This window comes from Oncorhynchus mykiss, chromosome Y, assembly GCF_013265735.2.
Source record: "Oncorhynchus mykiss isolate Arlee chromosome Y, USDA_OmykA_1.1, whole genome shotgun sequence".
Classification (NCBI taxonomy): domain Eukaryota; kingdom Metazoa; phylum Chordata; class Actinopteri; order Salmoniformes; family Salmonidae; genus Oncorhynchus; species Oncorhynchus mykiss.
In genome coordinates this window covers 14965346-15542061 of record NC_048593.1, presented here as the reverse complement: position 1 = coordinate 15542061, position 576716 = coordinate 14965346, and the positions used below count along the sequence as shown (strand labels likewise).

The window sequence follows — 576716 nt, the reverse complement described above, 5'->3', positions numbered from 1 at the left end:
ATGGGAATAGCAGGTGAAACAGGTGCAAATATTCAGTAAATCTGTCCCTAGAGTGGTAGAATACAATAGACAGTAAGTCAGAGGGAGTGAGATAGAAAGAGTGGTAAGAGGAGAGGAAGATTGCTGATACTGAGATCTGCCTCATATATTCAATAGTGACAGGAATTGTGTCAGTATTCTGGGTCTATTCTTCACCATACACTGAGCTTGAGAGTCAATAACATGGGTCAGCAGCCTGCCCTGGTTTATATCAACAATGTTCTGATTATACAATCAAATGGTTTATTTATTTTCTGGTCCGCTATTAACTCAGAAATTACATGTTAGAAAAAAAAGGAAAAAGAAATGACATGGTAAAATGATTATTTTATAATAAATATGTATGTAATGTAATTATTAATTTATCTGCACGAACATAAACAACTGCCATAAACAGCTGTGGTGTGTGTGTGTGTGTGTGTGTGTGCGTGCGTGCGTGCGTGTGTGTGTGTGTGTGTGTGTGTGTGTGTGTGTGTGTGTGTGTGTGTGTGTGTGTGTGTGTGTGTGTGTGTGTGTGTGTGTGTGTGTGTGTGTGTGTGAACAATCCGAAATTCCTTTTTTGATACTGTCGTAAAGCTAACTAAAAAGCAGCATTCCCCAAGAGAGGATGGCTTTCACTTTAGCAGTGATAAATTCATGAACTTCTTTGAGGAAAAGATCATGATTATTAGAAAGCAAATTACGGACTCCTCTTTAAATCTGCGTATTCCTTCAAAGCTCAGTTGTCCTGAGTCTGCACAACTCTGCCAGGACCTAGGATCAAGAGAGACGCTCAAGTGTTTTAGTACTATATCTCTTGACACAATTATGAAAATAATCATGGCCTCTAAACCTCCAAGCTGCATACAGGACCCTATTCCAACTAAACTACTGAAAGAGCTGCTTCCTGTGCTTGGCCCCCCTATGTTGAACATAATAAACGGCTCTCTATCCACCGGATGTGTACCAAACTCACTAAAAGTGGCAGTAATAAAGCCTCTCTTGAAAAAGCCAAACCTTGACCCAGAAAATATAAAAAACTATCGGCCTAAATCGAATCTTCCATTCCTCTCAAAATCTTTAGAAAAGGCTGTTGCGCAGCAACTCACTGCCTTCCTGAAGACAAACAATGTATACGAAATGCTTCAGTCTGGTTTTAGACCTCATCATAGCACTGAGACTGCACTTGTGAAGGTGGTAAATGACCTTTTAATGGCATCAGACCGAGGCTCTGCATCTGTCCTCGTGCTCCTAGACCTTAGTGCTGCTTTTGATACCATCGATCACCACATTCTTTTGGAGAGATTGGAAACCCAAATTGGTCTACACGGACAGGTTCTGGCTTGGTTTAGATCTTATCTGTCGGAAAGATATCAGTTTGTCTCTGTGAATGGTTTGTCCTCTGACAAATCAATTGTAAATTTCGGTGTTCCTCAATGTTCCGTTTTAGGACCACTATTGTTTTCACTATATATTTTACCTCTTGGGGATGTAATTCGAAAACATAATGTTAACTTTCACTGCTATGCAGATGACACACAGCTGTACATTTCAATGAAACATGGTGAAGCCCCAAAATTGCCCTCACTAGAAACATGTGTTTCAGACATAAGGTAGTGGATGGCTGCAAACGTTCTACTTTTAAACTCGGACAAAACAGAGATGCTTGTTCTAGGTCCCAAGAAACAAAGAGATCTTCTGTTGAATCTGACAATTAATCTTAATGGTTGTACAGTCCTCTCAAATAAAACTGTGAAGGACCTCGGCGTTACTCTGGACCCTGATCTCTCTTTTGAAGAACATATCAAGACCATTTCAAGGACAGTTTTTTTCCATCTACGTAACATTGCAAAAATCAGAAACTTTCTGTCCAAAAATGATGCAGAAAAATTAATCCATGCTTTTGTCACTTCTAGGTTAGACTACTGCAATGCTCTACTTTCCGTCTACCCGGATAAAGCACTACATAAACTTCAGTTAGTGCTAAATACGGCTGCTAGAATCCTGACTGGAACCAAAAAAATGTATCATATTACTCTAGTGCTAGCCTCCCTACACTGGCTTCCTGTCGGGGCGGCAGGGTAGTCTAGTGGTTAGAGTGTTGGACTAGTAACCGGAAGGTTGCAAGTTCAAATCCCCGAGCTGACTAGGTACAAATCTGTCGTTCTGCCCCTGAACAGGCAGTTAACCCACTGTTCCTAGGCCGTCATTGAAAATAAGAATTTGTTCTTAGCTGACTTGCCTAGTTAAATAAAGCTAAAAAAAAATTTAAAAAGCAAGGGCTGATTTCAAAGTTTACTGCTAACCTACAAAGCATTACATGGGCTTGCTCCTACCTATCTCTCTGATTTGGTCCTGCCGTACATACCTACACGTACGCTACGGTCACAAGACGCAGGCCTCCTAATTGTCCCTAGAATTTCTAAGCAAACAGCTGGAGGCAGGGCTTTCTCCTATAGAGCTCCATGTTCATGGAACGGTCTGCCTACCCATGTCAGAGACGCAAACTCGGTCTCAACCTTTAAGTCTTTATTGAAGACTCATCTCTTCAGTGGGTCATGTGATTGAGTGGCCCAGGAGTGGGAAGGTGAACGGAATGGCTCTGGAGCAACGAACCGCCCTTGCTGTCTCTGCCTGGCCGGTTCCCCTCTTTCCACTGGGATTCTCTGCCTCTAACCCTATTACAGGGGCTGAGTCACTGGCTTACTGGGGCTCTGTCATACCGTCCCTGGGAGGGGTGCATCACCTGAGTGGGTTGAGTCACTGATGTGATCATCCTGTCTGGGTTGGTGCCGTAGCGGAGATCTTTGTGGGCTATACTCAGCCTTGTCTTAGGATGGTAAGTTGGTGGTTGAAGATATCCCTCTAGTGGTGTGGGGGCTGTGCTTTGGCAAAGTGGGTGGGGTTATATCCTTCCTGTTTGGCCCTGTCCGGGGGTGTCCTCGGATGGGGCCACAGTGTCTCCTGACCCCTCCTGTCTCAGCCTCCAGTATTTATGCTGCAGTAGTTTATGTGTCGGGGGGCTAGGGTCAGTTTGTTATATCTGGAGTACCTCTCCTGTCCTATTCGGTGTCATGTGTGAATTTAAGTGTGCTCTCTCTAATTCTCTCTTTCTCTCTTTCTTTCTCTCTCTCGGAGGACCTGAGCCCTAGGACCATGCCTCAGGACTACCTGACATGATGACTCCTTGCTGTCCCCAGTCTACCTGGCCGTGCTGCTGCTCCAGTTTCAACTGTTCTGCCTTATTATTATTTACATTACATTTGAACATCTTGGCCATGTTCTGTTATAATCTCCACCCGGCACACCCAGAAGAGGACTGGCCACCCCACATAGCCTGGTTCCTCTCTAGGTTTCTTCCTAGGTTTTGGCCTTTCTAGGGAGTTTTTCCTAGCCACTGTGCTTCTACACCTGCATTGCTTGCTGTTTGGGGTTTTAGGCTGGGTTTCTGTACAGCACTTTGAGATTTCAGCTGATGTACGAAGGGCTATATAAATGTGATTTGATTTGATTTTCAAGTTTTTTTAGCTGTATGTACAGGATACACATGGTATATACCATCCAACGAAATGCTTACTTGCATTACTTAGAATTACTTACTTCCTTCTGGACAATGCAACAACAATAAGAAATAATAAAAGATAAGAATACGGACATAAAGTAAATGGCTCAGTAGAATAAACATTTTAGCATAAGTAAAATACAGGAAGGCACAATTTGCAATTTGTGTGTGTGTTTGTGCACTTTTGCATTCGTGTGTAGACATTTAAGCTCTGCCTGCACCTAAAGTGGTCCAGCTATAGCTAGTGTGTGACTTGAAGGTTATCTGTGTCTGCATCATCTCTCATGTTGCTCCTGGCTAGCTTCCTGTGCACTCTCATTTTTCTTCCTCTCCGTCTCCCTCTCCGTCTCCCTCTCCCTCTCTCTCTCTCTCTCTCTCTCTCTCTCTCTCTCTCTCTCTCTCTCTCTCTCTCTCTCTCTCTCTCTCTCTCTCTCTCTCTCTCTCCACTGTTTCTTGCTGCATGCCCGTGGATTGTCATTGACTTCATTGACAACTTACCTTTTGGCATAACTGAGGAGGCTGAGCATAAATGTACACACTCATCAAATATTCTAAACCTTATTGCGTTATAGTGTATCATATTTGGCTGTCTGTGCCAACGCTTTGGGGACTCAGTCAGTTTTCTGCTCCCTCTGCATTTTCTTAACCTTCGGTCAGGGGCTTTGTCCTCTCTGCACCTCCTCTGTCCCCTTCACTGGTTTTATTTGCCATTCCCCTTTCAAAAAAATGGGACTCTGCCCAGAAATGTCCAGTCTATTGCCTACAGTAGTTTGGACAAGAACAGAGGAGAGGAGTCTGGGTCAAGATTGCATCTGCAGAGTCACAGACTGGGAGTGATTAAATTAAGGTACTGACAGAACAAAGTGTCCTCTCTCCCCTCACCTCATCTTTCCTGGATGGGCCTAAATACCTTCCTTTGGATCCATTTTCCCCAGGCACAAAAGTTGGAATGTGCCTGTGGCTGGCAGCTGCTGGACTGAAAGGACAAGCTCCACCTCGCAGAGTTGAAGGGATAATAAATGGCTTAAATTCTTATAACTGCACCACTGGTGTCCATCTCTTCTGTCCCCATAGGATAGGATAACCTTTTTTGTTCCAGGTAGGACCATTTTTTGGTTCCAGGCAGAACCCTCTGTGGAAAAGACATTGAACCCAAAAGGGTTCTACCTGGAACCAAAGTGTTTTACCTGGGTTCTTCAAAGGGTTCTCCTATGGGGACAGCTGAAGAACCCTTTTAGGTTCAGGATAGCATTTTTTTGTTGTTGAAGATTGTAGATGGTACATTATGGACTTTTAGCCAGGGATTGGTTGTTGACTAGGGAACTGGAAGAATGAAGAGGTACCACAGGCTTGAAAAGAGGGAACAATCCTTGACTTGGTAAAGAGATGTGAAATGAATACGCTCATCTTCTCGAGGCAAAGCTTACGCCAGAGATATGTACCTACAGGCCTAAAAGTCCGAGCAGCTCACCTGGGTGCCTATAATGGTAGAGGACGGTTGAGACCCCATCGTGGTAATGCTATTCTCAGTCAACCCTTGTAACTAGCAATCACTGGCATAATGATTATTTTGCAAACATGGGCAAACAATCAAATCGTTAGGGTATTTGGGTCCTGAAATTGCATCCTTGATTGGCAACAGTAGGATCTTTAGCAAGCTGTGCTCAATGGAGTTAAATCTGGTTGGTATTGAATTACGAGCTACTTAATTATTCACAGTTTCACATTCAGACAAGACCTGTAATAAAGTGCGGTGTAAAAAGCCCCATGAGCACTGACAAGTGATGTTCATAGGAGCAAATTTGGTGTTGAGTGAAAGCTAACATTGTTGAGAAATGAAGGCATATGTAAATTATTTGCCATCCCAAAAATGTGGTATAAGCAAATACTTTGATTTCTGGTCAAGCAGGTTGAAAAAGGGGTCTTAGAAAACATCTAGCAGAAAAGGTCTGAAAAGGTATTAGAAATACACCAAAAACACAATAATGCTGAAGTAAAAACCCCTGCCAACTAATAAACATTTATATTTTGTTTTGCACAGATTATTTCCATTCTGTAAGTTTAAGAACTATTTCCTAGTGTCTTGTCATTCTCTTACCAAAAAACCCACATATCTTTAAGATATTTTCTCATTTCTCTCCCTCATGAGGAGGGAAGATAATGACAGTTCACAGAAGTAACAAGCAAAGGTAGAACCACCAATTCGCTTTAGCATTTTTACTGATAACAATTTGGTTTATGATTTATAGAGTGATGAAAACGCGTCATTCTGTTACTGTCATGTATTGTCATGTTGTGTCTTTCTGTCCTTTCCTTTCACCCTGTCTCCCTCTGCTGGTCGTATTAGGTTACCTTTTCTCCCCCGCTTTCCCCCAGCTGTTCCTTGTCTCCTCTGACTACCTCATCCACCCCTTTTCCCACCTGTTCCCTTTTTCCCTCTGATTAGGTCCCTATATCTCTCTCTGTTTCTGCTCCTGTCTTTGTCGGATTCTTGTTTGTTGTGTTTCATGCCTGAACCAGACTATCGTCATGTTTGCTGTAACCTTGTCCTGTCCTGTCGGAATCTGCCGGTCTATCTGAGCCTACCTATGTTTGGTTATTAAAGAAGCTCTGTTTAAGTTAATTCGCTTTTGGGTCCTCATTCACTCACCGTAACAGTTACCAAGTCGGCTACAATGGGAATTCATAGTAGTCACAAACCACAGTTGGGTAACCTGCTATTATCCTCCCTTCCACTGGGATACAGTTATGTTGCACTCATAGCTGTTGTCTTTCTGTTTGTCACGTGGTGGTCAAAGCAAGAGATTGAAAACAGTCTGGAGAACTTTCTCCCTGACTCTTATCTCTCTCTCTCCGATTAATGTCATCTCTCCCGACTAGTGACTTACTGACACCTACCCATGAGCCCCCTTTCTTTCCATTTACTTTCCCATTGGACGTCCTTGGACGTTGAAAAGTAGTTGAAATTTGGTCTGTCCAAATTGGAACCAATTATAGAATATCTGTTTCACAAGTTTGGACAGTATAGTAGTACAAAAAAGAAAAGTAGCGTATAGGTCAGCTCAATAGAGTACTGTAATGCACAGCAGAGTAGAGTTCAGTATAATTTACTGCATTGTACTGTATTCTCCCGTACTGCACTGTACAGAACTATCCTCTAAATCAAATCAAATTTTATTTGTCACATACATGTGATTAGCAGATGTAATTGTGGGTGAAGCGAAATGCTTGTGCTTCTAGCTCGAACAGTGCAGTAATATTACGACTGTATACATATGGACGAGAAATGTCAGAGCTGAACGGACTAAGATACAGTAGAATAGTATAGAATACAGTATATACATATGAGATGAGTAATGCAAGATAAGAATTTTTTTATTTCACCTTTATTTATCCAGGTAGGCCAGTTGAGAACAAGTTCTCCTTTACAACTGCGACATGGCCAAGATAAAGCAAAGCAGTGCGACAAAAACAACAACACAGAGTTAAACATGGAATAAGCAAACATAGTCAATAACACAATAGAAAAAAATATATATACAGTGTGTGCAAATGAGGTAAGATTAGGGAGGTAAAGGCAATAAATAGGCCATAGTGACGAAGGAGCAAAAAAAACAACAACATGGGGATGAGGTAGTTGGATGGGCTGTGTACAGGTGCAATGATCTATGAGCTGCTCTGGCAGCTGATGCTTAAAGTTAGTGAGGGAGATATGAGTCTCCAGCTTCAGTGATTTTTGCAATTCATTACGGTCATTGGCAGCAGAGAACTGGAAGGAAAGGCGGCCAAATGAGGAGTTGGCTTTGGGGGTGACCAGTGAAATATACCTGCTGGGGCGCGAGCTACAGGTTGGTGCTGCTATGGTGACCAGTGAGCTGAGATAAGGCAGGGTTTTACCTAGCAAAGACTTGTAGATGACCTGGAGCCAGTGGGTGTGGAATATGAAGCGAGGGCCAGCCAACGAGAGCATACAGGTCGCAGTGGTGGGTAGTATATGACACTGTGATAGACTGCATCCAATTTGCTGAGTGTTGGAGGCTATTTTGTAAATGACATCGCCGAAGTGTAAAACGGTATTAAACGGATGAGATTGTAACGCTCAATGAGTGAATGAGTGTGGAGTCAGGCGCAGAGAGCAAAGGATGCGGGAAAAAACACGCTTTAATGTCCAAAAATCACAGGAACAAAATAGTATACCCAAACACAGGTGTAACTATAAAACAAAATAGTACCCTATTGTGAAATACTAGGACAGCGAGAAGACAGCAAGAAAACCCAACAAAACACTAACTACTCTCACAAATACAGATGAACAAGCCCGCACAAACAGAAGCGGGCTAAACGAACTTAAATAACCCCACCCTAACAACCAAACAAGGAACAGGTGAAACCAATTAGACAAAACCAAACGAACACAGAACAAAGGATCGGTGGCAGCTAGTAGACCGGCGACGACGACCGCCGAGCGCCACCCGAACCAGAAGGGGAGCCACCTTCGGTAATATTCGTGACAGAGATACCGTAGAATGGTATAGAAAACCACACATACGAGATAAGTAATGCCAGATATGTAAACATTAAGTGGCTAAGATACCATAAAATACAGTATATAAATATGAGATGAGTAATGCAAGGTATGTAAACATTAAGTGACTAAGATACCATAAAATACAGTATATACATATGAGATGAGTAATGCAAGGTATGTAAACATTATTCAAGTGACTAGTGTTCCATTCCTTAAAGTGGCCAGTGAATTCTAGTCTATGCCTATAGGCAGCAGCCTCTAATGCGCTAGTGATGGCTGTTTAACAGTTTGATGGCCTTGAGATAGAAGCTGTTTTTCAGTCTCTCTGTCCCAGCTTTGATGCACTTGTACTGACCTCACCTTCTGAATGATAGCAGGGTGAACAGGCAGTGGCTCGGGTGATTGATGTCCTTGATGGTCTTTTTGACCTTCCTGTGCTATACTGTACTATACTGTGCTGTACTGTGTTGTACAGATTTGGTCCAGTCCGGACCTAGTAAATGTAATCTTGTTTGGTGCAGAGGTCATTAGAATATTTGCCTGTATGTAGAATAATACCCAAACACGCAAAGAGGATATTACATTTTTCTACCTTTGTGTAGCTATTCAGGATACATCACCATGAAGAGAATGACAGTCATATTTATGCATTTCTTTATAGTACAGATCAGGGACTCTTGGTGTCATTATGTTACTCTTGGTGTAGTTTACCTGTAGATTTTGGGTGAACCATTCAGAAATTACAGCACTTTTTTGTCCATAATTCCTCTATTTAGGGAACCAAAAGTTTGGGAACAAATTCACTTACACTGTATGTGTAGTCAAAAGTTGAGAATTTGGTCACATATTCCTAGCACGCAATGATTACATCAAGCTTGTGACTCTGCAAACTGGTTTTTGCATTTACTGTTCGTTTTGGTTGTATTTGTGATTATTTTGTGCCCAATAGAAATTAATGGTAGAAAATGTATTGTGTCATCTGGGAGTTACTTTTATTGTAAATAAGAATATAATGTTTCTAAAGACTTCTAAATTAATGTAGATGCTACCATGATTATGGATAGTCCTGAATTAATTGTGTATAACGAAAGTTACAGAGGCATAAGTGTGAAAGTTATAGAGGCATAAATATCATACCCCCCCAAAAAATGTATTGTAATGGTGAGAGGTTAGCATGTCTTGGGGTTATGGCCTGGATCCACCTGGTCAGTCTATGTCATGGAAAGAGTTGGTGTTCCAAATGTTTTGTAAACTCATATATGTGGTAAAACTACCATATATATATATATATATATATATATATATGTGTGTATATATACAGTGGGGCAAAAAAGTATTTAGTCAGGCACCAATTGTGCAAGTTCTCCCACTTAAAAAGATGAGAGAGGCCTGTAATTTTCATCATAGGTACAGTTGATTTCTTCAAACCAAGCTGCTTACCTATTACAGATTCAGTCTTCCCAGCCTGGTGCAGGTCCACAATTTGTTTATGGTGTCCTTTGCAAATAAATTCCTTAAAAATCCTACAATGTGATTTTCTGGATTTTTTTTCTTCTCATTTTGTCTGTCATAGTTGAAGTGTACCTATGATGAAAATTACAGGCCTCTATCATCTTTTTAAGTGGGAGAACTTGCACAATTGGTGGCTGACTAAATACTTTTTTGGCCCACTGTATATATATGTATATATATATACATATATACTACCGTTCAACAGTTTGGGGTCACTTAGAAATGTCCTTGTTGTTGAAAGAAAATCAAAAACTGTTGTCCATTGAAATAACATCAAATTTATCAGAAATACAGTGTAGACATTGTTATAAAGGATTATTGTAGCTGGAAACGGCAGATTTTTAATGAGAGATGTATATAGGCGTACAAAGGCCCATTATCAGCAACCATAACTACTGTGTTCCAATAGCATGTTGTGTTAGCTAATCAAAGTTTATCATTTTAAAAGGCTAACTGATCATTAGAAAATCCTTTTACAATTCCTGACATTTAATCCCCGTAAAAATTCCCTGTTTAAGGTCAGCTGGGATCACCACTTTATTTTAAGAATGTGAAATGCCAGAATAATAGTAGAGAGAATTATTTATTTCAGCTTTTATTTCTTTCATCACATTTCCAGAGGGTCAGAAGTTTACATACACTCAATTTGTTACGGTGAGTGAATGAGGACCCAAAAGCGAACTAACTTAAACAGAGCTTCTTTAATAACCAAACATAGGTAGGCTCAGATAGACCGGCAGATTCCGACAGGACAGGACAAGGTTACAGCAAACATGACGATAGTCTGGCTCAGGCATGAAACACAACAAACAAGAATCCGACAAGGACAGGAACAAAAACAGAGAGAGATATAGGGGACTAATCAGAGGGAAAAGGGGAACAGGTGGGAGAAGGGGTGACGAGGTAGTCAAGAGGAGACAAGGAACAGCTGGGGGAAAGCGGGGGAGAAAAGGTAACCTAATACGACCAGCAGAGGGAGACAGGGTGAAAGGAAAGGACAGAAAGACACAACATGACAATACATGACAGTACCCCCCCACTCACCGAGCGCCTCCTGGCGCACTCGAGGAGGAAACCTGGCGGCAACGGAGGAAATCCTCGATCAGCGCACGGTCCAGCACGTCCCGAGAGGGAACCCAACTCCTCTCCTCAGGACCGTACCCCTCCCAATCAACGAGGTACTGGTGACCACGGCCCCGAGGACGCATGTCCAAAATCCTGCGGACCCTGTAGATGGGTGCGCCCTCGACAAGGATGGGGGGGGGGGGGGGGAAGACGAGCGGGGGCGCGAAGAACGGGCTTAATACAGGAGACATGGAAGACCGGGTGGACGCGACGAAGGTATCGCGGAAGAAGAAGTCGAACTGCGACAGGATTAATGACCCGAGAAATACGGAACGGACCAATGAACCGCGGGGTCAACTTGCGAGAAGCCGTCTTAAGGGGAAGGTTCTGAGTGGAGAGCCAAACTCTCTGACCGCGACAATATCTAGGACTCTTAGTTCTACGCTTATTAGCAGCCCTCACAGTCTGCGTCCTATAACGGCAAAGTGCAGACCTGACCCTCTTCCAGGTGCGCTCGCAACGTTGGACAAAAGCCTGAGCGGAGGGGACGCTGGACTCGGCGAACTGAGATGAGAACAGCGGAGGCTGGTACCCGAGGCTACTCTGAAAAGGAGATAGCCCGGTCGCAGACGAAGGAAGCGAGTTGTGGGCGTATTCTGCCCAGGGGAGCTGTTCTGACCAAGACGCAGGGTTGCGAAAAGAAAGACTGCGTAAGATGCGACCAATAGTCTGATTGGCCCGTTCTGCTTGACCGTTAGACTGGGGGTGAAAGCCGGAAGAGAGACTGACGGAAGCCCCAATCAAACGGCAAAACTCCCTCCAAAATTGAGACGTGAATTGCGGACCTCTGTCCGAAACGACGTCTGACGGAAGGCCATGAATTCTGAAAACATTCTCGATGATGATTTGTGCCGTCTCTTTAGCAGAAGGAAGCTTAGCAAGGGGAATGAAATGAGCCGCCTTAGAGAACCTATCGACAACCGTAAGAATAACAGTCTTCCACGCTGACGAAGGCAGTCCGGTGACAAAATCTAAGACGATGTGAGACCACGGTCGAGAGGGAATGGGAAGCGGCCTGAGACGGCCGGCAGGAGGGGAGTTACCGGACTTAGTCTGCGCGCAGACCGAACAAGCAGCCACGAAACGACGCGTGTCATGCTCCCGGGTGGGCCACCAAAAACGCTGGCGAATGGAAGCAAGCGTACCCCGAACGCCAGGGTGGCCGGCTAACTTGGCAGAGTGAGCCCACTGAAGAACGGCCAGACGAGTAGGAACGGGAACGAAAAGAAGGTTCCTAGGACAAGCGCGCGGCGACGGAGTGTGAGTGAGCGCTTGCTTTACCTGCCTCTCAATTCCCCAGACAGTCAACCCGACAACACGCCCCTCAGGGAGAATCCCCTCGGGGTCAGTGGAGGCTACTGAAGAACTGAAGAGACGAGATAAAGCATCAGGCTTGGTGTTCTTAGAGCCCGGACGATAAGAAATCACGAACTCGAAACGAGCGAAAAACAGCGCCCAACGCGCCTGACGCGCATTAAGTCGTTTGGCAGAACGGATGTACTCAAGGTTCCTACGGTCAGTCCAAACGACAAAAGGAACGGTCGCCCCCTCCAACCACTGTCGCCATTCGCCTAGGGCTAACCGGATGGCGAGCAGTTCGCGGTTTCCCACATCATAGTTACGTTCCGACGGCGACAGGCGATGAGAAAAATACGCGCATGGGTGGACCTTGTCGTCAGAGAGGGAGCGCTGAGAAAGAATGGCTCCCACGCCCACCTCTGACGCGTCAACCTCGACAACGAACTGTCTAGAGACGTCAGGTGTAACAAGGATAGGAGCGGATGTAAAACGATTCTTGAGGAGATCAAAAGCTCCCTGGGCGGAAACGGACCACTTAAAGCACGTCTTGACAGAAGTAAGGGCTGTGAGAGGAGCTGCCACCTGACCGAAATTACGGATGAAACGACGATAGAAGTTCGCGAAGCCGAGAAAGCGCTGCAGCTCGACGCGTGACTTAGGGGCGGGCCAATCAATGACAGCTTGGACCTTAGCGGGATCCATCTTAATGCCTTCAGCGGAAATAACAGAACCGAGAAATGTGACGGAGGAGGCATGAAAAGTGCACTTCTCAGCCTTCACAAAAAGACAATTCTCTAAAAGGCGCTGGAGGACACGTCGAACGTGCTGAAGATGAATCTGGAGTGACGGTGAAAAAATCAGGATATCGTCAAGGTAAACGAAAACAAAGATGTTCAGCATGTCTCTCAGGACATCATTGACTAATGCCTGAAAGACAGCTGGAGCGTTAGCGAGGCCGAAAGGAAGAACCCGGTATTCAAAGTGCCCTAACGGAGTGTTAAACGCCGTCTTCCACTCGTCCCCCTCCCTGATGCGCACGAGATGGTAAGCGTTACGAAGGTCCAACTTAGTGAAAAACCTGGCTCCCTGCAGGATCTCGAAGGCTGAAGACATAAGAGGAAGCGGATAACGATTCTTAACTGTTATGTCATTCAGCCCTCGATAATCTATGCAGGGGCGCAGAGACCCGTCCTTCTTCTTGACAAAAAAAACCCCCGCTCCGGCGGGAGAGGAGGAGGGGACTATGGTACCGGAGTCAAGAGCTACAGACAAATAATCCTCGAGAGCCTTACGTTCGGGAGCCGACAGAGAGTATAGTCTACCCCGGGGGGGAGTGGTTCCCGGAAGGAGATCAATACTACAATCATACGACCGGTGTGGAGGAAGAGAGGTGGCCCTGGACCGACTGAACACCGTGCGCAGATCGTGATATTCCTCCGGCACCCCTGTCAAATCACCAGGCTCCTCCTGTGAAGAAGAGACAGAGGAAACAGGAGGGATAGCAGACATTAAACATTTCACATGACAAGAGACGTTCCAGGAGAGGATAGAATTACTAGACCAATTAATGGAAGGATTATGACAAACTAGCCAGGGATGGCCCAAAACAACAGGTGTAAAAGGTGAACGAAAAATCAAAAAAGAAATGGTTTCGCTATGATTACCAGAAACAGTGAGGGTTAAAGGTAGCGTCTCACGCTGAATCCTGGGGAGAGGACTACCATCCAGGGCGAACAAGGCCGTGGACTCCCTTAACTGTCTGAGAGGAATGTCATGTTCCCGAGCCCAGGTCTCGTCCATAAAACAGCCCTCCGCCCCAGAGTCTATTAAGGCACTGCAGGAAGCTGACGAACCGGTCCAGCGTAGATGGACCGACAAGGTAGTGCAGGATCTTGAAGGAGAGACAGGAGTAGTAGCGCTCACCAGTAGCCCTCCGCTTACTGATGAGCTCTGGCTTTTACTGGACATGAAGTGACAAAATGACCAGCAGAACCGCAATAGAGACAGAGGCGGTTGGTGATTCTCCGTTCCCTCTCCTTAGTCGAGATGCGGATACCTCCCAGCTGCATAGGCTCAGCTCCCGAGCCGGCAGAGGAAGATGGTAGTGATGCGGAGAGGGGGGCAACGGAGAACGCGAGATCCTTTCCACGAGCTCGGTGACGAAGATCAACCCGTCGCTCAATGCGAATAGCGAGTTCAATCAGGGAATCCACGCTGGAAGGGACCTCCCGGGAGAGAATCTCATCCTTTACCTCTGCGCGGAGACCCTCCAGAAAACGAGCGAGCAAAGCCGGCTCGTTCCAGCCACTGGAGGCAGCAAGAGTGCGAAACTCAATAGAGTAGTCTGTTATGGATCGATTACCTTGACATAGGGAAGACAGGGCCCTGGAAGCCTCCTCCCCAAAAACAGATCGATCAAAAACCCGTATCATCTCCTCCTTAAAGTCCTGATACTGGTTAGTACACTCAGCCCTTGCCTCCCAGATTGCCGTGCCCCACTCACGAGCCCGTCCAATAAGGAGAGATATGACGTAGGCGACACGAGCAGTGCTCCTGGAGTAAGTGTTGGGCTGGAGAGAAAACACAATATCACACTGGGTGAGGAACGAGCGGCATTCAGTGGGCTCCCCAGAGTAACACGGCGGGTTATTGATTCTGGGCTCCGGAGATTCGAAAGGCCTGGAAGTGGCCGGTGGATCGAGGCGGAGATGGTGAACCTGTTCTGTGAGGTTGGAGACTTGGGTGGCCAGGGTCTCAACGGCATGTCGAGCAGCAGACAATTCCTGCTCGTGTCTGCCTAGCATCGCCCCCTGGATCTCGACGGCTGAGTGGAGAGGATCCGAAGTCGCTGGGTCCATTCTTGGTCGGATTCTTCTGTTACGGTGAGTGAATGAGGACCCAAAAGCGAACTAACTTAAACAGAGCTTCTTTAATAACCAAACATAGGTAGGCTCAGATAGACCGGCAGATTCCGACAGGACAGGACAAGGTTACAGCAAACATGACGATAGTCTGGCTCAGGCATGAAACACAACAAACAAGAATCCGACAAGGACAGGAACAAAAACAGAGAGAGATATAGGGGACTAATCAGAGGGAAAAGGGGAACAGGTGGGAGAAGGGGTGACGAGGTAGTCAAGAGGAGACAAGGAACAGCTGGGGGAAAGCGGGGGAGAAAAGGAAACCTAATACGACCAGCAGAGGGAGACAGGGTGAAAGGAAAGGACAGAAAGACACAACATGACAATACATGACACAATTAGTATTTGGTATCATTGCCTTTAAATTGTGTAACTTGGGTCAAACGTTTCAGGTAGTTGGGTGATAATAAGTTGGGTGAATTTTGGCCCATTCCTCCTGACAGAGCTGTTGTAAGGTTTATAGGCCTCCGTGCTCGCACACGCTTTTTGAGTTCTGCCCACAAATTTTCTATGGGATTGAGGTCAGGGCTTTGTGATGGCCACTCCAATACCTTGACTTTGTTGTCCTTAGGCCAATTTGCCACAACTTTGGAAGTATGCTTGGGTCATTGTCCATTTGGAAGACCCATTTGCAACCAAGCATTAACTTCCTGACTGATGTCGTGAGATGTTGCTTCAATATATCCACATAATTTTCCTGTCTCATGATGCCGTCTATTTTGTGAAGTGCACCAGTCTCTCCTGCAGCAAAGCACCCCCACAACATGATGCTGCCATCCCCACACTTCACGGTTGGGATGGTGTTCTTCGGCTTGCAAGCCTCCCCCTTTATCCTCCAAACATAACGATGGTCATTATGGCCAAACTGTTCTATTTTTGTTTCATCAGACCAGAAGACATTTCTCCAAAAAGTACGACCTTTGTCCCCATGTGCAGCTGCAAACCATAGTCTGGCTTTTTTTTATGATGGTTTTGGAGCAGTGGCTTCTTCCTTACTGAGCGGCCTTTCATGTTCTGTTTATATAGGACTCGTTTTACTGTGGATATACAGTGCCTTGCGAAAGTATTCGGCCCCCTTGAACTTTGCGACCTTTTGCCACATTTCAGGCTTCAAACATAAAGATATAAAACTGTATTTTTTTGTGAAGAATCAACAACAAGTGCGACACAATCATGAAGTGGAACGACATTTATTGGATATTTCAAACTTTTTTAACAAATCAAAAACAGAAAAATTGGGCGTGCAAAATTATTCAGCCCCTTTACTTTCAGTGCAGCAAACTCTCTCCAGAAGTTCAGTGAGGATCTCTGAATGATCCAATGTTGACCTAAATGACTAATGATGATAAATACAATCCACCTGTGTGTAATCAAGTCTCCGTATAAATGCACCTGCAATGTGATGGTCTCAGAGGTCCGTTAAAAGCGCAGAGAGCATCATGAAGAACAAGGGACACACCAGGCAGGACCGAGATACTGTTGTGAAGAAGTTTAAAGCCGGATTTGGATACAAAAAGATTTCCCAAGCTTTAAACATCCCAAGGAGCACTGTGCAAGCGATAATATTGAAATGGAAGGAGTATCAGACCACTGCAAATCTACCAAGACCTGGCCGTCCCTTTCAGCTCATACAAGGGGAAGACTGATCAGAGATGCAGCCAAGAGGCCCATGATCACCCTGGATGAACTGGGAGACTCTGTCCATAGGACAACAATCAGTCATATATTGCACAAATCTGGCCTTTATGGAAGAGTGGCAAGAAGAAAGCCATTTCTTAAAGATATCCATAAAAAGTGTCGTTTAAAGTTTGCCACAAGCCACCTGGGAGACACACCAAATACACACCAAATATGGAAGAAGGTGCTCTGGTCAGATGAAACCAAAATTGAACCTTTTGGCAACAATGCAAAACGTTATGTTTGGCGTAAAAGCAACACAGCTCATCACCCTGAACACACCATCCCCACTGTCAAACATGGTGGTGGCAGCATCATGGTTTGGGCCTGCTTTTCTTCAGCAGGGAAAGGGAAGATGGTTAAAATTGATGGGAAGATGGATGTAGCCAAATACAGGACCATTCTGGAAGAAAACCTGGTGGAGTCTGCAAAAGACCTGAGACTGGGACGGAGATGTGTCTTCCAACAAGACAATGATCCAAAACATGAAGCAAAATCTACAATGGAATGGTTAAAAAATAAACATATCCAGGTGTTAGAATGGCCAAGTCAAAGTCCAGACCTGAATCCAATCGAGAATCTGTGGAAAGAACCGAAAACTGCTGTTCACAAATGCTCTCCATCCAACCTCACTGAGCTCAAGCTGTTTTGCAAGGAGGAATGGGAAAAAATTTCAGTCTCTCGATGTGCAAAACTGATAGAGACATACCCCAAGCGACTTACAGCTGTAATCGCAGCAAAAGGTGGCGCTACAAAGTATTAACTTAAGGGGGCTGAATAATTTTGCACGCCCAATTTTTTTTTTTGTTACATTTTTTTTAAATATCCAATAAATGTCGTTCCACTTCATGATTGTGTCCCACTTGTTGTTGATTCTTCACAAAAAAATACAGTTTTATATCTTTATGTTTGAAGCTTTGAAATGTGGCAAAAGGTCGCAAAGTTCAAGGGGGCCAAATAGTTTCGCAAGGCACTGTAGATTCTTTTCTACCTGTTTCCTCCAGCATCTTCACATGCCCTTTGTTGTTGTTCTGGGATTGATTTGCACTTTTCGCACCAAAGTACGTTAATGTCTAGGAGACAGAACGCGTCTCCTTCCTCAGAGGTGTGACGGCTGTGTGGTACCATGGTGTATAAACCTGCGTCCTATTGTTTGTACAGATGACAGAAGTTGCATGGACTCACTCTGTGTTCAATAATAGTGTTTAACAAATTCAGCATTTTTATATAAAAATACAGAAATCAAAAATACTCAAACAAGTGACCTACAAACTGTCTGGGGAAAACTTCTGCTTTAACATGACAATAAAGGGAGAACAGATGAACAGGTGTCATCGATTTTAGTAATCCACTCGTTCAACTTGCAGAGAAAGGAATCTGAGAATCTATCCCTAAACTTTGTTTCAACAAGTCAGATACCCTAAAATGTAATCAAACCAAAATACTTCTGTCCGAAAGAAGTATGTCCATTAGGAAACCGATTTTAGCAGGTCCGTAATGTCTTCATGGAGCGCACAAACACACATTTCCAAGACTGTGTCCTTCTACTAAAACTGATATTTCTTTATCATTTTTTAGCTTACAAGCCTGAAACCTTGAACAGACTGACACCCTGTGGAAGCCATTTGAATTACATCCAGTTTCTCTTGCATTTCTAAGAGGATGGTCTCAAAATAAAACAAATCTGGTTGGTTTTTCTTTGGATTTTCTCCTACCATATATATTGTGTTTATATTCTCCTACATTATTTTAACATTTCTACAAACTTCACGGTTTTGTTTTCAATGGTACCAATTATATGCATATCCTGGCTTCAGGGCCTGAGCTACAGGCAGTTTCTTTAGGCACTTCATTCAGACAGGAAGTGGAGAAAAAAGGGGCCTAGTAATAAGTTAAATAGCCATCACTAATGTAATAGTCTACTCAACCCTGCACACATAGAATCACTGGCCAATTTAATAATGGAACACAAGTCACTTTAATAATGTTTACATACTGCTTTACTCAGGCAGTTTACTTTACTTTTTTTCATGTGTACAATACCAGTCAAAAGTTGGGACACACCTACTCGTTCAAGGGTTTTTATTTTTACTATTTTCTACATTGTACAGTTGTAGCCAAAAGTTTTGAGAATGACACAAATATTAATTTTCACAAAGTCTGCTGCCTCAGTTTGTATGATGGCAATTTGCATATACTCCAGAATGTTATGAAGAGTGATCAGATGAATTGCAATTAATTGCACTTTTTTTGCCATGCATATGAACTGAATCCCCCAAAAACATTTCCACTGCATTTCAGCCCTACCACAAAAGGACCAACTGACATCATGTCAGTGATTCTCTCGTTAACACAGGTGTGAGTGTTGACGAGGACAAGACTGGAGATCAGTCTGTCATGCTGATTGAGTTTGAATAACAGACTGGAGGCTTCAAAAGGAGGGTGGTGCTTGGAATCATTGTTCTTCCTCTGTCAAATATGTTACCTTCAAGGAAACACGTGCCGTCATCATTGCTTTGCACAAAAAGGGCAAGAATATTGCTGCCAGTAAGATTGCACCTAAATACACCATTTATTGGATCATCAAGAACTTCAAGGAGAGCGGTTCAATTGTTGTGAAGAAGGCTTCAGGTTGCCCAAGAAAGTCCAGCAAGCGCCAGGACCATCTCCTAAAGTTGATTCAGCTGCGGGATCGGGGCACCACCAGTACAGAGCTTGCTCAGGAATGGCAGCAGGCAGGTGTGATGCATCTGCACGCACAGTGAGGAGAAGACTTTTGGAGGATGGCCTGGTGTCAAGAAGGGCAGCAAAGAAGCCACTTGTCTCCAGGAAAAACATCAGGGACAGACTGATATTCTGCAAAAGGTACAAGGATTGGACTTCTGAGGACTGGGGTAAAGTCATTTTCTCTGATGAATCCCCTTACCGATTGTTTGGAGCATCCGGAAAAAAGCTTTTCCGGAGAAGACAAGGTGAGCGCTACCATCAGTCCTGTGTCATTCATGTTTGTGGTTGCTTCTCAGCCAAGGGAGTGGGCTCACTCACAATTTTGCCTAAGAACACAGCCATGAATAAAGAATGGTACCAACACATCCTCCGAGATCAACTTCTCCCAACCATCCAGGGACAGCTTGGTGACTAACAATGCCTGTTCCAGCATGATGGAGCACCTTGCCATAAGGCAAAAGTGATAACTAAGTGGCTGGGGGAACAAAACATCAATATTTTCGGTCCATGGCCAGGAAACTCCCCAGACCCTAATCCCATTGAGAACTTGTGGTCAATCTTCAAGAGGCGGGTGGACAAACAAAAACCCACAAATTCTGACAAACTCCAAGCATTGATTATGCAAGAATAGGCTGCAATCAGTCATGATGTGGCCCAGAAATTAATTGATAGCATGCCAGCGCGGATTGCAGAAGTCTTGAAAAATAAGGGTCGACACTGCAAATATTGACTCTTTGAATCAACTTCATGTAATTGTCAATCAAATCAAATCAAATCAAATGTATTTATATAGCCCTTCGTACATCAGCTGATATCTCAAAGTGCTGTACAGAAACCCAGCCTAAAACCCCTAACAGCAAGCAATGCAGGTGTAGAAGCACGGTGGCTAGGAAAAACTCCCTAGAAAGGCCAAAACCTAGGAAGAAACCTAGAGAGGAACCAGGCTATGTGGGGTGGCCAGTCCTCTTCTGGCTGTGCCGGGTGGAGAATATAACAGAACATGGCCAAGATGTTCAAATGTTCATAAATGACCAACATGGTCGAATAATAATAAGGCAGAACAGTTGAAACTGGAGCAGCAGCACGGTCAGGTGTACTGGGGACAGCAAGGAGTCATCATGTCAGGTATTCCTGGGGCATGGTCCTAGGGCTCAGGTCCTCCGAGAGAGAGAGAATTAGAGAGAGCATATGTGAGATGGCCAGTCCTCTTCTGGCTGTGCCGGGTGGAGATTATAACAGAACATGGCCAAGATGTTCAAATGTTCATAAATGACCAGCATGGTCGAATAATAATAAGGCAGAACAGTTGAAACTGGAGCAGCAGCACGGCCAGGTGGACTGGGGACAGCAAGGAGTCATCATGTCAGGTAGTCCTGGGGCATTGTCCTAGGGCTCAGGTCCTCTGAGAGAGAGAAAGAAAGAGAGAAGGAGAGAATTAGAGAACACACACTTAGATTCACACAGGACACCGAATAGGACAGGAGAAGTACTCCAGATATAACAAACTGACCCTAGCCCCCCGACACAGAGGCTGAGACAGGAGGGGTCAGGAGACACTGTGGCCCCATCCGAGGACACCCCCGGATAGGGCCAAACAGGAAGGATATAACCCCTCCCACTTTGCCAAAGCACAGCCCCCACACCACTAGAGGGATATCTTCAACCTCCAACTTACCATCCTGAGACAGGGCTGAGTATAGCCCACAAAGATCTCCGCCACGGCACAACCCAAGGGATGACCACATCAGTGAATCAACCCACTCAGGTGATGCACCCCCTCCAGGGACGGCATGAGAGAGCCCCATTAAGCCAGTGCCTCAGCCCCTGTAATAGGGTTAGAGGCAGAGAATCCCAGTGGAAAGAGGGGAACCGGCCAGGCAGAGACACTCAAGGGCGGTTCGTTGCTCCAGAGCCATTCCGTTCACCTTCCCTCTCATGGGCCAGACTACACTCAATCATATGACCCACTGAAGAGATGAGTCTTCAGTAGAGACTTAAAGGTTGAGACCGAGTTTGCGTCTCTGACATGTGTAGGCATACCGTTCCATAAAAATGGAGCTCTATAGGAGAAAGCCCTGCCTCCAGCTGTTTGCTTAGAAATTCTAGGGACAATTAGGAGGCCTGCGTCTTGTGACCGTAGCGTACGTGTAGGTATGTACGGCAGGACCAAATCAGAGAGATAGGTAGGAGCAAGCCCATGTAATGCTTTGTAGATTAGCAGTAAAACCTTGAAATCAGCCCTTGCTTTGACAGGAAGCCAGTGTAGAGAGGCTAGCACTGGAGTAATATGATAATTTTTTTTGGTTCTAGTCAGGATTCTAGCAGCCGTATTTAGCACTAACTGAAGTTTATGTAGTGCTTTATCAGGGTAGCCGGAAAGTAGAGCATTGCAGTAGTCTAACCTAGAAGTGACAAAAGCATGGATTCATTTTTCTGCATCATTTTTGGACAGAAAGTTTCTGATTTTTGCAATGTTACGTAGATGGAAAAAAGCTGTCCTTGAAATGGTCTTGATATGTTCTTCAAAAGAGAGATTGGGGTCCAGAGTAACGCCGAGGTCCTTCACAGTTTTATTTGAGACGACTGTACAACCATTAAGATTAATTGTCAGATTCAACAGAAGATCTCTTTGTTTCTTGGGACCTAGAACAAGCATCTCTGTTTAGTCCGAGTTTAAAAGTAGAAAGTTTGCAGCCATCCACTTCCTTATGTCTGAAACACATGCTTCTAGCAAGGGCAATTTTGGGGCTTCACCATGTTTCATTGAAATGTACAGCTGTGTGTCATCCGCATAGCAGTGAAAGTTAACATTATGTTTTCGAATAACATCCCCAAGAGGTAAAATATATAGTGAAAACAATAGTGGTCCTAAAACGGAACCTTGAGGAACACCGAAATTTACAGTTGATTTGTCAGAGGACAAACCATTCACAGAGACAAACTGATATCTTTCCGACAGATAAGATATAAACCAGGCCAGAACTTGTCCGTGTAGACCAATTTGGGTTTCCAATCAATCCAAAAGAATAAAAGCCTTTGACACTTATGAAATATGTGACGCACTTAAGCGTAGTGGGTGCGGAGTCAGGCGCAGGAGGCAGAAAGTACTGAGCAGTGCTTTATTTAGGCACGGGGAAAATCGTGCACACCAAAACACACAGGTGCAACAAACACAATACCCAAAACCAGGACCAAACAAGTCCAGAGGGAAAACCCGAAAATCAAACACGCTACCAATACACTACCACACACAAACACAGTGGGAAAAATAAGCCCGCACAAAGAGCAGGCGGGCCGACCAGTTTAAGTAGCCCAACTAAACGTAAACAAGAAACATGTAACGTGTAACTAATAAGACAAAACCAACAGAAAAGGGATCGGTGGCAGGTAGTAGACCGGTGACGACGACCGCCGAGCACCGCCCCGAACAGGAAGAGGAGCCACCTTCGGTAGGAGTCGTGACAAAATGCTTGAAATTATACTCCATCTGACAAAAAATATCTAAAGACACTGAGGCAGCAGACTTTGTGAAAATACATGTTTGAGTCATTCTCAAAACTTTTGGCCATGACTGTAGAATAGTGAAGACATCAAAACTATGAAATAACACATGGGAATCATGTACTAAACAAAAAAAGTGTAAAACAAATCAAAACACATTTTAGATTTTTCTAAATTTGCACACTCTTGGCAATCTCAATCAGCTTCACCTGGAATGCTTTTCCAATAGTCTTAATGGAGTTCCAACATATGCTGAGCACGTGTTGGCTGCTTTTCCTTCACTCTGCGGTCCAACTCATCCCATTCCATCTCAATTGGGTTGAGGTCGGGTGATTGGAGGCCAGGTCATCTGATGCAGCACTCCTTCTTGATCAAATAGCCCTTACACAGCCTGGTCGTGTGTGTTGGGTCATTGTCCTGTTGAACAACAAATTATAGTCCCACTAAGCACAAACCAGATGGGATGGCGTATCGCTGCAGAATGCTGTGGTAGTCATGCTGGTTAAGTGTGTCTTGAATTCTAATCAAATCACAGACAGTGTCACCAGAAAAGCACCCCCACCCCACACCTCCATGCTTCTTGGTGGGAACCACACATGCAGAGATCTGTTCACCTACTCTGCATCTCACAAAGACACCGCGGTTGGATCCAAAAATCTCACATTTGGACTCATCAGACCTAAAGACAGATTTCCACCAGTCTAATGTCCATTTCTCATGTTTCTTGGCCCAAGCAAGTGTCTTATTATTATTGGTGTCATTTAGTGGTTTCTTTGCAGCAATTTGACCATGAAGGCCTGATTCACGCAGTCTCCTTGGAACAGTTGATGTTGAGATGTGTGTTACGCTGAGTAGAACAGGGGAACCCAAGAGCAGACTCAGACGAGGGATGATTGAAAGGTATTTATTGAAACATGGGGGAGATGGATTGCAGGTCAAGGGAAGCTCAGGCAGGTTACTGGAAACCAGGTACGAAGGCTGAGGCTGGAGCGAGAGGGTTTGAGACGGTAAGCAGGTCCGGCGGGGAATCCAAGGGAGTAGTAGAGTGTGGAATCCAGGACAGAGTAGCAGGATGACGAGACGTGGGACTGGAAACAGGGACCAGAGTCAGAGTGGGCAGAACAGCATCAGGCAAGGAAAACAGGCACAACAGGATAACAGGATCTGAATAGCAACAAACGGCTAGAAACGTACACTGACTGAGCAGAGATTACGAAGTGGCAGGGCTGAGTACTTGTAGAGGTCTTGATTATGGAACAGTTTACAGCTGGTGGGGATCTGCTCTGACTCCAGCACACCTGTCTCCGCCCACACAATCACACACAAAGAGAGAGAGAGTACTGGGGGAGTGGCGGCAGGTCAAGGAGACACAGGATGAGCAGTAGGGGGGCGTTGCATGAGCAGATTTGACAATGTGTCTGTAACTTGAACTCTGTGAAGCATTTATTTGGGCTGCAATATCTGAGGTGCATTAACTCTAATGAACTTATCCTCTGCAGCAGAGGTAATTCTGGGTCTTCCATTCCTGTGGCGGTCCTCATGAGAGCCAGTTTCATCATAACGTTTGATGTTTTTTGCGACTGCACTTGAAGACACAGACACAACACAACTGATAGGCTCAAACGCATTAAGAAGGAAATCAATTCCACAAATTAACTTTCAACTAGGCACAGCTGTTAATTGAAATGCATTCCAGGTGACTACCTCATGAAGCTGGTTGAGAGAATGCCAAGAGTGTGCAAAGTTGTCATCAAGGAAAAGGGTGGCTATTTGAAGAATGTCAAATATAAAATATATTTAGATTTGTTTAACACTTTTTGGGTTACTATTGATTCCACATGTGTTATTTCATAGTTTTGATGTCTTCACTATTATTCTACAAATCAGAATCAGAAAAACCCTTGAATGAGTAAGTGTGTCCAAATTTTTGACTGGTACTGTACAGTATATACTGTATTTTAGTGAATGCCACCTCTACATTGCTCGTCCTAATGCTCATATATTCCATTATTTTACTTTTGGATTTGTGTATTGTTGTGAATTCTTAGATGCAACTGCACTGTTGGAGATAGGAACACTTTCATATTTCATCTTAACTGATCCTGGTTCTGCTGTAAGTCATTACATTGCACAGGTGTCTGGTGTGTGTTTGCAAGTTTCAAGGTGTTTGTTATTGTTGTGTGTCTATGTATGAATTTCAATGGGTGTGTTTTGGGTGTATATGGTACAAGTGTGAGCTTTTGACACTGTGAAGGCAACTTCAGTGTGTGTATTTGTGTGTTTGCGCGCGTGTGAGAGAACATGCTGATCAATAAGAATAAGTCAGCAGCATCTCTGAGGAAATGTCTTTATACTTTATCTGGTGAGGACTAGAGATCGTTACAGCCTTCTCATCAATCTCCATCACACTGCAGTTCACTCAGAATCACTGAGAGTTATTGATCTAGAGATGCACTGAAAAGTCCACAAATGGAGGGTCAGAAAATGGTAAATGATTGAAGTGCGTGTCCAAGATGTCAAATAATTGGTATTGGATAGGAATTGTCTTGGAAAGGGTGTAATGGATCTCGTCCTCCTCTTCTGAGGAGGAGTAGCGAGAAGGATCGGAGGACCAATTTTCAGCTTGGTAAGTGTTCATGATGTAATATTTAATGAATCAAAACTGAACACTGAAATACAAAAACAATAAAGTGAACGACCGAAAACTGAAACAGTCCTGTCTGGCGACATACACAAAGACAGAAAAGAACCACCCACAAAACACAATGGAAAACAGGCTACCTAAATATGGTTCTCAATCAGGGACAACGATTGACAGCTGCTTCTGATTGAGAACCATACCAGGCCAAACACAGAAATAGAAAATCATAGACAAACTAACATAGACAACCCACCCAAATCATGCCCTGACCATACTAAAACAAAAGACAGAACAAAGGAACTAAGATCAGAACGTGACAAAGGGATTGGTGTAGAAAACTTATCATGTTTTATCTGATGACGTGACGGTAGTGCACCAGGCAACGTGAATACATATTGTGTAAAAACAAATCAACAATTCTCAGTTATCTTAATTATTGTTGTAATAAATAGCATCTTACTCAAAAGAGTGAAGAAATTAATATCCCCCTGTGATCCCATCTCAGATCTTCAAGGTTACCGATGATATCCTCCCCTTGGAATATGTGGCATTGTGGCTTCTCTGTTTAGCTTCAGTAATAAGCTCTGATTCTTCTGAGGTTTCTCCCGCCACAGAGGGGATGATTCCAGACATCTGCTTAATAACTTCTCAATTTGTTCAATTTTCAATTAACAGGCAGCTATTGCGAGGCGGCAAGATTAAACAAGGAAGAGAGGGAAGGGAAAAATGAAAACAACAGGATGTTTCTTGTCGTAGTCTTTGATCTGGGTTTTGCTTGACAACACAAAGGATTAAAAGACTTACAAATGGAGAGAGATGGAGTCCCCCTTTAAGCTGCTTTAGCCCAGCTAGCAGATCCACTGAGTTCTGTTCTCTACTCACGGCTCTCATTTAGAATGGAAAGCACACGTGCCCATCACTTAGAGTCTGTCAGCTCTCCTTCCTCTCTCTTTTTTCCTCAAATTATATTTCAAACCCCCTTATCATCTCACACCTTGTCATGCCAGGACTAATGAAGCGTTAGCAGGAGCACACATTAGCCAGAGCATGCACACACACACATGCACAAGCACACACACGCACAAGCGCAGACAACATACATATGAACACACATACAAGCACACACACCCTTGTGTGTGTGAAAAATACATACACAGGCACACACACCATTCACACACACGCTTGCGCACACACACACACACACACTCACACACCCAGTGCCTAGCGTACACACAAATCAGGAAGAGTAGTGTCTGCCATATTTAAGCCTGTTTGACAGTGTCTGTGAGGGGGGATCTATCATTGTTCGTTGTCAGCTGAGATACTGAGATAATGGATGGATTTAATGGCTTGATTTAGGCCTCAGCCTGACTGACTGGCTAGCTTCTGACTGACTGGCTTGTTGGCATCTGGCTGAATGACTGACTGACTAGCTTGTTGGCTACACTCTTAGATATAAGGTTACGGTATTGTGCCCTGGGGTACAAAAAGATTGGAATACATATAACGTATCTTCAGAAGTACACATCATCTCACATGGTACTGTTCGCTATGTTTTAGGGTACATGTGTGGATAAAGAGTATAACAGTACATTTCGGTACCCAATATTTTGAAAAGGTGGTAAAAAAAAGAAGAAAAGCCCGCTCACTGCTCTTGAAAGTATTCCTGTTCTTTGATAAGCCTTACGTATCGGCGTCAAGGCCTTCGTCAGAGCTTTGACCACGGCGTTGAAGCCGATACGTTAAGCTTATTAAAGAGCAGTGATACTATCAAGAGCAGTGTGCAGGTTTCTTATTTTTCTTTTTATCTTATTCAACTGCTACCGTGCACCTGCATAAAAAGATAGCTCAGATGTGCGAGTGCCTTTTGAATATAAAAAGGTACAATCACACTCTCACTTTCGATGTACAGTAAAGGTACATTATGTTTCCCAAGGTACAAACATATTTTGTGTACCCTCAACTCTTGATGGTACTGATCTGTACTTTCGCTTAGCAGAAAAGCAATGTATTGAAGAAATGTACATATTTGTACCCACCACAAGGTACAATGATGAATTTTAAAATAACTAAGGGCTTCGTCTCTGGAGTGGTATACTAAAAAGGCACATTTGTACCATAATCATTATCACATTTCCCAGCATTCTCTACTTCCGGGAGATTTGTATATCTGTACATGTTTTTGCATGTACATTGATTGATTGATTAAATCTCATGCTACACAAAGATAAATAACATACATTTTTCTAAAGTAATATTACTTTACCCTCTCATAATGTTTTTTTCCATCCGTTTACTGAAATGGTTGTTTCAGTTTATAAAATGGCTTAGGTAGTCTTCTCACAATGTCCCTAACCTTGGCTGTCATTCTGAATGCTGGTTAAAAGAAAGACAACTGTTGGATATCCTAATTGTGCCTGGATTCCATTAGAAAGTAAACATCACTTTGCAAGTCAGCATAATGTGGCTTGCAGGTAGGGTTACTAAATTCTGATAAATTTCCCAGGTTTTCCAGAAATCTCAGTTGGAAGATTCCTGGACACAGCTGGGAATAAGCAGGAAAATTATGGGAAAGTTAATAACATTTTGCAACCCTACTTGCAGGCCTCATGTGGCCTGTAAACCACGAGGTTCAGGCCACTCTATTAGGGTAAAATTAGTCCTCAAAATAAAGACTTATGACTGGGTTACCCAATGGGGTTATATTTGCCATTTTCATTGCTGGACATAAACGTGATATTAATTGAATGCATCTGTTTCCAGGTATTTCTACTCATAATAGAGAGACAGGATGTGATCATATAGAAATACAAGCAAGGTTTGTATTGATTATTTTTTAGTCAAACATATACTATTTATACAAAAGTATGTGGAAACACCTTCAAATTAGTGGATGTGGCTATTTCAGCCACACCAGTTGCTGACATGTGTATAAAATCTAGCACAGAGCCATGCAATCTCCATAGACAATCATTGGCAGTAGAATGGCCTGTACTGAGGAGCTTAGTGACTTTTAACGTGGAACCGTCATAGGATTCCAGGTTCCAACAAGTCAGTTAGTCAAATTTCTGCCCTGCTAGAGCTGCCCCAGTCAACTGTAAGCGCTGTTATTGTGAAGTGTAAACATTTAGGAGCAACAATGGCTCAGCCGCGAAGTGATAGATCACAAAACGGGACCGTCGAGTGCTGAAGCGCTTAGCACGTAAAACATTGCCTGTCCTCGGGTGCAACACTCACTACCAAGTTCCAAACTGCCTCTGGAAGCAAAATCAGCACAATAACTGTTCGTCAGGAGCTTCATGGAATGGGTTTCCATGGCCGTGCAGCCGCATACAAGCAATCACCATGCACAATGCCATGGTGGAGTGGTGGAAAGCTCAAAGCCATTGGACTCTGGAGCAGAGGAAAGGTGTTCTCTGGAGTGATGATTCACGCTTCACCATCTGGCAGTCTGACAGACAAATCTGGGTTTGGCAGATGCCAGGAGAACACTACCTGCCCTAATGCATAGTGCCAACTGTAAAGTTTGGGGGAGGAGGAAGGGGGCTGTTTCTCATGGTTTGGGCTAGGCCCGTTAGTTCCAGTGAAGGGAAATGTTAATGCTACAGCATACATTGACATTCTAGAGGATTATGTGCTTCCAACCTTGAGGCAACAGTTTAGGAAAGGCCATTTCCTTTTTCAGTATGACAATGCACCCTAGGCACAAAGTGAGGTACATACAGAAAGATCGATGTGGAAGAAGATCGATCGAGATCGATGTGGAAGAACTTAACTGGCCTGCACTGAGTCCTGACATCAACCCCATCGAACACCTTTGGGATAAATTGGAACGCAGACAGCGAGCCAGGCCTAATCGCCCAACATCAGTGCCGACCTCACTACTGCTCGTGTGGCTGAAATGAAGTCCCCGCAACAATGATCCAGCATCTAGTCGAAAACCTTCCCAGAAGACTGGAGGCTGTTATACCAGCAAAGGGGGGACCAACTGCATATTAATGCCCATAATATTGGAATGAGATTTTTGACGAGCAGGTGTCCACATACTTTTGGTAACGTGGTTGTATATGTCTGGCCTTCTTGCATTCAATTTGCAGTCTACAAATGATTTGTAATTATGTTCCATATCCCTGACCATCCACTGAAGTAACAAATAGTCCAGTGCCTGAATATAATTGATGATCCCCTCATTATGAGATATCTAATATATTGTCATAAGAGTTTAATTAGTGGGTACGTGGTTTTCAGTTAGTTATTTTGGCGACCAGTGAGTGGAAGTGTTGTACCAGTTTAAGTGGTCTATGGTAGAGGTACATTTTCCTTTTTTAAAAGCATGCTTTTGTTTCCTGCGGACTGTAAGAAAGGTAGTTTCTGAGGTATGAACTGGGGTACAATTATGTACTATAACTAGTGATGGGGAAACAACGTTTACTGAAGCGTTGAGGTTTTCCAGCCAATTGTGTCAAAAGTACGTTCAATACTCAAGGCTTTGATCAACATAGTGTACACTAGTGGCACCTGCTGGTCAAAAGAATTTAGCCAAATTATTATAGATATAGCCTTTTTGTCTTTTACAAAACCAATCAGGTGGTTGTTTGACTAAGCGAAGTTTCGAACATCATTGATCACATGCTTCTGATAAAGTGATACCTGCATCAGCACACTGCTTCGAAGTACACGGCTTCGAAGTATCACTACCTGTAACTAATGGTACCAAGAACGTACCATACAGGGCACCACCCCAGTGACAGGCGTTTGCACTCCTTTAGGAACAAATGTAAACCTTTTTTTCTGAGAGTGTAGATTCTGACTGACTGACTGGCTGGCTGGTTGAGTGAGTGAGTGAGTGAGTGAGTGAACAAGGGAGCGTTTACCTCGAGATAGTGGAGGAGGGAGATGCTGACTGACTGGCTGGTCGACTGGCTGAGTCTACTAGGGAACGTTTACTTCGAGGTAGTGAGGGGAAAATAAACTTACTCTCCAGCTTCTCCAGAGTAAAGTTCATCCATCATTCCAGTCCAGTGTCACGTTAGTGTCTCTCTAAAGGCCATTGTCATGCTTTATTATATGACAAATGAATGGGAAGTGAGTGTTTTCTTCTTCTCTCGCTTACCTTGCTCAACTGCCGGTAACACATTTACCTAAACAACAAGCATATCCATGGGGAAACAATTCAGGGGAGAATAATGCACCAAATGAACATAGCTATAATGTGTCTCCATTACGTATAATTCCAAATAACAATGTTTCGTTGACATTAACCAGGTTTCTGTCCAACCACTTCAAGTCGATGAATTACCTGATGCTTAAAAGAAAGTCATGACAGGGCTGATGGAAAAAGGACATGCCGGTTCAAATTCATAAATCTCAACAGACAATTTGTTCGTTCGACATGGTGGGATATTTTTGTATCTGTAAAATTAATGATGTGAGAAATGTTGGAGGAAACGCCTTTATGCGCAAATATTGATAAACAATGTATTCGAAAGTATTTAAACCTTTTTTCACATTTTATTAGGCTACAGCCTTATTCTAAAATTGATTAAATTAAAATAATTCCTCACAAATCACCACAATTCCCCATAATGACAAAGCAAAAATAGTTTTTTATAAATGTTTGCAAATGTATAAAAACTGTTCAACTGATACCTTATTTGCATAAGTATTCAGACCCTTTTCTATGAGAATTATAATTGAGCTCAGGTGTTTCCTGTTTCCATTGATCATCCTTGAGATATTTCTACAACTTGAGTGGAGTCCACCTGTGGTAAATTCAATTGATTGGACATGATTTGGAAAGGCACACACCTGTCTATATAAGGTCCGACAGTTGACAGTCTGTGTCAGAGCAAGAACTAGGCCATGAGGTTGAAGGAATTGTCCGTAGAGCTCCAAGACAGGGTTCTGTCAAGGCACAGATCTGGGGAAGGGTACCAACATTTTTCTGCAGCATTGAAGATCCCTAAGAACACAGTGGTCTCCGTCATTCTTAAATGGAAGAAGTTTGGAACCACCAAGACTCTTCCTAGAGCTTGCCGCCTGGCCAAACTGAGCAATCGAGAGTGAAGGGCCTTGGTCAAGGAGGTGACCAAGAACCCGATGGTCCTCTGACAGAGCTCCAGTGTTCTTCTGTGGAGATGGGAGAATCTTCCAGAAGGACAACCACTCCTCAGTAAAAGGCACATGACAGCCCAGTTGGAGTCAAGCTTGTAGTGTCATACCCAAGAAGACCTGAGGCTGTAATCACTGCCAAATGTGCTTCAATAAAGTACTGAGTAAAGGTAATTATGTAAATGTGATATTTCATTATTTTTTTATAATTTTTCATTTGCAAAAGAATTTACAAACCTGTTTTTACTTTGTCATTATGGGGTATTGTGTGTAGATTGATGTTGGGGGAATAAACAATTGAATAAGTTTTAGAATACGGCTGTAATGTAACAAAATGTGGAAAAAGTCAAGTGGTCTGAATACTTTCCGAATGCACTACAATACCCATCATATCGAATTAAACTTGACAAGGCCTACCACCACAATGTGGAAAAGCATTACAAGTTTATAGGCATGGTGGTTAAGTGCTAAGTGTTCATGTAAATTTACAATAGGCTAAATATCGAGCGTAGGCTATTATTTGAATGCTGGTGATGATGGTCGGTGCTTGGCTGCCAATTATCAATTACAATTATCTTGCTTTTATTCTTATCTCATCATTAAACCTGTTCACTTTATCAGCGAACTCTTGGCTAGAGAGCATGCGTCAAAATCAGATTGGGCAAGTTTGCTATTTATTGTAACAGTTTTTGTAACAAAACCATTGGTAGAGTTGAAAATGCAATGGAAACCCATTTAACTTCAGTTGTTTATTTGGTACATGGGAACTAAACCGCAGAAGTGCTTTTTATGTGCACCATGTCATCTCGCACAGCCTTTTATCCGCAACAAGTCAGTTTAATGGAAACACCTCTGGTGGGAAAATGTGCCTTGTTTTAATGCCGATTTTAGAATATTGACATGAAAATCTGTCGCCAATTGGAAGGAAATCTAGCTATTGAGACCAAATTCCACTCATTGTTACTCTACAAGGACGGACCACTTATCTTCCTGCACCTCAGCAGCTTCGTCTGGTGTGTGGTAGGTATATTTCTTTAATTTCTTCAATCTACTGTACAAGGACTTAGCTGCTAGAATTACTCACCGATCCTCTCGTTATCAAACATTCATACTGTGGGCCAGGGGTTACACACCCCTCCATGAACTGCATGTACCAATCCCTGAAGGTCACTTCCATCATCCGCACACTCCTTTATTACAGTCTGTCCCTGCAGTATCTCAACACCGGTCAGAGCTCTGGCACTATTAGATATTACTAATTACCCTGGTTTAGCATAGTTTTACTGGGTGGTCTTACGCAAGGGAAGGCAGGGGTCCATGGAAATAATGAACGCCAAGAAAAGCAAAGGCTAATGCTTATCAACATTATGTAGTGAGCTCGATCTTGTGCTGTCTTCAGTAAAGGGAATCAACAGTGAAGTAAATGTAAAGGTCAATTAAGTAAATATAAGTGATTAAATCATGGCGTAAAAAGGTTTCATAGTGAGCAGGGAATTTGTAAAAAGGCAAATTGAATGAACAGTCGCGTAGAGAAAAACAAATGTGTCCTGATTGTGTACAATGGAAAAGTAGATGTGTGGTTATCATTGGAAGAAAAAGAAAAAAGGTCCCTAAAGGAAAGAAAAAAAATCGATCACCGTGTAAATGATAAAATGATTGCCAATATGGAAGCATGCCTTCAGCATTGCCTTAATGTAAACTGACTAAGGTACAATTTGGATGGAATTGCCTGTGTGTTCTGTAATTTACATATGAATAACCTGCAAGCCATGAATTTATATAGCGAGATTGACAATAGTACGCAATTGCTACAATTTTCCGGTTAATATTACTCACTCTCTCAGTCTCATTTGATCTGCAGAAACAAACCCAATGGAGCAGATATTCAACCAATATCTTCATTTTCAAAGATTATAATGCAATTTACAGATGCAAACTGCAGACTGATATATTTTAATATGATTCCCCCTCCCTCCCTTGAGCTGTACTCTCCAGCAGGATTTACACGCTTGAGCTGCTACCACGGACCATAAGCTCTGGCACCCTACCTCAGAGCAGGTTGCTGTTCATTAGAGGCCTACCTGAGTTCAAACTGCTGTTGACACTTCATGGACACTGAGCACTAGTACTGGCTGCTGGTGACAAGTCACTTTTAACAAGCTGGTTCCTGCCCTCAAATAGACCTGGGCCTGTTGCTATGAGACCACTTTACTTTGGCATCATCAGTCTCATAAAAGGAGATAGTGGCATTTAAAAACCACACACAAGAGGTCTTTGTACTATTGCTCGATTGTATAATACATCAACAACATTACAACAGAGCTTACGGCTAGAACTTCAGAAGACAATAATAAGAATCTCCAAGTTACATAAAAAGACTATAACAGGCTACTCAACACCTGACAATAAAGGCGGCTTGTCATTTGAGACACACGTGGATCGTTAATCTTAATCACCAATCTATTGCCAATGATTATATTCAGGCCTAAGTCATTTCACAGGCCACCTATAAAGTAGCAGGTTGCTATGAAGTCCTAGTATTTAACAGTATCTCAGAGAGCATTATCTCTCTCCAGTCTCCGGCCAATGACAGTGGCTCTAATTGGAGTGTCAGGTAACCTGGTCTATGTCAAAAAGGAGACGGGCTGGAGAGAGGCTCAAGGACATCAGTGATTAGAATTGGATGCAGAGAAGAAAGCCTTGTTGTTATCCTCATTAATCTTCTCTTGAGATAATGTGTAAATCACTTGTTAATGTCAATAGAACATTTGCATAAAAATTTACAGGTAACTGCCAAAATAAAGGAAACGCCAATGTAAAGTGTCTTAATAGGGCATTGGGGCACCACGAGCCAGAACAGCTTCAATGCACCTTGGCATAGATTCTACAGTTGTCTGGAACTCTATTGGAGGGACGTGAGAAAATAAATTCCATAATTTGGTGTTTTGTTGGTGATGGTAGGAAACGCTGTCTCCTGAATCTCGTGACTGAGATGGCCATGGCACATGGTTTACACTGATATTATGCTCACCAAACCATTTGTGCCATTAGTGGTGGGAGTCGACTCCAAAATAATAGATCACTCTACTCATTGCACGTCGACTCCCGGTGTCGATTTGCATTTCTGGTTGTCAAACTTAACTTCTCCAATTCAGTAATTTTTGCAACAGAGGAAACTATTTGCCATTGTCTACTTGGAGAACACAAACTCTCGCATCTTTCACAGCAAAGAAAGAGCGACCTAGCGAGGGAAAGAGAGAGAGAGATGGGAGGGGCAGGTAGGCATAGGTAGGCATGTTAACCACCAGGCAGACAGTCAGAGCCGTGCATCATAATCAAAAGATTATAGGCTATAGGCTAATGCAATTTCTTGGCTTGCAATGTCTCACACAAGTTCACTAAAGTAGGGGCTATCACTGAGTAGGTAGAGCTATTCTACATGCAACAGACCGAAGACCAAACACACTAGCGTTTTTTATAGTGAAGAGAAAGAGTAGCAGGTGAGCCAGTGAGGGCAAGCTCGAGGGAGAGGATTGGGGCAGGCAGTCAGAACTGTGCGCATAGGCTATTTCATGGTAATCTGTATCTAGCAATGTCTTGTCTAGCAATGCCTTGTAAATTCACCAAAAGTATATTACAGTATTTATTATGCTATCAATGAGTATGGCTAAGCTATTCTTCATAGTGCCAGTGAATTGAAGTTGAACATTGCCAAATGCATCAGTTTAATTAGGCCTAAATGTGCAATAAAAATTGTGCCTACAGTTTATTTAATGAAACCCTGGCTGGCTGTTGATGTCCTAGATTAGGGCTCTCCAACCCTGTTCCTGGATAGCTGCCGTCCTGTAGGTTTTTGTTCCAAACCCAGTTGTAACTAACCTGATTCAGCTTATCAATCAGCTAATTTTTCCCAAGGGCTCCCGAGTGGAGCTGTGGTCTAAGGCACTGCATATCAGTGCAAGAGGCTGGTTTGAATCCAGGCTGCATCATATTCGGCTGAGATTGGGAGTCCCATAGGGCGGCGCACAATTGGCCCAGCGTCGTCTGTGGTAGGCCGTCAATGTAAATAAGAATTTGTTCTTAACTGACTTGCCTAGTTAAATAAAGGCTACATTTTTTAAAATTATGATTATTGAATCAGCTGAGCTAGATTGGGGTTGGAGAGAACCTACAGAATGGTAGAGCTCTATGAACAGGGTTGGAGAGCATTCTCCTCGGCAATAGATTGTAAAGCAGCATCCCAGCTAAACCTTTTGGAAATGGCACGTTCACGTTCTCATCCATAAACACAGTCAAGTGCAAATACGGTTCAGCAGCTCAAATCAGCAGGTTGGGGGAACATTGTTATTAGGAAGCACGTCTACCATAGATCCCTGAAATAATGATTATTTAAATACTATGAGGAGACCTATACATTTGACAGCCAAGTACGAGTTATCAGTGTAGCCTATTATTATCTAGACATAAAGTTGAAATATCTTCTCACCTATAATAAAAACCTCCAGGCTCTCGAGTCAATTCATTTTGAAAAAAGTGAATTACAGGGGGCAGATTGGAAAAACTAATCCTGTGCGAATCGTCCTCTGGAATAACGCACCGGCTTGAATAATTACAAAACCAACGACTCTAGTAATACCCGTCCGTATAGGGCTATAACATGGCAAAGAATAGGCTTATCATTGTAGAGAGCGCCGCATCATCCCATGGGATCCGTCAAGGCTGCACACAGCAGAAATATCACAGAAATATTCTAGTTCCTACACATCACCCTCTATATTCAAACAAAATAGGCCTTTTTATAGGCTAAATTGGTGAGCAAATGGGCAGCATCATGCTCATGTCAGTCCACTAGAACACAAATGTAGTCTTCCTAGTTGCCACACCCTGATCTGTTTCACCTGTCCTTGTGCTCTGAACTGGTTTTGACCGTTTGACTGTCCACGACCATTCTTTTGCCTACCCCTTTTGGATTAATAATACATATCAAAGACTCAAACCGTCTGCCTCCTGTGTCTGCATCAGGGTCTCGACTTGTGCCCTCATACTAGTAAGACTGCCTTAATGAGGTGGTGTGTACATGTGTCAAGAAAGCTTCGGAGTCAACTGTCATCCTATGGGGGCATAGCCATGGTATCCTTTTTATACATGACCCTAAGCATGATGGGATGATTGCTTAATTAACTCAGGATACACACCTGTGTGGAAAAACCTGCTTTGAATATACCTTGTATCCCTCATTTACTCATGTGTGGACTTAGAAGGTTTTGGTGGTGGGGAGTTGGGTAAAGTCCCTCTTTCCTTCTCTCTGTAGCTGTGTGGTTTACCGTATTCATGCCATTGTCGTCAACTAGAAGCAAAACAGCCAGCGCCAACTGTTTGTGTGTTGTGTTTGGTGCCAGGGATACCTGTTTTCTGAGATTAGATTGTTCAATCAGCTGTTTGCCAGCTGCCTGTCTCCCATAAAAAATAATCTATTTTACCTCAGTTGTTTTCATTTTACAGCCTCCAGCTGCCCTATTAGCCCAGTTCACAAACCAGACGCGCCGACAGTCAGAGTTCATTGTGGGTTTGCTCTCTCTGATTTTATGGTATGTTTTTGATGTTTTGTTCTCCCAGTTTCAGAGATTGGAACATTTTAGGCTACTTCTGTACTCTGTAAACAAATGAAATACTGACAGGAGTTTGGAAACTTAAAGCATATCAATTCACCTCTCCCATGCATGATCATAGGAAGGAAAGAACAGAAGTTCATGACCAATAATTTTACCAATATGTCTCCATACATCCAACTTATTGTATAGCCTAGTTGTTACTGTGAACAGTGACACTACCACAGTTGTGCTCTTCCAACAGTATCTTTACTCTTGTCACTTCATACTGTAAACAGAGGTCTCTCTCCCTGCTGAACAAAAACAGCATAGACCAGCATAGGCTAGTGACCAACCTTCCCAGTGTCTTCACCGGTGACCAGCCTTCGCCGTGTTTTCGCCGGTGACCAGCCTTTGCTGTGTTTTGGACACTGGTAACTGTAACCCAACATAACCAGCATGAAGTCACATTATGCTGCCTTGCAAAGTGATGTCTAAAACCTATTGGAATCCAACCTGAGTGGGAATAGAAAAGTGTAGCATAAGATTAATTAATTAATCAATCAATGTACATGCAAAAATACAGATATTAAAACAAACAACTATAAAAATCTAACTGCTACAGAGCATGCTGGGATATACGATAATGATTGGCTTGATTTTGCTGACCAGCTTGACCATGCAGGACTAGCACACACTCCCTCCCAAAAAAGGTTACTGAGGGGTTCTTTGTCAGGGGTGAATATGATATTTGTAATTTTTTTTTTGCATATCAAGAAGGGTTATTTACTGCATCACCATGTTTTCCTTTTTTGCCATGAAATGCTACACTTAGTTTTACGGTACACTGGTTGCAGTGAAAGTAAGGTAAACAACAACAAGTTGCACATTTTTACAGCTGAATTAAGGTGTTATTGCTGTAAAAGCAAAGTATACTGCTGAATAGTTGGAACTATATGTCATTTGGGATATGAACTCACAACTTTTTGGTTGCTAATGAGTTGAATTACCTGCTACACCACCAGGTCTGTGGGCATAACAGAGATTGGCCACAGATTTAATGTCAAGAAATCATTTCTGGTAAAAGTTGTCCAGAATCAAGTCAATAATTGTCCGATAATCTGACAACACCAATGTGTGACATTTGATGTGAAGTGTACATAAATGCTTTGGGGATTTGAACTTGCAAGCGTTTGGGTGGAAGTGTACATCTTTATTACCAAGAACATAGACTGAACACAAATATAAACGCAACATGCAACAATTTCAAAGATTTTACTGAGTTACAGTTCATTAGAAAATCAGTAAATTGAAATATATTAATTTGGCCCTAATCTATGGATTCCACATGACTGGGAATACAGATACCTTAAAAAAATGTAGGGGCATGGATCAGAAAACCAGTCAGTATCTGGTGTGACCACCATTTGCCTCATGCAGCGCAACACATCTCCTCCGCAGAGTTGATCAGGCTGTTGATTGTGGGCAGTGAAATGTTGTCCCAGGACTCCCAAGTGCGCAGCGGTCTAAAGCATTGCATCGCAGTGCTAGAGACGTCACTACAGATCCGGGCACTCTGTTCGCAATGTTAACATCAGCAAACCCCTCGCCCACACCATACACTCTGTCTGCCCGGTACAGGTGAAACCGGGATTCATGTGTGAAGAACACACTTCTCCAGCGTTCCAATGGCAATAGAAGGTGAGCATTTGCCCACTAAAATCGGTTACGATGCCGAACAGCAGTCAGGTCAAGTCCTGGTGAGGACGACAAGCACCAGATGAGCTTCCCTGAGACAGTTTCTGACAGTTGGTGCAGGAATTATTTGGTTGTGCAAACAATCCCGCCTGTGAAGAAAACGGGTGTGGAGGTCCTGAGCTGGCGTGGTTACACGTGGTCTGCGGTTGTGAGGCCGGTTGGACATACTGCCAAACTCTCTAAAATGACATTGGAGATGGCTTATGGTAGAGAAATTAACATTAAATTCTCTGGCAAAAAATCTGGTGGACATTCCTGCAGTCAGCATGCCAATTGCACACTCGCTCAAAACTTGAGAGATCTGTGGCGTTGTGTGACAAAACTGTACATTTTAGAGTGGCTTTTTATTGTCCCTAGCACAAGTTGCCATGCTCTTTAATCAGCGTATTGATATGCCACACCTGTCAGGTGGATGGATTATATTGGCAAAGGAGAAATGCTCACTAACAGGGATGTACATATCTTTGTGCACCAAATTTGAGAGAAACAAGCTATTTGTGCATACAGAACATTTCTGGGACCTTTTATTTCAGCTCATGAAACATGGGACCAACACACCTCGACATCATTGTTTTTAAAAGTGCAAGATGTCTCCGGTCTTGCACTTGCTGTTTCTGGTTGATGACAACAGACACACAAATACGACAACAAGTTAATTTTGCGATATTGATCATATTGTTTCTTAGGTCATATTGATAGAAAAACAAGTTCGTGGCCACTATAGTCATTTAAAGAAAGGCTATAGGTTCTAAATTAAGTGGTTGATGGTTATGTTGTCAAAGGTTGAACTAGTGCTGCTAGTAGCTCACTGTACCTTTGCTGAAACAAAGTAGCTCACTGACATCAGGGTCAGTGAACGTGACAGCAAACTGACAGTAAGTTATTGAAAATTAAACTAAAACTTCCCAGTGACCAACTTCCATTAAGTACTTGAAAACACACAGTAACCTCTTGACAGTCCAACTCTTGATTGTCACAAGCTCTTATAAAGATTGCAGCACTGGGATTGGACAAATAAGGAGATCAACATTATGATAAAATTACTTAACCTGGTACAACACTTCCACTAACGGTTGGCACAAATGTAAAGATATTTTAGACCATGCCCCCAAATATGCTAATCAGCCCCCTCCAGAACATTGCCCCCACCTACACTGCAAAGTGCAGTGAAAGTAAGGTAAAAAAATAAATAATAAAAATACGTCATTTTACTACAATATTTTTTTTAAACTCAGTTAAATTACGTTAACTTACTGTCAACTTACAGGTCATTTTTATATTGTGTGCCAAAAGCACAGCTGAAGTATCCTATAAGTATAACTGTAGAACCTATCATTGGATCTACCTGGAAACATAGGGTTCTTCATGAGAGGGTTATACATGGAACTCAAAATGGTTCCCCTACAGAGACAAATAAAAGGGTTCTACGTGGCACCCAAAAGGGATCCCAGATAGAACTCTGAAACCAGAGGGTTACAGCCTTATTCTAAAATTGACTAAATTGCTTTTTCCCTCTTGAATCTACACACATTACCCCATAATAACAAAGCAAAAACAGGTTTTTAAAAATAAAAAATATATACACTAAAGGTCAAAAGTTTGGACACACCTACTCATTTAAAGATTTTTCCTTATTTTTCCTATTTTCTACCTTGTATAATAATAGTGAAGACATCAAAACTATGAAATAACACATATGGAATCATGTCGTAACCAAAAAAGTGTTACACAAATCAAAATCTATTTTATATTTGAGATTCTTCAAATAGCCAACCATTGTCTTGATGACAGCTTTGCACACTCTTGGCATTCTCTTAACCAGCTTCATGAGGTAGTCACCTGGAATGCAATTTCAATTAACAGGTGTGCCTTCTTAATAGTTAGTTTGTGGAATTTCTTTCCTTCATAATGTGTTTGAGCCAATCAGTTGTGTTGTGACAAGTTGGGGGGGGGGGGGGGGGGGTATACAGAAGATAGCCCTATTTGGTAAAAGACCAAGTCCATATTATGGCAAGAACAGCTCAAATAAGCAAAGAGAAATTACAGTCCATCATTACTTTAAGACATGAAGGTCAGTCAATGCGGAAAATGTCAAGAACGTTGAACGTTTCTTCAAGTGAAGTCGCAAAACCCAACAAGCGCTATGATCAAACTGGCTCTCATGAGGAATGGAAGACCCAGAGCTACCTCTGCTGCAGAGGATATGTCGCATGAACTGCACCACTTGTTCAGTTTGCCTCTGCTTTACATCAGAAAGAGACTGCTATGGGACATGGCACAGGCAGCAAAATATTGTGTAGAGGACTTCCAAAGGGTGTACTGTTTTTTGAAAAATATTTATTTTCCAAAAGAAAATTTAAAGTTTTGTGTGTGTGTGTGTGTGTGTGTGTTAGAATTGCTTTTTGATATGTTGTATATAGTTATTTGCACTGTTGTATATAGTTATAGGTCATTTCACCAATTTGGCCACTTGGGTACATTTGGGCAACTTGTGTGGGACACCTGGGTGACTTCATGCTAAATGTCATGTAGCTCACCCATTCCTGAAGTTATCAGTCTGAAACTTTGCACACCTACAGTTGCCCTCTTGTTATCCATCAAAATTCTCTCCAGCATCCTAGCTGACTGTGTGGCTATTCTAGTACATGTGAAAGATGATGCTACAACAATAAAACACAGAAAACATATGCTCTTTCTTTCTCTTTTCTTCCACCAGATCTACTGTGTTATATTCTCCTACATTCAATTAACATTTCGACAAACTCCAGAATGTTTCCATTCAAATTATACCAAGAATATGCATATACTTGCCTCTGGGGCTGAGCTACAGGCAGTTAGATTAGGGTATGTCTTCATGCGGAAATTGAGAACAAGGGATGCAGCTATAAGAGGTTAGAGCGGTGGAAAGTTGTCCTTTGGTCCAAATTTGAGATTTTTTGTTCCAACCGCTGTCTTTGTGAGACACTCTGTGGGTGAATGAATGATCTCGCATGTGTATTTCCCATCGTAAAGCATGAAGGAGGAGGTGTTATAATGTGGGGGTGCCTTGCTGGTGACACGGTCTGTGATATATTTAGAAATCAAGGTACACAACCAACATGGCGATATGCCATCCCATCTGGTTTGGGCTTAGTGGGACTATCATTTGTTGTTCAACAGGACAATGACCGAATACACCTCCCAGGCTGTGTAAGTGCTATTTTATCAAGAAGTGGAGTGATGGAGTTCTGCATCAGAAGACCTGGCTAGATGACAATCCCTCAACCAAATTGAGATATATCTTGATTTGTGTCACACTTTTTTGGTTACGACATGATTCCATATGTTTTGATGTTTTCACTATTGTTGTACAATGTAGAAAATAGTAAAAATAAAGAAAAACCCTTGAATGAGTAGGTGTTCTAAACTTTTGACAAGTAGTGTATGTCATGTATGTATGTGTGTGTATATATATATATATATATATATATATCACATTTACATAAGTATTCAGACTCTTTGCTGTGAGACTCCAAATTGAGCTCAGGTGCATCCGGTATCCCTTGATCGTCCCTAAGATGTTTCTACAACTTGATTTGAGTCCAACTCTGGTAAATTCAATTGATTGGACAGTCGTGAAGAGGACACGACAAGGCCTATTCCTCCTCAGGAGACTGAAAAGATTTGGCATGGGTCCTCAGATCCTCAAAAGTTTCTACAGCTGCACCATCGAGAGCATCCTGACGCGTTTAATCACTGCCTGGTATGGAAACTGCTAAGCTTCCGACTGCAAGGCACAACAGAGGGTAATGTGTACGGCCCAGTACATCACTGGGGCCAAGGACCTATATCATCCAGGACCTATATACCAGGCGGTGTCAGAGGAAGGTCCTGAAAATGGTCAAAAACTCCAGCCCCTCTAGTCATAGACTGTTCTCTCTGCTACCGAACGGCAAGCGGTACCGGAGTGGCAAGTCTAGGTCCAATCAGCTTCTACCCCCAAACCATAAGACTCCAGAACATCTAATAAAATGGCTACCCAGACTATTTGTATTGTCCCTCCCCCTCTTTTACGCTGCTGCTATTCTCTGTTAATATCTACGCATAGTCACTTTAATAACTCTACCTACATGTAAATATTACCTCAATTACCTTGACTAACCGGTGCACCCACACATTGACCCCGACCGGGGCCCCCTTGTATATAGCCTCGCTTTTGTTATTTTACTGCTGCTCTTTAATTATTTGTTACTTTTATTCAATATTTTTGTATGTATTTTTCTTATAGCTGCGTTGTTGGTTAAGGGGATGTAAGTAAGCATTTCACTGTAAGGCCTACACTTGTTGTATTCGGCGCATGTGACAAATTTTATTTGGAGCACACCTGTCTATACACACCTGTCTATATAAGGTCCCACAGTTGATAATGCATGTCAGGGCAAAAACCAAGCAAAAACCAATGGAATTGTCCGTAGAGCTCCAAGACAGGATTGTGCCGAGGCAGAGATCTGGGAAAGGTTACATAAAACCTTTTTGAAAAAAAAAAAAAGCCCGCTTGAAGTTTGCCAAAAGGCACCTAAAGGACTCTCAGACCATGAGAAACAAGATTCTCTGGTCTGATGAAACCGATTGAACTCTTTGGCCTGAATGCCAAGCATCACATCTGGAGTAAACCTGGTTCCATTACTTCGGGGTAGCATGGTGGTGGCAGCATCATGCTGTGGGGATATTTTTCAGCAGCAGGGACTGGGAGACTAGACAAGATCGAGGCAAAGATGAACGGAGCAAAGTACAGAAAGATCCTTGATGAAAACCTGCTCCAGAGCACTCAGGACCACAGACAGGGGCGAAGGTTCACCTTCCAACAGGACAATGAGCCTAAGCACACAGCCAAGACAATGCAGGAGTGGCGTCGGGACAGATCTCTGAATGTCCTTGAGTGGCCCATCCAGAGCACGGATTTAAACCCGATCGAACATCTCTGGAGATAAACCTGAAAATAGCTGCAGCGACGCTCCACAGCCAACCTGACAAAGCTTAAGAGGATCTGCAGAGAACAATGGGAGAATCTCCCCAAATACAGGTGTGCCAAGCTTGTAGCGTCATACCCAAGAAGACTCAAGGCTGTAATCGCTGCCAAAGATGCTTCAACAAAGTTCTGAGTAAAGGGTCTGAATACTTATGTAAATTTAACATTTCAGTGTTTTATTCTTAATGAATTAGCAAAAATGTCTAGAAACCTGGTTTTGCTTTGTCATTATGGAGTATTGTGTGTAGATTGATGAGAAAAGTATTTAAGTTAGTATTTAGAATTTAATCCCTTTAGAACAAGGCAGTAATGTAACAAAATGTGAAAAAAGTCAAGGGGTTTGAAATACTTTCCGAATGCACTGTACATAGAATCCAAAAGGGTTCCCATACAGGGACATAACGAAGAACCCACAACTGTTCCTTGTGAGAGTTCTAAAAAAAATGAAGGGTTCTACGTGGCACCCAAATGTGTTCCCCCATACATAGGGACAAATTGCAGAATGTCTATTGGTTCTAATCGTTTAACAATCTTTATCATACCCACAGATCCAGTGGTGTTGCAGGAAATTCAGGTCGCTGGTCAGTGAGCGAGACAAGTTCAATTCCCAAGTATTCATAACTGTGCTGGTCTACAAACCACGCCCATCACTATTATATTTCCCAGCGTGTTCTATTGCAGTTAGATTTTTTATAAGTTTGTTCCAATATCTGTGTTTTTGCATTTGCATTTACAATGTCACAAATGTGCATTGTGAACAGATATTGAAGCTCTGAGTAACAGTTTGGCACCATTTGGTGAAGGCGCTAAAGCCTTCAGAAAGCCTCAGGTTCCCATCACCTCTTATTGGAGCTGTCATTTGTGAATGACACTTGTAGAAGTTTAAAACAAACAATGCACATTTGTTGAATGCTAGGCACACAAATAAGATCATTTCTTGATACATTTAAAACAAGGTCTAGTTGTGGCTGCAAGCGAATGAGACTGTGAACTACTCTTGGGGGAAGGCATTGCTTGACTGCCATGAGGGTGATAAGCACTATATCGCTGGTGAACTGTAGCCCCACAAACAATTTGTTCTTGAGTTCAAGTTTGCTGAGCAGAGGCTGTATGTTTTGGTTCTATAAAGCTGTTTCCATCATGAGATTCAATAATCAATTAATGAATTCCTGTACCATGCAATAGTTTATAAAAATGTGTTTTCCTTCTCTATGCTGTCTGCAGCATGATCTATTTTTCTGCCAGAATATATGACATACAGTTGTTGGTCGGAGCACGTCTCCTGAGACGCTGAGCCGGAGGAGCTTGTGTCAATCCTGCTATACGACTCATTGTGGCCAGCAAGGCAAGCAAACAACTAAAATTAATGAGTAAAAAGAGTTGTTCAAAAATAATGAATCGTTCACGAATTGTGCATCACTGATTCCAAAAGAAATTAAACATCACTTTGCAAGCCAGCAGAATGTGACTTGATGCTGGTTTTGCTTTAGCTTATGTGTCCAAAACACAACAAAGGCTGTTTACCTGCGAAAACACAACAAAGGCTGGTCTGCCAGCGAAAACACAACGAAGGCTGCTAAACCAGCTAAACCACGCTGGTCAGACCAGCTTGAACAGCCTGGACCAGTTTCAAATGTACTCTGGTCTATACTGTTTTTTTCAGCAGCGATTTTCACTCTCTTTCTCTCTCTCCCATTTTCCTACTTGGCATTAATCACAATGTAGAAAGAGAGGTGAAGAGTATGGAAGAATAGAGAATGTTAGATCTGTGATTGATGTGCAATATCCTTTAAGTGTGACAACCGAGGTGCAGAAGCCAATAAACTAGTTGTACTAAAAAACGAATGTCACTGAACGAAAGAAGGGAACTCTAAGTAGACTTGTTCGGCTTCAGCATTGGTCAATGTGTCTGATTAGGGACACGTTGATTGCCATGTGTCAATACAGACACGTCATGACCAGTGGTGTGTGGTGCTTGAAGGGAAATCATTCAGGGAGAGAGGTGGTTCTGATGATGATTTATGCCTTTCAACTGGAGAGAGGGAGAGCGATGGAGGGATGCTGCAGCACTGAAAGCAGCAGAGAGAATGCATTGCATGACATCGGACTTAATTATGATAATTTGCTTTGATCTGCAATTACACATGTAGGATCTTAATTTGAGCCTAGTTGGCTACAGCAGGAAAATAATCCTGCGGCAACAGGAAATGTGAAATATTATGTGGATTATAATTAATGGATATTTTTGTAGGGGTTGATACAAGTCTGAAATTTCAAAGTGGGATTTGCAAACTAGAGAAGCTTTTTGGCATTTAGCAGACACTCTTATCCAGAGCAATTAGGGTTAAAGGGACGATTGCAGAATTAGGTTGCTGTTAAACAGGAAGTGTTTATCCTTCCAACTAAAACTCTTAATACAACATATCACTTTACATTTGTATTTTGGGAGAAATGTATATTTGATCAGAATTTGTTGGAAAAGCTTTCGGAAAAGTGACGTCAAGGAAAGAGCACGAGTGATTACACAGCAGGAGTGAAGTCACTGTCCACATAAGATGGTATGCAAATACATCATACCATGTCCTCATTGATTTAGAAAAAATATTTTGGCACTGAAAAAGCCAAATTATTATCTGACCATATCCTGTGATTTCTTTATTCTATATCAGCTAAAAATGTTTTTATCGCTTATAAGCGTGCTGGCTTTTAGAATAGCCCCTTTTACACCGCTGCTGGTTTACTAGCTAACCACTAACAGCATTGAAACACATCACTTATTAGCAGTTCAGCAAATCAGTATTTCCCGTACTGTTACAGAACGTCAAGATAAACCATTACCATCATAGACATTGAATGTCAATAACCAAACTAGCTAAAACTCTGTTGTTGGCTGATGGTAGATACAGCTAGCCACATGCTAACTTGAGTGCTAATGTTACTAACAGTAAAAGTAAATACAGGTACAATTAGCTACCATGATATCCTCAAGTTATATGGGCCAATAAAAATCAGTCAGTTCAGCAAAAATAAAGACATACCTTGAAATAAACAATCAGGTTAATCCGATTGGTATTTGACCATTCATTTCTGTAAAACATGCAGTGTTGATGGACCTACTGTAGCTTGCTTGCTAGCTAGCTAGAAAGCTATCGTATTACATACACAAACACCATGCTAGATCCAAGTGGGCCAGTTAGTTTTGCAAGACCAGGTATGCGTCTAGATAGCTATCTTCATTTTTTAGCATCTACTATCTACATAGCATGACAAAACTCTTTGGGCACTTTAGTGCCTACTTACCCAATTATCCTGAAGCCAGCAGCAGGTTCTTCCTTTCTTGACATCAATGTATTGTTGGTATTTTCGTTTTTGATAAATGTAATTCAAATTGCGAAAATAGAGGTGTATAATATTTTTTTATAAAAACATTTGCATAAAGACCATTTCAATGGAACATAATCCATCAACATTGTTAGATTTCTGAAATATATATTGTGGAACATTTCCTTTAAAACCTCTACAGGATTGGTGGGTCCCTGCGGGACGGTTGAGCTAACGTAGGCTAATGCGATTAGCATGAGGTTGTAAGTAACAAGAACATTTCCCAGGACATAGACATATCTGATATTGTCAGGAAGCTTACATTCTTGTTAATCTAACTGCACTGTCCAATTGACAGTAGCTATTACAGTGAAATAATGTTATTCATTGTTTGAGGAGAGTGCACAGTTATGAACTACAAAAGTTATTAATAAACCAAATAGGCACATTTGAGCAGTCTTGATACAACATTTTGAACAGAAATGTAATGGTTCATTGGATCAGTCCAAATGTTTGCACATGCACTGCTGCCATCTAGTGGCCAAAATCTAAATTGCACCTAGGCTGGAAGAATACATTTTGACCTTTCTCTTGCATTTGAAAGATACAGGTACAATATACTGTATATTTTTTAAACGCATGTTTTTTTCTTTTACCAGATCTAATTTGTTACATTCTCTAGGGCTGAGCGGTATACAGTATTTTACTACATACCGGTATTGATGCACGGACCGGTTTGGGTTTTTACTTTACCTTCTACAACGTTTTTTGAATGTTTTGTTTGTTAAATGTGATACGCCATGTGTGAAGTCCATTTGTATGGTTTACTCCGCTACTTGAGTCATCCCTCTCCGCTCTCTCTCTCTCTCTCTTCATGCCGCTTTCCTCACAGACCTAGTCCCACCCCATCACTCAAGGAGCAAGGAGCGCATTTGTTGTGACCACGAGACTCTTTCGTTCAGTCTGCATGGTCAATGCAGCACATGCAACAATGGTGATGTGGACACCAAGGAACTCGAAGCTCTCAACCTGCTCCGCTACAGCCCGTCGATGAGAATGGGGGCGTGCTCGGTCCACTTTTTCCTGTAGTCCACAATCATCTCCTTTGTCTTGATCACGTTGAGGGAGAGGTTGTTTTCCTGGCACCACACGGCCAGGTCTCTGACCTCCCTATAGGCTGTCTCGTCGTTCTCGGTGATCAGGCCTGTCACTGTTGTGTCATCGGAAAACTTAATGATGGTGTTGGAGTCGTGCCTGGCCGTGCAGTTATGAGTGAACAGGGAGTACAGGAAGGGACTGAGCACGCACCCCTGAGGGGCCCATGTGTTGAGAATCAGCGTGGCGGGTTTGTTGTTACCTACCCTTACCATCTGGCTGCGGTATTGGGGCGGTATGCAAATTGGAGTGGGTCATGGTGTTACCTTATTGTTCTTGGGCACAGGAACTATGGTGGTCTGCTTAAAACATGTTGGTATTACAGACTCGGATAGGAAGATACTTGCCAGTTGGTCAGTGTAAGCTCGCAGTACACGTCCTGGTAATCCGTCTCGCCCCGCGGCCTTGTGAATGTTGACCTGTTTAAAGGTCTTACTCACATTGACTACGGAGAGCGTGATCACACAGTCTTCCAGAACAGCTGGTGTTCTCATGCATGTTTCAGGGTTATTTGCCTCGAAGCGAGCATAGAAGTAGTTTAGGTCGTCTGGTAGGCTTGTGTCACTGGACAGCTTTGTCACATCCGACGAGCATCAGAGATGGTGTAGTACGATTCGATCTTAGTCCTGCATTGACGCTTTGCCTGTTTGATGGTTTGTCAGAGGGCATAACGGGATTTCTTATAAGCTTCTGGGTTAGAGTCCCGCTCCTTGAAAGGGGCTCTAGCCTTTAGTGCGGATGTTGCCTGTAATCCATGGCTTCTGAATGGGGTATATACGTACCGTCACCGTGGGGACGACATCATTGATGCACTTAGTCTTAGTGCCAGTATCTGACTGTGGTGGTATCTAAAGAGCTACAAAAAATACAGATGAAAACTCTCCAGGTAGATAGTGTGGTCTACAGCTTATCATGAGGTACTCTTCCTCAGGCGAGCAATAGCTCGAGACTTCCTTCTATACCGTGCACCAGCTGTTATTTACAAAAATACATAGTCCACAATCCCTTGTCTTACCAGACGCAGCTGTTCTATCCTGCCGGTACAGCATACAACCAGCCAGCTGTATGTTGATAGTGTTGTCGTTCAGCCATGACTCCGTGAAGCATAAGATATTACAGTTTTGAATGTCCTGTTGGTAGTTTTATCTTCCATGTAGGTCATCTATTTTATTCTCCAAAGATTGCACGTTTGCTAGCAGAATGTGGAGGTTGAGGAAGTGGAGGTTTATTCGATCGCCTTCAAATTCTCAGAAGGCAGCCTGCCCTCTGACCCCTTTTCTCCGCCTCCTCTTCACACAAATCACGGAAATCTGGACCTGTTCCCGAGAAAGCAGTATATCAATCGGGTTGGGCTCGTCACACTCGTTAAAGGGGAAAAAAAGGATTCTGCTAGTCCGTGGTGAGTAATCCCAGACCTGATGTCCATCAGTTTTTTTCGGTCATATGAGATAGTAGCGGAAACATTATGTACAAAATAAGTAAAAAAATAAATTACAAACAACGCAAATAAACAAACAAAAAAACACAATTGGATGGGGACAAAATGTCAGCCACAAAATGTCAGCCTTTGTTTGTATTTTCTTAGCAAGTTAAGCTAAATCGGGGTTAGCTACTAATGCTAATCACTAGTTAGCTGACTAGCTAATAAAAGTACAAACGTACCTAGCTAATACAGCTGATACCAGTGCTGGTGGAGGCCTAAATCACCATGTTGTTCTTGCAACAGTATCTTCTAAATCAAAGAGGAACAGGCGAAGTATGAATATGTTGGCTACATGAATAAAGATTTAATGTATCCAAAGATTATAGGGTCCCCTAGGAAACACTGAACACCACTTTAGTTCCTACCCTGTCACAATAACTCGTCCATGGCATTTTCATTCATTGTCATGTCAAACACTGTATTCAAAGTGCCAACTATTATTTATATTCTAAGTATAGAATTTGAATAAACATTCTATTCCTATGATTCCAAAAGTTCACCCAAGTGTTTTGATCTAAATCGCAATTGCAACATTTGGTCAAAAATAAGGCCTAGGTTTTTTGCCCATATCGTGTCAGTTTGGAAATAACTGAAATGAGTGCAGGAAATGCAAAAATTGTTTTAGGTATATGTTGAATTGAACAGTATAAAACAATCAGAATGGAGAAAGACCCATTGAAATCATTCAGAATATATGTGTTGCCACCCTAGGCTGAAGCCGCACTACTCATAAAGCAAATGTAGACATTTTATTAGTCAAAAACATAAAATACCATCATACTGTCAAAACTGATATGATATTTTGGCCATATCGCCCAGCCCTAATATTCTCCTACATTCATTTCACATTTCCACAATCTTCAAAGTGTTTCCTTTCAAATGGTATCAATAATATGCATATCCTTGATTCTGGTCCTGAGCTACAGGCAGTTAGATTTGGGTATGTCATTTTAGACGAAATTGAAAAAAGGTGCAGATCCTTTAGTTAAGTGCCTTGCTCAAGGGCACATAAACAGATTTTTCACTTTGTCAGCTCGGGATTTGAACCAGAAACCTTTATGGTTACTGGCCCAATGACCTTAACTGCTAAGCTACTTGCCGGTCATGCCTCAAATACACTACAAGTTTAACTTCTCCTGAAACAGGATGATCAAATTAAGATCCTACATCTGTATCAGTGGCCATTGAAAGTAACACTGAAGCTGCTGAGGAATCCATTAAGCATCCTCGGTGATTGTCGTTTGTCGCATTTAGCCCTTTTTCTCTCCACCACCACAGTAAAGACAAAGTGACAGGCTGAAATCATCAACGTTAGGTGTCACTCATTCTGTTTAGCTGCTCTTTTGTTCCAAGGCCTCTTGATGCATTTACCGTAATGAAGGCAACCTTTTGTTTCCCATATTTCCTGAGTCTGGCGAGACGATATGCTTCATTGTCTCTGTAGAATCAGCTGCAGTTGAGAAAGAAAAGAGGGGGATTTTTGAGTGATCCTGAAGAGTCCATGCATAATACATGCGAGCGCTCAGTCGGAGGCATATGGCTGAGAGCTACGCTCGCCATGTGCAGAAATTTATGCAGATTACATTATCTAGATTAAAGGAAACGGTTGGTTCAGGGATAATAAAAGAACTCAATGAATTAACGCAGCAGGTTACGCGTGGCAGAAACATTTAGTTTTCAGCTGGTGTTTAAAATGTGCTTTCTGGGTCATTTTATGCATCCTTCTTACAGTATATGTGCTTATAGATGGAGAGATTATTCTCAGAATGTGATCAGAATACATTTGTTTTCTCGGTTGAAAATGACACTAATGACATCTCTTGTAAGGATGATTTGGATCTCCTGATCGACTGCATGATCAATGTCAATAAAACACATCAGTCACTTGATAAACCGTGACACGTGAGCCTCCCGACACCACAGTCATTAGCACTTTTATTGCCACTTCATGTCATCAACATCGTCATATCGTGTCCTAATTGGGGAGATGGCTTTATGATTGTGCCATTTGAGGAAATCCCTTCATGTGGGGGTGATTAGTGAAACACGTTAATTTTCCCCAGGTCGACAGTTAAGAATCCTCCCCCGCCTACCCTCCTTGTGATAAACCGTGTTTCCAGTTGGAACAGAGTCAACAGGGGAGCTCTGATTAACACATCACAGGGACACTTGATCTCTGTACACACAGCTTTGGGGTGTACAGAGGATCTGAGGCACCACAGACATAGCGTAAGAGAAAATATTAGTTGTTTGGAGGCAATGGTTGATTTCAGACCAAGCAGCCATTTGAAATGGCCCTTGTCTGACTTTGAAGCGGTCCAAATCATCTGCAAAACACTGTGTTCTTGGCATCATGGTATGCAATTCTCCCGCAGAAGAGTATTAATGGCCAGTCCCTTTCACAGCAAATTGGTTATGGTAGACAATGACCTTTCATGGTTTACTGGGTATTCTAGCCAATGACCAGCCCCTTTCATAGCCTACTGAGAAGCCTGTGATGGAGTGAAGGCTGATCAATTAGTTCTCCTCCAACCTGATAGAGCAAGTGTCCTCTGCTGATACACGCCGACCCTGGCTGCCATCCCCACCTCCGTCGGCTACCCATCAACCCACCACGTTACTACAGAACCTTCTCTCTCACTATTATCACCCCTCCTCTGCCACATACGCCACACACCAACCAGCCCCTCACCTCCTCGACCTCTGGGTGCCCAATGGAGGCCCATGTCATGACCCATCACCTTGAACCATGTCTGACGCACGTTTCTCCAGGGAAAGAGCACTGGAGTGGGGGAGAGACACGCAGTTAGCCCCTGGGGTTGCCAGAGAGCCAGACCTCTCATTTGTCTGAGATGACATTCCCCTGTGTTTTTCTTTTTCTCTCTTGTTGTGGATGAGAGGAGGATGCTGGGTAGGAATGATTGGGCAGGACAGGTGACTGTTCTGGTTTGAGTCGAAGCCGATCCCTGACGCTCCTCTGCCATGTTTTTTTCCCCACTGAAGGTCGACGGTGAAGAGGGAGGTTAAGAGGTGTCACTCTGGCTTCTCAGACGTATAATTTGCAGTGACAGACAAGTGAAACGCCCATGGCTTTGCGTTTTGGTGCTGATTCAAGACCTGGGGAATGAGTTCTCACTCTGTCTTCTCCCCTGACTCTTATTAAAGATGCACTATGCATAAATCGCTCCGCCATTTTATGGTTGCTAAATTTCTAATAGTTATGTGACAACACAAGCAAGTATAGTGTAGAGAATCATTGTATCATCTAAACCGCTGCGAAATATATTTTCTATAACCAAAAATATTGTATTTTCAGCTGTTTGACATTGGTGTACAAAACCGAAAGTAAAAGACACAAACACTAAACTTAGGACCGGGAATCATAGAAATAGAGCACCAAAAACAGATCTACTGCTTCTTAGACTTGCTTTAAATGATAATGCCAGCTCTATAACTTACATTTCTATGTGTATTTGGTTACATATTGCAGCTTTAAATAAATATGTATGTACTTTTTGGCTCCTTTAATGTGATTGGAATTTCCCTTAACAAGTCAGATAACAGGTTATGTGGCATATGTGGCGAATAATCTGGACTACTTCATCCTTTATTGTGCGGGATGGATCCTGTAGAATCTGGCAAGGGCTTGAACCATTTTCATCAATAACAACACTAACAGACAGCATGCTTGATAGATGAGGTTAAGCTGTCACCTGCACTCCAGAGGATTCTTTCTGATAAGAGTTTTGCGTTCGCTAAACATTCAAGCAGTGTTTCCCAACCCGAGTCCTCTGGGAACTCCGAACCGCTGAACATATTTGTTTGATGGGACCACTAGCACGTCTGATTCAGCGAGTCAACTAATCATCAAACATTTGACTCGTTGAATCAGATGTTCTAATAGAATAGAACAACAACAAAAAAAGATATGTAACAGAAACAAGTCAGAAGGACAGATGACTCACAAGGCCATGTTTTATAAGATTTGTGGGCTGGGTTCTAGAGTTCATGTCTCCTGCTAAACAGTTCTCTTGTTTCTTCTCACTTCTCGTCACGCTGTGGTTGTATGATGAGGGGAATGTGATAGTTGTGCGAAGAGAAGACAGAACCTGCTAATTGGCCTCGGTGGATGTGATCTGTGATGTTGAACTGAAATAGGTTCAGCTTGGTCTTGTCTTAATGTTTTATCACAACGCTGCTGCTGGCTCACACATGTCACTTCTCCCAGTTTACACACATACATGGAGGAGGGTGTGTGTGTCTGTGCGTGTCAGTGTGTGTGTTTGTGTGCACAAGCACAACGCAGATACACAACACAAACATTCACACATGTGCATACACAAACAGACACACATGTGCGTGCCCACACACACACACACACAAACACTAAAATGTTAGTTTTGAAAAGTATCCTATGACTACTCATTTCTCTCCAGCTTGGAGTTTTCCCTTACGTTTAGGCTCTTTTAATCAAACAATTTTTATCCTGTATTTGTGGCAGGGGTGAAACTCTGTATGGTGCCATCCAGAATAGGTCTGAATGGGGAACTTAAGCAACACGAGACAGTCATGTGAATACCAGCTCCCACCTCTCTTCCCCTGCTCTTTCTAAAAGACAAACAACAAAGAGATGGCTTTATGTCTCGCTCTGTGTGCACCTCTCTGTCTGAAAGTACCTGTGCAGGTCTATCATGAACAGCCCTCTCTCTCTGTCTATCTGAGAGTGAGATCTGAAACCAAGACTCTCCCCAGAGAGGTGACTGAATGCCAAATCATCCACATTATGCATATCACTGATCTTCTTCTCCACCGAGGTGTGTGTGTGTGTGTGTGTGTATGTGTTTAACTATACTTGTGGGGACCACAAGAATCGTAAACAAACAAAAACTTGACCAACTGGGGACTTTTTGTTGGTCCTCACAATGTCAAATTATATTTCTAGGGGGTTTCGGGTTAAGGTTGGATTAGTTTCCTATTTAGAATTTAGGGTAAGGAGCTAGGGTTAGTTTTAGGGTTATGGTAAAGATACGGTTTAGGGTTAGGGGTTAGAGAAAAAATGATTTTGAATCGGACTGAATTATGTGTCCCCACAAGATTAGTTATACAAGACTGTGTGTGCGTGCGTGTGGGTGGGTGTATGTGTGGGTGGATGTTTTTGCAGGTGTGCATTATGCACGTGTGCTGCCAATGTGAAAGTATGCTCATATTTGGGTTTGGTGTGCTTTATGTCGGTGGACTTGCACAGCATGCATCCTGCGTGTATATGTAGGTGTGTGTGCTCAGTATGTGTGCCACGAACATATTGACCGCAGCAGAATAATGATTCCTACTTAGCATTACAATTCCCCAAACATGATTTATGATGAGATCCCAGACTGGAAGCATTGCAAATAATATTTTAATATCTTATATCTGTGGTGCCGAGAGCTCAGAGTATACAATTTAAGCTTCCCTTTTTCTTTCGCAAAATCTTAAGACTATAGCATGCAGGTAAAACACTCATCGATTTAATAGGCTTAATCTAGTAGTCAATGAGATTGTGATTTGGCCCTATATACACCTCCCATCCCCAGGCATGTTTTATAGCTCTGTTCCCCATTATTCACCCGCATTGCTCTATAATAAGCTTCACATATACTCAGTGTAATGAGACCTACTGTTTGAAAAATGAAAAGGGAAGTATGAACCCAGTCTACAGTACTGACTTGAAGTAATAAAATGGGTTGTAATCTGGCCCCTAATGTAAAAGTACATTTCTGCACTTTCCCTCCATCTATATTTTTGAGATCCCATGCAGAGAGAAAAAAAGCTGTCTTGACAGACTGAAATTGGATGGAACTACTACTTACCTAATTTCAAGGCTTCTGACTGGCCAAGGTCTAAGCCTCAGAGTAGCCATCCCCCAATCGTTGCGGAGAGCTGACTGCGTGTTTTTGGGTTAATGCCAGGCGCTTCAGGGCAAGATTACACCGGAGCTTTGGGAGATTTGATTAGTGGATTCTGACATTTATTTCCATAAAAAACAGGAAACTGTGTACCTAACTGTCTGTGGATTGATTGGTTGGAAATACCCAACTTCCCACATTTCCAATCAAATTCTGCCCTGTCAATACTACCAGTGCACAGAAAGAGGCGAATGCTCTCTGACCTTGAGTGAAAGTCATTTGGACAACATAAACAAAGCCTGACCCGTCTAAAATTGTACTAAAACTATTCTGGCACCTGTTTTATATAGTTGTTTTCATGGAAGTGGAGTTATATCTATTCAATGAGTTCAAGGAATTCTAAACCATTCAAATGAAATCTATATCAGAGGAGAAATCAAACCAAACAGTTATTTTTTCTCCAATCAAACAATTTAATAAGGTGTATGAAGCAATACCAAGTAATCTCTTACGGATAGTATTTTTCCAGCTGTGCTTTATATGTGAGCCTTTCTATGAAATCCCACCTGAGTTCTGTTGGAGTAAGCTCCTGTGGCACGTGGCTTATTGAAAGATCCGCAATAACGATCCCACCATCGTGTGTGCTTGTGTGTGTTGTGACGGCCCTGAATTATTTTGAGCCGTCTCAGTGCTTCTCCTTCCAATAGGGTGCTTTCCCTTTAATTCCCAATTAAATAGCCAGCATCAGCTGCGCAAAAGTGGGGTTTGCGTTTGTGATGGAGACGTGACTGAGGATGTGTTCCCGAAGCTTCTCTATTCCGGTTGTTTTGTTGCTGTTAAACGTGTGTTTTGTAGCCTGAGAGAGTTTACCCAGGATCGGATCCACTCTTTGCGTCCGTGGACTACACCTCTCTATTCTTCGTGGCCTTTCTCCGCTGGAGATCTATTGGCGGATTGTCTGACTGACCGACTGACTACCACCTTTTTTGTATACGGTATTTCATTTGTTTTGATATGATGTATACGGTGATGATTTATGTAGTTAGATGTAGTTGAGGACTTAGTAAGAGCTGATACGCTTTAAAGTTCTGTGGTAAAATTGTTATATTGATTGTATGATTTAATACTGGGTTTACGCTACACGGAATGAACGGACAAACATTGCGTGACAAAAGTCACTTGAGTTCACTGGACTCTTTTTAGGCCCGAGGTACAGGACATTTCTGGAGGAACCAGAACTCATTGTGTTATATTATTATGTGTGTGTAATTCATTGATGTTGCTAATACAACCCACGCAAAAGAATACAGTTGTTTTGAAGTTCTTTTCAATGTTTTAAGGGTTTATGAAAAGTTGATTTCCCTCCTGACGTTTACATAAGTCCTTTGTATTGGTGTAGACTTGACGGACCAGATGGGACTCATTCCCTCCCAAACTAAAAGGAGAAACCAATGTTTTCTCTGGTAGGCACAACCTACCTGGCACCCCTATAAAAAATAACCTCAAGTCAAAACCGTTACATAAAAAATGGCACCCCAGATGGGACAGCTCAACATTGAGAACTAACCAAAGCAAATATTTTGTGTGGAATTAAAACAATGGATTCACCCCAAGATAATGTGCTCATCCATTTCATACCTGTCAATGGGAATACACAGGGCCATTCTGACCATCAAGCTGACAATACAAATCATAATGTGAATGGAGATAATGGAGTTGATTTGGGCCAGAGCCCTGGGAATCTGAATGCTCGGTCTGGACCACAGGCCACAGGAGGTCTAACCAGTTACTCACTTATTGACATGGATCTGTGTGAAAGTACTGAGCCAGCCCTCCATCTGACACCCAACCTTCCTCCATTGTCTGGTTTATCTCCAGAGGTTGTAGTTTTACAACTTCAAGGTGACATCCTTGATATTCGTCGGACTCAACAACATCTCCAAACTCTTATCCATGATAAATTTAAATGTCTGAGGGAAGAGCAACAACAGAGTGCCATGGAATTCAGAAACTCACTGAGCACTCTAACCCACACACTGACAGAGCTCAGTGAGAGTGGAAGACGGGAAATTACTGGTGCCATGGACAGGCAGTTTGACTACCAACGAAACCAACTCACTGCCACTCTCCAATGGCGCCTGCAACATCATCACACTGAGGTCCTCAAGGACGTTAATTCTGTTTTTTCTCCCATGGTTAACACTGTAGACCACTTGCAAACAGAGCTCTCTAATTGTGTTAAAATGTTGGATGACGTGTCTGTGGACATGGCCTCCATTAGGCACAACTCCTTACACAGAGTTTCTCTAGTGTCCACTTCTGTTCAGACCACTGAGGGCCAAGCTGGCACCTCTGAAGAGCCAAGACAAGGCCATGCTACAGCCACCCCTTGCAGGATGCAATCCACCATGCATCCTGGTGTTCATTTTCATTGTCCGATAACGCCCTCCCCCTCTACTTCCTCAATCCCTCCTAGCTCGTTTGTTCATGGTGAATTGAGTAGACGTCATGTGGGGGCGATGCCCATTAAATTGCAATTTCCCACCTTTGGGAAAAAAGATGACAGTCCGGATCCGCTAATGTACCTAGAAAGATGTCGTGACTTTCTTGCCCTCAATCCCCTGGCTGACGAAGAACTCCTTGCCACATTGAGGAATGTGTTGCATGGGACAGCTCGAGACTGGTGGGATGTGGCACGTCTCACCACTACCTCCTGGGCTGACTTTGAGGCCAAGTTTTCCTCTGCATTTCTGTCTGAGGACTACACAGATGAGCTGGCAGACAGAGTCAGGAATCGAGTGCAAAGCGAGAAAGAGGGTATCCGTGACTTTGCATACGGTTACCACTCCCTGTGCAGAAGGTGGAAACCTGGCATTGAGGAGGAAGAGGTCATTAAATTGATTTTGAAGAACATCAACCCACTACTAGCCAGTCAACTCCGAGAACGAGTCACCACTGTCGATGGACTGGTTCGCTTGGGACAGCAGTTTGAGAAGGACAGAGAATGCCAACAGCAATATGACCAGAGAAAGAAACAGACACCCAAACAGTTACCCAAGACAGACCATCAACAACAGCCAGAGTCTCCAGCCAAGACCCCTCTCATGTTCTGTTGGAGATGTAGCCAAAAGGGACATTCTTCAGCTACATGTCCAAGACCGTATCAAGAAAACCCTTCCAGAAACCACAAATCACAACAGGCCAACACACCTAACTCTCTTCGCAGGAATGACCATCCTTCTCTGGGTGCTTTAACCAGAGCTGAAACCCCAAGAGTCACTGCCTACGCCCCCCCATCGACATCCCCTTCCTTTCAGTTCATACCGCACCAACTGGTGTTACCCCTGTCCATAGGCCCATGGACAGGAAGAGCCATCCTGGACACCGGGTCATCCTACACACTGCTCAATGAGAAACTGTGGAAGGAGGTTAAAGGTCCACAATACAACTTGAAGCCGTGGACTGAAGGTCCACTCTATCTGGCTGATGGTGAGGCTAAACGACCACTTGGATGGAGTGAGGTAGAGTTCCGCCTGTGTAACCGCTCCTATATGATTCCTTCGGTTATCCTACAAACCAAGAACCTTGCTTTTCCTGTCGTGTTGGGAATTGATTTCATGTACTTCAGTGGTGTCCAGATTGATATCGCACACAATTGCTACTGGTTTCCATACAATCCGAGCAAGAAGCATTTCTTCCAATCAGAAGCTACGAAGTTACATGATTGGGGTTCAAATGTAGCAGTCTTCTCTGCCGTTGCTCCGTTACCACTAACCCTTGATAATCCTTCTGACGATCTCCTTTTACAGGCTGTAAGAAGAGCTCAGCTGGAACATCCAGAGGAGTTAAGGCTGTTGGAACAGCTGCAGAATAATGCTGATGTATGTACTTCAAGGCTAGGACGCACCGGGCTCCTGAAGCACAAAATATTCCTTACACAGGAAATGCCGATCAAGCAAAAGCCATATCGTTTGTCCCCAGCGAAGCTAATCATCCAAAAGGGACTCATTAATGATATGTTAACACAAGATATAATAGAACGTTCCTCCTCTCCTTGGGCTGCTCCTGTTGTCCTCATCCCAAAAAAGACTGGTTGTCTTAGATTTTATGTGGACTATAGGAAGACCAACAATGTTTCCCAGACTGATGCCTATCCTCTTCCTACCATCCACGAGATCCTGGAGTCATTGTCTGGCGCTGTTGTGTTCACTACCCTTGACCTCAATAGTGGTTATTGGCAAGTTGAGATGGACCAGGAAAGCAAGGACAAGACTGCTTTTGTCTGTGCTGAGGGCTTGTTTTCCTTTAAGGTGATGCCTTTTGGATTAAAGAATGCACCTGCCACTTTCCAAAGACTGATGGAGATTGCGTTAGGTGAGCTCAAAGGGAAGATCTGTTTCGTCTACCTGGACGATATAATTATCTACTCCCAGAACAGAGAACAACACTTTCAAGATCTTCAAGCAGTGTTGGACAAGCTAAGAGAAGCTGGTCTGACCGTGAATATGAAGAAGAGCAACTTCTGCCAAACTTCCCTGAAGTTCCTTGGCCATATTGTGTCTTTCGACGGCATTCATGTGGATCCTGAAAAGACCAAGGCGGTACAAGATTTTCCTGTGCCAACCACACTCAAGGCCCTTCAACGGTTCCTTGGGATGGCTGGATGGTACCATCGGTTTGTGTCGAACTTCTCCCAGGTGGCAGAACCCCTCAACGCGTTGAAGCGAAAAGGAGTGAAATTCCTATGGACGGCAGAGTGCCAGACATCCTTTGAAACCCTGAAACGACACCTCGTCACACCTCCCATTTTAGGTCATCCCAACTTTGATTCCCCTTTTGTTGTTTACACTGATGCAAGTGATGTTGGACTTGGTGCTGTCCTAGTCCAACAGACTGGACTTGGCACTGAAGAAGTGCTAGCGTTCGCCAGTCGGACATTGAATGGAGCAGAACGGAACTACTCCACAACCGAGCAAGAGTGCCTTGCAGTTGTCTGGGCTTTGGAAAAGTGGAGGTACTACCTGGAGGGAAGACACTTCACTGTGGTCACTGACCATTCCTCCCTTGTGTGGGTGTTCAAGACCAACAAACCAAGCACCAGACTCATAAGATGGGCTCTACGGTTGCAAGAGTTCACCTTTGCAGTAGAATACAGGAAAGGAAAATACAACACTGTTCCAGATGCCTTATCCAGGGCTCCTGCTTGTGATAACGGTGGCCCTCATTTTACATGTGCTACTGTCCTGTCAAGCAGTCGAGACTCGCCCAAAACAGACTTTCCCATCTCTGATGAGACCATATGGAAAGCCCAACAGGATGATCCAGAAGTACAGGCTTTGTACCAGACTATCCTGGAAGATGGAGAAAAGATGGTCAATCCTACCACAAAGCTGACCATCATGGAAGACAAAGTCTACCGTGTTGTACAACTACCTCACAGAACCCTCTACCAATTGTACATACCTGAAACTCTACGCCTACAACTGCTTCAACATTTCCATGAAGACCCATTAGCTGGTCATTTGGGCAGGTTCAAAACCTACAAGCGGTTGCAAGCGTTACTGTACTGGCCACATCTGAGCATGGATGTGAAGTCACACATCCGAAACTGTCAGGTTTGTCAAATGTACAAACCAGAAGGTAGAAAGCCTGCTGGCAAGTTGCAGCAAACAGTGGTTACCCGACCTTGGGAAATGCTAGGAGTGGATTTGATGGGTCCATTTCCTAGAAGCTCCAATCAGAATGTGTACATGCTTGTGTTTGTTGATTATTATTCAAAGTGGGTGGAACTCTTTTCCCTGCGTCAGGCCACAGCAAGGACCGTCTCTAACATCCTTACGAAAGAGATCCTGACTCGCTGGGGAGTGCCTGATTACATCCTGTCTGATCGAGGTTCCCAATTTGTCTCTGATCTCTTTGAGGAGACCTGCCAAAGATGGAACCTGAGACAGAAGTTGACCACGGCCTATCACCCACAGACCAATCTCACTGAGAGAGTAAATCGAACCTTGAAGACAATGATTGCTTCCTATGTAGGGACCCAGCACAAACACTGGGACAAGCACCTTCACGAGTTTCGATTTGCCCTGAATTCTGCTGTGCAAGAGTCCACTGGAGTCACACCTGCAGAGCTGAACCTAAGTCGTCCCCTCCGAGGACCCTTGGATATGGTGCTACAGCCCCAGCAGATTACTCCAGACGCTGCTTGCTATGACCAGGTAGTCCATCTCCATGACTTGAGAGCTCTTGTCTCAAAGAACATGACCCAGGCTCGACTCAAGCAGAAGAGAAATTATGATAAGAACAGACGAGACATGCAGTTTCAGCTTCGTGATCGGGTGTGGCTTCGCTCTCATCCTTACTCGAAAGCTGAACAATTCTTCTCTGCCAAGCTCGCTCCTAAATGGCAAGGACCATATAGGATTGTGGAGCAGATGGGCCCTTTGAACTACCGAGTGGTGAAAGAGGACACAGGTGAAGATATGCGCGTTGTCCATGTCTCACGCCTTAAGGCCTGTTACCCATCGGCTGAGGAATTGGAGGCGATTGAGCGCCGCAAGATCTTGGATATCTTTGAAGAGGAAAGTGAGGAGACTTTTCTCGGATTCCCAGACCCAGAAGTCTCACACCTTAAGGCCTGTGACCCCTCAGCTGAGGAGCGTGAGCTCCAAAAAGTCATGAGAATTTTTGTAGAGGAAAGTGATGAGGAGACCTTTCTCGGTTTCCCCGAACAAGATGTGCCTTCCAGGGCAATGGTCGGCTTTTTCCAGGGGAGGGGGTGTGTGACGGCCCTGAATTATTTTGAGCCGTCTCAGTGCTTCTCCTTCCAATAGGGTGCTTTCCCTTTAATTCCCAATTAAATAGCCAGCATCAGCTGCGCAAAAGTGGGGTTTGCGTTTGTGATGGAGACGTGACTGAGGATGTGTTCCCGAAGCTTCTCTATTCCGGTTGTTTTGTTGCTGTTAAACGTGTGTTTTGTAGCCTGAGAGAGTTTACCCAGGATCGGATCCACTCTTTGCGTCCGTGGACTACACCTCTCTATTCTTCGTGGCCTTTCTCCGCTGGAGATCTATTGGCGGATTGTCTGACTGACCGACTGACTACCACCTTTTTTGTATACGGTATTTCATTTGTTTTGATATGATGTATACGGTGATGATTTATGTAGTTAGATGTAGTTGAGGACTTAGTAAGAGCTGATACGCTTTAAAGTTCTGTGGTAAAATTGTTATATTGATTGTATGATTTAATACTGGGTTTACGCTACACGGAATGAACGGACAAACATTGCGTGACAAAAGTCACTTGAGTTCACTGGACTCTTTTTAGGCCCGAGGTACAGGACATTTCTGGAGGAACCAGAACTCATTGTGTTATATTATTATGTGTGTGTAATTCATTGATGTTGCTAATACAACCCACGCAAAAGAATACAGTTGTTTTGAAGTTCTTTTCAATGTTTTAAGGGTTTATGAAAAGTTGATTTCCCTCCTGACGTTTACATAAGTCCTTTGTATTGGTGTAGACTTGACGGACCAGATGGGACTCATTCCCTCCCAAACTAAAAGGAGAAACCAATGTTTTCTCTGGTAGGCACAACCTACCTGGCACCCCTATAAAAAATAACCTCAAGTCAAAACCGTTACAGTGTGCTTTCATTGTGTGCAAGCATATTTTGCACATGTGAAATAATGTGAAACCATGAGTTTCTGGAATACATATGGTGATATTTTACATTAAGTTTCACATGTGGATTTTCACATGATCACATAACACTTCACATGTGCATTCACATTTTCACATGAGTCATTATCATACACACACAGTGCTTTTAATTGACATATTTTACATATGGTAACAGTCAAAAGTTTGGACACACCTTCTCATTCCAGGGTTTTTCTTAATTTCTTACAGTTTTCTACATTGTAGAATAATAGTGAAGACATCAAAACTATTAAATAACACATATGGAATCATGTAGACACCAAGAAAAGTGTTTAACAAATCAAAATGTATATTTGAGATTCTTCAAAGTCGCTGCCTTTGCCTTGATGACAGCTTTGCACACTCTTTGCATTCTCTCAACCAGCTTCATGAGGTTGTCACCTGGAATGCATTTCAATAAAGAGGCACAACTTGTTAAAAGTTAATTTGTGTAATTTCTTTCCTTCTCAGTGTTTAAGCAAATCAGTTGTGTTGTGACAAGATGGGGTGGTATACAGAAGATAGCCCTATTTGGTAAAAGACCAAATCCATGTTATGGCAAGACCAGCTCAAATAAGCAAAGAGAAATTACAGTCCATCATTACTTTAAAACATAAAGGTCAGTCAATCCGGAAAATGTCAAGAAATTGAACGTTTCTTCAAGTGAAGTCGCAAAACTCATCATGGGCTATGATGAAACTGGCTCTCATGAGGACCGCCGCAAAAATGGAAGACTCAGAGCTCCCTCTGCTGCAGAGGATATGTTCATTAGAGTTACCAGCCTCAGAAATTGCAGCCCAAGTAACTACTTCACAGAGTTCAAGTAACAGACACATCTCAACATCAACTGTTCAGAAGAGACTGGGTGAATCAGGCCTTCAATTGCTGCAAAGAAACCACTTACAAAGGACAGCAATAAGAAGAAGAGACTTTCTTGGGCCAAGAAACATAAGCAATGGACATTAGACCGGTGTAAATGTGTCCTTTTGGTCTGGAGATTTTTGGTTCCAACCACCGTGTCTTTATGAGATGCAGAGTAGGTGAACGGATGATCTCCACATGTGTGATTCCCACCGTGAAGCATGGAGGAGGTGGTGTGGGGGTGCTTTTCTGGTGACACTGTCGGTAATAATTAGAATTCCAGGTACACTTAACCAGCATGGCTACCACAGCGTTCTGCAATGATACACCATCCCATCTGGTTTGCGCTTAGTGGGACTATCATTTCTATTTCTACAGAACAAGGACCCAAACCACATCTACAGGCTGTGTAAGGGCTATCTGACCAAGGAGAGTGATGGAGTGCTGCGTTAGATGACCTGGCCTCCACAATCACTTGACCTCAACCCAATTGAGATGGTTTGGGATGAGTTGGACTGCAGAGTAAAGGTTAAGCAGCCAACAAATGCCCAGCATATGTGAGAAGACTGTTGGAAGAGCATTCCTCAAGAAGCTGATTGCTAAGCTGTCATCAAGGCAAAGGGTGGCTACTTTGAAGAATCTCAAATATAACATTTGTTTTAAAAAATTGGTTACTACATGATTCCATATGTGTTATTTCATAGTTTTGATGTCATCACTATCATTATACAATTTAGGAAATAGTACAAATAAAGAACACTTGAATGAGTAGGTGTGTCCAAACTTTTGACTGGTACTGTACATGACATATGTTTACTTATACAGTAACTATGATTCAGCGTCCTTACCTGTTGTTTGAACTCACAACCTCTTGGTTTACTATAGCATCCCAATCTTCCTGCTACACTACCATGTCTGTGCCAGCATCTGATGTCACCTGTAATCCTACACTTTGGACATCAAAGTAAATCTCAGCTTTGCAAAAAATACCCAAAATGAAACAATAATATTTATCATAGTAATTCAGGAGTAACATTTGAACAGAATAATATGCCCCACCAACATAGGCAACTTAACAGAAAACCCTCAAATTGCTGAAATAAGTCATTGAAATCAATGATGAGAGAACAGTCAGAATAACTGATAACTAAAATAGCAGTGCAGATGGCATTCTTCTTCAAAGTGTAGAAATGCATTATAGATACTGAATGTTTAGGGGAATGTTACAGACTTTGTGGCACAGCAGAAAGATCAGCACAGCTCAGTTCCATGTCACATATGAAGAGTTCCAGAAACACGTTTTCACATTATTTCACATGTGAAACGTCACGTGTAGTGTTCCAAAACTACACTGTGACCAAAGTATGTGGAAACCTGCTTGTCCAACATCTTGTTCTAAAATCCTAGGCATTACTATGGAGTTGGTCCCCCCCTTTGCCTCCACACTTCTGGGAAGGCTTTCCACTAGATGTTGGAACATTGCTGCGGGGACTTGCTTCCATTCAGCCCCAAGAGCATTAGTGAGGTCGGGCACTGATGTTGGGTGATTAGGCCTGGCTCGCAGTCGGCATTCCAATTCATCCCAAAAGTGTTCGATGGGGTTGAGCTTGGGGCTCTGTGCAGGCCAGTCAAGTTCTTTCACACCGATTTCTACAAACCATTTCTGTATGGACCTCATTTTTTGCACGAGGCCATTGTCATGCTGAAACAGGAAAGGGCCTTCCCCAACTGTTGCCACAAAGTTGGAAGCACAGAATCATCTAGAATGCATGCTGTAGCACTAAGATTTCCCTTCACTGGAACCCAAGAAGGCAAAGGTAACTGAACTAAATGACTATCGCCCTGTAGCACTCACTTCTGTCACCATGAGGTGCTTTGAAAGGCTAGTCAAGGATCATATCACCTCCACCTTACCTGTCAACCTAGACCCACATCAATTTGCTTACCGACCCAATAGGTCCACAGACGATGCAATCGCCATAACACTGCACACTGCCCTATCCCATCTGGACAAGAGGAATACCCATGTAAGAATGTTGTTCATTGACTATAGCTCAGCATTCAACACCATAGTACCCTCCAAGCTCATCATTATGCTTGAGGCCCTGGGTCTCAACCCCGCCCTGTGTGATTGGGTCCTGGACTTCCTGACGGGCCGCCCACAGGTGCTGAAAGTAGGAAACAACATCTCCACTTCGCTAATCCTCAACACTGGATCCCCACAAGGGTGCATGCTCAGCCCCCTCCTGTACTCCATGTTCACCCATGACTGCGTGGTCATGCACGCCTCCAACTCAATCATTAAGTTTGCAGACGACACAACAGTAGTAGGCTTGATTACCAACAATGACGAGACAGCCTACAGAGAGGAGGAGAGGGCACTTGTAGTGTGGTGTCAGCAAAACAACCTCTCAGTCAACATCAACAAAACCAAGGACATAATTGTAGACTTCAGGAAAAAGCTCAAGGAAGTTCAGAGACTTATGTCAAAGCCTCTCCTGCATTGTCTTGGCTGTGTGCTAGGGTCATTGTCCTGTTGGAAGGTGAACCTTCACCCCTGTCTGAGGTCCTGAGTGCTCTGGAGCAGGTTTTCAACAATGATCTTTCTGTACTTTGCACCGTTCATCTTTCCCTCAATCCTGACTAGTCTCCCAGTCCCTGAAAAACATCCCCATAGCATGATGCTAACACCACCATGCTTCACCGTAGGGATGGTGCCAGTTTTCCTACCGATGTGACGCTTGGTATTCAGGCCAAAGAGTTCAATCTTCGTTTCATAAGACCAGAGAATGTTCTTTCTCATGGTCTGAGAGTCTTTAGGTGCCTTTTGGCAAACTACAAGCTGGCTGTCATGTGCCTTTTGCTTCCATCTGGCCATTCTACCATAAAGGCCTGATTGGTGGAGTGCTGCTGATGGTTGTCCTTCTGGAAGTTTCTCCAATCTCCACAGAGGAACTGGAGCTCTGTCAGCGTGACCATCAGGTTCATGGTCACCTTCCTGACCAAGGCCCTTCTCCCCCGATTGTTCAGTTTGGCCAGGCGGCCAGCTCTAGGAAGAGTCTTGGCGGTTCCAAACTTCTTCCATTTAAGAATGATGGAGGCCGGGCTTCCGGTTGAGCGATGTAGAAAGAAGTCGCACGGGGTATCTCCTCCGACAAATATTTGTAAATAATCGTAAATTTCGCCTAAATTCATACTTCCCATGACCTCAAAATGTATTTCAAGTACCCAGTAATAGAGTGTACCTAAATTAACATGAGCAAACCAGTCACATGCTTTGGAAAATCGCTGAAAGAAAATGATAACTCTTCCAAATCAACTTGATCTAAAATAGCTACCATCCCACCTTCATTGAACGGTAATCAATGAATCAATCAACGGATGCTGAGTAAGAGAGAATTCCTGCTGCTCGTCTCTTCATAATGACGAGTTTAGGATTTGTATTTTTCCTTTTTTTCCTAGAATGGTATTGTACTATCACTTTTTATTTTATTTTTGTGAATGTTCGGGGTGGTTGGGGGTTATGTTGGCATTTTAGTTTTATTTCATGCTGCTCCTCTCTCTTTTTCTCTTTCTTCTACATTTGACTTCTCTAATAAGGATTAATGTCTAGTTTAACAACAAATCAGGGTGGTATTTTGGGGCTTCAAGTCAGACTGGTGACATAGAACATTTGTGGTTGTGGAGGGCAAATTAAGCGCCCCAGAGTATTTTCATATCTGAAGAGCCTGAATACTGATATCGTATTTCTTCAAGAAACGCACTTACAGTGCCTTGAGAAAGTATTCGGCCCCGTTGAACTTTACGACCTTTTGCCACATTTCAGGCTTCAAACATAAAGATATAAAACTGTATTTTTTTTGTGAAGAATCAACAACAAGTGGGACACAATCATGAAGTGGAACGACATTTATTGGATATTTCAAACTTTTTTAACAAATCAAAAACTGAAAAATTGGTCGTGCAAAATTATTCAGCCCCCTTAAGTTAATACTTTGTAGCGCCACCTTTTGCTGTGATTACAGCTGTAAGTCGCTTGGGGTATGTCTCTATTAGTTTTGCACATCGAGAGACTGAAATTTTTTCCCATTCCTCCTTGCAAAACAGCTCAAGCTCAGTGAGGTTGGATGGAGAGCATTTGTGAACAGCAGTTTTCAGTTCTTTCCACAGATTCTCGATTGGATTCAGGTCTGGACTTTGACTTGGCCATTCTAACACCTGGATATGTTTATTTTTGAACCATTCCATTGTAGATTTTCCTTTATGTTTTGAATCATTGTCTTGTTGGAAGACAAATCTCCGTCCCAGTCTCAGGTCTTTTGCAGACTCCATCAGGTTATCTTCCCATCAATTTTAACCATCTTCCCTGTCCCTGCTGAAGAAAAGCAGGCCCAAACCATGATGCTGCCACCACCATGTTTGACAGTGGGGATGGTGTGTTCAGCTGTGTTGCTTTTACGCCAAACATAACGTTTTGCATTGTTGCCAAAAAGTTCAATTTTGGTTTCATCTGACCAGAGCACCTTCTTCCACATGTTTGGTGTGTCTCCCAGGTGGCTTGTGGCAAACTTTAAACAACACTTTTTATGGATATCTTTAAGAAATGTCTTTCTTCTTGCCACTCTTCCATAAAGGCCAGATTTGTGCAATATACGACTGATTGTTGTCCTATTGACAGAGTCTCCCACCTCAGCTGTAGATCTCTGCAGTTCATCCAGAGTGATCATGGGCCTCTTGGCTGCATCTCTGATCAGTCTTCTCCTTGTATGAGCTGAAAGTTTAGAGGGATGGCCAGGTCTTGGTAGATTTGCAGTGGTCTGATACTCCTTCCATTTCAATATTATCACATGCACAGTGCTCCTTGGGATGTTTAAAGCTTGGGAAATCTTTTTGTATCCAAATCTGGCTTTAAACTTTTTCACAACAGTATCTCAGACCTGCCTGGTGTGTTCCTTGTTCTTCATGATGCTCTCTGCGCTTTTGACGGACCTCTGAGACTATCACAGTGCAGGTGCATTTATACGGAGACTTGATTACACACAGGTGGATTGTATTTATCATCATTAGTCATTTAGGTCAACATTGGATCATTCAGAGATCCTCACTGAACTTCTGGAGAGAGTTTGCTGCACTGAAAGTAAAGGGGCTGAATAATTTTACACGCCCAATTTTTCAGTTTTTGATTTGTTAAAAAAGTTTGAACTTTCAAATAAATGTCGTTCTACTTCATGATTGTGTCCTACTTGTTGTTGATTCTTCACAAAAAAATACAGTTTTATATCTTTATGTTTGAAGCATGAAATGTGGCAAAAGGTCGCAAAGTTCAAGGGGGCCGAATACTTTCGCAAGGCACTGTATATATATATATAAAAATATCAAATTAAATAACAAATAAAGAACGGTGAAGGTCACTGTGTTTTTGAGGACCTTCAAGGCTGCAGAGATTTTTTGGTACATTTCCCCAGATCTGTATCTCGACACAATCCTGTCTCGGAGCTCTACGGACAATTCCTTCGATCTCATGGCTTGGTTTTTCAGGATGCACCCGAGCTCAATTTTGAGTCTCATAGTAAAGAGTCTAAATACTTATGTAAATAAGGTATTTCTGTTTTTAATTTTGAATGCATTTGCAAACATTTCTAAAAATCTCTTTTCACTTTGTCATTATGGGGTATTGTGTGTAGATGGATGAGGAAAACATTGTATTTAATATGTTTTAGTCGATGGTGAGGTGAGGAGAGGTGAGAGGAAGACCATCAGACTGTGCTGAACCTTTCTGTGCCCTTGTATGTGGAGAATGCCCAAGTATCGATAGCAGAAAATGCTGCCTTAGAGCCTCTCCCAGGGGTCTTATTACCACCATTGGCCCCTGGCCCTGTCACTGAGAGCAGAGGAGGGCTGGGGCTGGCCATCACTCCAGAACACACACATATTGGTGCACAGTCGGATGCACACACACACATGTATGTATGTAAGACACACACGTGCACAGATGGATGTACACACACACACAGAGAATGGCACTGGAATTTACAGCTGCCGTTTTACAGGATTCTGATATTGTGTGTTTTTTTTTGCTCTGATCTTAACTTTGTTTGTTAAATAATGTTTCCGCAATGGCCGAAAAGAGCTTTTGGACATCAGAACAGTGATCACTGACCTTTGGATGAAGATGTCTACTTCAACAAGTCGGCAGCGCAGGACATACTGCTCACATCGGACCAAGCCGGGATGGGCATTCTTTTTAATCCCCGAGACTCGGGAAGAGAAAATGACAGGAGCAAGAGAGGCCGACGTTCAGGCACCCTGACAAAACTACGGTGGCAGGTAAATAAACTACCTCCACCCTCCCGAGTTGGTGAACGAGAACAAACTGGATGAGCTCCATTCAAGACTATCCTATCAACGGGACCTGTAATATCTTATGATTCTCGGAATCGTGGCTTTACAAGGACATGGATAATATACATTTAGCCGGGTTTTCTATGCATCGGCAGGACAGAATGGCAGCTTCGGGTATGCTCAAGGAGGGAGGTGTGTGTCTCTTTGTTAACAACAGCTGTTGAGTGATCTCTAATATTACGGAAGTCTTGAGGTTCTGCTCGCCCAAGTTAAAATACCTCATAGTAAGCTGTAGACCATACTATTGACCAAGATAGTTTACATCTATATTTTTCATATCTGTCTATTTACCACCACAAATCGATGCTGGCACTAAGACCACACCTAATGAGCTGTACAAGGTCATACACAAACTAGAAACACGTTTTCTTCCTTTTGCTTCTGTTTAAGAAACGTTTTCCAACAGAATCGGTGGAATGAATACACCCCTGATCACATGAAAACACAGATCACTTTCATAGCAGCCATATACAAACAGCATGATCCATTTGATCATTGTGTAATTCCTTCTCGCTTCTACGCGCTCTCCTCCTCTCACCTTTTCTGTCACGCCCTGATCTGTTTCACCTGTTCCTGTTATTGTCTCCACCCCCTCCAGGTGTCGCTTATTTTCCCCAGTGTATTTATCCTTGTGTTTCCTGTCTCTCTGTGCCAGTTTGTCTTGTATGTTTCCAAGTCAACCAGCGTTTTTCCCGTCCTCCTGCTTTTGCATTCTCCTTTTTCTAGTCCTCCCGGTTTTGACCCTTGCCTGTTTCTGGACTTTTTTACCCACCTGCCTGACCATGCTACATGCCTTGACCAGCCTGTCTGCCACTTTGTACCTCCTGGACTCTGATCTGCTTTTGACCTTTTTGCCTGTCCACAACCATTCTCTTGCCTACCCCTTTGGATTAATAAACGTTGTAAGACTTCAACCATCTGCCTCCTGTCTGCATTTGGGTCTCGCCTTGTGCCTTGATACTTTTCCCTTTGCTTGTGGACTTCAGTGCACAAAACATCAGCTGTCTGTGACCAGGCGAAAAAACCTTTCCAAGCCAAACCTTCATATCATAACCGTTAACTGCTACACAAAGCCTATATTGTTGTCACCATATTAGCTAATGTCATAATGAACATAGCTAATAGAACTAATGCCTTAGTAAACCAACTACAATCATGCAATTATTGTTGGGAGAGGGAGTGAGAGAGGCAGTGTGTGATAGTGCCATAATTTAAGTCTTAGCAGTGTACAGTCAGCAAGCAGTTTAGCAGTCACACCTGTGGGCCTCTGTGGCAATAAATTAATTCAACCAAAAGCTCACCTTGACTTGGAAGAGTTCCAGTGTTGGATATTAGCCATAGCCAGCTAGCTAACATAGCATCCCTCTCTGTTTGAGCCAGGTGTTTGAATAGGCTAAACTCCATTCTCTAACTAAGTGAAAGTGAATACAAAATATATATGGCTATCTCACTCTTGCTCCTCGTTCATTTTTAAAGAAATTAATTTGTTTAAAGATGTTCAACTATTGTCTTTCTCTCTCGTTGAGTCAATTACTCCCCACATGTTATGCAATGCAGTGCTAGCTAGCTGTAGCTTATGCTTCCAGTACTAGATTCATTTCCTGATCCTTTGATTGTGTGGACAACATGTCAGTTCATGTTGCAAGAGCTTTGATAGGTTGGAGGACGTCCTCTGGAAATTGTAATAATTACTGTGTAAGTCTATGAAAGGGGGTAAGAACCACGAGCCTCCTAGGTTTTGTATTGAAGTCAATGTACCCAGAGGAGGACAGAAACTAGCTGTCCTCTGGTGCTACCCTACAGAGGGCTGTTGGGGCTACGGAAGACCTTAATTGCAAAACAGTGTGTTTTAATCAATTATTTGGTGACGTGAATGTATTTAGAATATTTTTATCTAAAAAGGATAACTTTTTCACTAATACATTTTTTTGAAATTCAGTGAGGAGCCTCCACTGGATTATTTGTATGACCTCAACCCAATAAGCTGTTCAATATTTGGTGTGTGTGCTGCCCAAATTCCATCAGTGTTAAGAAACAAGTAATTATATAATTTTGGAAACATGATTTCAATTTATCAGGGAGTGCTGCAGCAACTTCAGCACCCCTACTTCCCATGGCTATGCTATAGGGAGGAGGTTAGAGACTTGACAGTGTGGTGCCAGGACAACAACCTCTCCCTCAACATCAGCAAGACAAAGGAGCTGAAAGTGGGTTACAGGAAACAGAGGGCTGAGCACGCCCCCATTCACATCGATGGGGATGTAGTGGAGTGGGTCGAGAGCTGCAAGTTCCGCTGTGTCCACATCACTAAGGCGCTATCAGTGCTGGAAAATGTATCCAATTGACATATGAGTAAAAAAGGATACCTTAAAAGAAGATGACTCAAGTAAAAGTGAAAGTCACCCAATAAAATGCTACTTGTGTCAAAGTCCAAAAGTATTTTGTTTTAAATATACTTAAAGATGAACTATCACTATTTCCTGGTTGCTAAAATTCTAATAGTTCAGTTAATTTCAGTTTGTGACAAAACAAGCAAGTATAGTGTAGAGGATCATTATACCATCTAAACCACTATGAAATATATTTTACAATAGCTGAAAATACAATATTTTGGGTGTTTGAAGCTGGTGTACAAAACCGAAAGTAAAAGATGCAAAAACAAAACATAAGAATGGGAAGCATAGAAATAGCACACATAGAACAGATCTAGCACTTGTTAGACTTGCTTTCAATGATAATAACAGATCTATAAAAACATGTGAATGTGTTCGGGTCGCCCAAAAAGTTAGACATTGCAGCTTTAGTTATCAAAAGTAATAGTTAAAATATACACAAGTTTCAAAAGTAAAAGTATAAATAATTTCAAATTCCAAACCAGACGGCAGAAGGTTTTTTATTTTTTTGTGGATAGCCAGGGGCTCCAAAACATAATTTACAAATGAAGCATTTTTATTTAGTGAGTTCGCCACGTCAGAGGTTGTAGGGATAACCAGGAATGTTCTCTTGATATGTGTGTGAATTGGACAATGTTCCTGTCCTGCTAAGCATTCAAAATGTAACGAGTACTTTTTTGGTGTCAGGGTAATGTTACATTATTTTTCATTAGGAATGTAGTGAAGTAAAAGTACAAATCTAAATATTAAAGTGTATATATACCCCAACAAGTACTACTTAAGTACTTTACACCACTTGGATCTATAATGGCTCACACACACCAACACACCCATGAAGGGGGCACGACAACACCTCATCCCCCACAAAAGGCTAATAAGATTTGTCATGGGACCTCAGATCCTCAAAAAGTTCTACAGCAGCACCATTGAGAGCATCTTGACTGGCTGCATCACCGCTTGGTATGACAACTGCGGTGTGTGGGTAAAATTAATGGGGAATCCCAGCCAGGAAAAAATTGTCATATTTGACAACCCATATGTTGTCAAAATTGCGTTGTTTGGTCTATATATCCTTTTAGTTCATATGCCTTGCCACCGTGATTGTAGCGTATATGCCAGGAGTCAGAAAGCAGGTGCAGAAAGTGAGTTTAATACTGGACAGATACAAAAGAACAAACATGGGAAGCGTACTGAATGTGAGAGAGAACCAATAACACCTACGGACTGATGACAACTGAGGGCTAAAAAAAGGGGGTGTACTCAGGGTATTGATAAAGTCTAGGTGTAGTCTAGGTGTACCAAATTATGGGACGCAGGTGTGCGTAATGATGGTTGCCAGGTGTGTGTTATGATGGTTTCCCAGGACTGGTGGTTAGTAAACCACAGATATTGCGCACCGGAGTGGTGGAGCGGGATTAGACGTGGCAGTACATTCCCTGACGTGCGGCTCCAGCCACAGGACAGCCCTGAGGGCGAGGAGCGGGCCGGTCTGGATGGCGAAGGTGGAAATCTCGGATGATGTTGGGATCTATAATGTCATCCACCGGAACCCAACACCGCTCCTCTGGACCATACCCCTCCCAGTTCACCAGGTACTGTAGCCGACCCCCACAACGTTGGGAGTCCAGGAGGGATCTGATGGCATAGGTGAAGCTTCCCTCGTTGTCCAAGGGTGGCGGAGGGTGTCATGAGGGACAGCATCAGCCAGGGGACCAGGAAACACCAACCAACGAGAAACAAGGGTAAGATCCGGCAGTCAGTGGGGAGCTGTAATCGGTAGGGTACCTTATTGACCCTCCTTTGAAAAGCCCCACAAACCGGGGGCTCAGCTTCCAGCAGGGCAGACGTAGCGGGAGGTTACTGGTCGTTTGGAACACGGGAACCTCACTGCGGTAGCGGTTTGCCTGCTCCTTCTGTCAGCAGACGGCAAGTTGGAGCTTCACGTGGGCAACGCTCCAGACCTCCTTTGCGCACCGGAACCACACATCCACCACAGGGTCTAGCTCGAGGTCCACGGGGCCAGGGCCGGCTGGTACCCCAGGAAGCACTGGAAGGGAGACAGCCCAGTGGAGGAGTTACAAAGTGAGTTTTGGGCGTACTCCGCCCAGAGAAGGAACCGGGCCCACTCCCCCTGCCGGTCCTGACAGTGACTCCGAAGGAACCTCCCCAGCTCCTGGTTGGTCTTCTCCACCTGCCCGCTGGGCTGAAGCCGATATCCGGATGTAAGGCTGACCCCCAGCTTCTCCTTGAAGGCTCACCATACCCGCTGCGTGAATTGCGGGCCACAGTCGGAGACGATGTCCTCCAGAAGGCCATAGTGCTGGAAAACCTGCTGGAACAGTGCCTCAGTGACCTGGAGGGTGGTAGGGAGACCAGAGAGAGGGATAAAATGGCAGGATTTGGAGAATCTGTTCACAACAACCATAACAGTGGTAAAACCATCAGACGGGGGAAGATCAGTAACAAAATCTATGGACAGATGTGACCAAGGCCGAAGTAGTTTCCCTGCTGGAGAAAGATGGGGAGACTTGGATTGTGTACATATGGAGCATGAGTTGACATACTGGGTGTCCAGCAGCGAGGGATGTATGTGCCCAGGTCAACAGTCGATATCTCACCCCAATGGGGACATATATGTGTTCTGGAGGGCAGGTCGCAGGAGCAGGTTCCCTCTCCAGAGCCTGCAGATGTCCACATCTACGTCCCAAAACATAGGGCCAACAATACAGGAGGAGCGATTGATGGGCTGGTGGGCACTTACAGGCCTCTCAACTGGCGTGGAGCCACAGGGTACGGGGAAGCAGGTCCTTTGACATCCTGGCAGTGATTTTCATGCTCGACGATGAGACGGTGAGGTTGGACCACGGGAGGCCAAGGATTACCATGTGTACGGGTGCGGTGGTGATGTAGAAGGAAAGGCTTTCCTGGTGCATGGGTCCCACGGTGAGGGTGAGTGGTGCAGTGGGACCCAAACAAAAATTCTATCTTATTTTTCCATTTCATGACATAAGCCCATTTTCTGGACATATTCACTGAATTTAGTCTTCAGAAATAACACCAGGGTTTGATTTGACAGCTTGGATCCCGTGTGGATTTTAGTTTTTAGCAGGTGATGCTGCGTAAGTGTGCCGGATCCCAATGGTTGTGTATCCAGGAGAGTGGGTATGAGGTCAAGTTCAGGAAGGAGGCGAGGGCGCTGGGATGAAGTTCCCAGCGGCACTAGAGTCCAATAGAGCTGTAGAGACAACACTTGAAGGACAGCCAGCCAGTGAAATAGGAACCATAGATGGTTTGGCGGGAAATTATGGTAATGGAATACCTACGCCTTGGAGACGGAAGGTCACAGGGCTTCCCCTCTGCTCTAGTGGTCCCCAGGTTAAGGCGCACCTGACATCGTTGACGCTGGTTCCCCCCCTGGCCGCAATAGAAACAGAGCCCCAGCTGTCTCCGGTGACAGCGCTCTGCCGCGGAGAGGTGTGTTGTCCCTACCGACACCTGGTTTCAGGCTCTGCATCAGGACAGCCCAAGGAGGGAGTTGAGTCGCGTGGTCGACACTGGCGCTCCCGAAGTAGGTTCTTCAGACGGATGGCCATGGAAATGAGAGTGTGCCGACATGCCAACTCCATCTGGACCACCTTACGCAGTCCAGTGTAGAATAGAGTGCGGGGCGCCGGCTCATTCCATCCGCTGGTGGCTACCACAAGACAAAAGGTGGGGGCGTACTCTGCAGTGGTCTGAGCACCCTGCCAGAGCTGGAAAAGTTGCTCACATCCCTCTCTTCCCTCTGGAGGATGGTTGAAGACCACACTGAACAGAGCCATTAACTTCTCATGGGAACACAGCTCCTCCTCTCCACTCTCCCAGACAGCCATACCCCACTCCAACGCCCTTCCAGACAGCAGGGGATTGACCGTGGCAACCTTGTACCTCTCGTGGTTGGAGCTCCCATCTGATAGGCAAAGTAGAGGGAGCGCTGGAGTAGGAAACCATGGCACTTCGATGGAGTACCATCATATTTCTCTAGAAGGGACAGTCGGGCATCGCTGACTTGGGCAGAACGCTGGATAGGCCGAGTGGCTGGCTCACTTGACAAGCTGTGGTAGGAAGCCCTCTGATAGGGGTATGAAGAACCTCGCTGGTTGTGTCGAGGCGGTGGAGAACGCAGAGGACCTCCATGGATGTACGCAGTTTCATCAGCTGGTCGTGGTATTGATGGAGTAGATGACGTTGTTCGTTAACCGTCTGGAAGAGGCTTGAATCTGCTGCTGCTTCCATATTGTTGAGGTGTTATTCTGTAACGTACACACCGGGACAGCTACAGAAGGTGAGTTTAATACTGAACAGATACTTAAGTGGTAATGTCCAAGAAGCTGATGTTTGTTGGATATATCGGGAAGTCGGGGGCCGGCAAACTGTGCTAATATATTCAACGAACATCGGCTTTGAGGGCATAATCACTTTTATACAACCGGTTACCAACATATTCAAATAATGATCAACATATTTTCCTTAACTTTATTTTTATGAATTTTTTCGTACTATTTCATCCTTCCTCAACATATAGTCCCGACACAAATCTTGGGTTGCAAGAGACGCTACCCAGTCCTTCGTTCTTTTAGTTCTGTATCTATGGACGCGACCCAGTCATTTGTTCTTTATGTTCTGTATCTACTGTATACACGCGACCAAGTCATTCATACTATATGTTCCATTGCCATACTGGCTGGTAACGTTCTCTACCCTTGCTTGATAGCTAGACAACTACGGCCAATTTACAGTCACGTCAAAAAGTGCAGCCAGAATAACAGCAAACTAGCTGCATTTATGTTTGTTTAAAGCTGTTTTCTAGTTAAGATTTATTTGGATGCACCCATAACAATGAGCTTATGATGCGCGAATTTGCCCGGAAGAAAAAATGTGCTCTCTTGTAAGTAAAGTCACTGTTCAGACAAAAGAAAGACAATCCATGACATTCATTTTAGTAAATTAAACCATAAATGTTTTGTTATCGACCCTGTTCCTGCTGCGCTGCAGATCTTGGGTAGAAGTTCTGCCAGATAGTTCACACCCATCGGCTCTGACGTGTACCTGATCGAGTGCCCGATGCACTCTCCTCTCCTGGAGGAGATGAAATGGAAAGGCATTCTCCGAGGATTGTGATAGATATTTCTCCAGTGATGTCACCGGGGACAGTGTGTTCCCTAGCTGCTCGAACATGAATCCCCTCTTGGACTCCCTGCCCCTCCCCCTTGGGACTACAAAGATACCTTAGACCGTTCTTGTCTGTTGTTACGAGGAATGAGCTGGGCTTTAGTTGTATGTTCCCCTCTTTTCCTCTTCGACCCAGATGTAACTGGAGGTCGAACCACACTCTCTGGACCAGACCCCTTGGTATACTGGGATTCAGAGCCTGGGAGTTTTGAAGCTGGGCCATGTCCTTATCGGTGATGGGAGGGTGGCTGTTTGTGATATATTTTCCTTTCCTTCTTAGCTGTTTGATGTTGCCCAGAAATACATGATTTGAGGTGGTAAATTCAGTGTCCTTCATAAGGCACCAGCTGCGACCGATGGGTGGGTCATTTAGAAACTGGTTGAGCTCACTATGGAGTGCCAGGTAGCTACTTATGCTGCACTGCTCCCCCTTCCCATTTCGTGCATTTCCATAAAAATGTCAGAGAAGGATGTTAAACTCTTCCTTAGTGAGTTTTCATGTCAACTTTTTTTCTTCTCTGCTAGCCATCCCCCGAAGCAACGCACAGCCCAGTTGGCATTCTTAACTGTGTTTTTTTCTCTAGGTCATTGAATGCAGTATCCCCCAAATCTGCATGCATGGGCACTATTGCCATCTCTCTTTCCCATTCATCCATAGTCATGCCGCCGAAAATATCAAAAGAAATGTTCCACTCATCCATTTTAGTTTTCGCAAAAAAAGTATCGATTTAGCCAGTCAACTGAAAAAAGTTTGGTATGTCCTCTCTGACAACCAGCTCAATACAATTAGCATGATCAAAAAAAAAAAAAAAAAGCCATAAAAATCTGTCAATTCGAAATAGAGATCTGTTTTTCAATCCATCGCATCCGCCTATGTATTTGCGGTGAAAGGTGACAGAGCTGGAGCAATGTTTGTCAGACCATCCCGAAAATCGTAGCATCCGAACAGTTTGGCCTACAAACTATTACCTCTCTCAGGAAAGATGAGACTCTCACAAACACGATTGTGTTCTCTGTTTTGCTCTACAACCTCCACAAGCATATTGGGACTCTTCTGAGGCCAGTACATCCCATCTTTTATCTGTTACATCCGAACAGTGTGGGCTACACACTAATATGACCCCTCTGTGTAAAGATGAGACTCTACTGAACACTTGCATGTCACTCAAACATTGGCTCAATTTACCCTTTGGCCATTGTCTCAACCCCAGGGCAAACTTTTTGACCAAATTAGCCCACACAGCTACAAGGATACACTTTTATGCTAGGATTAGGACCTCATATTGAAGTTTATAGAGATCCCACCTGATGAATAGAACAATTTTAAAATAATCTACTTTGATTTAGATACAAGCATTTTTTGGGATAACTTGATGACCACCTGATGACCTCTTCCTAAATAATTATTAACTTTGTGTATGGTTTTCAAGGGTGGCTCAATTTAACACTGAGTCAATTTACGCCACTCTCCCCCAAAGTGTCAATACACTTAAATTAATAGCATGAAAATGTAGGCTACTTTTTTCCCCTCAGTTGTTTTGGGATTGGGGCTGAGTGAGATCTAGGGACCCATCTCAGAGAGGAAAGGGCAACAACAGAGGGAATGCTCTAAGCACCCATGTATTGTGTGTGTTTCATTGTGTCTGACCCCCCACCCTGTAACCTGTTTGAGACCACAGGAAGTTATACTTTAGCACCCTGTCTCTGCTTGCAGCCCCACGTTCCCATCACGGTTCCCCTGCTGCTGTGCTGTGCCCTCCTCGGTGCAGCACAAGACTCATTCCTATCACCATTGTTAAATTGTGCGAAACCAATATAATATATACAGTGGGGAGAACAAGTATTTGATAACCTGCAAAATCGGCAGTGTTTCCTACTTACAAAGCATGTAGAGGTCTGTCATTTTTATCACAGGTACACTTCAACTGTGAGAGACAGAATCTAAAACAAAAATCCAGAAAATCACATCGTATGATTTTGAAGTAATTCATTTGCATTTTATTGCATGACATAAGTATTTGATATATCAGAAAAGCAGAACTTAATATTTGGTACAGAAACCTTTGTTTGCAGTTACAGAGATCATACGTTTCCTGTAGTTCTTGACCAGGTTTGCACACACAGCAGCAGGGATTTTGGCCCACTCCTCCATACAGACCTTCTCCAGATCCTTCAGGTTTCGGGGCTGTCGCTGGGCAATACGGACTTTCAGCTCCCTCCAAAGATTTTCTATTGGGTTCAGGTCTGGAGACTGGCTAGGCCACTCTAGGACCTTGAGATGCTTCTTACGGAGCCACTCCTTAATTGCCCTGGCTGTGTGTTTCGGGTCGTAGCCACGACCCATCTTCAATGCTCTTACTGAGGGAAGGTTGTTGGCCAAGATCTCACGATACATGGCCCCATCCATCCTTCCCTCAATACGGTGCGGTCGTCCTGTCCCCTTTACAGAAAAGCATCCCCAAAGAATGATGTTTCCACCTCCATGCTTCACGGTTGGGATGGTGTCCTTGGGGTTGTACTCATCCTTCTTCTTCCTCCAAACACAGCGAGTGGAGTTTAGACCAAAAAGCTCTATTTTTGTCTCATCAGACTATATGACCTTCTCTCATTCCTCCTCTGGATCATCCAGATGGTCATTGGCAAACTTCAGACGGGCCTGGACATGCGCTGGCTTGAGCAGGGGGACCTTAGGTGCACTGCAGTATTTTAATCCATGACGGCGTAGTGTGTTACTAATGGTTTCCTTTGAGACTGTGGTCCCAGCTCTCTTCAGGTCATTGACCAGGTCCTGCCGTGTAGTTCTGGGCTGATCCCTCACCTTCCTCATGATCATTGATGACCCACAAGGTGAGATCTTACATGGAGGCCCAGACCGAGGGTGATTGACCGTCATCTTGAACTTCTTCCATTTTCTAATAATTGCGCCAGCAGTTGTTGCCTTCTCACCAAGCTGCTTGCCTATTGTCCTGTAGCCCATCCCAGCTTTGTGCAGGTCTACAATTTTATCCCTGATGTCCTTACACAGCTCTCTGGTCTTGGCCATTGTGGAGAAGTTGGAGTCTGTTTGATTGAGTGTGTAGACAGGTGTCTTTTACACAGGTAACAAGTTCAAACAGGTGCAGTTAATATTAGGTAATGAGTGGAGAACAGGAGGGCTTCTTAAAAAAACTAACAGGTCTGTGAGAGCCGGAATTCTTACTGGTTGGTAGGTGATCAAATACTTATGTCATGCAATAAAATGCAAATTAATTACTTAAAAATCATACAATGTGATTTTCTGGATTTTTGTTTTAGATTCAGTCTCTCACAGTTGAAGTGTACCTAATGATAAAGATGACAGACCTCTACATGCTTTGTAAGTAGGAAAACCTGCACAATTGGCAGTGTATCAAATACTTGTTCTCCCCACTGTATACCGTATATACACTGAGTATACCAAACATTAGGAACACCTTCCTAATATTGAGTTAGGAATATTATGCCCTCAGAACAGTCTCAATTTCATTCGGGGCATGGACTCTACAAGGTGTTGAAAGTATTCCACATGGATGCTGGCCCATGTTGACTCCAATGCTTCCCACAGTTGTGTTAAGTTGGCTGAATGTCCTTTGGGGGTGGACCACACAGGATACTGAGTGTGGAAAAACTCAGCAGCTTTGCAATTCTTGACTCAAACCAGTGAGCCTAGCACCTACTACCATACTCCGTTCAAAGGCACTTAAATATTTTTTCTTGCCCATTCACACTCTGAATGGCACACACACACACACTCCATGTCTCAATTGTCTCAAGACTTATCTTGAGTGCCTTAAAGTGACTTCTCATTCTTTAACCTGACTCCTCCCATTCATCTACACTGATTGAAGTGGATTTACCAAGTTACATAAATAAGAGATCATAGACTGATCAGGTGAATCCAGGTGAAAGCTATGTAAATGGAAAGAGCAAAGAGTTTCGTATACTCAGATAGAGATAGATATATATATATATATAGTGCCTTGCGAAAGTATTCGGCCCCCTTGAACTTTGCGACATTTTGCCACATTTCAGGCTTCAAACATAAAGATATAAAACTGTATTTTTTTGTGAAGAATCAACAACAAGTGGGACACAATCATGAAGTGGAATGACATTTATTGGATATTTCAAACTTTTTTAACAAATCAAAAACTGAAAAATTGGGCGTGCAAAATTATTCAGCCCCTTTACTTTCAGTGCAGCAAACTCTCTCCAGAAGTTCAGTGAGGATCTCTGAATGATCCAATGTTGACCTAAATGACTAATGATGATAAATACAATCCACCTGTGTGTAATCAAGTCTCCGTATAAATGCACCTGCACTGTGATAGTCTCAGAGGTCCGTTAAAAGCGCAGAGAGCATCATGAAGAACAAGGGACACACCAGGCAGGTCCGAGATACTGTTGTGAAGAAGTTTAAAGCCAGATTTGGATACAAAAAGATTTCCCAAGCTTTAAACATCCCAAGGAGCAAGCGATAATATTGAAATGGAAGGAGTATCAGACCACTGCAAATCTACCAAGACCTGGCCGTCCCTCTAAACCTTCAGCTCATACAAGGAGAAGACTGATCAGAGATGCAGCCAAGAGGCCCATGATCACTCTGGATGAACTGCAGAGATCTACAGCTGAGGTGGGAGACTCTGTCCATAGGACAACAATCAGTCGTATATTGCACAAATCTGGCCTTTATGGAAGAGTGGCAAGAAGAAAGCCATTTCTTAAAGATATCCATAAAAAGTGTCGTTTAAAGTTTGCCACAAGCCACCTGGGAGACACACCAAACATGTGGAAGAAGGTGCTCTGGTCAGATGAAACCAAAATTGAACTTTTTGGCAACAATGCAAAACGTTATGTTTGGCGTAAAAGCAACACAGCTCATCACCCTGAACACACCATCCCCACTGTCAAACATGGTGGTGGCAGCATCATGGTTTGGGCCTGCTTTTCTTCAGCAGGGACAGGGAAGATGGTTAAAATTGATGGGAAGATGGATGGAGCCAAATACAGGACCATTCTGGAAGAAAACCTGATGGAGTCTGCAAAAGACCTGAGACTGGGACGGAGATTTGTCTTCCAACAAGACAATGATCCAAATCAGAAAGCAAAATCTACAATGGAATGGTTCAAAAATAAACATATCCAGGTGTTAGAATGGCCAAGTCAAAGTCCAGACCTGAATCCAATCGAGAATCTGTGGAAAGAACTGAAAACTGCTGTTCAAATGCTCTCCATCCAACCTCACTGAGCTCAAGCTTTTTTGCAAGGAGGAATGGGAAAACATTTCAGTCTCTCGATGTGCAAAACTGATAGAGACATACCCCAAGCGACTTACAGCTGTAATCGCAGCAAAAGGTGGTGCTACAAAGTATTAACTTAAGGGGGCTGAATAATTTTGCACGCCCAATTTTTCAGTTTTTGATTTGTTAAAAAAAGTTTGAAATATCCAATAAATGTCGTTCCACTTCATGATTGTGTCCCACTTGTTGTTGATTCTTCACAAAAAAAATACAGTTTTATATCTTTATGTTTGAAGCCTGAAATGTGGCAAAAGGTCGCAAAGTTCAAGGGGGCCGAATACTTTCGCAAGGCACTGATATATATATATAAATAAGTGTGTGTTTTTTGGGGGGTGGGGGTGAAGGCCCCCTGAGCCCATGGGCCCACCTGCCTTGCCTGGGGTGTGGTACACCAGTACTCCGGTTACAGATCTTAAAGCTTGTAATATGAACTCACCGATGCACAGCCTCTACAGAGAAATGCATTGTTTGTCTGTGAGCGAGTCGTTTGCAATCGCCAAGCAGTAATCAAGTTATAGAGGGAGAAGACAGAGGAAGAAGGTGGTGGAGAAGGAAAGAGGGATAGAGATGGAAGGAAACCAAATTATTTTCTCCACAGAGAGGATCATCTGTCTGTATCTTATTTAGCTGGGTCACTCACTACTCCCCTGGTCCTGATTACAAAATTTCAGCTCACATTACCAAAGCTATTATTAATTTACTACCATACAGAGAGAGCAACAGATCATTACTTCTGTGTGTGTTTGGAGTGGGAGTGTGTGCGTTTGTGTGTGTATGCATGTGCATGTGCGTCAAGCGTGCTTATGTGTACTCTCGTGCGTGTATATGTTGATGCGTGGAAGAGGGACAAAGAGAGAGAAAAGGAGAGACGTGTGTATATAGCGTCTGTGTATTTAGGCCTATACATTTTTTTTTTAAAAGGTGCCAAGTAGGACCATATAGGGTCCTTCAGTTTGACCCCATAGGGGAATATAACCCTCTGTGTAGGGTTTTTAATATAACCCCCTGTGAAGGGTTCTACCTCTATAAATGGTTCCACCAGCCCTATTAGCCTTTAAAATTAAAGTCTTTATGACAATACATTACATACAAGGCCTTTCTTTGAGTGACTAGTTATACTCTAGCACTAGTCACACTTTCGTGGGCGGCAGGTACCCTAGTGTTTAGAGCGTTGGGCCAGTAACCAAAAGGTTACTGGATTGAATCCCCGAGCTGACAAGGTAAAAATCTGTCGTTCTTCCCCTGAACAAGGCAGTTAACCCACTGTTCCCCAGTAGACCGTCATTGTAAAGAAGAATTTGTTCTTATCTGACTTTCCTGGTAAAATAAAATAATACAGAGTTTGTGAACTGCTTGTTTTCAGGCCTGCAAGTCAAATTACGTTGGGCTCCCGATTGGTGCAGCGGTCTAAGTTACTGCATCTGCGCTAAGAGGTGTCACTACAGTCCCTGGTTCAAACCCAGGCTGTATCACGTCCGGCAGTGATTGGGAGTCCTATAGGACAGTTGGCCCAGCGTTGGCCGTCATTGTAAAGAAGAATTTGTTCTTAACTGACTTGCCTAAATAAATAAATAAATAAATAAAACAAATGTGGATTTGTGAAGTGACATATTTGGATTTGTGAAGTGACACATATCATTCCTATATGAATCCAGCCAGAGTGAGGCTATCCAACAATTGGAACTTTTAAACATTCAGAATGTCTGCCAAGGTAGGGAAGGCAATTGAGACTACCATCTTAACTGGAACTACTAACAGATTTGATTGTATGTTATATATCTTTGTGTAGCATAAGATCAATCAAATAATGTATATGCAAAAACACAGATATCTAAACAAACAATTCTAAAAATCAACCTGCTAATAGAGCATGCTGGAAAATACGATAATTAATGATGGGTGTGGTTTTGAGTGTTTTACTCTACCGACCCATTTGGAAAAAAATTATTTATATTTTTCGGATAAATTGGCCAAATAATGCATTTTCTATGCATTTGTAAATGTGTTTTAATCTGTGACATTTGTAAATGTATTTGGAATACATACATTTGTATGGAAATATGTCATTTGGCATTTTTATTTATATTTTACCATGTTTGGTGTGGGCAGAGTAAAAATTACACAATCACACTCACTTTGGATATTAACAGCAACACTTGGGTTATTTTACACCACTGAGTGTTTGACCTTACAGAGTTAATTTCATTCCTGAATCAACTAGAAACATTACACTGAAAGATCTAGGTGACTAGGTAACTGGCTAATTTGATGTGTACAAATATTCCTATATAGGTACAGTTTAAATAATTCTCACACCTATCATTTTAAACTCTAGAGGATCAAAGTTAAAACACTGAGGTAAACACTAATGCCCAGGCAATATTTAAAATAAAACATCTCTAAAAAAGCTTATTCAGATTCTTACAAAAACGGTTCTTAGGATGAGAAAGTTTCAGGTTGAATTATTTGCTTTACAAAGAACCCTTTTGGAACCTTTTTCTAAGTACTAGCACCGACACAGATTTGCAAGGGTTACTTTAATATACAGTAAATATACGAAAGTATGAGGACAACCCTTCAAATTACTGGATTCGGCTATTTCAGTCAAACCCATTGCTGACAGGTGTATAAAATGTAGGACATGCAATCTCACTGACATGCAATCTCCATAGATAAAGGCCCCTTAGTTCCAGTGAAGGGAAATCTTTTTAAAATTATTTTTTATTTTATTTCACCTTTATTTAACCAGGTAGGCTAGTTGAGAACAAGTTCTCATTTACATTTGCGACCTGGCCAAGATAAAGCAAAGCAGTCCGACACAAAAAACAACAGAGTTACAAAAAAAAGGCCATGGTGGCGAAGTAAATACAATATAGCAAGTAAAACACTGGAATGGTAGATTTGCAGTGGAAGAATGTGTGAAATAGAAATAGTAGGGTGCAAAGGAGCTAAATAAATAAATACAGTAGGGGAAGAGGTAGTTATTTGGGCTAAATTATAGATGGGCTATGTATAGGTGCAGTAATCTGTGAGCTGCTCTGACAGCTGGTGTTTAAAGCTAGTGAGGGAGATAAGTGTTTCCAGTTTCAGAGATTTTTGTAGTTCGTTCCAGTCATTGGCAGCAGAGAACTGGAAGGAGAGGGCAGGTGCAGGCAGCGATCTGTTGAAGAGCATGCATTTAGTTTTACTTGTATGTAAAAGCAGTTGGATGCCACGGAAGGAGAGTTGTATGGCACTGAAGCTTGCCTGGAGGATTGTCCGAAGAAGGGCCAGAAGTATACAGAATAGTGTCGTCTGCGTAGAAGTGGATCAGAGACTCACCAGCAGCAATAGCGACATCATTGATGTATACAGAGAAGAGAGTCGGCCCAAGAATTGAACCCTGTGGCACCCCCATAGAGACTGCCAGAGGCCCGGACAACAGGCCCTCTGATTTGACACACTGAACTCTATCAGAGAAGTAGTTGGTGAACCAGGTGAGGCAATCATTTGAGAAACCAAGGCTATCGAGTCTGCCGATGAGGATGTGGTGATTGACAGAGCCTTGGCCAGGTCAACGAATACAGGTGCACAGTATTATTTCTCATCGATGGCGGTTAAGATATCGGTTAGGACCTTGAGCGTGGCTGAGGTGCACCCATGACCAGCTCTGAAACCAGATTGCATAGCGGAGAAGAGATTTGAAATGGTCGGTAATCTGTTTGTTGACTTGGCTTTCGAAGACCTTAGAAAGGCAGGTTAGGATAGATATAGGTCTATAGCAGTTTGGATCAAGAGTGTCCTCCCCATTGAAGAGGGGGATGACCGCAGCTGCTTTCCAGTCTTTGGGAATCTCAGACGACACGAAATAGAGGTTTAACAGGCTAGTAATAGGGGTTGCAACAATTTCGGCAGATAATTTTAGAAAGAGAGGGTCCAGATTGTCTAGCCCGGATGATTTGTAGGGGTCCAGATTTTGCAGCTCTTTCAGAACATCAGCTGACTGGATTTGGGAGAAGGAGAAATGTGGAAGGCTTAGGGGAGTTGCTGTGGGGGTGTACAGTGCTGTTGACCGGGGTAGGGGTAGCCAGGTGGAAAGCACGGCCAGCCGTAGAAAAATGCTTATTGAAATTCTCAATTATAGTGGATTTATCGGTGGTGACAGAGTTTCCTATCGTCAGTGCAGTGGGCAGCTGGGAGGAGGTGTTCTTATTCTCCATGGACTTTATGGTGTCCCAGAACTTTTGAGTTTGTGTTGCAGGAAGCAAATTTCTGCTTGAAAAAGCTAGCCTTGGCCTTTCTAACTGCCTGTGTATATTGGTTTCTAACTTCCCTGAAAAGTTGCATATCAAGGGGGCTATTTGATGCTAATGCAGAACGCCACAGGATGTTTTTGTGTTGGTTAAGCGCAGTCAGGTCTGGAGAGAACCAAGGGCTATATCTCTTATATATATATATATAGAGAGAAAAGATATGCAAAGAAAATATGTAAATATATATTGTGGCAAACCTCTTCAAGGTTAGGAGCGTTTGTCACAAATTAAGTGGTAAACTGTCACCAAATCACCCAAGAATGAGAGTTCTTTCGAACAGGATAGTACCTGTGTGTTTGTTTCTCCGTCCTGGTCCACCCAGGCTGTAGGCGAGGTCAAGGATAGCAGGGTTCGGTACACGAATCGGGTTCTCGGTAGGTCCAGGTCCAAACGCCAACAGGTAAGTCCAAAACAATCCAGCTCATACACGGTAAATCCATATTGTCTCTTTCTCTATTGTTCATAGATCCTTCCAGCACTCTCTCTCCCTCTTCCTGGTTTTTCTTGACCCTTTATCTGTGTGTCGGCTCCACCTTCTGAGGGTTCCCCTTGCTTCTGGGACTTGTAGTTTTGGCGGTCGGCCATTTTGTGATCTGTAGTTCTGACAGGGGTGGCCATTTTAGTGATCAGGCAGAGCCCGTTTATTAGTTATGCTCACATATCTGCCATTTATCACTCGACCCCCTTCTTTGCCACAATATATACACGGGACACGACAAGTCGAGGACAAAGGACGTCTGACTGCTATGCCATCTTGGGTCGAAAAAATTTGAAAATCTTAACACTACAGCAATACAATTACATTCTAGACGACTCTCAAATCAAATCACAGTTTATTTGTCACGTGCACCGAATACAACAGTGAAATGCTTGCTTACAGGCTCTAACCTATAGTGCAAAAAAGGTGTTAGGTGAATAAAAGGTAAGAAAATAAATAAAACAACAATAAAAAGACAGGCTATGTACAGTAGCGAGGATATAAAAGTAGCGAGGCTACATACAGACACCGGTTAGTCAGGCTGATTGAGGGAGTGTGTACATGTAGATATGGTTAAAGTGACTATGCATATATGATGAACAGAGAGTAGCAGTAGCGTAAAAGAGTGGTTGGCGGGTGGTGGGACACAATGCAGATAGCCTTGTTAGCCAATGTGCGGGAGCACTGGTTGGTCTGCCCAATTTAGGTAGTATGTACATGAAGGTATAGTTAAAGTGACTATGTATATATGATAAACTCTGCTTACAACTTTGTGGCAAGAGTTTGGGGAAGGCCCTTTCCTGTTTCACCATGACAATGCCCCCGTGCACAAAACAAGGTCAATACAGAATATGGTTTGTCAGGATCGGTGTGGAAGAACTTGACAGACCTGCACAGAGCCCTGACGTCAACCCCATTGAACACCTTTGGGATGAATTGGAACACCGACTGTGAGACAGGCCTAATTGCCCAAAATCAGTGCCCGACCTCAATAATGCTCTTGTGGCTGAATGGAAGTAAATCCCCGCAGCAATGTTTCATCATCTAGTGGAAAGCCTTCCCAGAAGAGTGGAGGGTGTTATAACAGCAAAGGAGGGACCAACTCCATATTAATGCCCATGATTTTGAAATGAGATGTTCGATGAGCAAGTGTCCACATACTTTTGGTCATGTAGTGTATTCTGTTGGCATGTAAATTGATTAATCAACCTTTGAGAGGGTAATTAAAAAAAGGCACTTATAGAGCACACATCAGAGCTGAGTGCCCTTCACTATGGATGAGTAGGGATATCTGGGAGAGGTTTGCCTTGAAACGGTATATGAATAGGTTACCCTTTGACCCTCCATAAAATTATTAGAATGCAAGCCAAGGTAAACATTATCCTGGATGTTTTTAAATAACATCAAAATGTGAAATCCAACAACATACAGTGCCTTGCATTATTCATCCCCATTGGTGTTTTTCCTATTCTGTTGTATTACAACCTTAGTAAATAGATTTTTATTTGGATTTCATGTAATGGACATACACAAAATATTCCACATTTTGGGAAGTTAAATGAAAAAAAAACTTATTTTTTTTATACAAAAAACAGAAAAGTGTTGAGTGCATATGTATGCACCCCCTTTGCTATGAATCCCCTAAATAAGATCTGGTGCAACCAATTACCTTAATTAAGAAGTCACATAATTAGTTAAATAAAGTCCACCGTGTGTAATCTAAGTGTCACATGATCTGTCAAATGATCTCAGTATATATACACCTGTTCTAAAAGCTGCCAGAGTCTGTAACACCACTAAGCAAGGGGCACCACCAAGAAAGCGGCACCATGAAGACCAAGGAGCTCTCCAAACAGGTCAGGGACAAAGTTATGGAGAAGTACAGATCAGGGTTGGGTTATAAAAAAATATCAGAAACTTTGAACATCCCACAGAGCACCGTTAAATCCATGATTAAAAAATAGAAAGAATATGGCACCACAACAAACTTGCCAAGAGAGGGCCGTCTGGTGCAAACCCAACACCTCTCAACACTTTGAGAACACCATCCCCACATTGAAGCATGGTGGTGGCAGCATCATGCTGTGGGGATTTTTTTCATTGGCAGGGACTGGGAACTGGTCAGAATTGAAGGAATGATGGATTGTGCTAAATACAGTCTTCCAGAGATTTGAGACTGGGAAGGAGGTTCACCTCCCAGCAGGACAATGACCCTAAGCATACTGCTAAAGCAACACTTGAATGGTTTAAGGGGAAACATTTAAATGTCTTGGAATGGCCTCGTCAAAGCCCAGACCTCAATCCAATTGAGAATCTGTGGTATGACAAAGATTGCTGCACAACAGCGGAACCCAGCCAACTTGAAGGAGCTGGAGCAGTTTTGCCTTGAAGAACGGGCAATAATCCCAGTGGCTGGATGTGTCAAGCTTATAGAGACATACCCCAAGAGACTTGCAGCTGTAATTGCTGCAAACGGTGGCTCTACTAAGTATTGACTTTGGGGGGGGGGGGGGGGGGGGGTGTGAATAGTCATGCACGCTCTCAAGTTTTCAGTTTTTTTGCCTTATTTCTTGTTTGTTTCACGATTTAAACAAACATTTGCATCTTCAAAGTGGTAGGCATGTTGTGTAAATCAAATGACACAAACCCCCAAAAATCCATTTTAATTCCAGGTTGTAAGGCAACAAAATAGGAAAAATGGTGAATACTTTCACAGGCCACTGTACCACCCCTGTATCATCCCTTAAAAAGTCATATTTTTTTAATTTCCTGAACAAATCCTGAAGCAGTTTGTCATGAAAAGTGTATTTTAGGTTTTGTGATTGGCACTGGTAGAATGACCCTGTGAGTCAAGGACGTTGCAGACGTTGGTCTCAACTGTGAATGGAACTCCTTAATCTCCCTCTTGACCTCAATTATACCTCCACCATGCATTGTGCAGAGCAGTGAAACTAGTTCTGCTTCATGTGTTTTTTTTTCAGAATAAAGACTTATGAATGTGTCTTCCCAATTTTGTCAAAGATGTTTATACCATGAATCCTTCAGCAAGAAAAAGAAAGTGAAAGATAGATACTGGTGAAAGATAATATTACCTTTGTTTAACTTTAAGAAGTCACTTCCTCAAGTGCCAAAAGTCAACTCGACTTCTCTATTTTGGAGCGTTTTAGGGAAACTAACCTTATATTCAAATGAATACTGTTCATGTGAAATAAAATACTGTGGCTGTACTATTACAGTCACAGTACAAGAGTGATTAAGATCTTACCACATTAATCTTGGGAAGCAGAGACTCTTAAATCCTGTCAAAGACCTCCCTTCATTTCTCCTCTGTTTTATAACCACTAGTCCACGCTTTCTGATAACGTTTTGCAAATTAAATGTTGGGAGTGAATTAAAAACAAAGTCCACTGGACATTCCTAATCCACGAGACGAGACTGCTAAACAGCTACAGGAGAAAGTGACATTTTAGCAAAAACAAGACAAAAATATGTTGTGAATAACAAGATGTGCAGGGAAAGGAAGGGGCGGGGCTAGGTGTTGTGGCGGATCAAGCCGCATACTGTATCTCAAAGTAAACAGGTAGCACGCAGATGCAGGTCCCCCAGTGATTGTAGAGAATGTGTGTTTCTGTGTGTGTGTTTATTTGTTTTTTTTGTATGTGCTGAACGTCCATGTGTGTGTGCATGCATGTGTGGAGAATAGGGGAGTGTGAGTGTGTGTGTGTGTGTGAACGCTCACTCATTAGCAGAGGGAGACATGCCGATAGATACACAACCAATTTGAATTATCATGGTGACTGCTGCACGCACCAGGCAGAACCCTGCTGTTTGCTGAACTTCTGATAACCCTTATCGCTGACAAGCCAGAGCAATGAATCAACACCATGCTATCAACACTATGTTAAAGGAAAGATTCCTGTTCGCAGATGAATACTTTTTTATGAATTTCAAAAGAAAAATACAGTGCCTTCAGAAATCATTCACACCCCATTGATTTTTCCACATTTTGTTGTGTTACAAAGTGGGATTATAATGGATTTAATTGTCATTTTTTGTCAACGATCCACACAACATACTCTGTAATGTCGATGTGTAAGAAAAATTTTGACATTTGTGAAAAATGTATGAAAATAAAACTCTCATTTATCTTTAAACACGTTTGAATCACCGTTGGCAGCGATTACAGCTGTGAGTCTTTCTGGGTAAATCTCTAAGATCTTTCCACACCTGGATTGTGCAACATTTGCCCATTATTCGTTGCTAGACAACCATTTCCAAGTCTTTCCATAGATTTTCAAGTAGATTAAGGTCAAAGCTATAACTCAACCACTCAGGAATATTCACTGTCTTCTTGGTAAGCAACCAGTGTAGATTCGGCCTTGTGTTTTGGGTTATTGTCCTGCTGAAAGGTGAATTCATCTCCCAGTGTCCGGTGGAAAGTAGATTTATCCAGGTTTTCCTATAGGACTTTGCCTGTGCTTAGCTCTATTCTTTTTATTTTTATCCCAAAAAACTCCCCAGTCCTTGCCGATGGCAAGTATAAACATAACGTAATGCAGCCACCACCACGCTTGAAAATATGAAAAGTGGTATGCAGTGATGTGTTGGATTTGCCCCAAACATAATGCTTTGTATTCAGGACAAAAGTACATTTCTTTGCCACATTTTTTTCAGGATTACTTTAGTGCCTTATTGCAAAAAAAGGATACATGTTTTGGAATATTTATATTCTGTACAGACTTCTTTCTTTTCATTCTGTAGTTTAGGTTAGTATTGTTGAGTGACTACAATGTTGTTGATCCTTCCTCAGTTTTCTCCTATCACAGCAATTTAACTCTGTAACTAGTTTAAAATAATCATTGATTGGCCTCACGGTTTTATCCCTGAGCAGTTTCCTTCCTCTCCGTCAACTGAGTTAGGAAGGACACCTGTATTTTCGTAGTGACTAGGTGTAGTAGTGACTACACCATCCATAGTGTAATTAATAACTTCACCATGCTCAAAGGGATATTCAATGTCTGCTTTTTAAATATTTACCCATCTACCAATAGGTGCCCTTCTTTGTAAGGCATTGGAAAATCTCCCTGGTCTTTGTGGTTGAATCTGTGTTTGAAATTCACTGCTCGACTGAGGGACCTTACAGATAATGGTACTGTATGTGTGGGGTACAAAGATTGCATAGTCATATTTTTTTTTCTTAATCACCATTATTGAATACAGTGTTAGTCCTTGCAATGTATTATTGTCAAGCACATTTTTACTCCTGAAGTTATTTAGGTTTGCCATAACGAAGGGTTGAATATTTATTGTCTCGAGACATTTAAACTTTTCAATTTTTATTAATTTGTAAAAATTTATAAAAACGTAATTCCACTTTCACATTATGGGGTTTTGTGTGTAGATCAGTGACACAAACTAAATTTAATCCATTTTAAATTCAGGTTGTAACAAAATGTGGGAAAAGTCAAGGGGTTGAATACTTTCTGAAGGCACTGTAAGTGGGTCTTGATTGTGAATTGGTATGACTCAAAAGTTCCACAACTATTCAGTACATCAGAACAACACCATTGTGATTCATCAAACTTCTCCAACACCTCTGTTAAGTTTGTCTTTAAAGGGGGAATGTATACCACCACTACCTTGTCACAACATAACTGATTGGCTCAAACGCGTTAAAAAGGAAAGAAATCCCACAAATTAACTTTTAACAAGGCACACCTGTTAATTGAAATGCATTCCAGGTGACTACCTCATGAAGATGGTTTAGAGAATACCAAGAGTGTGCAAAGCTGTTGTCATGACGTTGCCCTGCATTCAAGAGGAAAGTTATTAGAAGTCATGAACCATGATCACACCAAGTACGACTCAATTCAGTGCTTAGAGAGTACTTCCGTTGTGAGGTTAGCTCCTCCGTGGATAACATAGCTATGAAATAGACTTCCTCATACTTACGGGACTTGTAGTAAAACCACTACAGACTCCTTCGACACCAATTCTGACTGACCTCCAGGCATTGACCTGAAAATGACCTGATTATGTCAGACTCATTCTGAACAAGTTGTAGTCTACCAGGATACTTGGTTTTCTTCCCTTGACATGTGCACTTGTGTAAGTATAAACACACATGTACAACGGAACATCCAATTAGGATTTATGCTAGGATCACTTAAGGGTTCGAGCAAAATACCAGCCTTAGTAAAGTTGAACATTTACTTTGAGTCCTTTGACTCTACAGCTACAGTACTCACCAGTTTTCTTCCCAGAAGTCCCTGTAGACTGCCCAAAACTAGTGCCTTACAGCTGTAGACTTATCATTTAGTTATCAACTGAGGATAGTGCCCTAAGCAACACACCACAAATTAGGAAAGCCCTAGAAATGACATTAGACAATGCCATGATAGGGTCATTTTGCCAAGACCATGGACGTATATAGAACAGTCCAATTAGATGATTAAGGTGGCATAACTATATTTTGTTTTGTGTATGCTTTCATTCATTTTGTTTCACTTTCTTCGACACTTAGAAAGTGATACGGCCATAAACAACTTCCCCATACAACCATCAGTTAGTGCCACAACATGGCTTATTTGGGAGGAAATGTAATGATGTATTTCATGAGTGTGTGTGTGTTGTTAACATCTGCCTAAGTTACTGCCCAGATCTTCCAGTCTGGACGACCAAACGACGGGTCTGGAACGGCGATCCCAATCCGGACATCCGCTGCCCAGCCATGGAGCGGACTTCTTCATTTGCAGACATCCTACCCGGGTCGACCACCAGAGGGGGAATGCAATGGCGATTCCTCAACCCGGACATCCCCTGGCCATTCCTGTGATGCTTTGCAGCTTCAAAAATCCTACCAAGGTAGACCACCAGAGGGGGGGGGACTGCAACAGCGATCACCAACTGGACATCTGCTGCCCAGCATTGGAGCGGACTTCTTCATTGGCAGAAACCCGACCCGGGTCAACCACCAGAGGGGAACCACAAAGATGGTCCACAACCAGGACAACCCACAGTAATTGTTATGTTGGTTTGCAACGTGCAGGTTAATCGCAAGATCAAACCCAACAAGGGGGGACTGTCATGACGTTGACATGAATACCTTTCCCCCTTTTCTCTCTCTACTCTACAGATTGGACTCTTGGAAAGCCCTTTGTTAACATAGAGAGTCTGGTAACATCAAAAAGTTGGGAACGGAATCATATTTCGGTAATCCAACCAGTTGAAAATCAGTTGGTACTTAAAGAATATGATGTCAGATCAGTTGTCATCTGAGACATCATTACTGAGGATAATCAGTTTCACATGGAATTGCTGTGCAATTTAAATGTTAAATGTGAAACTCTTTGTGAAAATATTAAATGTAATTTTAGCTTCTAAATGAGAGAATTGTTTTCATAAGTGAACTATGCTCACTCGGTGGCCCCACCCAGGCATTGGTTGTGAACTATGAAACACGCCCTTCTCTCCCCCACTAAAAAAGCCCATTGATGAAAATCAACCTCTTGTGTTCCCAATAGGTGAGGACTGCTGTCCATATGTTTAAAAGGGCTAATATCAACTACAGAACTAAGCCAACCTCAGCGTGAGCTCTGGTTGTGAATGGTTGAACGACTACAACCTAACAAAATTAACATTGTGTTCCTGATCACATGAGGACTGATGTCCATACATTTCAAAGGGCGAATTTCAATGTGGAGGTGACGATCGACACGCTGGAAGGATGAATTTTTACTATACCAGCCAGAATATAGCGTGAGCTTATAGTATGGCAACTTGGTATAAACTTTTAACTCTTATTCACTAAAGAAGTGATCCATCCTGGGCGTCGAGTTATCAGCAGCAGCTGTGGACGTGCGTTGCCTGGGAACGGACTAAGCATCTCTTCGGAACGACAGGGTGCTACATCGTATTCATTCTACCACCAGACAACAGGGTACTAAAAAATATCCGTTCAACCACCAGACGACAGGGCACTACAACGTATCCGTTCTACCATATTCTTCAAAGGACAGGGGAGATCTCTGCTGGGCAACCCAGCCTTCCATCTTTGACCAATCTATCGAAGCACAGCTCAGAGTAAATATATTTATTGCATTTTCCTTTTCCGAATTGGCAGTTATTTAGAATGCATAAGATTCTGTATTTACGATAGCATAGCTTTATAAGTTCCGATAGAAAACCAATCCTTTTGTTCCTCAGTCTTCCCGCTCTTTCATCCAAACCCAACCACCTTTCTTTGTGTAACCACCCATCATATTGGTTTCGTCCGCTAGGGACATTTTCTTTTATGACATAATGAGTAATCAATGTATGATCAATCCTGTGTATATGTAATTCTGTGTGAATATTTAGTAAATTAGTAATTAAACCAAATGTTGTATTGCTGATTCAACTTGTTGGGTTCGTGAAGATAACCAAGAATATTATGACGTTCAGATGAGACTGAATATTCTGACGATTAATAATGGACTGCTATTGATATAAAAGATTACCAGGTCTTTAAGAGTTTATTCGGAAGGCAACCGCTCTATAAACATTCTTCCGTTTTGCCCCAAATTCCTAGTTAATTACATTTACATGATAAGTAATCAGGTAATATTAATTAAAGAGAATTGATTTGATAAAATAGCATGTCATATATCACGTAATCCATAGTAAAGACACGACACTGTCATCAAGTCAAAGGATGGCTACTTTGAAGAATCTGAAATATAAAATATATTTTTGGGCTACTACACTTTTTGGCTACTACATGATTCCATAAGTTATTATTTAATATTTGTTATTTCATAGTTTCGATGTCTTCACTATTATTCTACAATGTAAACCCTTGAATGAGTAGGTGTGTCCTAACCTTTGACTGGTACTGTATGTTGTAACCATATCTGAACAATACATGTCTTGTTTGCATCAATGATTGTGAAAGATGTCCTCAATGATCACACATGGGATAGAAGAAAAAATGTTGATGCTTAAATTTCGATGGATAATGCAAATGTATAGCCTAATTTTGAAACATGCGCATTGCATTTTTGGGGGCTATTTGATTTAACTGGTTGTTAAAATAATATTTTTTATTTATTTCACCTTTATTTAACCAGGTAAATTAGTTGAGAACAAGTTCTCATTTACAACTGTGACCTTGCCAAGATAAAGCAAAGCAGTGCGACACAAACAACAACACAGAGTTACACATGGAATAAACAAGCGTACAGTCAATAACACAATAGAATAAAAAGAAAGTCTATATTTAGTGTGCAAATGGCTTGAGGAGGTAGGCAATAATAGGCAATAGTCGCAAAGTAATTACAATTTAGCAGATTAACACTGGAGTGATAGATGAGCAATTGATGATGTGCAAGTAGAGATACTGGTGTGCAAAAGAGCAGAAAAGCAAATAAAAAACAATATGGGGATGAGGTAGGTAGATTGGGTGGGCTATTTACCGATGGACTATGTACAGCTGCAGTGATCAGTAGGCTGCTCAGATAGCTGATGTTTAAAGTTAGAGAGGGAAATATAAGTTTCCAGCTTCAGTGATTTTTGCAATTTGTTCCAGTCATAGGCAGCAGAGAACTGGAAGGAAAGGAGGCCAAAGGAAGTGTTGGCTTTGGGGATGACCAGTGAGATATACCTGCTGGAGCGCGTGCTATGGGTGGGTGTTGTTATCATGACCAGTGAGATGGGATAAGGCGGAGCTTTAGCTAGCATAGACTTATAGATGACCTGGAGCTAGTGGGTCTGGCGACGAATATGTAGCGAGGGCCAGCCGACTAAAGCATACAGGTTGCAGTGGTGGGTGGTATAAGAGGCGTTGGTAACAAAACGGATGGCACTGTGATAGACTGCATCCAGTTTGCTGAATAGAGTATTGGAAGCTATTTTGTAGATGACATCGCCGAAGTCGAGAATCGGAAGGATAGTCAGTTTTACCAGGGTAAATTTGGCAGCGTGAGCAGAGGAGGCTTTGTTGTGAAATAGAAAGCAGATTCTAGATTTGATTTTGGATTGGAGATGTTTGATATGACTCTGGAAGGAGAGTTTACAGTCTAGCCAGACACCTAGGTATTTGTAGTTGTCCACATATTCTCGGACAGAACCGTCCAGAGTAGTGATGCTAGTCGGGCGGGCGGGTGCGGGCAGCAAACGGTTGAAAAGCATGCATTTGGTTTTACTTGCGTTTAAGAGCAGTTGGAGGCCACGGAAGGAGTGTTGTATGGCATTGAAGCTTGTTTGGAGGTTAGTTAGCACAGTGTCCAAAGAAGTGCCAAATGTATATAGAATGGTGTCGTCTGCATAGAGGTGGATCAGGGAATCACCCGCAGCAAGAGCGACATCGTTGATATATACAGAGAAAAGAGTCGACCCGAGAATTGAACCCTGTGGTACCCCCATAGAGACTGCCAGAGGTCCGGACAACCAGGTGAGGCAGTCATTTGAGAAACCAAGGCTATTGAGTCTGCCGATAAGAATATGGTGATTGACGGAGTCGAAAGCCTTTGCCAGGTCAATGAAGACGGCTGCACAGTACTGTCTTTTATCAATGGCGGTTATGATATCGTTTAGTACCTTGAGTGTGGCTGAGGTGCACCCATGACCATCTGGGAAACCGGATTGCACAGCGGAGAAGATACGGTGGGATTCAAAATGGTCAGTAATCTGTTTATTAACTTGGCTTTCAAAGAGTTTAGAAAGGCAGGGCAGGATGGATATAGGTCTACAGTTTGGGTCACCCCCTTTGAAGTGGGGGATGACCGCGGCAGCTTTCTAATCTTTAGGGATCTTGGACAGTATGGAAGAGGTTGAACAGACTGGCAATAGGGGTTGCAACAATGGAGGTGGAAAATATTTAGAAAGAGAGGGTCCAAATTGTCTAGCCCAGCTGATTTGTCCAGGTTTTTCAGCTCTTTCAGAACATCGGCCGTCTGAATTTGGTTGAAGGAGAAGCTGGGGAGGCTCAGGCAAGTAGCTGCGGGCGGTGCGGAGCTGTTGGCCGGGGTTCGGGTAGCCAGGAGGAAAGCATGGCCAGCCGTAGAGAAATGCTTATTGAAATTTTTGCTTATCATGGATTTATCGGTGGTGACAATGTTACCTAGCCTCAGTGCAGTGGGCAGCTGGAAGGAGGTGCTCTTGTTCTCCAGTGACTTTACAGTGTCCCAAAACTTTTTGGAGTTAGAGCTACAGGATGCAAATTTCTGTTTGAAATAGCTAGCCTTTGCTTTCCTAAGTGACTGTGTGTATTGGTTCCTGACTTCCCTGAACAGTTGCATATCGTGGGGAATTTTCAATGCTATTGCAGTCCGCAACAGGATGTTTTTGTGCTGGTCAAGGGCAGTCAAGTCTAGTTCTTCTACATTTCTTGAAAGGGGCATGCTTATTTAAGATGGTGAGGCAATTACCTTTACAGAACAACCAGGGATCCACGATTAACGGAATGAGGAATGAGGTCAATATTCTTCCAGGATACCCGGGCTAGGTCGATTGGAAAGGCCTGCTTGCAGAAGTGTTTTAGGGAGCGTTTGACCCATAGCGGATGCAGGCAATGAGGCAGTGATTGCTGAGATCCTGATTGAAAACAGCAGAGGTGTATTTGGAGGGCAAGTTGATCAGGATAATATCTATGAGAGTGCCCATGTTTACAGATTTATGGTTGTACCTGGTGGGTTCCTTGATAATTTGTGTGAGACTGAGGTCATCAAGCTTAGATTGTAGGAGTGCTGGGGTTCCTCTTGGGGCTAGGGGGCAGAATTTTCACTTTTGGATAAATAGCGTGCCCAATTTCAACTTCCTGCTACTCATGCCAAGACTATAAGATATGCATATTATTCATAGATTTGGAGAGAAAACACTCTGAAGTTTCTAAAACTGTTTGAATCATGTCTGTGAGTATAATATAAATTATGGAGCAGGCAAAACCCTGAGGACTAACCGTTCAGGATAATTTTTTTTGAGGTCTTTGTCTGTTGAGTGCGTTCTCGTTGGAAAACGATATTTCATTGGAACTGGTTTTCAGTTCCTACCGCTTCCACTGGATGTCACCAGTCTTTTGAATTTGGTTGAGGTTATTCCTTTGTGCAATGAAGAACTCGGAACTGGGTAACACTGTTGAGAGTTGAGCCAGACGTGAAAAGTGGCGCTGGTTTGTTTTCATTCCTGTATTGAAAACAGATTGCCCCGTCTACAATTTGATCGATTATTAACGGTTAAAAATAACTAAAGTTGTATTACAAAAGTAGTTTGAAATATTTTGGCAAAGTTTATAGGCAACTTTTGAAATATTTTGTAGTGACGTTGCGATTTTTGGAAGCTGTTTTTTTCTGGTCAAACGCGCTTTATAAATGGACATTTTGGATATATATGGACGGAATAAATCAAACAAAAGGACCATTTGTGATGTTTATGGGACATATTGGAGTGCCAACAAAAGAAGCTTGTCAAAGGTAATGCATGTTTTATATTTTATATCTGCGTTTTGTGTAGCGCCTGCAGGGCTGAAATATGCTAACCCCTTTGCTTACTGCTGGTGCTATCATCAGATAATAGCTTCTTATGCTTTCGCCGAAAAGCATTTTTAAAATCTGACATGTTGGCTGGATTCACAACGAGTGTTGCTTTAATTGAGTATCTTACATGTGTGATTTAATGAAAGTTTGATTTTATATAATTTTTTTATATTTGCCGCACTGCATTTTCCCTGTTTTTTGCCCAAGCGGGACGCAACTGTCCTGCCTATCCGTAAAAAGATTAAGCATATCCCAGTTTAGGTCACCTAACAGCACAAACTCTGAAGATAGATTAGGGGCAATCAATTCACATATGGTGTCCAGGGCAAAGCTGGGAGCTGAGGGGGGTCTATAACAGTGAGAGACTTATTTATGGAGAGATTCATTTTATTTCTGGAGAGATTCATTTTTAAAATTAGATGCTCGAACTGTTTGGGCATAGACCTGGAAAGTTTGACAGAACTTTGCAAGCTATCTCTGCAGTAGATTGCAACTCCTACCCCTTTGGCAGTTCAACCTTGACAGAAAATGTTGTTGTTGGGTATGGAAATCTCCTAATTTTTGGTGGCCTTCCTAAGCCAGGATTCAGACACGGCAAGGACATCAGGGTTGGCGGAGTGTGCTAGAGCAGTGAATAAAGCAAATTTAGGGAGGAGGCTTCTAAAGTTAACATGCATGAAACCAAGGCGTTTTCGATTACAGAAGTCAACAAATGAGAGTGCCTGGGGACACGAAGGGCCTGGGAGTAGGATGAGGGTACGGCTAAAGGCTATCAAATCTGGTCTTCTAGTGCGTTGGGGACAGAGAATAAAAGGATCAGATTTCTGGGCGTGGTAGAATAGATTCAGGGCATAATGTGCAGACATGGGTATGGTGGGGTGCAGGTGGAGGTAATGTCACGGCTGGCTGAAGGACCGGACCAAAGTGCAGCATGGTAAGCATACATTTTGTCTTCATTCAAAAATGCTGCTGACAAAACGAAGAACAAAAACCAAACCGTGAAGCTTTGGGATATGTGCCCTGAACAAAGACAAAGTTAACTTCCCACAAAACAGGTGGGGGAAAAGGGTACCTAATTATGGTTCTCAATCAGAGACAACGATAGACAGCTGCCTCTGATTGAGAACCAAACCCGGCCAAGCACATAGAAATAGAAAATCATAGAACATAGACTGTCCCCCAAATCACACCCTGACCAATCCAAAATAGAGACATAAAACGCTCTCTACGGTCAGGGTGTGACAGGTAAGCCCAGGATCTGAGTGATGATAAGAACAGATAGGACAGATTTTTACCTTGTCAGCTCGGGGATTCAATCTTGCAACCTTACAGTTAACTAGTCCAATGCTCTAACCACCTGCCTCTCATTGCACTCCACGAGGAGCCTGCCTGTTACGCGAATGCAGTAAGCCAAGGTAAGTTGCTAGCTAGCATTAAACTTATCTTATATAAAACAATCAATCAATGATTCATAATCACTAGTTAACTACACATGTTTGATGATAATACTACTTTATCTAGCGTGTCCTGCGTTGTATATAATCCATGCGGTGCGTATTCGTGAAAAAGGACTGTCGTTGCTCCAACGTGTACCTCACCATAAACATAAATGCCTTTCTTAAAATCAATACACTGAAGTATATATTTTTAAACCTGCATATTAAGCTAAAAGAAATCCAGGCTGGCAGGCAATATTAACCAGGTGAAACTGTGTCACTTCTCTTGCGTTCATTGCACGCAGAGTCAGTGTATATGCAACAGTTTGCGCCGCCTAATTTGCCAGAATTTTACGTAATTATGACATAACATTGAAGGTTGTGCAATGTAACAGGAATATTTAGACTTAGGGATGCCACCCGTTAGATAAAATATGGAACGGTTCCGTATTTCATTGAAAGAATAAACGTCTTGTTTTCGAGATGATAGCTTCCAGATTTGACCATTTTATTGACCTAAGGCTCATATTTCTGTGTGTTATTATGTTATAATTAAGTCTATGATTTGATAGAGAAGTCTTACTGAGTGGTGGTAGGCACCAGCAGGCTTGTAAGCATTCATTCAAACAGCACTTTTGTGCGTTTTGCCAGCAGCTCTTCGCTGTGCTTCAAGCATTGAGCTGTTTATGACTTCAAGCCTATCAACTCCCGAGATTAGGCTGGTGAAACCAATGTGAAATGGCTAGCTAGTTAGCGGGGTGCACGCTAATAGCGTTTCAAAAGTCACTCGCTCTGAGACTTGGAGTGGTTGTTCCCCTTGCTCTGCATGGGTAACGCTGCTTCGAGGGTGGCTGTTGTCGATGTGTTTCTGGTTCGAGCCCAGGGAGGAGCGAGGAGAGGGACGGAAGCTATACTGTTACACTGGCAATACTAAAGTGCCTATAAGAACATCCAATAGTCAAAGGTTAATGAAATACAAATGGTATAGAGAGAAATAGTCCTATAATTCCTATAATAACTACAACTTAAAACGTCTTATCTGGGAATATTGAAGACTCATGTTAAAAGGAACCACCAGCTTTCATATGTTCTCATGTTCTGAGCAAGGAACTTAAACGTTAGCTTTCTTACATGGCACATATTGCACTTTTACTTTCTACTCCAACACTTTGTTTTTGCATTATTTAAACCAAATTGAACATGTTTCATTATTTATTTGAGGCTAAATTGATTTTATTGATGTATTATATTAAGTTAAAATAAGTGTTCATTCAGTATTGTTGTAATTGTCATTATTACAAATAAATAAATAAAAATCGTCCGATTAATCGGTATCGGCTTTTTTTGGTCCTCCAATAATCGGTATCGGCGTTGAAAAATCATAATCGGTCGACCTCTAATCTCTGGACACGCTGGTTATACTGGGTGAGGTCACAGCATGTGTGGGAGGTGGGGCAAAGGATGTATCTGAGGGGTGTAGAGTGGGACTAGGGGCTCTACAGTAAACTAAAACAATGATAACTATCCTAAACAACACTATACAAGGCATATTGACATTTGAGAGAGACATAAAGTGAGGCATAAAGCAATCACAGGTGTTCATTGGGAGAGCTAGCTAAGACAATGGGTAAGACAACAACAGCTAATCAGCAAAGACAACAACAACAGGTAAAATGGCGATGAATGGGCAGAGAGGGTCGGTTAACTACACACAGGGCCTGAGTTCGGGGCTAGGGCCGACAGATAAACAAAAAGGAGTACTGTGATAAATGAACAGTCCAGCAGACATCAGCTATGTAGCCAAGTGAACATAGGGTCCAGTGAACAGCAATAGGTGGAACAGGGAAGCCGCGGGGTAGTCGTTACTACGCTAGCACGCGGGAGACACAGCGTTTAAAGTTAGCAGGCCGGAGTAAGTAGAATCGTCTGCTCCAACGTCCTGCAAAGGCCGGTTGAGGGCACAGTGGATGGAATTACGTCTGCGGACCAGTTGTGGTGGTACGGCGGGGCGCCATGGCGACAAATGGTCCGGGCCAGATGGAAAAAGGTGTTGTAGTAATTTTGTTTGCTAGCCGGGAGATGCGCCTGGCTCGCGGCTAACTTGTGCTAGCTTCGGGGCAGGGGCATTAGCCACTATAGCCACTCGGTAGCAGCTAGCTAGTAACGATGATCTGATGCCAAGCTCCAGAACTTACTGCAAGTATCTGGTGGAGTAGTGGATTGGGGGAAGAGTCCGGGAGGCATCGGCTAAGTAGCCGGATGATCACAGAGTAGACCGGGAGGTGGGCCTGGCTCAGGGCTAGCTTCGGGGCTGGGTCACTCGGTGGCAGCTAGCTAGCTGTGATGATCAGGAGTAATGGTCCAGGGTTTACGGCAGGATTCCGGCGTTGTAGTGGAGAAAAACAGTCCGAGGCTGGCAGGTATTATCCAGGCTAAAGAAATGGCTGGTGCCAGTGCAGAAGGTAAAGGCCGTTAGCGGTGGCTAATAATGACTAAATAGCTAATAGCTAATAAGCTGGTTAGCCTCTGATGGCTAGCCTCTGATGGAGGTTCTGGCTATAAGGTCTAAAAAATATCATTTATAAAGCGGATCCGTGTCACATTGAGTGAGGCGAGTTACCGGAAGGTATATTTCATTTAAAAGAGATTGAAAAATACATTGAAATATATACAAAAAAGACAAAAAGTAAACGAGAGGACGACAAACCACGTCTGCACTGCTACGCCATCTTGGATTTTTTTTTTTACTAAATTGAGCAAATATCATCAGTATCCCCCCAGGAGTCTTAACACGTTCGATACCAATGTATCTCAGAGAGCTTATTTGACGAGCCTCCATGAAATGCGCAGCCACAGGGTTTCTGGTCAAGAATATTACTCCTGTGTTCTTTATCCTTGTTTTCAGAGCACGTTTCGTTTCTCCTACATACTGTAGCATAGACCACAAATACACTTGATCAGGTAAACCACATTTTGTGTGGAACACGTAATGATGCCCTGAATCTTAATGGAATTGCCCGTGACAGCTTGATTCAACATTGTGCATTTGTTTGTCAAGTTACACTGGGTACATTGGCCACATCTGTAATTACCATCCGGCACATTGTCTACAGTAGGAAGGTGCTCCGTCACCACCAGACTTCACCACTTGAGGCGCAATTGTGCATTGAATCGTTTCCACACCCACCATGCGTCATATGCATAATGGTCATGTGAGGTGAAATGTGTATATTTTTGGATGTCAGCACAAGATCCATTGAAACGTAGTCAATAAAGCAGTGAATTGGGAGCTTAAACATACCTTCCAGTATTTCATTTTCAACCACATAAAATATGCATTCAAGACAAACTCAAATACTATCAGAAACTTGTCGGATTGTTTTCACAGCTTTTCATTTCCTTTAAACCGGTGTCATTTGGAAATCTCCCTGGTCCCTTAATGTCCGTGAGAAAAGCAGAAATAGAGAGAAAACTTTACCCATGTCAACTAGATTGTTGCCATTATTCTGGTGAGCAAGGCTTTTCTTTAGGCTTTATGACTGGTTTAGTTTATGCCACATTAAAAGGTAAGCTAATGCATTTTAAAAGTTAAAGGACAAATCTTTACTATTAGGCCCAAAAAGATCCTATTAAAGGAATAGGGATTCTATATGTAATTCTAGGAACACCAAAAAAATTGTAAATCGCGTGCACACATAAGAGGAACCCGTACCGGGAAGAAATTCAATTGACTTTTACCCCTTCTTACTCCCCTAGAATAAAAGCAACAACCCTACTACTGGGCTACTTAATCTAGACATTGAACACCTCCCTAGCTATTCCCATAAGGGCTTTGTCTCAATGTAATTCTCAGTTTTTACTTTATTTGTTCGACTGCCGTAGCCTTGAGGCTAGCGGTAGCTCGTGCGAGAGAGAAGCCAGGACATGTTGGCTAAACGTTTCTATCACGTCTTCGTCATAATCGCTTTGTGTTCACAAGGACAGAGCGTTTGCAGATAACCTGCTGTGCTCACCGTGTGGGTTTGCTACCTTATTGAAATGGGTTTGGCCTCTCTCTCTCTCTCTCTAACACACATGCCTGTGGTGATACTTTCAGGAAGCACAGTAAGATCTAAAAAGCAGTATATTTTGAGCATTATGATGCGACACCGTACATTTGCACTATAAACATGTGTCATGTGTCTATAGTGCATTACATGTGTTGTCACAGGTGCTGGACATCCTCATTAAATCAAACCAATGCTTGTGTCAAGTTATATTGTCCCTATAAAGGTGCTATAACCATTCTAAGCCTGATGTACCCTTTCAAATTCACACTTCAAAATTGAATCCCATTTTCATATGGAGTTCACAGCCATTTGTTCTTCCCCCTAAGTGGTGTTTTTCTCCCATACAGTGCCTACTCAACTCATATACCCACCCTCTCTCTTTACATGTAGAGGTAAGCCAATACTGCTCACACAGTATTTATCGAACAATCCTAACGCTACTTGCCGTCCTTGCATTGTAATAATTGAAAAAGACATTCACACATTGAGTGGTGGGGAGAGTGCTTTTTAATGGAGTGTTAAATGGTGCAATAGAAGGCACATAAATTGTGGCCGTAAAGAGACTCAAGGAGACGTAATTAGAGGTCATATGATATCAAAGTAATTAAAAAGGGCAAAGAAAGAATAAAGAAAATACAATTGTCGCATTCTCTTGGTTTCAGTTTCTTGCTCATAGTGCAGTTCATAAAATTTACTCAAATTATTTTATTTTACACTGAACACAAATATAAATGCAACATGTAAAGTCTTGGTTCCATGAGCTGAAATAAAAGATCTCTGACATTTTCCATATGTACAAAAAGTTTATTTCTCAAGTTGTTTTTGTGCACAAATTTGTTTGCATCCCTGATAGTGAGCATTTCTCCTTTGCCAAGATAATCCATCCACCTGACAGGTGTGGCATATCAAGAAGCTGATTAAACAGCATAATCATTACACAATAAAAGCAATAACAGGGGTAAATTTAGATCCCAAGGGGTAAAAGATCGCATAATTTCAAAACCCTTTTTTTAATCCCTCTGAAATTTGGGACTTTGTCAAGCAACTAGTTACTGACAAAGAAAAACACGTAATTTACCACGATTTCTATGTTAAAATGGAGGAATGAGAAATAATTTATCTTGTGTTACGTCCGTCGTCGGAATGAGACCAAAGCACAGCGTGGAAAGTGTACATCTTTCTTTATTTTCTAATGAACATCAAAAACCAACAAAATATCAATGAACGTAAAGTTCTTAACGCCAGCACCTTTCTCCGGAATTTTGCGTCAAGCTACTCACTCGACTCCCTGACTGGCTCTGGTTCACCCCTCGGCTCTGCCGCCCACTCCATGTGCCCCTACCCCCAAAATGTTTTGGGGGCTGCCTCTCGTGCGTCGTGTCCTAGCTTCCTGATCTCGTTGCCGTTCCTCCCTCGCTGCATCCACCTGCTTCCATGGCAGGGTCTTGTCCATTACCTTCTCCCAGGTCCTGGATGTTCTCCACTTCTGGGCATGCGCTTGGTCACTTGGTGGTGGGATCTTCTGATACATCCGTCGTCGGAATGAGACCAAACCGCAGTGTAGAAAGTGTACATCTTCCTTGATTTTTTGATGAACACCAAAAACCAACAAAAGATCAACGAACGTAAAGTTCTGCAGGGCTATACAGCAACTGTGCAAAAACAAGATCCCACAAACTAGGGTGGAAAACAGGCTGCCTAAGTATGATTCCCATTCAGAGATAACGATAGACAGCTGCCTATGATTGGGAACCATACCTGACCAACAAAGAAATAGAAAACTAAAATGCCCACCCAAATCACACCCTGACCTAACCAAATAGAGAAATAAAAAGGCTCTCTAAGGTCAGGGCGTGACATGTGTATAGCAGTTGTGCTGAAAATGTCAATGGAAAGAGGCTGCAGCTGAGCTCAATTTTGAGACTCTCCCCAATTTTGATCGTGTCTCATCGCTGCAACTCCCCAACGGGCTCAGGAGAGGCGAAGGTGGAGTCATACGTCCTCCAAAACATGACCTTCCTAACCGCGCTCCTTAACACCCGCCAGCTTAACCCGGAAGCCAGCCACACCAATGTGTCGGAGGAAACACCGAGTCAGCCTGCAGACACTGGCCCCCCACAAGGAGACACTAGAGCACCGTCATATAGGACTCCCGGCCACGGCCGGTTGTGGCACAGCCGGGAAATTAACCTGGGTCTGTAGTAACATTAGACAGCTGCGTCACAACGTTAGACAGCTGCGTCACTCGGGAGGCCCAGGTTTTATCAAATCAATTTTACAATAAGGCTGTAACGTAACAAAATGTGGAAAACGTCAAGGGGTCTGAATACTTTCTGAATGCAGCGTATATATACACTACCGTTCAAAGGTTTGGGGTCACTTAGAAATGTCATTGTTTTTTAAAGAAATTCCCCCAAAAAATCAATTTAAATAACATCAAATTGATCCGAAATACAGTGTAGACAATGTTAATGTGGTAAATGACTATTGTAGTTGGAAGCGGCAGCTATATCTATATAGACGTACAGAGGCCCATTATCATTAACCACCACTCCTGTGTTCCAATGGCACATTGTGTTAGCTACTCCAAGTTTATAATTTAAAAAGGCTAATTGATCATCAGAAAACCCTTTTGCAATGAATTATGTTAGCACAGCTGAAAACTGTTTGTGGGTTCGATTACAGGCTCAAAATGGCTAGAAACAAAGAACTTTCTTCTGAAACTCGTCAGTCTATTCTTGTTCTGAGAAATTAAGGCTATTCCATGCGAGAAATTGCCAAGAAACTGAAGATCTTGTACAACGCTGTGTACTACTCCCTTCACAGAACAGCGCAAACTGTCTCTCACCAGAATAGAAGAGTGGGAGGCTCCGGTGCACAACTGAGCAAGAGGACAAGTACATTAGACTGTCTAGTTTGAGAAACAGACACCTGACAAGTCCTCAACTGGCAGCTTCATTAAATAGAACCCGCAAAACACCAGTCTCGATGTCGACAGTGAAGGGGCGTCTCCGGGATGCTGGCCTTCTAGGCAGCTGGGCAGTTTGCTACAGTATATCACCGTGTTTCTCAATCCATTCCTCTACTGCAGCACCTTGAGCATTTTCAGGTAAACGACAAATTATCCTATTGATCTCACATATGGCATATTTTTTAAACTTTTGCTTTGATCTAGATGTAGCATGAAATTATTGAAGATGTACAGTAAAATAACTGCTGTGAAAATAACTTGGAGACAGCTAATATTACATAATTCTGGAAGCCAAGATAAACGTTTCTATCTTGTTCAGTCCTAAAAATTTCTGATTTGCACTGGACCCCGACATGAATACGGGCCTTATTTGAGCGTGAGCACAGGTTGTCTCACTCGTCTTTTAAAATAGATAATTTCCCAGTGTGTTGAGAGGCAATCAGCACCTGTCTTTGTTTCATCACACAACATCTCCGCTATCAAAGTGCGAGGGTTCTTATGTTCCATCTGGCGGAAAAGTGATGCCTCAGATCATCTCCAAAGTGTTTCTGTTGCAGGTGTGTCTTCACAGATAAATTGTAAAGCTTCAGCTCCAAATTAACCATGAGAGAGAGGCGTCTGGCTTATTAGCCACACCTAACACAACACTGAGAGCCCTCCGTGAGAGCCTGTTCTGGCCTCTATGGAGGCTGCAGTGCATTTAAAGGAACATTGTGAATCCATATTCAAGGCTGGAAAGAAAATTTAAGCTGAGGCCTTGGGTCTCTCAAACAAAACGTAGTTCTTCTAAACATGGGAGCCCACCGAAAAAATTGCAATGAGATATGCAGTAGAAGACTCAATGCACCGCTTGCACAATAGGCACTCGGAATGAGTGAGGAGTTTGTTTTGGATGTGGGCAAAGGACAAATAACTTAGACTATGTGTTATGAGTACTCTGATAATGGCTATAACCCCACTTTCTCAGAAGACTATAGGCCTATAGGTGTGGCACAAAGGATGAGTGGGTTAGAGAAACACTACAACCACCAACTAGTTAAGTGCATCCTAGGAACCTTTGTAAATAATGTCTTAGTTAAAAGTCAATGACACATTTCAATGGATGCTTTACATTGATTCCAAATCACACTTTACTGTCTGTACATATTAAGCCGTAAAGGATCAAGCTTATTTTTTTAAGTTGGGTCCAAACGCTAATGATAAGCAGAAATAAGTTGTTGCACAAGTATAGCTAATAGGACAGGATACTCCAATTACCAGACCCACTCTAGTTAATTATGGTTGTCAGGACCCGCCTAGCATCTACTTGAAAGAGTTCCCCGACCAACCAATGGAGGACATTTTTTTTTAAAGACTTCAATCACACTTTCATCTTTCCTTCATGGGAAAATAATTACTTAATCACAGACCAGATCACCATGCTATTCAGTTATCCACTAGTAGACAATGTTGCTTCGTGTTGATTGGCCTAACCAAAGCAAACTGTCTGCAATGCATTGTGTCAATTACATACGGCACTTTGGGCGGTATCATGCTTTATGATGATAAGCGATCTATGCTATCTGTAGAGATTTTCTAACTAAATGCTCTAAGTACAATTAAAATAATCCCCTAAAATATGCACGCAATAACACACTGTTATAACTGAGTGTTGACGGGAATAACCGCACACTTCCCGTGATGTGAGAAGCCACATTATACAACCTTATTAGTATATTGGTGAAACTAGTGGTTTGTTTACATCTTTATATATAGATCCTGTTGTTTTGTTGCCTATGGTGACTATGTCAACATTACTTATTTTGATAGGCCTATCTACCAGAGGGTTGTTTAAACCAACAAAGTTCTCAGGCTGACAGAAAGAGTAGCTCACATCCACTCAAAGGCCCCTTCTAGGGGTATACAGTCTTTCCACATCCATTTGGAAGAAACTGGTGTTTTTCTCAACAGGGTGCACGCATTAAGGTCCTGCCAAACAGCTTTGACAAGGCTGTGTCACCAACTTCCTCGTTTCCTTATTTTTAAAATATTTTTTTCACCTGCTTTTGCTGTTAGAAATCACATAAAATGGAACATTAACAAATGTGTTATCTGATGTTATTATCCTGCTGAGTCTGAAAGGACTGCCAGGCTGAACCCACGGAAAGAGTTTGACACTGACCAGAGGGAGTGAGAGGGAGATGTGCAGGGGAGAATGGTAGATGCAGAGGTGAGGTGGGAGCCTTTCAAAAACACATGTGAAATTTGTAGTTTCAGATGTGAAATCTTATTTTCACATGTGAAATAGCCTTTTCACATGTGAGTTGAAAAACATGTTTTCACCTATTGTGAATTGCAGTTTCAAGGGAAATGTGCAGTTTCACATGTTAAAAGCGTTCACATGTGAAAATCGGATATGCAGTTTCACGTGAAAAACATTCACATGTAAAAATCTAATTTTCACATGTGAAAGTGAGATTTTCACATTTTTAACACGTGAAATCGCAAATAATGTTATTCTCCTCAAATGTGAAAACATGTTGCAGTAGCAATGTTTCCACCGGTGGAATTAGGGTGACCACATCTAAAAAGCCCAAATTTGTCAGTGCTTGCATCCATAGGGCAGTCTATGGGTGGGTGGTTACATTTCTCCAGCCCCATCGCTTAGCTTTTTACCAAAACTGGCATGGAGAATGTTTGTGGATGTTTCAATTAAAGATTGCTGCTTTAAACATCTTTAATAGAGTAATTGTGTTGTTATACAATGCAATCCTTTAGTGAGTCAGTTCGTTTTGTGCCATTAATATCAAGCCAAAAATTGAAAACAAAATTCTTAGTATTGCAAAAAAGTAAAATTTGGGGGGGTGTAATTTTACCCCTATTTCGTGACATCCAATTGGTAGTTAGTCTTGTTCCATTTCCCCTACAGACTTGGGTGAGACGAAGGTCGAGAGCCATGAATCCTCCGAAACTGTCACGCCCTAACCATAGAGAGCTTTTATTCTCTATGTTGGTTAGGTCGGGATGTGACAAGGGTGGGTCATCTAGGTCATTATATTTCTATGTTGGCCTGGTATGGCTCCCAATCAGAGGCAGCTGTTTATTGTTGTCTCTGATTGGGGATCATATTTAGGCAGCCATTTCCCTTTTGTGTTTTGTGGGATCTTGTTTATGTTTAGTGGCTGGTTAGCACTGCATTGTTGTCACGGTTCGTTTATTCTTTATTTTGTTTTGTATTTGCTTAAAGTTGGCCTTGGTCCGACCATTATTATTACGAACATCGTGACAGAAACACCACCCTGCCAAGCCGCTCTGCTTCTTGACACACTGCTCGCTTAACCCGGAAGCCAGCCACACCAATGTGTCGGAAGAAACACTGTCCAGCTGGTGACCGTCGCCAGCTTGTAGGGGCCCGGCCACCACAAGGAGGGCCAAGGAAATGGGACAAGAAAATCCCTGCCGGCCAAACCCTCCCCTAACCTTCCCCTAAAATCCTCCCCTAAAACATCAACCCAAAGGGTTAAACAAAATATTGTAAGGAAATAATTTTGAGATTTCACGTGAAAGTTTTTAACATGTGAAACTGCAATTAATCTAATCTTAAGTGAAAACATTTTATTCTCCTCACATGTGAAAAGGTGGTGTTAAACTCTAAATTGAATGCATGTGAAAATATGGTTTCATGTTTAAAATTTAAGTTCAATATGTGAAAACGGCTATTGCAAATTTGACATGTTTTTTTGTAATGGAGATGCCTGCAGTATGTCGTTCTGATAGCAGCTTGCCATCTCTGGCCCTATCCTCAGCGTCAGGCTAGAAGCGATGTTTACAGCACCAGTTACGCCTCACTTGAGCAACGTTGTCAAGCACTTAACCCCACCTAACAGGCTGACCTCCGATGAGGACCCTGGGAAATAAACTATTGAATCTTCACTGAATAGGGTAATTGTGCCTGAGAAGTCAACTCACATTGATTTACATGTAATACAGATGCGGTAGGTTCTCTATGGTATTTAGGTTCTCTGTGTCATTGTTGTTTTTGTTGCTGCTATAGGAAATTGTATACATCTCTAGGCTAATGTTGAACATTTCACATTATCATAGCTATTCAATGTCAATCCACTCTGTGGAGCATTAGTCCATGAAGCGGATGGGAGATGTTTGAGATGTGAGAGAGGCTGACGACGTATTGTATTCTGCACAATGCTGTGTACTACTGTATATACACCAATTACCGCTGTATATACCAATACTCAATCAAAGTGGTATGTTAACACATAATCATATAATCGATGGTGTGTCTAGTAGGTGTGCCCAAGGGCTAGCGGATACATACACACACCCACATGCACACACACACATACACACACATGTATATAGATAGACATGCGCTAGTGATGCTCGGGTAAGCTGTTTGTTCACTCACACATGCCCACAATTGTTAATAACCCATCAGCAACCGCCTGATTATGTGTGATGAAGTGAAAATCTGAGGCCTGCACCTGACCATAACCAGCAAATATAGAAAATGAGCAGTAGGCTACAGTCAGAGACAGCAGAATTATTTTTTGCCTCATTTAGATATGTTTCTGCTTATAATTTCAGATATTTTGTAAGGCCATTTGTTAATCAACTGGTTCAAAATTAGATACATGCAGCTTCTCTTCTGTCATTATGTGTTCCCCTAGAAGACTAAAGAAACCCATGCTCACCAGAATACATTAATACATCGATAGAATGAATGCTTTAATCGAGTTGACATCAGTAAAGTTTTCTACATTTCTGCTTGTTTTGCAGATAAAATGTGTTTAGGGAGAGGAGAGAAAATTCAATAACAAAAAAAAATGTGAAAAGGTGAAATTTTCTGCACAAAATTGCCAACTGACATTAGTTTGACCAGTTGTAAGGAAATACAAAACGGTGAAATCGACCCAAAATGTTTCCGATAAGATTTCAGTTCAGCTTGGATGCATATTTTATGTGGTTGAAATACTATCTGCTTTTATGATGCTGGTAAAGATAGCACCTATACAGACCGTCCCTAACTGCCAGTAGCAGTGCATGGATAAAATCACTGAGGAAGCCAAGCCAGAAAAAAAAGCATATTACAACCTATGTGTTGTGATAATTGTGTTGTTTGCTCTATCACCTGTTAGTTCATATAACTTGCCACTGTGCTATAAAGGCCTAAGGCAGAGACAACAAGAGACAGAGTGGCAGAATACATTTGACCACGCCTTTATTTCAGAGAGTAACCTCTGTCTGGTGAAGTCCACAAAGCATATTGCTTGTAACAAGCAGTTACATGTCCTACAGCACGGTCAAGCAAGTTAATGTTTCTGACATTTTTGGACCACTGAACAAATATTGATTTAGAACCACAGAGAGTTACCACAAGTTCCAAAGAAAACAGGAGCTGCCTCCACTATTTCAACTTCAACATTTCAACATCATTAAATCAACTATGCTTAGTCTAATACAGTGACAATCAATGTGTGCTAAATATAATGTGTGTGTGTGTGTGTGTGTGTGTGTGTGGTGTGTGTGTGTGGTGTGTGTGTGTGGTGTGTGTGTGTGTGTGTGCATGCTTCTGCATTGCTTTCTGTTTGGGGTTTTAGGCTGGGTTTCTGTACAGCACTTTGTGACATTGGCTGATGTAAAAAGGGGATTATAAATACATTTGATTGATTGATTGATTTTTTTAAAAACATGTTGAAATGCCAATATCTTCCTCCTCCTCTCTTTCATGTTGACAAAACTGTATATGACTCTGTCATACAGTACACGCTTTTAGATTTTTGTTGTCCTAGGCTACCCGGCTAAATTTCTTGCTCACTAGCCTAACTTCCTTTCACAGGCAACGATGAGCCAGCTAGTTAACATTAGCCCACTACATCTAGCTACATATTGAACTTCCATTCTCTCAGGCCAGGAGAACAATGCATGAGTTTATGGTTAGATCAGAATCTATGTTATAATCATTGGCCAGTACAGAGAAGTAAAACTCCAAATCTGAATCTCTATCTCCATCCATTGATAATTTAGGAAAGGGACACTTTTTGCTAGCAAGATAGCCACCGGAGAACAACACAAAGTTGTCAATGACATTTCACTTTTGATGTGATGTGATTGGTGTGAAGCCAAATCCAAACTGGCTTCCCTTTACTCTTTTTTTTTGGTGCACCAGGACCATTCATAGTTGAGCTCACTCAGTTTAGCTTAATGATGATTGGCTATTGTTTTATACATTTTTTTATCAAGGGAGGACAAATGTTTGCTACACATACAAAGACAGAGGGGCACTGTTTCACTCGCTCAGATGCTATCTCTGGTGAGAAATTCCACCTCTTGTGAATTGAAGGAAAATTATGAATCAGAGAGACGAAAGATAAATGATTGTATTTGTTTTTTTTCTTGGTCAATGTTTTGTCGAAACCTGGCTTCCCTTGGCATCCATGAATACACCCCACAGCTAACTGCAGACTCGCATTCTCTCAAGATGCTGAAAAAATTTATCATATTTCTCCACTCCTGTTTCCGAGTGTATCATTTGGTGTATCATTTTACTGCAAGAAATGCTTAATTCTGACAGTTGGCTACAGTTCCCTTGAAGTGCTACATTTGAAGGCCTATTTGAAGTCTCCATATTGTGACTGTCGAATTTGTAGCCTATAGCTCCTCAGAATCATCAGTCTGCCACCGCCTCTGCCTCGGCGGACGAAGGCGGCATTATGCTTCACATTCGATTTGACCACTTCAACAAATCTTTACCAAATATTACTTTTCTGGCCCTTCTCTTTATTTTATTTCTTTATATATATATATTATTTCACTTCCTTCTTTTCTTCCTTTGACAATAAACTAAATCATGCATAGACAAAAATAACACACAGCTTAACATTTACATACATACAGTACACCTCCACAAACACAAATGGACTCTTTTTAATTTCAACTCTCCATTTCGCAGCTTTCTCTTAACTGATTTTTTTCTGCAAGTTCCCAAAAGCAGTTGGTGATTGGTGTGGTGAGCATACCGTTAGGCCCCGAAGACCTAAAGTTTAGGCTTACACACTAATGACAGATAGCCTAAAAAATAATAAAGGAAACACCTCAATGTAGCCTATATATAGATATTCCACAATTATACATGTATGGATTTTATAATGCATTGTTTTATCTTTATTCAACCCACCTGAACACAATATTTAATGACCTTAGAAGCCCATCCCGCGCGAGTTATGAGTCAACCCGCGCTAGTGCATGTCTCTCTCTCTCTTTCATTCTCTGCCCCAAAGCTGAGAGCTATTGGCTTGCGCGCCTTAATTATTTCACTCTCTCTCACACAGTTTGCCCGACCACCGACACACAGACACCGCGCTCCATCTGTCTGTATTGTGAAGCAGAGATGCAGTCGCTGTTCGCCATCCTCCGCGACAGACTGGCCCTGTGTAAACGTTACCAGTGCAGGGTAACCTGTTACTGGTGACAGTCTACGACGACAAATGCAGCATACCCGGGTCAGATTGGTAGGAAGACGAACGGCGCAATGATGGGACAGTTTTCGGGGGTATGCTACCGGAGTTTGGTCATCCTCTTGTTTCTCGGTTTGCAGTTCCCGGCCACGGCGGCACGAGGTAAGAACAGTTCAGAATTTGTTATTCTTGTTTTTGCCAGAACAGCTGTGTGTTGTGCAAGTGCAGGAATTTGCACTTGCACTATAGATTAGTCATGGTGTGTTCTATGGTATCCAATCGCACAAACTAACTGTACTATGCTTAACTTTGTCAATATTATTTTTGGTATTGTAAACATATTTTAAATGCTTTCCCTTCTTTCGTCAACGTCCGCAAATATAGGACACCTATCGAATGCAAAAGAGTTAAAGGCTACAAATGTATCGTCATCTGACCCTGGGCTAATTATTTTAGAAAAAATGGTTCCAAAAGGGTGATTTTGCTGTCCCCATAGAACCCTTTTTGGTTCCAATTAGAACCATTTTTGTTTCCATGTAGAACCTTCTGTAGAAACGACGGTTCTACATGGAACCCAAAACGATTCTACCTGTAACCAATAAGGGTTCTTCAAAGGGTTCTAGATAGTATTCTGTCGGCCCACACCGAAGAAGGCAGACGCGAAAATAAATCATACAACAATATTCAAGATACTACTGACTGGTTGTTGGTCATGATCCAAATGTTTCTCAGCGATAGACGCCTTTTGGCTTTTGAATTAAAACACATTGATTGTGCACAGCGGGGGAACCGCTCGGCCAGTTCTTCCATGCGTTGACATGTGTTGCTGTGATGGTCTCTCCGGGAGAATGATGGGTTCACATCCCAAAACACTGCTCTTTGAAGTAATGCATAGTCGATAGTGACAGCTCAGACATATAGGCTTGAGACGTGTGCTGTTGGGGTGTGCAGGAAGCCTAGTGGTTAGCGCGTTGGGTCAATAACCAAAAAGTTGCTGGATCGAATCCTCGAGCTGACAAGGGGGAAAAAACTGTCGTTCTCCTTCTGAACAAGGCAGTTAACCCACTGTTCCCCGCTAGGCTGTTGTAAAAAGAGAGTTTGTTCTTAACTGACTTGCCTAGTTAGATGAAGGTTATATTTGAAAAAACAACACCTCTTTGGATAACTACATTATGTGCTTCTTATTTTTATTATGAAAAGATTACATGAAATAGGCAACACATTGAAAACAATACTATTCGGGTAGTTAGGCTGTTAGGGACGATTCAACTCCTGCTATAGGTCTCACTATGGACCCCATCACATGCTCTCCTCCCTACCTTGACCTCTTGACACCCACTTAACTTCTAGCCTATCATGTCTTACCGTGAGTCATTTGCAAATCAATGACCAAATTAGCCATAAGGATTTTATTATTGCATATCAAGTATGGAAAGAAACTGTACCTGAGTAATATAAATATTAGATTAGGGCTCTATTCAGCTTCAGTGGTTTAGCTTTTTGAGGCTGATAGTTGAGATAGTGTGAGGTATTCTACTGTGTATTGGGAGACAGAAGTTCATTAATAAGGAATTGGGCCCATCCTTTTAAGCTTGTAAATAACCCTTATTGTCGTTTTCACTCTTCCCTCCTCTGTCGTTTTTCTCCTCATTCTTACTCTCTTGGCACCAGAAGCTTCAGAAACCTAATGAATTTTGTTGTTCTACATCCCAATAGAGGACATTGATATCTCCAGACCATTGATAATCTGATCAGATCCTATGTATGCTCACCCAGCCTTGGGTGATAATATCCTAATGCCGGTTCCCGACCGTGTGATATTGTTCTGTTATGTGTACTTATTTCATGATCCACTATATCAGAGACACAATTGAGACATAGCCTGCAGGTGTATAGTAAATTGAGTGATCTGAGTATTGGGGTTGAGGAGAGAAAAGAGAGACAGACACACAGCACCAGCGGCAGGTTTGACAGTGCCGTTTGATGTTTCAGTTGCGACTCTCGCCATCTGATATGGAGAGAGAAAGAGAGAGAGGAGGGAGAAAGTGAGGGGCAGTGAGATAGAGAGAGATATGAATAAAGGGCTACAGATAGGAGTTGTCTGTGGGAGAACCCATGTATCCCAAATATGTCAACTCGTCTCTCCAGCCACCTCTTTGATTTAACTGACATTTAACATGAGAGGAATTCATGAGCTCAATATGGAGAGGATGCATGGGATTATCCAGGATTTTTTCTCTTCTCCTTTTTTTGAGAATGCCAAATCAAATTTTATTTGCCACTTGCACCGAATACTATTGGTGTAGATAATAATAAGAGTATGAATAAAGAACAGAGTAGCAGCATATGATGAGAGTGAAAGTGTGTGTGTGTATGTAGTGTATGTGAATTAGAGGTCGACCGATTAATCAGAATGGCCGATTAATTAGGGGCGATTTCAAGTTTTCATAACAATCGGAAATCAATATTTTTGGACACCGATTTTAACTTTTTAATTTTTTGTATATTTTTAACACCTTTATCTAATCTTTATTTAACTAGGCAAGTCAGTTAAGAACACATTCTTATTTTCAATGACGGCCTAGGAACGGTGGGTTAACTGCCTTGTTCAGGGGCAGAACAACAGATTTTTACCTTGTCAGCTCAGGGATTCAATCTTGCAACCTTACAGTTAACTAGTCCAAGGCTCTAACCACCTGCCTCTCATTGCACTCCACGAGGAGCCTGCCTGTTACGCGATTGCAGTAAGCCAAGGTAAGTAGCTAGCTAGCATTAAACTTATCTTATAAAAAACAATCAATCAATCAATCATAATCACATGTTAAAAGGAACCACCAGCTTTCATATGTTCTCATGTTCTGAGCAAGGAACTTAAACGTTAGCTTTCTTACATGGCACATATTGCACTTTTACTTTCTTCTCCAACACTTTGTTTTTTCATTATTTAAACCAAATTACTTCCAGACACAAATGAGAGAACAGCTCACTGACCATTTTACTCGCCATAGCTAGGCTGTTTTTATATTATGCATAGCATTGGTGACTGTAACTGTGCTGCCGGCATCAATTTACGCTTTTTTGCCAACGTTTACTGACACCGGCCATATTCAATGGGGGTTGAGCGTTCGTAAATCCGTCAGTTATTCTGCGCTCTAGCACACTCAGACAAGAGTGCTCTGAAATTGCAGTAGATAGAGAGAGCGAATTTACCAGCCACTTCTATCAACAGTTGTCGCAGTGACAATCTATTGAAATGGTTACTTGTATAGTGGAGTCTTTTGTTAAGATATGTAGTTAGCTAGCTAGGTAAACAATTAACCATAATTCTTGCTCATTACTACCCTGCATTAGGCTATAACTAGCAAAGCAAATGGCTCTGAGATACAAATAATAAGATCATACACGCAACGTTAGCTAGCGAGCCAGCCAGCTAACGTTAGCTAGCTAACATTACACTTGGGGTAACTTGAAATTAAAATTACTTTCTGTCAAAATTAGTAACATGTAATATCTGAAAATGTAGCTAGCTAGAATGCCTTACCCATTGTCACGTGTGCTCCATCTACGGACTCTAGGTCACCAGGCTGCTCATTATGGCGCACACCTGTCACCATTGTTACGCTCACCTGCGTGTCGTCAGATTCACCTGGGCTCCATCACTTCCCTGATTACCTTCCCTATATATGTCACTCCCGTTGGTTCCTTCCCCAGGCATCATTGTTTCTGTGTCATGTCTGTGCGTTGTTCGTGTTTCTTGTTTTGTATTTAGTTGCATTTATTTATTAAAAGACTCACTCCCTGAACATGCATCCTGACTCTCAGCGCACTCGTTACACCCATATACATCATGGAGGGACGCTTCTCCCTCTCACGGATGCCATGATTGCCCTGTGGTTAAAGATGTAATCCGGAGACAGGTGTTTTCTCCTCTCCTTAGCTATCATACTCTAATTCCACTGATTTCAAAACTCGGTCCTCCAGAAAGTGGAGAGCAACACTTACAGTGGCTTTAGAAAGTATTCGCCCCCCTTGGCATTTTTCCTATTTTGTTGCCTTACAACCTGGAATTAAAATAGATTTTTTGGGGGTTTGTATCATTTGATTTAACAACACTTTGAAGATGCAAATGATTTTTTATAGTGAAACAAAAAAGAAATAACTTGAGCGTGCATAATACTTTCAAAACTGCTCCAGCTCCTTCAAGTCGGATGGGTTCCGCTGGTGTACAGCAATCTTTAAGACATACCACAGATCCTCAATTGGATTGAGGTCTGGGTTTTGACTTGGCCATTCCAAGACATTTAAATGTTTCCCCTTAAACCACTTGAGTGTTGCTTTAGCAGTATGCTTAAGGTCATTGTCCTGCTGGAAGGTGAACCTCCGTCCCAGTCTCATATCTCTGGAAGACTGAAACAGGTTTCCCTCAAGAATTTCCCTGTATTTAGCACCATCCTTCATTCCTTATTTTTCAACCAGTTTCCCAGTCCCTGCCAATGAAAAACATACCCACAGCATGATGCTGCCTCCACCATGCTTCACTGTGGGGATGTTGTTCACGGGGTGATTGAGAGGTGTTGGGTTTGTGCCAGACATAGCGTTTTCCTTGATGGCCAAAAAGCTAAATGTTAGTCTCTTCTGCACAGAGTACCTTCTTCCATATGTTTGGGGAGTCTCCCACATGCCTTTTGGCGAACACCAAACATGTTTGCTTATATTTTATTTAAGCAATGTTTTTTTCTGGCCACTTCTCCGTAGAAGCCCAGCTCTGTGGAGTGTACGGCTTAAAGTGGTTCTATGGACAGATACTCCAATCTCACGTGGAGCTTTGCAGCTCCTTCAGGGTTCTCTTTGGTCTCTTTGTTGCCTCTCTGATTAATGCCCTCCTTGCCTGGTCCGTGAGTTTTGGTGGTTAGACCTCTCTTGGCAGGTATGTTGTGGTGCCATATTCTTTCAATTTTTTAATCATGGATTTAATGGTGCTCAGTGGGATGTTCAAAGTTTCTGATATTTTTTTATAACCCAACCCTGATCTGTACTTCTCCAAAACTTTGTCCCTGACCTGTTTGGAGAGCTCCTTAGTCTTCATGGTGCCACTTGCTTGGTGTTGCCGCTTGCTTAGTGGTGTTGCAGACTCTGGGGCCTTTCGGAACAGGTGTATATATACTGAGATCATGTGACAATTAGATTGCACACAGGTGGATTTTATTTAACTAATTATGTGACCTCTTAAGGTAATTGGTTGCACCAGATCTTATTTAGGGCCTTCATAGCAAAGGGGCTGAATACATATGCACTCACTACTTTTCCGTTAAATAGTTATTTTTTAAATTTCGCTTTACCAATTTGGACTATTTTGTATGTCCATTTCATGAAATCCAAATAAAAATCAATTTAAATTACAGATGGTAATGCAGCAAAATAGGAAAAATTCCAAGGGGGATTAATACTTTTGCAAGGGACTGTACACAATCCATGTCTTATTTGCCTCGAGGCTTAAAAGTCCTTCTTTAACCTGTCTCCTCCCCTTCGTTCTACACAGATTGAAGTGGATTTAACATCAATAAGGGATTGTAGCTTTCACCTGGATTCACCTGGTTAGTATATGTCATGGAAAGAGCGGGTGTTCCTTAATGTTTTGTACACTCATAAAGGGAATACAATAAAATTGGAAAATTATTTAATTCCAACTCTCACAATTTCACGCATTTTCAACATATACTGTATTTTCCCCATTCTACGCTTGACAAGCAGTTAACTTATTCCACCACTTGGCACTGCTGTTGTCCCCTCTTCACGACTGTGCAGGTGTGTGTGGACCATGTTAAGACTTAGTGATGTGGACGCCAAGGAACTTGAAGCTCTCGACCTGCTCCACTACAGCCCTGTCGATGTGGATGGGGATGTGCTCTCCCCTCTTTCTCCTGTAGTCGTCGATCAGCTCCTTGGTCTTACTGACGTTTAGGGAGAGGTTGTTGTTCTGGCACCACACTGCCAAGTCTCTGACCTCCTCCCTGTAGGCTGTTTCATCGCCGTTGGTGATTAGGCCTACCACCGTCTTGTCATCAGCAAACTTGTTGATGGTGTTGGAGTTGTGTGTGGCCACCTAGTTGTGGGTGAACATGAAGTACAGGAGGGGACTAAGCACACACCCCTGAGGGTACCCCGTGTTGAGGGTCAGTGTGGAGGAGGTGTTGTTGCCTACTCTCAGCACCGAGGGCCGGCCCGTCAGGAAGTCCAGGATTCAGTTGCAGAGGGAGGTGTTCAGTCCCAGAGTCCCAAGCTTGGTGATGAGCTTGGAGAGGAATATGTTGATGAATTGAGTTGTAGTCTATGAACAGCATTCTCACAAAGTTATTTCCCCTCTTCTACAGGTGGGAGAGGGCAGTGTGGAGTCCAATAGAGATTGCGTAATCTATGGATCGGTAGGGCAGTATGCGAATTGGAGTGACACCAGGGTTGGGATGATAGTGTCAATGTGTGTCATTACCAGCCTTTCAAAGCACTTCATCATTACAGATGTGAGTGCTACAAGGCGATAGTCATTTAGGTATGTTACCTTGGTTCTTGGGAACAGGGACAATGGTGGTCATCTTGAAACATGTTGGGATTACCGAATGGGACAAGGAGAGATTGAATATGTCAGCCAAAACAATTGTCTGCTGGTCTGCGCATACTCTGAGAACGTGGTCAGGTTTTCCCCTTGGCCTCGCATCTGCTTCATCGGACCACTTCCGTGTTGAGCGTGTCACTGGTATTCCTGGTTGAACTTTTGTATGTAAACAGAAAGCAGGAAAATAGCGTAATGGTCTGATTTTCCGAAGGGAGTTCTGTATTCAGAATGTGGAGTATATACACTATATATATATATATATATATATATATATATATATATATATATATATATATATATATATACAAAAGTATGTGGACACCCCTTCAAATGAGTGAATTCCGCTATTTCAGCCACAACCGTTGCTGATGGGTATATTATATCGAGCACACAGCCATGCAATCTCCATAGACACACATTGGCAGTAGAATAGCCTTACTGAAGAGCTCAGTGACACGTGGCACCGTCACAGGATGCCTCCTTTCCAACAAGTCAGTTAGTCAAATTTCTGCCCTGCTTGAGCTGCCCATGTCAACTGGAAGTGCTGTTATTGTGAAGTGAAAACGTCTAGGAGCAACAAAGGCTCAGCCGCGAAGTGGTAGGCCACACAAGCTCACAGAATGGGACTGCCGAATGCTGAAGCGCGTAGAATGTAAAAAAATTATCTGTCCTCGTTTGCAACACTCACTACCGGGTTCCAAACAGCCTCTGGAAGCAACGTCAGAACAAGAACTGTTCGTTGGGAGCTTCATGAAATGGTTTTCCATGGCCGAGCAGCCACAAACAAGCCTAAGATCACCATGCACAATGCCAAGTGTCGGCTGGAGTAGTGTAAAACTCTCCGGCAATGAACTCAGGAGCAGTGAAAACATGTATTCTGGAGTGATGAATCATGCTTCACCATCTGGCAGTCAGACGGACGAATCTGGGTTTGGCGATGCCAGTTAGAACGCTACCAGCCCGAATGCATAGGGCCAAATGTAAAGTTTGGTGGAGGAGGAATAATGGTCTGGGGCTGTTTTTCATGGTTCGGGCTAGGCCCCTTAGTTGCAGGGAAGGGAAACGTTAACGCTACAGCAATCAATGACATTCTAGACAATTCTGTGCTTACAACTTTGTGGGAAACAGTTTTGGGAAGGCCCTTTCCTGTTTCAACATGACAATGCCCCGTGCACAAAACGCGGTGCATACAGAAAAGTTTTTTGTTGAGATTGTTGTGGAAGAACTTGACTGGCCTGCACAGAGCCCTGACCTCAACCTCATTTGGGATGAATTGGCACGCCGACTGCAAGCCAGGCCTAGTTGCCCAACATCCGTGCCCGACCTCACTAATACTCTTGTGACTGAATGGAAGCAAGTCGTCGCAGCAATGTTCCACAATCTAGTGGAAAGCCTTCTTAGAAGATTGGAGGCTGGTATAGCAGCAAAGGGGGGGGGGGGGGGGGGGGGGGGTACCAACTACATATTAATGTCCATGATTTTGGAATGAGATTTTCGACAAGCAGGTGTCCACATAGTTCTGGCCATGTACTGTATGTGGAGCAATCATGACACAATTTTCTGTATTGCATGCTTTCAGGGGCACTATTTTGGGGGAATTGTGTCTCTCCTGTCCCCATATGCCTCTCTCTGCCACATTTCTTGAATATGGCCAAGCTTGGCAATTGCGACAAAGCAATAGCGTTGTGACAATGCAGCTCTGATTTAATTACTTTCCATGAGTATGAACATTTTACATGGAAAGTCAGCCAAACCCCTCAAATTAAACTAATCTAATCAAAGATATGACTCACTCGGGGTGAATTGGATTGAAACACGTTGGAGAAAGGTTCCCATTCATTATGGTAGGAATAATATGTACAGATGCAATATGTAGATACTGTATCAACCTGTTGTTTTCCAATTTAGATCCACACATTTTTAAACCCCCAATTTCATTACTTGAGAAGAGTCCTATTCTTTACCAGCGGGACACCAACCACAGTACAGTACACAAAATAATACAAGGCCTACTCAGTACCATCATGATAAGATGATGGACTCCATTCAGGTCCAGCTTTAGAGATTTTACTCAGTTACCGCAAAAACATCATAATGAGCCATACAATCTCCTTTTGAAATATATGTCAGGCAGTTACATTATTAGTATTGATTAATTTCAAGATGAGGTTGTAGTTTACACCCTGATATTAGGCTAATTATATACTCTATAGGCAGTTTTTAAAGCAGTGTGTGAGTGAAGGGTGTTTCCATGAAATAAACAGTAATTACATATATTAACACAAACCTGAAATTAGTCTTTCCATATTCTGATGTTGACACAAAACATCCTAGAACCAAATTGCACAAGAACGTGTGTGTGTGTGTGTGTGGTCTTCCCTGGTTCCATTGGCATGGGATTGAATGTACTGTTGCAGAATATTCTGTGAGGATATTGAGGTGGAATGACAATAGGATTCAGTGTGTGTGGATTAATACAGAATCTTGTTTGTCGTTGGATTTGTTTCTCCGTGGGGTTTCTTTGAAGGCTTAGAGGAGCTGTTGTCATTACAAACCTCTGCTGTGACCCACCTCCTCACTGTTTTGGTTTGTGTTTTGTGTGTGTGCACTCCATTAATGATCATTTCAATGTAGTTTACCTCAATTAGTTGACTGGTTGATGGTTTGGTCGTTAGGCTGTTGGTCGACCGATAGTCGAGCAGTAACAAATATATATATACACTGTGGGCCTAGACTAAAAGACCATTTATGCTTGATCTGAAAATGGGTTTGGAGGCTCCATCTGGAGGGTGTGACGCAATTGTCGAGTTTCCAGTGGCATGCAGAGGCCAAATCGAGCGCCATACCGCATCGCCATGTGCCTACCAAATTGTGTAACAATGTGGAGGGCTCTATATAGCTAATTGACATGATTGGTTGATGGTAGGTGGGGGCAGTACATCCTTTATAAACACAAACTCACTTCCTTGACAACAGCTCTGCACTGCTCCGCAAAGCGCAATAAGTATGAATGCCCTGACTTCTGCTGAGGCCAGATCACGGTAAATATTGCATGGCCAATGCAGAAGTCAGATTGACCAATGCAGTTCTCTCCAGAATCTCCCGCCAATTGTGTGAATTGTTTGTGTTTGATTGTTAGTGTATTTCAATTCCCCATTACATACAACGCCAGTTTTACATGTACTGTTAATTCCTATCATTTCTAATATACAATGTTTGTTACTTTGGTTACGGTAATTTCTGTTAATACATTCAATATTATTATTCCAGTCTTCCCGTTGGAGTGGACACATTGTTTGCAGAGTGCCCAACCTATGCTACACTTGTGAGTAACAAGTGTTTGTTTATGTCATTCCATTTACGAGTTTTGTCAATTTAGTCATTGTCTTTTGTTTGGGGCACTCCTGTCATTGTTGAGTAAGTACGTGCACGCATAGAAGTAGGCCAATAGGCTACCTGGCCTGCGCGCAAATGTAGGCATACAAATCCACCCATTTGGGGATCTGATAGTATTTCTGATTGGCTTAACTCACCACCACTAATGACCTGTGGTCATTTTTTTGTTGTTTTGTTTTTAGTTTCTTTCACCCCCCTCCCCCCCCCCCCCCCCCAATTTTGGGAAAGGTGAAGGTCGAGAGCCGTGCATCCTCCGAAACACGACCCTGCCAAGCTGCACTGCTTCTTGATACAGTGCTCGCTTTACCCGAAAACTAGCTGCACCAATGTGTCGGAGGAAACACTGTACACCTGGCTACCGTGTCAGCGTGCATACACCCGGCCCGCCACAGGATTCGCTAGAGCGCGATGGGACAAGGACATCCCAGCCGGCCAAACCCTCCCCTAACCAGGACGACGCAGGGCCAATTGTGTGCCACCTCATGGGCGATGCAGTGCCTTAGACCGCTGCGCCACTCAGGAGGCCCAGTATGTTTTTACATTCATTGAGAATTACAGTAGTTCCTCAATGTATTTGAAAAATCTTTCCAGTTCTTTCCCTTTCGATAACCACTCAGCGTGAAATGGAAAAATGTCATGCTCTGATCCAGTGGAAAAGTCATAAAATAGGCTTACATGATTACTTTTTCTCAGTGCTTGACTTGGACTGAAATAAGTTCTGGTACTCACTTTGGGTGCTGATAATGTTTATATTTAGGTGCGGGAGCTCCACAATACTTTTTAGCTAATATTCTATAAGAGGAACAGGAGCTCAAGCAGTACAAAATTGGAGGTGCCGGTATTTGGCTCCGGTGAGCTCCTGCCCAAGTCAAGCATTGTTTCTCATCCCTTGCACAAATAACCAACAACTGTGTCTGGCCAGAGCTCACTGGCACTGGAAACTCTGAGGGGCCAGAATATTTAATACAATTTTGCAAGTTCGCTGGTGCAAGCCTAAGGCCAGACCCAAGTTAATAGTTGATACAATGTTTCAAGTTCATTGATTTATGGGATATTTATTTTTATCAGGATATTTTCTACCTGCAGGCTGCAATGTTTTTATTTGTTGGCTTTTTTTTACATTAGTAGTTGGCAATGGCTGTAGAAGTTACTTTTTAGGTTTGTATAATTTTCATTTAGATTTGAAATGAAGTCTGATTTACCACATGATAATGCTAAATGTAATTTCACGGAAAATGGCATTAGAAAACCATAACTGGCACCCGTATCTGTAGAAATGGTAAGATAAATTGGCATTCCACATGAAAAAGGTTGCCGACTCCTCGTGTAGCCTATTACTGGCAACTTCAGGAGAGTAATGGCACAATCTACGAAGGCCAGCAGTATCGGGAATAGTTGGGCCAGGTAAATATTTTTGTTCTTCTGGTTATCTAGATATCTTGAGGGATTTGTCTTATTTCATCAAACCTTAACACCTTGATCACACCGACAGCGTCATTGCGCAAAATGGTACGCAGCATCATCTAGATATGCGTGCAACAAAAGTTCAACATTCACCTTCTGCTACCATTTCTGTCAAGCCATCTACGCATACAGTTTGACGTATGCAGCTCACAGAATTCCCTACAATTGCCTCTGCAACGCAATGCTGCAAGGCAAATGTAGCGTTTCATTGGAAATGAATGTACTTCTGGTGTACGAAAATGCAATGACGCTGTCGGTGTGATCGAGGCAGATGCTTAAAGCATCAGACAAGCTCAATGCATATAGTTGATTTTATTAAAACACATAGGGTGTGTGTAGTGGCATGTATCCTAGTGGTTAGAGCGTTGGACCAGTAATTGAAAGGTTGCAAGATCAAAACCCTGAGCTGACAAGGTAAACATTTGTTGTTCTACCCCTGAACAAGACAGTTAACCCACTGTTCCTAGGCTCTCATTGAAAAAAATAAGTTATTCTTAACTGACTTGCCTAGTTAAATAAATATATGAAAAAATACACATTTAAACATTTCAAACAATGGATTGGTCAAAAGGACATACAACTTCAATGTCAAGCCCTTAAAATTCTCCTCTCCACATTCATACTCTTTTTACCGGTCTCTCTCTCTTTCTCTTTCTCTCTACTTCTACTCCTCTCTCTCACTCTCTCCTTACCTCTCTGCCCCCCTCCGCCAGTGGGAAATGCTTAACTGTCCAGAAAGCTTTCATTTCATAAATATATCCTCCCTTTCTCCTCCATGTTTTTTTCTCTCCCTCCCTCGCAGCTTCTGTCAGTGTAATTTGGTTTCAGCAGATTGTTGCTGTGACAAATGCTTAGGCTCTGGAGCCATTCCTCAGCTCACCTGATGGAGGGAGGAAGACAGAGTGGGATAGAGGGACGGATGGAAAGATAAGAGGACTCGGCAGAGGGGAAGGCAGGAGGTTTGGAGAGTGGCATGCCGGGGTATCTGATGTTATCCCTCATTGCCACGGCAGCATTCATCAATACCAGCAACCATCTGTCATCATGCTCCCTGACAAATACATTTGGAGAGTAATCAAAAGCAAATAGAAATGTGATGACTTTGAGGGCTGAGAAGGGAAAGAGGTGTGTGTTTGGAAAGGTTTTGATCCCGGGAAGGGAGAAAGTAAAGATTGGTGCCTGGATGAATCAATGAGAATGCACTTTGACAACATTGATACCTTTCAAATCAAATATAATTTTATTTGTCACATGCTTGTAAACAACAGATGTAGACTAATAATGAAATGGTTACTTACGAGAAAAAAAGACAAATAATAGAAAAATAGTAACACATGGAATAACAATAACTTTGCTATATACACGGGGTACCAGTACCGGGTCGATGTACAGGGGTACGAGGTAATTGATGTAGATATGCACATATAGGTAGGGATAAAATTACTAGGCAACAGGATAGATAAACAGTAACAGCAGTGTATGTGATCGAGTCAAAAGATTTAGTGCAAAAAGGGTCAATGCGGATAGTCGGTGTTAACTATTTGGTTGACTATTTAACTACCTGTCTAACAGTCCTATGGCTTGGTGGTAGAAGCTGTTCAGGGTCCTGTTGGTTCCAGGCTTGGTGCATCGGTACCGCTTGCCGTGCTTGTGAATGCTTAATGCTTGTAACACATCCATCTAATATGAAAGATAAACACATAACAATTTATGCATCAATACTTTGCTCTGCTTACTGTATATAAAACAACAATATAAGCTTTGCCATAAACCTTATTATATGAAAGTAGTTTGATGCAATGTGTAGTAATAGGTCAGTGAATTACCTTGACAGTTCAAGTTAGCAAGGACAAGTTTTCAGAGGATCAACTGTATTTTGAAAACTAAAACATTTGATTTACTGATACAACTCAGTCTAGCAATTTATGGATGTAGCTAAATGGTGGACCAGTTCATACATATTTCATAGTGCCTTTGCCCTGTCTGTCTGTCCATCTGTCTTGTCCTCCCAGCCTGATTGGAGCGTTTGTCAGTGAGGTGCAGCATGAGGGATTTGACATCACACAGGTGTGATCATTCTACAGTGGTCCCTGCAGTGTACGCTCAAACCGGTGTGATTAGAACGCTTATTTAGAACGTCCAGTTATGATTGATGCAATAGTCAGCGTTTGAGCTGGCCACACTTTTTTCACAGTAACATTTTGCACAAACAGTCCTTACAATGTTATGTCCTGAAAATGACCAGTTTATTTTTGGATGCAATGTTCAGACGGAAAATGTAGGCTACATTAGTCCTAGCGCTAACTGAGGAAAGATTGATGTAACACAAGAGGTCATATTTAGCTAACTCTTGGCTGACAGAAACCATAATATGAATTAGCTAATAGCAATTACTATTTACAATTCATCACATCACAGATAAGCTTACCACTGTTCAAAATAGAGTAAAACACTTTTCAAAAATGTCAAGTAATCCGACGATACGTAGTTTGTGCGTGCCTACATGTTTGTTTTTTTGCGTCAAAGATAAGAGGCAAGATGAGTTTGGTCTGTTTGCAGTATGCATGTTCAAGGGGGTGTGTCATCTACCATCATTCACTTCTGAAAGTTTACTTGAAAGATCAGCCATCACCCAGAATGCATTGTAGGATGTCAACAAACATGGCGGCACACATAAGCTGGCAAATAGCTTAGGATTAGCTCATCATAATCAGTACAACCTTAAAAATATATATTTTACACACATCATTTGTGTCCATTATAATTTATGCAAGAATCGGAATGCATGCTTTTTCACCAGTACTTGAAAACATGAATAGAACAGTAAATACATTATGATCCATACATACGGTATGCTACAGTAGAAATGACAACACAATATACAGAAAATAAGGCTGTCAAGGGCGTCGTAAGAAGTAGACCAAAGCGCAGCGTGGTGAGCGTACATTTCCTTTTATTTAAGATAATGTCGCCAACAATACAAAACGACCGTGAAGCTTAACAGGGCATTAGTGCCACTAACAGAGATAACTACCCACACTGAAAGGAGGGAAAAAAGGGCTACCTAAGTATGATTCCCAATCAGAGACAACGATAGACAGCTGTCCCTAATTGAGAACCATTCCCGGCCAACACATAGAAACACAAATCATAGAAATAAAGGACATAGAATATCCACCCAAATCACACCCTGACCAAACCAAAAAGAGACATAAAAAAGGCTCTCTAAGGTCAGGGTGTGACAAAGGCACTTAATTTGATTGGAACGCACATGCCCAAAGTTATTATTTGTAAGGAAAACAACAATGAAGGCAATGCGGGTGCCAGCTGGAAAATGTGCCAGGGGGAAAAGTTTGTGCAAGGCCTGTTCTGACTGGAGATGTGCAAATCTCTGCATACTTGATCTGAGGAAGTGCTTGGGCTTTTGTCAAAGACAGAAGTTTGTACGGCTCAGTAAACCCTCAAACATAAATTGTCCACAACATTGAAATTGGCTACTTCTATGTGAATTAGGTGGAACACATCTCAATTAAAACTCTTGTCAGAAAATGAAACTTGTTAGAAAATAATATGAAATTGACAAGTTGAAACATAACCTATAGATTATTAACAGGCGGTGTGCCTTGGTTTGAGGGCCTGTTGCGTAACAATCACATTTTGGAAATGCATTCTGACATCACATAAAAAACTCATGCTGGTGCGACCGTTAGAGATATTTGGAACTCACCGGTGAAAAGAGTCCCCGCTCGACGAATGAACCTTGCCTCATTCCCTCTGTCGTCAGGCACCGTGGCTTGAAAAACCAGCAAAGCACTTCCTTACTTACAATAACATTTCCAAAGCCCTTTGAAGATCTCCCCTACGCTCTCTTTTTAATAGCCAAATCAGAAATGCTCAACTGCAGAATATGCTTTAATGCAATATTAGCACTCAACATCAGCCTTGAACTGAACTGTTCAGAAGGCTTATAGGTTATTCTGGGCAATCATAACTTTAGCTTCCTGTCGAAGGGTTCACGTAATAATCGCTCAATTAAATTCCTATTATTCATCAACACAAAAACATCCTTATTCTAACAACTTACTCTAACTACTTAAAACATTGTCACACTTTCTTTAATTATTTAATTCACCATGTTACAACCTGTATTACTGTAGGTGATATGGCCCCTGCAGAGCCAGGCACTTTCTTCTTTGAGCTGTGTTTTTCTTCCCAGAGTGGGTTTTGCCTTTGTCAGAGTATTTCAGTGGATGGGTGTATAACAGCAAGCCTCCTGCTGTTCTGCTGTGGTGAGAGACAGAGCACTACGGGACTGAGAGGCACACCTGCGTATGTAGCAGCTGGTGGAGACCGCCCCACGAATCATCGCAAACCTGTCCCCACACTTCCTACCCCCCTCCCTTTCTACCTCCCTCTAGGTAACGCTCTCTGACTCCCTCTCCCCATCTCCCTATCGCTGTATACTATTTCCTCCTTTCTCTCTCTCTCTCTCTCTCTCTCTCTCTCTCTCTCTGATGTGCTATGCTGCTGTGCCGGTGTCTACGACAGAAAGGCATTATGGGTTTAATCGGCATACAAAAACTATTTTGCTATGGCACAATAGCAACGGAACTTCAAATGGAAAGGGGGTAGGGCAGGGGCGGGGGTTGCCATCCATGAGAAGACACAACTGCACTTGTCTGTCTACCCCTGGAGTTCACCCACCGCACATCAGCTTGTTGTTTTCTCCCCGGCGGTCAGTAAGTGGGTGGTCCAGGGCCCTCCGGTGCTCAGGGTTGGTGGGTGGACGAGTCGGTTTACTCTGCCGATGACTGTCAACGTAATACCATTTGCTCCCCCTCATTTACATTTAAATGAAAACAAATGACAATTCATTTAAAAGTTAAATATGAGCGAGCGCGGTAACACGAGCCCCCCCTCTCTTTGAATTCTTCCTCTCTTCCTTCCTGTCTATAGGCAGAGGGGATATTGAGTTGAACAGCGTAATCTAAATCTGTTTATCCATTGGGATACTGTTGTAGGTAATGTTTCCTTTCGATGCATTTGAGCAACAAGGCCGTGGCAAGGTTACGCAGCATTGAGTAAAGAGGGAACTTTGATGAGTGTCTCCTTCAACCCAAGGACTTCTGTCCACCATTAAGACTGATAACATCTGTTGTTTTCATCAATGCGGAGTTCGTGGACCGCATTCATCTAAGGCCACCTTTGTTTTGCAACACAGGAAGGTAGAATCGATAAAGAGCCGTGACTATCTCTGTTTAATTTAATCTCATGCGTTTTAAAGCACTCGCTGCTCTTCCTTCATAGTAGAGGACAAACCAGCCTCGGGCCACAGCGCCCTGCATGACTCTCATAATGTATGTACACATTATTATGGCTAGAGAGAGATTAGTGAAGGAGAAAAGCAGAGAATGACCTCTGCATAAGTTAACATTTACACTCTGGTGCCCTTAAATTGAGATTTTGTCTTCTTATCCCTCTGCTGTGCTCTGTGATCTCTGCTGTTTGAGTGACATGTCCTCATATTGCGCCTAGTCACAGCCTGAATACATATTTGTTAAAAATATTTATACTAGCAACTGATGAGGTTACCAGCGATGTCAAATGGCCACTGGCGAATGTGCGGTATCTAACAGCCCTAGCTCTGCAGTCAAGAACTGGTGCGATTGAGCGTTACAAAACGCTGAGTATAAGATAAGTGCCAGTTTGATACCCTACTCAAAACAGAGTGGCTACACGTGTCCTGACAAAGCCTGTGTTCACCGCAATAAAGCGAACAAACACATCTCAAATTGAAATGTCAAGTTGAACAGCCCTCGAATTGAAATGCGGAAATTGAAAAGAGTGACCAGCACCAGCAGACTTGATACAGTAACATCGCTTGTGTGGCTGCCTCCACAGGCATAACCAGGCCAGTATCCCACTGGGCACAAACTGGTTGAATCAACGTTGTGTCAATGTAATTTGTCACCGTATTGTGAGGTGGAATCTATGTGTAAAATACATTGGATTTGCAAAAAGTCATCAACAGTTGTTTGAGGGTGAAATTTCCACCACAGGATGTGGTCACCTTGGTAACCGATTTTCAAAATAGACAACGCCTGTTTAAAATATGTTACATTTGTACCTCTGAAACAACATCAGACCTTCAACGTTATGTCCACTAAAATAACAAAAAAAATGCCTGGGCAGCACCTCCTACTGGAGAATTGATCTATATACGGCAGAGTTTTCCAACCTTGTTCCTGTAGAGCTACTGTCCTGTAGGTTATCACTCCAACCCCAATCAAGCACATCTGATTCTAATAATCAGCTGGTTGATAAGCTGAATCAGGGGAGCTACTATTGGGTTGGTGCAAAAACCTACAGAGGGCAGTGATGTAAATTATTTAAGTAAAAATACTTTAAAGCACTACTTTGGTCGTTTTTGGGGGTATCTGTACTTTACCATTTGTATTTTTGACAACTTTTACTTTACTACATTCCTAAATGGGCTAATGTACTTTTTACTCCATTAATTTTCCCTGACACCCAAAAGTACTCGTTACATTTTGAATGCTTAGCAGGATATGAAATGGTCCAATTCACGCACTTATCAAGAGAACATCGCTTGTCATCCGTACTGCCTCTGTCTGGAGGACTCACTTAACACAAATGCTTCGTTTGTAAATTATGTTGGAGTGTTGGAGTGTACCTCTGGCTATCCATAAATAAATAAAAAACAAGAAAATTGTGCCGTCTGGTTTGCTTAATATAAGGAATTTGAAAAAAAATATTTAAAACCATATACTTTAACTGAAGGAGTATTTTACTGGGTGACATCATTTTCTATTAAGGTACACTATATATACAAAAGTATGTGGACATGCCTTCAAATTAGTTTATTTGGCTATTTCAGGCACAGGTATTGCTGACAGGTGTATAAAATTGAGCACACAGGCTTGCAATCTCATAGACAAACATTGGCTGTAGAATGGCCTTACTGCAGAGCTCAGTGACTTTCAATGTGGCACCGTCATAGGATGCCACCTTTCGAACAAGTCAGTTCGTCAAAATTCTGCCCTGCTAGAGCTGCCCCGGTCAACTGTAAGTGCTGTTATTGTCAAGTTGAAACTTCTAGGAGCAACAACATGAAGTGGTAGGCCACATAAGCTCACAGAATGGGACCGCCGAGTGCTGAGGTGTGTAGCGTGTAAAAATTCTGTCCTTGGTTGCAACACTCTACCAAGTTCAAAACTGCCTCTAGAAGCAACATCAGAAATAGCCGAACTGTTCGTCGGGAGCTTCATGAAATGGTTTTCCATGGCTGAGCAGTCGCAATGCCAAGTGTCGGCTGAAGTGGTGTAAAGCTTGCCATCATTGGACTCTGAAGCAGTGGAAACACATTCTCTAGAGTGATGAATCATGCTTCACCATCTGGCAGTCCGACGGACTATTCTGGGTTTGGCTGATTGCCAGGAGAACTCTACCTGCCCGAATGCATAGTGCCAACTGTAAAGTTTGATGGAGGAGGAATAATGGCCTGGGGCTGTTTTTCAAGATTCGGGCTAGGCCCCTTAGTTGCAGTGAAGGGAAATGTTAACGCTACAGCATACAATTACATTTTAGACGATTCTGCGCTTCCAACTTTCTGGCAACAATTTGGGGAAGGCCCTTTCCTGTTTCAACATGACAATGCCCCCGTGCACAAAGCAAGGTTCTTACAGAAATGGTTTGTCGAAATTGTTGTGGAAGAACTTGACTAGTCTGCACAGAGCCCTGACATCAACCCCATCAGTGCCCGACCTCACAAATACTCTTGTGACTGAATGGAAGCAAGTCCCCACAACAATGTTCCAACATCATACTAATGGCCATGATTTTGGAATGAGATGTTCAATGAGCAGGTGTCCACATACTTTTGGTCATGTCTTGTATCTTTACTTTTACTCAAGTATGACAATTGGGTACTTTTTCCCACCTCTCGAGGAGGGTAACTCTCCAGGAACAGGGTTAGAGGGCACTAATCTACAACTATACCTTTGGTCTCCAGTCCAGGTTTGTAACCAAGCCAAGCTTAGCTTTGATATGTCATTGACTATTGCCACTGTGCTATTGTGAGAATGATTGTTGAGAGATCTCCACTTAAAAATGAAATAGATTCAATGCTGCTGTCGAAAACCTACCCTTTGGAATGACTAACAGAACAAATGAAATGTACCCATACTTTATCAGTCATATAATGTCATACTAATGTCATAGTAATGTCATACTTTCCAGGTCCATACCCAAACAGTTCGAACTTCTAATTTTAAAAATGAATCTCTCCAGAAATAAGTCTCTCACTGTTGCCGCCTGCTACCGACCCCCCCTCAGCTCCCAGCTGTGCCCTGGACACATTTGTGAATTGATCGCTCCCCATCTAGCTTCAGAGTTTGTTCTGTTAGGTGACCTAAACTGGGATATGCTTAACACCCCGGCAGTCCTACAATCTAAGCTAGATGCCCTCAATCTCACACAAAGGAACCCACCAGGTACAACCCTAAATCTGTAAACAAGGGCACCCTCATAGACGTTCTCCTGACCAACTGGCCCTCCAAATACACCTCCAAATACACCTCCGCTGTCTTCAATCAGGATCTCAGCGATCACTGCCTCATTTAGATCCAAGATGGCGTAGCAGTAAGTCGTCCTGTCCTGTCGTGTCCCTTGTATATATCGTTTCTTTTTCGTTTTTTTACATATTTTTTCTAAGCATATCTCTTTAAAAACATTTTGCTAAACCTAAGCTTCCAATACTCTCCTGCAACCCGCCTCACCCAACGTAGCTATTTTTCTTAAAGTATTTATATTTACTTCGGAACCGGAACCCCTCAACTGAAGCTAGCCAGCTAACCACCAGCTGTGCTAGCGGTCTTCAGCTAACCGGTCATCAGCTAACCTTTAGCTCGGAAAGCTCTCGCCAGTTCGAACAACGCGACTCTAACCAGAGCACAACGGACCTATTTATTTTTTTCATCCCCGGATTCCCACCGCAAACGGAACATTTCTCAGCTGGATCTTCACAACTAGCTATCTAGCTAAACCGCAACCCCGGATGATTGCTCCTGGCTAGCGTTTCCACCCACTTAGCTTGAAGCTAGCCCGGCCAGCGCACCTGTGCTACCACCGTAGCATACTCCTGGGCTACAATACCCGGGCCCATGACCGGTCTATCGATGTCACCGCATGAAGAGGAATAAACAGACTCACCCCATCGCGAAGTCCCCCAAAGGCTAACTCTCTAGCCCTCGCTATCTCCCTGCTTGCTAATTAGGCCTGCTAACTGCTAGCTTGTCCAGCTCCGGTCCGCTAACTGCTACCTTGTTTACCCCGGGCCTACAAACTGTTAGCTTGTTAGCACAGGCCTGCTAACCGTCTGAATCGCCGCGTCCCAAACACTCACTGGATCCATATTTACTTTCTATCTCTTTTTGATTTTTAACTTGTTTATACCTTCCGGAAACCTGCCTCACCCAATGTGATACGGAATCGCTATTATTTTTAATTTTTAGTACACACTCAAGAACCCCCAGAAGCTAACCAGCTAACTAGCTACAAGCTATTTAGTCATTGTTAGTTTTTAACCTGGATAACCCTCGCCAGTCCAGCTTCCCTGCCCCATCCACCGCTGCCCCCTGGACACTGATCTCTTGGCTACATAGCTGATGCACGCTGGACTGTCCATTAATCACGGTACTCCATTCTGCTTGTTTGTTTTATCTGTTGGCCCCGTTGCCTAGTCAACGCCATTTTACCTGCTGTTGTTGTGCTAGCTGATTAGCTGTTGTCTCACCTACTGTCTAGCTAGCTTTCCCAACTCAACACCTGTGATTACTGTATGCCTCGCTGTATGTCTCTCTCAAGTGTCAATATGCCTTGTATACTGTTGTTCAGGTTAGTTATCATTGTTTTAGTTCACAATGGAGCCCCTAGTTCCACTCTTCAAACCCCTGATAACTCCTTTGTCCCACCTCCCACACATGCGGTGACCTCACCCATTACAACCAGCATGTCCAGAGATACAACCTCTCTCATCATCACCCAGTGCCTGGGCTTACCTCCGCTGTACCCGCACCCCACCATACCCCTGTCTGCGCATTATGCCCTGAATATATTCTACCATGCCCAGAAACCTGCTCCTCTTATTCTCTGTCCCCACCGCTCTAGGCGACCAGTTTTGATAGCCTTTAGCCGCACTCTCATACTACTCCTTCTCTGTTCCGCGGGTGATGTGGAGGTAAACCCAGGCCCTGCATGTCCCCAGGCACCCTCATTTGTTGACTTCTGTGATCGAAAAAGCCTTGGTTTCATGCATGTCAACATCAGAAGCCTCCTCCCTAAGTTTGTTTTACTCACTGCTCTAGCACACTCTGCTAACCCTGATGTCCTTGCTGTGTCTGAATCCTGGCTCAGGAAGGCCACCAAAAATTCAGAGATTTCCATACCCAACTATAACATCTTCCGTCAAGATAGAACTGCCAAAGGGGGAGGAGTTGCAGTCTACTGCAGAGATAGCCTGCAAAGTAATGTCATACTTTCCAGGTCAATACCCAAACAGTTCGAACTACTAATTTTGAAAATTACTCTCTCCAGAAATAAGTCTCTCACTGTTGCCGCCTGCTACCGACCTCCCTCAGCTCCCAGCTGTGCCCTGGACACCATTTGTGAATTGATCGCCCCCCATCTAGCTTCAGAGTTTGTTCTGTTAGGTGACCTAAACTGGGATATGCTTAACACCCCGGCAGTCCTACAATCTAAGCTAGATGCCCTCAATCTCACACAAATCATCAAGGAACCCACCAGGTACAACCCTAACTCTGTAAACAAGGGCACCCTCATAGACGTCATCCTGACCAACTGGCCCTCCAAATACACCTCCGCTGTCTTCAACCAGGATCTCATTGCCTGTATCCGCTACGGAGCCGCAGTCAAACGACCACCCCTCATCACTGTCAAACGCTCCCTAAAACACTTCTGTGAGCAGGCCTTCCTAATCGACCTGGCCCGGGTATCCTGGAAGGACATTGACCTCATCCCGTCAGTTGAGGATGCCTGGTCATTCTTTAAAAGTAACTTCCTCACCATTTTAGATAAGCATGCTCCGTTCAAAAAATGCAGAACTAAGAACAGATACAGCCCTTGGTTCACCCCAGACCTGACTGCCCTCGACCAGCACAAAAACATCCTGTGGCGGACTGCAATAGCATCGAATAGTCCCCGTGATATGCAACTGTTCAGGGAAGTCCGGAACCAATACACGCAGTCAGTCAGGAAAGCTAAGGCCAGCTTCTTCAGGCAGAAGTTTGCATCCTGTAGCTCCAACTCCAAAAAGTTCTGGGACACTGTGAAGTCAATGGAGAACAAGAGCACCTCCTCCCAGCTGCCCACTGCACTGAGGCTAGGTAACACGGTCACCACCGATAAATCCATGATTATCAAAACTTCAATGAGCATTTCTCAACGGCTGGCCATGCCTTCCGCCTGGCTACTTCAACCTCGGCCAACAGCCCCGCCCCCCCCCCGCTGCTCCTCGCCCAAGCCTCTCCAGGTTCTCCTTTACCCAAATCCAGATAGCAGATGTTCTGAAAGAGCTGCAAAACCTGGACCCGTACAAATCAGCTGGGCTTGACAATCTGGACCCTCTATTTCTGAAACTATCCACCACCATTGTCGCAACCCCTATTACCAGCCTGTTCAACCTCTCTTTCATATCGTCTGAGATCCCCAAGGATTGGAAAGCTGCCGCAGTTATCCCCCTCTTCAAAGGGGGAGACACCCTGGACCCAAACTGTTACAGACCTATATCCATCCTGCCCTGCCTATCTAAGGTCTTCGAAAGCCAAGTCAACAAACAGGTCACTGACCATCTCGAATCCCACTGTACCTTCTCCGCTGTGCAATCTGGTTTCCGAGCCGGTCACGGGTGCACCTCAGCCACACTCAAGGTACTAAACGATATCATAACCGCCATTGATAAAAGACAGTACTGTGCAGCCGTCTTCATCGACCTTGCCAAGGCTTTCGACTCTGTCAATCACCATATTCTTATCGGCAGACTCAGTAGCCTCGGTTTTTCGGATGACTGCCTTGCCTGGTTCACCAATTACTTTGCAGACAGAGTTCAGTGTGTCAAATCGGAGGGCATGCTGTCCGGTCCTCTGGCAGTCTCTATGGGGGTGCCACAGGGTTCAATTCTCGGGCCGACTCTTTTCTCTGTATACATCAATGATGTTGCTCTTGCTGCGGGCGATTCCCTGATCCACCTCTACGCAGACGACACCATTCTATATACTTTCGGCCCGTCATTGGACACTGTGCTATCTAACCTCCAAACAAGCTTCAATGCCATACAACACTCCTTCCGTGGCCTCCGACTGCTCTTAAACGCTAGTAAAACCAAATGCATGCTTTTCAACCGATCGCTGCCTGCACCGGCATCCCCGCCTAGCATCACCACCCTGGATGGTTCCGACCTAGAATATGTGGACATCTATAAGTACCTAGGTGTCTGGCTAGACTGCAAACTCTCCTTCCAGACTCATATCAAACATCTCCAATCGAAAATCAAATCAAGAGTCGGCTTTCTATTCCGCAACAAAGCCTCCTTCACTCACGCCGCCAAGCTTACCCTAGTAAAACTGACTATCCTACCGATCCTCGACTTCGGCGATGTCATCTACAAAATGGCTTCCAACACTCTACTCAGCAAACTGGATGCAGTCTATCACAGTGCCATCCGTTTTGTCACTAAAGCACCTTATACCACCCACCACTGCGACTTGTATGCTCTAGTCGGCTGGCCCTCGCTACATATTCGTCGCCAGACCCACTGGCTCCAGGTCATCTACAAGTCCATGCTAGGTAAAGCTCCGCCTTATCTCAGCTCACTGGTCACGATGGCAACACCCATCCGTAGCACGCGCTCCAGCAGGTGTATCTCACTGATCATCCCTAAAGCCAACACCTCATTTGGCCGCCTTTCGTTCCAGTACTCTGCTGCCTGTGACTGGAACGAATTGCAAAAATCGCTGAAGTTGGAGACTTTTATCTCCCTCACCAACTTCAAACATCAGCTATCTGAGCAGCTAACCGATCGCTGCAGCTGTACATAGTCTATTGGTAAATAGCCCACCCATTTTCACCTACCGCATCCCCATATGGGGCGGCAGGGTAGCCTAGTGGTTAGAGCGTTGAACTAGTAACCGGAAGGTTGTGAGTTCAAACCCCCGAGCTGACAAGGTCAGCATGTATTAACTATGTTTTTTCTCACCCATCTACACACTAAAACCCATAATGACAAAGTAAAAAACATGTTTTTATATTTTGCTATTTTATTGAAAACGAAATACAGAAATAACTTTGCTGTGACACTCCAAATTGAGGACAGCTGCATCCAATTTCCTTTGATCAACCTTGAGACGGCACTACAACTTGATTGGAGTCCACCTGTGGCCAATTCAATTGTTTGGACTTGATTTAAAAAGAAACATACCTGTCTATATAAGGTCCCACAGTTGACAGTTCATGTCAGAGCAGAAACTATACAACAAAGTCCAAGGAAATGGCTGTAGATTGCCAAGGTAGAATTGTGACGAGGCATATCCGGGGAAGGGTAAAAAACCTTTTCTAAAGTGTTGAAAGATTCCAAGAGCATAGTGGTCTCCACCATTGGGAAATGGAAAAAATATGGAACTACCCAGACTCTGGCTAGAGCTGGCCGTTCGACCAAACTGAGCAACTGGGCAAGATGGACCATGGTCGAGGAGGTGACCCAAGAACCCAAAAACCACTGACAGAACTACAGAGTTCCTTGGCTGAGATGGGAGAACCTGCCAGAAGGACAACAATTTCTACAGCACTTTTCCAGACGGAAAGACCAGGTACAGCTCATCACTCGTCTTAACACCATCCCTACCGTGAATCAAGGTGGGGGCAGCCAGGGATGGTAAAAAATGGCAAAATACAATTACAAAATACCATGAAAGTCAATGTATCAAAATAAACTATAAACTATATACATGTTTTAAGATACATTTGCAAGTAGTTGGCCTGAACAGCAACAAGAGTGTCTGCTAAATGACCAAAACCTATATGTGAAAATGAACATACCAAAATGAACTGCAAAGTACACTGGGGTATTATTATTGGGCTTACGGGAGCGTTTTGCCTGGGGGGGCTTTACTTGGCATATTGCGCGCTAGCTACTCCTTGTGGCGGGCCGGGTGCCTGCAGGCTGACTTCAGTCATCAGTTGAACGTAGTTTCCAACCGACACATTGGTGCGGCTGGCTTCTGGGTTAAGCGGCGGGTGTTTTGGAGGACGCATGACACCACCGTTGCCTCTTCTGAGCCTGTTGGGGAGTTGCAGCGATGAGACAAGATCGGAATATGCAAAAAAAGGAAGGAAGAATGGGAGAAAATCCCCAAATCCAGATGTGCAAAGCTGATACAGACATACCCAAGATGGCTCAAGCTGTATTCTTCTCCCAAAGTTGCTTATGCAAAGTATTGACTCAGGAGTGTGAATACTTATGTAAATTAGATATTTATGTATTTAATTTACAATAATTTTGCTAAAATTTCTAAAAACATGTTTTCACTTTGTCATTATGTTTGTGTGTAGATGGGTGAATTCAGGCTGTAACACAACAAAATCTGGAATAAGTCAAGGGGTATCAATACTTAATGAAGGCACTGTAAATGTTATGTGGTTGCATTGTCAACCAAACACAATTCAATATTACTTTTTTTTATACAGTAATAGCCTAAAATTAAGGCTTACAAACTAATGTACCAGTATTTAGTAAACATGAAGACAAAACACATCCACAGAGGAGCCTCTTAAATAAGTTACAGGTCTGTGAGAGCCAGAAATCTTGCTTGTTTGTAGGTGACCAAATACTTATTTTCCACCATAATTTGCAAATAAATTCATTAAAAATCCTACAATGTGATTTTCTGGATTTTTTTTCTTCTCATTTTGTCTGTCATAGTTGAAGTGTACCTATGATGAAAATTACAGGCCTCTCTCATCTTTTTAAGTTGGAGAACTTGCACAATTGGTGGCTGACTAAATACTTTTTTGCCCCACTGTACATACAGTTGAAGTTGATGTTTACATACACTGAGTTTGGAGTCATTAAAACTCGTTTTTCAACCACTACAATTTTCTTGTTAACAGAATATACGTAGTTTCGGCAAGTTGGTTAGGACATCTACTTTGTGCATGGCACAAGTAATTTTTCCAACAATTGTTTACAGACAGATTATTTCACTTATAATTCACTATCACAATTCCAGTGCGTAAGAAGTTTAACCTCTAGCGTCGAGCAATCCCGTATCCGGGAGCGTAATCATAGCCTCAAGCTCATTACCATAACGCAACGTTTCCTATTCATGAAAATCGCTAATTAAATGAAATAAATATATTCAAACACAAGCTTAGCCTTTTGTTAACAACACTGTCATCTCAGATTTTCAAAATATGCTTTAACCAAAGCTACACAAGCATTTGTGTAAGAGTATTGATAGCCTAGCATAGCATTAAGCCTAGCATTCAGCAGGCAACATTTTCACAAAAACAAGAAAAGCATCCAAATAAAATAATTTACCTTTGAAGAACTTCGAATATTTTCAATGACGAGACTCTCAGTTAGATAGCAAATGTTCATTTTTTCCAAAAAGATTATTTGTGTAAGAGAAATAGCTCAGTTTTGTTCATCACGTTTGGCTAAGAAACAAAAACGAAAATGCAGTCAACACAACGCCAAACTTTTTTCCAAATTAGCTCCATAATATCGACGAAACATGGCAAACGTTGTTTAGAATCAATCCTCAAGGGGTTTCTCACAATTCTATTCGATGAAAAATCATTCCTGGCAGTCGGTTTCTCATCAAAGGCAAACGGAAAAATACTTCAGCTGGAGATTACGCAATAATTGCGACGGAGGACACCAAGCGACCACCTGGTAGATGTAGTCTCTAATGGTCAATCTTCCAATGATATGCCTACAAATACGTCACAATGCTGCAGACACCTTGGGGAAAACGTAAGCTGACTCCTAGCTCCTCCACAGCCATATAAGGAGTCATTGAAATGAGGCGGTTTAAAAAAATGCAGCACTTCCTGATTCATTTTTTTATCTGGGTTTCGCCTGTTAACATCAGTTCTGTGGCACTCACAGACAATATCGTTTCAGTTTTGGAAATGTCATAGTGTTTTCTTTCCAAAGCTGTCAATTATATGCATAGTTGCATCTTTTCGTGACGAAATATCTTGTTTAAAACGGGAACGTTTTTCATCCAAAAATTAAAAGAGCGCCCCCTATATCGAAGTTAAATACACTACGTCGACTGCCTTTAAACAACTTGGAAAATTACAGAAAAAGATATCATGGCTTTAGAAGCTTTTGATAGGCTAATTGACATAATTTGGGTCAATTGGAGGTGTACCTGTGACTGTACTGCAAGGCCTACCTTCCAACTCCGTGCCTCTTCGCTTGACATAATGGGAAAATCAAAAGAAATCAACCAAAAAATGTAGACCTTTACAAGTCTGGTTCATCCTTGGGAGCAATTTCCAAACGCCTGAAGGTACCACGTTCATCTGTACAAACAATAGTACGCAAGTGTAAACACCATGGGACCACGCAGACGTCATACTGCTCAGGAAGGAGACGCATTCTGTCTCCTAGAGATGAACGTACTTTGGTGCGAAAAGTGCAAATCAATACCAGAACAACAGCAAAGGACCTTGTGAAGATGCTGGAGGAAACATGTACAAAAGTATCTATATCCACAGTAAAATGAGCCCTATATCGACATAACCTGAAAGGCCACTCAGCAAGGAAGAAGCCACTGTTTGCAACTGCACATGATGACAAATATCGTACTTTTTGGAGAAATGGGCTCTGGCCTGATGGAACCAAAAGAGAACTGTTTGGCCATAATGACCATCGTTATGTTAGGAGGGAAAAGGGGGATGCTTGCAAGCCGAAGAACACCATCTCAACCGTGAAAAACGGGGGTGTCAGCATCATGTTGTGGGAGTGCTTTGCTGCAGGAGGGACTGGTGCACTTCACAAAATAGATGGCATCATGAGGGAGGAAAATTATGTGGATATATTGAAGTAACATCTCAAGACATCAGTTAAAGCTTGGTCGCAAATGAGTCTTCCAAATGGACAGTGACCCCAAGCATACTTCCAAAGTTGTTGCAAAATGGCTTAAGGACAGCAAAGTTAATGTATTGGAGTGGCCATCATCAAAGCCCTGACCTCATTCCCATAGAAAAATTGTGGGCAGAACTGTAAAAATGTGTTTAAGCAAGGAGGCATACAAACCTGACTCAGTTACACCATCTCTGTCAGGAGGAATGGGCCAAAATTCACCCAACTTGTTGTGGGAAGCTTGTGGAAGGCTACCCGACGCGTTTGACCCAAGTGAAACAGGTTAAAGGCAATGCTACCAAATTCTAATTGAGTGTATGTAAACGTCTGACCCACTGGGAATGTGATGAAAGAAATAAAAGCTGAAATCAATCAATCATTCTCTCTAGTATTATTCTGACATTTCACATTCTTAAAATAAAGTGGTGATTATAACTGACCTAAGACAGGGAATTTTTACTAGGATTGAATGTCAGGAATTGTGAAAAACTGATTTTAAATGTATTTGGCTAAGGTGTATGTAAACATCCGACTTCACCTGTGTGTATATATAACACCGGAAGATCATGTTTTTGATTGCACTACCTCATTAACAATTGATGTAAGGATAAACAATCCTTGGGCTAACATGGCTAAATCATCAAGAGAGGCTTGACTTGAGAGTTTGTGGTTAGAGCTACCTTATCACTGTAATAAACAACACATACCACCATAACTACTGAATGGTAGTCATGCTAACCAACTTCCATTCTGCCACTTCATTGTGACAACAGTCCATCCCTCTAAAGCAATGAACGATACTGCAATCTACCAGCACCCTTGTAAAATTTTCTCTTCTAAAGTCTGTATGTTAGATATCAGTCATCCAAAACAAGACGCTGAAAAAAGAGGGTGATAAACCCCAATCGCCCGGCAGGCATGCTGAGTCACCGCCCTCCTCCCTTTTGTTCTAGCCATTTTCTCCGTTCCTCCGTCTCATCCATCACTTTATCTATCTCTACCTGTGTGGTTTACCCAAAGAGTGAACGGACTGACCGTCAGAGCTGATTGCAATCTTTAGAAAGAACGAAGAGAAAAAATAGAAGGTAAAGTAATAGTGAGTGAATCGATAGGGCGATGGAGAGGAGAGGGAGACGTGGAACTCCAGCAGAGGACACTAGGGGAATCTCTTTTCTCGGCAGTGTAATCTGGCTGTGCAAGGAGAAGAGGAGGACGAGTGGTGTGTGAGGCAGGCGCTTGGGGGCCTAATTAAAGAAAGGTTGTCGTAGAGCCGGAACCTGATCCGCTGCTCCTCTCCTCACCATACCGAAGCAGAGTTGACACGATCCATATCCCGGTCAATACAACCAGGCCTACCCAGTCAAACCCAATGAGTGTGTATCTGAGCATGGTCCCACAGGAAGTGAAAACAAAAGACTACTATTGTTCACAGGTAGTTCCATTTGGGAGGTGTAGGCTACCATTAATTCTACCTCTGTGTCTTAATTACAAATCAGATTTTTATCGTCAGTTTCTTTGGTCAATGTGTTATTGATTTGTTATTTATGGAAAACTGGGTGTGGGCTGAAGGAGGAAACTGCCCTTTAAGCAGTGTTACAGGTTTTGTTTTTTCTATATATATTTTGAGGTAGCACGTTAGCGCATAGGGTGCATCGATTGATGTCACAACTGTGCTGGCTTTCCCATCTCGGTAGTCGGAAGGTGTCTCATCTGTGTTAGTCCAGGTGATATTTAAGAGTGGCTGGCCCAGTGCTCCAGTTGCGCTTGAGAAATGATGGGAGAGCTACAATTCACGTCGGCTGAGGTGTGATTTCAAGCTCAACCTATTTAAGTTTGAAAGAAGACAGTATTTTGTTTTGATCTGCTTTATTTTTACCTCTCATCCTAAGTTTATTTATTTATTTTTTATTTAGTTTGTCTTTTCGGAGGAATACCTAGTGGACATCCATGGTTGGTGTCTTTTAGAATCCCTTACTAGTGGCTTTGCCAACTTTCAGTGGAATGGATGCCTTTCAGGATGCCTTTCAGAACCCCTTTTGAACCTCTTTTTGTTTTGTTTTGGTTGTTAGTGATTTTCCTTGTTAGTTCCCTTATTGTGAGCGCCATTTTGAGTTTGTCATGTGGGAACGTAACAGAATGGAGAATCGACCGGGATAATTGTTTCCCATGAGTATGATAGTTGCTCTAATCACCACATTTGAAGATCTGCTGTGCCCAGATATTTGTGCGTTCAGAATACACTTTTGTGGTAGAGTTTCTGACTCTGACATCCACCCAAAGGGGTTATAAGATTGGAATAATTGTGAAAGTTGCATGAAGACATTCTTATAAATTAAAAACCATTAACTTTAAGTTAATAGGAAGCATTTGTGGAAAATCTTACATGGGAGATGCTAGATCAATGTACAAAGGCAAATCTGCTTGTCATTGCAAAGCATTATGACATCGAAGTTGCACATGCTGATTGAAAAGCAGTAATTAAAGATTTAGTCTATACTGCTTTGGTGGAGGAGCAAATCCTTCCGGAGAGGGAGGATGATGACCAGGGTCCTACAGGTGGTAGAGTACACCCCATAGACATACAACTGTGAGAGGTAGAACTAAAGGCAAAATAGGAACATAAATTAGAGCTTGAGCACAAGGAAAAGGAAAGAGAACGTGCGACCAGACTAGCAAAAAGAAGCATGCCATTCAATTGAAAAAGTAATCGATCTGGAAGTACTCTGAATCCAGGCAGGCCATCCTGCAACCTCAACAGAGTTTGATCTTTGTCGGAACAGCAAGCTTGTACAGCATTTTTTTGTTGTTGTGTTTTGTCCCCCCTATTTTTTTTCTCCCCAATTTCGATCTTCTCCCCAATTTCAAGTTACTCCGAAACATGACCCGCCTAACTGCGCTCCTTAACACCTGCAGGCTTAACCTGGAAGCCTGCCACACCAATTTGTCGGAGGAAAAACCACCCAACTGGTGACCAGGATCAGCTTCCAGGCACCCAGCCCACCACAAGGAGTCGCTAGAGCGCTAGAGCCAAGTAAAGCCCCCCTGGCCAAACCCTCCCCTAACATGGATGGCGCTGGGCCAATTGTGCACCGTCCTAAGGGACTCCCGGCCACGGCCGGTTGTGGCACAGCCCGGGAATGAACCTGGGTCTGTAGTAACGCCTCTAGCATTGTGATGCAGTGCCTACAACTGCTGCGCCATTCGCGAGGCCCATCTTGTACTGCATTTAAACTAAAAAGAGGTGGATGTATATTTTACTGTGTTTGAGCTGATTGCCACATCCCTAAAATGGCTGTGAGACATTGGGTCGCTGCTCCCCCAAAGGGTTCTTTGAGGAAAAGCTCAGAAAGTGTACGCCATTTTATCTCTTGACCAGAGGTCAGATTATAACACTCTTAAAGCTGTTATCCTTTGGGCTTACGAGTTGTTCCGATGCATACAGACAACAGTTCTGTAAATTAGAAAAGACAGAATCACAAAGCCATGTTGAGTTCGCAAGGGAACAAGCATGTCCTTTTGATCAGTGGTGTGGTTTTCAAGAGGTCAAGAACCTTGAGGATTTGAAGACACTCCTCCTTCTTGGGCAGTTCAAGAATTGCCTTCATAAAAGGGTTGCTACCTACATTCATTAGCACAATGATCTCACTTTTGAGAAAGCTGCAGTTCTGGCAGATTAGTTTGTTGTCACATAAAACTACATTTAACATCAAAGCACCCAGTAGTTATCCCTACACAAAAGCAGTCCAGAGAAGTCATCTCCTACTGGGAGGTTTCAGTCCTTTTCTACAGTGCCCAAAGATAAAGATTGACAGAAAACTGTTTTTTCTTTTCCACCAGTTTTTCATTACTGCCGTGAGAAAGGGCACATTGTCTCTCAGTGTCCTAAGTTGAAACAGAACAATAAGATGGAGAAAAAGCTATTTCTTCTTGTGGTAGCACTCCAGCCCATTAAGTCTTTGGTTTGGACTGATGTATCTCCTAAACAAGATTTTGGATCAGATGTGTATGAACCCTTTGTTTCAGACGGGTTTGTGTCTCTGCAGAGTGGGAATGTTAAGCAGCTGGTGAACGTACTGCGAGACACTGGGGCAGCCCAATCCCTCATTTTGGAGGGTGTTTTGCCATTGTTTGGTACTTCAGCATCTGATTACAGTGTGTTAGTACAAGGCATGGAGATGGGTTGCATGGAAGTTCCTTTGTATAATATGAAATTCGAGTTGGATCTTGTTTCTGGTTCCGCTGTTGTTGGATTGAGGCCTAGCCTACCAGTGAAGAGGGCTCATTCATTTTTGGAAACAATTTGGCTGGAGGGGAGGTTGTGGCAAGTCCTGTTTGTAAGGAACCCAGAGTAGAGGAACCCAATGGGTTATCAGAAAAGTACCCTAGAGTGTTCCCAGAATGTGATGTTACATGTGCTATGTCTAAGAAGATTACTGGGATCAAGTCTAGTGTTGAGGAGGATGTCAGCGATCCCACCATTGTCGATTTGTCTGAGACTTTTATGGGTGATCCTGATTTTGGTAAACCTCCTGATTTTACGTCTCCTTTGAAAACCCCAGCGAGTTTGTAGGACCACGGAAGGAAGGGTTCCTACAGTTGACACTTCGATGTCTAGGAAGCAGCTGACTGCTGAACAGAGTAAAGATATTTCCCTCTCCACTCATTTACCTGAGATACTGTATGTCTAGAGGAGGAGTTTGATGAAGTTTGTGTGGGTTACTTTGACAGAGATGGTGTTCTAATGAGGAAATGGCGTTCTCGCGCCACTTCTGGGCAAGACGATTAGCCCAATGTATCCGAAATTGTCGCTCCAGTTAGTCTTTGACAAGAGATAGTAAGGTTGGGTCACGATGGTAGTATGGTAGGCCATTTTGGGGTCAACAAGATGTATGACCCTATCTTGCATAACTACTTCTGGCCTAGTCTGAAACAGGATGTTGTGGCTTAATCCTGTCATTTTTTTCCAGCCGACAGGTAAACCAAACAATTTTTTATTTTTTTTACCTTTATTTAACTAGGCAAGTCAGTTACCCTCTCTGGGATATGTGGGACGCTAGCGTCAAAGAGAAAGCATATTTCAACCCTGCAGGCGCGACACAAAACGCAGAAATAAAAATATAAATCATGCCTTACATTTTTGCGAGCTTCTTTTGTTGGCACTCCAATATGTCCCATAAACATCACAAATGGTCCTTTTTGTTCGATTAATTCCGTCGATATCCAAAATGTCAATTTATTTGGCGCTTTGGATCCAGAAAAACACCGGTTCCAACTTGCGCAACGTGACTACAAAATATCTCAAAAGTTACCTGTAAACTTTGCCAAAACATTTCAAACTACTTTTGTAATACAACTTTAGGTATTTTGTTAAAGTAAATAATCGATCAAATTGAAGACGGGATGATATGTGTTCAATACAGGAAGAAAACAAACTGACGCTACCTTTCTGGTCACGAGTCTCTATCTAATAGTACACTTGAAGTGACCCTCGTTTTGAACAGGACTACTTCTTCATTACACAAAGGAGAAACCTCAACCAATTTCTAAAGACTGGTGACATCCAGTGGAAGCGGTAGGAACTGCAAGAAGGTCCCTTAGAAATCTGGATTCCCAATGAAAACACATTGACAAGAGTGACCTCAATAAAATAAAAATCAGAATGGTTTGTCCTCGGGGTTTCGCCTGCTACATAAGTTATGTTATACTCACAGACATGATTCAAACAGTTTTAGAAACTTCAGTGTTTTCTATCCAAATCTAATAATCTAATAATAATATGCTTATCTTCTGGGGATGAGTAGCAGGCAGTTGAATTTGGGCATGCATTTCATCCTGACGTGAAAATACTGCCCCCTGTCACAAAAGTTAAGAACAAATTCTTATTTACAATGACTGCCTAGGATCAGTGGGTTAACTGCCTTGTTCAGGGGCAGTACAAAAGATTTTTACCTTGTCAGCTCGGGGATTCGATCTAGCAGCCTTCCGGTGACTGGCCCAACACTCTAACCACTAGGCTACCTGCCACCCCCAATCTGTACCGGGTTGCACCTTTGCAGCCTATTCCTGCTTTTGACTAACCTTTCAGCAGTGTTTTGGTAGACTGTGTTGGTCCTTTGCCCAAAGCAAAGAGTAGTAATAATTTTCTCTTGATTATTACAGTATGTGTGCGCCCATTCCACTGAAGAAAATCATGGCTCCCAGTATTGTTAAGGCACTGGTGAAATAAATGTCAACCTTTTCGATTCCCGCGGGTCGTGCTATCAGACATATAGAAAGTGCTACAACAATTGGGTGTTACCCATTGCCCTTCTATTGCCTACCACCCAGAGTCTTAAGGTTCTCTTGAGAGATTTCATCAGGCTTTGAAGTCTATGTTGAGAGTTTACTGCTTTGAGTTTGAGAAAGACTGGAATGAAGGGGTTTCTCTTGTGCTGTTTGCAGCATGGGAGGTTTTTCAGTAATCTCTCGGCATTAGTCTGAATGAGCATCTCAAAGGTCCTTTGAGCTTGCTGAGAGAGGTTGGCAACACCTTAAAGAGAGAGGCAACACCTTAAACACAAAAACAAATTTGTTGTCGCACGTTAGCACTTTTCGATACAGATTGCACCATGCCTGTGAGTTTGCCAGTGAGAATCTGGAAAAGGCGCAAACAAAAATAAACTTTTGGTATGATCAAATCTGGGTTATTTATTTGCCATACCAGTACAGGAAAAAACCCTGGCTGTGTTGAACATGTTGAAGCTATGATTTGGTGGAGAAGTCGGTGGAAACCTGTAGTGATGTTCTACCTGTGGCCATTGACTAGAGTCTTCTTCAAGAGCATAAAGAAAGCCCAATACAGAATGAGATGCTCGCTTTGGTACTGGCTCTTCAGTACTTCAAGGTTTATGTATCGGTCTTTACACCTCTGGTGGTCTATACCGATCATAACCCCAATATGGAGTCTCATATTGCAGGAGTTGTCCCTTGAAATCAGACATATCCGTGGTAAGGAAAACTTGGTTGTTGATTGTCTTTCAAGGGTGGGCAGTCAATAAGTTTTGTGTTTTGTATTTAGCCAGTGTGTTGCCCTGGCTCACAATTTATTTTGACTGCACATTTTGACATTTTGTAGAAGTTTTATTTGGTTGTGTTCTTTGCAAGGGGATTACATTATTTTACCCTTGTTTCTCAATACTTTTTTGTCTTGTATAATTGTTGACAGCCAGTAGACGCCATGTTTTTATTGGAGAAAGCGACACACATAATTAACAACACATTTAAGTTAATTATGTTATGAAGTTAATGTTTTCTGTTGGTGGTGAACATACTTGACCATCAAAAATATAGGATATATTTGTTGTCTTAAGGGGGAAGGTGTTACAGGTTTTGGTTTTTCCATTTATATTTTGAGGTAGCACGTTAGCACGTAGGGTGCACCGATTTGTCACCTCGTTAGTAAGTATGTATTACACCTGTGCTAGCTTGTCGATCTCATTAGTCGGATGGAGTTTCACCTTTGCTAGCCTAGGTGCTATTTAACCTTTTCACGTGTGAGTTCCAAATATCTTGAACAGTCTAACAGTTAAAAAAAAAAATAATTATGCGCATGAATGTCAGAACGCACTCACTGTTCCAAAATCGGATTGTTACGCAACAGGACAGTTAACAAGCTCTGCCCTCAAACCAAGTCACACTGCCTGCTAATTACTGTATCTATAGGCTATGTTTCATTTGTCAATTTCAAATTATTTTCTAACAAGTTTTATTTTCTAAAAACAGTTTGGATTGAGGTGTGTTCCGCCTCCTTTAATTCACATAAGAACTAGCCCATTTCACTGTTGCGGACAATTTATGTTTGAGGTTTTACTGAGCCGGACAAACTTCTCTCTTCAATGAGAGCCCAAGTGTTTCCCCAGATCAATAACTTCTTCTCCGGCACATTTTATGGCTTGCGCCCGCATTACCTTCATTGTTGTTTTCCTTCCAAATTGGACTTTGGACATGTGTGGGTTCCAATCTAAGTAACTGCCTTATTTTCTGTACATTGTGTTGTCGTTTCTACTGTAGCATACTGTTGTATGTATGGATCATAATGTATTTACTGTTATTCACATGTTTTCATGTCCTGGTGACAAATCAAATCCGATTGTTGCATAGCTTGTAATGGAAACATATGATCTGTGTAAAATACTTTTTTGAATGTTGTACTGATTATGATGAGATAATGCTAAGCTATTTGCCAGCTATGTGTTGCGCCATGTTTGTTGACATCATACAATGCATTCTGGTTGTCACGTAAGCGTCTGTCAGACCAAAGATGTTATAACAAGTGATAGTTCACTCAACTGTCTTATGGTGCTTTCAAGACAACTGGGAAAAAAATATAAAAACTGGGAAAAATATATGTCAGTGATCTTCAGATCGGAAGGTCGGAGCTCTAGAAAGAGTCCCGAGTTCCCAGTTGTCTGGAACGCACTGAAGTCAGAGATTTCCAAGTTCCCAGTTGTTTTGAACGCGGCATCAGACTGTAACTATGGTATCTCAGGGTTGCCAGCTCAGACCCCCATTTCCAGTTTTTTAAATTTTATTTAGCGTATAAACATCTCCTGTGTTGGCCCCCCATTTATTGATAAATCCCCCATCATAGTCATATTTCTTACCCTCACGATACCTTCCCCCATTTCAACCTCCCATGGAGTTGAAAACCCCCCACAACCCCCCCTAAAATCACGCTATGGTTAGGCTAGGCAGTAGGCTTGTATTTGGGGTGATGATCTGTAAGGTTATAACATTTTATGAGCCTTGTGATTGGTCAAAACAGTAAACGACTTCTCAAGTCATGTGCTGCAGTTCTTGTATACACTGTAACATGTACATCGAAGATTTGTAATAGGAAAAGTGGCCAAACTAAGTTAATATTTTTCAGCCAATGGGTGCAGCCATCTTTGACTTTGTTTATTTGCGTCTTATAGTGAATTACATTTTGGGATTAGGGAGATTTTCCTTTTCAAACATAAACAAACATGGCTGCCATCATAAAGAATTTAGCTGCTGTTAGCTTAGCTGACACGCATCTCTTTTCTAAACAGTATGACATTTCTCCCTTCTTCCTTGTTCTCAACAGAGATGTGGTGCATTGTAAACAAGTCTATCTGTTAAGTTGCTAACTTGTGTTTTTGTTTTTTTTCAACGCAACTTGTTATTTAGACTGGTTTATTGAATTAGTGTGGGTGTGTTCTGTGTGATCAATCAATCAAATGTATTTATAAAGCCCTTCTTACATCATCCAATGTCACAAAGTGCTGTTCAGAAACTGAGCCTAAAACCCCAAACAGCAAGCAATGCAGATGTAGAAGCACAGTGGCTAGTAAAAACTCCCTAGAAAGGCCAGAACCTAAGAAGAAACCTGGAGAGGAAACAGGCTCTGAGGGGTGGCCAGTCCTCTTCTGGCTGTGCCAGTTGGAGATTATAACAGAACATGGCCTAGATGTTCAAACGTTCATAGATGACCAGCAGGATCAGATAATAATAATAATAATAATAATAATAATAATAATCACAGTGGTTGGAGAGAGCAACAGGTCAGCACCTCAAGAGTTAATAATGTCAGTTGGCTTTTCATAGCCGATCATTCAGAGTTAGAGACTGCAGGTACGGTAGAGAGAGAGTCCAAAACAGCAGGTCCTGGACAAGGTAGTACGTCCAGGGAACAGGTCAGGGTTCCATAGCCACAGGCAGAACAGTTGAAACTTGAGCAGCAGCATGAGCAGGTGGACTGGGGACAACAAGGAGTCATCAGGCCAGGTAGTCCTGAGGCATGGTCTTAGGGCTCAGGTCCTCCGAGAGAAAGAGAGAGAGAGAGGGAATTAGAGGGAGCATACTTAAATTCACACAGGACACCGGATAAGACAGGAGAAATACTCCAGATTTAACAGATTGACCCTAGCCCCCTGACACATAAACTGCAGCATAAATACTGGAGGCTGAGACAGGAGGGGTCGGGAGACAATGTGGCCCTATCTGACGATACCCCCAGACAGGGCAAACAGTGTCTCACATGGATAGGCAGACCAATCCATAAAATGTTGGGCTGATGTTTGGACAATGAGGTTGGCATTCATCTTTTACAATAAAAGGTGAAATTGAGGAACAAGGTTGTGAAGATCGTTTTTTCCTATCAGTCCAAAACATTGTTTAGATGCTTTTCATACAACAATGCTGTTTAGACGTGTTTGTTGCATTGTACGTTCTGTGCTACTGTTCCAATCACATATTTTTAATGGCACGCTGCAGTGACTACTCAACTGATCGTAAATATGTGATTGTACGCATCAAAGGGTTAAGAGTCGCTGGCCCAGTGCTCCAGTTGAGCAGTTGAGTTCAGCGATGTTAGGAGAGCGACACTTCACGTCAGCTGAGGTGCGATTTCGAGCACAACCTACTTAAGTTTGAAAGAAGCCTGATATTTCCCCTGTTTATTTTTAATCTGCTTTCTTTTTACTCCCTATCCTAAGTTGTTGTGGGTTTTTCTTTTAGTTTGTCTTTTTGGAGGCTAACCTAGTGGGCATCCATGGTTGGTGTCTTATCTTTTTAAAACCCCTTAATAGTGGATTTGCCAACTTTCAGTGGGCAACCACATGGATGCTTTTCAGAACACCTTTTGAACCCCTTTCTGTTTTATAATTTGGTTGTCAGTGATTTTTCTAATAAGTACCCTTTGTTGTGAGAAACATTTTGAGTTTGTCGTGTGGGAATGTAACAGCACGCAGATAGGATGAGGTATCCCAGCCAGCCCAAGCTAGCCAGCCCAGCTACGCTTTGCATACTGTAGTCCATCAGAGTGTAGAACAGCACCACGGGAAATGTACATTTGGCAGAGCTGCCTCACAGAGAATACAGGCTACTTGATGAACATGTGAGTGTGTGTGCGTTTCTCCTTATCTCCCTGTGCATGTTTTATGTCCTTATGTCCTCCTTGTCCGATAATCACTGTGTTTATTATAGTCCTCACATTATCACGCCAACCGGTTTTTGACATTTGGCCCTCTCCTTGCAGACCCGGCGTTTCTCCAAAGTGTTTAATAACCCAACAACGCTCTGTTTAAAAATGCCAGAAAGACACAGGTAAAACACTGACACAATGACTCGCCTCAGGGGGAATACTTACGCTCCCGATTTGAGCATTTTTCCCCTCCATGCTCCCCTTTGTCCAAGGAGGTCAAAGGTCCCCTCACTCTCCGGCAAGAGGGTGGTGGAGAGTTCATCCACTCATCTCAACTGTTGCTCTGCAATTCACTGGTTTGAAGAGTATGTTCAAAAGCCTTGGCACTTTCATAGAAAGACAATCAGTGTACTCGAATATACTGTATGATACTATACAGTGTAGGCTTGGGCGGTATACCCGGGTATTTGCCACGGGATGGTTTTTCAATACATTTTAATATCTGTAGCTATTTTTTTTTTTTAAGTAAATACCTGCAGTCAACTTGTGCAATGTGTTAGGAGATAAAGTGTGTGTTCTTATTTCACCTGCCACATTATTTTACCTTATGAAGCTTACTAAGTTCCCCAGCACAGTTGAGCCAGGCACTGTTTGTTTGTAAATAGCACAACAGGAGAAAGCGGGAGCAGGTGGGTCCAGCTGTGTATTGACAGGGGTCACATTTTATATTTAAAGTTGTGTTTTTTTTTCTTCTTCAATGGACTGATCAGGGACATGCAACTATAGTTTTCCTTCAAATGAACTATATTAGTGCAACACATTCAACATAAAACATTTTCATCAGATGACAACAGAAGTGCAACGCTATTTGGCTGGCAGGCTGGCAGTTTACAATGAAAAAGCAAGGTATATTTTGCAAAAACGATGTTTAGACCTATCATAGAAAGAATGTAGCCAGCTACATTTTCAAATGTTTTCCTTAAAGATAGGCTGACTTCACCTAAAAAATGACTGGAGAAAAGAAGCTACACCATCAGTCGGAGCGCTGTCTGCTCATAGAATCCCAGCTCTTGAATTCTCATCAGAGTTTCGAAGTGCAGCTGAAGCACAAAATTATTCTGACGCCGAGTAGAAATTACAATAAGTAGCATTTTAGATCTGTTTTTACAAAATGCAGCAAGAGTTTTCTTATGCGTTTTATCTTTTTTTCCTGCGTGAAAAATAATTATGCGTTTACACGACCCTGACTTTAACTTGCTATCTAAGTAAGTGGCTGACTTAATAAGGTGATAGCTTTCTGCTGTGTTTGAGAAGGCAAAGCCCTTTGGATTAGTTATTTGTACAGCTGCCACTGCTATCTTGATTTCCTTTCCGTTCTCAGCCGGTCTGCTCCTTCCCCCGAGCAGAGCTGGCAGGTCCGTTGCCCTAGCGACTCCAGACTCCACACAGACACAGCATGTAGACATGCTGCTGAAGAGACAGTACTGCATGTGTCAAAACTTTGTTCATTTGTACAGTACAATGTCTCTCGTTTGCTTGTAAATGTACAAACTCACCAAAAATGACATTCGGTTGCTCCTACCTACAGTATCAAATTTCACCTTACAGTGAAATGCTTACTTACAAGCCCTTAACCAACATTGCAGTAAAGAAATTGCCTAAAGTAAGACATAAGAATAACAAATAATGAAAGAGCAGCAGTAAAATAACAATAGCGGGGCTATATATAGGGGGTACCCGGTACCGAGTCAATGTGCGGGGGCACCGGTGTCGAGGTAATTGAGGTAATATGTACAGGTAGGTAGAGTTATTAAAGTGACTATGCATAGATAATAACAGAGTAGCAGCAGCTTAGAATGGGGGGGGGGGGCAATGCAAATAGTGTGGGTAGCCATTTGATTAGATGTTCAGGAGTCTTATGGCTTGGGGGTAGAAGCTGTTTAGAAGCCTCTTGGACCTAGACTTTGCCGTGTGGTAGCAGAGAGAACAGTCTATGACTAGGGTGGCTGAAGACTGACAATTTTTAGGCTCTTCCTCTGACACCGCCTGGTATATACAGTGGGGCAAAAAAGTATTTAGTCAGCCACCAATTGTGCAAGTTCTCCCACTTAAAAGATGAGAGGCCTGTAATTTTCATCATAGGTACACTTCAACTATGACAGACAAAATTAGAAAAGAAAATCACATTGTAGGATTTTTTTATGAATTTATTTGCAAATTATGGTGCAAAATAAGTATTTGGTCACCTACAAACAAGCAAGATTCTTCTTTAAGAGGCTCCTCTGTCCTCCACTCGTTACCTGTATTAATGGCACCTGTTTGAACTTGTTATCAGTATAAAAATACCTGTCTACAACCTCAAACAGTCAAAGAACACCAGAAACAAAATTGTAGACCTGCACCAGGCTGGGAAGACTGAATCTGCAATAGGTAAGCAGCTCGGTTTGAAGAAATCAACTGTGGGAGCAATTATTAGGAAATGGAAGACTTACAAGACCACTGATAATCTCCCTCGATCTGGGGCTCCACGCAAGATCTCACCCCATGGGTTCAAAATGATCACAAGAACGGTGAGCAAAAATCCCAGAACCACACGGGGGGACCTAGTGAATGACCTGCAGAGAGCTGGGACCATCTGAAGTTTGCTAGAGAGCATTTGGATGATCCAGAAGAAGATTGGGAGAATGTCATATGGTCAGATGAAAACAAAATATAACTTTTTGGTAACTCAACTCGCCGTCTTTGGATGCAACTCATCATTCTTTGTCCTCCAAACAACACCATATCTACTGTGAAGCATGGGGGTGGAAACATCATGCTTTGGGGCTGTTTTTCTGCAAAGGGACCAGGACGACTGATCCGTGTAAAGGAAAGAATGAATGGGGCCATGTATCGTGAGATTTTGAGTGAAAACCTCCCATCAGCAAGGACATTGAAGATGAAACGTGGCTGGGTCTTTCAGCATGACAATGATCCCAAACACACCGCCCCGGGCAACGAAGGAATGGCTTCGTAAGAAGCATTTCAAGGTCCTGGAGTGGCCTAGCCAGTCTCCAGATCTCAACCCCATAGAAAATCTTTGGAGGGAGTTGAAAGTCCGTGTTGCCCAGCAACAGCCCCAAAACATCACTGCTCTAGAGGAGATCTGCATGGAGGAATGGGCCAAAATACCAGCAACAGTGTGTGAAAATCTTGAGAAGACTTACAGAAAACGTTTGACCTCTGTCATTGCCAACAAAGGGTATATAACAAAGTATTGAGATGAACTTATTTTCCACCATAATTTGCAAATACATTTATTAAAAATCCTACAATGTGATTTTGTGGATTTTTTTCTTCTCATTTTGTTTGTCATAGTTGAAGTGTACCTATGATGAAAATTACAGGCCTCTCTCATCTTTTTAAGTGGGATAACTTGCACAATTGGTGGCTGACTAAATACTTTTTTCCCCCTATGTAGGTATCCTGGGTGGCAGGAAGCTTGGCCCTGGTGAGGTACTGCGCCGTATGCACTAGAGGTTGACCGATTTCTGATTTTTCAACGCCGAAACCGATTTATTGGAGGACCAAAAAAAGCCGATCCCGATCAATCGGACGACTTTTATTTATTTATAATGATGACAATTACAATAATACTGAATGAACACTTATTTTAACTTAATATAATACATCAATAAAATCAATTTAGATTCAAATAAATAATGAAACATGTTCAATTTGATTTAGATAATGCAAAAACAAAGTGTTGGAGAAGAAAGTAAAAGTGCAATATGTGCCATGTAAAAAAAGCTAACGTTTAAGTTCCTTGCTCAGAACATGAGAACATATGAAAGCTGGTGGTTCCTTTTAACATGAGTCTTCAATATTCCCAGGTAAGAGGTTTTAGGTTGGTTATTATAGGAATTATATGACTATTTCTCTCTACCATTTGTATTTCATATACCTTTGACTATTGGAAGTTCTTCTAGGCACTTTAGTATTGCCAGTGTAACAGTATAGCTTCCATCCCTCTCCTCGCCCCTACCTGGGCTCAAACCAGGAACACATCGACAACAGCCACCCTCGAAGCATCTTTACCCATCTCTCCACAAAAGCCGCGGCCCTTGCAGAGGGAAACACCTACTTCAAGGTCTCAGAGCGAGTGACGTCACCGATTGAAACGCTATTAGCGCACACCCCGCTAACTAGCTAGCCATTTCACATTGGTTACACCAGCTTAATCTCAGGAGTTGATAGGCTTGAAGTCCTTAACAGCTCAATGCTTGAAGCACAGCGAAGAGCTGTTGGCAAACGCACGAAAGTGCTTTTTGAATGAATGCTTATGAGCCTGCTGGTGCCTACCACCGCTCAGACTGCTCTATCAAATATCAAATCATAGACTTAATTATAACATAACACACAGAAATACAAGCATTAATATGGTCAAATCCGGAAACTATCATTTCGAAAACAAAACGTTTATTCTTTCAGTGAAATACAGAACCGTTCTGTTTTTTTATCTAACGGGTGGCATCCCTAAGTCTAAATATTGCTGTTACATTGTACAACCTTCAATGTTATGTCATAATTATGTACAATTCTGGCAAATTAATTACGGTCTTTGTTAGGAATAAATGATCTTCACACAGTTCAGGCTTTTTCAACAGTCTTGAAGGAGTTCCCACATATGCTGAGCACTTGTTGGTAAAAAGAAAGAAAAACCCTGGAATGAGTAGGTGTGTCCCAAATGTTGACTGGTACTGTAAATATTTATAACTTTATGAGCTGGATTGCCTGTCTTTTCAATTTGTTTATTTTTCATTTGCGCTCATTAGCATTTTAGCTAGCAGCCGCCATGCAAGTTTGCTATTACTTGTGCAAATGTTGTTAGCTTTCTGGTAATAAACACCCAATGGGCTTTTTAGCATTTTGTTGGCGCCCACTTGTGTACTAAACCGGTAATAGTGCTTCTGTGCTTTTTACACACAACAGTATCTAGGGTTTCCCTAGAATGTTGCAACAAACAAAAAACATCCAGTAAGCGGCAGTCCTGTGGGCAACAACAAGCTGTTTATGAGAGAGGTCGAAGGAAAATGGCAAGAATTGTGCAATCTCACATGCAGGCCACAAACAAATAATGGCGCAGTACAACAGTGGTATGCGGAACACCATCTTGGAATGCACAACTCGTCGGTGCATTCACAGGTGTCACAGATGGGCTATTTCAGCAGATGACCACACCGGGTTCCACTCCTAAAAACAAGAAGAAGCAGCTCCAGTGGGCACACGATCACCAACACTGGACAATTGAGGAATGGAAAAATATTGCCTGGCTGAATCCTAGTTCCTCTTGTATCATGCTGATGGCAGTCAGGATTGGCATAATCAGCATTAGTCCATGTCAACGGTACAGACTGGTGGCGGTGGTGTACTGCCATACAATCTGCAGCAGCTGCATGATGCCATCGCGTCAGCATGGACCAACATCCCTGTGGAACATTTCTGACTCGTAGAATCCATACCCCAAATAATTCAGGCTGTTCTGGAAGCAAAGGGGGATCCGACCCAGTATTAGATGGGTGTACCTAATAAACTGACTAAGTGTAAAGACATTATAGCCAGTTGCCACCTTATTGTGGTATAGTTTCATAATGGCGGTACTGTGTGCATTTTGCTCCAATGACCTGCGCCATTCCACCCAGGGCCTATAGGCTCCTTCCCTTCTTCTGTGCCCTCTTATCACCCTGACCCAGGATCATTTCACCTGATTCAATCAGCCCGGGGAAGGAGATAATGTCCCTCAGCTGATCCGTCCTGGCCTTCTGTGATCCCTAACAAGGAATAAGGTTTACATGATAAGGGCTAAGGATCCCCGTGCCACACTTCCTCACGCTTCCCTTAATTCCACATTAGGCTAATGGGCACCTATTCCCGCTCCCTGTTCGTTCCGGCATTCCATGGCATGGAGCTGGGATGGGGAAGGTAATGACATGCTGCTCGCTGCCACAACGGCCCAATTATTTCCAAAATGAGATTCTGCCTTTCTCCCTCTTTCCCTCTGTCTCTATGTTTTTTAATGACCATGGGAGTCTCGTTTTGGTGTCTTGCGCCTCATTTGAGTGTTTAGATGTGGACGCTTAGGTCATAGGTGAAGTCCTCAATAGAGTTGTTGATGTGTGTGTTTTAAGAAGGGGTGGTGTGTGGGTGTACGGCGTTAGTAGGGATTGTGTGAGTTGTTGTGTGTGCGTGCATGTATGTGTGTAGGTGCATATTCTGTGCTCCTCTGAAGGGTACTATGCAGAGGCCAAAAGATCCCATGTGGTCTTATTAAGGTTTTAGACAATATTAATTTCTATCTCTCGCTCTACCCACTTTGTCACACCGATCTACCTTATCTGTCACTATTCTCTCTTTTACATCATCACTTTAATAATTTCATCAATATTGATTTTACTGGATGTTAGATATTTGATCTAACAGCTTGTTAGATATTTGTATTCATATATTTAGATAAAAAATAACAGAAATTCCAGTATTTGTCTACCACTACATGTCTTTGCATCTGCTCGTTCAAACCCCATAGAGCGGTATATGCACCTGTGTTTACCAACATTGAGTAAATAGAACACCTGGCAAATATTGGTGTTTATCCAGCATCAACACACCAAATATTGATGTTCAGGATCATCGCTTCCTCATGGTGGACGTATGCATCTATTCCATTCTCCATTTGACACTGGCCCGTGTTGATTCTCTATCTCATTCTCCATCTCTTCTCTGACACAGAGCTGTTTCTATGTTGTCACCAACCCCTCTGAGGCCCTGCCTATGCAACGCTACCTTAGGTATGTTGTATGAACTGCATCACCAAACAGCTGACTCGATGCCAACTTGGCTTCATGGTGTATACTGATTACAAGATGAAAGTCATGATGGGAGAGCATGGCACCCTGTTGTAAAGTGGTGGGAGGGCGCTTGGTTGTTAGAAGCACATGCTTTATGGTTCACTGCTTCCACACTGTGCAGGTCTCATACATTTTACAAGAGGGGAGATTTCAGATTGACTCCACATAAACCAACCAAGCCATATATAGTTAGTAGCCCTCATCCAAAGAGAGGTCAATTTATGGCAATAGTCATTTTTATAACACTAGGCACTAAGCCAGGGTTCCCCAACTGCCGGCCCACGTACTGAATTTGGCTCACGGGTGGTTTTTATTTGTCCCCCATGTTTTCTGAGCAAAAAAAAAGAAGTTTGGTTTGGGATTTTCACATAAAAGACTGTAAAAAGAACACCAGGAAATCAGCGATGGCCAGCATCCCGGAGTCGCCTCTTCGCTGTTGACGTTGAGACCAGTGTTTTGCGGGTACTATTTAATGAAGCTGCTAGTTGAGGGCTTGTGAGGTGTCTGTTTCTCAAACTAGACACTCAAATGTACTTGCCCTCTTGCTCAGTTGTGCACATGGGCCTCCAACTCCTCTTTCTCTTCTGGTTAGAGACAGTTTGCGCTGTTCTGTGAAGAATAGTACACAGCGTTGTACGAGATCTTCAGTTTCTTGGCAATTTCTCGCATGGAATAGCCTTCATTTCTCAGAACAAGAACAGACTGACGAGTTTCAGAAGAAAGGTCTTTAATTCTGGCCATTTTGAGCCTGTAATCAAACCCACAAATGCTGATGCTCCAGATACTCAACTAGTCTAAAGAAGGCCAGTTTTATTGCTTCTTTAATCAGAACAACAGTTTTCAGCTGTGCTAACATAATTGCAAAAGGGTTTTCTAATAATCAATTAGCCTTTTAAAATGATAATCTTGGCTTAGCTAACAGAATGTGCCATTGGAACACAGCAGTGATGGTTGCTGATAATGGGCCTCTGTATCACTATGTAGATATTCCATATAAAATCATCCGTTTCCTGCTACAATAGTAATTTACGTCATTAACAATGTCTACACTGTATTTCTGATCAATTTTATGTTATTTTAATGGACAAAAAATGTGCTTTTCTTTCAAAAACAAGGACATTTCTAAGTGACCCCAAACTTTTGAACGGTAGTGTAATTGTATGAGTCTATTTATCTAGCTGCCAACTGTCCCTGTAATGTAGTTTTGATTGAGTATGTGCTGCAATCGCTGCATTGTCTGAGTACCAATAGCTCTGCCTCTCGATATTTTCAAACCAACAGCTGCTATGATTGTTCTCTATTTGGCTGGGATAAGCTCATTTATCCACATTTCAACGTATAGATGTTCTTGTAGAGAATTATGTTCTTTATACAAGCTCACATGAATTGCTGTATCGCTGTTTGGAAAGAGGACACTTCTGTGTTCGATCTGTTTGTTTGTGTGTTTTGTTCACCTAATTTTTATATTCTGTCATAAAGAGCATATGGTTAATATGTATAAAGATATTCTCCTGTACTTTAAGATACTTTTTAGCCAGTAGTTCTGAAAGTAGTGCCCACGAGCCAAAAGTGGTCCCCGGAATTTGCATACTATGTCACAAAGTTGCAGATATGTGCATCATGCTTTCTCTTTTGCTCTAGTGTGTGTGTGTGTGTGTGTTTGTGTGTGCTTTCGTGGCCAATTCAGGTAAGACAGTAAATCTACTCATAGATTATGCATGTATGAACTAGAAAAAGTTGACACATCCACCCCAAAGTGGGAGGTGTAAAAAAGACTTAATATTCGCTAAAATACCGGAGCATGTCTTTAATAAAAAAACATTTTCCCATCTCGAGGTTAAATAAAATTACTATAGTAAGTGCTTATTGAGTGCCAAATAAAGTAACAAGGTTCACCGTTCAGCCATAAATACCCTTGTGACAGAGGGAATGGAAGCTTGTTATTTTCACCGGGGAGGGGTAATTGAATGGAAGCTCCACAAATGTTTCATTTATTGTTAAAATATTTCTAGTCTGTCTATCTATGGGTAACAGGGTTGACAGGTTATTCTCGACCCGCTCAGTTTTCAACCACAAAACACCAGAAAATATCCAAAACATTTTGCACAAACACCATTTTTACAAACATTATGTCCTCAATGTAAGCAGTTTATTTTTGGATGCAATGTTCAGACATTCACAGAGGTAGAGAAAGCATAACACAATTGTCATCCAAACCGGAAAACATAAGCTACGTAGGCGCTGAGAAAAGAGTGACATAACACAAGCGGTCATATTTAACTCTCGGATGACAGAAACCATCATTTGAATTAGCTAATAGCAATTACTATTTACAATTCATAACATCATGGGTGACTTCACCAGTGATCAAAATAATTGTGTAAAACACTTTCTAAAATTCCAAAGTAATCTGATGATGCGTAGTTTGTGTGCGCTGCCATGTTTTGTTGTTGTTGAGTCAACCAAAGACAAGATGGGTTGGGTCTGTTTGCAATATGCATGTTGAAGGGGTTGTGTCGTCTTCCACCATTAACTTCCGGGAGTTTACTTGAAAGATGATTAAAACATCCCTTCACCTCGTTTTGTTATAACATTTTTGGTCTGACAGACATTTACATACAACCAGAATGCATTGTAGGATGTCAACAAACATGGCACCACATATAGCTGGCAATTAGCTTAGCATTAGCTTATCATAATATGTACAACCTTCAAAAAAGTGTTTTACAGACATCATACGGTACCTTCTGAATGTATTCACACCCATTAATTTTTTCCACGTTTTGTTATGTTACAGCCTTATTCAAAGATGTATTAAATTTTAAAAAATCCTCATCAATCTACACGCAATACCCGATAATGACAAAGCATAAATGGGTTGTTTTGAAATTTGTGCTAATTTATTCAAAGGAAAAAACGGATACCTTATTTACATAAGTATTCAGACCCTTTGCTATGAGTCTCAAAATTGAGCTCCGGTACATCCTGTTTCCATTGATTATCCTTGATGTTTCTACAACTTGATCGGAGTACATCTGATTTGTAAAAACACGCACCTGTCTATATAAGGTCCCGCAGCAAAAATCAAGCCATGAGGTTGAAGGAATTGTCCATAGAGCTCCGAGACAGGATTGTGTCGAGGCACAGATCTGGGGAGGGGTACGAAAACATTTCTGCAGCATTGAGATCCCCAAGAAAACAGTGGCCTCCATCATTCTTAAATGGAAAAAGTTTGGAACCGCCAAGACTCTTCCTAGAGTTGGCCACCTGGCCAAACTGAGCAATCGGTGGAGAAGGGCCTTGGTCAGGAAGGTGACCAAGAACCAGATGCTCACTCTGACAGAGGTCTAAAGTTCCTCTGTGGAGATCGGAGAACCTTCCAGAATGACAACCATCTCTGCAACAGTCCACCAATCAGGCCTTTATGGGAGAGTGGCCAGACGGAAGCCACTCTTCAGTAAAAGGCACATGACAGCCTGTTTGGAGATTGCCAAAAGGCAACTAAAGATTCTCAGACCATGAGAAACAAGATTGTCTGCTCTGATGAAACCAAGATTGAACTCTTTGGCCTGAATGCCAAGCACCACATCTGGAGGAAACCTGGCACCATCCCTACGGTGAAGCATGGCTGTGGCAACATCATGCTGTGGGGATGTTTTTCAGCGGTAGGGACTGGGAGACTAGTCAGGATCAAGGGAAAGATAAATAGAGCAAAGTAGAGAGAGATCCTTGATGAAAACCTGCTCCAGAGCACTCAGGACCTCAGACTGGGGCGACGGTTCACCTTCCAACAGGACAACAACCCTAAGCACACAGCCAAGACAACGCAGGAGTGGCTTCGGGACAAGCCTCTGAATGTCCTTGAGTGGCCCAGCCAAAGCCCGGACTTCTCTGGAGAGACCTGAAAATAGCTGTACAGCGACCCTCCCCATCCAACCTGACAAGGCTTGAGTGAATCTGCAGAGGAACGCACAGATGCACAGATGTCAAAAGTTGTTATTATTAGTAGGGAAGGCAGTGCAGGTGCCAGCCAGAAAATGTGCCAGGGAGGAAAACATTTGTTCTTGGGCTCTCATCAAAGAGAAGTTTGTCCAGCTCACTAATGCCTCAAACGTAAATTGGCCGCCACAGTGAAATGGGTACTTCTATTTGAATTAAAGAGGAAGCGGAAAACACCTCAATTCAAACTGTTAGAAAATAAAACTTGTTAGAAAATAATTAGAAATTGACAGGTTGAGACATAGCCTACAGATTATTAGCAGGCAGCGTGCTTTGTTTTGAGGGCAGAATGGGTTAGCTGTCCTGTAGCATAACAATCACATTTTGGACATTTTAATGCATTCTGACATCACGCTCATAAAAGAACTCACGCTGGGGCGACCATTAGAGATATCTGAAATTGACGTGTGAAAAGGTTAAGCGGCTACTACATAACCCCGGTTCTATGAACCCAAGCACAATTTATTTCCCAGCGTTTCTCTCACAAACCCATTTTCAAATCAGGCGTGACCCCTAGTTTGGGAAATGCTGCTCTAGCTATTGGGAATGCATCCCAAAAAGTCCATCCCTTTGAGCCCCCCGGTTCGATAGTTTCATCTCCCTCCCTTCCTCTCTCGCTCCCTCCGTCCCTCTCCTCTGTAGGTAGTAGAACATTAACCTTTAGCCAATGACTCTTTAATGAGGGCTGGGATTTAGGGGGTTGAGGGGACTAAGGAAGCATGGGGCCTCCCCTGGCCTCTCCGGTCCTCTGGTTCCTGGCCCTGTGAACCCTGCTCACACTCCTAGAGAAGAGGCAGTGGCATAGCGGATAGCTTTTGATCTGCCAGGGCCCCTCCCCAGCCACCCTGGGCCTGAAGCCTCTTAGCATCACCATCAGAGTGTGTAAACTGAATAACGTGTGCTAGCACGCTATGAGTTGTGTGGACCTGGCTGTAGCCTAGATGCAAGGAGAGCATGGGGAAATGTCTGACAAAGACCCAAGGACCTTTGGCCTCTCTTTGTTCTACTATCGAAGTGGCCCAGTTACGATCACCACGTCCACAATTTGAACCCGCAGAAGGGTGCATAAGTGGGTCTATAAGAGGAATGCAGTAATTTATATGCAAGCGTTTGAGTTACTTCACCAATTAGCGATGTAAAGTAACGCTAACAGTCGTTGTGATTTGCATAAATGTTCTTGGCATTGAGTCAAAGCGCATTTTGCTAATTCAGCCCCCACAAATCCTGGATTTCACTGAGTTTAATGTGGTTTATGAGCAACTGAAAACTATGGAAATTAAAGTGTAATGATTGAAACAGAAGGTAACAGTATCTGACTAATTCACTGTTACGGTCTATTTGATCTCAACTGAATCCCAGCCATTAGGCCAGTAATTAACACAGTATTTATTCATCTCATATTACTGAACTTAAGTGTCTGAGGTTGCTTCCTTTGTACTGTACTCAAGTCTGTTTTTAACCGTGCATTTAGGATCTGACGATGTTAGTATCTCTTCTTGTTTCATACTGTAGTGTAGGGCTTTCATGTTATCCTGACCTCCTGCTACGGAACAGGGGGAAGTTTCCTGAAAGCTCCATGACATTAAGATAATTTTCTTCCATTGCCCACAATGGACTTAATTTTAAGTTACAAAGCTTTTGGGAACCTCACCCCATACCTGTTTCTCTATCTCCACTTCAGCTAGTCAGTCAGTTTTGTTCACGTTACACAGCAACAGTAAATCAAATCAAATTGTATTTGTCACATGCTCCAAATACAACAGGTGTAGTAGACCTTACAGTGAAATACTTACTTACAAGTCCTTAACCAACAATGCAGTTTTAAGAAAATACCCTCCACAAAGTAAGAGACAAATAATTAAAGAGCAGCAGTAAATCACAATTGCAGGGCTTTATACAGGGGGTACAGTCAATGTGCGGGGCACCAGTGTTGAGGTAATTGAGGTAATATGTACATGTAGGTAGATTTATTAAAGTGACTATGCATAGATAATAACAGAGAGTAGCAGCAGCATAGAAAGGGGGTGGGCAATTCAAATAGTCTAGGTAGCCATTTGATTAGCTATTCAGGAGTCTTATGGTTTGGGGGTAGAAGCTGTTTAGAAGCCTCTAGACTTGGCGCTCCGGTACCACTTGCCGTGCGGTAGCAGAGAGAGCAGTCTATGACTAGGGTGGCTGTAGTCTTTGACCATTTTTAGGGCCTTCCTCTGACACCGCCTGGTATAGAGGTCCTGGATAGCAGCAGTATGTGCAGTATGTGTTCATATGGCGCCTTGGTATATCCTTAGTGAGAAATACAGGAGCTCAGTGAGGATATCGCCCTGCTATATTGTCCTCACACTCACTGAGCGCCATAACGCTTGGTGCAATATCACTTCAATGTGGGATATCTTAGGATCTAGCTTCATAGCCCTATATTTAACTGGTCACTGGAGATTGTATACGATTTAATGGAAAGTAGCACAGTTTATATTTCAAAGGAGGGTAGATGGGGCACGGGATATTGCTGCTGAACCCCAAATGAGGTCTGTATATCTAAATAAATGCCAGAATAAAAACCCTGCATTTGGAATGGTTTCTAAGAGAAATGGAGCTGTTTTTAGTGGCAGTGATGGGAACCGAGGGGCAGTGTGTAGAGAACAGCCATGCTAATACTGTATCTGAGATTTAAAAAAAATATGAAATTGAGCTAGCTAGCACCTTTAGCCATCTGCTATCTCTCTATTTCAGGCTGGATCTGGGGCTTCTCTTTGACACACATTTAAGTGAGCTGACCGGTATTGAGTGTGACAGTCCCAGTTTTCTAACCTTTAAGAAAAGGCTAAGAATAAACAGAGCATCTATTTTATGATGGCTGACAAGCTGTGTAGGTCTGGCTACCTGGTCATCTAGAAAGCCCCCAGGTGCTGAACGGTTGCTCTCCCCAACACATGCGGATAATTGGACCACAAATAACACCTTTAATGTTTATCATGCAATGTTGGTCCTCTCTCATAACGTATACAAGGTACCGCAACCTTCCACCTGTATACAGAGGTATTGTCCAATTATTGTGTCTGTTTACCTACTGTAAGTGTGTCTCTCAAGGTAGATGATATGTCAATTTTTTTGCCTGTTCCTGTCTTCCTGTCTCCTCACAATGTTATTGTTTTGCATGCATTAAGTGAAAGCAACCATTGCAATCTTTTTGATATTGAGCTGTTTTATAACAGTACATTATACGACTCTTGTAGGCCACTTGTCATATTGTGCAAGTTATGGGCCATTGATTCCCTGTTTTCTGTAACTACACAGCATACAAATATTTATAGTCATCAGTTTCTAAAAATGGAGGATGAGTAGCCCGCCCACAAAGAGATGTCGTGCTCAACCCTCTGTTCCATTGGGAACTGAAATTTATGTCACCATACATCTATTCCCTGTGCTTTGTTTATGAATTTCTTTACTTTTGATGGATGGCGATGATGTGCGGTTACGGCATTCGCCTCTCGCGCCTCTCCCAGTCCACTGCCTGTGGTCGATGCAAAAAAAAACACCTCCTTATTGATTTTCCTGCGGCTACCTCAATGTCAGAACATCAGTGGAAATATGTTATGTTTGCGTGGCGGCAGGGAGGCAGGGGTGTTTCTGTTTTGTCACTATGGCGGTGGCGACGAGAGCAAGGCCATCAATTAGTGAGTCATATCTGTCTCTATTGCCTAGACCAGGTGTGGCCTTGTCATTCGGAGGGATGGTAAGGGATGATTGTGTACCTCCCTGTCCTGTCCCTTCCGTGACACGCTCTAGCTCCTTCATTACAACAAGCAGGGTCGGGCACACCATGACTGACAAACACTGGAAATGAATGATCCCAGCTATCAGACACAGAGTGCTTTGCCTACTCAGAATTTCGAGGAGCCATTTGAAAATGCATTCCATAGATTCATATCTGTCCTATTGGTGTGAAATAAACCACTCACATCTTAAAATGTGAGATGAGGCTGTGTTTGGGATGCTCCATCCAACCTCTAGCTGTCAATCGGGTTGTTGTTATTGATGGTTTGTACTTTGCATTGTTTTGATGAGATGTGATGAAACAGATAAGCCAAGGGTGTTTTAGTGTTGTAGGGTTGATCACTTTAATAAGGGAAGCACAGGACCACCATAAACAGGGAATGGACTGAGCCTATCAAAGTAGTATTAAATGGGATCAAATGAAAACCAACCAGTATGAGTTTACTTTTCACTGTTTTTACCCTGGTTTGATTGACATACTACTAGTCGAAGGACCATATTTGATTTACTATTACTAATTACCCAAACGAACCAAATTCCCTTGTCTATTTCCCAGCTGTGTAAACCCTTCACTATTTGCTAATTAGGCATCTCTTTACATCCTAATCAGAACCTCCTTTGCAGCAATTCCACTCCCTCGGTTTCTAGTTTAGGGATCTGTGATGTTATTTACTCGTATGGGGGTGGGAAATGGGAGTTCACAGGGAAATGCCAACGCCTCGGGGAAATGTCAAGCTCTGATCCACATTCCAGGGCGTTTATCGATCCAACTGCGTGCGCCTGCTGCCAGCTAGCCTAGAGTGGGAGGCCTGCACCCCGTGAGGTGCCCTCTCCTCCACCACTCTCTCCATTCTGTCTTTCCCAACTCCTTTTTTGTTCTTTTTTGATCGGTGGGATGAGTAAGAGGACTTGTGTCCTGGAAGCATTTTCATGCACTCTCCAGACCTCCTCCAAGCCTCCTCTTTAATGCCTCTCTTACTCGGTTCGTTTTTTTCAGCTTGCATTTTCCCGAGCCTCTTTTCCTTATTTAAATTCTGGTACCAGAGTTCTTGGCGCTCTGCTCCGTGGAAGTTTGCACCTTGCCTGAAAGTGAAGCCTCACTGTTTTCATCCAGTTTCCCGAGGTAGCACAGGAAAGCAAAGAGCAGCTTTTGTTGATTTTAGCTCCCTCGCACCTACGCCACCGAGCAACTAATTCTTGCTGTTTGAAATCCCTGCTCTGGCTCGTGAGTTGGGATACAGGAGTTTGGAAGAGAAGAAGAGAGAGAGGAGGAAGTGTGACAGGGTAACTTTTCAAATCTCTTTGTCAACAGCACAAAGGAAGATAAAAACATCTGGGGATTTGAGTCCAACGGCCGCTGCTAAATAGTAAAATTGACATTTTGGCCGTCGAGACAGAATGTCTAATTTTTCATAATCAGGTATACGCTGGCTTATATCGGTGGTCTCATGGCATTTCAAATATGGTGAATGAGGGTAGGCTCAATTATGTTTTCCCATCAGGAAGTTGGAGAGAATAGCTTTTACAGTAAACATTTATTTTTATTTTTTATATCCTACCACATTCTCTCTGAAGATCAATACGCCTTCCCCTGGGTCGTAGGTGTGATTTCTCAATGACAACGAGAGCTGTGTGAGATAGTGGAATTATATGAAAGGTGTTGATAAAGTTTCTCCTGAAGCAGTAGTGATTACATCACTCTTGGAGCTGTGCGTTGACTTTGAAGAAACAGATGTATAGTATGTGTGTAAAAAGTTTGGACACAATGTACACAGTCAATGGTTTTTCTTTATCTGTACGATTTTCTATGTTGTAACAGTGAAGACATCAAAACTATGAAATAACTCATATGGAATCATGTAGTAACCAAAGAAAGTGTTAAACAAATCTAAATATATTTAACTTGATGACAGCTTTGCACACTCTTGGCATTCTCTCAACCAGATTCATGAGGTAGTCACCTGGAATGCAATTCAATTAACAGGTGTGCCTTGTTAAAAGTTAATTTGTGGAATTTCTATCCTTTTTAATGCGTTTGAGCCAATCAGTTGTGTTGTGACAAGGTAGTGTTGATATACAGAAGATAGCCCTATTTATTAAAAGACCATATTATGGCAAGAACAGCTCAAATAAGCAAAGAGAAATGACAGTCCATCATTACTTTGACTGACCTTCATGTCTTAATCTGGAAAATGTCAAGAACTTTGAAAGTTTCTTCAAGTGCAGTTGCAAAAACCATTAAGCGCTATGATTAAATTGGTTCTCATGAGGACTGCCACAGGAAAGGAAGACCCAGAGTTACCTCTGCTGCATAGGATAAGTTCAATATCAGCCTCAGAAATTGCAGCGCAAATAAATGCTCCACAGAGTTCAAGTAACAGACACATCTCAACATTAACTGTTCAGAGGAGACTTTGTGAATCAGGCCTTCATGGCCAAATTGCTGCGAAGAAACCATTACTAAAGGTCAACAATAATAAGAAAACACTTGCTTGGGCCAAGAAACACGAGCAATGGACATTAGACCCGTGCAAATCTGTCATTTGGTCTAATGAGTCCAAATGTGAGATTTTTGGTTCCAACCGACGTGCCATTTGTGAGATGCATAGTAGGTGAACGGATGATCTCTGCATGTGTTGTTCCCATTGTGAAGCATGGAGGAGGTGGTATGGGGGTGCTTTTCTGGTGACACTGTCAATGATTTATTTCAAATCCAAGGCAAACTTAACCAGCATGGCTACCACAGCATTCTGCAGTGATACGCCATTCCATCTGGTTTGCGCTTAGTGGGACAGTCATTTGTTTTTCAACAGGACAATGACCCAACACACCTCCAGACTGTGTAATGGCTATTTGACCAAGAAGGAGAGTAATGGAGTGCTGCATCAGATGACCTGGCCTCCACAATCACCTGACCTCAACCCAATTAAGATGGTTTGGGATGAGTTGGACAGCAGAGTGAAGGAAAATCATCCAACAAGTGCCCTGCATCTGTAGAAGTTTGTGAGGGTCTTAAGGGACAAGCCAAGAGGCACCGTTGCGCCTTCCTTCCCACAGTGTCTGTGTGGGCGGACCATTTCAGATTGTCAGTGACGTGTACGCTATGGATCTTAAAGCTTTTCACCTTCTCGGCGGTGGCCCCATCGATGTGGAGGGGGGCATGTTCCCTATACTGTCTCCTGAAATCTAGGATCAGCTCCTTTGTTCTGTTGACGTTGGGCGAGAGGTTGCTACTATTATTCTGACATTTCACATTCTTAAAATAAAGTGGTGATCATAAGTGACCTACGACAGGGAATGTTTACTAAGATTAAATGTCAGAAATTGTGAAAAACTGAGTTCAAATGTATTTGGCTAAGGTGTATGTAAACTTCCGTCTTCAACTGTAGGTATTCGTCTTGTCCAGATGGGATTGGGCAGTGTGCTGTGCATTGGTGATTGCATAATCTGTGGATATATAGAGGCGGTATGCAAATGGCAGTGGGTCTTTGGTGTTGGGTAAGGTGGAGGTGATATGATCCCTAACTAGCCTCTCAAAGCACTTCAGGACAGAAGTGAGTGCTACGGGGCAATAGTAATTTAGTTCAGTTTCCTTTGCTTTCTTGAGTACAGGAACAATGGTGGACATCTTGAAGCAACAGACTGGGATAGGGAGACATTGAATATGTTCGTAAACACTCCAGCCAGCTGTTCTTCGCATGCTCTGGGTAGGGGTAGGGTAGGGATACCGTCTGGACCAGCAGCCTTGCGAGGCTTAACACTTATAAATGTCTGACTGTTTAGGTTGTCAAGGAGCAAGACGTCGGTGTCCGTGACGTGGCTGGTTTTCCCTTTATAATTGGTGACTGGCCACATACGTCTCTGTCTGAGCGGTTGAATTGTGACTCCACTTTGACTGTTTGTTTGCCTTATGAAGTGCATAACTAGATAGTTTGTGAAACCATATTCCCAGTCACCTTGCCGTGGTTAAATGCGGTGGTACACATTTTCAGTTTTGCGCGAATGCTGCCATCTATCCACAGTTTTTGTTTTGGATAATTCTTAATCATCACAGTGGGAAAAACATCCCCTATACACTTCCTGATTAACTCACTCACCATGTCAGTGTATACATAAATGTTATTCTCAGAGGCAACCCGGAACATTTCCCTGTCCGCGTGATCAAAACAATGTTGAAGAATGGATTCCGATTGGTCAGACCAGCGTTGAACAGTCCTTACCATGGTAGTTCCTGTTTGAGTTTCTGCATATAAGAAGGGAGGAGCAGGATGGAGATGTGATCTGATTTGCAGCAGGGAGGGCGGGAGAGGGCCTTGTAGCTGTCCCGGAAGTGAGAGTGGCAATGGTCAAAAGTTTTTGATGCATGTGTGGCGCAGGCAATGTGTTGATAAAACTTTGGTAGTGTTTTTCTAAAATTTGCTTTATTAAAGTACAAAAAGGATGCGTTTTCCAGTTTGCTCAAATCAAATCTCATTTATTTATGTAGCCCTTTGTACATCAGCTGATATCTCAAAGTGCTGTACAGAAACCCAGTCTAAAACCCCAAACAGCAAGCAATGCAGGTGTAGAAGCACAGTGGCTAGGAAGAACTCCCTAGAAAGGCCAAAACCTAGGAAGAAACCTAGAGAGGAACCAGGCTATGAGGTGTGGCCAGTCCTCTTCTGGATGAGGGGTGGCCAGTCCTCTTCTGGATGAGGGGTGGCCAGTCCTCTTCTGGATGAGGGGTGGCCAGTCCTCTTCTGGATGAGGGGTAGCCAGTTCTCTTCTGGACGAGGGGTGGCCAGTCCTCTTCTGGCTGTGCCGGGTGGAGATTATAACAGAACATGGCCAAGATGATCAAATGTTCATAAATGACCAGCATGGTCAAATAATAATAATCACAGTGGTTATTGAGGGCGCAGCAAGTCAGCACCTCAGGAGTAAATGTCAGTTGGCTTTTCATATCCAATCATTAAGAGTATCTCTACCACTCCTGCTGTCTCTAGAGAGTTGAAAACAGCAGGCCTGGGACAGGTAGCACCTCCGGTGACAGGTCAGGATTCCATAGCCGCAGGCAGAACAGTTGAAACTGGAGCAGCAGCACGGCCAGGTGGACTGGGGACAGCAAGGAGTCATCATGCCACGTAGTCCTGAGACATGGACCTAGGGCTCAGGTCCCCCGAGAGAGAGAAAGAAAGAGAGAATTAGAGAGCATGCTTAAATTCATACAGGACACCGGATAAGACAGGAGAAGTACTCCAGATATAACAAACTGACCCTAGCCCCCCGACACATAAACTACTGCAGCATAAATACTGGAGGCTGAGACAGGAGGGATCAGGAGACATTGGCCCCATCCGATGATACCCCCGGACAGGGCCAAACAGGAAGGATATAACCCCTCCCACTTTGCCAAAGCACAGCCCCCCACACGACTAGAGGGATATCTTCAACCACCAACTTACCATCCTAAGACAAGGCCGAGTATAGCCCGCAAAGATCTCCGCCACGGCACAACCCAAGGGGGGGCGCCAACCCAGACAGGAAGATCACGTCAGGGACTCAACCCACTCAAGTGACGCACCCCTCCTAGGGACGGCATGAAAGAGCACCAGTAATCCAGTGACTCAGCCCCTGTAATAGGGTAAGAGGCAGAGAATCCCAGTGGAAAGAGGAGAACCGGCCAGGCAGAGACAGCAAGGGCGGTTCGTTGCTTCAGAGCCTTTCCGTTCACCTTCACACTCCTGGGCCAGACTATAGTCAATCATATGACCCACTGAAGAGATGAGTCTTCAGTAAAGACTTAAAGGTTGAGACCGAGTCTGCGTCTCTCACATGGGTAGGCAGACCATTCCATAAAAATTGAGCTCTATAGGAGAAAGCCCTGCCTCCAGCTGTTTGCTTAGAAATTCTAGGGACAATTAGGAGGCCTGCGTCTTGTGACCGTAGCGTACGTGTAGGTATGTACGGCAGGACCAAATCAGAAAGATAGGTAGGAGCAAGCTCACGTAATGCTTTGTAGGTTAGCAGTAAAACCTTGAAATAAGTACTTGCTTTAACAGGAAGCCAGTGTAGGGAGGCTAGCACTTGGATTAAAATGATCCAATTTGTTGGTTCTAGTCAGGATTCTAGCAGCCGTATTTAGCACTAACTGAAGTTTATTTAGTGCTTTATCCGGGTAGCCGGAAAGTAGATCATTGCAGTAGTCTAACCTAGAAGTAACAAAAGAATGGATACATTTTTCTGCATCATTTTTGGACAGAAAGTTTCAGATTTTTGCAATGTTACGTAGATGGAAAAAAGCTGTCCATGAAACAGTCTTGATATGTTTGTCAAAAGACAGATCAGGGTCCAGAGTAACGCCGAGGTTCTTCACGGTTTTATTTGAGACGACTGTACAACCATCAAGATTAATTGTCAGATTCAACAGAAGATATCTTTGTTTCTTGGGACCTAGAACAAGCATCTCTGTTTTGTCTGAGTTTAAAAGTAGAAAGTTTGCAGCCATCCACTTCCTTATGTCAGAAACACATGCTTCTAGCGAGGGCAATTTTGGGGCTTCACCATGTTTCATTGAAATGTACAGCTGTGTGTCATCCTCATAGCAGTGAAAGTTAACAGTATATTTTCGAATGACATCCCCAAGAGGTAAAATATATAGTGAAAACAATAGTGGGTCTAAAACGGAAATTTGAGGAACACTGAAATTTACAGTTGATTTGTCAGAGGACCAACCATTCACAGAGACAAACTGATATCTTTCCGACAGATAAGATCTTAACCAGAACTTGTCCGTGTAGACCAATTTGGGTTTCCAATCTCTCCAAAAGAATGTGTGGATCGATGTTATCAAAAGCAGCACTAAGGTCTAAGAGCACGAGGACAGATGCAGAGCCTCGGTCTGATGCCATTAAAAGGTAATTTACCGCCTTCACAAGTGCAGTCTCAGTGCTATGATGGGGTCTAAAACCAGACTGAAGCATTTCGTATACATTGTTTGTCTTCGGTAAGGCAGTGAGTAGCTGTGCAAAAGCTTTTTCTAACATTTTTGAGAGGAATGAAAGATTCGATATAGGCCGATAGTTTTTTAAATATTTTCTGGGTCCAGGTTTGGCTTTTTTGAAAGAGGTTTTATTACTGCCACTTTTAGTGAGTTTGGTACACATCCGGAGGATAGAGAGCCGTTTATTATGTTCAACATAGGAGGACCAAGCACAGGAAGCAGCTCTTTCAGTAGTTTAGTTGGAATAGGGTCCAGTATGCAGCTTGAAGGTTTAGAGGCCATGATTATTTTCATAATTGAGTCAAGAGATATAGTACTAAAACACTTGAGTGTCTCTCTTGATCCTAGGTCCTGGCAGAGTTGTGCAGACTTAGGACAACTGAGTTTTGAAGGAATACGCAGATTTAAAGAGGAGTCTGTAATTTGCTTTCTAATAATCATGATCTTTTCCCCAGAGAAGTTCATGAATTTATTACTGCTGAAGTGAAAGCCATCCTCACTTGAGGAATGCTGCTTTTTAGTTAGCTTTGCGACAGTATCAAAAATACATTTTGGATTGTTCTCATTTTCCTCAATTAAGTTGGAAAAATAGGATGATCGAGCAGCAGTGAGGGCTCTTCGATACTGCAAGGTACTGTCTTTCCAAGTTAATCGAAAGACTTCCAGTTTGGTGTGGCGCCATTTCCGTTCCAATTTTCTGGAAGCTTGCTTCAGAGCTCGGGTATTTTCTGTATACCAGGGAGCTAGTTTCGTATGACAAATGTTTTTATGGGTGCAACTGCATCTAGGGTATTGTGCAAGGTTAAATTTAGTTCCTCAGTTAGGTGGTTAACTGATTTTTGTCTTCTGATGTACTTGGGTAGGCAAAGGGAGTCTGGAAGGGCATCAAGGAATCTTTGTGTTGTCTGTGAATTTATAGCACGACTTTTGATGCTCCTTGGTTGGGGTCTGAGCAGATTATTTGTTGCAATTGCAAACGTAATAAAATGGTGGTCCGATAGTCCAGGATTATGAGGAAAAACATTAAGATCCACAACATTTATTCCATGGGACAAAACTAGGTCCAGAGTATGACTGTGACAGTGAGTAGGTCCAGCGACATGTTGGACAAAACCCACTGAGTCGATGATGGCTCCAAAAGCCTTTTGGAGTGGGTCTGTGGACTTTTCCATGTGAATATTAAAGTCACCAAAAATTTGAATATTATCTGCTATGACTACAAAGTCCGATAGGAATTCAGGGAACTCAATGAGGAATGCTGTATATTGCCCAGGAGGCCTGTAAACAGTAGCTATAAAAAGTGATTGTGTAGGCTGCATAGATTTCATGACTAGAAGCTCAAAAGATGAAAACGTAATTTTTCTTTTCTAATTTGAAATTTGCTATCGTAAATGTTAGCAACACCTCCGCCTTTGCGGGATGCACGGGGGATATGGTCTCCAGTGTAACCAGGAGGTGAGGCCTCATTTAACACAGTAAATTCATCAGGCTTAAGCCATGTTTCAGTCAGGCCAATCACATCAAGATTATGATCAGTGATTAGTTCATTGACTATAACTGCCTTTGAAGTGAGGGATCTAACATTAAGTAGCCCTATTTTGAGATGTAAGGTATCACGATCTCTTTCAATAATGGCAGGAATGGAGGTGGTCTTTATCCTAGTGAGATTTCTAAGGCGAACACAAAGTCCAGTGTAGTTCCTTGAGAGTCGTCATGGTATTGCTTGAGGGGGGATATACACGGCTGTGACAATGACCGAAGATGATTCTCTTTGGAGGTAATGCGGTTGTCAGTATTCTAGGTCGGGTGAACAAAAGGACTTGAGTTCCTGTATGTTACCACAATCACACCTTGAGCAGTTAATTAATGAAACATACACCTCTGCCTTTCTTCTTCCCAGATAGTTATTTATTCCTGTCTGCGCGATGTACTGAGAACCCAGCTAGTTGTATGGACGAGGACAGTTTTTCCGTAGAGAGCCATGATTCAAGGGATTGAACATTAGTGAGTAGTATACTCTGAAGCGGTGGATGGTATGCATGCCTCTTGAGTCAGACTAAAAGTCCACTCCGAAAAAAAAGTTTTCTCCGCCGGCGGCTTCTTCGAGCAGTCTCTGGGATAAGTGGAATTGCCTTGGGGGTTACGAACAAAGAGGCCAATTCAGGAAGTCGTGTTTCTGGTTATAATGCTGGTGAGTTACCACCTCTCTAATATCCCAAAGTTATTTGATTGCTGTATGTAATGGTGCAACAGTCGTTCTGAGCTAATATTGTGAAAAATAACGCACCAAAAAATACTGCATGGCCTCCCGGGTGGCACAGTGGTCTAAGGCACTGCATCGCAGTGCTAGCTGTGCCACTAGAGATTCTGGGTTCGAGTCCAGGCTCTGTCGCAGCTGGCCACGACCGGGAGGCCCATGGGGCAGCACACAATTGGCCCAGCGTTGTCCAGGTTAGGGAGAGTTTGGCCGGCAGGAATATTCTTGTCTCATCGCATGCTAGTGACTCCTGTGGCGGGCCAGGCAGAGTGCACGCTGACACGGTCGCCAGGTGTACGGTGTTTCCTCCGACATTAGTGCGGCTGGCTTTCGAGTTGGATGGGCATTGTGTCAAGAAGCAGTACGGCTTGGTTGGGTTGTGTTTCGGAGGACGCATGGCTCTCGACCTTCGCCTCTCCCGAGTCCATACGGGAGTTGCAGCGATGAGACAAGACTGTAACTACTAACAATTCGATACCACGAAATTGGGGAGAAAAAAGGGGTGAAAACATATAATAAATAAATACTGTAAAGTTGCTTAGGAGCCATGAACAGGGAGACCATGTCTATCAGCACCAACTTACTGCCAACTCTATTAGCCAACATGTTACAAGAGACCTTGATGCTAGTCAAAATGATAACCGGCATGACCGCATCCCGTACGACATTCTCAGACAATTCCTTGGGGTCAAAACCATTATGGACATTATGACACAATCTAGCGTGACAGACATCAGACACAGCTTGATCATCCTGATTACTCATAACGGTGGTGCTATGACAAAATAGCCACCCTGTTAGCGTTATGTGACTCGTAGCATTGACCATCTGCCCTCTGTTGCCCTGAAATATCAGTGTGGGGCCAACAGTGACCCTCTGATTCAAACGCCAAACATCAGTCAGCAATCCAATCAGCTGGGGCAGGGTGAAGAGCTCCTGGCGGTCTGTGTCATCCACTCTCCACTGTATGACCGCTACAGAAAACCATGGTTGCCCATTGTTTCAGAATACCATAACAACCTGTTGGATAGTGCTGGGAGTGATGGATATAACATAACTGGAAGGTCGAGGGTATAACTGGTGTTATTTCTGTAATTTAAAAAAAATGGGTTCAAATAAATAAATAATTGAATATATTTGAAATATCAGGGGGATAATAATCCTACAGCACATCATTAGACACATACCTGCATAGATTGGTTGGATAGAATGGGTGTCTGTGTTCAAAAATGTAGAACGATATTTCAGATATTGATCCGTATGATTTGAATAGATAGATTAGGTAGATACTGTAAGGCTCCAATGATAAGGTCACTCACTGGGGTTATTGGTTTGCTATGCATTTTCAAACGTTCAATAGCAGTATGACGTTTCATTTGTTCCCCCTCAGATGCTAAGGGTTTTAGTAGCTATTGATTACGTACATTTAGATTGGTATAATCGATTGAGTAAAATTTCTCAATCAATATTACCATAGATATAAAGTCGATATTTCCATTTACTTTATATATCTGTGTTCCTTTTACACTCACATTACCTCTTTTTTTTTTAAGCTTCTGGAAAATTCAGCCCTATATCCTTAGAGCTAGTGTTCCTTTTTGTCATTGCGTATTAAACAAGGAATTGGCACACAATCTGCGGTCGTTGTGTCGTGTGAGTTTTGAAATAGTCTGAATCCACTGGGAGCTTCTGAAACGTCTAAATATACATTTCTGCTGCCATTACTGTCCTTGTCTCCTATGCCTCCTTTTGTCTACCACTGAAAATATGATACAAGTGGATTCAAAGGGCTTGATCCCAAGTCGCCCTTCATTTGATATCGGTCTAGAATAGACCACTGTGTTCTTGCCAGGTTTATTAATTCATGAATCAGTTGTTGATGGCACACAGCATATTGCAGGCAGGATGAAACACTGCTGCAGCAGTCAACGTAGGGTTAAGAGTGTTTTGTGTGTGTGTATGCGTGTGTGTGCGTGCGTTTTTGTGTGTGTGAGGACATCTCCACATGACAGCGCCAATCCCTTGGGTGGGGGCAGCGATTCAATTACTGGATGAATCTTTTTTTTCTTGCATCCATCCTTTTTATCTTTCTTTTTTTTTCTCTCAAGGAGTTTAGAAGAGTCTAAACCCTAATGGTCTATACTATTTAAATCAATGAATGTGTTGAAGGACAGGTATATTTCTCTCATTCGCTCAATAACTCTCCACATTATCCTCTCACTCCCCCTTTCACCTGTCTATTTCTATCATCCACCCCTTTCTTCCCCTCCCATTATTCCTCCTCTTTCGTCTTTCTGAAATCCACCGCTCTAAAGCGGAAATCTCAACCTCCATTATCTCTTCTTCCGTGTCATCCACTCTCCTTCCTTCCTTCCTTCCTTCCTTCCTTCCTTCCTTCCTTCCTTCCTTCCTTCCTTCCTTCCTTCCTTCCTTCCTTCCTTCCTTCCTTCCTTCCTTCCTTCCTTCCTTCCTTCCTTCCTTCCTTCCTTCCTTCCTTCCTTCCTTCCTTCCTTCCTTCCTCCCTACCCATTTTGCCACATTTCTCTTTTTCTCTTATCCCTTACCACACTCCCTCTTTCTCTTTGTCTCTCATTTCCCCCTTTTTCTTACTATCTCTTATCCCTTACTCCTTCCTGTCCCCCCTCTCTCTTTCCTTCCCCTCTCCTGTCATCATCCACCCACCCTCCGTCCTGTCTTCCCTTTACCTCCGGTGAGGTGGCTGGTGTTGCATGCCCAGGGCGTGCTGCTCTCTCCCAGGCTGAGGTGGCTGAGGTGTGAGGGCACTGTTGGAGCCAACAGTGAGCTTACATGTCTGTCATGTCATCAGTGGAGGGAGGGTCACAGCGCTCTCTCCTTCTATGGTTCATATTTTCTCTTGCTGTCACTCTCACACATTCTCTCTCTCACATTCTTTCTTTCTTTCCCATCGTAAGATTCTCACTGACACTGTTTCTCGCTCTCTCTCCCTGTCCCCCTGTGTCTACCTTTCTTTTTTACTGGTATTTGTAAAGAAAACATGACCACGAGAGGACCTTGCCTTGCTCCTTCTTTCTACAGGGTGTGACAGCCTTTTCCCACCAAATCCTCAGTATAAACGTCGCCTTTCATCTTACCATCTTTGGCACGCATTAAATCATGAAGCTTTTACATTTGACATTTTAGTCGTTTAGCAGACGCTCTTATACAGAGTGACTTACAATTGGTGCATTCATCTTAAGACAGCTAGGTGAGACAACAACACATCGTATCACATTTTCCCTCAACAAAGTATTTATCAACAAAGTCAGTGCTAGTAGGAGAAGGCAAGTGCCTTTCTTTCTTTATTTGTTGATAATGGTAGAAACAACAATGTTGAATGTATCTTGCTCCTTGCCGGGTAAAGCAATGGCTATATTAAAGGCTAATGCCAACAAGAAAGACGTAATAAATTGGGCTGTTTGAAAGGGGATTATATAAACATTGCCCAATTGTTTTTGCAGGCAACATACCATGCATTCTATGTGACTGGAGTATTTGTATTTCTCTCTGTCTCTCGCATTCTCTCTCTGTGGGTCTGCATTCACATCTCATTTCCCTCTCTCCACTCTCCTGTATCTCTCTCTCTCTCTCTCTCTCTCTCTCTCTCTCTCTCTCTCTCTCACGCTTCGCCTCTCTCTCTCTCTCTCTCTCTCTCTCTCTCTCTCTCTCTCACGCTTCGCCTCTCTCTCTCTCTCCCCCTTCTCTCGGTCTGTAATTGGGCACCCCTGGTTCAAGGATCATTAGCCAGCAGAAATTAGGAAGTGTCATAGTGTTTACAACATCGGTCCCGGGCATCAATAATTCAGACAAAGCTGCACATAAAGCCATTCGGATAATTGTCGTAACCCCAAGACATTCTAACCTCCCCTATTATTGATACTGGTGAGATGTCACGAATCATTCAGGATTATCCGTAATCATAGTAGCATCCACATGAACACAATGAGTCCCACCATAGCGGCGGCATGATTCAGGTCTTCTAGCCCCTTTTAAGGATTGTGTTTTTGAGCTACAGACTTCGTCTATTTCTTCCGCATCCATTGGTACCAACCATTAGTATGTGTGATTAATGTGAGCTAAAGCTGTGCTTGTGCGACAAGGGCGGATCCCGAAGGGGGACCCGGGGCCGGGTCTGAAAAAATAAAACATCTGTGGAGTCCGAATGATTTGCACTACAAACTAATAAAAGCTACCTATGAAAGTCTCACACAGTCTCACGAAAACGCACGTGTAACATGTTTTGTTCTATGACGCTCACATGCTACGCAATAGTTGTTAGAAGGTAAGGGGTTCTTCTACGTAGACGATCATAGGACACCTCAGGACGTAGTGTCTATAATGCTGTAATAACATGGTTGATGTCCCAAGCTCCAAACTCCACACAGTTGTCACTGACAATTTGGATATTCATTTCTGTACCTACAGAATAATGAGTGCAACTGTTTATGTGAAATTGTTTTGTGTAGCCCTGGTTGTCCTGAAAAGAAAATGGTAAAGCACTTCATTGTGAGGCTAAATATAAGGGCTGGACATGCAGATAAATGATAGTCAGATAAATGGGATCTCGGGACTGATAGGGTTATTGATATCGATGTGTTTAGACACATATTCTGTTCTTATTTAAAATGAAAGTGACTCCAAAATGACACAATACATTATTAACCATATATTTATATACAAATGCTTCCAACAAGTTTGTAGTTGCAGCCAACAATTCTGTAGAGTCACAAGCCAACATATTGACTCAACGTTAGCCACTTTAATAATGGACAAATTGATGTAATAAATGTATCACTAGCCACTTTAAACAATGCCACTTTATATAATGTTTACATACCCTACATTACTCATCTCATATGTACAGTGGGGAGAAAAAGTATTTGATTATTTTTATCATAGGTACACTTCAACTGTGAGAGACGGAATCTAAAACAAAAATCCAGAAAATCACATTGTATGATTTTTAAGTAATTTGCATTTTAATTACTGGCTCTCACAGACCTGTTAGTTTTTCTTTAAGAAGTCCTCCTGTTCTCCACTCATTACCTGTATTAACTGCACCTGTTTGAACACGTTACCTGTATAAAAGACACCTGTCCACACACTCAATCGAACAGACTCCAACCTCTCCACAATGTCCAAGACCAGGGAGCTGTGTAAGGACATCAGGTTTAAAATTGTAGACCTGCACAAGGCTGGGATGGGCTAGAGGACAATAGGCAGGCAGCTTGGTGAGAAGGCAACTACTGTTGGCGCAATTATTAGAAAATGGAAGAAGTTCAAGATGACGGTCAATCATCCTCGGTCTGGGGCTCCATGCAAGATCTCACCTCGTGGGGCATCAATGATTATGAGGAAGGTGAGGGATCAGCCCAGAACTACACGGCAGGACCTGGTCAATGACCTGAAGAGAGCTGGGACCACAGTCTCAAAGAAAACCATTAGTAACACACTACGCCGTCATGGATTAAAATCCTGCAGTGCACGTAAGGTCCCCCTGCTCAAGCCAGCGCATGTCCAGGCCCGTCTGAAGTTTGCCAATGACTATCTGGATGATCCAGAGGAGGAATGGGAGAAGGTCATGTGGTCTGATGAGACAAAAATAGAGCTTTCTGGTCTAAACTCCACTCGCTGTGTTTGGAGGAAGAAGAAGGATGAGTACAACCCCAAGAACACCATCCCAACCGTGAAGCATGGAGGTGGAAACATCATTCTTTAGGGATGCTTTTCTGCAAAGGGGACAGGACGACTGCACCGTATTGAGGGGAGGATGGATGGATGGATGGATGGATGGATGGATGGGGCCATGTATCGCGAGATCTTGGCCAACAACCTCCTTCCCTCAGTAAGAGCATTGAAGATCGGTCGTGGCTGGGTCTTCCAGCATGACAACGACCCGAAACACACAGCCAGGGCAACTAAGGAGTGGCTCCGTAAGAAGCATCTCAAGGTCCTGGAGTGGCCTAGCCAGTCTCCAGACCTGAACCCAATAGAAAATCTTTGGAGGGAGCTGAAAGTCCGTATTGCCCAGCGACAGCCCAAAATCTGAAGGATCTGGAGATGGTCTGTATGAAGGAGTGGGCCAAAATCCCTGCTGCAGTGTGTGCAAACCTGGTCAAGAACTACATGGAACGTATGAACTCTAATTGCAAACACAGGTTTCTGTACCAAATATTATGTTCTGCTTTTCTGATGTATCAAATACTTATGTCATGGAATAAAATGCAAATTAATTACTTAAAAATCATACAATGTGATTTTATGGATTTTTGTTTTAGATTCCGTCTCTCACAGTTGAAGTGTACCTATGATAAAAAATTACAGACCTCTACATGCTTTGTAAGTAGGAAAACCTGCAAAATCGGCTGTGTATCAAATACTTGTTCTCCCCACTGTATATACTGTACTCTATGCCATCTACTGCATCTTGCCTATGCTGTTCGGCCATCACTCATTCATATATTTTTATGTACATATTCTTATTCATTCCTTTACACTTGTGTGTATAAGTTAGTTGTTGTAGAATTGTTAGGTTAGATTACTTGTTAGATATTACTGCATGGTCGGAACTAGAAGCACAAGCATTTCGCTACACTCGCATTAACATCTGCTAACCATGTGTATGTGACAAATAAAATGTGATTTGAAGCTTGATGTAGTCAATGGGTGCTAGGAATATGGGACCAAATACCAAACTTTTGACTTTATTTATAGGAATCTTTAGAGGTGTCAATAATTTTGACCCCTACCTTTTTGAGGAAAAAAATGTTACTTGTTGTTTAACACTATATATTTCTCTGAGCAATTTTATTAGGATAAAATAATATAATTTCCCAAAATGTTTTTGCATACAATATAGCTCAGTATTTAAATTATTTATTTTATACAGTCATTATTACTCATCGTTATCAAGGGTGTGTACATACAGTGCCTTGCGAAAGTATTCGGCCCCCTTGAACTTTGCGACCTTTTGCCACATTTCAGGCTTCAAACATAAAGATATAAAACTGTATTTTTTTGTGAAGAATCAACAACAAGTGGGACACAATCATGAAGTGGAACGACATTTATTGGATATTTCAAACTTTTTTAACAAATCAAAAACTGAAAAATTGGGCGTGCAAAATTATTCAGCCCCCTTAAGTTAATACTTTGTAGCGCCACCTTTTGCTGCGATTACAGCTGTAAGTCGCTTGGGGTATGTCTCTATCAGTTTTGCACATCGAGAGACTGAAATATTTTCCCATTCCTCCTTGCAAAACAGCTCGAGCTCAGTGAGGTTGGATGGAGAGCATTTGTGAACAGCAGTTTTCAGTTCTTTCCACAGATTCTCGATTGGATTCAGGTCTGGACTTTGACTTGGCCATTCTAACACCTGGATATGTTTATTTTTGAACCATTCCATTGTAGATTTTGCTTTATGTTTTGGATCATTGTCTTGTTGGAAGACAAATCACCGTCCCAGTCTCAGGTCTTTTGCAGACTCCATCAGGTTTTCTTCCAGAATGGTCCTGTATTTGGCTCCATCCATCTTCCCATCAATTTTAACCATCTTCCCTGTCCCTGCTGAAGAAAAGCAGGCCCAAACCATGATGCTGCCACCACCATGTTTGACAGTGGGGATGGTGTGTTGCTTTTACGCCAAACATACCGTTTTGCATTGTTGCCAAAAAGTTCAATTTTGGTTTCATCTGACCAGAGCACCTTCTTCCACGTTTGGTGTGTCTCCCAGTTGGCTTGTGGCAAACTTTAACCAACACTTTTTATGGATATCTTTAAGAAATGGCTTTCTTCTTGCCACTCTTCCATAAAGCCCAGATTTGTGTAATATACGACTGATTGTTGTCCTATGGACAGAGTCTCCCACCTCAGCTGTAGATCTCTGCAGTTCATCCAGAGTGATCATGGGCCTCTTGGCTGCATCTCTGATCAGTCTTCTCCTTGTATGAGCTGAAAGTTTAGAGGGACGGCCAGGTCTTGGTAGATTTGCAGTGGTCTGATACTCCTTCTATTTCAATATTATCGCTTGCACAGTTCTCCTTGGGATGTTTAAAGCTTGGGAAATCTTTTTGTATCCAAATCCGGCTTTAAACTTCTTCACAACAGTATCTCGGACCTGCCTGGTGTGTTCCTTGTTCTTCATGATGCTCTCTGCGCTTTTAACGGACCTCTGAGACTATCACAGTGCAGGTGCATTTATACGGAGACTTGATTACACACAGGTGGATTGTATTTATCATCATTAGTCATTTAGGTCAACATTGGATCATTCAGAGATCCTCACTGAACTTCTGGAGAGAGTTTGCTGCACTGAAAGTAAAGGGGCTGAATAATTTTGCACACCCAATTTTTCAGTTTTTGATTTGTTAAAAAAGTATGAAATATCCAATAAACGTTGTTCCACTTCATGATTGTGTCCCACTTGTTGTTGATTCTTCACAAAAAAATACAGTTTTATATCTTTATGTTTGAAGCCTGAAATGTGGCAAAAGGTCGCAAAGTTCAAGGGGGCCGAATACTTTCGCAAGGCACTGTACACTGCAGAGAAATTGCATGTACTTTTTCAGACTTATTTTTCAGACTGTGGACTGGGGATGGGAATTTGACTTTCTGAGATATAGGGTTCAGCAGGAATGTCTAAAACCGATATATTGATGATGGTGATGCTAATGTTCTCTTGAATTAATGGGCCAGCATTCAGACATCATAATGGATCAGGGCAATGTGAGCGAGCGGAGCACAGAGCAGAGTCTGGCTTCTATTGAATTGATCATCTGCTCCGCCACTGCTGTAGGTGAGAGAGGGAGAAAGAGAGAAAGAAAAGGAGGGTGGGTGGGGAGGGAGGGTAGAGAGAAAGTAAAGTAGAGAGTGTGGGAAATGGGGTGAGGGAAGTAGAGATAGAATAAGAGGGGAGAGAAAAACATCCTCTGGGCACACCACTTCATTTCAACTAAATTCCAACTAAAAAACTGTCAGATTTTTGGTTTAGTTGTCAACCAAATGTCTATCACTGCACCTTCAACCATGTAAAAGCACAGCAAAGTTTAAATGGGAATACAATGCCAGATATTTTTTTATTTATACAACAGATTAATGTATTACATATCACTGTGCGTAATCTAATAGCTGAACCAAATGACCTGGATTGCAGGTGAGAGTACATGGTGCAAGGTATTCGAGATTCTGCGCAGATTATTTCAGCAATTGTGAATACTTCCACAGACCTGCGACGACCTATACATTCTATCTGGAACATGCGCGCTTTAAATGATTACATAAAAATACATTGTATAGTTACAGTAACCTCAAAATGTGGCCATGGATGTGTTACTCATTTTAAGGTTGAACGTTACATTAGTTTGTAAGATAACCTTAACTTAAGGCTATTTACCCTATTACAAAAGCAATATTGACTTGTGTTTGGTTTGTCAACACAACCAAAATCAACATTTTGAGGGAGATGTATCTTCTGATTGGATAGTTCCATCTGTGACATTGCCTGGCTTTCATTCCAGTTTGTCTGCAAAGAATTAGTTTGTAACTGACTTGCCTAGTTCAATAAAGGTTAAATGGAGAAAAAAATCACGAATAATCAATATGTTAGATTTATGTCTACATCTCAACCAAAAATCCAAGTTAAAGAATAGTACTAAATCCGTGAATCCAACATATCCATTTTTCATTTGAAAACATTCAAGGCGGACTATCAGTGGCACAGATGGAACTATCCAAGCAGAAGATCTCCTTCAAATGTTGATATTTGGTTGCGTTCACAATTAAACGCAATTCAGCATCACTATCATTCAACTGGAAATCAACCAGAAATCAACCAGAGCTTGAAACCCTTGGCCAATACATAGTGCCTATTTTTTTAGTTGAATCCTGGGTTGAATTGAAACAACAGCTGTTGATGACTTTGCAAATGCTATATAGTCTTAAATAGCATCATTGATGATATACTGTATGAATGACAGAGTATGGTCCCATTTCATTTGCTCTATTAAACCTACCCTTTTGGAATGACTGCAATGGCAACAGTAAATGTATTAGTTGAAGTGGAGATTGCGCAATAATCATTCTCACGATAGCACATTGGTAAAAGTCAGTGACGAGTATCATAGCTAAGCAGGACTGGCCTTGGTTACGAACCTGAATGGGAGGACAAAGGGCAGCTGTAGATGGATCCAGTAGGACGTGCTGCCTTGGCCCAGCCTGTTGTTTTTTCTGATGGTGGATATAACATTGTACAAATTCTACATAATATATACAAGGTATGACTATGTTGATCTTTGGTCACCATGATGACATAATCCTGTGGTTCAAAATGTACCCTCAAAACAACAGTTTACGTTGATGACTTTTTTCAAAGCCAATGCGTTTTCCATGTAGATACCACTTCACAATACACTGACAAATTACTTTGAAACAACGTTGATTCAACCAGTTTGTGCTCAGTGAGTAGTCTTGATTGATTTACTCTCTCTTTGTGAAACACAGAGGTCATTAATTGTTCTTCAGCAAAGGGCACAGGGTCTGTCTGTCCGTCCGCCCGACCATACTATCTGCCTGTATCTGTCTGTCTATCAGTCTGTCTGCCCCTCCCGTTCTGCCTCTATCCATCTACTGTATATCTATTCTGCCAGTCAGATCTGTCTATATAATAATAGTTTGTCGTATCTCTTCGTACCAAAGTGGTTAACTGGAGTGGATAAGTCCCTTGGCTGTGGCAGACTGATACTGATGGTGACACTCTGAGAACAGTTGGTTGGAAGCAGAGTTTGGATATTTGTTCAGGGCTTTAGTGCATTATCAGAGCCAGAATGTGTCTCTAGTCTAATCTACTGTAAACAATGTTCTATAACCTGTCACTGTGCTCCTCTCTATGCCCTTACCGGCTCTTTACATAACCATTTTGGAAACAGTTGAATATGCTGCATTGAAACAGGCTCTTTCAAAGGTTGAAGAAGAACACAGTCAATTTCTATCTCAGTTGTACCTCACACTTGGAATTTGAAGAAGAGGATTGGGTCATTCCACCAGTTCGGTGGCCTTTTGAGAAGTGTAACTTGGTAAAAAAAAACAACAACTTTGATTTCACCTAATAATCGCCTGCACACGTTTCCACCACAAAACACAAGAAAATGCCCAAAACGAGTAGAACCACCTCACCTGCTATTACACTGATTTGACTATTAGATGTTAGATGTTTCTTTTGAAAAATATATTAATAATGGAATAGTTTCACTATATTAAAATTCAGTTTAGTTCACGTAACAGGGTTGACCTTAAAAGGTGGGACAGATGTAAATTAATCACTAATCACATAAAATAAATCATTTTCAGAAATGACTTTGTCAATGCCACAAGATAACTACAGTGATGTTGAGAACTTTTGGGGGTTAAGTGGGTTAAAATCTTCCTAGAAGTCACAGATGGTGCACGGAGAGACATGTCAAAATGCTGAATTTTGGCACTTTAGCCAGTCTTTATTCAGATTGAAAATCTGATTAATTGAATTCTCCATATTGTATAAATTATAGGGCACTTCTTTTAATAAAACAGGCCTTTAAAATTCAATTCTGGTGCACAATGTCTACTTAAAATATCAAAGAGACGCAAAAAGCACTCTTCATTTAACGACCTGACCACTTGAATGAAAAACAAAGAGAAAGTTGTTGAATACATGAACCCTATATTTGCAGAAAAGAGCAGTTGATTATATTGAAACATGTTTCTTTCAAAGGCTAAACAACTAGATTTTCATCTCCGTTATGGTTGCTTCTCTCTACCTCCCGTTCTCCCGTACCTCGATCTTCCATGATGACCCGTAATGAGACATTTTTCTTTTATTTCCTTCCCCCGAAGCCCCACATGCTAGCTGGTTCCACCATTAACTTGCATCATGTATCCTCCTTGCCATTCTCCCCTAGCTCCAAGCCATTCCCTGTCAAGAAGACCGAGGCTGTGGCGTGTCACTTTTAATCCTGCTGGTCTGTTCTTGGCCATGTTCCTGTGTGTGTAAAGGGCTGCTATGCCTGGACAATGATGGCCAGCTTTACAACTAGGCCCATGTTCATTTTAATTGGACCCAATTTATCATGTATCTGAACTCCGACCTCACTCAACTGTGTACAGTATTAGTGTACGGCTGGCTAGTGCACTGCCTGTTTTAGTTGGTTTGTTTTGTTTCTTCTCTCCCTCTCTTGTTGCGTTCTGGTTTGTGTTCTGTAGCTTTAGATATTTTTGTCAGCTATTGGAGATACAGTAGCCTAACAGTGTCTTGTGACAGATTGAGTCGTGGAAGAGATGAAGGGAGCAGAGGCTCGGGCGTTTGTTATTTTGAGATTCACTTGTGGAGACGCGATTGATTTCCATGTGACCGACAAGGGACCTGCTCAACTTTTTCAAAAGGGGGCCTCATGACTTATTCACCGACTGATTCCGGTTGCCTGTCAGTTAGTCTCTCTGCGGGAGAGAGCAGGAGGGAAACGCATGAGTTTCAACTTGCAGACAAAATGAAATAAATAAGGTGAACGAAAGCACTCTTTTTTTTCTTCTCCTTTTTTTCCTTCTCACTTATTTTTTGTGTTTTGCTGTTTTTGATTTGGTTGTCAGTTATTTTTTGTGCTCTGCCATTTTTCTATTTTCTATCCACATTATGTCAGCTTAGTAAAGCTTGTAGCCAGAGATTTTGGGAGGCGCACAAGGAGGTTTTGAGACCTCGTCATAGACAAGCACAGGGGCTTTCATGTGCTTTTCCACATTCATGTGCTTTGTTTCTTTCTGTCACCTGTGGACAGTCAGTTGATAAGGGGGTTCAGTACCTAAGTAACCCGGTGCAATGTAGAGCAGAGAGATTGTGTGTGTGTAGAGGCAGAGTTTAAGAGGGAACTGATTTTCAGTATTTCACTGAAGTTGGACAATGCAGCTTGTTCACAATTTTTGTAGCAATCACTCTACTGTGTCGTCTGAACAAAGAGGAGAATGCCAAAAATGCATGCCTCTCTCTACTACAATCAACCTCTTACATCAGAACTTCTTTTGGAGCTTTTTCCCATTCTCCTATCTACCAGACTCAACTGTATCCACAGAACACAGAACTGCCGACCCGACACTGTAAACAACTCTTACCTTATCAGACCCAGGCAATCCCTAGGTGAAAAAAGAGAAATGCACTGCTTTCATTTATCTGCTTCTCTGCCCTCATATTTAGACTCACGTTGAAGTTTTTTTGTGTTTTCTTTTCAGGACAACCAGGGCTACAAGTAGAACAAAAAAAACAATTTGAAAGTAAACAGTTGCATTCATGAGTTTTATTGACAAATGTAAATTTTAAAAAACAAGGTCCGCCAAGCAAAAACCAAATCGAAAATGTATTTATAGAATGGGGCGGTAGGTAGCCTAGTGGTTAGAGCGATGGACCAGTAATCAAAAGGTTGCAAGATTGAATCCCCGAGCTGACAAGGTCAAAATCTGTCGTTCTGCCCCTGAACAAGGTAGTTAACCCTCTGTTCCTAGGCCGTCATTGAAAATAAGAATTTGTTTTTAACTGACTTGCCTAGTTAAATAAAGGTAAAACAAACAAAAAAAAATGCTGTAAGTACATAAATTGTTTGCTTAGTTGGAAATATCCAACTAGTCAGTGACAACTGTTTGGAGTTTGTGACAGCAACTATGTGCGCTTATTACAGTATTATAGACACTATGTCCCGGGATATCCAATGATCTTCAATATAGAAGAACCATTACCTTCTAATGACTCTTGTGACTCTTGTAGCTCAAACCGTTCAGACTTTACAGATTTTTTTGTAAGAAGAACCGTTTTTAGTATCAGCCCTTGTCTCGCAAACACCGCTCTAGCTCAGCCCCAGTTAATTGCACAGACAAATGGTTGGTATCCACGGATACAGAAGAAATAGACAAATCCAATGCAAGCAGCAGTCTGTAGCTCAGATATAAAATAAAAAAAAGTTCACCCATCAAAATATGGGCCTGTGTGTTTCTCATCCCTGCAGTGAGTCAGGAGTGCCCATGGCGTTAAACTCCTAGTTGACCCAGGACAGACCAGGATGGATAACCCAGGGTAAAATCACCAGAACTCGTTTTTTGAGTCACTGTTGCATGGACTGGACTGGCTTTAAAGGAAAAGCATTGCTAGGAAAGCAGTTTTTTGTCCACACACATTTACGGGTTTGGCTGTGCTATATCTGGGTTTGGAGGTACTCTTTTTTTTCTTCTTTTTCGTTAAAATAAAATGGGAATGTCTGTAAATGCAGTTTATAAAAGAGGACAAGATACTGAGCAATATCATAAACCACGATTGAAATTCAATAACTCTGGTCTGCAACTATTAGTTCTGCTCCGAAAAACCTGCTCCGTGTTAATTTAAGTGATTAATTACGACAACAAGAAAGCGTTCACCCTTGGAAGACACTGCAGTGCGCTAATTATTTTTGCGTTCGCTCAACAAAAAATGCAACTGTTCAAATCTGTGTTTTTTCTTCATAATTTGTTCCTTTTTTGAAAAGGCACTGAAATGGACGACTTTCCTTGTCTCTTCGGTCTTCAGCAGGGGCCTGAACAGATGATTAGACTAGACCAGAGTAACCTTCATGTTCTAAGTCCGTCCAGTGAAACGCTGATGGTAGCAGACACACTGCTTTATGATGAGGAAATAGTGCCGTCCTTTCATATTTTCCGTAATCTCGTCTGTATTAGCCCTGGTGTTTCCAATAAAGCCCCACACCGTGAATTGTGCTGACGGGAACGCTTTGCTAGTTGCGAAAATCCAGGATGAAATTCCAACGGAAAAATAGCAACTCCTAAACCCTCTCATCTTCTACCTGTTGACAGACATTTACTGTAGCTCCTCTCTGTCTCCAAGCCTCTCTAACATGCTTTGAGGCTTTTCCCATTTTTGAAAGCTTGGGCTATTTACTGTTTTTCATTTGTTCCCATACTTTCTTGTTTTGTCAATGTTTTGGTTTTCCTTTTCCTTGGCTTGCTTCTAGCTGCTTGTGCTGATAGTTTGTTCTCCACTATAGTCTGCCTCTACTGCTTCCACTAACCCTCCTCTTTTAAGAGACAGCATCATCCTTCTGTTTGTAACAGACATGAGACCATGAGTCAGTTTGTCAAACCTGACTTCTTTGCCATTATATAACAAAAAAGATTAAGAAGAGCTAATAAACTGTAGTTGCTAATAGCTCCTAATATGGAGATTACCTTGTGTTGCACTATGCAGCATCTGTCTGAAATGTGTAATTAATTATGACTTGAACACAAAGTTCGGGGTGCCCCAGGGTACTGTTGATATCTGTGCCTACAACCAGCCAGGTTTTTAATCTCCTCTCAGACTGAATTAAAATAAATAATCATGTTTTATTGTCACATTCACCAGATAGGTGCAGTGAAATGTGTTGTTTTACAGGGTCAGCCATAGTAGTACAGTGCCCCTGGGCCAAATTAGGGTTCAGTGCCTTGCTCAAGGAGACATCAACAGATATTTTTCCTTGTCCACTCAGATGTACAAATCAGCAACCTTTCGGTTACTGGCCCAATGCTCTAACCATTAGGCTACCTGCCGATCTTTGAATCACTTCACCTTTGATCTTATCTTGGCTGTTGTTGATTCACTCTCCCTCTTTGCCTGCCTGCCCTCTCTTTCTCCCTCTCTGTTTCTCTCCTTCATGATCTCGCTCTCTCTCCCTCTCTATCCCTCACTCTCTCTCTCGCTTTCTCTCTCTCTCACTCTCTCTCTTCTTGCTCTCTCGCTCTCCCTCATCCTCTCCCCAACACATAAATATCACTACACTTATATAAAGAGATGGGCAACCTTGCCACCAGCTCAGACGAGCAGAGAGAGAGGCGGTCGACTTGGTACACTGCACCACAGGGCTCCACCAATGTAGGCTGTGCAGGTTGGGGGCAACATCTAGTGTCATATAAGGAGATGTGTTTTGTGGGGATGTGTGTGTCTACATGTGTGTTCTCTTTATTACTTTTTAATGGTGTCTGATTATCCAGTGTTCCTGTGGGCGGGTCTCGACCTCTCGCTGTCTTTGCCGCCCACTCTCTCCATGGCTACCAGCATGCTTCTCCGCTTCTCCGTCTCCGCGCTTAGCAACACCGAACCCAACTCGGGGGGGGGGGGGGGGGGGGGGGGGGGGGGGGGGGGGGGGGGGGGGGGGGGAGTTTAATGACCACGAATGCGCTCGCCCACCGCGGTCACGAAACTAAACTGCCAATAGCCTTCTCCTAACATTCTCTTCTTCATCATCGCTGGGACGCAACACAGCTCTCTTAAGCTCTCTTTACTTCCTATTCCTTTTTTCATTAAGTGCTGAAATCCTATCTGGAGGCGTTGAAACCTTCTAGTGTGAAGTCACAGGTGTCTGGTAGAATACAATAGACCTGTTATGTGAAATGAAGGAACACACTGTCATTGGTTCCAAAAGTGAATATGCAAAGCTGTCAAAGTCAGCATTAACTGCCTCTATCAGCTTGTAGCAGCGTTAGCAGTTTGCAGATATGGGCACCATTTTCTGCCTTGATTTACCTTTGAGGAAAGCAGGTACCGCAGCTCAACCTTATAAAACAAAAATAATCTTTGGTAGGCGCGTACAACCAATAGTCCAAGATGAAGGGTGGTGCTTCGATTTATCTGTCTAGAAAGAATCCACAGCAAAAGTGGCACGAGGAAACTCACCATTAACAGTCTCAGATACTTCTCCAAGCGTTTGGGAGGAAAGCATAAAGTGGAGTAGAGTATGTCTCTGGCTTGGTAATGAAGGAATTTAGAACTCAGGTGTTTGAGGTTTTCCCTTTAAAGGCCTTCAGTAATTGGAGTGTCAGTACTGAAGGAATACACATCAAATACACATCAGACTCCCCCGCTCCCTCACATCCTTCAGTGGGAGAGAGGAGAGGAGAAAGAGTGAAGGGAGGGAGAGGTAGAGGTGGCTTGAGACAGTAATTACATTTCACTATCACCGAGTAGGCAGCAGTTAAGCCTTGTTCAGTGGCAGTTATTTTCACAGTGTCAGTTATTTTTTTGCATGTCTGACAGCCAAAAACCACATGTAATCAGATATTTCAAGACACATTTCTGATCTGATTCCTGGCCATGCCACTTGTTTGTTAACGGTCAAATCTGGTGTATTTGCCCTCAAGTGGTTTTTGGACTGTTATTTGGCATATCTTGTTGCTTGCTAGCTACTCTGTTGACCGTTTGACAAGAACATGTGGCTAACTAGCTTGTTAATTGTTTACAAACACATTAGTGAATGTGCTAGAACGCTAAACAGCTACCTAGCTAGCTAGTTGACTACTGTGGCCAAAAAGGACTCGTTTTGAAAGTTGTATCATCTTTTCCTTTGAGGCTTTAAAAGTGTTCATACACTATGATTTTGAACATTCAAAGCAACTGGGAAATGTCCATAGCAGGGATTGTTGTCACCTTAGTTTGCTACATAACTTCTGAAGTAATAGGACGCATGAACACCACCACCAATCAGCCTACACCGCTGCTCACACACCCGCTGTTACTATGACAACTAGCGTAGCCATGTTAACGAATGACACACAAATCTGATTTAGTCACTTGCAACTTGCTGTTTGGACAGTCAGTATTCCAAAACGATTTGAAAAACCAATCTGATTTGAGCATTAAGGCCTGCAGTGTGAACAAGGCTCAAGACCAATTTCACATACAGACCAATGAGTTTCATCACGTCACGTGTTGTCGAACAAAGTCTGTGTGTGTGTGTCTTTGTGTGTGTGTGTGTGTCTTTGTGTGTGTGTGTGTGTGTGTGTGTCTTTGTGTGTGTGTCTTTGTGTGTCTTTGTGTGTGTGTGTGTGTGTGTGTGTGTGTGTGTGTGTGTGTGTGTGTGTGTGTGTCTTTGTGTGTGTGTGTGTGTGTGTGTGTGTGTGTGTGTCTTTGTGTGTGTGTCTTTGTGTGTGTGTCTTTGTGTGTGTGTCTGTGTGTGTGTCGTGTGTGTGTGTGTGTGTGTGTGTCTTTGTGTGTGTGTGTGTGTGTGTGTGTGTGTCTTTGTGTGTGTGTCTTTGTGTGTGTGTCTTTGTGTGTGTGTGTGTGTGTGTGTCTTTGTGTGTGTCTTTGTGTGTGTGTGTGTGTGTGTGTGTCTTTGTGTGTGTGTGTGTGTGTGTGTGTGTGTGTGTGTCTTTGTGTGTGTGTCTGTGTGTGTGTCGTGTGTGTATTCCAAAACGATTTGAAAAACCAATCTGATTTGAGCATTAAGGCCTGCAGTGTGAACAAGGCTCAAGACCAATTTCACATACAGACCAATGAGTTTCATCACGTCACGTGTTGTCGAACAAAGTCTTTGTGTGTGTGTCTGTGTGTGTGTCTTTGTGTGTGTGTGTGTGTGTGTGTGTGTGTGTGTGTGTGTGTGTGTGTGTGTCTTTGTGTGTGTGTCTTTGTGTGTCTTTGTGTGTGTGTGTGTGTGTGTGTCTTTGTGAGTGTGTGTGTCTTTGTGAGTGTGTGTGTCTTTGTGAGTGTGTGTGTCTTTGTGAGTGTGTGTGTCTTTGTGTGTGTGTGTGTCTTTGTGTGTCTGTGTGTGTCTTTGTGTGTCTTTGTGTGTGTCTTTGTGTGTGTGTGTGTGTGTGTGTCTTTGTGTGTGTGTGTGTGTGTGTGTGTGTGTGTGTGTGTGTGTGTGTGTGTGTGTGTGTGTGTGTGTGTGTCTTTGTGTGTGTGTCTTTGTGTGTGTGTGTGTGTGTGTGTGTGTGTGTGTGTGTGTGTGTGTCTTTGTGTGTGTGTGTCTTTGTGTGTGTGTCTTTGTGTGTGTGTCTTTGTGTGTGTGTGTCTTTGTGTGTGTGTGTGTGTGTGTGTGTGTGTGTGTGTGTGTGTGTGTGTGTGTGTGTTTTTGTGCATATGTATTAGAATGTATTAGAGCAGACAACAAAGATAACTGAGTGCGGCAGCCTGTGTGCGTGCATGTATGTGTGTGTAGGAGATGCCAGTCAGTCTGTGCTAGGAAGTAAGGTGGGGGGAAAGGCAGTAGGTAGATGTTTTTACGTTAGGCAGTTATTACTGGCCTGGGAGATTGGCCTCTATACTGTTCTCTCTCTCTCTCTCTCTCTTTCTGTTTTGTAATTCATCACACCGCAGAACAACCATCAGCGCTCTTCAGGGAGTGTTTTGTTCAGTCCTGCAAACGCCTTCACTGTATATATCTGGCCTGCCTCTTTGAATAGTAAAACGTAGAGGGAAAATATACCCTGCAGGATGAATGGCATACTACTACAGTGCTGCTCAGGGTTTTAGTGATGGAATGTGCTGATGGGAAATTTTTTGCTATTTTGTGTTTTTTCACGATGCTAGCACTAAGACCTTACAAAACGAGCTGTATAAGGCCATAAGCAAACAAAAAAATGCTCATCCAAAGGCGGTGATCCTAGTGGCCGGGGACTTTAATGCAGGGAAACTTAAATTAGTTTTACCTCATTTCTACCAGCATGTTAAATGTGCTTACAAAGGGGAAAAACCGCCACCTTTACTCCACACACAGAGACTCTCTCCCTCGCCCTCCATTTAGCAAATCTGACCACAAGTCTATCCTTCCAATTCCTGCTTACAAGCAAAAACTAAAGCAGGAGGTACGGAAGTACCAGTGACTCGCTCAATACGGAAGTGGTCAGATGATGCAGATGCTAAGCTACATGACTGTTTTGCTAGCTCAGACTGGAATATGTTCCCGCACTCATCCGATGGCATTGAGGAGTATACTACATCAGTCACCGGGTTCATCAATAAGTGCATCGATGTCGTTGTCCCCACAGTCACTGTACGTACATACCCGAACCAGAAGTCATGGATTATAAGAAATCCCACTATGCCCTCAGACGAACCGTCAAACAGGCAAAGGGTAAATACATGACTAAGATTGAATCCTACTACACCGGCTCCGACACTCGTCGGATGTGGCAGGGCTTGCAAAGTGTTACGGACTACAAAGGGAAGCCCAGCCACGAGCTTTCCAGTGACACAAGCCTACCAGATGAGCTAAACAACTTCTATGCTCACTTCGAGGCAAGCAACACTGAAGCATGCATGAGAGCACCGGCTGTTCCAGACGACTGTGTGATCATACTCACTGTATCCGGGATGCTCGCCTTCTAGGCAGAGTTCCTCTGTTCAGTGTCTGTTCTTTTGCCCATCTTAATCTTTTCTTTTTATTGGCCAGTCTGAGATATGGCTTTTTCTTTGCAACTCTGCCTAGAAGGCCAGCATTTCAGAGTTTCCTCTTCACTGTTGACGTTGAGGCCGGTGTTTTGCGGGTAGTATTTAATGAAGCTGCCAGTTGAGGACTTGGGAGTTGTCTGTTTCTCAAACTAGACACTCTAAGGTACTTGTCCTCTTGCTCAGTTGTGCACCGGGGCCTCCCACTCCTCTTTCTATTCTGGTTAGAGACAGTTTGCGCTGTTCTGTGAAGGGAGTAGTACACAGCTTTGTACGAGATCTTCAGTTTCTTGGCAATATCTTGCTTGGAATAGCCTTCGTTTCTCAGAACAAGAATAGACTGACGAATTTCAGAAGAAAGGTCTTTGTTTCTAGCTATTTTGAGCCTGTAATCGAACCCACAAACGCTGATGCTCCAGATACTCAACGAGTCTAAAGAAGGCCAGTTTTATTGCTTATTTTATCAGCACAACAGTTTTCAGCTGTGCCAACATAATTGCAAAAGGGTTTTCTAAAGATCATTTAGCCTTTTAAATGATAAACTTGGATTAGCTAACACAATGTGCCATTGGAACACAGGAGTGATGGTTGCTGATAATGGGCCTCTGTACAACTTTGTAGATATTCCAATAAAAATAATCAGTTTCCAGCTACAATAGTAATTTACAACATTAACAATGTCTACACTGTATTTCCGATCAATTTTATATTATTCCAATGGACAAAAAAATGCTGTTCTTTCAAAAACAAGGTCATTTCTAAGTGAACCCAAACTTTTGAACGGTAGTGTGTGAGAATGCTATTCATTTACTACAGCTCAGCATTCAACACCATAGTGCTCTCAAAGCTCATCTCTAAGCTATGGACCCTGGGACTTAACACCTACCTCTGCAACTGTATCCTGGACTTCCTTACGGGCCGCCCTCCGGTGGTAAGGATAGGCAACAACACATCTGCCACGCTGATGCTCAACACGGGGGCTCTTCAGGGGTGCGTGCTTAGTCCCCTCTTGTACTCCTTGTTCACCCATGACTGCGTGGGCAAGCACGACTCCAACACCATCATTAAGTTTGCAGACGACACAACGGTGGAAGCCCTGATCACCGACAACGATGACACAGCCTATAGGGAGGAGGTCAGAGACCTACAAAAAACTATCTCTCAACATGATCAATACGCACCCATTCTCATCGACGGGGCTGTAGTGGAGCAGGTTGAGAGCTTCAAGTTCCTTGGTGTCCCCATCACCAACAGACTAACATGGTCCAAGCACACCAAGACAGTCGTGAAGAGGGCACGACAACGCCCTTCAGAAGACTGAAAAGATTTGGCATGGGATTTGGCTCAGATCCTCAAAAGGTTCTACAGCTGCACCATCGAGAGCATCCTGGCTGATTGCATCACCGCCTGGTATGGCAACTGCTTGGCCTCCGACCGCAAGGTGCTACAGAGGGTAGAATGTAAGGCCTAGTACATCACTGGGGCCAAGCCATCCTAGTAAGACTTTTTCTAGACTCCAGCCATCCTAGGTCCAAAAGGCTTCTTCACAGCTTCTACCCCCATGCCATAAGACTGCTGAACAGCTAATCAAATGGCTACCCAGACTATTTGCATTGACCCCCCCCCCCCCCCCCGGTTTGTTTTTCTACGCTGCTGCTACTCGCTGTTTATAATCTATGCATAGTCACTTAATCCCTACCTACATGTACATATTACCTCAATTATCTAATCTAACCTGTACTCCCGCACATTGACTCAGTGCCAGTATCCCCTGTATATAGCCTCATTATTGTTATTTTATTGTTGCTATTTTATTTTTACTTAACTCTTATTTTTCTTGAAAACTGCATTGTTGGTTAAAGTAGGCATTTCACCTGTTGTATTCCACAAATGTGATCTATAAAATGTGATTTAATGATGTTGATGACTATGATTATTACGATGACAAGGACAATAACGATGATGGCAATTAGGGCTAGACTTAAATAGTCAAACTACTTCACTTTCAAGAGCCACCAAGGTCAAAGAGGACTGACTGGGGCTCGAGTGAGGTCTCTAGAGCCACATCTTGTAATTGTGTCCTTACGTATTTGACAACTTGTATAAAAAAGTCTAATGAACTTCGTCCTCCATGGAGCCTATTTAAAATGGTGTTGGGGTAATCACGCATTCTATTGTTCCACCTTCATCTGATACTGTAAGTGGGTCACCATCTCCCCGACTGGACCCAGGCATCACACACACGCATGCACACAGCCATGCACACAGCCATGCACACAGCCATGCACACACACACACACACACACACACACAGTAACATGTATACACACACACACACACACAGTAACGTGTACACACACACACAGTAACGTGTACACACACACAGTAACGTGTACACACACACAGTAACGTGTACACACACACACATACACACAGTAACATGTACACACACACACAGTAACATGTACACATACACACACAGTAGCATAATGCATGGCCAATTCATTAGGTCAGAATTGCCTGAATGGGGCTTGTCTCACACACTACAGAGCAGTATGTAACGTCCCTTATAGCTCCCGTCTTGAACATCCTACCACTCGAACAGAGGTCAATACACACTGCATCAGCCTTTCCTACGAGTCTGTGGCGTGTTACACTACATGATGTTTAAGGACTTAATTTGTGAAGATTTTACTCACTGAAGGGTTTTGTATATGCCGATGATAGGCGCTTAGTTAAAAGTAGTAAGTGCAATATGAAGCTTTTCCACCGGGATTTCTTTGCTTGAATGTCATCACAAGCTGAGGATAGAATTGAATTTAAATTCACTTCTGGGCAGAGTGCATATGAGGTAGCAGGTAGAATGCATACTAAGTAGTGTGCCCTTCAGTGAAGTGCTACGCAGTAGGCGGTCAGGGAGGATTAAGTTTCTCTGACTTGGAGGTGTTATATAGTGAAACTAATGAGTCTATGAGTCTAATGGCTCCTTTTTGTGCGAGGGCCCCGACATTTGTCTTTTTAACAGTGTTCTCTGCCTTTTCTTCTTCCCTCTGCTCTCTTCCCTCACTCTTCTTTTTTGGTCCTTCGATGGAGGCTTCACGTATTCCTTTAGGTTTCGTATCCCTTTCTTGTGAAAGGAACACATTCAATAATTAAATAAATTAAAGCTCCTCTTAATGTTTTATGAATGGTGTGCTCATTTCGTTCCAGCGAGCTTCACTGCCTGTGTTTTCGGTCTCACTGATCGGGCTTAGTTGAAGATAGTGTGTGGCGCCGGCATTACTTTTCAGGTGAACTGATTAGCTCAAGACTGATCATGGCCTGAAGTCTTGTTGGAGAGACCTGTCTGTTTCAATGGTGTCCGAAGGGACTTGAATTATGGGTCAGCCCATGGAAATCGAATTGGTAGAATAGTTTTTTTTTTTTTTAACACTAAGAAAGCCAGAGTGTTAATGTGATTAATGATGCATTCAATTGATCGAGCATTTCAAACCCACCCAGTAGTGCTGCCATGTGTCATTTCAGTCCAGTTGGAATAGAGTGCTTTTTTGTACATTTCTCGCCATATCCCTTTCTTTGTCTCTCTTTCTCTCCCTCCCACCATGATATTATAACCGTCTTTCTACTCATAGTGCATTTCTCCCCTCTCAAACAAACCTCTCACTGTTTCGAGTTGGGCCAGGATGTGCAATGTTTCAGGACTGCTTCGTTTGCCAATTCCTATCTATCCCCTTTCAAGAAAATACATGAAAAAATCACATGAAAAAAATAAAGTACCTATACGAAGGTGTTTTATCGGTGGATGACGCACACACGCATGTTCTCTAACCTTGAGTGTGAGCTATAGCCCAGCACATCACACAACTAGTGGCTAATGTGTTTGCCCGGCCCATTATGGGTCTTGCCTCCTCTTCCTGTTGGTCTGCCACTTCTCTTTTGATGAGGAAATATTGAGTGGAGGCTGGTAAACCCCTGGGTGGTGTCTCAGCTGCTCACACCAGCGATGTGCTCGGACTGCGAAAACGGGGGAAGGGAGGAGGGGAAGGAGAGGAGGGGACTGGGTGAGAGGGTTTGCAGGCAGGTGGAATTGCTCTCCATCTGTTGGGCTGGAAAACCTGCCTGAGGAAAGAGAAGATGTGTGGGAGGTGAGACGGAGGAGCAGCAAGACGTGGTAATGCACTGTGTGAATGAACAGCGTGCAGAATGCACTGAAGAAAGTTTATCCACAATTCCGGCATGGTCCACACAGTCAATGTGATGGCATAGCAAGGCATCACAACATTGATGCCAACAGTTAATCCTGAGAGCTGGTAATCAATGTAATCAATGGGAAAAACAGTAATATACTATACGTTTCCCATCAGGACATATGGCTTGGGAAACTACTGTAATATACGGTCATAGGCCTTTACCGATTTACCATGAATAAATATGGCCTGGGAAAATAAGACGTTTATAGTTACAGAGATTCTCTGGTACTTTATAGCCAATAGTTCTGAAAGTAGGGCTCACAAGCCAAAAGTAGTCCCTGAAAATTGCGTACTATGTCATACAGAATGTGCAGATATGTGCTCCACTTCATTGCTCTCGCTCTCTCTCTCACTCTGCTGTGGGTGCATTATGTGCATCTTGCTAGCTGTCACTCAAATTGCTAAAGGGCTGGCCTACGTGGGTGAAAATGTAGCCCCGTCGATGCTCCTTCATGTTACTGATGTTGAGAGAGAGAGAGAGGTTGTTGTCCTGGCACCACACTGCCAGGTCACTGACCTCCTCCCTGCAGGCTGTCTCATCATCGCCGGTGTTCGGGTTTACCACCGTCGTGTCGTCAGAAAAGTTGATGATGGTGTTGGAGTCATGCATGGCCACGCAGTCATGGGTAAACAGGGAGTACAAGAGGAGACTAAGCACACATCCCTGTTGTGCCCCCGTGTTGAGGGTCAGTGTGGCGGAGGTAATGTTGCCGACCTTCACCACCTGGGATCGGCCCATCAGGATGTCTAGGATCCAGTTGCAGAGAGAGGTGTTCAATCCCAGGGTTCCAAGCTTGGTGACGAGCTTGGAGAGGACTATGCTTTTGAATGCTGATCTGCAGTCAATGAACAACATTCTCACATATATATATGTATTCCTATTATTTAGGTCAGTGAGGGCAGTGTGGAGTGCAATTGAGATTTCATTGTCGTTGGATCTGTTGGGGCAGTATGCAAATTGGAGTGGGTCTAGGGTGTCTGGGATGATAGCATTGACCTGTGCCATAACCAGCCTTTCAAAGCACTTCATGATTACAGATGTGAGTGCTACAGTGAGGACGGTGGTCATTGGCAGGTAACCTTAGAGTTCCTGAAAACAGAAATGATGGTGGTCAGCTTGAGACGTGGGGATTATAGACTGGGACATGGAGAGGTTGAAAATGACTGAATATGCCTGCCAGCTGTTCGGCACATGCTCTGATAATGCACCCTGGAATACTGTCCGGACCCGGGGCCTTACGGGTGTTGACCTGATTTAAAAACCTTTCTCACGTCAGCCTCGGAAAGCGAGATCACCCAGTGCCCTGGGTCAGTGGGGGCCCTTGTGCACGGCTCTGTGTTATTTTTGTCGAAGCGTGCATAAAATGTCACGATCGTCCTCCTCTTCGTCTGAAGAGGAGAGGCGAGAAGGATCAGAGGACCAATATGCGGCGTGGTAAGTGTCCATGGTGAATCTTTAATAAAGAAAGACTGAACACTATGCAAAAGAGTAACGAAAACAATAAACCAAATACGACCGTGAAGCTACAAAATGAGACCTGTGCTGACACAAGCCACTAACATAGACAATCACCCACAAACAAACAGTGCAACCCAGGCTACCTAAGTATGATTCTCAATCAGAGACAACTAATGACACCTGCCTCTGATTGAGAACCATACTAGGCCGAAAACATAGAAATGCCCCAAAACATAGAAAAACAAACATAGACTGCCCACCCAACTCACGCCCTGACCATACTAAATAAATACAAAACAACGGAAATAAAGGTCAGAACGTGACATAAAATGCATTGAGTTCGTTTGGTAGAGATGCATCGTTGGGCAGATCACGTCTTGGTCTTCCTTTGTAATCTGTAATGGACTGTAGCCCCTGCCACATGCATCAGGTGTCTCCACCTTGTTTTTATATATTCATTTGCTTGTTTGATAGCTCTGCGGAGGCCGTAGCAGGACATCTTGTACTTGTTTGTGTCCTCAGTCAAAGCCGCGGGGTTGGCTGCGATCGCCCTGTGTGTTGTAGCTTTAAGCTAAAGTGTTTAGCACCACCTCAGTGTTAATCCAGAGAAACTTCACGTCGGCGATGCAATTCCTTATTTTAAATGTTTACTTTTTTCTACCCCAGTTACGATCTTGTCCCAGGATGGTAAGTGCCGATCTGATGATCGAAAGTTCTTGTCTATCATAACAAATAATCATGGACACATTTAATGCAACAAAAAAAAGGAATGATAAATGCAAAACAAATCACAAAAATCCCCCCCCAAACACACACAGGCCTAGGCTCACTCTAATATGCATAAGGATGTAAGAGATCCATGAATAAGGCAGAGCGGTTGGCTCACTTAGAGCTGTATCACATGGCAGTGGAGTGTGTCGGAGCAGAGCGCTGCCGTCAACAGCCCAACATAATGGATGGCTGTGGTCAGAGCCCTGAGAGCCCAGGTGTTTCACTGCCACACACACACACACACACACACACACACACACACACACACACACATATACATAACCATGGACACTCATATGCTAGCACACGCACATTGGCACACACATTGTTTCCACGTCATGAAGGACCCTGTTAGGTTTTAGATAGCACCTTTTTTTCGAAGAGTGTACAGTTATGTGCATATCTGCATAAACACGCAAACACAGATACCAGTTCCTGCTCATGATGCTTGTGGTTATTTCAAGCGGGCTGCCACCTTAGATGAGCAATTTGTTGTAAGCTTTGAGCTGTTATTTAAAAAATGTATCAGTGCAGAAACCCTTAGCCTTAAATCTACATGATGAAATACTATCTACAGCCTACACTAGGAATACATAAATAAATGACGTGTAGTTATTTATCAAATATAAAATGCTATATTGTGTAAAAACACTGCGATCATTTTAACTGTAACGCATGTATGCAGGCAGAGCTGTGTGCGTGCGTATGACATGAGTAAACATGAGAGCTCACTTATTGTGCCATGTTGTTTCACTTCAGTGGTTTTCAATAAGCTGCATTAAGGTCATTGCAGATGTGTATGGGTTGGTGACTGGTTATTGTAGAACTCCCAGACCTATACTGTATAATGAAATCGATTGTTAAGCAGACTCTGTGTGCGAAGGTATTGTGACGTCACTGCTTCTTTTCTTCTCTCTATATTACAACAATAGTATAGCAGTCATTTGTTTGCTCTTTCTTTCTCCTCTCTTCTTCAGTGTCCCTTATTTCGATGTCTAGCCTCTCGCTCCCTTCTCCCTCTCTCTCTCTCTCTCTTTTGTGTTTCTCTCCCCGCTCTCAGAGTATAGATTACCATTGTGTTTGGTCTTTTTTCAGTCTCGTTCGTTCAGGGCACGGTAACGCAGCCTGCTGCCTGTGGTAATTGCGTTTCAAAGCGCCGGGATTAAGGTGACTTTACGCCAGTAAAACAGGAATAAGAGACAAACAACGTTTCAAATGGGTCACACAGATTCGATTCTCTCTACCGGCGAAAGAATAAACCTCTCAGTCCAGGAGGAAAAACGTTTTTTTTATGCAATTTCCTCTTCAATTGGGAATCTGATGAATAGGAGGAAACTACCTCTTCAGGCCTCCAGATGCCGCTTGGAGAAATGCTTCCCTATTAAATTGCACAGACGAGAAGACCCCAACTCAATTTAACATGATGGCGATGGACCCGAACGATTTAAAGCGGTGTATAATGAAGACCGATTGCCTAGTCATCTTCCTTATTGTCCAAAGACAGACCCATTCGAGAACTTTTTTTTTTTTTGTTTTTACACAGGAAATGTTTGTTCATGTAACAATACATAGGAAGTAAGTGTCGCCTGCTGGGAGAAAGTTGTTTTTGTGCTGAGTCGTGGAGAGAGCGAGAGAGAGCGAGTTATGGCTTGGAAACAACGATGGGAATAAATTGCAGTGCAGATAACAGAGCCTCAAACCTTACTGTGTACAGCCATAAGAAACTACATTTACAATAAACCCTGATGCCTCGCTGTGTAAGGCCATAAGAAAGTACATTACCCTTTAACCCCAGCATCTATATGTGTAGTGATGTCTGTAAGAAACTACATTTCCCATAAACCTGGGTAGTAGTGACACTTGGGACACACACTGTAGGTGGTCATGGGCTATGCCAGTTAAATATACTGTATATTTTCTGATATATTTTGAGGCAGTTTGTGAGTCTCTCCTATGACTGCTCTGTGATATGAGCTGGGCAGAAAACAGAAAATACAAAGGGAGAGAAAGGGTGGAGGGATGGAGGAAGAGAGAGAAGAAATATGTCTGTGAGTGCTTGCTTTTGCGTGTGTCTCACTGGGCGAAAAGGGTCAGTATCAGGGGATATCTTTCTCTAGATATATCTGACATTTTATTATATATAAGTAGACATGCTCCTGATACTCATGTCCTTAATTTCTTATATTGAGCTAGGATATTTTCTGTAATGGGACAGTTTCTACATGCATCCAATCCAGACCTCAGAAATCTCCCTGCTACCAAATGAGTCCAGGGAGATATCTGGGATGAGATCCCTTCAAGACACTCCCCTGATGCGCGTGCACCCGCTTCCACATTTGTCTAATATTTTAACTCTGGAAAGGGTATGTGTCAATATGCTGACATATCTAAGTCTTTATACTAAGGCATGAACGAATCCACATGCTTTTAGAAATGTATCATATCTGTAGTACTTACCTGATCATTTATGTATCCGTATTCCTTACATGATATGAAATTTTCATCCTCATATGTCTGATTGAAAAGGAGCTAAATCTGACACGTGATCAACGTCCAGCACCCAAAATGATTTACCTGTTTAGGCACCAAAAATCATTGTGCTTCTTAACATGAAGGTGACATAACTGAGCATTTGAACTACAGTGAATCCTCCTTTAGAAGTTGCGAGCTTATGCCACGGGACTTAGAGGTAATATGTGGTTTAGTATGGTACCCCGCGTCACCACTTCATTGCTCCAGACCAGTGCAAGGGGGAGTTAGATCACTGATTATGCTTTGGCTCCTACTGTGTCTCTAACTGACATTGAATGGGCGACATAAGCCGAAATAGAAACTGATAATTGTGCACGACTTCAGTATTACTTACTTACTAAAACTTTTGAAAACACTAACGCTTTCACTATTTAATTTTGTTAGGATTATTTTTCTCTTACTGTTTTAATGTAGGCCACTCCCGACCAGTCACATTGTACAGCACCTGAGTGGCGCAATGGTTCAAGACACTGCGCAGCAGTGCAAGCTGTGTTTCTACAGATGTAGGTTCAATACCCGGGGCAGCCTCAACTGTGAGACCCATAAGATGACTGTAGGTTTTTGGTTTTTCTCACTCTAAAAACAAAAATAAATAATTCCAAACAACAAACTGGCTTTATTTATAAATTAGTAATAATGTCTCACACCATGTTCAATAATGGCCTTTTTCCTCGCTCATTTTACATAATTTGAAAACAAAATAATCCCCAAAATATGTAAGGGGCATTGCACTAATAATGGCGCTGACTAGGGAAACTTTCCTAATATTCTGTTCTTAGTGCCAGTCTGCACATTCAAACGAAAACAATGTAACTAATAATGGCATCTTTATGCTTTAATTAATAAAATAGTGATAAAAATACTCTTTCAAAATCTGATGTATATTTAGTTATGTATCCATAATGAATTACTATGGGAATAAATATCACTGAATTACAGAAATATCCTCATAATCCTATATATGCAATGTATTCTATGCTTAAGTACTCTGAAGTGTTACATTTCTAACTCAAAACAGTGTTTCTTCATCAACCTCTTGATGCTTTTGTTAATATTTTATTTTATTTATTTCACCTTTATTTAACCAGGTAGGCTAGTTGAGAACAAGTTCTCATTTGCAACTGCGACCTGGCCAAGATAAAGCGTAGCAATTCGACACATACAACAACACAGAGTTACACATGGAATAAACAAAACATACAGTCAATAATACAGTAGAACAAAAGAAAACAAAAAGTCTATATACAGTGAGTGCAAATGAGGTAAGTTAAGGAAATAAATAGGCCATGGTGGCGAAGTAATTACAATATAGCAATTAAACACTGGAATGGTAGATCGGCAGAAGATCAATGTGCAGGTAGAGATACTGGGGTGCAAAGGAGCAAAATAAATACATAAATAAATACCAGTATGGGGATGAGGTAGGTGTTTACAGATGGGCTAACTGTTTACAGATGGGCTATGTATATATGTATAATTAATAATGATAAAAATACTCTTTAAAAAGGCTGATGTTTATTTAGTTACGGATCCATAACAAATTACTATGGAAAAAAATATCAAACAAATTGTTGCTTACTGGAAAATACTCTTTCAAACACACGGTCACGTTGTACAGCGCCATTATGGCTATAAGCAGGGATATATTTGGGCCTTTATGGGTGGCGCACAATTGGCCCAGCGTTTCTCTCTGTCTAAAAACAGAAATAAATGTTTTGGCCTTTACTCAGATTACAATCGCTCTCTTTTGTTTAATAAAAAAGAAATAACATCCAAAATGTAATTATATATTATCAAGTTGATGACACAGTCATATAGCCGGCACCTAAATAAAGCTAAGTGATTTACTCATTCATGGCTTTGGATCAAAATAAATTAGTACCAACATTAAATAAAGAAATGTTTTGGTTATCCTGACCTGGACACCATGTACAGTATTATAATAGCCATTATGAACTATTAGCAGAAGAGTATACCTTTACCAACACCTCTCTGTATTTTGATACTTTGTGGATGGGGGCACTAGAGTGAATGGGGGCTCCCACAGTGCAAAATGCATTGCTACAGATGCAGGTTCGATACCTGTGCCGGCCGCCATCGGGAGACTCGGGAGGCTTTTGGTTTTAATTTAGAATCCTCCAATCCTCTATATGTAATTATTGACAGAGTCATGTCTTGTTTTTCGATATAAGCCTTCCGTAGGCGACATGAGTCTCACTAGTGTTGAGGTATGTGCTGTTAAAAGTGGTGTAGGTCTTACTTATTTAAAGAGCATATTGAAGTTAGAAGCAATAGGATTTGAAGTAAGAGCCTACAACTTTTTTAGCACCGTTTCACGCTGCTCTCAGGCAAGCATGGGGACTGGTCTTGTTAAATCAAGAGAAAAAAAAATCAAGAGATTTTTATTTGCACTTAATCTCCGTTTGGCTATTGGTTAAACTACAGTTAGAAAATTAGGGTGCAGAAATGTTACGCTCTTAGTGTAAACTTTTTTTAACTAGGCAAGTCAGTTAAAAACAATTTCTTATTTACAAGGACAGTCTACTCCTTCCTCCCCATCAGGGAATTGATCCCCGGTCTCTCACGTGCCCTGCCTGCACGACACAGGAATTCTTTAGCTAAATAGCCCAGTACTGTACTCCCGACCAACACGTTGTACAGCACCATATTTTCCATTCAATCCTAAAGGAAACCCACAGGGTTTTTTGTTTTTCTTCGGAATAAAAGCACCATAATATTAATCAAATTAATTAAGCAAGTACCAGTAAAAGGTTGACACACCGACTCATTCCAGGGCTTTTGTTTATTTTTACTCTTTTCTACATTGTAGAATAATAGTGAGGACATCACAACTATGAAATAACACATATGGAATCCGTTGTTATTTACAAGGACAGCCTACTCCTTCCTCCCTGTCAGAGGATTGAACCCCAGTCTCCCGCGTGCCTGCGTTCTGTAGTGCATCCGTTATTGAAGGATGTCAAATGCTTCTCAAAGATGCAGCACTAACTAGCATGAATGGTACCAGTGGTTCACATTTAAATAACGTGCCATAGAATTCTGCGGCAACATGCAAGCTGCGCCATAGTACGCTGCAACTTTTAAAGGAGGAACCACTGTATATTCAGTAGTAGGCTACAAGGAATGGAAAAGCAAACATTGTAAAATTTCTACCAAAACATATCTCTGCTATTTCTTTCAAAATGGCAGCATAGCAAATCCAGAGCTCCAATCACAACACATTTTCTGTAAAGATGCAAACGTAGGCCAATGCTAGAAATGTATTTTATTATTTAACAAAAAATAAAAGTTGCACACCCAATACCCCTGCCTGCCCTGTTTGTTATGGACGATGGATGTAGATTGAGTCATTAGCGGAGCAGGCGGTGGTCCCTTGCAGTCCAGACCCAACGTGTTGGTCTGTGATCCACTCTAAACTATCAATGCATAAATCATGAATCAAAATTGTGTTGTCATTGCAAGATAATATTGTAATTTTACCACAAGGTAGCTAGCTAACTGGAACAGCTAACTGGAACAAGCTAGATAGCCAAGTTGCTAGTTAGCTAGCTAGCTAAGTTAGTTAGCTAACGTTAGCAATCTTATATTTACCAGTAATACAAAATATGCCCAAGCGTTTTAAAACATTAGCTGTCACCATGAGGCTTGATATTGGGTAAAAAAATGTATTCCTGAAAGGAAGAAAATGTTATTTGTTAGCTAGCTTTTATCCCATTATCAAGCCTAACTAGCTGAAAATATACCCCAGGGGTACGCGCAATGCCGTCTGGGGTAGAGGTCGACCGATAAATTAGGGTATTAGGGTAAATTAGGGTATTTTTGGGCGCTGATTTGCCGATTTTTAAAATGATTTTTATTTAACTAGGCAAGTCCATTAAGAACACATTCTTATTTTCAATGACTGCCAAGGCACGGTGGGTTAACTGCCTTGTTCAGGGGCAGAACGACAGATTTTCACCTTGTCAGCTCGGGGGACCCAATCTTGCAACCTTACAGTTAACTAGTCCAACGCAATATCGACCTGCCTGTCTCTCGGTGCACTCCACAAGGAGACTGCCTGTTACGCAAATGCAGTAAGCCAAGGTAAGTTGCTAGCTAGCATTAAACTTATCTTATAAAAAACAATCAATCACAATCACTAGTTAACTACACATGGTTGATGATATTACTAGATATTATCTAGCGTGTCCTGCGTTGCATATAATCTGACTGAGCATACAAGCATACAAGTATCTGACTGAGCGGTGGTAGGCAGAAGCAGGCGCGTAAACATTAATTCAAACAGCACTTTCGGGCGTTTTGCCAGCAGCTCTTCGTTGTGCGTCAAGCATTGCGCTGTTTATGACTTCAAGCCTATCAACTCCAGAGATGAGGCTGGTGTAACCGAAGTGAAATAGCTAGCTAGTTAGCGCGCCCTAATAGCGTTTCAAACGTCACTCGCTCTGAGCATTCTAGCAGTTGTTCCCCTTGCTCTGCATGGGTAACGCTGCTTCGATGGTGGCTGTTGTCGTTGTGTTAATGGTTCGAGCCCAGGGAGGAACGAGGAGAGGGACGGAAGCTATACTGTTACACGGGCAATACTAAAGTTCCTATAAGAACATCCAATAGTCAAAGGTTAATGAAATACAAATGGTAAAGAGGGAAATAGTCCTATAATTCCTATAATAACTACAACCTAAAACTTCTTACCTGGGAATATTAAAGACTCATGTTAAGAGGAACCGCCAGCTTTCATATGTTCTCATGTTCTGAGTAAGGAACTGAAACGTTAGCATCTTGCATAGCACATATTGCACTTTTACTTTCTTCTCCGTCACTTTGTTTCTGCATTATTTAAACCAAATTGAACATGTTTCATTATTTACTTGAGGCTAAATTGATTTTATTGATGTATTATATTAAGTTAAAATAAGTTAATTCAGTATTTTTGTAATTGTCATTATTAAAAAAACAAATTAAAAATTAAAAAACACGGCCAATTAATCGGTATCGGCTTTTTTGGTCTTGGCGTTGTAAAATCATAATCGGTCGACCTTTAGTCTGGGATACGCCAATTGAAAATGTGATTCACATTTTAAAGTACATTATTATTTTCCAACGGGGCTATACATTTGGGTGAGGTTCTGTTCTCGCCTGAAAAGCCTTGTGGCGGGCCTGGCACTGCTCCTGACATATGTCCATTACGTTTATGGGGGTCAATTAAGGAAGAGATCCTTTTCTGGAAACCAGGACAACATGAGAGGATATTTTTAAAGTACTGGACAGCTTTGTGACAACAAATGGACTTTGGTGGTCAAAATGTGTTGATATCTGTACTGATGGCGCAAAAGCCATGACAGGGAGACATAGTGGAGTGGTAATGCACGTGCAAGCAGTTGCTCTTCACACCACTTGAGTAAACTGCAGCATCCACCGAGAGGCTCTTGCTGCCAAGGGAATGCCTGACACATTGAAAGACGTTTTGGACACTACAGTGAAAATGGTTAACTTTGTTAAAAGTAAGGCCCCTGAACTCTTGTGTATTTTCTGCATTATGCAATAATATGGGCAGCGACCATGTAACGCTTTTACAACATACAGAAGTGTGCTGGTTATCAAGGGGCAAATTATTGACACGCTTTAAAAAAAATGATAGACAATCTTAAAGTTTTCTTTACTGACCATAATTTTCACTTGTCTGACCGCCTGCATGATGACGTGAATCTCACACGACTGGCCTATCTGGGTGATGTTTTTTTCTCGCCTGAATGATCTGATCTGATCTGTTAGCTACTTGAGATGTACTCTTGATGGAAGCTTGGGAGGTGTGAGAATGGTCAATAAAGTGCTAGGGAAGGTTAAATCCAGGACGAAGTTTTTGGCTAGAAAGTCCAAGCTGCTTGATAAGGACTCCATGAAAGTGCTAGCTACTGCCCTCATTCAATGCCATTTTGACTATGCTAGTACTTCCTGGTTTGGGGTCTTATCTAAACTTATGAAGGGGAATTTCAAGATAGCCCAGAATAAGCTGATCAGGGTAGTATTGAAGGTGAGTCCACATACTCACATAGGCAGGAGATGCTTTCAGGAACTAAACTGGCTGCCTGTTGAGGCTAGGGTATCCCAGATTAGACTAGGTTTGGTTTACAGGAGCATTTATGGTCCTGCGCCCAGATATCTAAGTGATTACTTTCCTCGTGTTAGGGATGCACACAATCATAGCACCAGATCAGGTGTTGCTGATGTGTGCTTATATAGGTTCAGGAGTAATGCTGGGAAAGGTACTTTCTTGTATACTGGAGCCTCAGAATGGAATGAGTTGCCTCTGTCCATAAAAACAACGTCCTCTCTGGGCAGCTTTAAAAATAAAGTAAAAATATGTTTGATGTCTTCTGTGCACCTATCAATAACCCCTATGATGTAACTGGAATGATGAGATAGATGTTCTTCTTCTCTGTTTTTGTTTTATTATTTCACTGCCATACTGTGTTCGATCTTGTCTAGCCATCTTGTCTCAAGAGAACCACAATGGAAATAAATCCCATACTTTATTGTGTTATTCTCAATGATTTTTATGGCTTTTTCAAGTTTTATGTGTGCTTGTTTTTTCAAAATGGTCGAAATTAATAAACTAAACTAAAACTGAATCTAGGATTACAGGGACTACCCGCAACTACAGTTTAAGTTGGAAGTTGGAGTCATTCAAACTGGTTGGAGTCATTCAAACTGGTTTTTCAACCACTCCACAAATGTCTTGTTAGCAAACTATAGTTTTGGCAAGTCGGTTAGGACATCTACTTTGTGCATGACCCAAGTAATTTTTCCATCAATTGCTTACAGACAGATTATTTAACTGTATCACAATTCCAGTTTGTCAGAAGTTTACATACACTGAGTTGACTGTGCCTTTAAACAGCTTGGAAAATTCCAGGAAATTATGTCATGGCTTTAGAAGCTTCTGATATGCTAATATGTATAATTTGAGTAAATTGGAGGTGTATCTGTGGATGTATTTCAAGGCCTACCTTCAAACTCAGTGCTTCTTTGCTTGACATCATGTGAAAATCAAAATGAATCAGCCAAGACCCCAGAAAAAATATTGTATACCTCCACAAGTCTGGTTCATCCTTGGGAGCAATTTCCAAACCCCTGAAGGTAACACGTTCATCTGTACAAACAATAGCACTCAAGTATAAACACCATGGGACCACACAGCCATCATACCGCTCAGGAAGGAGAAGATGAACGTACTTTGGTGCGAAAAGTGCAAATCAATCCCAGAATAACAGCAAAGGACCTTGTGAAGATGCTGGAGGAAACTGGTACAAAAGTATCTATATCCACAGTAAAAACGAGTCCTATATCGACATAACCTGAAAGGCCTCTCAGCAAGGAAGAGGCCACTGCTCCAAAACCGCCATAAAAAAACAGACTATGGTTTGCAACTGGACATGGGGACAAAGATCGTACTTTTTGGAGAAATGTCCTCTGGTCTGATGAAACTGTTTGGCCATAATGACCATCGTTAGGTTTGGAGGAAAAAGGGGGAGGCTTGCAAGCCGAAGAACACCATCCCAACCGTGAAGCACAGGAGGGACTGGTGCACTTCACAAAATAGATGGCGTCATGAGGATAGAAAATTATGTGGATATATTGAAGCACCATCTCAAGGCATCAGTCAAATGGACAATGACCCCAAGCATACTTCATAAGGTTGTGGCAAAAAGGTATTGGAGTGGCCATCACAAAGCCCTGACCTCAATCCCATAGACAATTTGTGGGCAGAATTGAAAAAGTGTGTGCGAGCAAGGAGGCCTACAAACCTGGCTCATTTACACCAGTTCTGTCAAGAGGAATGGGCCAAAATTCACCCAACTTACTGTGGTAAGCTTGTGGAAGGCTACCCGAAACATTTGACCCAAGTTAAACAATTTAAAGGCAATGCTACCAAATACTAATTGAGTGTATGTAAACTTCTGACCCACTGGGAATGTGATGAAAGAAATAAAAGCTGAAATCAATCAATCATTCTCTCTAGTATTATTCTGACATTTCACATTCTAATAAAGTGGTGATCCTAACTGACCAAAGACAGAGAATTTTTACTGGGAATTGTGAAAAAACTGACTTTACATTTATTTGGCTAAGGTGTATGTAAACTTTCGATTTCAACTGTATATTCAATGTGGGGGACAATTTTTTTTTTTGCGTGCAAATGAACTCAAACTTACGGACAATGTCAAATGTGATATAGCAAAGCACCTGAGTGAGCTGGGTGCGCAATTACGCAGGTACTTTCCCGAAACGGACGACACAACCAACTGGATTTGTTATCCCTTTCATGCCCTGCCTCTTGTCCACTTACCGGTAAATAAATTCATAAAAAATCCTACAATGTGATTTTCTGTATTTTTTTTCTCATTTTGTCTGTCATAGTTGAAGTGTACCTATGATGAAAATTACAGGCCTCTCATCTTTTTAGGTGGGAGAACTTGCACAATTGGTGGCTGACTAAATACTTTTTTCCCCCACTATGTGCATCTTTTCAAGCACACCCTTCTCATTAACCTGTGGTGAGTTATTCACAATTTTTGATGAACAAATAAGCTTTTATATGCAAGATGGCTCAATAAAGAGCAAAATTATTTATATATTATTATTTTTATTATTTGTGCCCTGGTCCTATAAGAGCTCTTTGTCACTTCCCACGAGCCCGGTTGTGACAAACTCACACTAATTCTTACATTTAATAAATGTATTGTATAGTGTGTGTGTGTGTGGCAGGCTTTCAATGATGGCAAAAAACAACATTTGAGATTGCGCTGACTCTGGTGCTAGAGGGGGTACTCAGCTGGAGGTTGAATGTTTGAAGGGGTACGGTAAAATAAAAAGTTTGGAAACTACTGATATAGAGAAAATAAGATTTCCACATAGGCCTTTCAGGAGAACGTAATGAGTCATTAACCGGCCATAAAATGTATGATATCCAGAAGGAATCCAAAAATTATTTGTGCATGAAGAAAAACATGGATTTCACGTTTGACAAATTATTGAGCATGTACTGAAAACTCTGAAATGCATCAGAAATCGTCCTTATTTTCAACATATCAAAAAGCATATCAAGATCTGGATATGAACCTCAGCCAAGAGAACCATATCAGGAAACAATATAGCTTAATATCTTGAATGTGCTGAGAAAACACATATGTGATGAATACAGTCAGTAGTTGTCAACATGAAGAGAGAAAATAGGATGTCACACATCTCAGGAAATGTCCATGTGTGATATTCGGAGTAATTCCAATATCATATATGTTTAAAAGACACATCTGGATTCAGAATGTGTCAGAATATGTTGCAAATCTACAAAACTCAAATATGCATTGGAAATGGTCTGTATGCTGTAAAATATAAAAATTTGTCATGTAAAGATATCCCTTTTCGCCCATTGCCTGTGCATGTGTGCTTGTTTGTGCATTCGTGTGAGTGTGTGTGTGTGTGTGTGTGTGTGTGTGTGTGTGTGTGTGTGTGTGTGTGTGTGTGCACGTGTGTGTATGATGTCTATGATGAGTGTTTCCTATGGTGTGGAGGACATAAGCAGGTCACACACACACACATATACATATGCCTCATTCCTGTCGCAGCAGACCCAGAGGATTAATTTAACGAGCTGTCGAACGCTTATCCTTGACAGCCCTCGTTACGAGCGTCATGTAGAAGAATCTCCATTTGACTGCCGCCTGCCGTAACTAATTGACTTATTTTGCCTGTCTAAGCAGTACTGAAAGCTCTCATATTTCATGTTCATTTATTTTCTAAGGGAAACGTCAGAAAACTTCAATGATAAGACATAAGAGTGATGCGTCCTCAGAATACCAGCTGGGGGGACGATACTTCCGAGACTATTACGTCCAGTGGATTCAATGTCCCCAATGCCAAATGTGCCACCATTTTAACTTAATTTACTGCTTTAGTTAGCAACTCTTACAACTTTAATAGCTCGAGACAGAGCTTATGTACGATTTGCGCACAGAATGTTATCCTGTAACTGAGATATCTCTTCATCTCATTCTAACTACATTATATTTTATCAAGATTGAAGAGGTCATCTTATTTCCCTCTCAGGTCCCCCTCCCCTGCTCGCCTGGCGCAGTAATGAATGCATCAATCTGGCTTTAGCTCAATGCTATGCTTATACCCAAACAGATCGGCCTGTTTGTGTTTTGACTGTAGTCCCTCTGCCATAATTACCAATGTTGTCTGACACTGTATTAGACTGTGTCAGACTCTATTAGACTATCAGACTTTGAGACTATATTGGACTGTGTTAGACTGTGCGAGAGTTTGTTAGACTGTGTTAGACTGTGCGAGACTGTGTTAGATTATGCTGTGATAGACTGTGCGAGACTGTGTTAGATTATGCTGTGATAGACTGTGTGAGACCGTGCGAGATTGTGCAAGATTGTGCGAGACTGTGTTGGACCGTGTTGGACTTTGTTCTACTTTGTTTGACCTTTTTAGACCATTCTAGACTGTGTTAGACTCTGTTATGCCATGTTAGACTGTGTTAGACTACATTACATTACTCTGTAAGTATGAGACTGTGCTAGGTGGTGCAAGACTGCGAGTACACATCCACACACACTTTCCCCTCTGCGACCTCCCTCACATAAAAGCAGCCGTATTGACTTGAGTGCAGTTTAATTTGTCTCCTGGAAATGAGAAACAATGCCAGAACGCTGCACTCTCGCCCACATCCAGCTTAATTTAAGGAGGAACCTCAGCCAGTTGTCTTTGTTAGAGAGGAAAAGTCTCTCTCTCACTCACTCACTCACTCACTCACTCACTCACTCACTCACTCACTCACTCACACACACACACACACACACACACACACACACACACACACACACACACACACACACATGTAACATTGTTTCAACTGAACCCTCACGGTTTCCCTCACCAATGAGCTCAGGACAGACAGACAGCTGTATTTGCGTCCTTTTCAGGTGTCCCGACTTTTCTTTCTACAAAAAAGGTAAATTACACTTTTTGGTGTTTTGTAATAGATCATCTTTCCATTCATCATCTGGCGCGTGCACAGTCCACTGTTTGGATGGTGGAATTATTTTTGGAGTGGACGAACGTGCACAGGTAGCATACTTTTTTATGTGATTTTTTTTTAAATCAGATGAAACCTCATGACTGGCTGTGTTCATGCCACATTAAAACGTACATTTTTACAGTTAAAATACACGTTTTTACTATTATTCCCATGAAAAAAAAATGTATGGGCCTAATAGCGCGTGCACAAATAGGAAGTCCTGTGAAAGAAATAGAGCCCCCCGAATGTCACAGTAAAATTCACACTTTGGCCTGGAGGGATGACAGACATGAGGACAAAGTACACATGCGCACACGTACAAAGACAGATATAAGCAAACACAAACACACGCATGCAGACTCACACAGGCACACACACACACTCTCGGTCCCACACACATTCACATGGACAAGCCCCCCCCCCCCTTATGTAGCGGTTAGGGAGTGGTGATGGATTGACAGGATAATTGAAGTGAAGCTGGGCTGTGTTCCCTGTGCTAGATGGAGTACTACAAATGAAAGGCACACAGGCAAAACCGATACAGTAGAGGGCAAGAGGGCTGGACACACGCCCACTCACTCAACCATACTATCCCTACAACCCCACCAGAGGAGGAAGAGAGGAGAGATGGGGGACTAAGAGAGGGGGAAGAGTGGAGAGACTGATGAAGGGGAGGAGAGGTGGTGGGGTTGAGAGATTGAGAGGGGGAGAAGAGGTGCGTGGGTGGAGGGAATGAAATAGAGGGAGAGAGAGAGAGATGGAGGTGCGTGTGAGAGCTTGATGGTGAGGGGAGGGAGAGACCGAGGAGACTCTTTGAGAGGAGGAGCAGAGAGACAGATTTTGTGAGAGGAGAGATGGGCGGGACCTCGTTAAGACTCCTCGCTCATGTTGGAGCAGCAGGCCGTCCTGTGTTTGTGTGTTGGGGGGGTAGTGTGTCTTTGTGTGGTGCGGAGGGATGGTAGTGTGTGTGATAGATTAACCTTGCACATGTTTGTGAGAGAGACAGAGAGATAATCCCCCAACATGTTTTCCATAATGTGTATGTTGTATTTGATGTTTGGTGTGACATGGTGCTTTTATTGTATTGCAGAGCTCTCCCAGAAATAAGGGAATTTATCTCAGTGATTTATCAGTTAGATGGACATGTCTAATTCTTTTGTATCCTCTATTCTCTTCCATGTGCTGTGGACCTTTGCCACCACCAACTTGCACTGGTATAGGTAAGAAAGTCATTTTAGCTTTCTCTCTACTTTTTGCATCTGTTTGTGTTTTTGCATGCCTGCATGTGTGTGCATACCCAAACGCATACGTGCGTGCCTGCATGCTCATCTCTGTATGCATGTGTGTATCTGAGAGACAGCCAGAGTCTGGTAAGGGCTTGTGCTCCCCAGCATGTTGACAGTGAACATGGCAGTTCATTAATCCGCCTAAATCCAAAGTTATTCAAGTGTGGATTCTATTTTCACATTCCCTATTGGTTCCTCTTTGTGGATTAAGCAGTAGTTCAAGAGCGAGTGGCAAGCTCTTGCCCATTGCCCAGTACATCTTATAACTATAATTGGCTTGTAATGGATTTGGGGTCGCCTTTGCATCAGTGATACGGCTGGGTCTGAGGGCGAAAAGATGACTGCTTTTGAGCCTCTCTTGTTTTTTTTTATTGTTTTTTTTATCCAGCACATGTTGGAGCCTCTGGTTTTTGGATAATTCCTCTATTCTCGACACAATGTCATTTTTATCCCTGTGGTGGTACGGGGTGGAGGAGGAACGTGTCGGGGCTGGAGATTCAACATGTCATGTGTCAGCCAGGCTTAAGGCCTCTGTCACCACCTATGTCGCTACCGCCAAGAACCCCACTCTCTCTATCTAGTTGAGGCCATGTGGAGGGCTCTGCCCTTACTTATTTTCTTGATTATTTCCTTTCAAGTTGTCTTTTTCATGGTAGAGGGTTTATGGACTGTTAGTTTAGCGGTACCCACTTTTTTTTCAAAGTTAGGGAGGAAGAGGACAGAGTTTTAGTTTCCTGGGGGTTTTGAACGGTGTGGTGTGCGCGGTGGCTTCGCAGCCTAGCAAAGCCACCGCTGTCGTTACGGCATGGGTTCAGGTATGTTCCTGAGATTGGAGTTAAGGTGGAGAAGGTTCTGCTTGCAGTCGGCGAACAGGTAAGAGCTGAATTTATACATTCCACATCCAGAATGATCCAAGCTGTGGTTGTGTTCATGAACAGAGTAAATTTGGTGGGTAGGCTCATTGCCAGTGGAATATTTGTAAGCAACTAGGGTGGTAGTTGCGAATCTGCCTTCGTTTATTGCGGATGATCAAATCTGTGAAGAGCTCGTAAAGAGTCCGTTTGGTAAGTTTGCTAGCAGTTTTCGTGTACTGTCGGGAGGTTTTCATGCAGAGGCCGTTAAGCTTGTTGTTTTGTTCCGGAGGAAAGTGTTAATGTTTCTGAATAACAATGAGCAACAGTTAAAAGTGAGGCATGGGGGGGCTCTACGTTGGGTTTGCCAGCACAGACACTCTACGGTGCTTTGAGTGTGGGGATTTGGGGCATAAGAGCTTTGCATGCCCACAAAGGCCGTAAACAAGGTGAGGGTAAAAGCGCCATATGGGGACATCGAGGTCAACGTGCAAGGGGCCATGAGACTCAGTCAGCAGAGGCTGGGCCTAGTCATGCTATAACTGGTGGTGTAGATGAGACTGGGTCTAGTCATGTTATGGATGGTGGTGTGGTGTAGCTGAGGCTGGGCCTAGTCAGGTTATGCCAGTGGGTGAGTATAGTGGGGAAGGGCAAGTGACTAGGGGAGGTGGTGGAGGGTGTCAAGCAGAAGACGAAAAAGGAGGAGAAGAAAGAAGCTGGGAGGGGCGAGGCTGGTGTAGTCAAAATCACTAAGGGACCTTTGCCTGGTGCTGGGGGGAAGGCCCCGACTAGTGAGAAAGGGCAGGTGGTCAGGATGAGAGATGGAGATGAGAAGGAGGAAGGTGAGTCTGAGGAAGAGGACGGTGAGGAGGCTTTCTTTTCAGACTCCTCCTCAATGGGTCCAGTCAGGCAGAGTGGTCAAAGTACACGGTGAGGGAACTGTTAAGGTTCCTGAATGAGACTAAAGGGAAAAAGGTTCATCTTTAAGCTTTTTTTTGCGATCTGGGAAAGTTTGTAAGATCAGTACAACACGGTATGAAAATTGAAGGGCATGGTGTCCTCTCAAGCAGGAAACATTTTACGTTGAGGAAGTGGGTTACAACCATGTGTAAGGGTCTACCTTCAGATGCTGTTTACATTTTTTTTTCTGGCACTGGGGCTTTTTGAGCTTTGCTATTGGTCTCTTTCTTTGCTGGCTTTTCTCCCACTTCCTATGGAGACTCATCGGGCAGGCTCGCTTAATATAAATGGCACAAGAGATACAGGAAAGAGGAGTCTGTTGGGTGAATATGTAAAATAAACAAAGGTGTTGTTTCTGCAGGAGACTCATAGTGATGTGGTGAATGAAGATGATTGGGGGCTCTGGTGGAAAGGGGCAAATGTTCTGAGCCATGGAACAAATGTTAGTGCAGGGCTGGCGGTCTTTTATGCACCTGGTTTGGCCGTAAACAAATGCTCCTCAAAGGAGGTGTGTAGGGGTAGACTGCTTGTAGTAAAAGCAGAAATTAACAACTGGGTTTTGTCCTTATAAATGTGTATGAACTCAAGCGTAGTATCAGTGAAGTGGTTGTAGAGCTGGTGGGGCAAGGCAATGTAAGTCCCCGGGCTAATTTAGCTGAATTACATAGGGACCCAGGTTAAAGCAAAGGGAGCAGTGGTAAGAGCTAGGTTCTCCATGCTCAAGGAGATGGATGCTCCCAGCTCCTTCCTCTTTGGTTTGGAAAGACAGAGCGGTGGAGCCAAGGGTACGCATTGTCCACGGCTGTCGGATAGGCGGGTGACCTCTGTGGTGGGGGAGATGCGGGACTGGACTGTGGAGTTTAATGCTGAGTTGTATAGGCCAGAACTGTGTGATCCTATGTGTGCTCAGGTTTTGTTTGCACAACTCTCTAAGCTCTCTCTGCCACTGAGGGATAAAATGGACATTCCCCTGTTGTCCCATGAACTGGCAGATGCCGTAACCCAGATATCCCCCACCCGTGCCCCGGGGATGAATGGACTCCCAGTGTAGTTTATAAAAAATTCTGGGGAATTATTTAGACAAATTGTATTTAACCTTTATTTAACCAGGAAGAGATTGAGATTTGAAATCTCTTTTTCAAGAGCGTCCTGGCCAAGATAGGCAGCACCAAGTCATTACACAATTACAGACAGACAACATGAAAAACTACAGGTAATCTAGTAAAAACAAGAGTATTACAGAATCATAAAACGGCAAATTTAAAACATTGACAGGTGAAGGATTTTGAGGCTGATTCCTTCACCTGTCAATGTTTTAAATTTACATTTTAAATCAATGTTTTAAATTTGCCTGATTTAAAAGCATCAATCATCAACCAGTTTAAAAGTATTTTGTAAGGCCTTCCAAGACGATGGTGCAGAGGACATAAAAGCCCTTTTACCAAATAATTAGAATAACTGGACTGGACTTCTTCTGCGTTTTGCGTGAGTGCGTCGGGGTAGGAGAGTTGCCAATGAGGTGTCTTCGGGTGGCTCTGACTTTCCTGCCCAAAAAGGGGACTTGTGTGAACTTAAGAACTGGAGGCCTGTGGCATTGCTCTGTGCAGACTACAAGAAAAAGAAGGTCCTTGCTAACAGACTGAAGTCCCATCTGGACTCTACAGTGCACAAGGACCATACGTATTGTGTACCAGGATGCTCAATCACAGACAACTTGTTCTTAATCAGGGACATGTTGGACTTGTTGAGAGTTTCTAATGTGAACTTTATACTGGTTTATACTCATAAACACTCTTAAACCTCTGCATTAAGGTGAGGAACATTAGGAGCCTAACAGGAGTGAAGTCACATCAGTGGCAGGGGTACATGGGGTGGAGAGTACAGTGGGTTTTAGATAGAGGGGACTCTATAAACTCCCAGTACCAAAGAGGTCAGGGGACCTCCAGTGGAGGGTTCTACATGGAGCCCTGGCCACTAATAGCTGGTTGGCACGGGTCGACCTGGGAGTCAGACAGGGGTGTCCTTTCTGTGTCATGAGTGAAACTGTGCATCATGTGTTTTCTGTGTGCATCAGGTTAATGCCATTCATGTCTCTGTTGGAATGTCTGTGTGAGAGGTTGTGTAATTACAATGACGGCCTACCCCAGCCAAACCCTAACAACGCTAGGCCAATTGTGTGCCGCTCTGTGGGACTCCCAATCACATCCGGTTGTGATACTGCCTGGAATTGAACCAAGGTCTGTAGTGACACTTCTAGGATTATGATGTAGTGCCTTACACCACTGCGCCACTCCGGGTGGAGTGTAATGTCAGGATGTTTATAATGGGGTACATGTATTCGAATAAAAATGGAAAAAAAAATGCTAAATGTGTGTTTTCTGTTTGCTCAGGCAAAGTTTGCTATTTGGATAGCAAGGAGGAACAGGGTCAAAGGTAACAGACCCTTTACCATTATTTGATGGGATGGTCTCTTCTCGCTTTAGGGTGTAATTTGAGTTCCATCAAATTATAAAAAGTATGGAGGTGTTTCAGGAGATATGGTGTGTCGGGGAGGCCATCTGTATAGCTGGGAAAGATGGGTTGGATATACGGTAGTAGAAGTGGTGGGGTTTTGGTTATTGGGATGTGTGATGTTCTAGAAGTGGTGGGGTTTTGGTTATTGGGATGTGTGATGTTTTGTATCGTGGGGTAGAGGGCAATGTGAGTATACAGCACAGGGGATTTTAGTTTTTTAAAGTGGGGTCGGGTAGGGTGGGGGGTGGTGTTGAGCTTTTAAAGAAATGGCGATGCATCATTAAAGACAAAAAGTCAAGTCTCTCTCTCTCCTATTTCTTGCCCTCTGCTCTTTCTTTCTCTCTCTCTATTTTGTCTTTACAAACATATTTTTCTGTCTCTCTCTCAGGAATTCAATATGCAATATTGAACGGTACCTACAGTGGTATTCAACAGCATACATACAGCACATGTTACTAATAGGCTTGCATAGGTGTGAAACACTTGCCACCTCTAAGGCTGAGTTCACTAATTGTTTTTTTTGACCAATCAGATCAGCTCTGAAAAAGAGCTGATGTGATAATAGCTGATGTGATTGGTCAAAAGACCAATTAGTGGAAAATAGGTCAGAATTGGGCTGCCTGTGTAAACGCAGCCATACACACACACACATAGCACTCTAATTAAAATTACGACTCTCTTGCCACTGCTAGACAGATACAACATAACACACAATAGACACACAACACACACTTATGTTTAAGGTCAGAGGGTAATGGCAATACAGTTTCCACCTACATGACTTTGTGTGACAGAAGTGTTCTCAAACTTCACGGAATGTTGCTTATCGAAATGTAGCATACCAGCTTCTGTATGGTTCATTTACATTCTGGCACACCCCATAACGTAACGTATTGAAGTACACACACACACACACACACACACACACACACACACACACACACACACACACACACACACACACACACACACACACACACACACACACACACACACACCAGGGTGTAATGGCCCAGCCCAAACTAACGAGACTGGAGTGTGCTACCTCGTTTTCATCCCAGAGTCTGATGGTCCATGGCCAATTATCACTTGGGCTAACGAGCTGGTCAATTAAGGATGCTCACTTATGTTCATTTAAGATGCAACGCCATAGAAGATGCCTGCGTGCAAATGATGGAAAGACACTCACACGGTAGGACAGAGAGTGGTGCAGAGAAACAAGATGCTGAAGGGACAGAGTGTGTTTTCTGTGTTACACTCTATGCCCCCTGTGCTTTGTGTGTATGTTTTGCACATACTGAATGCCTCTGTGTTTTTGTTTGCTCTCCAAACCATCTGTGCATTGTAATATGATCTAAAATTATGTCTTGTGATGTTTTTTGTTTGTGTTACGAAATGAATCTGTGCAATCTGCGTGTTAGAGTCTGGCCTGGTTCGGGGCGAGATATGAGTGATCTCTATTTGCGGTGGTGAGCCTCCCCAGTGCCACTCAGTCACGGTCCAGTGGTCCAGTTGAACGCGTGACCAACCCTTTGATCTTCTCTTCTTGTTTTCTGCCTTCTCTCTCTCACGTACACAGACACACTCGCTTTCTCCATCTTATTGACCCATCAATAAGGGTCCATGTGGACTGAAGCTCACACTCACTGTTCATCTGTAATGGCTGCTCTGAATAGACAGAATGCATTAAAAATCCCCACTGGGCAATAATGATGGCACAAAATGAAATACCATCCCACTGGGCACACAACTTCATTTCAACGTGGATAATTGTGTAATATTTGTTGAGACATTTGTCAATGAAATTACAACCTATATTCACACAATCACTATGCTTTCAACCATCTAAAAGCACAACCAAATTCCAATGGAAAAACAATGTCTGATTTTTGGTAAAGTTTACATTTACATTTTAGTAACTTAGCAGACACTCTTATCCAGATCGACTTACATTAGTGCATTCATCTTAAGATAGCTAGGTGAGTTATGTCATCATGGACATCAACCACCCGAGCCAAGGCCTGTTCACCCCGCTATCACCCAGAAGGCGAGGTCAGTACAGGTGCATCAAAGCTGCCACTGGGAGACTGAATAACAGCTTCTATCTGAAGGCCACCAGACTGTTACAGTGCCTTGCGAAAGTATTCGGCCCCCTTGACCTTTGCGACCTTTTGCCACATTTCAGGCTTCAAACATAAAGATATAAAACTGTATTTTTTTGTGAAGAATCAACAACAAGTGGGACACAATCATGAAGTGGAACGACATTTATTGGATATTTCAAACTTTTTTAACAAATCAAAAACTGAAAAATTGGGCGTGCAAAATTATTCAGCCCCCTTAAGTTAATACTTTGTAGCGCCACCTTTTGCTGCGATTACAGCTGTAAGTCACTTGGGGTATGTCTCTATCAGTTTTGCACATCAAGAGACTGAAATTTTTTCCCATTCCTCCTTGCAAAACAGCTCGAGCTCAGTGAGGTTGGATGGAGAGCATTTGTGAACAGCAGTTTTCAGTTGTTTCAACAGATTCTCGATTGGATTCAGGTCTGGACTTTGACTTGGCCATTCTAACACCTGGATATGTTTATTTTTGAACCATTCCATTGTAGATTTTGCTTTATGTTTTGGATCATTGTCTTGTTGGAAGACAAATCTCTGTCCCAGTCTCATGTCTTTTGCAGACTCCATCAGGTTTTCTTCCAGAATGGTCCTGTATTTGGCTCCATCCATCTTCCCATCAATTTTAACCATCTTCCCTGTCCCTGCTGAAGAAAAGCAGGCCCAAACCATGATGCTGCCACCACCATGTTTGACAGTGGGGATGGTGTGTTCAGGGTGATGAGCTGTGTTGCTTTTACGCCAAACATAACGTTTTGCATTGTTGCCAAAAAGTTCAATTTTGGTTTCATCTGACCAGAGCACCTTCTTCCACATGTTTGGTGGGTCTCCCAGGTGGCATGTGGCAAACTTTAAACAACACTTTTTATGGATATCTTTAAGAAATGGCTTTCTTCTTGCCACTCTTCCATAAAGGCCAGATTTGTGCAATATACGACTGATTGTTGTCCTATGGACAGAGTCTCCCACCTCAGCTGTAGATCTCTGCAGTTCATCCAGAGTGATCATGGGCCTCTTGGCTGCATCTCTGATCAGTCTTCTCCTTGTATGAGCTGAAAGTTTAGAGGGACGGCCAGGTCTTGGTAGATTTGCAGTGGTCTGATACTCCTTCCATTTCAATATTATCGCTTGCACAGTGCTCCTTGGGATGTTTAAAGCTTGGGAAATCTTTTTGTATCCAAATCCGGTACAACAGCATCTCGGACCTGCCTGGTGTGTTCCTTGTTCTTCATGATGCTCTCTGCGCTTTTAACGGACCTCTGAGACTATCACAGTGCAGGTGCATTTATACAGAGACTTGATTACACACAGGTGGATTGTATTTATCATCATTAGTCATTTATGTCAACATTGGATCATTCAGAGATCCTCACTGAACTTCTGGAGAGAGTTTGCTGCACTGAAAGTAAAGGGGCTGAATAATTTTGCACGCCCAATTTTTCAGTTTTTGGTTTGTTAAAAAAGTTTGAAATATCCAATAAATGTCGTTCCACTTCATGATTGTGTCCCACTTGTTGTTGATTCTTCACAAAAAAATACAGTTTTATATCTTTATGTTTGAAGCCTGAAATGTGGCAAAAGGTCGCAAAGTTCAAAGGGGCCGAATACTTTCGCAAGGCACTGTAAATAGCCATCACTAGCCATCACTAGCCAGCTACCACCCGGTTACTCAACCCTGCATCTTAGAAACTGCTGGCCTATCCACATAGACATGGAATCACTGGTCACTTTAATATTGTTTACATACTGTTTTACTAATTGTATATGTATATACTGTGTTCTACTGTATTTTAGTCAATGCCACTGCGACATTGCTCGTCCTAACATTTATATATTTCTTAAATCCATTCTTTACTTTGAGATGTGTGTGTATTGTTGTGAATCATTAGATACTACTGCACTGTTGGAGCTAGGAACACCAGCATTTTGCTACACCCACAGTAACATCTGCTAAATATGTCTATGTGACCAATGAAATGTAATTTGATTGGATTTGAGACAACAACGCATCACAATCGTATCAAGTACATTTTTCCTCAACAAAGTATTTATCAGCAAAGTCAGTCCTAGTTGTAAAAGACGTGTTTTATTATTGAAATTTTAGATTCACATCTCCAACTCAATAGAATAGGACAAAATCAAATCAAACTTTAAATGCACTGCAAATAACATGGGATTTGATTTAATTGAGATGGAGAGCCACCAAATTCGTTTTGTATTTGTAGACAAACTGGGATTAAAGCCAGACTAAATCAATGGCACAGATGGAACTATTCAAGCAGACCATACATCTCCTTCAAATGTTGATATTTGGTTGTGTTGACAACCAAACACAATTCAATATTATTAAATATAATTTAATTTGAATTCAACCAGAACTTGAAACCCTAGGACTATTCTATTGTCAATTATTTTTTATTCTGTGTTGAACTCAAACATTTGCTGTTGATGACTTTATAAATTCTATATAGGCCTACATAGCATCATTGATGATTGACAAAGTATGGTCACATTTAATTTGCTCCGCTAAACCTACCCTTTGGAATGATATTGATAAGAAAAGTGAATATATTTAGTTAAGTGGAGATCTCTGTTATCATTCTCATGATATCACATTGGTAATAGTCAGTGACAAATATCATAGCTAGGTTTGGTAATAACCAGCAGCATACCACCTTGCATACCACTGCTGGCTTGCTTCTGAAGCTAAGTAGGGTTGGTCCTGGTTAGTCGCTGGATGGGAGACCAGATGCTGCTGGAAGTGGTGTTGGAGGACCAGTAGGAGGCACTCTTTCCCCCAGTCTAAAAAATATCCCAATGCCCCATGGCAGTGATTGGGGACACTGCCCTGTGTAGGGTGCTGTCTTTCAGATGGGATGTTAAACGGGTGTCCTGACTCTCTGAGGTCATTAAAGATCCCATGGCACTTATTGTAGGGGTGTTAACCCTGGTGTCCTGTCTAAATTCCCAATCTGGCCCTCAAACCATCACGGTCACCTGATAATCCCCAGTTAACAATTGGCTCACTCATCCCTCTCCTTTCCCCTGTAACTATTCCCCAGGTCGTTGCTTGTTCTCAGTCAGCTTACCTGGTAAAATAAACCATGGATTGGAGACCAAAGGGTAGCTGTAGATAGATCAATTCTCCAGTAGGAGGTGCTGCACAGACAACAACAAAAATATTCTGATAGTGGATATAATGTAGAGAATATGATGTTGTTTTAAAGATATAAATTCAACATATTTTATACAAGCTTTGTATATGTTGACATTTGGTTACCATAATCCTGTGGGGTATAGTTTCACTCTCAAATCCAATGTATTTTCCATGTAGATTCCTCATCATACGTTGACAAATTACGTCGAAACAATATTTCAACCCTTTTCAACCATTTGTGGCCAGTTGGATATCCTTTGGGGAAAAGTTTAACTATTAGTATCAGATTACTTTTTTGTACTTAAAGCCCCAGTGCAGTCAAAAACATGATTTCCTGTGTTTAATATATATTTACACACTATGGGGTTGGAATAATACTGTGAAATTATGAAAATGAGGATAATGCCCTTGTTCCGCCTATTTTGGTGGGATGGAGTTTTGGCCTTCCATGGTAACATCACCATGCAGTAAATTAGTTAATTGACCAATAAAAAAGAGTTCCAAACCTCTCTACCAATAACAGCTAATTTTATATTTTCTGTTCCCCGCTCAAACCACTCCCAGATAATTCTTGCTTGAGAAAATACCATTTGCTAAGAAGCTATTTTTTGTTTCTTTTCAACCAATTTAATTGAAAACAACACAGTAAGGTATTGAATTGTTACCCAGAAATGATTTCATATTGAGATAAAAACTTTGGTCCTTTAATATTATTATTCACGTAGTCATTAATGTGTATGATGAACACTGGTTTATATTTATTTTATTTTTGCATGCATAACAATGAATGAGTATTTCATTGAGTGCTTACCTGTTCGGTGTGTGAGAGGAATAAAGCAGTAGACAGAGCCATCTCTAATGGACATCTCACCTTTGCCCCCTGTAGATAATTTAATAATCCAATCATGTGGCCAGTATCTATCTGTGACCATGACAACGGAATATTAACACACCTCAGAGTCTTAGTCCTTGACATATAATAATACATTTTTAAACCCATAGTGATATTCAGTTATGTGGTAGAATGGTAATCACTCTCTTCCCATCAGTAATTTAAGAGCAGGGTAGGCCGATGGCCAGTCTTTCCTGCAAAGGGCCGACGTGGCTCTGGGCGCAGATTCAACTTATCAACGTCTATAATGCGATATTAATTAAATCAGTAGTGTTGCTGCTGGGCTGGAACCAAAGTTGGCACCCACACCACACCAGCCGTTTGAGGATAACATTGGCCAGAGTCTCATAACACTGTTATGACATTGCCCCACATAGCTCTTGATGGCCAGTGTCACACCTCCCCCCTCAACCTCCTCCAACTCTCTCTGTTTTCCTCTTTAAGTGAGACTGCCTGCCTGGCGTAGCCTAAGTAAATGAACTCCTTCTTTTTAACACCCCAAGAGAGAGCCCATTATGATATGTACTGACTCTCCCTTTCCCCCCATTGTCCCCCTAATTTCTATACACACTGTGATTTAGGCTCAAATCACTTTAGCTCCCATTAGCACCATCCAACCTCCTCCTGCCTTAGATTGGTGAAGCACAGTGGTGTGCTAACGCTAATGCTACCGCTAATACGCTAGTCTCCTCCAACGCACTGCGGCAGCCATATTGTGTTGCAAATGAAGAGCCACGGCATTATGATGAATGACCCGTTTGATAGCGGCTACATTAAAGCTACATTAGCTCACCCCCCCTTCACCACCACCCCTCCATCTTTCTATCTATCATATTCCTCATGCTCCTATTCCCCCTCTCTGCATCAAACAAAACTGCCAACTGTTATAGTTCATCATTTATTTATGCATGGCATTTATTGTTGTGTTTTTATTTGGGCCTCCTATTAATCACTTGCTTAAAGGCAGGAGATTGTCGCCTCGCACTCTAGTGCACCGTCTCTCTCTCTAACTTTTACTCTTTTGCCCTTCCTTTTCTCATTTTCTCTCCCATTCAACCTCTCTCTTTCTCTCTCATCCTCCTCCTCTCCTCCGGTGGATAAAGGGGAAAGGACTTTGAAGGGAAAATTAATGAAGGAACCCCAGGTCCTCGGTGCAGTAGTTTTTTGCAGAGCAGTGATTATCATATGATTATTAGTGATGGACAATTGGCCTCCCAGATCTTCCATTATGAAGGCGCTCTCAGGGATCTCATTAGCTGTCTCAGTGTAAAGGAGAAAGAGCCGGGATGTACGTCGTTCTGTTCAGGCCTAGTCCACTATCCGCTCTTATTCTGCTCTGATCTATATAGACTCTAGGGAATTACGTTCGATCACTAGGGCCTCACTTAGCAAGGCTGGACTAAAACACTGTGAGGATGCATAGAAAAAGTGTATGAATTAGTAAGAGTGCTGCAATGTGTTCAGCCTTATAATGTGTAAGAGGATAGGCTTTTTGATTGCACTAAAGCACTGTGAAGCTACATCGGAAAAGTGACTTAGTAAGAGTTCTGCAATATGTTTAAATCTGCATTATGTAAAAATATGGTTTTTGTTTATATTTTCATTGCATTTTATTGCAACAAATAACATTAGCAGCGTCGAATCTGGAGGCGATTATTATTGACGTTCAAGGGAAGATTTCTAGCCTCTGATGTTGTTTGCATTTGTTTTTCTCTCCGTCCGACAGGTGCATCCATCATCAAAATGCAATTTCATTTTTTTCTACCTCTCCTCCTTGCCATTGATAAAGTTGCTGACTTGCACCAATCCTCCAGGTGGGATCGATACCCTGTTTGCGGTAATAACGGCCTGAATGCACAGTACCCCTGCTGCTTGAGGTGACACCCTCCAAGGACGAGGACTGCGGCGCGTTACAAGAGGCCTGCGCTGTTGAGCATAGGACGCATGTTTGCCTTATTCACACTATAGGGCCAAACTGAGGCCTATAGTGTGAATCCGGTATCTGTGTGTATGTACCTGGCTCCTCTACATCCATTGACAACTTAAGGAATATGATGGCTCCCAGGATGTGGATGTGGCCTCCCAGGCCACATCCAAAGAGGTTATTAAGTTAGAAAGTACAGGAATAAATATTGGATTGTTGTAAAATAGCTTCGCTAATTTAATTGAAGACTGCTGCGTGTTTTTGACCTCTCGGATTAGTTTGGAACTCATTTGGCTTGAGGTAGTTCTTACCCAGCAAGGTTCTTACTAGATTCATCCTTAGTCTAAGGAGTTACAGGTTTAGGTAGATACCGTACACATAAACCAATAAAGTGAGCCACAACAAATGGATGTGACCAAAAAATGTTTTGTCGTTCAGTCTCATACAGGGCTTTTTTTGTTGTACAGTGTATCAATAAAGTCTTATGTCCTACTTCTTCTCTTGACCTTGTCTGCTATCATTGTTAATTTAGAGCTAACATCACACATTAAAATATACTGGCCCTTGGGGTTGAAATGATCTTTCTGACAAGAATCTTTGTCCTTGGATGATAACTTCTGATTTTTTTGGGCAGGCAACTGAAATGTCTCAATATACTTCACAGTTGACTCCTAATAAGTGCACTTTGGGTAAGTGAACTCTGCTGGTGATATCCATGCCCCATTTTAGTGCACATTGTCACAACAGGCCCACAGCATTGCATTCATCAATCGACTGTATATCAATTTATCAATCGCGTGTCAGACGTCTCAAGATGCCATTGTGCCCTAAAACAGAAAGTCTGAATAACTCAACATCGCCGAGCAGGATAAAGATGTAAGATAGACAGGCAGTCGGGCCCCAGCTATAGCTGCTTCTTGCGAGCGTCATTTGTTTTTCACGTGGGCGGAAAAGATTAGCCGAGTGAGTGATGGAGGCAACCTTGATCAGCCCTTTCGCTGGATCCGGACGTATATCAGATCCCACTGCCACTCCCGCACAACCATCAACCAATCACCGGCCCGGAACGTGCATATTTACCCTGGGTAAACACCCCTGTTTTTCACCCCGCCGTCAGCGCGCGGTGACGAGACTATATGAGGCATCGTTCGCCATACGTTCACTGTAATTGCCAAGCGGGATGATGACTGGGGGTAGTTCCCCCCCCCCCGGCCTAAAAACGACAAGGAGCCATTCCCGAGGAGAGAGAGAGCGAGAAGGAGGAGAAGAGGGGGAGTGGGTCGGTAGAAGATAAATTCTGCTGCTTTTCTTTCTTTTTTTCATTACGGCTTGCCCTTATTAAACTGCCAGGGTTTGAGTTGTTTGAATTCATCAAGTCGATCCGAATTAGCTGCAAGTCATTTTGCCGAAACGGGCAAAACCGGAAGCGCTTGCGGAGATGGAGAGGGTGAATCAGTTGAGTGAGCAGGGAATGGAGGGAATGGAGCAAGGAGCTGAGTGGAAGGATACAAGGGGATAGGGAAATCTGCTAGTCTCATTAGTTGTACTAATGATCATAGGGACAAAATGCACATATCACTACTGCTTTTATAATGGGGGCTGGGGATAAAGTCATATGGCACGGTCCAATTGAGATTACATGGAGGAGTGAATTATAAACCCTGAAGGTTCTACTCTATGGTTTCTATACTGAACAAAAATATAAACGCAACATGTAAAGTGTTGGTCCCATTTTTAATAAGCTGATAGAAATATCCCAGAAATGCTCCATACGCACAAAAAGCTTATTTCTCTCAGACTTTGCCCACAGACTTTATTACATCCCTGTTAGTGAGCATTTCTCCTTTGCTAAGATAATCCATCCACCTGACAGGTGTGGCGTATCAAGAAGCTGATTAAACAGCATGATCATTATGTAGGTGCACCTTGTGCTGGGGACATTAAAAGTGCAGTTTTGTCACACAGATGTTTTGTCACACAGATGTCTTGAGTTTTGCACACTCCCTCCACCAGAGATGTTGCCAGATCATTGAATGTTTGTTTTAGAGCCCATAGTTTTAGAGAATTTGGCAGTACGTCCAACCGGCCTCACCACTGCAGACAAGGTGTAACCACGCGAGCCCAGGACCGCCACATCCGGCTTCTTCACCTGCGGGACTGTCTGAGACAAGTCACCCAGACAGCTGATGAAACTCTGGGTTTGCACAACCAAATAATTTTTGCACAAACTGTCAGAAACCATCTCAGGGAAGCTCATCTGCGTGCTCATCTTCCTCACCAGGGTCTTGACCTGACTGCTGTTCGGCATCGTAACTGACTTCAGTGGGCAAATGCTACCTTTGATGGCCACTGGCACACTGGAGAAGTGTGCTCTTCACGGATTAATCCCAGTTTCAACTGTACTGGGCAGATGGCAGACAGCATGTATGGCGTCGTATGGGCAAGCGGTTTGCTGATAATGTTGTGAACAGTCTGCCACTGTAACGGTTGTCTGTTGTGGAAGAAGGTGAGGACCAATGCGCAGCGTGGTAAGTATACATTATGCCTTTTAATGAAAACGAATACTCGAACAAAACAACAAAAACGATAAACGACACAGTTCTGGATGGTGAACATACACTACAGAAAATAATCACCCACAACTCAAAAGTGAAACCAGGCTAACTAAGTATGGTTCTCAATCAGGGACAACGATTGACAGCTACCTCTGATTGAGAACCATACCAGGCCAAACACAGAAATACCAAATCATAGAAAAAAGAACATAGACAACCCACCCAACTCACACCCTGACCATACTAAAACAAAGACATAACAAAATAACTAAGGTCAGAACGTGGGGTTATGGTATGGGCAAGCATAAGCTACGGACAACAAACACAATTCTATTTTATCAAAGGCAATTTGAATGCACAGAGATACCGTGACGAGATCCTGAGGCCAATTGTTGCTTCATTCATCCTCCGCCATCCCCTCATGTTTCAGCATGATAATGTGCGGCCCCATGTCACGATCTGTACACAATTCCTGGAAGATGAAAATGTCCCCAGTTCTACCATGACCAGCATACTCACCAGACATGTCACCCATTGAGCATGTTTGGGATACTCTGGATCGATGTGTAAGACAGCTTGTCTTTGCAGCCATTGAAGAGGAGTGGGACAACATTACACAGGCCACAATCACAGCCTGATCAACTCTATGCGAAGGAGATGTGTGTCCATGTATGCTGATGATTCAACCATATATGCATCAGCAACCACAGCTAATGAAGTCACTGAAACCCTTAACAAAGAGTTGCAGTCTGTTTGGGAATGGGTGGCCAGTAATAAACTGGTCCTGAACGTCTCTAAAACTAAGAGCATTGTATTTGGTATAAATCATTCTGTAAGTTCTAGACCTCAGCTGAATCTGGTAATGAATGGTGTGGCTGTTGAAAAAGTTGTGGAGACTAAATTACTTGGTGTTACCTTAGATTGTAAACTGTCATGGTCAAAACATATAGATTATATGGCGTTTTTGACGCCACACTCCAAAAAGCAAATCCTGCAGGCTCTAGTTTTGTCTTATCTTGATTATTGTCAAGTCGGGTGATCGAGTGCTGCAAGGAAAGACCTAGTTAAGTTGCAGCTGACCCAGAACAGAGCGGCACGTCTTGCTCTTCATTGAAATCATTGTAATTCAAAAAACAGATAAAGCAACACCTCACAACACCTCTCCCCTATTTGACCTAGATAGTGTTTATGTATTAATATGTATGCTACGTGTGCCTTTTGAAAAAATGGATGTAGTTCTGTCCTTGAGCTGTTCTGGTCTTTTCATGTTCTGTATTATGTCATGTTTTACCCCTTATTATCCTCAATTTCGTGGTATCCAATTGGTAATTACAGTCTTTTCCATTGCTGCAACTCCCTTACGGACTCGGGAGAGGCGATGGTCGAGAGCCATATGTCCTCTGAAACGCGACCCTGCCAAGCCGCACTGCTAGTCACCATGAGGGTAAGGGTTATTACCCCCAGAGTCCACGCAACATGGGACACACTTTTTAGATGAAAAGGAGGTGCATCCTATTTGCTTCGCCCGTGCGCCTCTCACGGTTAGGTTCTCATACGTTATAGCCCCTCTCTTTACAAACTCTAGAGGGTATGGTCCTGTCTCATAGGCCTGTTTAGCTTGATGGCCCTCCAACCTGCACTTGCTTGATGGTCCTCCGACCTGCAATAATTTTTTGCAGGTATATATGTGTTGCCTTTCTTTTAGTGTATTGCCTGTTTTACTATCATCCTGAGCTCAGGTCTCCTTAAGAGAGTCATAGTTAAAGACCGCCGTTTACCTGCGCGTCATTGAATTTCTTCACTTTGACACTGGGCAGAAATCACATTGTGTCAACATTTACCTCGGGCCTTTGTGATGCTTTGTTTTAATTAAACAGTCGGATTCCCCTGGTCCGCACCATTTCTAAGTCGGCTGCTAGGCGCCGGCCGGAGACCCTACGTGAACGGTGCTGGCGAGCACCGTAGCTAGGGAAATCAGTGAAAAGGGCCCAGCACGCTTCCAGAGTCACCGCCACCGACCGCCGGACCCAACCTCCCACCGGCCCACCAGCGGACACCGAAACCCCACGAGAGCCCTCGAGACAGGCCGAACAATGAACTTCCAATGGTGTCTAGAGGAGGGCGATGGAGCGACTGCTCCCCCAGCCGTGGCTCGAGCCCCGCTGCGCACCCCTGCTTCGGCCCCAGCCCGACCGATCCTGCCCTTAGAGCCAATCCTTATCCTGAAGTTACAGATCTGAGTTGCCGACCTGCCTTACCTACATTGTTCTAACATGCCAGAGGCTGTTCACCTTGGAGTTCTGCTGCAGATATGGAGAAAACACAGTCCAACTGACGACCAAAGTCCACTTGCAGGCGCCCGGCCCACCACAAGGAATCGCTAGAGCATGATGAGACAAGGAAATCCCGGCTGGCCAAACCCTCCCCTAACCCGGACAACGCTGGGCCAATTGTGCACCGTCTCATTGGTCTCCAGGTCACGGCGGCTGTGACACCTCCTGGGATTGAACCCAATGCTGTAGTGACACCCCGCTGCACTAGTTGGGAGGCCCCCATGTTTCATGTTTTGTATGGACCGCAGGAAGAGTAGCTGCTGCTATCGCAACAGCTAAGGATGGTCCTAATACCCCCCACCCCCACCAAAAAAAAAGAAAAGATCTGTCGCACTGCAGTCACACCAGATACTGACTGATTTTCGGATCCATGCTCCTACTTTTTTTTAAAGGTAGAGTATCAGTGACAAACAGAGGCATATCTGTGTTCCCAGTGATGTGAAATCCATAGATTATTGACTAATTTATTTATTTATTTAAATTGACTGATTTCTTTATAAATTAACTTTGACTCAGTAAAATATGACATTTTTGCATGATATGTTTATATTTTTTTTCAGTGTATCGTTTGATTTACACAAGATGCCTACCACACTTTTTTTGTGTGTGAAACAAACAAGAAATAAGACAAAAAACAGAACTTGAGCATGCCTAACAATTCACCCCCCCAAGTCAATACTTTGAAGAGTCACCTTTTGCAGCAATTACAGCTGCAAGTCTCTTGGGGTATGTCTCTATAAGCTTGGCACATCTAGCCACTGGGATTTTTGCCCATTCTTCAAGGCAAAACTGCTCCAGCTTCTTCAAGTTGCATGGGTTCCACTGGCCTACACTATTCAAGTGTTGCTTTAGCAGAATGCTTAGGGCTATTGTCCTGCTGGAAGGTGAACCTTCGCCCCAGTCTCAAATCTCTGGAAGACTGAAACAGGTATCCCCTCAAGAATTTCCCTGTATTTAGCGCCATCCATCATTCCTTCAATTCTGACCAGTTTCCCAGTCCCTGCCGATGAAAAACATCCCCAAAGCTTGATGCTACCACCACCATGCTTCACTGTGGGGATGGTATTCTCGGGGGGATTGAGAGGTGTTTGGTTTGCTCCAGAATTGGTGTTTTCCTTGATGGACAAAAAGCTCAATTTTAGTCTCATCTGACCAGAGTACCTTCTTCCATATGTTTCCCACTTGCGTTTTTCTTTTCTTTAAGCAAATGGATTTAATGGTGCTCTGTGGGATGTTCAAAGTTTCTGATATTTTTTTATACCCCAACCCTGATCTGTATTTCTCCACAACTTTGTCCCTGACCTGTTTGGAGATCATGGGCCTATCATGTGACACTTAGATTGCACACAGGTGGACTTTATTTAAGTTATTTTTTTCATTTCACTTCATCACTTTAAACTATTTTGTCTAAGTCCATTGCATTAAATCCAATTCAAAACCAATTTAAATTACAGGTTGTAATGCAACAAAATAGGAAAAACGCCAAGGGGGATGAATACTTTTGCAAGACACTGTAGGTACTTCAACTTTGTATTTTAGCCTTCCAGATTGGTTGTGTATAGCGGGGAAGAATAATATTCCATTGTGATTGGAGGGATTGTGAGTGATGTCACAGTTGGTGTGAAATGCACTAGGTGAAAAATGTCAATATTAGGGTTTATCTTTATCTATATACAGTGCATTCAGAAAGTATTCAGACCCCTTTTTCCACATTTTGCTACATTACAGCCTTATTTTAAAATTTATTAAAATATTTACTTTGATCCATCTACACACAATACCCCATAATGACAAAGCAAGTCATAAATGTAAAAAAAAAAAAAAAACTAGAAATACCCTATTTACATAATTATTCAGACCCTTTGCTATAAGACTTGAAATCGAGCTCAGGTGCATCCTGTTTCCATTGATCGTCCTTGAAATGTTTCTACAGCTTTATTGGAGTCCACCTGTGGTAAATTCAGTTGATTGGACATGATTTGGAAAGGCACACATCTGTCTATATAAGGTCCCACAGTTGACAGTGCATGTCAGAGCAAAACCTAAGAAATGGGGTTGAAGGAATTGTCTGTAGAGATCCGATTGTTAGGATTGTGTTGAGGCACAGATCAGGGGATGGGTACCAACAAATGTCTGCAGCATTGAAGGTCCCCAAGAACACAGTGGCCTCCGTCATTGTTTTATTTTTTTTTTATTTCACCTTTATTTAACCAGGTAGGCACGTTGAGAACAATTTCTCATTTACAATTGCGACCTGGCCAAGATATAGCAAAGCAGGTCGGCAATACAACAGCACAGTTACACATGGAGTAAAACAAACATAGTCAATAATACAGTAGAAAAATAAGTCTATATACGATGTGAGCAAATGAGGTGAGATAAGGGAGGTAAAGGCCATGGTGGCGAAATAAATACAATATAGCAAGTAAAACACTGGAATGGTAGATTTGTAGTGGAAGAATGTGCAAAGTAGAAGTAAAAATAATGGGGTGCAAAGGAGCAAAATAATCGGGGGAGAAGGGCCTTGGTCAGGGAGGTGACCCAAGAGTCAGATGGTCACTCTGAAAGAGCTGAAGAGTTCCTCTGTGGAGATCGGAGAACCTTCCACTAGGACAAATATGTCTGAAGCACTACACCAATCGGGGCTTTACGGTATAGTGGCCAGACAGCAGCCAATCCTCAGTAAATGGCACATGAGAACCCGCTTGGAGTTTGCCAAAAGTCACCTAAAGACTCTTAGACCATGAGAAACAATATTCTCTGGTTTGATTAAATCAATATTGGTTTCTTTGGCCTGAATGCCAAGCGTCACGTCTGGAGGAAACCTGGCACCATCCCTACGGTCAAGCATGTTGGTGGCAACATCATGCTGTGGGGATGTTTTTCAGCGGCAGGGACTAGTCAGGATCGAGGGAAATATGAACAGAACAAAATAACACTGGTCCGCTAGTGGAACCCCCCAGCAACGGCCAGTGAAACATTTAAAATATAAAATTCTCGTTAATCCAGCCACAGTGTCTGATTTCAAAAAGGATTTACAGAGAAAGCACCACAAATGATTATGTTAGGTCACCACCAAGCCACAGAAAAACACAGCCATTTTTCCAGCCAAAGAGAGGGGTCACAAAAAGCAGAAATAGAGAAAATTAATTCATCACTAACCTTTGTTGATCTTCATCAGATGACACTCATAGGACTTTATGTTACACAATACATGTATGTTTTGTTTGATAAAGTTCATATTTATATAAAAAAATCTGAGTTTACATTGGCACGTAACGTTCAGTAGTTCTAAAACATGCGGTGATTGTGCAGAGAGCCACATCAATTTACAGAAATACTCATAATAAACAATGATAAAGATACGACTATTATACATGGAACTTTAGATAAACTTCTCCTTAATGCAATCGCTGTGTCAGATTTTAAAAAAACTTTACGGAGAAAGCAAACCATGCAATAATATGAGTACAGCCTTTATACAACAAAACAGCCAAAAAGATATCCGCCATATTGTGAAGTCAACCTTTCTCAGAAATAGCATTTTAAATATTCACTTAGCTTTGATTATCTTCATCAGAATGCACTCCCAGGAATCCCAGTTTCACCATAAATGTTTGATTTGTTCGATAATGTCCATCAGTTATGTCCAAATATTTTCTTTCAAACATAGTGGCACATAACCAGGAAACATGGCATAGCTAATAAGCACATTTTACAAAAGATACTTCAGAATGTTTTTTTAGCACATATGATGCCCAAATCCTTATGTTTAAGCAACTAACGTAAACTCTCTCACTTTTGTACATCGCCTTGGTCCGTACAATTGACCTTATTTTAGCGCCCCAAAAATACTTTCAGATCAACTGTAATGTCATTACCATTGTAAAGCACAATTTCTCCACTTTCCAACAGAATCAATTACATGAACTCCACGCTGCCCGTTTCTGCATGATTCAAGAAGGCAACGAGCTCCGTCGGGTCTTTTTAAAAATGGCAGGTGGGGAAGCGAATCTAATGCGTGGTAGTGAGAAGGAGAGATGTGTGTGGCAAAACTGCTTTTTTTCACTCGATCTGTCCAACTTATCACCTTATCGCCTCTAAAATGTAAATAAAACACTATAAAGAGTTTATATAATGTGTCATTACATACCTATTTGAAAGTCTGTGTCGAATTTGAATCAGGTTTTTAGAGCGGTGCTAAAGTGATCTTCAGAAGCAAACAGCGGCTTTGAGAGTCATGATGCTTGCAGTGATGATGCAAAAATGCGTCACTGTCCATTTCTTGTTTTTAAACAATGAGAGAAGTGCTACACCTGGTGGAGAGAGATTGTAAGACAGAAATAGTTGCTTTATGTGTGCTGTATGTTACGGCATGACACGTCACAATGTAACGCAGGGTCAGTTTTTTAAACTTTTCTCCAATACTATAGAGCCTATATAGAACATTACCATGTCGATCAACGCTTGAATAGAAACATAGTTCACACCCCAGATTTTGAAGTCAACACAGTTGACGACAGCCTCGTTTGAATGTCGCGGTTGCGCACATTTGTACGGAATTGGGTGAGTTTACTTTAGCTAGTTAACGTTATCCATCAACACTTTTTTACAGCGCGTTGGTAAGTTAACTCGCTAGCTAACGTGTTTGGAACGTTTTAAAATTCAGATAGGGATCTTGACAATGGATATATTCTCCAAAGAAACACTACCACACAAATGATGTTCAAACATTAAATGTATAGCTACCGTTATCCTTTGAAGCAAAGTAATTAACTTACCGTGTGAACCCTATGTATCCCTACGTTACTTCCCCACCACCGGCATTTTCAAATCATACTATCTAACATTAGCTAGCTAGCTTTAGCCAGCTAACCTATCTGGCGCCTAGCTAACTAGCTAACGTTAGCCCTGCCTAGCACTTGCCAGTTAACCAGATTGCTAGCTTGACTGATATCCATTCGAAGTTCGACAAATCATACACGCACGATACAGTTAATAATCATTAATACATCTTTACCATTAAGAAATGATCCGCCATGTTGGAAAGATTTTGAAATGCCACATGCATGCCTTTGAACGTAGACGTATATGACATCAGACGTAATCAAGGTCAAACCTGACAGATATGTGTGCCTGTCAATCTATCATCAGAAGTCCTTTTTAAATAAACACTCCGATACATTTCATCTGAATAAAAAAATACCAGTCTCACGAAAACAAAAGTCAGGTGCATGTTATGGGAATCTTACACAGTTATGTTACTACAACGTTTTCACATATATTATGTTTACAGAACTTAATCCAATTATTGAATAGTACTGTTCGGGTTTACATTGTAGCTTCTCACTCTAACGTTAACTTCTTTGAGTTATTTTCTGAACAGCTTTTCACTCCTTTGTTTCTCCAGTTGTCAGTTCGACCAAATAAAAAAATTACAGTTGGAACTCCCCAGCAGAAAATATGGGATTCTTCTTGCTATGAGCCAATATCCGGCCATACCATATATGATATCCAGAGGGAAATTCAAAAATTATTTGTGATTGAAAGAAAAGAGAAGCGTATCTGGAATCAATATAGCTTCATATCTTGAATGTGCTGAGAAAACACATATGTGATGTATACAGACAGTATTTGTCAACTTGAAGAAAATTCAGAATTTGATTCAGAATTTGTCAGGATATGGTTGATATCCACAAAACTAAAAATATGCATTGGAAATGGTCTGTGTTTTCTGGAGTATCAAAAGTATCCCCTGATATGGACACTTTTCGCCCAGTGGCGGTTGAGGAAACGTTAATGTTATTCAACGTTAATTGGTTGAAGTCATCAGGCGTGTGATACAGGGCCTGTAGAGAAATGGATGGCCTTGTGGGTTTCCTAGTGTGGTTTTCCTGTTCTGTGAGAGATTCCTTATACCCCAACCAGGTTTCTTTCAAGGGCACACACAGCACGTGCACGGCACGGCACATGCGTGGTGCGAATATACACACGCACACGCACATAGTTATGCTGTATACTCCTCTGTGCTCTCCCTAAGCCTATTCTGTTTGGGAATCCCTGTGTATAGAATGCTGATGTTGTTTGGATATCCTCCACTGTAAGGTTAGCCCAGGCCAACTTACTATTCTCCAGCACACTAAGGAGCAGAGGGAAAAACACTACTGGAGAATTTAAACAAGGATATATATTAGCCTTTTTTTACTGGGCCTCATTTGAATAAAATGGTCTTTATTCTACAGAAAAAGGAGGCTTCTGAGCCACATGGTTCCGATTTTTTTTTTTCATGGATTGTTACAGTGAGAAGGATGACGACTTGACCTACACTTGATTTGCGTTTTGCGTTAATTGACTCATTCAAATAACGCTTTGATAGTTAGAATTGCAGCATCGCAGATAGAGAAAGAGTATGTAACTAATGAAGCTTTTAAAACGGTTGACTTTTGATATCTGACTTTAACCTTTGATGTAAATTTAAAAGCTGACTGAACAAATTAATTGTTAGATTTAAAGCACTCACATCCTAATTCTGCAGAGAGTGGGTAGCGTACTGCATGTTAATTGGTGAAACACAGTGTCCCATCCCACTTTACTATGGTTACATTGAAATACATAAATACCACTTTATATTATGACTAGAGGTCGACCGGTTATGATTTTTCAACGTCGATACCGGTTATTGGAGGACCCAAAAAAAGCCAGTATAGCTTCCGTCCCTCTACTCGCTCCTACCTGGGCTCGAACCAGGAACACATCGACAACAGCCACACTCGAAGCAGCGTTACCCATTGCTCCACAAAAGCTGCGGCCCTTGCAGAGCAAGGGGAACAACTACTCCAAGTCTCAGAGCGAGTGACGTTTGAAACGCTATTAGCGCGCACCCTGCTAACTTGCTAGCCATTTCACATTGGTTACACCAGCCTAATCTCGGGGGTTGATGGGCTTGAAGTCATAAATAGTGCAATGGTTGAATCACAGGGAAGAGCTGCTGGCAAAATGCACGAAAGTGCTGTTTGAATGAATTCTTACGAGCCTGCTGGTGCCTACCATCGCTCAGTCAGACTGCTCTATCAAATCATAGACTTAATTATAATATAATAACACACAGAAATACGAGCCTTAGGTCATTAATACGGAACCGTTCCGTATTTTATCTAACGGGTGGCATCCATAAGTCTAAATATTCCTGTTGCATTGCACAACCTTCAATGTTATGTCATAATTACGTAAAATTCTGGCAAATTAGTTTGCAACGAGCCAGGCGGCCCAAACTGTTGCAAATACCCTGACTCTGCGTGCAATGAACGCAAGAGAAATAACACAATTTCACCTGGTTAATATTGCCTGCTAACCTGGATTTATTTTAGCTAAATATGCAGGCTTATAAATATATACTTCTGTGTATTGATTTTAAGGCATTGATGTTTATGGTTAGGGACAGTCGTGCAACGATTGTGCTTTTTTCCGCACCGTGCTTTTGTTAAATCATCCCCCATTTCGCGAACAAAGCTGTCTTCGTTAGGAAGAAATAGTCTTCACACAGTTCGCAACGAGCCAGGCGGCCTAAACTGGTGCATATATCCTGACTCTGTTGCAAGAGATGTGACACCATTTCCCTAGTTAAAATAAATGAATGTTAGCATGAAATAATCACTAAATATGCAGTTTTAAAAATATATACTTGTGTATTGATTTTAAGAAAGGCATTGATGTTTATGGTTAGGTACACGTTGGAGCAACGACAGTCCTTTTTCGCGAATGCGCACCACATCGATTATATGTTGCATATAATCGATGTGGTGCGCATTCGCGAAAAAGGACATGCTAGATAAACTAGTAATATCATCAACCATGTGTAGTTAACTAGTGATTATGATTAATTGATTGATTGTTTTTTAGAAGATACGTTTAATGCTAGCTAGCAACTTACCTTGGCTTCTTACTGCATTCGCATAACTGGCACGCTCCTCGTGGAGTGCAATGTTAAGCAGGTGGTTAGAGCTTTTGACTAGTTTGAATCCCCGAGCTGACAAGGTAAAAATCATTCGTTCTGCCTCTGAACAAGGCAGTTAACCCACCGTTCCTAGGCCATCATTGAACGTAAGAATGTGTTCTTAAATAATTGACTTGCCTAGTTAAATAAAGGTGTACATTTTTATTTAATTTTTTTAATCGGTGTCCAAAAATACCGATTTCCGTTTGTTATGAAAACTTGAAATCGGCCCTAATAATCGGCCATTCCGATTAATTGGTCAACCTCTAATTATGACCACATCGTATACTCACGGGTCATTGGTCAGTACTGTTTATTGTTTGCTGAGCCTCATGGTACACAGTAAAAATAGCACTTACCCATATCAATAAGTGAACAATAGGATAATGTCTGGGGCAGAGATGCACAGCTTCGGTCCTAGAGAGGTGCTGGCGTGCAGGCTTTTGTTTCAGCCAAGCAGTAACACACCTGTTTCAACTTTTTGTGGTCCAGATTGCAGACCATTATTACTTCATTGGACACAAACTGGTTGAATCAACCAATTTCAACGTAATTTGTCAGTGTATTGTGATGTTGAATATGCGTGAAAATTATGTTGCATTTGAAAACAGTAATCAATGCTAACTGTTGTTTTGAGGGTGACATTTAAACCACAGGATTATGTCATCATAGTAACCAAATTTCAACATAGACAAACCTTGTATAAAATATGTTGAATTTGTACCTTTAAAACAACATCACATCTTGAACGTTATATCCACTGTCAGAAAAAAAACTATAGTCTGGCCAGTTGTTTGTCACTGACTATTACCAATGTAATGTCTTTAGAATGATTGAGAATGATTGAATGACAACTACAAATACCTAGGTGTCTGGTTAGACTCACATTAAGCATTTCCAATCCAAAATGAAATCTAGAATCGGCTTCCTATTTCGCAACAAAGCATCTTTCACTCATGCTGCCAAACATACCCTCGTAAAACTGACCATCCTACCGATCCTTGACTTTGGCGATGTCATTTACAAAATAGCCTCCAACACTCTACTCAGCAAATTGGATATAGTCTATCACAGTGCCATCAGTTTTGTCACCAAAGCCCCATATACTACCCACCACTGCAACCTGCATGCTCTCGTTGGCTGGCTCTCGCTTCATATTCGTCGCCAAACCCACTGGCTCCAGGTCATCTATAAGTCTTTGCTAGGTAAAGACCCACCTTATCTCTTCTCATTGGTCACCATAGCAACACCCACCCATAGCACACGCTCCAGCAGGTATATTTCACTGGTCATCCCCAAAGCCAACTCCTCTTTTGACCGCCTTTCCTTCCAGTTCTCTGCTGCCAATGACTGGAACGAATTGCAAATATTAACGAAGCTGGAGTCTTATATCTCCCTCACTAACTTTAAGCATCAGCTGTCCGAGCATTGCACCTGTGTAAATAGCCCACCCACCTACCTCATCCCCATAATGTTATTTATTTTTTTGCTCCTTTGCACCACAGTGCCTGTACGTTTGTTTATCCCATGTGTAACTCTGTGTTTGTGTCGCTTTGCTTTATCTTGACCAGTTGTAAATGAGAACTTGTTCTCAACTGGGCTACCTGGTTAAATAAAGTTGGAAAAAAATGTTATAAAAAAATTGTTGAGATATCTACAGTGCCTTACAAAAGTATTCATCCCCCTTGGCGTTCTTCCTATTTTGTTGCATTACAACCTGTAAATTGATTTTTATTTGGATTTAATGTAATGGACATGCACAAAATAGTTTAAACTGGTGAAGTGAAATAGAAAAAAATCACTTCAAAAAACAACATACAAAAAAAATGTAAAAGTGGTGTGTGCATATGTATTCACCCCCTTTGCTATGAAGCCCCTAAATAAGACCTGTGCAACCAATTACCTTCATAAGTCATATAATTAATTAATTAGATAAATAATATCCACCTGTGTGCAATCTAAATGTCACAGGATCTCAGTATACAGTGCCTTGCGAAAGTATTCGGCCCCCTTGAACTTTGCGACCTTTTGCCACATTTCAGGCTTCAAACATAAAGATATAAAACTGTATTTTTTTGTGAAGAATCAACAACAAGTGGGACACAATCGTGAAGTGGAACGACATTTATTGGATATTTCAAACTTTTTTAACAAATCAAAAACTGAAAAATGGGGCGTGCAAAATTATTCTTAATTATTATTATTATTAATTATTCGGAGCCTGAAATGTGGCAAAAGGTCGCAAAGTTCAAGGGGGCCGAATACTTTCGCAAGGCACTGTATATACATACACCTGTTCTGAAAAGCCCCAGAGTATGCTACACCACTAAGCAAGGGACACCACCAAGCAAAGGGCACCATGAAGACCACAAAGCTCTCCAAACAGGTCAGGGACAGTACAGATCAGATAAAAAAATATCAGAAACTTTGAACATCCAACAGAGCACCATTAAATCCATTATTAAAAAATTGAAAGGATATGGCACCACAACAAACCTGCCAAGAGAGGGCCGCCCACCAAAACTCACAGACCAGGCAAGGAGGGCATTAATCAGTGGCAACGAAGAGACCAAAGATAACCTTGAAGGAGCTGCAAAGCTCCACAGCGGCGATTGGAGTATCTGTCCATAGGACCACTTTAAGCCGTACACTCCACACAGCTGGGCTTTACGGAAGCCTTTACTTAAAGAAGAAAATAAGCAAACGTGTTTGGTGTTCGCCAAAAGGCATGTGGGAGACTGCCCAAACAAATGGAAGAAGGTACTCTGGTCAGATGAGACTAAAATTCAGCTTTTTGTCCATCAAGGAAAATGCTATTTCTGGCGCAAACCCAACACCTCTCATCACCCCGAGAATACCATCCCCACAGTGAAGAATGGTGGTGGCAGCATCAAGCTGTGGGGATGTTTTTCATCGGGAGTGTCTGGGAAACTGGTCATATTTGAAGGAATGATGGGTGGCGCTAAATACATGGAAATTCTTGAGGGGAAACCTGTTTCAGTCTTCCAGAGATTTGAGACTGGGACGGAGGTTCACCTTCCAGCAGGACACTGACCCTAAGCATACTGCTGAAGCAACACTCGAATGGCTGAAGGGGAAACATTTAAATGTTTTGGAATGGCAAGGCCCAGATCTCATTCCAATTGAGAATCTGTGATATGACAGAGATTTGCTGTACACTAGCGGAACCCATCCAACTTGAAGGAGCTGGAGCAGTTTTGCCTTGAAGAATGGGCAAAAATCCCAGTGGCTAGATGTGCCAAGCTTATAGAGACATACCCCAAGAGACTTGCAGCTGTAATTGCTGCAAAAGGTGACTCTACAAAGTATTGATTTTGGGGGGGTGAATAGTTATGCATGCTCAAGTTCAATTTTTTTGTCTTATTTCTTGTTTGTTTCACAAACAAGTGGTAAGCATGTGGTAAGCATGTTGTGTAAATCAAATGATACAACCCCCCCAAAATCTATTTTAATTCCAGGTTGTAAGGCAACAAAATGGTAAAAATGTCAAGGGGGTTGAATACTTTCGACAACCACTGTACACCTAAAAACTAATTATATTCAATGTTGCTATCGAAGTCATTCCAAAGGGTAGGTTTAATAGAGCAAATTAAATGTACCCATACTTTATCACTCATATATCATCAATGATGCCTTTTAAGACTATATAGCATTTGCAAATTCATCAACAGCTATTGTTTCATTCAACACAGAAATCAACAAAAAATAGACAATACAATAAGCCTAGTGATGTTGAATTGTGTTTGGTTGTCAACACAAACAAATATCAACACTGCTTGGATAGTTTCATCTGTACCACTGACATAGTCTGTCTTTAATTCCAGTTTGCCTACAAATTTATAATAGATATGTTGGATTCACGTCTCCATCTCATCCAAGAATCTAAGTTAAACAATAGGATTTAAAGTTTGATTTACTTGTATTCTTGTAACTTTCAACCTTAAAATGATTAACACAGCCATGGCCACATTTTGTATTCAGTGTACTTAAGGTAGCCTAGTAAAATACATTTTTAAAAATAAAGACAGCATACATAGGTCTGAGGAGATCTTCACAAATACTGTAAACATTTGCGCAGGGTCTTCACACCAAGTGTTTCCATTACCCATTCAGACAAATTACGCATTAATAAATTGACGACAGCCTGTATGCCAGCTTTTCCCAAAATCAGTCCTTGGGACACCACTCTTTAGTTTTTGCCCTAACACTACACAGCTGATTCAAATCTTCATGATTAGTTGATTATTTGAATCAGCTGTGAAGTGCTAGGGCAAAAAACAAAATGGACCGAGTTTGGGAAACCGTGCTGTATGCGAAAGCCAGCATGGATAGAATGTAGTAATTGACTAATAGTTGCCATATTCTAATAATTCCCATGTGCCAACGTATTGCCACGGCTATAGTTAAAAAAAATATTTTGCAAGCAGTAGACATTTATAATTAAATGTGGAGTGGAGCTTTATAGTTATGCGGTGACACCACGTAACTTCAAAATCATTTGGCAATCGTGGTTTATTTGAAAAACAGCATTTTCATCATCATTTGTCGCAATATAGAAAGTTCGACTCAAGAAAAATCCACCCCGTTGAATGGATAAAAATGTTGCCGATTTCTGCTATGTCGCTATGATTTAATTTACAACGGACCACCAGTCCTTTTGCATAGCAACTATGCAAAAATAATTAACGACTGGGTCGCATCTGTAGCAACATGACCAAAATAACAAACAAAAAATATTTTGCTCCAGACTTTTTATTATCTTCTGGCGGATGAATGAAATCGTATGAATTTACTTATCAAAATGAAGTTGTAATGAAAATATGTAATTCATTGTTGCTGCCTCATTATTACTGCCTCTTGTAATCTCTTGTAAAATATCTGACAGTTTATTCCAATAAGAATTTTGCTGTGCTTTTAAATGGTTGAAAACACGGCGATAGACATTTGAAATTCAGCAAACTTTTGGCTGTCTTTTTTGAGTGAGTAGGTGAATATGTAATCTAATTGATTGACGATGCAATCAAATATTACCCAATTATTTACGTTAAAATTACGTGGTGTGCCTAGTGGGTTGATTGTTTGAAACCGCTGTAGTAGTGCAGGGTTGAAACAAAATCCTGCACACCCACGAGCTTCCCATGTACATGGAGTTGGAGATTCCTGGGTTTTTACACAGCATATGGTAGATCTCTTTGAGAGGTTTGGTCAGGTTTCATGTTTCGGATAATTATGATCTCTGTGAGCAACATGAATATAAATTGGTGTAAAAGTCACAGCGATGGTTTTCCACACGTTAAAGACAACCTCTTGACTGGACAGGCTCAGAAAATTGGTTTTCTGTCTCAACTCTCACATGACTCCGGCAACAGCCCAACAATTAAATATTCAATCGGATTCTCAAAGCTTCAAAATTATCCTAGAGTTTTTGATTAGTGTTGCCTTTTTGTGGATTGCTTTTTAACGACCAGAAAATTGAATTCGTGAGTATGCCATATTCTCTCATAGTATGATTACATTTAGCCTATCACCATGAAATGTAGAATATTTCTTCCGGAGAACCTTTTCAGTCATCAAGCATGATTTTAGAAAAATGGATCCAATTAACCCCAGTGATGATTATATAACACACAATGTATTCAGAACAAGAAAGGCCACGGATTGATTTACCTTGCTAGAGGTCAACAACGGTACAAATAAATATATATATATATGAAAACGACTTGCAGATATTCAAACTATGTGCAAGATACATCATAATTACATCATATTACAATATGAAACTGTAGATAATATGATACAGTGAAGCTATTGTTAACATTGACATGAATGTAAGAAAATGATGCCGTGTTTAGCAGCACTGACATTAATAGTAAGAAATGCTGCAGTGTTTACTACCAAAACATGACAGAACTGCCTGCCAAGGTAATGTGGCAACCAACCTGGATGACTTGTCTTAGCAACATGGTTTATAGTGCATTTGACGCAAAGCTATGTTCATGTTGTTTTACTTCGAGACGATTCAAGTACTTGAATAATTAAATATGAGAAATTCCACAATGCCAAAGATGCTCTTCTTCAATTACATGCTGTTGGGTTTGGTGGAGAGATTATTATTTTGATGAATACATTTGGTAATGGTGGCTTTTCCCCAATCTGGTGATATGAAATATGAAGTTTAATGAGTCAATTCTAAGATCCATGACTGCAAATTCACCCGATTTGATCCCACCTCTGCTATAGTGATATCAAAATGGGATGTGAATTTCACACAATAAACTCAGCAAAAAAATAAACGTCCTTTTTATCAAGACCCTATCTTTCAAAGATAATTCGTAAAAATCCAAATAACTTCACAGATCTTCATTGTAAAAAGTTTAAACACTGTTTCCCATGCTTGTTCAATGAACCATGAACAATTAATGAACATGCACCTGTGGAACGGTCTTACAGATTACAGATGCAATTAAGGTCATGAAAACTTAGGACACTAAAGAGGTCTTTCTACTGACTCAAAAACACAAAAATAAATATGCCCCGGGTCCCTGCTCATCTGCGTGAACGTGCCTTAGGCATGCTGCAAGGAGGCATGAGGACTGTAGATGTGGCCAGGGCAATAAATTGCAATGTCCGTACTGTGAGACGCCTAATACAGCGCTACAGGGAGACAGGATGGACAGCTGATCGTAATAACACCTGCACAGGATGGGTACATCTGAACATCACACCTGCAGGACAGGTACAGGATGGCAACAACAACTGCCTGAGTTACACCAGGAATGCACAATCCCTCCATCAGTGCTCAGACTGTCCTCAATAGACTGAGAGAGGTTGGACTGAGGGCTTGTAGGCCTGTTGTAAGACAGGTCCTCACCAGACGTCACCGGCAACAACGTCGCCTATGGGCACCAACCCACTGTCGCTGAACCAGGCAAGACTGGCAAAAAGTGCTCTTCACTAACGAGTCGCGGTTTTGTCTCACCAGGGGTGATTGTCGGATTCACATTTATCTTCGAAGAAATGAGCGTTACACCGAGGCCTGTACTCAGGATCGATTTGGAGGTGGAGGGTCCGTCATGGTCTGAGGCGGTGTGTCACAGCATCCTCAGACTGAGCTTGTTGTCATTGCAGGCAATCTCAATGCTGTGCGTTACAGGGAAGACATCCTCCCTCATGTGGTACCCTTCCTGCAGGCTCATCCTGACATGACCCTCCAGCATGTCAATGCCACCAGCCATACTGCTCGTTCTGTGCGTGATTTCCTGCAAGACAGGTATTTCAGTGTTCTGCCATGGCCAGCGAAGAGCCCGGCTCTCAATCCCATTGAGCACGTCTGGGACCTGTTGGATCGGAGGGTAAAGGCTAGGGCCATTCCCCTCAGAAATGTCCAGGAACTTGCAGGTGCCTTGGTGGAAGAATGGGGTAACATCTCACAGCAAGAACTGGCAAATATGGTGCAGTCCATGAGGAGGAGATACACTGCAATACTTAATGCAGCTGGTGGCCACACCAGATACTGACTGTTACTTTTGATTTTGACCCCCCCCCCCCTTTGTTCAGCAGCACATTATTCAATTCCTGTTAGCCACATGTCTGTGGAACTTGTTCAGTTTATGTCCGAGTTGTTGAATCTTGTTATGTTCATACAAATATTTACACATTTTGCGTTGGTCATAACCACCAGATCCAATTACCCTCAACTGCATTGGTAGAAAACAACAATTGTCATTGTAAGACTTGATCCTACAGCCACTTGTGCACTTTTTGAAAAGCACAAAATAAACAGATTGAAGGCATACAGTATACGCCAACACTGCATAATGTCACGTAAGTCAGTGAGGAACGAGCGAGACATATTTATTGTTTATTTTTCTGTGTTGCTTCTTTTATTCATTCGTGACTTGGCTGCCTCATTTGCTCTATCACTTGTAATCAGGCATTCAGTTTGACAGCTAGCTCAGGGACTCCCAGGACCCAGGGAGGCTTTTTGTTGAGGATTTATGCAGGTGTGTGTTAATCCGTTGGCAAACCTGGCAGTTGTACACTATTTGCAGTATTGTCAGTCTGACAAGCGATGATCCCACATAGGACCACAGTAAACTGAGAGAGCCACAGACTATCCACCCAGCTTAGCCACGGCAGTCTCAACAGTGGGGATAAACAGAGACACAGAGAGAGAGTTGAAGAGAGAGAGATGAGTGAAGGCTGCGGAAGGGTGTAGAGAGGGCGGAGTGAGATGGAAAGAGTTCATAGAGAGAGATGAAGTGAAAGAGACATATGAGGGAATACTGAGAGGGAGGAGAGAGAGAGTGTGTGTTGGGAGACACAGGGAGAGAGAAGAGAGGTGGAAAGATCAGGAAAGCTAACCTATGAAATGTAACAGACTTCGAGAACGGCAGAGAAGTCAGGCTGAGAAGTACCGCGGGAGAGGAGGAGGAGAGGGAGAAAGGGAGGGAGAGAGGGAAGGAAGGAGGGAGAGGTAATGAATAGCAAATCAGCTTCTTTATAAAACTCCTGCCTTCAGTGTTCAATCAGGCCGCCCCATATTGGCAATTTTCCTCAGGCACAATGGAGCAGGCCCTAGAGGACCCTGGCGCTGACTCTAGCAAGGAGAGAGAGAGTGAGAGGCGTGGGTGTACCTCGACGAGGTGGTGTCCCCGTGGTCTTTCAAGCGTGGTGGATGGATATGTGCGCAGGAGGTGCGGTGGCAGGCGGTTGTGGGGGCAATTTGCTCTTTGTCCTCGCTTTTGTTTCATCTTTATTCCTTCTCCTCTGTAATGTGACAGGTAATGAAATGGCGTGCCGGGGAGAATCAAGCCCACTTCCTGACCCACCTGATTTGCATAGCGGGATTTCCTCTCCCCCACTGTGGCAGGAAATAGGCTCTGGGATGGCAGAGGTGATTGGCTGGGGTGTTGTACAGTGTTCCTGGTTGGGGTCAATGACGTAGAGTTGTTGTGTATTCTAGACTGAACTGAGGACTTTACTGTTGCTCCAGCTAACCCCACTTCCTCCCTGGGCTCTTTCCATCACTTCACACACACAGCCTTCTATGTCAGATCTAATACACTTATACAGATTAACACATACAATAGCTAAGCATTGAACATGCACTTTACACAGTAGTAAAGTAAAAATATGGCAATGACTAAAATGTGACGGAGGTGATGGAGGTGGTGGTGATGATGATCATCATCCCCCCCACCATCATCATCATCATCAATCAAAATGTATAAATATATTTACATCAGCAGTTGTCACAAAGTGCTTATACAGAATCCCATCCTAAAACCCCAAAGAGCAAGCAGTGCAGATGTAGAAGCACAGTTGCTGGGAAAAACTCTCTAGAAATGCAAGAACCTAGGAAGAAACCTAGAGAGGAACCAGGCTCTGAGGGTTGGCCAGTCCTCTTCTGGCTGTGCCGGGGGAGATTATAAGAGTACATGGTCAATAAGGCCAGATCGTTCTTCAAGATGTTCAAACAGTGGTTATAGAGGGAGCAACAGGTCAGTACATCAGAAGTAACTGTCAGTTGGCTTTTCATAGCCGAGCATTCAGAGGTTGAGACAGCAGGAGCGGTAGAGAGAGACCTGCATAGCGTCATCATCAGTGGTAACGTGTCATTCATGCGTTATTTCATAGTTTCGATGTCTTCACTATTATTCTACAATGTAGAAAATAGTAAAAATAAAGAAAAACCCTTCAATCACAAGGTGTGTCCAAACTTTTGACTGGTACTGCAAGTATTCAGACCCTTTGCTATGAGACTCGAAATTGAGCTCAGATGCATCCTGTTTCCACTGATCATCCTTGAGAGTTGAGTTTCTTCAACTTGATTGGAATCCACATGTGGTAAATTCAATTGATTGGACATGAATTAGAAAGGGACACACCTGTCTCTATAAGATCCCACAGCTGACAGTGCATGTCAGAGCAAAAACGAAATCATGAGGTCGAAAGAATTGTCTGTAGGTTTCCAAGACATGATTGTGTGGAGGCACATATCTGGGGAAGGGTACCAAAAAATGTCTGCGGCATTGAATGTCCCCAAGAACACAGTGGCCTCCATCATTCTTAAATGGAAAAAGGTTGGAACCATCAAGACTCTTCCTAGAGCTGGCCACCCGGCCAAACTGAACAAGTCGTGGAGCAAATCAAATGATCAAATCAAATTTTATTGGTCACATACGGGTGTAGCGGGTGTAGTGAAATGCTTGTGTTTCAAGCTCTGACAGTGCAGTAATATCTAACAATTACACAACATATACCCAATACACACAAATCTAAGTAAAGGAATGCAATTAGAATATATAAACATATGGACGAGTAATGTCAGAGCGGCATTGTCTAAGATACAGTAGAATAGTATAGAATACAGTATATACATATGAGATGAGTAATGCAAGATATGTGTACATTACCAAAGTGACTAGTGTTCCATTTATTAAAGTGGCTAGTGATTTCAAAGCTATGTATATAGACAGCAGCCTCTAATGTGCTGGTGATGGCTATTTAACAGTCTAATGGCCTTGAGATAGATGCTGCTTTTCAGTCTCTCGGTCCCAGCTCTGATGCACCTGTACTGACCTCGCCTTCTGGATGATAGTGAACAGGCAGTGGCTCGGTGGTTGTTGTCCTTGATGATCTTTTTGGCTTTCCTGTGACATTGGGTGATGTAGGTGTTCTGAAGGTTAGGTAGTTTGCCCCTGGTGATGCGTTGGGCAGACCGCACCACCCTCTGGAGTGCCCTGTGTTTGCGGGCGGTGCAATTGCCGTACCAAGCGGTGATACAGCCTGACAGGATGCTCTCAATTGTGTATCTGTAAAAGTTTGTGAGGGTTTTAGATGCCAAGCCACACTTCTTCAGGCTCTGACAGGTGCTGTTGTGCCTTCTTCACCACGCTATCTGTGTGGGTGGACCATTTTAGTTTGTCAGTGATGTGTAAGCCGAGGAACTTGAAGCTTTCCACCTTCTCCACTGCGGTTCCGTCGATGTGGATAGGGGGGTTCTCCCTCTGCTGTTTCCTGAAGTCCACGATCATCTCCTTTGTTTTGTTGATGTTGAGTGATAGGTTATTGGTCAGGAAGGTGACCAAGACCCGATGGTCACTCTGACAGGGCACTAGAGTTCTTCTGTTGAGATGGCAGAAACTTCAAGAAGGACAACCATATCTGCTGCACTGGCCTTTATGGGAGATTGGCCAGACGGAAGCCACTCGACAGTAAAAGGCACATGCTTGTTGTATGCCAAAAGGCACCTTAAGTCTCTCAGATCTGATGAAACCAAGATTGAACTCTTAGGCCTAAATGCCAAACATCACGTCTGGAGTAGTGTGCAAAGCTGTCATCAAGGAAAAAGGTGGCTATTTGAAGAATCTCAAATTTGAAATATATTTTGATTTGTTTAACACTTTTTTGGTTACTACATGATTCCATATGTGCTATTTCATAGTTTTGATGTCTTCACATGATTCTACAATGTAGAAAATAGTAAAAAAATAAAGAAACTCTTGAATGAGTAGGTGTTCTAAAACTTTTGACCGGTAGTGTATATTATGATTAGTTTGCTTGTTTTGCATGTTATTTTGGCATTAATACGTGTCAGATATCAGTTTACAAACAATGTAAAAAATAAATCGGTTAATAAATCTGCATACAAATATGGTCTCTTTTTTTGAGTAAGGCAGCTCCAAATTGCAGGTGTTTCAGCTTAGCTCAGTGATTTCTGTGTTTTTTTATTTTATTTTTTTATTTCACCTTTATTTAACCAGGTAGGCTAGTTGAGAACAAGTTCTCATTTGCAACTGCGACCTGGCCAAGATAAAGCAAAGCAGTGTGAACAGACAACACAGAGTTACACATGGAGTAAACAATTAACAAGTCAATAAAAAAAGAGAAAAAAAGACAGTCTATATACATTGTGTGCAAAAGGCATGAGGAGGTAGGCGAATAATTAACATTTTGCAGATTAACACTGGAGTGATAAATGATCAGATGGTCAGGTACAGGTAGAGATATTGGTGTGCAAAAGAGCAGAAAAGTAAATAAATATAAACAGTATGGGGAAGAGGTAGGTAAAATTGGGTGGGCTATTTACCGATAGACTATGTACAGCTGCAGCGATCGGTTAGCTGCTCAGATAGCAGATGTTTGAAGTTGGTGAGGGAGATAAAAGTCTCAAACTTCAGCGATTTTTGCAATTCGTTCCAGTCACAGGCAGCAGAGAACTGGAACGAAAGGCGGCCAAATGAGGTGTTGGCTTTAGGGATGATCAGTGAGATTCACCTGCTGGAGCGCGTGCTACGGGTGGGTGTTACCATCGTGACCAGTGAACTGAGATAAGGCGGAGCTTTACCTAGCATGGACTTGTAGATGACCTGGAGCCAGTGGGTCTGGCGACGAATATGTAGCGAGGGCCAGCCGACTAGAGCATACAGGTCGCAGTGGTGGGTAGTATAAGGTGCTTTAGTAACAAAACGGATGGCACTGTGATAAACTTCATCCAGTTTGCTGAGTAGAGTGTTGGAAGCTATTTTGTAGATGACATCACCGAAGTCGAGGATCGGTAGGATAGTCAGTTTTACTAGGGTAAGTTTGGCGGCGTGAGTGAAGGAGGCTTTGTTGCGGAATAGAAAGCCGACTCTGGATTTGATTTTAGATTGGAGATGATATGAGTCTGGAAGCAGAGTTTGCAGAAAGTTTACAGTCTAGCCAGACACCTAGGTACTTATAGGTGTCCACATATTCTAGGTCGGAACCATCCAGGGTGGTGATGCTAGTCGGGCGTGCGGGTGCAGTCAGCAAACGGTTGAACAGCATGCATTTGGTTTTACTAGCGTTTAAGAGCAGTTGGAGGCCACGGAAGGAGCGTTGTATGGCATTGAAGCTCGTTTGGAGGTTAGATAGCACAGTGTCCAGGGACGGGACGGAAGTATACAGAATGGTGTAGTCTGCGTAGAGGTGGATCAGGGAATCGCCCGCAGCAAGAGCAACATCATTGATGTATACAGAGAAAAGAGTCGGCCCGAGAATTGAACCCTGTGGCACCCCCATAGAGACTGCCAGAGGACCGGACAGCATGCCCTCCGATTTGACACACTGAACTCTGTCTGCAAATCGATGGCGGTTATGATATCATTTAGTACCTTGAGCGTGGCTGAGGTGCACCCGTGACCGGCTTGGAAACCAGATTGCACAGCGGAGAAGGTACGGTGGGATTCGAGATGTTCAGTGACCTGTTTGTTGACTTGGCTTTCGAAGACCTTAGATAGGCAGGGCAGGATGGATATAGGTCTGTAACAGTTTGGGTCCAGGGTGTCTCCCCCTTTGAAGAGGGGGATGACTGCGGCAGCTTTCCAATCCTTGGGGATCTCAGACGATATGGAAGAGAGGTTGAACAGGCTGGTAATAGGGGTTGCGACAATGGCAGCGGATTGTTTCAGAAATAGAGGGTCCAGATTGTCAAGCCCAGCTGATTTGTACGGGTCCAGGTTTTGCAGCTCTTTCAGAACATCTGCTATCTGGATTTGGGTAAAGGAGAACCTGGAGAGGCTTGGGCAAGTAGCTGCGGGGGGGGGCGGAGCTGTTGGCCGAGGTTGGAGTAGCCAAGAGGAAGGCATGGCCAGCCGTAGAGAAATGCTTGTTGAAGTTTTCAAATCATGTATTTATCGGTGGTGACCGTGTTACCTAGCCTCAGTGCAGTGGGCAGCTGGGAGGAGGTGCTCTTGTTCTCCATGGACTTCACAGTGTCCCAGAACTTTTTGGAGTTAGAGCTACAGGATGTAAATTTCTGTCTGAAGAAGCTGGCCTTTGCTTTCCTGACTGACTGCGTGTATTGGTTCCTGACTTCCCTGAACAGTTGCATATCGCGGGGACTATTCGATGCTATTGCAGTCCGCCACAGGATGTTTTTGTGCTGGTCGAGGGCAGTCAGGTCTGGAGTGAACCAAGGGTTATATCTGTTCTTAGTTCTGCCTTTTTGGAGCATGGAGCATGCTTATCTAAGCTGGTGAGGAAGTTACTTTTAAAGAATGACCAGGCATCCTCAACTGACGGGATGAGGTCAATGTCCTTCTAGGATATCCGGGCCAGGTCGATTAGAAAGGCCTGCTCACAGAAGTGTTTTAGGGAGCGTTTGACAGTGATGAGGGGTGGTCGTTTGACTGCGGATCCGTAGTAGATACAGGCAATGAGGCAGTGATCCCTGAGATCCTGGATGAAGACAGCGGAGGTGTATTTGGAGGGCCAGTTGGTCAGGATGACGTCTATGAGGGTGCCCTTGTTTACAGATTTAGGGTTGTACCTGGTGGGTTCCTTTATGATTTGTGTGAGATTGAGGGCATCTAGCTTAGATTGTAGGACTGCCGGGGTGTTAAGCATATCCCAGTTTAGGTCACCTAACAGAACAAACTCTGAAGCTAGATGGGGGGCCATCAATTCACAAATGGTGTCCAGGGCACAGCTGGGAGCTGAGGGGGGTCGGTAGCAGGCGGCAACAGTGAGAGACTTATTTCTGGAGAGAGTAGTTTTTGAAATTAGTAGTTCGAACTGTTTGGGTATGGACCTGGAAAGTATGACATTACTTTGCAGGCTATCTCTGCAGTAGACTGCAACTCCTCCCCCTTTGGCAGTTCTATCTTGACGGAAAATGTTATAGTTGGGTATGGAAATCTCAGAATTTTTGGTGGCCTTCCTGAGCCAGGATTCAGACACGGCAAAGACATCAGGGTTAGCAGAGTGTGCTAAAGCAGTGAGTAAAACAAACTTAGGGAGGAGGCTTCTGATGTTGACATGCATGAAACCAAGGCTTTTTCAATCACAGACGTCAACAAATGAGGGTGCCTGGGGACATGCAGGGCCTGGGTTTACCTCCACATCACCCGCGGAACAGAGGAGGAGTAGTATGAGGGTGCGGCTAAAGGCTATCAAAACTGGTCGCCTAGTGCGTTGGGGACAAAGAATAAAAGGAGCAGATTTCTGGGCATGGTAGAATATATTCAGGGCATAATGCGCAGACAGGGGTATGGTGGGGTGCGGGTACAGCAGAGGTAAGCCCAGGCACTGGGTGATGATAAGAGAGGTTATATCTCTGGACATGTTGGTTGTAATGGGTGAGGTCACCGCATGTGTGGGAGGTGGGACAAAGGAGGCATCAGGGGTATGAAGAGTGGAACTAGGGGCTCCATTGTAAACTAAATCAATGATATCTAACCTGAACAACAGTATACAAGGCATATTGACATTTGAGAGAGACATACAGCAATCACAGGTGTTGATTGGGAGAGCTAGCTAAACCAGTGGTTGAGACAACAGAGAGGGTCGACAGATCCTCTAGGCAGAGAGGGTCGGAATAACTACACACAGAGCCTGAGTGCGGCTGGGGCCGACAGATAAAACATAAACAAACAGAATGGAGTACCGTGATTAATGGACAGTCCAGCAGGCATCAGCTATGTAGCCAAGTGATCACAGTGTCCAGGGGGCAGCGGTGGATGGGACAGGGAAGCTAGACTGGCGAGTATTATCCAAGCTAAAAAAACTGGCTGGCTGTGCAGAAGGTAAAGCCGCTAGCAGTGGCTAACAATGACTAAATAGCTTGTAGCTAGTTAGCTGGTTGGCTTCTGGAGGTTCTTGAATGTGTTCTAAAAATTTAAAATAATAGCGATTCCGTATCACATTGGGTGAGGCAGGTTACAGGAAGGTATAATCGAATTAAAAATCGAAAACACATTGAAAGTAAAAATGGGTCCAGTGAGTGGATGGGCTGGCTGTGGACGCGGCGATTCAGACAGTTAACAGGCCTGTGCTAACAAGCTAACAGTTAGTAGGCCTGGGCTAAACAAGCTAGCAGTTATCAGGCCGAATTAGCAAGCAAGCAGATAGCAAGGGCTAGAAAGTTAGCTTTTGGGGGAAGTCGCGATGGGGGTTAAGTCTGTTTATGCCTCTTCATGCGGTGACATTGATAGACCGGTCGTGGGTCCGGATATTGTAGCCCAGGAGTATGCTTCGGTGGTAGCACAGGAGCTCTGGCTGGGCTAGCTTCAAGCTAAGTGGATGGAAACGCTAGGAGTAGTCATCCGGGGTTGCGGTTAGCTAGTTAGCTAGTTGTGAAGATCCAGATGAAAAAAGTTCAGTTTGCGGTGGGAATCCGGGGTGGTGGGGTAGCCAGCAGAAAATACATAGCAAACCTACTGGCAATCTACTGGCAAATCCTTTTCAATCCTTGTCATATCAATTGAAATTATAGCTAAAACCTATCGGTGCTCATCAGCCATTAACATTACACAACGAGTTGGAAATCGCAAAGGGGTTTGGAAGGTAACAGTGACTAACTGCAAGTATTGCAAAGCAATCACTAGCCTGCTATTCAGTGGAGTGGGTGTGTGGTTCAAGTTTGGGTATCGTGGTATCCAATTGGTAGTAGTTACTGTCTTGTCTCAACGCTGCAACTCCCGTACGGACTCAGGAGAGGCAAAGGTCAAGAGCCATGCGTCCTCCAAAACACAACCCAACCAAGTCAGCCATATCAGCTATGTTTTTTTTTAAAGGCAGTAAATGAGGCTGAATGAACTGTTTCGCTGCCAGACAAGGATCTGCTGATAGCCAGGTGTAGCGGTGGTAAGGATTCACTCCATGGTGCTGCTTCTTGACACAACGCACATCCAACCCAGAAGCGAGCTGCACCAATGTGTCAGAGTAAACACCCTACACCTAGCGACCTGGTCAGCGTGCACTGCACCCGGCCCGCCACAGGCGTCACTGGTGCGAGATGAGACAAGTATATCCCTACCGGCCAAACCTTCCCTAACAGTGCTGGGCCAATTGTGCGCCGCCCCATGAGCCTCCTGGTCGCAGTCAGTTGCGGCAGAGCCTGGGCTCGAACCCAGAATCTCTGGTGGCACAGCTAGCACTGCGATGTAGGGAGGCCCTTCTTTTCCAAGTTTAAATGGATAAACATTCAAATGCCATGGGCCAGAAAAGGTTGAATACATTGACCAAGCTGTCAGTCCAGCATGACTTCTTACGCGTTCAAAACAACTGGAAACTTGGAACTGGAGAATCTCAGATTTCAGTGAGTTCAAGACAACTGGGAACTCTGGAAAAAAAAAAGCTCAGACTGGGAAAATACATTTTGAACAGTCATCCAACTCGAAATTCCAGGTCGGGAACTCTGCCCTCTTTCTAGAGCTCCTACCTGAAGATCACTGACATCATGATTAAACCTTGTTTTTTTCCGAGTTCCCAGTTGTCTTGAAAGCACCATAAGTTTGATAAGGACCGCCGCGCCACCTTCCTGTTCAAATGAGCACAGAACAACAAGGTGAGTCCAAAAATGTATTGTATGCTGCTGCATACTGATGTAATATGCCAGGGAGATTTGTATACTGTAGGTAAGAAAGTCATACTTTTTGTATGTTATGTAGTAAGCTGTTAGTTGCCCATGTGCCTCACCCTAATAATGTGGTCCCTTTCCCCCTCTTAATTTAGCCTACTGTTCTGACATGGTGGTGCTCATTTTGCCTTTAGCCTGTTTAAGAGAAATGTGATCATTGAATATTGTGACAGTTTCATTGTCTGCTTATATGCCCCCTTTATTTATCCATGGTTCTGACTTGGTGTACAGGGAGAATATTGTAAGAACGGCCCATGTTATGAATTCAGTCGCTGTACATTTCAACCGTGCTGAACAAATAGTTATATTGACTATATCCGTCCTAGCTCGCTCATTAATGTCTTAATCGAAATTACGGATTGCCTCTTATGCGCTGATCGTTCCCTTATGCCATAGTTTGTACATCTCAAATGTCAGTAGAAACCACATTTGTTTAAGCAAGTCAGCCATATCAGCTATGTTTTTTTTTAGAGGCAGTAAATGAGGCTGAATGAACTGTTTCGCTGCCAGACAAGGATCTGCTGATAGCCAGGTGTAGCGGTGGTAAGGATTCACTCCATGGTGCTGTAAAGAAAGCTCTGCAGTTGGGACAGCTTTATATAGGCCATATAGGCCACCGTTTGTCACTGTTTTAATGCAATTAATGTAATGCTTAGTGTTGTGTTGTGTGGTGGCTTTGTTAGCATACTGTGCATCTAAAAAAGAATTGGGAGAGTTTACCCCACCAAGATTTACATGTTAAGATCGCTCCTGGTCATCATCGCTATCACAACAACAATGGTGTGGATGAGTTTCATAAACCAGCTATCAGTCCTTCCACAGATCATTGATCCTGATGAGATGACCCGCTTCTCTCTTTTGTCTGACTGCAATTGGTTTTGTGTCATGTCAACAGACATTTTCAAATAAAATTGCTCATTAAAAAGTGAAGTGAGCGTGAGAGAAACACAGTCACACATAACTAATTTAGCCAGGCCTAATAGGACACTTGATCATGGCCGCTTGAGCATTTATGTTATTAATTTGGCCGGGCACAGTTTCCCCTCCTTCAAACTGTGGTGGTTACATAAAGGAGGGAAACAAAAAGAGCATGCTAATTGGCTCTGTGAATGTGTGATGAAATGTTGATCAGCCTGCCTTACAAACATAAATGTTAAATGCCTTTGTTCACTCACCAAATACAGTACACATTCACTCTTCCTCTTTCTCGCACACACACACACACGCACAAATAATACACAAACTATTTTACCTAATGTAGCCACAATTCAATATACAGTACAACACACACTCACACACCCATCGAGAATCTCCTTCACACACACACTCTCAAATACACACACACCCACAAACACACAGCCAATGTGATGGACAGTAGGGGTACTCAAAGGAGGTAATTACACTGGGGAGTGGTGGAGCTGACTCCAGATGGGCTTGGCAGGGCCCTACTGAAACCTGCTGAGTGTACACATCTCCCACCTCACAGCAACACACACAAACACACACACACACCAGCCCAGCCTAAAAAAAAATACACATTCCCCTGCATTAGGCAATGTGGAGCTGGGCAGCAATCTGGAGCGATGGCTCCTAGCTACGCAAGCTGACATTTTTTATCATTTTTTAAATTTAATCTTTATTCAACCAGTTAGGCCAGTTGAGAACAAGTTCACATCTACAATTGCGACCTGGCCAAGACAAATCAAAGCAGTGCAACAAAAACAACACAGAGTTACACATAAACAAACGTACAGTCAATAACACAATAAAAAGATCTATGTACAGTGTGTAGAAGAATGTAGAAGATGTAGAATGTAGAAGAGTAGGGAGGTAAGGCAATAAAGAGGCAAAATAATTACAGTTTAGCATTAACACTGGGGCGATAGATGTGCAGATGATGATGTGCAAGTAGAGATACTGTGGTGCAGAAGAGCAAGAAGATAAATAACAATATGGGGATGAGGTATTTGGGTGTGCTATTTACAGATTGGCTGTGGACAGGTACAGTGATGGAGCTGCTCTGACAGCTGATGCTTAAAGTTGGAGAGGGAGATATGTTTCCAGTCACTGGCAGCAGAGAACTGGAAGGAAAGGTGGCCAAAGGTGGTGTTGCTATGGTGACCAGTGAGCTGAGATAAGGCGGGGCTTTACCTAGCAAAGACTTATAGATGACCTGGAGCCAGTGGGTTTGGCGGCGAATATGAAGCGAGGGCCAGCCAACGAGAGCATACAGGTTGCAGTGGTGGGTAGTATATGGGGCTTTGGTAACAAAACGGATGACACTGTGATCCAGTTTGCTGAGTAGAGTGTTGGAGGCTATTTTGTAAAATACATCGCCGAAGTGAAGGATCGGTAGGATGGTCAGTTTTACAAGGTTATGTTTGGCAGCATGAGTGAACAACAGACCCTCCGATTTGACACCATGAACTCTATCGGAGAAGTAGTTGATGAAACCAAGGCTATTAAGTCTGCCGAAAGAATGCGGTGATTGACAGAGTCGAAAGCCTTGGTCAGGTCGATGAAGACTGCTGCACAGTACTGTCTTTTATCGATGGTGGTTATGATATCGTTTAGGACCTTGAGCGTGGCTGAGGTGCACCCATGACCAGCTCGGAAACCAGATTGTATAGTGGAGAAGGTACGGCGGGATTCGAAATGGTCGGTGATCTGCTTGTTAACTTGGCTTTCAAATTTTTGGATGGATATAGGGTCTATATTAGTTTGGGTCTAGAGTGTTTCCCCCTTTGAAGAGGGGGATGACCGCATCAGCTTTACAATCTTTGGGGATCTCAGACGATACGTAAGAGAGGTTAAACTGGTTAGTAATGTGGGGTTGCAACTATTTTGGCGGATAATTTTAAAAAGAGAGGGTCCAGATTGTCTAGCCCAGCTGATTTGTAGGGATCCAGATTTGTAGCTCTTTCAGAACATCAGCTGTCAGGATTTGGTTGAAGGAGAAGCGGGGAGGGGGGCTTGGGCAAGTTGCTGCGGGGGGTGCAGAGCTGTTTGCAGTGGTAGGGGTAGCTAGGTGGAAAGGGATTGATTATCGTAGATTTATTGGTGGTGACAGTGTTTCCTAGCCTCATTGCAGTTGGCAGCTGGGAGGAGGTGCTCCTTATTCTCCATGAACCTTAGAGTGTCCCGAAACTTTTTGGAATTAGTGCTACAGGATGCACATTTCTACTTGAAAGAGCTATCCTTAGCTTTCCTAACTGACTGTGTGTGCTGATTCCTGACTTTCCTGAAAAGTTGCATATCACGGGGGCTATTCGATGCTAATGCAGAACGCCACAAGATGTTTTTCTGCTGGTCAAGGGCAGTCAAGTCTGGGGTGAACCAAGGACTATATTTGTTCTTAGATCTACATTTTTTGAATGGGGCATACACTTTTAAAGAGCAACCAGGCATCCTCTACTGATGGGATGAGGTCAATATCCTTCCAGGATAGCCGGGCCAAATCGATTAGAAAGGCCTGCTCTCTGAAGTATTTTAGGGAGCGTTTGACAGTGATCAGGGGTGGTCGTTTGGCCGCGGACCCATTACGGACGCAGGCATTGAGGCGGTGATGAGATCCTGGTTGAAGACAGTAGAGGTGTATTTAGAGTGCAAGTTTGCCAGGATGATATCTATGGTTATGAATTTAGGGTTGTACCTGGTAGGTTCCATGATCATTTGTGTGAGATTGAGGGCATCTAGCTTAGATTGTAGGATGGCTGGGGTGTTAAGCATATCCCAATTTAGGTCACCTAACAGTACGAACTCTGAAGATAGATGGGTGGCAATCAATATACCATATCACATATGGTGTCCAGGGCACAGCTGGGGCCTGAGGGGGGTTTATAACAAGCGGCAATGGTGAGATACTTGTTTCTGGAAAGGTGGATTTTTAAAAGTAGAAGCTCAAATTGTTTGGGCATAGACCAGGATGGTATGACAGAACTCTGCAGGCTATCTCTGTAGTAGAGTTACAACTCTGCCCTTTTTGGCATTTCTATCTTGTCGAAAATGTTGTAGTTGGGAATGGAAATTTCAGGATTTTTGGTGGCCTTCCTAAGTCAGGATCGGGACTCGGCTAGGACATCCGGGTTGGCGGAATGTGCTAAAGCAGTGAATAAAACAATCTAGGGAGGAAGCTTCTGATGTTAACATGCATGAAACCAATGCTTTTACAGTTACAGAAGTCAACAAATGAGAGCGCCTGAGGAATGGGAGTGGTGCTGGGGGCTGCAGGCCCTGGGTTAACCTCTACATCACCAGAGGAGGAGTAGGATGAGTGTACGGCTAAAGGCTATAAGGACTGGTCGTCTAGTTCGTTAGGAACAGTGAGTAAAAGGAGCAGATATCTGGGCGTGGAAGAATAGATTCAAGGCATAATGTACAGACAAGGGTATGGTAGGATGTGAGTACAGTGGAGGTAAAACTAGGCATTGAATGACGATGAGAAAGGTTTGGTTCTCTAGAGGCACCAGTTAAGCCAGGTAAGGTATGTGTGTGGGGGGGAGGCAAAGGGCTATCTAAGGCATATTGGGCAGGGCTGGGGACTCTACGGTGAAATAAGACAATAATCACAAACCAAAACAGCAATAGACAAGGTATATTGACATTAGGGAGAGGCATGTGTAGCCGAGTGATCATATGGTCCAATGAGTAGCAATAGATGACTCAGGGAGCCTATTCAGTAGTCGTTGCTACGCTAGGCGAGCTGGAGACACGGCGATTCAGACAGCTAGCTGGCCAGGGCTAGCAGATGGGCCTTCGGCATCATGGCAACGGAAGGGCCTGTTGAAACCACCTTGGAGAATTACATTGGCAGACCAGTCGTGATGGATCGGCGGGGCTTCGTGTCGGCAGTTGGCAAAAGCGGTATTGTAGCCCAATAATTACCTGGTGGACCTCTTCGGCTAGCCGGGAGATGGGCCTAGCTCGAGGCTAGGTCAAGGCTAACTGGTGCTTGCTTCAGGACAGAGACGTTAGCCAGGAGCTAGCTAGCTGCAATGATCCGGTGTAAAGGTTCAGAGCTTGCAGTAGGAATTTGGAGATGTGGTAGAGAAAAAGCAGTCCGATATGCTCTGGGTTGATATCGCGCTGTGCAGGCTGGCAGGTATTGACCGAGCTGAGGCTGGCTGGAGTCTGAGTTAACGGTGAAGACCGCTAGCAGTGGTTAACTGACTACTAGCTAGTAGCTAGTTAGCTGGGGCTTAGATGGGGGTTCTGGTTCTAAAGTATAAAAATAGCAGATCCGTACCACATTGGGTGAGGCGGGTTGCAGGAGAGTATATTCAGTCTGTATATGGAAAGTGAGATTAAAATATATATGAAATATATACGAAAAACGAGGAAAACAACATTTTCACGGGACAAGACAAAACACACGTCTGACTGCTTCGCCATCTAGGATAGGACATGGGCAGCAGTTCAGGAGAAGGAGAGGAAGGGAGAGAGAAAAAGCACGGGGAGGGCAAGAAGGGATAGAAATAGTAGGATGGAGTGCACTGCGTAAAGGAAGAACAGAGAGGGAATGAAGAAGGAAGAGGTAGTATCAAAGTGCATATATACAGTGCCTTGCAAAAGTATTCGGCCCCCTTGAACTTTGCGACCTTTTGCCACATTTCAGGCTTCAAACATTAAGATATAAAACTGTATTTTTTGTGAAGAATCAACAACAAGTGGGACACAATCATGAAGTGCAACAACATTTATTGGATATTTCAAACTTTTTTAACAAATCAAAAACTGAAAAATTGGGCGTGCAAAATTATTCAGCCCCCTTAAGTTAATACTTTGTAGCGCCACCTTTTGCTGCGATTACAGCTGTAAGTCGCTTGGGGTATGTCTCTATCAGTTTTGCACATCGAGAGACTGAAATGTTTTCCCATTCCTCCTTGCAAAACAGCTCGAGCTCAGTGAGGTTGGTTGGAGAGCATTTGTCAACAGCAGTTTTCAGTTCTTTCCACAGATTCTCGATTGGATTCAGGTCTGGACTTTGACTTGGCCATTCTAACACCTGGATATGTTTATTTTTGAACCATTCCATTGTAGATTTTGCTTTATGTTTTGGATCATTGTCTTGTTGGAAGACAAATCTCCGTCCCAGTCTCAGGTCTTTTGCAGACTCCATCAGGTTTTCTTCCAGAATGGTCCTGTATTTGGCTCCATCCATCTTCCCATCAATTTTAACCATCTTCCCTGTCCCTGCTGAAGAAAAGCAGGCCCAAACCATGATGCTGCCACCACCATGTTTGACAGTGGGGATGGTGTGTTCAGCTGTGTTGCTTTTACGCCAAACATAACGTTTTGCATTGTTGCCAAAAAGTTCAATTTTGGTTTCATCTGACCAGAGCACCTTCTTCCACATGCTTGGTGTGTCTCCCAGGTGGCTTGTGGCAAACTTTAAACGACACTTTTTATGGATATCTTTAAGAAATGGCTTTCTTCTTGCCACTCTTCCATAAAGGCCAGATTTGTGCAATATACGACTGATTGTTGTCCTATGGACAGAGTCTCCCACCTCAGCTGTAGATCTCTGCAGTTCATCCAGAGTGATCATGGGCCTCTTGGCTGCATCTCTGATCAGTCTTCTCCTTGTATGAGCTGAAAGTTTTGAGGGGCGGCCAGGTCTTGGTAGATTTGCAGTGGTCTGATACTCCTTCCATTTCAATATTATCGCTTGCACAGTGCTCCTTGGGATGTTTAAAGCTTGGGAAATCTTTTTGTATCCATATCCGGCTTTAAACTTCTTCACAACAGTATCTCGGACCTGCCTGGTGTGTTCCTTGTTCTTCATGATGCTCTCTGCGCTTTTAACGGACCTCTGAGACTATCACAGTGCAGGTGCATTTATACGGAGACTTGATTACACACAGGTGGATTGTATTTATCATCATTAGTAATTTAGGTCAACATTGGATCATTCAGAGATCCTCACTGAACTTCTGGAGAGAGTTTGCTGCACTGAAAGTAAAGGGGCTGAATAATTTTGCACGCCCAATTTTTCAGTTTTTGATTTGTTACAAAAGTTTGAAATATCCAATAAATGTCGTTCCACTTCATGATTGTGTCCCACTTGTTGTTGATTCTTCACAAAAAAAATACAGTTTTATATCTTTATGTTTGAAGCCTAAAATGTGGCAAAAGGTCGCAAAGTTCAAGGGGGCCGAATACTTTCGCAAGGCACTGTAATCAAAGAAGAGAGACCAGGACAAGACATTTTAAGAGAAGGACAGAGTGAATAGGGAAGACGGAGAGGAGAGGAAAAGAAAGAGGGAAAGAATTGAGTAGACAACAGGTATTATATACAGTAAAGATTTGGGCCAGAATAGAGGGGAAAAGCAAGAAGAGGGCACTTTACAGTTACAGGTACAGTATGAGGGAATGGAAAGGGAGGAAGGATTTCCCAGAAAGACTGCATAATCAAGATATGACAGCATTCTGTTAGTGTATTACATTTTTTTTAAACATACATTGCTACCACCTGGTTTGAAAAAAGGGTTTGATTTAGCTATATAGGCCTCCAGATTTGAGCTTACGATTATTTGATAAATGAGGGCCTTTTTTATTGTATCCCAGATTGCCAGTCGAAAATTCATGATTTGGAGCCTTTCAGAGGCTCTCTGAGAGCTTTTCCCAAGGTTTCAGCCTGAATACCTGTCAATGGAACACTGCTGGGCATTGATGTGCTCTTTGTTATCGCAAATAATTTATATTTGATGTTTGAAGTATTACATAGCTTTTATTCTATTACTGAGCTCTCGGGAAATAAGGGAACATTTCAAACATCTCAATTATGTATTCATGTCTGTGTGTTAGATGGACATGTGTAATTATTGAGTATCTCTATTCTCTTTCGTGCACTGTGGACCTTTGCCACCATAAATCTGTGCTGATTTAGGTAAGAGTAGAATTTTTTTGTTGTGTGTGTTTGATCAATATACTTGAGCCCAGGGAGTCTTTTCAGCTTTGCTTCTGGAGATAATGGATTTTAGGTTTGTTTTGTTGTGTGCTGTTGTTCCTTAATAATGTCTATCTAACACTGCTCTATACGCTCTTAACAGTATGAGTGAAGGTTGAGATGCCTGACTTCAGAGATGCATAGCGTTAATCCTTTAGTTGGAGGTGGTAATGGCTATTTCATGTCTGTACAGAACCATGCGTTCTAAACATCTCAGACATTTTAATGGCAGCTACCCTTGGTATGGCTTCTGTTTCCCTCCATTCACCTCTCCTCCTGGTGCTGAGGCCTAGTTTGCAGGCGTCATGTGGCGCTTCCACGTTTAGGCATTGACCACGTTTGGCCACATGCAGTTGGCCTGCTTTCAGTGGTCTAGCAGCGTGCCCCATGCGGCCCCCACGAGGACAGACACACAGATGGCCACAGTGGGGGTCCGCATGATGGGCAGCCTGGCTACCAGACCACCCTGGCATCCCAGCATCTTTCTCTCCGGATGACAGTGCTCCAGCGCCGCAGAGCAGCAACATCAGAGCCCCAACGTGTTGCGATTCACGCATTAGCACTGAGATGATCTAAATGCTAATGTAGCCTCTCTTTTTATTCGCTCCAGATAATATGTTGTTGTTCGTAGGCTAATGGACATCTAGGCTTGATGGATCTGTGGATATGACCCCTCCCCCTTCATCCCCCTCAGTTCAGGCTGCGAGGGATGTTATTACAATGACGAGTCAATCATTAAAATTGTAGCTACCTTATGATGGGCGAGCACAGCATCAGAATATGATTAACCACAACAATGTTCAGCGGTAAACAGTTGCCGTGCCTTGTTATTTGTTTAGTTAGTTTGCATTAATCAGTATTAATTTTACAACATGTGCCCGCAACAAGGTTTTTTCTTCTCCAATGAGGCTTGTGTAGTTAAATTATTAAGCTCCCAGTTTTTAAAGGTACATGGTTTTAAAAAAAGCGAGGAAATTAACACAAATTCTGAATCTAAGCGGCTACAGAAATCGAGGGATCCAATTCCATCTCGAAAAGCGAGCTTGAAGATCAAAGCCGTGACTTTATCTCCAAACTAAGTCAGAAAACATTTAAAGAAGAAAGCAGAGAAAAGGTTATCAGTGAAGAGCATGTCATTTAGTTGGCTCTTTCTAAACTGATCCCTCGGATAAAGGGATGATTTAGGGAGAGAGACTTTGGCTTTCTAGGCCTGGCGAGCAAAAATACTTTTGTTTTTAAAACTTTCATCTCCAATGATTGTCGTATTTGTACTTTATATTCTAGCTTTTCAGTGCGGCATCGCTTATAACATTCCATGTAACTATAATCAAAGCCTGTCAACATCTTTGAGAGCCTAGGCGGTGGAATCTGCGATAATCCACCACTCCAGCAACACTGCAATTACCAGTAACTGACACAGTTTGATGTTTGACAGGTAATTATTATTGTGAATTATGTTGAAATGGCAAATCACAGCGTTTCTTTGATGGCGTCTCATAATGGTTTCTCCATTAAATCAATGGGGTTTGTGGACATAATGTTCTCAGCTGGTCTTCAAGTTCTATGAGATTTCACTACAGGAACATTGCTTCATAATATTTGTGAAAAGGAGACGTCTTCCAAATATAGACTAATGTATAACCCAAGAAGATAGAATATAGGAAAATGGCTAATGAGTGTTATTTTATGCTGCTGTACAGAGTCAAATATGATGCATTGTATTACACCGGAGTGTACAGAACGTACAAACTTTTAAGCAAGAATGTGAGACGCAAGCTTAATTGATGCAGGGAGGGGAAAATGACACTTATTGTGTGTCTCGAATGACTAGGTGGAGTGATGGGTGAAGTGCTTCTTTGGAAGCATTAAAAGCCATCAAGCTCTCGCTGGAATGATCAAGTGGCAGATGAGATGTCTCCAGGTTAATTAACATCATCATGACTGAGTTCTTAATTGAGTTTGAGAGCTGCTTTCTCATCAATCTTCTTTAGAGTGCCACAAATCACTCTCAAATAGTCGCCAGGGAGTTATACATGTTTAAAGTATGTTTATTTACATTACTGGAGCATTAACGTGGTAATTCACTACAAAATCAAAGTTTATCAGACATTTTCAAACGTCTGATGTTGAGATGAGTTGATGGTGCATTTATTTCCCATTCATTGGGGTTGAGCCATATAGCTGGGATGGGATGTGTACTCTTCTCAACTTTAGACCACTTTTGAGGTGAACTATCACTTTACAATTGAATGCAATGATAAAGTATGATCAATAGTAATTTCAGTATAAAAAAGGTAACGGTACTAGGATAAATCCAGTGGGGTGTCAGTGTGATAAAACCCATGCTTCTTATTAGTTTGCTAATTAGGCAGACTATTATGTCAAACTAAATAGAATTAGTCAAATGTTTGCCTTTAGATCATTGCTGCAGTCAAGTTTGGACATGAACACAGTGTTTTTTAAAGGTGTTCTAAACCAAGATCTGGAAACAGAAACTATTCTATTCTGTCACCTTAGCAGTGCTACTTAGGCTCAACATTATTGAAGGTTCAATTTAGTTAAATCCAATACCTTGATGACGTTCTGTGGTCTTGAAAATATTGTTAAGCAACACACATCTTAACGCAATCTCTACCTTGTAATGAACTCCCTTAATGTACTGAGCAAACATTAAATTGGGAATTGATTTGGTTGGAGATGTGTATTTGTCAGACAGACCAGTATGTCTATGCTTTAGTCTAAAACTCAGCCTCCCTAGCCTCTATCTCTACTGTGATTAGAAATTAGGTGCCGTATGCTGTACATGTCCTCTGTGCTTCATTGGCTATGCAATTTACTGTTCGTTTTAGGTGAAAAAGCACTCTGGAGTCTAATTCCGCATGTTGTTGTGAAACCGTAATCATTTATTTATTTTCCGACCCGAATATTCATTAGCGTTTTGATGTATAGGTAGGTATATTAATTTACTTCCCATTTTGTTGTTAGGAGACCAGACATTTTTGCATATTTTGTGTGTAATTAACTCACGGCGTGGTGTTGACAAAAGGTTTGGCTGCATTATGGGGGATGGATGATGCCGTAATTATCTCTTAATTTATCCTAACAATGCCAGACTAATCAAAAGCCCCTTTAATTTCCTTATTGTGGCCTTGATTTAAAATGGATGCCTTATACCCACAGCATCCATCACCCGACACGGGAAACAAGCAAGAAGGGGATGATTTGGTTAATGCCTCATTATGACAATGTCTCAAGCCGCTGGTGAAATTGATAGGGGTAGTTTCATCCACTGTCAGTGGCATAGATCGCATATTACCCTGGCATACTAGGCTAATTGTTGGCTAGTCATGTCACTACTCTGTAGCTAGAGAGTGCCTCACTCTCTAATGTCTCCCTGGTCTCTACATTGGTCTGTAGAGTGTGCCCATTAATACCTCATTCTTCTTTCTCTCTCTGCTCTCAAATATCTCTATTGATTGCTGGTTAAGAGTGACCATCTCTGCCTCAGTCTCATATCTCTCTTTCTCTCTGGTCTCTTATCTTGTCGTTGGTCTGTAGTAGTAGGGACAGTCGCCTTGGTCCCTGTACTCTCTCCTCTAACGAGGCCAGTGTTTGGCATTGAGATGGAGAGCATCCCCAGGTGGCAGGGGACAGGGATCGGACCTCTGATAATTAGCAAAGGCACCTGGATCGTCAGGAGAGGAAAGGCACTGACATTCATTGCTCTTAATAGTGTTTCCTGAGCCTCGACCACCTCTCTGTCTCTCTCTCTCTCTCTCTCTCTCTAATCTCTCATCTCTCTGTTTTTTCCCTCTCTGTGTGCTCTGTCTCTCTCTCTCTGTCACACATACAGTACACACGCTTTCTCCCTCCCACTCTTTCTCTATATTGTTCCCTCACTCTCTGTCCTTCTCTCTCTCTCTGCGGGTCACCGTCCTCTGTTTCCCTGACGTTGTTATCCTTGGCACCTGAGAGATAAAGTCACTCGCGATGACTGATGACCACCGGCCCCTGCAGAGCCACCTCAGAGAAAGCATAATGATAGAGACATGCTGTGTATTATGGCTCCTCAAGGCTATGTCTAGAAAGCCATATCAGGGCAGTGGCTGGGCATCAGCCGTAGCATTAGCAAGTCCATCGTAAATGTCCTGGTAAATAAAGCAAATGTTCGTTCAACCAATGTCCCAATATGGCAGCAAAGGCCTTGAAACAGGTTGACTGTTAAGTGTGAGTATAAGCAGCTTTATTAGACATGGTGGGCCATACAAACCGGGAGCGCACAGGGTCTTTGAAAGAAGCGCACAGGGTCTTTGAAAGAGCTGTTCATGATTCTGCGGTGATGGTGTGTTCATAATCACCAGCTGTGGTCACCTCTCTGATGCAGCGTCTCGGGAATCTCTCTGGAACACTGAAGGAGCTCATTATGACAAGTTCCAGATGTCACCTCTGCCTCTAGTGAGGCCTTGCTGACGTCATGTTGGCTGCCAATCCTAGCTGTGTGTATGTGTTTGTGTCCATGGCGACGCTCTGCTGGCCTGACAACCTGGCCAACGGTCAGGGCCAATGGGCTGATTGTTGCTGAGGGCCAAGTTTTCACGTTCTGTATGTTGCTCACTCTCACTGTCACTTACTCTCACTCTGTTTTCACTGCCTGCTCTACCTTCATGCTTCGCTATTTCTCATTCTCATAGATCATCTCTCTCCTTTTCACTCTCTTTCTTTCTCATCTTTCCCCCCCTTACTCCCTCTGTCGTGCTCTCTCTCGTTCTCTCTTTTTTAACGCACTGTCCTATACCGAGTCCCAACACTTACACATCACCCACCATGCATCCTGTTTGCAGCCTTAGGTAGTGTGGGCAGGGTTGATGAACTGAGATTATGTAGGCCGGCCTTGACTCACTACACAGGTGGCTATAATGAAATATAGAATATACACAGAAAGAGAATACTGTATGTGAATCCACACCACTCTTATTCCTCATATGCAGGTGTAGGATCTTAATTTGACCACTCTGTTGTTCCTGAGAATTCTCACAGAAATGTTGGCCAGCTAATAGTCTAACCACCGATCAAGCAACATTACATCGTCGGAAAAATGCAAATGGACTAAACGTTTAAATCCTGTTGCTCCAGGATTATTTTGCTGCGACAATAATGGTCAAATTAAGATCCTATCTGTAGGAGGCAATGAAACCATTTTATCACTTAAATTAACCTCTTTAAACCACCTAGTTCTACCTACACTGTGTCATGTAAGGAGAGATAGTATGTTGGGTGTCTCTTAAGTTATTTACATTCCAAGCTTAGAATTTATTGATTAGAATATGCATGAGCCATTATCTCGCTATATTTCCAGCCCAAAGACAATCTAAGGAAATTGTCAGATAGCACTAACGCAGAGGCCACTTGCACTTTGTTGCACTAACTGCGTAATCACACTCAAAATGATTGTAATTGCATCCTAGCAATGAGACAAAGATTATACTTTAATGGATTGAGACTCGGTCAGATTCAAAGCTATTTTCTCTGACATTTACACGCAATCTAACTGTCGCATAGTCAACCCTACAAAACTGTAATGGCAAATATAGCACTGTTATTTAAGTATTTACTTTATGGAATAACTAGAGTGTCATAAATGTGCATAAATGTTTCCTTAAATGGCTTTTTGTACTTTCCTTCCAGTGAGGGGTGGCCTATATTCCTGCTCTGATTGGACTGATACGATCTGAGACTGAGATATAGAATGGCGCTAACACTATTTGCCTAATGTTTAGCCCACTGATGAAGGATGTGAAAACATGAACTAGTTTCTGGCAATGTGCCTAAAAAAAAATAGAACTTAAAGTATTTCGTAACAAACCATTTTGTTTTTTAATTACCAAAAAGTTGTACTGGTAATGTTATTGTCACGTGTGCTCCCTATCCGGCCTCTAGGTTACCAGGCTGCTCGTTATGATGCACACCTGTTACCAGCGTTACGTGCATAATGAACCTCACCTGGACTCCATCACCTCCTTGATTACCTGCCCTTTATATGTCACTCCCTTTGGTTTCTTCCCCAGTCGTTGTTGTTTCTGTGTCATGTTGGTGCGCTGTTCGTTTATTTATTACATGTATTCACTCTCTGAACTTTCTTCCCAACTCTCCAACTCTTTGTTCTTAACTGACTTGCCTAGTTAAATAAAAAAAAATGAAATGGTTTTGGAGGCAGCTTTGCAGAGTGGTCACTAGCTGGCACAGCCACAAAGTCATAAAATCTGATTTTAAACCTAACGTTAACCACACTGCTAACCCTAATTCCAAACCCTTACCTTTTTACAAAATAACCAATTTTGACTTTGCAGCTGGCCCATCTAGCAGAAATCACTCAGTTTTGCCTCAAGGTCATGACTCATTGCGTTTGTTTTGAACATCAACCTGCTTCTGTCTTCGGCATGCATGGCTGATCTAGAGCAGTAACTACATGTATGAATGAGTTAGGCTGTTGTATTAGCTGCTGTGTGTGTGGGGTTGGGAGATATCCACATTTTCATATTTCCAATTTGCCCTCATGAGGAACAATATCACATATACAGTGGGGCAAAAAAGTATTTAGTCAGCCACCAATTGTGCAAGTTCTCCCACTTAAAAAGTGGAGCTCTGCATGGAGGAATGGGCCAAAATACCAGCAACAGTGTGTGAGAACCTTGTGAAGACCTACAGAAAACATTTGACCTCTGTCATTGTCAACAAAGGGTATATAACAAAGTATTGAGATAAACTTTTGTTATTGATAATGCTTATTTTCCACCATTTGCAAATAAATTCATAAAAAATCCTACAATGTGATTTTCTGGATTTGTTCCCCTCATTTTGTCTGTCATAGTTGAAGTGTACCTATGATGAAAATTACAGGCCTCTCTCATCTTTTTAAGTGGGAGAACTTGCGCAATTGGTGGCTAACTAAATACTTTTGCGTGTGTGCATATGTTATATACTGGTCTTCTTATTAAAGAGCAACGGAACACGTCCATTTGTACGTGTGTTTTTAGAAAAACGAGATTTCAGTCTTGGATGTGTGTTTCCTGACCTATTCCGCGTTTGGTTAATGATGTTTGTTCTCCATGGAACACTATTTCACTTCCTCGAAATCCCCGTATTGAATCTAAGATAACTCTATTATTAATTCTCAAGTTTTTGCTGAGGATGTTTTAGTTGCGCAAGTTTACATCTAACTAAGGTGTTTGGTGCAGTAATTCTACAAAAACATTTTTTTTAAATGCACGACGTGTTGTCTTACTGTATGTAAACAAAGTCGTAGTTGCTGGACAGGTCTGTCTCACTGTCTATGCTATTGGATAGAGAATAATCACCGCAGCTGTTCATTCCATGTTAGTGGGAAAATGGACATCAAATCAAAACCCAACCTGTATTTACCCGTTGTGACCCACGGATCTTCCAATCTCTGTTTTATACGAGACAGACCTTATGACCAAAAGTATCCTATTTATACTTTGTAGAGTATTTTAACCCTAGAATAACTGTTTCTGACTCATATTGATGCCGACATTCGTTGATTTTAAAGGCAGTCGCTCTTTAAAGACGTATCTGTAAGTATGTCTCCCCTAGCCCGGCTTGAGCTATACAAGAGGACCCAGTTCATGACTGTTTCCCACAGGACTCATTTGAGTGCAGAGAGAAGCACTCAGATATCAGTAGCAGTGATGTTCACCAATTAGCCCCGAGAGCCATGATCACACAGATGATCAAAGCGTTTGTGCCACTTTGTGTGTGTGTACATGCGTGCGCATGTGTTATCCTTTGACCTGCAGAGTTGGTTGTTGTGCTTTCACCGAACACACACTTTCTCTCTCTCTATTCAACTTAAGGGGCTTTATTGGCATGGCAAACACATGTTCACATTGTCAAAGCAAGTGATATAGATAATAAACAAAAGCGAAATAAACAATAAAAAAATGCATAGTAAACATTACACTCACAAAAGTTCCAAAAGCATAAAGACATTTAAAATATCATGCAATGTTGTAATGATGTGCAAGTAGTTAAAGTACAAAAGGGAAAATAAATAAACATAAATATGGGTTGTATTTACAATGTTGTTTTTTCTTCACTGGTTGCCCTTTCTGTCATGCCTGCTCCTGCTCCTTATCCTGCTCCACCAGGCTGCCCATCATTACGCCCACTTGTCACCATCATTACGCCCACCTGTCACCATCATTACGCCCACCTGTCACCATCATTACGCCCACCTGTCAGCATTATTACGGCCACCTGTCACCATCATAACGGCCACCTGTCACCATCATTACGGCCACCTGTCACCATCATTACGCCCACCTGTCACCATCATTACGCCCACCTGTCACCATCATTACGCGCACCTGTCACCATCATTACACGCACCTGTCACCATCATTACGCGCGTCAGCGCTTCATTGGACTCGCATGGACTCCATCACTTTATTGATTGCCTCCCCTTTATCTGTCTATTCCTCAGTTTCATCCCCGTGTCAGCATTGATGTCGTTATGTTTCCCTTGTCCAGGCTGTCCGTGTTGATGTCCGTGTTGTGTTTCATGTCTGTTTTATTTATTAAATATTCACTCCCTGTACTTGCGTCTCGTCTCCCAGCATCTATCCTCACATTTTCAGGTCACAAATCTTGCTGCTGTGATTGCACACTGTGGTATTTCACCCAATATGGGAGTTTATCAAAATTGGGTTTGTTTTGAAATTCTTTATGGATCTGTGTAATCTGAGGGAAATATGTGTCTCTAATATGGTCATACATTTGGCAGGAGGTTAGGAAGTGCATCTCAGTTTCCACCTCATTTTGTGGGCAGTGTGCACATAGCCCCTCTCAATAGCAAGGCTATGCTCACTGAGTCTTGACATAGTTTTTAATTCATTTTGGGTCTGTCACAGTGGTCAGATATTCTGCCACTGTGTACTCTCTGTTTAGGGAAAAATATCATTCTAGTTTGCTCTGTTTTTGTATTAATTATTTCCAATGTGTCAAGTAATTATCTTTTTATTTTCTCATGACTTGGTTGGGTCTAATTGTGTTGCTGTCCTGGGGATCTGTGGGGTCTGTTTGTGTTTGTGTCCAGGTTCATCTCTCTGTAGGTGATGGCTTTGTAATGGAAGGTTCGGGAATCTCTTCCTTTTAGGTGGTTGTAGAATTTAATGGCTCTTTTCTTGATTTTGATAATTAGTGGGTATCGGCCTAATTCTGCTCTGTGTGCATTATTATTTTGTTGTACACAGAGGATATTGTTTTAGAATTATGCATGCATAATCTCAATTTGGTGTTTGTCCCATTTTGTGAATTATTGATTGGGGAGTGGACCCCAGACCTCACAACCATAAAGGGCATTGGGTTCTGTAACTGATTGAAGTATTTTTTGCCAGATCCTAATTGTTATGTCGAATGTTTTGTTCCTTTTGATAACATAGAAGGACCTTCTTGCCTTGTCTCAGATTGTTCACCACTTTGTGGAAGTTACCTGTGGCGCTGATGTTTAGGTCGAGGTGTATATTGTTTTTTGTGTGCTCTAGGGCAACAGTGCCTAGATGGAATTTGAATTTGTGGTGCTGGCAACTGGACCTCTTTTGGAACAACATTATTTTTGTTTACTGAGATTTACTGTCAGGGACCAGGTCTGACATAATCTGTGCAGAAGATCTAGGTGCTGCTGTAGGCCCTCCTTGGTTGGGGAGAAAGCACCAGATCATCAGAAAACAGTAGACATTTGACTTCAGATTCTCGTAAGGTTCTAGTGTCCTCGACAAAAATATATGTTTTTTTGACAGTTTTAACTGCACACTATGTTTTCCGCCAACACCATTTTCCATCAATTTGACCCTCATGCCAAACTGAGTCAAAAGCTTTTTTTTAAGTCTACAGAGCATCTCTCTCTCTCACACACACACACACACACACACACACACACACACACACACACACACACACACACACACACACACACACACACACACACACACACACAGACACAGACACAGACACAGAGACACAACACAAATCGTCAGCACTTCAAGCACAGTCAATGACACTTAACATTTGAAAAGCTGTGAAACTCGAGCTGCCGGATCTATAGAGGGCAGGAGGGTCATAGTTCCTGCCTCGCCCCGGTTATATCCCCTCTGCTGGGTTAGCTGATGGGGGCTCGGCTAACTGCTTCAATTCATACCTGGTGTTCCTGTCTCATTGGTCTGCTAGCCTAGTAGAGCCTGTTGGCTTCAGAACAGAACTTTAATGAGGAGAGATTCAGTGTGTGTGTGTGTGTGTGTGTCTGTGTGTGTGTGTGTGTGTGAGAGAGAGTGAGAGAGTATACATTCAGTACTAGCCAAAAGTTTGGACACACCTACTCATTCAAGGGATTTTCTTTATTTTAACTATTTTATACTACGTAGAATAATAGTGAAGACATGAGCACCATTAAATAACACATGAAATCATATAGTAACCAAAAAAGTGTTAAACAAATCAAAATATATTTTATATTTGAGATTCTTCAAGTAGCCACCCTTTGCTTGATGACAGCTTTGCACACTCTTGGCATTCTCTCAACCAGCTTCATGAGGTAGTCACCTGGAATGCATTTCAATTAACAGGTGTGCCTTGATGAAACTGGCTCTCGTGAGGACCGCCACAGGAAAGGAAGACCCAAAGTTACCTCTGCTGCAGAGGATAAGTTCATTAGAGTTACCAGCCTCAGAAATTGCAGCCCAAATAAATGCTTCACAAAGTTAAAATAACAGACACATCTCAAAATCAACTGTTCAGAGGAGACTGCGTGAATCAGGCCTACATGGTTGAATTGCTGCTAAGAAATTACTACTAAAGGACACCAATAATAAGAAGAGACTTGCTTGGGCCAAGAAACACGATCTATGGACATTAGACCGGTGTAAATCTGTCCTTTTTGTCTGGTGAGTTCAAATTTGAGATTTTTGGTTCCAGCCGCCTTGTTTTTGTGATACGCAGAGTAGGTGAACGGATGATCTCCACGTGTGGTTCCCACTGTGAAGCAGGGAGGAGGAGGTGTGATGTTGTTGGGGTGCTTTGCTGGTGACACTGTGATTTATTTAGAATTTAAGGAACACTTAACCAGCATGGCTACCACAGCATTCTAAAGTGAAACACCATCCCATTTGACCAAGAAGGAGAGTGATGGAGTGCTACATCAGATGACCTGGCCTCCACAATCACCCGACCTCAACCCAATTGAGATGTTTTGAGATTAATTGGACTGCAAAGTGAAGGAAAAGCAGCCAACAAGTGCTCAGCATATGTGGGAACTCCATCAAGACTGTTGGGAAAGCATTTCAGGTGAATCTGGTTGTGAGAAGGCCACGAGTGTGCAAAGCTGTCATCAAGGCAAATGGTGGATACTTTGAAGAATCTAAAATCTAAAATCTATTTAGATTTGTTACACATTTTCATGGTTACTACATGAATCCATATGTGTTGTTTCATAGTTGTGATGTCTTAACTATTATTCTACAATGTAGAAAATAGTAAAAATAAAGAAAAACCCTTGAATGAGTAGGTGTGCCCAAACTTTTGATTGGTACTGCACGTGGGTGTGTATATGGGAAATTCAAGCCACGAACATAATTCTGCATTATTTCAACCTTTCCTCAAACTGCTGTTTAACTCTTAACAAAAAGCAGAGTTTGGCAATGACCTGCTAGGTCTGTCAGGGAGCATAAGGCCAAATCTAGTGTTCCATAAGACAGCTACACTACAATCATCTATCAAATGAATTGAATGTAAAGAAGATTTCATAGTAAAGATTCATAATTGCACCATTCACTGCAGAAGAATGTGGGAGCTGTCAGAGAGGTGAGGACTGGAAGGTCAGAGATATTATCCTCTGACAGGGGAATAGGAGAGGTGTGACAGAGATGGAGGGAGAGAGATAGACCAAGAGAGGTAAAGGGAAATAAGAGCGGTAGAGAGAGAAGAGAGAGCGAGAGATAGAGAGAGGGTGGGAGAGAGGTAGAAGTAAAGGGAAATATGAGAGATATGAAAGAGAGAGAGGGAGGGAGATAGAAGGAGTTAGAGAGAGAGGCATCGGTAAAGGGAATAGGAGAGGAATAGCAGGAATACACGCAGTATATTTCATGTGTAGGAAATGACATGACACAGAGAGTATTGAAAATGCCCCCTGAGCCTCTTGCTCTCTCAGTCGTGAAACAATCCTCCCATTTTTACCTCTCCTGCCTCCACTCCTGCTTTATTCTCCTCTCCCTCTCCCTCTCCCTGATATTACCCGTGGCTAGGGATGGACACACTGAGAACGATTTTGAATTAAAATGACAAAATGGAGATCATCATCATCTCCCCAAGATCAAGTGAAAGGAAATGGCCCATGAAAAAGGCCTACGCATGCTAGTGTGGGTTTTATGAGCATGTGTGTGCACGCTTGTTCTTGTGTGTGTGTGTGTACTTGTGCGTTCGCATGTGTTTGTATGCGTGCACGTGTAGGTGTTTGTTTGTGTGTGTGTATTAATATGTGTTTATTTGGGTGTGTATCGTCATATGACAGAAGCCCACCTTTGTGTGTGATGTGAGGCATCAGAGATTGGGTTCCACTCAGATGGATCGTGGGTAATGTAGCGTATCAAAGGGCGGTGGGACGGTTTGGTCCACTCGTTTCTCCTATTGCCATCACATCTAGTATGCACCCACACTCAGGACGGCTACCTCAATTCCCCTCGTAGTGATGTCAGCAGTTTTGGCTGTTGGACATATACTTGCATCCTACATGTAGCGTCCCCCGATCCCCGATATTCATGGTCCCTAATTAGTATTCCACTTAGACTCTCCCCAAATACTTTGGAGGCGAATGTTCAGTTTGAACTTGGTTGTGATTAGGCTTGCAAAGGGAGTGTATATTACTCAAAACCTTTTCTCCCCAATTGGTAGTTACAGTCTTGTCCCATCACTGCAATTCCCGTACGGATTCGGGAGAGGCAAAGGTCAAGAGCCATGCATCTTCCGAAACACAACCCAGCCAAGCCGCACTGCTTCTTGACACAATGCCCGCTTAACCCAGAAGCCAGCCACACCAATGTGTCAGAGTCAGCGTGCATTGTGCCCGGCCCGCCACAGGAGTCACTAGTGCACGACGGGACAAGGACATCCCTGTTGGCCAAACCCTCCCCTAACCCGGACGACGCTGGGCCAATTGTGTGCCACCCCATGGGTCTCCCGGTCTCGGCCAGCTGCGACAGAGCCTGGACTCAAACCAGAATCTCTAGTGGCATGGCTAGCACTGCGATACAGGACCTTAGACCACTGCGGCACTCGGGAGGCCCAGGGCTGAATATTTTAACAACAGAATAAAACAATGCATAAAAGTCCCATGATGGTAGTGATTGCCCATTACAGCTTATCACTTATTAACCATTATTTATACACATTACTTTACTTTAAGAAAATATATACATTTGTTTTAGTTGATGACTTTATTATTTCATTACATTTCATCATCTCATCTCGATAGAGCTGCTGCCTTTGCTGTCTGACAAAATCACTATTTTAATCGTTCTTCAAAGTAAATAAGGCATATATTTATGACTGCTGAATACCAACTATTAATCACTTAGATTGTGTATTTGCAGGTAGAGATACCTCAGGAAGCAACAGCAGCTCTCTATATCCCCTCATGATCACATTCTTCTGTCTCTTCCGTAGGATGCGTAAAAGAACACAGACCGGACAAGTAGATGTGCAAAGGATTATGGTCACTTTAGTTAATTACCAAGTTTTATGCTCTAAACTATGTATAATATTGTACTTTTGTCTGTTGGAAACTATACTGAGTGTGCAAAAGATTAAGAACACCTTCCTAATATTGATTTTCACCCCCCCCCTTTTGACCTCAGAACAGCCTCAATTCATCGGGGCATGGACCCTACAAGGTGTCGAAAGCGTTCCACAGGGATGCTGGCTTATGTTGCCTTAAATGCTTCCCACAGTTGTGTCCAGTTGGCTGGATGTCCTTTGGGTGTTGGACCATTATTGATACACACAAGAAACTGTTGAGTGTGAAAACCCAGCAGCGTTGCAGTTCTTGACACAAATCGGTGCACCTGGCACCTACTACCATACTCCGTTCAAAGGCACTTCAATATTTTGTCTTGCCCCTTCACCCTCTGAATGACACACATACACAATCCATGTCTCAATTCCTTCTTTAACCTGTCTCCTCCCCTTCATCTACACTGATTAAAGTGGATTTAACAAGTGACATCAATAAGGGATCAAAGCCTTCACCTGGATTCACCTGTTCAGTCTATGTCATGGAAAGAGCATGTTGTTTTGTACATTCAGTGAGTGGCACACCGGTCTAAGGCACTGCATCTCAGTGCTACAGACCCTGGTCACTACAGACCCTGGTTTGATCCCGTGCTGTATCACAACCAGCCGTGATCGGGAGTCCCATAGGGCGGCGCATAATTGGTCCATTGTCTTCCGGGTTAGGGGAGAGTATTGGCCCTGGGTAGGCCGCCATTGTAAAATAAGAATTTGTTCTTAACTGACTTGCCTAGTTATATAAAGGTAAAAAAAACTAACTGAAATAGAATTCAAATCATTTAACCAACGTTGGTCGTTTAGTTGTTTAAAAACCGAAAAATAACACATTTCAGTTAATTGCTCAGCACGAATAAGATAATAGAAAAATAAGCTCTAAAACATTATCCTAAATATAAACCATCGACATAGTGAATACCATTGGTGTTTAATATGAGGGTTCAGCATGAAATATCCTTTAGATTTTTGACACACTTATTTAGATGCATTTTTTATTAATTAGGCTATTGAACCATACAGTCTATCCACTGGAAACTCATGGACAATTAAGGACACATACAGTATATAGAAAAATGTATAATATATATGCATTTTGTTTTTGTTATTCAAGTAGAAAAGTGACCATAAATGACTGAAGATTCCGGTAACTTTGGTAAATTGCCGTTTGATTTGCAACCCTGGTTGTGATACAGGGAATTACTGTTATTCTCTGTCGTGTGTTTTTCTATTTATTTTAGCTTTCACTGTCTGTGTCTTCCTTCTTGTTAAAAGAGATGGTCTATTAAAGTTGAACATTGTTTTTTGGAAAGCACAAACCTAAGGCCATTGAGATCTGGTTTTTAGAATTGGCTTAATGACACAACATTTAACAATGGTGTAAAATGCACAGTATATTCCCACATAATCAGACACTACCCACTGGGCACAAACAACATTTCAACATTTATTTTGATTTAGATTTGGTTGTTTTTTTAACTAACGTGAATTCAACATGAAATCAACCAAATATATATTTCACATTGGATTTAGGTTAAACGTTGGATGAAAACATTTTCTTACATTGATGACTTTTTCTCAGTCCAAGCTGTTTTCCATCATATTGAATTTGAAATGATGTGGGAACAACGTTGATTCAAGCAGTGTTTGCCCAGAGGGTATATTCCACAATACATGTCTGAATGCTATCCAAAAAATGTCTTCATTCTAAATAGTATGCTATTGTGGAAATTGGGGGTGCTCATCTCAACTGTTTCCCACTCCAGGCGGTCACTGCCATCCATCCCCACCCTCATCTTTAATTACACTGTAGTCAGAGCAGCCAGACAGACAGACTGACACCTCCCAGACGCCAGGCTGATCAATACGTGGACAGGCTCCAACACCATCACATCCCTGGGAGGAATATGATCATGGAGCGAGAGTGAAAAAGAGAGAGAGAGAGAGAGAGAGAGGTGCATGGGAGAGAGACAATGAGAAAGTGGGAGGAGTGAGATAGAGGGAGAGGGAGAGCAGAGTGGAAGGGGGGGAAAGAGCGGGAAATTAGAGAGAGAGAGTGTGAGAGTGGGGAATAAAGAGACAGAGAGAAAGAGGAAGGAAGAGAGAGAATGTGAGAGAGGGGAATAAAAAGAGAGAGAGAGGGGAATAAAGAGAGAGAGAGAGGGGAAGAAGGGGAGAGAGTGAGAGAGGGGAATAAAGAGAGAGAGGGGAATAAAGAGAGAGAGGAAGGAAGAGAGAGGGTGAGAGAGGAAGAAAGAGAGAGTGTGAGAGAGGGGAATAAAGAGAGAGAGAGAGGAAGAAAGAGAGAGTGTGAGAGAGGGGAATAAAGAGACAGAGAGAGGAAGAAAGAGAGAGAGTGTGAGAGGGAAATAAAGAGACAGAGAGAGAGTGTGAGAGAGGGGAATAAAGAGAGAGAGAGAGAGAGAGGAAGAAAGAGAGAGAGAGGGTGAGAGGCCTACGTCTCGTTACCATAGTAAATACACTGCATTTCCTCAGCAGCACCTAAGGAACTAGCTACCACTTTTATCTCATTTAGTACCTGGCCCTCATCCTCTTGCTCCTCCTCCTCCTTTTCCTGCCTTTCATCATCTTCACAAAGAACAAGATCCCTCGCTTTGTTTCAGCACCAGAGTGGAGGGATGTACTTTATAATACAGGATACGGCTCCACAAATGCATTAGCCTCTTTCTAAAGAGAGTGGTGGTGGGAGGCATTTTTCTCCCTACAGAGCTACTCACAAATAGTTAAATAGCTCCTCCATATAAAAGACATCCCCGGGTGGATTGTTTGTGTGCCCGGCTCCATATCTGGAAATTAACATAGAGACCACTCAACCACAGATCTCTTTGCAGGGGAATATGTTGCACATGGTGACTGTAGAGAAGGCTGAAGCAGAGACAGAGAGAGGTAGAGGGTCCAACGTTACTTTTGAGAATATGTATTCTGATATTCAGATGTAAACACTCTGGGGAGGCTGCCGAGAGGAGTCACAGAGGCATAAGAAGGAAAGGAGAGAAGGAGGAATGGAGGGCTGAGTGAGTCATTAGAGCTTACCACATGCCCAGAGAGAGAGGAAAGAGTGGGAAAGAGTGGTAAAATGAGTTAAAGAGAGAGAGGGGGGTAGAAAAAGGTAAAAGAGAAGTAGAGAGAGGTAAATTGACGCAAAAGAAGAGAGAAAGAGTTGGCGGGAGGGGCGATAAAAAGAGTGTCAGAGAGAGGCAGAGACATAAATGTGGGTGATTTACAGAACGAGGTGGGGAGAGAAAGAAAGAAAGATGAGATGGAGGGAGAGACGTAAAGAGGCCGAGTCAGGGCTACAGTGTAGAGGAGGCGTCAGCGTCAAGGGTGTCTCAATGAGAACACATAAAACACTCCCTCATTCTGTCTGCTGTCAGCACTCAGACACTGGCCCACAAATAGGGGAGTGACACACACAGAGACACGTACACACACACACACACACACACACACAAGCAGGAATACACTGATGTTTGAAATAGGAACACCACAAATCATCAAAGTGCATACTGACTGTATGTGATACAGTATATCTGTTGGTACCCCTGCTACGCTGTTATTACACAACCACCCACATTAACAGGCCCAATTTTGTAAACATACACTTTAATATAAAGTATGGTGCTATAGTAGACAGTCAAGCTGGCAGGTGAGAACAACCCAACTGAGGGAGTAGAAACACAAAGGCCAAGTCCCCTTTTAAAGTCCACAGTTAGAGGCATCCCATTGCCTGTACTGTATGTCAAAGAGGACCTGAGTTGTGCGCCTTTCACTCAGGTTCCACTTATGAAGTGAGGGCTGAGGACAGAGGATTGTGTGAGCAGGCAGCACAGTGCATGTGTGTGAGTGTCGCTGCCAGGGAGAGGAAAAGGTCAATGAGGCTGCTGAAGTGACATACTCAGGCTCAATAGCCCTAATTGACATGTTAGAGAATGGAGACGTGGAACATAACTTCTTAGTAAACACATCCTAGTGATGACAGGGAAAGGTGCGTGCGTGCGTGCGTGAGTGAGTGTGTTAGAGCTGGTGCGATATGAATAAAAAAGTAATATCGTAATAAAATGAACTATTTTGCTGGACAGTTACTTTACATTAGCGGCATGGCACTGATCTATACATTTTTTCCCCAGTGCCAAGTAAGACGACTGAGATGGTAGCCTATGATTCAAAAGGTAACATATTTGATCTAACATATCCAGGGAATGCACAATTGATATTTTGATGTGGAACCTGTCAGAATAGGATCCAGAATGATCCGATTCTTTGGGGGCTCTTCAGAGAATTTGCTGACATCTTTGTGCATATTGGCCTGTAGGCTACATTACTCACCACCTGAGGAAGTGGGAACTCAAAACACTAAGCTAGATTGCTAACTCTAAATATGATATCATTGGTACAGTATATAGCCATGTAGGCTAATTAATGAGTCTATCCGCTCCGCGGGAGCATCAAAACCATACTACAGCCTACTTGGGTTGTAAAGTGGTGCCATTAACTCAATATTAAGAGGTAAGAAATCAATTATATACAAACAGAAAGCTGTGACCTTCCTCTCTGTAACTATAACATTAGTTGCATTTAAAACTGTATTTTTTCCTGCAATTCCATTTTGAGCGACGGTCATAATGTTTGTGCTTCTCAGAATGTATCTCTTCCTCGTCTGTGCGCACAGTGGGGAGAGGGAGTGAAAGGGGCTTGCTCACACAGCAGCCGAGAGTGAAAAAGGGACAGGCAGATATTTTCATAGCAGGAATCAACATAATGCATAGTGGTTTTAGAATAATCTACAGGATCATTGTGTAGCAAAATTACAGAAAATTACCCACATACTCAACAGGCAATGAAATGTTGATGTAGGTCATTTCATCACAGCTTGTCCCAGCTCGTGTTGTACAGTATACCGAAACTTCTGTACTTTTTCAATACTAGAACATGAAAACGGTTCAGTACTATAATTTTTGTTACTTTTGGTACTTGTGTAAAATGTCACTTTTTAAGGGGGCAGTAGCTAGTCAGGCTACTTGCACATGCAGGTGACACAGTGTGAGCCACTTTTAAGAAGCAAGCGAGGGGAGAGAGAAAATGCTGACAGCATCGCTTCTTCTAACGAAAACATCATACCTCTAAGCCCGCGCCTTGTTGACAAAACTGTCTGCAGAAGCGAACTAGGGAATACTTTGCTTGCAGAGCAGATGAGGGCCAGCCCTCCGAAATAGCTAAGCAAAAGGTGTTACAAAGCAGTGCATTGCAAGGGAGGTTTAGTTCCAAAATGACAAACTATTTTACACATGACATTTGCATTGTAATGTTAGTCTACAAGAAACAAAATGTGAATTATTTTTGAGTGACAATGACATGAACACACATTCAGTATGACATTCATGTGAGCATTATAATATGATTAGAGCCCAAAAGTAATGTGAAATGCATTCATAACAATATTATCAGGTTTGAAGGCAAGACCCAGATGCAGACTCCCGAGAAGGTGGAGTGGCCAATGAGACGGTGCTGCTAGCAGCTGGGTTACTGAGGGGCTGTGGGGTTACCACCGTGGTAGGCTGCCTCCCAGACAACCTGCGGAATTTCTCCAGCAAACTGTCCAATGCCCGGTCGTGGCTTTCCGCCAACGTTTGGAACCCGTCCATAAGACCACGAAGCAGTTCCTCGTGCCTACCGATGGTGGCTCCTTGGGAGGAGATGGCGTCACGCAGCTGGCCTGGGTCTGCTGGGTCAGTCATGGCCAGTTCATACTATCACGTTTGAAGGTAAGACCCAGATGCAGACTGTGTCGGAGTAAAAATGTTTATTACAGCAACAGGGCAGGCAAACGACAGGTCAAGTCAGGCAGGGGCCGATAACCAGAGTAGTGGGGGAAAGGTACAGGACGGCAGGCAGGCTCTGGGGCAGGCAGAGTGGTCAGGCTCAGAGACAGCACAGGCAAGGGTCAAATCCATGAGGGCGAAAAAAAATTAGACTGGGGAAGAGCAGGAGCTGAGACAAAAAACACTGGTTGACTTGGCAAACAAGACGAACTGGCAACAGACAAACAGGTATAAATACACAGGGGATGATGGAGAAGATGGGCGACACCTGGAGGGGGGTGGAGACAATCACAAGGACAGGTGAAACAGATCAGGGTGTGACAAATATATTTATACTACTACGCGTTTGCCTGGGCTTGCTAGCAGTAGCCAGCGAGCAGCCCTGGGGTGAGCATTGCACCCTGGGAAGTGAAATGCACTCTGGGATTTGTAGTATGCGGTGTTAAATCCATTGTATTTCTATGGTGTGTCGACTATTGCAATATCAAATCAAATCAAATCAAATTTATTTATATAGCCCGTACATCAGCTTATATCTCAAAGTGCTGTACAGAAACCCAGCCTAAAACCCCAAACAGCAAGCAATGCAGGTGTAGAAGCACGGTGGCTAGGAAAAACTCCCTAGAAAGGGCAAAACCTAGGAAGAAACCTAGAGAGGAACCAGGCTATGTGGGGTGGCCAGTCCTCTTCTGGCTGTGCCGGGTGGAGATTATAACAGAACATGCCCAAGATGTTCAAATGTTCATAAATGACCAGCATGGTCGAATAATAATAAGGCAGAACAGTTGAAACTGGAGCAGCAGCACGGCCAGGTGGACTGGGGACAGCAAGGAGTCATCATGTCAGGTATTCCTGGGGCATGGTCCTAGGGCTCAGGTCCTCCGAGAGAGAGAAAGAAAGAGAGAATTAGAGAGAGCATATGTGGGATGGCCAGTTCTCTTCTGGCTGTGCCGGGTGGAGATTATAACAGAACATGCCCAAGATGTTCAAATGTTCATAAATGACCAGCATGGTCGAATAATAATAAGGCAGAACAGTTGAAACTGGAGCAGCAGCACGGCCAGGTGGACTGGGGACAGCAAGGAGTCATCATGTCAGGTAGTCCTGGGGCATGGTCCTAGGGCTCAGGTCCTCCAAGAGAGAGAAAGAGAGAAGGAGAGAATTAGAGAACGCACACTTAGATTCACACAGGACACCGAATAGGACAGGAGAAGTACTCCAGATATAACAAACTGACCCTAGCCCCCCGACACAAACTACTGCAGCATAAATACTGGAGGCTGAGACAGGAGGGGTCAGAAGACACTGTGGCCCCATCCGAGGACACCCCCGGAATATACACTCAGTGTACAAACATCGTAATATTGAGTTCAAATCAAATCCAATTTTATTAGTCACATGCGCCGAATACAATACACCTTACAGTGAAATGCTTACTTACAAGCCCCTAACGAACAATGCAGTTTAAAAAATATGGATAAGAATAAAGACAGAAAAGGAACAAGTAATTAATGAGCAGCAGTAAAATAACAATAGCAAGACTATATACAGGGGGGTACCGGTACAGAGTCAATGTGCGGGGGCACCGGTTACTTGAGGTACATGTACATGTAGGTAGATTTATTAAAGTGACTATGCATAGATGATAACAACAAAGAGTAGGGTGGCTACCCTCTGTAGTGCCTTGCGGTCGGAGGCCGAGCAGTTGCCATACCAGGCAGTGATGCTACCATGCTCTCAATGGTGCAGCTCTAGAACCTTTTGAGGATCTGAGGACCCATGCCAAAACTTTTCAGTCTCCTGAGGGGGAATAGGTTTTGTTGTGCCCTCTTCACGGCTGTCTTGGTGAGCTTGGACCATGTTAGTTCGTTGGTGATGTGGAGACCAAGCAACTTGAGGCTTAACCTGCTCCGCTGCAGCCCCGTCGATGAGAATGTGGGCATGCTCGGTCATCTTTTTACTGTAGTCCACAATCATCTCCTTTGTCTTGATCACGTTGAGGGAGAGGTTGTTGTCCAGGCACCACACGGCCAGGTCTCTGACCTCCTCTGTATAGGCTGTCTCGTCGTTGTCGGTGATCAGGCCTACCACTGTTGTGTCATCGGCAAACTTAATGATGGTGTTGGAGTCGTACCTGGCCGTGCAGTCATGGGTGAACAGGGAGTACAGGAAGGGATTGAGAACGCACACCTGAGGATCCCCGTGTTGAGGATCAGCGTGGCGGATGTGTTGTTACCTACCCTTACCATCTAGGGACGGCCCGCCAATAATTCCAGGATCCAGTTTCAGAGGGAGGTGTTTAGTCCCAGGGTCCTTAGCTTATTGATGAGCTTTGAAGGCACTATGGTGTTGAACACTTAGCTGTAGTCAATGAATAGCATTCTCACATAGGTGTTCCTTTTGTCCAGGTGGGAAAGGGCAGTGTAAAGTGCAATAGAGATTGTATCATCTGTGGATCTGTTGGGGCGGTATGCAAATTGGAGTGTGTCTAGGGTTTCTGGGATAATGGTGTTGATGTGACCCATGACCAGCCTTTCAAAGCACTTCATGGCTACAGATGTGAGTGCTACGGGTCTGTAGTCATTTAGGCAGGTTACCTTAGTGTTCTTGGGCACAAGCACTATGCTGGTCTGCTTAAAACATGTTGGTATTACAGACCCAGATAGGGAGAGGTTGAAAATATCATTGAAGACACTTGCCAAGTCGGTAAGCGCATGCTCGCAGTACACGTCCTGGTAATCCGTCTGGGCTTGTGGCCTTGTGAATGTTGACCTGTTTAAAGGTCTTACTCACATCAGCTGCGGAGAGCGTGATCACACAGTCTTCCGGAACAGCTGAATGTTTCGGTGTTATTTGCCTCGACGCGAGAATAGAAGTAGTTTAGCTCATCTGGTAGGCTCTTGTCATTGGGCAGCTCTCTTCTGTGCTTCCCTTTGTAGTCTGTAATGGTTTGCAGGCCCTGCCACATCTGACGAGTGTCAGTCGGTGTAGTATGTTTTGATCTTAGTCCTGTATTGATGCTTTGCCTGTTTGATGGTTTGTCGGAGGACATAGCAGGAATTCTTATAAGCTTCCGGGTTAGAGTCATTGTGGGGACGACGTCATTGATGCACTTATAGATGAAGCCAATGATTGATGTGGTGTACTCCTCAATGCCATCGGAGGAATCCCGGAACATATTCCATTCTGTACTAGCAAAACAGTCCTGTAGCTTAGCATCTGTTTCATCTGACAGCCTTTTTACTGATCTAGTCACTGGTGCGTCCTGCTTTAATTTTAGCTTGTAAGCAGGAATCAGGAGGATAGAATTATTGTCAGATTTGCCAAATGGAGGGCTAGGGAGAGCTTTTTATACGTCTCTGTGTGTGGAGTTGAAGTGGTCCAGAGTTTTTTATCCCTCTGGTTGCACATTTAACATGCTGATAGAAATTTGGTAAAACGGATTTATGTTCCTGTGCATTAAAGTCCCCAGCTACTAGGAGCACCGCCTCTGGGTGAGCATTTTCTTGTTTGCTTATGGCGGAATACAGCTCATTCAATGCTGTCTTGGTGCCAGCCTCTGACTGTGGTGGTATGTAAACAACTACGAAAAATACAGGTGAAAACTCTCTAGGTAGGTAATGTGGTCTACAGCTTATCATGAGATACTGTACCTCAGACGAGCAATAGCTCAAGACTTCCTTAGATATCGTGCACCAGCTGTTATTTACAAAAAAATACAGTTGAAGTCGGAATACATTTAAACCCAGTTTTTCACAAATCCTGACATTTAATCCTAGTAAAAATTCCCTGTGTTAGGCCAGTTTGGATCACCACTTTATTTTAAGAATGTGAAATGTCAGAATAATAGTAGAGTGGTTTATTTCAGGTTTTATTTATTTCATCACATTCCCAGTGGGTCAGAAGTTTCCATACACTCAATTAGTATTTGGTAGCATTGCCTTTAAATTGTTTAACTTGGGTCAAACATTTCAGGTAGCCTTCCACAAGCTTCCCACAATAAGTTGGGTGAATTTTGGCCCATTCCTCCTAACAGATTTGGTGTAACTGAGTCAGGTTTGTAGGCCTACTGACTCGCACACACTTTTTCAGTTCTGCCCACACATTTTCTATGGGATTGAGGTCAGGGCTTTGTGATGGCCACTCCAATACCTTGACTTTGCTGTCCTTAAGCCATTTTGCCACAACTTTGGAAGTATGCTTGGGGTCATTGTCCATTTGGAAGACCCATTTGCGACCAAGCTTTAACTGATGTCTTGAGATGTTACTTCAATATATCCACATAATTTTCCACCCTCATAATGCCATCTATTTTGTGAAGTGCACCAGTCCCTCCTGCAGCAAAGCACCCCCACAACATGATGCTGCCACCCCCGTGCTTCACGGTTGGGATGGTGTTCTTTGGTTTGCAAGCCTCCCTCTTTTTCCTCCAAACATAACAATGGTCATTATGACCAAACAGTTCTATTTTTGTTTTATCAAACCAGAAGACATTTCTTCAAAAAGTAGGATCTTTGTCCCCATGTGCAGTTGCAAATCGTAGTCAGGCTTTTTATGGCGTTTTGAAGCAGTGGCTTCTTCCTTGCTGAGCGGCCTTTCAGGTTATGTCGATATAGGAGTCTTTTTACTGTGGATATAGATACTTTTGTACCTGTTTCCTCCAGCATCTTCACAAGGTCCTTTGTTGTTGTTCTGGGATTGATTTGCACTTTTCGCACCAAATAATGTTTATCTCTAGGACACAGAACAGTCTCCTTCCTGAGCGGTATGATGGCTGCATGGTGGCTAGCGATATGATGGCTGCATGGTCCCATGGTGTTTATACTTGCGTACTATTGTTTGTGCAGATGAATGTGGTACCTTCAGGCATTTGGAAAAATGCTTCCAAGGATGAACCAGACTTGTAGAGGTCTTCAAAAAAAGATTCTGAGGTCTTCGCTGATTTCTTTTTATTTTCCCATGATGTCAAGCAAAGAGGCACTGAGTTTGAAGAAGGCCTTGAAATACAATTGACTCAAATGATGTCAATTAGCCTATTAGAAGCTTCTAAAGCCATGACATAATTTTCGGGAATTGTCCAAGCTGTTTAAAGGCACAGTCAACTTAGTGTATGTAAACTTCTGACCCACTGGAATTGTGATCTGTCTGTAAACAATTGTTGGAAAAATGACTTGTGTCATACACAAAGTAGATATCCTAACCGACTTGCCAAAACTATAGTTTGTTAACAAGACATTTGTGGGGTGGTTGAAAAACACGTTTTAATGACTCCAACTTAAGTGTAAGTAAACTTTCCGACTTCAACTGTACGTGTGCACTCATGTCCATTTATCTAAGCTCACATCAAGCGCAGTTTTGTAGATATTATTTTAACATTTCCCAAACTCTAAAAACCTGTTTAGAGTAGTTTCTCTGATACTATACTTCTCATTAATGTCGGTCTTCGAAATTAGCTGATATTTCCTCTCAGTAGAGTACATACCACCTACCAGCTGCTGAATAGACAGATTCCTATTAGAAAGAAAGCAATTCCCTTCACCATTTGGGCCACCTTGTTGACCATTACTCTGGTACTGCAGAGTGTAGTAATGTAAACGGTCATGTTGGGTAGTTTTCAGGGTTGTATACCAAGTCTGGCACAGTTTCGTCTTGTTATTGCTTCATACTCTTTTTTGTTAACTTGTGTTTTATGGGACTTTTAATAATGGGGAATGCATGGGAATGTGCTGTTTAAGGGGGAGTAGGTTGCTGACTAGTGTGAGCTCCAGGGGTAGCTGAGTGTGCATATAGAAGTAAATTCATCTGGGTCGGAAGGAAAACTCCAAGCTATCCCCCAAAGGTTTCTTTACGTGGTCATACATGCACACACACACACTCTTAAACTCTCCCTCAAGATCCATTCTGCCAGCGTCACACACATACCGACACACAAACAACCATCTTACAGGCCATCCATTTGCTTAATGTCCTTAGGCTGTGAACATGAAGAGGGTTGAAGGAGAATTTTAGGAGACAAGGTATCATGTCCTTTTTCGTCTCAAGGGTGATTTAGTCTGTCGCCAGGCAGGAGAGGAGGGCAGGGAGAAGGAATTTGTGAGCGGACTGCCGGCGGTCTAAAGCCGATGTGTCTGATTGATGTCTGGACCTGGCCCGTCAGACTGACCTGTAGGTTGAGCCTGTAATTTAGGTTTCACTACAGCGAGAGTGGAACACACTACCTCACACACACACACCCACACCCACATTCACACACACACACTCGTTGCTGAGTCCATTTCACCTCCATCAGCAGTGCCCGACACTGACCATTTAGTTAACCAATCACTCTAAATGCACTTATAAACTGACGATGGCTGTGTCTTATCTCTCAAGACAAGGAAGAAAGAAGGGAAGGAAGGGGTGTTGAGAGGAAGAAATGAAAGGGACGAGGGATGGCTGTTTGAGGTGTAAGTGATAGCCCGCATTGGCAAAAGAAATTGAAGGACTATTCAACGCTGGTTTGACCAATCGGAATCCACGCTTCAAGATTGTTTTGATCACGCGGACTTGGATATGTTCAGGGTAACCTCAGAGAATAATATCGACCTACAGTGCCTTGCGAAAGTATTCGGCCCCCTTGAACTTTGCGACCTTTTGCCACATTTCAGGTTTCAAACATAAAGATATAAAACTGTATTTTTTTGTGAAGAATCAACAACAAGTGGGACACAATCATGAAGTGGAACGACATTTATTGGATATTTCAAACTTTTTTAACAAATCAAAAACTGAAAAATTGGGCGTGCAAAATTATTCAGCCCCCTTAAGTTAATACTTTGTAGCGCCACCTTTTGCTGCGATTACAGCTGTAAGTCGCTTGGGGTATGTCTCTATCAGTTTTGCACATCGAGAGACTGACATTTTTTCCCATTCCTCCTTGCAAAACAGCTGGAGCTCAGTGAGGTTGGATGGAGAGCATTTGTGAACAGCAGTTTTCAGTTCTTTCCACAGATTCTCGATTGGATTCAGGTCTGGACTTTGACTTGGCCATTCTAACACCTGGATATGTTTATTTTTGAACCATTCCATTGTAGATTTTGCTCTATGTTTTGGATCATTGTCTTGTTGGAAGACAAATCACCGTCCCAGTCTCAGGTCTTTTGCAGACTCCATCAGGTTTTCTTCCAGAATGGTCCTGTATTTGGCTCCATCCATCTTCCCATCAATTTTAACCATCTTCCCTGTCCCTGCTGAAGAAAAGCAGGCCCAAACCATGATGCTGCCACCACCATGTTTGACAGTGGGGATGGTGTGTTCAGGGTGATGAGCTGTGTTGCTTTCACGCCAAACATAACGTTTTGCATTGTTGCCAAAAAGTGGTTTCATCTGACCAGAGCACCTTCTTCCACATGTTTCGTGTGTCTCCCAGGTGGCTTGTGGCAAACTTTAAACGACACTTTTTATGGATATCTTTAAGAAATGGCTTTCTTCTTGCCACTCTTCCATAAAGGCCAGATTTGTGCAATATACGACTGATTGTTGTCCTATGGACAGAGTCTCCCACCTCAGCTGTAGATCTCTGCAGTTCATCCAGAGTGATCATGGGCCTCTTGGCTGCATCTCTGATCAGTCTTCTCCTTGTATGAGCTGAAAGTTTAGAGGGACGGCCAGGTCTTGGTAGATTTGCAGTGGTCTGATACTCCTTCCATTTCAATATTATCGCTTGCACAGTGCTCCTTGGGATGTTTAAAGCTTGGGAAATCTTTTTGTATCCAAATCCGGCTTTAAACTTCTTCACAACAGTATCTCGGACCTGCCTGGTGTGTTCCTTGTTCTTCATGATGCTCGCTGCGTTTTTAACGGACCTCTGAGACTATCACAGTGCAGGTGCATTTATACGGAGACTTGATTACACACAGGTGGATTGTATTTATCATCATTAGTCATTTAGGTCAACATTGGATCATTCAGAGATCCTCACTGAACTTCTGGAGAGAGTTTGCTGCACTGAAAGTAAAGGGGCTGAATAATTTTGCACGCCCAATTTTTCAGTTTTTGATTTGTTAAGAAAGTTTGAAATATCCAATAAATGTCGTTCCACTTCATGATTGTGTCCCACTTGTTTTTGATTCTTCACAAAACAATACAGTTTTATATCTTTATGTTTGAAGCCTGAAATGTGGCAAAAGTTCGCAAAGTTCAAGGGGGCCGAATACTTTCGCAAGGCACTGTATACGCTGATTCGGTGAATGAGTTTATAAGGAAGTGTATAGGAGATGTTGTATCCACTGTGACTATTAAAACCTACCCTATCCAGAAATCATGGATAGATGGCAGTATTTGTGCAAAACTGAATGCGCAAACCACCGTATTTAACCATGGAAAGGTGACTGGTAATATGGCCGGATACAAACAGTGTAGTTATTCCCTCCGCAAGGCAATCAAACAAGCAAAATGCCAGTTTAGAGACAAACGTCTCAGACACGAAACGTATGTTGCAGGGTCTATCACGGATTACAAAAGGAAAACCAGCCACGTCACGGATACCGACGTCTTGCTTCCAGACAAACTAAACAGCTTCTTTGCCCGCTCTGAGGATAGTTCAGTGCCACCGACCCAGCCCGCTACCAAGGACTGTGGGCTCTCATTCTCCGTGGCCGACGTGAGTAAGACATTTAAACGTGTTAACCCTCGCAAGGCTGCCGGCCCAGATGGCATCTCTAGCCGCATCCTCAGAGCATGCGCAGACCAGCTGGTTGGTGTGTTTATAGACATATTAAATCGTTTCCTATCCCAGTCTGCTGTCCCCACATGCTTCAAGATGGCAACCATTGATCCTGTACCCAAGAAGGCAAATATAACAGCCCCGTCGATGAGAATGGGGACGTGCTCGGTGCTCCTTTTCCTGTAGTCCACAATCATCTCCTTAGTCTTGGTTACGTTGAGGGATAGGTTGTTATTCTGGCACCACCCGGCCAGGTCTCTGACCTCCTCTGTATAGGCTGTCAGGCCTACCACTGTTGTGTCGTCAGCAAATTAATGATGGTGTTGGAGTCGTGCCTGGCCATGCAGTCGTGGGTGAACAGGGAGTACAGGAGGGGACTGAGCATGCACCCCTGGGGAGCTCCAGTGTTGAGGATCAGCGTGGCAGATGTGTTGCTACCTACCCTCACCACCTGGGGGCGGCCTGTCAGGAAGTCCAGGATCCAGTTGCAGAGGGAGGTGTTTAGTCCCATGTTTAGCTATGAGGGTACTATGGTGTTGAACGCTGAGCTTAACTCAATCAACAGCATTCTCACATAGGTTTTCCTTTTGTCCAGGTGGGAAAGGGCAGTGTGGAAAGGGCAGTGTGGAGTGCAATAGAGATTGCATCATCTGTGGATCTGTTTGGGCGGTATGCAAATTGGAGTGTGTCTAGGGTTTCTTGGATAATGGTGAGCCATTACCAGCCTTTCAAAGCACTTCATCGCTACGGACGTGAGTGCTACAGGTCTGTAGTCATTTAGGCAGGTTGCCTTTGTGTACTTGGGCACAAGAACTATGGTGGTCTGCTTGAAGCATGTTGGTATTACAGACTCAGTCCGGGACATGTTGAAAATGTCAGTCAAGACACCTGCCAGTTTTTCAGCACATGCCCGGAGCACACGTCCTGGTAATCCGTCTTGCCCCGCAGCCTTGTGTATGTTGACCTGTTTAAAGGTCTTACTCACGTCGGCCATGGAGAGCGTGATCACACATTCGTCCAGAACAGCTGATGCTCTCATGCATGCCTCAGTGTTGCTTGCCTCGAAGCGAGCATAGAAGTGATTTAGCTCATCTGGTAGGGTTAAGTCACTGGGCAGCTTGCGGCTGTGCTTCCCTTTGTTGACTGTAATAGTTTGCAAGCCCTGCCACATCCGACGAACGTCGGAGCCGGTGTAGTATGATTCAATCTTAGCCCTGTATTGATGCTTTGCCTGTTTGTTGGTTTGTCGCAGAGCATAGCAGGATTTCTTGTAAACTTCCCGGGTTAGACTCCCGCACCTTGAAAGCGGCAGCTCTACCCTTTAGCTCAGTGTGAATGCTGCCTCTAATCCATCGCTTCTGGTTGGGGTATGTACGTACAGTCACTATGGGGACAACTTCCTCAATGCACTTATTGATAAAGCCAGTGACTGATGTGGTGTATTCCTCAATGTCATCGGAAGAATCCCGGAACATGTTCCAGTCTGTGATAGCAAAGCAGACCTGTAGTTTAGCATCTGCTTCATCTGACCATTTTTTTATGGACCGAGTCACTTGTGCTTCCTGCATTAATTTTAGCTTGTAAGCAGGAATCAGGAGGAGTGGTCGGCTTTACCAAATGGAGGGCGAGGGAGAGCTTTGTACGCGTCTCTTTGTGTGATCTATAATTTTTTTCCCTCTGGTTGCACATTTAACATGTTGATAGAGATTTGGTAGAACTGATTTAAGTTTCCCTGCATTAAATTCTCCGGCCACTAGGAGCGCCGCCTCTGGGTGGTTTCCTGTTTGCTAATTTCCTTATACAGCTGACTGAGTGCGGTCTTAGTACCAGCATATGTCTGTGGTGGTAAATAAACAGCCATGAAAATTATAGCTGAGAACTCTCTAGGCAAGTAGTGTGGCCTGCAGTTTATCACAATATACTCTACTTCGGGCGAGCAAAATCTAGAGACTTCCATAGATTTCGTGCACCAGCTGTTATTTACAAATATGCACAGACCGCCCCCCCTCATCTTACCGGAGTGTGCTGTTCTATCCTGCCGGTGCAGCGTGTATCACGGTGGTAACACCCACCCGTAGAACCCGCTCCAGCAGGTGAATCTCACTGATCATCCCTAAAGCCAACACCTAATTTGGCCGCCTTTCGTTCCAGTTCTCTGCTGCCTGTGACTGGAACGAATTGCAAAAATCGTTGAAGTTGGAGACTTTTATCTCCCTCACCAACTTTAAACATCTGCTATCTGAGCAGCTAACTGATCGCTGCAGCTGTACATAGTCCATTGTTAAATAGCCCACCCAATTTACCTACCTCATCCCCATACTGTTTTTATTTATTTACTTTTCTGCTCTTTTGCTCACCAGTATCTCTACCTGCACATGACCATCTGATCATTTATCACTCCAGTGTTAATCTGCTAAAATTGTAATTATTCGCCTACCTCCTCATGCCTTTTGCACACAATGTATATAGACTCCTTTTTTCTTTTTTTTTCTTTTTTTCTACTGTGTTATTGACTTGTTTATTGTTTACTCCATGTGTAACTCTGTGTTGCTGTCTGTTCACACTGCTATGCTTTATCTTGGCCAGGTCGCAGTTGTAAATGAGAACTTGTTCTCAACTAGCCTACCTGGTTAAATAAAGGTTAAATACAATTTAAAAAATAGAAAATATCCAGCTAGCTGAATATCTATGTCGTCATACAGCCACAATTCCGTGAAGCATAGGATATTACAGTTTTTGATGTCCCGTTCGTAGGATATTCGTGATCTTACCGCGTCTAGTTTATTGTCCAATGTTTGCACGTCGGCGAGTAATATTGACGGTAACGGCAGCTTTCCTAGTCGTCTTCTGTGGACCAGACGAGGCATCCGGCTCTTCGTCCTCTGCGTCGCTTCCTTTTGCGAATAATTGGGATGTCTGCCCTGTGGGGTGTTTGGTGAATATCGTGTGAGTCATGCTTGCTGCTGTTATTGTTGAAAAAATCTTCGTCAAATCCGAGGTGAGTGATCGCTGTCCTGATATCCAGAAGCTATTTTCTTCCGTAAGATACGGTTGCAGAAACATTATGTACAAAATAATTTACAAATATCGCAACAAAAAAAACCACATAATAGCACAATTGGTTAGGAGACCGTAAAACGGCGGCTATCTCCTCCGGCGCCATTTTCAGAACAGGAATCTTACTGCTCCGTAGCACTCACTTCTGTCATCATGAAGATTCAAAAATCATATCACCTCCACCTTACCTGCCACCCTAGACCCACTTCAGTTTGCATACCGCCCCAACAGGTCCACAGACGATGCAATCTCTATCACACTGCACACTGCCCTATCCCATCTGGACAAGTGGAATACCTACGTAAGATTGCTGTTCATTGACTTCATTAAGCTTGAAGCCTTGGGTCTCACCCCTGCCCTGTGCAATTGGGTCCTGGATTTCCTGATGTACCGCCCCCAGGTGGTGAAGGTAGGAAATATCATCACTTTGCTGATCCTCAACACTGGGGCCCCACAAGGGTGCGTGCTCAGCCCCCTCCTGTACTCTCTGTTCACCCATGACTGCGTGGCCATGCATGCCTCCAACTCAATCATCAGGCGACAACAGTAGTAGGCTTGATTGCCAACAACGACGGGACAGCCCACAAGGAGGAGGTGAGAGCTCTCGGAGTGTGGTGTCAGAAAAACAACCTATTACTTTATGTTAACAAAACAAAGGAGATGATCGTGGACTTCAGAAAACAGCAGAGGGAGCACCCCCTATCCACATCGTCGGGACAGCAGTGGAGAAAGTGGAACGTTTTAAGTTCCTCGGCGTATATATCACAGACAAACTGAAATGGTCCACCCACACAGACAGTGTGGTGAAGAAGGCGCAACAGGAGGCTGAAGAAATGTGGCTTGTCACCTAAAACCCTCACAAACTTTTACAGATGCACAATTAAGAGCATCCTGTCGGGCTGTATCACTGCCTGGTAAGGCAACTGCACCGCCCACAACCGCAGGGCTCTTTCAGAGGGTGGTGCGGTCTGCACAACTCATCACCGGGGGCAAACTACCTAACCTTCAGGACACCTACAACACCCGATGTCACAGGAAGGCCAAAAAGATCAATAAGGACAAAAAACACCCGAGGTCAGTACAGGTACTTCAAAGTTGGGACCGAGAGACTGAAGAACAGCTTCTATCTCAAGGCCATCAGACTGTTAAACAGCAATCACTAACTCAGAAAGGCTGCTGCCTACATGCAGACTTGAAGTCATTGGCCACTATAATAAATGGATCACTAGTCGCTTTAATTATGCCACTTTAATAGTGTTTACATATCTTGCATTACTCATCTCATGTATATACTGTATTTTATACCATCTATTGCATCTTGCCTATGCTGCTCTGTATTTGCTCATACATATATTTATATTTATATATTCTTATTCTGTTCCTTTACTTAGATTTGTGTCTATTAGGTAGTTGTTGTGGAATTGTTAGATAACTTGTTTGATATTGCTGCACTGTCGGAACTAAAACCACAAGCATTTCGCTACACTCGCAACATCTGCTAACCATGTGTATGTGACCAATAACATTTGATTTGATTTGAAATGGTTCGGAAGATAATGCTTCGTCAAGCAGCCAACCGGCCAGGCATGAATTTAATCTTCTGCAGTGTCCTGGATTTGACCATGTCACTGGCAGATTGAAAAGCTTAAGTGGGTGTTGGGGGTGCATTCACTCGCCTGAGATCACTACAGCGCAATGCTCCTAATGGGGCCCAGATTGGCCCTAAACGCTGGAGGGAAGAGACAGGATTTGAAGAACATTACAGGACGGCAGGCAGAACTGGTCCCCTCAGGACTGCTAACGATCAGGTGAAGCCACACAAACACACAGAGGCAAGAACCGACACACACAGTCACACATACTGTACACAGACACATCCACACAGACATACAGTACAAACAGGTGAAGCCACATAGACAACACACAGAAATGCAGGCACATACACAAGTGCATATGTGCTCACACACACGTTCACACCCACACACACACACACGCGCACACAACACACACGCGCACACACGCACACACACGCTATTGACTTTTGCATGGCTTAGTTTGGTCTCATAACACCCAAGTAGATCCTCTCAGCTCCTAGACCATCGATTTACATCTAATGAATATGCTAATATGTCTCAGGGAGCTCACGGTGGTTACCTGTGTGTGAGGACTAAGCGTCTGATTAGGTCCGATAGATTTTAATGTGGCGTGAGGATTAAGCGTTGCTGTGATGTTTATGTGTAGGAGGGAGAAATTGCCACCTACCCCCATAAAAAAAACTTAAAAGTTGCTTTAATTAAAAGTATATATTTTTAGATTTAGCCCCTCCTCGTGTTGCATTCTGGGATGCGTCAATGTCCGGGATTAGCAGTAAGCCTGGGTGTTTGGTGAATGCATTCGTTAATTGAGACACACACGCAGACAAGCACACACTCTTAGACCCTCAGTCAATGACTGCCACATATATTTAGTTAGGCACACAGTTAATCCACAAACACACGCACGCACACACATTTGTACACACTCACACACTTGTCTCTTTCTCTCAAACACACACACACATCTGACAGCCAGCAGGATGAATAAACAGGAGCCACCCAGGTGTAATTATGGTCCACCACGGACCTATGTCTCATGTTTATAAGATGAGGTTGTGGTCTCTCCTTGACCTGCTGTAACTTTGACATTGTTTGGTATGCCACTAGGGCGCCCAGGACTACCATTAGGAAGCATATTTGTCCAAGGCCATCAAAATAATATTAATTTATAACTATTTTATGGTGATTACTTATTCCCATCTCTCATTAATACGCACAAGACCCACTTTGGAGAGCTTTGTTTATACCTTTACAGTTCATTTAAATGTGCACACACATAAGGGATAGGGACTAGGGCAAGGGACTAGGGGTGATTTTTGGACCAGCCTTAGCTTTTAGAAATACGTAAAGTATCAGCATCATCCCCTACGTAAATGGTGCTGTTTGTGAGGAGAGCTCTTTGGAATTTAAGGTTATTAGTAGAGAAATGGCTCAGCGTTGGAACCACAGCTAGCAGTGGGCAGACATAGTTGATTGTTCTGTCCACAGTCAATCAAGACCATGTAATGGGAGCTTTATTGCCTGTGATAGCTGGGTTTTGCAGGAGGTTCATAGCGGCTGTCACCTCTTAATTAAAGTACAATAATATCTCTAATGAGGAGAGATCAGGGGCTTCTGTCAGCGGCCATTACTCATATGACACTCCATTTACCATATAGTGCTACTTTTGACCAGAGAGCCCTACATATATGCTATTTTAATTTGACCAGTTTCTCACAGCAGGAAAATAACCCTGCAGAAACAGGAAATGTGAATTATTATGTGGATTATAATAAAAGAGATTCTCTAGTACTTTTGTATACTTTTTAGCCAAAAGTGGTCTCTGAAAATGGTGTACTAACAACACAGCCACAGATGGGTGGTTGATATGTCTCCGCTGAATGCTTTCAAATGACACTGTCAGCTGTCACTTCTCTCTTTCATCTTGATCCCGGGGATGTGCTGGCTTTTGTGTGTGCTGGCTTTTGTTCCAGACCATCACTAACAAACCTGATTCAACTAGTCAATGGTTTGATAATTAGTTGATTAGCTTGTGTGTAAGTGCTGACCATGGTGGAGGAACAGGAAGAACACTGCTTTCAGACAACTTTATTTTCTCCCTGTATCCCTTTGTCCCTCACCTTAAACAACCTTGTGCTGAGACAAGCAAACAGCAAACCGTGACTCTGCTGCACCGCACAGGTGTTCCTCAATGGAATAGTCAGGCAGGCGGGAGACACTGAGCAATGACTGTGACTTTCTTATTTGTGTTTGTCATGGGCATTTGTGTATAGTGTGTACTGCACTGCACACATAACCAGGTTACGTAAGTCGCGCCTGGAACACAGTGTGACCAAGAAGTTAAAAGGAGCATACTGTGATGCACCACAAGGCTCCCCTATGGTCATTCCACCCCACCCCCTCAACAGTCTTTACTCTGCCTCCTCCCCAATGGACATGTATATATTCATCACTGCCACAGCTATTATGATGTCTATAGTGCTATTTCTATTTCTGTTGTTTTTCTTACCATTTTCATAGTTCTATTTCACTAATCCTGCATGTTGGAGCTCGAAGACTAAGATTTTCACTGTACCCTGCAATCCCACCTGCAACCTATGTGACTATTAAACAATCTGAATCTGATCTGAATCTCTACCCCCCTCTCTACCTCCTCCACCCTCTGTAAGGGGAAGGGGGAGGCCTGTGTGTGAAACAAGCCGAGAGCGATTTTTAACATGCCCTTGTGTCAGAGCCTGAGAAATGGGTGTAACCATCCTTGAAAGATCATACACATCTTGTTGTTGTTGTTGTTTCATGAGGCGACATCAGAGCGTACTTAATAGTTGGGGGCATCTGAGGCGATCAAGAATGAATTGGGGAAATTTTACATTAGTAATGTACAGTAGAGTGAGTGGTTTCTGTTGTGGAGCTGTTTGTGATGGGGTTGACACGAAACAGTTGAATCTCAGAGTACATTTCAGGGCTGACTGGCTGTAAATTGAAACACCACATTTCTACTCCATTGGTTAGAGATGTACGATCGTAATTTGAGCCAGGTTGGTACAGCAGGAAAATAACCCTGCAGAAACAGGAAAATATAATTATTATGGGGATTATAACTAATGGACATTTTTGTAGGGGTTGATACATTTGTCTTAAGGGAAGTCTTGAATTTCTAAGTGGAATTTACAAACTTCAAGTTTGAAATTTCCTGCATTGCAGGACATTTCTCCTGCAACAGAGTGATCAAATTAAGATCCTACATCTGTAATTGCTGATAAATGTAGGTATAACTGTTTCTTCTTCTTCTTTCTGGGTTCCACTTTTTGGTTTCAAACCGTACCACCAAAGATGCTTTAGTATGAAGATGCCTAGACACTTCTCCAATAGAAATCCCGGATCAAGAAGGTGATGTCATGGCAACGTTAGCTAGCCATGCTAATACGCAGGAACACGTAATTGGGTCTAATGGTTGTGTCGCTCTGAACTGCGCATGTGCATGCTGTCAGATCAAAGCACTCCGTCAATACAAAGTTGTCTTTGAAGAAAATGAAAACGTGTCAGTTTGCTACTTTCACGAGGTTGAAGTAGTAACATGTAACGGCTTCAATCTAGGTCGTGCCGTTAGAAATAGAGAAAATGAACAACTAAGGAAGATTTTTTTCATTTATGTCATTGACTTCCCGGAAGTATCGCAATGTTGGGTCTCTGGGTTTGGAAACTCTGTGGTACCACCATGTCTACAACAGTACAGCATGCGCGTACTTGCTGACATAAACACTAGTCTCATTCCTCTCAATGTATCCGCTCCTCTTCCTTTAGTGAGCAAGAGGTCTGATTCCGACACGGCCTTGTGTCTCAACCCTGTGTCTCCTCTCTATTATTCATGCAGTACCCATTTAAAAGTCTTCTCAGTTTACTGTTGATGTTTTTTGGTTTGGCTAATGTCACCACCAACCACTCAGGTCAGATTACCAGACTGGTTAAAAGTAATGTTCAGAGCCCTCCACTGGGATTCAAAATGGAGGACCGGTTGCCCTGGCCCAATGTGCGCCAGCGACTACTGCTCAGCCCACACATAAAGACACGCTTGAGTGGAAATGAGAATGGATCTGCAGGGGAGAGTAGAGGTGAGATTTTTTCCATATCTCTTGGCTTTCATGAGAAGGACTGAGGAGATGCACTGCAGATGAAAGTGGCATGTGTGAAGTATTGTGCTCTTTATTTATTCAAAGACACTGTGAAGTAGGGTATGGGGACATATAAGAGCTGGAGCATGACTGTCTTATTATTACATTTTAATATTTACTCCATCCTACTAGGTTTTGTTAGTAGTAGGGATTAGAGGTCGACCGATTATGATTTTTCAACTCCGATACCGATTTAAAAAGCAGATACAGAATTTGGTTTAAATAATACAAAAACAAAGTGTTGGAGAAGAAAGTAAAAGTGCAATATGTGCCATGTAAGAAAGCTAATGTTTAAGTTCCTTGCTCAGAACATGAGAACATATGAAAGCTGGTTGTTCCTTTTAGCATGAGTCTTCAATATTCCAACTTAAGAAGTTTTAGGTTGTAGTTATTATAGGAATTATAGGACTATTTCTCTCTATACCATTTGTATTTCATATACCTTTGACTATTGGATGTTCTTATAGTGTAACGGCTGTTGGAAGGAGAGGACCAAGGTGCAGCGTGGTATGAGTCCACATTTATTTAATGAACACAGAAATAAAAAAAATAACAAAGAGAATGACCAAAACAGTTCTGGCTGGTGCAGACACACAACAGAAAATAACTACCCACAAATCATAGTGGGAACACAGGCTACCTAAGTATGGTTCTCAATCAGAGACAACGATTGACAGCTGCCTCTTATTGGGAACCATACCAGGCCAAAAGCAGAAATAGAAAACATAGAACAAAAACATAGAATGCCCACCCCAACTCACGCCCTGACCAAACTGAAATAGAGACATAAAAAAGGAACTAAGGTCAGGACGTGACATATAGGCACTTTAGTATTGCCAGTTTAACAGTATAGCTTCAATCCCTCTCCTTGCCGCTACCTGGGCTCGAACCAGGAACACATCGACAGAAACACATCGACAACAGCCACCCTCGAAGCAGCGTTACCCATGCAGAGCAAGGGGAACAACCACTCCAAGTCTCAGAGAGAGTGACGTTTGAAACGCTATTAGCGCGCACCCCGCTGACTAGCTAGCCATTTCACATCGGTTACACCAGCCCAATCTCGGGAGTTGATAGGCTTGAAGTCATAAACAGCTCAATGCTTGAAGCACAGCGAAGAGCTGCTGGCAAAATGCACGAAAGTGCTGTTTGAATGAATGCTTACGAGCCTGCTGCTGCCTACCATCGCTCAGTCAGACTGCTCTATCAATATCAAATCAAAGACTTAATTATACCATAATAACACACTGAAATACGATCCTTAGGTCATTAATATGGTCGAATCCGGAAACTATATCATTTCGAAAACAAAACGTTTATTCTTTCAGTGAAATATGGAACCGTTCCATATTTTATCTAACAGATGGCATCCCTAAGTCTAAATATTGCTGTTACATTGCACAACCTTTCAATGTTATGTCATAATTCTGGCAAATTAGTTCGCATTGAGAGAGGCGGCCCAAACTGTTGCATATACCCTGACTCTGCATGCAATGAACGCAAGAGAAGTGACACAATTTCACCTTGTTAATATTGCCTGCTTTCTTTTAGCTAAATATGCAGGTTTAAAAAAAACATATACTTCTGTGTATTGATTTTAAGAAAGGCATTGATGTTTATGGTTAGGTACACATTGGAGCAAGGACAGTCCTTTTTCGCGAATACGCACCGCATCGATTATATGCAACGCAGGACATGCTAGATAAACTAGTAATATCATCAACTAGTGATTATGGTTGATTGATAGTTTTTTATAAGATAAGTATAATGTTAGCTAGCAACTTACCTTGACTTCTTACTGCATTCGCGTAACAGGCAGGCTCCTCGTGAGGCAGGGGGTTAGAGCGTTGCACTAGTTAACTGTAAGGTTGCCAGATTGAATCCCTGAGCTGATAAGGTAAAAATCTGTCTTTCTGCCCCTGAACAAGGCAGTTAACCCACCGTTCCTAGGCCGTCATTGAAAATAAGAATGTGTTCTTAACTGACTTACCTCGTTAAATAAAGTTGTACATTTTTTTATCTGCTAAATCTGCTTCCAAAAATACTGATTTATGAAAACTTGAAATCGGCCCTAATTAATCGGCCATTCCGATTAATCGGTCGACCTCTAGTAGGGAAGGTAGTGGTAGTGTATAGCATGCATGACATTGGTTGGAGTTGTAATAGTAGAAGTGGTTCCAGTAGCGTAAGGAATAGGCCCATTCATATCTGTGACATTTGCATTTCATTCATTCAGCAGACGCTCTGACACTTTATATACAAAAGTTTGTGGATTAGTGGATGTGGCTATTTCAGCCACACCCGTTGCTGACAGGTGAATAAAATCGAGAACACAGCCATGCAATCTCCATAGACACACATTGGCATTAGAATGGCCTTACTGAAGAGCTCAGTGACTTTCAACGTGACACTGTCATAGGATGCCAGCTTTCCAACAAGTCAGTTGTTGGAAAGGGGCTGCCCCGGTCAACTGAACTGTAAGTGCTAATATTTTGACGTGGAAAAGTCTTGGAGCAACAACAGCTCAGCCGTGAAGTGGTAGACCAAACAAGAACAGAACAGGACTGTCGAGTGCTGAAGTGCGTAGGTTGTAAAAAAAAAACTTCTGACACACGCCTGAAATTACCATGCGCAATACCAAGCGTCGGCTGGAGTAGTGTAAAGCTCGCCGCCATTGGACTAGCATTGGAAACATGTTCTCTGGAGTGATTAATCACACTTCCCCATCTGGCAGTCCGATGGATGAATCTGTGTTTGGTGGATGCCAGAGAATGCTACCTGCCCAATGCATAGGGCCAACTGTAAAGTTTGGTGGAGGAGAACAAATGGTCTGGGGCTGTTTTTCATGGTTTGGGCTAGGTCCCTTAGTTCCAGTGAAGGGAAATCTTAATACTACAGCATACAATGACTTTCTAGACAATGATGCACTTCCAAGTTTGCGGCAACAGTTTGGGGAAGGCCCTTTCCTGTTCCAGCATGACAATACCCCGTGCACAAAGCGTGGTCCATACAGAAATGGTTTGTCAAGATTGGTGTGGAAAAACTTGACTGGCCTGCACAGAGCACTGACCTCAACCTCATTGAACACCTTTGGAATGAATTGGAACGTCGACTACGAGCCAGGCTTCATCGCCCAACATCAGTGCCGACCTGACTAGTGCTCTTGTGGCTGAATGGAAGCAAGTTCCCACAGTAATGTTCCAACATATAGTGGAAAGCCTTTCCAGAAGAATGTGGGCTGTTATAGCTGGAGGAACCAACTCCATATGAATGCCTATGATTACCAAGATTACTTTTTGGAAGGAGATTTGACGAGCTGGTGTCCACATACTTTTGGTCATGTGGTGTCTGTCTGTACTGTATATGTAAAATGATTTAGGGAATACCAGATACATGCACAAATACCCATGTATCGGTACAGTTTAAATCATTCTGTTTTTTATTAACTCAGCAGATTACTCAAACTCCTGATGTTAAAGTTTAAACATTTAGGTAAACACATGCTCAGGCACTATTTCAAATAAAGAAAATCTGATTGCAATGAAATAGCGTATTCAAATTCAGAAGGGTTCTTGCCTTCCAAAGAATCCTTTTTGCCTCCCAAAGAATCATCAAAGAACCATTTTTTTCCAAAAACCTTAGGATGTTAATAGTTCTAGGTAGAACACTTTGCCTTACAAAGAGCCCTGGTCTTCCAAAAATAGTTCTTCAGATGAAAATGATTCTTGGTAGAACCCTATCCCTCTGCAAATAACCATTTTAGAACCCTTCTTTTCTAAGTGTACCATTCATTCACTCTGCAAATGCATCCAACAAATTTGTAGAGTCACAAGCTTTTTGTAGTCATTGCGTGCTAGGAATATGGAACCAAGTACTACTACTTTAATACTACGGGTGACCCCATTTAGTCGACTGGTCAATTGTTTGGTTGATAGGCTGTTTGTCATCCAAGAATTCTTTAGTCTAGCAGTAGCAGTAAAATACACCTGTCTGTGGACTAATCAATTGTGGAGGCCGTGGGGATGGCACAGTCCATCACTCTAAGATGTGCTACTGAAATAGTATATGGTTGTATTACATAAGAGCAATGGTGCAACACTAATAAAAAAGTAGATTATTTTTATAACAAATGCACATTCTCCCGCGTTGGAAAGCGGTCCCTGTTCTGAAACATCAGTGCGCTGTTGAATTGCAGCCTTCTTAGACCATGTTGCTATGTGCATAATAGCAAAGTCAACTTTGGTGTTGAGGACAATGTGGTGGAAGCAGAAGTGAAGACAGGAGACAAGAAAACAGCCCTTGCCTTCATTGTCTAAGACAAGTGAAGCGAGAGGAATTGTGCTTGGCTTTATGAATCATCCATATATATCGACAGAAACAAGACAGATCCTGCTTCTGTGACCTGTTTGAGTGTTTGTTTAATAGCCGACAGATTCCCGAGCACCAAGCCTCATGCAACCACATGTCGGATAAACAATTTCACAAATTCAACTGTTTTTTATCTTTGCTATGCTGTAATAAAGGCTTTATACTTTTTTCCCCGTTAGAACAGCCACTCTGGTATTACTTATAATTGAATTAGTGTTGTTTACACTGTTCCAAATTGTCAGAAAAACTCTATTTACAATAATAATAAAAACCCAAATTCTTCTTAATCTCCTTCTTATTGTTTTTATTACTATTATTATTATGATCATAATTATAATAAGTCATGTCATTATCATTAGTAGGCTTAGTATAGCAGCCTTGTATATTCACCGTCGAGATGTAGGCCTAAGAGCGCATCCTGTCTAACTTACTAAAATACTTATATAGGCTACTGTATGAATCAATCATTCATTCATTCATGTCATCACACAGCATATCAATCAATCAATCAATCACATTTCTTTATAAAGCCCTTCTTACAACAGCTGATGTCGCAAAGTGCTGTACCGAAACCCGGCCTGAAACCCCGAACGGCAAGCAATGCAGGTGTAGAAGCACGGCATTGGAGTCATTCATGACTTGAAATGCAATCAAGAATTTTAGTTTTAAAATAAAATAACAAAGCTACCCTTGAATAATTTGAATAATTAGCGTAAACAATAAATAAACATGTCGGCAATTGCATTCATGAATGCGTACGACTGTTTTTAGTCTTTGTTGACAGCAAATTAGAGTTGTATTAAAAACATGGCCAACTTAGCTAGCTAATACGTCTCTTAATATTATTGGTGTCCTTTAGTAGTGGTTCGTTTGCAGCAATTTGACAATGAAGGCCTGATACACACAGTGTCCTCTGAACAGTTGATGTTAATTGTCTGTTACTTGAACTCTGTAAAGAGTTTATTTGGGCTGCAATTTCTGAGGCTGGTAACTTATCCTCTGCAGCATAGGTATCTCTGGGTCTTCCATTCCTGTGGCGGTCTTCATGAGTGCCAGTTTCATCATAGCGCTTGATGGTTTTTGCGAGTGCACTTGAAGAAAAGTTATTGAAATTTTCGGCATTGACTGACCTTCATGTCTTAAAGTAATGATGGACTGTCGTTTCTCTTTGCTTATTTGATCTGTTCTTGCCATAATATGGATTTGGTATTTTACCAAATAGGACTATCTTCTGTATACCAACCCTACCTTGTCACAACACAACTGATTGACTCAAACACATTAAGAAGGGAAGAAATTCCACTATTTAACTTTTAACAAGGCACACCTGTTAATTGAAATGCATTCCAGGTGACTACCTCATGAAGCTAGTTGAGAGAATGCCAAGAGTGTGCATAGTTGTCATCAAGGCAAAGGGTTGCTACTTTGAAGATCCTCAAATATAAAATATATTTTGACTTGTTTAACACTTTTTTGATTACTACATGACTCCATATCTGTTGTTTCATATCTTTGATGTCTTCTATTATTCTATATTGTAGAAAATAGTTACAATTATAGAAAAACCCTTGAGTGAGTAGGTGTGTCCTAACATTTCTAGAAAACAAGTTATATTAAGTTGTAGCTAGCTAGTATTAGCAACGTTTGGTGGTCAATGAGACTGAGAGCTAGCTAACCAGCTGAGCTAGCAAACAAGGTAACAAAAGTATCATTTCAGATTAAAAATAGTACATCAACAGGCTCTGCATTTCATGAATCACAGTAGCAAGTTCCTCTCATGCACTGTTCAATTATTTAAACATTTAAACAATTAAGCACTTTTATGTTTTTCCCAATGCCCTCACTGGCTATTATGTGTTTCAAACATGAGCTTGTCTGAGGTGTCGGAACTCGACGACATTTGCTATCATTTGGATTTCTGTGATTGGTTGCACAAAATTCTAGGGTGGGGCTTAGCGAAGGGTCAATTACACCCTCACTTTCTTTCCCTCCATATCATCTTTGATCTGTTACGTCTGCTTCTCCGTCATAGGACAGACAGGGATATAATTAAAAGCATTGTGTGGAAGAAATATACAATCTGAGCGGCAATCACACTCTGGCAACCAGACAGCTCACTTGGCTAATGCAATGAGAACTCTATTATTAAAATGATTTATGAATATATTAACTTTTTTTGTCGCTCGCCGACGTTAAGACAGGTTTAGGATATTGAAAGGATAAAATAAATCTTAAAAGTTTTCGTTTTGTCATTTCATTAAATGTCTGGCAGAGAAGTAGAATGGGACTCAATAAGAAAAGTTAATATCCTGAGAAAATAATGTCAGCGGATCGTTCTGGCGAATGTATTAATATCATTACTCATCTGTCATCGTGCGCGAGGAAGACTATGTGGGGAAAGTGTCACTCTTGGAGCCCCCCCCCCCCCAATAAACATATCTCCTCTGGCTAAATTAATTCCATTGGAGCACCATAAAACAGTGACCAGTCACATCGCTCAACCACAGAACAGCGCAGTCATGATAAAGACAAAATATTGGGCTATTTCCTAGTGTTCAATGGTTACACTTCTCCAATCCCATCCTTCAGCTTTATACCAAACCAAGTGGCGGGTTTACGTTAGGGATTGAAACACAATTTCAGGATTGTGCCTTTAATTAAGGCCATCATTTCAAATGATCACCATATGTGTCAAGAATAATAAATAAAGACAATGTCCTTCAAAATAAGCCTTAAAAAAGTCACAGTAAGACAGTATGAGACAGAGGCAGAAAGAGAAATGTAGTATCAGAATATATAATCTCTCCATCTGTCTGTGTGTGTCACCCTCGCGGCTACAGCCGCTAAGACCCATACCTTTCTATCCCCAGGCCCAAATGTCACACCTACAGCAGGAGATTAAGAGATCGTCCGAGGCTTAAGTTCAGCTTTAAGGCATCATGAAAAAGTTGGACACGTTCAAAGCCCCATCTTTCATGTGAAAGGCCTCTTCCTAATATACAGACAGGAGATATAAAGGTGTTAACTGCCACTGTCTATCGGCCTGATTCGTCCTGCAGCTCTACATTCTCCACTTTCTTCTTCTGCCTAACAGGCAAACGTTGGACATGATGGCCCAGCGTCTTAGTAAAATACAGTAGCTACGCGGCTCTGAGATCACTGTCCGTGGGGGATGCGCAGCCCGACCGCTTACCTCCCCAAAATTCCTAACCAGCGCAGTTCCACATACGCATCTTCTATTCATTTGGATAGGGTGATGGAGACATTTCTGGAGCCTGGCTGAGAATCTAAAAAGTATGAAAGCCAATGATCCAATATTCTCAAAAACTGATGTGCGTACCCTTACACGCTTTTGGACTCTGATAAGCGCTTTACACCCACCAGCCGACAGCATATTACACACAACCATCCCCAAATAAGCACCGAAAGCAAAAAGTTGAATTTACTCACTCACTTCTCCAACTCCCCATTTTCCCCATCTATGAGTTAGGAAAAAAGCTCCTCTGAGATCCCTGTGAATTTCCTGACATATTGGATGCGAGAGATGGATGCAAATGAGGGTGGTTTGAGGGATTTATTTAGGTGCATTGTTCGGCAGGATGTTAATGTGAGTCTATGAGAGGGGAGCTTCAGGAGTCGGGGCTGATGGGATGGAGATGGGAGGCTCTTTGTCAGTTTGACATCCAGGTAACCCACTTTTACTTTGCCGCTTCTTACACTTTGATTGCGAGAAGAGCTGAGGGAAGCACTATCTCCCTACCTGTCAAGCTGAGGCTGGATGAGGCTGGCATGCTGTCACCTAGGTGGATACACAAACCCTCTGAAGATGCACACATATATACACATACACACAAGGATGCACACACTCTCTGAAGTTTTGGGATGGAAAGATACACAACCTCTATGAAGTATGCAGGACACACACACACCTCCCGTGACATTTCGGAGAACACACATGTCCATTTTGGGATGGGGCGATTGTTCTGGCAATTCTCACATAGAAACTTAATTGTGAGGAAGGATGTTTGACATGCTTTTTACAAATATATCACAAACAATTTATTTTGAACCTCTAAGGTTCTATTTCACATATGTCAAAAATGAGTTAGTAACATATAATTGATCTTTAGATGTTTCTTCATATGTTTGAAGTTACATTTTAATTGAAAGAAATTAAGTTATACAGTGTGGAGAACAAGTATTTGATACACTGCTATTTTTGCAGGTTTTCCTACTTACAAAGCATGTAGAGGTCTGTAATTTTTATCATAGGTACACTTCAACTTTGAGAGACGGAATCTAAAAGAAATCAAAAAAAAATCACATTGTATGATTTTTAAGTAATTAATTTGCATTGTATTGCATGACATGAGTATTTGATACATCAGAAAAGCAGAACTTAATATTTGGTACAGAAACCTTTGTTTGCAGTTACAGAGATCATACATTTCCTGTAGTTCTTGACCAGGTTTGCACACACTGCAGCAGGGATTTTGGCCCACTCCTCCATACAGACCTTCTCCAGATCCTTCAGGTTTTGGGGCTGTCGCTGGGCAATACGGACTTTCAGCTCCCTCCAAAGATTTTCTATTGGTTTCAGGTCTGGAGACTGGCTAGGCCACTCCAGGACCTTGAGATGCTTCTTACGGAGCCACTCCTTAGTTGCCCTGGCTGTGTGTTTCGGGTCGTTGTCATGCTGGAAGACCCAGCCATGACCTGTCTTCAATGCTCTTACTGAGGGAAGGAGATTGTTGGCCAAGATCTCGCGATACATGGCCCCATCCATCCTCCGCTCAATACTATGCACAATGATGTTCCCACCTCCATGCTTCACGGTTGGGATGGTGTTCTTGGGGTTGTACTCATCCTTCTTCTTCCTCCAAATACGGCGAGTGGAGTTTAGACCAAAAAGCTCTATTTTTGTCTCATCAGACCACATGACCTTCTCCCATTCCTCATCTGGATCATCCAGCTGGTCATTGGCAAACTTCAGAAGGGCCTGGACATGCGCTGGCTTGAGCAGGGGGACCTTGCGTGCGCTGCAGGATTTTAATCCATGACGGCTTAGTGTGTTACTAATGGTATTCTTTGAGACTGTGGTGCCAGCTCTCTTCAGGTCATTGACCAGGTCCTGACATGTAGTTCTGGGCTGATCCCTCACCCTCCTCATTATCGTTGATGCCCAAAGAGGTGAGATCTTGCATGGAGCCCCAGACCGAGGGTGCTTGTCTATTGTCCTCTAGCCCATCCCAGCCTTGTGCAGGTCTACAATTTTATCCCTGATGTCCTTACACAGCTCTCTGGTCTTGGCCATTGTGGAGAGTCTGTTTGATTGAGTGTGTGGACAGGTGTCTTTTATACAGGTAACAAGTTCAAAGAGGTGCAGTTAATACAGGTAATGAGTGGAGAACAGGAGGGCTTCTTAAGGAAAAACTAACAGGTCTGTGAGAGCCGGAATTCTTACTGGTTGGTAGGTGATCAAATACTTGTGTCATGCAATAAAATGCAAATTAATTACTTAAAAATCATATTTTCTGGATTTTGTTTTAGATTCTGTCTCTCACAGTTGAAGTGTACCTATGATAAAAAAAAGTACAGACCTCTAAATGCTTTGTAAGTAGGAAAACCTGCAAAATTGGCAGTGTATCAAATACTTGTTCTCCCCACTGTATATGCATAAGCACATTTTAACTTTTCTATCTGCAATCCAATCGCAAGGCTGGACAAATACAGACAGACCAATTAGAACACGTCTTTGCCATCTCTCTTTAAGTATAGTCTAGGCTAGCCTGGCCAGCAATAATGGCATACAAGCAAAGAAACAACACTGTCAGAAATCCTAAAATATGAGTATCTCAAATGTAGCCCTGTTGTTTATTTTAAGACAAATCATTTGGAACAATATACCATACAAGTACATAACATTTCCAGAAAAGGCTCTCTGCTAATTCTGAATTTCTGATACATTTTATGAGCATGACCAACACAGTGAAAGGTAAATTGATTCAAAGGAAACTCCCTCTGCTGGATATTTGCTGAATGTGAAATCCTAAAGGAGGGCTGTGATTGGTTAATGACCTATAACCTCAATTTATATTTATTAAATGGGTCATATCATTAAAAGTACCAGAGAGCCCATTCTGGAAATTGGACGTGTTACGAAACTACATATATTTTTTATTTCACCTTTATTTAACCAGGTAGGCTAGTTGAGAACAAGTTCTCATTTACAACTGCGACCTGGCCAAGATAAAGCATAGCAGTGCGACACAAACAACAACACAGAGTTACACATGTAATAAACAAACATAGTCAATAATACAAGAGAAAAAGTGCATACAGTGTGTGCAAATGAGGTAGGATAAGGGAAGTAAGGCAATAGATAGGCCATAGTGGCGAAATAATTACAATATAGCAATTAAACACTGGAGTGATAGATGTGCAGAAGATGAGTGTGCAAGTAGAGATATTGGGGTGCAAAGGAGCAAAATAAATAACAGAATGGGGTGAGGTAGTTGGATGGGCTATTTACAGATGGGCTATGTACAGGTGCAGTGATCTGTGAGCTGCTCTGACAGCTGGTGCTTAAAGTTAGTGAGGGAGATATGAGTCTCCAGCTTCAGTGATTTTTGCAGTTCGTTCAAGTCATTGGCAGCAGAGAACTGTAAGGAAAGGCGGGCAAAGGGGGAATTGGCTTTGGGGGTGACCAGTGAAATATACCTGCTGGAGCGCGTGCTACGGGTGGGTGCTGCTATGGTGACCAGTGAGCTGAGATAAAGCGGTGCTTTACCTAGCAAAGACATATAGATGACCTGGAGCCAGTGGGTTTGTCGACGAATATGAAGCAAGGGCCAGCCAACGAGAGCATACAGGTCGCAGTGGTGGGTAGTATATGGGGCTTTGGTCACAAAACTGATGTCACTGTGATAAACTGCATCCAATTTGCTGAGTAGAGTGTTGGAGGCTATTTTGTAAATGACATCGCCGAAGTCAAGGATCGGTAGGATAGTCAGTTTTACGAGGGTATGTTTGGCAGCATGAGTAAAGGAGGCTTTGTTGCGAAATAGGTAGCTGATTCTAGATTTAATTTTGGATTGGAGATGCTCAATGTGAGTCTGGAAGGAGAGTTTACAGTCTAACCAGACACCTAGGTATTTGTAGTTGTCCACATATTCTAAGTCAGAACCGTCCAGAGTAGTGATGATGGACGAGCGGGCAGGTGTGGGCAGCGATCGGTTGAAGAGCATGGATTTAGTTTTACTTGCATTGAAGAGCAGTTGGAGGCCATGGAAGGGGAGTTGTATGGCATTGAAGCTCGTCTGGAGGTTAGTTAACAGTGTCCAAAGGAGTGCCAGAAGTATACAGAATGGTGTCGTCTGCATAGAGGTGGATCAGAGAATCACCAGCAGCAAGAGTGACATCATTGATGTATACAGATGAAAGAGTCATTCCGAGAATTGAACCCTGTGACACCCCCATAGAGACTGCCAGAGGTCCGGACAACAGGCCCTCCAATTTGACACACTGAACTCTGTCTCAGAAGTAGTTGGTGAACCAGGCCAGACAATCATTTGAGAAACCAAGGCTGTTGAGTCTGCCAATAAGAATGTGGTGATTAACAGAGTCGAAAGCCTTGGCCAGGTCGATGAATACAGCTGCACAGTATTGTCTCTTAGTATTGGCTGTTATGATATTGTTTAGGAGCGTGGCTGAGGTGCACCCATGACCAGCTCGGAAACCAGATTGCATAGCAGAGAAGGTACGGTGGGATTCGAAATGGTCGGTGATCTGTTTGTTAACTTGGCTTTCGAAGACGTTAGAAAGGCAGGGTAGGATAGATATAGGTCTGTAGCAGTTTGGGTCTTGAAGAGGGGGATGACCGCGGCAGCTTTCCAATCTTTGGGGATCTCAGACAATACGAAAGAGAGGTTGAACAGGCTAGTAATAGTGGTTGCAACAATTTCGGCGGATAATTTTAGAAATAGAGGGTCCAGATTGTCTAGCCCAGCTGATTTGTAAGGGTCCAGATTTTGCAGCTCTTTTAGAACATCAGCTGACTGGGTTTGGGTGAAGGAGAAATGGGGGAGGCTTGGGCGAGTTGCTGTGGGGGGTGCAGGGCAGTTGACCGGGGTAGGGATAGCCAGGTGGAAAGCATGGCCAGCCGTAGAAATTCTCAATTTCCACGGATTTATCAGTGGTGACAGTGTTTCCTAGCCTCAGTGCAGTGGGCAGCTGGGAGGAGGTGCACTTATTCTCAATGGACTTTACAGTGTCCCAGAACTTTTTGGAGTTTGTGCTACAGGATGCAACTTTCTGTTTGAAAAAGCTAACTTTCCTAACTGTCTGTGTATATTGGTTCCTAACTTCCCTGAAAAGGGTTGGTATTTGGTTTCAAATATACTTAAGTATCAATTTGTCATTTGAATGCCAGGCACACCGGCTTGTATGTGTCAAGAACTGCAACGCTGCTGTGTTTTTCACGCTCAAAATTTTCCTGTGTGTTTCAAGAACATTCCACCACCTAAAGGACATCCAGCCTATGTCAGGCCAGTGGTCAAAAACCGCTCATTGATGAAAGAGGACAAAAGATGCTGACACAAATTGTGCAGAGTGTCACGTTCTGACCTTGATTTTCCGTTGTTTTGTATTTATTTAGTATGGTCAGGGCGTGAGTTGGGTGGGCAGTCTGTTTGTTTTTCTATGTTTTGGGGCATTTCTATGTTTTCGGCCTAGTATGGTTCTCAATCAGAGGCAGGTGTCATTAGTTGTCTCTGATTGAGAATCATACTTAGGTAGCCTGGGTTTCACTGTGTGTTTGTGGGTGATTGTTCCTGTCACTGTGTTTGTTGTCACAGGATAGGACTGTTTTGCGGTTTCACATTTCTTGTTTTTGTTAGTTTGTTCATGTGAAGTTATTTATTAAAACATGAATCAAAACAACCACGCTGCGCTTTGGTCCGCCTCTCGTACAGACGAACGTCGTTACAGAATCACCCACCACAACAGGACCAAGCGGCGTGGTAACGGGCAACAGCGGCACAAGGAGGAATGGACTTGGGACGATGTGTTGGACGGCAAGGGTTGCTACACATGGGAGGAGATCCTGGCGGGAAAGGATTGCCTTCCATGGGAACAGGTGGAGGCAGCGAGGAGAGCAGAGGCAGCCGGAGAGAGGAGCCGGCGATATGAGGGAACACGGTTGGCAAGGAAGCCCGGGAGTCAGCCCCAAATATTTATTGGGGGGGGGCAAACAGGGAGTATGGCTACGCCAGGTAGGAGACCTGAGCCAACTTCCTGTGGTTACCGGGGGGCTAGAGAGACCGGGCAGGCACCGTGTTATGCTGTGGAGCGCACGGTGTCCCCAGTGCGGGTGCACAGCCCGGTGCGGTACATTCCAGCTCCGCGTATCGGCCGGGCTAGAGTGGGCATCGAGCCAAGTGCCATGAAGCCGGCTCTACGCATCTGGTCTCCAGTGCGTCTCCTTGGGCCGGCTTACATGGCACCAGCCTTGCGCACGGTGTCCCCGGTTCGCCTGCATAGCCCAGTGCGGGCTATTCCACCTCGCCGCACTGGCAGGGCGACCGGGACCATTCAACCGGGTAAGGTTGGGCAGGCTCGGTGCTCAAGAGCTCCAGTGCGCCTGCACGGCCCGGTCTATCCGTCACCACCTCCACGCACCAGCCCTCCGGTGGCAGCCCCCCGTACCAGGCTGTCTCTCCGGCCCATCCTTACAGGGGCTCCCTCCTGTCCAGCGCTGCCGGAGTCTCCCGCCTCTCCGGCGCTACCAGAGCCTTCCTCCTGTCCAGCGCTGCCGGAGTCTCCCGCCTGTCCGGCGCCGCTGCCGGAGTCTCCCGCCTGTCCGGCGCCGCTGCCGGAGTCTCCCGCCTGTCCGGCGCCGCTGCCGGAGTCTCCCGCCTGTCCGGCGCCGCTGCCGGAGTCTCCCGCCTGTCCGGCGCCGCTGCCGGAGCCTCCCGCCTGTCCGGCGCCTCTGCCGGAGCCTCCCGCCTGTCCGGCGCCTCTGCCGGAGCCTCCCGCCTGTCCGGCGCCTCTGCCGGAGCCTCCCGCCTGTCCGGCGCCTCTGCCGGAGCCTCCCGCCTGTCCGGCGCCTCTGCCGGAGCCTCCCGCCTGTCCGGCGCCGCTGCCGGAGCCCCTCTGTCCCGAGCAGCTGCCCCTCTGTCCCGAGCAGCTGCCCCACCTCTGTCCCGAGCAGCTGCCCCACCTCTGTCCCGAGCTGCCCCTCTGTCCCAAGCAGCCCCTCTGTCCAGTGGGGTCATTAAGTAGGGTGGCCATGGTGAGAAAGCCACGGAGGCGGACAATAAGGCGGACTAAGACAATGATGAAGTGGAGTCCGCATCCCGCGCCAGAGCCGCCACCGCGGACAGACGCCCACCCAGACCCTCCCCTATAGGTCAAGGTTTTGCGGCCGGAGTCCGCACCTTTGGGGGGGGGGGGGGGGGTACTGTCACGTTCTGACCTTGATTTTCCGTTGTTTTGTATTTATTTAGTATGGTCAGGGCGTGAGTTGGGTGGGCAGTCTGTTTGTTTTTCTATGTTTTGGGGCATTTCTATGTTTTCGGCCTAGTATGGTTCTCAATCAGAGGCAGGTGTCATTAGTTGTCTCTGATTGAGAATCATACTTAGATAGCCTGGGTTTCACTGTGTGTTTGTGGGTGATTGTTCCTGTCACTGTGTTTGTTGTCACAGGATAGGACTGTTTTGCGGTTTCACATTTCTTGTTTTTGTTAGTTTGTTCATGTGAAGTTATTTATTAAAACATGAATCAAAACAACCACGCTGCGCTTTGGTCCGCCTCTCGTACAGACGAACGTCGTTACACAGAGCAACAGACAGGCTACAGTTAGTCAACTGAACTACTAGTACAAGACCCATAAAATAATTCACAACTCGTTGTACCTTGACATGAATGGGGTATGGCAGCCGATGACCTTATGGAGTTCCACTTCTTTCAGCAAAAAAACAAGAATCTGCGGTTGCAGTGAGCTAAGGAACAAAAACACTGGACACTGGAGAATTGAAAAAACATTGCCTGGTCTGATAAATCCCGGATCCTGCTGTTCCACGCTGATGGGAGGACTAGGTTATGGAGAAAACCACATGAATACATGCATCCATCATGCCATGTGTCAACATTGCAGGATGGTGGTGGTGGTGTGATGGTGTGGGGTGTGTTTTCATGGATTGGGCCCCTTTATTAATAGCGGGACAACATTTGAATGCCACAGTATATCAGGTGCATCCCCTCATGGCAGCAGTGTATCCATTTATGAATATATTTTTTTCAGCAGGTTAATGCCCCATGCCACAAGGCTAGAATTGTTCATGAACGGTTCCATTAATATTACAGTGGATTCAGCTTACTGCACTGGCCTGCCCAATCACCAGATCTCAATCCAATCTCATCTGTGGGATGAGATGGAACATGCTATTCGGAGTAGAGGTCCACTACCAGCCAACTTGACACAACTGTGGGAAGCATTGGAGTCAACATGGGCCAGCATCCCGGTGTAATGCTTTCGACACCCTGTAGGGTTCATGCCCCACCGAATTGAGGCTGTTCTGAGGGCAAAAGGGGGTGAAACTCAATATTAGGAAGGTGTTCCTAATCTTTTGTACACTTGGTGTATATTTGCATTCTAATCTAGAACTCAGGGCATGTATTCTGATTTCGAACACAGGCCATACTTTCTGATCTAGAACTCAGGCCATATCTGCATTCTGAACTAGAATTGTGAGGTGTTGGACAATCCATATTTTACACCCTTGATTTAACCTGAGGACATACTGAATCCTCTTCCATAGCAGTTCGCAGCAAACATCTGCATTGTTTCCCAGCTGTGTGTTTCAGTGTGTGCTCTGTTGCTGCTCTGTAGCCTGTCACGTACCACAGCAGCACACCTCGGGCACTACATCATCTGTGTTGATGTGTTTGGAAATTGTTGTGGAAATAGTATTGTAGGCAATACGCTGCCCCAGCCAGTGCCTCTGCAGGACTTTGATGGCAATCACGACTCCATGGCGCCCTCTCCATCTTCCATTGTGTTTCTGAAAATCCCCCAGTCGGAGATGGATCCAGGAATCTCATCTCCTACTTCCCTCCTCTCTTCCAGTCCTCCTCCTCCTCCACTCCTTCCTGATGGAATACACTGCCCTACCTGTCAATCATCCACCAGAGAACTGGCCTCCTGCTCCCAATGCAGCCCGCATGTGTGTCCGTGTGTATGCGTGCGTCTGTGCGTGCGCATATGTGTGGACAGTATGTATTTCCCCCATCGGGTGAAATAATTGATGCCTTGTTGACTATTGACAAGCTGTGTTTCTCTACGTGTTTACAGAGACACATGGCCTGTGTAAGTAGCTGTGTGCACAGATAAAGGCAGATTTGACAGGAAGTAAAAAATGGTGTGATGTGTTCTTGTCCGTAAGATGAGACGAGGAAGAGACACAGAAAGTTAATGGGCTTTCTGTGCCTTATGCCTCAACCCTGTTCTCAAATGTCAACACGGTCATGTGTTAGTAATTAACGGATTATTATTCCGCTTTCCTACTTAATTAGCAAACAAAGAATTCATTAGAAAATGTGTTTGTTAATTTATGACTAAGCAGCCGGCTCCCGGCGGCATTAATACTGTATGTTGTGCAAAGCGTAATGATATGCTATCTGATTGGCTCGAGCAAGAGGAATTATTATTTTTTTTTTCTGTTTCATCAATTTTTTCAAGCTCTGGTTGTACTCAGGCCCAGTTAGTGGTTAGGAAGAGAGAGTGGAGTAATTCAGCCGTACATGTCTCTGTGAAGGTAATTAAAGGATAGTTGAGTTTGTCTTCTGAAACAATGACCCTGAAAATTACATTTTTATCATGCTATATGCCATGTTCTATCTCTTTCTCGCTTTCTCTCCCTCTTTTCCCTCCCACTCCTCATTCCCTCCTTTGTTTTACTATCTTTTCCTCTCTATATCCATCTCACTCTCTCCCTTCTCCCTCTCATTCTCTCGCTCACTTTCTCAGTCTGTCTCCCTCACTTACTCACTTAGTTTCCTCACTCACTGTCTTTCTCTTTCGCTCTCTCACTCTCTTTTTCTCTCTCCACTCTTGTTCCTGAGTCAAAATGTACATGTGGGCCTCCTGAGTGGTGCAGTGGACAAAGGCACTGCATTGCAGTGATAGCTGTGTCACTAGAGATTCTGGGTTCGAGTCCAGGCTCTGTCGCAGCCGGCCGCGACCGGGAGAACCATGGGGCGGTGCACAATTGGCCCAGTGTTGTCCGGGTTAGGGGAGTGTTTGGCCGGCAGGGATGTCCTTGTCCAATCGCACACAAGCGGCTCCTGTGACGGGCCGGGCACAGTGCACGCTGACACGGTCGCCAGTTGTACAGTGTTTCCTCCGACACATTGGTATATAGCCTATAGATATGAATTGCACAAGAATTATAGGCAACATATATGGATTTTTGACACCTACCCGCCCTTCATCCACGCAATATTTCATGACCCTAAACCCGCCCGAGGATTTAACTGTGGGTACTGCAGGTTGTGAGTCAACCCGCGCACCACTAACACACACAAACACACACACACACACACACACACACACACACACACACAAACAGAGAGCCTGTTTTCTGTGTCTGCAGTCGGCTCTTTCTGTGTGAACAGCCTGTCTATGACTCCCAAAATAACTCAGTCAGATCAGGACTCCCTCCATCGATACTTTTTACTCTCCTTCAAAATGTTCATTAACCCCATGTACCGTGCATTCGGAGAATATTAAGGCCCCTTGACTTTTTCCACATTTTCAGAAATACCTTAAGTTTTCAGACCCTTTTATATGAGACTCGAAATTGAGCTCAAATGCATCCTGTTTCCATTGATCATCCTTGAGATGTTTCTACAACTTGATTGGAGTCCACCTGTGGTAAATTCAATTCATTGGACATGATTTGGAAAGACACACACCTGTCTGTATAAGGTCCCACAGTTCACAGTGCATGTCAGAGCAAAAACCAAGCCATGAGGTCGAAGGAATTGTCTGTAGAGCTCCGAGACAGGATTGTGTAGAAGCACAGATCTGGGGAAGGGTACCAAAGTAATCGGGGGAGAAGGGCCTTGGTCAGGGAGGTGACCAAGAATCCAATGCTCACTCTGACAGAGCTCCAGAGTTCATCTGTGGAGATGGGAGAACCTTTCAGAATGACAACCATCTCAGCTACACTCTACCAGTCAGGCCTTTATGATAGAGTGGCCAGACAGAAGCCTCTCCTCAGTAAAAGGCACATAACAGCCCCACTTGGAGTTTGCCAAAAGTCACCTAAAGACTCTCAGACCGTGAGAAACAACATTCTCTGTGTATCTGATATAATATATTGGTTTATGGTGTTATGTAGTTTATTCTGCTTGGTCACCTTTATTTGGGCAATCCATGCTGTTCTGTGATAGACCATTCTTTGTGTAGGTCCTTCCGGGTTGTTGCTGTGACACGCGCACTGCATCAGCAGATTGTGTCTGCTCCAGAATGTTTGTGTGTGTGATAGAGCCATCACTCACCCCCATGGCAGTGACATCTTGTTTTCCTCTCACGCTGTGTGTGATGTATCTGTGGCCCCTTTGCGTTTTTGCCGGGGTGGCCCTTCGGTCATAGATCAACGTGGAAACGCTGCGTAGCGAGAGGGGCGTGGCAGTCTCCCCTGACAGCGGCGGAGTGGATTGAGTGTGTGTGTGTGTGTGTCGGCTCTCTCAGCCCTCTGGTCTCACACAAACACAGACACAAATACACACTGACCATATGATTCACAGACACACACACACACACACACATACACTGACCACATGATTCGGATGACACACACATACATACTGACCACATGATTCACAGACGCACACACACACACTTACCACATGATTCGGATGACCCTTGTTAATGGCTGTCTGTACGGCAGACTGGAGAGCCATGACATCAGCAGTCAAAGGGCTAAAGCCTTGCCACCTCTCCCTCTAACAGACACTATCAGACGCTGGCCCTAACCACAGACATATAATCAGAAGACTTATTTTTACTAGGTGATGTTCTAGCTATCAAATGACAGGAGAATAGCAGCTGTAAATTGGTTGTTTATCCACATCTGATTACTGAGTCCTGAGGTCTATTAAAAAAACAGAAGTCCTCACAAGGATAGTAAAACAAGTACAATATGTGACTTTTTGCCGGTCCCCACAAGGAAAAGGGCTATTTTAGGCTTAGTGGTTAGGCTTAGGGTAAGAATTAGGGTTAGGGTAAGAGTTAGGGTTAGAATTAGGGTTAGGAGTTAGGGTTAAGCTTAGGTATAGGTTAAGGAATAGGTGTAGGGGTTAAAGGAAAATAGAATTTTGAATGGGAATAAATGATTTGTCCCCACAAGGATAGTAAAACAAACGTGTGTGTGTGCGTGCATGTGCGCTTCCATGTGCGCATCCACACCGGCAGTCATGAGTCATGACCGCAGTAAAATTCCACATGACTGTTGAGTCATGGTAATCTCCTTTGATGCACTCTGGAGATGCTTTGGTTGTACCCAACTTGCTAACTACCATCAGGTCCTAATAGCCTGGTACTCAGGGCTCTATTGTCCCTCTAACCACTTATCGAGAATCACATCAAACACTTATCATCAAAACAGTATCGTGATTTTATAACTCACCTCACTGTGATTGATCAACTTGAAGAAAGGAGTTCAGTAACAGGTTGAACCTGAGTGGAAAACATGGTCCTTTTGGATGTTGTATCAAAGCCTAGCACATTGAAATGGACAGAGCTTTCTAACATGCTGACCACAAAATAAATGTACACGTACATGTTATTCAGTCATTGCACTCGCACTGCTCACGCGCCGCCAACGAGTGTCTGCGTTGCCAAGCGCTAACATAGAAGTCAGGTTGTATTTGTGACGCTGAACGCGGTGCAAGTCCTGCCTCTCTCATCTCCTCATTGGTTTATAGAAGCATATGCCCACGTGCCATCTTCTAATTGTTTATAACCACGTGGGTGATTGAAAGATGAACTGAGGTTGGTCGGTCAGCTGTGGTAATACACCTTGTTTTGAAAGTTAAATGCCAATCACCATATAAAGTCCAAAGAAGAAAAAGACGGGACGGAGGAGAGATGACTAGAAACGATTTGGTTGACCGTTTTATGTGTGGATTAATTGTCGGAGTAGAGGACCTTAAAATGACAACTCAACGTTTAGATCTCAGGACAAATTAGCTAGCAACAGCAAGCTAGCTAAATAGGACAAATTAGCTAGCAACTGCAAAGCTAGCTAGCTAACTTGCCATAAATGTTTAATGCTTTTTGAACTGTCTCCAAATTAATATAATTGGTTCAGAGTTTGTTTTGATATTTCAAGCTGCGTGTCGTGATCGCGTTTGGTGTGGGGGGACAAAATTAATTTCCGCACGATGGCATCCGGTTTGGGTATGGTGTAAGGTGATGACTAATTCAAAACACCCATACACATAATGGAACTTATGCAAAAGCATAGGCATATGTGCAATATGAGCCCAAGCCCACCCCCCCCAAAAACGTAATTAATATAATGATCGTGCCGTTATACAATACATAGCCTACCGCATATTATGCATGGCAGAAAAACATACAAGAAAACTCATTGAAGATATCTTTGGTACATAATTGGTCTAGCCTATACTCCAAAAATAAACCAATTATATTAATCACCTTTGAGTGTGGACTGTATTATTACGCACAATGGATGGACTGGTAACCTTATGATACACACCAAACTTTCTATCCATGAGTCTCGGAGAGAAGGTATAGGCCTAGGCGTTGCTTTTGGTTCATTGATTGTGCGGGGCGGCTTACAGAGTTAGCCTACAATTATAGTGAATTTGTATTTGATTTAGAATATCGTAGAAATAGGGACTTTTTAAATATTTTAATAATTAATAGGCTGACACATTACCTTTAGCTACATAATCTCTCCCCACAGTGCGTTTCCATCTCCTCCTCTTTCTCCTTTACTTTCTCGAGACTAAAGATGACAAATAACTCTAAATCAAGCATATAGGACCTGTTTCAAATGATCACTTTCCTGCTCACTTCATATGCGCACTTGCTCCGGAATGGAAAAAATATCCTTTCTATTTATTCAGTTCAATTAAAATAATATAACAAATAATGGCACGGGACTTAAAAGCATATTTGGTGCTGCTAAATGATCAAGCCTGTAGCCTATGGCATGGAGCATAGCCAGATAGGCTAACATACGGTACAAATAAATAATAGTTTTACTGTGATGGTGTATATTACATTTATTTATTCGACTTTTTTAAATGTAGATGTTCCAAAGGCTCACATCAGCAGCTTGTATGAGTGGAGGCCTAGAGATTCTGCAAGGGATTATGTTTATTAATGGTCAATTACCATGAGACTGGCAGTCTTTTGCATGACAATAACCGGCTGACAAAATGTCATGACCGCCACAGCCCTACAGTATGTGTGTGTATGTCTCTCTGTCAGTGTGTGGGCGTGTGCTGGCGTTGTAAGGTTTTGTCGCTATCCAAACACAATTAATGCATGTCACCTCTCCACGCACCAACAAATTGGAGTGCTCCAGGCAAGAAGAGATAGCTAGCCCAGGGGCTAGTCATTCTAGTCATTTCTAAATGAAAAGGATGTCTCTTTTGTTCAGTTCCACGAACCAGAGAGAGAGAGCGTAGTGGTGTGGGTAGGAGAAAGGTAGCTGCCAGTGAGAGCTGTAATTTTCACAGCCAGAAATCGCACACACAGACACAGTCAGAATATCAAACACACACACACACACACACATACACACACACGTTAGAAAATCAATTATACACACACACCAGGGCTTGACATTAACTTTTTTAGTTGGACTGATATTTTACTTGTCCGAAAGTTCAAGTCACTTGTGTGTGTGTGTGTGTGTGTCCACCATGGGCCAAAAAGGTGATAGAAAAGTATGTTGTATGATGCAAGCAGCCACTTCACAAAAAAACTTTCATTATTATTACTGATAATGGGAGGCTGCTGGTCTCTGATCCCATGAATTATACAGTATCTCCTGACTTTGTGGCCTTGAGCAAGGCTTTTGATCCAACCCTGCTCAAACGCACCAGATTCAGCTTATCAAGGCCCTGTTGGGCAGCTGATTGTTTTTACAGTGTGGTGTGTTCGAGCAGGGCTGGAGCAAAAGCCTGCACACCAGTTGCACTCCTGGACTCTCTTGGAGGATGGTTGGCCACCATGCAACATTACAATTACAACCAAATAGTTTTTGTCTTTTAAAATAATTCCCTCATTCAATGAACCAGGGATCAAATTGCTAAGGTGGGCGAGGTAGCTAACTAAGATGTTTATCTACACTGAACAAAAATATAAATGCAACATGTAAAGTGTTGGTCCCATGTTTCATGAGCTGAAAAAAAAAGTTCCCGGAAATTGTCCATACGCACAAACAGCTTATTTCTCTCATGTTTTGTGCACAAATTTGTTTACATCCCTATTGGTGACAATTTCTCCTTTCCAAGATAATCCATCCACCTGACAGGTGTGGCATATCAAGAAGCTGATTAAACAGCATAACCATTACACAGGTGCACTTAAATGTGCAGTATTGTCACACAACACAATGCCACAGATGTCTTAAGTTTTGACGGAGCGCGCAATTGGCATGCTGACTGCAGGAATGTCCACGAGAGCTGTTGCCAGAGAATTGAATGTTAATTTCTCTACCATAAGCCAATTCCAACATAATTTTAGGGAATTTGGCAGTACGTCCAGTCGGCCTCAAACCGCAGACCTTGTGTATGGCGTCGTGTGGGCGAGCGGGTTGCTGATGTCAACGTTGTGTACAGAGTGCCCCATGGTGGAGGTGGGGTTGTGGTATGGGCAGGCACAAGCTACGGACAACGAACGCAATCGCGTTTTATCGATGGAAATTTGAATGCACAGAGATACTGTGATGAGATCCTGAGGCCCGTTGCTCGTGCCATTCATCCGCCACCATCACCTCATGTTTCAGCATAATAGTGCAAGGCCCCATGTCTCAAGAATCTGAACACAAATTTGGGAAGCTGAAAATCTCCTACTTCTTCCATGGCCTGAATACACACCAGACATATCACCCATTGAGCATGTGCGGGATGCTCTGGATTGACTTGCATGACAGCATGTTCCAGTTCCCGCCAATATTCAGAAACTTCACACAGCCATGGAAAAGGAGTGGGACAACATTCCACAGGCCACAATCAACACCCGGATCAACACTATGCAAAGGAGATGTGTCGTGCTGCATGAGGCAAATGGTGGTCACACCAGATACGGACTGATTTTCTGATCCACGCCCTTACAAATTTTTTTTTAAGGTATCTGTGATTTACAGATGCATATCTGTATTCCCAGTCATGTGAAATCCATAGATAACGGCCTAATTTAGCTATTTCAATTGACTGATTTCCTTATATGAAATGTGACTCAGTAAAATCTTTGAAATGGTTATATTTATATTTTTGTTCAGTATGTTTGTAAGGTAAAAATATCCAGTGTTCAGTGGAGATATTGACAGCATAGGAGTTACTGGTCAATTAGGCTATTCTAATGATATTTGTTTACTTTACATAGCTGGTATTTAAAAAAAAATAAATGTATTTAACCTTTATTTAACTTTGAACTATTGAGTAGAGGAGAATCCTAGCCAATTTGGAGCGCTAGAGAGGTTTTACATTCGGAGGAGGCAGCATTGGTTTCATCCACTGTGTACCTGTATCAACTGCGTGTCGGCCAATTGAGGTTTTACGCGAGTGCCGGTGGTAAGTTATTTTAGGATATTGGACATGGAAAGGACATTAATACATGCTAATAGCTAAATAGTTAACTAGCGAGATAACCAGCAAAACTACACTATGTTTTGAGCTCTCGAGTTTGTCTGTTGTACATCATTATTTTACCTGCTGCTCAAATGTTTCTCTCTCGTTCTCGCCTTCTCTCGCTCTCTCCTTCTCTCGCTCTCTCCTTCTCTCGCTCTCTCCTTCTCTCGCTCTCCTTCTCTCGCTCTTCTCTCGCTCTCTCCTTCTCTCGCTCTCTCCTTCTCTCGCTCTCGCCTTCTCTCGCTCTCTCCTTCTCTCGCTCTCTCCTTCTCTCGCTCTCGCCTTCTCTCGCTCTCTCCTCTCGCTCTCGCCTTCTCTCGCTCTCTCCTTCTCTCGCTCTCTCCTTCTCTCGCTCTCTCCTTCTCTCGCTCTCTCCTTCTCTCGCTCTCTCCTTCTCTCGCTCTCGCCTTCTCTCGTTCTCTCGTTCTCTCGTTCTCTCCTTCTCTCGCTCTCGCCTTCTCTCGCTCTCTCCTTCTCTCGCTCTCTCCTTCTCTCGCTCTCTCCGTCTCTCGCTCTCTCCTTCTCTCGCTCTCTCCTTCTCTCGTTCTCTCCTTCTCTCGCTCTCTCCTTCTCTCGCTCTCGCCTTCTCTCGCTCTCGCCTTCTCTCGCTCTCGCCTTCTCTCGCTCTCTCCTCTGGCAATGGCCCACTGGCACACGCAGACTTTTCCAGGGTTTTCATTGCTGACCAAAAATAAGGTAGAACTGGGCAAATATTTCAGGTACTAGCAATGAATATCAATAAATGTGCAGATGCGACTCGCTTTAATCTCAATAATGCATCTTGCGACTGCATGATTGAAAGACCGCTCGTGTCTGTCAATGCAGGCCTACAATAATTATACTCCGATGTGCTCTGCAGAGATTGGGAGGACAGTGTGCAACGCAATGCATCCAGAGGCCACTGATCCAATTATGATCGAAGTAGCCTAATTGTTTGATATTGTACATTCTTCTTGTCCCGCGCAAGCGGAACACCGTTAATGTCGAGCCCTGCACACACAGATACTCAAACACACAGCCAGAACATAGCAGACACATTTATTAATCTATCTCCTTCAATCGGTAGTCTTCCTCCTGCAGGAGAGCTTCTGTAGTGAGGTAGAGGGATTAGATGCTGGACAGAGTTGGTTAACTATAATCCTGGAGATGGAGTTGGAGAATGCGTCCCCGCTACCTATAAAAAAACATACACACAGGGGACGTTCAGCTCTTCAAACCTCTCGATCACATACACATACATACACACACACACTCACACATTTATACATATTCACACACACTCTCACATTCACACACACTTACAGGTGTTTTCACATTTAGAAAACCCTCACACATACACAAGCACACAAACCTCCCTAAATCTCCCTAAACCCCCTCAGACGACACACAGGCGAGGTTCCAGGACGAAAGCTGAGGGATTTAGTTTGAGTGTAATTACACCTGATAGGCTTCACATCCTTCATAACAAGCACCGGCTGCGACACACACACACACACACACACACACACATACTGATTACTGTGTGAGTCAGACAGAAGAAATGTGGTAGTTAATTATTGTTACCAAATCACTCCCTGAAATGAGCGGATTGTGAAGGGCTTGGCTTTTGAAAGATCAAAGAGTGTCAATGAAGTGTAGCCTGTCGTCATATTGAGGTGGTTAAGCAGCATCTATTGTGGGAGTGTTTTCTACGGGAATGTGGGAAGGCCTGGGTGTCATCGTCACTCAGACTCTCCTGATTCTTTATACATTGTTGCAGATGTTTTGTTGTGGATTAAGGTCTGTGGATTAGATTTTCTAAGTAATTCAGTTGCCTGTGGTGAACTTTTGAGATGTTGGGATATTAGCGATATTTGTGGAATGTTACTGATATTCTACTCTACTTTACCTTACTCTACTCTGCTCTACGGCAGGCGGCAGGTAGCCTAGTGGTTAGAGCATTGGGCTAGTAACCAAAATGTTTCTGGTTTGAGTCCCCGAGCTGACAAGGTAAAAATCTGTTGTTCTGCCCCTGAACAAGGCAGTTAACCCACAATTCCCCAGTAGGCCATCATTGTAAATACGAGTTTGTTCTTAACTGTCCTGCCTAGTTAAATAAAATAAAAAATATACATGTTTTTTAATACTCTTACTCTCCTCAAACATTGTCCCGATCCCTGTGTCTCCCCAGGTTCCAGGAGTGATGCTCTGCAGCTTGGCCATTCAGTCATTCGACTTTATTCTACTGTGCTCTACTCTGTTTAATGTTATGTTCTTTGTCCCCAGGTTCCAGGAGTGATGCTCTGCAGCATGGCACATCAGGGACCCTCCCCCACTTCCTGCAGGAGCCCGATGATGCCTACATCATCAAGAGCAACCCCATCAAGCTCAAATGCCGGGCTCGCCCCGCCCTGCAGATCTTCTTCAAGTGCAATGGGGAGTGGGTCCACCAGAGCCAGCACCAGTCTCAGGAACACACCGACCAGGGCACAGGTGAGACACACACTGACGTGGAACATAGAGACACACACTCACGTGCTAATGCAGGCTCACACACAAATGCACTCACAAAAACCTGCATGCACAGATATACACACTTTTATGGATGTACACACACATGCTCATGTACTTACACGCACACGCATATACACACATACATTATACAAAACTTCCAATCGCCCCATAGGCTCTCAATTCATTTGGAGTGATAAAATGGTGCTCATAACGTAAAATGTGAAGGCCATTGGAGGTTTAAAGGAAACCTATTGACTGTGCCCAAGACTAGGTCCAACTCGTCAAATACTGTTGCCTTGCCACGTTAGCGTACATCTCACACTTGATCCAAACTAATATGACATCATTGAGAGATTTGACTTTGATCTCTTGACTGTGGAGAGGATTGTCTTTTTCTGATGCAACTTGAACAAATACAGAATATTGTGTTTTTATTCAACTTGCGGAGAACTAGAGAAAACCCCTGGGCTGTCACTCCTGTACTTTCTCTCTTTCTTTCTCTCTCTCTCCCTCCTTCTCTCTCAGTCTCTATCTCAGCAGACTCTCAAAACTTTAGCTCTATGCTACTCCCCACTGTGACATTGAATTATCTTATTATTTTCCAACGTCCTCATTAAGCTGTGACGGACAATAGACTTACAGTGGTAAAATGTTCAAAATCAACGGCAAAGTAACAGCGTTGTTCAGCGTTAAATACTTTGTCATTAGACAGAGTCAGATCTCTCCTTCATCTGTGTTCTCACTTCTAGATGCCAGTCACACACACACACACACGCACGCACGCACACACACACACAAATACACACAAATGAAGGTCACGTTGATTCTTCACTTTAAATACACACGCACACACACACACACACAATCAGTGAATCAACACAGGACATTATCTTCCACACAGTTACAATCGAGCTCCTGCCGTCTCTTTATTGCCTGGTGTCTGCTTTTGCCGAGTTACCTCCCCATCTGGCTCCTTATCAGGGTTCATATGTCTGATGTGTGCTTGTGTGGCTGTGCTTGCGTGTGCGCGCGCATGTATGCGTACCTACCTGCGCCTGTGTGTGTGTGTGTGAACCTTAACAGTCCACCTGTGCCATGCAGAGGGCAATAAAACAGCAGCCTGGCTGGCTGCATCAGAGGCTTGGTTAATAGACAGAGCTGAGTGTGAGGGTCTGGAGGCCTGGTTGACAGAAACATGGGACTGTAAACACTTGGATGTGTCTGAGCGGATATTTGCATACAACGCACTGTGAAAGTGTAGACAGAAAAATAAAAAAATAAAAAATAAACAAGAAATTCATTAATATCAGAACAAGCAATATCACAACAAGCAATGTCAGAGTCCAGAATATAAATACTTGGTGTGTATGGACAATATTTAAGTAGGACCAAGGTACAGTATGTGCAGAGGTAGTTATATAGGATGAGTTATGTTGAGAATACAGTATGTACATATAAAGTGATTTGATTTGATTTGATCAATTAGCTTAATTTCTCAGAGCTCAAATAACATTTCAACAGAACAACATTGCAGGAATGCTACTCTTATCTGTTCTGCGAAGGGAGTACACCGCGTTGTACAAGATCTTAATTTTCTTGGCAATTTCTCGCATGGAATAGCCTTCATTTCTCAGAACAAGACTAGATTGACGAGTTTCAGAAGAAAGTTCTTTGTTTCTGGACATTTTGAGCCTGTAATCAAACCCACAAATGCTGATGCTCCAGATACTCTAGTCTAAAGAAGGCCAGTTTTACTGCTTCTTTAATCATGACAACAGTTTTTAGCTGTGCTAACATAATTGCAAAAGGGTTTTCTAATGATCAATTAGCCTTTAAAATGATGAACTTGGATTAGCTAACACAATGTGCCATTGGAACACAGGAGCGATGGTTGCAGATAATGGGCCTCTGTAGATATTCCATAAAAAATCTGTTGTTTCCAGCTACAATAGTCACAATAGTTCAAACCAACCAATAGACATGAATATTCAGTAAAGATAAGTGCAGTGAGTGTTCATTCCCAACAGATCACATAATTGAAGTGTGTGTGCATGTGTGTCAAATCAAATCAAACTTTATTTGTCACATGCCCCAAAAACAACAGGTAGACCTTACCGTGAAATGCTTACTTACAAGCCCTTAACCAACAGTGCAGTGTACCTGTGTGTGCGTGTCCCTGTGTGTACGTGTGTGCCTGTGTGTACGTGTGTGCCTGTTTGTACGTGTGTGCCTGTGTGTACACGTGTGTGTGTGTACACGTATGTGTGTGTGTGTGTGCACGTACCTGATTGTGTGTGTAGGCATTTGCACGTGCGTGTGTGTGTATGCGAGTCTATGCATGGTTATGTGTATAATAGCATGTAGGTGGCATCTTATTTCCCCTTTGTATGAATGTTTTTAACCTGCTGCAGATGCTGTGATGTTGTGTTGTCGCTAACAAAAACACAATGCCTAGCGTGATTAGTATCAAGGCTAGGCCCTGATGCTGCGTGCAGTTCTACCTTATAGGTAAACAGGCCACAGAAAACATGAAGCGTGAGTCTGATGGAGGTTGACAGTCGCGCTGCAACACTTCCCCTAAAAGCAAAGTGAAAGTCTTCTCCGCAGGGAACAAGTCTGACTGCAATCTGAACCCACTGTCAACTCTGTCTGCGGCGTGGGGTTAATGTTTCATTGTGTCTGTGGGGGGAGGGGAGGAGTGTATGTGTGTGTGAGAGGGTTTATGCCTGCCTGTGTACGCCACACGTGTGCCTGAGAAAATATCTAGGGACTCACACAGGGAGATAATAGCGGGCCACTGATTAAAGGATTATGGAACATCGCCAAGATGAACATTCCCCTTCCGTGTTCCAATCTCTCCTCTGCTGTACCTTCCATGTTCAATCTCCACTTCCGTGTTCGAAAATCTTTGTTTCCATGTTTCTCCAGAAATCCCATGTTTCTCTATATTCCCTAAGCTTTCATGCACTGAGAGCACAACATACTTCAAGCTCAGTTTACAGGCTATTGAAAAGAACAAGGTGCAAAGAGCAGAATGCCGCAGCAACAACATGAAAGTTACAGTTCTGAGGATGTTCATGTGGCAGCACATTTCTCCTCCTCTCATTCATTTATCCCTCTACAAGTTTCCCTCAGTCTTTTGATGTTGCAGATCAGAACAGTCTTAGACGCAAAGTTGGTAGGATTGCTTGTGTAATCGTTGCTTACCAGATTGAGCTTCCATAGCAGAATGCTATGACGCTGATAAACTTAACCCAGGAGGTTTTAGGAATGGTATCAGTTCTGTTCAGGTACAGTATTATAGAGGATCACTCCTACTGGATTTGGAAATATTATAAGGTACTCAGATGAGGTAGCAGAATTGGGTCCATAAAGCATTAGGAATAAACCTAAAAGTGCAGCTCTTAGGCCTGATTCCAAACCCATGTCTGGATAAGGAGGGACTTGAAAGAATGGCAGTCAACAAAGAGGACGAGTGACCATGTTGCTGATATCTATCTTATCTATCTATCTGCAAGGAAAGGGTAAGGGGCCTATGGAGAGGAGACAGGCATTGGTTTGGAATTGGGTCTTTGCATGTGGGAATGGAGACAGGTGTATTGCAGGCCATGGTCCCAGATATACATTGGTATTGGAGTGGAGAAATGGTTGAGTAGGTTGAGAGACATGGAGAGAAAGAATGAAAGGAGAGGAAGGAAAGGAGAAGGGAGGTTATTTGTCCCTGACGGTATCTTTGACTGGGAGACAGTTGATACCCAGATGAAGATGTCGAGATAAAGAGAGATGGAAAATTGAGAGAGAGGGGGAAGGATAGAATATCCGTTCCACTGCTCCCTATGATGGAAAGATGGCAGTGATAGTCAAAGAGGGAGAGGAGGGAAGAAAAGAAGGAGGGAGGGGAAGCAGAGGACAAGAGGAGAGGCCATCAGTTCCCCCAAAGTCTTTGTTGAAGAGATATTTGAGGAGGAGAGGGGGGAGAGAGAGGCAGGAGGAGAGAGGAAGGGATAGAGGGCTCTGTTTCTGTGGAGGTCCATCATTTTGTATGAGGATCACAGTCGACCTGCAGAGACATCATCTACCTCCCACCAGGCAGGGGCTCAGAGAGAGAGAGAGAGAGAGGCAGAGGATGAATACTCAGTCATCAAGAGGAGCAGAGAGAGAGAAGATGAGAGATATGGATACAGAGATACAGAGATACAGACACAGTAGCAGAAGTAATACTCCACTATGGAGACAGAGAGACAGAAAAATATAATTGACAAGTAAACGAGAAAGGAGCAAGACGTAATTTGTACGTATTGTTTTCTAACTACAGATGCCATATCTTAATTTGAGTGAGGAAAGCAGGAAAAAAATCCTGCAGCAACAGGAAATGTGAATTGTTATGTGGATTATAATTAATGGACATTTTTGTTAATACATTTTTCGTTAGGACAAATCATGTCTGATAATTTTAAAGTGGAAATTACACATTTTAGAAGCCTTTTAAAACCTCAAATGCATAGCAGGAAAAATTCCTACAACAACAGAATGATCAAATTAAGATATGTCATCTGTACAGGGGTCCTAAAATACAACATCAAATAGCTAGATGGTCCATTTTATTAATATCCAAACAATTCCATATGTTAAGTTAGTAGATTTCTTATAAAAGGGTATTTGACCTACAGGGGTATGACTACTACTCACAAGCTTATTTACATGTGGGTTAATCAGACAATGTGGAGACGCCATGAACACGCGTGACTTCCAGCGTTTTAAATGGCTGAATTATCATGCCTTAATGCATGCGTCCCTTTGGTTCTGGGATGAAGTGTGACACACAGCTGGGATCAGACTGAAGATGTTGCTGGGAGCATGTTCCAATGTTCCACTTGTCTGCTAGGGTTCATCTCGTGTCTGGCCCTCAGCCAGCCAACCACCATCCCCCCCAATGTCACATCGCACAAACGTTTCCCTGAAGCAGCGTTCAGAAACAGCAAATTAGTCATACGCTCCCCCTGAAGCTACCCGCCAGTCGCAGCGACCCCTAACCACGCCACGTTGACAACAAGCCTCGCCTGTGTCTACGTCCATGTGCGCGTCTGCCTCGTGAGCATCTCTAGTGTCTACGAAGAAATAGCATTTGGTCATGACGCTAAGTATGACAGAGACATCCAGGGCCGAGCGGAGCACTCACACACACAAACACTAAACCACACATACACGCACGCGCACGCACGCACACACACACACACACACACACACACACACGCACACATACTCTCACAATCACATACGCACACACAAAATACACACGGTGTTCTGCCAAGCTGTGCTGGGTGGATCAGGAGGCACGTGTAGCTGGCGCAGGGCTACTCCACACGGTGCCTCTCCACAGACCCAGCCAGAATCCAGACAATGGCACAGAGAACCAGAGAGAGCTCACAGCACAGGATCACTGCCGGGGAGAGGGATGTAGGGAAGAGAGGAGGATGGAGGGAATGGGGAGTGGTAGAATGAGGGTGTTGTGTCACGTCTGCTCCCGCCCTCCCCCCCCCCCGGCATGTGAGGGCGCCAGGCTGCCCTGCATCATGCACTCCTTCCATACATTACGGACACCTGCCTTCCCTCGTCACGTGGATCAACGATATTGGACTCACCTGTACTCACTCATTATCTGTTTATTTCCTCCCCTATATTTATCAGTTCCCTTGCTCTGTTCCCGGCTGCTGCATGAATTGTCTTTTGTTTGTGCTACCTGTTTGTTGACGCTGTTCCTGTCTCGTTCCATGTCCGTTATTTATTAAATGTTTTACTGCTTCATCTCTCCAGTGTCATTCCATGTGACAGAGGGGTGCAGGGAGAGCGGGGGAGAAGGGAAAGAAGGAGAAGGGGAGGAGAGAGGGAGGGGAAAAGAGCAGCATTATCCATGCCACCTTTAGAAGGAGAGGGTAAAGGGAAAAGAAAAGACATGGAGAGAGAACAAGGGATGCTCTACTCCTCCTCAGGGTCTGTTGTCATGGCACTCTGTCAAGAGCCATTGGCAAGACCTAAGACACAAGAAAAGTCATGAGCCACAGGGAAAGACCTGAGCCACAGGGAAAGACCTGAGCCACAGGGAAAGACCTGAGCCACAGGGAAAGACCTGAGCCACAGGGAAAGACCTGAGACACAAGGAAAGACCTGAGACACAAGGAAAGTCATGAGCCACAAGGAAAGTCATGAGCCACAAGGAAAGACCTGAGCCACAGGGAAAGACCTGAGACACAAGGAAAGACCTGAGCCACAGGGAAAGACCCGAGCCACAAGGAAAGAGAGGGAGAGACATGGGCAAAGAGGTACAAGAAGAGAGGAAAGATAGAAAATAGGGGAGAGAGGGATGGAGATGTACAGAAAGAGGGGAGGAAAGACAGGAATGGAGATGTACTGGGATTGACACACACACACACTAAATCCATTTAGAAGCACACAAAGAAAGCAAATGAGGGGAAAACGGTTAAATAGTGGAATACCAGGTCACTGATACTGCGCCTAAGCTTTTTGATCTGCACACAGTGTGGAGGATTCTTGGAGAGAGTGTGACTTCCTGATTTTCTCTTACTCCATCTCCCCCTTCAGCCAGCCCCTCACACTGGCACTCACTCAATAAGACATTAGTTTGGGAGGATTATTTGATACCATTAGTCATGGATTTCCTTGTTTGGGCCACAAATTCATTCTTGGATGCACACTCACACACACATACACATACAGGCCGACAGACAGACAAACACACAGCACAGCACACACACACACACACACACACATTGCTCCTTTATGCCCCTTTGCAGAAATGACGATCTATGTTGCTGTTCGAAATCTACCCAAACCGCATTTTGCTTGTATTTTTCTCTATTGAGAGAGAATCGATTTTCTCTGAGAAACATGGATGTGCCCCTTAGTTGTGGCACATGCAGACGTTTAATGTGTCTCCACAGCACCAGTGCACAGAGTGCGTCCGGATACTTTTTGAAAGAAAAACTACTGCGCACAGTGGACTTCTGAATGTTCTGACTATTATTCTGTGGAATAAAGCAGAATTCAAAAAGCATATTAAAGATGATAATCGCGTCGTGATGACTAAATCTGCATCCCAAATGGCACCTTATTCCCTTTATAGCCCTATGAGCCCCGGTCAAAAGTAATGCAATGTTGGGAATAGGGTGCCGTTTTGGGACACAGGATAAAACATAGGTAAAGTAAATTAACTAAAACAGAGTGCCTAACCACACAATTTTATGGCCTTGTCAGCATTCACTCGCAGTTCTACAATATCTTACATTGCTTCATAGTGAATAAAGATGAAGCACTTCTCCCAATGGACAGGGAGTCATTGTGATTTAAAAGATAGCTGAACCCAAATCCCCATTTAGACGTCTTATTGTATTTAAATCATAAACTAAGTCGCTTGTCAGTAAGCACTTAAACTAGAGATTACAGAATCAATGGCATCAGTATGAAGCTTTTAGACAGACAGACAGACAGACAGACAGACAGACAGACAGACAGACAGACAGACAGACAGACAGACAGACACAGGCCTTAATATGAACCCAAGAGGGGGCTCAAACTGAAATCTCAAGACTAACGAATGTCAAATGCACTTGAAAAGGATCTACCGTTTTAATGTTGTACTTTATAACAGTAATTTTTCTGGTGATGGTGCTCCCCTGGGCTATTCAGCTTATCTTATGACAGGTGTGTACAACACAGGCCCTTAGGTTCCACAGTTGTGTTGGTTTTCGTTTCTCCTTGGTACTTGATGCTTCTGAACGGCTGTAGTGTGGACACACCTGCTTTAACTAGTAGAAATCAGTGTCAAGGATGAAAATCTGCAGGATTGCAGCACTCTGTGTACCCTTGTCTTATGACTTCCATATTTCTGTTTATCTGTCTCAATAAATATCTCCCCAAACACATCTCTATCAAACAGGTATGACCTACAACTGACAGCAAGTTTAAATTTTGTCTCAACCCATTTGTGGTCCAGTCTGTCTGTCTGTCTGTCTGTCTGATGGTCCTGTCTGATGCATATTGTGGATAAAGAGCTACCTGTCTAACAGAACACAGAGGTTGTTCTTTAATGGAAGCCTTTCCAACATAATCCAGGTAGAATCAGGAATTCCCTAGGGCAGCTGTCTAGGCCCCTTACTTTTTTCAATTTTTACTAACGACATGTCACTGGCTTTGAATACTACAGCGATTGAAATGACTGCAACACTTAACAAAGAGCTGCAGTTAGTTTCAGAATGGGTGGCAAGGAAGAAGTTGGTGCTAAATATTTCAAAAACTAAAAGCATTGTATTTGGGACAAATTGTTCACTAAACCCTAAACCTCAACTAAATATTGTACTGAATAATGTGGAAATTGAGCAAGTTATGGTGACTACAACACTAGCTAAAATGGGGAAAAGTCTGTCCATAATAATGCGCTGCTCTGCCTTCTTGACAGCACTATAAACAAGGCAGGTCCTACAGGCCCTAGTTTTGTCGCACCTGGGCTACTGTTCAGTCATGTGGTCAGGTGCCAGAAGGGGGGACTTAGGAAAATTGCAATTGGCTCAGAACAGGACAGCACGGCTGGCCCTTGGATATACACAGAGAGCTAATATTAATAATATGCATGTCAATCTCCTGGCTCAAAGTGGAGGAGAGATTGACTTCATCACTACTGGTATTTGTGAAAGTGCACCGAGCTGTCTGTTTGAACTACTGGCAAACAGCTCGGACACCCATGCATACCCCACAAGACATGTCACAGTTCCCAAGTCCAGAACAGACTATGTAAGGCGCACAGTACAACATAGAGCCATGACTACATGGAACTCTATTCCACATCAAGTAACTCATGCAAGCAGTAAAATTTCATTTAAAAAAACTGATAAAAATAGTTATGGAACAGCAGGGACCGTGAAGAGACACAGGCACAGACACATGCATACACACACACAATAACATACGCACACGTACATATTGATTTTGTGTTGTAGATATGTGATAGTAGAGTAGTGGCCTGAAGGCACACACTTAATGTGTTGTGAAATCTGTTGTGAATATATTGTAATGTTTTTAAAATTGTATTACTGCCTTCATTTTGCTGTACCCCAGGAAGAGTAGCTCCTGCCTTGGCAGCAGCTAATGGGGATCCATAATAAATACAAATACAAAATGCATGCTGGGAGTGGCCCGCTGAGAGGACTCTTGGAGCCGAAAACACACACACGTCACGTGTACAGACACACAAACACACTCTCTCACTAACCCCCAACCGTGATGGGCAAGTTTGGAACAGTCTGTGAAATTAGCTTTATATAGCAGGCAGGGAGAATAAAGTTATCATAGACAGAGCTGCTTTCCCCTTTGGAGAGCGGCCCTGAAATAGTTTTGAAAACTGTTCTTTCTATGATATCCAGCAGAGCTTCCCTATTATGCATTAATGTTCCAATATGGTCTCATATAGTTTTTTGTATACGTACAGTCTTGTCGCTGTTGGAGAGACTTACAAAATAAAACAACCAATTCCGTACCAACCACATATTTGTTCATGATTATGGATTGAATCACAGCTTGAGATATGCATAAATAAATTGAGGTTCAGAGCAAATCGTACACACACTATGGTTTCTGTACATCAAGTTAAAAGGATAATCCACTAAAAAAAAACATTTAGGAATTATTTGTATTAGTCCAATGTTGATACAGTCTCAAAATGCATGATTGCATGTCAGAGAAAAGATACATAACTTTCAAAAAGCAAATTGTAACTTGCCACATCATCATGATGATGCGTTTTACATAATATGATTGAGATTGAGTCTTTTCAATACCGGGGTGTTGACGAATCACAACGCACCTTGTTGTGAATAACCGTTTTGGAACCATTTTTTCTAATGTACTGTATCCATAGAAATAATGTGAGGATACAATGCAGGTGGCAGACGTCCAATATACCATATCCATTTGAAACCATTTCCTCCCATTTAGTCTCTTGATAATCTGCAGAGATGTATTAAGGCATTAGTAGAACTGAGTAATCAAAAGAGGGTCAAAAACAATCCCTATCTCATTGGCATCATCATATGTCCTCCCTATTGCCAGTCTGAAATAGATTACAGTGGTTTGTGAAAGTATTCACCCTATTGGCATTGTTCCTATTTTGTTGCCTTACAACCTGGAATTAAAATGGATTTTGGGGGGGTTGTGTCATTTGATTATTATTTTCCACCATAATTTGCAAATAAATTCATTAAAAATCCTACAATGTGTTTCTCTGGATTTTTATTTCTCATTTTGTCTGTCATAGTTGAAGTGTACCTATGATGAAAATTGCAGGCCTCTCTCATCTTTTTAAGAACTTGCACAATTGGTGGCTGACTAAATACTTTTTTTTTTGCCCCACTGTATATACTGAGATCATGTGACAGATCATGTGACACAGATTGCACACAGATGGACTTTATTTAACTAATTATGTGACTACTGAAGGTAATTGGTTGCACCAGATCATATTTAGGGGCTTCATAGCAAAGGTGGTGAATACATATGCACATATACATGTGCACGCACCACTCAATTTTTTTATTTTTTTAAACAAGTAATTTTTTCCATTTCACTTCACCAATTTGGACTATTTTGTGTATGCCCATTACATGAAATCCTAATAAAAATCCATTAAATTACAGGTTGTAATGCAACAAAATAGGAAAAACGCCAAGGGGGATGAATACTTTTGCAAGACACTGTATCTGAGTGATAGTCAAAATGATGATAATAAGAAAATGTCTTTATATAGATTTGTCAGGCTTCAGAGTAATCATCTGTGGATAATAATATGACAGACACTCATCTCTCTGCACACCTCTTCATCTGTTTGGGACTGATAATCTCTTATCGCCTGGATATTTAATCTCTTCTCGCCTGGATATTTAGTCTTTTACGTCTCACCAAGTCTTCTGATTACATTGTGTGATAATCAGTTTTGATAATTTTAGCGATTCAAGTTTCTGATCATCTGGGATATATTCGGATTATGTAATCTGTGATGGTAAACTGTGTTGGTAATCTGACATTATAATCTGTGTGTTCCTGCAGGGCTGAAGATCCGGGAAGTGATGATCAACGTGTCCCGTCAGCAGGTGGAGGACTTCCATGGCCCTGAGGACTACTGGTGTCTGTGTGTGGCCTGGAGCCACCTGGGCACCTCCAAGAGCCGCAAAGCCACTGTACGCATCGCCTGTGAGTAGCAAAACCATACCAACAGGGGGGGCGGGGAGACGTGAGTGGGGGAAGATGAAAGAGAGAGAGAAAGTGAGTGTGGGAGAAAGAGAGAATTTGTGAATTTCTATTTGATTTTAAATAGCCAAGTAATAGGTAGTATCTATACAGAATATCTCATCACCATGCGTTTCCATCTCCTCCTCTCTCTCCTTTATTCCTTTCATGCAGATTGGCTGTCAACAGTTTCGTGATATATGTTTTGTTGTGAAAACATGTTAGGAGGAAATGGTGGTGAGATATTCTGAATAGCTAAAGGTAATGTGTCAACCAATCAATTATTAACATTTAAAAAATTCCCTATTCAAAATGTAATAGAAATACTGTATGCTGCCCTGCACAATCAATGAACCAACCGCATCGCCTAGGGCTATACTTTCTCTCACAGACTAGCATAAGGTAACCAGTCCATCCAGTATGCATAATAACACAGTCCACACAAAGGCAATTACTCAAATTTGTTTGATTTTGGAGTATAGGCTAGACCAATTATGTGCCAAAGACATTTTAAATCACTCTTGTTTTGTGTATTGTAAAATGGCACAATCATCATTTTAAGGTTTTTCCATTCGGCTGGAGCTCATGAATCTATGCATGTGCATAAGCACTAATATGCGTATGGCTGTTTTTAATGAATCGTTACCTTTTTATTACACCCAAATTACGGTGTGCCGTGTAAAGGCACGGGGACGAAGACCAAACAAACACGATATAAAACACAGGGTTGAAACCCAAACAAAAGAGTGAGGAGTACCTCGAAGAAATAACACACACGCACAGTGAGACCTGTAATCATCTGCGCAATCCACAATGACACGAAAGCCAAAACACACAGCACAAGTACTCACACGCACCAACGGACATTGTAACCATAATCGACAGGACTCTCGTAAACCAAGGGCACACTTATACCATTACTAATCACTGGGAATAGGGGCCAGGTGTGCATAATGAATGTTCCAGAGGGATCCGTGACACAGTGAGGCGAGTTTTAAAAGTACTGTAGGACTACTGTTTTGAGGATAAGTGTTTGATGTGATTTTCTATTGTATTTGCATTGACCTCAGAGTGGTTAGAGGGACAATAGAGCCCTGAGTGCCAGGTCATTAGGACCCGATGGTAGTTAGCAAATTGGGTACTACCAAAGCATGTCCAGAGAGCATAAAAGGAGATTATCGTGACTCAACGGTCACATGGAATTTTACTGCGGTCATGACTCATCACTGCCAGTGTGGCGGTAATACGGTCACCGCAACAGCCCTAATCCTGTCTCCCTGTGTCCCTCCTCTCTCCCAGACCTGAGGAAGAACTTTGAGCAGGACCCCCAGGGGAGGGAGGTGCCCATTAAAGGCATGATTGTGCTGCACTGCCGTCCACCAGAGGGAGTGCCTGTCGCAGAGGTAAGGCCTGCATGTTTTAACTCACAGTATATACCGATTTTTATAAGGCTTTTCTTATGGAAAGTGTTATAATGCATTATAGCAGCATCAAGTCGTTTTTTTGTTGCCCACAAAGCATTTGTCAGTTACATGTATTTGTCATATTTGGATTACTTCTACTCCAGGTTTACAGCATCCAAAGGCACATCCTCATTTCTCTGTGAAGAGATGATTGTTCCCATTTGAACTGTTTCCACTACTAGCCCCATTCCCTTCGGCATCTGAGTGACTGGCTCTTGTTATGTGTTTACCTCAGAGTGGAGATGGTGATATAGGCCTGCTGTATGCTTCAGGCCATATCTATCTACTCGCATCCCTACGTTGTATTGTGAAGGGATGTAGAGTTATGACTTATTAAGGTGCCATGGATATTATTTGTGTGGCTGCTCCTCTCCGTTCTCATGTCGCTTTCATCTTCAGGGTGAATAAGAAATCAGGTTTTCACCGGCATGTTTACTTTCAGTGGTATGAATGTGTGTCCAACCATGTGTGTCTTGTACATTTGCATGTTTATTGGATTGCCTTGGATTGGTGTGTGTGTGTGTGTGCCTGCCTGCTTGCCGGCGTATGTTTGTGGTGTTAATGTGTGTTCACACCTTCCTGCCACTGGCTTAACGCAGTTTCTCTGGACACCTCCCACAAGGTCAGAGCCCCCCCCCCCTAAATCTAATGAGTCATCCAGACAGCCACTCACAAAGAATTGACTACCGATTGCTGTCCATGGTGCTGAAATTGCAACGTGTATATGCAAAGCAATGATAGGCTTTCTGTGGTGCCAGAGCATGTTGCCTATAGCTTTGCTTTAGCTAATGAATACATCTTTATTTGTACGCCTATTTGGTTGTAATTTTCACATGTTAAGCCTGACATTTCACGAAGTTATACACGGTGTTGCAAGGCTGCCATGCTGGGTGGTTCGATACAATCGCATACTAATCACCATACTAATCAGCAACCAATAGATATTTGTTGAATATACAACTGCCCTGTGCAGCCTACTTGAACCTGCATGACATGAGCCATCCTCACGCTCTCTCCCAGCTTGGATAGAAAGTTGTTGTGTGTTAAACCAGTCTAATAATGCAATCAGTCCACCCTCAAAACACGAGCTTACCTTGGATTGTTTCATTATGCAGTCGAGCCTACTATCTTAAGCTGTATACAGTGTTTAGCTGCTATTTAGCTGCTATTTATAAACTTGTTATAAAAATTACACATCAAATAGCCTAACAATGAGGAAAAAAGTAGTTGGCTTTGGAAAATTTTTACCATTATTGTTGAACCTCAGGAGGTTTTGTCTGGCTAATAGCCTAAACAAATGGGCTGCAATTAAGGTACATTCAGTTAAATCAAATTTGAGAGCCTCCCCTGTCTTCTCAAGTCCTCTTTCTGCTTCTCTCTCTCTCTCTTTCTCTTAGAAAAAAATCCTCTCTGTGTCTGGGCTTTTTTTTAAACATAGAGGCCTATAGTAGCTACAGTATGCGACTGCGTCATCTTGCATTTTTGTGTGTAAATGTTTTCACCAAGGGCTGTAGGGCCAGGTTGCGGGCCCAATTGTTTTCTTTACCGAGTATTGACAACCCAGACAGTCTTTCCTGAGACATTTTGCATTATATGCCCATTGCTCTGCCCATAATTGAAATGTAGTCTTGAATGATGCATGGCAAGATATACCAGAGATAAGGGACAGTTGATATTGCAACCACACAACTCAAACCACTTTTTTTTGTTTGAGCCCTCAAGAACTGTTGTCCGCTATAAATTATATTCTGTTTGCATCTGCCAATTTATTGGCTGTCCAGTATCCAGACGACCTGTCCCAACGCTTCCTATCCACAGGGTTGGGGAGAAACAGATGACGTGTAATCCGTTACCTTGTAAGGGCGTTCGTCTGTAGGAGGAAGAGAAGCGGACCAAAGCGCAGCGTGGTGGTTATTCATGTTTTAATAAATCACTACACATGAACAAACTAACAAAAACAAGAAATGTGAAAACGCAAAACAGTCCTATCCTGTGACAACAAACACAGTGACAGGAACAATCACCCACCAACACACAGTGAAACCCAGGCTACCTAAGTATGATTCTCAATCAGAGACAACTAATGACACCTGCCTCTGATTGAGAACCATACTAGGCCGAAAACATAGAAATACCCCAAAACATAGAAAAACAAACATAGACTGCCCACCCAACTCACGCCCTGACCATACTAAATAAATACAAAACAACAGAAATAGAGGTCAGAACGTGACAGTACCCCCCCCCAAAGGTGCGGACTCCGGCCGCAAAACCTTGACCTATAGGGGAGGGTCTGGGTGGGCGTCTGTCCGCGGTGGCGGCTCTGGCGCGGGACGCGGACCCCACTTCACCATTGTCTTAGTCCGCCTTATTGTCCGCCTCCCTGGCTTACTCACCATGACCACCCCTCTCAATGACCCCACTGGACAGAGGGGCTGCTCGGGACAGAGGGGCAGCTCGGGACAGAGGTGAAGCAGCTGCTCGGGACAGAGGGACAACTGCTCGGGACAGAGGGGCAGCTGCTCGGGACAGAGGGGCGATAGCAGCTCGGGACAGAGGGGCGATAGCAGCTCGGGACAGAGGGGCGGCAGCAGCTCGGGACAGAGGGGCAGCAGCAGCTTGGGACAGAGGGGCGACAGCTGCTCTGGACAGAGGGGCAGCTGCTCGGGCGGCCCCTGGCTGACTGACGGCACTGGCGGCCCCTGGCTTAGTAGCGGCACTGGCGGCCCCTGGCTGACTGGCGGCACTGGCGGCCCCTGGCTGACTGGCGGCCCCTGGCTGACTGGCGGCACCTGGCTGACGGGCGGCACTGGCGGCCCCTGGCTGACGGGCGGCACTGGCGGCCCCTGGCTGACGGGCGGCACTGGCGGCCCCTGGCTGACGGGCGGCACTGGCGGCCCCTGGCTGACGGGCGGCACTGGCGGCCCCTGGCAGACGGGCGGCACTGGCGGCTCCTGGCAGACGGGCGGCGTTGGCGGCTCCTGGCAGACGGGCGGCGTTGGCGGCTCCTGGCAGACGGGCGGCGTTGGCGGCTCCTGGCAGACGAGCGGCGTTGGCGGCGCTGGGCAGACGGACGGCGCTGGCGCCGCTGGGCAGACGGGAAGCTCAGCTGGCGCTGGGCAGACGGGAAGCTCAGCTGGCGCTGGGCAGACGGGAAGCTCAGCTGCCGCTGGGCAGACGGGAAGCTCAGCTGGCGCTGGGCAGACGGGAAGCTCAGCTGGCGCTGGGCAGACGGGAAGCTCAGCTGGCGCTGGGCAGACGGGAAGCTCCGGCAACGCTGGAGAAGAGGAAGGCCCTGGTAGCGCCGGAGAGGCGGGAGACTCCGGCAGCGGCGCCGGACAGGCGGGAGGCTCCGGCAGCGGCGCCGGACAGGCGGGAGGCTCCGGCAGCGGCGCCGGACAGGCGGGAGGCTCCGGCAGCGGCGCCGGACAGGCGGGAGGCTCCGGCAGAGGCGCCGGACAGGCGGGACGCTCCGGCAGCGGCGCCGGACAGGCGGGAGGCTCCGGCAGAGGCGCCGGACAGGCGGGAGGCTCCGGCAGAGGCGCCGGACAGGCGGGAGGCTCCGGCAGCGGCGCCGGACAGGCGAGAGGCTCCGGCAGCGGCGCCGGACAGGTGGGAGGCTCCGGCAGCGCTGGAGAGGAGGAAGCCCCTGTAAGGATGGGCCGGAGAGACAGCCTGGTACGGGGGGCTGCCACCGGAGGGCTGGTGCGTGGAGGTGGTGACGGATAGACCGGGCCGTGAAGGCGTACTGGAGATCTTGAGAGCAGGGCTGGCACCAACCGCCCTGGCTGGATCTTCACCCTAGCCCGGCAGATGTGGGGAGCTGGGATGTAGCGCACCGGGCTAAGCACGCGTACTGGGGACACCGTGCGCACAACTGCATAACACGGTGCCTGACCAGCACCACGCCCGCCACAGTTAGCACTGCTAGGAGCACTGTAGTGCTGAGATGGCACAGGACGTGCAAGGCTAGGGAGATGCACAGGAGGCCTGGTGCGTGAGGCTGGCACAGTCTTCACCAGACCCCTCGCACGCACCTCAGGATGAGTATGGAGAGCTGACCCCGGTGCCATTAAATCCCTGACACGCTCCGTCGGGCGAATGTCGTGCCTCATGCACCAAACCAGCAAGTCCCTCATATCACTCTCCTCCAATTTCCCCATTAACTCCTTCACAGTCTCTGCTTCGCTCACCTCCAACACCAGCTCTGGTTCTGAGCTCCTCCTTGGCTCCTCACGATAAACGGGGGGAGTTGGCTCAGGTCTGACTCCTGACTCTGCCACACTCCCCCTGTGCCCCCCCCCAAGAAATTTTTGGGGGTGACTCTCGGGCTTCCGTCCGCGCCGCCGTGCTTGCTTCTCAGAATGCCGCCTCTCTGCTTTTGCTGCCTCCAGCTCGGCCTTGGGGCGGCAATATTCTCCTGGCTTAGCCCAGGGTCCTCTCCCGTCGAGGATTTCCTCCCATGTCCAGAATTCCTTACTACGTATCTCCTGCAGCCGCTGTTGCTTCTCCTGCTGCTCCTGCCTGTTGACACGCTGCTTGGTCCTGTTGTGGTGGGTGATTCTGTAAGGGCGTTCGTCTGTAGGAGGAAGAGAAGCGGACGAAAGCGCAGCGTGGTGGTTATTCATGTTTTAATAAATCACTACACATGAACAAACTAACAAAAACAAGAAATGTGAAAACGCAAAACAGTCCTATCCTGTGACAACAAACACAGTGACAGGAACAATCACCCACCAACACACAGTGAAACCCAGGCTACCTAAGTATGATTCTCAATCAGAGACAACTAATGACACCTGCCTCTGATTGAGAACCATACTAGGCCGAAAACATAGAAATACCCCAAAACATAGAAAAACAAACATAGACTGCCCACCCAACTCACGCCCTGACCATACTAAATAAATACAAAACAACAGAAATAGAGGTCAGAACGTGACATACCTGTAACTGATTACAAAAAAAACTGTAACAGTAATCTGTTACGTTACCAATAAAAATGTTGTAATCAAATTACAGGTACTTTGAAAAACTAGATGATTATTTCTAGGATTACTTTTAAATTCAGAAAGCATACTTTATGGCATCTTTCTATGTTTTGACATTCAACATGTAAAAAAGGCAAGTTTAAGTTTGTTCCGCCTATAGGGAGTCTGACCACAAGTCAGAGACCACTATGACGACACACCAAATACTCGTGATGGATTGCGGGAAAAGAGCAGGCATACGTTTTTTTGTAGGCTTGTGCAAGCTACAGTGCCATTGAAAAGTATTTGCCCCATTTCTGATTTTCTCTATTTTTGCATATTTTTAATACTGAGTGTTATCAGATCTTCTCCAAAACCTAATATTAGATAAAGGGAACCTGAGTGAACAAATAACACAACAATTACACTACCGGTCAAACGATTTAAGACAACTACTCATATATTTTATATTTGTGATTTTTTAGCTTTGATGACAGCTTTGCACACTCTTGGCATTCTCTAAACCAGCTTCACCTGGAATGCTTTTCCAACAGTCTTGAAGAAGTTCCCATATATGCTGAGCAATTGTTGGCTGCTTTTCCTTCACTCTGCTGTCTGACTCATCCCAAACCATCTCAATTTGGTTGAGATCAGGGGATTGTGGAGGCCAGGTCATCTGATGCAGCACTCCATCACTCTCCTTCTTGGTAAAATAGCCCTTACACAGCCTGGAGGTGTGTTGGGTCATTGTCCTGTTGTAATCCAAGATGGCGTAGCAGTGAAGACGTGTTGTGTTTTGTTCGTGTCTCGTGTATTTTTGTATTTTTCGTATTTATATTTCAACTTTATTTTCAATCTCCTTTCGATGTTTAATTCGATTATACCTTCCGGTAACCTGCCTCACCCAATGACATACTTTATCGCTATTATTATTATTTTTTTTACTTTAGAACACATTCTAGAACCTCCAGAAGCTAACCAGCTAATTAGCTACAAGCTATTTATTAGTCATTGTTAGCCACTGCTGGCGGCTTTTACCTTCTGCACAGATACCAGCCCTGTTTTTAGCCTGGATAATACTCGCCAGTCTACCAGTATCGGACTATCTCTCCACAACAACGCCGGATTCCTGCCGTAATCCCTGGACCACTACTTCTGATCACAGCTTGCAGCTAGCTAGCTCACAGCTAGTTTGCACACACCGTGGCACCCAGTATCAAAGCTATCCCTGAGGCCAACCTCCCGGCCTACTCAGCTGTTCACCCGAACCCCACTCATACACGGCTAGAGCCCAATACTCCACCGGATCCTTGCTGTATACTCTGGCACCGGTTCACCGCTGCTACCGATTGGCTATAGTGGCTAACGCCACTGCCACAAAGCTATCACCAGTTAGCCGTGAGCCAGGCGCATCTCCCGGCTAGCAAACTAAATTCTACAATACCTCTTTCGCCATCTGGCTTGGATTCTCTGTCGACACGGCGCCCCGCCGCACCACCACGACTGGTCTGCCGACGAATACTCCATCCGCTGTGCCTTCATCCAACCTCCGTCGGAGCAGACGCTACTAACTTTAAACGCCGTGTCGCCCGAGTGTTAGCGTAGTGGCGTCTCCCCTGTTCCATCTACTGCTGCCCTCTGGACACTATGATCACTTGGCCACATAGCTGATGCCTGCTGGACTGCCTATTAATCACGGTTCTCCATTCTGTTTATTTATTTTTTATCTGTCGGCCCCAGCCGCGAACTCAGGCTCTGTGTGTAGTTAATCCGACCCTCTCTGCCTAGTCATCGCCATTTTACCTGCTGTTGTTGTGTTAGCTGATTAGCTGTTGTTGTCTCACCTGCTTTTTTAGCTAGCACTCCCAATCAACACCTGCGATTACTTTATGCCTCGCTGTATGTCTCTCTCAAATGTCAATATGCCTTGTATACTGTTGTTCAGGTTAGTTTATCATTGTTTTAGTTTACAATGGACCCCCTAGTTCCACTCTTCATACCTCTGATACCTCCTTTGTCCCACCTCCCACACATGAGGTGACCTCACCCATTACAACCAGCATGTCCAGAGATACAACCTCTCTTATCATCAGCCAGTGCCTGGGCTTACCTCCGCTGTACCCGCACCCCACCATACCCCTGTCTATGCATTATGCCCTAAATATATTCTACCATGCCCAGAAATCTGCTCCTTTTATTCTTTGTCCCCAACGCTCTAGGCAACCAGTTTTGATAGCCTTTAGCCGCACTCTCATACTACTCCTCCTTTGTTCCGCGGGTAATGTGGAGGTAAACCCAGGCCCTGCATGTCCCCAGGCACCCTCATTTGTTGACTTCTGTGATCGAAAAAGCCTTGGTTTCATGCATGTCAACATCAGAAGCCTCCTCCCTAAGTTTGTTTTACTCACTGCTTTAGCACACTCTGCCAACCCTGATGTCCTTGCCGTGTCTGAATCCTGGCTTAGGAAGGCCACCAAAAATTCTGAGATTTCCATACCAAACTATAACATTTTCCGTCAAGATAGAACTGCCAAAGGGGGCGGAGTTGCAGTCTACTGCAGAGATAGCCTGCAAAGTAATATCATACTTTCCAGGTCCATACCCAAACAGTTCAAACTACTAATTTTAAAAACTACTCTCTCCAGAAATAAGTCTCTCACTGTTGCCGCCTGCTACCGACACCCCTCAGCTCCCAGCTGTGCCCTGGACACATTTGTGAATTGATCGCCACCCCATCTAGCTTCAGAGTTTGTTCTGTTAGGTGACCTAAACTGGGATATGCTTAACACCCCGGCAGTCCTACAATCTAAGCTAGATGCCCTCAATCTCACACAAATCATCAAGGAACCCACCAGGTACAACCCTAAATCTGTAAACAATGGCACCCTCATAGACGTTATCCTGACCAACTGGCCCTCCAAATACACCTCCACTGTCTTCAATCAGGATCTCAGCGATCACTGCCTCATTGCCTGCATCCGCTACGGATCCGCAGTCAAACGACCACCCCTAATCACTGTCAAACGCTCCCTTCTGCGAGCAGGCCTTTCTAATCGACCTGGCCCGGGTATCCTGGAAGGATATTGACCTCATCCCGTCAGTTGAGGATGCTTGGTCATTCTTTAAAAGTAACTTCCTCACCATCTTATATAAGCATGCTCCGTTCAAAAAAGGCAGAACTAAGAACAGATATAGCCCTTGGTTCACTCCAGACCTGACTGCCCTCGACCAGCATAAAAACATCCTGCGGACTGCAATAGCGTCGACTAGTCCCCGCGATATGCAACTGTTCAGGGAAGTCAGGAACCAATACACGCAGTCAGTCAGGAAAGCAAAGGCCAGCTTTTTCAAGCAGAAATTTGCATCCTGTAGCTCTAACTCCAAAAAGTTCTGGAACACTGTAAAGTCCATGGAGACCAAGAGCACCTCCTCCCAGCTGCCCACTGCACTGAGGCTAGGTAACACAGTCACCACTGATAAATCCATGATAATCGATAACTTCAACAATTATTTCTCAACGGCTGGTCATGCCTTCCTCCTGGCCACTCCTACCTCGGCCAACAGCTCCGCCCCCTCCCCGCAGCTACTCGCCCACGCCTCCCCAGCTTCTCCTTTACCCAAATCCAGATAGCAGATGTTCTGAAAGAGCTTCAAAACCTGGACCCGTACAAATCAGCTGGTCTTGACAATCTGGACCCTCTATTTCTGAAACTATCCGCCGCCATTGTCGCAACCCCTATTACCAACCTGTTCAACCTCTCTTTCATATCGTCTGAGATCCCCAAGGATTGGAAAGCTACCGCAGTCATCCCCCTCTTCGGAAACACTGGACCCACTCCAATTTGCCTACCGCTCCTACAGATCCACGGAAAATGCCATTTCCATTGCTATTGACATGGCCGTAACGCAACTGGACAAGCAAGAGAACACCTACAGTATGTGAGAATGCTGTTCATTGGGTACAGTGCAGCATTCAACACCAGCTCCTCTGTCAGGTCAGTGTAGGCCAATGCAAGGTTCACTCTGCACAGGAGGGACAATAGTTGATCATCTTCCAATGCTAGGTCTGCGTTACAAATGGCACCCTTTTCCCAAGACGGGGTGTCAGTGTAAACATGTTTGATAGTTTACTTTACTAGTGCATACAGTACCGACTCATTCACTGACTCATTCAAGGGTATTTCTTTATTTTTACTATTTTCTACATTGTATAATAATAGTGAAGACATCAAAACTATGAAATAACATAATAATAATTTGTTTGAGATTTTTCAAAGTAGCCAACCTTTGCCTTGATGGCATTCTCTCAACCAGCTTCAGCATATGTGGGACCTCCTTCAAGACTGTTTGAAAATGCTTTTCAAACAGTCTTGAAGGAGGTCCCACATATGCTGAGCACTTGTTGGCTGCTTTTCCTTCACTCTGCTGTCCAACTCATCCCAAACCATCTCAATTGGGTTGAGGTCGGGGGATTGTGGAGGCCAGGTCATCTGATGCAGCACCCCATCATTCTCCTTCTTGGTCAAATAGCCCTTACACGGCCTGGAGGTGTGTTGGGTCAGTGTCCTGTTGAAAAACAAATGATAGTCCCACTATGCGCAAACACAATGGGATGGCGCATCACTGCATAATGCTGTGGTAGCCATGCTAGTGTGCCTTGAATTCTAAATAAATCACTGACTGTGTCAGCAGTAAAACACCCCCACATCATCACAACCTCATTCTCCATGCGTCTCGTTCGGAACCAGACATGTGGAGATCATCCGTTCACTTACTCTGCGTCTCACAAACACATGATTCATCAGACGAAAGGACAGATTTCCACCTGTCTAATGTCCATTGCTCATGTTTATAGGCCTAAGCAAGTCTCTTCTTATTGGTGTGATTCACACAGTCTGCTCCGAACAGTTGATGTTGAGATGTGTCTGTTTTACTTGAACTCTCTGAAGAATTTATTTGGGCTGTAATTTCTGAGGCTGGTAACTAATGAACTCATCCTCTGCAGCAGAGGTAACTCTGGGTCTTCCTTTCCATGAGAGACAGTTTAATCAAAGCGCTTGATGTTTTTTGCGACTGCAAAATTCTTGAAATTTTCAGCATTGATTGGCCTTCATGTCTTAAAGTAATGATGGACTGTCATATCTTTTTGCTTATTTGAGCTGTTCCTGCCATAATATGGACTTGCTCTTTTACCAAATAGGGCTATGTTCTATATCCCACCCCTACCTTGTCACAACACAACCGATTGGCTCAAAGAAGGAAGAAATTCCACAAATTAACTTTAAAAAATGCACACCTGTTAATTCAAATGCATTCCTCATGAAGCTGATTGAGAGAATGCCAAGAGTGTGCAAAGCTGTCATCAAGACAAAGTGTGGCTACTTTGAAGAATCTCAAATCTAAAATATATTTGGATTTGTTTAACACTTTTTTGGTTACTACATGATTCCATATGTGTTATTTCATAGTGTTGATGTCTTCACTATTATTCTACAATGTAAAAAATAAAGAAAAACCCTTGAATGAGTCGGTGTGTCCAAACGTTTGACTGGTACTGTATGTCCTCAATGATTCACACTAACTGGAGTGTCACAACCTAAAGCAATGTACCAAAGCCAATTATTTCTAGAATAGTCCTCCAGTACACTGAAGATTCACTCTTTCTGTTCTGACAATCAGCCAAATGTTAGTGTGGTCTTCGATCAGATTGTGCCATATAGTCAACTCCTATAGAAACATGGCATGACAATAATTTGGCTGGTGGGGCTTTCCATGGCTCATCATGCTCTAGCAACTTCTTGTGACAGAGCCGGGAGCCTTCAAGCTGACTCCGGTCGTCAGTCGAACTGTGTTTCCTCTGACACATTGGTGTGGCTGACATCCGGGTTGTTAGCGAGCAGTGTGAGAAGAAGTAGGCGGCCAGGCAGGTCATATTTCGGGGGATGTATGAATCAACCTTCGCCTCTCCCGAGCCCAATGAGGAGTTGCAGAGATGAGCCAAGTGACCTAATTCAAGGAGGGAAAAAAATGGCTTGTGGTAGTACCACCCTGAACTCGCCTGTTCAGGATCGTGTCTGGTTAGTAACGGGACCAGAGACGGACTGGGAATACCAGATGCCGTAAGCAAAAAAATACACTGCTCAAAAAATTAAAGGGAACACTAAAATAACACATCCTAGATCTGAATGAATGAAATATTCTTATTAAATACTTTTTTATTTACATAGTTGAATGTGCTGACAACAAAATCACACAAAAATGATCAATGGAAATCAAATTTATCAACCCATGGAGGTCTGGATTTGGAGTCACACTCAAAATTAAAGTGGAAAACCACACTACAGGCTGATCCAACTTTGATGTAATGTCCTTAAAACAAGTCAAAATTAGGCTCAGTATTGTGTGTGGCCTCCACGTGCCTGTATGACCTCCCTACAACGCCTGGGCATGCATGCTCCTGATGAGGTGGCGGATGGTCTCCTGAGGGATCTCCTCCCAGACCTGGACTAAAGCATCCGCCAACTCCTGGACAGTCTGTGGTGCAACGTGGCGTTGGTGGATGGAGCGAGACATGATGTCCCAGATGTGCTCAATTTGATTCAGGTCTGGGGAACGGCGGGCCAGTCCATAGCATCAATGCCTTCCTCTTGCAGGAACTGCTGACACACTCCAGCCACATGAGGTCTAGCATTGTCTTGCATTAGGAGGAACCCAGGGCCAACCGCACCAGCATATGGTCTCACAAGGGGTCTGAGGATCTCATCTCGGTACCTAATGGCAGTCAGGCTACCTCTGGCGAGAACATGGAGGGCTGTGCGGCCCCCCAAAGAAATGCCACCCCACACCATGACTGACCCACCGCCAAACCGGTCATGCTGGAGGATGCTGCTGGCAGCAGAACGTTCTCCACGGCGTCTCCAGACTGTCACGTCTGTCACATGTGCTCAATGTGAACCTGCTTTCATCTGTGAAGAGCACAGGGCGCCAGTGGCGAATTTGCCAATCTTGGTGTTCTCAGGCAAATGCAAAACGTCCTGCACAGTGTTGGGCTGTAAGCACAACCCCCACCTGTGGACGTCGGGCCCTCATACCACCCTCATGGAGTCTGTTTATGACCATTTGAGCAGACATGCACATTTGTGGCCTGCAGGAGGTCATTTTGCAGGGCTCTGGCAGTGCTCCTCCTGCTCTTCCTTGCACAAAGGCGGAGGTAGTGGTCTTGCTGCTGGGTTGTTGCCCTCCACATCTCCTGATGTACTGGCCTGTCTCCTGGTAGCGCCTCCATGCTCTAGACACTACGCTGACAGAAACAGCAAACCTTCTTGCCACAGCTCGCACATTGATGTGCCATCCTGGATGAGCTGCACTACCTGAGCCTCTTGTGTGGGTTGTAGACTCCGTCTCATGCTACCACTAGAGTGAAAGCACCGCCAGCATTCAAAAGTGACCAAAACATCAGCCAGGGACCATAGGAACTGAGATGTGGTCTGTGGTTATCACCTGCAGAATCACTCCTTTATTGGGGGTGTCTTGCTAATTGCCTATAATTTCCACCTGTTGTCTATTCCATTTGCACAACAGCATGTGAAATTTATTGTCAATCAGTGTTACTTCCTAAGTGGACAGTTTGATTTCACAGAAATGTGATTGACTTGGAGTTACATTGTGTTGTTTAAGTGTTCCCTTTATTTTTTTGAGTAGTGTATATAAAAAGTGTTTTAAATAAATCAGGAGTTGGCAAGACAGCATAAACAGATCTGGGACCAGGCCAGTCAAATGTTGACTCTCTGCCAGTCAATGTTCGCCTGCCTGTCCTGTGTGTGTGTGTCCTCTTACCCTGGCCTATCGTAGTGTGCTCATCTGGGCTGCGAGGGTGTGTCCTGTGAGGGTGTGATTGTCCCTCAGCTCTGTCTGCTACCTCAGCAGCATGTAGTCCAGTCTCCCCAGTCTCTGCCTGTCCTTGTCACCGTAGGGACAGCTTCTACAGTGTCCTCCACACGAAGGTCTGAGAGCCGACAGTCCACCACACTGTCCTACAGAGAGAGAGAGAGAGAGAGAGAGAGAGAGAGAGAGAGAGTGAAAAGATACACTGAGTGTTCCTAATGTTGAGTTGCACCGCCTTTTGCCCTCAGAATAGCCTCAATTAATCTGGGCTTGGACTCAAGGTGTCGAAAGGTGTCGAAAGCGTGTCGAATGCGTTCCACATGGATGTAGGCCCATTTTGACTCCAATGCTTCCCACAGTTGTGTCAAGCTGGCTGGATGTCCTTTGGGCGGTGGACCATTTTTGATACACACGGGAAACATTTGAGCATGAAAAACCCAGCAGCGTTGCAGTTCTTGACACACTCAAACCGGTGCGCCTGGCACCTTCTACCATAATACATTCAAAGGCACTTAAATCTTCTGTCCTGCCCATTCACCATCTCAATGGCACACACACAATCCATGTCTCAATTGTCACAATGCTTAAAAATCCTTCTTCGACCTGTCTCCTTACCTGTATCTACACTGATTGAAGTGGATTTAACAAGTGACATCAATAAGGGACCATAGATTTCACCTGGATTCACCTAGTTACGTAGTCTATGTCATGGAAAGAGCAGGTGTCCTAAATGTTTTGTGCACTCAGTGTATTCCTGCTACACACACATCACAACTGCTACTCCTAGACTCTTATTTTGATTGCTAAATACTGTAGAATTTAAACTCTTGCCCTCAATCCTCCCTTCCACAAAACACATGTAAACATTGGTCTATAAATTGTGCATTCCTGTATTGTACTTATGCTCAAATCTTTCATCTATTCCACTAAGCCATGTACCTTATGTTCACCATTCTTATCTTTTATTGTTTCTTATTGTTGTTGCATTGTCCAGAAGTAACGTGCAAGTAAGAATTTCAGCGGAGAGTGTTTACCATGTGTATCCCGTATATACGGCTAACAAGACTTGAGACTATCCATCATTTTTGGAATGTTCTATGGTCCCCTAACTGTCTAGCTTTCATTTTGCCGATTATTAGCAAGCTGGACACGGTCAAGAAACTGTCATTTTAAACTATTTTGAGTTAGTTTACACATTCATGAATGTGACTCTAGTGAAGGAAGACAGTGGTTAAAGAATACATAGAAGTCCAGCCGTTTCTCCAACATGGCTCTCAACCAAGGAGATATCCTCATCTACAGTGGAAATGTAACCATCTGAACATCTCCACGTGAATCTGGGGAATAACTATAACTCCTCTAACCAAACATCACTTAAAGTGGAACTGACAGCGTTTGAACTACTTTGCATATATGAAACAATCAGACATCATATACTTTATAAGAGGTTTTAAAAATAGGTTTTATTTGACTGCAAATTCCATGACATAGAGTAAGGCTTTGTTGGCAGAATATATGGATGCAGTTCAATGCAGTGGAAAAGCATTCTCTGGAGTAATGAATCACGCTTCACCATCTGGTAGTGAGATGGATACCAGTCCGATTGCATAGTGCCAACTGTAAAGTTTGGTGGAGAAGGAATAATGTTCTGGGGCTTTTTTCATGGTTCGAGCTAGGCCTACAATGACATTGTAGACTATTCTGTTCTTCCAACTTTGTGGAAACAGTTTGGGGGACGCCCTTTCCTGTTTCAGCATGACAATGCCCCCGTGCACAATGCGAGCTCTATACAGAAATCATTTGTCGAGATTGGTATGTTAGAACTTGACTGGCCTGTACAGAGCCCTGACCTCAACCCCATCAAACACCTTTGGGATGAATTGGAATGCTGACTGAGAGCCAGGACTAATCACCCAACATCAGTGCCCGACCTCTCTAATACTCTTGTGGCTGAATGGAAGCAAGTCCCTGCAGCAATTTTACAACATCTAGTGGAAGCTGTTATAGCACCAAAGGGGGGACCAACTCCATATTAATGGCCATGATTTTGGAATGAGATGGTCGACAAGCAGGTGTCCAAATACTTTTGGTCATGTTGTGTACCTTATTCACCAATACATATTGATATCAGGATGTAAACCTCATTGTTTGCTGCCTCCAGCACTTCGAGATGCCCTGTTTAAGTCAGTCATAACGTGGCTAATAGGTTAGCTTATCTATTTATGTCGCTATTTATTTAGAAAGTTAATTATATGGATCCTAACATTAGCTAGCTAGCTGCTGGGAAGGTGACATGTCATTGGAGGAGTGGGTGAGTGGACGACTTTTCCGCCATATCGTATTTCGGTGGCTACAGCTAGAGATGCAGGTGTCATTTGGTTATCTAGCAAAGATTGTGAATCACCTTGCTATCTAGCTATGTTGTTAGCATATCTTTTAGGTGTCAATCAAATGTATTTGGCATCAATCAAATGGGAGGGCAGGCAGGCAAGTTCCCATTCAGTTGTCGAAACATGGGTTGGGACAAGCATGTATTGGCAGGCAAGCTACAGAAGGGTGAGCAGGCTACTATTCCCCATCGTTTATCATTGCAATTTTGATGGTCAACTACAAGTTTAAAAAGTTTGAGAGGGTTTATCTACTATTTCCTCATTAGATTTTTAGCTCATCTGGCTCTGGCTAACATTGATTAGTTGCTGATCTCTTTGTTGTTGTTGATGTGCATAGTTAACTGAGGGAGAGAGAGCCTACATGTTCATGGTTGTTTGACCAATAGGACTGTAAAGTTCCCACATGTAAGTGGACTCCCATGGTATTTACATATTTACAGAAATCCATAGAAGTGTATTTTGTGTATTTTGGTAAATGCTTTCTAATGATCTAAAGTCGTGCTGTTGTTACTGCCTGTAAGCACACAGTCCAGTTCAAAGGTAATGATGGCAGGCCCATTTGGCAAATGGCTTATTTGCATATAGGCCTACTGTAGCTCTGATTGGTTATGGTGCACCGTTCTGTGTCGAGTCCGGTCCTGATGTGCGTTCAGTTCGCTTGAACGGTTGCTGCGTTGCGGAACAGTTTGTACTGAACGACACGTTTTCCAAAATCATTATTTTATGTTCTTGAATGGACTTTGAGGTATGTTTTCTCCCATTAGGTTTTATTTACTGCAGGGTCTATCAATTGTACAAACACACGGCTGCTTTCCCACTCTGTATTGCTATAGAATATTCACAAATGCCTCACTCTATGTCATTCCCAAGCATTCTATGAAAGTATGAAAATGTGAACATATCCATATCTAAGTGCTTGCTTCCCAGTTAATGTAAAAAAAAAAGAAGTGTCATCTTCTTCCTGGGGGAGTATGTGAACAGATTATAATATGATTTCATGTTGCTAAAACGCTGTCAGTTCCACTTTAATGGACTTTACCACCCCTGTTGTGAATGTAGCTCGGAAGACATTTTGGATCAGAGAAAGGTTCAGAAACTGTTTAGAGTTGATCAGCTGACCTACTGTGTTTTTTGGGCTGCCACGACTTAATTTACTTTGGTCATGCTGTTTATTTGAATGCTGTGTCACATTTTGATGCAATTTGCATCGTGTTATGATTTCATGAAAACACATTATTGCTGAGCTAATACAAGCAGTGCACAGATGAATCAACATTTGACTCAACATTAACTAACTTGCCGACAGTTCACCCGATTTATCTATGCATATGTAATGGTTGTGATTGTCCATACTGTTTGAAAGCAATGCACCATATATCATCACAGCATCCTCTCTATTTCTTTGTTGTGTTCGCTCAGACAATGTCAACAATGGTGTGGTGCTGTTTTGTTAGGTACTTTAACGCCCCCCAAAAAATGTAAATAGTGTTATAATTTCTCAATCAATGTTTGTACCGACAGATTATCGTTTAGCATTTTAGAATATGCGTAAAATGCATCCTTAAGTTCTCCTGTGTGACACAGTGGTCTAAGGCACTGCATCATAGTGCTAGAGGCGTCACTACGGCCCCGGGTTCAATCCCAGGCTGTGTCACAGCTGGCCGTAACCGGGAGACCCATGAGGCAGTGCACAATTGGCCCAGCATCGTCTGGGTTAGGGAAGGGTTTGGCCTGCTGGGATTTTCTCGTCCCATCGCTCTAGCAACTCCTTGTGGTGGACCGGGCGCCTGCAAGCTGACTTTGGTTGCCAGTTGGACGGTGTTTCCTCTGACACATTGGTGCTGCTGGCTTCTGGGTTAAGGGAGCAGTGGGTCAAGTAGCAGAGCGGCTTGGCAGGTTCGTGTTTTGGAGGACGCATGGCTCTCGGCCTTCCCCTCTCCCAAGTCCATAGGGGATATGCAGAGATTGGACAAGACTGTAACTACCATTTGGGGAGAAAAAATAAGTACATTTTTTTAAAATGCATCCCAAGTGCAACATCTGCTTATACCCACAAATATTATCTGAAGAAATGTTTTGACACCAAATTAGGCATACTTAATCTGTAGATCGTGAATAATAAAGTATTGTTTTACTGATGATCATTTGATATCAATCAGTTTCATGGGAATATGCATTTAGATCTTGAATTATCTCGGTTTCGTGAGCGAATTAGAGCAGATGGTGGTGACCAGAGATGGGCAGTATTGTTAAATGTATTTAAAATATAGTATTTTGTCACTTGTATTACACTGGTCTTAACTACTCTCCAATGTCTTTTGTATTTTGTACGTACAAACTACTGTAATTTGTATTTTCAAAATACTTTTCTACACCCTTTTTTTGTGGTTCACATTTTGTTGCCCCCGTTTCACCGTGCATTGGTATCAGAAGTCTGATAGCACTATGGTGTGATAAGAGCATCTGTTAAATGAACTATATATAAATGTACATGTCAAAAATCTTGATAAATACTTTGTTGAGGGATAATGAACTTGATATGATTGTGATATGTTGTTGTGTCACCAACTGTAGCTATCTTAAGATGAATGCACTAAGTCGCTCTGGATAAGAGCATCTGCTGAAATGGCAATGTAAAATTTAACAATTGTAAATCATGTTGAGTATTACTCTAATGGACTTCGCCCTGAAACAAAGCCAATAATAATACCCAGTGTGCTTTGCAGTTCATTTTGGTATGTTCATTTAAGCATTTACATTTAGCAGACACTCTTATCCGGAGTGACTTGATCAACTAAGGTAGATAAACAACAACATATCACAGTCATAGCAAGAAACACATTTTTTGTCACCGTTACTGAGAATGTTGATGCTGTTCTTGCACATTTATTGTTGTATTTTACAATACAAAATACATGTATTTTATTTAAATAATTACAAATACAAGTATTTTGTAGTTTATTTTATACTTTGACTTTTATGGTATTTCAAATCTGTATTTTGACGTTTTTGCCCGTGCCTGGTGGTAACAAATAGCATAGCTAGGCCTACTTTTATATTGTTTCAATCAAAGCACATATTTTGCCTAGTGATGCCGTGGCACGCGCACACTGTTGGCTTTTAGCCACGTGAGACAAATAATGTGACCACTCAGCTAATCATCCTAAAATCTCATAAGAAATAAAGTGGTGTTTTTGGTCTTAACGGTATCGTTATACTTTGCTATTCTATTCGGTTACGTTGTGTGGAATACTAAATAGTATATGACTTTGCAGACATTGATTCAGCTTTGATCTAACTTAGTAAACAAGCACCACTGTGAGAAGTGGCGGAGCGAGGCTCTGGTGCGCTCCGGCAGCACTACACCCCTGAATGTCACTCCATCTGGCTCAGTAGTAATGGAGCCAAAATGGCAAAGTCAGTCGCTGCTTGTGTCCCAGAGTACAGCTGGTGGGGACTGTGACTGGAGCAGACACATCTGAACTAGATGCTTGATGGCGCTATCTACACTCCCCTCTGTATGTATTTGGACAGTAAAGTTAACATTTTGAATTTGGCTCTATACTCCAGCATTTTGGATTTGAGATAAAATGTTTCATACCAGGTGACAGTACAGAATGTCACCTTTTATTTGTGGGTATTTACATACATATCTGTTTTACCTTTTAGAAATGAAAGCACTTTATTACCTACTGTCCCCATTGGAAGAAGTCATAAGTATTTAAACAAATTCACTTATTGTGTAATAAAGTGGTCAAAGGTTTAGTATTTGGTCCCATATTCCGTGATCAAGTTGTTGGATGCATTTAAAAGCTTGTTTTGCTTGTGTTTCGGGTTATGTTTGCCCAGTAGGAATTGCATTTTCTTAAAATTATTGTGTACTTTTGGAGTCACTTTGATAGTAAGTAAGAATATAAGATGTCTGTGAACACTTCTAGATGAATATGGATGCTACCGTGATTATGGATAATCATAAATGAGTCATGAATGATGATGAGTGAGAAAGTTACAGAGGGATAAAGATCATACCCCCAACAAATGCTACCCTACCTGTCACGCCCTGACCTTAGAGAGACTTTTTATTTCTCTATTTGGTTAGGTCAGGGTGTGATTTGGGTGGGCATTCTAGTTTGTCTGTTTCTTTGTTGGCCGGGTATGGTTCCCAATCAGAGGCAGCTGTCTATCGTTGTCTCTGATTGGGAATCATACTTAGGCAGCCTTTTTTCTCCACGTGTTTGTGGGTAATTATTTATTTTCTGTGCGTTTTTGTGTGCGCAACGGTTGCGTCACGGGCGGTTTCTGTTAACCTGTTTTTTGGGAAGGTTTCACTTCGATTAAAGATGTGGAATTACATGCACGCTGTGCCTTGGCTCATTTATGACAGGAAGTTTGAGAAGACAGTGAACGTGACACTACTCCGTCATAGGTAATGGTGAGAGGTTAGTATGTTCTTTTTGTAGCCTCTAACTTTGTAGCCTCTCACTCATCATTATTCATGATTAATTTATGATTTTTATTAATCATGGCATTATCAGGATTCATTTACATGTAGAAGTGTTCAGAAACATCATATAAACTGACTTAGAAAGTAAATGACTCCAGTCATTATTCACCGTTCAAATCCAATTGGGCAAAACATAACCCAAAACAAACTGTAAATGCATCCAACGAGTTTGTAGAGCTTGATGTAGTAATTGTGTGCTATTGGACCAAATGCTAAACTTTTCACGACTTTAATACACTATAAGTGAATTAGTCCAAATACTTATGACTTCTAAATCAGATACCGTATGTTTGGAAATATCCTCAAATTAAAGGTGACATTCTGTACTGTTGTGTCATATGAAACATTTGATTTGAAATACAAAATCCTGTAGTATAGAGCCAAACAAATCAATAAATAGCATCACTGTCCAAATACATGCGGAGGGAAGTGTATAAACACCTGGCTGTTTTGTTGAAAGTGAAAAGCAAGAACCTAGAGCTACAATGGGGTTCCTATCCGAGCCAAGATGGTTCCACTGTGCACCTGGTTTATTGATAGATCTGTCAGAAAATAAAATATTTTTGTCATGTTTAATTGTGTTGCAAATGTAGCGCGATAGGAAGTGAAGGATCATCTCTGGTAAATGATGAAAGTAGCATAATGAAAACACAATTACAGTATCAGCCACAATGAAAGGCCCATATTAACTGTCACGAAGATGATCACGCAGATTACTCAAGGCAATAAAGGAAAAAACTTTGAAGATGTGGAGAGGAAAAAAATACTTTTCAATAACTTTGGGAGGAACATTTTTTACTTCACAATCATTAGGCTTCGTATTAAGCAACCAATCTTCCACCACCAAATTGTAATTAATCATTAAGTCGGCTGATCCAAAGTAATTTACAGTGCTTAAAATGTCATTATTCACTGATAAACATAACATTTCCAAACGACGGCGAGGTAAGACAAGGACACACCGAAGGTTTAGTGCACAGCCTCCACCACAGCGTAATGTCACTGTCACATTCCGAAAGCTCATTTGTTTAATGTGATTTCTCCAAAAGTCACCGGAGCGTCGATGGGGAAAAGGCTGGACATGATTGAGGGAGGAGGGGATGGAGAGGAAGGAGTGATGGAGGAGGCGTAAGGGGCTTGTTAATGAAACTCATAGTTAATTGAGTTGGATGGAAGGAAACGGGCAAATGCCGCAATGTTTGGTAATTGCCTTGTTGTCGCTTTCACTTCCACTGTAAATTAATGTAAATGTGGCGGCCGGTTACTTTTTTGTTTCAGAGTGATTAGTTATTACACCTGATTTTTATGTATGGGCTGATTGGAATGACCTGATTGGCGCTTAGCTTTGTTGTTGAGTCAAGGTTAGGAAGTAGTAGCTATGGCTCCTTTGGCTAATTCTCTGCAAATGAGGGGCGCTGCCACGGATGTCAACTTTTTCATCTCTGCAATTTCGAGCAGCTTCAAACCGTCACAATAAATATCAATGCCTCCATACCGCTCCCACCGTGGGCGTGCCAGTCTCCCCGCTCCCTGCTGGCTCGCTCCTGTCATGACACCAGTAGATATGGCACAACCCTGTACCATGACACACTTGAGGACAATCTGACCAGTCAAACGAGATGGGTTATCAAGACAGACTGCCACACTGTCAGTATCAGTTTGTCCAGACGGAACAGACACAGGAGTAACAGATGGTTGTGGGAGACCGAGGCCATGAAAAGCCCTGTGCTTCTCATTTGTGGAATAACTTTTAATTAATGTATAAAGCATTTCCATTACATATGTGTGTTCTATTTTGTTTGCGCCTTCAGCTTAAGACATGTGCTTCACCAATTAAAATGTTTTGTAACGGTTTAAGAACAAATCAACTTGGGGAGACGGCATCAGACACTTAACACACACACACACACACACACAAACCTTCATTATGTGCAATCACTCGATCACACACTTCATATACACACACACCTCAGAGTGGACATGGCTCAACCCAGTGCTACTTGATGCCTTCTAATTGGAACAAATGTGGCAAATGACTGTAAACAAATCCATGTCCCACCCTCCCCAAGCTTTATGCCCCTACGTCCTTATCACAGTCTCCGTATCCTCCACTCCCAACCAACCCCAACAGCCAGACTCCGGGACTGCCACCACAGAATGCAAATCACTGCCCACACACACACACACACACACACACACAGAGACAGACAGAGAGAGAGAAATTAAACAATAAAGCAGAAACATTAGAGAGATGGAGAGAGTGGGGAGGAGGAAGAGGAAGTCTGGATGAGCAACAACACAAAAAGGTCATCATTAGACAGTGAGAAATAATACATGACAAGTAAAGACAAATGGTGTGATGGTGAAAATAAGTTGAATAACCCGGTTTTATGTGTGAATAAATACATCCACAATTGGGGGTGGGGGGGTGGGGGGGAATCATAAACAATATGGCTTCCTTTTTTGGAGGTTTGACCCCCTCTGTTGAGTACATGTCGTTGGTAGCAGTGCTGGAGAAAGTAGTTGGAAAGGCAACGTGGGGGTTGATTAGTCATTAAAGGCCAGGAACGATTGTGTGGAGAGAAAGGAAGAGAAGGGCCACCAGCTTAGTTTCTCTTGGCGCTCTGGAGCAGAACTGTGAAAAGAGTGAAATTAAAAGCACATGATGAAAGACTTCTCTGGCCATCAAAGGGAGAGAAAAAAAGCCACTTGTGACATGACTGGTGATTTATGGATTTCTCTGCTCGCATTTGTCTATTGGGGGCATTACCAAAGAGCAAAGCAATCTCTGAGGTTGTCTGTTATTGGTGGTTCTGGTATTCCACTGGCAAATGGACACACACACCAACAGGGCTCCCAGTGGGGTGGGGAGAATTGTTTTTGTCGTCAAACACACAGTCATAAATCAAGCTTTGCTCCCAAATGCCCTGGCTAGTCGCTCTCATTGAGCACCTCCACCCAAAGGCACATTCATTTCAATTTACTGGGCCAGCCATGCGATATAGGGAAGCATCAGTGGAGCGTTAGTTTAGTTTGTAATTCCTAATTACTTTCGCTCGCAACATGGCTTCTGAATTGCTAATGGTTGGAGTGTGTGACCCTGCTGAGAGCTTTGCTTTGATTGGTTGAGGGGGGGGGCTGGGAATCCCTCTGATTGGTTGAAGGGAGGCTGGGAGTTGCTTACATAGGCTGATTCTAATAGTGAGGGTTGGAACGCCTACTTCGGGCCAGTGAATTATATATATATATGTAGTGATCGATAGAGCATTGACATTAAATTCAGGGTGAGTCATTAGGAAATATTTAGTTTACAATGTTACTCCAAACCTGTGCAAGAATTGTTTCAAATGTACCTTTTTAGCAGCTTCACTCCCATTCTTCATTCTGATTGGTGGATTTCTGATTTTGACCAATGGCAGCCTCACTCCTTATTAATCTCTGTTGTTCTAGGTGGAGTGGTTGAAGAATGAGGAGGCGGTGGGCTCGGATGGGAATATCGACACGCGAGCGGACCACAACCTGATCATCCAGAAGGCGCGTTTGTCTGACTCGGGAAACTACACATGTCTGGCCAGCAACATCGTGGCCAAGAGACGCAGCCTCACCGCCACTGTGGTCGTATTTGGTAAGACAACTGGATTGTATTCATTAGGACACACCGTAGCAAAATATTTCAAAACATTGTGCAATTAGCGTTTCTTATTGGACAACTTCAGGTAGCCCGTCCTTGCTTCAGTCTGCTTTATTCTATTTCGTACCTAATGAATACTACCTTTCCCTATGCAGCAGACCTTATATAGCAAACCCTTTATTTCGATTACTTTGAGCATTTGATTGAGTCAGTCTTGAGAGACAGCATTTTCACTTTTGGGAGCATTCTTTTTTGAATTTCCCCCCTTTTTCTCCCTAATTTCGTGGTATCCAATTGTTTTTAGTAGCTACTATCTTGTCTCATCGCTACAACTCCCGTACGGGCTCGGGGAGAGACGAAGGTTGAAAGTCATGCGTCCTCCGATACACAACCCAACCAGCCGCACTTCTTCTTAACACAGCGCGCATCCAACCCAGAAGCCAGCCACACCAACGTTTTGGAGGAAACACCGTGCACCTGGCAACCTTGGTTAGCGCGCACTGCGCTTGGCCCGCCACAGGAGTCGCCGGTTACGACAGAGCCTGAGCGCGAACCCAGAGTCTCTGATGGCACAGCTGGCGCTGCAGTACAGCGCCCATAACCACTGCGCCACCCGGGAGGCCCCTTTTGGGACTATTCTAAATAGGTCCATTGCACAAAGGCAAGCTCAATCAAGAGCAGCTTCATTTTGAGGGGTGCTCAATTGTTTCACTAAGTCACAGTGTAGTCAGACACAAAGTACAACAAATAAACCATACAGAGTTGTGAGAATTTTCCTTGCAAACAACATCCCTTGTATTCTCTCTCCTATTTTACATTCAGCCTTTGTATTTTTCCGTCATTCGCCGTAGCCTGTCACATCACATGTAATTGTCTTCCTCTTTCTTCTAATGTACCTGCATAGGTACGCTCCACATCCATTTTCACATTGTTAGCATCTCCTTTCTCTTGACATGTATCTGAAGAAGATGTTTTCTGGCCTTCTGTCAATTCATTTACTCCAATCAGTCTCTCATAGGCAGCAGACAGCAGTAGGTGTTAATAGCAGTCAGAAGCTGACATGTCTTGGTGTTATGTTCCATCTTGTGTCGGGAATGTGATGAGCAACTTCCTGGTTGAGCTTAAACACGACGAGACGTTTCAAGACATCGGGAAGGCTTTGAGATAAGCTGTCAACTCCACAGCTGCGTGCCTGCTAGCTACCTGGAGGCTAGGATTCTCTGTTGCTTGTGCTTTCGCAGGCTCGTACTGTAGGAAGGAAGGAAAGAGTGATAGGAACCGAATAGCACCTATCATATCGCCACAGGACTGTGTGAACAGAAAGACAACGATAAAATCGAATTAATTAAACCTCATGAAACATCTCTGAATATTATTTTTTTCCTCTTCTCTAGTTAGTTCAAAACCTCCTCCTCTGTGTCAATGACACCAAATCACCACACTGACAGTCATTTAAGACAGCTGGAAATCCAGCTACTGTTTTTGTCTATACACAGAACCTGTTGAGGTCTATCAGTCATCTGTGTAGCTAAACTACTTGGCCAAAAGGTTGTCAAACATCTCATTCCAAAATCATGGGCATTAATATGGAGTTGGTCTGCCCTTTGCTGCTAGAACAGCCTCCACTCTTCTTGGAAGGCTTTCCTCTAGATGTTGGAACATTGCTGCGAGGACTTGCTTCCATTCAGCCATGAGTTTTAGTGAGGTCGGGCACTGATGTTGGACGATTACGCCTGGCTCGCAGTCTGTGTTCCAATTCATCCTAAAGGTTGTTTGATGGGGTTAAGGTCAGTGCTCTGTGTAGGCCAGTCAAGTTCTTCCACGCCGATCTCGACAAACTATTTTTGTATGGACCATGCTGAAACAAGAAAGGGCCATCCCCAAACTGTTGCCACAAAGTTGGAAGCCAAGAAACGTCTAAAATGTCATTGTATGCTGTAGCATTAAGATTTACCTTCACTTGAACTAAGGGGCCTAGCCCGAACCATGAAAAACGGCCCCAGACTATTATTCCTCCTCCACCAAACTATACAGTTGGCATTATGCATTGGGGCAGGTAGCATTCTCCTGGCATCCGCCAAACCCAGATTCTTCCGTCGGACTGCCAGATAGGGAAGCATGAGTCATCACTCCAGAGAACATGTTTTCATTGCTCCAGAGTCCAATGGCGGTGAGCTTTACACCACACCAGCGACGCTTGGCATTGTGCATGGTGATCTTAGGCTTGTGTGAGGCTGCTCAGTCATGGAACCCCATTTCATGAAGCTCCAGACAAACAGTTATTGGGCTGACGTTGCTTCCAGAGGCCGGTTGGAACTCGGTAGTGAGTGTTGCAACCGAGGACAGACAATTTTTACACGCTTCAGCACTCGGTGGTCCCGTTCTGCAAGTTTGTGTGGCCTAACACTTTACTGCTGAGCCGTTGTTGCTCCTAGACATTTTCACTTCACAATAGCAGCACTTACAGTTGACCGGGGCAGCTCTAGCAGGGCAAAATTTGATGAACTGACTTGTTGGAAAGGGGACGAAGCCATGTTCAAAGTCACTGAGCTCTTCAGTAAGGCCATTCTACTGCCAATGTTTGTCTATGGAGATTGCATAGCTGTGTGCTGTACTTTATACACCTGTCAGCAATGGGTGTGGCTGAAATAGTTGAATCCACTAATTTTAATTGGTGTCCACATACATTTGTATATATAGTGCCTGACTGCCTGTCATGTTAATGATGAGCCTGGAGGCCCTGCTGGGAGAGAGAGCCTACAGACAGACAGACAGATGTAGTGGAGTAATGTGTTCTCACACTGACATTTGTTTCCTGTCTGACGATGAATGATGATCAATGGACTCATAATCAGTCAATCACTCAGCTGCTTTTGAGCCTCGCACATCAGAGAGAGAGAGAGAGAGAGAGAGAGCGAGAGAGAGTGAGAGAGAGAGAGAGAGAGAGAGAGAGAGCTCTCTGACATGCCTTTGGTTTCTTGGCCTGTCACACTCCAGTGTTTTAGGCAGTTAGCCTGTGTGTGTGGAGGTTTTTTACTCTTCCCTCCCAATACTCTGCTTTCATGTTACATTTTACATGCTTCTCTCCTTTTCCCCCCCTCTCTTTTTCTCTCCCTGTTCTTCTCTCTCTCCTTCTATCCTTTTCCTTTGACCTCCTTCCCATCTCCTTTGCCTATTTTCCATCTCTCCCTCTACTTCCTCCCTCCTTCTACACCTTTGTCCATCTCTCCAGTGAACGGAGGGTGGTCATTGTGGACAGACTGGTCCGCCTGTAATGTGCGCTGTGGGCGAGGGGTCCAGAAACGCTCCCGTACCTGCACCAACCCCGCCCCTCTCAATGGGGGCACCTTCTGCGAGGGCATGTCTGTCCAGAAGAGTACCTGTAATGCCCTCTGCCCAGGTCTGTTTGTCTATCTGGCTGGCTATCTGTCTGTCTATCTGTTCTCATTCTATCCAACTGTCTTGACAGTCTGGGAGGGGGGATATGTTTGTTGTAAGGTTGCATTATTTGCCAAAGCAATCTGTATTATGACAGCACTCCTCTCCAAGGAGGAGGTGGGCTCCCCTGCTGCTGTTAGGATCATTTCCCTACAAACCGCTTTCATAAACCGCTTTCATCATCTGACCCCATTTCTCCCCTCCAAGAGAGCGAGAGAGAGCGAGAGAGAGAGAGAGAGAGAGAGAGAGAGCGAGAGAGAGAGAGAGAGAGAGAGAGAGAGAGAGAGAGAGAGAGAGAAGATTAGAAGAGTGTGAACATGGATAAAGAATATCATGCGGTATGAAAGGAAAGAACCAGAAAAAGACTCCAGCCACCCAAGCCATAGACTATTCTCTCTGCTTCCGCACGGCCAACGGTACCGGAGCAACAAGTCTGACACCAACAGGCTTCTGAACAGCTTCTATCCCCAAGACATAAGACTGCAAATTGCTAACAAAATGTCTAAACGGACTATCTGCATTGACCCTGATATATACACCACCGTTCAAAAGTCACTTAGAAATGTCCTTGATTTTGAAAGAAAAGCACATTTTTTGTCCATTAAAATAACATCAAATTGATCCGAAATACAGTGTAGACATTTTGTAAATGACTATTGTAGCTGGAAACGGCTGAATTTTAGTGGAATAATCAGCAACCATCACTGCTGTGTTCCAATGGCACATTCTGTTAGCTAAGCCAAGATTATCATTTTAAAAGGCTAATTGATCATTAGAAAACCCTTTTGCAATTATGTTAGCACAGCTGACAACTGTTGTTCTGATTAAAGAAGCAGTGAAACTGGCCTTTAGACTAGTTGAGTATCTGGAGCATCAGCATTTGTGGGTTCGATTACAGGCTCAAAATGGCCAGAAACAAAGAACTTTCTTCTGAACCTCGTCAGTCTATTCTTGTTCTGAGAAATTAAGCCTATTCCATGCAAATTTTCCAAGCTTTTAAAGGCACAGTCAATTTAGTGTAGGTAAACTTCTGACCCACTGGAATACAGTGAATTATAAGTGAAATAATCTGTCTGAAAACAATTGTTGGAAAAATTACTTGTGTCATGCACAAAGTAGATGTCCGAACCGACTTGCCAAAACTAGAGTTTGTTAGCAAGAAATTTGTGGAGTGGTTGAAAAACAAGTTTTAATGACTCCAACCTAAGTGTATGTAAACTTCCGACTTCAACTGTATATGTTGATGCCTAATCACCATACACCTAGACATATTTACCCCTACCCTTCCAGTATCCCTGTACAATGTAAATTTAAATATGGTATTGGCTGTGACCCTGGAACTGACCCTGTGTATAGCTTACTTACTTTCTTGTGTTCTTCTTATTTCTATTTCTCGTGTGTTTTTGTTCTACTTGAATGTATTGTACTACTGACATTGAGTACTGCATTGTTGGGAAAGAGCTTGCAAGAAAGGCTTGTGCATGTGACAATAGAACTTAAAACTTGAAAAGAAAAGGATAAGAAAAAGTGAAGCAGAGAGAAAGAGAAAAGGGAGAAAGAGAAAAGGAACTTGAGTGCAGGATAGTTAACAACAGAAGGGTTTAGAATAGCCCTTACAGAGCAAGTGAAAGAAAGAAAGACAGAGCAAGAGAGAGGGAGTGTTGCTCGTTATCAGAGCATCTGTCTAATCAGCGCTGTCCAAGTGTTCCTCTACATGCGGTGAAATGTATGGTTTCAGACCACCATACCAATCACCAGGGAAACGTGTTGGAGAAAATGGAAAAAGTTATCTGGCGAGGGCAACACTACCGCCAACACAATCTCAATTCATCTCAACCACTTCTCTCTCTCCTCCTCCCTCTCATTCTCTCCCTCTCTTATTCTCTCTCTCTCTCGCTCTCTCTCTCGCTCTCTCTCTCTCTTTCTGTCTCTTTCCTCTCTTTCTCTTCCATAAGCCTCTCTCTTTTTCTCTCTTTTTCTCTCTCTCGTCCTCTCTCTTGTTCTCTCTCTTCCCCTTTCGCTCAACTCTCTCTCTCTCTCTTCCACAAGACTTTCTCCCCCTGTGAGTCCCAGCCAGTGTGCAAACACAGCATTTGCATTTAGATTAGCGAGGCAAAGGGAAACCTTGAAAACCTATGGAATTGGTAAGGTGGTAAAGGAGACTTGATGGAACAAGACAAAAAAGAAAACTGTCTTTTGTGGCTTGAGTCAGCACCAGGATAGGACATAACATGGTATTATTTCTAATGCCGACCCTGGAGAGAAAGAAGAGGGGGTTTTGTTTGGTGGGCTATAGGGCTGGTCCATTGTATGTGCTCTATCGGTAAGTTCCATATGGGGGTGCAGTTATGTTCCGCTCAGCTGTTTGCTAACTCTAGGAATTTATGATATGTGTTGGGTCTAAGGCTCTGTGTGTTTCTCTCTCTTTCTTTCTCTCTCTCTGTGTTTGTGCGCGCGCGTGTGTGTGTGTGTGTGTGTGTGTGTGTGTGTGTGTGTGTGTGTGTGTGTGTGTGTGTGTGTGTGTGTGTGTGTGTGTGTGTGTGTGTGTGTGTGTGTGTGTGTCTACATGCCTGTATTAAGCGTGTATGTTTTTTTTTTAACCCTACCTTCCCTCTCAGTGGATGGTGGCTGGGGAGAGTGGACAGATTGGACGGTGTGCAGTGCGGAGTGTGCGAGGCAGCGCAGCAGAGAATGTACAGCCCCGGAGCCTAAACATGGAGGCAGGCTGTGCGACGGGGCCGCCCTGGGAACAGATAACTGCACCGGGGGCCTCTGCACCCAGAGTGAGTAACGTCACATGCAGCTTCACCTGGTAGATATTGTCATCATTCAAATCTTCATTATAATCTTCACCATCATCGTCTTTGTGATCGGCAGAATGTTCCTCTTAGGGATCATCATCATTATCGTCATCATCATCGTCAATGCCACACTTATTTTGTTGAGAATTAAAACATTGCCAAAGATAAAGTAGTCTTCTATTGGCTGGCTCGTTTCCAATTGCAACACCAGCAGTGCTGTGGACAAATCCATCCTTAGTTCCTTAGTGCTGCCATAAGCAGTGACCCACATACAGTGGTTTGGCAGCATGGGATGAAAGCAGAGTTTCAATTATATCGTGACATTCGAGGGCTTTTTTTTCAGGGGACTTAGTATTTTTATTTTGTATTTAAAATAAAAAACTATTAAAATGTTTTATGGGCCTTAAGACGTGTATTTTAACAGTAAGAAGGTCTTACCTTTTATTGTGGCATGAACCCAACCAGTCATGTTGATTGTCATCTGAATGTCACTTCAAAAAGTAGGCTACCTGCGCACGTTCATAATACAGTCCACTCCCAAATAATTCCAGCATCCAAACAGTGCACATTAGTTATAAAACACCAAACAGTGTAATGACATTGAGGGATGTTCATTAAGCCTACACTCCATTAGCCTGAATTAATGTATGGGTTTGGGCTGACAAATTGACCTTTTTTGTCAAAAGAAAAGTCAGAACACCTGAAAACAGGCTGAAATATTGGACGCAAATACAAATGAGAAAATAGGAGAATGATTAACGTAGAGCCCCCCCCCCCCCCCCCCCCCCCCGTAATCCACACACTGGATGGAAGTCCATACTTATTTCTTAATTCTTCTGCTGCCCATATTTTCTCAAGTCCTTTTTAACCCTCCATCCATTCTCATCCTCCCTAAGGGAGACGCGGAAAGACAATCAGCCTGATGTTCGTCACACCAATATCCACACGCACTCACACATCCCCGGGTGATGGAAAATCCTATCACCCGAGGCGATCTCACTACCTACCGTAAAACACACACATTGTGATCATGATCACATTTGGGCATGTACACACGTGCGCGCACACACATACACTCCCCGTGTCATAAAGAGTCTGGGCCAACCTCACTACCACGACAAACTCACACACACACACACACACATTGTGTACATGCGCACACTTAAGGGTGCTCATTGTAAAACGACTGCAGGTCACATCCTGTATTATTCCATCCAAGTAGAAGTGAAATGACACGGTTCCTCTGTGTCTTTGCAGATCGAAAGCTGCTACACGACGCCAAGCCAGAGGGTGAGTTCTCCCCAACCACCATCCTGCTTTAGAGCACAACGTAGCACACTAAAACCACTATGGCTACTCTGCTCTAACAGCCATTATATGTTGTCATGCCACCTCTCACAGACACAACTCTCCAACCCAGGGCTCCAACATCATGATCCAGATCCATTATTCCCACAAGCATGATCATGTCAACCAATATTGAACATTATCTTTCCACCAGCATCATTATCCTATCGTTATTAACTACACCGTCAATGTAGTTTCCTCAATTAAAATGGGTCTACTTACCACTATGTTCAGCCAACTGCACAAAGTTTCTACCGGTAGCAGTACATCCTCAAACGCGCCCTTCTGCTGCTTGACAGGCAGAGCCCACAAAGGATGGGAAATAACCTAAACCATAGTTGTCAGGTATAGTTCATTTGATTTTATATCATTTAAATGTCCAGTTAATGGTGGCCAATATTGAGCGATATTGTCAGGCTACCTCACGTATCTGAAGTGACATGATCAATTGATGCAGTTACTGCTGTATAACTCTGATGATAGAGCGACTGTAAATGTGCGCAATTGTCTTGCATGGAATAATCGGAACTGTCTATTTCTGATTTATGCTTTTCGAGAGGTGATGATATTACAACCAAATATGATTATTCTTTTAAATTATTTATTCAATTAAAAAAATTGACCCCTTTTTTCTCCCCAATTTCGTGGTATCCAATTACGTTGGACATACCAAGTACGGACTCGGGAGAGGCGAAGGTCGAGAGACCTGTGCTTCCTCCGAAACACAACCCGGCCAAGGCACACTGCTTCTTGACACAGTGCCCACCCAACCCGGAAACCAGCCGCACCAATCTGTCGGAGGAAACACCGTACACCTGGCGACCGTGTCAGCATCCACTGTGCCCGGCCCGCCACACGAGTCGCTAGTGCGCGATGGGACAAGGACATCCCTGCCGGTCAAACCTTCCCCTAACACGGACGACGCTGGGCCAATTGTGCGCCGCCCCATGGGTCTCCCCGTCACGGCCGGCTGTGGCAGAGCCTGGACCCAGAATCTCTATTGGCACAGCTAGCACTGCGAGGCAGGGCCTTTGGGAGGTCTACAACCAAATAGTTAACATTTATTAAACAATCCTTTGAAGATGGCATGCAGTTGTGAATGGTTTTAGCAGAGCTGGGATCTCCTTGTCCCCCAGCAGGCAAATCGAACGCTCTGCACCTTATTGTGTCTTTTTATTGATAACAACCTATACAAGAAACCTTATTGTCATGATGAACACCATCAAAATAATGATCTTAATCATAAAATGCTATTTTAATGCCAATTACTTGTGACACCACAGCTGTCCCATTTTTACTTGTGACACCACAACTGTCACAGTTTTAGTTTTATTTTCTTCTTCGTGGGAGTGAGGGAAAAAGACGCAGCCAGTCTGCCAAAACTTAGCGAGCCCCCAATTAACCTGCCACTTTTAGCTGCTAATGCCTCTTTTGCATATTTTGGCAAATGCTCCTTTTCTTGGAGCTTCAGTCTACTTAGTGATTTTCTCAGTTCTGTTCCTGTGCAGATCTCATTATCTTTGGAGAACAAGCTAAGCCAGCAGTGTTTCCCTTTACACACAAACAAACTTTTTTTTTAAATCTGTTGTGGTGTACTGGTGAGACCAGATACAGCATAATCATTGCAGATGAACTCATTTAATGAACTGGTCTTGTCACAATATAGGGTGTTCACCCATAAAATCATTAATTCATTCAAGGTTTATACAAATCAATAGAGAATTACGTCAGAAAAACAATAGTTCAAACCCTGTCTCTACCACACCTGTCAAAAGTTTGAACACACCTACTCATTCAAGGGTTTTTCTTTATTTTTACTATTTTCTACATTGTAGAATAATAGGGAAGACATCAAAACTATGAAATAACACATATGGAAACATGTAGTAACCAAAACATTTTTACAGTATTGAAATTCTTCAAAGTAGCCACCCTTTGCCTTGATGACAGCTTTGCACACTCTTGGCATTCTCTCAACCAGCTTCATGAGGTAGTCACCTGGAATGCATATGAGCCAATCAGTTGTGTTGTGACAAGGTAGGGGTGGTATACAGCACAGCCCTATTTGGTAAAAGACCAAGTCCATATTATGGCAAGAACAGCTCAGATAAGCAAAGAGAAACGACAGTCCATCATTACATCAAGAGATGAAGGTCAGTCAATGTGGAACATTTTGAGAACTTTTAAAGTTTCTTCAAGTGCAGTCGCAAAAAAACATCAAGCGCTATGATGAAACTGGCCCCTCTCAACGTATATTGATCGCCAATATACTGTAGCCAATGTAAGTCAATGAAAAGCCGAGGATCTGGAGATGAAAATGGCAGAGGGAACATGATTATTTCGGAAACAACTCCACATCTCCAACGCCAAATATGAAGAGCTACAACCATGAGCGGCAACGGTCACAGCAAATTAATGTTCTTATTTCATCAACACTGTCAAGTACAAGTATATTAAGGTAATTTTGCAGAGAACAATAGAAAGATGAATGCTATAATATTTATAATGACATTGGTGCAAAGAAAATGTTTTGACATAAATGTCATAGATGCCTCTTGAATTGCCCAGTCTTTCTCTATATTCTAGAGCAGTGAGTGAACGCCCTACACAATATCCCAGTAGAGCGCTAAGGGCCTTCAGAGTGATGCCAGAGCGAAACAGCCCTTTGAGATGACAGTCAGGTGCTGGGCTTGATTAGAATCCTAGTTGTGTGCATGTGCATACAGTGGGGCAAAAAAGTATTTAGTCAGCCACCAATTGTGCAAGTTCTCCCACTTAAAAAGATGAGAGAAGCCTGTAATGTTTATCATAGGTACACTTCAATTATGACAGACAAAATGAGAAAAAAAATCCAGAAAATCACATTGTAGGATTTTTTATGGATTTATTTGCAAATTATGGTGGAAAATAAGTATTTGGTCACCTACAAACAAGCAAGATTTCTGGCTCTCACAGACCTGTAACTTCTTCTTTAAGAGGCTCCTCTGTCCTCCACTCGTTACCTGTATTAATGGCACCTGTTAGAACTTATCAGTATAAAAGACACCTGTCCACAACCTCAAACAGTCACACTCCAAACTCCACTATGGCCAAGACCAAAGAGCTGTCAAAGGACACCAGAAACTAAATTTTAGACCTGCACCAGGCTGGGAAGACTGAATCTGCAATAGGTAAGCAGCTTGGTTTGAAGAAATCAACAGTGGGAGCAATTATTAGGAAATGGAAGACATACAAGACCACTGATAATCTCCCTCGATCTGGGGCTCCACGCAAGATCTCACCCCGTGGGGTCAAAATGATCACAAGAACGGTGAGCAAAAATTCCAGAACCACACGGGGGGACCTAGTGAATGACCTGCAGAGAGCTGGGACCAAAGTAACAAAGCCTACCATCAGTAACACACTACGCCGCCAGGGACTCAAATCCTGCAGGCCTCTCTCATCTTTTTAAGTGGGAGAACTTGCACAATTGGTGGCTGACTAAATACTTTTTTGCCCCACTGTATGTGTGTGTGCATATATGTTTGTGTCTGACACACCAGTCAGGTGCTGGGGTGATTAGGACGACTTTCTTAGCAAGCTTCCTCATTAGTGCATTAACTGGATGCAGTGGGGGGAAATACCGCACCACCGCGGAGTGAGGAGACAGGAAATGGAGAACAATAAGCCACAGAAGGAAGCAGGTTGAAACCTGGAATGGTTCTGCCCAAAAATAACTCCTGCTAGAAACTTTTCAGTAGTACCTTAGAAGTTTTCAGGAGAAGCGCATTTAGAGAGGTTACTGTGAAAGTTTGGGGTGAACATGACTTTACTGTGCCTCTCCCAAAGCGTTTTAATTCAACATATTTTAAAATGAGGTGGAAACTTTGTGCAGCAGCGAAAGCTGTGTTGGTCTGGCCAGTATAGCAAGAAATATAGATGCCACTTGACTTGACCCTACCATCATTAGGCCCATATAACACTATTATAATATGACCTTCTGAATATAGCTCTGAGTTGATACCTTGCCTTTTTCTCTGATGTTTATACTTTGATTAAAGTATCTCTCGCTCTCTCTCCCAGGTCTGGAGGTTAGCAGTGACGTAGCACTGTATTCGGGCCTGGCGGCAGGGGTGGTGACTGTGGTGGTGTTGATTGTGGCAGTGACCCTCTACCGGAGGAACCAGAGCGAGTACGGTGTGGACGTCATTGACTCCTCCGCCCTCACTGGGGGCTTTCAGTCCTTTAGCTTCAAGACCGCCTGCCAAGGTGAGCTCGGAGAACACAAACAGACAGACAGACAGACACACATATACACACACAGACACACAGAGACAATAACACACAGCTGAACACACATGAACTTTGGATAAGATGAGCCAGGGAGGGGCACACATACACATACACACACACACACATACACACGCCAAGTTGAAGCAGAAAGACACACACACTTACACTGCTCAAGACACACCTTGCTGTGGTCCAACAGAAGCTCAGTGTGTGTGACTGACTGTCCTTGGTGGGTACTTTGCGCTCCATTCAATCGATGTATGTTTAATTACTTCATTTAAAAAAGTCCTTGTGTCCAACAGCAAGGTTGTGTTTGGTTTGCTCAGTAACACAGTAGGGTGGTGTCAGCACTGTCTAACTTATCTGTCTCTCTCTCGCTATCGTTCTCCCTCTCTCTCTATCTCTCCCTCTTGCTTTTGCTCTCTTTTTGTCTCTGTCTTTCTCTCTCTCTCATCCTGTCTGGAGTGGAGTGGAGCAGAGACCAGACACAGCTCTCATTTCTCATGATCTTGTCTCTCTCTTCCAGACAATCTCTCTCTCTCTCTCTCTCTCTCTCAAACACACACAAACACACCTCCCCCCAACTGTTCAGCACCCCCATGGTGTTGATGATGGGGGAAAACGCTGTCCCAGGTGCCGCTCCAGAATCTCCCATAAGTGTTCAATTGGGTTGAGATCTGGTGATTGAGACGGCCATGGCATATGGTTTACATCGTTTCAATGCTCATCAAACCATTCAGTGACCACTAGTTCCCAGTGGATATGGGCATTGTCATCCTATGGGAGCATGGTAGCCAAAATAATGGCCTACCCAGCATTTGTATACATAACCCTAAACATGATAGGATGTTAATTGATGAATTAACTCAGGAACCACACTTGTGTGGAAGCACCTGTTTTCAATATAATTTGAACCCCTCATTCACTCAAGTGTTTCCATTATTTTGGAAGTTACCTATATATATCTGCTCTACACTGAGTGTATAAAACATGAGGAACTCTTTCAATGACATAGACTGACCAGATGAATCCAGGTGAAAGCTACAGTGCCTTGCGAAAGTATTCGGCCCTCTTGAACTTTGTGACCTTTTGCCACATTTCAGGCTTCAAACATAAAGATATAAAACTGTATTTTTTTGTGAAGAATCAACAACAAGTGGGACACAATCATGAAGTGGAACGACATTTCTTGGATATTTCAAACTTTTTTAACAAATCAAAACCTGAAAAATTGGGCGTGCAAAATTATTCAGCCCCTTTACTTTCAGTGCAGCAAACTCTCTCCAGAAGTTCAGTGAGGATCTCTGAATGATCCAATGTTGACCTAAATGACTAATGATGATAAATACAATCCACCTGTGTGTAATCAAGTCTCCGTATCAATGCACCTGCACTGTGATAGTCTCAGAGGTCCGTCAAAAGCGCAGAGAGCATCATGAAGAACAAGGAACACACAAGGCAGGTCCGAGATACTGTTGTGAAGAAGTTTAAAGCCGGATTTGGATACAAAAAGATTTCCCAAGCTTTAAACATCCCAAGGAGCACTGTGCAAGCGATAATATTGAAATGGAAGGAGTATCAGACCACTGCAAATCTACCAAGACCTGGCCGTCCCTCTAAACTTTCAGCTCATACAAGGAGGAGACTGATCAGAGATGCAGCCAAGAGGCCCATGATCACTCTGGATGAAATGCAGAGATCTACAGCTGAGGTGGGAGACTCTGTCCATAGGACAACAATCAGTCATATATTGCACAAATCTGGCCTTTATGGAAGAGGGGCAAGAAGAAAGCCATTTCTTAAAGATATCCATAAAAAGTGTTGTTTAAAGTTTGCCACAAGCCACCTGGGAGACACACCAAACATGTGGAAGAAGGTGCTCTGGTCAGATGAAACCAAAATTGAACTTTTTTGGCAACAATGCAAAACGTTATGTTTGGCGTAAAAGCAACACAGCTGAACACACCATCCCCACTGTCAAACATGGTGGTGGCAGCATCATGGTTTGGGCCTGCTTTTCTTCAGCAGGGACAGGGAAGATGGTTCAAATTGATGGGAAGATGGATGGAGCCAAATACAGGACCATTCTGGAAGAAAACCTGATGGAGTCTGCAAAAGACCTGAGACTGGGACTGAGATTTGTCTTCCGACAAGACAATGATCCAAAACATAAAGCAAAATCTACAATGGAATGGTTCAAAAAGAAACATATCCAGGTGTTAGAATGGCCAAGTCAAAGTCCAGACCTGAATCCAATCGAGAATCTGTGGAAAGAACTGAAAACTGCTGTTCACAAATGCTCTCCATCCAACCTCACTGAGCTCGAGCTGTTTTGCAAGGAGGAATGGGAAAAAATGTCAGTCTCTCGATGTGCAAAACTGATAGAGACATACCCCAAGCGACTTACAGCTGTAATCGCAGCAAAAGGTGGCGCTACAAAGTATTAACTTAAGGGGGCTGAATAATTTTGCACGCCCAATTTTTCAGTTTTTGATTTGTTAAAAAAGTTTGAAATATCCAATAAATGTCGTTCCACTTCATGATTGTGTCCCACTTGTTGTTGATTCTTCACAAAAAAAATACAGTTTAATATCTTTATGTTTGAAGCCTGAAATGTGGCAAAAGGTCGCAAAGTTCAAGGGGGCCGAATACTTTCGCAAGGCACTGTAAGACCCCTTATTTGGGCCTCCGTCCTCCCAGAGAATTGGAGTAATACACACACACACACACTGTAAAAAGTAACTGCCTATCTCTTTAAAGAAATTGAGTAGTGGCTACTCAACCATGGTCAGTAGACACTGGCGGTGAGGTTCCCCCGGAGGTTGGGCCCCCCAAAAAGTATATGAACCATGAATTACTTGATTTTTATTACAGGAAATTGGCTTGAATGTCAGGACAATCGTTGTCCGGCAGGGAAACATAATTTTTCTAGTTGAAAAAAAATATTATGTTGCATTATTTGAGTTTAAAATGTACATTTAGGGGAATTTTATATGGAAAATATATATTTTTTTAAATTTTCAAAATACTAATAATATTAATTTCCATGTCGGCTTTATGCCTTTATGCTCCATGACTCCATGATTTCAGAGAATCCAAAATGAATCAGGACTGAGCAGGGTCAGCTATACCATAAGGACCCCTTATTCATGTCCTCAGTACATGAAGCACAACAAGACCACTCATGGTCTGGAAAGTTCTCTACATTTGATAGATGTAAACAAATTATATTGGAATCACTAATAGAATATGAATTTTGGTTAAAATATGTTACATTTAATTAGGTTTAAGAGTCATAAAGCAACTGAAGAAAAACTAAATTGCTACTGTGTATGCCACAGATAAGAAAAATCTACATAAAACATCAACTCAGATTTTTGTCTAACGTCCACTCCGTCAGAGTGAAAGATCTGATAGTTATGTTTTTATTAAGGATTTACAAATGTATAGTTTTCCATATTTTACAAATGTTTGTATTGAACTTTTATTTTTAGAGGCAAAAATATGTCTGTTTCGAGTATCTGTTGTCAACGCTGTCAGTGGCTTGTCAACTAAACTCAGCAAAGAAAGAAACGTCCCTTTTTCAGGACCCTGACTTTCAAAGATAATTTGTAAAAATCCAAATAACTTCACAGATCTTCATTGTAAAGGGTTTAAACACTGTTTCCCATGCTTGTTCAATGAGCCATAAACAATTAATGAACATGCACCCGTGGAACGGTTGTTAAGACACTAACAGTTTACAGACGGTAGGCAATTAAGGTCACAGTTACGAAAACTTAGGACAGTAAAGAGGCCTTTCTACTGACTCTGAAAAACACCAAAAGAAAGATGCCCAGTGTCCCTGCTCATCTGTGTGAACTTGCTTTAGGCATGCTGCAAGGAGGCATGACGACTGCAGATGTGGCCAGGGCAATAAATTGCAATGTCCGTACGTACTGTGAGGCGCCTAAGACAGAACTACAGAGAGACAGGATGGACAGCTGATCGTCCTCACAGTGGCAGACCACGTGACACCTGCATAGGATCGGTACATCCGAACATCACACCTGCGGGACAGGTACAGGATGGCAACAACAACTGCCCGAGTTACACCAGGAACGCACAATCCCTCCATCAGTGCTCAGACTGTCCGCAATAGGCTGAGAGAGGCTGGACTCAGGGCTTGTAGGCCTGTTGTAAGGCAGGTCCTCACCAGACATCACCGGCAACAATTTGTCCGATTTGCGTTTATCGTCGAACGAATGTTACACCGAGACCTGTACTCTGTAGTGGGATCGATTTGGAGGTGGAGGGTCCGTCATGGTCTGTGGCGGTGTGTCACAACATCATTGGGCTGAGCTTGTTGTCATTGCAGGCAATCTCAACGCTGTGCGCTACAGGGAAGACATCCTCCTCTCTCATGTGGTACCCTTCCTGCAGGCTCATCCTGACATGACCCTCATGCATGACAATGCCACCAGCCATACTGCTCGTTCTGTGCGTGATTTCCTGCAAGACAGGATGTCAGTGTTCTGCAATGGCCAGCGAAGAGCCCGGATCTCAATCCTATTGAGCACGTCTGGGACCTGTTGGATTGGAGGCCACACCAGATACTGTTACTTTTGATTTTGACCCCCCTTTTGTTCAGGGACACATTATTCAATTTCTGTTAGTCATGTCTGTGGAACTTGTTCAGTTTATGTCTGTTGTTGAATCTTATGTTCATACAAATATTTACACTTTAGGTTTGCTGAACATAAACGCAGTTGACAGTGAGAGGACGTTTACATCACTGATCTAGGGTCCCACCAAGCCTCAGTTTTCCCATCTGATCAACCATTTGGCTCCCGAGTGGCACAGTGGTCTAAGGCACTGCATCTTAGTGCAAGAGGAGTCACTACAGACCCTAGTTTGAGTCCAGACTGTATCACAACCGGCTGTGATTGGGAGTCCCATAGGGCGGCGCGCAATTGGCCCAGCGTCGTCCGGTTTAGGGTTTGGCTGAGGTAGGCCGTAATTGTAAATAAGAATTTATTAACTGTCTTGCCTAGTTAAAGGTTCAATAAATAAAACCATTTACCCAGCTTTGGTGCACAAGTTTGTCTATTCTTAGTAGCTTTAAGTCTCATGTAGTAGTCCAACTCACTAAGAAACACGTTGGAATCAAAGCTTAAAGTTTTAAAGAATCTCTCAATTATAACACACAAAAAATCTCATTAGCTCATTTCGCACTCTTGGCCATTAGCGGGGAGTTTTATGCAGATAGTTGTTGCTATGGAGGGGTGTTTGTTACACCTCTATTGCAGTGACAAGTACATGGAGGCACTTCCCGTTTGTCATGGTGAGGTGTTTTTAGCATCAGTTTCCATGGTGAAGAGATTGTGTTAAACAACTTCCTGGTCTCGATGACAACAATCACAATTTGTAAACAGGTGTGGACTAACAGTGAAATGCTTACTTTCAGGTCCTTCCCAACAATGTAGAGAAGGAAAATAATTATTTTTTATCTCACATTGCTCATTGGTACACCCTTGTGGTTGAATATATATGTATCTATTATAGGTCCAAGGATACAACAATGAATAATGTGGAACAAATAAATACCACCAAAGGATACCGTACAACTTACTATTATGAACACCCTGTGAAACAGCTGTGAAAACCAACCTGGCAATATTTAAGATTTTAATACAAACTTCAATATTTTTTGGCACTGTTGTGACATTTATTTTCACAGATTTTTGTACACTCACATGGCAATCAGACTAAAATACAGAATTCTGGTGTGTGGAATATTGAGGAGGTGGTTGCTGTGTGAGTTGGAGGTTCTGCCTGTCACTTGTTCTCAACAGGCAGCCAGTCTCAGAAGGGGGACTTGAAGAGGGAGACTGCAAAGTCCAGGCACTGCTGCTCTCTTTGTTCTGAGTGTTTGCAGTGCATCTGTGTATCTCACATTATGTAGAGCAAGGAAACTCTTAGCAGATAATGACAATAACAGTAGATGTAAATGAAAAGTTGGTTGGTAATGGAGGATCAGGTGGATCCACATCTGGGTGTTAGGCAGAACTCCTAGGGTAGGAGACAGACAAACACACAGGTTACACTTTACAGTGAGAACATGTGATAGATTAGTGCAGTGTTATAAATGGGAGACTTCAACACTTTTGTACATAATCAAACCCATTTCAATATCTTGCATTGCCTACCTCAAGCTGGTCCCCCTCCGGCTCAGGGCACAGAGAATCAGACTGATCCGAACTCACTGGTTCTGGTGGATGGGATACATCCTGGGGGGCTCGGCCAGTCTGGTCCTAAAGTCATTTGGAGAGGTAGATTTTTTTTAATATTCACCTTAACAGATGGTGACCCCAGCTAAGAGCAGCGAGGTTTCCCAGGTCTCACCTTCCTTTTGTCCTTCTTCCAAACCAAGTAACTTACCCGGATGTAGTAGCACTTGGTCCCCTTCTTGATTCTGTTCCAGTCGCTCTCCTGTTTCTCCTGCACCTTGTCGATGTTCAGTCTCACCTTGATTGATAACAGGAATAAATGCAATTACATTTCATATTACAAATACATCTCTTGGGAGGGCCAGAAAATAAATTAAACAGCAGACAATCATTTTTACCTAGTCAAACCTCCACATCCTTCTCAGCCCGTGCCTGAAGGTGGTCCTTGAAGGCGTTCTGATCTGGTTCAACAACTTCCACCACATCAGGTGGAGTTTCAGTGATCTGAAAGTAAGTTTGACAAAAAATAGCAACATCACTAAGTCAATCGCACATTTGAAAGACTACAGTATATGGAATAATTGTATATACAAATTGCATTGTTTACCTCAGTCAACTGCTGCGGTTCCCGTCCATAATCGGTGGAGGCCTGGAAGCTGTTGCTGTGTGCAAAGAGAATTACCTTCAGGTTGTTCTCCCACCCTTTCTGCTACCAATCAAGGGACTTGCCCATGGCAGTCTTGAGGCTCTAGTTGATCCATTCACCAAACCTGGAGGAGGGGGTAGGAAGCGATATCTATTGACAATGTAAGATATTGAAATATGTTTGATTATGTACAATGGAAAAACAAGACAAACTAATTGTAAAAAATAAATAATTGGTGACCGAATATAATATAAGATCCGTACCTTGTTCCAGTGTTCATGACCTCGGTCACTCAAGATGACCTCAGGAGAACCGTGTGTATAAGATGTCTGTCATCGCCTTGGAGGTGGCCTCGCCAGTTTTGTCTTTGATGGGTATCATACAAAACAAAAATCGATTTTTGGTTCCAAGCACCCTTTTTTAAGGGTTACAGAAGGGAATATAGAGTTAAGCACGTACTCCTCCTTTACTGACTTTAATGGGTATTGCCTCCATCCACTTGGTAAAGTGATCGGTTGCCATCAGACACCAGCTGTTGCCATGCCTAGATTTCGTGAAGTGTCCGATGAGGTCCACCCCTAACATTTAATGTGTTAGAGAGATGACTTTATTCTTACCCTTTTCTGTGTCATACAGAATGTAGATTTTCATATTTGTAAGGATACTGATACACACACAATAATATTGAACTCTGCTGTGGTCAAATAAAGCAACCATTACAAATGACTTATCAGGGCAACATTTTAATTGGGACACTTACCGATCATGTCACATGGTGAAACAACTTTGATGGGCTTCAATTCCGGTGCCACAGTCGTCGCCCTCTCAAACTTCTGACAGGCTAGAAAGGGTGCTGACCTTTAAGCAAAACATTTCAAATTGAAACATTGTGTGCTCTCTGATATAACATTAATTTAAATCATAATTTCAGATATAGAATGTGTTTCATAAACAAAAGGTTATTTCAATTGCCCAGCTGTCCACCTCCTTTACAATTCTCTGTCAGAATAAGTGTATGTTGATTTTGGCAATCATGCGCTTCACTCCAAAATGGCCAGCATGTATCTCAGTCAGCACGGCCCCCCTTCTCCTCCTTAGTAAAAATCACCCTCCTGTCTGGCTGGCCACCCTTCCCCCGTAGGTACGTTTGATTGTCCAACAAGTTGGAAGAGAAGAGTTGTTGAAATACTCAAGTCTAAGTACATTTGCACTGCTGTCTTTCTGTCGGTCTTCCACGCTCGGTCTGTCTAGCGAAGACACCTCGTTAAAGGGCATTTTGAATTACCATAATTGCTTACACCGATCCATTTAACTGGTCACGGTTAACTTATAGCTAGATACCTCAATATGACAGACATAACTATATCAGTGGAGGCTGATGAAGGGGGGAGAGCTCATAATAATGCCTGGAATGGAGTCAATGGATTGGTATGAACCACATGGAAATCACATTCCATTTACTCCAATACAAACATTATGAGCCATCCTCACCTCTGCCGCCCCCACTGAAGTATATGAATAACTAGCAACATGTAGATGACAAACTAGCTAGATGATAAATGGTTGTCCATAGTGTGGCGGTTTTGGCGCCATGATCTTGGTAAGGCAGGGTTTACGCATACAAACACCACCAGTCCACGTGAAGGGTTTACGTGGTTATTTTTTAATCAGGTACCAGCAGTTTTCCTGATGTACAAAACTCAAACAAAGTAAATACGTCGTCACCAGTGGAAGGTCCACCACTCTGCGTCTTTGGGGGTTCACTCCGTGTTGAAATCTTCAGTTCCCTTATTCCGGTAAACCTCCTTCTCCACCTTATGTTCAGTCGCTCCAATAGCCTCCTCCTCGTTCACCTGCTGGGGTCAAGGGACAGACCCAGAAAGCAAACCCAGGGCGCAGTTAAGTAGAGGCCCCTGATTGGTTTCACCTGTCTGCCGTTTAGTCTCTAATTACAGCTGGAGACAGGTGTGGCTGTTCTGCTGCAGTCTGGCAGTTTCCCCTGAGCTGTCCATAGTCCTGCCTCTGGGGAATACTTCCCATTGCTGTCCGTGGCCCTGGCAGTCAGAAAACACAGAAACCTCGCAGGCACATACCGCCCATCCACCATACAACCCCTGAAACTACTACATACCTTCCCCCTCAGCGTTGACTCTGTGGTCAGAGCGGTCAAAGAAAACATGGCATGCATACGGGACATGGCATCAGCATTACCATGTTTAGAACCCGAACGGTGGACGATCCGATAGTGGAACGGCTGCAGGCTGAGGAGCCACCAGCTTTAGTGTCCTTCTGCTTCATCCAGGTAAGGGGATCGTGATCTGTCATCAACACAAACTTGCAGCCCAGAACATATCATTTCAAGGACTTCAGAGCCCATTTGATTGCCAAACACTCTTTTTCCACTGTTGCATATTTGGTTTTACGGGGGATCAACTTACAGCTAATGTACATCACAGGATGTTCCTCTCCCTCCACTTCTTGCGAGAGTACAGCTCCAATTCCAGTGTCCGATGCATCTGTCTGTACAATCAGAGGTTTCTAGAAACCTCTGATTGAATACAACACAGGCCATGCATAAGGCCGTTTTCAATTTCTGAAATGCCTCTTCGGCCGCAGTGTTCCACAGTACCATGGCAAGTTTGGCCTTCCGGGTCAGGTCACACAGGGGTCCTGCAATGATTGATCAAACGTCTGTAACAACCAGTTATTCCCAGGAAAGCCCTTACCTGTTTCTTGTTCACTGGTTGAGGCCAATCCTGGATCGCAGCAACCTTCTTCTCTTGTGGTTTGATCAACCCTAGCCCTATGGAATAGCCCAGATTCTTGCTTCACTTACCCCCAGCATGCATTTTTTGGGGTTGGCTGTGAGTCCTGCTTGTCGAAGGTCGTTAGTACACTGTTAGTCGTATTAGGTGCTCTTCCCACGTGACTGTGGATTATCACATCGTCCAGCTAGGCTGCAGCATAGGATTGATGTGGCCGCAAATTGCGGTCCATCAGACTTTGACACATTGCAGGGGCTCCATGAAGTCCAAAGGGCAGTCTCACATATTGGAACAGCCCGTCTGGAGTGGAGAATGCCGTCTTCTCAAGAGCTGCCGGGGTCAGAGGAACCTGACAATACCCCTTGGTTAGATCAAGTGTACTGATGAACCGGGCATTTCCCAGTCTTTCAATCAACTCTTCTATTTTCGGCATGGGATAAGCATCAAATTCCAAAATAGCATTCAACTTATGGAAGTCATTACAGAATCGTTGTTGTTGTTGCCTACCCATCACCACCTGAGGGTGTCCCATCAGGAAGTCCAGGATCCAGTTGTAGGTGTTCAGTCTCAGGGTCCTTAGCTTAGTGATGAGTGGAGAGCACTATGGTGTTGAACGCTGAGCTGTAAACAATAAACAGCATTCTCACATAGGTTTTCCTTTTGCAAAGTGGAAAAGAGAAGTGTGGAGTGCAATAGAGATTGCGTCATCTGTGGATCTGTTGGGGCGATATGCAAATTGGAGTGGATCCAATGTGTCTGGGATGATGGCGTTGATGTAAGCCATGACCAGACTTTCAAAGCATTTCATGGCTACAGATGTGAGTGCTATGGGCCGATAGTAATTTAGACAAGTTACTTTGGCGTTCTTGGGCACAGGGACTTGACATTTTCATCATGTTCTTGAAGTTTTCCGTATTGACTGACCATGTCTTAAAGTAATGATGGACTGTCGTTTCTCTTTGCTTATTTGAGATGTTCTTGCCGTAATATGGACTTGGTCTTTTACCAAATAGGGATATCTTCTGTATATCAACCCTACCTTGTCACAACACAACTGATTGGCTCAAACGCATTTACTTTTAACTTCTCTAGGGTAGGGGGCAGCATTCGGAATTTTGGATGAAAAGCATGCCCAAATTAAACGGCCTGCTACTCGGGCCCAGAAGAGATGATATGCGTATAACTGGTAAATTTGGATAGAAAACACTCTAAAGTTCCCAAAACCGTTAAAATAGTGTCTGTGAGTATAACAGAACTGATTTGGCAGGTGAAAACCTGAGTATAATCCATTCAGGAAGTAGTTTTTTTTGCTGGTTTTGTAGTTTTCTATTCAATGCCATTACAGTATCCATTGACTTAGGACTCAAATTGCAGTTCCTATGCCTTCCACTAGATGTCAACAGTCTTTAGAAATTGTTTCAGGCTTGTATTCTGATAAATGAGGGAGTAGGACCAGTCTAAATGAGTGGACCCTGACATGTCACAGAGCATTTTCATGCGCAATCCCGAGAGAGTGTATTTCTTGTTTACCTTTTATATTGACAAGTTATTGTCCGGTTGAAATATTATAGACCATTTAGGCTAAAAAACAACCTGAGGATTGAATATAAACATCTTTGACATGTTTCTATGAACTTTACGGATACAATTAGGATTTTTTTGTCTGCCTGTTTTGACTGTGTTTGAGCTTGTGGATTACTGAAGAAAACGTGCAAACAAAATGGAGGTTTTTGGATATAAAGAGACTATCGAACAAAAGGAACATTTATTAAATGAATGTCTTCTGAGTGCAACCATATGAAGATCATCAAATGTAAGGGATTAATTTTTTCTCTATTTCTGAGTTTTGTAACTCTTCTGCTTGGCTGGTTACTGTTTGTAATGATTTGTCAACTGGGCTATGTTCTCAAATAATCGTAAGGTATGCTGTCGCCGTAAAGCACTTTTTAAATCTGACACCGTGGTTGGATTCACAAGAAGTTAATCTTTAAACCTATGTAAAATATGTTTTGTTTTCTGAATTTTTATAATGAGTATTTCTGGATTTGAATTTGGCGCTCTGCAATCTCACTGGATGTTGGCCAGATGGGACACTAGCATCCCACATACCCTAGAGAGGTTAACAAGGCACACCCTTTCACACGTACCTTCACACAGGTGTGAACATTCTACAGTGGTCCCTGAAGCGTACGATCACACCCGGCCAGTTTCGAATGACGCAACAATCAGCATTTGAGCGGCCACTCTGTTTTTTCAGAAACTATTTACACAAACACAGACTTCCCCATTAAGCTGGTTGAGAGAATGCCAATAATGTGCAAAGCTGTCATCAAAGCAAAGGGTGGCTATTTGAAGAATCTCAAATATAAAATATATTTTGGTTTGCTTAACACTTTTGGGCACTACATGATTCCATGTGTTATTTCATAGTTCTTCACTGTCTTCACTATTATTCTACAATGTAGAAAATAGTAAAAAAAATAGTAGAAGTAGTAGAAGACTGAAAATGAACAAAAAATGACATAGAAACACTGGATTTTCAGTTATATTTTTTTATTATTTAAAAAAATATATATTATTTTTCTCCCCCTTTTTTCTCCCCAATTTCGTAGTATCCAATTGTTAGTAGTTACTGTCTTGTCTCATCGCTACAACTCCCGTATGGGCTCGGGAGAGACGAAGGTTGAGAGTCATGCGTCCTCCGAAACACAACCCAACCAAGCCGCACTGCTTCTTACCACAGCGCGCATGCAACCTGGAAGCCAGCCGCACCAATGTGTCAGAGGAAGCACTATGCACCTAGCGACAGGCAGCAAGATGTATAAAAATCTCCACTGTTGAAAACTAAATGTTGGTCTTAAAGAAATGTGAGATCGTGTCTAGATGCTTTTTATAGTGGAGATCAAGTTTATAAATTGCCTCGCTGGGCTGATGAGACAGTGGATTGCGCAGTCAGATGGAACAGAGTAAATAGGCATTTCAATGTCTTAGATTTAGCCGGTGGTAACTTGTGGAATAGACACCGGCTGGAATGTTCAAAAAAGTTACGATCACCACAAAAAAACAGGAGCCTGTAAAACGGCCACTATACACTGAGTCTACAAAACACAACACCTTCCTAATATTGAGTTGCACTCCCTTTTTCCATTAGAACAGCCTCAATTCGTTGGGGGCATGGAATCTACTTGGTGTCGAAAGCATTCCACAGGGATGCTGGCTAATGTTGACTCCAATGCTTCCCACCGGTGACACTTCCCACAAGTGTCAAGTTGGCTGGATGTGCTTTAGGTGGTGGACCATTCTTGATACACACAGGAAACTGTTGAGCATGAAAAACGTAGCAGAATTGCAGTTCTTGACACAATCAAACTGGTGTGCCTGGCACCTACTCCCATACCCCATTCAAAGGCACTTAAATATTTTGTCTACTGCACCACTCGGGAGGCCATGTCCCTTAATGTTGATGATGTGGTTGTTACTGACAAGGAGCACATGGCTGAGCTCTTTAATCACCACTTCATTAAGTCAGGATTCCTATTTGAATCAGCCATGCCTCATTGTCCGCCCAACATTTCCTCATCACCATCACCCTTCTAATGCGACTAGCCCCGATGCTCCTCCCTCTTATTCCCCTGCTCCGCTACAAAGTTTCTCCCTACAGGCGGTCACTGAGTCGGAGGTGCTAAAGAAGCACCTTAAACTTGACCCCCAAAAAAACATCTGGGTCAGATAGTTTACATCCTTTCTTCTTTGAGGTTTCAGCCCTTATCATCGCTAAGCCTATCTCTGACCTTTTTAACCCGTCTCTTCTCTCTGGGGAGGTTCCCATTGCTTGGAAGGCAGCCACAGTGCATCCGTTATTTAAAGGGGGAGATTAAACTGATCCTAACTGTTCTTGGCCCATTTCTATTTTGCCCTGTTTATCAAAAGTGTTGAAAAAAAACCTCAATAATCAACTGACTGGCTTTATTGATGTTTATAGTATTCTCTCTGGTATGCAATCTGGTTTCTGCTCAGGTTATGGATGTATCACTGCAACCTTATAGGTCCTAAGTGATGTCACTATTGCCCTTGATTCTAAGCAATGTTGTGCTGCTGTTTTTATTGACTTGGCCAAAGCTTCTGATACGGTAAACCATTCCATTCTTGTGGGCCGGCTAATGAGTATTGGTGTTTCTGAGATGTTTGGCCTAGTTTGCTAACTACCTCTCTCAAAGAGTGCAGTGTATGAAGTTAGAACATCTGCTGTCTCAGCCACTGCCTGTCACCAAGGGAGTGGCTCAAGGCTCGATCCTAGGCCCCACGCTCTTCTCAATTTACATCAACAACATAGCTCAGGCAGTAGGAAGCTCTCATCCATTTATATGCAGATGATACAGCTGGCCCCTCCCCGGATTTTGTGTTAAACGCTCTACAACAACGCTTTCTTAGTGTCCAACAAGCTTTCTCTGCCCTTAACCTTGTTCTGAACCCCTCCAAAACAAAGGTCATGTGGTTTGGTAAGAAGAATGCCCCTCTCCCCACAGGTGTGATTACTACTTTTGAGGGTTTAGAGCTTGAGGAAGTCACCTCATACATGTACTTGGGAGTATGGCTAGATGGTACACTGTTCTTCTCTCAGCACATATCAAAGCTGCAGGCTAAGGTTAAATCTAGACTTGGTTTCCTCTATCGTAATTGCTCCTCTTTCACCTCAGCTGCCAAACTAACCCTGATTCACATGACCATCCCACCCATGCTAGGTTACGGAGATGTTCTTTACCATACGGCCGTCTTATAGGACACATCACTGCACTCTATACTCCTCTGTAAACGGGTTATCTCTGTATACCCGTTGCAAGAGCCATTGGTTTATGCTTATTTATAAAACCCTCTTAAGGCCTCACTCACCCTCACTCACACTATCTGAGATATCTACTGCAGCTCTCATCCTCCATATACAATACCCGTTCTGGTGGTCACATTGTGTTAAAGGGCCGCAAAGCACACACATCACTGGGTTGCTCCTCTTTTCAGTTTGCTGCAGCTAGCCACTGGAACGAGCTGCAAAAAACACACCATCTCTTCATTCAAACACTCAATCATGGACATTCTTACTGACAGTGGTGGCTGCTTCACGTGATGTATAGTTGTCTCTACCTTCTTGCCTTTGTGCTGTTGTCTGTGCCCAATAATGTTTGTATCATGTTTTGTGCTTCTACCATGTGCTACTGCCATGTTGTGTTGCTACCAGGCTGTGTTGTCATGTGTTGCTGCCATGCTATGTTGTTGTCTTAAGTCTCTCTTTGTGTATTGTTGTGGTTTCTCTCTTGTTGTCACGTCCTGACCATAGAAAGCCTTTATTTTCTATGGTAGAGTAGGTCAGGGCGTGACTAGGGGTTAGTCTAGTTTATTATTTCTATGTGGGGTTCTAGGGTTGTTTTTCTATGTTGGTGTTTGTGTATGATTCCCAATTAGAGGCAGCTGGTAATCGTTGTCTCTAATTGGGGATCATATTTACGTAGCTGTTTTTCTCACCTGTGGTTATGGGATATTGTTTTGAGTTAGTGCACGTAGCATCTCTGTCGTCACGGTTCGTTGTTAGTTTATTTGTTTTATGTTTTTGTTCCGTTTCACTTTATCATTATGTGGAACTCAACATACGCTGTGCCTTGGTCCGACATTCATTATAACGAACGTGACACTTGTTGTGATGTGGGTTTTGTCCTATATATGTATATATATTTTTTTTATCCTATCCCTTTTGCCTCTTGGTAGGCCGTCATTGTAAATAAGAATTTGTTCTTAACTGACTTACCTAGTTAAATAAAGGTTAAATCTATTGAAAAAAAAAAATTAACAGATGACATCAATAAGGTATCATAGCTTTCACCTGGATTCCAGCGCCATTCTTCTTTCAGGCAAGCCAATATCAGAACTGTGTCCAATGCCGCTAGTAGCACAGTACACCAACCATGGGTAACCAATAGTTGGCATGCTGCTGTCAGCTACCCCCACAAAAATACTATAGTATACTATGGTATTAAAACCCATGTTGAAGTGTTGTATACACAACCAGTCTGTTAAGCAGATGTGTTTTCTTGGGTTTTCTGGGACAGTATCTGAAACCTCTGGACCTTCTCTTTCCAGGGCTCTCTTTCTTAAATCTCAGTCCTATAGTATCGAGCTCCAAACATCCGCCTGATACGATAGATTACGTTTTCCATATGCTACATATCCTTTGTCATGAACACAGAGATTCAGCTGCATTGATCCAAAACATTTTGTATTATTTTTATTATTTCACCTTTATTTAACCAGGTAGGCCAGTTGAGAACAAGTTCTCATTTATAACTGCGACCTGGCCAAGATAAAGCAAAGCAGTGCGACAAAAACAACACAGAGTTACACGTGGTATAAACAAACGTACAGTCAATAACACAATAGAAACATCTGTATACAGTGTGTGCAAATTAAAAAGGGGTTAAGGCAATAAATAGGCCAATAGTGGTGAAGTAATTACAATTTAGCAATTTACAGTGGTGTGATATATGTGCCGATGAGGATGTGCTAGTAGAAATACTGGTGTGCAAAAGAGCAGAAAAACAAATATGGGCATGAGGTAGGTGTGTTGGATGGGCTATTTACTGACGGTCTGTGTACAGCTGCAGCGATCGGTAAGCTGCTCTGACAGCTGACGCTTAAAGTTAGCGAGGGAGATATGTCTCCAACTTCAGTGATTTTTGCAATTTGTTCCATTCATTGTCAGCAGAGAACTGGAAGAAAAGGCTGCCAAATGAGGTGTTGGCTTTGGAAACAGAACATCTCCGTTATACTATGTACACTATATTTTTTGTTTAGTTTAGTTTTTAGTTACACTTTTTAGTTACACTTTATTGCAATTTAAGATTATATTTATTAGTCAATCCAGTCCTTTCAGAGCCACTGGGGGACATCAGTGATGATAGCTAGGAATCAGTTTGTGACTAATCACATTGTCCATATCTTTTTGTCTGTCAGTTAACTAATCAACCAACCAATCATCCAACAAATAAATTAACCAATCAATCAATCATGTATTCTCTCTTTTCCAGGCAACCCCCTGTTGATCAACTCATCCCAGCAGCCGGACCTAACGGTGTCACGGACCTACACCAGCCCCATCTGCTTCCAGGACTCAATGGATAAAGAACTCATATCTCAGGAGCCTTCGCTCTTCGACCCCCTGCCCGACCTCAAGGTCAAAGTTCACTCCTCTTTCATGGTGTCCCTGGGCGTGTCAGAGAGGGGGGCCGAGTACCACATCCAGAAAGCCCACCCCCAGACCTTCCCCCGGGGACTGGCGCCCGACTACAGCGGTGTGGGTTTGGAGGGGACGCTGAGAGGAAGGAGGGAGAAGACCCTCATCGGCCCCCTTGCCCCGTCTACGCCATCCAGGCCCCCACTCAGGACGGCCGGGGTGTTCGGACACGCGGGAGGGAGGCTGGTGGTGCCCAATACAGGTGAGGGTTGTGGTTTGTAAAGGCAATGTACCACACACATGTACACATGCAAACGCAAGCGTGCACATACACAGGCATGGAGGCTTCCACACACACAGGTCCACATACCACATACATAGAGGCACACACACGCACAGAGGAGAGGATCACAAGATGCATACATACACGCGTGCGCACGTACGCACACACACTGCTGGGTGTCAGGTCTATTTAGTGCAGGTGACAGTCAGAGAGGCCAGTCAGGGTCTCTGGGGCTCTCAAATCAATGTTGCCAACAGTGTACCACACACACACACACTACCACCAACACTGGAGCCCACAAACAATTCCTAGAGTGCTAATCTAACTTGCCAGTAGATTAAAGTGTCACAAAGGACAGGAGACAGCTGTGTGTGTGTGTGTGTGTGTGTGTGTGTGTGTGTGTGTGTGTGTGTGTGTGTGTGTGTGTGTGTGTGTGTGTGTGTGTGTGTGTGTGTGTGTGTGTGTGTGTGTGTGTGTGTGTGTGTGTGCGTGTGTGCGCGTGCGTGCGTGCACATATGTGTGCAAGCGTGTGCGTGTGTCTCGTGATAATCTCCTCTGTTCCTCTCTCTTTCTCTCGCTGTCTGTAGGCGTGAGTCTGTTGGTGCCCCATGGGGGGATAGCTGTGGACACTACCTGGGAAATGTACATGGTCATCAACCAGGAGGACAGCAGCAGGTATAACACGACACACAGATATGGCACAGAGAATCAGGCTGCCTGCCTCCCTCCCTACCTCTTATCGCTCTCTCTTTCATTCTACCACTTCATCTCACTCCATCTCTCATCCTGTTTTCCATATTTCTCACACTCTCTCTCCCACTTATTTACACCCACACGCACGGGTGTATGCAAGCTCACTCACTCACTCACTCACTCACTCACTCACTCACTCACTCACTCACTCACTCACTCACTCACTCACTCACTGTCACAGACACACACACACACACACACACACATTCCAACATACAAACACACACACACAAACACACCCACATATAGTGGTTCCTCAATTAGAAGTTGCTTCATACTATGGTATAGGATGCGGTGTGCTGTGGTATGGTACAGTGTGTTACAGTGCTTACCGTTAATGCCCACCAGAGGGCATCTTTGAGAACATCTACACTTCATGATTACAATTTAATTCTATATTTCATTGTAGGCCGATAGGAAGAAAAAAAGGAAGAAGGTCAAGCAAGCCCGAATTTCAATATTGGCAGAATATTGTATGAAATACAATTGGGCATTTAAATGCAATTCAATCTGGTAGTTTCAATTCAAATGTGACTCGTTCCGTTCTCTATTCTCTTGTTGATATAATATCCTGGACTTTATGATTATTTACATTCTCCGGTTCACAGCACTGTATTGGTTTTGACTGACAGCTGTTATAATCTTGAGCTCCGCACGCGACTAGAAGATGCCCCTATCCCTCCCGCTAATTGGGCTTTTGCACATTTGTAGTCTGAATCAGGGAAATGCTGTAAATCGATAGTAGTCGATGTGTTTTGACCTTAGAGTTGAATGCGATTATTTTAGTTTTAAAGCCACCAGATGCTTCTTTCTATTGTTGTTATTTATTCGGTAATGAGTTAAGCACACAGACTCAGCCATAAATTAGTGAGTCTGTGTGCCTGCTTGAGTGGATGAGCTGAACTCTTCAGAAACCAACGACAAAGTTACTATTGAAGGCTTGGCCTATTTAGAAGGCTATTTTGCATGTTTTAATTGGTTCAGATAGAATCTAGATTCGGGCCTACTACCAATTAAACCAATTTATTTATTTCTCTGTGCCCCTCACTGCATCTAGACCCGAATTGTCTGCTTTATATGAGGCTTTCATTTAGCAAGGTCATAAAAAACACGATACTAAGATAAGGTATTTCAAAAGAACAGAATAGCATGTTTTGAGTTTTATTTATCTGTGCTTAGTAGCCGAGGCTATATGGCTGCGCCATTCTTCATCCTTACCATTCAGTTAATTCAAATGCAATGTTTACAATGATCCGTTTCTGTCTGGTTTCTATCTACCCATTCATCAATTCATCAAGAGACACATTAGCGCCTGGGTAGAAATGATTTACACCGAACCTAAAAGCATAACCAGCATTCTAACTCCCCCTTGCGGTGACGCAATATACCGTACTATATACCATAATATACCTCAATGCACTGCGGCGTAACCTGGAAACTTTTAATTCAGGAACCACTATATACACCGCCCAGCATGCAGCCTTAGCTCATCTTGCACACTCTACAGGGGAGGACTTGATGTGTCAGGAAGAGGCTGGCAGTTGCAGACACGGCCCTGCAGATTGCAGCATAGCCCTGAGCGACTGGCTCAGCAACTGGCTCAGCCCCCTCCTTCCTGTGTGACTAGTTAAGGCTGTGAATGTTAAAGTCTTCAGTGTTAAGGGTATCTGCCATCATTTGTCAGATAGAACAAGACAGACTCTAGGTAACTATTGCCTGCTATGGAGAGCCCATTGCCATGACTTAGCTGTCAAGACTTTCACAAGGCTATTACTCAAGGCGAAAATGGCAAGACAGTTAAAAGACATTCACAAGAAATGTAATACTGTTGACTTTTCTCTGAGAGGCTTCAAGAAGTTATCTCACCACCATGAGTCAGTCTTTTTGGATCATTTTGTTTGTGATTGCTTTGCAGACCAAAAATGTGTAATATCTCGAACACATCTGGATGAAACCATCCCAAAAACGTATCACCCACCCCTGACAACCTGGTTAACAGGTTGGCCCCATCAATGAAATTACATTTCGACTTCTCAAGGAGTTTAAATATGTGACATTGATTGTCAAATGTGTCAAATGTGGCTGTAATCCATGTCATCCCTCCTCCCTCGTCCACCTCCCTCCTCCTCAGAGCACCCCAGAGGCTTCTGGGTAGCGAGGGTAAAGATAAGGATCAAAGGTCACCTATAGTTTACGCCTCAGAGCTTAGGGGTGGACTGCCTGTGTCTGTCCCGTGAGGTGTGCGCTACTCTAAACACTCCTTGATCTCCCTGAGCCCACACCTTTAGGTTTCTGCCTGGTCCCGATAACGTTGTTTTCTGTTTACTTCCTGCCTGGCATTAGAGGGAGTCTGGAGGGCAGCGCACCATTGAGCTGTCAATCAGAGTCTTTTGACAAGCGCATAGAGAGACCCTGGGAGAAATTAAATGTTTTCCTCCTATTCAGACTTCAGGACGAATCCAACTACCTGAGGCGGTTTGGCGGTGGATCTCCACTTGGCTGCAGGATAGGAATCGATCAGCTCAGCCTTGGTGGCTCCAGGGCTGCCGTATGGAGACGGAGATGAGAGGCTTTTCCTCACTAGGGAAGTCTTCACACTGCAGTCTAGAGGTCTTGGTGGGGGTTATTAGATATTACTGAGAGATCAGGAGAACAGTTAACCGTCTAAGTTAGCGGTGTTGAGTTGGGGAGCCTTATGCTGAACAAACACAGAAAAGTGTGTCCGTTCTTCAGTGTTTTTAATGTCACGTGCTTGTAACAGAGGCAGTTCCTGGCGCTAGCCTCATCTAATGTGTTAAAGCCTTGGCTTCGACTCAGCGAGCTAACGAGGTCTTGTTGTGCACTGAAAAGCTTGAAACTCCGTAGGGAACAGTATCCAAGGTTGTTACAATGTTTTTTTTCTAAATGAAACAATAAAATCCCCACGGGGTGTTAGTGCCTTGAAGTGCAGTTATTGTTTGATCCTTGTCAGGCCATCACGGTATAGCCTGTGGCCTTAACACGAGGTCAGGAGATCTCTGTAGAGATCCGATCAGTGACCAAGTGTGAATGAGAGATCGAGTGGAAGGGAGTGAAAAGGGAAAGTGTGGCTGACGAAGAATGATAGTGTGAGAGGGAGACTGCGAGGTTGTTAGGGGGAGTTGCAATAGAGGGATGAACGATCGAGAGTGAGAGAAGGAGTGTTGATTAGGGCTTACTTCCGGTGGCCTTCAGTCAAACCTCTCTCTGTTTGCAATCATGTTACTATTCACTTGACCTTTTTATCTTGTTTACGGAGCTAATTTATGCGTAGACAAATGGTCGTCTATTTGTTAGCATGTTTTCAGAATAAGAGTTTCGGTGGATCATAGAATATCATTCAGCATCACAATGCCAGTCAAAGCATTCCAACATGAAAACACTCCAATCCATTATTAAAACATCAACAACCCAAAGTCACCCTACCTGATCCACCTCTCAAACTAATTCCATTGAACAAATCATTTCAATTTGTTCCCGAGATACTCAAGACAGAACCATGAAACATTTCTAGTTTTTCATCTTGTCATCATGTTTTCTATTCTCCTCTCTTCAGGCTAATTATCAGAGTCTGATCTGCAGGTAACCTTGATGTTCCTCTAACAAGTGGGCCTAATTACCATAGCGCACAAAGAGACACACATATATACACTGCTCAAAAAAATAAAGGGAACACTTAAACAACACAATGTAACTCCAAGTCAATCACACTTCTGTGAAATCAAACTGTCCACTTAGGAAGCAACACTGATTGACAATAAATTTCACATGCTGTTGTGCAAATGGAATAGACAAACAGGTGGAAATTATAGGCAATTAGCAAGACACCCCCAATAAAGGAGTGGTTCTACAGGTGATAACCACAGACCACTTCTCAGTTCCTATGCTTCCTGTCTGATGTTTTGGTCACTTTTGAATGCTGGCGGTGCTTTCACTCTAGTGGTAGCATGAGACGGAGTCTACAACCCACACAAGTGGCTCAGGTAGTGCAGCTCATCCAGGATGGCACATCAATGCGAGCTGTGGCAAGAAGGTTTGCTGTGTCTGTCAGCGTAGTGTCCAGAGCATGGAGGAGCTACCAGGAGATAGGCCAGTACATCAGGAGACGTGGAGGAGGCCGTAGGAGGGCAACAACCCAGCAGCAGGACCGCTACCTCCGCCTTTGTGCAAGGAGGAGCACTGCCAGAGCCCTGCAAAATGACCTCCAGCAGGCCATAAATGTGCATGTGTCTGCTCAAACGGTCAGAAACAGACTCCATGAGGGTGGTATGAGGGCCCGACGTCCACATGGGGGGGTTGTGCTTACAGCCCAACACTGCAGGACGTTTTTCATTTGCCAGAGAACACCAAGATTGGCAAATTCGCCACTGTGCTCTTCACAGATGAAAGCAGGTTCACACTGAGCACATGTGACAGACGTGACAGTCTGGAGACGCCATTGAGAACGTTCTGCTGCCTGCAACATCCTCCAGCATGACTGGTTTGGCGGTGGGTCAGTCATGGTGTGGGGTGGCATTTCTTTGGGGGGGCCGCACCGTCCTCCATGTGCTCGCCAGAGGTAGCCTGACTGCCATTAGGTACCGAGATGAGATCCTCAGACCCCTTGTGAGACCATATGCTGGTGCGGTTGGCCCTGGGTTCCTCCTAATGCAAGACAATGCTAGACCTCATGTGGCTGGAGTGTGTCAGCAGTTCCTGCAAGAGGAAGGCATTGATGCTATGGACTGGCCCGCCCGTTCCCCAGACCTGAATCCAATTGAGCACATCTGGAACATCATGTCTCGCTCCATCCACCAACGCCACGTTGCACCACAGACTGTCCAGGAGTTGGCGGATGCTTTAGTCCAGGTCTGGGAGGAGATCCCTCAGGAGACCACCCGCCACCTCATCAGGAGCATGCCCAGGCGTTGTAGGGAGGTCATACAGGCACGTGGAGGCCACACACACTACTGAGCCTCGTTTTGACTTGTTTTAAGGACATTACATCAAAGTTGGATCAGCCTGTTGTGTGGTTTTCCACTTTAATTTTGAGTGTGACTCCAAATCCAGACCTCCATGGGTTGATAGAGTTGATTTCCAATGATATTTTTTGTGTGATTTTGTTGTCAGCACATTCAACTATGTAAAGAAAAAAGTATTTAATAAGAATATTTCATTCATTCAGATCTAGGACGTGTTATTTTAGTGTTCCCTTAATTTTTTTGAGCAGTGTATATACATATATATATATATATATATATATATACACAGACAAACAAACAAACATACACACAAACATGCGTGCTCACATGAACACACATACATGCAGCACAGCTGCAGGCTTTCACCACTGTTGGCTTATTTATTCTGTATTTTTAGACGAGAGATCATAACCAATGTTATGCTGCTGATTGCTTTCATTTGAACAATGGAGACACATTTAACACAATAGGCACTGATAATTATCTGAAAAATAAATAACGATAAAGCAGAGTGAAAATCCTGTGGCGAGGTTGATCTCACTTTGTTCACCCCATATCGTGTTCAACTGATGTTTCAGAAAACAATATAACACAGGCATATGCTTGCATATGTTTTTATTCTCCGTTGATGGTTAGCCTACCCTACACAGTAGAATGCTAGCCTACTTGTTTCCTCCTAAAAGAAAAAAGGTTGTGTACCCAAACAGACCTATTCCAGCCAGTCAGTATTTGGATGTTTGTGATGTTTCACTCAACACCAACCAACAGTGGTCCTGATCCCTTCGTTAGAGTGTCCAGTTAATCAGTTTAGCGGAAATCACTCCTCTGACTCTGCCTCTGGTCGCTAGTCGGACCTGTCACTCAGGCTTAGGCGGGGGGGGGGGGGCAGCTTGGCCCTGTGACAGCAGGGGATAGCAGGGCCATTCTACCCACAGTGAGATTGACCCCCAGGACTGACGGTTGAGGCTCAAATAGTACGAAGTCAAGCAGACATCACTTTTCATTGAGCGCTGGGCTGTAAAAAATATGTGTAGTAGTGCAGGCCCTTTTGGACTCATGGCAGCCTCATCAAAGTTTCTGTGTTCGCAAGAATGGGCCAATGTTTCTTTTTCCCCTCTTGCTCTTGCTCATGTAAAGCCCACTGTTTAAGAAACATGCCCTATTCATGTACGCTGTCTGTGGAGAGTTTGGAGTCTAAACCCATCCTGATGTTTTTGTATGTGTGTTTTCAGCAGCACACTATCAGAAGAGAGACAGGAGGTCCTGCTGAGTCCAGAGGTCACGTACGGTCCGCTGGGCCTTGACCTCTCCTGTCCCGTCGCCATGACGATATCCCACTGCGCTGAGGTTGCCGCCGATAACTGGAGCATCCGCCTCAAGAGGCAGACACAGGATAACAAGTGGGAGGTGAGATTATCCTGAAAACATTTCAGAACATTAAGAGGAACAGTGTGGCATTTTCTCTCTCAGAACCTAACTGTGTAAAAGACTCTGTATAATTCACAATTGATATTGTAACTTTCCTTTTATAATATCCATGAGTTTATGTAACCTGAGTTCAAGTAAACAACATTCAAATGCGTTCCAGACGATGCAAATGCCTGCCACTGTAATCAAATCAAATTAAAACTGGCCCAGATTATTTTTTTTATTTGACCTTTATTTTACCAGGCAAATCAGTAAGGAACAAATTCTTATTTTCAATGATGGCCTAGGAACAGTGAGTTAACTGCCTTGTTCAGGGGCAGAACGACAGATTTTTACCTTGTCAGCTCGGTGATTCGGTTATTTTCTACAACTTTGCTTTCTTCGTGGGCCATTAATGTGCAAGGAAAATGTCACCAAATATGCTCACATCCAATGAAACATTTCCATATGCTAGATTGAGATAAGTTGATTTCGATTTCTTTGTTCCTTACAAAAAAGCAGGAATGTTCAGTGTTCACCTTGTCTTTTTCCCTAAAACTGAGAATAAGATTCAATCACATAATCTAAATTCCACATATTCTGTTCTTCATACTGACTTCTCAACCTCTATTCCACTGAGGTTCATTGAGCTGCCAGTTAAGAGGAACTATTTCACTCACTCATGTTAGCATGGACTTCTTTGAAAAGTAGTGAAAGCTCAAGTCCAACCTCTCAACAAAAAAAAACTCTGCCTCTTATAACATCCCAGCTGTCTTTCTCGGAGGGACTCCATCGTTCTCTCAAGCTCTTTGCTCCGACATCAATCCACACCCTCCATTTTTCTCCATCCATCCACCCGTCTATCCAGCCCAGCAGACGTATCAGCAATGTTCTTTTGAAGGCCCAATGCAGTAAAAAACGTGATTGTCCTGTGTTTTATATTTCCACGCTATGAGGTTGGAATAATATGTTGTAATTGTGAAAAATCAACAAATGCCTTTTTACTGTATGAGCTGTTTGAAAAGACTGGCTGAGAGGGGACCGGCGTGTGGGTGGAACCCCATCATTACAGAAGCATCCCTTTCCACCACAATCCCTTCATCAGATTCATTTCCTCCATCAACCATCCCTTCTACTTCCTCTGTGGTCACATCAAAGAGCAGGGACAGCAGCAGGGGACCAGAACTATATTCTCCACACACACACACACACACACACACACACACAAAAAAAAAAATATATATATATATATATATATATATATACTGTGAAATTGTGAAAATTATGATAATGCCCTTTTAGTGTAAGAGCTGTTTTAAAAAAACACCTACAATTTCTGCCTGTTTTGGTGAGATGGAGTTAGTGAGATGGAGTCATCGCCAGGCGGTAAATTAGTCAATAGACCAATAAGAAAGAGCGTTCCAAATCTCTTTGCCAATAACAGTTTGTTTTCAGTTTTTCCCTCCTCACTCAGACCACTTCCAGACAGTCCTAGCAATATTCTTGCTTGAGAAATTGTTCTTTGCTAACAAGGAATTTTTTATTTCATAATTTTGATTCAAAACAAACACAGTAAGGTACTTGATTGTTGCCCAGAAATGATTTAATATTGCTACATTGGAACTTTAATGTTTAACTTACTTCATCAAAGGAGTGTTGGAGAGTGACCGGTAGCTCACCTAGGCATAGTTGACCCCGGAGCTCAGAGCTCCTTGTGCCTTGCGTGAGAGGGAGAGCAGGGGGAAGAGGAAAAGATAAAAGGAGGGATAAATAAGAAAGAGAGAGAGAGAAATGTTTAAAGGCAGATAGAGAGAATGGGAGAGAGAAGGTGAAGAGGGAGAGAGAAATTGGTAATTGAATTTAAATAAATTGAGAAAGACCGAGATGAGAGAGAGGCCACCCTCGTCTTGCCCATGTGAAGGAGCCGTGGCGCAACCTGTCTCCTTTACTGTGAAATAATGAGCCCTTTATCTCAGGCAGAATGCCAGGCCAGCCTCTTCAAATGTGAACCATCGCTGGAATTAGTGACATTACCAGAGATGGAAGGCATCTCTCTCCCGCTCCCTCTCAATCTCTCTCTCTCGCTCTCTCTCGCTTTCTCTCTCCCCTTATCTCCCATCCCCACTGTCTCTCTCTCTCTCTCTGCCCCCACCTCCTCACCTTCTTTCTCCCTCCTCTCTTTCTTCCTCACATTTTCCCTTAATGCTGCTAAGCTTTTGGGGCGTTTGACTCCATCATTTTCTTCCCCTGCCTGCCTGGCTGGCTGTCTGGTGAGGATGAGGTATATAGAAAGTAGATTCCTTATGTCTGCTGCAGAGCTAATGGGCCAGGTGTTGCATCTAGGCCAGTGGATTACATTACTATATTATGCAGCCTGGCTTTATAGGGTTTAACCATGCCTTATAAGCTTAGTACAGAGGGCCACAGGGTCACTGGGATGGTGCAGTAGGTGATTTAGGAGGGGAATTGAGCACAGAATGAAGGAGAATTTACCTATGCATACGGTGTGGTAATCACGTTGCTGTTCATGATGCCCAATGTGCTGATTGCGTCTTTATCCATCCCCAGGCTTTTTTCCACATTAAAAACCATTAGATTATGGCCCCAACCCGCACCTAACTCCTTATTTTTTTCTCTCTTCCTCTCACACAGGAAGTAATGTCGGTGGAGGAGGAGAGCACTTCCTGCTACTGTCTGCTGGAGGCTCAGTGCTGCCACCTGCTGTTGGAGCATCCAGGGCGCTACGCCCTGGTGGGGGAGCCTCTGAGCCAGGAGGCTGTGAAGAGGCTGAGGTTGGCCGTGTTCGGTAGTGCAGACAACACCAATCCACTGGGATACAGCCTCAGAGTGTACTGTGTCGACGACACCCCCTACGCATTCCAGGTATGGAGAAGGTGAATGGATGGATGGATGGCTTGATGGGTGAATGGATGGGTGGCCAACAAGATCGCATAGTTTCCCTTCGAAATTCGACATATTATGGATGAATGTGTATTTTTTATGCATTAATTCTGTGTGGTTACAGGGTTAAAACAAAAACAACTCAAAGGGTTAAGTTTAGGATAGATGGGTAAAGGTTAGAGCTATGGGTTGGGGAAGGCTTAAAACAAAATAATTTTAAAACGACACGCTATTACCATCAGGTATCATCAGCATTCACACGGCTTGCAAGAGCATTGTGAACTGGTATTTCACAGTGGTCTGAGCAGTGCTCTCCAGCTTCTAGCATCCCAGTGCTGGGCAATCGTTTTTATTTTTTAAAAATTGGTGCGCACCGAGGAAGGCATACTGTATATCGACGTTCTCAGGACCATTTCAATCATCCCAAATAAAAGTGTGTTGCTAGTGATCAGTCTGGGGTGGCTACTTCGCTGGCTAACTAACTAACTGATTGGCTGACTGCTTGAGTGACTGACTGACGGACGGATGGATGGATGGATGGATGGATATATTGACTGCCTATCACACTAGTTTAGGCTGAGAGTAATTTGTGAGAGGACAAGATGTCAGTAACCCTTGTCTAACAGCTAGCCTACAGTAATAGGTTTCAACTGACAGGAAGTACTATGCAAAGGTTATACTGTACACAGGACAGTTTGCTAGAAGTGTGTGTGTGTGTGTGTGTGTGTGTGTGTGTGTGTGTGTGTGTGTGTGTGTGTGTGTGTGTGTGTGTGTGTGTGTGTGTGTGTGTGTGTGTGTGTGTGTGTGTGTGTGTGTGTGTGTGTGTGTGTGTGTGTGTGTGTGTGTGTGTGTGTGTGTGTGTGTGTGTGTGTGTGTGTGTGTGCATATCTGTCGTCACGCCTCAACATTGTGACTTTCTTTCTTCCGTCAGATTTTCACGCTCTTCCGGAGATGAGAGAGAGAATAATGCAAAATACACCAAATAATGCAGCAGAGCAGAGTTAGGCCAACCCGCTAATTATGTACAACCACCTAAAAGGAAGCTATTCCCAAACCTTCCATAACAAAGCCATCACCTACAGAGAGATGAACCTGGAGAAGAGTCCCCTAAGCAAGCTGGTCCTGGGGCTCTGTTCACAAACACAAACAGACCCCACAGAGCCCCAGGACAGCAACACAATTAGACCCAACCAAATCATGAGAAAACAAAAAGAATTAACAAAAAAAAACTGAGTAAACTACTGTTTGGCCCTAAACAGAGAGTACACTGTGGCAGAATACCTGACCACTGTGACTGACCCAAACTTAAAGAAAGGTTTGACTGTGTACAGACTCAGTGAGCATTGCTATTGAGAAAGGCCGCCGTAGGCAGACCTGGCTCTCAAGAGAAGACAGGCTATGTGCACACTGCCCACAAAATGAGGTGGAAACTGAGCTGCACTTCCTAATCTCCTGCCAAATGTATGACCATATTAGAGACGCATATTTTCCTCAGATTATACAGATCCACAAAGAACATCGAGAACAAACCCAATTTTGATAAACTCCCGTATCTACTGGGTGAAATACCATAGTGTGCCATCACAGCAGCAAGATTTGTGACCTGTTGCCACAAGAAAAGGGCAACCAGTGAAGAACAAACACTATTGTAAATACAACCCATATTTATGTTTTTATTTTCCTTTTTGTACTTTAACTATTTGCACATCGTTACAACACTGTATATATTGGGGCGGCAGGGTAGCCTAGTGATTAGAGTGTTTGACTGACTAGTAACCGAAAGGTTGCAAGTTTAAATCCCCAAGCTGACAAGGTACAAATCTGACGTGCCCCTGAACAGGCAGTTAACCCACTGTTCCTAGGCCGTCATTGAAAATAAGAATTTGTTCTTAACTGACTTGCCTAGTTAAATAAAGGTAAAATAAAAAATATACATATTTTGACATTTCTTTATTCTCTTGGAACTTCTGTGAGTGTAATGTTTACTGTTCATTTTTATTGCCCTTAAATTGAATTGAGAGAGAGACAGAGAGAGAGAGAGAGATAGAGACTGTTCGACAACTAGGCGTCAAGGAGGGACTTTTAATTACAAAGACAAGAGACATCGTTGCAATGTTTCGTCCCCTGTCTTCTTTCTGGGGCTTAATTGAATATTTGCAGTGTGTTAATTAAATGTTTTTTTAGCATTCCATTCCGAAAGATGAACCTGGCAAGGGAGCACACACATTACAGAAAGAGGGTGGATAAAGAGAAAGAGAGATAGTTAGGGAGAGAGTGTGTGTGTGCATTCTCTCTTTAGTTCTGTAAAGAGATGATGTATGGATCGTATTCGATGAAGAGTATCTACTGCCTTGTCACACAAACTAATTTCAATCACGCTCTCATTCTCTCTCATATCGACACCCATTATCCTCTTTCTGCCTCGTTCACACAAAAAGACAAACACACACACACCTACACACACACACACACACACACACACACACACACACACACACACACACACATGCACACACCTCTGACAGCAGCCAGTTGCTTTAAATCTGTGTGTTATTCTCCAGAGAGGTTGTGATTTGACAGATCTTGGCTCATTGGAGCAGATTCAGTTATGGACGCATCAGTCAGAGGGGAGCCTTGCATGGTGAATAGAGAGAAATTGCATTTGGGGAACCCACCAACCAATTTTCTCTGTCTCTGTCACTCTGCCCTTTTTATTTGTCCTGTTTTGGTGGGGGTTTTTGGGCTTCATACAATGAATGATTTCCCTTGTGATGCCCAGCAGGGTTGCGATTTTTCCATTTCCTAAGCTCGGTCCTGGGTACCCCAAGGGGTGCACGATTTGGTTTTTCCCTTAGCACTACACAGCTTATTCAAATAATCAAAGCTTAATCGTGAGTTGATTATTTGAATCAGCTGTGTAGTGCTTGGGCAAAAACCAAAATGTGGACCGAGTTTGGGAAACACAGACAGACAGACAGACAGGCAGACAGTACATGCGTACGCACAGACACACACAAAGACACATACACACTCACTAATGCTCCCGGTCTCCCTAGAGAATCACACAACAATACCCACGGATGAGAACCCAAAAAGCGTGAAATCACCAAAGTCCTTTCATCAATAGGAAATGCTATTCTGGAAGATTAGGCTTGATTTCTGTCTCTTTGTGTGGCTTCTCATGTGATGTCAATGAATTCAACTGAAACAGCATTTTAGGGGAATTGTGCTGCCTGATCTTTATTTATTGGACGTTTTGATGCCAGGATTTGTTTATTTGTTTCATTGTGTGTTTGGGAGGTTTCATTCTACGCGTGACATGATTATGGAATTCTTTCTAAATGAAGAAAAATGCCTTTTAAGCAATTATTCCACTTGCTTTCTCTTGCAAAGGGGGCTAACTGAATACCTAATCTGCCCATGAGCTGTTTAATGCAACTGGTTAGAGCTGTTTAGATATTCAGGGGGAGCTAGTTGTTCAGAGCTAGGGTTGCAAGGGAGGGTATATTCCTGGAAACCTTTTAAGTTTACCAGTAAACTACCAGAATTTCGTATCTTTCAAGGTTGTTATGTAATCTGTCACAATACATCTAGTGGCCCTTTTGGGGACTTCACATTATCCCAGGTGTCTCTGGCCCTCCGTGTGGCCTTATCACATGTTAAATATATGAAATAATTAAATAAGATGATTTAAAAATAAAACATAGAATGACAAAGCTGTAAAACATTTTCCTAAATCTAAACCATCAATTTAGGGAATACCATTGGTATTTAATATGAGTTTTTCAGCATGAAATATCCTTTAGATTTATTTACACACTATGTATTTGTTGTCAAGGTTTTGGCGGCAAACTGTTGGCAGTTGTGAAAAAAAGTCAATATTTGGATGAGTTGCAGAGGTAATTGTTGATTAGATGCTTTTTTCATTAATTAGGCTATTTTCTCTAGAACCATATAATCTATCTACTAAAAACTCACGGACAATACGGAGCAGATATAGTAAATTAATTCTATATACGGATTACATTTTTTTTGTAAATTATTCAAGTATAAATTAACAACGTTACGATAGTTTGCCATATACAGTGCCTTGCGAAAGTATTCGGCCCCCTTGAACTTTGCGACCTTTTGCCACATTTCAGGCTTCAAACATAAAGATATAAAACTGTATTTTTTTGTGTAGAATCAACAACAAGTGGGACACAATCATGAAGTGGAACGACATTTATTGGATATTTCAAACTTTTTTAACAAATCAAAAACTGAAAAATTGGGCGTGCAAAATTATTCAGCCCCTTTACTTTCAGTGCAGCAAACTCTCTCCAGAAGTTCAGTGAGGATCTCTGAATGATCCAATGTTGACCTAAATGACTAATGATGATAAATATAATCCACCTGTGTGTAATCAAGTCTCCGTATGAATGCACCTGCAGTGTGATAGTCTCAGAGGTCCGTTAAAAGCGCAGAGAGCATCATGAAGAACAAGGAACACACCAGGCAGGTCCGAGATACTGTTGTAAAGAAGTTTAAAGCCGGATTTGGATACAAAAAGATTTCCCAAGCTTTAAACATCCCAAGGAGCACTGTGCAAGCGATAATATTGAAATGGAAGGAGTATCAGACCACTGCAAATCTACCAAGACCTGGCCGTCCCTCTAAACTTTCAGCTCATACAAGGAGAAGACTGATCAGAGATGCAGCCAAGAGGCCCATGATCACTCTGGATGAACTGCAGAGATCTACAGCTGAGGTGGGAGACTCTGTCCATAGGACAACAATCAGTTGTATATTGCACAAATCTGGCCTTTATGGAAGAGTGGCAAGAAGAAAGACATTTCTTAAAGATATCCATAAAAAATGTTGTTTAAAGTTTGCCACAAGCCACCTGGGAGACACACCAAACATGTGGAAGAAGGTGCTCTGGTCAGATGAAACCAAAATTGAAATTTTTGGCAACAATGCAAAACGTTATGTTTGGCGTAAAAGCAACACAGCTCATCACCCTGAACACACCATCCCCACTGTCAAACATGGTGGTGGCAGCATCATGATTTGGGCCTGCTTTTCTTCAGCAGGGACAGGGAAGATGGTTAAAATTGATGGGAAGATGGATGGAGCCAAATACAGGACCATTCTGGAAGAAAACCTGATGGAGTCTGCAAAAGACCTGAGACTGGGACGGAGATTTGTCTTCCAACAAGACAATGATCCAAAACATAAAGCAAAATCTACAATGGAATGGTTCAAAAATAAACATATCCAGGTGTTAGAATGGCCAAGTCAAACTCCAGACCTGAATCCAATCGAGAATCTGTGGAAAGAACTGAAAACTGCTGTTCACAAATGCTCTCCATCCAACCTCACTGAGCTCGAGCTGTTTTGCAAGGAGGAATGGGGAAAAAATGTCAGTCTCTCGATGTGCAAAACTGATAGAGACATACCCCAAGCGACTTACAGCTGTAATCGCAGCAAAAGGTGGCGCTACAAAATATTAACTTAAGGGGGCTGAATAATTTTGCACGCCCAATTTTTCAGTTTTTGATTTGTTAAAAAAGTTTGAAATATCCAATAAATGTCGTTCCACTTCATGATTGTGTCCCACTTGTTGTTGATTCTTCACAAAAAAAATACAGTTTTATATCTTTATGTTTGAAGCCTGAAATGTGGCAAAAGGTCGCAAAGTTCAAGGGGGCCGAATACTTTCGCAAGGCACTGTAGTTTCTGTTCATTACCAAAATTACCGAAGATTCCAGTAACTTTGGTAAATTACCGGTAGCTTTGCAACCCTATTCAGAGCACTGCTTCTCACTGCAGTCCATGGGGTTACAGATGAAGGAGAGGGGTTGTGGCTGAACAATATTGCTTTTCTATGTTCTGTAATCCATGTATACTATTCTGCAACGATGTAAACACACCCGGATTTAATGTAATTCTCACCCTTTTATCTCTCCTTCCCTCATCTCCCTATCAGGAAATGGCGTCGGCCGAGCGGGTGAGGGGTGGTTGTCTCCTGGAGGAGCCCAAGACGCTGCTGTTCAGGGGGAACTCCCTTAACCTGCAGCTTTCCATCCAGGACGTCCCCCAGTTCCTCTGGAGCATCAAGCCTTTCACCACCTGCCAGGTAGGGGATGGAGGAATGTGTTGGGAGCGGGTGTCGGGGGGTGTGTGGGAGGGGATTAGAGAGGGAGTGTGGGTGTGCATGGAACCCAATCATTACAGAAATCTCCCTTCCACCACAATCCCTTCATCAGAGTCATTTCCTCCATCAACCATCCCTTCTTCTTCCTCTGTGGTCACATCAAAGAGCAGAGACAGCAGCAGGGGACCAGAACTATATTATCCCCCCCCCCCCCCCCCCCCCCCCACAAACACACACACATAACATATTAATTGACTGGCTGTTTGTTTGTCATTGAAACTACACAGTATGTATTAACTGAATTGACTTTGAAGAATTGAATGTTAACATGCAAGTCATTTAAGACTGCCCACCTCCAATTCAGTTTTCTCATGGATACACAACCACATCCCCAAGAGGCTGCTGCCCTTCAATGATTAGCTGAAGTCTTTTAGTGGCTAAAGTGATCATTGATCTGGTCTGGTCTTAAAAGCCCAGTGCAGTCATTGCCGTGATTTTCCTGTGTTTTGTATATATTTCCACACTACGAGGATGGAATACTGTGATAATGCCCTTTTAGTGTAAGAGCTGTTTGAAAAGACCGCCTGAAATTTCAAGCTGTAAATTAGTTAATAGACCAATAAGAAATAAGAGTTCCAGACCTCTCTGCCAATAACAGCTCATTTTCAGTTTTCCCTTAACCACTCAGACCACTCCTAGACAGTCCTACAAAATTATTTCTTAATTAACCTCTTGAAGCTTGGGGGCACTATTTTTATTTTTGGGAAAATAACGTTCCCAAAGTAAATGGCCTATTTCTCAGGACCAGATGCTAGAATATGTATATAATTGACAACTTAGGATAGAAAACACTCTAAAGTTTCCCAAACTGTAATTATATTGTCTGTGAGTATAACATAATTGATATTGCAGGCGAAAGCCTGAGAAAAATCCAATCAGGAAGTGACTCTTATTTTGAAAGCTCTGTGTTCCTATGCATCCCTATTGACCATTGAAAGGGATATCAACCAGATTCCTTTTTCTATGGCTCCCCTAAGGTGTTTACAGCCTTTAGACATAGTTTCAGGCCCTTATTTTGAAGAATGAGCATGAACGACCACATTACATAAGTGGTCAGGTGGGGACTCTCAGAGTGATTTTTGCTCAAAAGAGAGAGGCGGCCATTGTTCCTCCCGGTCCTAGTGAAAAGCCAACTGTCCCAGTTGATATACGTATTATCAAATAGATATTTGAAAAACACCTTGAGGATTGATTATAAAAAACGTTTGCCATGTTTCTGTCGACATTATGGATATAATTTTGAATTTTTGTCTGCGTTGTTGTGACCGCTATTTCCGGTGGATTCCTGGGCATAACGCACCAAACTAACGGAGGTATTTGGATATAAAAAATATCTTTATGGAACAAAAGGAACATTTGCTGTCTAACTGGGAGTCTCGTGAGTGAAAACATCCGAAGATCATCAAAGGTAAACGGTTAATTTGATTGCTTTTCTGATTTTCGTGACCAAGCTTCCTGATGCTAAGTGTACATAATGCTATGCTAGGCTATCGCTAACTTACACAAACGCTTGTATTGCTTTCGCTGTAAAGCATAATTTCAAAATCTGAGACGACAGGGTGATTAACAAAAGGGTAGGCTGTGTTTCGCTATATTTCACTTGTGATTTCATGAATATGAATATTTTCTAGTAATATTTTTTGACTGTTGCGCTTTGCTATTCAGCGTTTGCTGATGATAAATATACCGGATCCACGATGGGTACTTCTAAGAGGTTAAGAAATCACTCTTTGCTAGGAAGCTTTTTTTGGACCTTTTAACTAGTAGTTGAAAGGTGAAATATAGGAAAGAGGGCAATGCAATTAGCTTGCATTCAGACATAGTGTTTAGCAAATCTTGTCATCCTGGACCTGTATTTAAAATGTGCCTCAGAGTAGAAGCTGAGGCACATGCTGATGTGCTGATGTAGGATCTGTTCATGTAATCGTATTAATTAGGATCTAAAAGGCCAAATTAATTATATATCACTACTCCTAATCTCAGACTATTTGTGAATTCGGGCCCAGAGCTAGATTAGGTCTATAGTTTAGAGCTGTCCCCGACTACAAAAAATCTTGGTCAACCGAGAGTCGTCTGTTCTTTCGACCAATCGATTGGTAGACATTTTTAAACATGTATTTTTCAATATATAGACAGATCCTACAGTATGTTTTAACAAATCAACTATATGTAGGCTGCTGAGCTTGTCTGATCCTTTAAGCACTGCGATTAAAAATGAAGACACAAAATACTAAAGAGGGAGCCAGAGATCGATATAATTAAATGGTAAATGTACTACTGGTGATACTGGTGTGCCATCCCACGGCCTCTGCAATGGATTAGTCCACTCAGTCAGGCATGAATCAGACAGGTGTCTCGTGTACTATATTTTTTTATATATATATATATTTCCAACCCCTGCTCAACAACAAAAAATATTGGTCGACCAACAGCCTATTGACCAAACAATCGACCAGTTGTCTAAATGGGGTCAGCCGTACTAAAGGGTATTTAATATGTGACCGACCGCCTTGATTCAGTCTTATGTAGCAAAATTTGAAATTGTGTTTTTTACATTGGATAAAAGCAGGGACACAGAGCAACACAATGGTATATCATACATTGCATTTGAGGAACAATGGGTAAGTAATTTTGCTTTGAAAGTTGATAAACTTGTAACCTCACTTTTGAGAAAATGGCCTTTGAATGTTTTGGTACCTACTGGAGAGCTCTTCTTTGTCTACACCCATTCAGTATTGTTCACAGCCTCTTAAACTTTAGCCCCTCCCATCTCTTTAAGGGTTTATCTGAGCGTTCTGTCCTAACAATAGCAGTCAAGCACCCAAGCTAACTAACTAACGTTGGCTAGCTTGCTAGCTACTTCCAGACACAAATGAGAGAACAGCTCACTGACCATTTTACTTGCCCTAGCAGAGCTAGTTAGGCTGTTTCTATTAGTTAGTGCTAGTTTGACCACCAAGAGGGTATCTTTGAGAAGCATTTGATAGTCTTCAATATTGTCTATACTAGAGAATTTAAAACTTTTTTTAAGAACATAGTATATGGGATTGGTTATAAGAAATGTAGCTTAATTCATTTGATTCATATTATGGTGTTTCTATTCCAAGAAAAACAAAAAATGAAACCCTCAGGGTTGCCGTTAGGATGGAACGGAAAATATGGCGCGGTACAACGTGATGGTCAGGAGTAGGCTACAGTACTAAGAGCATAACATTTCCACACCCTAATTTGTAGTCTAACCGATACCCAAACGTAGATTCAGTGAAAATACACATCTCATTGATTTTTCAAGACCAGTCCCCATGCTTGTCTCAGAGTAGTGCTGTCTTGACCTCTGAATGATGTCTCTTCCATTAATTTTGAATGAGGATTTTCCAGTAAACAACTATTTGTTTACCTTCACTAGCTTACTTTGTTCCAATATTTCTGTCATTCAGTGATATTTATTCCCATTATTCCCAATTATTTATGGATCCATAAGGAAATTAACATCTGCATTTTGAAAGAATACTTTTATAATTATTTTATTAACGATAGCATAAAGATGCTGATGAAGAAATACTGTACAGTATATGCTTTATCTGACATTTTGCGGTTGCTTGAGGTCACCCACACACACTTTAAACATTTGGATAATAAAGTATTTAAAACATTTTAAAGATAGATGCCGCCTGCATTTGTTTACTAGGCCACTAGTTTGCAGACAGAGTTCAGTGTGTCAAATCGGAGGGCATGCTGTCCGGTTCTCTGGCAGTCTCTATGGGGGTGCCACAGGGTTCAATTCTCGGGCCGGCTCTTTTCTCTGTATATATCAATGATGTTGCTCTTGCTGCGGGCGATTCCCTGATCCACCTCTACGCAGACGACACCATTCTGTATACTTCCGGCCCGTCCTTGGACACTGTGCTATCTAACCTCCAAACGAGCTTCAATGCCATACAACACTCCTTCCGTGGCCTCCAACTGCTCTTAAACGCTAGTAAAACCAAATGCAAGCTTTTCAACCGTTCGTTGCCTGCACCCGCACGCCCGACTAGCATCACCACCCTGGATGGTTCCGACCTAGAATATGTGGACATCTATAAGTACCTAGTTGTCTGGCTAGACTGTAAACTTTCCTTCCAGACTCATATCAAACATCTCCAATCGAAAATCAAATCTAGAGTCGGCTTTCTATTCCGCAACAAAGCCTCCTTCACTCCTTCACAAACTTATCCTAGTAAAACTGACTATCCTACCGATCCTCGACTTCGGCGATGTCATCTACAAAATAGCTTCCAATACTCTACTCAGCAAACTGGATGCAGTTTATCACAGTGCCATCCATTTTGTTACTAAAGCACCTTATACCACCCACCACTGCGACCTGTATGCTCTAGTCGGCTGGCCCTCGCTATATATTCGTCGCCAGACCCACTGGCTCCAGGTCATCTACAATCCATGCTAGGTAAAGCTCCGCCTTATCTCAGTTCACTGGTCACGATGGCAACACCCACCCGTAGCACGTGCTCCAGCAGGTGTATCTCACTGATCATCCCTAAAGCCAACACCTAATTTGGCCGCCTTTCGTTCCAGTTCTCTGCTGCCTGTGACTGGAACGAATTGCAAAAATCGCTGTAGTTGGAGACTTTTATCTCCCTCACCAACTTGAAACATCTGCTATCTGAGCAGCTAACCGATCGCTGCATCTGTACATAGTCTGTCGGTAAATAGCCCACCCAATTTTACCTACCTCATCCCCATATTGTTTATATTTATTTACTTTTCTGCTCTTTTGCACACCAATATCTCTACCTGTACATGACCATCTGATCATTTATCACTCCAGTGTTAATCTGCAAAATTGTAATTATTTGCCTACCTCCTCATGCCTTTTGCACACAATGTATATAGACTCTCTTTATTTTCTACTGTGTTATTGACTTGTTAATTGTTTACTCCATGTGTAACTCTGTGTTGTTGTCTGTTCACACTGCTATGCTTTATCTTGGCCAGGTCGCAGTTGCAAATGAGAACTTGTTCTCAACTAGCCTACCTGGTTAAATAATGGTGAAATAAAAAAAATATATATGCAGTCTGACAAGTAAACAGCCTACAGTACATACTATTGTAAACATGGTAAATTACTTATTTCCTTACATAAGGGAGAGCAGATCCTGTCCAGACTTTCTTGGGGATCTCAAGTACTCATTAACTCTGTCTTTAATGCTTTTTGGGGTGCATCAGTCATGGACAGAAACTTCTGAGACACAGTGGTAATGACAAACACCCGGAGGTTCACTGGTAAGCCACATTGCCCCAGGATCCATCCCAGTTGGTATTCTGTGTCCACATGTGGTATCACTCTTCAGTTACACATCCTTGGAATAGCAGGACAGCATAACGGTCCGGACAGCCCTTGCAGTGCCTGGTGAGCATTTGGTCAAGTTCTGTTGTCAGAAGGTGAATGGAAATGTTAGGGTGAACCGACAACCTGATGAACCCGCCAGGAATGTTGACTGCCTGTCGGAGGTGGAGTTCCAGAGCTCACAGGTGTGCCTGGCATGGATTGTGACTCCATCTCATTCCTCGCCCTCTTCAACGCGTCATCCTACACCAGACTCTTCGCCATAAGCGCCTGACTCTCTGCCAATGATGAGTGACTCTCTGCCAATACCGCCTGGCTCTGGAACAATGCATCAGCTGTCACCCGTATCTCTGCCAAAGTATCTATTGTCATGCTAATAGCCCATAATGGAGCTGTACAACATGACCGCTCGGGAGTAGGCTACAGTACTACAGTAAGAGCAAAATATTCCTAACATTTCCACATCCTAATTGTTGTCCAAGTTTATCTTCTAATAAATACCTTAGTGTAACAACAGTTTTAGTAAGTAATACTGTCGAGTAGTAACACAAAATATGTGTGCGCATGCAGGACAGAGGAATCGCAATTCTTAGACTATTGTGCTAAATTCAATGACCTTCATCCTCATCATTCAGTTCATTGAAATTCTATTTTGAAGTTGTGCACAATTATCAGTTTCTATTTGGTTTATGTTACCCATTCATTGTCAGTTAGCATAATCAGTGCTCTAACTCCCACATGTGCTGGTCTGGAGAAATGAAGTAGTGACGCAGGGTATTGTACTAAACTACAAATGACCTGCAGTATAAACTTTTAGTTGAGCTACCACTGTATTTAACCAACCGGGTTCAATGTTAGCTAGCTAACATTAGGCTATAACCAGCAACGCAAATGGCTCTGAAATACGAATAATAAGATCATACTGTAACGGCCGTTGGTGGAAGAAGGTGAGGACCAAAGCACAGCGTGTTCGAAATTTAACACAAAAATGCAAAACAACAAAGAGACAACCGAAACAGCTCCGTCAGGAGAAACAGAAATTAACTACCCACACCACACTGGTGGGAAAAGGCTACCTAAGTATGGTTCTCAATCAGAGACAACGATAGACAGCTGCCTTTGATTGAGAAGCACACCCGGCCAATCCACACAGAAATCCAAAACATAGAAAATGAACATAGAATGCCCACCTTAGTCACACCCTGGCATAACCAAGGACAGGACAGGCGGGCGACTCTGGCAGCGCCGGACAGGCGGGCGACTCTGGCAGCTCCGGACAGGCGGGCGACTCTGGCAGCGCCGGACAGGCGGGCAACTCTGGCAGCGCCGGACAGGCGGGACACTCTGGCAGAGCCGGACAGGCGGGACACTCTGGCAGCGCCGGACAGGCGGGACACTCTGGCAGCGCCGGACAGGCGGGAGACTCTGGAGGGAGGAGACGGAGAGACAGCCTGGTCCTTGGAGGAGGCACAGGATAGACCGGGCCGTGGAGGTGCACTGGAGGTCTCGAACTAAGGGCCTGCACAACCCGTCCTGGCTGGATGGTGATTTTAGCAGACACACGGGAGACAGTGTGCAGCGCCGACGCAGGAAATCCTGGCCCGAGGAGACGGACTGGCTGGATCCTCAACCTAGCCCGGCAGATGCGGGGAGCTGAGATGTAGTGCACCGGGCAAAGAACGCGTACTGGAGACACCGTGCGCTCCACCGCATAACACGGTGCCTGACCAGTACGATGCCCGCCATGGTAAGCACGTCTTGGAGAGCTGTAGCGCCGAGCTGGCACAGGATGTGCAGGGCTAGGGAGGCGCACAGGAGGCCTGGTGCGTGGGGCTGGCACAGTGTTCACCAGACGGCTAGCACGCACCTCAGGACGAGTATGGAGAGCTGACTCAGGTGACATCAAATCCCGGACACGCTGCGTCGGGCGGATGTCGTGCCTCATGCACCAACACAGCAACTCCCTCGTTACTCTCTCCTCCAATCTCTCCATTAACCTCTAGTAACTCCCCATCCCGGGTCCGGGAGCGTAATCATCAACTGACACTAATTAGCATAACGCAACGGACATAAATATTCCTAGAAAATATTCATATTCATGAAAATCACAAGTGAAATATATTGAGACACAGCTTAGCCTTTTTTTAATCACCCTGTCATCTCAGATTTTCAAAATATGCTTTACAGCCAAAGCTAGACAAGCATTTGTGTAAGTTTATCGATAGCCTAGCATAGCATTTTGTCCAGCTAGCAGCAGGTAACTTGGTCACGGAAATCAGAAAAGAAATCAAATTAAATCGTTTACCTTTGATGAGCTTCGGATGTTTTCACTCAGGAGACTCCCAGTTAGATAGCCAATGTTAATTTTTTCCCAAAATATTATTTTTGTAGGCGAAATAGCTCCGTTTGTTCTTCACGTTTGGCTGAGAAATCAACCGGAAATTACGGTCACGAAAACGCCGAAAAATATTCCAAATTAGCTCCATAATATCGACGGAATCATGGCAAACGTTGTTTATAATCAATCTTCAAGGTGTTTTTCAAATATCTATTCGATAATATATCCACTGGGACAATTGGTTTTTCAGTAGGACCGATTGGAAAAATGGCTACCTCTGTTTCTTACGCGAGAATCACTCATGTAGCCGCTTACGGGTATTCTTCAACATAAATGCGTAAAACTACGTCACAATGCTGTAGACACCTTGGGGAATACGTAGAAAAAGTAATCTGGTTGATAGCCCATTCACTGCTCAATAGGGACGCATTGGAACGCAGCGCTTTCAAAACATGAGGCACTTCCGGATTGGATTTTTCTCAGGCTTTCGCCTGCAATATCAGATCTGTTATACTCACAGACAATATTTTTACAGTTTTGGAAACTTTAGAGTGTTTTCCATCCTAACTGTCAATTATATGCATATTCTAGCATCTTGTCCTGACAAAATATCCCATTTACTATGGGAACGTTATTTTTCCAAAAATGAAAATAATGCCCCCTAGTCACAAGGTTTTAACTGTCATTCTTCAATTCCATTGATTTCAAAACTTGATCCTCAATAATGTGGAGAGCAACACTTATGCAGATCTACAAAACAATATTTTTTTTAAGAATCCTGATTAGACAGGATTACCTTCACATACTGACCAGCTCAAATAGACAGAATCCTCTATATGGCAGACCAATCCGAACTCATCTCTCAGCATGTCCAACCCACTCATTATCTCTGCCAATCATGGCTAGCGATAAGGTTGCTTCTTTTTTTGTTGCTAAACCAACTACTGTAGGCTCATAATTTAACAATTGTATTCATATTTACAGATGGCATACCAATTAGTTATTAAGGCACATGAAAATTCACATGTTCCAGAAGGTATTTCTGCCCCCCCCCAAAAAAAAATTACATTGCCCCCCCCAACAAGTTTACATTTAAATGGCTCTCCTGTGAAGTAGTGACCCACGACATACGCCTAGTTTCCTGAAACAAGTCACATATGTTGATCTCTCTTTCACTTTCTCTCGCGCTCGCTCTCTCTCTCAATTCAATTCAAGAGATTTATTGGCATGGGAAACATATGTTAACATTGCCAAAGCAAGTGAAGTAGATAATAAACAAAGTGAAATGAACAGTAAACAATACATTCACAGAAGTTCCAAAAGAATAATGACATTTCAAATGCCATTATGTGTATATTTACAGTGTTGTAACAATGTTTAAATAGTGAAAGTACAAAAAGGAAAATAATAAAAAATAATTATTCGCTGGTTGTCCTTTTCTTGTGGCAACACTGTGGTAATTCACCCTGTAGATACGGGAGTTTATCAAAATTGGGTTTGTTCTCGATGTTCTTTGTGGATCTGTGTAATCTGAGGGAAATATGTGTCTCTAATATTGTCATAGATTTGGCAGGAGGTTAGGAAGTGCAGCTCAGTTTCCACCTAATTTTGTGGGCAGAGTGCACATAGCCTGTCTTCCCTTAAGAGCCAGTAGGTGATGGCTTTGTTAAGGAAGGTTTGGGAATCGCTTCCTTTTAGGTGGTTGTAGAATTTTACCGAGTCTCAATTTGGTGTTTGTCCCATTTTGTGAATTATTGGTTGGTGAGCGGATCCCAGACCTCACAACCACAAAGGGCAATGGGTTCTATAACTGATTAAAGTATTTTTAGCCAGATCCTAATTGGTATGTCGAATTTGATGTTACTTTTGATAGCATAAAAGGCCCTTCTTGCCTTGTCTCTCAGCTCGTTCACAGCTTTGTGGAAGCATCACCTAGATCTTCTGCACAGATTCTGACAGACCTGGGCCCTGACAGTAAAACTGACAGCAAGACAAAAAATAATGGTGTTCCAAAAAGGTCCAGTCGCTAGGACCCCAAATACAAATTCCATTTAGACACCGTTGCAAACAAAAAACTATACATACCTCAGCCTGTCCTAGCAATTGGACCTTTTTTGGAACACCATCATTTTTGTCTTGCTGAGTTTTACTGTCAGGGCCCAGGTCTGTCAGAATCTGTGCAGAAGATCTAGGTGATGCTGTAGGCCCTCCTTATTTGAGGACAGAAGCACCAGATCATCAGCAAACAGTAGACATTTGACTTCAGATTTTAGAAGGGTGAGGCCGGGTGCTTGCAGACTGTTCTAATGGCGTCGCCAATTAGTTGATATATATGTTGAAGGTGGGCGGGCTTAAGCTGCATCCCTGTCTCACCCCACGGCCCTGTGGAAAGACATTTTTTTTTGCCTATTTTTGTGTTCATGGATTTTATGTCCTATGTTTTTCCCCCAACACCACTTTCCATCAATGTGTATAGCAGACCCTCATACCAAATTGAGTCAAAGACTTTGCCTTTGTTTTGATTTGTTTATTTGTCATTTAGGATTGCAGGGTGAATATGTGGTCTGTCATACGGTAATTTGGTAAAAAGACAATTTGACATTTGCTCAGTACATTGTTTTCACTGAGGAAATGTAAGAGTCTGCTGTTAATGATAATGCAGAGGACTTTCCCAAGGTTGTTGTTGACGCATATCCCACGGTAGTTATTGGGGTTAGATTTGTCTCCACTTTTGTGGATTGGGGTGATCAGCCCTTGGTTCCACATATTGGGGAAGATGCCAAAGCTGAGGATAATGTTAAAGAGTTTAAGTATAGCCAATTGGAATTTGTTGTCTGTATATCTTATAATTTCATTGAGGATTCCATCAATACCACATGCCTTTTTGGGTTCTCACTCTCTCTTCTCTCTCCCCCCCTGCCCTTCCTCTCTCTCTCTCTGTCTCTCTCTTCCTCCAGGAGTTCTCATTCTCTCAGGTGTGGGCTAGTAACCAGCACCCCCTGCAGTGTGCCTTCTCATTGGAGCGTTACAGCCCCGCCTCCTCCCAGCTGTCCTGTAAGATCAGTGTGCGCCAGGTCAAAGGTCAGGAGCAAATCCTCCAGGTCTACACCTCTGTAGTCGAGGTAAGGGGAGGAGTGTGTGTGGGAGGAAGAGTGTGTGTGTGCACGTGTGGCCCTGTGTTTGTGAGTGTACGTCTTTGTGTGTGTGTGTGTGTGTGTGTGTGTGTGTGTGTGTGTGTGTGTGTGTGTGTGTAAACCCCAAATGGAGGTGATGCTGTTATACTAATAGGCTCTCTCATTAGAGTGAATGTCTCTGGATTTGACTGAAGAGCTTTTCTTAATGAAGCTCTCAGGGGGCTCTTGACTTGTATATTGCATCGGTTTAACTCTTTGAAGCCATATAATCCGCTGTTATCTGTAGAAATGCATTGAATTATGAAATAAAACTTATCCTGTAATGGTTTCTTCCTCCAGAGTGAAAAGGAGGTAGTCCCCTTCTTCACTCAGTCAGACTGTACCATCACATCACAGATGGGGTCCAGGGCTTTCAAGATCCCACTTTCCATCCGCCAGAGGATCTGTGCCACCTTCGACACAGCCAACGCCAAGGGCAAGGACTGGCAGCTGCTTGCACAGAAACTCTGCATAGACAGGTGAGATACCATACGCATGCACTTGCTCACACACACACACACACACACACACACACACACACACACACACGCTCATACACTCATACATACACACACACACACACATTCACACACAGAAACGCTTTCTGGTACTTTAAACAAAGAAACCCTGGTCCCCATCCTTAAATTCTAGTCCAACTGTTATACTGGCCCATGCAATGTTCATCATGTTTAAATTTGACTAGCAGCCATCTTGAGTACCACCCATTTAAGTCCATTTAATTTAGGTAGTCTACTAAGTTATATTGATTAATAATGATACTTCACGCTACAGAAATGTGTATAACGTCTACTTTGTTTGCTCTATTGGCTTGGTCAATATGACTCATCATGAAATGACAAAATTACAGAAATTATCAATCTTGACTGATTCAACTCTGTCTACCAATTGTCCCCATGGCTGTGCCCAGTTCATTTGCATACGGGTTGGTTTTTAGTCTGAACCTTTACCACCGTGGGAAAGGGAAAGGGGAAAATCTAGTCAGAACAACTGAATGCATTCAACTTCATTTTGATGCCAATCCTTATCTGCTATCACCAAGCAGCCCTACCAGAGACCAGGCACACATGGCTGATCTCATTATATCTGTACACACACACGCACACACACATACACAGACTGAGAGACATACACACACTGAGACACATACATACACAGAGACACATACATACATTTGGGTGAACTGCAGGAAGGTCTCAGGCCACCAGTTGCTCAGGCTGGAACTGTAAGAGAGAAATCGAGAGAACAAGTTTATAATTTGATGATAATATTATGAGGACATTTTTTTGAGACTGGTGTTTTGCGGGTACTATTTAATGAAGCTGCCAGTTGAGGACTTGTGAGGCATCTGATTCTAAAACTAGACAATCTAATGTACTTGTCCTCTTGCTCAGTTGTGCACCGGGGCCTCCCACTCCTCTTTCTGATTCCAAGATGGCGTAGCAGTCGGACGTCTTGTCGTGTCGTGTCCCTTGTATATATCGTATATATCGTTTTTTTTTCTCGTATATATCGTTTTTTCAACATATTTTTCTTCGCATATCTTTTAAAACATTTTGCTAAACCTCAACTTCTAAATACTCTCCTGCAACCCGCCTCACCCAATGTAGCTATTTTTTTCTAAAGTACTTATATTTACTTCGGATCCGGATCCCCTCAACTGAAGCTAGCCAGCTAACTACCAGGGATCAGTCAGCAAACCATTGCTAGCGGTCTTCAGCTAACCGGTCATCAGCTAACCTTTAGCTCGGAAAGCTCTCGCCACTTCGAACAACGCGACTCTAACCAGAGCATAACGGACCTATATTTTTTTTATCCCCGGATTCCCACCGTAAACGGAACATCTTCAGCTGGATCTTCACAACTAGCTAACTAGCTAACCGCAACCCCGGATGATTACTCCTGGCTAGCGTTTCCACCCACTTAGCTTGAAGCTAGCCCGGCCAGAGCTCCTGTGCTACCACCGAAGCATACTCCTGGGCTACAATATCCGGACCCACGACCGGTCTATAGATGTCACCGCATGAAGAGACATAAACAGACTCACCCCATCGCGACGCCCCCCAAAGGCTAACTTTCTAGCATTTGCTATCTCCTTGCTTGCTAATTCGGCCTGCTAACTGCTAGCTTGTTTAGCCCCGGTCCGCTAACTGCTAGCTTGTTTAGCCCCGGTCCGCTAACTGCTACCTTGTTTAGCCCCGGCCTACTAACTGTTAGCTTGTTAGCACAGGCCTACTAACTGTTAGCTTGTTAGCACAGGCCTGCTAACCGTCTGAATCGCCGCGTCCCAAACACTCACTGGACCCATATTTACTTTCAATCTCTTTTCGATTTTTAATTTGTTTATACCTTCCGGTAACCTGCCTCACCCAATGTGATACGGAATTGCTATTATTTTTAATTTTTAAAACACACTCAAGAACCTCCAGAAGCTAACTAGCTACAAACTATTTAGTCATTGTTAGCCACTGCTAGCGGCTTTTACCTTACCTGGATAATACTCGCCAGTCCAGCTTCCCTGCCCCATCCACCGCTGCCCACTGGAAACTGATCACTTGGCTACATAGCTGATGCATGCTGGACTGTCCATTAATCACGGTACTCCATTCTGCTTGTTTATGTTTTATCTGTCGGCCCCAGCTGCACTCAGGCTCTAGGCACTCAGGTGTGTAGTTAATCCGACGCCCCCTGCCTAGTCAACGCCATTTTACCTGCTGTTGTTGTGCTAGCTGATTAGCTGTTGTTGTCTCACCTACTGTTTTAGCTACTGTTTTAGCTAGCTCTCCCAATTCAACACCTGTGACTACTGTATGCCTCGCTGTATGTCTCTCTCAAATGTCAATATGCCTTGTATACTGTTGTTCAGGTTAGTTATCTTAGTTGTCTTAGTTTACAATGGAGCCCCTAGTTCCACTCTTCATACCCCTGATACCTCCTTTGTCCCACCTCCCACACATGCGGTGACCTCACCCATTACAACCAGCATGTCCAGAGATACAACCTCTCTCATCATCACCCAGTACCTGGGCTTACCTCCGCTGTACCCGCACCCCACCATACCACTGTCGGCGCATTATGCCCTGAATATATTCTACCATGCCCAGAAATCCGATCCTTTTATTCTCTGTCCCCAACGCTCTAGGCGACCAGTTTTGATAGCCAGAAGTGATGGTTGCTACAATAGTCATTTACAACATTAACAATGTCTACACTGTATTTCGGTTCAATTTGATGTTATTTTAATGGACAAAATGTTTTGCTTTTCTTTCAAAAACAAGGACATTTCTAAGTGACCCCAAACTTTTGACCGGTAGTGTATGTCCCTCTCTCCCCCTTTCATTCCCTCCATCTCCTGTAGAAGTATTTCTGGGATATCTGCCAGAGCTTTATTTGCTTAGGATGTTGGGGATTTTAGCGGTTCGATATTGGGTGATCTCTATTCCCTCAGCAGAAGAAGAAACAGTCAATAATAGATGGCTCATTTTTTAGCCATCTTGGCTGTGTTTACCCAGGTAGCCCTATTCTGATCTTTATGTCACTAATTGGTATTTTTACCAATGCGATCAGATGTTTTGACCATAATTGGGCTGTCTGTATGAACATAGTCCTGGTGTCTTGTTTCCAGATAGCCTACCCTTTCCACCATTACTCTCTCTCTCTCCCTTTATCTCCTTGTCCTGCAACCCCCTCCCTCCCCTCTCTCTGATCTTCCATCTATCTTTTAGGAGTGTGGAAAAGGGGGGGGGGTAAAGTTTACTGAGTAGAAGGGTGACCTAAGCCGCGTGACATACACCAGAAAACTGTGCTGGTAAACAACATGAGGCATTTCAGGAATGGGAAAAGGATTTGGGGAGTATTTTCTAACCAGTGGAAGCCGTCAGCATCATTTAATGAGAATGTCTCTACCTTGTTAAGCATTTTTGCTATTATATATCTGGGTGTGTGGGAGCATCATCACCACGAGAGAGAGAGTGAGAGAGTGAGAGTGAGAGTGAGAGTGAGAGTGAGAGTGAGAGTGAGAGTGAGAGTGAGAGTGAGAGTGAGAGTGAGAGAGAGAGAGAGAGAGAGAGAGAGAGAGAGAGAACTGTGATGAAACAGTGCCCTCTGGTGAATGTGAGTTAACAACAGCTATGCTGAATTTGATATTCAAGATAATAATATAAGAGATGCAATATACATGTATTTGTTTCCTTCTTCCTTTTCATCATCCACTCATTTTTCCCCTTATGCTTCTTGTCCAGTGTCCCCCAAACCTCTTCCTGAGTAACCGCAGCTATTACCTCTTGTTGGATCTATTCCAGTACAAGCATATCTGAATCATCTGGTCAACTACTCATCAAGCCCCAGTATTCGATATGAACTGTGTCCTCTCTATCTCTGTTTCTCTGCCCCTCCTCCCACTTCCCTCTCCCCTCCCTTTAGGAACCTGTGTTACTTTGCGCGTCAGGAGAGCCCATCGGCGGTGATCCTCAGCCTGTGGGAGGCCCAGCACCAGGACACAGGGGACCTGGACTCTCTGGCCAGCGCTCTGGAGGAGATCGGCAAGGTCCACTCCACCCACTCCACCTCCAATAGGACCAGCACGCAGACCACCACAGGGACCACCACAAGGACCACCGCTACCCTGGGCCGCAGCACTGAGGAGCTGGACGCTGAGTTCACCTAACCAGGGTAGGGATGAACGGATGAACTGGAGCCCCAGCAAAGGATCACAAGGCTGGGAATGAACTAGCCTAAACAGGGGAGGAATGGCTGGACCCTTACAGTGGAGGAGGTCATACAGAAGACTCCAGTCAGGGGAGGATTGGACAGAGAGCAGACATGACTAAGTACTACAGGGGAACTAATTAACTACTTTAACTAAAGTCAGACCACCAGGCTGAATGGAGGGGTAAGATGATAGGAGAACAAGAGATGCTGGAGGAGAAGGGTATAAGGGAGGGAATGAAAAGGGGTGAGGGGGACAATGGTTTGAGAGGGGAGGGGTGCAAGAAGAGATGGGGATAAGGGACAGGGGACAAGGGATAGTGGTGCAAGAGGAGAAGAGGTGCAAGGGAGAGAGGGAGAAGGGGACAAGCAAGCAGTGTAGTGGGTTCTAGAGGTCTGAAGGTCCTGCCACGAGAGGGCAGCTACTGTTGTTTAGGTAGAAACAGACGGAACTAATTACAGTAACCTAGGGACTACTCCACAACAGAGTCAAAAAGTGAACCACAACTGAACCACAAACCAACAAGTGGCATTCTTTCTAACCTGGACTATTAAGCCCCACCCCTCTAGTCATTCCCCTCAATAGCAAGAATTCTTTGTGTGACGTGAATATGTTGTTGTTTATTTTATATTTATAATATCTCTTTTCTTGTGTTTTTCCTTGCACATTGAAGGTGTGTTAATGCATCGGCCTACTGTGGAACCAGAGAGAAACAAGCTCTATCTAGGTATTGTTGACAACATGTTGTGAAAAACAGTCAGTATTGACGTCTGCCATATGACGTCACAAACATTTGGGTTACCCATACCTAGGGTTACCCATACACACACGAGCATACTACTTAGAATGAAGGAGTGTATTTGGGCATACATTCAGAGTGCAATGTATTGGGGCATACATTCAGAGTGGTGTGCTTTGTGGTATATGCTGATATTGGGACGTGGCCAATATGTCATTTTACTGAATGGCACTGAAAAAGTTCTGGTGTCACACTAAAGCAGTGACATTAATTAACAAATGGCTATCTGCAGATGAATTAAGGAGAATGTATGAGGGATGGTCGAAACATCCCAGGCTGTCACATGGGTAAGATCAACACCCACACACAAACAAGCAGAATGGCACTTTCCTATCAGGTGGATATTTTTTACCTAAATGTATTGGTCAGAAAATGAATTGAAGTGATTAGAGTATTTACGTGTGCTGTTAACCCTTAAACTCCCACTCCAGTCGTGCCGTAGGCCAAGTCAGGCTAACTAACTAACCCTTAGCCTACTACCAGGAAACACAAACCCAAATATTATTCAACTTCAAAAAGTTGCCCACCCACATACACACACAAAATAGGTCAAAATAAAAAAAGGTTAACTGTGAGAAACAGTGTGTAGAACTGTCATGGTGTTGTTTCATGGAATTTACAGTGTTTTTACATGCTAGTACCTAACTATAGTAAGCTGTCCAGTCTCCTCTACCTAAAGTGTGGGAGACACCAGGCACGTGGCAGAGGTGCTCCCAACGTTGTTACAGCATTTAAACCCATCACACACGATAGCAGGAGCTGCAGCTTGGAGATGATTAACTCACACACACTGAACTGATCTGAAATATACACACACACACACACACACACACACACACACACACACACACACACACACACACACACACACACACACACACACACACACACACACACACACACACACACACACACACACTCTCTGGGCACATGCATACACAGTTCTCCAATGTGGTGAGAGGTGCATGCCTAACTGAATATCTGGAAGGCAAAAAATAAGCCGACGCAAAGAGCTATCTATAGACATCAGTTTGTGGGTGCATGTGTGCGCACCTGGACGTGTGTTTGTGTGTCATGAATTTGAAGATCTGGCTTTGTCCCTTTGGAGAATCCAGCCTAGTGCTAGTATTTGAGTTCAGTCTGATGTGTGAATCTCTCACAAGCTACTGTCTTTAGATCGGTATTCCTTTGGAGAAAAATAAAGAAACAGTACTGATTTGAGTAAAACGATATCTATGTCAGACGTACTGAGACATTAGTCTGACAATTTATCGCTTTTATTTATCGCTGCTGTTTTTCCATAATCTGCCCTTCCTTATTAGGAAGAAATCTAAGAGAAATCGAAGAGATCCTTCCTAGTTCTCATACTGCAATTATTATATTTTTGGTTAGAGTAAAACGTAACTATTAAAAATAGTTGAATGATGATTTTATGCTGAAAATATTATTATGCATACAGTGAGAGGCATTTATAATTAATTCAATGCAATTAAGCCATGAACGTTCTTTATACACACTCTATAATCACATTTGATTGACTTAGCTATGTTTTACAACGCTATACATTTTCAATGTTAAGCAGGTGAATAGTACGATGATTATTATGCTGCTTATCACTGTTTGATGTGTATTTTTGCTGATTTATCTTCTTTTTTTTCCCTCAACATGATTTGCAAATGTATATACTCTGTCATGTTTTGAAATAAATACGCAGTGAAATTCACTTGTTTTCTTTGTTCTGAAAATGCCGTTGTAATTCACCTTGGGCCGGGGTTCAATTAACATTGTGCCTTCTAGAGGTCATTTTCGCTTGAGCCATTTGCCGTGTTTACCATCAATGCAATCTCCTTTTAAGTATTGTCGGCTGTCAAGTGCAATGCTCTATAACATGCCTTGGATTGAATACTGGCCTTAGGTTTATTACAACAACTAGGGTGTCCACCCACTCTGCCCAGATTGGGTGAAAACGTGCTTTGGTGATGAAATGTCACTTCTTTCTGTTAAAAAAAAATAAACAGTAGCGGTGCGTGGGTAAAATCACTGAGGAAGGAAAAAAAATCATACTACAACCTACTGTATAGCACCAGTCAAATGTTTGGACACACCTACTCATTCCAGGGTTTTTCTTTATTTTCTTTCTATTTTCTGCATTGTAGAATAATAGTTAAGACATCAAAACTATGAAATAACACATATGGAATCATGTAATAACCAAAAGTGTTCAACAAATATTTTACATTTTAGATTCTTCAAAGTAGCCACCCTTTGCCTTGATGACTGCTTTGCACACTCTTGTAAGTTGACCTTATTTATAGTGGCAATCACCAGACCATTAACAAATGAGTTACCAACATTTATAACTGCTGAAAACATACCTTTAAAGAAAGTGGAAACCTACTGACCATTTATCAATGAGTTAGGCCTACCAATATGTATACCTTATGTTCCTTGCATTCAATCCTACGGGCAGCAACAATGTCATACACTTGTTTGACCAGACAGCATCAGATAGATGGCCTGCACATACTGAGACAGAGGGAAGCTTTTTTGCTCGCTCGGATGCCTTCTCCAATGAGATGCATTCAGCCTCTTGTGAATTGAAGGAAAATTATGAAACACAGAGAGACGAAAGATAAATGATTTTTAAAAAGTATTAAAGATTGTTAAAGATCTTCTTTGCAGATCCTCTCAAGCTTTGTCAGGTTGAATGGGGAGTGTCGCTTCACAGCTATTTTGAGGTCTCTCCGGAGATGTTCGATTGGGTTCAAGTCCGGGCTCTGGCTGGGCCACTGAAGGTAGCTAGCTAGCTAGCAAAGGTAGCTACACACAATAATACCAAAGACAATATCAGCATGTAACGTAGCTAGTTAGCTGTAACATTGCCTAAACAAACTGCACTATCAATTTAGGATTCTACAATTTCACCATGTTCAACCTGCAGATCGATGTGCCTCACAGAGTGGAGTTTAACATTCGCAACAGCAGATATCCTTTTGAGATAGGAAATGTTGCCTATGCTACAACAATTTTAAGGAGTGAATGGGAGTCTATTGGGCGCTAGTTTAAAAACACATTAGCACAAATTTCATTAACAAGTACAACATTACAAATCTTTTCCGAGATTAGATAATTAACTTGCTATCTGTAATATCGTATAGCTTTGGAATCGTGATATTACGTACCAGAGGTGGGACCAAGTCACTGTCATTCCAGTCACAAGCAAGTCACAAGGTCCGTGTTTCAATTCGAGTTCCAAGAAGGGGTCAAGACTCGAGTCAAGACCAAGTCATGCATTCTAAGAGCATGTCACGTGTGCTCCCTCTCCGGCCTCTAGGTCACCAGGCTGCTCGTTATGGCGCACACCTGTCACCATCGTTAGACTCACCTCACACTCAATCACTTCCTTGATTACGTTCCCTATATATGTCACTCCCTTTGGTTCCTTCCTCAGGCGTCATTGTTTCTGTTTCAGGTCTGTGCGTTGTTTGAGGTTCTTGTTTTGTATTATGTTGCGTTTTTTTTAAAACACTCACTCCCTGAACTTGCTTCCCGACTCTCAGCGCACATCGGTACAGAATGACTCCTCACTTAAGGGAAGCATCAGGGATTGTTTTGTTTTTTTTGGTTAGGTGGGAATGACGTTGGGTCCGGGAGCTGCTACAGGCTCTCATGCCTCAGCCGGATCGGCAGGCTCCCCTGCTTCCACTGACTCGTCAGGCTCTCATTCCTCAACCGGATTGCCAGGCTCCCCTGCTTCCACTGACTCGTCAGGCTCTTATTCCTCAACCGGATCGCCAGGCTCCCCTGCCTCAGCCGGTCTATCAGGTTCCCGCGTCCCAGCCGGCAACAGGTCCCCGCGCATCAGAAGGGGTGACCGGTCCGCTCCTAATCCCCGGGATCGTCCCTTGGGTTGGCGTCCTGTAGCTGGAGTCGAACGCGCCGGGGAGGGGGTACCGTCAGTTATGTTTTCTCTCCGGTGCTCTAGGTCGCCATGCTCCTGCATCTCAGCCGGATTGACGAGTTTCCTGCGCCTCTGCAGAGGTGAACGGTCCGCTCCTGTTCCCCAAGATTTTGGTCGGCGTCCTGCGGCTGGGGCCACGCGTCGGGGAGGGAGTACTGTCACGTGTGCTCCTTCTCCAGCCTCTGCGCCACCAGGCTGCTCGTTTTGGCACACACCTGTCACCATTGTTACGCTCAACTGCGCGTCATGAGACTCACCGGACTCCATCACTTCCTTGATTACCTTCCCTATATATGTCACTCCCTTTGGTTCCTTCCTCAGGTGTCATTGTTTCTGTTTCATGTCTGTGCGTTGTTTGAGGTTCTTGTTTTGTATTATGTTGTGTTTATTTTATTAAAACACTCACTCCCTGAACTTGTTTCCCGACTCTCAGCACACATCGTTACAAAAGTCGAGTCACAAGTTTTCAAGTCTCAAGTAAAAAAAAAAAAATCTTTACATGCAACGACTTGTTCAACTACAAATCATTGTCTATTTGTTGAGGCTACCAGACAGCCCTTTTCATTATTTTGTCTACAACACATTTTGATTAGCCTATGTAGAGTAATTGTAAAATAGGGTCCTTGTAGCAGGTTGACATGCTCGGAGGGTGTAGATTTATTTACAGGTCTTGCGCCGATGGTTTAAGCGCCATATCGTACAAAATGCCAAATATGCTCGGGCAATAGCCCAAAAGAAATAGCCTCTGTATCAGGCTTTACCTTACCTATCTAAATGAACACAGGTAGAGGGCAAGACTGTGTAGCCTCCCCTTGAGAAAACAAATTGAATCTGTCTAACAGGAGCTCAAACAGTTAGGCCTACATAATATAAGCACTTGGCCCCTAGGCCCATACAATTACCCACTTGGCAATTACAACCAATAACCTAGTTCTGCAATGCAAAAGGCAATTTCCACATCCATTGTTAAATTGGTACATTCGTCTTAATCAGACATAATTATTTTGTATGATATTTCAACACCACGCATACATGGAAGTATCATTTTCTCTTATTCAATGTTCTTACTCCAAAGCATTCTATGCGCACTGAGGCACACACACTCCTGAGGCGCACAACAACAATGACAGAGACATAGGACACAGACACATTGAACGCCAACAGAACCCGGGAAATATGAAGAAATTGTTGTCTAAATGAAAATGTGTTGTAGGCCTATCAAGCATGACATTTAAATATTTTTGCTCATACACTAGCTAGCTAGTAAGTCTTAAAATTTGAACCACTAGTTTTCTAACCAAGGATGCTATCTAGCTAACTTACAGTACCTGAGTTTACAGGTTATATAACTAGCTAGCTAGAGTGCTAATCCAAAAAAGCTAGCTAATCAAATTGGAAATTCTGTCATGGTGATGTTAGTTAACACTTTTCCCTATATATTTTGCATATTGCGACATTCAAACAAGGCTACAATGAAAACTAATGGGACTGTAGCGACTGTGTTGGTGTAATAATGTACGCTGAGAATCGGGAAACAAGTTCAGGGAGTGAGTGTTTTAATAAATAAACACAACATAATACAAAATAAGAAACACGGATGGAAGCTAAATTGCCAGCAAACGTGATATACTTAGCTAGCTAACTATATCATGCCAAATAACATCTTGTGCTAAATTTTCCAGCAGAACTTCTATTTTCAAAAATAAGTTTTAGGTTTTACTTAATGCTAGTTAGCCAAAGTTTCCTAGATAATAAGTAGGACATAGCAAAGGTGCGAGCAAACTTCTTCTTCTTCTATGGTGTATTGTTGTTTGCACAATTTTGTGTGCATCATGCAACCTACTGTGTGGGATGGAAAACAGGATTCCCAAAAAAATGTAACAAACTACTAAAAACAATCCCAAATGTTTTTTTAAAATAAACTAAACTAAATCAATAAACTTTTCTGTTAAAAAATAAAACAGATCTGATCCTTACACAGACTCAAGGGGAGCCTAGAAGGGTGGGCCGTTTACTGGCGTCTTCAAATATAAAATCCTTAATTTCCAAAAACTTTTCTGCCGCAGCCACAATAATATCCAGTTTCATTGACATCTTTGAGACTTGAGCCGTACAATTTTTAACTGTGGCAATGAACGCCACAAAATCCACCCTTTTAACACACAGTGTATCTTTTGACTGATAGAAAACATTTACTACAGGCTGTGGTACACCCACTATCATAACTCTTTTAATTGCATCCGCATGGGCATAGTACTTGTAAATCTGTGACACTGACATTGTTATGATATGTTACCTTTGGCATGGTTATATAAGACAGATGGTTACATAAAGCAAAAACTAAAGTAGGATGGTTGGTTGGGGTGGATGGGTAGGTGATATAACGTCTAGCAACCCAAAGTTCGCAAGTTTGAATATCATCACTGACAACTTTAATGATCAACTTTTCAATTACTTAATAATTTTTTGCTACTTTGCAATTACTTAGCATGTTAGCTAACCTTTCCCCAAGCCTGACCTTAACTTCTCATGGCTGAGGGCAGTATTGAGTAGCTTGGATGAATAAGGTGCCCAGAGATGCCCAGAGTAAACTGCCTGCTACTCATTCCCATATAATATATGCATATTATTAGTATATTTGTAAAGAAAACACCCTGAAGTTTCTAAAACTGTTTGAATGATGTCTGTGAGTATAACATAACTCTTATGGCAGGCAAAAACCTGAGAAAAAATCCAACCAGGAAGTGGGCAATCTGAGGTTGGTCATTTTTCAACTCAATCCCTATTGAAGATACAGTGGGATATTGGTCATGTTGCACTTCCTACTTCCACTAGGTGTCAACAGTCTTCAGAACCTTGTTTGATGCTTCTACTGTAAAGGAGGGGCTCATTGAGTCAGTGGTCTGTGGCAGAGTGCCACAAGCTCGTGACGCTCGTTCACGTGAGAGTTAGCTCACGTTCCATTGCATTTCGGAAGACAAAGAAATTCTCCGGTTGGAACATTATTGAAGATTTATGTTAAAAACATCCTGAAGATTGATTCTATACATCGTTTGACATGTTTCTACGGACTGTAACGGAACTTTTTGACATTTAGTCTGCTCCTAGTGGACGCGCTTCGTGAGTTTGGATTTGTTTACAAAATGCACTAACAAAAGTAGCTATTTGGACATAAATGATGGACATTATCGAAAAAAACAAACAGTTATTGTGGAACTGGGATTCCTGGGAGTGCATTTTGATGAAAATCATCAAAGGTAAGTGAATATTTATAATGTTATTTCTGACTTCAGTTGACTGCACAATATGGCGGATATATTTTTGGCTTGTTTGGTCTATGAGCGCCTTACTCAGATTATTGCATGGTTTGCTTTTTCCGTAAAGCTTTTTTGAAATCTGACACAGTGGTTGCATTAAGGAGAAGTGTATCTAAAGTTCCATGCATAACACTTGTATTTTCATCATTTATTATGAGAATTTCTGTAAATTGATGTGGCTCTCTGCAAAATCACCGGATGTTTTTGGAACTACTGAACATAACGCGCCAATGTATACTGAGATTTTTTTTATATAAATATGAACTTTATCGAACAACACATACATGTATTGTGTAACATGAAGTCCTATGAGTGTCATCTGATGAAGATCATCAAAGGTCATCAAATATTAATTTTATCTCTATTTCTGATTTTTGTGACTCCTCTCTTTGGCTAGAGAAATGGCTGTGTTTTTCTGTGACTTGGCTCTGACCTAACATAATCGTTTGTGGTGCTTTTGCCGTAAAGCCTATTGGAAATCGGACACTGTGGTGGGATTAACAAGAAGTGTATATTTAAAATGGTGTGAAATACTTCTATGTTTGAGGAATTTAAATTATGGGATTTCTGTTGTTTTGAAATTGGCGCCATGCACTTTCACTGGCTGTTGTCATATCGATCCCGTTAGCGGGATCTCAGCCTTAAGAAGTTTTAACCGGGTGATTCTCACAGAATCTTTCCAAACATGAAAACTTTACAAAGACTTGCATCAACAAATCTCCTTTTTAGGCATTAATAACAAGGTCTGAAGTATTTGAGCTTTAATTTAAAAACATTTACTAACAATTTAACACCCTTTTGACAATTTTTTCCAAAACAAGTCCTTAAAAATCTCATTAGCGCAACGTTCTGAAAACATAAAGACAATTAGGAAACCTAACACTTTTTTTTTTTTTTTATTTTTATAAATGTATTATTAACAGTCATGCACAGTTACTTGAAAGTATTTTTTAAATTAAAAATTTTACTTGATTTTGACTGATTTCTCTCATTATCTTACGCAATCTACAACCTAATATTTTTGATATTTTATTGAAACCTGAAAGAACATAACGTATAGAGTCTGCGCATGCATTTCAAAGCAAACTACTATTTTTCCATTCATTAAATTAATATTAAATGAACACCTATCGCGGTAATGATTCGTAGGTTTCATAAATGAGGTTGATCATTTCGGTAATGATAATAGTATACTAAAACTGGGGTGTGGTTTAAAACATTATTACATTTAATGTAGAAATTTAACAAGGTAATATTGGCACAATCATGGATTCAAGTTAAATTAATTTAATGTTGCAGTGCTTCAAAAGTACATAAAATACATAGGGTAAAAACAGAGAACATATAAAAACAACACAGACAGAAACATTAGAACAGTGCTAAACAGGGCAACATTAGAACATATGACACAAAACATGTAACCCATTTTACAACGGCTCTGAAAAATTACAGACCACCTAGGGTGAATACCCCATTCTGATTTCTCAATACTTGTCATGTGGGGGTACATTAATTCTGAACAACCATGCTAACAAGAACAGGTGTGGAATGTGCGCACAGCTAAAATATCAGACAAATATAAATTCACGTACCATACTGTGCACACCACAAACTTCTAATTCATGGAAGTCGTCCAGTTCATTCGGGAGCAGGTACTATTTTTTCCCCCAATGTTGATTGGTTGTGTCTCGTATACATTTGTTTCTGAACTTCAAAACGATTGTGAATGAATTACTTTGGCAAGGTAGCTGTGGTATAAGCAGGATATTGCACTAGTAGAAAATCAGTTAACTGGGATGATGGCTTTTATGTCGTCCAAGTAGTGCCAGACTTATTCTCCCTCAAAACTGATGGATGGAATTAAAAATGTGTTCGCTCCAGCACAACTCATAGTGTTGACCTCGTATTGACCATTGCCAATCTGGAAAGGAAGTAAAACAAAAATACTTAATAGGACTCAGGATTTATCGTCAACAACATGACGTGTCCATACCACCAAATATTTCTACATACCTGTGTGATGGCGCCAGGGAACAGTTCTCCGTCATATTGTACGAGGACCCACTTTCCCATTTCCAAAACTGGCTCAGCATTCTCATTTTCTGACTCCACATTGTCACAGAAGTCAAATTCCTTTGGACTGAAGCATCAACAGGCAAAATCACAAAAGAAGGACACTACTCAGTTGTGGATAAGGCCTGGTTTTGTCAATGTCAGCTTAAGGAGAAAAAAATAGTAATTTTAGGTGAAATTCAACTTCGCAATTAAACTCAGACATACACATCATCCATTATTTGATATTAGTATAACATACTGAACGCTAAAATAAGTCACAAGTAGAGAATGATGCTCAAGGCTCAATATGATGCAACATCTAATGCCTGTATAAAGACATAGTCTGTATTCTCTATCATTGAAACACTGTTTTGCATGGATCTTTACACTCGCATCACATACTGACGAAACTTCTAGAATCCAATTATCCAATATCTTTCCATCTTAAACCATCCCTCTTTTAGAGTTGTAGGATATTTCCTCCAGGAACCCAGGTAAGTATATAAGTTTCTCTCTTTTTAGTTACATACAATATACATTCATAGCGTGAACAGTAATGAACTACATTTCAATACTCAATTTACTTCAGTTTAAAACCATCTCTTGTTTACAGTTTACAGGATATTTCCTCCAGGAACCCAGGTAAGTATAAAGATTTTTTTTAAACTTACTTTCAGTTAAACACTCACCTGATGAATTCTCATCGTCCCAGGTACTGCCTTCAGGTACGGCGGAACTAATTAGCCACTTGTTTTGATGTCCTCCTCTGTTATTTTGAAGAGCCTCACAGATTAATTGAGATTCAGCTGCTCAAAGAGAATGTAGGCATCTGGTATGCTGGTACCACAGGACACAGGGCGCCACCCACTCCATCAGGAGCACTCTTTCCATGGGACGCCTCTGTGAAATTCCATGTTACAAGCTTAAATCCTCGCACGAACGGCACTGTTGAGACTAGGTAAAAGGTGGTTCTATTCCCATCTGAGATGAAGTGGATGATCCTGGCATTTGGATGCTCCTCTCGTATGCTCCTCAGTACTGGGTCAAGGTGAGCCCATGTGGCTGTGGCGTTGTGCTGAAGACAGGCTGACAGTGAAGCGAATGACTCCACCCCTGCCCCCACCAAGATAGATAACTCCGGTATGGAGGGTGTGAGGTCCACCAGCTGTTCAATGGAGGTATGCCTCTCCTCAAGAAACACATTCCTCACTTCCTTCTCTTCGGTGGACCCATCTTTGCATTTCTTTGTTACTGGTACAGATTTAGTGACCCACTCCTCCCATACAATGATGTTTCCTTTCGTTGAAGGATCCAGTGTTGTGTGAAATGTCTTATGCTTGCAATTGCTGCATGTCCTGTACACTACACACACTACACACACTGGCCTGTACAGTGTCCCTTGGGGATGATGTTTCTATGACCGCAAGCTGGTGCAGCTTCTTCAACTTCAAGCCAAGGTTTTCATGCATTTTGCAAACACATGTTTCTCTGTCTGTGACTCTTCACTGGCCAATCCAAATTGGCTTAAGTTTAAAGAATTGAGCCTTGGAAAGGTTGTGCCTTGGATTCTCAGACAGAAAAATTATATTCATCTTGATGAGGGAAGCGGCTAACAAGTGTGCGCATTAGTCTTCTCTGGCTGTTATTGGGTAATGTTCTCTGATGACCACTCTGTAGTTTTCTTCTGGACCTCTCTGCCTTCCTTGTTGACAATTACCTGCTTCCTCTTGGCCATCATCTCAAGTCTGTTCAGTCTTTTCTTTAGGTTGACCATCTCTTTGGTCCTCTCCAGAAGCTTCTCTTCTGTGTAGTTCAACTTTGACCTCCATTTTGATAGTGTTTTCTTTCTTCTGTTCCTCTTTTTTGGGTGATTCCTTTGGGTTAGATGTCTTCATTGGTCCTAGTGTCTGCAGAGATGTCTCTCTTCTTTTAGGAGTTGAGTTGATGGCAGGGACATTGACCTGCTGAGGTGAGAATAACTGTTCTCTTGGAGAGGATGTGTCTTGAAGATTTTGAATAAGTTCTTCATTTGCTTTTTGAACATGTTGAAGTGTATCATCTTCCTGGCTTGATGGTGTTATGTCAAATACAGCTTTTAGCTGTTTCTTTCTTCTGTAATACCTTTTTGAGTTTTCCTGTCACTGTTTTTTCTTCTTTTCATGTTGCTTCTTTGTCGGAGCTTGAGATTTCTTGATTTTACAATTTTGCTTTTGTTTCTGATATTTGGAAATGGAAAGGAAGCATGACATGAAATGAGCATGTCTCAAAACGTGTGTGTGTGTGTGTGTGTGTGTGTGTGTGTGCTTACAGACTGTGTGTGGACATCCTATAGTACAAACTAAATGGCTTACTGATTGTGTGTGTGTGTGAGCGTGCGCGTGTGTGGTGGACATGTGCGCGCGCATGTGTAGACTTCATAACACTGTAGGGTATTGACATCCTATAGACACTCTGAGTTTTGTCAGCCTTCGCTAAAGCTTTCTTTTTGTCACTTGCTGACTGTCTGCAATTAAACAGGACATAAAGCAAAATATCAACAGTTAGTAAATAATATTTAAATTAATAGTTAATTATATATATTTAAAAATACAGTCTGTATGATTAAATTCCCATTACCGAAACAGAAGTTCTCTCTACCGCAACTGGCCTTAAATTGCAGCGGTAAGTGAGAATGGTGTTGCGGAAGATGAGGCACCTTAGCATGTTTTGCTAACAATAGAGAAGCCACGATGACTAAGCACATTTTTACTCAATGTACATAATTAGACATTAATTAATTATATTTTCATAGAAAAATTGAAATCTAACGTTTTTCTAAATGTGGAAAACTACCTGTATTGGTAATGATAATCAATACTGTCATGTATGCATTCTGACAAGAGAATGTTTAACTGGATGTGTTTAACTGGAGAAATATGAAGATATATGCTTACCTGGTAGCCATCCTGAAGGTACTGGCAGATGTGTTGCTTAATTCAAAATCAGACTTTATTTAAAATTCTCTGTGTGTGTTTAAACAGTCCTTCAAAAATGTTGCGGAGGATGAGAACATTAGTCATGGAACGTTCGTTTTCCACTATTTATTTTCATTGTTATTACACATGAATACAGTTAATAATGTTTCTGTCATTTCAAAACATCTCGTAGAACATCCATGTATTTTTTCAGAATATTTTAATTTTACTCTCTTTTACTTTAAATTACAACATAACATACGTTCAGACAGAACTGGACGCGTTGCGGCAATGAGAATTGAATCAGAAAATGCAATAAAATACAACAATAATTAATTCCTATGTTGAAATTACTCTTTGTGCAAGGTAGAGAACACTTATCTTTATTATGACATTTTGCTATATTACTAAATTACATGTTTTATATTTAAAATCATTACTGCCATGGTATGTTAACGGTTTCATGAGAATAACACAATCATTTTAACTAACCCTAATCTTAACTCTTTTAGCTAATCCCAACTTTAACCCTTTAACCTAACTCCTAAACTTAACCCTAACCTTAACCATAACCCCTAGCCTAGCTAACGTTAGCAAGCTAGCTTACGTTAGCCACCTAGCTAGAATTCGTTTAGAAAATGTGTAACATATTTTACATTTTGCACATTTATAACATATAATACAAATTGTAATTTGTAACATATCATACGAAATGGTGATGGGCATCGACAAATTAATACATACTATATGAAACTTGAGTGTATTTATGTACAAAATAATACGAAATGCTCTGAGATCAGGTTGTCTCTTCAGGTATTCAACCTGAACATCCATCGTCACCCCTGTGATGACTCCTTTGACTGGTGCTCTGCTCCAAAGTTCAACACACAATACTTCTGTTGTCCTGATTATTTAGAGGCCCACTAAAATCTTCCTCTGTTCTTCAGACATACAATGAATCAAAATAAAACCACTCCTGGTCACTCTGATAGACTCCACTTTTCCCAGCACATACAGTTGAAGTTGGAAGGTTACATACACTTAGGTTGGAGTCATTCAAACTCGTTTTTCAACCACTCCACAAATTTCTTTTGAACAAACATTAGTTTTGGCAAGTCGGTTAGGACATCTACTTTGTGCATGACACAACTCATTTTTCCAACAATTGTTACCAGACAGATTATTTCACTTATAATTCACTGCATCACAATTCCAGTGGGTCAGAAATGTACAGTGCCTTGCGAAAGTATTCGGCCCCCTTGAACTTTGCGACCTTTTGCCACATTTCAGGCTTCAAACATAAAGATATAAAACTGTATTTTTTTGTGAAGAATCAACAACAAGTGGGACACAATCATGAAGTGGAACGACATTTATTGGATATTTCAAACTTTTTTAACAAATCAAAAACTGAAAAATTGGGCGTGCAAAATTATTCAGCCCCCTTAAGTTAATACTTTGTAGCGCCACCTTTTGCTGCGATTACAGCTGTAAGTTGCTTGGGGTATGTCTCTATCAGTTTTGCACATCGAGAGACTGACATTTTTTCCCATTCCTCCTTGCAAAACAGCTCGAGCTCAGTGAGGTTGGATGGAGAGCATTTGTGAACAGCAGTTTTCAGTTCTTTCCACAGATTCTCGATTGGATTCAAGTCTGGACTTTGACTTGGCCATTCTAACACCTGGATATGTTTATTTTTGAACCATTCCATTGTAGATTTTGCTTTATGTTTTGGATTATTGTCTTGTTGGAAGACAAATCTCCGTCCCAGTCTCAGGTCTTTTGCAGACTCCATCAGGTTTTCTTCCAGAATGGTCCTGTATTTGGCTCCATCCATCTTCCCATCAATTTTAACCATCTTCCCTGTCCCTGCTGAAGAAAAGCAGGCCCAAACCATGATGCTGCCACCACCATGTTTGTCAGCTGTGTTGCTTTTACACCAAACATAACGTTTTGCATTGTTGCCAAAAAGTTCAATTTTGGTTTCATCTGACCAGAGCACCTTCTTCCACATGTTTGGTGTGTCTCCCAGGTGGCTTGTGGCAAACTTTAAACAACACTTTTTATGGATATCTTTAAGAAATGGCTTTCTTCTTGCCACTCTTCCATAAAGGCCAGATTTGTGCAATATACGACTGATTGTTGTCCTATGGACAGTGTCTCCCACCTCAGCTGTAGATCTCTGCAGTTCATCCAAAAAGGGGCTGAATAATTTTGCACGCCCTATTTTTCAGTTTTTGATTTGTTAAAAAAGTTTGAAATATCCAATAAATGTCGTTCCACTTCATGATTGTGTCCCACTTGTTGTTGATTCTTCACAAAAAAATACAGTTTTATATCTTTATGTTTGAATCCTGAAATGTGGCAAAAGGTTGCAAAGTTCAAGGGGGCCGAATACTTTCGCAAGGCACTGTACATACACTAAGTTGACTGTGCCTTAAAACAGCTTGGAAAATTCCAGAAAATTATGTCATGGCTTTAGAAGCTTCTGATAGGATAATTGACATAATTTGAGTCAATTAGAGGTGTCCCTGTGGATGTATTTCAAGGCCTACCTTCAAACTCAGTGCCTCTTTGCTTAACATGGGAAAATCAAAAGAATCATCCAAGATCTCAGAAAACAAATTGTAGACCACTACAAGTCTGGTTCATCCTTGGGAACAAGTTCCAAATGCCTGAAGGTACCGCGTTCATCTGTCCAAACAATAATACGCAAGTATAAACACCATGGGACCACGCAGCTGTCATACCGCTCAGGAAGGAGACGATTTCTGTCTTCTAGAGATGAACATACTTTGGTGCGAAAAGTGCAAATCAATCCCAGAACAACAGCCAAGAACATTGTGAAGATGCTGGAGGAAACAGGTACAAAAGCATCTATAGCCACAGTAAAATGAGCCCGACATCGACATAACCTGAAAGGCCGCTCACCAAGGAAGAAACCACTGCTCCAAAACCGCCATAAAAAAGCCAGACTATGGTTTGCAACTGCACTTGGGGACAAAGATCCTACTTTTTGGAGAAATGTCCTCTGATCTGATGAAACAAAAATAGAACTGTTTGGCCATACTGACCATCGTTATGTTTGAAGGAAAAAGAGGGATGCTTGCAAGCTGAAGAACACCATCCCAACCGTGAAGCACAGGGGTGGCAGTATCATGTTGTGGTGGTGCTTTGCTGCAGGAGGGACTGGTGCACTTCACAAAATAGATGGCATTATGAGGGTGGAAAATTATGTGGATATATTGAAGCAACATCTCAAGACATTCGTCAGGAAATTTAAGCTTGGTCGCAAATGGGTCTTCCAAATGGACAATGACCCCAAGCATACTTCCAAAGTTGTGGCAAAATGGCTTAAGGACAACAAAGTCACGGTATTGGAGTGGCCATCACAAAGCCCTGACCTCAATCCCATGGAAAATGTGTGGGCAGAACTGAAAAAGCGTGTGCGAGCAAGGAGGCCTACAAACCTGATTCAGTTACACCAGCTCTGTCAGGAGGAATGGATTAAAATTCACCCAACTTATTGTGGGAAGCTTGTGGAAGAATACCCAAAACGTTTGACCCAAGTTAAACACTTTAAAGGCAATGCTACCAAATACTAATTGAGTGTATGTAAACTTCTGACCCACTAGGAATGTGATGAAAGAAATAAAAGCTGAAATAAATCATTCTCTCTACTATTATTCTGACATTTCACATTCTTAAAATAAAGTTGTGATCCTAACTGACCTGAGACGGGACATTTTTACTAGTATTAAATGTCAGGAATTGTGAAAAACTGAGTTTACATGTATTTGGCTAAGGTGTACGAAAACGTCTGACTTCAACTATACTTCACCATTTTCAACACCTCAGACAGGTCTCCCACATACACATCCTTACTCAACAAACACATCCCAACAAGAAACGAGTCATTATTGTTCATACATACAGACGGTTTCCTTTTATTTGTCCGTTCAGGACATTAATCGGCACCAATTTCGCAGTTCTGCCATATCTCCTCACCATAGTCTCCAATCCTGATTCTTCACGACGCACTGTCACATAATGTCAGAGCCAACACAAAAATCCTGGGCACGTTTCAGTTTGTCTTTATTTCAAACGCGTTTCACAGATGGGCAGATCAAACAAAGTCGGAAGAATGTCTCCAAAAATTAGCGAATCACACCAATCACACCGATCTTCAGATGAGGCCTTCATTCTTGGAATAAATAAGTGTACCAATATATCATCAGGCAAGACACATCATGTGAGTTGACCATTGGTCTGAAAACCAACCATTCTGTTCCTGGGACAGAGGGACAATGCATCATACCCAAAAAGCATAAATAACTATTGTTTAACTGTGCAACTGAAATAAGGTTGCATAATGATACATAAGGGTTTAATAGTATAAAATACTATTTTTAAGTGCATTTATAAATGGTTAATAAATAGCTGGAGGTAAATAGTGACTCACGATTTGGCAAGCACTTACTGTCAATCGCACTATTTTGACCAATTTGTTTTAACCCATTTATTAATGGTTTATAATGCGTTTATCCCATTTTTAATAACCATTAATGATGTAATTATAACCCCTTTATAAACCCTTTACAAATGTAACCTTACTGTAAAGTGTTACCGTCTTATGTCCTCCAAATTTGAGAAGAAAGATGACGAGTTCAACTGTGAGCCTGTCAGTAAGCCTTAATTCATCCAGCCTGGCTGACGCAATGCTATTTTCAATTTTTTTTCCATTCTTTTTTCCCTGGCCTCCATTGATTTAGTCACCCTGATTTTGGCCATCCTACAAGGGTAAAAACTCCAATAACAGATTATGATAGAGACTCAAGGTGTGGACCATTGGTTTTCTTAGAGGAATATCGACACAACTAACACGTTTTTTTCTACTCATCGGTCAAAAGATGCGTTTTTGATTGGACACCCTACAAGTGCATGGTAAGTCTGCATCATTATCAAACCAATATTGTTTATCTCCTTGAAATCAAATCACTGTCCTCAGTACAGTGTCTCTAGAAAATATTCACACCCCTTGACTTTTTACACATTTTGTTGTGTTACATAGTGGGATGAAAATGGATTTAATTGTCAAGATTTTGTCAACGATCTACACACAATTTCTCTGTAATGTCAAAGTGGAAAATTCTAACATTTGGGAAAGATTAATGAAAAATGAAACACTAACATATCTTGATTAGATATGTATTCAACCCCCTGAGTCAATACATTTTACATTTACATTTGAGTCATTTATCAGATGCTCTTATTCAGAGCGACGGCGTTTCAGATGTTTTCGGAAGATGGGCAGTGACTCTGATGTCCTAGCTTCAGGGGGAAGATGGTTCCACTATTGGGCTGCCAGTACAGAGAAGAGCTTGGACTAGGCTTTGCGGGAGCTGCCCTCCCATAGGGGTGGGATATCCAAGAGACCAGAGGTTGCAGAACAGAGTACTCAGGTTCAAATCAAATTGTATTTGTCACATGCACCAAATACAACAGGGGACCTTACCATGAAATGCTTACTTACAAGCCCTTAACCAACAATGCAGTTTTTAGAAAGATAAGAGTTAAGAAAATATTTCCTAAATCAACTAAAGTCAAAACTGGAACTCGGCCACTCAGGAACATTCACTGTATTCTTGGTAAGCAGCTCCGATGTAGATTTGGCCTTGTGTTTTAGGTTACTGTCTTTCTGAAAGGTGAATTAATCTCCCAGTGCCTGATGGAAAGCAGACTGAACCAGGTTTTCCTCTAGGATTATGCCTGTGTTTAGCTTAATTCCTTTCCTTTTATATCCTGAAAAACTCTGCAGTCCTTAACAATGACAAGCATACACATAACGTGATGCAGCCACCACTATGATTGAACATATGGAGAGTGGAACTCAGTAATATGTTTAGTTGGATTTGTCCCAAACATAACACTTTGTATTCAGGACAAAAACTGAATTGCTTTGCCACGTTTTTTTGCAGTATAACTTTAGCGCCTTGTTGCAAACAGGATACATGTTTTGGAATATTTTTATTCTGTACAAACGTCCTTCTTTTCACTCTGTCATTTGGGTTAGTATTTCGCAGTAACTACAATGTTGTTGATCCATCCAAATGTTTCTCTTATCACAGCAGTTTCCTTCCTCTTCGCCAACTGAGTTAGGAAGGATGCCTTTATCTTTGTAGTGACTGGCTGTATTGATACACCATCCGAAGTGTAATTAATAACTTCACCATGCTCAAAGGGATATTCTACCTCTGCTTTTGTTTTTTCACCCATCTACCAATAGGTGCCTTTCTTTGCGAGGCATTGGAAACCCTCCCTGGATTCTGTGGTTGAATCTATGTTTGAAATTCACTACTCGACTGAGGGACCTTACAGATAATTGTACGTGTGGGGTACAGAGATGAGGTAGTCTTTCAAAAATCATGTTATGCATTATTATTGCACACAGAGTGAGTCCATGCAACTTATAATGTGGCTTGTTAAGCACATTTTTACTCCTGAACTTGCCATAACTTGCCATAAGAAAAATGTTGAATAGTTATTGACTCAAGACATTTCAGCTTTTCATTTTTTATGAATTGACATAATGGGGTATTGTGTGTAGGCAAGTGACAAAAAAAATCTAAATTTAATTCATTTTAAATTCAGGCTGCAACACAACCAAATATGAAAAGTCAAGGGGTGTGACTACCTTCTGAAGCCACTTTATAGTGCAGTATATGTAATTGACCACTCGATGGCAGTATATGCAAGACCTATGTTTTCCCCAGTCGAAAATTGTGAATAGGCATATCCAGACATCTATCTTCATGTTATTAAGCTTTATATGGTACGTAGTTTCCAGGACATATAATGCAGCCTCACATTCTGGTACAGTATGTGTAGCCCTTTAAATCTCTGTGTAATGTCTCAGTTTACCATGGCACCATGTGCAGCTAACTACACCCTGTCAGATCATGACTGAAGCCTCTCAGCACATGAACAGGGGACAGCTCATAGAAGTACAATTAAAAGAACAACAAACATCCCCAACCGCTCATATAATTAGAATGAGTAGAACGAACATTCCCATTCAAAAAATGTTCTGTGCAATGGAAAGAAAAGTGTTCCCAAATGTGCTGCAACCCAGCTTGAACAAAAAGGGAATCAGGCTAAGGAACTTGAAAATCCCCAAAATATACCTTACCCCAGGACACTTCAACGGGTGACTGTCCAGTAAATTGAAGAAAAATAAGCACTCTGTTTCTGCATAGACCTGATGATTTATTGACTAGAGATACAAACAGGCTTGCATGTTCTGTACACAGAATCATAATACATGATGCTGAAATGCAGAACTTTCCCTGTTTTATGACCTACAGATATATTGGATTTATGCTTATAGCAACAGACTTAGAATTTCAAAAATTTGGATTAAGATTTAAAATTGTATACTCATCACGCCTTCTCTCAGAATCGAATGCCTTTCTCAGACAGCTCTCTACACATGATGCAACAATGACTATCTCTACATGCTAGCCATGCCATGGGGCGGCAGGTAGCCTGGTGGTTAGAGCGTTGGACTAGTAACCGAAAGGTTGCGAGGTTGAATCCCTGAGCTGACAAGGTCAAAATATGTTGTTCATCCCCTGAACAAGTCAGTCAACGCACTGTTCTTAGGCTGTCATTGAAAATAAGAATTTGTTCTTAACTGACTTGCCTAGTTAAATAAATATGAAGTGTCTCTCTCTCTCCCAGGCCGGCAGAACTTATGTGTCCCAGGGCCAGCTACAGTGAGGCCAGCCAGACCATGCCTCCTACCCTTCCAGACGCTACACATCCATTGGTAAACCCAGACCTCCACCCCCTCCTTCCCCCCCAACATACCCTAATACTCTCTCCCACTTCACCCCCCCCCCCCTGCCTGCCCCTGAACAACTGCTCTGACTCAATCAACGGATTAAAGATGACTCTCTTCTTTCTCTCTCTCTTTTTTTTCATTCTCTCTCTTGACTTTTCTTTTCTTTCCATGCCGGATGAAAGGGCTCCCAGACACCCACTCCATACGCATACCATTCGGGCCGGGACACACAGGAAGTCTGTGTGCTCACTGCTGCACAGAGGGGAGGGGTCAGGGGGGGAGGGGGGGTTCAGGAGGGGGAGGGGGGAACAGAGTACAGAGGGAGAAAGTGGGAGAGTAAATAGAGAGAGAGGGGGACTAGAGAGAGAGGGGTAAATGCAAGTCATGTGAACCTCATGAGCGCAAACTTTTACAAAAGTCCAAATGTTGTTTTCTCGCTCACCAACTGGACTTGTTTTGGAGTGCAATCTTTTATTACCCTTCTTTTCTCACTGTCTTTCACTCTCTCCCTTTTATGCTGTTGTGTGTTGTAGTTGGGACCAAACTCATTTGTGTTTGTTGAGTTGACCTATATTGCTATATGTTCCTGCATACAATCAGATATGTAGGCCTGTCTTTAATTGACTTGGAATAACGTTAAATCTGATTTCCACACTACTGACATATTTTGTAGTACCATCTTTACGATGTAGTAACATGTTTGTGCTGCTATCATGTGTTGCTACCATGCTGTGTTGTTGTCTTAGGTCTCTCTTTATGTAGTTTTGTGGTGTCTCTTGTCGTGGTGTGTGTTTTGTCTTACATTTGTATTTTTAATCCCAGCCCCGTCCCCGCAGGAGGCATTTTGCCTCTTGGTTGGTCGTCATTGTAAATAAGAATTTGTTCTTAACTGACTTGCCTAGTTAAATAAAGTTGAAATAAACAAATACAGAATGAAAATTAGTCTGGGTAGTACATGATAGCATCATAATGTTGTCTCTCTGAGGATCCTTGGGGTTTTGTGGATGCAGCAGATAGTATAGCTAGCTATAGCACCTACAGTACCACTCAAACGTTTGGACACACCTACTCATTAAAAGGTTTTTTCTATATTTTACTATTTTCTACATTATAGGATAATAGTGAAGACATCAAAACTATTACATAACACATATGGAATAATGTAGTAACCAAAAAAGTGTTAAACAAATCAAAATATATTTATATTTGAGATTCTTCAAAGTAGCCACCCTTTTCCTTGGTGACAGCTTTGCACACTATTGGCATTCTCTCAACCATTTCTTTCCTCCTTGATGAGTTTGAGCCAATCAGTTGTGTTGAGTCAGAATACAGTCCTATTTGGAAAAAGACCAAGTCCATATTATTTCAAGAACAGTTCAAATTAGGAAAGAGAAATGACAGTCTGTCATTACTTTAAGACATGAAGGTCAGTCAATCCGGAAAATGTCAAGAACTTCGAAAGTTTCTTCAAGTGCAGTCGCAAAAACCATCACGCGCTATGACTAAACTGGCTCTCATGAGGACCGCCACAGGACAGGAAGACCCAGAGTTACATCTGCTGCAGAGGATAAGTTCACTAGAGTTAACTGCACCTCATATTGCAGCCCAAATAAATACTTTACAGAGTTCAAGTAACAGACACATCTCAACATCAACTGTTCAGAGGAGACTGTGTGAATCACGCCTTCATTGTCGAATTGCTGCAAAGAAACCACCACTAAAGGACACCAATAAGAAGAAGAGACTTGCTTGGGCCAAGAAACATGACCAATGGACATCTTGGTTACTACATGATTCCATGTGTGTTATTTCATAGCTTTGAGGTCTTCACTATTATTCTACAATTTAGAAAATAGTAAAAATGAAGATAAATTAGATATGTTCAAACTTTTGACTGGTACTGTATAAAGTATATACGTTGCTATATAAAAAGTCAGTGAAGCCATTTGAAATAAATTGTTTTTCTTCAAGGTGCCTAGCATTGGTAAGGAAAATAGCTTTAGTATGCATATTCTATGGAAATTGAAATAATTGCAGTTACGTGTGTGTGTAACCACACATCTGCCACTCCCAAGGACCGGCGTCAAGTCGCACACTTTGAATCACTGTACATTTGTGCCTGGTAGAGAGCCAACTGCCTCTCGCTGGATCAGACAGCGGATGACGCACGGTTCCTCCTCCAATGTCTCTGTTTCTCTCTCACACACTTTCTCACTTTCTCTTCCCTATTTTTCCTTTTCCTCGTTATCACCCTCTCTTAAAAGGTTTCATTTTGTTCTTTTTCTCTTTCACACTTTCTTTCTCCCTTTCTCTGCCCTCGTTTTCCTTCTCTGTTCCTTCTCTCTCTCACTCTCCAAATTGTTCTCTTGTCTCTCCAATAAACACTCACATACTGTACATCTACGTACTACGTGCACACACCCGAGAACAGGCTCATTTCCCGCTGTATTCATGGTGTTAATCCTGTGGTGAGCTGAGGCAGCCTCCCACTCCTCTGATAGGTTTGGTTAGGGAAAAAGTGTCAGGTGACTAATCAGGCCACATTACAATAATGTTTGATCATGACCTCCTGACTGCCTAGCTCTGAGCGTGTGTGTGTGTGTGTGTGTGTGTGTGTGTGTGTGTGGCTGGCTGGCTCCTTCCATGGAATCTGCAGAGGTGCCAGGGAAACACCATGATGTCACCGGCCTGCTCCAGGACACATTTACTCAGACACATTCCTCTCTGTCAGATCTGAGCCTTCACCATGTTAACACTGACTGTGCTGCACCGACCGACTGCAGCCAGACTGAACCAGTCAGGAGTCTCCCTCTTACATTCCTGCTCTCTCTCTCTCTGTCTCTCTCTCGCTCTGTCTCTCTCTCTCTCTGTCTCTCTCTCTCTCTCTCTTTCTTTTACCAGGCCCCAACCCACTTACACACGCTTGCCTGCTTTAGATCTACCGCTTCTGTGTGTGTGTGTGTATGTGCACGCGCTTTCCCCTAACCCGGTGAGCAGCAGAAAGATAAGCAGTAATCCCTGCCTTTCCGGCCTTGACCTCCATCTCAACAGAACACACACCCCGACGATCCCTGACCTTTGACTGTAAACAGACAGGTCAGCTTATCCGGTTGTTGCCCTTAAGCTATCTCACTCTGCAGGCACTCCTTGCAGCTCTTAAAGCACCCCTGTCCTTAAAAAAAAACACTTTGTTGAATTCCCAATGAGTGTTTGTGAGATAGTCAAGAGAAGAGCTCCTCTAAAACCGTTGTATTGAATTACTAAATGTGTGTTACATATTCAAGAAAAAGGCCCCTTCAAAGGAATAATTCAAGATTTTGGGAATGAAGCCCATTATCTACTTCCCCAGGGTTAGATGAACTCGTAAATGTAATGTTGATGTCTTGCGCTAAGCTAGTTAGCATTGGCTTGCAAAACTACTTCTAACTTCATAAAAACATAACATTTTTATCCACTAGTACATTTGATTCTGGGGAAGTAGATAAATGGCTTCATTGCCAAAATCACGAATTATCCCTTTAAACATTGAATTCCCAATGTGTGTTTTGTTAGATAATGAAATTCTTCTTCCGTATGCTTGTTCTAATGTTGCCAAGAATTGCAGCACTACAAGAGTGTGGAATGTGGCGGCTGGCTTCCGGGTTAAGCGGGCATTGCGTCAAGAAGCAGTGCGGCTTGGTTGGGTCGTGTTTCGGAGGACGCATGGCTCTTGACCTTTGCCTCTCCCGAGTCTGTACGGGAGTTGCAGCGATGAGACAAGAACTGTAACTACCAAATTGATACCACGAAATTGGGGAGAAAAAAAAAATAATAATAATAATTTTTTAAAGTGTGGAGTGTGTGTGTACCACAGGAGGTTGGTGGCAACTTAATTGGGGAGGACGGTCTCGTGGTATTGGCTGGAGCGGAATAGGTGAAATGGTATCAAATACATCAGGTTTCCATGTGTTTGATGCCATTCCATTTACTCTGTTCCAGGCATTATTATGAGCCGTCCTCCCCTCAGCAGCCTCCACTGGTGTGCACACTGACCTCTGTAGTCTGTACTGCAGGGACATGTACAGTTTCTATGGCTGTATTGTTCTGTGTATGTCAGGGTGTTGACAGCCGAAATGCTGTGAATGCATGGGTCATGTGGGTGGAGGCTGGCGTGCACAACTGCTGTGTACAAAGTCATGATCCCACTGTCTGGTTTGCCAGTTTGTCTCTGCCATCAATTAGTGTCGTTGAACAACTCACTCTCACCCAGTGTCAACCCACCCTGACATAGTTTGACAAGATAAACTGGAGGTTACTTATCAACATTGTCATCCTTTCCTGGTGCCTATAAGGTCATTACAATGCTGCATAGGGAGACAACCATATATACAAATGTTCCTGTCTAAGTCAAGTCTGTCAGCTAATGCTTTGGGTGCTGTAGTAGTGGTTACACTTCTGAGAAGGTTACTGTTAGTTTGTGCAGATTGTTGCATCATAATTTGAACCCCAAAAAATGTCATTGTGTACCGGGCACACGTGTTACCACTTAGTGTCTTTTAAAGATAAATCCAAAGGGGATTTAGAAACTAGGGCTAATGTGTCGATCGAAGAACATGATGGAAGTGATCCGATGTTTAGCATTCATGAGGATAAGACAGTTGTGTCCAATACAGGGAACACTGTAAAAGAGCAAATCAAAGTCTTTCAACTCAGTCTGTTGGAAGAGCAGAGCAGATGTAGTCAGGGGCAATATCATATTTTCACAGAACTGCACAGCCGGTTGTTGATTAGCCCTTGGATACTGTAGAGTACCACACCCTAGCAATTAACATGCGATTACTGCCACATTATCATGTTTAGTGCAACATGAGACATCTCTATATCTGTCTGTTCAATCTGCACAGTAAAGTATTTAATGCAGTAATTCATGCATTTGATGTAGTAGTTAACGCTCAGTAAAACAGAGTATGTGGTGTAGTCTTTCATGACATAGTTCATGCACATTAAAACAGAGTACTTTCAAGCATGAGAGCACTGAACCACATGAGGTCTCCCCTGGAAGTGAATTTCTAAGTGAGTCCTCCAGCCAGGTGCAAACAAACCCCCCCCCCCCCCCCCCCCCCCACCCCCACCCCGTTCTCAACAGGCACACTGGGCATTATACCAACATCTCCCGTCCAAGCTCAACAGCCCGAAGAAACAATACGCTGCAGGCGTCACAAGATAAGTTGTTGACGCTCAGGAAGGTTTTCCTTCCCTTTATTTTTGGTCCCCTTTCCCTCCACAGGTCAGTGCTGGTGTAACAGCCAACCCCGCTCCCCTCCTCCAAGTGGAGTCCTCCTCTATCTGACTTCCCATCCGCCCACACAGGAAACACAAGGTTACCACGTCAACTAATGAATCTAATGGAATCACTGTATGAAAATGGTATTTATTCACGAAATTGAGGTAGATAAGAGGTTGGAAAGGTCTATTACTGTTCAATAGCAGACAATAATGGATGAAACTAGTCAGTGTGTAACAACAACTTCAAGCTCTATCAGGAGAGGCCAGAGAGGCTTGTAAACAAGCCTATCACAACACTTCCTGTTGTTGAGCACGTCGTCAAATGGCCTCACCAGCAGAACCAGAAGCAACACAGGAAGTGATCCGAGTGGAAGAAGTGGTCGCCAATTATTTCCTAGATAGTACAAAAGCTGAAACACATGTTTATTTTATGTGAAATGTTTTGAATGGGGATGATGCATCTGTTATTTAACTTGAACTCTTTTGCCATGCCAAAATTGTGTTTGGTTCCGTCATGTTTATATCTTTAATCAAACTATGGTAGTGAGACATGAGGGATTTGGCAGAGAGTTTAGACCTAAGAGAACTAATGATGGAAAAATATTATTTTCAACACTTCCTTTTAGTATTATGCTGTGAATGGACGCAGTGCACATTATTACTATTTTCTCTTTCCCTCTGAATTGCAGTGTGGATTTCATTACTAAAGCCAAATAAAGCGGTAGTGTGAGTAAACTGCATCTCTATGTATAGAATGAGATGTTTAAATTCGCCAGGATTAGGGTTTCCAATGGCAAGCCACAAGAATGAGTCACGGTCCCGTGTCAAGCCCTCTACAGTTTGATGGTTACCCACAAGTCTCACTACAGTGGCACTTAAATGTTTTTCTACTTTGTTCCTTTTCACAACAGAGGTCAAAATCAACTAAAAGGTATTGGTCAAGTACACAGATTTAACAGATGTTATAGCGTGCGCAGCTAAAGGATTTTGTTAATAGCTCCTAACAGTGCAGCAAAAATGGCAAACAAGTACACAAATAATAATCAAAAACAACAAACAAGAAAACAAGACTGTCAGAATGAATACAGTTGACAACCCAAACAACAATGTGTCAGTAATCCAAAATGCAATCTGTATGTAAATACACCAAAAAGATACACTTGATATGTACAGCAGTAGATGTATTACAGTGAGCTATGTCGAGAATCCATTGTATAAATTTACAGTGTACCAAAATGCAAAGTACAGTAGTAGATACATTACATTACCAAAAGTATGTGGACACCTGCTCGTCAAACATCTCATTTCAAAGACATGGGCATTAATATGGAGTTGGTCCCCCCTTTGCTGCTATAACAGCCTCCACTCTTCTGTGAAGGCTTTCCACTAGATGTTGTAACATTGCTGCAGGGACGTGCTTCCGTTCAGCCACAACAGCATTAGTGAGGTCGGGCACTGATGTTGGGGAATTAGGCCTGGCTCGCAGTCAGCACTCCAATTCATCCCAAAGGTGTTCGATGGGGTTGAGGTCAGTGCTCTGTGCAGGCCAGTCAAGTTCTTCCACACTGATCTCAACAAACCGTTTCTGTATGGACCTCGCTTTGTGCACGGAGGCGTTGTCATGCTAAACAGGAAAAGGCCTTCCCAAAACTGTTTCCACAAAGTTGGAAGTGCAGAATTGTCTATAATGTCATTGTATGCTGGTGCGTTAAGATTTCCCGAACCATGAAAAACTGCCACAGACCATTATTCCTCCTCCACCAAACTTTACAGTTGGCACTATACATTGGGGCAGGTAGCGGTCTCCTGGCATCCGCCAAACCCAGATTTGTTTGTCGGATTACCAGATGGTGAAGCTTGATTCACCACTCAAGAGAGCTTGTTTCCACTGCTCCAGAGTCCATTGGCGGCGAGCTTTACAACACTCCAGCTGACACTTGGCATGGTGATTTTAGGCTTGTATGCGTGAAGCTCCCTACGAACAGTTATTGTGCTGACATTGCTTCCAGAGGCAGTTAGGATCTTGGTGGAGAGTATTGCAACCTGAAATAGCCAAATCCAGTCATTTGAAGGGGTGTCTGTCCACATACATTTGTATATATGGTGTACAGTACATTAGAATGAGCTATGTGGAGAATACAGTATATAAATACACATTGTGAAAAACAGTATAAAAGAAACGGTCTAGTGTCTTATGTCTCTATATACATGGGGCAGCAATGCTGTGTGTGTGTGTGTGTGTGTGTGTGTGTGTGTGTGTGTGTGTGTGTGTGTGTGTGTGTGTGTGTGTGTGTGTGTGTGTGTTGGCATTGATGCACTTGTACTGTCTCTTTCTGCTAGATGGTAGTGGAGTGAACAGACCGTGACTCGGGTGGTCCTTGATGATCTTCTTGGCCTTCCTGTGACACTGAGAGCTTTAAATGTTCTGGAGGACAGGCAGCATGCTACCATTGATGCGTTGGGCTGACTGCAACACCCTCTGTAGAGCCATTCGATTGAGGGCTGTGCAGTTGTCGTACCAGGCAGTGATGTAGCCCAACAGAATGCTCTCAATGGTGCATCTGTAGAAGTTTGTGAGGGTCTTAGGGGCCATGCCAAATTTCTTCATCCGCCTGAGGTTCTTCACCATGGTGTCGGTGTGGTGGAACCATTTCAGGGCCTAAGTGATGTGCACTCTGAGGAACTTGAAGCTTTTGACCCTCTTCACTGCAGCCCCATCAATGTGGATGGGCTCCCTCTTCTGTCTCCTGTGGTCCACAGTCTGTTCCATTGTTTATTTTACATTGAAGGAGAGGTGCCAGGGCTCTAAGGGCTCTAAGCCAGGGCTCTAAGCTCCTCCCTGTAGGCTGTCTCGTCGCTGTTGGTAATCAGGCCTACCACTGTCATGGTTAAAATGGAGTATAAGAGGGGGCTGAACACACACCCCTGGGGGCCTACGTGTTGAGGATCAGCGTGGCGGAAGTGTTGTTGCCTACCATGACCACCTGGGGTCAGCCTGTCAGGACGTCAAGGACCCAGTTGCACAGGGATGAGTTCAGACCCAGTGATAAGCTTGGAGGGCACTAAGGTATTGAAGGCAGAGCTTTAGTCGATGAACAGCATTCTCACATGGGTATTCCTCTTGTCCAGGTGGGATAGGGCAGTGTGCAGTGCAAAGGCGACTGCGTGACTCTCAAAGCACTTCATGATGACAGAGGTGAGTGCTACCGGGCACTAGTAGTCATTTAGTTCAGTTTCCTTAGCTTTCTTGGGTACGTGAACAGTGCTGGACATCTTGAAGCAAGTGGGGACAACAGACTGAGATAGGGAGAGGTTGCAAATGTCAGTGATGGCCATATTTTACCAAAGAGAACCGTTTTAGTCAGAGACGTATAAGTGGTCTTAGTTTGTGTAGTGGGTAACAGGACATTCCTTCACTCTCTCCATGTCTTTTGTCTATGGAGCATTTCCCTAGCATAGTTGGCATACCAGTTGTCAGCATGGACCCAGACACACTCATACATATGCTGCACAACTCAGGCAAAACTGCATGCTACATTAAATACGATGATCAAGCAGCAATATAGTCTTGTTCACCATCTGGTTAAGTTATCATAGAGAACCTAGCCTAGCAAGGGAGGATGTCAATGTGACCAATATTAACTCTGTAGACCTGTTGCATCTGGTCATTCACATAGGAGTGAAGTTTGGAGCCTACAGTGTTCTAATCATACCTACAGATGTGGCATTACCTGTGGAACTACAGCTAATTTGCATCTTGGGTTCTGCATCTTGACTAAGCCTTTACCTTATTTGACACCCAAAACACATGTCCAATGGAAGCCAGAGTTTATCCAATGGTATTGAATTATACAATTACACCATTCTGGAGATGGACTGTAGATCTACATTTAATTGAGAGTCGTAGTAAGTCCTGCCGGTGTAAAGTTTCACACAGAAAGGGCGATTCAGTGCTGTGCTGTTGTTTTTTTTCCAGCCGTGCAGTGCCAAAGCCTGGCACTTTAAATATGGTCTCAGAAAACCTGAAACACTTTACCTTGACACTAAATATGAGAAATTCATAGACATAAATAGGTTGGAATTGTTTTTAAATATGTGACGATTTGCAATATCAACCAATTTTGAGAGTCTTTCTCATGGAAATATTGTTCAAACAGATTCATTTAAATTACTGTAAATTAAGTTTCACTTCTTTTATTTTATGGTCAAAAATACTTCACAGACAGATAAAAGGGAAGTAGGCATAGGCTAGCCAGTGAACTGACCTAGTAATTCCTAATTCTTTAGCTGTACTTGAGTAAAGTCACAGGTTTGCTGATTGCACAATATCACTGTTGCCTCACTGTCTGGCACTGGCAGAATGGATCCTACGATATAAAGGAACTATCCAGTGAACGTCTCACTTTCAAAAGTTCATATTCTGTTAACTCATACCAAATTAATGTTGTTGACTCATCCTATACTCGTAATTGTGGCCAAAGCCTGAATTGGAGAAAAAGCATTTTTTTTTAATCCCACCTCAAACAGAGCATTTCAAAAATGCTTGCTACTTCCTCATAGAGGACAATGTCGTCCTCCTGACGAGGATGAGCTGGTCAATCAGCGGTCGACACACGTGAATATTTTTGATGACCAGTATACGCCCACACCATTGTTGCTGGGGTACGGTCACACCATTCCAAAACAGAAAAGCTGATTTTTAACGTACATGTACTTAATACAAATAATATGGAAGGAAAACAATTTCACTCATATTGTACTTAATTATTGATCATATTTTGTTTACGCCTCATGAATCAGGTGATCCGAGAGCCGTATATATGGCTTATTCAGGTAGGCCTACGTTACAGAAGGTTCAGATGTAGTACACTTGATATTATCGCCAAACATTGTGATCCGCAATATATCTAACACAAAATGTTGAAATGAATGAAGTACATGGCAGGTAGCCTCATGGTTAAGAGTGTTGGGCCAGTGATTAAAAGTTAGCAGGTTTTAATCCCTGAGCCGATTTGGGGGAAAATCTGTTGATGTGCCCTTGAGCCAGGCACTTAACCATTATTGCACCTGTAAATTGTTCTGGATCGGGGCGTCTGCAAATGATTCAAATGTGAAGATGAAAAAATACTATATCCAACGTGCATAAAATATTATATTTATTGATGTCAACCTACTTCTAAATTAACTCTTGGGAGTGACATTCTTGTTTTTTTCACTCCAAATGAAGTTATGTGATTGGTGTATGGGCATGACGTCAATGAGTATAGAGGACTGACTTTGAAAGAAGTATGCCATTGGTCGTGGGACTGTCCCAAGTGAGAGTGCTCAAGGCTGACACCTCTTCAGTGTCTTTTTTTAAATGTATAACTAAATGCATGGAAACAACCGGATGTTTTAATAGCAGATGTTTTATTTACAATGTTTTTATTTTGTAAGTAGTCGTGTTTTGAGGAAGTTTTAGATTTCATAACGAGGTTGAATTTTGGATGATAGTCGCTTGAGTTCGGAGTTCCAAGATGAACTTCAATCTGACGTTCATCAAAAGTCCGGTAAGAAAATAAAATATTGTACAGTGCCACATAGTAAACTATCTTGTTCTATTATGTTTTGATAACACCGAAATGTGTGAGACGTGTAATCACTATATTCGAGATGTGTGTCGCCGATAATTGCAGCCTATAGCCTGTCAAGACCACTGGTTTAAGTGATTAGTTGAAGTATGAACGATACAAAGTCTTCTTTTTTTTTACTCCGGCTGAAATAGTAGCCAATGGCGCGATGCTATGGAGATTAAATACTTTATATAACCTGTTACAAACGAAGATTTACGTTTACCCGAAGTGTATAACCTGTTACAAACGAAGAATTAAGTTTACCCGAAGTGTATAACTTGCTCTCGGGCAAGGGGCCACGCTCAGGCAGCTGCTGATCAAGAGAAGCAATAGGCTACTGCAATCTCAGCACTCCATTAGATAACATTTCTCAAGACTTATTGGTTAAACTATAACTTTCGGGAAGTGTCTCAAGTTGTAGCCCACGTGGAGTTGAACACCATGGCGTGATAACTGCTGCGCATTTGAAGTGGTGTGTGTTTGTTTACTGGGACACAGTATTGGAAGTTTATACTGTAGGCTACTCTACTGTACATGTGTATAATTTCGAACCCTTCCCCCATTGACAACAGTCACCATCTGGTGCCGAACATGATCCCACGCTATTAATTCAGCCCCCAGGCATCAGCACTGTCTTGGACATTGGGTCAAACAAACCAGACCCTGCTGGCATCTTCTTAATTGGTGTCTTATAACAGTTTGAAACATTGGCTAAATGGCTGTCATGATTTAATTATATGATTGTATATTATATTTTTTATATTCATGTATCGGCTAGTTATTACCTTGCTGTCACTGGGGGTACGCCTACTTACGACTTAGACAGCTAACTACAGTATAGCCGAAGCCTACCTTTCAATGTAAGCCACCATGTCGATCAAAACATGGTTTACCACCTCTCTATTGGAAGTCTCAAAGTATACAGAGCCCTTGGTATGCAGAGAAATGTGGTCTGCAAAACATCACAGCTTCAATATTCATGAATACATTGCGGAAAATGAATTTGAACTGTCCTAGATTCCTAGGTCACACATGCACACACACACACACACACACACACACACACACACACACACACACACACACACACACACACACACACACACACACAAACACATGCCTATATATTTAATTTAGAGTTGTAGTAAGTCCTGCCAGTGTAAAGTTTATTCCACACAAAAAGGGCCATTCATTGCTGTGCTGTTGTATTTTCCAGCCGTGCAGTGCCAAAGCCTGACACTATAAATATGGCCTCAGTAAAACCTGAAACACTTTACCTTGGATAAAATACCATTTGGGTTTGACACTAAATATGAGAAATTCATAGACATCAATACGTTGGGATTGTTTTTAAATGTGTGATGATTTGGAATATCAACCAATTTGTGTGTAATGTTCATGGAAATACCATTCAAACAGAGTAATTTATTGCCACACAACCATAGGTTGGTGGTATTTGCTATTTTATTGTCAGTTGGTTAATGGTTATTGTCAGTTGGGTAGGGGTAGGCAACACAAAAGGACATCACTTTTCCATTCCTACAAGTCAGCACCAGGGGTTGTTTTGGACAGAATAGCCTAATCGCCAGATCCAAGTTTGAAGTCATGCATTGCTCCGCTACTTAGAGCAAATGACTTTGCTTTCTGGTGTGGCGATGTCATTGTTTATCTTTCCTGTAAACTACAGAAACTTCTGGAGTCTTCTCACCAGTCAGTGCTTGTTGCTAGGGGACTATGGCGGAGGACTTTCAAACCCCCTAACCCCTCTCCATTGCAAATGACTGCAGTGTATGTGCATGTCCCTTTAGTAAATACCGATTTACGGATGATCAGTGGCATCAATCTAGTCGTGCCCAGCCCACACTCTTTTACACAAGATGTTATCTGGGTGTGGGTTCACACAGGAAATCTCTGAGGTCAACAACAAAAGAAGACAACCATCAAGGAGTTATAGGCCTACCTACTACTTCTATATTAGTAGAAGAACAAGTTCAAAAGTGTTGCTTAGGTTATTGGTCAACAGAGTGATTGTTTCTGCTACTTCACGGTAGATATTGGTCACGTGGAAAACATAGGCCTATTCTCTAGAACCGCATTTTAGAATATGTCTCTTTAACACGAGAACCGCTGGGCCTAGAGGGACCCCCCCCCCTTCAAGCTAATGAGCAGTCATTCTGACTGCGAAAATTCTAAGAGTGTAATAAATGTTATATATACTGTGGCAAAAATAATCATTTGGTTGTGTTTCTAAAGGTAACACAAAAGCATTTAAGGATTGTATTTTTGAATATCATCTCTGGTATAGTGAAATAGAATGGTACCAGGCTGGCACCTCTTACATTCCACTGCAAACACCTGCATGGATAAAGTAGGGAAGTCACATGCAGACTACAGCCTACATTACGATGCAACCCCAGTGCAAGCATTGTAATAAGAAGGCAGGTGTCAACATTCACTCACACGTCTCTCTGTTCTGTTGTCAATTAGAGTTCATATCAAACCTCAGAAAGTAAGAGGAAGGATGTGGGGAACAGCTGTGACGGTGTCAAATGTAATTTCACACTATCATTTCTTTCACCAAGGACCAGAACAAAGGAAGTGATGCTTTAATATTTACGCCATTGAAGAGACATTCTACGTACTTTGAAATTCATTCTACGTACTTTGAAATTCATTCTACGTACTTTGAAATTCATTCTACGTTACTCAAAATTCCTAATTCAAAGGTGTTGATAAGGAGTAGTGAAGGTGACATGTTCCTTTATTGACTCAACCACGGGTTCCAGGCCGTCAAAGATCTCAGCCACTTAATAGCCTTTGACAAATACTTGTTTATCTGTTGTAAATGTTAGATTGACGTCATGTGGTCACCAAGATTTATCAGGAAATACACCTGTTGCCCACACCTTATGTATGACTCAGTTTCCTGTGTACTGTAGCTCCTGTAGACACATAGAGCAAGAGAGACAGACGGACGGACGGACGGACGGACGGACGGACAGACAGTATGATGTAGTTGAAGTTGCTCTTATATTCTAAAATTGCCTTCACTACAGTAGACCGATTTGTTTGATGCAGTTGTCATCCACCAATGAATGACCTGTTACTCAGGATACATACACTGGCCAATTTATTAGGTACACTCATCTAGTACCGGGCCGGACCCCCCTTTGCCTCCAGAACAACCTGAATTATTTGGGGCATGGAAACGTTGCTCAATCAAGGTAACTAACGTGTGCCAGGAAAACGTTCCCCCATACCATTACACCACCGCCACCAGCCTGTACCGTTGACACCAGGCAGGATGGGACCATGGACTCATGCTGCTTACGTCAAATCCTGATTCTGCCATCAGCATGACGCAACAGGAACCGGGATTCGTCTTGCCATTCTCTACCTCTCTCATCAACGAGCTGTTTTTGCCCAGAGGACTGCCACTAACTGGATGTTTTTTGTTTGTCGCGCCATTCTCAGTAAACCTTAGACACTGTCATGCGTGAAAAACCCAGGATGCCAGCCATTTCTGAGATACTGGAACCCTGCGAGCCTGGCACCGACAATCATGCCACGCTCATAGTCGCTTAGGTCACTCGTTTTGCCCATTCTAACATTCAATCTAATAGTAACTGAATGCCTCAATGCCTGTCTGCCTGCTTTATATAGCAACCAAGGCCACGTGACTCACTATCTCGAGTAGCGAACCATTTTCGAGAACGGGATGGTGTCCCTAATAAACTGGCCACTTAGCGTAGTTAGTGAACCTTGTACTTTATTTCATGGTACATCAGTTACCAGGTATTTATTAATAAATGACATAGTCAAATGGAAACTACGTGGTTTGTTTCTTTGGGGATTCATTTACCATCACCGTGCTTTACAGTGTAAAGAACACATTTCTCTGACTGTATTAGTAAAGTATAGATCTACTGAACTAGTAAAGTAGCCTACTAGTTCAACTAGAGCTGAATTCAAGAAAACTCAGTTTGTGATGTCAGAATTATCACCAGTCTGAATTGAACACAGACATCCGTGACTGGGAGGGCATATGCTATCATTGACAGTGGCCACACTTCTGTTTAAAATTTGAGTTCAAACTGTCTCAAAGGTGTCTCGCAACACTGCCATAGTTCTCTGTATTTTTCCCTCCTAGATCTTAGACCCCAAAAATGCTCAAATGTTCAGAGGATGTTGAACGAGACCCAACCTTTGTTCATAGGTTGGGATAGTGTTTACAAAGACATAAATCACACGTTGAGATAGTCACTTAGGCCCTGTAGATCTGTTGGCCCAGACACATAGTCTGAATTTTTCCTGTGATGTGTTTATGAAGAAGAATATAAAGTGTCCAGGGGCTTCAAATAGCTTTTTACTTGGAGACACCCCTGTTAAGGAGCTACTGTGATTGTCTTTGGAACAAGTTAATGGATTCGGGATTCTCTAAAGAGATTTGTGAGTGAGTCACTCTTCTCTTTCTCTCCGTCTTCCCATCTCTCTCTCTCTCGCGCCACACTTTCAACAGCCTACCTATATCTGTGTCATTCCTTTCTAACTCAGGCAAATTTGATATTACACGAGTTAAAAAGAACATAACTCTGCTCTAAAATGAAGGCAAAAAAGGGTCAACTCAGTCTAATAGGTTGAGTTGGTAAGTAAGCATGGTGTTACCGCGAAGCTAGTTTCACAGAAAGTCCAACTCTTTGTCCGTAAAGAGTAGTTAACTCTATGGAACACCTGTTTGAGTCTCCTTACCACAACTCTTAGACATTACAGTGTACTTCTTTCTCACACTTCATCGAGTCAGACTTTTTGTGGTCACTCAGAGTCTCATTGTCAGTCATGTCACCAACCACAAGTGTTTGGCTTTGAGCAGGAATTTCGTCATAACTAACGTCACAAAGGTTGTTGTTTACACCTCGTACTGAGGTGAAAGCCAACTAACCAACTAACCTAACCTGTCACTCACTGTAACCCAGCGTCACACACACCCAGCGTCACACACAGGCACGCACACACAAACACAATGTGCTATGGTACAGTAATCAATGAACCCTACCCCCATGAGAAAACTGTGTGTGTGTGTGTGTGTGTGTGTGTGTGTGTGTCTTCCCTGAGTATAAATAACTGCCGGAGCGGATACGGCCCAGTGGCTCTCGGGCCCGGCCTTGACTAGAAGGACTAGAGAGAGGGAGAAAGAGGGAAAGAGAGAGAGGAGCTGAACCCGGCATGAAGCCTCTGCATTGTCTGGGCCTTCCTGTACTCCCTGGGAGGAGGGGGCCCCACCGTTTCACACGCTCCCTACTGATACGCTGTGCGTGTGACTGGGGAAACTGAATGTGTGTCATTGTATTTTGGCGGCTTCGTGTCGTGTTTTTTGTGTGTGTGTGTGCAACAACGTGTGTTGTGGTTATTGTTGTGTCTTTTTGGTAGCTTTATGTACTGCTCCATATTTGTCTGTGCTGTTTCTCATATAACAAAGTCAAACTCTCACCCCCCCCATATGTCTTTGTTACACTCTTAGAAAAAAGGTGCTATCTAGAACCCAAAAGGGTTCTTTGGCTGTCCCCATAGGAGAACCCTTTGAATAACCTGGTTCTACATGGAACCACAGACGGTTCTACATGGAACCCAAAAGAGTTCAATCTGGAACCAAAACGGGTTCTTCTATGGGTCAAAGAACCATTTTGGATCCCTGTTTTCTAAGTGTCTGATGAAGAATAGCTATGGTGGATGAGTAACTTGTTCTTAATGATACAAGCTGTGATGTACCATACCCCAGACCCCTACCACAGAAGAGGTAACGCATACAGAATGTCACCTGGTTTAGTACTGAAAGACATAACCAGAGCATGTCTTCTCCTCCCAGCTTTAAAAGAAAAGCAGGATTTATATCTCAAGTAGAAGACCAGTTGACTTTCAGCATCTTGCCAGGGTTATCTATGTGGGTTTGAATGGCAAAGTAGTTTAGTGTGAGCTTACTCAGAGTGACATGAGTCAATTAAATACACTCACATTCAGGAATTTCCAGATTTAAAGGAGGAGAGAAACTAAAGTAAAGGAGTGGTGTGTCATCAAAACATGAATGGATGAATGTCTTAATTATACACTGCCATGAGAAATGTTGCTAGTATACGTGTGTTGTCAGTCAAACGTGTAATTGATCTACGGTATTGTACATTTGGCTACAAGGCAGTGTTTTGTAATGGTGTTGAAGGTTACCTAATGTTTCCATGCATTTATAGGTAGAAAAAAATAAGAGAGCAAGGGTCTGAACTAGAGGTCGACCGATTATGATTTTTCAACGCAGATACTGATTATTGGAGGACCAAAAAAGCCGATACCGATTAATCTGCCGATTTAAAAAAAAAAAAAAAAAAAAAAAAAATTGTAAAAATGACAATTACAACAATACTGAATGAACACTTATTTTAACTTAATAAATACATATAAAATAAAATAAATTTAGCCTCAAGTAAATAATGAAACATGTTCAATTTGGTTTAAATAATAACAAAGTGACGAAGAAGAAAGTAATAAAAAAAAGCAATATGTGCCATGTAAGAAAGCTAACGTTTCAGTTCCTTGCTCAGAACATAAGAACATATGAAAGCTGGTGGTTCCTTTTAACATGAGTCTTCAATATTCCCAGGTAAGAAGTTTTAGGTTGTAGTTATTATAGGAATTATAGGACAAATATCATCAACCATGTGTAGTTAACTAGTGATTATGATTGTTTTTTATAAGATAAGTTTAATGCTACCTAGCAACTTACCTTGGCTTACTGCATTCGCGTAACAGGCAGTCTCCTTGTGGAGTGCAACGAGAGAGAGGGAGGTTGTTGTTGTGCTGGACTAGTTAACTGTAAAGTTGCAAGATTGGATCCCCCGAGCCGACAAGGTGAAAATCTGTTGTTCTGCCCCTGAACGAGGCAGTTAACCCACCATTCCTAGGCCATGATTGAAAATAAGAATGTGTTCTTAACTGACTTGCCTAGTTAAATAAAGGTATACAAAAATATATATTAAAATAATTTTTAAAATCTGCAAATCGGCGCCCCAAAATACCGATTTGTTATGAAAACTTGAAATCGGCCGTAATTAATTGGCCATTCCGATGAATTGGTCGACCTCTAGTCTGAACAGACTAAGAACAAGATGTGGTTTGTGTCCTGAAGAACAGTCAAACTGAAAACCCGCAACAAATACCTTGTTTTTTGTTGTTGCCTTTTAGTTTTGGTCTTTCAGTAATTCAAGACACAAACCACGAAGGGTCTTGTTCTTAGCCAGGTACTTTGTTTAGGGGTGACTGGGATGAGTAATAGTTGAACGTTGACTTATAAGACTTATAATATAGGTCCCCAGGAAGTTGGAAAACTGGCCTAATACAGTGATTATAAGCAATTGACCCACAAGACACCATCCCTCATCTATTGGCACATTTACAATGGATAAGGGACTGTTTCTGTCCAACTATATCGCAACCCTAAATAAATGGGGGTAAAATAGACACTGAATGAAATTAGGGAATTTAGACAGTTCTTATTCGTTTGCTATTAGGACATAAAATATGGCATGGGACGCAAACTCCTGTTGACATCACCCCGTAGCACTCACTTCTGTCAACATGAAGTGCTTTGAGAGACGAGTCAAGGACACCTCTGCCTTACCTGTCACCCTAGACCCACTTCAATTTGCTTACCGCCCATGCAAATGAATTACTTAAAAATCATACAATGTGATTTTCTGGATTTCTGTTTTAGATTCCGTCGCTCACAGTTGAAGTGTACCTATGATAACAATTACAGACCTAAACCTGCAAAATCGGCAGTGTATCAAATACTTGTTCTCTCTCCCCCCTGGACATAGACTTGAAATCACTGGCCACTTTAATATATGGAACACTAGTCACTTTAAAATTGTTTACGTATCTTACATTACTCATCTCATATGTATATACTGTATTCTATACTATTCTACGGTATCTTAGTCTACGCCGCTCTGACATTGCTCATCCATATACATTCTTAATTCCATTCCTTACTTAGATTTGTGTGTATTGGGTATATGTTGTGAAATTGTTAGAAATTACTTGTTCGATATTACTGCACTGTCGGAGCTAGAATCACAAGCATTTTGCTACACCCACAATAACATCTGCTAAACACGTGTATGTGACCCATACAATTTGATTTGATTTGACATCGACTTTTGCGATTTCGAAACATCTGTCAAACAATAATTTCCATGCGAAGTGTCCCTTTAAGTGTCTCTCCACTTTCTGTGTCTCTTCATCTCAGCCTACCTTCCTCTTAGCAATACTTTCCTTGACTAATCGGAACCTCCGTAACAGGGCCTGTTTCCTCCATCCGCCTGTCCAGTTAATCTGAGCGGATGGGTGTTCCGTATTCCCACTGTCACGTATTTCCCTCCCAGATAATAGATGAGAGAATAGGCGAGGCTAATGGGAAAGGCATGATTGGGATACGGAGGAGGGTCAGGGTCCCAAATCTCCCACTCTCCGGATCCAGGGGCGTAATGAGGTACAGCGTGCTGCTCCTTATATCAGATACGGCGATGATTGAAATCATCTGTCCTGTATCAAATAAAGTACATTCTCCCTTGGCCATTCTACTTTGAGTGCATGTGTGTGTACACTGTGCTCACTTGTGTGTGTGTGTGCGTACGTGTGTGTCTTTCCCTCGCTCTCCCTGAGATAATGAGGCTCACTGTACGACCCACAGGAGGGGAATTAAACCCCTGTAAATGCCACATTGATAACTTGCTCCACTGAAAGGGGGTCCTGTCATTCAGCAATAAATACAATCTCAGTGTACACGGTGGCATGTGTTGAATGTGCCAGGGCAATTTGGAAGTACCCGAATGCAGTGACAGGAACTGGTTGAGAGTGCGGCTCAATGATGCTCAGATAGGCTACAGTCCATTCATTTTCTCTCTCTCTCTCTCTCTCTCTCTCTCTCTCTCTCTCTCTCTCTCGCGCTCTGTCTGCCATGTGCAGGGCAGGATGTCTGCTGTACTGTACAACACTAGAGTATTTAGTATTGGTGGGCTGCCAGAGGCAAGGGATTGTGGCTTTAGGACTTGGAGGGCTCTCTCTCAACACTGAGGTTGAGGTGGCCACTCTGGTCCTCTTCCTTACGAAACATATACCACATTGTGTGTGTGTGTGTGTGTGTGTGTGTGTGTGTGTGTGTGTGTGTGTGTGTGTGTGTGTGTGTGTGTGTGTAACAGAGAGAGAGAATGTGGTGGAGGGGTCATTGGTGTGTGTGCTGTCTAGTGTTTAGATAAGTGAATGGTGAGGGATAATGTCTTCTGCAGCACTTAGCATTATTAGCCATTATACCAGGGTACTGTAACTACAAGGAAGTAACCAGTGTGATATGAAAAACACAAAAAGATGTGTGTAAAGTGGTAAGGCCTGTAGGAAAGAATAGCTTTGTAGCTGTAATGTTGGTCGATCAGGTTTTGATGTCTGCATTTAGGACTTGATGTACTTACTGTACAACTGTCTACTCAGTTTCATACCAAGTGCTTACTGTACTTGTACAGAAGTGATTTTGTGCAGAATACAGATGTTTTCCAGTGGTGTAAAGTACTTAAAAATACTTTAAAGTACTACTTAGTTTTTGGGGGTATCTCTACTTTTCTATTTATATTTCTGACTACTTTCATTTTTACTTCACTACATATTCATAAAGAGAATACTCCATCCATTTTCCTTGACACCCAAAAGTACTCGTTACATTTGGAATGCTAAGCAGGATATGAAAGTGGTCCAAGTAGCCTAGTGGTTGGAGCGTTGGACTAGTAACCGAGAAGTTCCAAGATCGTATCCCTGAGCTGACAAGGTACACATCTGTCGTTCTGCCCCTGAACAAGACAGTTAACCCACTGTTCCTAGGCTGTCATTGAAAATAAGAATGTGTTCTTAACTGACTTGCCTTGTTAAATAAAGGTAACATAAAAAAGAATTCCCGCACTTATCAACAGATCATCCCTATTGCCTCTGATCTGGCAGACTCACTAAACACACATGCTTCATTTGTAAGTAATGTTGGAGCGTAACTCTGGCTATCCGTAAATTAAGAAAATAAGAAAATGATTTTGTCTGGTTAGCTTAATATAATGCACCTGAATTTAACATTATTTTTACTTTTACTTTTACTTTTGAGACTTAAGTACATTTTAAACCAAATATAGACTTTTACTCAGTTAGTATTTTAGGCATTTTCTATGAAGGTATCTTTACTTTTACTCAAGTATGACAATTGGGTCCTTTTTCACCACTGCTTTTCCCCAATTCAACACTTGAGCAGCACACCTTAGACACAAAATAAACTCTCACTCTCTGATGGCCATGGCTCAATGGGAAAATTCCATTGTTAGATATTCCTCCTCCCCATAAAGTGAACTTTCCCCTCTGTGGGGCGCCTATAAACTGCTGAGAGAAGAACAGGTTTGTCTGTGAGGATGGGATGGCTGCTGAATGGCGGAATCTAGTAATCCACAGGCCCAAGAATGCACCCAGACAGGAAATGATGTCACCGTTCAGCAGCCCTGTGTGTGTGTGTGTGTTCTTTCCAGTATAGACAGGCCACCTGGCTTTTGATTGGGCACATAACCATGGTTACCCTTCTAAGCAAGCCTGATTACTGTCTGTGGGATTCGCCATGGTTACACTACTTCTTTTTATATGATGTGGTTCCAATGCATGGCTCAAGCTCTCCTCTCCTTCCCTGGTTGTGTTTTTCTCCTTTTTTCCTTCTTTCCCTCTCACAAATTTCAGAAAATGAACACATACTTGCACACTGTCATTTCCCCTGCGTACCTTCTTTTTCACACGGCCTCAGTCACACACCCAACTCTTTTACTCCCTCTATACAATCTTACAAGCTGTTACAATCCTCTCTCCCCCTCTCGCTTGTTCTCTGTTTGTGCCTGCAATCTCTCTCGCTCTCTCGCCCTTCTCTCTTTGGCTCTTCTCTCTCACAATAGCCCTATTCCCACTGCGAGATATGAAGAAGAGTCTGTGGAGTGGAGTGGTGAAAGAGATTCCCCCCACCACTCTGGGACCTGTGGTGCCACCTCTGAAATCATCATACATTGTTACAACATATCCTATTTCTATGATCTACATTTGACATGTTTTTGGTGGGGATGGGCTTCCTATAGTTTTACGTGGTTCAGTGTAGCCGGCAGCTACTGTAGCAATTTCAGAATGTAACAGACTGTTACTGCAATTTCGGGTAAAAACTCAATAAAACAAGTCTTGAATGTTTGGAAAATGTCAACATTTCAGCTATTTCAAAAACATTGCTCTGCTGTGACCATTTATACTGTAGGAGTGTTGGCTCAACGAGACAATTCTTTTCACAGTGCCCTGCTCCAAAGCAAACTCCGGAGGTAGTGACCGATGCCTAGCAAGTATGCAAGTTTACATTTGAGTAATATGTGCAGTTGACGGTATTTATAGGAAAAGTGTAGTAAGTGTGAAGAGGCTCTGTGTTTGGATAAAGCTAAAGGGTGTGATTGTGAGTGCTCTGCTGGTCGTCGGCCCCTCCGCTCTGCCTCCCTGTGTCTGTGGAAAGTCTGACATGAGCAAATAGAACGGGGAGAGTAGGTGGAAGGGGGAGAAGGAGAGAGCCATCAAGAGGCGTGATGGCTGCACAGTAGGGCTGCACCGGCCAGGAAACTCCCTGTGAACAACAAGACATGACCACTTTCCAGAGAACCAAGTGAGGAGCGACAGGAGCTTAGTCAGGAGTCAACTCTGTTGTCAACATCAGCCTGTCAGTCAGGAGTCAACCTCAGTCTGACAAGAAGCAACTCCAGTCTGTTATTCAGAAGTCAACTCCAGTCTGTTAGTCAGGGGTCAAAACCCACTAGTGTTCCAGGAATGCCCCTGGTTCACCCAGAGAAGATTGACCCCAAGAAACACATGTAAGAATTGGTGTGTTGTGATGAGCTTCTGTTAGTTGTCATAGACGAAGTGGAGTTTTTATAATACCATTGCAACCGTTGCTACACACAGGAAAAACAAGTGTCGCCTAAAAGGGTTCTTTAGCTGTCTCCATAGGAGAACCCTTTGAATAACCCTTGTTGGTTCCAAGTAGAACTGTTTTGGGTTCCATGTAGAACACAGGGTTCTACATGGAACCAAAAAAGGTTGTCCTATGGGGACAGCCAAAGAACCCGCTTGGAACCCTTTTTTCTAAGAGTGTATGTTTCTCCAGCATCTTCGTTTACCAGCTACTGCCCGTGCACACACAGACTTATTCAGAAAACGCTAACTCTACCTTTTGAGGAAAGTCTACCTACTATTGGTACTATACATTTTTTTTTTATAGTACCCACAATTGTATGTTTACATGCACACTGATAATTCAATATTAAACTGATTATGGCAGTAGGCCGAGAATGGAAATAGTCATGTAAACACCTCACATAGCTAATCTTCATCGGCATACGGTCAAAATCAAAGTAAGCTCATGCCGATTAAAATTCCTGGTTTTCGAAACAATCGTTCAAATTATTAGGAGATATAAACAGTTTAAATGGTGTTCCAGTGGTGTATTTGATCTGCACCTGTGCCACACCGGCAGCACAAGTCTCCCTGTTATGCGAAAATTAAGTAAGTTTAGAAAAACTGAAAGTATGCATCTTAGAAATAGTTTTCACACAGAAACTTTATATGTCCGATCTCAGAATCAAATAGGCTTCACAAAAATAACATGGTCACTGTGGTAGAAAGTTTATTTTGATTAGGCGATTTTCTGCATTAACAAACGTTTTTTGATATCAGACCATGTCCATGTAAACAGGATTATTAGGGAAATTGTTATTCTTAAAAAGCACGTAACCATTTTAAACAAACTATTAGATTAATCTGACTATCCACAATAATTCAATTATTCTGTGCATGTATCTGTGCTCTGTGACTTCCATATATACAGTGCCTTGCGAAAGTATTCGGCCCCCTTGAACTTTGCGACCTTTTGCCACATTTCAGGCTTCAAACATAAAGATATAAAACTGTATTTTTTGTGAAGAATCAACAACAAGTGGGACACAATCATGAAGTGGAACGACATTTATTGGATATTTCAAACTTTTTTAACAAATCAAAAACTGAAAAATTGGGCGTGCAAAATTATTCAGCCCCCTTAAGTTAATACTTTGTAGCGCCACCTTTTGCTGCGATTACAGCTGTAAGTCACTTGGGGTATGTCTCTATCAGTTTTGCACATCGAGAGACTGACATTTTTTGCCATTCCTCCTTGCAAAACAGCTCGAGCTCAGTGAGGTTGGATGGAGAGCATTTGTGAACAGCAGTTTTCAGTTCTTTCCACAGATTCTCGATTGGATTCAGGTCTGGACTTTGACTTGGCCATTCTAACACCTGGATATGTTTATTTTTGAACCATTCCATTGTAGATTTTGCTTTATGTTTTGGATCATTGTCTTGTTGGAAGACAAATCTCCGTCCCAGTCTCAGGTCTTTTGCAGACTCCATCAGGTTTTCTTCCAGAATGGTCCTGTATTTGGCTCCATCCATCTTCCCATCAATTTTAACCATCTTCCCTGTCCCTGCTGAAGAAAAGCAGGCCCAAACCATGATGCTGCCACCACCATGTTTGTCAGCTGTGTTGCTTTTACACCAAACATAACGTTTTGCATTGTTGCCAAAAAGTTCAATTTTGGTTTCATCTGACCAGAGCACCTTCTTCCACATGTTTGGTGTGTCTCCCAGGTGGCTTGTGGCAAACTTTAAACAACACTTTTTATGGATATCTTTAAGAAATGGCTTTCTTCTTGCCACTCTTCCATAAAGGCCAGATTTGTGCAATATACGACTGATTGTTGTCCTATGGACAGAGTCTCCCACCTCAGCTGTAGATCTCTGCAGTTCATCCAGAGTGATCATGGGCCTCTTGGCTGCATCTCTGATCAGTCTTCTCCTTGTATGAGCTGAAAGTTTAGAGGGACGGCCAGGTCTTGGTAGATTTGCAGTGGTCTGATACTCCTTCCATTTCAATATTATCGCTTGCACAGTGCTCCTTGGGATGTTTAAAGCTTGGGAAATCTTTTTGTATCCAAATCCGGCTTTAAACTTCTTCACAACAGTATCTCGGACCTGCCTGGTGTGTTCCTTGTTCTTCATGATGCTCTCTGCGCTTTTAACGGACCTCTGAGACTATCACAGTGCAGGTGCATTTATACGGAGACTTAATTACACACAGGTGGATTGTATTTATCATCATTAGTCATTTAGGTCAACATTGGATCATTCAGAGATCCTCACTGAACTTCTGGAGAGAGTTTGCTGCACAGAAAGTAAAGGGGCTGAATAATTTTGCACGCCCAATTTTTCAATTTTCGATTTGTTAAAAAAGTTTGAAATATCCAATAAATGTTGTTCCACTTCATGATTGTGTCCCACTTGTTGTTGATTCTTCACAAAAAAATACAGTTTTATATCTTTATGTTTGAAGCCTGAAATGTGGCAAAAGGTCGCAAAGTTCAAGGGGGCCGAATACTTTCGCAAGGCACTGTATCTGTGATTTAATTTGACCATGGGAAAAATAAAAGAGCTATTGTGTAAAAATGATGTGTTTGATTAAACTGAGCCCTGTGTGCGAGGTATGGGGGTCGGAGGGAGGGTGGTTGGATAAGGCGGGGTACAAGAGAGCCAAAACTAGGCCGCTCATTTACATGGGAAGGTTCGCGTTACGTCCGAGGCGGTTCGTGGTGGTGTCGCATGTCAGCCCAGTCAAAGAGCCCGGCTTTAAGAATGTGGGTCATTTGAAGTACAGGGACTAAAGCGTGTTGTTCGGCCGTGAATAGGGCCTTCTCACAATGACACGATGAAAAGGTGTGTGAACAAACACCCGTGCCCGGGGGACACGCTAAAGACCTCTGCCCTGTTATTATCTAGCACATGAATGGATTTACTGGGATGATGGGAATCAATCTGTTATCGGCAGCAACGTGCTGGCTTTAGCTATAAGATATCTTATCTCCTTACTAGGGAGGATCATGGTCGTCCAAGACAATATTGGTTATAATAATAATAATGGTTTAACCAATATGATATTTTGAATAGGTTGAAATGGTTTGGATGAGCTTTGAACTCTCATAAGCGTCTGTTTGACTCTTCGGGGAAAAAAATATTGGTGCAGGAAGCAACATTGTGACAAATGCAATCTGTTTTTAACTCCCTTCATGTCTTTAACCCTTGGATCTTCTCTGAACACCAGAACAGTGATGCCACCTGGCCATTCAACATTGCCAGAATCCTACTTCAACTGTACTGAATGACTCATGCACTCCGCACTCCACACCTTAATTTAAGACCAGTAAATCAAATCAAATCAAATTTAATTATATAGCCCTTCGTACATCAGCTGATATCTCAAAGTGCTGTACAGAAACCCAGCCTAAAACCCCAAACAGCAAGCAATGCAGGTGTAGAAGCACGGTACATGGTGTAAACCTGTATACTAAGGCTGACCCCAATTATTCAACTGGTCGACTGTTTGGTCGTTAGGCAGTTGGTCGACTGAGATTATTTTAATTGAGCTGTAACAAATATACAGTTGAAGTCAGAAGTTTACATACACTTAGGTTGGAGTCATTAAAACTCATTTTTCAACCACTCCACACATTACTTGTTAACAAACTATAGTTTTGGCAAGTGTTTACAGACAGATTATTCCATTTATAATTCACTGTTTCAGAAATTCCAGTGGGTCAGAAGTTGACTGGAAAATTCCCAAAAAATATGGCATGGCTTTAGAAGTGGGCTAATTGACATCATTTGAGTCAATTGGGGGTGTACCTGTGGCTGTATTTCAAGGCCTACCTTCAAACTCAGTGCCTCTTTGCTTGACATCATGGGAAAATCAAAAGAAATCAGCCAATCAACCTCAGAAAAAAAATTGTAGACCTCCACAAGTCTGGTGCATCCATGGGAGCTATTTCCAAACTCCTGAAGGTACCACGTTCATATGTACAAACAATAGTACGCAAGTATAAAAACAATGGGACCGCACAACCATCATACCGCTCAGGAAGGAGATGCATTCTGTCTCCTAGAGATTAACGTACTGTGGTAAGAAAAGTACAAATCAATCCCAGAACAACAGCAAAGGACCTTGTGAAGATGCTGGAGGAAACAGGTACAAAAGTATCCATATCCACAGTAAAACGAGTCCTATATTGACATAACCTGGAATGCCGCTCAGCAAGGAAGAAGCAACTGCTCCAAAACCGGCATAAAAAAGCCAGAATACGGTTTGCAACTGCACATGGGGACAAAGATTGTACTTTTTTGAGAAATGTCCTCTGGTCTGATGAAACAAAAATAAAACTGTTTGGCCATAATGACCATCATTATGTTTGGAGGAAAAGGGGGGAGGCTTGCAAACCAAAGAACACCATCCCAACCGTGGAGCACGGGGGCGACAGCATCATGTTGTGGGGGTGCTTTGCTGCAGGAGGGACTGGTGCACTTCACAAAATAGATGACATCATGAGGGTGGAAAATTATGTGGATATATTGAAGCAACATCTCAAGACATCAGTTAAAGTTAAAGCTTGGTCGCAAATGGGTCTTCCAAATGGACAATGACCCCAAGCATACTTCCAAAGTTGTGGCAAAATGGATTAAGGACAACAAAGTCAAGGTATTGGAGTGGCCATCACAAAGCCCTGACCTCAATCCCATAGAAAATGTGTGGGCAGAACTGAAAAAAGTGTGTGCGAGCAAGGAGGCCTACAAACCTGACTCAGTTACACCAGCTCTGTCAGGAGGAATGGGCCAAAATTCACCCAACTTATTGTGGGAAGCTTGTGGAAGGCTACCCAAAATGTTTGACCCAAGTTAAACAATTTAAAGGCAATGCTACCAAATACTAATAGAGTATGTAAATGTCTGACCCACTGGGAATGTGATGAAAGAAATAAAAGCTGAAATAAATCATTCTCTCTACTATTATTCTGACATTTCACATTCTTAAAATAAAGTGGTGATCCTAACTGACCTGAGACAGGGAATTTTTACTAGGATTAAATGTCAGGAATTGTGAAAAACTGAATTGAAATGTATTTGGCTAAGGTCTATGTAAACTTCTGACTTCAACTGTATATACACATTTGCGCTCATCTCAGTAAATGAATCCATTGCGCAGGCCTAGACTAAAAGCCATTGTATGCTTGATCCGAAAATGTGGATCGGAGGCAGAGGCATACAGAGGCATACAGAGGCATACCGAGGCATACAGAGGCATACCGAGGCATACCGAGGCATACAGAGGCATACAGAGGCCAAATCGAGCGCTGTACCGCATCGCCATGCTCCTCCCAAATTTTATAAACATAATTTCTAATCTACAATGTTTGTTATATTGGTTACGGTAATTTCTGTTAATACAATCAGTATTATAATTCCAGTCTTCCCATTATCATTGTCGGAGTGGACATGTTGTTTTGCAGAGTGCACAACCTATGCTACACTTGTGAGACATAAGTTTTGGTTTATGTAATTCCATTCATGAGTTTTGGCAATTTTGCCATTGTCTTTTATTTGGAGGACTCCTGTCAATGTTGAGTAAGGATGTGCATGTATAGAAGTAGACCTATAGGCTACCTAGCCTGCGCGCAAATGTAAATATATAATTGTGCCCATTTGGGGATCTGATAGTATTTCTGATTGGTTTAACGCACCACCACTAATGACTTGTGGAGCTTCTCAAAGTAAGGTTTTCTTTACCTCAAACTGCAAGAAAATATCTGTTTTTACATTCATTGCGAATTAAAATATCTGTTTTTACATTCATTGGGAATTAAAATATCTCCTCAATGTTTTTGAAAAACCTTTCCAGCTCTCTTCCTTTCGATAACCACTCGGGGTGAAAGGGAAAAATGTCATGCCCCGATCCAGTGGAAACGTCATAAAATAGGCCTACCTTATTACTTCTTATCAGTACTTGACTTGGACATAAATAGGTTCCGGTACTCATTTTGGGTGCTGGTGCTGTTAATATTTAGGTGCAGGAGCTCAAGCAGTAGAATATTTGAGGTGCCGGTACTCAGCTCCAGTGAGCTTCTGCCTGAGTCAAGCACCGCGTCTTATTCCTTGCACAAATAGCCTACAGCTGTGTCTGTCCCGAGGTCACTGGGTGGAAAACTCTTGAGGGCCCAGAATATTTTATACAATGTTGCAAGTTCGCTAGGCAAGCTTTGGCTGTACCCAATATAATAGTTGAGACAATGTTTCAAGTTCATTGCAGACAGGCCATGTGTAGCCAATGTGATTTATAGGATATTTATTTTTATCAGGATATTTTCTACCTGAAGGCGCCAGTGTTTTTATTTGTTGGCATTATGTAGGCTATTTTTGCACAGTTGGCAATGGCAATAGAAGTAACATTTTCGGTTTGTATCATTTTCATTTAGATTTGGATAGAATTTTGATTAACCACATGACAATGGTTTTGAGATATTCTAAATTAAATTAAACTTTTTCACAAAAATGTGCATTTGAAAACCATAACTGACACGCAGATCGGTAGAAATGGTAAGATAAATTGGAATTCCACACGAGAAAGGTTGCCGACTCCTGGTGTAGCCTATTACTGCCAACTTCAGGAGAGTAATGGCAGAATCTGCGAAAGCCAGCAGGAGAGGGAGTAGTTGGGTCAGGTATCTAGATCTCTGGCAGTGTCTTGAGGCATTTGTCTTATTTCATCAAACTGTAGCTTAAAGCATTAGATAAGCTCAATGCATATAGTTGATTTAATTAAAACACATAGGGTGTGTCTATATATGGAAAAATACAAGTTTAAAAATGTAGACCAATCGATTGGTTGAAAGAACAGAAGACTTCGGTCGCCCACGATTTTCTGTTGTCAGGGACAGCCCTACTGTGTACATACATATGTTATGTTGTTCTGTCTCTGTTTTCTAACTCCGGCTGGCTCTCCTAATTGGCTTTCCTGTACAGATGTTCAGATCAGATAGTTCAAACAAGGTTTCTTACGAGAACATATACAGTCCTCTCTCCTCCCGCTCTCTGAATGTGGGTGGGTGGGTGAGTGTGAACCTGGCAATGTGAACCCCTCCCTCCCTCCCTCCTGTTCTCTCTCTCTTTCTCTCTCTCTCACTTTCTCTCTCACTTTCTCTCTCTCTCTTGCTGCACTGGCAATCACCTCTTTCCAGGCCATCATTGTAAATAAGAATGTGTTCTTAATTGACTTACCTGGTTAACTAAAGGTTAAATAAATCAATTCAATTCTCCCCTGTCTCCCCCCTCCATCTCTTATCCACCTCTTTCTCCCACAATCCCCTTCTCTCTCCCTCTCTTGTCTAGGTGGTGGTGTTCCTGCTGTGCTCTTGGCTGGTGTGCTGTGGGGCAGAGCTGAATGGCGTGGTGGCGACCCAGTGGTCCGGCGATGACAGGAACCGGACGCTGCAACACAAAAACTGTGTGGAGAACCAGCAGTACCTCCACCAGGGCCTCTGCTGTCTCAACTGCCAGGCTGGTAAGGATAACCCAGTCCCAAAACCTGATCTAGAACCCAAGTGAGAATGTTGGTCTTATACACTGCCAGGCTATCAGTCAAGGCCAGACGAATCTGAGTTTCTAAAACCTGAGCCCGGAACCAGAACTAGAACCACCCCTTATGAACAGATCCCAATATAGAACCGGTCCTTATGATAAATTATAAGCAGGCATTCCAGAGAGAAGGTAACTCAGACTGGGTTTACAGCTCTTTCACATGGTTCCTATTAGAGTCTGTGCCTTAGGACAGGGTCTTATAGAGTCAGAGTAATGCCAAATATGTGAGGATAGCAAAGCAGAACCCATGCCCAAGCTATTATAGAGTCAGAGTAATGCCAAATATGTGAGGATAGCAAAGCAGAACCCATGCCCAAGCTAGCAGCTGGGAACCCAATCCATGCTTTTTAACTAAACCCAGTAGTAAACATTCAAGGAGTAGGGTTTGTTTTAAAAGTGGAAGTAGTCCCATTAAAACTGAACCACTGCCTTACTGCTGCCAGCGCCTTGGAATGAGCCACGGACATTATATTCTTGCTATTGCTAGGAAGCTATTGCTAACAAGCTATTACTATTGCTAGCATTAGCAAGCTAGCGAATACTTTTCTGATTAGATGACCTGTTTTGACCTTTTGGGTCAGTCAGATAAGAACAGGCAGACAGACAGATAGAGAAAGAAAGAGACAGGCCTAGGTGTAGAGATACACCCACAGTTGAAATATGTGCTCTAGTAAATTAGCTGCAATGAGATAGCATTTTGTCGCTAACTGCGCTGCCTCTATCTGTAGCTAGTTAGTCAGAAATGCCAATTACCTTTTCAAGCTTTCCTCTGTATATTTCTCACGCTCCCTCATTCCCTCTTTCACTCTCTTTCCCTCTCTTTCTGGTGTGATAGTATATTTTCTCTGAACACATGAGGTGCCTAAAGCATTGCATGCATGAACAGAGCACAAAAAATGAAAATGTTACATTACAACCAAGAAAGTAGACACAAAACCACTACCGTAGTATTTAGTTTACATATGCCATGCCAGTTAGCAAACACACACACACACACACACACACACACACACACACACACACACACACACACACACACACACACACACACACTACCATCTCAACACACACATACATAAACACACCACCCTCTGTGTTACTCGAAGAAATACTACAGGCTAAATGTGTCCTAAATTTGGTTAAAGGTTAAATAAAACAATTAAAAAGGCGATATCAGAGTATTTGTATTTGTGTAAATTTTTTATTAATTGATTGGTTTATTGGTCGACAGGTACATTCATGCTGAGGGCGTGCGACAGGGACATGGAGCAAGGGACGTGCATGCCCTGCGAACATGGCTTGTCCTACACAGAACACTCCAACGGGATGAACCGCTGCCTGCCCTGCACCCACTGTCGCATGGGTAATGGAGTCCTCTGACTTTTATTTGTAGTCCTGTAACTGTTGTTTGTTGTTTTACCTTTTATCTGCCCTCTTTAGCTGTCCTTAAAATATTGTGTGGTTGTAAGAAGAGACTCTCCATTTCACATGAAGTTAGCTATTTCTGGTCAATCAAGCAGAGTGACCCTCTCTTTTGTCTGTTGCCAATTCATAAACTATTAACCAAGGTAGACAACCATTCCAGAAGTCTTTTCATGGAGCATTGGGCAATCACAGTTTAACTTGATAGACTTTTGTTCCAGAGAGGGCAGAATAATACATTGTGGCTTTCTCCCTGTATGGTAATATGATCCAGTGGTATTACATGGCATATGTGGGTGGGTCTTTGTTGTTTTGTTTCACACACACTGAAAGCAGATTGTTTGTTACCTGTCTCAGGAGAGTCATGTGTGTGGTTGCGTTACCTTGCACAGCAGTTGGATGTGGTTGTGTTGTATTGTCTCCCACACCATGTGTCTTTGTGCCAAATGAAAGGCCTGACCCAAAGAAAAGAGACTATGGTGACTACTGTTACAGGAGATTGACATGTTTTGTTCTTCCCCACTGGGCAAAAACTAGTTGAAGCAACGTTGTTTCCATGTTATTTCAACGCTAAAAATCAATGTGATGGTGTGGAAAACTAATTGGATTTGCAAAACGTAATCAACGTAAGGGCATTTAGTCATTTTTCCACTCAACTTTTAACCTAAATCCAATTACGTGGAATTTGTCTGTCGATTTCATGTTGAATTCACGTTAGTTGACAACTCAACCAAATGTAAATCAAAACTAGACGTGAACTAACGTCTGTGCCCAGTGGCTAGTCACTGAGGTGTTGAGAAAGAGCATTATTATGTGAGTGCATCAGTGCATACACACATCAGAGTCCACACTGTGTAAACAGACAAATCTTTGTCTTAAAACTCTCGCTCAAAAGCACAATTGTATAAAGTGGTGGTGTAAAAAATGATGTTTCAGAAGGCTTTCATCAAATAGTCTCTCACGCCGTATACAGAGAGAGCATCTAAGAAAAGATCGATTTTAAATCAAACTAAGAAAATGTATCCCCCAGCTACTATATCATCTTGTTAGTCTTTTTCTTTAGCCAGCTATATTACAAAGTTACTTTCTGCCGGATTACTTAGAATTCATTTTCTTATCATTCACATGTTGTGAAATTGTTTTTTATGGTTCTTGTTGGGTCATTGTTTTAAAAGATTTTATGAGCGCACTATAATCTTTTGAGTAACGCAGTCAATTTAGTGGCTATTTTTGACCTTGGCATCGGTTTAGTTTATCGGTTTAGTTTATTGGTCCGACTCATGTAAAACAGTACCCTAAATACCTGGTGTTTATTTTTCAAAATGCCTGATAAGGATATTGCAAGGTAATTAAATAAGAATAACTTAGTGATATATAGTGCCTTCGAAAAGTATTCAGACCCCTATTCAGACTTTTTCCACATTTTGCTAGGTTACAGCCATAAATAGTTTTTTCCCATCATCCATCTACCCATAATGACAAAGCAAAAACAGGTTTGTAGAAATTTTTGCTAATACGTTTTTTGTTGTTGAAATATCACAAATATCAATAAGTATTCAGACCCTTTACTCAGTACTTTGTTTTTAAATATATGTTTTTTAAATCGTTAGTTTTACCCCCTTTTTCTTATTGGTAGTTACAGTCTTGTCTCATCGCTGCAACTCCGGTATGGACTCGGGGGAGGCAGAGAGCTGTGCGTCCTCCGAAACACAACCTAACCAAGCTGCACTGCTTCTTGACACAGTGCCCACTTAACCCATAAACTGTATGTGTCGGAGGAAACACCATGCACGTGGCAACTGTGTCAGCGTGCACTGTGCCCGGCGCACCACAGGAGCCACTAGTGCGCTATGGGACAAGGACATCCAGACCCTACCCTAACGACGCAAGGCCAATTGTGCACCCACCCCATGGGTCTCCCGGTTGCGGCCGGCTGCAACAGAGCCTGGACTCGAACCCAGAATCTCTAGTGGCACAACTAGCACTACGATGCAGTGCCTTAGACCACTTTGCCACTCGGGAGGCCATTACTTTGTTGAAGCACCTTTGGCAGTGATTATGGCCTCGAGTTTTCTTGGGTATGACGTGACAAGCTTGGCACATCTGTATTTGGGGAGTTTCTCCCATTCTTCTCTGCAGATCCTCAAGCTCTGTCAGGTTGGATGGGGAGCGTTGCTGCAGAGCTATTTTCAAATATTTTCAGAGATGTTCAATCGGGTTCACGTCGGGGCTCTGGCTGGGCCACTCAAGGACATTCAGAGACTTGTTCCAAAGCCACTCCTACTTTGTCTTGGCTGTGTGCTTAGGGTCGCTGTCCTGTTGGAAGGTTGAACCGTCACCCCGGTCTGAGGTCCTGAGCGCTCTGGAGCAGGTTTTCATCAAGGATCTCTCTGTACTTTGCTCTGTTCATCTTTGCTTCGATCCTGACTAGTCTCCCAGTCCTTGCAGCAGAAAAACATCCCCGCAGCATGATGCTGCCACCACCATGCTTCACCGTAGGGATGGTGCCAGGTTTCCTCCAGACTTGACGCTTGGCATTGGCATTCAGGCCAGAGAATCCTGTTTCTCATGGTCTGGAGGAAGAATCCTGTTTCTCATGGTCACTCCATGCAGGCTGTCGTGTGCATTTTACTGAGGAGTGGCTTCCGTCTTGCCACTATCATAAAGGCCTGATTGCAGCAGTCCACCAGAGACGGCTGTCGTTCTGGAAGGTTCTCCCATCTCCACAGAGGAACTCTGGAGCTCTGTCAGAGTGACCATCGGGTTCTTGGTCACCTCCCTGACCAAGGCCCTTCTCCCCCGATTGCTCAGTTTGGCGGGCGGCCAGCTCTAGGAAGAGTCTTGGTGGTTCCAAGAGTGAGACCTTCTATAGACAGGTGTGTGCATTTCCAAATCATGTCCAATCAATTGAATGTACAACCGATGTACTCCAATAAAGTTGTAAAAACATCTCAAGGAAGATTGGTAGAAACAGGATGCACCTGAGCTCAATTTCGAGTCTCATAGCAAAGGGTCTGAATACCTATGTAAATAAGGTATTTATTGATTTTTTTATACAAATTAAAAACCTGTTTTTGCTTTTTCATTATGGGGTATTGTGTTTAGATTGCTGAGGACATTGTTTTATTTAATCCATTTAAAAATAAGGCTGTAACGTAACAAGATGTTGAAAAAGTCAAGGGATCTGAATACTTTCCGAAGGCACTGTATACCAGCTGAAAATAAACTGCTACCTGTATTATTGAATGTAGAATATATTAGTACTCTCTCCCTCTCTCCCTTCACAGACCAGAGCCAGACAGTGCCCTGTACCAGTACAGCAGACACCCAGTGCCAGTGTCAAGCGGGCACCTTCTGTGTGCCAGAGCAGGCCTGTGAGGTCTGCAAGAGATGTGCCAAGTGAGTGCCAGCTTAAACATTTACACCCAGGCCTCTAAATAAAAACAAATCCAAGTTAGGCACACAACATAACATTTAGGACCACATGAAATTGTACAAAATTGATTGAGATACAGGTTATATTGGGCCTATAAGAATTCCAGCTACTTTTGAAGCACGTTTTAGAAGCGAATATGTAATGAATACGTCTGTAAAGACGTGTTTATTATAAAGCTGTTGATACAAATACCTGTCATAGAAATTACAGTCATTTTTGGAATACTGTGTACACACTGTTTCTTTAATATAGTCAAGCTAGTGAGTGAGTGAAGACATGCAAGAGATCTGTCAGAAGCTTCTTTCTGTTCCCCATAATGTTTGGATATGCTGGTAAATTACCAGATTGTTAGCTACCTAGCTAATGAGGTATCATGACTGAACAAGTTGTAAACAAATGGTTAATGTTTCCGTGAGTAGTTTTAGAACGGTTTATGAATGTAATATCGGCCGCCTAAAGCGTGATGGAAGAAAAAAAACGTAGTGCTGGTAATATGGGTAGAACTTTTGAACGGTTTGGACTAGGAAACAAGAAGTTTTCTCAGGCTGGGCGGCGAAACCATATTTTACTATACACTGAGTGTACAAAACATTAGCAACATTTTCCTACTATTGCGTTACACCCCCTTTTGCCCTCAGAACAGCCTCATTTGTCGGGGCATGAACTCGAATAGCTGTCGGAAGGGATGCTGGCTCCAATGCTTGCCACAGTTGTGTCAAGTTGGCTGGATGTCCTTTGGGTGGTGGATCATTCTTGATACACACAGGTAACTGTTGAGTGTGAAAAACCCAGCAGCGTTGCCGTTCTTGAGACACTCAAACTGGCACTTACTACCATACCCCGTACAAAGGCTTTTGTCTTGCCCATTCAACTTCTGAATGGCACACATACACAATCCATGTCTCAATTGTCTCAAGGCTTAAACATCCTTCTTTAACCTGTCTTCTCCCCTTCATTTACATTAATTGAAGTGGATTTAACAGGTGACATCAATAAGGGATCATAGCTTTCACCCGGATTCACCTGGTCAGTCGATGTCACAGAAAGAGCAGTGTTTTGTACACTCAGTGTATTGCCCTTACGAAAAAAGATTGCAAAAATAAGATGAAAAGCCAAGAAGCTAGGATATGCATATAATTGGTAGATTTGGATAGAAAACACTCTAAAGTTGCCAAAACTGTTAAAATAATGCCTGTGAATATAACAGAACTGATATGGCAGGTGAAAACCTGAGGAAAATCCATCAATGAAGTGCTTTTATTTTGAAATTGTGGTTTTCCATTGAAATCCGATTGTTTTTGTCATAAATAATCATTCATATTTCAATCTGAGGATTGATTATAAATATCGTTTGACATGTTTCAACAAACCTTTATGGTACTTTTTTTGATTTTTTGTCTGTCTGTTGTTCCAATGGGTTACTGAACAAAACGCACCAACAAAACGGATGTTTTTGAATATAAAGAGGGACTTGATCAAACAAAACAAACATTTATTGTGTAATATGGAGTCTTGGGAGTGCAATCATATGAAGATCATCAAAGGTAAGTGATACATTTGAATGCTATTTCTGACTTTTGTTACTCCTCTTATTTCTGCTAACTGTTTGTAATGATTTGTCTACTGGGCGCTGTTCTCAGATAATTGCATGGTTTGCTTTCGCCGTAAGGCCTTTTTGAAATCTGACACAGCGGTTGGATCAACAAGAAGTTTATCTTTAAGCTGGTGTATAACATTTGTATCTTTTATGTAAGTTTATTATGAGAATTCCTGTTTTGTTGAGTTTCACGCTCTGCAATTTCACCGGATGTTGTTTGACAGTGTTTTACTGAACAAAACATGCTGGCAAAACGGAGGTTTTTGGATATAAAGAGGGACTAAATCGAGCAAAACAAACATTTATTGGGTAACTGGGAGTTTTGTGAGTGTAACCATATGAAGATCATCAAAGGTAAGTGATTAATTGTATCGCTATTTCTGACTTTTGTTACTTGTCTACTTGGCTGGTTACTGTTTGTAATGATTTGTCTGCTGGGCGCTGTTGTCAGATAATCGCTTCCACCGTAAAGTCTTTTTGAAATCTGACACCGTGGTTGGATTAACAAGAAGTTAATCTTTAAAAGATGTATACGTATGTTTCATGAATTTTTCTAATGAGTATTTCTGTTTTAAATAAATAATAAAACTTGTTCAATTTGGTTTAAATAATGCAAAAACAAAGTGTTGGAGAAGAAAGTGAAAGTGCAATATGTCCCATGTAAAAAAAGTTCACGTTTAAGTTCCTTGCTCAGAACATGAGAACAAATGAAAGCTGGTGGTTCCTTTTAACATGAGTCTTCAATATTCCCAGTTAAGAAGTTTTAGGTTGTAGTTATTATATTATATTATTGCTAGCCTAATCTTGGGAGTTTATTGGCTTGAAGTCATAAACAGCGCTGCGCATCAAGCATTGCTAAGAGCTGCTGACAAACGCAGGAAAGTGCTGTTTGAATGAATGCTTATGAGCCTGCTGCTGCCCACCACCTCTCAGTCAGACTGCGCTATCAAATATCAAATCATAGACTTAATTATAATATAATAAACACATGGAAATACAAGCCTTAGGTCATTTAATGTGGTCAAATCTGGAAACTATCATTTTGAAAACAAAACGTTTATTCTTTCAGTGAAATACGGAACCGCTCCGTATTTTATCCAATGGGTGGCAACCCTAAGTCTAAATATTGCTGTTACATTACAACCTTCAATGTTATGTCATAATTATGTAAAATTCTGGTAACTTAATTTCGGTCTTTGTTAGGAAGAAAGGGTCTTCACACAGTTCGCAACGAGCCAGGCGGCCCAAACTGCTGCATATACCCTACCCTGACTCTGCTTGCAGTGAGCACAAGAGAAGGGACACATTTTCCCTAGTTAATATTGCCTGCTAACATGAATTTCTTTTAACTAAATATGCAGGTTTAAAAATATATACTTGTGTATTGATTTTAAGAAAGGCATTGATGTTAATGTGAATGCGCTTTTGGTAAATCATCACCCGTTTGGCAAAGTTGAAGTAGGCTGTGATTCGATGATAAATTAACAGGCACCGCATTGATTATATGCAACACAGGACAAGCTAGTTAAACTAGTAATATCATCAACCATGTGTAGTTAACTAGTGATTATGTTAAGATTGATTGTTTTGTATAAGATAAGTTTACTGCTAGCTCGCAACTTACCGTGGCTCCTTGCAGCCACAAGGTCCTTTTGATGCTGCGCTCGCGTAACAGGTGGTCAGCCTGCCACGCAGTCTCCTCGTGGATTGCAATTTAATTTGCCATAATCGGCGTCCAAAAAAAACTTGAAATCGGCCCAGATTAATCGGTCAACCTTCAGTTATTCTGCAATTACTGCATTCAAAATACCACAGTCGACTGCAATTACTGCAGTTTCAAAACTGCTATCTTTTTTTGTAAGGGTGATGATTTTTTAACCTTTATTTAACTAGGCAAGTCAGTTAAGAACAAATTCTGTGGGTATGTTCAGGGGTAGAACGACAGATTTGTACCTTGTCAGCTCGGGGGATTTGAACTTGCAACCTTTCGGTTACTAGTCAAACGCTCTAACCACTAGGCTACCCTGCCGCCCCATGATGTATGAACCGGTTGAGATTTTTTGACTTTACTTTACATAACGGTATTTAAATGTCTGGTTTGTTTAATATTATATACAGTGGGGCAAAAAAGTATTTAGTCAGCCACCAATTGTGCAAGTTCTCCCACTTAAAAAGATGAGGGGCCTGTAATTTTCATCATAGGTACACTTCAACTATGACAGACAAAATGAGAAAAGAAAATCCAGAAAATCACATTGTAGGATTTTTAATTAATTTATTTGCAAATTATGGTGGAAAATAAGTATTTGCACAATTGGTGGCTGACTAAATACTTTTTTTGCCCCACTGTAGATGTAGTAACTGAGTGATGAAACTCTAAATAGTACTAGACTGGTAACAGTTGAGAACTGCTAATTATTTTACGAGAGCTTCGGGTTTAGCACATGTACTTTTCTTTCTATGAATATTGCCTTTGAGGCAGCACTGGCACACTAGAAATCAGTCCCTTGTGGCTAAAGTAGGAACTGCCATTGAATCCATTGAAAATACATGGTTATAAATGAGAATAATAAATAATAAAAAGGAAGAAAAAAGTGACTAATAGAGGCATACAAATAGAGGCATACAAAGACAAAACAGATGTGGTACAGTGTGGGAATTATAACAAATGAATGAAGGAAATCCAGAAATGTTAAAAGTTATTTTGGGTTCAAGTTTGATTGAACAGTATAAAAAACAGAGAGAAAACCACTTACAATGTATTTGTTGTCCACCCTAGGATCATGCACTACTCATTAAGCATATTTAGAGCTTGTATTATTCAAAAACATAAAATACTGTCAAATATCATCATCCCGTAAAAAATGAGAAAAATATTGTGATATGATATCTGGCCATATCGCCCAGACATATATTCTCTGCAGTATAGTAATGGTGCAATCATGACGGTCACGAATCTGCGCTCGCTTTTTTCTCTAGGGCACTTGGAAATAGTGGTACAGCGACAGACAAATAAAAATTCCAGGTCGCACAGAAAAATATTTAGGAGCATATACAACCACAATTGTCACAATTTAGAGCCCTGTTTACACCTCCAGACCCCAGTCCAGAGATCACACCACTAGGCATACTTAACAGTAGTCTAGTCCCATATCTGTTTGTGCTGTATAGCCAACTTCTATGGTCATTGGCATGACCATAGGAGTTGGCAAGACCACACAAACAGATCTGAGATCAGCACTGTCATATTTGAACTAATTCTCTACTGAAGTAACACTAACCCCATCAAAGAATAAAATACTAATTCCTCTATCTCTTTTCTTGTCTTCCCAGGTGTAAAGCGGGGGAGGAGGAGGTGAAGAAATGCACCCCCATCTCCAACACTGCGTGTAGGAAACGAGACATCTCCACTACCCTCCACCCGATTGCCATCCCCACCCCCGCCCCCATCTCTGCAGAGACCATAGGTAGGTCTACATAAGCAGTGGTGGAAAAAGGATTCAAAGCCATACTTGAGTTTGAAGTAAAGATACCTTAATAGAAAATGAAATACTAAAGTATTTCATTTTAAATATACTTAAGTATCAAACGTAAAAGTATGAATCATTTCAAATTCCTAATATTATGCAAACCAGACAGCACAAATTGTATTTATTTCTTATTTACGGATAGTCAGGGGCACACTCCAACACTAAGAAATTAATTTACAAATGAAGCATTTGTGTTTAGTGAGTCCGCCAGATCAGAGGCAGTAGGGATGCCCAGGTATGTTCTCTTGATAAGTGGATGAATTGGACCGTTTTCCTGTCAAAATGTAACAAGTACTTTTGGGTGTTAGGGAAAATATATGCAGTAAAAAGTACATTATTTTCTTTAGTAATGTATTGAAGTAAAAGTAAAAGTTGTCAAAAATATAAATAGTCAAGTAAAGTACAGATACCCCAAAAAACTACTTAAGTAGTACTTTAAAGTAGTAGTTTACTCCACTGTACATAAGTCTTTATCGCTCTGTTTTATAGGCTCTGAATCATTTTTATTGAGGACCAATCAAATAAAGAGAATGAACAGCATACAATTGATGTCATATGCTCATCATGATGAGACATGATTCTAAATCGGTGGTATTCAAACTCGGGGTTGCGACCACTAGTGGAGTCTCGGGGGAATTGCAGTGGGGTCGCCCCAAACATATTTGTATTATTTTATGTACACCAAATTAAGAGTACATATTATTGTATGGGATAATATGCAAACGTTTTTGAGAAAGATAATTTGAAAAATACAATTATATTGAGTCAATGTATTTATTGTTTTCTTTTCATTTTGATAAGAGATAAAAATGCAATGAATTGAAGGTCATTTGTTGATTTAAAAATCTGAATATACAGATTTAAAGTTGTGTCATTAGATTTGGGGTGGGGTCGCAAGAAATTCTTGTCGAAAAAATGGGGTCCCCAGAATTCTGGCGGAAAAAATGGGGTCCCCGCTGAAAATGTTTGAATACCAATGTTCTAAATGGTTGTTTCCTCATTTCCCCTTCCCAAAAGTTACGCCATTGGTCATTCTGCTCTTGCTCTTCCTCCTCTTCATCGGGATTGGTGTGTGGCTTTGGATCAAGAGGCCATGTACATTTCGGCCAGGTGAGTAACCAAAATAAATGTTCCTTGCCACTCCTGTGTATTGAAATACATATTGATTCAAAATATTGTAGATTGGTTCTCTAATAGTTCTCTTTGTGTTTTAGTTTGTCTCTCAGGTTCAGACAGTCGCTGTGACTCCAGTGACATTGTGAAGATTGCCATTGTAAGTTTTCCCATCTCTATCCCTTTATGCTATTGGGGTTATGTTATATATCGTCAGTGTAGATCAATATACAGTGCCTTGCGAAAGTATTCGGCCCCCTTGAACTTTGCGACCTTTTGCCACATTTCAGGCTTCAAACATAAAGATATAAAACTGTATTTTTTTGTGAAGAATCAACAAGTGGGACACAATCATGAAGTGGAACAACATTTATTGGATATTTCAAACTTTTTTAACAAATCAAAAACTGAAAAATTGGGCGTGCAAAATTATTCAGCCCCCTTAAGTTAATACTTTGTAGCGCCACCTTTTGCTGCGATTACAGCTGTAAGTCGCTTGGGGTATGTCTCTATCAGTTTTGCACATCGAGAGACTGACATTTTTCCCATTCCTCCTTGCAAAACAGCTCGAGCTCAGTGAGGTTGGATGGAGAGCATTTGTGAACAGCAGTTTTCAGTTCTTTCCACAGATTCTCGATTGGATTCAGGTCTGGACTTTGACTTGGCCATTCTAACACCTGGATATGTTTATTTTTGAACCATTCCATTGTAGATTTTGCTTTATGTTTTGGATCATTGTCTTGTTGGAAGACAAATCTCCGTCCCAGTCTCAGGTCTTTTGCAGACTCCATCAGGTTTTCTTCCAGAATGGTCCTGTATTTGGCTCCATCCATCTTCCCATCAATTTTAACCATCTTCCCTGTCCCTGCTGAAGAAAAGCAGGCCCAAACCATGATGCTGCCACCACCATGTTTGACAGTGGGGATGGTGTGTTCAGCTGTGTTGCTTTTACGCCAAACATAACGTTTTGCATTGTTGCCAAAACAAAAAGTTCAATTTTGGTTTCATCTGACCAGAGCACCTTCTTCCACATGTTTGGTGTGTCTCCCAGGTAGCTTGTGGCAAACTTTAAACAACACTTTTTATGGATATCTTTAAGAAATGGCTTTCTTCTTGCCACTCTTCCATAAAGGCCAGATTTGTGCAATATACGACTGATTGTTGCCCTATGGACAGAGTCTCCCACCTCAGCTGTAGATCTCTGCAGTTCATCCAGAGTGATCATGGGCCTCTTGGCTGCATCTCTGATCAGTCTTCTCCTTGTATGAGCTGAAAGTTTAGAGGGGCGGCCAGGTCTTGGTAGATTTGCAGTGGTCTGATACTCCTTCCATTTAAATATTATCGCTTGCACAGTGCTCCTTGGGATGTTTAAAGCTTGGGAAATCTTTTTGTATCCAAATCCGGCTTTAAACTTCTTCACAACAGTATCTCGGACCTGCCTGGTGTGTTCCTTGTTCTTCATGATGCTCTCTGCGCTTTTGACGGACCTCTGAGACTATCACAGTGCAGGTGCATTTATACGGAGACTTGATTACACACAGGTGGATTGTATTTATCATCATTAGTCATTTAGGTCAACATTGGATCATTCAGAGATCCTCACTGAACTTCTGGAGAGAGTTTGCTGCACTGAAAGTAAAGGGGCTGAATAATTTTGCACGCCCAATTTTTCAGTTTTTGATTTGTTAAAAAAGTTTGAAATATCCAATAAATGTCGTTCCACTTCATGATTGTGTCCCACTTGTTGTTGATTCTTCACAAAAAAATACAGTTTTATATCTTTATGTTTGAAGCCTGAAATGTGGCAAAAGGTCGCAAAGTTCAAGGGGGCCGAATACTTTCGCAAGGCACTGTATGTCTGTTGGATTGATATGAATCTCTGGTGGTGAATTTTTTAAATTTGTCGTCTCAGAGTGTACTTTGATCTGCTAAGTGAACTTCCATGCTTCACACTCGCTCTCCATGCCGTCTCCTTATCTCCCTCACCACCTCTCTCTCTCTCTCTCTCTCTCTCTCTCTCTGTCTCGTCCTCTCTTTCTCGCGTGCTCTATCTCTCGCTCTCTTACTCCCTCTCTTTATTTATCTCTCCCTCAGGGTGAGAGTGGACCCACAGCAGAGGAGAGACAGAACAGCCAGAATGCTGGCCTGGAGGGGGAGGAGGGGGAGGAGGTCCGTCCCGAGTCACGTCCCCTGCTGCAGGAGACCCAGGGCGGCCTGATCAAGGCCTCCCCTCCCCTGGGATTGGGGGAGGACGAGGACCGGGGCCTGGGTGACAGCCTGCCCAACACCACCAGCTCCTCCCAGACCAGCCTGTCGGCCCTGCCCACCGCCGGGGCAGCCTCGTCGGGCAGCTCCCCCCGACACAGCCCCTCCGCCCAGAGACTGCAGCCCACAGCCAGGGTGAGTGAGGCAGGGGTGATGGTTGGGGGTTGTGAGGTAGGAGAGCTTGAGGGATATGGGGGCAGAGGAGGTTAGACGAGGACCAGAGCCAGAGAGGGGGGAATGTAGGGGATACAGTTATAGCAGGAGGGGGGGACAGAGGGCAGGGACCCTGTGGCTAGGTTTGGCCTAGGACACAAAACCACACAAACCCTACGTGCACCAGATCATGTGAGCACAACTTCAGTTCTAGAGGGCAGAGACTGGAGTTGTGCATTCCTGCAACAGACACGTCCTAAGAAGTGGAATAACATTATCAAAGTTTTCAGTATTTTAACCAAGGCAGACTTTCATAATACTGTTTGACATATTTCTAAACGGATAACAGATTTGTCCCTGGTGGCCCCTGGTGGTCTTAGAAGGGCTGTGGTTAACTCTTGTTTTTCCTTCTGTTGCGTTTCAGGATGATCCTCTGCAGAAGAGACTGGTGTCCCTGATAGGTAAGAGACCCCACACAGAGCTGGAGGGTGGGCCGGGTCCTAGTAGGGAGGGGTTCCATATACACACCATAAACAACACATTCATGGGGTCTGTTTAGAAGAGAGAATTTTTACTGAACGGTCAGATAGAAATCTATTGGGTAGAACAAATACTGTGTGATTGTCAAGTAAATAGGGTGTACTAGTTTACATTTCTATATGCACGTTTTGGAGCGTTTCACCTCACTGAATACACCCCATAGAGATGGAATACCGTTGAGTTAAAGTCAGGCCTCAGAAAATCAAAACAATCATGAATTTGATCCATTATTTAATTATGAATTTTATATGTGGTCCTTTCATCCTACGATTTTAATTTGATGAATAGAGACTCCTATAAGGTATTTAACTAGTAGAGTGTGTGCTACTGAACTATATTAGTATGTAGTCAATGTAGCTTGGCTTTGTTTGTTTCTCTCCCTGAAGTAAATTCTGTGTGTCTAGCGCTTATTTACTAACGGCTCCACGTTTCGTTTAAACCTCGTTACCTTGTGTTCAGTGGTTGATTGCTTTATGAGTTAACTCTCCGGCACTATAAGGTTAGCAACAATTTACAATTTGGACCCTAACAAGGAGCTCTATTGTAAGGCTGAGAAAATGGACAAAATGTGACAGGGGAAGCACACTGCCTGAACAGACCCCTACAGATTTAAAAAAAAAAAAGTTTTTTATTTAACTAGGCAAGTTAGTTAAGAACAAATTCTTATTTACAATGACAGCCTACCCCGGCCAAACCCAGACAACGCTGGGCCAATTGTGCACCGCCCTATGGGACTACCAATCACAGCTGGTTATGATACAGCCTGGATTTGAACAAGTGTGTCTGTAGTGACGCCTCTAGCGCTAAGATGCAGTGTCTTAGACCACTGTGCCACTCAGGACCCCAATACACAAATGTACAGATAAAAAAGACAACTAACATTCCACAAACATAGACCCAAAACTAGACATGACATTGGCTGGGACCAAACTTCAACATAAAGAAAAAAGACGAATAAAGACAAAACCACCAATTTACATACATTTCAACAAACATTATTGACCGCCACAGATTCTTAAATAGATAATAGTTGATGCGGAGCACCATTAAATCAGTGGCAGTGACATGTTTGTCTATAGAAATCTCTCTTATTGTTGTTTTTGCTGCTTACCTTTTTGTAAATGTATTATTTAAAGTGCAATAATAATTCAAAGGAAATGTCATGATAAAGAGTTATGTTTTCTAAGACAATGGGTGGTTCAGGAAAAAACTTTGAACCTTAGTTAGTGTCTATAACTAGAGCCCATATTTTCTTGGTGGTCAGGAAAAGAGGAAAAACTCCCCTATTTCTGATATCAGCAACAATGAACCAAGGTACCATTTCTCCTTTCTCTCCCCAGGGGATGAGACGTCCCTGAAGAAGAGCTTTGACCTCTTCGATGAGTGCCTGGACGTGCGGATCCACAACAAGTTTTTTCGCTACATCGGCGTCCATGACAACCACATCAAGATGGCGGAGAGTGACCCCCCTAGCGACAAGGTGTATGACCTGCTGAAGAACTGGATGCAGAAGGAGGGCCTGAAAGCGGACATCAACTCCCTGCTCCAGGCCCTTCTCAGTCTGGACCAGAGGCGCTCCGCTGAGAGCATTGCCTTCGCTGCCATCCAGAAGGGCTACTACAAACATGCAGACATGCCCTGACACCCCCAGCCCACTGGGGGGCTCTGCCTCAGAGACATGTGTGGATTGAGATTAAATAAAAAAACATTGATGAAAGACAACGTCAACTCTTATCGGCCTAATTGGCCTGATGTATTCTGCCTATATGCCTGTGCCTCTAAAACAACACCAATGGAGGAGTTGGAGATAAACAATGTTGTCTTTTGAATATCTGCCAATATGGTCTGGTGTATTTGGCCTAAAGGCCCGTGCTTTCTAAAACAAAATATAAAAAAACAAAATGGAGGATTTGGGGATAAACCTTGTTTTCTTTTGAAGATAGCATTATCGGCCTGGTGTTCTAAAACAAAAACATAAAATGGTAGAAGAGTTGGATGATGTTGATGTTTTCCAGTGGGTGGATCTGGAGCTCAGCTTTGACCTCCATGATTTTACGCCCCACCCCTTCTCTCTGAGCGACTGACATGGCTTATAAGCCAATACCGAACCCTGGGACAGGGACATACACTGGTTTGTAGGAGTGGCATTAGCTTGCGCGTTCCTATGCCCAGGCGTTGCTGACGCCTGCCAGATATTACAATGCCTGGATAGGTATTTTAAGTATCGGCAAATCACAAGATATGTTATACCAATCTGTCAGTCGATGACACAGTTGATGGCGTGGCACGCAACCATTGGTTGGTGCATGTAACGTCTGAGCAAGGGAACGCAACCACTATGTCACTGATACTGCGTCTACTTGATGCACTGGCCTCTGGCACGTGTAGGGTTTTGAGATACAGGTAACAAATGCCCATATTAGGCAAAAGGTTATATGTTTGAAGTACAGGTAGAGATAGGCCATTTAAGCATAATTCTGTTAAAAATTACAGTAAAATACAGACCATATTGTATTATGTTAGTTTAAAATGCAGGTTGGTATGATTTTAATATTTGCATATTTGGGTGTAAATATGTTTTATACGGTAGTCCATTACTGTTACTGTTTTGTTTTTTGAAGTATCAGAATTCGTGCCATAGGCTCATTTAAAGTGTATAAGTGCAGGCAAGGGCGAAGATTATTTTTTTTTAAATGCATAAGTGACTAAACTGAATGTTTTATAGACTGCGTTTTTAGTTATTTTGTTTTTCATTGTTGATGCGTTCTCACACTGCACTTGTTGGGAGGAGTTTCCGTAACTATTTCTTTTGTTAGTCAAATGTTTCTCAAACATTTCCCACAAACACTCAGAGCCCTCAAGGTTTCATAGCTGTTTTATTTATTGACATATTTATTTTAAACGGATGATAATTACGTTTCATTATTTATTCAATTACCAACACAGCAACCCTGGAAAACTAAACAGGGCAGTAATGTGTTGCTACGTTATCATGACTACATTTACCTAGAGGGCAACATGACTGAGATCAAATAGACAGACAGGAGTGGCTGACCTGCATTTGGGGTTCATCCTGTCCTGATCGATGGCGCCCCACTGATCAAAGACTATGTTCGGTCAGTGCACATACTGTCAAAGAAGTTCATAGTTACAGTATATATGCCATTTCTGCACATAGAGTTTCTTATTCAGTCAAGGTGGTCATCATAAGGTCACTTTTGTAATTATGCTTAACTCAACATTTGTGGACTATTGAAAAACGTTTCTCTCTCTGCTTGATTCACACTGTACTTTTCACATTGTCCAGTATAGCTCTGCTCGGATTTGGCTCAGTAGTGTGAAAAGGGTAATAATGTATTGATAAAAAGTTGGACTCCTTTATACATGTCATCAAAGACATGAATATACAGGTACGCAAAGCACGTTGTTTCTCATTGTTTGGCTCTGTCAAGAAGATGAAGGAAAGCTTTTCTGGATATTTAAGTCCAAGTTCTTTTTTTTTTTTTGAAAAGTCCAAGTTTATTTCCTGTAGCATCCTTTGTACATACATTACCAAGAGTGGTTTTATGTGCTTCACATTATATATATATATATATATATATATAGAGAGAGAGAGAGAGTTTTATTAACAAAAAAGAAAAGCCTTAAAGCTGAAGGAATACTAGTATATGATTACTAAGTATGAGCACATTAAACTTGGTTTAGCCCCTTTTTCCCTCTAGTCTAGTGGCTACACTTATGTAAAAGAGCGAAGAAATCTTTTTTTTTTATAGCTGACAGATTTGAAACTACAGTGCTGGCACTGCCATCTATTGACGGACAATGAAAAAACAGCCTGCATCAATTTCTATGAACCTTTATTTTTTCTAATTCTTCATAATGCTTTTCTACCAACATTTTTTAACACACCTCTTCCATTATAATATTACCTTTGAGACGGCTTTTGGCTCTTTTTTTTCATGAACTTTTAGGAGTTAGGATTATACATTGGAGTTCATATCATGTTTGCGCTGTGGCGGTCTCACACCTCACTTCTGTTTATTTAGTTGCAAAGCTCAAAAACTTTTTTCTTATTTAATTTTCTCCCTTCGACAATTGTTTGCTAGTGTCTGGATTTCAGATAAGAATGTGTCAAAGCCATTGTGTTTGTTTAATGTCCGTTTGAAATAAACATTTTGTACAAATATCCCATCTTTGCCTTATGTATTGAATCTTGTATTAAAGGGATAGTTTACTCAAATTATAAAATGACACATTGGTTTCCTTACCTTATAAGCATAAGGTATAACAGCAATTCATGCTTTGGTTTAGTTTCCCTGGCAATATTTCCGCATGCTAACATTTTAGCATTTGTGGCACAAATCCCATTCAAGTCATTGGACTGATATTAGCAGTTTTTTTGTTGCATCATGTCCAAATAATCTAAAAGTATCTAAAATGTATTGTGAAGCTCCACAAAGTCACTTATACAGGACATAATTTGAACACGATGTGCGAAAAATGTTAATATCACTTCAATGGGATTTGTGCCACAAATGCTAAACCATTAGCATGTGGAGACAGTGCCAGGGAAGCTAAACCAAGGCATGGATTGCTGTCATACCTTGTCCATAGCCTGCTTACAGGGTAAGGAAACCAACATGTAATTTTGTAATTTGCATATTTTGTATTTCAAAACTGAATAACTTGAATAATTAATTCCAAATTATTTTAATACTGCACTCAGTGGTTTTGTATATTATACAACAATGTGTGAAAGAATGGCGTATTATTAAGTATTTAAGAATATTGTTATATACTGAGAATTGATGAACTATTTGTTTCATAATTTCAATAAACTAGCTGGCAGCACAAGCAACACTGGTTAACATAATGTCCTGGACCAGAGCTAGTGTGCCAAAGAGTGCATTGAGATGGTGGGCAGATAAGATTGTCCCTTGACTAATATATATATATATTTTGTTTGTGTGTGTGTGTGTGTGTGTGTGTGTGTGTGTGTGTGTGTGTGTGTGTGTGTGTGTGTGTGTGTGTGTGTGTGTGTGTGTGTGTGTGTGTGTGTGTGTGTGTGTGTGTGTGTGTGTGTGTGTGTGTGTGTGTGTGTGTGTGTGTGTAACCCCTCCCCCCCAAAAAAGCAAATACCTTACTGTTGTACTTTAAGACATGGTCAGTCAATCCGGAAAATTTCAAGAACTTTGAAAGTTTCTTCAAGTGCAGTCGCAAAAACCAGCCCAAATAAATGCTTCACAGAGTTCAAGTAACATACATATCTCAACTGTTGTTTTTATTTAATTTAATTAGGCAAGTCAGTTGAGAACAGATTCTTATTTACAATGACGGCCTACCCAGGACAACACTGGGCCAATTGCACACCGTCTTATGGGACTCCCAATCACAGCCAGATGTGATACAGCCTGGATTTGACCCAGGGCTAGTAGTGGCACCTCTTGAACTGAGAAGCTGTGCCTTGGACCGCTGCACCATTCAGGAGCCTGTTCAGCAGAGACTGCGTGAATCAGGCCTACATGGTTGAATTGCTGCAAAGAAACCACTACTAAAGGACACCAATAATAAGAAGAGACTTGCTTGGGCCAAAAAACACGAGCAGTGGACATTAGACCAGTGTAAATCTGTCCTTTGGTCTGATGAGTCCAAATTGGAGATTTTTGGTTCCAACCGCTGTGTCTTTGTGAGATGCAGAGTAGGTGAACGGATGATCTCTGCATGTGTCGTTCCCACCTTGAAGCATGGAGGAGGAGGTGTGATGGTGTGGGAGTGTCTTTGTGAGACGCAGAGTAGTCGTCCAGAGTTTATATAGGGCCACTCAGTGTTAATTTAACACTTTTGTTAGTGTTCATATTGAAGTGTTATTAAAATATAACACGTCAGATGTTGTTCAAATGACCCATGGAAGTGTTTTTTCAACACCCTCAGTATTAAGCATCAACACCTTTCAGTGTTCAGGATCAACTTTAAGGAATGCATCCGGTAGCTGAATTGATACCAGGAAGTGCTCAATATTCACACTAGAAAATAACATATTTTTTGTCTGGTTCTCTCCCGCTCATAAATCAAGCCTGCATGTTGTAAGTGACTTAAACATGAGCAATAAAGGAGTCCTTACAAGAGTAGTAACTCTGCTTTGCTTCTTTATTTAGACCAAAGTGAAAACATTATCACAGGTACATTAAAATGAAAACGGTGCATCACAGGCCCATCAAAATGAAAACAGTGCATCACATATAGTACACGTACCGAGGCACTCATCACAGTGAAAACAATGCATCACAGCCGTGTTAAATTGAAAACAGTGCATCACAGGCGCCTCAGTACATGTACTATATGAGAACAAGAGCATTTGGAGAGTTGCTATTTAACACAAGTGGAAGTACTCCTAAGACTAGGTATGCAATTTTCTTGACAAAGTTGCCAATAAACTGACTACTGCTCTATCATGTCAAACAAAGGAACAACATAAAGGCTCTCATCAGCACCATAAGCACTTTGAAGGACAAAAGGCTTATAACATTTCAGATCATCAACATTGACAACAACTTTGTCATCAACACCATCAAACACAGTGAATGCATGGTAATGTTCACTGAAATTATCCGTATGCAACTTGTCCAGCAATAGGTATACAATATTGTCAACCACAATGATCTCATCTCTTACTGCAAACTAACAGTCCCTCTCTGTACTCCGGGCTATCCATCTTAACCTAGCTGGTAGAGTAAATGGCTTACTGCATAATGAACTGAAGTGATGCTGACAGCTCATCACCACCAGTATATATTCAGTATGTCGCAATGGTGATGTCTCCCAGTGATGGTCTACAGCAAATTGGTGTTTTTTGGCAAGGGACTTAGTAAGTTTGAGGGTGTTCTTAAAGAGTTTGTGCGTCGCCTCAAACCTCATGATCTACATATTTAATGAAGAACCGATTTGTCTTATGCATGCTGGGTAATGTATCATAAAGTTATGTTTGGGTAACACGTTTTTATGCGGGTACAACTGTTTAAAAAGTGTGTGACGTTCAATTATAAAATGATTTAGATCCACAGTCATAGAGTTTGTTCTCTAGGTTGACTTTAGTTGGACACTTTTCGCGCTCCAAGTACCCATAGTCAAATGAGCAGATTCAAGAGCGCAGCGCACGTTTCAAAATGAAATTTTCAGAGACCTATTCAAACAGTTTTAACTCAAAGTGAGCCACCCCTTATTACAAACATGGAAGTGCTGCAAACAATTTAGTTTGGTATTCTTTACACCATACACAGATGGGAGCTGTGGGTCTGATTGCAACGGATTAAAATGCATTTCAAATTTATCTTTACCACGCAAGACAATCTTAGGGTCATCCTCACTGTAAACAGTCTGAGCATTAGACTCTTCAATCAAACAGAACAGTTCATCAAATGCACACAGACCACTAGTTGCCTGGCAGGGAACAAGCCTTTTGTCCACCACGATGTAGTAGTTGTCAAATCTTGCTCCGTCTTCTTCCGACGGCAAAGAGGTATGGCTGTCGACCATGACTCCCATCAAGATGGTCTACAATGCTGCAGCATGACTGCAACACAACGGGTTTTTTAAAGTCCCTCTCCACATGTTAAGACAAAGAGACAACCCAAAATAATGAATTACACACCAATTACTGTATCATCTTACCTTATGAAAGTGCACTAGCCTGCCCACAGCATCACTGGCACTGATCTTAGTCCTCTTCCCTCCTGCTGGTGGTGGGAGGAGATGAAGCAGCAGCAGCAGGGAGGACATATTATTGTTCCAGAAACCTGGACATGAAACTGGTCACCAAACTGTTCCTGGATTGTTGGGAGAAGTTGCTCTCGGAGGATGTGTTGGTACCATTCTTTATTCATGGCTGTGTTCTTAGGCAAAATTGTGAGTGAGCCCACTCCCTTGGCTGAGAAGCAACCCCACACATGAATGGTCTCAGGACGTTTTACTGTTGGCATGACACAGGACTGATGGTAGCGCTCACCTTGTCTTCTCTGGACAAGCTTTTTTCCGGATGCCTCAAACGATCGGTAAGGGGATTCATCAGAGAAAATGACTTTACCCCAGTCCTCAGGAGTCCAATCCATGTACCTTTTGCAGAATATCAGTCTGTCCCTGATGGTTTTCCTAGAGACAAGTGGCTTCTTTGCTGCCCTTCTTGACACCAGGCCATCCTCCAAAAGTCTTTGCCTCACTGTGCGTGCAGATGCACTCACACCTGCCTGCTGCCATTCCTGAGCAAGCTCTGTACTGGTGGTGCCCCGATCCCGCAGCTGAATCAACTTTAGGAGATGGTCCTGGCGCTTGCTGCACTTTCTTGGGCACCCTGAAGCCTTCTTCACAACAATTGAACTGCTCTCCTTGAAGTTCTTGATGGTCCGATAAATGGTTGATTTAGGTGCAATCTTACTGGCAGCAATATCCTTGCCTGTGAAGCCCTTTTTGTGCAAAGCAATGATGACGGCACATGTTTCCTTGCAGGTAACCATGGTTGACAGAGGAAGAACAATGATTCCAAGCACCACTCTCCTTTGAAAGCTTCCACTCTGTTATTTGAACTCAATCAGCATGACAGAGGGATCTCCAGCCTTGTCCCCGTCAACACTCACACCTGTGTTAACGAGAGAATCACTAACATGATGTCAGCTGATCATTTTGTGGCAGGGCTGAAATGCAGTGGAAATGTTTTCTTGGGATTCAGTTAATTTGCATGGCAAAGAGGGACTTAGCAATTAATTGCAATTCATCTGATCACTCTTCATAACATTCTACAGTGAGGCAAAAAAGTATTTAGTCAGCCACCAATTGTGCAAGTTATCTTGTGCAAGAGAGGCCTGTAATTTTCATCATAGGTACACTTCAACTATGACACAGCCTCTAGGTCCATCTGTGAAGAGACAAACGCATTTTAGAACATAAAGAGGGTTGATGGTAAAGAACATCATCAGAGGGTAGCCTACTCTCATGTTGAGTACGACACGTTATGAACAGCAGATCAACACTTTTTTTGACCAAGAACCTGGAGAGTGAGTGACGCACAATCTCTGTTTGTCGACAGCGTTACCACTAGATCCAACTTTGGTACAATTTGTCCTATGTAGTGTTCACCAACTTGATTGAGACTCATAGGAAGACCTCAGACCTCAGAGAATTTTCCTGTGTGGAACATTCAAACACCTAACTTTGGCACAAAATACCCTTTTTCAAATGTTGGAGAGGTGAAAATGTCTTGGAAATGACTAACATTATGTATCAAAATGAATCCTTCTCTCTAAAAATCAGAAATGTCATATAATTTGGTCAAAGTGGGTGGAGTTGTAATGTGCTAAATTGATTTTTTTCCAGACTCGTACTAAAATACCAATTGATGCACTGTGAATTAGGGGTAATTCACAATGAATATTGCAGCGATTCTGCAGGAGTGTGAGAGATGCCTGGGCGATATTCGAACACAGGGCGCCATGACCCAAAGGCAGTACGAAACAAATGCTTCAAGAAAGATGTCCCCCTTGGGGAAGTGGTCAACAGTCTTATCAACGGCAGTTTGATAACGATGACTGAACTTCTTTCAAGCCCCTTCACGCGCTCACCCAGGCTTCCATATGAGGTCATCCCACTGCTGACACAATTGCAGCAATTTGGAGGCAGAGTGTGAGACACCTGTGGCTAATGGTCTTATCAACGCCAAGCTCTCATCAACATACTGTTGCTCATAACAAACCATACTCATTGTCGTCATCACTGTCGTCGTTATCACCATCATCGTCACCATCATCGTCACCATCACTTTCTCAATTTATTAAGATCTCTCACCCAGGTCACTTCTAGACATGAGCCCATGTAACTGCCAGCCTATGTAACTTGTTCAAAAAATGAGGCGCGCAGGTTTTTCTTTTTGCAGATTCTCAATTTACTAAATGTTTAGCAACAGCAACAGGAAATGTGAATTATTATGTGGATTATAATTAATGGACATTTTTGTAGGGGTTGATATTTTTCATTAGGGAAAATCAAGTCTGAAATTTCAATGTGGAAACTTAAGAAGCCTTTTAAACCCCAGTACGACCAAGGAGCTGATCGTGGACTGCAGGAGAAAGAGGGGAGAGCACGGCTCCATCAACATCGACGGGGCTGTTGTGGAGCGGGTCAAGAGCTTCAAGTTCCCTGGCGTCCACACCACTAAGGACTTAACATGTTCCAAATACACCCGCACAGTCGTGAAGAGGGCACGGCAGCGCCTCTTCCCTCTCATGATGCTGAAAAAATACGTATAGCAAATGCACTGACCTTGACCGCAAAGCGCTACGGAGTGTGGTGCGGACAGCCTAGTACATCACTGGGGCCGATGTCCCTGCCATCCAGCACCTCTTTATCAGGCGGTTTCAGAGGAAGTCTTGAAAATTTGGCAAAGACTCAAGCCATAGACTGTTCACTCTGCTACCTTCCGGCAAACAACTTCTATTCGTAAGACTTCTAAGTAGCCATAAGACTGCAAAATAGTTAATTAAATTGATACCAGGACTATCTGCACTGACCCTTTCTTGCACATACACACTATATACACACTAAACTGACACTCACACAACCCCCCCACACACACACACGCAAACCAACACAACACAAACACATAAACACGCACACAGATACACACACACGTACACACACTTTTACACTCACCATATACTGCAGCTACTCTGTTATTTATTTTACTCTTATTATCTATCCTGATATCTATGTAGCACATGGGGATGTTTGAAACTTAAGTGTCTCCACTTGCGCCAGCGAATAGCTAGCTTTTGTGATGCTGAAGGAGGGCGGTCACGTGTGCTAGCAAGGCAGAGGTCCCGAGTTCGTGCCAGGTATAGGCCAAATTGGGAGTGGTACTCGCTAAGCAAGCAGCTTGACATCCTTTACCATGCCTTCATGTACATATCTACCTCAAAAGCCTTGTACCCTGCACATTGATCAGGTACTGATACCCCCTGTAAAGCTCCATTCTTGTGTATTTTATTTGGCGCATGTGACAGATAAAATTAGATTTGATTTAGTGTGTATATACCCTCTTAGAAAAAAGGGTTCCAAAAGGGTTCTTTGTGGAGGGATAGGATTCTACCAAGAACCGTTTTTATCTGAAGAACCCTTTTTGGAAGACAACCATTCTTTGTGAGGCAAAGAGTTCTACCTAGAAACTTTTTCATCCTAAGAACCGTTTTCATTTAATAATTGTTTGGAAGGCAAGAAGGATTATTTGGAAGGCGAGAAGGGTTCTACATAGAACATCAGGAGTTTGAGTAATCTGATCATTTTAAAAAGATAAGTGTGGGAATGTTTTAAACTGTACCTATGTACAAAGCGAAAACAAGTTTTTAGATTAAAAAAAATGGATTAAAAAAAATCCTTATTTACAGAAGTTAATATGTGAAAAAAGTCAAGGGGTCTGAATACTTTCCCAAATGCACTGTATATCTGGCATTGCCTTAATCATGTTACATATATAGTACAGACATAGCTGACATCTTTGCATAAAGAGTATTTTCCGTGATTTTATTGAGCCGAGAGTAGGAGAAAAGAAGGGAGTATGAACCAGCAGCATATTGTATATGGCACACAGCAAATTGGCCAGTTTTACCTAGTGTTGATTTTTCAGTGTAACTTATAATGTTGATTCAGGAGTTAAATGAAGTGGTGTACACTTAATGGTGTAAAATAACCCTAGTGTTGTTGTGTTGTTGTTAATAACCAGAGTTGAGTGTGATTGTGTCATTTTTACTCTTTGATTAGTAAAACGCTCAAAACCATGCCCTCATTAGCATATTTCCCAGCATGCTCTATTGCAGGTTGATTTTCAGAATTGTTTCAATATCTGTATTTTTTGCAGGTAATCATTGGTTGATTAATCTTATGCTACACAAAGATGAATAACATCAATTTTTCTAAACAAATCCAATCTGTTAGTAGTGAGACGTATTGCACCCGTTACTGAAATAGTTGTTCCAGTTGATTTAGATCATTCCATTAGTCAATATCCTTAACCTGGTAGTCATTCTGAATGCAGGTTGTGGGTGATTAAAAATGCTAATTGGATATCCTCAATCTGTCTGGATTCCAATAGGAATTACGCATAACTTTGCATCCAGCATAATGTGATTTGCAGGCCTGATGTCACCTGTAAAACCAGTAGTTTCCTAACACCGCTGTGTTAGGTTGTATCTAGGCCCTCAAAGAAATACCTTACAATCACAATGTTGTGTCATAAAGAGTTTAATTTTAAAGTCTAAATTGACTAATGGAAGATAAAAGGGTTCTCGGTAGAACCCATCATGGAGTGTTGTAGGTGCAAGATAGCGTCCATGCCTGCTCCTGCTCCCTCTGTTAAAACTGTATCATGATAATGTAGCCTACTATACACTATTACTCTCTTCGCTATGAAAATTGGTTGCGTTTTGTGAAACGTTTAATTAAGTTTAGTTGCCATATAAGGATAGCCCATGTGTCTTCATCAATCTCAGTGGTCTTTGTTTATGCAGAGAGGGAGCGGTGGTCACAATTGGACAATGCACAAGTAAATAAACAAAGCTGTGCGGGTTGTTTACATATTTTGTTGGCTAATAAAATGTATCAATGCTAATGCTGGGGGCGGCAGGTAACCTAGTGGTTAGAGCGGTTTTGTAGATCGAATCCCCGAGCTGACAAGGTAAACATTTGTCGTTCTTCCCCTGAACAAGGCAGTTCCAAGGCCGTCATTGTAAATATGAATTTGTTCTTAACTGACTTGCCTATTTAAATAAAGGTTAAATAAAAAATAAAACAATATTAAATGCACAATCGAAATACTATTTGCGAAATTATAAACAAAAGGAACCTTGTTTTTTTTCGGAGAAAATATTTATGGAGATGCCGGGGATTGAACCCGGGGCCTCATACATGCAAAGCATGCGCTCTACCACTGAGCTACATCCCCTTCCACGTAAATGTAAGGGAAATAAGGCAATACAAATATAAGCCCACAAATAGGTACACTAAAAGAACAATACGAATATCCAATAATCATTCAAACTGTATCGCTTTGCAGTTGCTATCCCCCCCCCCCCCCCCCCCCCCCCCACACACACACACACACCCCTCCCAGAAATAGTTAGTTGCCTACGGACGGAAAACGGCAATTTTCCACAACCTTCTCCACAAGATGGCAGTAAGGCCGTTTTCTCCATACTAACGTTACATAACAACCTCAAAGCTTGATTTCACCAGATATTTTATATCACCAGAGAGACTGGATATCGGTGTTATCAAATATTTTTGGTTAAATCAAACTATGTTTCTCCTCTTCCTTTCTGATTATATATAACAAAAACGTAGTGTAGAAGGTGGGAAAGGTTTCTTTGATTATATCCCTTTTAGAATGTAGAAGCTATATGTTACCTAGTTGACAATTTTTACATCACATCAATCAGGCGGGAAATGCTTTGCTGAGTTCTAGAACGTGCACGGGTGACATCGAAGCTCAGGAGGAACCATCTGCTGCAAGAGGTATTCAAATATTTTGCTGCTCTAAACAGTCCAAATACTCCAAGAAATGAGTATACACGACTATATATCATTTTATGAAGAATCCTCTTTTTCATATGTTTACTGCTTTGTTTACACTTCTTGTAAAACACAAGATCAGGCAGTGTTTAGGCCCAACCAAACGGTCAGCAGAAATGGACTTCACTGAAGACCAGGGGCACTGATGAACCATTCACCATGAAGGAGATAACACGAGGTGCAGATATATTAGTCTACATGAAGACTAGCCTATTTGCATAATCACTAAGTGATTTATAAGCAAAGTCATACTAAGGATGGATGATATACTGTATATTATAGGTGATCTGGTGCTTTGCCAAACATTTATATTCGTACATTTTTTATTTAACTATTTAATTAAGTCAGATAATAACACAATCTTATTTATCATGATGGCCTACCAAAAGGCAAAAGGCCTCCTGTGGGGACGGGGCCTGGGATTCAAAATAAAAAATCAATACAATACTGTATAAATATAGGACAAAACACACATCACAACAAGAGAGACAACACAACACTACATAAAGAGAGACATAAGACAACAACATAGCAAGGCAGCAACACATGACAACACAGCATGGCAGCAGCACAAAACATGGTACAAACATTATTGGGCACATACAACAGCACAAAGGGCAAGAAGATAGAAAAAAAGCACCTATAACCACCTATTTACCATTTCAAGTTTAAAGTTTTAATGTCACATGCACAAGTACATTGAAATGCCTTTCTTGCAAACTCAAAACGCAACAATGCACCCCATATAGACATTTGCTTTTTTTTGTATATGGGTGTTATAAAGGATTTATGAAGGCTTCATTAAGTTTAGTTAGTGTAGTTTAAAATAGGATCATGAATTCAAAGGATTTCTTTCCAATCATAAAACTTCCACTGCTCTCACCAGAGCGTTATATGTTTCCATTCAGCCACAAGAGCATTAGTGAGGTAGGGCACTGATGTTTTGCAATTAGGCCTGGCTTGCAGTTGGCGTTCCAATTCATCCTAAAGGGATTCGATGGGGTTACGGTCAGGGTTCTGTGCAGGCTGTTACGGAGTCTAGTTGATAGGTAATCGACTCGCTGGGCTGTTCCCTGGACACCGTGTGTAGGGATTTGTACAATGCTTGAACAAGGCTATTGAACTTGACATTGGTGTCCTTATTATTTTATTCAACATATCAAACTGAAACATGGTGTGGGATATGATTCATCATTCCAGAGAACGCATTTTCAGTGCTGCAGAGTCCAGTGGTGGTGAGCTTTACAACCACTCCAGCTGACACTTGGCATTGCGCATGGTGATCTTAGGCTTGTGTGCGGCTGCTCAGCCATGGAAACCCATTTCATAAAGCTCCCGATGAACAGTCTGTGTGCTGACGTTGCTTCCAGAGGCAGTTTGGAACTCAGTAGTGAGTGTTAGCACTCAACGGACCCATTCTGTGCTACTTGGGTGACTGAGAGCTTCGCGGCTGAGCCGTTGTTTCTCCTAGACGTTTCCACTTCACAATAACAGCACTTACAGTTGACCGGGGCAGCTCTAGCAGGCAGAAATTTGACGAACTGACATGTTGGAAAAGTGACATCCTATGATGGTGCCACGTTGAAAGTCACTGAGCTCTTCAGTAAGGCCACTCTACAACATTGTTTGTCTATGGAGATTGCATGGCAGTGTGCTCGATTTTATACACCTGTCAGCAACTGGTGTGGCTAAAATGGCCGAATCCACTTATTTGAAGTGGTGTCCACATACTTTTGTATATATAGTGTAGCTAACGCTACTGGTCCCCCTCACACTTGTTCTCAGATCATCTCTGACCTAAAGAAGGACAACTTCAACCTCAGGCTCCGCATATTCTTTTATGAGGAGCTGCTGCAGCAGAGGTATGATGACTCTGTCGAGGTAATTTACAAAACAGTGAGTGATGCGGATCAGAGACAGATCTTAACAAAGTCATGTAACTTCTTTGAAGAAATACTGTACTGGTAGTCCTACTGTATAACTCCATGTACTTTTGTGTCAACACAGAACATTGACCTAAAGGTAGAAGTTGAAACACTGAAACAGGAAATGCGGCACTGCTGAGTGTCTCTGCCCTGTCACTGTAAGTTTGGTCAAGAATATTTCATTTTGACCGAATAGAAATACAATTGATTGGTATTGTAACTAATCTGCCTGCGTTTTGTATGATCTCGTAAAAATGACCCATAGCAGCTCAGAGAGTACGGCAACACCAAGATCCAGCTGCTGGAGAAGGTATCTGAAGAAAAAAAAAACGGTTCAATCTTAGCATTTAGAATGAATTCATATTCCCAGTAGCTGCATTGTTTGCTCTATAACCTGTTAGTTCATATGCCTTGCCATCGTGATATATAGGCCTAAAGGTAGAGATAAATAAGAAGACACAATGGCAGAATAATTTTAGCCAAGCCTTTGTTTCATCACAAACCGGAGAGCAACATCTGTCCGGTGGAGTCCACAAAGCATATTGCATGTAGCAAACAGTTAAATGACCTACAGCATGGTCAATCAAGTTAATGTTTCCAACATTTTCGGACTTCTAAACAAACACCGGAGAGTTTCCCCAAGTTGCAAAGAAAACACTATTCAAGCACCATTTCAACTTGAGCATTTCAACATCATCAAACCTATGCTTAGTCTAATAGAGTGACGGCCTCCCGGGTGGCACAGTGCCATCAGAGACTCTGGGTTCGCGCCCAGGCTCTGTCGTAACCGGCCGCGACCGGGAGGTCCATGGGGCGACGCCAATTGGCCTAGCGTCGTCCGGGTTAGGGAGGGCTTGGTCGGTAGGGATGTCCTTGTCTCATCGTGCACCAGCGACTCCTGTGGTGGGCCGGGCGCAGTGCGTGCTAACCAAGGTTGCCAGGTGCACAGTGTTTCCTCCTTAACATTGGTGCGGCTGGCTTCCGGGTTGGATGCGCGCTGTGTTAAGAAGCAGTGCGGCTAGGTTGGGTTGTGTATCGGAGGACGCATGACTTTCAACCTTCGTCTCTCCTGAGCCCGTACGGGAGTTGTAGCGATGAGACAAGCTAGTAGCTACTACAACAATTGGACACCATGAAATTGGGGAGAAAAAGAGGTAAAAAAAAAAGTCTAATAGAGTGACAAAAATCACTCTATTAGAGTAAGCTAAATATCATGTGGCTGGCCATGGTACTTATTTGTGTGTGTGCATAAGTAGAAACAACATGTTGATTAACCCAACTTGTAGAGAAACGCCAATGCCGGAGCACCACAACGAGATGCAACAATTCAAGTTTTTTTCTGCCAGTGACATTTGGTTCACTTAGTTTAGCTCAATGTTGATTGGCTATTATTGTATTTTTTTTGTATCAAGGGAGGCCAAATGCTCGTTGGCTTCCCTTGCATTCAATGCTACGGGTGGCAACAATATCTTACTCTTATTGACCGGACAGCATCAGATAAATGGGCTACACATACAGAGACAGATGGGCGCTGCTTTGCTCGCTCGGATGCTTTCTATGGTGGGATTACATTCAGCCTCTTGCGAATTGAAGGAAAACTATGAAACACAGAGAGATGAAAGATCAATTATTTTATATGCATTATTTATTTTATATTTTTATGAGGGGGAAGCCTGTGTCATGAATTTGGCCTGGAGGTAGGTTTATGACAGTAATAAATACCTCTTCCCCCCATTTTCCTCCCTCTACCCTACTGATGTTACATTTGCAAACCCCTTTGGTTAACATAGAGATTCTGGGAACATCAGAAGGTGGGGGGAAATGAACTATATTCTGGTAATCCGACCAATTGAACATATGCAGTGGTACTTAATGAATATGATGTCAGTTCGGTTGTCATCTGAGACATTCTCATCAATGATAAGATGATATAAACTCTACAGTGGAAAGTCTACACATCAGAGTTATCGGATTCACATGGAATTGTTGTTCAATTTAAATGTTTGAATATGAAATGATTTGTGATGGGATGAAATGGGATTTTAGCTTCTAAAATGTTTTCATAAGTTTAGGGCTCTGCTCAATCAGTGGCCCGCCCCTGTGAAGGGACATGGGTTCTAAAACCTTTCAAATACGCCCTCCTCTCCCTTCCTATATAAAGCCTTGACGACAATATAACCTCCTGTTCCGAGGATGTGGGGACGACGGTCCGATGTCAGAATGGTTCAGATAATAACTACAGAACGAAGCCAACATCAGCGTGAGCTTTGGTTGCGAATGATATGAACTTTGAACTCTTATTCACTACAGAAGTGATACCTCCAAGCCGTTGAGTTAGCAACAGCCGCTACAAACGAGGGTTAGGAAGGAACAGACAGAGTATCCCGTCTATCACACAACGACGTTACTACAACGTATCCAATTGACAACTAGAGACATTTTTCAAAGGACAAAGGACTCGGTTGGACAACAAAGCCTTCCATCTACCACCAACCTACCGAAGCGCAGCTCAAAGTAAATATTTATTGCATTTTCCTTTTCCAAATGGGCGGTAATTTAGAATGCATAAGATACTGTATTTACGATAGCACAACTTCGCCCTTTGTTCCTCAGTCTTCCCGCCCTTTAATTTCAAACCCAGTCCCTTTTCTTTTATGTAACAAAAGGGCGAAGCCCGCTAGGGACGTTTTCCTTTATGATGTAATTTGTAATCAAGTTATGATTTAATTATGTGTATGTGTAATTCTGTGTGATTAGTTAGGTATTTAGTAAATAATATTGACTGCTATTGATGTAAAATATTACTAGGTCTTTAAGAGTTTCTTCGGAAGATAACAGCTCTATAAATATTATTTTGTGGTGCCCCGACTCTCTAGTTAATTATATTTACATGATTAGCTCAATCAGGTAATATTAATTACGGAGAAATTATTTTATAGAATAGCATGTCATATCACTTAATCCGGCATACCCAAAGACACGACACCTGGCTTCACTCGGCATCCGTCAATACACGCCGTATTTCATAACTAAGTGTTCTCCAGTGTCCTCCAATATTTGCTGAATATTGTTTCCATATATTTCCAGGATCTGGATTCGTCCAGAGTGGAGGGGGGAAAGGTTTAAAACTACACTGGTTGAGGCTTTGCAAGTAGATAATGGGGAAATGCCACTCTTAGAAGAATTAAGCTAGCCCTGGCATACTGGGCAAGACTGAAGGGTAGTACGGTAGATCATCCTACACTGACAGTATTGGAAGACTGCTGGAAATATGAACAATATCAAAAGAGGGGTTCTGGCCCAGAGATTGGAAATATGGTTGATGAACATGGACTCAGAGATATTGTTATAGGGCCATCTGTAGCAATAGTGCCACTGTGGTTTTAAACAAGACTATGTTGATCTGAGGTGATAGAAGAAAATAAAAGGATAGAGGAGGTGCAACCAAGAAGAGTGGTAATATCTTGGGACTCTGGAATGGAATGTAAGAACATGAGGATTTGTGGTTAGACATAATGATGCTGTTGTTGGGGTTACAAAGAAATTTTATTGAAATTCAGTTCTGTTGGATGCCGGCTCATACAGGTGTTTATGAAAATGATATAGTAGATATAATAGCAAAACGAGCAGTGAAAAAGAAAATTGTGGATATACAGGTGCAGTTAGAAGGGAAATTAAAACATAGAGTCTGAAAAATGGGTTAGATTGCTGACAGAGACAATGAGATGAAAGTAGTAAGGGCAGACATTTTTATAGTACAAGGAAATCTGTACAGGAGATAGTGTCATAAATGGTAACAGGAGGGATGAGGTTATGTTGTGTAGGATGAGATTAGGGCATATGGGATTTAATTAATCTTTGAAATTGATAGGGAAACATGGTACTGGATTGTGTAATTGCTGTATATAGATAGAGGAAACGGTTAACCATATTTTTGTGAAATGTATGAGGTAAAAAAGGGCCTCTCCCTTTTCGAATGGCGCCGAATACAGGCAAATCCTTGATGAGAACCTGCTTCAGAGTGCAAACGACCTTAAACTGGGATGACGATTTATGTACCAACAGGACAATGACCCAAAGCAATGCTGGAATGGCTTCAGAACAAGAATGTGAAAGTCAATGAATGACCCAGCCAAAGCCCAGACTTGAATCCCATTAAAAATCCGTGGAAAGATTTGAAGATTGCTGCTCACCGCCTCTCCCCATCTAACATAACAGGGCTTGAGAAAATCTGCAAGGAAGAATGGGAGAAAATCCCCAAATCCAGATGCGCAAAGCTGACACAGACATACCCAAGACGTCTAAAATCTGTAATCGCCGCCAAAGTTGCTTCTACAAAATATTGACTCAGGCTAGTGAATACTTATGTAAATTAGATTTCTGTATTTCATTCTCAAAACATTTGCGAACTTTTCTAAAAACATGTTTTCACTTTGTCATTATGGGGTATTGTGTGCAGACGGATGAGAAGAAAAATCGATCTTATCGATTTTGAATTCAGGCTGTAACAACAATGTGGCATAAGTCAAGGGTTATGACTACTTTCCAAAGGCACTGTTCTCCATTTGAACACTGAGCATAATATAGGCAAGCACAGTACCCTCTGGGAGTTTCTCCCATTTCTTCTCTGTAGATCTTCTCAAGCTTTGTCAGGTTGGATGGGGAGCGTCGCTGCACAGCTATTTTCAGGTCTATCCTGAGATGTTCGATCGGGTTCAAGTCCGGGCTCTGGCTGGGCCACTCTAGGACATTCAGAGACATGTCCCGAAGCCACTCCTGTATTGTCTTGGCTGTGTGCTTAGGGTTGCTGTCCTGTTGGAAGGTGAACCTTCGCCTCAGTCTTAGGTCCAAAGCGCTTTGGAGCAGGTTTTCATCAAAGGATCTCTCTGTACTTTACTCCGTTCATCTTTCCATCGATCATCCTGACTAGTCTCCCAGTCCCTGCCACTGAAAAACATCTGCCACCACCATGCTTCACCATAGGGGTGGTGCCAGGTTTCCTCCAGACATGACGCTTGCCATTCAGGCCAAAATAGTTAAATCTTGGCTTCATCAGACCAGATAATACATTTTTTCTCATGGTCTAAGAGTCCTTTAGGTGCCTTTTGGCAAACTCCAAGCAGAGTGGAGGAGGAGTGGCTTCCGTCTGGCTACTGTACAATAAAGGCCTGATTTGGTGGAAGGCTGCAGATATCGTTGTCCTTCTGGAAGGTTCTCCCATCTCCACAGAAGAACTCTGGAGCTCTGTCACAGTGACCATCCGGTTCTTGGTCACCTCCCTGACCAAGGCCATTCTCTCCCGATTGCTCAGTTTGGCTGGGCGGCCAGCTCGAGGAAGCGTCTTGGTGGCGCCAAACTTCTTCCATTTTAAGAACGATGGCGGCCACTGTTCTTGGGACCTTCAATGTTGCAGAAAGTTTTTGGTACCCTTCCCCAAATCTGTGCCTTGAGACAATCCTGTCTTGGAGCTCTACGGACAATTCCTTCGACCTCATGGCTTGGTTTTTGCTCTGACATGCACTGTCAACTGTGGGACCTTTTTGTGTAGACAGGTGTGTGCCTTTCCAAATCATGTCCAATCAATTGAATTTACCACAGGCGGACTCCATTTCAATTGTAGAAACATCTCATGGATGATCAATACTAACACAATGCACTTGAGCTCAAATGTGTCTCATAGAAAAGAGTCTGAATACATATGTAAATACATTTAGAAAAATGTCTCAACCTGTTTTCGCTCTGTATTGTGTGTAGGTTGATGAGGAAAAAATCTATTTAATCCATTTTAGAATTCTGGCTGTGATGTGGAAAAAAGGGAAGGGGTTTGAATAGTTTCTGAATGCACTGTATGTCTCATGATTTGTGGTGGGGTGATGTGGAGAGAGTGCGGCAGGTGTGCGGCAGGTGTGCACTGTATAGTGCACTGTGTAGTAGTCCGGTACTAGTGTGTGGGTGGGAGATGTGTTCATGTTGTATTATGCAACGTGTGTTACATGGCCTGTTGCTTTTGCTACCAAAGTTCTTATTGGTGCCACTGAATATTCTACAGCGGTAGTGCCACCGGTGCTAGAAAGGTTCACCTTGAGCCCAACACAGGAGGTGTACATGTCAAGTAACTTATGTCTGGTGATTGGTGCCTGCTCTGGTTGAAGGACAGTAGCGTGAACAGCAGGATCCTAGTGGTGGCCGAAGGGGAGGTGGGGCCTTCCCAGCATACCCTGGACCGGACCCAGACACTTTTCATGGACCCTGATGGACAAGGAGGCAACCTTATCTACGAGGAGGCGGCCAGCATTATCGCCGAACATTCACTTTTGTTGTGTAGGCAGTTTCTGCTATAGTACCCTTTTCTTGGAAGGATTAAGTGCTCTGTGTTGTCTGCATTGAGCTGTATGTTTGCTAATATCGTACCCAGCGGTCTAAAGTGTGACCATTGTGGTCAAAAATGCGCCTAAATATTTTTATTTTGGCAGCACCAGTGTGACTAGAATAATTGTTGAATAATAGTCACCCATAATAATTGTTATTATTAGTGGCTTGTTTCCATTTTAATATCGAGGAATATTTATATTGAGGAATATTTCACTTTCTCTCTAGTGAATTTGTGCATGAGGCAGAAATAATGCGACTCAAGTCTCACCATCAGCTGGAAGACATGTTCCCTCTTAGGCCACGGTCAGTGACGGAGGGATGGCGAGATGCGGACCCTCTGCTGCCCTCTCTCTACCTCCGCTGAAACTGACCTTCAGATGCAGGCACCATCAGTCCAGTAAAATAAAAAGCAAATGATTTCAATTGATTCTCACCCAGCTGTGCTTCACAACAATTAATCTATTATAGGGCCCTATAAAATCTGCGTTGCGGAGATCGCAGACGGAATCACGGAATCCAGACATCAACTAAATGTATTGAAGTTATTAGAACGCTTGTCATAAGACAAGAACAAAATTCATCAGTGATTCATATTGTCCTTCAACTTTCTGAAGAAGCAACACACAGAAATTCCCCTGTCTGTGTGTGCATGTTAGTGTACCATTTTGTGTAGCCATTAGAGATGAGGGCCTGCCCACCAATTAGGCGGTGGATTGAGGGTCACATTTTCTGAGCTAAACTGCCAAAGATGCACCTCCAACACCATAAAACCTCAAGTCTGCCCAAAAAACAATGACCATTTCTCTCAACCAGTGGCATGTGGGCTTTTTAGCTCTGATGCTGCTCTGTGATGAACAGCGCCCACTTTGTCAAAGGCAGGGGCACCAAATATTTAGCTTGTCCATTACCAGCGCGCCCCTCCAGGGCGCTATTGGAGAGACTCATCGCTGCGGCTCTCCACCCACATTCCGTCAGAAAATCATCTAACATAAATCATGCTGCAGATCGAGTATGTGGCCTTTTCTATAGCCAACAGGTTGGCGATAAAATGTAGGATCGTGTAATGAGGGACGCTTTTTGCATCACGCACTTTCGCCGGACAAATAGCCTAACCTAAATGGCGCCCAATCAAATAAAAAATGTGCTGACATGTTAACACCATATCCTAAAAACAGGAAAGGTCAAAGTAAAATGGATAATATGCAATGGACAATCAGGATACTCACGACTGTTGTCCAGGAGTTTCACCCTGTCGGCTAAATTGTCATGATCAGTGGTTAAGTTTGTATACGTATATTTTTTACGAGCTGATCACATCGAAAAAGAAAATAGCCTACTGCATTTCCCGTTGTGTAAACACATTGCAATGAGAATCAATAGGCTCAGGATAACTCCCATATGAAGTTGGGTGTCTGATATTCAGAACTTAAAGCTGCAAAATGTAACTTGTTGGGCATCCTGACCAAATTCACATAGAAATGTGAGTTATAGATCTCATTGAAAGAAAGTCTAAAAACAATCAACTTTTATTGGTCACATACACGTTTAGCAGATGTTATTGCGGGTTTTTACTGTTTTTACTGTTCTCTATTACCAGGGAAGGAGAGTTATGACAGGTTGAGTGGGACTCTGGCAAATAGTGTATATTTAAATGCTTGTTTCTAGTTCCAACAGTGCAGTAATATTTAACAATACACACAAACCTAAAAGTAAAATAATGGAGTTAAGGAATATATAAATATTAGGATGAACAATGTCGGAGTGGCATAGACTAAAATACAGTATATACAGTGCCTTGCGAAAGTATTCGACCCCTTGAACTTTGCGACCTTTTGCCACATTTCAGGCCTCAAACATAAAGATATAAAACTGTATTTTTTTGTGAAGAATCAACAACAAGTGGGACACAATCATGAAGTGGAACAACATTTATTGGATATTTCAAACTTTTTTAACAAATCAAAAACTGAAAAATTGGGCGTGCAAAATTATTCAGCCCCCTTAATACTTTGTAGCGCCACCGTTTGCAGCGATTACAGCTGTAAGTCGCTTGGGGTATGTCTCTATCAGTTTTGCACATCGAGAGACTGACATTTTTTCCCATTCCTCCTTGCAAAACAGCTCGAGCTCAGTGAGGTTGGATGGAGAGCATTTGTGAACAGCAGTTTTCAGTTCTTTCCACAGATTCTCGATTGGATTCAGGTCTGGACTTTGACTTGGCCATTCTAACACCTGGATATGTTTATTTTTGAACCATTCCATTGTAGATTTTGCTTTATGTTTTGGATCATTGTCTTGTTGGAAGACAAATCTCCGTCCCAGTCTCAGTTCTTTTGCAGACTCCATCAGGTTCTTCCAGAATGGTCCTGTATTTGGCTCCATCCATCTTCCCATCAATTTTAACCATCTTCCCTGTCCCTGCTGAAGAAAAGCAGGCCCAAACCATGATGCTGCCACCACCATGTTTGACAGTGGGGATGGTGTGTTCAGCTGTGTTGCTTTTACGCCAAACATAACGTTTTGCATTGTTGCCAAAAAGTTCAATTTTGGTTACATCTGACCAGTGCACCTTCTTCCACATGTTTGGTGTGTCTCCCAGGTGGCTTGTGGCAAACTTTAAACGACACTTTTTTTGGATATCTTTAAGAAATGGCTTTCTTCTTGCCACTCTTCCATAAAGGCCAGATTTGTGCAATATACGACTGATTGTTGTCCTATGGACAGTCTCCCACCTCAACTGTAGATCTCTGCAGTTCATCCAGAGTGATCATGGGCCTCTTGGCTGCATCTCTGATCAGTCTTCTCCTTGTATGAGCTGAAAGTTTAGAGGGACGGCCAGGTCTTGGTAGATTTGCAGTGGTCTGATACTCCTTCCATTTCAATATTATCGCTTGCACAGTGCTCCTTGGGATGTTTAAAGCTTGGGAAATCTTTTTGTATCCAAATCCGGCTTTAAACTTCTTCACAACAGTATCTCGGACCTGCCTGGTGTGTTCCTTGTTCTTCATGATGCTCTCTGCGCTTTTAACGGACCTCTGAGACTATCACAGTGCAGGTGCATTTATACGGAGACTTGATTACACACAGGTGGATTGTATTTATCATCATTAGTCATTTAGGTCAACATTGGATCATTCAGAGATCCTCACTGAACTTCTGGAGAGAGTTTTCTGCACTGAAAGTAAAGGGGCTGAATAATTTTGCACGCCCAATTTTTCAGTTTTTGATTTGTTAAAAAAGTTTGAAATATCCAATAAATGTCGTTCCACTTCATGATTGTGTCCCACTTGTTGTTGATTCTTCACAAAAAAATACAGTTTTATATCTTTATGTTTGAAGCCTGAAATGTGGCAAAAGGTCGCAAAGTTCAAGGGGGCCGAATACTTTCGCAAGGCACTGTACATATGAGATGAGTAAAGCAAAAACTTGTTAACATTAAAGTGACTAGTGTTTACTTATTAAAGTGGCCAGGGATTTCAAGTCTATGTATATAGGGCAGCAGCCTCTAAGGTGCAGGGTTACGTAACCGGGTGGAAGCCACCTAGTGATGGGAATTTAAGAGTGATGGCCTTGAGATAGAAGCTGTTTTTCAGTCTCTTGGTCCCAGCTTTGATGCATCTCTACTGACCTCGCCTTCTGGATGATAGCGGGGTAAACAGGCAGTGACTTGGGTGGTTGTTGTCCTTGATGATCTTTTTGGCCTTCCTGTGACATCGGGAGCTGTAGGTGTCCTGGAGGCAGTGATGTGTACGCCGAGGAACTTTAAGTTTTCCACCTGCTCCACTGCGATCCCGCCGATGTGGATAAGGGCGTGCTCCCTCTGCTGTTTCCTGAAGTCCACGATCAGCTCCTTTGTTTTGTTTACGTTGAGTGAGAGGTTATTTTCCTGGCACCACACTCCCAGGGCCCTCACCTCCTCCCTGTAGGCTGTCTCGTCATTGTTGGTAATCAGGCCTACTACTGTTGTGTTGATGATTGAGTTGAACAGGGAGTACTGGAGGTGGCTGAACACACACCCTTGTGGGGCCCCTGTGTTGAGAATCAGCGAAGTGGTGGTGTTTCCTACCTTCCACCTGGGGGCGGAACGTCAGGAAGTCCAGGACCCAGGGCCCCGAGCTTAATGATGAGCTTGGAGGGTACTATGGTGTTGAATACTGAGCTTTAGTCAATAAACAGCATTCTTACATAGGTATTCATCTTGTCCAGATGGGATAGGGTAGTGCGATGGTGATTGAATCATCTGTGGATCTATTGGGGTGGTAAGCAAATTGAAGTGCCTCTAGGGTGTCAGGTAAGTTAGGGGTGATATGATCCTTATTAACTAGCCTCTCATTTAGTTCAGTTACCTTTGCTTTCTTGGGTACAGGAACAATGGTGGACATTGTGAAGCAAGTGGGTACAGCAGACTGGGATAGGGAGAGGTTGAATATGTCCGTAAACACTCCAGCCTGCTGGTCTGTGCATGCTCAGAGGACGCGGCTAGGGATGCCGTCTGGGCCGGCAGCCTTGCGAGGGTTAACAGGCTTAAATGTCTTACTCACGTCTGCCACTGAGAAGGAGAGCCCACAGGGTAGGTTTTAAGGGTACAACACCTCCTATACACTTCCTGATAAACTCATTCACCGTATCCATCTATTTGTCAGTTATTCTCAGAGGCTACCCGGAACATATCCCGGTCCAAGTGATCAAAACAATCTTAAAGTGTGGCTTCCGATTGGTCAGACCAGCATTGAATAGTCCTTAGCACGGGTACTTCCTGTTTGAGTTTCTACCTATAGGAAGGGAGGAGCAAAATTGAGTCGTGATCAGATTTGCCGAAGGGAGGGCGGGGGAGGGCCTTGTAGGCATTCCAAAATGCTAAGTAGCAGTGGTCTGTTTTCTCATATTGAGTGCTACAGTCAATGTGTTAGTAGAACCTCAGTAGAGTTTTCCTTAAATTTGCTTTGTTAAAATCCCCAGCTACAATAAATGCGACCTCAGGATATATGGTTTCCAGTTTGCATAAAGTCCGGTGAAGTTCTTTGAGGGCCATCGTAGTATCTGCTTGAGGGGGAATATACACGGCTGTGACGATAACCGAAGATAATTATCTTGGGATGTAATAGGGTCGGAATTTGATTGTGAGTTATTCTAGGTCGGGTGACAAAAGGACTTGAGTTTCTGTATGTTATCACAATTACACCATAAGTCGTTAATCATGAAACATACACCCCTGCCATTCTACCCGGAGAGATATTTATTCTTGTTGGCGCAATGAACTGTGAATCCAGATGGCTGGACCGACTCCAACAGTATATCCTGGGAGAGCCATGTTTCCTTGAAACAGAGTATGTTACAATCCCTGATGTCTCTCTGGAAGGAGATTCTCACCCTGAGCTCGTCTTATTTATTATCTAGAGACTGAACATTAGTGAGTAATCTACTCGGAAGCAGTGGATGTCAATGAACTCCTGGATACCATTTTTATGCCCACTAAGTTAGAGGTAGTTTTGCAAGCCAATGCTAACTAGCGTTAGCGCAATGACTGAAAGTGAATGGGTATATGCTAGCATGCTAATGCAGTAGAAAAAGGGCCTCATTGACAAAATCCCGAAGTATCCTTTTAACGTCATTATTGCCAAAATCGAGAGGTATCCCTTTAACTCTTTCTGCCCATTCCCAAAAGCGTTTCGTGATTGGCGTGTTGGCTAAAGCTTAGGCTTACGCACTAATGCCAGATAGCCAAAAGATAATGAACGAAAAACCTCAACGTAACCTAAACAGTGGCCCGTTTATTAGGTACACCCATCTAGTTCCGGGTTGGACCCCTCTGTAGCCATGAAGGAATTCACCTGGTCAGCAACATTGTTCATATAATTTGTGGCATTAAAACGTTATCCAATTGGTATCAATGTGTGCCAGGAAAACATTCCCCACACCATTATACAGGCCACTAGCCTGTACCGTTGACACCAGGCAGGATGGGGCCATGCTGCTTACTGCAAATTCTGACTCTGCCATCAGCATGACTAAACAGGAACAGGGATTCGTCGGACCAGGCAAAGGTTTTCCACTCCCCAGTTGTCCAGTGTTGATGATCGCGTGCCCACTGGAGCTGCTGCTGCTTGTTTTTAGCAGATAGGAGTGGAACCTGGTGTGGTTGTCTGCTGCAATAGCCCATTCGTGACCAGGACCGATGAGTTGTGCATTCTGAAATGCCGTTCTGCACACCACTGTTGTACTATGCCATTATTTGCCTGTTTGTGGCCCGCCTGTTAGCTTGCACGATTCTTGCCATTTTCCTTCGACCTCTCATCAACCAGCTGTTTTCGCCCACAGGACTGCCGCTGACTGGATGTTTTTTGTTTGTCGCACCATTCTCGGTAAACTCTAGTATCTGATGTGCAGGAAAAGCCCAGGAGGTTGGCCATTTCTGAGATACTGGAACCGGCGTGCCTGGCACCGACGATCATACCACGCTCAAAGTAGCTTAGGTCACTCGTTTTTCCCATTCTAACGTTCAGTCAATTAACTGAATGCCTCAATGCCTGTCTGCCTGCTTTATATAGCAAGCCACGGCAAAGTGACTCGCTGTCTGTAGGAGCGAACAATTTTGTGGACGGGGTAGCCACTGAGTGTAAATTGCACAAGAACTATACATTTCTGTATTTTTTTTTTCAACCTGACAGTCACCCACCCCGCTATTCATCCACACAACCCTAAACCTGCCCACCCTGCGGACGTAACCGCGGAGACTGCGGGTTGAGTCAACCCGCCCATTCCTACAATATAAGCTTTATCTCAATCAAGCTAAAAGTCTGCTTTTCCGGGGCTCCTAAATTGTGTGATGTGCTAACTTTGGTAGCACCAGTGCTACCAATGAACATTATTTAATTTCGAGCCCAGCTATGGTTGTCTACTGCAGGGCAGGGAGGGCCTGGAGCAGACCCTGCAGATGGAGAAGCATCTGCTGGTGCTCCACCGGCAGAACGAGACCCTGCGGCAGGAGAAGGACGCCATGGAGAAGAGGCTGAGGGCCGAGATCCAGAGACTTAAAGAACAGGTACATTGACAGGAGACGTGAAGGCTGAGATACTTATAGACCATTGTCCTTATGTCAGGTGGCATCCCAGTGCGGTGCTTTTCCCTGGTCCCTCAATCACTGCAGACAGAGTAGTCGCGCTGTCTGATGTGAGAGAGCTTCCACCCTACCACTTTCCTGGCATTGCACTGACGTGTGTGTGTGACAGAGGGCTTAAATAACAAAAATATCTGGAAAATGAGTGGAAAATAAGACAATAAAATACTAACTATTCAGGTGTTTTACAATTTTCTCTATGTGAAAGATGCTCTACAGGGACAAAGTGGCCAGGTTAGTTGGTGAAGCAAAGTGGGAAGAGCTACAGAGACTCAGAAACCAGGTACACTGACCAGCACAGCAGCAAAGAGATGGTTAAAATAACATGATTGCTCATTTTGTGGAGGATAATTTCTCATAATTAGAATGTGTGAAAGATAAATGAATAGTAATCTATTTCAACATGTTATTGTTCATTTTAACATGTTTAAATCACTAACGTTCTCTTTTTGGTATCTGAGGGGGTCGGCCTGAACCCCCACCCATTCTTTCTTTAACATGTTTGGCTGTACGGAAAATAGACTATTCGCTGTCCATTCCAACTTGTTTCTGTACTTCTGACGTGGTCATGTTGATATGTCCCCTCCCCTGTGCTGTGGCGCCCCCCAGCTGGCCAGTGTGGTGCAGTCCAACGTCAAGATGTTTGACGAGCTGAAGCTGTACCGCTCTGCAGAAAACAGCAAGCAGAGAATCGATCAGCTGGTGAGTGGAAGATTTTAACTGCTACTGTAGTGATGATCCTAAGTGTTTGTTGAATACTCTCAAGGCTATGTAGGATATGTAAAGCCTCTTAGAAGAGCTATGCATTCTGTGTGATTAGTTAAAATTCATGAGCTTTAATAGGATTCACGAGCTGGAATGTCAAAGGGCTTTATTGCCCACTGAAACAAAGTGGTTTCTCGTTTAAAAGGAGCCATCCTTTTGTAAACCCACTGAACATCACACATCATTGAGGCTCATTGGATGATATAAGAGAGTCTTTGACAGCTGATGTTTCCTGTCTGTCACTCAGGTGAAGAGTTTGGAGAAGCAACACCGCATTCTCATCCACACCCAGCTAGCCTCCCTGAGGACAGAGCTTCTGCGCCTGGCAGGAACCGCAGCACCCATCAACGGCCACTCGGAGCTCACCGTCAGCCTCATCGGTGAGGAGGCCACTGGCCCTGGGGAGATGACTCTCCTGAAGGAGGAACCAAGTGAAACAAGAGTAGAGGGGGAGGGAGGAGTATTGACCATGGTGGTTGTTCAGATGGGCCCTGACCCAGGGGACTTGGTATCAATATCGGGTGATGTATGTTTGGTGGCTGGGCAGGAGGCGGAATCATCAGTTCCGGAGCTGTACAGTGTTGACTCTGAGGCAGAATTCTACTGAAGGCCTTGAAGACAAAGAGGGGGAGGAGCCATCTTTGTCAAGGAAACACTGACCCAAAGAGGAACTAGGGGGAGAGCGCGAAGCCAAACTCCAGTGCATCTGTTGAAACCGTGCTCTTTGTTCAAATCAAAATGTTTTTGTCACATGTAGCGAGTTCTTAGAAGCACTTAACCAACAATGCAGTTTACAGAAAAATACCTAAAACATTTTTATGAAAGTAACAAATAATTAAAGAGTAACAATAAAATAACAATAGCGAGGCTATATACAGAGTCAGTGTGCGAGGGCAATGGTTAGTTGAGGTAATTGAGGTAATATGTACATGTAGGTAGAGTTGTTAAAGTGACTGCATAGATAGAGAGTAGCAGCAGCGTAAAAGAGATAGGCGGGGGGCAATGCAAATAGTCTGGGTAGCAATTTGATTGGATGTTCAGGAGTCTTATGGCTTGGGGGTAGAAGCTGTTTAGAAGCCTCTTGGACCAAGACTTGGCACTCCGGTACCGCTTGCCATGCAGTAGCAGAGGGAACAGTCTATGACTAGTGTAGCTGGAGTCTTTGAAAATGTTTAGGGCCTTCCTCTGACTCCGCCTGGTATAGAGGTCCTGGATGGCAGGAAGCTTGGTCCCAGTGATGTACTGGGCCGTTCATACTACCCTCTGTAGTGTCTTGCGGTCGGAGGCCGAGCAGTTGCCATACCAGGCAGTGATTCAACCCGTAAGGATGCTCTCAATGGTGCAGCTGTAGAACCATTTGAGGATCTGAGGACCCATGCCAAATGTTTTCAGTCTCCCGAGGGGGAATAGGTTTTGTCGTGCCCTCTTCACGACTGTCTTGGTGTGCTTGGAACATTTTGTTTGTTGGTGATGTGGACACCAAGGAACTTGAAGCTCTCAACCTACTCCACTACAGCCCTGTCGATGAGAATGGGTGCGTGCTCGGTCCTCCTTTTCCTGTAGTCCACAATTATCTCCTTTGTCTTGATCACGTCGAGGGCGAGGTTGTTGTTCTGGCACCACACGGCCAGCTCTCATCTATCTGCCTTTCTCTCTCTCTCTCTCTAGTCTTTTCATGACAGTACTTGGGAGTATCTTTATAGGAGGGTACCTTTCCCATGAGGTGTTCTATAAGGCTGTCCAGACTGAGCCAGGCAAAGTGCAGCGGTGTGGGAAGAACTCAACTGAAACCACAGTCCCTAATGCGACTGTGAAAGTCGGAGCATCCTTCACTCCCAGCAGTTTGAGAGCTGTACTTGCATGTAACGCTAAACCTAATGACTTACTGTTTACCAGTCTGCTCTGTACTTGAGCTCTGTTTTTAGACGCTTCATGAAGGTCTACAGTAAATGTATTAAACATGCCTACTCAAAGAAAATAACCATGTTACTTTTTGTTCTGACTGTTCCAATGTTTTCATAAAGCTTGTTTGTTCAATTGTTCTAGTAAACATTGTATTTACAGACTGCCGGAAACTAACTAACCATCATGTCAGGTGCGTGAATGAGGACCCAAAAGCGAATTAACAAACAGAGTTTCTTTAATGATAAACACACGTGGGCTCAGACGGACAGGTAGATTCCGACAGGACAGGACAAGGTTGCAGCAAACACGATGATAGTCTGGTTCAGGCATGAGACACACAAACAAGAATCCGACAAGGACAGGAACAAAAACAGAGAGAGATATAGAGGACTAATCAGAGGGAAAAAGGGAACAGGTGGGAAAAGGGGTGACGAGGTAGTTAGGAGGAGACAAGGAACAGCTGGGGGAAAGCGGGGGAGAAAAGGTAACCTAATACGACCAGCAGAGGGAGACAGGGTGAAAGGAAAGGACAGAAAGACACAACATGACAATACATGACAGTACCCCCCCACTCACCGAGCGCCTCCTGGCGCACTCGAGGAGGAAACCTGGCGGCAACGGAGGAAATCCTCGATCAGCGCACGGTCCAGCACGTCCCGAGAGGGAACCCAACTCCTCTCCTCAGGACCGTACCCCTCCCAATCTACGAGGTACTGGTGACCACGGCCCCGAGGACGCATGTCCAAAATCCTGCGGACCCTGTAGATGGGTGCGCCCTCGACAAGGATGGGGGGGGGGGGGGGGAAGACGAGCGGGGGCGCGAAGAACGGGCTTGATACAGGAGACATGGAAGACCGGGTGGACGCGACGAAGGTATCGCGGAAGAAGAAGTCGAACTGCGACAGGATTAATGACCCGAGAAATACGGAACGGACCAATGAACCGCGGGGTCAACTTGCGAGAAGCCGTCTTAAGGGGAAGGTTCTGAGTGGAGAGCCAAACTCTCTGACCGCGACAATATCTAGGACTCTTAGTTCTACGCTTATTAGCAGCCCTCACAGTCTGCGTCCTATAACGGCAAAGTGCAGACCTGACCCTCTTCCAGGTGCGCTCGCAACGTTGGACAAAAGCCTGAGCGGAGGGGACGCTGGACTCGGCGAACTGAGATGAGAACAGCGGAGGCTGGTACCCGAGGCTACTCTGAAAAGGAGATAGCCCGGTCGCAGACGAAGGAAGCGAGTTGTGGGCGTATTCTGCCCAGGGGAGCTGTTCTGACCAAGACGCAGGGTTGCGAAAAGAAAGACTGCGTAAGATGCGACCAATAGTCTGATTGGCCCGTTCTGCTTGACCGTTAGACTGGGGGTGAAAGCCGGAAGAGAAACTGACGGAAGCCCCAATCAAACGGCAAAACTCCCTCCAAAATTGAGACGTGAATTGCGGACCTCTGTCCGAAACGACGTCTGACGGAAGGCCATGAATTCTGAAAACATTCTCGATGATGATTTGTGCCGTCTCTTTAGCAGAAGGAAGCTTAGCAAGGGGAATGAAATGAGCCGCCTTAGAGAACCTATCGACAACCGTAAGAATAACAGTCTTCCCCGCTGACGAAGGCAGTCCGGTGACAAAATCTAAGGCGATGTGAGACCACGGTCGAGAGGGAATGGGAAGCGGCCTGAGACGGCCGGCAGGAGGAGAGTTACCGGACTTAGTCTGCGCGCAGACCGAACAAGCAGCCACGAAACGACGCGTGTCATGCTCCCGGGTGGGCCACCAAAAACGCTGGCGAATGGAAGCAAGCGTACCCCGAACGCCAGGGTGGCCGGCTAACTTGGCAGAGTGAGCCCACTGAAGAACGGCCAGACGAGTAGGAACGGGAACGAAAAGAAGGTTCCTAGGACAAGCGCGCGGCGACGGAGTGTGAGTGAGCGCTTGCTTTACCTGCCTCTCAATTCCCCAGACAGTCAACCCGACAACACGCCCCTCAGGGAGAATCCCCTCGGGGTCAGTGGAGGCTACTGAAGAACTGAAGAGACGAGATAAAGCATCAGGCTTGGTGTTCTTAGAGCCCGGACGATAAGAAATCACGAACTCGAAACGAGCGAAAAACAGCGCCCAACGCGCCTGACGCGCATTAAGTCGTTTGGCAGAACGGATGTACTCAAGGTTCCTATGGTCAGTCCAAACGACAAAAGGAACGGTCGCCCCCTCCAACCACTGTCGCCATTCGCCTAGGGCTAACCGGATGGCGAGCAGTTCGCGGTTTCCCACATCATAGTTACGTTCCGACGGCGACAGGCGATGAGAAAAATACGCGCATGGGTGGACCTTGTCGTCAGAGAGGGAGCGCTGAGAAAGAATGGCTCCCACGCCCACCTCTGACGCGTCAACCTCGACAACGAACTGTCTAGAGACGTCAGGTGTAACAAGGATAGGAGCGGATGTAAAACGATTCTTGAGGAGATCAAAAGCTCCCTGGGCGGAAACGGACCACTTAAAGCACGTCTTGACAGAAGTAAGGGCTGTGAGAGGAGCTGCCACCTGACCGAAATTACGGATGAAACGACGATAGAAGTTCGCGAAGCCGAGAAAGCGCTGCAGCTCGATGCGTGACTTAGGGGCGGGCCAATCAATGACAGCTTGGACCTTAGCGGGATCCATCTTAATGCCTTCAGCGGAAATAACAGAACCGAGAAATGTGACGGAGGAGGCATGAAAAGTGCACTTCTCAGCCTTCACAAAAAGACAATTCTCTAAAAGGCGCTGGAGGACACGTCGAACGTGCTGAACATGAATCTGGAGTGACGGTGAAAAAATCAGGATATCGTCAAGGTAAACGAAAACAAAGATGTTCAGCATGTCTCTCAGGACATCATTGACTAATGCCTGAAAGACAGCTGGAGCGTTAGCGAGGCCGAAAGGAAGAACCCGGTATTCAAAGTGCCCTAACGGAGTGTTAACCGCCGTCTTCCACTCGTCCCCCTCCCTGATGCGCACGAGATGGTAAGCGTTACGAAGGTCCAACTTAGTGAAAAACCTGGCTCCCTGCAGGATCTCGAAGGCTGAAGACATAAGAGGAAGCGGATAACGATTCTTCACTGTTATGTCATTCAGCCCTCGATAATCTATGCAGGGGCGCAGAGACCCGTCCTTCTTCTTGACAAAAAAAAACCCCGCTCCGGCGGGAGAGGAGGAGGGGACTATGGTACCGGCGTCAAGAGCTACAGACAAATAATCCTCGAGAGCCTTACGTTCGGGAGCCGACAGAGAGTATAGTCTACCCCGGGGGGGAGTGGTTCCCGGAAGGAGATCAATACTACAATCATACGACCGGTGTGGAGGAAGAGAGGTGGCCCTGGACCGACTGAACACCGTGCGCAGATCGTGATATTCCTCCGGCACCCCTGTCAAATCACCAGGCTCCTCCTGTGAAGAAGAGACAGAGGAAACAGGAGGGATAGCAGACATTAAACATTTCACATGACAAGAGACGTTCCAGGAGAGGATAGAATTACTAGACCAATTAATGGAAGGATTATGACAAACTAGCCAGGGATGGCCCAAAACAACAGGTGTAAAAGGTGAACGAAAAATTAAAAAAGAAATGGTTTCGCTATGATTACCAGAAACAGTGAGGGTTAAAGGTAGCGTCTCACGCTGAATCCTGGGGAGAGGACTACCATCCAGGGCGAACAAGGCCGTGGACTCCCTTAACTGTCTGAGAGGAATGTCATGTTCCCGAGCCCAGGTCTCGTCCATAAAACAGCCCTCCGCACCAGAGTCTATTAAGGCACTGCAGGAAGCTGACGAACCGGTCCAGCGTAGATGGACCGACAAGGTAGTGCAGGATCTTGAAGGAGAGACAGGAGTAGTAGCGCTCACCAGTAGCCCTCCGCTTACTGATGAGCTCTGGCTTTTACTGGACATGAAGTGACAAAATGACCAGCAGAACCGCAATAGAGACAGAGGCGGTTGGTGATTCTCCGTTCCCTCTCCTTAGTCGAGATGCGGATACCTCCCAGCTGCATAGGCTCAGCTCCCGAGCCGGCAGAGGAAGATGGTAGTGATGCGGAGAGGGGGGCAACGGAGAACGCGAGCTCCTTTCCACGAGCTCGGTGACGAAGATCAACCCGTCGCTCAATGCGAATAGCGAGTTCAATCAAGGAATCCACGCTGGAAGGAACCTCCCGGGAGAGAATCTCATCCTTTACCTCTGCGCGGAGACCCTCCAGAAGACGAGCGAGCAAAGCCGGCTCGTTCCAGCCACTGGAGGCAGCAAGAGTGCGAAACTCAATAGAGTAGTCTGTTATGGATCGATTGCCTTGACATAGGGAAGACAGGGCCCTGGAAGCCTCCTCCCCAAAAACAGATCGATCAAAAACCCGTATCATCTCCTCCTTAAAGTCCTGATACTGGTTAGTACACTCAGCCCTTGCCTCCCAGATTGCCGTGCCCCACTCACGAGCCCGTCCAATAAGGAGAGATATGACGTAGGCGACACGAGCAGTGCTCCTGGCGTAAGTGTTGGGCTGGAGAGAAAACACAATATCACACTGGGTGAGGAACGAGCGGCATTCAGTGGGCTCCCCAGAGTAACACGGCGGGTTATTGATTCTGGGCTCCGGAGATTCGAAAGCCCTGGAAGTGGCCGGTGGATCGAGGCGGAGATGGTGAACCTGTTCTGTGAGGTTGGAGACTTGGGTGGCCAGGGTCTCAACGGCATGTCGAGCAGCAGACAATTCCTGCTCGTGTCTGCCTAGCATCGCTCCCTGGATCTCGACGGCTGAGTGGAGAGGATCCGAAGTCGCTGGGTCCATTCTTGGTCGGATTCTTCTGTCAGGTGCGTGAATGAGGACCCAAAAGCGAATTAACAAACAGAGTTTCTTTAATGATAAACACACGTGGGCTCAGACGGACAGGTAGATTCCGACAGGACAGGACAAGGTTGCAGCAAACACGATGATAGTCTGGTTCAGGCATGAGACACACAAACAAGAATCCGACAAGGACAGGAACAAAAACAGAGAGAGATATAGAGGACTAATCAGAGGGAAAAAGGGAACAGGTGGGAAAAGGGGTGACGAGGTAGTTAGGAGGAGACAAGGAACAGCTGGGGGAAAGCGGGGGAGAAAAGGTAACCTAATACGACCAGCAGAGGGAGACAGGGTGAAAGGAAAGGACAGAAAGACACAACATGACAATACATGACACATCATCTGTCTTGACGAGACTGTCATGTCACACTATGCAATTGTAGTTTGTTGTTATACAATATGTTGCTTGCTAACTTGCATAAAATGTAGACCGTACATAGCATACAAATCAATACTGCTACAACCATCTATTTCATGCCTATGTCTTTTCCTTGTATGAGAAAACTACTAAACAAAGCTACTATGTAGTTTTCTGCTTACCAGTATTCATGCATTTATTTTTTTGCATCCCAAAAGTTGAAGACATGCCTTAGTGGTTGTGACAAATGAAAAGCATTCACTTTGCATGAACTTATAGTTGCTGAATAAAGAAAAGGAAATGGGATCCTTGCAATGTCACAACTCTGACATCACCCCATTGAAGTTGAAATGTAAAACAGTTAAGGGTTTAATCTTGATACTAGCCATCCCAGATCCGGGATCGTGAATACAGCCTCAAGCTCATTACCATAACGCAACGTTAACTATTCATGAAAATCGCAAATGAAATGAAATAAATATGCTAGCTCTCAAGCTTAGCCTTTTGCTAACAACACTGTCATCTCAGATTTTCAAAATATGCTTTTCAACCATAGCAAAACAAGCATTTGTGTAACAGTGTTGATAGCTAGCGTAGCATTTAGCGTAGCATTGAGCGGGCAACAATTTCACAAAAACAAGAAACATAAATAAAATCATTTACCTTTGAAGAACTTTGCATGTTTTCAATGAGGAGACTCTCAGTTAGATAGCAAATGTTCAGTTTTTCCAAAAAGATTCTTTGTGTATGAGAAATCGCTCCGTTTTGTTCAAACCTTTTTTCCAAATTAACTCCATAATATCGACTGAAACATGGCAAACGTTGTTTAGAATCAATCCTCAAGGTGTTTTTCACATATCTCTTCGATGATATAGCGTTCGTGGAAGTCTGCTCTCTCCTCTGAATCCCATGGAAGAATGCTTGCAGCTGAAGATTACGCACCAATTTCGACAAAGGACACCGTGCGGACACCTGGTAAATGTAGTCTCTTATGGCCAATCTTCCAATGATATGCCTACAAATACGTCACAATGCTGCAGACACCTTAGGGAAACGGCAGAAAGTGTAGGCTCGTTCCTGGCGCATTCACAGCCACATAAGGAGACAATGGAAAACAGCGCCTCAGAAATGTTGTTCACTTCCTGTTTGAAGTTTCATCTTGGTTTGTTATGAAGAAGAATGCTATTTGCATTTAAAGTATAACCTTTGAATGTATATAAACAAAGTACATAAATCGAACCATTCAAAACGAATGCAATCAAATGCATCATCCCACTTAACACATTAAGCATCTCCAATCCCAAATTAAATATAGAATCCCTTTCCTATTTCGCAACAAAGCATCCTTCACTCATGCTGCCAAACATACCCTCGTAAAAACTGACCATCCTACCGATCCTCGACTTCAGCGATGTCATCTAAAAAATAGCCTCCAACACTCTACTCAACAAATTGGATGCAGTCCATCAAAGTGCCATCCATTTTGTCACCAAAGCCCCATATATTACCCAACACTGCGACCTGTACGATCTCGTTGGCTGACCATCGCTTCATACTCGCCAATTCCTCCTTTGGCCGCCTTTCCGTCCAGTTCTCTGCTACCAATGACTGGAACGAATGCAAAAATCACTGAAGCTGGAGACCCATATCTCCCTCACCAATTACGTTCCAGCTGTCAGAGCAGCTCACAGATCACTGCACCTGTACATAGCCCATCTGTAAACAGCCCATCTAACTCCCTCATCCCCAAACTGTATGTATTTATTTATCTTGCTCCTTTGCTCCCCAGTATCTCTACTTGCACATTAATCTTCTGCACATCTACCATTCCAGTGTCTAATTGCTATATTGTAATTACTTCGCCACCATGGCCTATTTATTGCCTTTACCTCCCTCATCTTAACTCATTTGCACTCATTGTATATATATTTATTTTCCTACTGTATTATTGACTGTATGTTTGTTTATTCCATGTGTAACTCTGTGTTGTTGTATGTGTCGAACTGCTGTGCTATATTTTGGCCAGGTCGCAGTTGCAAACGAGAACTTGTTCTCAACTAGCCTACCTGGTTAAATAAAGGTAAAATATATATTTTTTTAACTGGTCCCGCTTTTCTCTCTCTTCTTTATTGCCATGTTATAACCAGCAGCACACAGCAATGCTGACCATATTTTGCTTTTATGAGAGATTTGCATTCAGAAATGCAAGCTGCCTCACTTGAGGGACTCATGCGGTTTCTTCTCTCAGTAATTATTTGTCCCGCTTTTGAGAAGACCCTCAGAGGGAATGAATGCGGCCACTATGCAGTCTCCCTGTCATGACTTTAGTAAGCCGTGGGTAGACTTTAGTTTTTCAGCACCTACTGTGCTCCTGTATTCCACAGCTGCTTTCACTTTGTCCACAGTGGGCTTCATCACCTTCAGAGCATCTCTTACAATCAGGTTGATTGTGTGGGCAAGATGTGAATGATGGGTCCATTTTAAAATGTTCATGGCTTTGGTTATGTTAGCTGCATTGTCGCTAACACAACCGACCACTTTTCCATCTACTTCCCATTCTCTGGCCACTCTCAACAGTTCCTCTGCCAAGTTCTCTGAGGTGCGTTTGTCGCTGAACTCAAAGCAGTCCAGAAGACAGCTAGACATTGAAAAATCTTCAATGAAGTGACATGTAACCGACATGTAAGAAGTGGTTACCCTTGATGTCCAGCAGTCAGTGGTGAGACAAACCGGTGGCAATCATTTTAGCCAATGCTATATTAATTTGGCCTTGTTTTGCTACAGACATAGACTTTGGCATAAACTGGTCCATAGAAGACTGCGTTGCTGTGGGTCGCGGAGTAGGCCTACTTGACTGGGTGGATACATCTCCACGTGTGGATGTGCTGGCTCCACCACTATCACTAGCAGGCCCGCTAGTTTCTCAAAGCTCCGCCACAGTTGGGTCCACAGTTCGCATATTTAAAAAAAAAATTGATTTATATTTATTTATTTAACCAGGTAGGCCAGTTGAGAACAAGTTCTCATTTACAACTGCGACCTGGCCAAGATAAAGCAAAGCAGTGCGACAAAAAACAACAACACAGAGTTACACATGGGATAAACAAAAGTACAGTCAATAACACAATAGAAAAATCAGTATACAGTGTGTGCAAATAGAGTAAGGAGGTAAGACAATAAATAGGCCAATAGTAGCGAAGTAATTACAATTTATCAAATTAACACTGGAGTGATAGATGTGCAGATGATGATGTATAAGTAGAAACACTGGTGTGCAAAAGAGCAAAAAAAGTAAAGAAAAACAATATGGGGACGAGGTAGGTAGTTGGATGGGCTATTTACATATGGGCTGTGTACAGCTGCAGCGATCTGTAAGCTGCTCAGTTAGCTGATGCTTAAAGTTAGTGAGGGAGATATAAGTCTCCAACTTCAGCGATTTTTGCAATTCGTTCCAGTCATTGGTAGCAGAGAACTGGAAGGAAAGGTGGCCAAAGTAGGTGTTGGGTTTGGAGATGACCAGTGAGGTATACCTGCTGGAGCACGTGCTATGGATGGGTATTGTTATGGTGACCAGTGAGCTGAGATAAGGGGGGACTTTACCTAGCAAAGACTTATTGATGACCTGGAGCCAGTGGGTCTGGCGACGAATATGTAGCGAGGGCCAGTCGATGAGAGCATACAAGTCGCAGTGGTGGGTGGTATATGGTGACAAAATGGATGGGACTGTGATAGACTGCATCCAGTTTGCTGAGTAGACTGTTGGAGGCTATTTTGTAAATTACATCGCCGAAGTCGGGATCGGTAGGATAGTCAGTTTTACTAGGGTATGTTTGGCAGCGTGAGTGAAGGAGGCTTTGTTGCGAAATAGGAAACCGATTCTAGAATTCATTTTGGATTGGAGATGCTTAATATGAGTCTGGAAGGAGAGTTTACAGTCTAACCAGACACCTACAGTTGATGTCGGAAGTTTACATACACCTTAGCCAAATACATTTAAACTCAGTTTCACAATTCATATTTAATCCTAGTAAAAATTCCCTGTTTTAGGTCAGTTAGGATCACCACTTTATTTTAAGAATGTGAAATGACAGAATAATAGTAGAGAGAGAGAATGATTTATTTCAGCTTTTATTTATTTCATAACGTTCCCAGTGGGTCAGAAGTTTACATACACTCAATTAGTATTTGGTAGGATTGCCTTTAAAGTGTTTAACTTGGGTCAAACATTTTGGGTACTCTTCCACAAGCTTCCCACAATAAGTTGGGTGAATTTTGCCCCATTCCTCCTGACAGAGCTGGTGTAACTGAGTCAGGTTTGTAGGCCTTGCTCGCACACACTTTTTCAGTTCTGCCCACACATTTTCTATGGGATTGAGGTCAGGGCTTTGTGATGGCCAATCCAATACCTTGACTTTGTTGTCCTTAAGGCATTTTGCCACAACTTTGGAAGCATGTTTAGGGTCATTGTCCATTTGGAAGACCCATTTGCGACCAAGCTTTAATAATCTGTCTGTAAACAATTGTTGTGAAAATTACTTGTGTCATGCACAAAGTAGATGTCCTAACCGACTTGAGTGGTTGAAAAGTGAGTTTTAATGACTACAACCTAGGTGTATGTAAACTTCCGAATTCAACTGTAGGTATTAATTGTTGTCTACATATTCTAAGTCAGAACCGTCCAAAGTAGTGATGCTTGTCGAGCGGGTGCGTGAAGAGTATGCATTTAGTTTTACTAGCGTTTGAGAGCAGTTGCAGGCCACGGAACGATTGTTGTACGGCATTGATGACTCATTTTCCAGCTGTTGTTTTCACAGCTGTGCTTCCTCTCTCCTCGGCTGCTAAGTGTGTGACTGTGAGTGAGTTGGCTCCGCCGTCCCTCACGCACGGTTGGTTCATTGGTTGACACTGCGTGTCTGATTGACAGGAACAACAACTGTTAGTCTGAGCTGACAGTCAGAACGAATGTGTGTGCGCTTGAGCATTTAGGCCTATATTATTATTATTTTTTTTTTTTCGTTCTTTGAATTAATGAATTATATTCATTTAAATATTTGTATTATTCATATCTTAATTTGTATATATTTTTATAAATAGACTCGGCTCTTCTGATATGTGATCCGGCTCTTAGACTTATTCGCGAAAGACGCATCACTAGTTTAAGGTAGGGACGTGAAATTTGACGTGACACCTGTGTACCACAATGCTATCACCGGGACTGATATTGCGAGATGAAAGGGTTGTCACTAGTTACAACAGCCACAAAGTCGAAATTGGCAAAAACTCCTCGCCTGGTGAGCAAAATAAACGCCACCAGCTGGAGAAGACAGATTTTGGTCCCAGTTATCCCTTTCGCTTCGCCTCTTCCTCTCTGGCTATATCAAAGACAGTACAGAAACTTTGTGGCTATATCGTAAAAATGCATGAAAACTAAAAATATATTTTTGGTCTTAATTTAAGGTTAGGATTAGGCATAAGGTTAGCAGTGTGGCTAAATTTAAAATCAGATTTTAAGAAGATCAATTGTAGAAATAGGCGGGGTTTAGCGATTTGTGGCTGTTGTAACGACCAGGTGAAAGTTCAACCGAACTCCAGACATAATGGAAGTAAATCAGGCAAAACAAGAGCATCTACTTGCATTGAAAGGTATTTTACTGAGTTAAATATATGATAACATTGTTTAAAACAATATACTTAAGCAATATACTCATTTGGGTCGCGTTTGATTTGTCCGTTATGTTGATATCTGAAAAGAAGAGGTTGTTTACATCTGAGACTGACAATTAACTTACTTGCTAATGTGTGGCTAACATAGATGCCAAGTAAACGTCAAATAAGAATATGATGAACAAACTAGCTAAATGCGTAGCTAGTATCGAGTAACCCCTAATCAACAGCAAGCTGTTTTAGTTGTCTTTTTTCTTCTTCCGAGAGCCAACCTTATTAACGTAACGACTGTTATCATTAGCTAGCTACTATCAAACGTTAACGTTACCAATATTCTGTCACATAATTTGCCATATCATGCACAAATTGCAAACTATGTCTAGAGCCTTAGATATGCAGTTTTAGAAACTAGTCTTGGTCTTGTAAGCCTTACATCACAATGTTGATAGCGCACAGGACAGAAGGTTGTGGGTTCGCGAACCACCGTGGACAAGAGTTGGGGTGGAAAGATCTTGTTAATAGTAAAAGCATTGCCTTGATCTATTATCGTATTTTCTGGTCCATTAAAAAAAAAAACATTTTTATAAACATTTCATGTAATTTTACACATTAGCAGAATGCTTTAATACCACACAAGTTACCGGAATTACAGGATATGTTCATTTTGTCATATTTCAAATAATTGTGTCTTGTTTGCAACAAAACGTTCCCTGTTTGCAAATAATTAAATCTGAGACATCATTGGGAATCTGGGCATGATACTTTCAAAAGTTAGGCCTACCTTTCCACCCCAGACAGAGGCCAATGCAGAAAAATGTCAACTTTAACTGCTGGCTATTCTTCTTCTGTAGTTTAACCCAACGAGAGAAGGTCACAAGTATTTCCCTAAAAGCTGTCTGGGTTTAAACATTGTCTATTGTACAGAAAGTGAATAGCTTAATCAATTGATAATGACAGAATTACATTGCTTACCAAGTAAAGTCCATTTTTTTTGTCTCCTCAGCTATAGAAGGTTGTAGCTCACGCCTCAATCACACTGACTGTCATTGTGCAAAATGGTATGCAGCATCATCTAGATAAACTACATTACCAAAAGTATGTGGAAACCTGCTCGTTGAACATCTCATTCCAAAATCATGGGCATTAATATGAAGTTATGGAGCTGCTGCTATAACAGCCCCGACTTTCCTGTGAAGGCTTTCCACTAGATGTCGAAACATTGCCGTGGGGACTTACTTCCATTTAGCCACGAGCATTAGTGAGGTTGGGCACTGCTGTTGGGTGATTAGGCCTGGCTTGCAGTTGGCGTTCCAATTAATTCCAAAGGTGTTCAATGGGGTTGAGGTCAGGGCTGTGTGAAGGCCAGTCAAGTTCTTCCACATGGATCCCAACAAACCATTTCTGTATGGACCTCGCTTTGTGCACGGGGGCATTGTCATGCTGAAACAGGAAGGGGCCTTCCCAAAACTGTTGCCACAAAGTTGGTAGCGCAGAATCATCTAGAATGTAATTGTATGCTGTAGTGTTAAAATGTCCCTTCACTGTAACTAAGGGGCCCCAGATATTATTCATCCTCCACCAAACTTTACAGTTGGCACTATACATTTGAGCAGGTAGCGTTCTCCTGGCATCTGCCAAACTCAGATTTGTCCGTTGGACTGCCACATGGTGAAGCGTGATTCATCACTCCAGAGAATGCATTTCCACTGCTCCAGAGTCCAATGGCGGCCAGCATTACGCCACTCCAGCTGACACTTGACATTGCGCGTGTTGATCTTAGGCATGTGTGCGTCTGCTCAGCCATGGAAACCCATTTCATGAAGCTTCCGATTAACAGTTATTGTTGTGACGTTGCTTCCAGAGGCGGCAGGGTAGCCTAGTGGTTAGAGCGTTGGACTAGTAACCAGAAGGTTGTGAGTTCAAACCCCCGAGCTGACAAGGTACAAATCTGTCGTTCTGCCCCTGAACAGGCAGTTAACCCACTGTTCCCAGGCCGTCATTGAAAATAAGAATTTGTTCTTAACTGACTTGCCTGGTTAAATAAAGGTAAAATAAAAATAAATAAAAGAGGCAGTTTGGAACTCTGGTGTGAGTGTTGCAACCAAGGACAGATGATTTTTACGTACTTCAGCAGTCTGTGAGCTTGCATGGCCTACCACATCACGGCTGAACCGTTGTTGCTCCTAGACATTTTCACTTCCCATAACAACACTTACAGTTGACCTTGGCAGCTCTAGCAGGGCAAAACTTTGATGAACTGACTTGTTGGAAAGTCACTGAGCTCTTCCGTATGGCCATTCTACTGCCAATGTTTGTCTCTGGAGATTGCATGGCTGTGTGCTTGATTTCATACACCTGTCAGCAACAGGTGTGGCTGAAATAGCCGGATCCACTAATTTGAAGGGGTGTGCACATAACTTTGTGTATATATATATTGTATGTATGCAACAAAAGTTCAACATTCACCTTCTACCATTTCTGTAAAGCTGTCTACGCATACAATTTGATGCATACGTTTGATAAATCCAACGTATGCACCACACAGAACGCACTGCAACTGCAACTGCCTCTGCAAACTAATGCTGCTAGGCAAATGCAGCATTCCATTGGAAATAAATATACTTCTGGTGTACCAAAATGCATTGACGCTGACAGTGTGATTGAGGCATCAGCTTCTGAATGTAAAAGAAACAAAACAATGATATTCCTATATGCAGTATGGGAGTAATGTCTTTCCCGGGTATTTTACAGCTTGTTTCTAGCATAAAGCATCTCGGTCCACTTTATGTAATCGGAATCCATTTTATTTTTTAAAACTTAAATTAACAAGGGGTAGGCTTGTGCTTTTTGACATTTTCTTTAATTAAAGTTAGGCCTATAGCATACCCTCTCATACCCCCTCAATTTGAGTTTTGGATTTTACTTAAAAGCCCTTCACTTACATGGAGGTAGGCTATTTAAAGGGTGCATGGTGTGTGGAGGAATTGACTGGCAAATGTATGGATGTAGCAGCCTATAGCCTAATTTCTTCTTTCAAACAGGTAGTCCTAGCTCTTATGTATTAAATAGGAAGAAATAGGCACCAACACAAAACCCTCTTGTTGCTAGTAAATTCCAATTACAATGAAGACAGTTTAAATTAATTATGCCTACTTGAATTTGCATACTTTCAGCTGCCTACTTTCAGCACCACGAGCTGTCCATTTCCGATTGATAGCGCTGCAGGCTGCTGCATCAAGTTTCAGAAACACAATGTAAGTTACTCTAATCTGGCTTATTGAGAGGTCAATAACTCTGATAAATACATAATGGGAAAGAAACATAATGTTTTATAAAATCAATTATAATCTAGGTGGTTTGAGTCCTGAATGCTGATTTGGCTGACAGCCGTAGTATATCAGACCATATACCATGGGTATGACAGAACAAATTACGATGGTAATCAGTTTATAATAGCGATAAGGCACCTCAGGGGTTTGTGGTATATGCATTCGGGAAGTATTAGACCCCTTGACTTTTTCCACATTTTGTTATGTTACAGACTTATTCTTAAATGAATTAAATAAAACACAATACCCCATAATGACAAAGCGAAAACAGGTTTTTATAAATGTTATTACCTTATTTACATAAGTATTCAGACTTTGCTATGAGACTGGGAATTGAGCCCAGGTGCATCCTGTTTCCATTGATCATCCTTGAGATGTTTCAACAACTTCATTGGAGTCCACCTATGGTAAATCCAATTGATTGGACATTATTTTGAAAGGGACACACCTGTCTATATAAGGTCCCACAGTTGACAGTGCATGTCAGAGCAAAAACCAAGTCATGATGTCGAAGGAATTGTCCGTAGAGCTACGAGACAGGAGTGTGTCAAGGCACAGATCTGGGGAAGGGTACCAAACATTTTTTTGCAGCATTGAAGGTCCCCAAGAACACAGTGGCCTCCATCATTCTTAAATGGAAGACGTTTGGTACACCAAGACGCTTCCTAGAGCTGGCCGCCCAGCAAAACTGAGCAATCGGGGGAGAAGGGCCTTGGTCAGGGAGGTGACCAAGAACCGGATGGTCACTCTGACAGAGCTCTCGAGTTCCTCTGTGGAGATGGGAGAGCCTTCCTGAAGGACCGGCATCTCTGCAGCACTCCACCAATCAGGCCTTTATGGTGGCCAGACGGAAGCCACTCCTCAGTAAAAGGCAGATAACAGCCTGCTTGGAGTTTGCCAAAAGGCAGCTAAAGACTCAGACCACAAGAAACAAGATTCTCTGGTCTGATGAAACCAAGATTGAACTCTTTGGCCTGGATGCCAAGCGTGATGTCTGGAGGAAGCTTGGCACCATCCCTACGGTGATGCATGGTGGTGGCAACATCATGCTGTGGGGATGTTTTTCAGCAGCAGTGACCTGAAGAATAATCAGGATCGAGGGAAAGATGAACTGAGCAAAGTACAGAGAGATCCTTGATGAAAACCTGCTCCAGGGCGCTCAGGACCTGAATGGCGCAAAGGTTCACCTTCCAACAGGACAACATCCCTAAGCACAAAGCTAAGACAACGCAGGAGTGGCTTCGGAACAAATCTCTGAATGTCCTTGAGTGGCCCAGGCAGAGCCAGACATGAACCTGATCGAACATCTCTGGACAGACCTGAAAATAGCTGTGCAGCAACACTCCCCATTCAACCTGACAGAGCTTGAGAGGATCTGTAGAGAAGAATGGGAGAAACTCTCAAAATACAGGTGTGCCAAGCTTATAGCTTCATACCCAAGAAGACTCCAAGCATCTCAGCCCAAGGTGCTTCAACAAAGTAGAGTAAATGGTCTGAATACTTATGTGAATGTGATATTTCAGTTTAGTTTTTAATACATTTGCAAAAAAATGTGCTTTGTCATTATGTGTAGATTGATGATTAAAAAAAGCAATTTAATCAATTTTAGAATAAGGCTGTAACGTAACAATGTGGAAAAAGTCAAGGGGTCTAAATACTTTCTGAATGCGCTGTATATCACTCGAGGTGGTGAGAACTTCAATCCATTTGGAGTAACTATCACAACAACATAATCTACGACCGACTCACATCCAAATAAACAACAACATTGCCTGTTAAATCGAGATAACAAATTAAATTAGAATTACAACCTTTGATAAGTGAATTTTTACTTGATTGAATCCCACTAGGTAATTCAAGGAATAGTAAAATAGACTAGAGACAGGTGTCCCTCATTCAGGGGCAGCGCTCTCTGCCCTTCTCATGGTTCGAATATGACTATTGCTAAATTATAAACTTTTTCCTAATCGTTAGTGTTTACATATCACATTTCAATCTCACCCAATGCTTCAAGTGAGGGTGATCAGGCCACACCAGAAAGTCCGAACAAAGGTCAGAGGTCATTCAGTCCCAGTAAGTGTTTCTTTCCCTTCTCTACCCTTGTACCTCAGATATTATTTAAAGACATTTCAAACATTTTGTGTACCAGGTTTACTTTGGGTTTTTCAGCACATTTCTTATCAAGAGAAGTGAAGAATGCAACCAAAATTCAGAAAATAGATACTTCAGACAATTTTGTTCCCTTTTAAGGTGCATCCTTTCTAACCTGTGAAAACCCCCCACTAAAACTGAATAAAAATACCCCATAAATCAAATTCAGTATTAACATCACTAACAAATATTCAGAACAGATGGGTTGTGTGTGCGTGTGCTGATGTGTGTGGTAACACAGGGCAAAAACAAACATGGCCAGGCCTAACTTGATTGGGAGCTGGGTACCTTTTATACTTAAAAGAACTGCAGAATATTACTAACTACTCTCCCAAGGGAACAGCTTCTGGATACATTTCAAAGGGAGCGATATGGACACCCCATCTTCTCCTAAAAGGGAAAATGTACATTCCTTTAGTTTTCTCTTTGCCAAGTCTTAATCAGTAACAGAACAGAACTACAGACAAAACAAAACATGATAACTTCTGTTCACAGAGAGGCCACTGTCCTCCCTCCACTCTTTAATCGTTTGTGTTTTAATCTACCTCAACTAGGGTTGCACATGGACATTTCCGGAAAGTTTCCGACCCTTTGCAACCCTAACCCCAACGTTTACTGTAAGTACTATTACCAACCTCTGTTGGATATTCACACTTTTTTTCACACTCATTAATGTATACTATTTTAAGATTTAATATGCACTAAATCGAGACAGATCTACTCATTAACAACATTTTTAAAGGTAATTTTAGGTTTGGTAACCCCAATGCTGGCGCTTGACACTTGCTTTTTTAAACTTTACAATTACAATTGTTTCTTTAATGCTACAAACAATAACTCACAATATTACTACACTCTAATTACAATTGTTTCTTTAACGCTACAAACAATTACTCATAATATTAACTCCACTCTAATTCCTCGTGAGGACCCCTCCTCCCTTTAGTCAATTCTATAATTCAGAATAAGATGGAATAAAGTGTCTCACGTGATTTAAAAAAAACACGATTTTCTGAGCTTGCAAGGAATGTTTGGACGTGCCAATTTGAACTTGTTATCTTTTTAGAAACCATTCCCATGGCATTTTGCATAGATTATCTAACCCCAAAATTGGTTCCACACCCGTCGCCTGTTCGGGACTAAAATCTACGACCGACCCTAAATCTACGACCGATCGTAACACATTGGGACTACTGAATAATCTCAGGCTTTCTAGGTCGCTATCCATCTCCCCAAGATGTCAGAATGAGTAGTAACAGGTGTAGGAACTTTGCCTACCTTGTTTAAATGTGCCGGCTCCTGTTCCACTGATTCGGACTCTCCAGTTCGACACTAAATCGTGGTGAATCACGCCGACAACGCCAACTGTTATGTTCTGAACAAACTGAGTAAACCTCAAACGGACAACTAGAAATAGCTCAAACCAAGTTTATTCACCCACTGGGTCATACAGCTACAAAGCCAAGACATGATTACACAACTCCTTACACATCTAGACAACCAATACATCTCTGTTGCTAGGCAGGAATTGAATTGGTTCCTCTCATTGGTGTAGTCACAGCCCTGTCTGTTACTAAAACCTTCGTGGAAGTGTGTGTGTGAGATAGTACTGCAGTAGGAGAGTCGTTGTAGTGGGCCTCTCTTGCCCGCCTCCCAGAGGTTTCTTCTCACTTCATCTGTTGATTTGACCTCGACACATTCCTCACTCCTCCCTAGTTGCCTTTCGCCTCCCTCATTAGAAACATGGAACAGAAGATGTTTCTAGTAACTTTCCATACACCTAGTTCCCATATACCCTTCATTGACCCAACATATCCATATCCTTAAACATGTAAAGTAATTAGTGAGTTATTGTATGGCAACGTGAATCAGTACATTTCAATTAGAACCTAACGGTAAGTGTGTTTTGCATTTGTGAAATTATTTTTGATGTAATTTAAAAGTAGAAGGATTTATTTTTCTAGAACTGTACCGCAATTGAGAATCGATTCATGTTTAGAGTATTTGGCTGTTTTGACTTCCAGAGCAAATTTGCCCATTTAAACAGAGCATGTGAGGTCCTTGGCCTATAAGGAGTAACGTTAGGCTCCTTTAGTCCATTATTGGGATAACTGTAACCGAGCTATGTATCATTTATGTAGCTAATATTGGATAATGTCTTCCGAGCTATACCTATTTGGCTACTAAACGCCGCAAAACAGAAACTGTCAACTGCGTTTATTTTCAGCAACCTTAACATGTGTAAATATTTGTATGAACATAAGATTCAACAACTGAGCAAGTTCCATAGACATGTGACTAATATAAATGGAATAATGTGTCCCGAAGAAAGGGGAGGTCAAAAGTAACAGTCAGTATCTGGTGTGGCCACCAGCTGCATTAATGTTGAATCTAGGGGGCATTATTTTCATTTTTGTAAAAATAACGTTCCCAAAGTAAACGGGCTATTTTGTCAGGACAAGATGCTAGAATATGCATATAATTGACAACTTAGGATAGAAAACACTCTAAAGTTTCCAAAACTGTAAAAATATTGTCTGTGAGTATAACAGAACTGATATTGCAGGCGAAAGCCTGAGAAAAATCCAATCAGGAAGTGACTCATGTTTTGAAAGCTCTGTGTTCCGATGCGTCTCTATTGAGCAGTGAATGGGCTATCAACCAAATTCCCTTTTCTACGTATTCCCCAAGGTGTCTACAGCATTTTGACGTAGTTTCACGCCTTTATGTTGAAGAATGAGCGTAAGGGACTACATTGCGTAAGTGTCCGGCTGAGGGCTCTCGGAGTAATTCTTGCGTAATAGACAGAGGTAGCTATTTTTCCTCCCGGTCTTACTGAAAATACAGCTGCCCCGGTGGATATATTATCGAATAGATATTTGAAAAACACCTTGAGGATTGATTATAAACAACGTTTGCCATGTTTCTGTCGATATTATGGAGCTCATTTGGAATATTTTTTGGAGTTGTCGTGACCGCAATTTCCGGTAGAATTCTCAGCCAAACGTGAAGAACTAACGGAGTTATTTCGGCTACAAAAATAATATTTTTGGGGAAAAAGGAACATTTGCTATCTAACTGGGAGTCTCGTGAGTGAAAACATCCGAAGCTCATCAAAGGTAAACAATTTAATTTGATAGCTTTTCTGATTTTCGTGACCAGGTTGCCTGCTGCTAGCTAGGCATAATGCTATGCTAGGCTATCGATAAACTTACACAAATGCTTGTCTTGCTTTGGCTGTTAATCAGAATTTCAAAATCTGAGATGACAGGGTGATTAACCAAAGGCTAAGCTGTGTTTCACTATATTTCATGAATATGAATATTTTCTAGAAAATTGTTGTCCTTTTTTTGTCTGTTGCGTTATGCTAATTACTGTAGTTGATGACAACGCTCCCGGATCCGGGATGGGTAGTTGCACTGCAGTACAAACTTGTATCTCCTCCTCATGGACTGCATCAGATTTGCCAGTTCTTGCTGTGAGATGTTACCCCACTCTTCCACCAAGGCACCTGCAAGTTCCCAGATATTTCTGGGGGGAATGGCCCTAGCCTTCACCCTCCAATCCAACAGGTCCCAGATGTGCTCAATGGGATTGAGATCCGGGCTCTTCCCTGGCCATGGCAGAACACTGACATTCCTGTCTTGCAGGAAATAACGCACAGAACGAGCAGTATGGCTGGTGGCATTGTCAGGATGAGCCTGCAGGAGGGTACCACAGGATGCAGGATGAGCCTGCAGGATGTCTTCCCTGTAACGCACAGTGTTGAGATTGCCTGCAATGACAACGAGCTCAGTCCGATGATGCTGTGACACACCACCCCAGACCATGAAATCGTAACGTGTAACGCTCATTCCTTCGATGATAAAGGCAAATCCGACCATCACCCCTGGTGAGACAAAACCGCGACTCGTCAGTGAAGAGCACTTTTTGCCAGTCCTGTCAGGTTCAGCGATGGTGGGTTTGTGCCCATAGGTGACGTTGTTGCCGGGGATGTCTGGTGGGGACCTGCTTTACAACAGGCCTACAAGCCCTCAGTCCAGCCTCTCTCAGCCTGTTGCGGGCAGTCTGAGCACTGATGGAGGGATTGTGCGTTCCTGGTGTAACTCGGGCAGTTGTTGTTGCCATCCTGTACCTGTCCTGCAGGTATGTTCGGATGTACCGATTCTGTTCAGGTGTTGTTACACGTGGTCTGCCAATGCGAGGACGATCAGCTGTCTGTCCTGTCTCCCTGTAGCGCTGTCTTAGGCGTCTCACAGTACGGACATTGCAATTTATTGCCCTGGCCACATCTGCAGTACTCATGCCTCCTTGCAGCATGCCTAAGGCACTTTCACTCAGATGAGCAGGGACCCTGGGCATCTTTCTTTTGGTGTTTTTCAGAGTGAGTAGAAAGGCCTCTTTTTAGTGTCCTAAGTTTTCATAATTGTGACCTTAATTGCCTACCGTCTGTAAGCTGTTAGTGTCTTAACGACTGTTCCACAGGTGCATGTTCATTAATTGTTTATGGTTAATTGAACAAGTATGGGAAATGGTGTTTAAACCCTTTACAATGAAGATCTGTGAAGTTAATTCCTAAAAATCCAAATATCTTTGAAAGACAAGGTCCTGAAAAGGGGACGTTTCTTTTTTTTGCTGAGTTTGGTTACCATTACTACTGTTTTAGCTGGAGGATAGCTGTTGTTACTTAGGTAGTGTAAAGCATAGCACAGATAATTTTCCACCTACCATTACTTGACGACACTTCCTCAATTCCCGACTTGGAAGACTACACGTGTCTTCTAAACTTCCATTGCTAGTTGCAGGTGGTTTGTTTGAATTTAGAAAAGGCTCCGTTATTAAATGATACATTTTTTGCTGCGATGTTTACGCCGCCATCTTTGTTAGGGTATGTGTTACAGGTATTAGGGTTTCCCGAAGATTATCACAGATGAAAGGTGAAGTTATCATTTGGTATTACCATTGTAAAGTAAGAGGATTTGCAGCATCATATAGAGCTGGGGTAGCTACCCAATTACTTTTTGAGAAGGTTCGGTCACACATTTGTTAGGTGGCAAAGGTCTGGATTGATATTGTCATTTATCGGTGTTGTAACAAACCCCCACCTCTTAAACCCATGCGCCTTCAAACTGTTTTGTTGGCTGAGAGAAAATGTTGCAGTGTTATAGCTAATTTCCTGCAATTCTACACATTGTTCCATGCCTTGTGTGGGTAAATCCATTTGAATTAAAAAACATTTTGACATCACTCCTTTTGATTTGAACCAAAACTTCCATTCATATTTGCCTTTTGAAGAATTTTGCATACCCCACAATACCATGAGACATCCATGGCTTCATCACTGGAAAATATAAATGGTTGAGATTTGATCAAATCTAAAAGTTTACAAACAGGGTTGTCAAACCTATATATATTTTTTTTTTTCTAGGAAAAAATACTTTTATAACCTTAAACGTCAATGATCTAAAACGTTAGAATTTTTTTCATTAACATATGTTGTAGCTTAGACCCCATTTTACATCATCTGAGGGTTTTGTGTTGTCCCCGCCATTGGTTGAGACACGACATGTTCTTGAATACAGGGTGGGTGTCATGTTTTGGCTGATAAATGTACTAAAACGGAAATAACATTTGAACTTTCAAATGGTACCACATCAGAGAATGTTGACTTGAATGGGAATATCTGTTGTTTTAAATTGTAGAAAATAGTAAAAATAAAGAAAAACCCTTGAATGAGTAGGTGTGTCCAAACATTTGACTGGTACTGTATATATGTGTTCCTTATCTTTCAGTGATGGGGTCATAATATTTTGAAGCTTAAACAGTTCAAAAGATGGAGCCAGAAACCACTCACTCACACGCATCTAACGACCACCAATGAACCAAGTGCGATTTTTAACCTAAACTAAATTAAAGAGCCACTGAATACGTCGATTGGCACGTGTGTTTTTCTGTTGCTGATTAGAGAAACAAGATAGAAGTGTTGCAGGTGTGTTTGCTGACCTATTCCACATTCGGTTAATGATGTTTGTCCACCATGAGACACTAGATTCCTCAGAAGTGAAATAAAGGCAGTTGCTCTTTAAAGTGTCAAATAGCATGTTATTTCATGTTAACATGGGATTTTGATCTAGAATTGCAAGCAAGTAAACTAGCCTTACCCTAACTGAACTATTTTATCTCTTTTATCCTTTGCCTTTCACAGTGATGCGGTTAACAAAACCCACACTCTTCACTAACATGCCAGTGACATGTGAAGATCGAGACCTCCCAGGTAAGCATCTTGGTTTATTTTACTGCCAACATGTAGTAGAGTTGTATAATCTTTGTTAGGCCTATCCAATTTTCTTTGCAGCTGTATTCAACATAAATTACAGGCATATCAATATAGAACAGAGAAAAGCTAAAAAGTCTTGAGTCAATATGCATTCAACCCCTTTGTTATGGCAAGCCTAAACAAGTTCAGGAGTGAAGATTTGCTTAACAAGTCACATAAAAAGATGCGTGGACTTTGAATGACTACCCCATCTCTGTACCCCACACATACAATTATCTGTAAGGTCCCTCAGTCGAGTAGTGAATTTCAAGCATAGATTCAACCACAAAGACCGGGAAGGGTGTCCAATGCATGGCAAAAAAGTGCACCTTTTGGTAGATAGGTAAAAAAAAAAAGAGAAAAAAAAGGATTTCCATTTGAGCATGGTGGAGTTATTCATTAAGCTTTCGATGGTGTATCAATACACCTAGTCACTACAAAGATACCGGCATCCTTCCGGAGAGAAAGACAATCGCTTAGGGATTTCACCATGAGGCCAATTAAAACAGTTACAGAGTTTAATGGCTGTGATAGGTGTGGCCAATTAGTGGTGCGGCCAACACACCTGAACTCACTCAACAATATAGAGGACAGAAGAAGTTTTGTTGATGCTGAGAATGGAATGTATGTTTTTAAATAACCTTTGAACGTTACTAATGTTTTCTTGTGGTTTTTATGGAAAGTTTTTTTTTATTTTTATGTTCTGTGAACATGACTTTAAATGGAACCATGAGGAAACCTGTAGAAAATGTTATGCTGAAGTACGGAAATGTCCACTATTGGAGAACATTCCCAATGTCAAACCAGTTGCAAAACGTTCCTAGAACATTACCCAAATTTAAATGAGATGCAACCATGTTTGAACTTTTAGGAAACATTCTGTTAAAGAAAACGTTTGTTTTGTCAAGTTCCTTAAATGTGCTGAATATGAGAATATTCCAAAGCCAAACAGCTATCCTGCACCATTCCCAGATATTTGTGGGAAGGATGTATGCTAAATAACCATAGCACAACCATACTCTCACCAAGCTCTTAAGAAACATGGTTCTCAAAACATTACATGCTAGCTGGGTACTAACCTAAATGACAGAGTGAAAAGAAGGAAGCCTGTACATAATAAAAATTTTCCAAAGCATGCATCCTGTTAGCAATAAGGCACTAAAGTAATACTGCAAAAAAACATTTCAAATAAATAATGGGCAAATGTTGTACAATCCAAGTGTGCAAAGCTCTTAGACTGTGTTAGAAGTTTTCTCCCACTCTGACAGAGTATTTTGTGTAGATCGTTGACATGACAATTCAATCCATTTGAATCCCACTTTGCAACACAACAAAATGTGGAAAAAGTCCAGGGTTTTATTACTTTCAGAATAGATAGATAGATATGTATTATATATTGTAACGTCAAGCTCACAGTGAGCCTATGGTAAAAACATTGATGTAGTGCTATTTAAATCCACGGCCCGTACCAACACATTCACATGTCATGTTTCTCTTTTGAAATCCGTATTACTCAGACAGAAAAACAGATGCCGTATTCTACATTTCACGACCCATCATTTATGACCAAACTGCACGCAATCCTAAATTCATAGGATTGAAATGCAACTTTTCAGTGAAATGCCCCCGTGATATACAACTTTTCAGGGATGTTAGGAACCAATATACACAAGCAGTTAGGAAAGTTAAGGCTAGCTTTTTCAAACAGAAATGTGCATCCTGTAGCACAAACTCAAAAAAGTTCTGAGACACTGTAAAGTCTATGGAGAATAAGAGCACCTCCTCCCAGCTGCCCACTGCACTGAGGCTAGGAAACACTGTCACCACCGATAAATCCACAATAATTGAGAGTTTCAATAACCATTTTTCTACGGCTGGCCATGCTTTCTACCTGGCTATCCCTACCCCGGTCAACTGCCCTGCACCCCCCACAGCAACTGGCCCAAGCTTCCCCATTTCGCCTTCGCCCAAATCCAGACAGCTGATGTTCTGAAAGAGCTGCAAAATCTGGACCCCTACAAATCAGCCAGGCTAGACAATCTGGACCCTCTCTTTCTAAAATTATCTGTTGAAATTGTTGCAAACCCTATTACTAGCCTGTTCAACCTCTCTTATCGTTTGAGATCCCTAAAGATTAGAAAGGTGCCGCGGTCATCCCCCTCTTCAAAGGGGGAGACACTCTAGATCAAAACTGCGGCAGACCTATATCTATCCTACCCTTCCTTTCTAAGGTCTTCAAAAGCCAAGTTAACAAACAGATCACTGACCATTTCGAATCCCACCGTACCATCTCCGCTATGCAATCTGGCTTCCGAGCTGGTCATGGGTGCACCTCAGCCACGCTCCTAAACAATATCATAACCGCCATCGATAAGAGACAATACTGTGCAGCCGTATTCATCGACTTTGACAAAGTCGAAAGGCTTGGCCATCACCACATTCTTATCAGCAGACTCAACAGACTTGGTTTCTCAAATGATTGCCTCGCCTGGTTCACCAACTACTTCTCTGATAGAGTTCAGTGTGTGAAATCGGAGGGCCTGTTGTCTGTACCTCTGGCAGTCTCTATGGGGGTGCCACAGGGTTCAATTCTCAGGCTGACTCTCTTCTCTGTATACATCAATGATGTCTCTCTTGCTACTGATGATTCTCTGATCCACCTCTATGCAGACGACAACATTCTGTATACTTCTGGCCCTTCTTTGGACACTGTGCTAACTAACCTCCAGATGAGCTTCAACGCCATACAACTCTCCTTCTGTGGGCTCCAACTGCTCTTAAATGCAAGTAAAACTAAATGCATGCTCTTCAACCGATCGCTGCCCGCACCTGCCTGCCCGTCCAGAATCACTACTCTGGACAGTTCTGACCTAGAATACATGGACAACTACAAATACCTACGTGTCTGGTTAGACTGTAAAATCTCCTTCCAGACCCAGATTGAGCATCTCCAATCCAAAATTAAATCTAGAATCGGCTCCCTATTTCACAACAAAGCATCCTTCACTCATGCTGCCAAACATACCTTCGTAAAAACTGACTATCCTACTGATCTTTGACTTCGGCGATGTCATTTACAAAACAGCCCCCAACACTCTACTCAACAAATTGGATGCAGTCTATCACAGTGACATCCGTTTTGTCACCAAAGCCCCATATACTACCCATCACTGCGAACTGTACACTCTCGTTGGCTGGCCCTCGCTTCATACTCGTCGCCACACCCACTGGACCCAGGTCATCTACAAGTCTTTGCTAGGTAAAGCCCCGCTTATCTCAGTTCACTGCTCACCATAGCAGCGCCCACCCGCAGCACGAGATCCAGCAGGTATATTTCACTTGTAACCCCCCAAAGCCAATTCCGACTTTGGCCGCCTTTCCTTCCAGTTCTCTGCTGCCAATGACTGGAACGAACTGCAAAAATCGCTGAAGCTGGAGACTCTAATCTCTCTCACTAACTTTAAGCACCAGCTGTCAGAGCAGCTCACAGGCTATCTACAGGTGCAATGATCTATCTGTAAATAGCCCATCCAACTACCTCATCCCTATACTGTATTTATTTATTTATTTATTTATTTGTTTATTTTGCTCCTTTGCACCCCAGTATCTTTACTTGCACGTTCATCCTCTGCACATCTATCACTCCAGTGTTTAATTGCCATATCGTAATTACCTTGCCACTATGGCCTATTTATTGCCTTACCTCCCTTATCTTACCTCATTTGCACACAATGTATATAGACTTTTTTCTGCTGTGTTATTGACTGTATGTTTGTTTCCTCCATGTGTAACTCTGTTGATGTATGTGTCGAACTGCTTTGCTTTATCTTGGCCAGTTCGCAGTTGTAAATGAGAACTTGTTCTCAACTAGCCTACCTGGTTAAATAAATCAAATAAAAATATGTGTGTTAACCCTTTACACTTGTGAGAATTGGCCTATATGGATATGACTGTTTCTGTTTCTTACAGAAGAAATATGAAACGCATATGCACAACCATGGTACCAATTGAAAGGGAACCATTTGGAGATGATGCAAAATTTGATTAGACTGAAGCTGACGACACAACCGTTCACAAGACTGAATCCAAACATTACACTGATTTTATGTGCATTTTATAGTTACTGTACTTTTCACTGCATTTGTTGTTAATGAAATTTGAAAATTCTCTGGATCCATTCAGTTGCATGATAAGAATATTCCTGGAAAATGTGTTGTAGGTGCAACATAAGAGAAAAAAATGACAAGTGTTTGAGTGAAAGGACTAACTGGTGTCTCCAAGTGGCCACAGCTCTCCAAAGTGTGCACATTTCTTAAATAATTTCAATGCACTTTTATGACTCAACTATAAGGGGCTTTTTTGAGCTCTCCCAGCTGTGCTGTTGAGGAACTACAGCAAGCACACTTGTAGTTGCATTGAACACAACCCTGCATCCCAGCCATCACACAATTACAGTTCCAAAAACGGTCCATTATAAATCACAATCTACGTCAGGTGGGCATCATTTGAAAGCTTGTTCTATTGTCAACATGACTAGCTAAGTTTGATAGAAAATTGTATTATAGTGTTAGGTTTTCAGAAGGCAATTCAGGTAAACTGATTATATAATACTGGATGTAATGTATTTTGTATTGTTTTAGTGAGTATTGGTATAGTGGGCTGTGTAAAGGCACTTACCTGCCCAGGGACTACGGGTGCACATTAGCTTTTGGCTAAACCCAGCACATTTACATGGATGTTGTGATGTAGATAAATATGCATTGTCCCGCAATGATAATTTAGTGTTTTTCATTTTGGAGGCCTGCCTACTGCAATGTGAGCACTGGGCTGGTAACCCAACGCCACGGAACCCATAAATCACAGTGACACTTCTGGGTAGGGACGCTATTTATACCAGGGTGGAGAAATTAAATGAAGGCATAGCCGTAAATCAAGATGAACGACTAGAACACTATATTTCAGAGACAGAAAATAAATTGTGATCGTTTTTATGCCACCCAGCTCTCGTATCTTCCACACTGCTCCTCTGAAGGCAGCCTTTTACTCAGATTTAGAATATTGACATTGATCATCAATATTTCATTTACAAAACTAACATGATGGGAAATCTGATGAGACCTGACGATTGTGTGTGCGCGTGCATTCTACAGGAGATTTGTTTGGTCGGCTCATGAAGGAGGATCCATGCACTATTAAAGGAGCAGAGGCTTTAATGCTGGGAGAGATGCTCACACTACCTCAGAACTTTGGGTAATAAACACTACAACAGCCCTTTGAACCCTTTTACGTATATAGAACAGGATGAAACGTCTAGAGAAGAACACACAACCAGTTTACACTGAATGTACAAAACATGTAGAACGTTCTTCCTAATAATGCCCTGAGAACAGCAATTTGTCGGGGGAAAGGACTCTACAAGGTGTCGAAAGCGTTCCACAGAGATGCTGGCCCATGTTGACTCCAGTGCTTCTCACAGTTGTGCCAAGTTGGCTGGATGTCCTTTGGGTGGTGGACAATTCTTGAAACACACGGGGAAACTGTTGAGTGTGAAAAACCCAACAGCGTTGCAATTCGTAACCCCTTGACCTTTTTCGCTGACATCACCCTTCTGCTTCTGTGGTGAAAGGTAGCAGAGCTAGAGCTGTATTTGTCAGACCATGCGACATCCCAGAAATCGGTCTTCTCACAAAAACGTCTGTAGCGTCCAAACGGTTTGGCCTAGAAACCAATCGATTGAATGCTGAGACTCTCATGAACACAATGGTGTTCTCCATTTTTGGTAGTGGAAGTATACGGTGCATTTGGAAAGTATTTAGACCCCTATACTTTACACACTTGTACATTACAGCCTTATTTCTAAAATGTATCAATCTACACACAATACCCCATAATGACAAAGCAAAAACATGTTGTTTTTTGTTGCTAATTTCTAAAAACTTTAACTGAAATATTTCATTTACATAAGTATTCAGACCCTTTACTCAGTACTTTGTTGAAGCACCAACAATTACAGCCTTGAGTTTTCTCTCCAGAGATGTTCGATCGGGTTCAAGTCTGGCTGGGCCACTCGAGGACATTCAGAGACTTGTCCCAAAGCCACTTCTGCGTTATCTTGGCTGTGTGCTTAGGGTCGTTGTCCTGTTGGAAGGTGAACCTTCGCCCCAGTCTGAGGTTCTGAGCGCTCAGGAGCAGGTTTTCATCGAGGATCTCTCTCTACTTTGCTCTGTTCATCTTTCCCTCGAACCTGACTAGTCTCCCTGTCCCTGCCTCTGAAAACATCCCCATAACATGTTGACACCACCATGCTTCCCCCAGACATGACGCTTGGCATTCAGGTCAAAGAGTTGAATCTTGGTTTCATCAGACCAGAGAATCTAGTTTCTCATGGTCTGAGAGTCCTTTAGGTGCCTTTTAGCAAACTCCAAGCAGGCTGTCATGTGCCTTTTTACTGAGGAGTGGCTTCCATCTGGCCACTCTACCAGACACACCTGATTGGTGGAGTGCTGCAGAGATGGTTGTCCTTCTGGAAGGTTCTCCCATCTCCACAGAGGAACTCTGGAGCTTTGTTAGAGTGACAACTGGGTTCTTGGTCAACTCCCTGACCAAGGCCCTTCTCCCCCGATTGCTCAGTTTGGCAGGGCGGCCAGCTCTAGGAAGCGTCATGGTGGTTCCAAACTTCTTCCATTTAAGAATGATTGAGGCCACTGTGTTCTTGGGGACCTTCAATGTTGTAATCAAGTTGTGGAAACATCTAAAGGATGATCAATGGAAACAGGATTTACCTGAGCTAAATTTTGAGTTTCATAGCAAAGGGTCTGAAAATGTATGTAAATAAGGTATTTCTGTTTTTTATTTTTAATACATTTGCGCACACACACACACACACACACACACACACACACACACACACAAAACTGTTTTCACTTGGTCATTATGGGGTATTGTGTGTAGATTGATGAGGAAACAAATGTATTTAATCCATTTTAGAATAAGGCTGTAACTTAATAAAATATGAAAGGGGTCAAAAAGTCAATACTTTCCAAATGCACTGTATATGGAGATATATACCATACATTAATAATTTTCACTGAAAAGAAAAGTGTTGTTTCTGGTCTTCAGTGGGCATTGTTTATGTGTGTAGTCCCTTGTCTTTGTGTGTGACACTTGCATACTAACTTTCCTCTGCACAGAAATATTTTCCTTGGTGAGACCTTCTCGAGTTACATTAGTGTGCACAATGACAGCAGCCAGGTGGTCAAGGACATACTAGTCAAGGTACAATACAGATTTACATCAATCCAATGGAAGCATCTTTCATCTCTGATGAATCCACTTGTCCTATTCACACTCCTTTAAGTGAAATCCCTCTCTTTTTTTGTCATGTCTTACAGGCAGACCTGCAGACCAGCTCTCAGAGGTTAAACCTATCAGCGTCCAACAACGCAGTCACAGAGCTGAAGCCTGAGTCCTGCGTTGATGATGTCATCCACCATGAAGTCAAAGAGATTGGGACTCACATGTACGTTTTCTTTTCTGACATGGAGTCAATCTGGAATGACACCCTATTCCCCATATAGTACCCAACTTTTGATCAGTGCTCTATATAATTCTGGGGAAAGGGTGTCACTTCTAGACAAAGCTATGGGGCAGATGTACATCAACACATCTGCAAAGATTCATAGGAGATGATTTGAGTGCTAAAATGCAAAGAATTTGTGTCTCTACTCCAGTTTGGTTTGTGCAGTCAGTTATACCACACAGGCCGGAGAGAAGCTGTACTTCAGGAAGTTCTTCAAATTTCAGGTGAGTTTCAAAGCATCCTTTATTTGAACTCTCCCATTCCCCCTCACTGAGTTATATTGGAAGAGGAGACCTCAACCCTGAACAATGTCACTGGTCCACGTCTGCTAATGAACTAAAATGTCAATGTAAAAAGGCAATAGCACACTAGCTTTGGCTTTTGACTACCGAACAATCTCACTACCTACTATCCTCAGTCTCAGACGGGATCTACTCTGAGTCACACAATGAAACTAAATCTAACTTCTCCAGTAATACTTTTTTGTATACGACCTGTTTTAAATCAAATTTGTTGGCTCATGGATTTAAGTATTTTTTTGTTACCAGAGATAAATGGCTATATTTTTTGTTGTTGTGAAGGAAGATTTTTTTTTTTTTTTTATGGCTGTTGAATGGAGGAATCGTTTGGGAAATCAGAGACATTTGCATCATTTAGCTTGCAATGTATTCTCAATCAGGTTCTGAAGCCGCTCGACGTCAAAACCAAGTTCTACAATGCAGAGGTATGTTTGTTTCTCTCTTTCTCCCAGCTGCACTTACCTCACTGTTTTATTACCTGTACCAAAACAATGACAAATAGTCATCTTACCAGCATATTCAACTTTCCACCTTCCACCTTTGTCAACATACCTTAGCTATCTTCACTCATACATAGTCACATCTTTTCTCCATAAATTTCCACTATCATTTCAGCAATTGGTTTTTAATTTGACATAAAAATTGTTTGCTGTATGTCATGTTTCATTCCATGGTCAGGCATTTTCCATTGGTGACGCATATAGTAAAATGTTCTGATTTTCTCTCATAGTACTGTTTCATACTTTCATTCGCTAGAGCATCAGATGTATTGTCACTTTCATTTGACATGTAACCTTCATTTGTTTATTGTCTCTTGTGTTTTTGTTTTCTCCATTAGAGTGACCTCAGTTCTGTGGTAATAGTTTTTTCTGTTTTCACTGCTCTTAACCCTCGCTTTCTTAATCATTTTTGTTGCAGCAATGTCTGTCTCTTTCTGTAGGAAATGAGCAAGAGCAAAGGCAAAATAATTAAAAGGCATGCATGGAAGTTAACACGCGATTGTGGGGAATAAAAGTCTGTAGAAAACTCAATGGTACAGTAGCCTGGCTGATGCGAGGGAGAGCTGTGACACACTGCTCTGGGCAAGAGCCTGTTGATGGTACAATATTTGCACAGAAATTGGCTTGAGCTTTGATTGGTTCTCTCTCTCTCAAAAAAAAAAAATCTGGGGGGTTGAGACCTTAGTTGTTTGGATTTTAAAATCCAATAGTTGTATTGGAAGGGGGCAGCGATTGGGAGCTGTGTGGGGCTGTCCATGTGGGTGTTTGAGCGAGAAAGACATGGAGAAGGAGAACCAATCAGTAAAAAAGCACAGGCCCCTTCAATATCAACGCATCATGCCGAAAACATCAAAATAAACTTTCCAGACTGTGAAGTCAGGAAGATTTCAAGTTTGGTTTCAGCCGGACTAGAGAGCTATTACTTTTTGCAAGGAAATCAGAGGTATCATGCTGCGTTAATAAAAGTCCATGAAATGCTTTTTCCACTGTTTTGCCGTTGCTCTGATTTTTCCTCTTCGGTGATTTTTCCCTCTTGCTAACTCATCTCTCACAGGACTTTCTCAGCCCTAGACAAAATTGGTGTAGGGCTGTGAAATGGCACCCTATTCCCTATATAGTTCACTACTTAGGGCTCTGGTCAAAAGTAGTGCACTATAGTGAATAGGGTACTATTTCAGACAAAGCCTAGGTCTGTATGATTGTAGTGGGGTTTCCATTTCAACACTTCTTTTGAATGATTGGATTCAGAATGTAGATTTGAATGATATCTCTTATGTAAAGGGCTGTACATTTGAATGATGTTTATGGAGTTGGTGATTTTATAAATCTGATTTGTAAATGTATATGTTTATTTCACTCTTTTAACTGAAAACTCTTTCAAGAGTCCAAATAGATCTGATCAAGTGAAACATTGTTCACACAAAGCTATGGCCAAAAATAGCTGCACTACATGGGGTATAAGGTGCTATTTGAGATGTGTCAGATCTGAGGGTTTGGGTTGGGTGGATGGCTGGTCAGGCTCGGCATGGGAGATGGGAAGTAGAGGTGCTCTGCTCTGTAACAACAACCCCAATCTGTCAGTCTGGCAGAATGTTACTGACTGTGGTCCCTACTTAATCACTAGCCTTTGGATTAAAGGCATGAACTAATCTCGGAGCACTCCTCTGTTCAGTTCAGTACTAATCCACTCCTCAAAGGTAAACTGAGCAGACTTTTGTACTCCATTTGGGCCCCACTGGTTGATTCTTCATAGGGCTGACAAAGAAACAAAAACCCTGTCTTACTGGGATTCTAATGTGTAACATTTCAGGCACATTCATACAGTACATGCCTAAATTATACAGGTACTTTGTGGTGTTTTCCAGATTCTACCTGTATAAATTACATGTGAGCAGAAAAATGTGACACACACTAGGCCCAAATTTAAATCTACAATATCCCCTTGAGTGGCCAATATAAGTACATTGAAAGGGGATTGAAGTCGAAGTGCTGCCCAGTTAGATCCTTTGAGGTGTTCCTCTAGTTAGTATTGGCGTCTAACGTTAGCGCCGACCCCTGACCCCAGACAGACGAGGTGTTCCTGGAGGCCCAGATCCAGAACATCACCACGTCGTCCATGTTCATGGAGAAAGTATCCCTGGAGCCCTCCATGATGTACAACATCGCTGAGCTCAACACAGTGGAGACTGAGGACGAAGGGTAGGGGAGACACACACACATTTTAGCTTTGTTTTGATTGTGCAGTAAAATAAAGGGGAACCGAGTTTCTAGTGTCAGTACTTTGTTATTTTACTGCTTTTTTTTGTTAAAACATTTAGGAAGGGAAAGCTGTATGACTTCTGATTTGGAAACTATGCTGCTTACAAAATACAGCATTCGCTTGGCCAGGTTTTGTCAGTGTAGCTGGAGACGCCCCCACTATATGTCAATAGGTTTTCAGACTTCTCCACCCTGACTGTGTTCCAGAACGTCTACATTTGGGAAGATGTCTTACTTGCAGCCCATGGACACGCGCCAGTATCTCTACTGTCTGAAGCCCAAACCAGAGTTTGCAGAGAAGGCGGGCATCATCAAGGGCGTGACGGTGATCGGCAAACTGGACATTGTGTGGAAGACCAACTTAGGAGAAAGAGGAAGGCTGCAGACAAGCCAGCTACAGAGAATGGTACCCGTACATTATCAGTTAGAGTATATGATTCCTAGTCACAGTATACAGTATGGTTGTTGCATAACAGGACATTCTCAGTCTCAATGCTGTCTTTGTGGTTATTTGTTGAGTGGTGGAGATGTTTAGTATTGGTGATGATGTTGAGTGGTGGTGTTGATGCTGTCATTGTTTTTGTCAGTCATACCTGGGATGTTGCTGAATGTGACTCATTGGAGAATTACAATGAAAATAGCAAAGCTCAAGATGATTGTATTCGCAGCATTGACAAATGCTCAGCCTTCAACACCATAGTACCCTCCAAGCTCATCATTAAGCTTGGGGCCCTAGGCCTGAACCCTGCCCTGTGCAACTGGACTTTCTGACGGGCCGCGCCCAGTTGTTGAAGGTAGGAAACAACACCTCCACTTTGCTGATCCTCAACACAGGGGCCCCACAAGGGTGTGTGCTCTGGCCCCTCCTGTACTCCCTGTTTACCCATACGTGGCAACGCAGGCCTCCAACTCAATCATCAGGTTTGCAGACGACACATTAGTAGGCCTGATTACCAAAAATGACGAGACAGCTACAGGGAGGAGGGTAGGGCCCTGGCGGAGTGGTGCCAGGAAAATAACCTCTCCCTCAACGTCAACAAAATGAAGGAGCTAATCGTGGACTACAGGAAACAGCAGAGGGAGCACGCCCCTATCCACATCACCGAGACCACAGTGGAGAAGGTGAAAAGCTTCAAGTTCCTCAGCGTATACATCACTGACAATCTGAAATGGTCCACCCACACAGACCGTGTGGTGAAGAAGGGGCAACAGCGCCTCTTCAACCTCAGGAGGCTGAAGAAATTTGGCTTGGCTTCTAAGACCCTCACAAACTTTTACAGATGCACAATTGAGAGCATCCTGTCGGGGAGTATTACCGCCTGGTATGGCAACCGCAGGGCTTTCCAGAGGGTGGTACGGTCTGCCCAACGCATCACCGGGGGCACATTGCTTGCCCAACAGCACCCAATGTCACAGGAAGGCCAAAAAGATCATCAAGGAGATCAACCACCCGACAGCCTGTTCATCCCTCTACCATCCAGAAGGTGAGGTCAATACAGGTGCATCAACGCTGGGACTGAGAGACAGCTTCTATCTCAAGGCAATCAGACTGTTAAATAGCCATGGCTACTACCTGGCTACCACCTGGTTACTCAACCCTGCACCTTAGAGGCTGCTGCCCTATATACGCATTTAACCTTTATTTAACTAGGCAAGTCAGTTAAGAACAAATTCTTATTTACAACGACGGCCTACCAGGGAACAGTGGGTTTAACTGCCTTGTTCCGGGGCAGAACGACAGATTTTTACCTTGTCAGCCCGGGGATTCAATCCAGGAACCTTTTGGTTACTGGCCCAACGCTCTAACCACTAGGCTACCTGCCACCCCTAAACATGGAATCACTGGCCACTTTAATAATGTTTACATACTGTTTTACTCATTTCATATGTATATACTGTATTCTATCCTACTATATTTTAGTCAATGCTACTGACATTGCTCATCCTAATATTTATATATTTCTTAATTTCATTATTTTAATTTAGATTTGTGTGTATTGTTGTAAATTGTCATATACTATTGCACTGTTGGAACTAGGAACGCAAGCATGTCGCTACACCCGCAATAACATCTGCTAAATATGTGTATGTGACCAATAATATCTGCTAAATATGTGTATGTGACCAAAAAAAAATTATTTGAATATACTCTCAATTGGGAAATGCAGTCATTCTACACGGTTTCCAAATTGGCCTACAATTGCATCACAAATTGCGTATCAACCAAACGACCACCCAAAAACACAAAAAGCGGAAAATTGAACAAAGTACAAAACACAGTGCAATCTAAAGTGGCCTCAACCATGGTCCCAGATGATGCCCTTCTTGTTAGCCTAACATGAAGAAAATCGGTCCAAAATTGTAGGCGGTAAATCCAGGAAAATGTACGTACCAACGTTTCGGTCTCAGTCAACCTTCATCAAGGTATTTATTTTTTCCCCTCTTGTCGCCACAGGCTCCAGGTTACGGAGACGTCAGGCTATCGCTGGAGATGATCCCAGACACCGTCAATCTAGAGGAACCCTTTGACATCACCTGTAAGATCACCAACTGCAGGTATAGTCGTACAGACTCCTCAAATATTATTGTACACCAGGGGTGGGGTTATATAGCGTTTCAATTCACTTGACTGAATTCAATTAAAAATGAATTGAAATGGAATTGACCTCAACTCTGCTATACGCATGTACTGATCTCTATATGCTTTAGTCTACTCCCCTGTCTGTCATTGTCATGTCATGCCATTTCATTCATGTACAAGAAGAAATGACAACCGACAGTCAGATGGCTTGGTTAAAGAACATACCGATGTGTAACCAGGCTGGTTGTGTGTGTTGTTGCAGTGAGAGGACCATGGACCTGGTGCTGGAGATGTGTAACACCTGCTCCATCCACTGGTGTGGTGTATCAGGGAGACAGCTAGGCAAAGTCAGCCCCAGTGCCTCACTCGCTTTGCCCCTCAAACTCCTCTCCTCTGTCCAGGGACTGCAGGTATTTCTAAAGTTATTCACGTTATAATACTTGGTAACCCTTAGGTTAAAGCAGAGAGGCATCAAGCTTTAATAGTTGTCACAAGCATGTAATACAATATTTGTTTTGTCTTTTTAACAAGGCTTATAATATGTTATGTCCCTCGATCCATAACATTTTCAACTGCCTCAAACTGGCTGTTATTTAGTGTGTGGTCATTGTGAGATGATTAAAAGATATTATAAGGCCATACAATTTTAATTACATGAATGCCCCACTTCACTTTTCCCAAAAATAAAAATGGCATCTGAAAAATGAATAAGTTGCAATATTATAGCAAAAAGAATGTCCTCAAGCCTCCAGTAAAGAGAGAGACACAACTTCCTCACGGATTATGGCTGAACTTTGCCTCTTTTATCTTCCCCAAGAGGCTAAAATCTGTTGATTAGGTCACTAGCTGTTGAACTACGTTTGCTATAGTATTTTAGCAAGAAGGTCCACTTTTCAATGTTTTATTTACTCGCTCGCCTTGACAATAAATCCATTAAACATTCAATTGGCCTAAATGGGGTCATACATGCTCCATGACAAGTTTTACAATGCATTGTAACTGCATCACAATGGATACCTGGATGTTTTTATAGTGTTACCCACAAAGCATATGCCCCTTTATGATATTATGTTACGTCTCACTTTGACTGTTAATAGTTCAAAATATATTGCTGATAATAATCATAACTAATTACCATTTTCTTATATTTCAGAGTATATCCGGCCTGAGACTAACTGACTCATTTCTGAAGAGGACGTATGAATACGATGACATTGCACAGGTGTGTGTGGTCTGTCCATACATGAGCCGGGAGAGCTAAGACCTTTCCAGACCCTTCTAGAACCCAGCACTATAAATCTCAAATCTCCATGCACCAACTTCCAAACTCTGCACCTATACTATCACCTTACAGTACACACCCCAAGGTTATCATGTTTTAACAGATGTTATGTTTTTAATGTTTTCTTTGCAAAAAAAATCTGGATTTTAAATGTGAATAAAAGCGGTAATTTAATCCATGGTTGGTTGTGCTTTCACTATAAAAACATGTATGGTGCACTATATACAGTGCTTTCGGAAAGTATTCAGACCCCATGTCTTTTTATTAGGTTACATCTGTATTCTAAAATTGTATTTTTTTCCCTCCTCAATCTACACACAATACCACATAATGACAAAGCAAAAAAAGCTATTTGGAATTTTTGCTAACTTAATAAAAAATTCAAAACAAATATTATATTTACATAAGTATTCATACCTTTTTACTCAGCACTTTTTTTCAAGCACTTTTGGCAGCTATTACAGCCTTGAGTCTTCTTGGGTATGATGCTACAAGCTTGGCACACCTATGTATGGGGAGTTTCTCCCATTCTTCTCTGCAGATCCTCTCAAGCTCTGTCAGGTTGGATGGGAAGCATTGCTGCACAGTTATTTTCTGTTCTCTCCAGAGATGTTCAACCGGGTTCAAGTCCAGGCTCTGGCTGGGCCACTCAGGAACATTCAGAGACTTGTCCCGAAGCCACTCCTGCGTTGTATTGGCTGTGTGCTTCAGGTCGAACCTTCGCCCCCAGTCTGAGGTCGTGCGTGCTCTGGAGCAGGTTTTCATTGAGAATCTCTCTGTACTTTGCTCCGTTCATCTTTCCCTCGATCCTTACTAGTCTCTCAGTACCTTCCACTGAAAAACACCCCCACAGCCTGATGCTGCCACCACCATGCTTCACTGTAGGGATGGTGCCAGGTTTCCTCCAGACGTGATGTTTGGCATTCAGGCTAAAGAGTTGAATCTTGGTTTCATCAGACCATAGAATCTTGTTTCTCATGGTCTGAGTCCTTTAGGTGCCTTCTGGCAAACTCCAAGTGGGTTGTTATGTGCCTTTTACAGAGGAGTAGGTTCTGTCTGGCCACTCTACCATAAAGGCCTGATTGGTGGAGTGCTGCAGAGATGGGTGTCCTTCTGGAAGGTTCTCCCATCTCCACAGAGGAACTCGAGAGCTCTGTCAGAGTGACCATTGGGTACTTGGTCACCTCTCTGACCAAGGCCCTTCTCCCCTGATTACTAAGTTTGGCAAGGCGGCCAGCTCTAGGAAGAGTCTTGGTGGTACCACATTTCTTCCATTTAAGAAGTGTTCTGTGTTCTTGGATACCTTCAATGCTGCAGAAATGTTTTGGTGCCCTTTCCCAGAACTACTCATCCAAAGGTTTTTCATTATTTTTACTATTTTCTACATTGTAGAATAATAGTGAAGACATCAAAACTAGGAAATGACACATATGTAGTCATTCATGTAGTAACCAAAAAAGTGTTAAACAAATCTAAATATTTTTTAGATTCTTCAAAGTAGCCACCTTTTGCCTTGACAGCTTTCTACACTCGTGGCAACTTTACACACTCAAGGTATTGTACAAATCTGCCTCTGAAGCGATTTCATTATGATTTCACAACAAGACTTTCAACAGCTATCAATTGTAATACATTTTATTGAGACATATTTTTGGACAAAACATGATGCTGCTTTGTTTTACAAGCATATTCATTAGCTTGTCTGACACATCAGATGGAAGAGCATGCAAAATCAACAAGACTGAATGCGTCTTATACTAGCTATCAACATTGCTTTAGCTATGTGAAATGAAACTGAATCAAAAGGGAAATGGCATTGACGTGTGTTTGCTATGATTGTAAATACAGGGGTGTTGGGCTGCAGACACAAAACATACTTTCAAGGACACTAATTTATTGTCAAATTAGCAGTTAGATAATTACTATTGAAAGCAATGCTAGAATTCCACATGATCAAGGCTTCGGCCCTTTGTTTGACCCAACAGCAACTATAGCAAAATATTTGGTACAAAAATAACAGTTTGAACATGGTAGAATAGAAAACAATGTAACCCTTCTGTCGTGTATAATTGTCATGTAATCATGAGAAAAGGAATACGTGCTCCTTGTTCAAATACTTCACACATGCATCCTTTATCCCTTTCAGTTCTTCCTTAATAATCCTTTCCTCCCTTTCACACCTTCCTTAATTCCTTCCTCCTTTCTCTAATCCCTTTTCGCACCTTTCTTAATTATTTTCTCCCTTTCTCTCCTTAATTTCTTCATCCCTTTACTCTCATTCCTTAACTCCTTCCTCAATTTCTCCCCTTCCTTAATTCCTTCCCCTCATCAAGGCAATTACTACAAGCAATATTAATAAATCAAATCCTGGGGCCAGTACTTGCAGGTGCAATGTTACAGAACGTTAACATAGAACTGTATTGTGTAGACCAGGTACAATTGCCTGTCATGTAGAATAGGGAATTGTATCCGCTCTATTCATTTAATTTCTATCTGGTTTCCCCTCACTGAATACACCCCTGCATTCTACTACATACAATTCTGTTGGATCAGTGAAATCTTTCAGAGGAACAAAGGATCTGTAATTCAGTATAAGAACAGGGCAATGGTTAGGACATTGCTACTACAACACAATATACAAACAAAATAGAAAAACACAAATCCATTTGCAATAATCCTTGTTATGATTTCTTAATTTCTTGTTTTTCTGTCTCTTCTTTTTTGTGTATTAGTATTATACTGTTAGGCATTTACTGCACTGCTGGAGCTAAAAACCAAGCATTTCGCCGCACCTGCTTTAACATCTGCTAATCTGTGTACGTGACAAATAAACTTTATTTAATGTGGGTCTCTTGAACTGTGCACAATGTTTGGTGGAAATGTATTTGAAACTAATTGGGTGTCTTGAATGTGTTTGAAACTCTGTTTCCTGATTGGGTATCATCTATACTGAACAAAAATATAAAAGACAATTTCATTGTCTTACAGTTCATATGAGGAAATCGGTCAATTGAAATAAATTCATTAGACCCGTCTATGGATTTCACATGACTGGGAATACAGATATGCATCTGTTGGTCACATATACCTAAAAGAAAAAATAGGCTTCATAATGGACCTCAGGATCTCGTCACATTATTTTTGTGCATTCAAATTTCCATCTAAAAAATGCAATTGTGTTCGTTTTCCATAGCTTATGTCTGCCAATACCATAACTTCACCGCCACCATGGAGCACTCGGTTCACAATGTTGACATCAGCAAACCACTCGCCCACATGTTGGCATACATGTGGTCTGCGATTGTCAGGCCGATTGGACAACTGCCAAATTCTCAAATATGACATTGGAGGTGGCTTATAGTAGAGAAATTAACATTCAATTCTCTGGCAACAGCTCTGGTGGACATTCCTGCAGTCAGCATGCCAATTGCACGTTCCCTCAAAACTTGAGAAATATGTGGCATTGTGTTGTGTGACAAAACTGCACGTTTTAGAGTGGCCTTTTATGGTCCCCAGCACAAGGTGCACCTGTGTAATGACCATGCCGTTTCTTGACATGCCACACCTGTCAGGTGGATGGATCATCTTGGCAAAGGAGAAATGCTCACTAATAGGGAAGTAAAGAAATTTGTACACAACATTTTAGAGAAATAAGCTATTTTGTGCATATGGAACATTTTGGGGATCTTTGATTTCACCTCATGAAATCATGGGACCAACACTTTACATGTGGTGTTCATATTTTTGTTCAGTGTACATAGAATGTGTTAGATACTCTGTCTCCTGATTGGGTGTGTAAAATGTTTCCTCTCCTCTCTGAAGACCCAGTCCCAGTGAAGTGCCATCGTCCCCATCGGTCCCTTCATTCCAGCTCTGTCGGTGATGTGAGTTTAAGGAATGGGTGTAGAGATTGTAATCACATCATATGGTTGCCCTTCCTTTATTGAAACATATACGCTGAAGGTAAGAAACATTTACATGCCTTCAAATGTCCTTTTCACCTTGTGTAACAACATGGTAATAACAGTTTCAGTAATTAATATGCAGATCCTGATCCATCTATTGCCAGTAAAACAAAAGCGCACATGTACAATCAGGTCTCTGCTATGATATAACTGGACAGGTGGCATCAAATCCACCACAATCTCCATGCTAATTCTCACCATTCCATTAGAGCACATGAAGGGGAGGACGCCTCTTTATTAGACTATGGAGATGCACTCTAAGAGCGAGCCCTAACCTCTGTGTTGTAGTACACAGACCTGTGTGGATCACGAGTGCTCCTCAGCGCTGCCACTGAAGGAGCGGCTGCGGATGTGGTTCCTCAGCTGTTCGATCAACTCTGGGTTCTGATGCTGGATCTGCTGGGCAAACTGCTGACCACTGCAAACAGAGAGAGACCAGGGGAGTTAGAATTGAGTGTTTCTCTGCTTTACTTATGTACTCCTTGTGTCAGGCAGCTTGTGAAAGAACTAGGATGTAGCATCCTACATCAAATATTTCAAAATAAACTTCTAAAATAATTTAAAATGTCAAGGGAAATTCATGATCATTTAGTCCAAATTAAACCTCACTAATTCTTGATGTGTCTGATGCTTATTTAAATGTGTAATTAGAGCCCTAATGTCATAAACAGAGAGTCCCTGTGTATGTTACAGTAATAGCACTATGGTGCTGCCGTACGCTTCAATCAGGCTGGAGATGTCCGACAGTCCTCCCACTCCTGCTGCTGGACCCCCAACTGCATTGGACATCATCCCAGACATACTGCCCACAGAGGGAGAGAACCCAAAAGACAGTTATAAACATGTGTCACATGCCATGTTATGACAAAAACTTGAAACAAATCAGTACAATTGAACAGTAAATCCTACATTCTGACTTTCAAGAAATTCTAACAGGATTATTAAAATAACATTAAATTGATCAGAAATACAGTGAAGACATTTTTAATGTTGTAAATGACTATTGTAGCTGGAAACGGATGATTTTTTAATGGAATATCTACATAGGTGTACAGAGGCCCATTATCAGCAACCATCACTCCTGTGTTCCAATGGCAAGTTGTGTTAGCTAATCTAAATCTATAATTTTAAAAAGGCAAATTGATCATTAGAAAACCCTTTTGCAATTATGTTGAAAACTGTTGTTATTCCATGTGAAAACTGTTGTTCTGATTAACGAAACAATAAAACTGTTCTTCTTTAGACTAGTTGAGTATCTGGAGCATCAGCATTTGTGGGTTCGATTACAGGCTCAAAGAACATTCTTCTGAAGCTCGTCAGTCTATTCTTGTTCTGAGAAATGAAGGCTATTCCATGTGAGAAATTGCCAAGATCTGCCTAGAAGGCCAGCATCCCAGTCGCCTCTTCACTGTTGATGTTGAGACCAGTGTTTTGCAGGTACTATTTAATGAAGTTGCCAGTTGAGGACTTGTGAGGCATCTGTTTCTCAAACTAGACACTCTAATGTACTTGTCCTCTGTGCACCGGGGCCTCCCACTATTTCTATTCTGGTTAGAGACAGTTCGTGCTGTTCTGTGAAGGGCATTGTACGAGATCTTCAGTTTCTTTTTTAAAGATTTAAAAAAAAATGTTTTACCCCTTTTTCGTGGTATCCAATTGTTGTAGTAGCTACTATCTTGTCTCATCGCTACAACTCCCGTACGGGCTCGGGAGAGACGAAGGTTGAAAGTCATGCGTCCTCCGATACACAACCCAACCAAGCCGCACTGCTTCTTAACACAGCACGCATCCAACCCGGAAGCCAGCCGCACCAATGCGCCGGAGGAAACACCGTGCACCTGGCCACCTTGGTTAGCGCACACTGCGCCCAGCCCGCCACAGGAGTCGCTGGTGCGCGATGAGACAAGGACACCCCTACCGACCAAGCCCTCCCTAACCCGGGCGACGCTAGGCCAATTGTGCGTCGCGGCCGGTTACGACAGAGCCTGGGCGCGAACCCAGGGACTCTGATGGCACAGCTGGCGCTGCAGTACAGCGCCCTTAACCACTGCGCCACCCGGGAGGCCCCGAGATCTTCAGTTTCTTGACAATTTCTCGCATGAATAGCCTTATATTCTCAGAACAAGAATAGACTGACGAGGCCATTTTGAGCCTGTAATCGAATCCACAAATGCTGATGCTCCAGATACTCAACTAGTCTAAAGAAGGACAGTTTTATTGCTTCGTTAATCAGAACAACAGTTTTCAGCTGTGCTAACATAATTGCAAAAGGGTTTTCTAATGATCAATTAGCCTTTTAAAATGATAAGCTTGGAATAGCTAACACAACATGCCATTGGAACACAGGAGTGATGGTTGCTGATAATGGGCCTCTGTACGCCTATGTAGATATTCCATTAATAAATATCATAAGTTTCCAGCTACAATAGTCATTTACAACATTAACAATGTCTACACTGTATTTCTGATCAATTTTATAACGGACAAAAAAAAGTGCTTTCTTTCAAAAGCAAGGACATTTCTAAGTGACCCCAAATTTTTGAACGGTAGTGTATATGGGGAGTAGAAAATAACATGGCTATATACAGGGAGTACCAGTACCAAGTCGATGTGCAGGGGAATGAGGTAATTGAGGTAGCTATGTACTGTACATATACAGTAGGTAGGGGTGATATTGATGGGCTGTGTCTCGATAGATTCAGTGGGGTGGCTTTCACCTATTTATTCATCCAGATCAGTGCAGATGAAGGAACCGAGATGAGGAAAGGATGCCTCACACTATTGAGCCCCAGCCCTGGGTATGCTGAAACATGCCGAACACTCACAGCTGTTGCACTTGCTGGTTCTGCATCACACTGGCGGCCTGTAAATACACACAAAGCCAATCACCATGTCACCCATTTAAATGTGTGAAAATGACAATTAATTAACAGCGTTGATGGGGAACCAGATGCATTCTCAAGTGGCGTGACTACTTAGTGCTGGTACCAAATTTACAGCTGTCTAGTAAAACTATTCATAATTCAGCCCAGCTTCTGCCATGTAGGATTGGAATGCTTATAATGACATGCACTCTCTGCCTGTCAGGCATTCCATCAGCCACCCGTTCAATCAACTAGTCATGATCAACGCCTTGAATGTCCCCAGGCCCCTTGACCAGGCCAACTGTGTAAGGTATGCGGTTAATTTTAGGAAGCATTCTCCACTAGTAACTGTATCACAAACACTCATAAAAGAAGTATGAGGAATCTGTGTCTAGGATTTGTCTAGACCAGGGATGGCCTTTGCCCTGGAGAGACTGCAATGTGCGTCATACCTGGGTCGAATATAGTATTTATTTTCTTTCAAATATTGCAGGTGAGCCTGATTTACTTTTCTGATGTAATAGAACCAATAGCATAGTCCCAAAAGTGCATACTCCCACCCCCCGCATCTGGTGCACCGTTTAAGTGCACCTAAAGTACATTAAGGAAACAACCTCTATTTCCACCCAGGTACAGTGCATTCGGAAAGTATTCAGACCACTTGACTTTTTTCACATTTTGTTTTGTTACAGTCTTATTCTAAAATGGATTAAATTTGTGTTTTTTTCATCAATCTACACACATCAATCTTTGGTGCAACAAACTTGGCACACCTGTATTTGGGGAGTTTCCCCCATTCTTCCTTGCAGATCCTCTGAAGCTCTGTCAGGTTGAAAGGGGAGCGTCACTACACAGCTATTTCCAGGTCTCTCCAGATGTCCGATCGGGTTCAAGTCCAGGCTCTGGCTGGGCCTCTCAAGGACACTCAGAGACTTCTCCCGAAGCCATTCCTGCGTTGTCTTGGCTGTGCGCTTAGGGTCTTTGTCCGGTTGGAAGGTGAAACTTCGCCCCAGTCTGAGGCCCTGAGCGCTCTGGAGCAGGCTTTCATCAAGGATCGCTCGGTTCATCTTTCCCTCGAACCTGACTAGTCTCCCAGTCCATGCCGCTGAAAAATATCCCCACAGCATGATGCTGTCACCACCATGCTTCACCGTAGGGATGGTGCCAGGTTTCCTCCAGACGTGACGCTAAGCATTAAGGCCAAAGAGTTGAATCTTGGTTTCATCAGATCATAGAATCTTGTTTCTCATGGTCCGAGTCTCTATTAGGTGCCTTTTGGCAAACTCCAAGCTGGTTGTTATGTGCGTTTTACTGAGGAGTATGTCTGGCCACTCTTCCATAAAGGCCTGATTGGTGATGCTGCAGAGATGATTGTCCTTCTGGAAGGTTCTCTCATCTCCACTGGGAAACTCTGGAGCTCAGTCAGAAGGACCATTGGGTTCTTGGTCATCTCCCTGACCAAGGCCCTTCTCCCCCGATTGCTCAGTTTGGCCAGCTCTAGGAAGAGTCTTGGTGGTTCCAAAGTTCTTCCATTTAAGAATGATCAAGGCCACCATGTTCTTGGTGACCCTCAATGCTGCAGACACTTTTTGGTACCCTTCCTCAGATCTGTGCCTCAACGCAATCCTTCTCGGAGCTCTACGGATAATTCCTTCGACCTCATGGCTTGGTTTTTGCTCTGACATGCACTGTCAACTATGGGACCTTATATAGACAGATGTGTGCCTTTCCAAATCATATCCAATCAATTGAATTTACCACAGGTGGAGGCCAATCAAGTTGTAGGAACATCTCAAAGATGATCAATGGATGATCAATGGAAACAGGATGCACCTGAGCTCAAAAAAAGTATAGACCTGTTTTCACTGTCATTATGGAGTATTGTGTGTAGATTGATGAGAATTTGTATTTATTTAATTAATTTTTAAATATGGCTGTAACGTAACAAAATGTG

General features: G+C 42.8%; 4 protein-coding genes, 1 long non-coding RNA gene and 1 other non-coding gene across 15 annotated transcripts in view; 3 read left to right on the top strand and 3 right to left on the bottom strand.

Annotated features, from left to right (window-relative positions):
• The first annotated feature begins 116753 nt into the window (after positions 1 to 116753).
• Positions 116754 to 436083, top strand: LOC110509703 (netrin receptor UNC5D). 3 transcript variants are annotated; one of them, XM_036967783.1, is made up of 17 exons: positions 116754 to 117060; positions 336397 to 336603; positions 347737 to 347880; positions 349216 to 349319; positions 372578 to 372752; positions 375991 to 376158; positions 378815 to 378979; positions 380255 to 380287; positions 384407 to 384592; positions 401310 to 401717; positions 402326 to 402413; positions 408706 to 408877; positions 411530 to 411760; positions 417750 to 417899; positions 428620 to 428784; positions 429136 to 429314; positions 433276 to 436083. In XM_036967783.1, the coding sequence occupies exons 1-17, from the start codon at positions 116973 to 116975 to the stop codon at positions 433517 to 433519; spliced, it is 2907 nt and encodes a 968-aa protein (XP_036823678.1). In that variant the 5' UTR covers positions 116754 to 116972; the 3' UTR covers positions 433520 to 436083. The 3 variants fall into 3 exon arrangements, with proteins under 3 accessions (XP_036823678.1, XP_036823677.1, XP_036823679.1); XM_036967782.1 differs by having other exon boundaries at positions 408703 to 408877; XM_036967784.1 differs by lacking the exon at positions 380255 to 380287 and having other exon boundaries at positions 408703 to 408877.
• Positions 390314 to 392774, bottom strand: LOC110509704. Its single transcript, XR_002471473.2, has 7 exons — positions 392232 to 392774; positions 391735 to 392049; positions 391433 to 391595; positions 391224 to 391329; positions 391037 to 391123; positions 390805 to 390909; positions 390314 to 390667 (listed from the first exon to the last, which is right to left on the bottom strand). It is a non-coding gene; the product is annotated as an uncharacterized LOC110509704 (long non-coding RNA).
• Positions 436084 to 465051: 28968 nt separating the features above from the next.
• Positions 465052 to 503245, top strand: LOC110509702 (tumor necrosis factor receptor superfamily member 10A). The gene is made up of 10 exons (XM_021590749.2): positions 465052 to 465304; positions 484751 to 484922; positions 486231 to 486362; positions 489709 to 489820; positions 494788 to 494921; positions 496002 to 496094; positions 496199 to 496257; positions 498192 to 498497; positions 498940 to 498976; positions 500396 to 503245. The coding sequence occupies exons 1-10, from the start codon at positions 465272 to 465274 to the stop codon at positions 500695 to 500697; spliced, it is 1380 nt and encodes a 459-aa protein (XP_021446424.2). The 5' UTR covers positions 465052 to 465271; the 3' UTR covers positions 500698 to 503245.
• An 8717-nt stretch (positions 503246 to 511962) lies between these two features.
• trnaa-ugc lies at positions 511963 to 512034 on the bottom strand. Its single transcript has one exon. It is a non-coding gene; the product is annotated as a tRNA-Ala (tRNA).
• A 29436-nt stretch (positions 512035 to 541470) lies between these two features.
• On the top strand, positions 541471 to 568107 carry LOC110509700 (trafficking protein particle complex subunit 13). Of its 7 annotated transcripts, XM_021590743.2 has the most exons (16): positions 541542 to 541616; positions 544811 to 544891; positions 546981 to 547039; positions 547672 to 547734; positions 553323 to 553391; positions 558584 to 558683; positions 560624 to 560708; positions 560825 to 560952; positions 561164 to 561236; positions 561692 to 561736; positions 562150 to 562167; positions 563877 to 564010; positions 564278 to 564476; positions 566526 to 566626; positions 566914 to 567061; positions 567805 to 568107. In XM_021590743.2, the coding sequence occupies exons 4-16, from the start codon at positions 547680 to 547682 to the stop codon at positions 567910 to 567912; spliced, it is 1263 nt and encodes a 420-aa protein (XP_021446418.1). In that variant the 5' UTR covers positions 541542 to 541616; positions 544811 to 544891; positions 546981 to 547039; positions 547672 to 547679; the 3' UTR covers positions 567913 to 568107. The 7 variants fall into 7 exon arrangements, with proteins under 7 accessions (XP_021446420.1, XP_021446417.1, XP_021446416.1 ...); XM_021590741.2 differs by lacking the exons at positions 544811 to 544891; positions 546981 to 547039 and having other exon boundaries at positions 541525 to 541616; XM_021590748.2 differs by lacking the exons at positions 546981 to 547039; positions 547672 to 547734 and having other exon boundaries at positions 541544 to 541616.
• A 3742-nt stretch (positions 568108 to 571849) lies between these two features.
• LOC110509699 (small glutamine-rich tetratricopeptide repeat-containing protein beta) overlaps positions 571850 to 576716 on the bottom strand; it is a 13873-nt gene continuing 9006 nt past the window's right edge. The window contains exons 9-11 of one of the 2 annotated variants that reach the window (XM_021590740.2): positions 574724 to 574761; positions 572617 to 572700; positions 571850 to 572316 (exon numbers count right to left, since the gene is read on the bottom strand). In XM_021590740.2, the coding sequence (XP_021446415.2) occupies positions 572205 to 572316; positions 572617 to 572700; positions 574724 to 574761 (234 nt within the window). In that variant the 3' untranslated portion in view covers positions 571850 to 572204. The remainder of the gene's footprint in view (positions 572317 to 572616; positions 572701 to 574723; positions 574762 to 576716) is intronic. The other variant, XM_036967986.1, reaches the window with a different exon arrangement.

Bases quoted from the DNA above. Each gene is read 5' to 3' on its own strand.
- LOC110509703 (XM_036967782.1), top strand. From the start codon at position 116,973: ATGATGGGACAGTTTTCGGGGGTATGCTACCGGAGTTTGGTCATCCTC. The intron at 380,288-384,406 runs GTGAGTTCTCCC...TCTCTCTCCCAG, and splicing joins ACACGACGCCAAGCCAGAGG to GTCTGGAGGTTAGCAGTGAC. The intron at 402,414-408,702 runs GTATAACACGAC...GTGTGTTTTCAG, and splicing joins AACCAGGAGGACAGCAGCAG to CAGCACACTATCAGAAGAGA.
- LOC110509702 (XM_021590749.2), top strand. From the start codon at position 465,272: ATGAACTTCAATCTGACGTTCATCAAAAGTCCG. The intron at 486,363-489,708 runs GTAATGGAGTCC...CTCCCTTCACAG, and splicing joins CTGCACCCACTGTCGCATGG to ACCAGAGCCAGACAGTGCCC. The intron at 498,977-500,395 runs GTAAGAGACCCC...TTCTCTCCCCAG, and splicing joins GAGACTGGTGTCCCTGATAG to GGGATGAGACGTCCCTGAAG.
- LOC110509700 (XM_021590741.2), top strand. From the start codon at position 541,571: ATGGAAGTAAATCAGGCAAAACAAGAGCATCTACTTGCATTGAAAG. The intron at 541,617-547,671 runs GTATTTTACTGA...TACCTCAACTAG, and splicing joins GCATCTACTTGCATTGAAAG to GGTTGCACATGGACATTTCC. The intron at 567,062-567,804 runs GTATTTCTAAAG...CTTATATTTCAG, and splicing joins CCTCTGTCCAGGGACTGCAG to AGTATATCCGGCCTGAGACT.